We start from the raw sequence: 576,716 nt of genomic DNA, 5'->3' as shown, positions 1-576,716 counted from the left end.
CAAGCATAACTCTGCTCTCTGGAACACATTGTTCAGGAAATGGCTTCGTATGGCTGGAGTTTCCTCAAGAATTTAGTTTGAAGAATCACATTTTAACAAGCTTGCACAGATGGCTAGCACTTTTTTCCAAGTCCGGTGAAAGTTAATGTTGTCATTGATTTTAGTTCGAGGTCCCTTTAGTAACACATGTATTCCTGTTCAAAATATTACTATATGAAGTTTCTTTTTGATAGCAATTCTAACCCAAGAAATAGATCTAAACAGTCAAATGTAGAATCAAGATTATGCCAACCTTATACAAGACTGCGTATATTATTTTACAGAAGCGAGGACATTAACACGGCAGTGCCATGTGTTCGTTAAAAATGGCAAACAAGTTAAATGTACAAACAATTATGGCCAAAGTGTTTACATCTTCTCTGTAATGGGCGTAAGAAGCGCTAATTCTTGGAGCAATCTAGCACGCATGCACTTCCGTTTATTGGAGTAAACTTTATAACAAAAAGGTACCTGTATTGCACTGTTTTAAAAATAACAAAACATTAAATATCTTATCGGGAATTTTAAGATGAATTTGTCCAAAACAGATGTTTTGCAAACCATTGCAAAACAGAAACCCAAGCATTGTTTTGTATTCTAGTACTTCCCTCAATCTTTTTCACAATGTTGTTGTAAGGCTGGTCAGGATCGCTTGACTTGGACAACACTTGTTTCCTTTTAGACGGACATCTCCGATGTCCATACTCCATTATTTACAGACCGCCGCAATATGGCTGGAATATTCCTGAGTGCGGCTTTTAACAACAAACAGCCTTCTCAAAACACTCTTTGCAAATGGGACGAGACAATTACATGTTAATTCGTATTTTTTAAAAGAATATTAACCTGGCAAAAGGGTTATGTGAACACAGACACATTCCACGGTGTCGCCATCTCGTTATTTCGGACAAATTCTCTAACACGTCTTTTTTCGCTGAATTCTGGTTTTGTTTAAATAGAACTGGACACTTGACAACATACGGAGTTGTTACAGATAATAACAGAGAAAATACAATGGCACGAATTTTCTATATAATGACGGAAACAATCAATCAGAAATATTATAATATAAATGCAATAATATAATTCTTCGGAATGATATAATGCCGCTGACATATTTAGAAGGAAAGAAAACAAAACACACGTTTGAATATCCGTCTATTAATTCCACTTTTATATGTTTCACTTTCCGTTTAACCTCGCGGGCGGTTAGGCTCCCTTCTTCTGAGCTCAATTACCATGTATGGAATCCATGTCGGTAGAATACTTAAGGCACATTCTTGTAACACATTTTCCATCACACCCTCATGAATTTGGGTGCCGCGTTTGGGCAATACTAAAAACATAATAATGTGTATAAACCAAATGTTGCCCTTTAACCCTGAAAAGCTGCAGGCCCTAAGGACCCAGAACCATAAAAGTTGTGGGTCCTGATCGAAATGTAAGGCCCTATATTCTAATATGGAAATAATAACCTTTAGTTATTTGGGATGAAAAAGCTGTCGGCCATAAGGACCTGCAGAAAACAAAAGCTATGGGTCGGAGTGGTTTTCAGTCGGCTTCGGGCCTAAGGACCGACGTTAATTTCGAACGTTGGTATAAACACATATACCCAAAACTGAATTGTCACCGACAATTGTAGACAAAATGTGATAAGGATAAATTATAAAAATCCCCATGTGTCATGCACAGAGGTTTATCAGGAGTCTGACAGAGCCTGTGGCATTGACCGTCGGAATGAAATAGTTCAGTCAGTAGGTCCACAAACATGGAGATACTTCCAGTCAGCTCCAAGACTTCATTGTCAAAAAAAATAGCTTTTCTAAGTGAATTAGAAAGAAAATCTGCAGTTCTGACTTTCATATTCACCACTGACTCTCAATATAACTGTATTTCGTTTGTGCAATTTTGTACATTTTAGATCAACAATATCTTGTATAATACCAATTGCTGTTAAGTTATCACCTGGAGTTTGCATAACCAAGTTCTGCGTGTTTGCCGATTCAGATTGAAGATTCTTAAGAAATTTTAAAACAATATGTTTAAACCGTAAGGGATACTTCTTCATATGAATAGCATAAAAGTCCACGAAACTTCCCCTTACGTCGAAGGCGTGTAGCAAAACGAAACTCTGAGTTACCTGTAGATGGACACAACCAGGTCCCATTATCTGATCATGGAAAACTGATCATTGTAACAACCTTAAAGTCTTCACCGATATAGCAACACATGAATTTCCATTCAACGAGGTGCCACTGTCTCTCTCCACAAAAGCTAAACCTAGCAGGTATGTCATTACATACAACGTTGTGATTTACTCTTGTTAGGGAAAAGTCAATTGACTAAAATGGCTATTTCCACCAAGTTTAAACGACAATACCCAACGCGTTACTGTGGATCATGAACGTACCATTGGTCTTGGTTTCCGCCCGAACGGATTACATCACATTTCAAAACTTACACCGGCGTAAAGGTACAGCAGAGATCGATGATCATCTTTGTTAGCCACACTCAACTTCGGCTCTAAAATTGCAAAGTCAATAAAATCGTTTATCCTCCAGCATCAGGGTGGCAAATGTTGTGCAGTTTCATTGGTACTAAGGAGCAGTGATCAACTATGATTTTTAATCTGACCACTGAATAGTAGTGGTAATAATAATAAGGGCATTTGCAATGCGCTGTATTCCGCATCACGGAGGGGCACGCTTAAAGCGCCGCCAACATAAAAGATATGAAGGAGATATATATACAACTGTACGACTGAAAGGGCAAGATTATCAATAGCGAAGAAATAAGGAGATTTTTAAGCATTGGCCTGAAGGCTTCTGCAGGGTAGGGGATAATTTCAGAGTTAAGGGGAAGCGATTTCCACATAGTGGCAGCTGCATAGGAGAAGGTCTGGTGGGTATGAATACAGTCAGTTACTGAAATAAGTATTTCTCTGAAATAATACCTTCATAATATCTAGTTAACTTGACGTAATGCAAACCCCAGCATTTTACAAGTGTATGCGTTTTGAGTAACTTAATCACGTACAGTTTTACATGTTACTTGGGTCGCTACAATCTGTGATCCTGGTAAAGAGTTGTTTCTCTTTGTAAAGTTTGAAGTGTGGTTGTTAGAAGAATACAAACATTTTATAAAATATAAGGACCTCTAGTAATGTGGTCCCTTATATGTCTATCAAAACAAACACAGATGAAACCGTGTTTAGCTGGAAGGTCTTGTCCAAAGTTCACGTGACTTGTTTCTGGTTGAATATATATCATGTGTAAAGTAATCTGCGCCTCAACCAATATGTGGACGTTCCAAGGCACAAGGCTTGAGTGAGTGTGTTGGTTTGTTGTTAATGCCAATATTTCCAGCCATATGCGGCGATAATCGAGTCTGGACCAGATAATCCAGTGATCAAAAAGCATGCGCATCGATCTACGCAATTGGGATGCGATGGCATGTGTCAACAAAGTCAGCAGGCCCTGACCACCTGGATCCCGTTAGTCGCCTCTTTTGACGAAATCGCGGGACAATGAAGATCGGGGTTCTAACCTGGATTTTCTATGGGTCTCCCAAGGCACAAGAAAAATAACAGGTGGAATTTCTTGTGTAGTTACATATGAACTCCCCTACAGGTGCTCATCATACACAAACCCTTGAATCGGCAGCTCCAATTGCTCCTTAATGTTTAAGTTGCATGTAAATTGATTTCCAAGCCTCAATGGAGTTCCCTGTATAGAAGAAGTTATCCACCAACCCATGTAAGAGGTGACTATAGGTGGGCGGGGTGGCAGAATCGGTGTCTTGGTTGGATTTCATGCCATTGAACTAAGATGGCGTTGATCGTTGCTCATCATATCAATCACTGGATTGGAAGCTGATCTCAGATAATTATTTTCAATCCTGACGTCTCACTACGGCTTGAACACTGCAGGCGAATTTTACTTCAAGCGACAAACAAAATGATTATTTGTTTTAATTTATTTTAATAAAATGTAGGGACTTCATTTTTGAATTTTATGTTTTGAATGAATTGGGAGATATATCAGGAGCCAATCAATGCTGATAATATAATAATGGATCGTTTTGAGAGTGCATCACCGCTTTGCACTTCCTTATGACCATAGTTATTTTGTACAGTAATCGCTCTTGAAGGCTGATTGGTGTATGACGCATGAAATTTGTATGTGTATGATTTTCATTTTCAAAGAAGAAAACGGCTAGAATTAAACCGCTGTAGCTGTGTGATTTTTAGGTTCCCATGTCAAACTTAATGATGCAGTGATTTATCCGACCTTCTTGAAAACAAAAGTAGAAATCAAGACACCCCATGCACGTGTATAGGGGCTGCTTCCGTTATTGCACAGCCATCCCATGCGTTGTTGAGGATGGTCATAAAAATGAGTGGTGCGTTCGCAACGTATCTGGCTTTGCACAGTTTCTTCCTCTCTACTTTGTTTGAAGAGTATATATTTGTACAGGACAATCATCCCGGAGTCGCTGTCACAATACACCGATACACAGCAGGTGGATTAGTCAGGATGTACTGTTCATTTACAATGATATCTGTTCAAATGTTCAGAAAGAGTATTGATGCAATTGATGCCCTAACATTTTTACAGAATTTTGTTTACAATTAATCAAAGGAATCATCAGCGAAATTTCGCATCCCGTTTTTTCAAAGTGTGTTGTTTTGAATACCAAGCATAAGTACGGTTGGGTGGATTATTTCTTGTAGATAGCTTTTCAAGAAAACATCTAATTATCATGAGAATAGTGTTGCAGATGCATTTTGATGTTTCGTAACGTGGATAACTTGAGGTTGCAGCTTTAGCACCATTGATCCTTATGTATAGGAATGGACGAGTCTTTCATGTTCGCCATCTGTGACGACCGAACCGCAATGCCTTAATACATCGACGGCAATGCTGGCGGTAAAACTTTGCAGTCCGTCGTTATGAAACGGTGCTTATAAGAAACGATAGTAGGCTGCTGTACAACATTCAGAGTATAAAAAGCCTTTAGCTTAATAATTGCTGCAGGGGTGAAGGGTGGTGTTGCGTGTGTGGTGTTAAAGGTGCTTTAAAGTTACATTTTGTTGGTCTTCTTTATATTTGGTTATTTATATTATTTTATATGTAGGTTTTAGATGTTAACGTTGACATTAATATTTTCAGGTGATCTAAGTTAAACTTAACTATGAACATTAAAATTTAAAGGAACCTTACGCATTTGAAAATAAAAAGCATATTATCATAGAAAGATACCAATCTCTGCCCACAATACAATATCAACATTAAAACTTTCTCAAGTAAAATATATTGGCTAATACGTAGATATATTGCTGGTGTAGTTATCACTGCAATGGAAGCTTTTAGCCGCATTTGAAGCACACTGCGTCTCTCTCTCTCTCTCTCTCTCTCTCTCTCTCTCTCTCTCTCTCTCTCTCTCTCTCTCTCTCTCTCTCTCTCTCTCTCTCTCTCTCACTCTCCTCTCTCTCTCTCTCTCTCTCTCTCTCTCTCTCTCTCTCTCTCTCTCTCTCTCTCTCTCTCATGTATAAATATATGCAATTGTTTCTTTTATCTAAGACAGTTTTCATGACACTGAGCATTGTATGTACATGTATATGTATTCAACAGTTACCTTATGTAAAAGTATGTGCGCTGTCACAAGTAGTCAACTATTAACGCTGTCCTAGCTATATTATCCCTATTGCAATATTTAGTTAATATTTCTCAACCTGGGTGTGAACACAGTGCACCTAATAGCCCTTCTGCTGGAACACATACCGCAATGTTTCCTTAAATCGATCATTCATATGTGAAAGAAGGAAGACAAGGTAAGCAATATTCGTAGCTCAAAGTCGGTAGGTTATAAATTCTTATGTCGTCCATCATAAAACTCTTACAGCGTTATGAGCGTTTGCATGATGGATTTTTCTTCCATCCATACAGGGGCATCTGTTACCTGCGGGAGAAATACCACCAGTAATATAGTTGCTCCAGCATGTCCCTGACTCTCATCAACGATGTTTACCAGCACTACATCGATACCTACACCACCACAGCTGTCGACGTGAACAACGTCCCGCTTCCTGAGTTACCGATTGATTATTTTCAACAAGAAGCAAAGTGTCACCTTCCAGTTCTACAGACATTGTTCTGAATCCACCTGGCGATTTTACCCGATTAACGATTAGTTCTCATGAGGTATTTCATTTTGATTATTTTCATTTGACTTGCACGTCTTGTCTAATTCTTTAAAGTGGTTGGTTTTGACAATAGCTGATGATAATGTGATGTGTACCTTTTAACGTTGTAGATTTTTTAGATCAATGAATATATTTGTATGGTTTGTTGATAATAAAGAGACGACGTTAAAGGAAAATTATTTTCTGATTGTAAATAACTAAAGGGTTTTCACCAACAAATGTTAAACTTTAAGAAAACTATCAACTATCTTCTGATGCTGTTTGTAAGGATGTATGGGGACGATTAGTGATAAGTAGCAACATCAGTAGTAGCAGTAGTAGTAGTAGTATCATCAGTAGTAGTAGTAGTAGTAGTAGTAGTAGTAGTAGCAGTATCATCAGTAGTAGTAGTAGTATCATCAGTAGTAGTAGTAGTAGCAGCAGTAGTAGTAGTAGTAGCATCAGTAGTAGTAGTAGTAGTATCATCAGTAGTAGCATCAGTAGTAGAAGTAGTAGTAGTAGTAGTAGCAGTAGTAGTAGTAGTAGTAGCATCAGTGAGTAGTAGCAGTAGTAGGTAGTGAGTATCATCAGTAGTACTAGTAGCAGTGGTAGTAGTAGTAGTATCATCAGAGCAGTAGTAGTGGTAGCATCGGTAGTGGTAGTAGTAGTGGTAGGTATCATCAGTAGTAGTAGTAAAGTGGTGGTAGTAGTAGTAGTAGTATCATCGGTAGTAGAGTGGTTAGTGAGTAGTAGCAGTAGTAGTAGTGAGTGGTGGCATCGGTAGTAGTGGTAGTAGTGGTGGTGAGTGGCAGTCAGTAGTAGCAGTAGTAGTGGTAGTATCAGTATCATCGGTAGTAGTAGTAGTAGTTAGTATCATCGGTAGTAGTAGGCAGTGTAGTAGTAGTTGTATCATCAGTAGTGGTAGTAGTAGTAGTAGCATCATCAGTAGTAGTAGTAGTAGTAGCATCAGTAGTCATCAGTGGTAGTGGTAGTGGTGAGTGAGTAGTAGCGGTAGTAGTAGTAGTAGTAGTGGCATCAGTAGTAGTAGTAGTGAGTAGTATCATCAGTAGTAGTAGTAGTAGTAAAATCAGTGGCATCAGTGGTAGTAGCATCATCAGTGAAGTAGTGGTAGTGGCATCGGTAGTGAGTAGTAGTGGTAGTAGTGGTGATGGTAGTCATCAGTGAGTAGTCGGTGGTGGTGGTATCAGTGGTGGTAGTGGTAGTGGTAGTGGTATCGTCGGTGGTAGTGGTAGTGGCATCAGTGGTAGTAGTGGTGGTGGCATCAGTGGTAGTGGCAGAGTGGTGGTGGTGGTGGCGTCAGTGGTAGTGGTAGTGGTAGTGGTGGTGGTAAGTATCATCGGTTGTGAAGTGGCGGTAGTGGTGGTAGTAGAAATCGGTGGTGGTGGTGGTATCGTCGTGGTAGCAGGTGGTGGTGAGTAGTGGTAGTGGTAGTGGCATCGGTAGTGAGTCGTAGTGAGTAGTAGTGGTGGCGGCATCAGTGGTAGTAGCAGGTGGTGGTGGTGTAGTGGCGTCGGTGGTGGTGGCGGTGGTGGTGAGTGGTGAGAGGTATCATCCCGGTTGAGTGGTAGTGGTGGTAGTGGTAGTGGTGAGTGGAGTAGTGGTAGTGGTGGTGGTGGCATCAGTGGTAGTGGCGGCGAGTGGTGGTAGTGGTGAGTGGTAGTGGTGGTGTCAGTGGTAGTGGCAAGAAGTAGTGGTGGTAGTGGTGGTGGTGGCGATGGTGGCGGCGGTGGTGAGTGGTGAGTGGTAGTGGTATCAGTGGTGGTGGTGAGTAGTGGCAGTGGTGGTGGCGGTGGTGGTAGTGGTGGTGGCGTCAATTGGTGGTGGTGGCAGTGGTGGTAGTGGGAAGTAGTGGTGGTGGTGGTATCATCGGTTAACGTGGTGGTGGAATAGTGGCAGTGGTAGCGTCAGTGGTAAGTGGTATCAGTGGTAGTGGCAGTGGTGGTAGTAGGTGGTGGTAGTCGGTAGGTGTCAGTGTAGTGGTGGCAGTGGTAGTAGTGAGTGGTGAGTGATTAGCAGTAGTGGTGGTTGGTGGCATCCAGGTGGTGGTGGCAAGTGAGTGAACAGTGAGTAGTGGCAGTGGTAGTGGTATCATCAGTGGTGGCGTCGGGCAGAAGTGGTAGTGGTAGTGGTATCATCCAGTGGTGGTAGCGGTGGTAGAGTATCATCAGTGGTAGTGGCGGTAGTGGTATCATCAGTGGTAGTGGTGGTGGTAGGTATCATCAGCAGTGGTGGCAGAGTGAGTGGTGGTGGTGGTATCGGTGGTGAAGTGGTGGTGGTAGTGGTGGTAGTGGTGGTAGTAGTGGTGGTAGTGGTAGTGGTAGTAGGTGGTGGTAGCAGTGGTGCTGGCAGTGGTGGCATCGGTAGTAGTAGCGGTGGTAAAGCAGTGTGGCAGTAGTAATGTGATCCATGGTAGTGGCAGTGGTAGTGGTGGTAGTGGTGGTAGTGGCAGTGGTAATGGTAGTGGTGAGTCAGTGGCATCAGTAGTGAGTGGTGATGGCGTCAGTGGTGGTGGTGGTGAGTGGTGGTGGTGGCAGTGGTGGTGGTGGTAGTGGTGAGTGGTGGTGGCATCAGTGGTGATGTAGTAATCAGTGGTGGTGGCATCCAGTGGTAGTAATTAGTGGTAGTGAGTAGTGCGTCAAGTGGTGGCAGTGCAGTGGCATCAGTGGTGGTGGTGGCAGTAGTGGCATCAGTGGTAGTGGTGAAGTGGCATCAGTGAGGTAGTAGTGAGTAGTGAAGTAGCATCAGTAGTAGTAGTGAGTGAGTGGTGGTGGCATCAAGTGGTGGTGAGTGAGTGAGTAGCATCAGTGGTGGTATCAGTGGTGGTATCATCAGTGAGTGAGTAGTAGTGTGCAGTAGGTGAGTAGTGAGTAGTGGGAGTGGTGCTTGGCATCAGTGGTGGTGGCAGTGGTGGCATCCGGTGGTGGTGGTGGTGATGGTAACATCTGTGGTAGTGGCAGTTAGTGGCAGTGAGTGGAAGTGGTGAGTGGTAGTGAGCGCATCAGTAGAAGTAGCAGTGGCAGTGAGCAGTGGTGGTAGTGGTTTGTGAGTGGCATCAGTGAGCAGTGGCAGCAGTGGTAGCATCAGTGAGTGGTGTCATCAGTGGTGGTGGTGGTGGCAGTGGTAGTGGTAGTGAAGTGGTAGTGGCATCAGTGGTAGTAGCAGTAGTGGCAGGTTATGTAGTAGCAGCCAGTAGTGGTGAGTAGTAGTAGTAGTAGAGTAGGTAGCATCAGTAGTAGTAGCAGTAGTAGCATCAGTGGTAGTGAGTAGTGGCATCAGTAGTAGTAGCAGTAGTAGCATCAGTAGTAATGGTAGTAGTGGCATCAGTAGTAGTAGTGGCAGTAAGTGGCATCAGTAGTGGTAGTAGTAGTAGTAGTAGCAGGCAGTTGTGTAGTAGCAGTAGTGGCATCAGTAGTAGTGAGTAGTAGTAGCATCAGTAGTAGTAGTAGTAGTAGCATCAGTAGTAGTAGCAGTAGTAGCATCAGTAGTAGTAGTAGTAGTAGTAGTAGTAGCATCAGTAGTAATAGTAGTAGTAGCATCAGTAGTAGTAGCAGTAGTAGCATCAGTAGTAGTAGCAGTAGTAGTAGTAGTAGTTGCATCAGTAGTAGTAGCAGTAGTAGCATCAGTGTAGTAATAGTAGTAGTAGTAGTAGTAGTTGCATCAGTAGTAGTAGCAGTAGTAGTAGTAGGAGTAGTAGCATCAGTAGTAATAGTAGTAGTAGCATCAGTAGTAGTAGGAGTAGTAGCATCAGTAGTAGTAGCAGTAGTAGCATCAGTAGTAATAATAGTAGTGGCATCAGTAGTAGTAGTAGCAGTAGCATCAGTAGTAGTAGCATCAGTAGTAGTAGGAGTAGTAGTAGTAGTAGTAGTAGCATCAGTAATAGTAGCAGAAGTCGTAGTAGGAGTAGTAGTAGCATCAGTAGTAGTAGCAGTACGAGTAGTAGCAGCATCAGTAGTAGTAGTTGTAGTAGTGGTGGTAGTTAAATTTCATTCAGTTTATTTTTTTTATATATCACCTGAAGTACATATTAAATATACTCCCCATCAAAAGTTTAGACTCACCTAAAGCACTCACTATATGTTATGTATATTATATATATGGTTACATGTAAAATGAATTTCTTCTCTAACTTGGGGGAACCAACTGCAAACCTTATGCAGATGAATTGTACGAGGATCATGCATCAAATTGCTTAAAAGCATGTGCAAATATCGTGTCATGTGAACAGCTGCGTTTTGGTGTAAAGTTTTGTTAAGAATTCGCCAATTTTCACTGATTTTCATCATTTACTGAACTCATGACAATAATCTTTTCAACGTTACGAATTTGTTTTTCAATACATTAGTTCATGAGTAAAGAGGACCTTTATACTGAATGGAATATTTGCAAAATCAAGTTTAGAACAGTTGACTAAAGTAAGTGGCGAGATTTACACAAGTGAGTCTAACCTTTTGATGGGTAGTATATAATGTTGGTACATAAGCATTACGTTTAGAACAATGTATTCCGCAAAACAGTGTAAGTCTAGCAAACTGTATGTACATATTGGTATGACATGTATTCTTGGGTCAGAATAATGTTGGCTATATAACCTAACATGTATCTTCGATTCCTGAATATGTGCTCCACACAACTGACATAACCAGTCTTTAACTGAAATATTCACTTTTCTCCTTTCTTAAGGGGCGGAGGGTAGCCTAGTGGCTAAATCTTCACACGGAAAGGCCGGGTTCGATTCCCCCACATGACTACAGTGTGTAAAGCCCATTTCAGGTGTCCCCGTCGTTGATATTGCTGGAATATTGCTAAAAGCTGCGTAAACCCAACTCACTCACTTTAAAATTTACAAAATGATGTTCGGTAAGCAGCAACATGCACAGATGAAAGCTGCTTTTAATATTCCATAATTTAATATCTCTACAAATCTCAACTTAGGGCATTGTCCACATTATCCACCATGACTATTTGTCAACGTCAACACATCTTATTTTATCTTATCTTATTAACTAAAGTGAACGTTTTATACTTCCGAATGCACGTGCTTTTATCGCTAGATACATGTGATATAAACCTATTTCATGAATTTGTGCATGGGTGAGTGAGCGAGTGAGTTTAGGTTTACGCCGCACTCAGCAATATTCCAGCTATGCGTCGGCGGTCTGTAAATAATCGAGTCTGGAACAGACAATCCAGTGATCAACAGAATGAGCATCGATCTGCGTAATTGGGAACCGATGACATGTGTCAACCAAGTCAGCGAGCCTGACCACCCGATCCCGTTAGTCGCCTCTTACGACAAACATGGGTTACTGAAGATCAATATTCTAACCCGGTCCTTCAAGGGTCTGTGCTTGAACCGGTTTGTTCAACAAGCTGTAAATACAGTATATTAAGACTGCTCCGGAAAAAATACAAAAAGTATACGCATTGGAAATGTTTGAGAATATTTGTTGCTTGTCACTATTTTTGTTAAAATTGTTCAGCCAGGATAATGTATAGATGTCGGTAGATGTTGTTCAACATCAAATCGGCCTGAAGTTATAAAAGTATGAACACGCCCATTGATTGTCACTTCTTAAAAATACATCGAATCCCTTCAAGTAAAGGAACGGGTGACAAGAAACTTGGTCAATAAAATGTGAACTTGAGGTACATTATCACTAAACATATTGGTTATAAATTTAACCGTATTTTCTGTTCTGTTTGACACTTTCACATATGCTCACAGTATGATTACTGTGTATTTTCTTGTAAACTACGCCAGACATCAGATGTAAGCACATGTTCTGCCATTTACCTGTGATTCATGTCACAGGGAAGTGAAAACAGAACAGAGGACGGAGTAGGAGTTACATGAGGTCACAGAGAGGTAATGACACGTCACGTTTAGCCAGTCCCTTTATCAGGCGACAGAGCGGAGTTAACTTGAAGTCACACAGACGTGATGACACGTTGGCCTTAGCCTGTCTCTTTATCAAGCAACGGTGTGGGAGCTACATGAGGTCACGGAGAGTTGATGACGTCGGGCTTAGCCTCTTCCTTTATCAGGTGACAGAGCGGAGATCACAGAGAGTTGATGACGTCGGGCTTAGCCTGTCCCTTTATCAGGTGACAGAGCGGAGATCACAGAGAGTTGATGACACGTCGGGCTTAGCCTGTCTCTTTATCAGGTGACAGAGCGGAGATCACAGAGAGTTGATGACACGTCGGGCTTAGCCTGTCTCTTCATCACGTGACAGAGCGGAGATCACAGAGAGTTGATGACACGTCGGGCTTAGCCTGTCTCTTTATCAGGTGACAGAGCGGAGATCACAGAGAGTTGATGACACGTCGGGCTTAGCCTCTCTCTTCATCACGTGACAGAGCGGAGATCACAGAGAGTTGATGACACGTCGGGCTTACCCTGTCCCTTTATCAGGCGACAGAGCGGAGATGACAGAGAGTTGATGACACGTCGGGCTTACCCTGTCCATTTATCAGGCGACAGAGCGGAGATCACAGAGAGCTGATGACATGTCGGGCTTACCCTGTCCATTTATCAGGCGACAGAGCGGAGATCACAGAGAGTTGATGACACGTCGGGCTTACCCTGTCCATTTATCAGGCGACAGAGCGGAGATCACAGAGAGTTGATGACACGTCGGGCTTAGCCTGTCCCTTTACCAGGCGACAGAGCGTAGTTACATGAGGTCACACAGAGGTGACGACACATCGCGTTTAGCCTGTCCCTTTACCAGGCGACAGAGTTGATGACACGTCAGGCTTAGGTTACAGAGTTACATGAGGTCACACAGAGGTGATGACACATCGCGTTTAGCCTGTCCCTTTACCAGGCGACAGAGCGTAGGTTACATGAGGTCACACAGAGGTGATGACACGTCGGGCTTAGCCTGTCCCTTTATCAGGCGACAGAGCGGAGGTTACATGAGGTCACAGAGAGGTGATGACACGTCGGGCTTAGCCTGTCTCTTTATCAAGCAACGGTGTGGGAGCTACATGAGGTCACAGAGAGTTGATGACGTCGGGCTTAGCCTGTCCCTTTATCAGGTGACAGAGCGGAGATCACAGAGAGCTGATGACACGTCGGGCTTAGCCTGTCCATTTATCAGGCGACAGAGTGGAGATCACAGAGAGTTGATGACACGTCGGGCTTAGCCTGTCCCTTTACCAGGCGACAGACCGTAGGTTACATGAGGTCACACAGAGGTGATGACACGTCGCGTTTAGCCTGTCCCTTTATCAGGCGACAGAGCGGAGTTTACATGGGGTCACAGAGAGTTGACAAAGTCATCGGGCTTGACCTGTCCCTATATCTGGCGACAGAGCGGAGGTTTCATAAGGTCACACAGACGTGATGACACGTTGGGCTTAGCCTGTCTCTTTATCAAGAAACGGTGAGGGAGCTACATGAGGTCACAGAGAGTTGATGACACGTCGGGCTTAGCCGGTCCCTTTATCAGGCGACAGAGCGGAGATCACAGAGAGTTGATGACACGTCGGGCTTACCCTGTCCATTTATCAGGTGACAGAGCGGAGATCACAGAGAGTTGATGACACGTCGGGCTTAGCCTGTCCCTTTACCAGGCGACAGAGCGGAGGTTACATGAGGTCACACAGAGGTGATGGCACCTCGCGTTTAGCCTGTCCCTTTATCAGTGGACAGAGCGGAGGTTACATGAGGTCACAGACAGGTGATGACACGTTGGGTTTGCTTGTCCAAATTTCGGTAGATATAGTCGTTCCCAAACTATGAACGTACTTGTAAATAGTGATATGCTTGCATCATTCTCTGAGTAGTGTAGTATTATTAAACAATCTAAAGATATGTTTAAATGTTTCAATGAATAGTATACCATTATTAAACTAACCAAAGATATACTTACATCATTTTATGAGTAGTGTAGTATTATTAAACTAACCAAGATATACTTACATCATTCTATGAGTAGTGTAGTATTATTGAACTAACCAAAGATATACTTACGTCATTCTATTATTCGTGTAGTATCATAAAACTAAGAAAAGATATACTTACATCTTCTAATGGGTAGTGTAGTATTATAAAACTAACCAAAGATATACTTACATCTTTCAATGAGAAGTGTAGTGTTATTCAACTAACCAAGATATACTTACATCTTTCTATGAGTACTGTAGTATTATTAAACTATCCAAAGATATACTTACATCATTTTATGAGTAGTGTAGCATTATTGAACTAACCAAAGATACACTTACATCATTCTATAAGTAGTGTAGCATTATTAAACTAACCAAAGACCCACTTACACCATTCTATGAGTAGTGTAGCATTATTAAACTAATCAATCATTCTATTAGCAGTGTAGCATTACTGAACTAACAAAACAGGAATACTTACATCATTTTATGAGTCGTGTAGAATCAGAAAACTAACCAAAGATATACTTGCATCTTCTAATGGGTAGTGTAGTATTATTAAACTAACCAAAGCTATACTTTCATCTTTCAATGAGAAGTGTAGTTTCATTAAACTAACCAAAGATATACTTACATCATTCTATGAATAGTGTAGTATTATTAAACTAACCAAAGCTATACTTACATTTTCTAATGGGTAGTGTAGTATTATTAAACTAACCAAAGATATACTTACATCTTTCAATGAGAAGTGTTGAATTATTCAACTAACCAAACATATACTTACATTCTTCTATGAGTAGTGTAGTATTATTAAACTAACCAAAGATATATACTGAGTCAAAAAAGAAACTTCACAAAATGTAATTTTTAAAAATAATGAACAATTTTTCTCTGATGATACATCTATGTATCCGAAATGGGATCCCTATCTTTCGACTCTAGAAAAACGTTAGCAAAACCCACTCAAACCCATCCATTCGTCGTGCAAATGACGTTAGTGCCAAATCAGGTTTTGCACGAACAGTCGATCACGTGATCTTCGCCTCGAAGTTTTCTTCATATGCACGTGTTTGCATTGGCCTCAAGAATTGAAAAAACACTTTTAAACCACAGTTCTAACGGTACTTTAAATGCCACGATTCTGAAATGTGCAACGTGAACGTGCCGTTGGCATGTTGCAAGCTGGAAGATCAGTTATTGACGTCGCAAGAGCAATGGGATGCAGCCGTCCTACTGTGTATGACTTGCGAGGTCGTCTACAACAAACTGGCATCACTTCTGATCGCCCAAGGTCGGGTCATCCACGTGTGACGTCACGAGCAGAAGACCGTCAAATCGTCCTACGTCACCTACGTGACAGATTTCTGCCGGCTACACGAACCAGGGCTGAGATGTTTAGAGGTCGACTGTCCTCACAGACCGTTCGAAATCGGTTGCGGGCTGCCAATCTCCATTCTCGACGTCGATATCGTGGGCCAATATTGACGCCGTTTCATCAACGTCAACGTCTGCTGTGGGCCCAACGTCACCTCCGATGGACCCAGAGAGACTGGAATCGAGTCGTCTTTAGCGATGAATCCAGGTTTACCCTCAGATTCGCGGGCGGCAGGCATAGAGTCTGGAGACGACGTCGTGAACGGTATGCCCAATGTTGTGTACAGGAAGTCGACAGATTCGGGGGCGGAAGTTGCATGGTGTGGGGTGCTTTCTGTGGGAACAACCGTTTCCGACTTCTGGTCATCCGTGGAAACCTCACAGCTGCTACTCACCGCGACCAGGTGCTAACCCCTGAACTCGTTCCTTTCATGGCGGCTCATGGCCCAGGTCTACAGTTCCAGCATGATAATGCTCGGCCGCATATCGCGATGTTGTCACGAAATTTCCTTCAAAACGCTGGAATCAACGTCATGGACTGGCCATCGAGGTCCCCTGACCTTAATCCAATAGAGCACGTTTGGGATGCACTTGGGAGAAGGCTTCGTGGCTTCGTGGAACCAACCTCAGAATTTGCAGGAACTTGGCGCTGCCTTGTAAGAGCAATTGCGCAGAATCCCCAACCACGTGTTCACAAGCTTCAGGCAGTCGATGAGGAGACGGTGTTTGGCAGTGGTGAATGCGCGGGGCCGCCATACACAATATTGAACTGAGACATTTCGAATTTTTATTCTTGTGACTTGACATTCTGTATACCCATGTTTTGGAACGGCGGTGTAGCCTAATGGAACTGATTATGGCACTGTCAGTGTATCGAGTACATCACACAGATCTCAGCAATGAAATAATAACAATTTAACCATCTTACCATCTCTTGTTCTTTTATAGCGCCCTGAAGAAAGAATGTGAAGTTTCTTTTTTGACTCAGTATACTTACATCATTCTATGAGAAGTGTAGTATTATTAAACTAATCAAAGATATGCTTACATCTTTCAATGAGAAGTGTTGTATTATTGAACTAACCAAAGATATACTTACATCATTCTATGAATAGTGTAGTATTATTGAACTAACCTAAAGATACACTTACATCATTTTATGCATGAGACGTGTAGTATCATAAAACTAACCAAAGATATACTTACATCTTCTAATGGGTAGTGTAGTATTATTGAACTAACCAAAGCTATAATTACAACTTTCAATAAGAAGTGTAGTTTTATTCAACTAACCAAAGATATACTTACATCATTCTATGAATAGTGTAGTATTATTAACCTAACCAAAGGTATACTTACATCATTCAATGAGAAGTGTAGTATTATCAAACTTACCAAAGATATACTTACATCATTCTATGAGTACTGAAGTATCATAAAACTAACCAAAGATATACTTATATCTTCTAATTGGTATTGTAGTATGATTAAACCAACCAAAGGTATACTTACATCTTTCAATGAGAAGTGTAGTATTATTAAAGTAACCAAAGATATACTTACATCTTCTAATGGGTAGTGTAGTATTATTAGACTAACCAAAGACATACTTACATCTTTCAATGAAAAGTGTAGTATTATTAAAGTAACCAAAGATATACTTACACCTGATAATGGGTAATGTAGCAATATTAAACTAACCAAAGATATACTTACATCATTCCAGGAGAAGTGTTGTATTATTGAACTAACCAAACATATACTTACATCCTTCTATGAGTAGTGTAGTATTATTAAACTAACCAAAGACATACTTACATCATTCCAGGAGAAGTGTAGTATTATTAAACTAACCAAAGATATACTTACATCATTCTATGAGAAGTGTAGTATTATTAAACTAATCAAAGATATGCTTACATCTTTCAATGAGAAGTGTTGTATTATTGAACTAACCAAAGATATACTTACATCATTCTATGAGTAGTGTAGTATTATTGAACTAACCAAAGATACACTTACATCATTTTATGAGACGTGAAGTATCATAAAACTAACCAAAGATATACTTACATCTTCTAATGGGTAGTGAAGTATTACTAAACTAACCAAAGGTATACTTACATCTTTCAATGATAAGTGTAGTATTATCAAACTAACCAAAGATATACTTACATGATTCTATGAGTAGTGAAGTATCATAAAAGTATTATTAAACTAACCAAAGATATACTTACATCATTCTATGAGAAGTGTAGTATTATTAAACTAATCAAAGATATGCTTACATCTTTCAATGAGAAGTGTTGTATTATTGAACTAACCAAAGATATACTTACATCATTCTATGAGTAGTGTAGTATTATTGAACTAACCAAAGATACACTTACATCATTTTACGAGACGTGTAGTATCATAAAACTAACCAAAGATATACTTACATCATTCTATGAATAGTGTAGTATTATTAACCTAACCAAAGATATACTTACATCATTCTATGAGTAGTGTAGTATTATTAAACTAACCAAAGATATACTTACATCGTTCAATGAGTTGTGTAGTATCATAAAACTAACCAAAGATATACTTACATCTTCTAATGGGTAGTGTAGTATTACTAAACTAACCAAAGGTATACTTACATCTTTCAAGGAGAAGTGTAGTATTATCAAAATAACCAAAGATATACTTACATCATTCTATGACTACTGGAGTATCATAAAACTAACCAAAGATATACTTATATCTTCTAATGGGTAGTGTAGTATGATTAAACCAACCAAAGGTATACTTACATCTTTCAATGAGAAGTGTAGTATTATTAAAGTAACCAAAGATATACTTACATCTTCTAATGGGTAGTTTAGTATTATTAGACTAACCAAAGACATACTTACATCTTTCAATGAAAATTGTAGTATTATTAAAGTAACCAAAGATATACTTACACCTGATAATCGGTAATGTAGCAATATTAAACTAACCAAAGATATACTTACATCATTCCAGGAGAAGTGTTGAATTATTGAACTAACCAAACATATACTTACATCCTTCTATGAGTAGTGTAGTGTTATTAAACTAACCAAAGATATACGTACATCATTCCAGGAGAAGTGTAGTATTATTAAACTAACCAAAGATATACTTACATCATTCTATGAGAAGTGTAGTATTATTAAACTAATCAAAGATATGCTTACATCTTTCAATGAGAAGTGTTGTATTATTGAACTAACCAAAGATATACTTACATCATTCTATGAGTAGTGTAGTATTATTGAACTAACCAAAGATACACTTACATCATTTTATGAGACGTGTAGTATCATAAAACTAACCAAAGATATACTTACATCTTCTAATGGGTAGTGAAGTATTACTAAACTAACCAAAGGTATACTTACGTCTTTCAATGATAAGTGTAGTATTATCAAACTAACCAAAGATATACTTACATGATTCTATGAGTAGTGAAGTATCATAAAACTAACCAAAGATATACTTACATCTTCTAATGGGTAGTGTAGTATGATTAAACTAACCAAAGGTATACTTACATCTTTCAATGAGAAGTGTAGTATTATTAAAGTAACCAAAGATATACTTACATCGTCTAATGGGTAGTGTAGTATTATTAGACTAACCAAAGACATACTTACATCTTTCAATGAAAAGTGTAGTATTATTAAAGTAACCAAATTTATACTTACACCTGATAATGGGTAATGTAGCAATATTAAACTAACCAAAGATATACTTACATCTTTCAATGAGAAGTGTAGTATTATTAAAGTAACCAAAGATATACTTACATCGTCTAATGGGTAGTGTAGTATTATTAGACTAACCAAAGACATACTTACATCTTTCAATGAAAAGTGTAGTATTATTAAAGTAACCAAATTTATACTTACACCTGATAATGGGTAATGTAGCAATATTAAACCAACCAAAGATATACTTACATCATTCCAGGAGAAGTGTTGTATTATTGAACTAACCAAACATATACTTACATTCTTCTATGAGTAGTGTAGTATTATTAAACTTACCAAAGATATATACTGAGTCAAAAAAGAAACTTCACAAAATGTAATTTTTAAAAATAATGAAATTTGCTTCTCTGATGATACATCTATGTATCCGAAATGGGATCCCTATCTTTCGACTCTAGAAAAACGTTAGCAAAACCCACTCAAACCCATCCATTCGTCGTGCAAATGACGTTAGTGCCAAATCAGGTTTTGCACGTGCAGTCGATCACGTGATCTTCGCGTCGCAAGAGCAATGGGATGCAGCCGTCCTACTGTGTATGACTTGCGAGGTCGTCTACAACAAACTGGCATCACTTCTGATCGCCCAAGGTCGGGTCATCCACGTGTGACGTCACGAGCAGAAGACCGTCAAATCGTCCTACGTCACCTACGTGACAGATTTCTGCCGGCTACACGAACCAGGGCTGAGATGTTTAGAGGTCGACTGTCCTCACAGACCATTCGAAATCGGTTGCGGGCTGCCAATCTCCATTCTCGACGTCGATATCGTGGGCCAATATTGACGCCGTTTCATCAACGTCAACGTCTGCTGTGGGCCCAACGTCACCTCCGATGGACCCAGAGAGACTGGAATCGAGTCGTCTTTAGCGATGAATCCAGGTTTACCCTCAGATTCGCGGGCGGCAGGCATAGAGTCTGGAGACGACGTCGTGAACGGTATGCCCAATGTTGTGTACAGGAAGTCGACAGATTCGGGGGCGAAAGTTGCATGGTGTGGGGTGCTTTCTGTGGGAACAACCGTTTCCGACTTCTGGTCATCCGTGGAAACCTCACAGCTGCTACTTACCGCGACCAGGTGCTAACCCCTGAACTCGTTCCTTTCATGGCGGCTCATGGCCCAGGTCTACAGTTCCAGCATGATAATGCTCGGCCGCATATCGCGATGTTGTCACGAAATTTCCTTCAAAACGCTGGAATCAACGTCATGGACTGGCCATCGAGGTCCCCTGACCTTAATCCAATAGAGCACGTTTGGGATGCACTTGGGAGAAGGCTTCGTGGCTTCGTGGAACCAGCCTCAGAATTTGCAGGAACTTGGCGCTGCCTTGTAAGAGCAATTGCGCAGAATCCCCAACCAAGTGTTCACAAGCTTCAGGCAGTCGATGAGGAGACGGTGTTTGGCAGTGGTGAATGCGCGGGGCCGCCATACACAATATTGAACTGAGACATTTCGAATTTTTATTCTTGTGACTTGACATTCTGTATACCCATGTTTTGGAACGGCGGTGTAGCCTAATGGAACTGATTATGGCACTGTCAGTGTATCGAGTACATCACACAGATCTCAGCAATGAAATAATAACAATTTAACCATCTTACCATCTCTTGTTCTTTTATAGCGCCCTGAAGAAAGAATGTGAAGTTTCTTTTTTGTCTCAGTATACTTACATCATTCTATGAGAAGTGTAGTATTATTAAACTAATCAAAGATATGCTTACATCTTTCAATGAGAAGTGTTGTATTATTGAACTAACCAAAGATATACTTACATCATTCTATGAATAGTGTAGTATTATTGAACTAACCTAAAGATGCACTTACATCATTTTATGAGACGTGTAGTATCATAAAACTAACCAAAGATATACTTACATCTTCTAAAGGGTAGTGTAGTATTATTGAACTAACCAAAGCTATAATTACAACTTTCAATAAGAAGTGTAGTATTATTAACCTTACCAAAGGTATACTTACATCATTCAATGAGAAGTGTAGTATTATCAAACTTACCAAAGATATACTTACATCATTCTATGAGTACTGAAGTATCATAAAACTAACCAAAGATATACTTATATCTTCTAATTGGTATTGTAGTATGATTAAACCAACCAAAGGTATACTTACATCATTCTATGAGTAGTGTAGTATTATTGAACTAACCAAAGATACACTTACATCATTTTATGAGACGTGTAGTATCATAAAACGAACCAAAGATATACTTACATCTTCTAAAGGGTAGTGTAGTATTATTGAACTAACCAAACCTATAATTACAACTTTCAATAAGAAGTGTAGTTTTATTCAAATAACCAAAGATATACTTACATCATTATATGAATAGTGTAGTATTATTAACCTAACCAAAGATATACTTACATGATTCTATGAGTAGTGAAGTATCATCAAACTAACCAAAGATATACTTACATCTTCTAATGGGTAGTGTAGTATGATTAAACTAACCAAAGGTATACTTACATCTTTCAATGAGAAGTGTAGTATTATTAAAGAAACCAAAGATATACTTACATCTTCTAATGGGTAGTGTAGTATTATTAGACTAACCAAAGACATACCTACATCTTTCAATGAAAAGTGTAGTATTATTAAAGTAACCAAAGATATAGTTACACCTTATAATGGGTATTGTAGCAATATTAAACTAACCAAAGATATACTTACATCATTCTATGAGAAGTGTAGTATTATTGAACTAACCAAAGATACACTTACATCATTTTATGAGATGTGTAGTATCATAAAACTAACCAAAGGTATAATTACACCTTATAATGGGTAATGTAGCAATATTAAACTAACCAAAGATATACTTACATCATTCTATGAGTAGTGTAGAATTATTGAACTAACCAAAGATACACTTACATCATTTTATGAGATGTGTAGTATCATAAAACTAACCAAAGATATACTTACATCTTTTAATGGGTAGTGTTCTATTATTGAAATAACCAAAGCTATAATTACAACTTTCAATAAGAAGTGTAGTATTATCAAAATAACCAAAGATATACTTACATCATTCTATGAGTACTGGAGTATCATAAAACTAACCAAAGGTATACTTACATCTTCTAATGGGTAGTGTAGTATGATTAAACTAACCAAAGACATACTTACATCTTTCAATGAGAAGTGTAGTATTATTAAAGTAACCAAAGATATACTTACATCATTCTATGAGAAGTGTAATATTATTAAACTAATCAAAGATATGCTTACATCTTTCAATGAGAAGTGTTGTATTATTGAACTAACCAAAGATATACTTACATCATTCTATGAGTAGTGTAGAATTATTGAACTAACCAAAGATACACTTACATCATTTTATGAGATGTGTAGTATCATAAAACTAACCAAAGATATACTTACATCTTTTAATGGGTAGTGTACTATTATTGAACTAACCAAAGCTATAATTACAACTTTCAAAAAGAAGTGTAGTTTTATTAATCTAACAAAAGATATACTTACATCTTCTAGTGGTTAGTGTAGTGTTATTAAACTAAACAAAGGTATACTTACATCTTCCAATGAATTGTGTAGTATTATTAAACTAACCAAAGATATACTCACATGATTCTATGAGTAGTGAAGTATCATAAAACTAACCAAAGGTATACTTACATCTTCTAATGGGTAGTGTAGTATGATTAAACTAACCAAAGATATACTTACATCTTTCAATGAGAAGTGTAGTATTATTAAACTAACCAAAGATATACTTACATCATTCTATGAGAAGTGTAGTATTATTAAACTAATCAAAGATATGCTTACATCTTTCAATGAGAAGTGTTGTATTATTGAACTAACCAAAGATATACTTACATCATTCTATGAGTAGTGTAGTATTATTGAACTTACCAAAGATACACTTACATCATTTTATGAGACGTGTAGTATCATAAAACTAACCAAAGATATACTTTCATCTTCTAATGGGTAGTGTAGTATTATTGAACTAACCAAAGCTATAATTACAACTTTCAATAAGAAGTGTAGTTTTATTCAAATAACCAAAGATATACTTACATCATTATATGAATAGTGTAGTATTATTAACCTAACCAAAGATATACTTACATCATTCTATGAGTAGTGTAGTATTATTAAACTAACCAAAGATATACTTACATCATTCAATGAAAAGTGTTGTATCATAAAACTAACCAAAGATATACTTACACCTTCTAATGGGTAGTGTAGTATTACTAAACTAACCAAAGGTATACTTACATCTTTCAATGAGAAGTGTAGTATTATTAAACTAACCAAAGATATACTTACATGATTCTATGAGTAGTGAAGTATCATCAAACTAACCAAAGATATACTTACATCTTCTAATGGGTAGTGTAGTATGATTAAACTAACCAAAGGTATACTTACATCTTTCAATGAGAAGTGTAGTATTATTAAAGTAACCAAAGATATACTTACATCTTCTAATGGGTAGTGTAGTATTATTAGACTAACCAAAGACATACCTACATCTTTCAATGAAAAGTGTAGTATTATTAAAGTAACCAAAGATATACTTACACCTTATAATGGGTATTGTTGCAATATTAATCTAACCAAAGATATACTTACATCATTCTATGAGTAGTGTAGTATTATTGAACTAACCAAAGATACACTTACATCATTTTATGAGATGTGTAGTATCATAAAACTAACCAAAGGTATACTTACACCTTATAATGGGTAATGTAGCAATATTAAACTAACCAAAGATATACTTACATCATTCTATGAGTAGTGTAGTATTATTGAACTAACCAAAGATACACTTACATCATTTTATGAGATGTGTAGTATCATAAAACTAACCAAAGATATACTTACATCTTTTAATGGGTAGTGTACTATTATTCAACTAACCAAAGCTATAATTACAACTTTCAATAAGAAGTGTAGTTTTATTAATCAAACAAAAGATATACTTACATCTTCTAGTGGTTAGTGTAGTGTTATTAAACTAAACAAAGGTATACTTACATCTTCCAATGAATTGTGTAGTAATATTAAACTAACCAAAGATATGCTTAAATCAATCTATGAGTAGTGTAGTATTATGAAACTAACCAAAGATATACTTACATCGTTCAATGAGAAGTGTTGTATCATAAAACTAACCAAAGATATACTTACATCTTCTAATGGGTAGTGTAGTATGATTAGACTTACCAAAGACATACTTACATCTTTCAATGAAAAGTGTAGTATTATTAAAGCAACCAAAGATATACTTACACCTTATAATGGGTAGTGTAGCATTATTAAACTAACCAAAGATATATTTACATTTTTCAATGAGAAGTGTTGTATTATTGAACTAACCAAACATATACTTCAATCCTTCTATGAGTAGAGTAGTATTATTAAAGTGACCCAAGATATACTTACATCATTCCAGGAGAAGTGTAGTATTGTTAAACTAACCAAAGATATACTTACATGATTCTATGAGTAGTGTAGTATTATTGAACTAACCAAAGATACACTTTACATCATTTTATGAGATGTGTAGTATCATAAAACTAACCAAAGGTATACTTACACCTTATAATGGGTAATTTAGCAATATTAAACTAACCAAAGATATATACTTACATCATTCTATGAGTAGTGAAGAATTATTGAACTAACCAAAGAAACACTTACATCATTTTATGAGATGTGTAGTATCATAAAACTAACCAAAGATATACTTACATCTTTTAATGGGTAGTGTAGTATTATTGAACTAACCAAAGCTATAATTACAACTTTCAATAAGAAGTGTAGTTTTATTAATCTAACAAAAGATATACTTACATCTTCTAGTGGTTAGTGTTGTGTTATTCAACTAAACAAAGGTATACTTACATCTTCCAATGAATTGTGTAGTATTATTAAACTAACCAAAGATATACTTAAATCAATCTATGAGTAGTGTAGTATTATGAAACTAACCAAAGATATACTTACATCGTTCAATGAGAAGTGTAGTATCATAAAACTAACCAAAGATATACTTACATCTTCTAATCGGTAGTGTAGTATGATTAGACTTACCAAAGACATACTTACATCTTTCAATGAAAAATGTAGTATTATTAAAGCAACCAAAGATATACTTACACCTTATAATGGGAAGTGTAGCATTATTATACTAACCAAAGATATACTTACATTTTTCAATGAGAAGTTTTGTATTATTGAACTCACCAAACATATACTTACATCCTTCTATGAGTAGTGTAGTATTATTAAAGTGACCAAAGATATACTTACATCATTCCAGGAGAAGTGTAGTATTATTAAACTAACCAAAGATATACTTACATCATTCTATGAGAAGTGTAGTAGTATAACTTGATCAAAGATATACTTACATCATTCAATGAAAAGTGTTGTATTATTAAACTAACCAAAGATATACTTACATCATTCCAGGAGAAGTGTAGTATTATTAAACTAACCGAAGACATACTTACATCTTTCAATGAGAAGTGTAGTATTATTTAACATATCAAAGATATGCTTACATCTTTCAATGAGAAGTGTTGTATTATTCAACTAACCAAACATATACTTATATCATTCCTGGAGAAGTGTAGTATTATTAAACTAACCAAACATATACTTACATCATTATATGAATAGTGTAGTATTATTGAACTAACCAAAGATACACTTACATCATTCTATGAGAAGTGTAGTATTATTAAACTAATCAAAGATATGCTTACATCCTTCAATGAGAAGTGTTGCATTATTGAACTAACCAAACATATACTTACATCATTATATGAATAGTGTAGTATTATTGAACTAATGAAAGAAATACTTACATCTTCTAATGGGTAGTGTAGCATTATTGAACTAACCAAAGCTATACTTACATCTTTCAATAAGAAGTGTAGTTTAATAAAACTAACCAAAGATATGCTTACATCTTTCAATGAGAAGTGTTGTATTATTGAACTAACCAAACATATACTTACATCTTTCTATGAGAAGTGTTGTATTATTGAACTCACCAAACATATACTTACATCCTTTTATGAGTAGTGTAGTATTGTTAAACTAACCAAAGATATACTTACTTCATTTCAGGAGAAGTGTAGTATTAGTAAACTATCCAAAGATATACTTACATCATTCTATGAGAAATGTAGCATTATTAAACTAATCAAAGATATACTTACATCTTTCAATGAAAAGTGTTGTATTATTGAACTCTCCAAAGGTATACTTACATCCTTCTATGATTTGTATAGTATTATTGAACTAACCAAAGATACACTTACATCATTTTATGAGACGTGTAGTATCATAAAACTAACCAAAAAGATATACTTACATCTTTTAATGGGTAGTGTACTATTATTGAACTAACCAAAGCTATAATTACAACTTTCATTAAGAAGTGTAGTATTATTAAACTAACCAAAGATATACTTACATCATTCTATGAATAGTGTAGTATTATTAACCTAACCAAAGATATACTTACATCTTCTAATGGTTAGTGTAGTATTATTCAACTAAAGGAAGGTATACTTTAATCTTCCAATGAATAGTGTAGTATTATTAAATTAACCAAAGATATACTTAAATCATTCTATGAGTAGTGTTGTATTAAGAAACTAACCAAAGGTATACTTACATCGTTCAATGAGTTGTGTAGTATCATAAAACTAACCAAAGATATACTTACATCTTCTAATGGGCAGTGTAGTATTATTAAACTAACCAAAGGTATACTTACATCTTTCAATGAGAAGTGTAGTATTATCAAACTAACCAAAGATATACTCACATGATTCTATGAGTAGTGAAGTATCATAAAACTAACCAAAGGTATACTTACATCTTCTAATGGGTAGTGTAGTATGATTAAACTAACCAAAGACATACTTACATCTTTCAATGAGAAGTGTAGTATTATTAAAGTAACCAAAGATATACTTACATCTTCTAATGGGTAGTGTAGTATTATTAGACTAACCAAAGACATACTTACATCTTTAAATGAAAAGTGTAGTATTATTAAAGTGACCAAAGATATACTTACACCTTATAATGGGTAATGTAGCAATATTAAACTAACCAAAGCTATACTTACATCTTTCAATAAGAAGTGTAGTTTAATTAATCAAACAAAAGATATACTTACATCTTCTAGTGGTTAGTGTAGTGTTATTAAACTAAACAAAGGTATACTTACATCTTCCAATGAATTGTGTAGTATTATTAAACTAACCAAAGATATACTTAAATCAATCTATGAGTAGTGTAGTATTATGAAACTAACCAAAGATATACTTACATCGTTCAATGAGAAGTGTTGTATCATAAAACTAACCAAAGATATACTTACATCTTCTAATGGGTAGTGTAGTATGATTAGACTTACCAAAGACATACTTACATCTTTCAATGAAAAGTGTAGTATTATTAAAGCAACCAAAGATATACTTACACCTTATAATGGGTAGTGTAGCATTATTAAACTAACCAAAGATATATTTACATTTTTCAATGAGAAGTGTTGTATTATTGAACTAACCAAACATATACTTCAACCTTCTATGAGTAGAGTAGTATTATTAAAGTGACCAAAGATATACTTACATCATTCCAGGAGAAGTGTAGTATTGTTAAACTAACCAAAGATATACTTACATGATTCTATGAGTAGTGTAGTATTATTGAACTAACCAAAGATACACTTACATCATTTTATGAGATGTGTAGTATCATAAAACTAACCAAAGGTATACTTACACCTTATAATGGGTAATTTAGCAATATTAAACTAACCAAAGATATACTTACATCATTCTATGAGTAGTGTAGAATTATTGAACTAACCAAAGAAACACTTACATCATTTTATGAGATGTGTAGTATCATAAAACTAACCAAAAGATATACTTACATCTTTTAATGGGTAGTGTGTAGTATTATTGAACTAACCAAAGCTATAATTACAACTTTCAATAAGAAGTGTAGTTTTATTAATCTAACAAAAGATATACTTACATCTTCTAGTGGTTAGTGTTGTGTTATTCAACTAAACAAAGGTATACTTACATCTTCCAATGAATTGTGTAGTATTATTAAACTAACCAAAGATATACTTAAATCAATCTATGAGTAGTGTAGTATTATGAAACTAACCAAAGATATACTTACATCGTTCAATGAGAAGTGTAGTATCATAAAACTAACCAAAGATATACTTACATCTTCTAATCGGTAGTGTAGTATGATTAGACTTACCAAAGACATACTTACATCTTTCAATGAAAAATGTAGTATTATTAAAGCAACCAAAGATATACTTACACCTTATAATGGGAAGTGTAGCATTATTAAACTAACCAAAGATATACTTACATTTTTCAATGAGAAGTGTTGTATTATTGAACTAACCAAACATATACTTACATCCTTCTATGAGTAGTGTAGTATTATTAAAGTGACCAAAGATATACTTACATCATTCCAGGAGAAGTGTAGTATTATTAAACTAACCAAAGATATACTTACATCATTCTATGAGAAGTGTAGTAGTATAACTTGATCAAAGATATACTTACATCATTCAATGAAAAGTGTTGTATTATTAAACTAACCAAAGATATACTTAAATCATTCCAGGAGAAGTGTAGTATTATTAAACTAACCAAAGACATACTTACATCTTTCAATGAGAAGTGTAGTATTATTTAACATATCAAAGATATGCTTACATCTTTCAATGAGAAGTGTTGTATTATTCAACTAACCAAACATATATACTTATATCATTCCTGGAGAAGTGTAGTATTATTAAACTAACCAAACATATACTTACATCATTATATGAATAGTGTAGTATTATTGAACTAACCAAAGATACACTTACATCATTCTATGAGAAGTGTAGTATTATTAAACTAATCAAAGATATGCTTACATCCTTCAATGAGAAGTGTTGCATTATTGAACTAACCAAACATATACTTACATCATTATATGAATAGTGTAGTATTATTGAACTAATGAAAGAAATACTTACATCTTCTAATGGGTAGTGTAGCATTATTGAACTAACCAAAGCTATACTTACATCTTTCAATAAGAAGTGTAGTTTAATAAAACTAACCAAAGATATGCTTACATCTTTCAATGAGAAGTGTTGTATTATTGAACTAACCAAACATATACTTACATCTTTCTATGAGAAGTGTTGTATTATTGAACTCACCAAACATATACTTACATCCTTTTATGAGTAGTGTAGTATTGTTAAACTAACCAAAGATATACTTACTTCATTTCAGGAGAAGTGTAGTATTAGTAAACTATCCAAAGATATACTTACATCATTCTATGAGAAGTGTAGTATTATTAAACTAATCAAAGATATACTTACATCTTTCAATGAAAAGTGTTGTATTATTGAACTCTCCAAAGGTATACTTACATCCTTCTATGATTTGTATAGTATTATTGAACTAACCAAAGATACGCTTACATCATTTTATGAGACGTGTAGTATCATAAAACTAACCAAAGATATACTTACATCTTTTAATGGGTAGTGTACTATTATTGAACTAACCAAAGCTATAATTACAACTTTCATTAAGAAGTGTAGTATTATTAAACTAACCAAAGATATACTTACATCATTCTATGAATAGTGTAGTATTATTAACCTAACCAAAGATATACTTACATCTTCTAATGGTTAGTGTAGTATTATTCAACTAAAGGAAGGTATACTTTAATCTTCCAATGAATAGTGTAGTATTATTAAATTAACCAAAGATATACTTAAATCATTCTATGAGTAGTGTTGTATTAAGAAACTAACCAAAGGTATGCTTACATCGTTCAATGAGTTGTGTAGTATCATAAAACTAACCAAAGATATACTTACATCTTCTAATGGGCAGTGTAGTATTATTAAACTAACCAAAGGTATACTTACATCTTTCAATGAGAAGTGTAGTATTATCAAACTAACCAAAGATATACTCACATGATTCTATGAGTAGTGAAGTATCATAAAACTAACCAAAGGTATACTTACATCTTCTAATGGGTAGTGTAGTATGATTAAACTAACCAAAGACATACTTACATCTTTCAATGAGAAGTGTAGTATTATTAAAGTAACCAAAGATATACTTACATCTTCTAATGGGTAGTGTAGTATTATTAGACTAACCAAAGACATGCTTACATCTTTAAATGAAAAGTGTAGTATTATTAAAGTGACCAAAGATATACTTACACCTTATAATGGGTAATGTAGCAATATTAAACTAACCAAAGCTATACTTACATCTTTCAATAAGAAGTGTAGTTTAATTAATCAAACAAAAGATATACTTACATCTTCTAGTGGTTAGTGTAGTGTTATTAAACTAAACAAAGGTATACTTACATCTTCCAATGAATTGTGTAGTATTATTAAACTAACCAAAGATATACTTAAATCAATCTATGAGTAGTGTGTAGTATTATGAAACTAACCAAAAGATATACTTACATCGTTCAATGAGAAGTGTTGTATCATAAAACTAACCAAAGATATACTTACATCTTCTAATGGGTAGTGTAGTATGATTAGACTTACCAAAGACATACTTACATCTTTCAATGAAAAGTGTAGTATTATTAAAGCAACCAAAGATATACTTACACCTTATAATGGGTAGTGTAGCATTATTAAACTAACCAAAGATATATTTACATTTTTCAATGAGAAGTGTTGTATTATTGAACTAACCAAACATATACTTCAATCCTTCTATGAGTAGAGTAGTATTATTAAAGTGACCCAAGATATACTTACATCATTCCAGGAGAAGTGTAGTATTGTTAAACTAACCAAAGATATACTTACATGATTCTATGAGTAGTGTAGTATTATTGAACTAACCAAAGATACACTTACATCATTTTATGAGATGTGTAGTATCATAAAACTAACCAAAGGTATACTTACACCTTATAATGGGTAATTTAGCAATATTAAACTAACCAAAGATATACTTACATCATTCTATGAGTAGTGTAGAATTATTGAACTAACCAAAGAAACACTTACATCATTTTATGAGATGTGTAGTATCATAAAACTAACCAAAGATATACTTACATCTTTTAATGGGTAGTGTAGTATTATTGAACTAACCAAAGCTATAATTACAACTTTCAATAAGAAGTGTAGTTTTATTAATCTAACAAAAGATATACTTACATCTTCTAGTGGTTAGTGTTGTGTTATTCAACTAAACAAAGGTATACTTACATCTTCCAATGAATTGTGTAGTATTATTAAACTAACCAAAGATATACTTAAATCAATCTATGAGTAGTGTAGTATTATGAAACTAACCAAAGATATACTTACATCGTTCAATGAGAAGTGTAGTATCATAAAACTAACCAAAGATATACTTACATCTTCTAATCGGTAGTGTAGTATGATTAGACTTACCAAAGACATACTTACATCTTTCAATGAAAAATGTAGTATTATTAAAGCAACCAAAGATATACTTACACCTTATAATGGAAGTGTAGCATTATTAAACTAACCAAAGATATACTTACATTTTTTCAATGAGAAGTGTTGTATTATTGAACTAACCAAACATATACTTACATCCTTCTATGAGTAGTGTAGTATTATTAAAGTGACCAAAGATATACTTACATCATTCCAGGAGAAGTGTAGTATTATTAAACTAACCAAAGATACACTTACATCATTCTATGAGAAGTGTAGTAGTATAACTTGATCAAAGATATACTTACATCATTCAATGAAAAGTGTTGTATTATTGAACTAACCAAAGATATTCTTACATCATTCTATGAGTTGTATAGTATTATTAAACTAACCAAAGATATACTTAAATCATTCCAGGAGAAGTGTAGTATTATTAAACTAACCAAAGACATACTTACATCTTTCAATGAGAAGTGTTGTATTATTTAACATATCAAAGATATGCTTACATCTTTCAATGAGAAGTGTTGTATTATTCAACTAACCAAACATATACTTATATCATTCCTGGAGAAGTGTAGTATTATTAAACTAACCAAACATATACTTACATCATTATATGAATAGTGTAGTATTATTGAACTAACCAAAGATACACTTACATCATTCTATGAGAAGTGTAGTATTATTAAACTAATCAAAGATATGCTTACATCCTTCAATGAGAAGTGTTGCATTATTGAACTAACCAAACATATACTTACATCATTATATGAATAGTGTAGTATTATTGAACTAATGAAAGAAATACTTACATCTTCTAATGGGTAGTGTAGCATTATTGAACTAACCAAAGCTATACTTACATCTTTCAATAAGAAGTGTAGTTTAATAAAACTAACCAAAGATATGCTTACATCTTTCAATGAGAAGTGTTGTATTATTGAACTAACCAAACATATACTTACATCCTTTTATGAGTAGTGTAGTATTGTTAAACTAACCAAAGATATACTTACTTCATTTCAGGAGAAGTGTAGTATTAGTAAACTATCCAAAGATATACTTACATCATTCTATGAGAAGTGTAGTATTATTAAACTAATCAAAGATATACTTACATCTTTCAATGAAAAGTGTTGTATTATTGAACTCTCCAAAGGTATACTTACATCCTTCTATGATTTGTATAGTATTATTGAACTAACCAAAGATACACTTACATCATTTTATGAGACGTGTAGTATCATAAAACTAACCAAAGATATACTTACATCTTTTAATGGGTAGTGTACTATTATTGAACTAACCAAAGCTATAATTACAACTTTCATTAAGAAGTGTAGTATTATTAAACTAACCAAAGATATACTTACATCATTCTATGAATAGTGTAGTATTATTAACCTAACCAAAGATATACTTACATCTTCTAATGGTTAGTGTAGTATTATTCAACTAAAGGAAGGTATACTTACATCGTTCAATGAGTTGTGTAGTATCATAAAACTAACCAAAGATATACTTACATCTTCTAATGGGCAGTGTAGTATTATTAAACTAACCAAAGGTATACTTACATCTTTCAAGGAGAAGTGTAGTATTATCAAACTAACCAAAGATATACTCACATGATTCTATGAGTAGTGAAGTATCATAAAACTAACCAAAGGTATACTTACATCTTCTAATGGGTAGTGTAGTATGATTAAACTAACCAAAGACATACTTACATCTTTCAATGAGAAGTGTAGTATTATTAAAGTAACCAAAGATATACTTACATCTTCTAATGGGTAGTGTAGTATTATTAGACTAACCAAAGACATACTTACATCTTTAAATGAAAAGTGTAGTATTATTAAAGTGACCAAAGATATACTTACACCTTATAATGGGTAATGTAGCAATATTAAACTAACCAAAGCTATACTTACATCTTTCAATAAGAAGTGTAGTTTAATTAAACTAACCAAAGATATACTTACATCTTTCAATGAGAAGTGTTGTATTATTGAACTAACCAAACATATACTTACATCCTTCTATGAGAAGTGTTGTATTATTGAACTAACCAAGCATATACTTACATCCTTCTATGAGTAGTGTAGTATTGTTAAACTAACCAAAGTTATACTTACTTCATTTCAGGAGAAGTGTAGTATTATTAAACTAATCAAAGATATACTTACATTTTTCAATGAGAAGTGTTGTATTATTGAACTAACCAAACATATACTTACATCCTTCTATGGTTAGTGTAGTATTATTGAATTATCCAAAGATATACTTACATCATTCTATGAGTAGTGTAGTATTATTGATCCAACCAAAGGTATACTTACATCGTTCAATGTACAGTGTAGTTTCATTTTAGTAACCAAAGATATACTTACTTCATTCTATGAGAATTGTAGTATTATTAAACTAATCAAATAAATACTTAGATTTTTCAATGAGAAGTGTTGTATTATTGAACTAATTAACCAAAGATATATTTACATCATTCTATGAGTAGTGTAGTATTATTAAACTAACCAAAGATATACTTACATCATTCAATGAGTAGTGCAGTATTATAGAACTAACCAAAGATACACTTACATCATTCTATGAGTAGTGTAGTATTATTGAACTAACCAAAGATATGTGTACTTACATCATTCAATGACTAGTGGAGTATTATTGAAATTACCAAAGACATACTTACATCTTTCTTTGAATACTGTAGTATTATTGAACTAACCAAAGATATACTTACATTATTCTATGAGTAGTGTAGCATTCCTAAACTAACAAAACAGGTATATTTACATCTTCTAATTGGTAGTGTAGTATTATTGAATTAAACAAAGATATACTTACATGCTGTAATGGGTAGTGTAGTATTATTGAATTAAACAAAAAAACCGCTTATATCATTCTATGAGTAGCAGTGAATTATTAAGCTTACCAAAGATATACTTACATCATTCTATAAGTAGTGTAGTATTATTGAACTAAACAAAGATATACTTAAGCCATTCTAAGAGTAGTGTAGTATATTGAGCTAACCAAAAATATACTTACATCATTTTATGAGTAATGTTGTATTATTAAACTAACCAAAGATATACTAACATCGTTCTAAGAGTTGTGTAGTATATTATCAAACTAACCAAAGACATACTTATATCATTCTATGAGTAGTGTAGTATTATCAATCTAACCAAAGATATACTTACATCATTCTATGAGTAGTGTAGTATTATCAAAATAACCAAAGATATACTTACATCATTCTATGAGTAGTGTAGTATCATAAAACTTTCCAAAGATATACTTACATCTTCTAATGGGTAGTGTAGTATTATTAAACCAGCCAAAGGTATACTTACATTATTCTATGAGTAGTGTAGCATTATTGAGCTAACCAAAGATGTACTTACATCATTCTATGAGTAGTGCAGCATTATTGAACTAACCATAGATATACTTACATCTTTCAATGAGAAGTGTTGTATTATTGAACTAACCAAACATATACTTACATCCTTCTATGGTTAGTGTAGTATTATTGAACTAAACAAAGATATACTTAAGCCATTCTAAGAGTAGTGTAGTATATTGAGCTAACCAAAAATATACTTACATCATTTTATGAGTAATGTTGTACTATTAAACTAACCAAAGATATACTAACATCGTTCTAAGAGTTGTGTAGTATATTATCAAACTAACCAAAGACATACTTACATCATTCTATGAGTAGTGTAGTATTATCAATCTAACCAAAGATATACTTACATCATTCTATGAGCAGTGTAGTATTATTAAAATAACCAAAGATATACTTACATCATTCTATGAGTAGTGTAGTATCATAAAACTTTCCAAAGATATACTTACATGTATGGGTAGTGTAGTATTATTAAACCAGCCAAAGGTATACTTACATTATTCTATGAGTAGTGTAGCATTATTGAACTAACCAAAGATGTACTTACATCATTCTATGAGTAGTGTAGCATTATTGAACTAGCCATAGATATACTTACATCTTTCAATGAGTAGTGTAGTATTATTCAACTAACCAAAGATATACTTCGATCATTCTATGAGTAGTGTAGTATTTTTAAACTAATCAAAGATATACTTAAATCATTCAATGAGTAGTGTAGTCTTATTAAACTAACCAAAGATATACTTACATCATTCTATGAGTAGTGTAGTATTAATGAACTAACCAAAGATATACTTACATCATTCAATGAGTAGTGTAGTATTATTAAACTAACCAAAGATATACTTACATCATTCTATGAGTAGTGTAGTATTAATGAACTAACCAAAGATATACTTACATCATTGTATGAGTAGTGTAGTTTTATTGAACTAACCAAAGATATTCTTGCTTCATTCAATGAGTAGTGTAGTATTATTGAACTAACCAAAGATATTCTTACATCTTTCTTTGAGTAGTGTAGTATTATTGAACTAACCAAAGATATACTTACATCATTCAATGAGTAATGTAGTATTATTGAACTAACGAAAGACATACTTACATCTTTCTTTGAGTAGTGTAGTATTATTGAACTAACCAAAGATATACTTACATCATTCTGTGAGTAGTGTAGTACTATTGAACTAACCAAAGGTTTACTTGCTTCATTCTATGGTTAGTGTAGTTCTATTGAACTTACCAAAGGTATACTTACATCTTTCGATGAGTTGTGTAGTATTATTGAACTAACTAAGGGTGTACTCACACCTTTGATAGAGTTTTGTTTTCCAATTTTCAGGCCACAGGCCCATTGAATATACATAGTGCAAACATAATACAAATATGCATGTATAGGTAATAACACATGGAAATTACCTCAGTGATTATTGAGTGACTCTCGCAATTTAATAGCGTGGAAGAGATATTTCCAGAGTTGTGTAACAGTGCATTACATTTAGAAGACATAAGATTTTCCACATGAGGGATTAGTGCAGAAATATTTATCGATAGAATTTAGCCGTAATGCTGAATATGAATTACATATAAGTAAGAAATTATGTTCATTTTCGATGAAATCAAAACCTAATCTCTGATATTGTGGGCATAATTTGTTGACTATGGCTGTATTAGTATGACGTCTAGTTTCCATCATAAGTTAGTGGCATCTGCGGAATCTCGTTTACGTTTCTTGATAGATCTTCTTTTAAACTACTTGCTGAAGTTAATTTCTGTATCTTGTACTGATTTGAAAGTTGATTATATATATACTGAGCCACAAAAAGAAACGTCGCTTTTCAAAAATCGTGTATTTATTATGATTGTATCGTTTTGTAAACATGTTTTTCAATCCAAATTGACAATTATTACCAACATCAGTGTGTACTCTGAGGAAAAAGCATATCGACCAAACGCGCCTAAAAAGACAGACGTGGTAAAAGGTTCCGTATGGCATTCGTGAAAATGAAAATGCTCGTGCATATCGTGACAACACTACCAATGAAAGCTAGTCCCAAACTCGCCTGAAATCATTTTTGTTTTGACACAATCGTCATGGTACGAATTACGAGAGATCAGAAGAACCAAGACTTTGGACGATTGCAAGTTGGCCAGACTGCCAATCATTTTAATGTTCATGTTAGGACAATCTACCGACTGCGGGAGTGATATCGGGTCACTAACAGTATCCAAGAAAGTCCACGCAGTTGGCGGCCCTCAGTAACATCACAATGTCAAGACCGACAGATTGTCCGCCACCATCTGCAGGATTGCTTCCCCAGAGCGACAGAAAGAGCCACGCCAGACCATTAGGACTCGCAACAGACCCATCAGTGCCGCCTCGGCGTTTGCGCGAAAGAAACCTCTGTTGTGACAGACCATATCGTAGTCCTGTCCTCACCGCTCACCACCACCCAAACCGACTGCAATGGGCAACTCAGCATCGGAATTGGCGTTATCGACAATGGAGAGCTGTGTTTTTTTCTCATGAAAGCCGATATTGTGTTTCAACAATCGATGGCAGAGTGAGAGTATGGTGAAGGCGTGGGGAACTGTTTTCCAATGAGTGTATTGCTGAAAGAGACTCGTGGGGTGGTCCAAGCATCGTGGTGTGGGGTGCATTCGGTCCGAACCAGATAGCTGGCATCATTGTGTTCCTGAATTTCGGTCCAGGATAAGGAAATGACGTGACAGTTGCTCGCTATATTATTCTAATTCAACTTAGTATGTAACACGAGTTCTGATTGGTCAATGCTATAAATTTCCGACCGTATAATCAGCATATACGGTCGCAATTTGAAAACCGATTCACCGAAACCTTTGAATGTATCCCTACACTATTGGGGTAACGCTGTTTCGCAGGACATTGTCATTTGCAGAAGCCATTGGTCAATTAACTCCCCTATCCAGCTAAAATGGGTGGAATTTGTGTTAAAAAAAGACAAAACAGTATCATAAATTTAATTTTAAGTTCAAACAACTTACTCGCAACGGGCTGTTGACCCAACACTGTTAGATCATGAAACAAGGTTTATGACGTCATTATGGAGCGTGACGTCACCTGCTATGACGTCATTTGACAACAGAACTGATAATGGCCCGTAGTTGAGGAATCAGCGGGCCGCTCATTTCTGTAACTAGAGGGCGGTTTCATCATAATACCGTCCATTTTATCTATAATACTATGATCTATTCATCATTGTCAAATTTAGTCTGTGTGCACATAATAAACGTGTGTAGTTTGAAAAGGGAACTACTTTCTCTGGCGATGGTGTAAGTTGAAGGAGTGATATGATTAACCTTTGACCTAGAGGAACTTTGACCTGGTTTAAATAATGAATTTCTTTCACGAAAAAACAGCGTAAAACGAGTTGATTAGATTAGAATGGGGATAACTGTACTGTGTTTGACGAATTGGGACGTATACCGGTGGTTATATAGCCGCAAATTTAACGTTATATCGGTCATTACTTGTGACCGCTTACGCGTCGCCGATATAACTAAATTTGCGGCTATATAACCACCGGTATACGTCCCCAATTCGTCAAACACAGTACAGTTATCCCTAATGCAACGGAGTAGTTTACTGTAGGAGGCCGTACGAGGCGATGACAACTGACATGCATCGTGACGTCGCTTACATTGTGACGTAATGTAAAATGGTTCGATTACGAGGGGGCACACTAGAATGGCGCAGTGACGGGATAACGTCATTCAATTGTTACGTCATCAAAAAAACTATACCTTTATTGTCTGATAATGTTTTTGTTTTTTGATTGTTCTAACCGTTAGGCATCTTAGAACATTGGTTTGTACTTGTCTATGAAGTAGTCTTCTTTAAAAATTCGTTTTACTTTGTCCGAACTTTGAACTTGATAAAAAGGAAATATTGTAAATTTAACATCGTTTCCTTTCGCACAGACATCTAGATGTTCACTCAGTGGGATACATCGGGTTTCAGGACACTTTATTTGTTGTTTGTGGACACGAACCCGGGCTCTTAAATTTTCTGATTGACCAATATACTGTTCATTACAGCCTGTGCATGTTATGACATATATTATGTTTTTGCAAGAGCAGTCAAAATTCTGTTTTACATAGAATTTTCCGTGTCTCGTGAAAGTTACAGAGTGTCCTTCAACAATATGTCGACACGTTCCAAAGTTACCTCTGTTGCATCTAGACACAGTAGGATTTGATAAATTCTGTTTCTTTAAAATAAATTTGGCTTTTGTTAGTATCTTTTTAAGATTCTGATTTTGTCTTGTGCTATTTATTATTTTTCTAGATTTCAGCATTGATTTCAGTTATTCATCTTGTTCTAAGATGCACATATTTGTTTTTATGTTCTGGAACACATTTGGGTTCAACGGATTATAAGTAGATACAAAAGCAATTACTTTTTCCTCATTGGTTTGTTTCATCGTTCCTGTCAAAGATCTATTAAGCTGTAAAGCTTTATATATTCCGTCTTCAACAAGAGATTTTGGATATTCCCGTAATAGTAAAAACGTCCTAAGTTCATTCAGTCTTTGATTGCGGGTGTCTTGGTTTGAAACTATTGTACATATTCTTCGTGCCAGGTTATATGGAAGACTTCTTTTGGTGTGGCTCGGATGACAAGATTTGAAGTTTAAATATTGTTTCGTATCTGTAGGTTTGTAGAAGATATCTGTGTCCAATTTCCGCCCAGATTTGATGACCATTGTGTCTAAGAAAGCTGTTTTAGTTCCATCTGCCTCCATAGTGAAAACAAGATTTTCGTCTATGCTATTTAATAGTTCGCAAAATGTATTTAGTTTCTCCTCATAAATGGCCAAATTATGAAACAGTCGTCTAGAAATCTTTTCCAATTTTCCATGAAATAACTGGCAACATCCTCTCCACGAATTTGACTGATTTTATGCTTGAACTTTTCCTCCAGATATCCTAAGACAAGCGTCGCATAAGTCGGCGCCATTTTGGTTCCCATGGCTGTTCCTTTAATCTGTTTATAGTATTTATCGTCAAAAAAGAAAATATTGTTTTTAAAGATGAATTCAACGCTTTCCAAGATAAATTATTTTGAAATTCGCTCAGGTATGTGTTCTTCACAACGGTTTAACCAATAATCCAACGCTTTAATTCCTAGGCTATGTGGGATATTTGAATACAAATTTTTTACATCAAAAGTTACAAGTTTGCTTGTTTCATTAACATTTTGTGGTAAAGAGGAAAGGAAATGCATGGTGTCACGAGTAAAACTTTTAACATTTGATGAGATTGGTTTCAATAAAATATCAATGAAATTACTGAGTCTATGTGTAGCACACGCTGGGCCTGCAATTATAGGTCGGGGTTTCAAATCTCCCGGGTGTTCCATCTCAACATAGCTGCTTTTAGGATTTGTACATTGTCTTATGATCTCCTTACTTTTATGAATTTTGGGTAAGCCATAGAAATTGCTCGATTTGCAGTCAAAATGGGTTATATAATTTAATTCCTTTGATGTCAGCTCTTCTGAGTACTGACTGGTTAGGTTCTTTAAGTTCCGAAGTACACTGTCTGACTCTTTTTCACTGCACGGGACATAAGTACCTTTGTCCAGGAGTAAGTCCATTGCCATGTGTGTGTGTGTGTGTGTGTGTGTGTGTGTGTGTGTGTGTGTGTGTGTGTGTGTGTGTGTGTGTGTGTGTGTGTGTGTGTGTGTGTGTGTGTGTGTGTGTGTGTGTGTGTGTGTGTGTGTGTGTGTGTGTGTGTGTGTGTGTGTGTGTGTGTGTGTGTGTGTGTGTGTGTGTGTGTGTGTGTGTGTGTGTGTGTGTGTGACGTACACTGAGAATCTGTCTATATATCACAACATTGATATTCCAACATTGCTGTGAAGTTTATCGGACCAAATGACTGACAACGCGATAAAAGCATTTAGTGTATGGCAAAGCAATCGGGTCTACACCTGATTGTCCTGATTCTCCAAGTCGGGTCTACACCTGATTGTCCTGATTCTCCAAGTCGGGTCTACACCTGATTGTCCTGATTCTCCAAGTCGGGTCTACACCTGATTGTCCTGATTCTCCAAGTCGGGTCTACACCTGATTGTCCTGATTCTCCAAGTCGGGTCTACACCTGATTGTCCTGATTCTCCAAGTCGGGTCTACACCTGATTGTCCTGATTCTCCAAGTCGGAGTCTACAGACACGTCACATTATCTATATGGCGTGTTTGCGACAAACCTGAACCAGATAAAAATTAACCAATCGTTGTGGATAATTTTCGATTTACCGGCCTTCTTCAGAAATAAACCCAAGTTTAAATCTATCCAGGTACAAATGTCCCCCATCCCCACCCACACCCACACCCATACCTCCACCTCAAGCAGTCTATTTGGATAAATACATAAAAGAAAATAAAACTCAAAGTTTGAAAGCACATAAAGCACATACGGCAAGGACGATGGAGGTGAATGAAACAGGGACTATGGAGTTATCGTTTTCTCCTACGCTATCAACATCGTTGCAGGTGCCATGGTGTACTTGCACCGGGTCTGTTAAAATTTGAAGACAAACATGCGTCATTCTGTCGATTGCCCAATACAGACATGTCTGTAGGTAGGTTCTACTAGTCTGTGTGTAAATAAGAATAAAGAGAAATTGATAGGGACATTGAAGTGACCGCCTTTTCAATAATATAACTTGGTGTTCACGAGTTGTTGCTTCTACAGTCCTTCGTGCAACAGCTGTATAAATAGTGCAGCCATGTTGTTATGTAAGGGCACCGCCATACATGGCTTGTGTATTGTTAACGGCTTCACAACAGTGTTCTGTCTGTCGTTTTCGAATGTGGAACGCTTCACAATAATACATTCTTTGTCGAATAAATAAGTTTACAATAAAACAACAGGGCGACGACTTCTAAGAGGAGCTTTATAAACGATCCGCATTGTTGCTATTGGAGTTTAGATATTCCCGAAAAAAGGCAAGATGAAAATACACTCATCATATTTTAACACTTACAAACGAAGTACTGAAATCTAATAGGTCCACAAGTATATAACTATTCTATATTGAAACCACCAAGAAGGTTTAAATCCTCTGAGCCGGTTTTAGTAGGAAGTCTACTATGAGGTTACAACACTGCTTTACTAGTAACAAAGTCGCCCCTGTTATATTAAGTGTATTCTAATTTGGGGACAGTTTATGATGGACGGCTGGCGTTGAACAAGGGTCTTGTGTGTGTCTGTGTGTCTGTGTGTGTGTGTGGGGGGGGGGGGGGAAATTTTGTCATTGTAAGGGAACTGCATTGACGAACAAGGCTTGGGATTATGTATTCGGGCCAGGAACTGCATTGTCTAAATGTGTGTTGCACAAGGTACTTGTTGACACCAGGCTGAGGGAACTGTCCGGTTCTATATTCCTGGATGAAGTGTTGTCAGCACAACACAGAATGGCCATGACACTTAAACGACGTTTCGTATATCAATGATAAACGTACATGTAATATTGATTCGCTGTACTTGAACATAGAAGATAAGGCTGTGTGGTGTTGTTCTAGTCTCATATCAACAACCAATATCATGCAAGCTGTCACAGAAACTTTAGCAGGCATGCAATGGGGAATTAGTTACCTCCCTTCTCAGATACTGACGTACATTACAATTCGGACTGATGAATGTTCTATTCTTCGGGTTTATTTTTTGGATTTCTCAGGGAAATGTTTGCTCTAACAGACATCAAAATCTTATTATGTTGTAGGCACTTGAGGATGTCCAATATAAGGTATCCACATTGCAACTTTAACAATGCATATTGAAGCTACATATCCAACCTTGGAATCTTTCATTGCTATTAATTTAACACCAAAAGACCTTATTGATCTTTCTTATTTAACCATATCTTATTGCGCAGAATGAAATGAATAAGGCACAAATGACCTACTTGTTAGTCTTTCTCCTTAATATACTTCATTAAGTTGTCATGTATGAATGACGATAGATTTTAACAGAACAGAAGGAAGGCAATTCTGAGCAAAATATATTCTTCCAGTCCCTAAAATATGAGTTCTCTTCAATACAGTCGGGCATATTGTTTGTACAGCCGATAAATGTATGACGTGAACTTTAAATCATTGACATACTTCGGATCGATGACTTTCCATCACTTATTCGTTTCGTTAACATGACGCACGTACGCACCTATGCACGCATATTCGCACACAAATAGACTGGCACGTACAAGGCATTATTTTTATTCAAAATCTTAATGACTTAACAACAGTGAACACATTACATACGATCTATTCCGGTCAATGTTAGATCATTCATTGGTAAACTTTCAAAGACGACACACAAAAATAAGAAGAGGTGTGCTACTGAAATTCAGAATTTCCTTAGAGAAGATGTAAGTTTACTTATTCACATATTTATATGAACCCGCATAATTGCTTCTACCTATCGCATGCATTGAAATGTCAAACACATATTCCAATTATCATTTTATGCAATCATATTTTATACACATGTTTTATCAACTCCCAATTTCAACTTATGTTAATGGTTGCTTGAATAGATATTTCCATATATCTTCGTATGTTGATAGTGGAGGCGGTGTAACTCGGTGAGACACAAAAGACCCGCCAATCACAGAGTGAGACGTGTTACCAAAATACCAAGAAAAGAGTGACAGATGCCTAAGCCAATCAAATATTGAATACTTTCATAAGTCCTCACGTGACCATCAACCCCAGCGTTAAAGGAAGGAAAGCACCACCCTGTTTTCGCCTACTAAGTCCGATCACTGCTGTGTCGGAATGTGTATTGACCAGAACGTGACAGATGCTGTTGATTACTTATTTAGTGGTATACTTGAACAAACGATGACGCATTTCTTAGACATTTCTCTATAAGAAGTAATACGGTCGATAAGGTATGTATGAAAGTATTGTCCCCGAGCTGGAGCTCTATCGTCGATACTAATTATATTTCCATGCCTGCCGTTGTTGTATGTGTTGTGGACCTCGCCTAGCAAATCATTTATGTACCAAGGTTTTACAACACGATATAATTTGACATCATCATAAAGTGGGCTGGAACTCGGCACACGTGATATCACAAGATCAGACGTAATGCAAGTACATCAAAAATTTATTAAAAACAAACCGAATATCAATAAAAATAATCAAAGGGAAATATAAACATGAGGGTAGACGAAGGAATAAGTAACTAGAAATTGATATTCAGTTACTTTCAAACCCTTTATGTGCCTTAACCACTTGAATGACTGAAGGGGATTTTTTACGTTGTTATTATTGCTAAAAGCATTCCCACAGTTACATAAAGGTTACTCTTTTCACAAGAGTGAAATCTTTCATCAAATGAAAGTAGAACACTTTGCAAAATGTTAACCACAGATCAAAGATGAAATACTTATGACGCCGCGTAACACTGCCACCATCGTCACACATTGTATGTATGTATGTATGTATGTATGTATGTATGTATGTATGTATGTATGTATGTATGTATGTATGTATGTATGTATGTGTGTGTGTGTGTGTGTGTGTGTGTATGTATGTATGTATGTATGTATGTATGTATATATGTGTGTATGTGTGTGTATGTATGCATGTATGTGTGTGTATGTGTGTGTATGTGTGTATGTATGTATGTATATATGTGTGTATGTGTGTATGTATGCATGTATGTGTGTGTATGTGTGTGTATGTATGTATGTGTGTGTATGTATGTATGTATGCATGCATGTATGTATGTGTGAATGTATCACTGTGTATGTGCGTGCGCGCACACACACACACACACATATATATATATATATACATCCGTGCATGAATGTCGGTTTGGGTGCGTGCGTATGCGTGTGCGTACATATATATATATATATAGATAGATAGATATAGATATAGATATAGATATATATAGATATATATAGATATATATATATATCGGAGGTGTTTTGCAAATGTACCTGAACATTATTAATGACTGATTTGATATTATTGGAAATTAACATTCTTATCATACAGTGAAGTATTATCTATATGAAGCGTTACACATATAACAGGCATGTTAATAACAGTGTTGATTGACCTGTAGTATGATCAAGGCGTCATGTTCTTCAGGGGGAATCCCACAATCACCTGATATATGGCATTATAATCCAGCTTTTCTGACGAACGTTCATTGGAGATGTACGTCAATACAGATAACTGGTGGATCATTCACATTATTCGTTCATTCGTAAATGGAGGCGGTGGGGTAGCCTAATGATTAAAGCGTTCGCCCGTCACGCCGAAGACCCGGGTTCGATTATTCACATGGGTACAACGTGTGAAGCCCATTTCTGGTGTCCCCCGCCGTGATATTGCTGGGACATTGCTAATAGCGGCATAAAACTAAATTCAATCAATCACTCACTTACTCATGTGGAAATGTTATTTGTCTGAAGAAACTGATAACTGATAATAGGTTTATTTATGCAATAGGAAGCCAAGCACATAACACGAGGCCTTCAATAAAACATCGTTCACTTAAAGCGATGTGAAGAATAGCAATGGTACAAGGATAAAAACTAGAGAAAAAGAACTCAATGTATTTAATTAATGTGTCGCACATATTACAATGCCAAGACTTTATGGCCTATGAGACACACATATTAAAATCATGAACTAATGCCTATGTGTTGATGATGGGGCCTGTTGTCTGATGGTCTGTTTTCCACGGTTAGTTTGTCCGCAACACACCAATACCCGGGGGTTTCTACAAATACTAAAACTCTAAGACCTTTTGCCTTTCCTACAGCATGAACCTGACATGAAATAACTGTTCTTCCACGCCCCACCATTACACGACATTATAACAATTCATTTTATAGTCAGATACGCTGTGGGTTACTCGGGCAAAATATATGAACGCAGCGGCCTAAATATGCAATAATTGCATGGTAAAATTATTCATAAACAAACTAAACTGCAGATGCCCAATACTAAAAAAATAGAGACTTATTACATATATGCATGCATATAAATATTTGGGGTTAACGATAACGCCTAAATTGATATGGACTAGAGCCTGTAAAACATTAGCGGAGCAGGCAAGTAAAGCATTATGGCCTATAAAATCTTTGATCAGACGTTTTGAATTTACAGTAAAAGATGCGTTCTTTTTATTTGATAAAAAGATTACTCCAATTCTTACATACGGGGCTGAAATTTGGGGTTGGGAAGAAAGGAGTAATATTGAAATTATTCGTAAGTTTTGTAAATTTGTTCTCCATATTAGTTATAAATCGTCGAATGCTGTATTATACGGGGAGTGTGGTAGATATCCACTTTATGTTTCCTATCATATTAAATGTATTAAGTATTGGCTACGATTGTTAAGAATGCAACGTCAAAGATATGCTTTCCAATGTTATAATATGCTGTTGTCCATTCTCGAGAGAAAAAGGCCGAGTTGGGCCAATCAAGTAAAATATTTACTTTTTCGTTATGGCTATGGTTTTGTTTGGATAAGCCAAGAGGTTGGGGATCCAGATCATTTCATTTATATCTTTAGTCAACGTGTTATAGAATGTGCTTATCAGAACTGGCACTATTCTCTTCAGAGTGATTCTCTCGCATTTTATCATTCTCATAAGTCTTTGCTTAATTGTGAAAGATATTTGTTAAACATTAGTTCCCATGAGCATAGACGTGTATTGACTTTATTTAGAAGTGGATATCTGAGTAAGAAAAATGTCTTTAGTAATAACTCCTACATTTGTAAACACTGTAATGTAATGCTGAATGAAAAACATGTACTGTATGATTGTGTATACTTTGTAACAGAGAGAAAGCGATTCATCCCAAATTGTAGTAGTGGTAACCATAATAATGTTTCAAACCTGTGCCAATCAAATAATAACATCTTTCTGTTAAATCTTGCTAAATTTCTTAAACATGTGTTTGAATCTATAAAACTCAAGAAAGTAACTCTGTAGAATCTTATGTTATATTGTACATTTGTACTTTGGGTCATATGGCCTTTCTACAAATACATATATTATGTTCTAAAGGTCTTTGTATACGTTTCTGGGCATTAATCTTGAAAGAAATGCCGCTGATCTCCATATTGTGGAACCTTTGTTATAAAGTTATAATTCATTGATTTAACTTTATTTATAATCAATTTATATACAGCCGAGTTCCAGCTAGGCTGCTCACGGGCGCTTTGTTTTTCCCTCGATCATTGGATATCAATCTCAACGGTACATTGTATTATCAATCTCAACTCCCCGAGGATCACACAACTAAAGTACTGTCGGAAATAAAAGAAACATGTTTTTTGGCTGTTACTCTGTATCCCTAAAATTTACACAATTGCAAATAGCATATGTCGAAATAACCCACATCGGACCAACTGGGCGTTCAGTGGGATGCGTAATAGGATATCCAGAAAAGCATGTTTACTCATAAAATCGGGCAAAACTTAGAAAAACTACGAATAGCTGCTTAAACAAGACATCAGACTATACAGTCCGTTTGAAACAAAATGATACCGTTGAATTGCAATTCTAGTACAAAAACAAATAGACATAAAAGAATCAAACCAACGCGGAGTGCAATAAAAACAACAGCCCAACTCTAGAAAAACATTGCATAATTGTTGTCACAAAAATAAAAAAGTTGTTTAAGAAATTGTCATAATTTATTTGTGCGTATTCCAAGTTTGTTACAAGGGCGCATTGGCATATAACAGTCTATGTAGAACATTTATATAGAACTTATGTCATATAGTTTCCAAGATTTCACCCGCACATTTGACAGTCATGTTGTTGGAGAATTATATACCGTCACAGTGTCACTGCCGTAACATGCAGTCTTTACCTGTTTTCTATGTATATGACAGGGACATCCATAAGTAAATCTTTTGCCTATTACATATTCTTTGAACATTCTGAAATATCTGACTGACAAATTTCATTAAATTATCTTTTAAAGTAAACATATAAATCCGGCTATTATTAAAAATGTCACCACCGTTATTGTGTCACTACCATAACAATTATTATTTTTTTTTTTTGTCATTTACCTTTTTTAACGTATTTATAGGTACAGTACATGTAGTCAAAATGTGACGTTGGTAGGTACAATGGTACTGATATACAAGGTATACAAAACAATCAATGATACAAATGTATTTCTATAGGAAAATTCTGCGAATGCCTTCAGATGGCACCATAACTTCACTTATTTATAGTTATACCATAACAATTAATGCCAATGTCCATACCATAACATTATCAATTTCCTTATTTAATTAAGATTGATCTATGTGTTTATGCCTGGATTTGGTAGTGCAAGTATGTTTGGTAGAAGAGTTTCAAGTAATCATAATACAGTTCATATTCTCATTTTGATTTTTTCATATTACTTTATATTTGCAAATAATAATAATAATACATTCATTTATAGAGCGCGTAAATTCACAAAATAAATGTGCTCTTTGCGCTCAAATCAGAATTGAACGGAATTGTTTGGCTTGTTGGCCCCTTTGAAGCAATAAATATAAAATTTCAAAACTCATTAGCCATGTTATATTGTAAAACTACATATTTTAATATACATGTACATTAAATGTACGTTTACCTTGCATAATTTATGTTTTGTATATTCAGAATACTATGAACGTAATCAACAACATTTCAAGGTAAAACAAGAAAACATCATTTTTGCCTACATGAAATATGCACGTATTTATATTATATATATTTCACATCTATTAACTAACTGCTATCTTCTCTACTAAAATATCCACTCTGCTAAGTCAGGTGATGTATCATTATCTGTTGTTTCAGTTCAGTGCACTTCCTGGGCCATCCTTTTACCTGAAAAGGTGGTGATGAGGAGTTGTTGTTTTGACAATGTGTGGTATGGTAGTATTGGGATGTGGAAGTTTTGGGACCCAAATATACCATCTGGTCATTTACGAACGGATTCGTGGGTTCTTTTAAGTGCACGGGTTTGTGGACTGTACACTAGGCGTTGTGACAACACTGAAAGAGTCTGCATACAAAGTTGACTCCAAGGTGTTTGTCTGTTTTCCACGATTGGTGTTTACACCCGTCACAGGTGGGCTCGATCCCGGCACCTCAAGCTCGCTGGATCACTAGCCTGGGGCCTTAGACAGCTCGCCATGTCCCTATAAGGCCTTGTGTACATTCTTTCGTCCGGGAGGCGATGTTTCCGAAGTCATGGGATTTCACTAAACTTCTGTCTCAACTTCGTTTCACTTGGGGGGGGGACCGGTGGGATAGCATAGTGATTAAAGCGTTGGCTCGTCACGCCGAAGACCCGGGTTCGATTCCCCACATGGGCACAATGTGTGAAGCCCATTTCTGGTGTCCCCCGCCGTGATATTGCTGGAATATTTCTAAAAGCGGCGTAAAACTAAACTCAGTCAGTCAGTCGTTTCACTTGGTTTCGCCAACTTCATTCTTCATTCACGTTTATATCTACCTTCGTGAAGATTCGGTTTGGAACAGACTAAGAGAAGCCCGTCCTTGTCGCATTATAGACGACTGGAGGGATCAGAGGACTGGCCTCACCGTCCTGTTTTAATGTAAGGCATCGTATCTTAACTGCGCAGATCCATTCTTATGATGCCAATCAGTGGATTATCTCGTCCATGGTCGGTTATTGACCGCCGGCAATAGCTGGAGTGAGTATGGTTTTACGCCGCTTTTAGCAATATCACGGCGGGGGACACTAGAAATGGGCTTTACACATTGCACCTATGTGGAGAATCGAACCCGGGTTTTCGGCGTGACGAGCTGACGCTTGAACAATTAGGCTACCCCACCACCCCGCAATAGCTGGAATATTGCTGAGTACGGCAATATACAACAGACGAGGGGATGGTTCTATTTGCGCTGAGTCAGTTACATGGTGTGTTATAACGAGGCTTACTACAGATATTATATTCATCTGTATATTTATCTCAAACTTGTTCTCCAATACAACTGTACATAAAAGTACGTATTCAAAAACATCCTAAAAATGCAAACAACACAACGTTTCTATGCTGACTGTCTGTGAACTTTATTAAGTGACGTCATTGGAAGGTGCGCGCCATACACCCCGGCGCGATACAGGAAGTATTCCAGGGCCAGGATGACGCTGTCGGAGACGGGGCTGATGGTGATGCTGACGTCGCTTACTGACGAAATTCCCTGAAGAAAAAGAGAACATCACTGTAGGAATGATGATTATACATGTAATAGGTCTAGTACACCAGTGGTTCAAAAATGCTCCGTGATCAAATCTTTGATGATCGCTGACACATAAATGTAACACATATTGTAATCTCTTCTCCTCAAAATAGTTGTTTCTTAGGCATTTGGTATTGAAGACCTACACCAATGGGCGATCTTTTTGTTGCGAGGGGCGATAACTCTCCTTTTGAAATGATATAAGCGACGGTCCAACTGTCCTTGCACCAGCGTTAACGTTACCGTGAAGGTGAAGACTGTACTGGTTAATTGTGTCTAAGTGTACTTGTAACACGTACAGCTCGCATCGCGCATACGACATGCACTGTCAGTTTAAGGGTTTACCGTCACGTTCATCGCACCTAGCGGGTTAGTGAAGAGAAGATTAATTGTAAACGATCGCCTATTCACCACCACGATATCGCAATCGACGCCACAGTAATAGTTAATGCATGTTACATTCTAAATACAACTCCGTGCTAATCCGTTCAACAACCCTTTACCATTACCATTTGCAATGCCAAGGTCAGTATCTGAGCACATCAGTATAGACATAAACATTCACTGACATCTGAAATCTTCTAGTGTGGAGACAGAAACACACATGCTTGTTGACGTTAAATCTACTATTTAGAATGCACACTGATGTGGAAATGGTGTGTATATGTATTGTATGATGTCTCTTTTTAGCAATATTCAGCCTGAAAATAATGGAATATAAACAATCCTGTAAGTGACATATTTAGCCGCGATCCTCTCTGACGATGACCCATTGTCCTCCACGCAACCATGCCTCAACACCGAATCCTACAACTAACGACTGCACCCACTTTGACAGGTGAACGGGTATCGAGCCGACCCTACATTAAGATGGCCATAACTTGCTGTACTGATGTCGTTATTGCCATACAATATAGGCAACATTCAACCAGAACTGTCATGCAGAAATTCTGAAGAAGAAAACAATAAATGGCTCTGGCCTGTCTGCACAACAGACATACCAACACAATTACACAAATAAATAGTGAATAAATATTTTTACGATGCAGTCACAAATATATGCTACTGGAATAAAGTAACTGTGCATTATTTGATGTTATGCCATTTCTTAATGCAAAACGATAATAACATGACTTGCGGTGTTTTCCTTAATCACTGTTTAACTGTTCACAGGATAGTATCGAAATCTGTATGACTTGACTCTAGGCATTGTGACACGCCCTTGAAGATATGTCGTGTCAAAAGTCAGTTCACTTCAGTATCGTGTGTGTCCACCATTGGCGTTGATTCAGGCTTGACAACGACGACGCATAGACGACACTAAGCGATTAAAGAAAGCTTGGGGAATGTTGTTCCATGTCTGAACCAACTCTTGTCCCAATTCAGCTAACGTCAGTGGCTGATTATGGGCTTGACGTAAACGTCACTCCATTTCATCCCAAGTGTGCTCGATGGGGGAATGTTCTGCTGTTTCAGGAAATCTGTCACAACACGAGCGACATGTGGACAGGCATTATCTTGTTGAAACGTGAAGTTACGTGACGGTACCAATTAGAGAATGTATTCTACAACGATATGTCTTTTATTCCCTGGCAAGGGTTCACTTTTATGACATGTAATAAACCCTGCCCAGTCAGTCAGTGAGTCCGGTAAACTTTTATTTAATCCATGATGTAACGTAGGTCTATGTAATTTGTGTTTATTCAAACAGTGACAAGGGAAACATTATTTGCGCTTCTGTGGATAACAGTAAAACATACACTTAAAACAGTATTTTAGAAAATGCTAGCCATACTAGGGGGCAAATATGACAGTGAATATAAATTTTTGACACTAAAAACAAGAAGGATGCAGATGAGTGAAGTTATACTATTATATAGAATTGGTTCCCAGTTGATCGCATAGGACGGCGAATAGAAAACACTTACTTTAAACATGATCCGAAATTTCAAAAATGTATCTCTTCACGCGTCAGATGCAATTACATTAATATAAAGCACAAATGGATAATATGAAAAGTCGGCCTATTCCTGCAGTTCTCATGAATAAATATGTCACATGCAAGATGCATTATGTATATCAACAATAAGAACTCGAACAGAATAAAAGATGCGTGAAATAGTCTATACACTCATGGGGATATCCTTGGGTTGAGGAGAAATTGAAAGAAGTGGTAGTAAAATCCTTCTTTAATTTCCAAAAATTTCCAAGCCTTGGAAATATGATATTTCCAATTTTGGATTTTTTTGGACAGTCATCGCTTTTGGAAGGTGATTGGTGAAATTTGCATGCGTACGATTTTCATTTCAAACAAAACGATTAGAAACAAACAACTGTGTGATGCAAGATGATTGTCAAAATTAATGGTCCACAGTGATTTATCACATGGGGTGTCAAGAATAACGTGTATGGGACTACTGCGTTGTGCGCATGCATCCCATGCGTTGTGTTTAGGGGTGGTGAAAAAGAGTAATGTCGGTGCGTTCATAAAAAAAGTTTGTTAACGCTTTTACTTCCTATCAAAGTTCAGGTTCCCTACTTTTTGAAGAGTATATAACTGAACACGCAACGGCATCACCTGCTTCGTCATGTTGTTGTGCACGTCCAGCTCAGCGAACCATGCAGGGTATTCTTGTACCGACACCGACTCCACGGACACACCGTGGAACCTGCTTCTGTCCAGGGCGTCCCGAGAGTCGCCCAGGATGATGCCGAGATCCCGGAAGCAGTCCGCGACGACAACACATTCGGAGGTAGTGCTTCCTTTACAACTCGCCTTCGACGCACTAGACGCCCCGAATTTGGAAATGGCTTCTCTGCTGATGACATAACCCGCGCTCCCGAGCGGGAAGACTGTGTTTCCTTCTCTCAGAACCTGGCCGAAATAGATAGGTTTGTTGTAATCTTCGTCCTTGAGGAAATAGCGAAGGTTTTCAAGAACGACAAACGTCATGGGATGGACTCGGATAAACCAGTGGGCTCCCCCTAAATGATGTGTGTATATGTACTTTAAAGCCTGAAGAGAGGCGTATGAGTCGTCCTCCACTGGATGTCCAGAAGTAGGGATCTTGAGAACAACTGTGTCGTTATCTGTGGTATTGGTGCTGAAGAGAAGAAGACGGTCACATCTCCGACCCCACGTCTGCTGGTACACTGATCTCTGGGCGGCAACTTTGTCTTCAGTAATGACAACAAAACAGAGAATCTTCACTCGTCGAAGGTCGTCTGCTACATCCGTGTAACCTGAAAATATGGAACGAGAGAGGTTTCAGCATGGTATGGAGACTATGTCACGGTGGGGCACATAGAGGTTATGACGCGTGTGGGTTTGGGGAGGGTAAATATCTTCAGATGATAAATATCCTGGGAAGGTAAACATCCTGGGAGGGTAAATATCCTGGGAGGGTAAATATCCCGGGATGATAAATATCCTGGGAGGGTAAATATCCTGGGAGGGTAAATATCCCGGGATGATAAATATCCTGGGAGGGTAAATATCCCGGGATGATAAATATGCTGGGAGGGTAAATATCCTTGAACGGTAAATATTAGGAATAAACATTGTATTTCCATTGGGGAAAGGGCATCAAGCTGCAGATGTCTACAAGCACGAATATGGATACAGATCTATAGACTTTTGTTCTCACTAAATTGTTTCGTGCTATCACAAGCTTGTGACCAGTTTCAGCTACGTCCCAGATGGACAGCGATGTTCATCATTATCCTGGACTCTTGTTTTGATAATGATAATAATTATGTAATATAGTTTATAACATTCACTTCTTATCCTTGGGGCCTATTCAGACCCAGACGCAGAATCCCAACAAGAAGACAGGCATGGGATTGGGGCCTATTCAGACCCGGAATCCCAACAAGAAGACAGGCATGGGATACTGGGGCCTATTCAGACCCAGGAAATCCCAACAAGAAGACAGACATGGGATACATGGTGATGGGGCCTATTCAGACCCGGAATCCCCAAGAAGACAGGCATGGGATACGGGGGCCTATTCAGACCCGGAATCCCAACAAGAAGACAGGCATACGGGGGATACGGGGGCCTATTCAGACCCGGAATCCCAACAAGAAGACAGGCATGGATACGGGGGGCCTATTCAGACCCGGAATCCCAACAAGAAGACAGGCATGGGATACGGGGGCCTATTCAGACCCGGAATCTCACAAAGGGTACTGGGGCCTATTCAGACCCGGAATCCCAACAAGAAGACAGGCATGGGATACGGGGGCCTATTCAGACCCGGAATCCCAACAAGAAGACAGGCATGGGATACGGGGCCTATTCAGACCCGGAATCCCAACAAGAAGACAGGCATGGGATACGGGGCCTATTCAGACCCGGAATCCCAACAAGAAGACAGGCATGGGATACGGGGGCCTATTCAGACCCGGAATCCCAACAAGAAGACAGGCATGGGATACGGGGGCCTATTCAGACCCGGAATCCCAACAAGAAGACAGGCATGGGATACGGGGCCTATTCAGACCCGGAATCCCAACAAGAAGACAGGCATGGGATACGGGGCCTATTCAGACCCGGAATCCCAACAAGAAGACAGGCATGGGATACGGGGGCCTATTCAGACCCGGAATCCCAACAAGAAGACACATGGGATATGGGATACAGGGGCCTATTCAGACCCGGAATCCCAACAAGAAGACAGGCATGGGATACGGGGGGAAGACAGGCATGGGATACGGGGGCCTATTCAGACCCGGAATCCCAACAAGAAGACAGGCATGGGATACGGGGGCCTATTCAGACCCGGAATCCCAACAAGAAGACAGGCATGGGATACGGGGCCTATTCAGACCCGGAATCCCAACAAGAAGACAGGCATGTGATACGGGGGCCTATTCAGACCCGGAATCCCAACAAGAAGACAGGCATGGGATAGACAAGTGGAGACTTTGGTCGGCCCAGTAGTGACTATATTAACCACACATTGGACCCAAATTGCTGTTTGTTTTCTATATATATTTTTAAAAGAATGTTTAAAAAGCATATGTGATTTGTCTACAAAATAAGTCTTGAATAATAATTATTTCTAGTAATCATACTTTATTTATAGACCTTCAACATAATGTATCGCTTTGACTGTGAAATATGTTTATAATCATTGACGTCAAGGTGTTACTGGGTAATTATATGCACAACCTTGAAAAAATGTGTATGATCATTCGATTAAAATGTGTATAAATATCGCATGTACCATACTGCGTGCAACGTCAGAGGTTTTGAAACCGTGATAAATGAGTGGTGCGTGGTTTATCGGTGCGTAGATATGTGACGGTCATGGTAGGGTGCACTCATAGCACCATAGTTCTGAGCACCATACAGAACCAGTTGGTGTAAAGGTTTACTTGGGTAGCACGTTATGTCACCGAGGCATGTCTACAAACACGTGGGTCATTTGAACACAAAACTGTTTTAGTGTGACTCGTCAGCAAAAAACGCAGGTTTCTGTGGTCTTCGGAAGTGAACAAGTCTGAGTAAGGTACAGTAAACCAGCACAAGGTTTGACACAAGAAGGCCAGTGAAGGAGTGAGTGAGTGAGGTTAGTTTTACGACGCACTCAGCAATATTCCAGCTATATGGCGGCGGTCTGTAAATAATCGAGTCTGGACCAGACATTCCAGTGATCAACTGAATCGATGCATCGATGTACACAATTAGGTTACGATGACATGTGTCAACCAAGTCAGCGAGCCTGGCCACACAATCCCGTTAGTCGCCTCTTCCGACACGCATGGATTGTGCAGACCAATTCTACCACCGATTTTCACGGGTCGCCAACATGTTTGATACAATTACAGGTTGGAATTTAGACTGAGTGACTTGGGGTGTTGAGGACAGGTGTGCTGTTTCTTTAGAACAAAGTAACAGTGAACAAATCATTGCTGTGGTTGCAATCCTCCGAGTGAGAAGGCGAACCCCGTCAGCACCATCGTATTCTTACTGATCTAGCTCTGTCAGTCTTGTACACCCGTACATAATAAATGCTCTCGTCGAAACCAATTTCGACTCGAACGAATAACGTTATTTCAGATGTAGTGAACGTGCCAAAATGATTACCACGAAACTGAAATAATCTGTCTTCTTACTAGCAGAAGCCTGTCAATGGGGAAGCTACACTGAAACATTTATCATAGTAACGTCTTTATGTGAGGTCTTCCTATGCGACACAAAACCACACCTATCCAATATACCAGGGGGCACGTGTTCAGTCGACTAATGCGCAGCAATTAGCTCTGCAAAGAGTCTGTCCACGACGTACAACATTTGATAGCGGCTTTGAATTCCATATTCGCCCTCTTAATGTTACTAGGTTAGTGTGAAATAGGAACTTTAGCAGCGTTCGAAATACCTGCCTGACCGAACGCACGGGACGAGTTATTTTCAACACGGACTGCCAGATTCTCAAATTCACCTGCCCGACGAAATTTAGACATGTATATGAAGTTAGTATTAGTTTTTTTCAATATCGTACAAGTTTTGATTTAATTATACTAAGTAAATTAGTATTTTTAGTGGGCAGGTAAGTTTGATCAGGACTGGCAAGTTTTACGTCTAAGCAGCCCTGTGGTCTGGCTGAAATGTTTGGGGGTTTCATACCCTGACTTTAGGTTATAGCTTGGACTGACTGACAATGTTTACAGGCAGGCTGGCGGATTGCGATCAATATGTTGAAAGTTTAGTTTTATATTTCATTATACTGGTGGGAAACACCCTTTGTATCACCTAACTAATTATCCTGTGTTCTTGAGTTATAGCTAGTGGATAGTCATATTTGAAATATTGGATTTTTCTATAAAAGATTATCAGCTCGTACGTTTGATTTGGGACCCGTGAAGGTCCGGGTTAGAATTGATCTTCAGTAACCCATGCTTGTCGTAAGAGGCGACTAATGGGATCGGGTGGTCAGGCTCGCTGACTTGCTTGACACATGTCATCGCATCCCAGTTACGTAGATCGATGCTCATGCTGCTAATCACTGGATTGTCTGGTTCAGACTCGATTATTTACAGACCCGCCGCCATAAAGCTGGAATATTGCTGAGTGCGGCGTAAAACTAAACTCACTCAGTGACGTTTGTTTTGGTCGCCTTGACCAGTTTCTAACTTGGGAGGCATAGATATAGCTGTGTCCTGGACAGAAAGTAGTATTCTAACTGGCAGTATTCAGTAAACCGCGTTATGAAAATTTATCATCTCGGTTCAGTGGTGAATATATTCATTTCACTCGTAGTTGCTCTGATATAATCGAACAATCCAAATAGTTTAGTTTGTCCTGTTGCAAACCCTTGAAACGAAATACTTTGCCGTTCTAAAGGAGTGGTATGGTATAGAGTGGTATGTATATCAATAATGGTTGACACCATACTTTATCTACTGCCATAACGATAAATACAGGCGGGACATTCATTGGGTGATTCCTGTACGTCAATTCGTCTATTCAAGTGGTAATACACTTTCGACTCCGGTTGCCTCCCGTGTGAACATAAAGGCAAGGATGTGTTGTGCCTGACGTTTTCGGGTTTGTGGCTCCTCCAGCTGTGACACGCCTGTCGATAAAGTCCAATGGCAGCCGCCACTGGTCAATACGTGCGTCCTGTTGTCCATACGGGAGGCGGTATTGTAGAGCTGTGATGTATGGCTAATAGCCTGGCCAGGATTTACTCCCACTGTTAAATTATGGGCAAACCCTTATCCAGCTTGTTTGTCCATATCTTATGTACCTACTTTGACGTAGGTAAGCTATTTCTGTCTCATGGGCATCATACTTCTGTGCAAAACGTTGCATGTTTAATGCGCATTATTATATTCAGCGAAATGTGATTAATTGTTGAAGATTTTACATGTATGGGGGGAAATAACACAATAACGTTACTGTACTATCATCACTGTCATCTATTTAATCACTGTCATCTAATTAATCACTGTCATCTAATTAATCACTGTCATCTATTTAAATATAATCACTGTCATCTATCACTGTCATCTAATTAATCACTGTCATCTAATTAATCACTGTCATCTAATTAATCACTGTCATCTAATTATTCACTGCCATCTATTTAATCACTGCTATCTATTTAATCACTGTCATCTAATTAATCACTGTCATCTATTTAATCACTGTCATCACTGTCATCTATTTAATCACTGTCATCACTGTCATCTGTTTAATCACTGTCATCACTGCCATCTATTTAATCACTGTCATCACTGCCATCTATTTAATCACTGTCATCTATTTTATCACTGTCATCTAATTAATCACTGTCATCTAATTATTCACTGTCATCTGTTTAATCACTGTCATCTATTTTATCACTGTCATCTTATTAATCACTGTCATCTAATTAATCACTGTCATCTAATTATTCACTGTCATCTAATTATTCACTGTCATCTGTTTAATCACTGTCATCTATTTAATCACTGTCATCACTGTAATCTATTTAATCACTGTCATCACTGCCATCTATTTAATCACTGTCATCAATGTCATCTATTTAATCACTGTCATCACTGCCATCTATTTAATCACTGTCATCACTGCCATCTATTTAATCACTGTCATCACTGCCATCTATTTAATCACTGTCATCACTGCCATCTATTTAATCACTGTCATCTTTCACTGTCATCTAATTAATCACTGTCATCTAATTATTCACTGTCATCTATTTAATCACTGTCATCACTGTCATCTATTTAATCACTGTCATCACTGTCATCTGTTTAATCACTGTCATCACTGCCATCTATTTAATCACTGTCATCACTGCCATCTATTTAATCACTGTCATCTATTTTATCACTGTCATCTTATTAATCACTGTCATCTAATTAATCACTGTCATCTAATTATTCACTGTCATCTAATTATTCACTGTCATCTGTTTAATCACTGTCATCTATTTAATCACTGTCATCACTGTAATCTATTTAATCACTGTCATCACTGCCATCTATTTAATCACTGTCATCAATGTCATCTATTTAATCACTGTCATCACTGCCATCTATTTAATCACTGTCATCACTGCCATCTATTTAATCACTGTCATCTTTCACTGTCATCTAATTAATCACTGTCATCTAATTATTCACTGTCATCTGTTCCATCACTGTCATCGCTGTCATCTATTTAATCACTGTCATCAATGTCATCTATTTAATCACTGTCATCAATGTCATCTATTTAATCCCTATCATCACTACTTTCATAACTTTCATCACACGGCATTACACGGAAGTGGTCCATACACATGTTGGGTATTATTATGTCATGGCAAGTGTAAAGCAGTACATGATCATTTGCTTGAATTATTTTTGTTCCTAAAAGGGAGAATGTAAACTTGTGTAGGTGCCATGTGTATATGTTACCCTATTGTACTTTAGTTACATTTGAACATTTTCAGAAAATGAAAACGACGAACATAGTGCTAGCCGTTGAGCAACTACTTTTGTTGAAGACCTGGTGTCATTACTGCTATTAAGTGATTAATTCATTCAGTTCTCACAAGCCTTTAGTCCACTGGAATCTGTTGGGGCGTATACTCGGGTCTGGTTAGTGTGATTTGTATATACAGTTTTTTGTGTTCCTTCACGTTAAGAAAACAGAACGGCTTTGAAGACGTGAATGTCTACAGAGTTCTAACAAAACCTAATTAGCTGTTTAACGGAGTTAATAGTCTGTCATACAGACCCTGAAGCAAACATATCCAAGAAAACCCACGCAAGTCTAGAAAATGTGGCTAGTTTAGTGCAGCTTCAGGAAAATGAAGTCTCTGGGCTCCTTTTCATTAGATTTTACTTATACAGATTTGTCTGTAAAATATGTTCATTTCAGAGACTAGTTGTTAGTCTACGGAGTTAATTGCATGTCATGGATAACCCAGGACAGGGCACGGCTGCTCTGTAGGGTTAACGCTAAGGTTGTGTCAGGTAACCCACATGAATTCAGTCTATATATCTAAACCCGACCTGTATCTTCTAACTGACTCAGAAACAAAACGATTAATGACAAACAGCTTAACACAAAAGTTTGTTCAAAATTATCAGTTCAGCGATGCAAAAATCACACAGCGTATAATGTGTACACAACTCAAGCAAAACAACGTAGTCTAATGCTTAACGTCTAACGTCTGTGTAATAACTGGCAGTACTTTCATGATGGTTAGTGAACAGGTGGAATTGTTCTGACAATTTTATTTGCGTATAGCGAGCAGACACGCATATAATGATCACGGCCTGGTTACAAATGAAAATGAAAAATGCAAATTTTATAACCTTTATCTTCATAACATATATTCATAATTATCAACATCTTGAGTCGGGGCGGTAGGGTAGCCCAGTGGTTAAAGCGTTCGCTCGTTACGCCGAAGACCCGGATTCGATTCCCCACATGGGTACTATGTGTGAAGCCTATTTCTGGCGTTCTCCTTCATGATATTGCTGGAATATTTCTAAAAGCTGTGTAAATCCATACTCACTCATTCATTCCTGAGTCGTATGGGCATATATTCGGTGAGAAGTCTAAATCTGCAAAATGGCCGATAAAATCATGTTTGCAACACTGCAAACCCACACAGTGACTGGTGTCACTGACAATCATTTATCAATGTATGACCCATATGAAATTAAATATTTGTCCAGTTCAAACAACTGTATAAATATGGAGCCCTTTTCAAGTTGCAAATATAAGATTCGGGGATGAATGTGGTGATCTTATGAGTTGTAGTCAAATATTTGGTCTTCTTTCCCACCCCCATCCCCCCAAAAAGGGGGTCAGTTTGGGAAGTTTTAAATTAATGTTGGGCATTTATGTATTTAAAAATTGAGAAACTGTTAGAATTACCTGAGGATTTATGAACTCATAAATGTTAAAGGTTTAATGGAAATCAAGAAAGAAATACCTCACTGTTTTATCTAATAGTTTGTGGCCGTCTTTTAAGTGAGGAACTGCAAAACTGTTTAATCTTTGGCTACGACCAGTAATTTATTCAAATATTGTGTTATGAATAAAAGGCACAGATCCGTCTGTTTTGATAAAAGCATCGTCTTCTTTTCAGTAGCATGCATATAAAAGCACATCAAAGGCGTTGGCTTAGCCTTGTGGTTCAAGTGTTCAGTCGAGGCGTCCAGGGTCTGAGTTCCATTGCCAAGATGACTATAATGCGTGACGCCCATTTTCCCTGTACTGACATTGCACTCGAATACTGATAACAGCGACATAAATCTATATTCACACTTTTCATCTCATTCATAGATATACTCTCCCAAAAAAGAAACGCATCATGAAAATAGCAATTTCATGTAGCGGTGAATTAAAACGTGATTCATTTTACAAAATGTTTTGCTCTGTTTATGAGTCCTATGGTGTTTATGTTTTGAAACATCACAACAAAACGCAACATCCGTAAAATACCCGTATTTAACAGCATGATTTTCAATTTCGGCGTGTAGTGTCACAGAATACACAATTCACATGCAATGCACGTGAAAGTTGGGGATCAAATAGTCTCAATGATGGGTATAAAAAGTTGATCGCTGTCTGTCGATTATTCACTGTATTTGGAATATTGTTGACGAACGCAAAATGCCACGTCATATCGCCATTGGTTTGCTTGAAGCTGACCAGTCTCAACGTGCAGTTGCCCGACGCATGAAAGTTCACCTAAGCACCATTTCACGGCTCTGGGAGAGATATCGCCGGCAGAATGCAGTAGCAGATGCCCCATCGTAGTGGGCGACCACGAGCGACCACTGCGGCGCAGGATCGCTACATCCGGGTACATCACCTGCGTCATCGAACAGCTACGGCGACCTGTACCGCTCGACAAATACCCGGATTGAGGAGGCTTTCTGCACAGACCGTCAGGAACAGGTTGAGAGAGGCTGGTTTACGTGTCAGAAGACCTTATTTTGGCCCTGTGCTTCGACAACAACATCGTCGACATTGAGTTCAATGGTGCATCAACGTTCAGACCTTGAACCTACCGAATTGGCGTAGAATCTGGTTCAGTAATGAATCACGATTTCTATTGGAATGACGCGATGGAAGAATGCGGGTGTACAGACGTCGATGTGAACGTTTCGCCGATGCTTGCGTTCCCCAGGTGGACAGATTCGGCCGGGGAAGTGTTATGATGTGGGGAGCGATCACCTGCCGTAGGAGAAGTGATTTGGTGATGATCCAGGGCAACCTGACTGCTCAACGGTACTGTGACGAAATCCTACGCCCACACCTCCTTCCAATCATTGATCGCCAGAGGGAGTTATTTCAACAGTACAATGCCAGGCCCCACACAGCACGTCACACTAGAGACTTCCTCCAGAACCGCAACATCAATGTGCTCCCCTGGCCCTCAAGATCACCGGACTTAAACCCAATCGAACATCTGTGGGATGCCCTGGACAGACGGGTGCGACGCCGTAACCCTCAGCCCCAGACACTTCAGCAACTCGAACAGGCACTATAGGCAGAGTGGGCTGCGATTGGGCAACACGAGATTCTGAGACTTATTCGATCGATGCCGAGGCGATGCCGTGCAGTTCTGGATGCCCACGGTGGTCACACGAGGTATTGACTTCAACGCCACCACACGTCTCCATGTGAAACTCAAACTGACTTTCCTCGAGTTGGTGCAAAAGACGGATAAGTCTGCATTCCCAGTGTGCAATTTCGAGATGTTTCCAAAGAAACATAAAAATACAGTTGAAATTCCTATATGCGTTTCTTTTTTGGGAGAGTATATTTCCGCACGTCGATATACCACAGCATGGAATAGTCTCTCTCTGACTTTTTTTTTTTTTTATTATTCCGGGAAATTTAAGAACACGAACGCAAAGTCTATATATTAATGACTATTTGGTTTTGACTATGTTTGCCGTGCCATTAGGAGACAAATATACTGTGTTGAAAAATCAGAGGTATATAACGAAATTATAATAGCTCTAAATTACGGTTTCGGTTTTAAATCAAACTTAGAGCTATTATATAATTTCGTTACATACTTCTGATTTTCCAACACAGTATGTTTACCTCTTTTCTACCATATAACCGCGTTATTAAGATTTTTTAAATATTTTTTTTACCCGTGTAACGCGTAGCGACACTCGAATTCGAATTATTCTAATCAAATACTGAAACTGGCTACCCCGGTAAACAAGCAGGCAGACATCTCATGCCTCATTTTAAGGTTTGTTAATGGTTAATATTATATGTCATTGCTTGATGTATAGAGAGAAAAATGGGGGCGGCGGGGGTAGCCTAATGGTTAAAGCGTTGGCTCGTCACGCCGAAGACCCGGGTTCGAATCCCCACATGGGCACAATGTGTTAAGCCGATTTCTGGTGTCCCCCGCCGTGATGTTCCTGACATATTTTTCAAAAAGCGGCGTAAAACCAAAAGTCAGTCAGTCAGAGAAAAATGTCAGAGAATATGTTAATGCTCAGAAAGTCCTAAACGGCACTTATCTCAATGTATTGCTATGTCAGCCGTTATGAAAACACCATAGTGCACACTCAAATGGACGATTTCCTTACTTGACAGAGGAGATAATAGTTAGTATATCTCAATATCACGTGACTTTTGATCAGCAGCAGCCAAACCCAGTTACAATTGACTCCTGGCCAATGTACTATACGTGAACTGATACTGACGTCACGTGCTGGAAAGAAACAATGCTTTTCAATAAATACTTATATCATGGTAGAAAACGGTTTGGGAAAGTATATAATTGATGTTATACCCTTAGATGCATACATGCATGCTGGTATTCGTCTAACTTGCACTCACCTCTGTTGTATCTTTTGTCAGCAATAAATTGCTCTCTCCGCTGCCGCCATCTTGTGTCGATGGTCCGCTGGTCCGACCTCTGGGACGTGGGCCCATGGGGATGGGGGTCTGTGCCAACAGAGATATTTAGGAGGAGTTGACTAACTAGAGCACCTAAAGAGAACCCAACAGCAATATAACCCGCCGTCACAACATGGAGCTGTCGCCATCTTGTCATGGTTACAATGTGGTTATCGGCCCGACATTGCACATGTGCATTAAAGCAAGCAGGCCTGCCACAGATGGTGGTTTTGCTATCGGGGCAGAACATTAGATTGATCATAAATATGCTAAACTCAATGTTTAAAGAGTATTGTTTAGCAAGATTAGTATACATTCAAAACGGCCTCATTGGGTTGCACATGAAAAAAATAATTTTAAAATGTTTGCTTCTAGAATTTCAGCAAGTCCACATTGTGTAATGAAGATATATGATCATCTTATGACTTCCAGGAAACATGAATTTTAAGTGTCCATGATCATATTGATAGTTCTTCTTTTAGAGTGGGAACTTTTACTTTAAGGTTCGCGTTAAAACGGAATTGATAATTTCCTGGAAATATTCAATGGAGGTGACAGCCGTCACGGACGTGACTTGTTGATAAGTATCGCCTCAGCGTTGGCTTGGCTTACATGGCCCATGCCAGTTATATTGGGACACTTGACGTAACCTCCATAGACTTACATATTAATTTAGTGTAGCATAAATAATTTTCATGAATTTAATTTTCGTATGATCCAAGTCAAATTTTGCATATTTGTGAGGAATCATCTTACCTACAATCACATAATTTCTGTTTGTTAATTTTCCGTTGCTTATTGATCGAATGGCAACAATTTAATCAACATATGTACAGTGCCGTGAAGTGCCGTAACATGGCAGTCTATGGGATTGTGCATTGTGGAACTATACGTAAGTTGATAAATGTGATGTCATTAGTTAAATAGTGGTCGGAAAAATGAACTGAAATTGATGATTTCGAATTTGCCTGTCAAATTTTACAAAGATCTATCCTAAACTCACCTCATGAAAATTATTTATGCTACACTGAAATAACATGTAAGTCTATGGAAATGACGTCAAGTGTCCGAATATAACTGGCACGGGTCTGTAGATCCTTCAATAGGTCTGTCTCCATTGCAACTTAAAACGCAGATCGTATTTCTTTATTTGTGTGTTTTTCCTGTCTATGCAACCATTCCAATTTACAATAAAAGATCAAGGTGAGGGTGTGCCGAGTTCAAGGTTGTCAACTTCTTTAATGTTCGCGGGGGAAAACGAATAACTCTTTCGACTCACACACCATGAAATGAGAACTCACTTTCAGGAAAAGTTTATTTATTTCTTAAAACTTACTGAAACTGTCCAATAGTTCAATCCTAGCCCACCTAACGCACCTAACACACACTCACGCACGCACGCACGCACGCACACATACATACATACATACATACATCGTTGTGCCATCCACGTGGTTTCGGTGGTATTGGAAATGCCAATTCAAATATGACGGGACGGAATGCCGCGCACAGCCAGTCAAAGGGAGATAATGCAAAAGGACCACCCTGCTACAAATTAAACCTTCACTGTTTCAGGGTGCCGTGTTGTCAGGAAGGTCATAGTCAGGCGGGTGAGAAAATTTCGAAATAAATATGTATGCTTTGTTCGCTACACGAGGGCACTAGCTACACGACATAATGCAACATTAAGGACGTTGTAGCTGTACAACATTAAGGGCGTTGTAGCTGTACAACATTAAGGACGTTGTAGCTGTACAACATTAAGGACGTTGTAGCTGTACAACATTAAGGACGTTTGTACAATATTAAGGACGTTGTAGGTGTACAACATTAAGGACGTTGTAGCTGTACAACATTAAGGACGTTGTAGCTGTACAACATTAAGGAAGTTGTAGCAGTACAACATTAAGGGAGTTGTAGCTGTACAACATTAAGGACGTTGTAGCTGTGCAACATTATGGACGTTGTAGCAGTACAACATTAAGGGAGTTGTAGCTGTACAACATTAAGGGAGTTGTAGCTGTACAACATTAAGGGAGTTGTAGCTGTACAACATTAAGGACGTTGTAGCTGTACAACATTAAGGACGTTTGTACAACTTTAAGGACGTTGTAGGTGTACAACATTAAGGACGTTTGTAGCTGTAACAAGTTGTACAACATTAAGGACGTTTGTACAACATTAAGGAAGTTGTAGGTGTACAACATTAAGGACGTTGTAGGTGTACAACATTAAGGAAGTTGTAGGTGTACAACATTAAGGACGTTGTAGGTGTACAACATTAAGGACGTTTGTACAACATTAAGGAAGTTGTAGGTGTACAACATTAAGGGAGTTGTAGCTGTACAACATTAAGGACGTTTGTACAACATAAAGGACGTTGTAGGTATACAACATTAAGGACGTTGTAGCTGTACAACATTAAGGACGTTGTAGCTGTACAACATTAAGGACGTTTGTACAACATTAAGGTCGTTTTAGGTGTACAACATTAAGGACGTTGTAGCTGTACAACATTAAGGACGTTTGTACAACAGTAAGGACGTTGTAGGTGTACAACATTAAGGACGTTTGTACAACATTAAGGACGTTGTAGGTGTACAACATTAAGGACGTTGTGGGTGTACAACATTAAGGACGTTGTAGCTGTACAACATTAAGGAAGTTGTAGGTGTACAACATTAAGGGAGTTGTAGGTGTACAACATTAAGGGAGTTGTAGGTGTACAACATTAAGGACGTTGTAGCTGTACAACATTAAGGACGTTTGTACAACATTAAGGAAGTTGTAGGTGTACAACATTAAGGGAGTTGTAGCTGTACAACATTAAGGACGTTGTAGCTGTACAACATTAAGGACGTTGTAGCTGTACAACATTAAGGTCGTTTTAGGTGTACAACATTAAGGACGTTGTAGCTGTACAACATTAAGGACGTTTGTACAATATTAAGGACGTTGTAGGTGTACAACATTAAGGACGTTGTAGGTGTACAACATTCAGGACGTTGTAGGTGTACAACATTAAGGAAGTTGTAGCAGTACAACATTAAACGAGTTGTAGCTGTACAACATTAAGGACGTTGTAGCTGTGCAACATTATGGACGTTGTAGCAGTACAACATTAAGGGAGTTGTAGCTGTACAACATTAAGGGAGTTGTAGCTGTACAACATTAAGGACGTTGTAGCTGTACAACATTAAGGACGTTTGTACAACATTAAGGACGTTGTAGGTGTACAACATTAAGGACGTTTGTACAACATTAAGGAAGTTGTAGGTGTACAACATTAAGGACGTTTGTACAACATTAAGGAAGTTGTAGGTGTACAACATTAAGGACGTTGTAGGTGTACAACATTAAGGAAGTTGTAGCTGTACAACATTAAGGACGTTGTAGCTGTACAACATTAAGGACGTTTGTACAACATTAAGGAAGTTGTAGGTGTACAACATTAAGGGAGTTGTAGGTGTACAACATTAAGGGAGTTGTAGCTGTACAACATTAAGGACGTTGTAGGTGTACAACATTAAGGACGTTGTAGCTGTACAACATTAAGGACGTTGTAGGTGTACAACATTAAGGACGTTTGTACAACATTAAGGTCGTTTTAGGTGTACAACATTAAGGACGTTGTAGCTGTACAACATTAAGGACGTTTGTACAACAGTAAGGACGTTGTAGGTGTACAACATTAAGGACGTTGTAGGTGTACAACATTAAGGACGTTGTAGGTGTACAACATTAAGGACGTTGTAGCTGTACAACATTAAGGAAGTTGTAGGTGTACAACATTAAGGGAGTTGTAGGTGTACAACATTAAGGGAGTTGTAGGTGTACAACATTAAGGACGTTGTAGCTGTACAACATTAAGGACGTTTGTACAACATTAAGGAAGTTGTAGGTGTACAACATTAAGGGAGTTGTAGCTGTACAACATTAAGGACGTTGTAACTGTACAACATTAAGGACGTTTGTACAACATTAAGGACGTTGTAGCTGTACAACATTAAGGAGTTGTAGCTGTACAACATTAAGGACGCTGTACAACATTAAGGAGTTTTACTGTACGTTAAGGACGTTGTAGCTGTACAACATTAAGGACGTTGTAGCTGTACAACATTTAGGACGTTGTAGCTGTACAACATTTAGGATGCTGTAACTACACGACCTCAAGGTGCTGTAACTATTTAACATTAGTGAATTTATTGTAAATAAGCGGTATTACATCCACAAAATGAACAAAATGAGTCTGAACTTGGTGGCTACTAAAAGCATACGTTTGCGTGGTTTTATTCATAAAAATATAAATTAAATTTTTAAATCTTATAAAAAAATCCGAAACATAGACAATCGATAACTGTTAATGGGCACATTAGACACATTTCTTTGAAAATCAATAATTCACCCTTGAAACATGGTGGGGCTCTTGTGGTTTTCATTGAACCAATTTTTTTACACACTTGTTGACATACCGATTGCCGTTTACATGTTATTGTATAAAAAACGATGGATAAATAGACACGATGCAATTTAACAACAGTTATTTCAGTTTTCAATTTCATTAAAAAAAACACAAACTCTCTTCTACCTTTTTTCCCCTCTCAGTTTAGCTTGGAACTAAAAATGCAATAACGATCTTTGTAAGAGTGTATTACTTCTTGAGTGGAAACTTTTACAAATGTTAAATCAAGTATCGTAAACTCATCCGCAACTGGTGTTAACAAACTGTACTCCTTGGGTTGAAATACAGAATTAAAGATCTGTATCGGATACTAATAAAATCAACAATTGGATATCACACCTGATTTTCAGTTGTCACAAACTTATATATGACCTACGAATTTGTGATCAATTATTCATATCTTTGCGAGCACAAATATTGTCACAAGAGACTGTTCAGTCGACTGTGCCATGCTTTCTTAGAGGCTGGTCAATACCGAGGCAATATGTTACCTCCCCTAGCTGCCAGATAGTATTTCATAGCACTAAATGGAAGTTTGATAAGTATATCGATGTAGGTCGATACTATTCTTGTTCAAACCTGGTGAGTTTAATGTTCCGAGCTAGCGGTACACGGACCACGGCTGTATTCCTTACTATCTATTCTACGTATGAATATTTCATTTTTATGAGAAATTGAGTGAGTTATATCTAAAAGCGATTACAGCGATTTCATGAGAAACTAAAATCCGAATCTATAACTATTATTTCTAGGCTAAATATTTTCAAAGACAGCTTCCTCAACGTTTACTGTTCCGTGTCATTTATGTTTCCATGGACAATGTACTACAGCCTGCTGAACGAGCTCAACTCATATTCCAATAACCATAAAACCTTCGTTGTGGCACCTTGCCCTTAACATGCACCTTGGTTTTCAGGCCGTATATATAAATGAGGTAATAGTAAAAATAGTACAAATGTTGAGGAAGAGGTCCAATAATTTTTTTCAAGATTCAAGATATTTGATATTTATTTGAAGAAAGGCCATATGGCCCAAAGTACAAATGATATAGCATAAATTCTACAGAGTTACTTTCTTTTGTGTTACACATTCAAGTACATGTTTAAAGACATTTAGCAAAATTTAACAGAAATATGTTATTATTTGACTGACACAGGTTTGAAACATTATGATGATTACCACTACTTCAATTTGGGATCAAACGCTCTGTCTGTTACAATATATACACAATTATACAACACATGTTGTTCATTCTGTATTTACAGTATTTACAAATGTAGGGATTATTACTAAATTCATTTTTCTTACTCAGATATCCGCACCTAAATAAAGTTAATACACGTCTCTACTCATGGGAACTTATGTTTAACAAATATTTTTCACAGTTAAGTAAAGACTTATAAGAATCATAAAATGTGAGACAATCACTCTGTAGAGAATAATGCCAGTACTGATAAGAACATTCTTTAGCACTTTGAATAAAACATCAACAAAATGATTTGGATCCCCAACCTCTTGGCTTATCCAAACAAAACCCTAGCCATAACGAAAAAGTAAATATTTGACATGATTGGCCCAAATTGGTCCAATATTTTAACAGCATGTCATTGTTATTCTCACTGAAGGTTACAACTTTGACAGAAAACATCCTTTGTAAATTCTCTGTTTCTTACCACGTCGCAAGCTGGAGAAACTAGCTACTAAACGCAGTGTGATGAATTAGTTCAGCCTATAACCCCATTCATCTTCTCCATGTTTCAGTCATTTCGTATCATTTCAACTGACATTTATAAGAAAAGTACGCATGGTCTTGCTATATGTTTAAGGTGTATGGTTGTATGGTACAGCTGTGTTATACGGTAGTTTATCATATACCTATGAATAATACGGACCATTTTGCACATGCAGTACTGACTGTCGGCATGTGTCCATATTGACCACCCAGGCCGAAAATGCATATCAGCCATATCAGCCTTACAGCCGAAAACCCATATCACCCGTATTGCTCGGCTACTAAACTGGTACGGAATGAATACACGCAAACACTCGAAACTTTAATAGACGGAGCCTAGTTTATTTTAGAGTTACGTGATGTGGTATTATGATAAAAAGGTTATGACATGACAGTTTTCCTTTCGCCAGTCTTACAACATAAATTGTATAATTTTGTTATGTGGATGTGATATGTTTCAGGTGAATGTGTGGGGTAGCCTAGTGGTTAAAGCGTTCGCTCATCACGACGAAGACCCGGGTTCGATTCCCCACATGGGTACAATGTGTAAAGCCCATTTCTGGTGTCCCCCGCCGTGATATTGCTGGAATATTGATAAAAGCGGCGTAAAACCATACTCACTCACTCAGTCTAACCACTGCTCGCCTTGATGCTACTGATCATCGTCGGTAGCACTATCTACATGTAAATCACACATTATCACATGCGGAAAGAAGTGACACGAAACTGATATATATGTTACAGGGAATGTGTGAAACCAGGGATTTCACGTAATCCCTGAAAGAGTCAGTAATTTCATGAATTCCCTGTGACACCCAGGGATTTCATGTATTCCCTGTGACCCCAAAGGATTTCATGTATTCCCTAACAATTCCAGGGATTTCATGTATTCCCTAACATTTCCAGGGATTTCATGAAATTACTGAAATATTAGCTCAGTGATTTCATGAAATCCCTGTAAGCCCTTATTGAAATAGAGAACACCAAATTTATAATGCGAGTACAGAGTATATCCTGATAAAATTCATTTGTTGGGACAAGATAGACTGTTATCAAAGAAGCTATAACATGTCAGTAGCACTTTAAAACATTCACAACGTATCGATTTACATTGGTTAGGACCGCAGTTACATTTCTGGAAACCCTGACCACCACAATTCGACTCGAAAATCAAAGCTGTGTGGAGAAACAGTTCTTTGTCCATTGTCGCATCATTCGTAGAGAGAAGACGCTGAGGACAAACATGAAATATGTGCTTTGAAAAATACCTTTTCCTTCCCAAACCCATATCCCAAAGCTCTTCTTCAACAGCGGGATGATGTATATTCCAAGTTATTTCTATGAATGGCCTAGTCTGTTTAAACTTAAACGTTTATTTTCAATAAAGAAAATAAAAAGTTTGAAAAACCTCGCTAAATTTTTAAATGCTATATCACAGTAAAATGTTGAGCCATTCCGTACGGAATTATGAGAGACACTTGTGCAACAATATACAGAGTATAATATACTGTAAGCCATTAAAAACGCAATTGGTATTTGTTGTCCTGAAACTTACAAAAGTTCTATTGAAGATTTTTTCCTGCGATACAGAGGATGTAGGGATAAAAGGCTGTTATTCTGGCCCATTTCGAGTTCGAGTCCCGGAGCATTCCTCTCACATGAACTTTGATACTTAAAACTGAACCTTTGACAATTCTCATTCATTCATGAAACACGTTGTGCACATGCATTACCTGCACCCAGGCCATGTAAAAGCACAAGGAATTGTGGAACTCAATCACTTTGAGAAAATGCCACACTTGACACAAGACGAAAGGAATCGGGTTATCGGTATGGTCAGCCAAGGTGCTTCAGATGTGATGATTGCCAGACACTATCATGTGCATCCATCAACTGTAAGTCGACTCAGACAACGTTTTTGGGCTACCGGAAGTGTTGCTGATCGTCCGCGACCTGGTGCACCACCTGTGATAACAGCTCGACAAAACCGCAATATCCGAGTTTCACACTTGCGAAATCGGTTCCAAACAGCTGATGATTAGGCAAGGAGGACAATTAGGACAAGTCGACGTCATGTCAGCGCCCAAAAGGTGCAAGGACGCCTTGCTGCCTTCAACATCCGGTGTCGTCACCCGTACCGTGGTCCAACCTTATTGCATCGCCACAGACTTGCCAGACAGCGATGGGCAGCAAATGGGGCCAATCTTGGCAACAGGACATGGCCAGATGTCATTTTGTCAGATGAATCCAGGTTTAACTTATCCTTTGCAGATGGACGTCAACAGATTTATCGACGTAAAGGAGAAAGACTTGCGCCAAACTGTGTCCTTGAACATGATCGTTTTGGAGGGGGGGTGGTGTCATGATCAGACCACAGGCCATCAGAGGCTGCAGACCATCCAACAGCTGTTCCTGAGAAATGTGTGTCTTTCAATGCCCCAAAGACTGCGAGAATGTCTTGCAGCGCACGGTGGACACACACGATATTGACTGCAAGTGACCCCTCCTTTGTTTGATGTCGTTGTTGCGTCACTGATGTTGTTGTTGACTGGACATTTTCAGATGAAATTATTCACAGATGTTCACTTAAAACATATCTGCCAGTTAGGTTTATATATGTTGAAATTAGTGTGAGTAAAGAAAGTATGAATGTCAAATTGCGTTTTTAATGGCTCTTACAGTATATATGAATATTAAAAATGCAATAATAAGGTTACAAGTTACATTAAGAAGATATTTACAAATTTGCAGTACGCTTTTTCAGAATATTAAGGCAGGTTCTGGCAGATAAAAACAATACACCTGGACAAGCTAGAAAAAAACTAACTTTTTCAACATACCCAGATTTAAAAAACAAACATCTAAAAGACTTGTACATTTAGATAAAAGTTGCAATCGCTCATTAGCGTGCAAAGGACATTGCAATAAAATTCACTTCAATAAAATCACTACAGTTTCGATCAATCAATCAAATGTTAATTAACGTCTCACCTGTGTACATAAAATCATGCTCATCAAATACCATATAGTACAAAAGTAAAAACAGAGGTACACAGCCAATTGCCCAGCGATTGATGAGAGACGATGAAAGACAAGTATAATGATAAATATAAATAGAACTTAATTGGATCACTTGGATAATATGTGACTGTACTAAGTGTGTTATCCACTCAGTTGTACATATCCTGTAAGTAGACACAATGTAAATATGTATATGCGAAACTATTGATGTCCACAATGATGATTTAATGTCTTATGTTCCTTGTTCTATGTGTCGTTGGCTATTTGATAGTTCTTTGTGTTGTTAGGAATCCCTTGATATTTAGTCTCCTCCTCTCTATCTCTATCATACCGTACACATCTCTTTGAGCTCCATTCTTCAAGTACTATCAACCATCTGTAAAAGTTTACTTATCTGTACTCGTTCTATTTCCCCTATATATGTTGTGATCACACTCAAATTCAACATTTGTTCCCGACAACATGAAATAATAATACAATGTCTGTTTAATCTTATAATGTCATATCTTTATCTAATAATGTCTGAGTATATACTATACTCCCAGTATTTACATGGGTAATGATATAATGCAACACCGTGTGGTGATTGGAGTATTTAATTGTGTAAAATTTAGAATACAGGTTGGATTCAAGAGCGTCACTAATGCGCATTTTTCATGTGGTAATGTAACTCTCTTTGTACGTGAATTGAACTTCATGTTTGAGATTTTCTGTAACGAATGGAAAGCATGCACGGTGTTTCTTAGTGTCTGTTGTCTCCAGTCACAAGCTGGTAATGTTGACGTAATCCTTGTGTTACTATTGTTATTATTGATTGCTGGGGACGTGCAACCCAACCCAGGGCCACTGACCCATGACAACACTGTCTGTGACCATTCATTGTCTATTTTCCATCTAAATACTAGAAGTCTACGTAACAAGCTTTCTTATTTGAGTGAATTTTTATCAGATCACAATGTTGTATGTTTTACGGAAACGCACTTAGACGACAGTATTGAAACTGAAATGCTAATCTGGGAAGACTTTCACGAGCCAGTGCGCAAAGACAGGAATATGTTTGGGGGTGGTTTACTAGTTTATGTTAATAAAAGCCTGACTTTTAAGAGAATTTCAGAACTTGAAAATGTCTACGATGAAACAATTTGGATTCAGATATATTTACCTCAAAATTCGCTGTTATTATGTACTGTATACCGACCAGAGTATAACTCTTTGGACTTTTGGGCTCGCTTAGATAATAGCGTTGAAAGTTGCTCTTGATATGTCGTCTAAGGTTGTTATTGTTGGTGATATAAATGAAAATCTCTTATCCGCTAGAAAACTTAATGTAAATGAACTCTTGGTTATGAAAAATTTAAGAAATGTTATATCTGAACCTACTAGAGTTACCAAAACAACCAGTACTTTGCTTGATCCGGTAATTGTCAGTGAAGACATTGGTGTTGTTGACAGTGGTGTTGTTGAGTTTGATAGCAATATAAGTGATCACAGGGGAACATATGTAAACATAAGTACACAGTTATGTAACAACATATCTTATAAGCGAGAAATCTGGTGTTACAATAAGGGTGATTATGAAATGCTCAATTATCTTATAGAAAATACAGAATGGAAGGATTTATATAATGGATGTTCAAATGTTAATGATGCTTGTTCACTATTTTATACCAAATTTACTCAACATGTGAAATCATGTATTCCTTCAAAATAGTAACTATTCGTCCAAATGACAAACCATGGTATGACTCTAATTTGAGGAGGGAATCCCGTAAAAGAGACCGATTATAGAGAAAGGCCAAGAAAACAAAAAAAGAGAGCGATTTCTCAGCTTATAAACATCAGAGAAATAGAGTAAACAACATGAAATGCTATGCGAAAGAAAACTTTTACTCTAATATTAATGGCCTACTTTTAGAATTATACTCTGAAAATAAATCTTCATATTGGAAATTAATACGTTACATTGTTAAAAACTCGGGCTCTACTTCGCATATTCCTCCTCTCAAGCAGAATGTTGATGATGAATTTCCAACGCTATTTTCTGATTTGGAAAAAGCTGAAAAACTTAATACATATTTCGAATCAATTTCTCGTTTGAATGATAAAGATGTACCATTACCACATTTTCCCTCAAGGACCAATATGCAGTTAGATAAAATAGTAATTTCTGAGAAGGAAGTATCTGATGTTATAAAATGTTTACAACTAAACAAAGCTTCAGGGCCGGATAGAATAAGTCATAAATTATTAAAGAATACCGTTTATTCCATACCCAAGCCCCTGTGTTTATTGTTCAACTTATCATTGCAATATAGTGTGTATCCAAATATGTGGAAAAGTGCATATGTCATGCCACTGTTTAAGAAAGGTGATCACTCTATTGTTTCCAATTATAGACCTATTTCTCTTATAAGTTGCATAGGAAAACTGTTTGAAAGAGTGGTATTCAAACACTTGTATAACTATTTCCTTGTTAACAAACTTTTATATAAGTACCAATCAGGCTTTCAAGCAGGTCATTCAACTGTCCATCAATTAATTGAACTTTACCATCATATTTGTACATCTCTCGACAACGAAGAAAAATATTGTATGATATTTTGCGATGTATCCAAAGCTTTTGATCGTGTGTGGCACAAAGGGCTTGTACGTAAATTAGAGATGTATGGTATTAGAGGCCAGCTTTTGCAATGGATATCGAGTTACATAAGTGATCGCAGTCAACACGTCTTTGTAAACGGAGCTATATCCAAGCCCAGGTACTTAACAGCTGGCGTCCCCCAGGGATCAGTATTGGGACCCTTTTTGTTCGTGGTCTATGTTAACGATATTACTGATAAATTAGATTGTGTAACAAGACTTTTTGCTGATGATACCTCGCTTGGAAAATCATCGAAAAATACTAAAGAAATCGAAACTTCTCTTAATATCAATTTAGGCATATTATATAGCTGGAGCAAAAACTGGCTGGTCTCATATAATCCTGAAAAAAAAGAAGCAGTGTTGTTTTCCATGATTGATGAAACTGAAGAATTGAAATTATTTTTTGACGGAAAGCAAATCAATTTGGTAAACAATCATAAACATCTCGGAATAACATTTGAAGCAAAAGGCAAATGGTCTTGTCATACTAATCAAATTATCAAGTCGTGCTCCAAAATGATATCATCAATGCGGAAATTGAAATACTTACTTAACAGAAATACAATCAATACTATTTATAAGATATTTATCAGACCACACTTTGAATATGCTTGTGAATTATGGGATGGCTGTACTGTACAACAGAAAGAAAACTTAGAGAAACTTCAGTTAGAAGCTGCCAGAATAGTTACGGGTCTACCTGGATATACTTCACGTCAAATTCTATATTATGAGACAGGCTGGGAAAGGCTGGATGAACGAAGAAAAAGAAGAAAACTTTGTCTATTCTACAAAATTCAAAATGATTTAGCCCCTGTATACTTAAAAGATATTACTCCAGATAGTGTTGGATCAAGATCTAATTATAACCTTAGGAATGCTAACAATATTATTCTACCTTCTGCAAGGTTAAGACTTTCATATGATTCCTTTTTTCCATCAACTGTAAGAATGTGGAATAATATTTCTGATACCGAAAGAAATCGACCTTCATTACAAAGTTTCAAGTCGTACTTAAAGTGCGAGCAGCCTGTAGCTCCATCATATTATTCGTTTGGAATTAGAAAATTAAATATTATACACACAAAGTTGAGATATATGACTAGTCAGCTAAATTATGATCTGTATCGTTTCAACATGAAAGATTCTGCTTCTTGTTACTGTGACAATACTTGTGAAAATGTACATCACTTCCTATTAGAATGTAAACTGTACAACATTCAAAGGGAAATATTAATGTTAAATTTAAAAAGTATTGTAAATCGAGACTCTCCAATCACATTGTCATTGATGTTATTTGGAAGTCCTGATATGACCATTCAACAGAATGAATACGTTTTTAAAGGTTTGCAAACTTGTATTCATCAATCAAAACGTTTTGTGTGATCACATGAGTTGTATCCATTCCTCTACTTAACTTTCCTATCTCTTCTCTCTATTCTTTCCTAATATGTATATAATTGAAAATGTATGTATGTAAATATTAGGGAGCGGGTATTTTAAGTTGGATTACTTGTCCCCAATCCCTTTCACATTTGTGAATAAAATATGTTTAAATCAAATCAAGTATAATGATTCATGATATTATATGTACATATATTAAGGTACACGGTATATACAAAAATTAACTACATGTATATAATAGCTCTTTCCGTTTGGCTAAAATAGAGTGACAGGTGCTGTCAGTATAAGAAACAATATCTGGTGTACTTCAAATGCGGATAAAGTTATCACAGTCCGATAAAACACTAAAATCATCCCATAAATCTTGACAAATGTTTAAAAGGCTTTCACGTTCTGCAGCAAAGACGATTCTAAGCGGCGCTACCGCACATCTAAACAAAGCTAGTGCTTTTCTCATAGAGCGAGACATTACAATTAACATAAAAATCACTGTAAAGTCCAACTTTAAAGTACTGTACGTCTATAACGTATTACGATCCCCTACCAGTTAAACTACCAACTTGTAAAAGGTCCTGTTTCCATTTATAAACGAAATCGCTAAAAACAACTTCTTTAACTTTTGAAACTACAAAAGGAATATTGATACACAACGTTGATATCGTTACATCAACACCCAACGACAAATTATTAATCATAACAATAAGATGCACTAATGTGATGCCGCGATAAGACATTGGGTCTCTCGGGTTGTCAGTAATGATCCCCTGCGCCCAGTTGGAGGGTACATGACCAGTCTCATAACAGGCAGAAAACAGTTTATGAAGATAATCTATACAGATGTCATTTGTCAAAACATCAACTGGAATATTATCGAAACCCGGTGATTCCCCTCTCTTAGCTTGACTTAGTGTCATCAGTAAATAGTCAAAGTTTTCAACTCCTAAGACCTAAGGGATGAAATGAGACTAAACAGTAAAGCCGTGAGTAAATTAACATGGTACCCCGATTCAAGGTAGTAATTAGCCAAAAGTGTCCCCGGTAAATTGTCAAAGTTTTCAACTCCTAACAGGGAATGTGTGTAATGGAACACCAATAAAATCAGTAATTTCATGAAATATCTGGAAATTTTAGGGAATACATGAAATCCCTGGGGGTCACAGTGATTTCGCGAAATCACTGAATCTTTCAGGGATTACGTGAAATCCCTGGTTTCACACATTCCCTGTAACATATACTCCCGTGCATTAATTCAGCACCACCCTATTTTGAAAATAAGATGTGATGCTACAGAAAAGTTAGGGTATAGCCATCAATTTAATCAACCTGTAGTTAAAGAAGCTTTATCCACTGACGGTTTTACAAATACTGTCAACGCGTGGTGTCTGCGTCGACTGGGGAATTAGCTCATAATTAAGATGAAGTGTGCGTTGATGAAGACGAAGGCATAGTTGAGTTCAAACGTCTTCAGTACATGACAAACAAATACACAAGACATGAGCGAGGTGAGCGGAGTACCTGCTCAACCACAGGGCGTTTCCTACGAGCGGCATTATCCTGCTCGTGGTCGTCCCAACAGACAGTCGGAATACCGAACTCGTACTCCTTCACTGTCTAGATGTGAGCATACTAAGTATATATACAGTTTTTGACAACAACGGGACAGGCGACGACTCATCAATGGACAGACAGAAAAACAATAGCACTTCCTTGACCAGTTGATGTGATGGCAGACACGGCCAAGGGGGATTATCAATGAAGGTTATAAATGTCTTATACAATAATTAATGGGCTGACAAGTCAATTTACAATGCGGTAGTGATAAGGATGTACAATAGTGATTAAAACTACAGCTTAGCGTGATATATATATTACAATAAAGTCTCACATGTCTTGAGTACATAGTTTTGGACTTTTTAAATATTTGGACGATGGCTGTCCTGAATTAGTCCCTATAACAATACCATAACCTTTTCTATTCTTTATGAAAGAATATGTTGATGAAAATGTGATGGGACTGAATTTTTACCCAAAATAACTATTCCTCTCCTGATTAAACGACACAATTAACATAATTAAAAATAACAATTCTGTAAGATACCAAGATGACATTCACACATCAAGTAAGCTTTAATTATGCATAATCAGGAAGAACCCGAATGTCAAAGATTCAGACCTTTTTCCAACAATTCAGATTGCTAATTGACAAAAACTGAAAAAGGCCACATTAATAAGGTCTTGGAATAATTTTTTTATGATTTTGAGTTTATTGTAATGAATATATAAGTACTTCTCCTTGCCGGATACTGATAATTACAGATTAAATCTGTTTGGTTGGTTTGTAAAGCAACTTTTACTGCATTTTAAAACATTTCTTTTTTTAGTTGGACTCTAACTGTTCCTAAATTTTAGTTTACAAATTTTCATCCATTCACAGTAAATAACGAATTTTTAGGCCACGCAACAATCAATTTTTACTTTCACTTTTCAAAATAAGGTAACTTGTTTTAGGACAGTACACCTGTTTTAAATATAGGCAATTATCCTAATTAAAGTACATGATAATTTCAATGATGTTTTCGTTTTTGAAATGTTAAATGCTTGCTCTATCAAATTATAAAGGTTATTTTTTGGAAAGAGTTTAGAATTTCATTTCAAACAAAATTAATTAAAAATACTTATTTTATGCACAGATGTAATACATGCACATACCCTGTGGGTGACACCGCGGGGTGTCTATAAACGGGAGTTCGGGATTATAGCATTCTTCTAAAATAGTACATACAACGTAACCATCATGCCCAGATATATACATGTACATTCATTTGAGTAATAAGCGACTATTACCTGATCAACTTCCTACACAACCTTACATTCACAACTACCAATCATCTCATGCTCTCACACATACACTCATTTAAGCATGTCATACAGATTAGCTGCCTGATATAAAACAGAAGTATTTATAATACGCTACATTATTTATAGCATATTTAGTAGATAAGTGGGAATTATATTTTGGCAAAGATAATGTAAATAACTAACACACCAAACGTTCGTACAGCTTGTTCAGCTTGACCTGAGCGACTCTACATATGCATGACCCGGGAGGTCAAAAGGCACAAACGGCAAGTCAAGTTAACTTCATTAAAAAGGGGAGCAGAGAAGGTTATTAATGCCTAAAAGCCCGAATCGGAAACATTAAACCATCTCTAGCTTCCTTTTTAAAGAAAGTTAGGACATTGCTGACGATTTCTCGACACTGAGATGTCAAACGGCGACCTTGTCTCGGCTGTTGACAATGAACTGACAAAGGTGCACCCCTTCACAATAATAGACCCAACCAGTTGTGACACGGTAACGCAATGCATTAGTATTCACTTGATCAGGTCAAGCTGAACAAGCAGTAGTGTTACGAGTTCCGTAAGCCTATGATAAACTATAGAGTTGCGACGTGTCGTAACGTGACGAACGCTTTGTGGCTCGTGAGCATGAGCTATATGTCAATGTCTTGTTCCGTGAAGAGTTATAAGTGGTGCGATTCACTGTGTAAATGCTATGGAAGAAAGCTGCAGTTTTATAATGTTAATTAAATAGGAAGCTGAAAATCGTATTGACAAACTGGACAGTCTGGGACCAAAATGGAATAACCTGTTCACCCTTTGATGAAATGGAACAACTTATTGAACTCTTAATCTAAGCACGTGCAACTAATGCAACATAGTCCTTGGCCAAATGCTACGAAAGTTTCCCAATCTTTAAGGATCTCTCAGCAGCAGTGAAAGTGTTACCCAGTAATCAGCTTGACACCTCCCACCCTCCAAAAATTCTTGTTGATATGGAACTAGCCACAGAATGTATCAGGTTACTAAAAACAAACAAGGTTTACCCTGCTGTTGAAACAGTGTCCACATGTTCATAGACCAAATACATTAGTATTAACCACATGGTCTAATGGGCGGTGACAAGCACTGGTGTTCAACATGTTTAAAATATGCAGTAGGGGTACGATTCTTGGAGTTAGTATCCATAAAAAAATACACAAAATAAAATGGGAAATATTGGTTCATATGGTTCCAGTGAAGAAAACAAGGAAGTTCTGAATTATTTGTTGTCAACAAAATGGGTTAAATACAGGTGCTAATTATTTTGAAAGAGACTCGTGAAGATCCAGGTAGAATTGGTCTTCAGCAACCCATACTTGTCGTAAGAGGCGACTTACGGGATCGGCTGGTCAGGCTCGCTGACTTGGTGGACACATGTCATCGGTTCCCAATTGCGTAGATCAATACTCATGACGTTGATCACTGGATTGTCTGGTCCAACCTAGATTATTTACAGACCGTTACCATATAGCAGGGATATTGCTGAGTGTGGCGTAAAACAATACTATTTTGAAAGTATTTGCTACAAACTACTGAATTATATCAAGTCAGCCATTGCCTCTGAACACCAAGCTGGTCAGGAAATAGACAGTACAATATTATTTAGTGTTTGGAATCAATATGTCCAAAATTGTAATCATTTCTTTACAACATTATTGTGCATTGGAAGTCAGGTTGCCACGACAGGCGTGTGTAACCGACAGTTCTACAATCAAACCGGGTGGAACATAATAAGGGTGTATTATGGAGGGACACTCCAGCGGAATGCTTGAGTCCGGGACATCGTGAACCATGTTTACAGGTACATGAGTGGAAAATAATAACATAGAATAGCTTACGATAGAGATCATTATAGTTGATATCGATCTAATATACCTGAAGATTGACTTTCAAACACATGAACATACACATCAAAGGTTTCCTGTACTTCCAATGTTCTGTGAAGGCCCAATAGTGTAAGGGAGATAACCCGTGTGTACTGGTCTATTGATCCGTTACAATTCGAAATATATATACCTATAAAGCACAGTTAGTGTTTCCTGTACTTTCAATGTTCTGTGAAGGCCCAATAGTGTAAGGGAGATAACCCGTGTGTACTGGTCTATTGATCCGTTACAATTCGAAATATATATACCTATAAAGCACAGTTAGTGTTTCCTGTACTTTCAATGTTCTGTGAAGGCCCAATAGTGTAAGGGAGATAACCCGTGTGTACTGGTCTATTGATCCGTTACAATTCGAAATATATATACCTATAAAGCACAGTTAGTGTTTCCTGTACTTTCAATGTTCTGTGAAGGCCCAATAGTGTAAGGGAGATAACCCGTGTGTACTGGTCTATTGATCCGTTACAATTCGAAATATATATACCTATAAAGCACAGTTAGTGTTTCCTGTACTTTCAATGTTCTGTGAAGGCCCAATAGTGTAAGGGAGATAACCCGTGTGTACTGGTCTATTGATCCGTTACAGTTTGTACTATATATACATAAGAAAACACAGCTAGTGTAAGTGAATAGAGGCAAACTATTTCTACTGATGCATATGTTCCAACGATACATAGATATTCTATATTTCCTCCATAAAATGAAGATTACATTTATATGATAAACAACAGTACAGAAAAGGTTCTAACTATTAGTACTTATATTATACAGTAATATTCAGTTGTGACAGAGCTGAAGGTATTTATGAACATTGCCGGAGTATGCTCTTCCAACTGCGAACAGAGAAACTAATCATTACCATCAGTTTTGACCAAACATTATAGTCCAATACATCTTTACAGTGGTCGGGTATACCTCCGAGGAGGAATGACAGGAATACATCATCGTCTTCCATCCACATTTTAACAAAAATGTCTATGTCAAGAATGTCACAGATTCTTTCAGATAGAGAATTTCTTTCTACTAAGTTATACTGGCATGACATAAAAACATGTTTCATAATGTCGTGAGCAACTGTTCCGCATAGACATTCCTTTGATTCTATTGAAGTTGCACCAAGCCTTATAATGCTCGCAATGTCAGTGAAGTTCTGAGGTCGTTCTAAAGCGAGTATCCATAGTCTATGGTCTCGTCCTGATCTTATTGTTAGATATCTGGAGAGACACAACTTTGTCTGCAGTACATTTACCAACTGCATTTGATCATATGTAGTTACCTTATCTTTGACTAGTTGCGACCAAGCATTTTGCTTCATAAACTTAGAATCGCAAATGTAGTTACGGATTTCACTAAGCAGATTGTATTTGGAAACAAGCCGTAACATGTTAAAAACAGGTGATTTCATATCAAACTTATTCTCGTATATCAGTGATTCTTTACAGTAGTATTGGCCAAGGCAGGCTGAAACATTTGTTTAAAGCTGTATCTTGTGTTGGCATTACAGAGTTTACCAAGGAGTAAGAGGCTTTGTTGTTCCATATATCCTTGTAGGGATGTTATCCCGACTGTATCTCTTACAATTCATTTGGCATGTACTTATTAAAGCCTTGGACTTTCTTACAGAAGTAGCGCTGGATGATTTCTAGCATTTCATATTCTTTAAGGGACAATTTGCCCAAAACTGTACATCCATACAAACCACAAGGTAGAATCACTCAATACAAATACGTACAGCCACTAGAGGATTCAAACCGCCAAAGTAGAGGCCAGAGTCAGTTCATATTTATCAATTTTCGAAGCTTTTCACAGACAAGTTTTGTTCTCTCCGTAGAGCACTTAGTAGTGCTGATATGGACTCCATCATAAACTACAGACCATTTAATAGGGAGATTAGTTTCTCCAAGATACAGGTTAGCAGGTAGGGATGCATTGCTACGTCCAAAGGTTACAGCAGTGCTTTTACCAACATTGTATTTTAGCTACCACTTATTTGCATATAGTTCAGTCACCTTCAACAGTCTTTAGAGATCTGTTGGATTATTGGTGAGCAACGTTGTGTCATCGGCTAGCAGTATTCCTTGGCATTTCCCCCAAGGCAGACACAGACCGCAGCCAGTATCATTTAGTTCATGTAGTAGATCATTTATTTAGAGAGAAAATAGCCAGGCAGACAAAACACGACCTTGGCCCACGCCCAAACTATTTCTACTGTCGCATATTCTCCAACATGTTTTATCATATTCCGATATCTGATTACCTGTATTGGAGTATTCCCAACGTATAAGGCGAAAGCATGAATTGAAAGCCTCCGCCTGTACATTTACATATGTATTTATTTCACAGATAAGATGGCTGATGGCGTGAGCAAATATCCTCATTTGTTAATGTACATTGACATAAAAGTACACCATTCTCCAACATTGTAAAAGTAAAGGAAATAATGCGTATGTCTTTATTAAACGAACTTCATTTGTCAACACTCGCCCTTTTCCGTAACCTGCTATATTCGACTGGTCCGGATTAATACGAGTTGGTCACGAATAGCAACTGTATCGCGGACAGTTACGAAACCAGTTTTACTCTGACTGGTTCTTGACTGTATATCCAGCCGATATTGTTTATTACAAGAAAAGAAGGGTTCTAGTCAGTTAATAAATATTTTACACGCCCGTCAGTCCTGTTCGCCGCCTCACATCTTCACACAAACAGATTGAAACACAAGTTCCATATATGGAGCTTTTCCATCGATATTTATCTCAATTGGTATAATGTTTTAAAGATACAATTTTTATAAATTAAGGGTGTACTTTCCAGAACCGTCAAACAAGCATTGCGCATAGCATACGTCAGAGATGACTTTATAACATTTGTAACACTATTGCTTGTGCACACTTATCAGCGATTTGTGTGGACACTTGTCAACGATGTGTCACTCATAGCTAAGACCCGTGAAGATCCGGGGTAGAATAGGTCTTCAGCAACCCATGCTTGTAACAAAAGGCGACTATGCTTGTCGTAAGAGGTGACTAACGGGATCGGGTGGTCAGGCACACTGACTTGGTTGACACATGTCATCGGTTCCCAATTGTGCAGATCGATGCTCATGCTGTTGATCACTGGATTGTCTGGTCCAGACTCGATTATTTACAGACCGCCGCCATATAGCTGGAATATTGCTGAGCGCGGCGTAAAACTAAACACACTCACTCACTCATAGCTAAACAAAATATGGCCACCTAGGCAGATCATGCCAGTGGAACTGCTGACTAGTCAAAATATGTGCACGCTAAGCAAATAGTTTATCATTCATGTGCATATAAAAGCAGGGAGGACAGGCAAGTAAATGAGAGTGGGCAGACAGCGGGAAGGGCGTGGACAGACCAGCGGAAGAGGCAAGCCAGGGACTTGAAGGGACGAACTGACCGGTCAGTCCAGACGTCTACTGCCCAAGTGTCAACCTTACCCCGTCGCCTAGCCCTGGTAGCCTCTACAAGTTGTGTAGTAAGTGTTCGCCGTACCTCACAAGAGTACTCAAGAAATAAAGCTACCATTCTTTGTACGACGCTGTGTCTCGTGTTGTCTCAAGGTGTTACACATTCCCAATCCACCCACAATTTGTTTAGTAGTATTTCGCACAAACACTGAAATATTGTCCGAACAAAGGTACATTTGAACTGTTTCTCTTCGCACTTTAATTATAAAGCTTCTCCGTCGTTTCTCCTATCCATGGTCAGTAGTGTCCGTGTGCAAATGATACGGGGCAGTTGGGTAGAATAATGGTTTATGCGTTCGCTCGTCACGCAATCCGGTCCGATTCCCCATCTTACAATATGTGATTACAATGCCTGGAATATACCTTTACAACATGCTCACTCATTGTACCTAATGCGTAACCTTTAATGTAAATAGAATAGAACATACAGCTGGCGGCTAGTGTCCCCGAAACATCTTGTGGGTTGTCATCTGCCCACATTAAAGATGTAGATGGGTTTGTGTATAGACTCTTTTTTAGCCTACAATACTTATGAGCATATACAACAGTTTATACATGAGAAACGCCTCACGATAGGTGACAACAAAGTTCAGCAGTATACAGGTGAGTTACTGTTACACCTGAAATGTTTCAGCTTTTCGATGTTCAGTTATGCCTGTGACCTTGTTATTCAGATCTTGCCTAGAAAAGGGAACCAGCCATGACATCCGTCGTGCTTGTCATGCTTGTCGTAAGAGGCGACTAACGGATCAGGTCGTCAGGCTCGTCGGCTTGGTTGACATATGTCATCCTATTCCAATTTCACAGACGATGCTCAAGATGTTGATCACTGGTTGTCAGGTAGAGACTTGAATATTTACAGACCGCCGCCATATTGCTGGAATATTGTTGAGTGCGGCGTTACACATCAAACGATGAAATAAACAATGTTATTTCATGACTGTACCATCTCTTCACTGCCGTAATACACAAACCTAAATATTTCCCCAGTGTAGTATTGAGTTTGTTCATCTCCTCTGGGTTTTCAGGCACATGCCCGTGACGATGCCAGACGTGAACCGCGTAGCGAGACTTCCAGTCATAACCGGCTTGTTTGAACAACTTAGCCGACTCGAACCAGTTTGGTCGGTACATCATTGCGGCTATTTCGTTAACTGACCCTTTGTTCTTAAGCCACAGACGTTTGGCGGTCCATAGTGAGTTCTCGAAGATGTGAGATTTATTGTAATGACGATATCCTGAATACCATTCTCGCAGAAATTCTGAATTCCTCTCAGCAACAATGAAAGCGTTGCCCATCCCCGTGCCGTTGTCGATCAGTCCCATGGTGAGGCTGGTGTTCAGGAGAGCGTCTATTGGCCGTAGGATCATCATGTCGGTGTCCAGGTAGATGCCACCGTTCACTGAAAATGTAGACGTTGATTGAATTAAACGGAACTGAAAACAAACCTGACCGAAGGAAATATACGAAGAAGACGAAGTCATCAATATCCCCCCGCAATGGTAAAATATTCTTGATGAATATTTCAACTAGACTTTAGCTTTGACTATGTCAAATGTTACATTGTACTTCACATTGATCTAACGAAAACATACATATGTGAACCATTCATATACTACAGTGCGTGCTTGAGTGCTTCCACGGTTTGATGTACCTCAATAATGTTGATACTGGAGTGGTACTGTTGGTTTATGTCATTAGGTTCTTGAATACCCACAAAGTGGAAAGAGAGTATTGAAAGGTTTTTAAGTTCTGCTCCGGAAAGTAGCTCTACCACCAATTTCAGTCAAAGTCAAATTAGTTGCCATGGAAATACAAAAATTATTTTATTCAGAAATCCAAAACTACCAAAAGGCACCAGTTCACCACCAGACCTATCTCTGTGCCAAATTTGGTGAAGAAATATTGAATGGTTTTTTATGTTCTGCTCCGGATAAGATGAATTTTCATGGGCGGAGTACAAAATAATACCCCCCGCAAAACGCGTTGCCGGTGATAACAATATCATGTCCTTTTGTAAGTGGGGACCCGTGAAGGTCCGGGTTAGAATGAACCTTCAGTAACCCATGCTTGTCGTAAGAGGTGACTTACGGGATCGGGTGGTCAGGCTCGCTTACTTGGTTGACACATGTCATCGGTTCCCAATTGCGCAGATCGATGCTCATGCTGTTGATCACTGGATTGTCTGGTCCAGACTCGATTATTTTCAGACCGCCGCCATATAGCTGGAATATTGCTTAGTGCGGCGTAAAACTTAACTCACTCACTCACTGTAAGTGGGGACGATGGAGTAGCCTTGTGGTTAGAGCGTACGCTCGTCACGCTTCTATTCCCCACTTGATTGTGAAAGGTGGCGTAAAACTAAACTCACCCCCTCATCCTGGGTTCTCAACAACGGGCTTTTTTGAAAGGTTAACAGCTGTTGCAGCCAAGTGGATATTATCAGTGGTGTCTATATTTGCTGTAACCACTGCTAGTATATCCTATTGCCACTGTGTTTGTAATGCCATTAGATTTGTGCTTCCACTCTATTTTGTGCTGACTTCGCAGTAACTCGTATTGATTTGTACACGTTGTTGTTTCATTGTCGTTCCTTGGTTTAACGCTAAAATCATTTTAATCACAAATCACTGGGTTCACTTCTGAGTGAAATAACAGATTGTCTTCCGATATATCTTAACTGAACAAGAAGCGCATCTCTTAGGCAGTAAAATCAAGTATTTTATAGAATATTTCAACACAACCAAAAATATGTTTATACATTTATTTATCATAATGTGGTCATTTCATGTCTTAGAATTATTAGCTGAAATACTGAAACGCATTGTATGGCATGGGCTGACGAGGATACTCGTATACGGTTCGACCAACAGGGTACATGGAAATTTAGTATACAGTTTCATAACTTGTGCCGACAATGCTTCAAAAATGAAACAATTGATTATATTACACAATACGGGAGGTTGACTTCGTAAATCGTCAGTAACTAACATGTAGCTGGCTATCGGTTGCCACAAATGCCCTTTCAGTTAAACCACTAAAAACAACTATTCCTTCTGAAACGTGCACATAGATGTATACATTTAACACAAAATATCATCTGTTTGATTGGCATATTAGATTTTGGTGGATAACAAGAAACATACTTATGACAATTACAACTTCTTTATTATGCTCTGTGTGTCGTTTCTTATGGTTTCTTATACCGTTGTCAAGCAAAAGTCGCATCATAATATGCTGAAGAAGTTGGCATCCATAAAGTATCATACATTTCAAGGCTATATGTCCTTTTCGTAAAACCAGACGCCAGCATTATATAAAAAATGAATATCATGTACTATATATTTGTAATACCTATGATATACTTAGAACGAAATATATAACAAAGTTCACTAAAGAACCACTTACTCATTACTCAGTCGTAAAACTTTTGCAAAGCAAAAATGTTGCTGTTATATACAATGTTGGCCTTTACAGAAATTGATAAACTCCAGGACATAGAGCTGAAAAGGTGTTTTGCGCACCCACTAAACACAATGTCGTCAGTCTGATTGTATTATGGCCGAGGGCCTCTTTACTGAATAAAATTTCCGGCTTAAAAATATTATCAATTTTGTTAAGGAAATTTATTCAGTTTCAGTTATAAAACAAAGCTAAATAGCTATCCATATTGTGTTTATGTGAAAATGCAATGGTGAACATTACAATAAAAGAGAAATACAGTTCTTGTTTAAAATGCTAAGTATTTTGCTTTGTGTACATTTTCAAAAAAGTAGCTTTTCCTAATTAAGTGATCCTTTTCATACCTAATATATTTCGCTCACAGCCATTTGACATTGTGTGAAGAATGTAGGGATGTACGTATCGCATTCAGTTTGAAAAATACGTCATGTTAACAGAGCTACAGATAACGTTTTTGGTCATTGAGTTATGTACTCGCTTCTGTTCATCTCAATTGGGTATTCTAATTTTCCTTTGAGTAACCAAATAAATTGCACTCCCCCTCACCTACGCTCAATTGGGTATTTTACCATTTTCCATTAATTTAAAAAATATAATAAAGTTTAAATGTTAGTGTTTGTTATTTATATTTGATCTGTAAAATGAGAAACGCGAAGAAAGACTGCAAGTTGTCAAGTTCATGTCCTGAAATAGAACCTCTTAATATACCTGTTATTTCATCTATCCACACGTACGCAAGCTAAGATTTGACATTTTTGTGTGTACGCATGTAAGATCGCATTTATTGAGTATTTACAAAGATTCAAGCGTACTTGTACGCAACGGTCTTAATAGGAATTGAGTTTTCACATAAATATTTGCGTAATTTACGCAGATACGCAGCTTATCTGTACCTCAGAATGTTATACATGTCTCCCGACCGACTAACGTGAAACGTGGTTTTGACTCACTACCCAAAATGACTGAAACTTCACTTTGGTGTCCGCGTTTGGTTTCTTTTCAAACACTATAAACGATTCTATGGTTATATGCTAGATGGCTAGGGAAGACAGGGGGGGAGTGAGTGAGTTTAGGTTTACGCCGCACTCAGCAATATTCAAACTATATGGCGGTGGTCTGTAAATAATTGAGTCTGGAACAGACAATCCAGTGATCAACGTCATGACTGACTGACTGACTGAGTTTAGTTTTACGCCGCTTTTAGCAATATTCCAGCAATATCACGGCGGGGGGACACCAGAAATGGGCTTAACACATTGTGCCCATGTGGGGAATCGAACCCGGATCCTCGGCGTGACGAGCCAACGCTTTAACCACTAGGCTACCCCACCGCCCCGATCAACGTCATGAGTATTGATCTACGCAATGGGGATACGATGACATGTGTCAAACAAGTCAGCGAGCCTGACCACCTGATCGCGTTAGTCGCCTTCACGGGTCGAAAACAGAGATTACGGTGTGTGATACAGAGGGTGATGATGCTGACCTATATCAAACTATCCATACTTATACTTACATTAAAATTCCGATGTATGTGGAGAAACTTTAATCTTTTATCGAGGAGTGTAAATATAATTGACATAACGACACGGGAGTGGGCTTTTAATTATCATACAAAATCACTCTGCTAAAAGTTTCAGTATTAAAACAGTAATAAGTAATAAGCATTTTGGGTGTAAAAGGTACACCTAACCAGCTTCTGTCGCAGATTGATTGCTGATGTCACTTGATTGTTACGTCATGATAACGGATGACATCACTATTGTCTAAAACGTGTCGTGCAATGTCATTACAGCAATGTCTCCTTAGAGCTATAGCTTGATATCACCCAAGGATATCTCCTGTATAGTAGAAACAAATTCTGGATGGCAAATGTTGTTACCCGCCGTAGAGAATAAAAAAACAACTAAATGAAAGTTTTCTGTGCTACTGGGCCACGATCAATATCATTTTTATCGAATCTAACGAATGCGTTATCATCAACGCAAAACTGAACTTAACGCGTTTTTTAGCACATTTGAGAACCCTGCTGTGTGTTTAGGTTAAAGATTTAACTAAGCTCCCCTTAATTTTCTGTATACGTCATCTTACACAGAAGGAAAATATACTTACATCTACTAATAAGTCGCAGCATATTTAAACCGGATGTATACAGTCTGCACAGACGAGCAAATGATCTTGACGTTTCATGGTGTTCTTTAATTACTAATTATTTACACTAGGTTTCGTTTGTTTATTTCTTGTTTACTCCCCATTAACAATATGTTGTTTATACATTATCGCGTCTAGACCAGGCAATCCAGTGACTAAATATATAGCGTTAAACAACAAACAAAACAGTGGTGGGGTTGTGGCGTTGGATGTTTATGGCTAGAAATCAACCGACAAGACTACAAAATTAGGAAACTCCTTGAAGCCATAAACATCCAACGCCACAACCCCACCATGAATTGAGATCAAGGTTATTTCATCTCGTCAGCCTATCACCACCTAATCAAACACCACCACCAGTAATCCTTCCCTACCTCCTTTGTCCTTCTGGCTTCCAAGCTCCCTCCTTTGTACTTGTAATCACAACTATTGTACGTCAACTCATCAATTGTATAAACTCAACTCTAATCACAATCAATCACTCTGTACATCAACCTCCTCTGCTGTAATCACTTATCAAATATCCACATGTACATCAACCTTGTTAATTGTATATACTCACTATACAGCTATGTATATAGTCTCCTTGCTTCAGTTGTTGTATCACTTGCTTGATAACGGTGTTAGTACCTACACCGAAACGTCGCACTCATTGCAATAAAGAAGTTGACTATCCATACAAGTAAATAATACTGTAACGAAGAAATTTGTATTGTAAGTGGTTTCTCCAGACTTTGTAATTAGAATGGACTGGCATATATGTGCAGACTTGGTCTCGTCGCTATATGGCTGAAATAATGCCGATGAGAGGAAACTTTTAATTTACACTTGCACCCTAATGGGTTCCATGACATGCATCAACCAAGTCAGCGAGCCTGTTAGTGACCGCATGGGACGTTGAGTTTCACCCATGAACATTTACGATCCCATCCATATTGGTACTACTCACCTATCAGCGCCTGGAGACGGACTATGTCACTTGCATGCTGTATATAGACGAGCTTATCCGACGTGAGGTGTGGGACAGGTCGAAAAACAAATCGCACTCCTCTGACGTCACTCAGCACGCGCGTCCACCAGTAACCATACGGAGGAGCGTCAGATATGACGTATATAGCCCAAGGGGAGATAAATCTCTTGGCGCTCACAACGCTCAGATAGTGCATGAACAGAAAATTTGGCGGCTTCCCCGGTTGAGGAGAGAAGATGACGTAGTACACGATACGTGGGACTAAGTTCCTGTCTGTCGGCATTAAACAGTTATCCTCAATAGTCAGGCCATTTTGGAAGAAAAATTGTTCACACAAAATATCGCTTCTGTTCCACGAGTTTCCACAAAACCGTTCCAAATCTACTGTGGGTTCTACACTTTTGAGAAAGTCGTGAACGCACGGTGAGTTATCCTGTGTGGGATGGGGTGACACGTGGAGTCTGAAGGCTCGAAACAGAACCGTGAGCTCGGAGAGCGGTTTGGTCCGCAACTTTACACACAATATCAACATGGTTGAAAGTATTGCGGAAAGTACCAATGACGACATTAATCGCTTGTGAAATTTCATTGTTCCGTCATCAAACACTAATGACCTGAAACCCACAAAAAGACCCACCAATTGTTGATCTGTCCGTACACACGAGAAACACCTCTAGGTATGATGTTTCAGAGCTCCCCGTCAGTCCACCACGTGTTCATAACGCCGTAACAGTGCGCTGTGTACCCCTTTGAAGACATGGAAAGTGTCATGTACAAACCACATGCCTCCTCGAACACTGAAGCAATCGACCTGCCCACTTCCAAAAACCGTGCCGGACCCCCTCCCGTCCCCAGCCAGCTGTCACAGCACAACCACTGACATTTGGTATCGGTGGGCATTAGTCACGTACAGGTATAATCGGTTGAGATTTCTGTTAGCATGGGATCGAGATCAAATATAGTTCGCATTGAATCCGTTTTCCGTTACAACGGGATTCCGCACATGAATATGATTCAGTGCACTAGATGTTCTAAATTGATGCTGAATAACATAAAACAGCTCTAAAATTCAGACAATGACCTACTTTTCAGCGGATCCGAATTTTCTCGTGTGAAAGTGAAAAGAAACACTACAAACAACCATGGTAACACGATATTCCAGTTTCTTTTTTCATAAGAAAATGGCATTTACAAATGAATTTTGATTTTTAACTTTAAAAAATCGTATTCGTATAGGTTTAGGCAGCATATCGTTAACTAAGAAGTCATAGACTGCCCCTGTTTGAAGAGGTCGTACAATGATTCACAATTCATCTGGCTCACTGGTTACACCTGTCATGTGTTCTTTGGGCTTATTAAGTGTACTTTGGTAACGTACAATATAATATCAAGTCCGTACGAGACCGCCAAACGTTTCTAGCGGCCAAGCCTCGTTTTGAGATCTCCACGATTTCCAGATTTTTACTTGTCAGAGCACACTGTACGACAGGCTGCAGGACGTGTTTGCAAGGATTAGAAGGACTGACTGAGTATGGTTTGACGCCGCTTTTAACATTATTCCAGCAATATCACGGCAGGGGACACCAGAAATGGGCTTCACACATTGCACCCATGTGGGGATTAGAACCCGGGCTTTCGGCGTGACGAGCGAACGCTTTGGCCATTAGGCTACCCCACCGCCCCGGAAGGAGCGGTATATACAAGTGTTGCAATATACAAGTGATAAAATGTATCAAATAATAGTGATTAATATTTATATATCCAGTTGAATCAGTTTGTCTTAAAAATTATGGACTGGCTATTGTACTATAGTTGCACAATTGGACGGAACCCAGTCCGCAGGAAGCGAGACTGTGGTGTAATCAATGTTTTGATTTGTTTGATCTCCTGTTGCAAATCAAAATTGGATTTCGGAATGATGTAAACTATCGTGTTTATTTTCGGAGATTACATACCTAAATGTATTCCCGTACAAACATACGAGCGCATTTCTTGTAGTTTTCATGATAAATATCTTTGGTACCGTGTTTCCAGGATATATGCACTTCATATACTCGAGAGTAAAAATGTATATATAATGTTTGGATTCATGACTTCAATCATTACTTAATATTTCACACATTAGGTTTAAAAAGGCGGGTGCCATTTTTTTAGTCCTTTGTGTCAACTTCAAATTCCGCAACAAGAAAAGAAACAGAGGCTCAATATCTGGCCCCTGTTAGAGGTCCTCCAAATTACCCGCTTGATCGCTCCTATCCGACCCCACGGTCACAATCGACTTCACACGTAAACTGAACGTAGCAGCTTGCTGTACTAAAGGGCCTACTTAATCACAGTTACTTGGCAACTGACACCAGGATTAAAGATACAGAGAGATGCTTACAAGGAACTAAAGATCCTGAACACAATCTTTAAGGGCGTTTCTTGTCCTTTCAGCGTTGACAGCTGTTAATCTTCATCGTGGCACGTGCTAACTGTATATAGTGTGGATAGACCCCCACCCCTTAGGGAGTGAAAGTGATGAATTCCGAGCAGATGAGTGAGTGAGTGAGTTTAGTTTTACGCCGCTTTTAGCAATATTCCAGCAATATCACGGCGGGGGACACCAGAAATAGGCTTCACACATTGTACTCATGTGGGGAATCGAACCCGGGTCTTTGGCGTGACGAGCGAACGCTTTAACCACTGGGCTCCCCCACTGCCCTCCGAGCCGATGTCATGCAGATAGCAACAAGGCATACGTATTTCTTGTGGAACACTGTCAGTTTTTTCATCCATTTGCTTGAAGCATACTTATATAATTTAACTGCTTGAACCCGACACTCAGCACCCCTGTCACGTGACTTCAGTGAGTAGTTACAAGATATTTCCAGTCACAGTCACATATTTCTTCCGTGACACTTACCCAAGTTTGTACGTCAATTCGAATTCCATATATTTAATACCTACAAACAATTATTTAACGTACATGAGAACCCATCCGGTAAATTCAATACTGTAAACAAAGATTGTTTAATATGTAATTGTAAAATTGAAGTGTTCTCATTCTTGTCACAGAAAAGTGACGTATCGGCACGATCGGGCATTGACAAACCGGCGGATGGTATTTTCCGATAACTGCTGGCAGCGGCTGTCTGGGTGCACACGCCAGATGGAGAGGTAACATGCTGGGCCCCGTAATTGAATTACGTAGAGCCCAACTTCAAGTAGGACATGCTTTTGATTTTTTTTATTGCTATTTAACGCCACACTCAGCAATTTTCCAGTTATATGACGGTGGTCTGTAAATAATCGAGTCTGAACCAGACAATCCAGTGATCGAAAGCATGAACATCGATCTACACAATTTGGATACGATGACATGTGTCAACCACATCAGTGAGCCTGACCACCCGATCCCGTTTGTCGCCTCTTACAACATGCAATTCTAACCCGGATCTTCACGGCTTGACATGAAAGGGCTGCCTCCATACGTTATTTTAAAATGAAATCAGTTATTCAGTATCGCATTAACAACATTGGACAAATATGTGATCCTAATAAAAAAAATAATCAGAAATGTCGTTTATTCATGCCTTTCAAACATGCTTCTTGACAGCAAAGGGTTGTAAAAAGAGCATAAAGCAGAGGATATATTCTTAGAACGATCACGGGTCTAGGATATTGCAAATGGAGGTTTCTCATATTCTGAAATAAACTAGGAGGTCACAACAGAAATGTCTTTCAGAGTTTGGCGATATTTAGTATTCAGGCGAAATATACTGGTATGAGTGAGTGAGTGAGCGGTTTTACGCCGCTTTTAGCAATATTTCAGCAATGGTACGGCGGGGGACCCCAGAAATGGGCTTCACACATTGTACCTATGTGGGGAATCGAACCCGGGTCTTTTGCGTGACGACCGAACGCTTTAACCATTACACTACCGCCCCTATACTGGTATGACGATGGTTTCTCCAACACGTCGCGCTGTACATAACCATGCATGTATTCTAGGCGAGCTCGAGGGTGCAGAGTAAGTCATCGTTCTTGTTGGACGTGGTTAGACAGGGTCATGGAGTGGCCAGGGATGGAGCGAATGGTGGTGAGGGTGATTATGCTATTCGCACCACACACACCACCCATATGAGTAATTCAGGAATATGTATCTTGTGCTCGTTAAAGCAACTAAGGCGAAGAGAAACTAACGCAAATATACTGAGGGAAACAAATAAAGGAACATCACTTCATGGCAGTGTTCCTTTATATATTCTCAGATTTCCTCCCACAGCGCTATTCAAAGCTGGTGATGAAAACTGGAAAATATTAAAGGAGCGCATGAATTTTCCTGTGTTCCTTTATTTGTTTCTCTCAGTATATATGCACAACATCTACGCCAGGGACTACCCATTGGCGATTATCCTACAGGTCCGACTGGACGAAGAAGACGTGATGATATACACCGGGCTTTATAGCAAGCCATTGCATAACTAAGATGAAATACATTTAAGAGCATATGATGAAAATAACCACCAGGGGCGATAACTTATCAAATACATGTAAATATGGTCGCGATACAGACGTCTTAACGTTATACGAGGGGCGATCAAAAGGTATGTAGCCTCACCTAGAAAATGATACAAATGCAGCTGTTTTTATGTTCTATTTTTCTACATATTACACATCGTGTACAGTCTGTTCAAATTAACAGGGCACTGTCAGACAGACATGTCCTTGAATGTGGAGTGCCACGTTTTAGGACCAATACTGTACACTATGTACACCAAACCTCTGGGACAACTGATCTCTGATCATTGCATTGGGCGGCACTTTTATGCTGCTGATGACTCCCAATTGGTGGATAGCTTTAAACCAAGTCCAGACAGTCAGCAGAAGGCCAAGGATAACATGGAGTCGTGTCTCAATGATGTCAAGTCATGGATGACAAACAACAAACTGGTCTTAAACGATAGTAAAACAGAAGCCATCATTATTGCCCCACGTCAAAGACAGCAGAAGTGTCAGCTTTCTTCCATTTCCATTGGACAATCCTCAATCCCATTCTCTTCCTCTGTAAGAAATATTGGTGTTTATTTGGACTCAAATTTGTCTATGAAAAGTCATATCAACCACCTATGCAAAATATGTCACTTCCATCTCCGAAATATTGGTTCCGTACGCAGCATCTTAACTATGGAAGCCATGGCCACCCTCGTTCGATCTCTAGTTCTATCACGCTTGGACTACTGTAATAGTTTACTAATTGGTATCTCTGATGAACAATTACAGCGCCTCCAGAAAATACAGAATCAGGCTGCTCGCATCGTCACAAGGACAAAGCTGTGCTCTCATATTACGCCAGCTCTCAATTCTCTTCACTGGCTCCGGATCCGCGAGAGGACTGAATTTAAACTGCTCGCCCTTGTTTATCAGTCTGTTATACTGGGACTCTATAAGACCATTCTTAGCCAATATGCATGACCTCGAGGTCAAATCGAAAGCGAGGCTTAAATAGGTTGACCAAACCTTGAAAATGGCGACCTCGAAAGGGAAAGATTACTGCTGTGTGCCTTTGCGTTGGAGTGATGCCCGTAAGGATTTTACGCTATCTTTTCACCATATTCCCAAGAATAAGATCAGAAGAAGGCAGTGGTTGACGAAAATACGGAGAGATCCTGGAAAATGATTCATAGTAAGTACAAAATAATTACGGCACATGGCATAGTCTAGATCTGCCGTGTAATGTACAAACTGTTCACTATGCAAGGTTTTAATATTAGGGGCACATGTACAATGTGAATGTCACACACACAGAGACACATTCAAACCCCACCCCACACACACATTGTCATGTTCAAAATCTGTGATCACCCCCCTAGTTCATATGTACATAATTGGCCCCTCCCCCTGCCTCCCAAAACAAACTGGGAGACACCCCAATCCCCACAAACACCGCACCTAAAATCATCATCACCTAGTCATAAATTATGAACGGTCCAATATATATTTTTTTTTAAGCATATGGACATGTGCAGACACTCTTGTCATGATGGCAAGGGAATTTTATTTGCAAATATTCTGTATCAGTGAAATTAGATTGGCTGCAAATCAAAGTAACATTTCAAGTACATATATATGCAGGACATACACATGCTGTTAAAAAATCTTAAATATGTATCTACTTTCAAAATTACTCTATACTGACCAGTACTTCAGGGATACAGGACATATTACTGGACAATCTAATTACACCAACTGAAATATACATGTATTTAGTGTTTAAATATCCATTTCAGATGCTGCTAATTAAGAGTCAGAGAGCATGTCACCAGCTCAGGAACCTCCCATAAGGAATCTACCACAGTCACCATCTCAGATACAGTAAGAATGTCAGATCGTATTAAGTTAATTTTGCCAACTGACATGGTTTTAAAGAATTTAATACAACTGAACTTTGACCTATATGCTATGTTATTTACATATAAAAATATTGATTGCCCATGCTGTCTAAAATATGAAATGATGTTAGCAACTATTCCTTGATGTATATTTGTAATTCCAGAGATATATTTATTGTTTGTGTGGTCGAAGAGATAATAGTGATGCTTTACAATGCTTATATTACAGTGAAGCAGAGAGTGATACAGCAGCCACTGACCCCCAGTCCTACATAGAACAACTCCAGCAAAACTTACATGAACAGGGGAGGCAACTCAAGGAAAAGGTTGACAAAATAGAAAAATTGAACAGAAAACTTGAACTTGAAAAGTTTGGAGTTTGTAAATTCATGTATGATGATAAAAATTGATTGAACATTTAACAGTATTCCATCATTTCAAACATTGGCACTGATTAGCTGGAACTTTTTCATTTGTTGAATATCTTCCCAGGTTTTGTGAAGTACCTTGCCCAAACAGCAGAAAAATTGACAGACATGAATGTAAATGAAATTGTTTGGTGCTTTTGTGTTGTGTAAATGATGGATGAAAAAAGAGACAGCTGTAATACATACACATTGATGGATTTAACTGAATAATAGAAAGGTCTTTCATAATGGCATAGTTGTAGATGTAACTCATTTGCTGCTGTTTAATTAATAATTGATGAAAAAGAATGTATTTCATCCTGTTTGAAAAGAGTTAGTTGGGAATCAGAAAAAAACCCATCATTCATAGGTAAGAGATTATGATAATGTGTAAGGGGAGAAAACTATGATAAATTATGCATTGATCCAGCTGTAATTGTTGCCATTCATGTCAGACTAATCTAAAAGGATACTTCTATCAACATAAATATTGCACCCAATATATTTTCAATTTGCATCCTCTGAAAATTTTATTGTTATTCATCAGTATTACAGTTGGAAGCTATTGTGAATGTGTCTATTGTTATTGGACTTTTAAGACACCATTTCAAAATAATTTTTTATTAACTGCACTCCAGGTGTTCGTTATTTATTTGGGCTAATTGTTTGCTGTAGTGTGAATCCTGTTATGTTAATCTGATAATATTTTCTCAACAACACTACTCCCATGTGGAAGTGGATGATTTAAATCCAGGTCAGGAAATACGTCTTTTGCTTTGTTCATATGTTGATAAAGTAAACGTAATTGACTTCCCTTGGTAATATTTCCACTACTGTGACTTTAGAGTAGCTTCCCTTCATAAATGCTGCGTAACATGGTAAACGTAACCTAGATATCTAGGTCATATGACTTATCGTGATGTGTCGTGATGTACAGTAATTATTCACCCTTCAATCCGTGGATATGCTACAGAAACATTTGTGTAGCCCTTTTCTATTTCTCTGCGATTTCCCTGAACTACTGGACAGTTTCGTAATGTACCGTTCAAGGGAAGTTTGAAACCAGGAAGTATACATTGAGTTTTGTCGCCATTAAGCGATTGTGTCATTGCCCCATTTAGCCTCGTTTTGGTACAGATATGAATATTCATGAGGCCTCATTAAGAATGGTCTAATACGCGATAACATCGGGAAAGCAGAAACACCACGCCCCGCATCGGCTGTTTACATATGCAAATTACGGAAAATATATTCATCGCTCTTGAAAAAGTCATTTATTTCATTGGAATGTTATGTGTAATCGGAAAAATATTAAAGCATTAATCTTTTCAGTAAGTTTTAGAACATTTTGAAACTAGTATGACCCCTACTGCCCTTACATCTAGCATGAATCAAATCTTACTTCATCAAGAGCAATCCTGCGACAACTTTAAGGTCATTTGCATATTTTCCGTGCTAAAAATATAACAGGAAGTAACGTATAATGCAACTTCATTCTGCACACGGCAGCGACTTGTATGGTACGTTTTAAGCCGGAAAAACAATATTTTGTAACGTTATTGTTACCTTGTATCCAAATGAATAGAAGTTTCTGATGTTTGGGTTAAAAGTATGATGATATTACTAATGTGAATGAAATTCCTACATATTTTTTAATGATCAAACTATTTAGATTCGTTACTTGTCTTAGTAAACGTTTCACAGTGTCATCTGCTTGTACCGCGTGCCATAGTAAGAAAATCGCAATACCGCGATAATAGAGAGTTGCTTCAGTTACCGGGTCAAACGAGACAATCGGAATTGCCGCAGTGGTATTAAACGAGTTGCGACTATGTGTCACATTATTTGTGACAGAAATGAAGATTGAACATCAGTCAACTGAAAATATATATAAAATGCTAAATGTCAGTAGCCGTTCATAATCCCGATGGCGACAACATTAACTACCGCGATAATAGAGGGTCCCATGCATTGGTCCAGCATACCTCCATGATTTGATAACACTGTACAAACCTGAAAGATCTCTCCGCTCCAGCGATCAACTCTTGCTAGTTGTTCCTGTGTGCAAACTCAAAACCTTTGGTGCAAATTCATTTTCTCATGCTGCTGCCACTCTCTGGAACTCTCTACCATCGGATCTTAAAACCTCTCCATCACTCCCAGTCTTTAAGTCCAAGCTCAAAACTCACCTCTCCAAGAAATATCTATGACGTCAACTTTCCTGTACATATAACCTGTATATATGTTATACGCTTAGAGCATGTCCCTGGGTGATGCATGGATGAGGCGCTATAAAAGTACTCTTATTATTATTATTATTATATTTTCTGTCAGCCTCAAGCAAATTGGTTTTGCTATGTTCCAGCCTCACGATCACCATTTCGTTTCAGGAAACAAAATATGCAAGAAACATTTTGTGTGTTAAAGATAGGCAGAAGTTGACTAGAATCAAACTTTGAAACTAAAGTGCATAAAACAGCAATTTGAAACAATAATCCCTTGCTAAAGTGACTCCCCCATCATGTTTACTGAAAGAGCTTGTTTTGGAGACACCATCCACCCCCTTTCAGATGACGTAATCATAAGGACATTATTATGACTTATTCTAACGTTTTCACTTATTCATGCACGCTGCTAAGTGTTCAAACTAAATCCTGAATGGTCACACAAGTGTCAGCTCTCAATATATTGTAAACAGTGCCAGCTTGAATATCTCCACACACTGTTTTTGAAAGACTGAAATGAGCGTGTCCTTAAAAACCAGCCCCCGTCTAAATCTAAATCAAGCAATCCAAATCTGTGACTGTTGATTATGACGGGAAGTCAGTCAATACAAAACAATAATTTTATAAGATATTATCTGAGGGCATACCATGATCCAAGAGCAATAATTGGAATTTTGGATACGACATTGCTTACGATTCCTTCAAAATAAAATGGAAGCTTTTCAAGCATTGAACATAGAGAATATAGTTAGGCTACCTACTTTTTGATCGCCCCTCATACGCATGTCAAATTCAACATATGAGGCAGACGGCATCACATAAACCATTGTAAGGCATACATCAGTCCTAACCCTGAGCAGATACTGCAGAGCCGCCAAGCCAGATTGCCAAGCGTACCTAAATAGGATACGATGTTAATATTAAAGTTAATACAAATAAATATATCCATCATCATTACAAAAGCATTGAAGAAATGAAATCACCTGAGCTCAATACAATATACATACTTACATTACGTACACACTATGCTTTCATGCTTGTTAACTCTTTCATGCGTGAAATCAGTCAACCAAACGTTCAAACATGCAACAATTCACACATGGGGGACCCGTGAAGGTCCGGGTTAGAATTGATCTTCAGTAACCCATGCTTGTCGTAAGAGGAGACTAACGGGATCGGGTGGTCAAGCTCACTGACTTGGTTGACACATGTCATCGGTTCCCAATTGCGCAGATCGATGCTCATGCTGTAGATCACTGGATTGTATGGTCCAGACCCGATTATTTACACGCCGCCGCCATATAGCTGGAATACTGCTGAGTGCGGCGTAAAACTAAACTCACTCACTCACACACACACACACACATGGGGAAACTAGTGAAGCTATTTGACACTTTCAGTATCATGTTTTATACCCTGAAAGACTCTAAACCCTGATAGAATTTGTATTTACACTTTGGTTATTTATTTATTGCCATTAAAATAGATTTTACTGTTTTATTTATACACAAACATAACATATATGGCATGGGAAGGTATACACGTAAGTAATAATCAGTTGACATTCAGCTTCCAGGTTCCGAGCATTAGTGTAGACATAAACCTTTTGATGGTGATTAAAGTAAATGTGAAGTGCAGATATAAATAAGAAAAAAGACAAGAGTAGAAAAATGCAGGGTCGATCATACCATTCCATGTAGAAATCATTCAGACTCAAGTAGGGACCGAGGTTTTTTGTTAAGACTAACAGCTAGTCTCTGAAATAAACATAATTTACATAAAAAAAGGGTTTAAATTAATATAAAGTACAATAAAATGCAGCCCAGAGACCAGATCCCATTTTCAGCCTGAAACTGTGGTAATCTAGACTTGCCACACATTCTAGACTTGCCACACATTCTAGACTTGCCACACATTCTAGACTTGCATGGGCTACATTGGATACATTGTTTCAGGGTCTGTAGTATTTTGTGTAGAATAACGTTTAGTCGCTGAATATATATAATTTTGATAGTAACAAATAGACCCATTTTATATTGAAAAGGAGCCCCATTGAGTTGGGAGATTCCCGAACCAGGGGAAATCTAGACTTGATTCATTTAGGGCTTTAGCATGGCAGGGAGGGCTAGGCATTAGGGAAAATAATGTGGTTCAAGGGCTATGAGACTATATTTTGTGTGAAGAAACAGGTATTTATGATATTTGCAGCACTGTATTGTCTTAAACTAAATTCAGTAGTTGTATATTATTTTGTTTTGTCTTTGTTTTTGATTGTTCTTATTTGGTTGTTTGTTGCTTTTTGTTTTGTTGTAGTTGTTTTGTTTGTTTTGTTGGGGTTTTTTGTTTGTTTTTTGGGGGGGTTGTTTTTGTTGGGGTTTTTTTGGGGGGGGAGGTGTTACTTTTTTGTTTTCGTCCTTTTTTTAAAGAAAATTGCAAGAATGTGTTTTTGTGGCTTACGTGCTTTTTCAGGTTTCAGTTAGTTTTCAAAATGTTTTAGGGAACATTTTCTTTTTGTTGTTAATAATTATAGTAACATTTGAAATGCATACACCAACCATGTCTTCATTTGTGATGACTTTGAGAGAAGTGATTATTCAATATTAAACAACAGCTTGACTATCCTTCATACCCGAGGTACAGTTCATAATATATATATGGTGTGTGTGTGTGTGTGTGTGTGTGTGTGTGTGTGTGTGTGTGTGTGTGTGTGTGTGTGTGTGTGTGTGTGTGTGTGTGGTGATGATTTTTCATGGGGAAGCATGTACAATGTGAATGACACCTCCTCAACCCCCACCCCAACCCCACCCCCAACCCCTAAAATGTATGTTCAAAGTAAATGACCCAGCCCTGCATGTTATGTACAAAATCAACATGTCTAAAGATATTTTCATTACTAGTATTTGGCAGAGCAGGGTTGCCGTAGAGAATGGTATTAATGTCTAAGTGAACTTATGATAGTTCCAAGTCTTGCTTCAGATCAAAACGGCAGCTGACAAATGTTGGACATTTTAAAAAGAAATGGTTAGCATCTTCCATCGGAAGATTTATACTCTCGGATAAATGAACACGAAACAAATCTGCATGTAATGAACTACACAAATGTCTTAACCTCGTGTCTATCTTTCACCAAATAGAACTTCGTCATTTTTCCAGATAACTTTGATTTACACGATGATAATGAATTTGTACATTTTATACAGGAGAGAACATTCCATAAAGTTGCACAATCATAAATAAATGACTTTTGGAGAATTGAGGTGCGAAATGTAGGAACAGCCAAATCTGATTTGTTACGCAAGTTGTATCCGGAAATGGTTTCAGTAAAAGGTGGAAGTAAATCAATCAGGTAATCAGGAGCTTGCATATAAACAATTTTATAGAATATACAGAGTTTTCTTTGTGTTCGTCTAACTTTCAATGGTAACCAACCAGTTTCACTGCATAAACTATATCTTGAAGCGAATTTAGGCAATCCGGTTACAATTCTTGCTGCTTCAAGTTGTAACATTTCAAGTTTATCACAAATAAAGATAGGGCAATTATTCCAGTCTTCAGATGCATATTCTAAAATAGGTCTAATATACATTTCATACATACCAGAAAAGATATATCTAGGTAATACGTACTTTTGCATCCGTAATGAGAAAACATTTTTTTAGGCCTTTTCTATTACAGCAGATACATGATAAGACCATTTTGTATTATCTGAAAAGATAACACCGAGGTGTTTATGTTGATGTACACGTTCCAAATGTTCATTATTGAAAATCAAGTCAGGAACTTGTGGACAATTTCCATTTTTAAAAAGCATGTCTTATTCGGGTTAAACTTAACTAACCATTTGTCAGCCCATTCATTCACTTTTGCTAAATCATAGTTAAGAGTAGCTTCTATGCTTTTTACATTTTTTCCTGCAACACCAATTTAAGTGTCGTCGGCAAACAGTCTTGTGACATTTGTTAGAGTTTCAAGTAAATCATTGATGTACACAAGGAACAAAAAAGGACCAAGGACAGATCCTTGAGGAACCCCTGCAGTAACATTTAATTCTTTTGATAATGTACCATTGATGGAAACACTTTGTCGTCTATCAGATAAATAGTTTGTTAACCAACTAAGTAAAAGCCCACGAACACCATAATTTTCTTATTTGTGCAATAACCCTTTTTGCCACACCCTGTCAAAGGCCTTTGAAATATCACAAAAAATCATACACTAAAGGTGATGAGTATGATAAATCAATGACAACCTACCCGCCCACACCCACACCCCTTCCATAATGTTTAAGCATAATTATTTTAATATTTCTATGTACAAAATTGCTGACCCCCTAGTACATGTGTACAAAACTGATGACCCCCGCCTCCCCAAAACAAATGGATCCCCCCGCACTTAAAATCATCATCACCCCCACCCCACACCCCTAAACCATAAATTATGAACGGCCCCTAAGCGGTTGATCTTCCTGTATTCTCCAGCGTCGCTCCATTTAATCAGACTCTGTCTACTTCTTCGATATTTAACCGTGCCTTCAGTTTTCAGTCAGAAACACTAAATTTTAAGACGTTTTCAAAGTCTCTCCTTAAAACTCACCTCTGCCGCGCAGCATTCCACTGGACCTTCAGGGTTGTGTGTACATATATATGTGCACGCAGTTATGTTGAACTCTGTGCTAGCGCCAGCGAGCACGACATGGATACTAGGCGCTATATTATATCTCAAGGAGTAGTCTGCATAATATTTAAAGCGACATTTTGGTGATATTTTAACATGCTTCGTGATGGCTTGTGCATTATTTCAAAATCATCATAAATGCGAAAATGTAAGCTTTACACATTTGGTTATGTTTAGAAACGATTTATGTTGTGTTGGCAAATGTATTAAGATGACAAGGAAAGTAACAAGGTCAAATACTTCACAGCGTATGCGTGTGTGTGTGTGTGTGTGTGTGTGTGTGTGTGTGTGTGTGAGAGAGAGAGAGAGAGAGAGAGAGAGAGATGGAGAGAGAGAGAGTATGACAGTGTCTGTCTGGGTTCATGTATGCCAGTCTGTAGTTTACACAATGTACGCGTTATTAATAACACAACACTGCCCCTAAAACTCTCAATTTATTTTCTCTGAATGCATCATCAGAGTCAAATGTTCAGTAAATACATCCACTCACTTGGGTGCTGCTTTTGGGTACAAGATAAGCTCTGGTAAACAGCAGACGATTTTCAGGACAAACAAGTCAAAGTTCTCGGCCACCCTGATCGTCGATAACCGTCGAAAACTCCATTCTGAGGCGGCAATCTGAGAAACTCCGAGTCGGAGACGGTCAAAGGTACGTAACTCTTCCAAACATAAGATCCTACTTATGGTGCGGTAGTGTTCGTGCGATCGAGGGGCAAAGGGAGATAAATCAGTAGTACAGCTCGTGTCTCGACCGCACAAACCAGTTATAGCTGGAATTATCACATGCGCAGTTATCTCGGACTATGCATGCAAGAAGAAAACATACGTGGCTTGACGTGAACATGTTTTGAAAAATAACTATTTTCATATTTTGCAGCGACAGTGACATTTTGACGAGGTGTTTTTTGGTTTAGTTTTGGGGGGTTTGCTTTTGTTGTTTTTTTGGGTGGGGGTGGGTGGGGGTGTTTGCTGTTATTTTTCGAAGAGGCACATGCAACGAAAAAGGAGAATTGGAAATGTGAGATTGTTAAGCCTTTGAAATGTCGATATGAGTTGTATCAGATGTGTTTAAATGTTAGACAACTGGGGTCTTTGTTTCTTACACTCGCATGTTTTGCCCTGGGTCAATTACAGTGATAGTATGGCCAATATGAGTAAAGTAGATGTTGATTTTTGTAAATGAAATATCCCTAGAAAATCAGCTGGGTTCAAAGTCAAGAAACACGCTTTATGGAAACGTCTACTATTATATCCTTACCTATGCATTCTGTCATCTCATATAGCCGAAAACTGCCTAAATATAGTCCCGCTCTCACTGTTATCAACATTACCTGATAACTTTCATAACAATTTCTTTAAAAAATTACACAATTCTTAAATTATACAGATTCGGCAGGCCTCAAAGGCCCCCGCCCAACAATGACATTTGTTTTCGCTACATACGAACTGAATTCATGCACGTTTTCCCCTAGTAATATATATCTGACTATTGCGTCCTCAATATCACAGTTCCAACACAATGTCCCCTACTTGGTGTGTAGAGGCTACCTGTCATACAATGTTGTATCAATGTATGTCATAGTGTACAGTTCATACGCTTACTACTTTATAGGAAGTTATTTTTGACTCAGAAGTGATACATTTCAGATTCTATCCTAACAGAGGAATAAGTGAGTGAATATGGTTTTACGCCGTTTAGCAATAATAGAGGAGTAAGGGACCGTTTATAAATATGGCTAGAGGGGGGTGAAGATGATATTTTATGGAGAAGCATGTACAATGTGAATGACACCCCACCCACCCCTTAAAAGTATGTACAAAGTAAGAGACCCCACACCTCCTGCATACCACGTACTAAATCAATGACAGCTCACAAATCCCCCCCATCCCCTTCCCATAATTTTTAAGCATAATTTTAAAATACTTTTATAATATGTACAAAATTGCTGAACCCCAACCCCCCCAACACACATACACATACACACACACACACACACACACCAGTACATGTGTACACCCTCTAACTCCCCAGAACAAAATGGGTGACACATTCCCCTTAAAATCGTCACCCTAGTCCCCCATCCCTAACCATAAAATATGGTCCCTACACGCAACTAAAGACACTTTCTTGCTACCAAAAGTCGTACTGTACCTTTTATGAACAGGTGAGTTGAGATCAAATCATTACTGTTCATGTTATGACAATGTCTCGTGTCAAAACTATAATATCGTGTTACGACGCGCACCTGTGATGCTGTTCAACGCGACGTCTAGACAAAACCCACGTGCCACGCTCGTGTCGCTTGTCCGTGCTTAACGTGCGCACGTGCCAATGTCACGCCATGTCTTCATCGGGGCGTACTAAAAAAGAGTACTGTCGGAAATGCTAGAAAAATGCTTTTTTAGCCTTAATATCTTTATAAAGGTGATAAATGTACTATGTTGTCAATATATCAACTCGCCTATTGTCTACCTAATTTTTATTTCAATCGATTTAACATTCCCATGCATTTAAAGGGCAGTTTACAGGAGAGAATTTGGTACCAAAACAGCAACTAAATATTTTATCAGAGTTCAACAACAGAAATCTGAAATAGTCTTTACATTTATGCTAATGATACAGGTGGTGTAAAAATATGAATTAACGTTTTTCCTTAACAAAAAAATATTCAATGTTTGTGTTACTTTACTTAATTATCGTTTCTTTATTGAAGAAATATTATTATAAATGTTAAGTCCTGATAAATAAGTTTCCCGTCATGCATGCACATCGTCCACTATGGCCAACGATTTGCAGTCGATTGTTGCAAAGGTTTATAGGTTTGTTCTGCTTAAAAAGACAGAGGTAAACCTTTCATTAGTTTAGAAAGGGTTTATTACAGAACTTGTAGAGCTGTTGGCATGTCTTACCAACAAGTTTACAATATTGTAAACAAATCAGACAAGACAGGGACCGTCTCAAATGCAAAACCGGGACGTAAAACCATCCTTGACAACTTTGACAAGGGAGTGCTTAGACGGGCGGTCTACAAACTTTATGAGAAGAAAAATATACATATTCTAAAGAAGCTACACCAGTGACTTCGTTAAATGTTTGGCCAATTTTCACAACTAGATTAAACTGACAGAATTACATCCATATGTTTTCAATGAAATATACTGTTGACATGCAAAACATTTATTAAAACGTTGCACATTTCTACAATCAATCGATAAGATAACACAAGTGATTGGACTCTTTCCAATGTACAGTAATTCGTATGTATATTTCAAAACAAACACACATACACAAATGATCCCTTACATAACCGATACGTATACTATACGTACACATATTCAACATTTTGCAGAAAACATCTATTGAGATGACCCCTCGCCCGAGCGTGTGCTCAGGTGTCAATTTCACCTGTCGATACCGTGGATGCTGATGACGTAACACAGGCAATTAATGTTTGTATCAAATAACGTCCCACTACCCTTATTTTTCTAAGTTTTTGGTATTTTCATCAATAAAAACACATTTTAGGGCATGTCTCAAAATTTATTCTCTCGGTCTACATTAGGTAGATGTTTCTTGAAGTGATATTTGTTATTTAAGTAACTGTAATACCTCTGAATTTTAAATATAAGTCAAAAAGCATTTTTCTAGAATTTCTGACAGTACTTTAGTATACTTGTATTTCAAACTAAAATGGCTACATGTTGTGTCTGCACTTATCCATTTATAAATGTGTCTTTCTGATCTCTGTATTGTGGTGATTATAGAGGAGACGGTTGGTAAGAAATGCTAATGATTTACCTGGAGTGGTTTCGTGAACCTAATGCAAATGCAGGTTGTGTTTTGGATGTACGTGTATTAAACGGCAGTGTAATGGCAGTATCTATTTTGAATGATGAAAGAAGAAACTAAGGAAATAAAACCAGTGTCCAAATATGTGACATAGCTACACAATTAAATAAAACAACAATTACAGCAATTACGAGAACATCAGTTATGAGAATCATAATGTGTGAAGTCCAGTTCTGGTGTTCCCGGCCGTGAGACTGCTGGAATATTGCTAAAAGCGGCGTAAAACTAACTAACTCACACACTCACTCACTCACTCATGGCTCGGAATTCATCACTTTCAGTCCCTAGGGGGTGGGGTCTATCCACACTATATACAGTTAGCACGTGCCACGATGAAGATTAACAGCTGTCAACGCTGAAAGGACAAGAAACGCGCTTAAAGTTTGTGTTCAGGATCTTTAGTTCCTTGTAAGCATCTCTCTGTATCTTTAATCCTGGTGTCAGTTGCCAAGTAACTGTGATTAAGTAGGCCCTTAGTACAGCAAGCTGCTACGTTCAGTTTACGTGTGAAGTCGACTGTGACCGTGGGGTCGGATAGGAGCGACCAAGCGGGTAATTTGGAGGACCTCTAACAGGGCCCAGATATTGAGCCTCTTTGTATTTTTTGTTTCGGAATTTGAAGTGACAAACAGGACTAAAGTGCCATTTTTTATTTATTTTTTCGGCACCGCCATGTTCGACCACATGTGTGAAATGTGAAGTATTGATTGAGATCAAGCATCCAACCATTATATTAACATTTGTCCTCTTCAGTATAGGAAGCGTATAGATCCTTGAAAGTTTGAAAACACGGTATCAATTACATTTATTATGACCACAACAACAACAACAAATGCGCACGTATTTTTCTACGAAAATACATCTAGGAACAATATATATATGAACACACTGTAGTTTGTCTGCCGAAGAATCTTCGAAAATAAACACGATAGTTTACCTCATTCCGAAATCCAATTTTGATTTTCAACAGGGTAATATCCACGTTATCATGTGACGATAATCAACTGTACTTAATGATGGTACCCTCCCAAGACGCCGTTTGACATGACTCATCAACAAATAGAGAATACTAAACGACAACTCAAAACATTGAATTCACAACAGTCTCGTTTCCTGCTGACCGGGTTCGGACCTATTGCGCAACTTAGTACAATAACCAGTCCAGAATTTTGAGACCAACTCATTGGATATATAAGGGACCGTTAATAATTTATGGGTGGGGTGGGGGTGTGGATGATGTTTTAAGGGAGGGTCACCCCATTTTGTTCTGGGAGCTAGGGGGTCATCAACTTTGTACACACGTACTAAAGGGGCATCAAGTTTGTACATAAAAATGTGTTTAAAATTATGCTTAGAAATAATGGGAAGGGAGGGGGTCATTGAATTTGTACATGACATGCAGGGGGTCACGTATTTTGTACATAAATATTATTAGGGGTCATACACATTGTACATGCTTCACCATAAAAATCATCATCACCCCCGAAGCCATAAATTATGAACGGTCCCTAAATGTTAATCAGTAGTATTTGATACATGTAAGCACCTTGTATATTGCAACCATAGGCGGATCCAGGAATTTTGGACTTTTGTTATTTTTGGAGAGAGAGAGAGAGAGAGAGAGAGAGAGGAAGGGAGTGGGGGGGGGGAAGAATACATTACATTAACTTCTATGTGGTCTTTAGTCATTTTGAAACGGGAAGGGAGGGGGGCAGAACCCCACCCCCAATCCCCTTGGATCCGCCAGTGTCAACACTACGCTCCCTCTAATCCTTGCAAACACGTCGTGCAGCGTGCTGTGTCGTACAGCTCTGACAAATAGTCGGGTAATTATGGCAGGTAGCCTCAAAAAATTATAACAAAAGGTTTCTTGGTGACGTTTTCTCCAACAAGGTATGCTTTATAACAGAGAGAAAGTCTACCAAAATCCCACCGTGCATTATGGGTAAAAGCGGGTATTTCAAAGATGGCCGCCAATCACCAGAATCACTATAACTTTGTCAATAATTGAGTCAAAATCATAGTTTCTGGTTGTTATCTATTGTTTTGAAGAATGACCAAACAACTGGTGACAAACTAATTAGGATTTGACTTGTGGAAATCTAAGAGTCAATATTATCCATAGGAGTAAAATTGAAAATGTTGCCATTGGTATACATTTTAAGAAGAAGAATATCATCTAACAAAACAAACAATTTTAGGATAATGTTCCATAACATGGTTTTTACTTAAGGACACTATTTAGTCCTCATCTCTGTCCTCATCGTTGTCATTATTGTCCTCATCACTATCCTCCGCTTCTTCTTTTGAGGGTTCATTGACTGGATTGTCACAACATGTCACTTGGCACAGTCCACAGGCAGGACTTCGTGCATTGAAGTCCATTCTTCCTGCAGCTGCAGCGTGCGGAACTGCAACTAGTTGTGCAGTTACAATGTATAATCTTGATAAGAATGTCTGGAGCAGCATTTAGTGATGTCATGATGGGAACAAAGTGGTTGTCTTCAAGTTTATAACCCTACTGCAATGGATCGAGGTTAGTTTGCATATCCATCCAAACCATGACCTGATAATAGGCACGCAGACAGTGAAACTTGGTGGCTGATTCCCTTGGGGGAAGGCGTTCAGGTGTAACAAATGATTTAGCAGCTACAACCTTCTTTGCGCATGCACTGTAACGCAATGCAGCCAGGGAACATGTTCTCTCTCCACCAAATAGGATCACCATGGTTTGGCGACCGGTTTCCTCTATCTCTGCTTGTTCGACGTCTTTTGCAGTGAAAGTATATGAACATAGCTGGAGGACTTGATCACCTTTGACAAGTTTCTGGAACACTGATTTTTTTCCCAATACCATAAACCCGAGACGTGGAATCACAGCCTGTAAATGAGTGCAGAAATAACAGTTGGGTGCACAGCTTATTGCCAAGAAGTTGCTTCATCCAGTTGATGTTGTACACTTTCAGACTGACTTTTGAAGAATTGCCTGATCTGAAATAGAGTGATTTCCCACCTGCCATACAGTAATGCAGCAGAAGAATCAATAAATCAGTGTCCTCTCCGATCAATGTGGTGGAATTGGTCTTTGCACTGTCTACTGCAGTCTTTGCGATGTCAACATCTGCATCTCCATGTGCCTGAATCACCTTACATCCAACTTCCTTAAGTTTTCACTTATCAAGTTGATTAGACCGTGTTTGTTGTTTGTCTATGGATAGGAACTCTTCCTTCTTCCCTTCAAATTCAGTTTCATGTGTAAAGTTAACGGTCCGGAAGCTGGTTTTTTTCCCCGCCGCTGGTGTGTGTTATCCTTTATTGATGGGCCAGTCCCATACCCATCAAAAACAACAGTTGCCATCCCATAGTGCCTTGTTGTGAAATCTGCATATCCCTTGGCAATTTTCCCGTAAGTGTCACCGTTGTTCCACTTTACCTTGTGTAGCAAGGATCCTCCATCTAGCACATACTTTTCAGTACTTTCATGGATGATATCTGATGTGTGATCACATCTTACTGTCTTTTTACAGTGATCATTGACATTTTCAGCTAGTTGAGGTTTGTCTGCCTTTCTCATAATCTTATTGTCCTCAAACAGAGATGGTGGGTATGGACTTAACTCATATTTCAGCACTTCTTCAAATGCCAAATCCCCTGTTCTTGACACCACCAGGAATCGTTGAAACAGCAAATTGGGATCCATTGTTCTGTCAGGAGCAACCTGGACAGCAGTAGAATTTCCCAAGGTCTTCACTTTCTCTTTCCTTTTGATGGGGAAAGAATATACGGGCTGTCCAACCATTTTGTCAATAATATTTTCCCCTATTGAGTCATATTCATGAACATTTGTATCCTCGTTTGCAACGATACCATTGATGATATTTCTCAACGCAGGGTCTGAGGTGAAAGGAGAGCAAGAAGAGAGTTTGGAATGTATCTTCAACAGATCAGAAGCGTCTCTCTCAGTCCTGGCTACACTGGCTTCTTTATGTTGCTCACTTGTGGAGTATGTGAGTTCATTGAAGTCTTGCATGGCAATGTTCAACTCAGAGGTAATGGGTGCTGAGATTGTCCATAGTGTTCGCTGTTATTCTGTCATCTTACTGCCATGGGTCAAGCCTCCTGTGTTTTTATTGATCTCATGAGTGTATGTTCGATGACTAGATCACTACTGAGGCCTGCCCAAAACTGGTTTGTTCTTCGGATTACATGGAAACCATCTTGAAACTTCTGGGTTTTTGGTGTCCAGCTCAGCCATATCTTGACTATAGAGGTAAGCCGATTTTAGGTAGTTGTAATGTCCAGCTGCAGCAAATATTGGCAGTGCATAGGCTATAGCACAGAGATGATCATCCCAGGATCCAGTGCGATCAGCTTTGATCAGTTCTCGAGCCGTCGCAAGCATCTTCTGATATCCTATCCACAACTGGCTTGTTTTGGAGTCTGCACTAAGTTTGGACTTCTTTTTGTCGAGTTCATTGATGACTTGAATGAAGGACACTGATTGTGTAAGTTCTTCAATTTGTATGTCACCCTTTAACTCCCTAAAACAAAAATAATGGAAATCTCAAAACGAGCTTGGCGGTCTTGTACGGCCCTGATATTATATCAATCTATATCACATTGTACGTTACAAAAATACATTTAATAAGCGCAAAGAACACATAACAGGTGTAACCAGTGAGCCAGATGAATTGTGAGCCATTTTACAAGCTCATTACATCAAACAGGGGCAGGCTGTGACGTCTTAGTTAACGTCATGCTGACTAAACTTCGCCATAAAATATAGAAATACGATTTTTTAAAGTTTAAAATTAAAATTCATTTGTAAATACCATTTTCTTATGAAACAAGGAATTAGAATTTCGTGTAACCATAGTTATTTGTAGTGTCTCTTTTCACTTTCACACGAGATCGGCTAAAAAATAGGTCACTCTTATTTGGTTCATGAGACTCATGTATCGGTTTGAAAGCAGCTACTGCTATTTAAGATTAGCTACTTTAAACCTGTTGCCTCTTTCGACAAGCATGGGTTGCTGAAGGCCAGTCCTAACCCGGATCGTTACGGGTAGTCAGATTGAGAGCTTGATCTAGGACTAAACATTAATGATCTTCATACTATATACATAATTACATATATTGCTACTGGATCGTTATATCCGCTATATCATGCATTATTATCGATCCCTTACTACTTGCCTGAAATCGATAATTGACACATGGAGGCGAACAGCTTCCAAACAGATAACACTTGCCATAATATAAACGATTGCTCCGAAAACTGTCGCACGTGGTGTTGTCGGTGTTTGCCGAGTGATTGAGTGAGTATGGTTTTAGGCCGCTTTTAGCAATATTCCAGCAACATCACGGCGGGCAAACCGAAACATGAGTCTCATGAACCAATTCAGACAATGACCTACTTTTCAGCCGATCCGAATTTTCTCGTGTGAAAGTGAAAAGAGACACTACAGACAACTATAGCTACACTCAATTCCAATTCCTTGTTTCATAAGAAAATGGTATTTAAAAAATAATTTTAATTTTAAAGTTTAAAAAAATCGTATTTCTATATTTTATGGCGAGGTTTAGCTGGTCAGCATGACGTAAAGTAAGACGCCACAGACTGCCCCTGTTTGAAGAGGTCGTACAATGATTCACAATTCATCTGGCTCACTGGTCATTGGCGGATCCAGAGAGAGAGGGGGGGGTCCAGAGGGTTCGACACACACACACACACCCTTGGAAATGACTTAAGACTACGTTGAAGATTTCTTTTGCGTTGGCGGAGCCAATGGGGGGTTCAGGGGGAACACACACACACACACACACACTTTTCAAAATTCCTGGATCCGCCCATGCTGGTTACACCTATTATGTGTTCTTTGCGCTCATATAGTGCATTTGTGTAACGTACAAGGTGATTGATATAATATCGAGTCCGTACCAGACCGCCAAATTTTTCTAGCGGCCGAGCCTAGTTTTGAGATTTCCCCGATTTCCAGTTTTCCGTTTGTCAAAGGACGCTGTACGACAGAGCACGCTGCACGACGTGTTTTGCAAGGATTAGAAGGAGCGTAGTGTTGCAATATACAAGTGATTAGATGTTTCAAATAATACTGACGAATATTTATATATCCAGTTGAATGAGTCGGTCTCCAAATTCGGGACTGGTTATTGTACCAAGTTGCGCAATAGGACGGAACCCAGTCAGCAGGAAACGAGACTGTTGTGTAATCAATGTTTTGACTTGGACACTAGAAATAGGCTTCACGCCGGTGTTTGCCCAGTCTAAGTAAACTTAGGCTCAGTATTATTCGTTACGTATGTAGCAGGGTAAGGGGTGGTACTTTTCAAATGATGACCAACGCCTGCTGGGGTGTGAGTTGTGACTTGTGCCATTAGTTTATTTCTCAAATACATATTTTGTTTTGTTTGTTTTGTTTTCACCCTGTAACATATTAATAACAATAATCAATAAAAAAGTCATATCACATCTGTACTAATATAGTAGATTACACATAAAAGTTACAATTACTAATAATGGTCATATATACCTATCACAATATATTCATTGTAATACAAATTACTTGAACTGCATCAATTCCAAGAAAGTATAGGTAATACACAAATGCAGTTCACAGAAAAGGATTATATATATAGTACTAAGAAAAATATATGAGCAGCAAAATATGACAATATCAATCATGATAGGGAACATATCTGTGGCAATGATATATACATAAAATATAAACACATTACAAGGATAAAATACCTACCAAATATATGGTACTCGGGTGATATTACATTGTCCACCTTAGTGAAACAGCATGTCCATCTATAAGTGATATAACACACCATTAGGTATATTATGGTAACTTATTCTTATATCATAATGAAACATATATCACTCTATAAAACAAACCTACATGATAAACATATACATATACCTTACAGCACAACATTATGTGTACTGTGATATTCTTATAAATATATACAATGAACAGTTGTTAAAATAATATATCTCAAGTGGCACAAGCATTACATATACCACCAACAAGTGTAAAACATGGCCGACAAAGATGGCCGCTACCTTCTACTAGGTTTTGTTAGACTCAGTGTAGCAGTGTAACGAATAATACTGAGCCTAAGTTTACTTAGACTGGTGTTTCCCGAACTGGTTTCAATCACAAGTTGTGCACAGGATATCCATAAAGAGTTCTTCAAGGGACATAACTCTATGGGTTTCGCTTGAAAAAATGTTCGGGCGGTAGATGGTGCGAGAGTCGATTTAATGCAACGTTGCATTAATTTATTCGAACTTTTTAACTTAATATTGTAATCTAAACACGTATTTTTTATTAAAAATTATATGTTAGCTTCCCTGAGGGCTGATAGGATTTAAAAAATGAGAGAAATGCATTATGTATTTTTAGAGAAATGTGGTGTGACATTGTGTCTTTATCATGAATTCTCAAACAGCCTGACACTGACTCTTTCGGCGTAGTATCGGCCTGGGAAAGCAAAATTTCAATATTCCCTATTCCCGGTGAAGCGAAAACCAAAGTTGTGCTAAAAGTGCCGCGCATGAAAACATCGGATTACCGTATTTCAGATGGTTACGGCCTAATCCGTCGAATTTGGTAACATTTTATATGACGAGTCGGTAGGTTCTAGGTTCGAGTCGGCGGTGTTGAAATAAAAAAAAGTTTGTTTTTTATTTTTGGTCGGCAATATAATTAGGGTCGGTCGAAGAGAAACACAACAATTAAATTCTGCCCATATGAGTAGGCAAAGATAGGTACAAAAGTCATTTCTTTGGTATCATCCAATGTTTTGATAACTAATTAATATCTAAGATCACAGTGCTCATCCGTCGAATGCATTTTACTACTTTGAAATCAGAAATTCGACGGATCGGTACGCGACCTTTCAGGTTAGCGCGCGACCCCAATACTCGAACTGTGATCTTCTTAATAGACTAATGCTTAGTCTCTGAATATATATAATTTTGATAGTATCAAACAAACCCACTGAAATTGAAAAGGAGCCCCAGGGAGACCAGAGGTTCAGAACTTGAGGAAATCTAGACTTGCTTTATAATTATTTAGGGCTTTAGCACACTGCTGAGAGAGCTTGGCAGTGGGGAAAATAATGTGGTCCAGGGACTGTGAGACAGACTAGCCTCTTAACTGAGATGAAATTTCAGTTGTTTCAAGTTTCAGCACTTGATCTATGACAAGTTTAAGTATCGGTGTATCAGAGAAATGAAGTATTGGAGCTGTGTAGTCGTCGGATGCAAACCGTCAGTGATTACCCAGAATGGCATCCTTCAAGCCGTCTTGCAGGTAAGAAAATATTACCATGAATTCTTATAATATTAAATGTATATCCGACTTGAATTAAAATTGTTTGACTTACATTTGTTTGTTGTTTGACTTGTTTGACTATTTTATTTAATTACAGTAGCACCACACCCACCAAGCAGTGCAAAATCTCCTCAGCTGCCCGGTTGTTCGAGCAGATCTACATACTGCAGGCTGAGTATCAAGGCCACATGTTCCAGTTAGTCTACCGTTTGCTGTCCTGGACTATACTGATCACGTCGCTGACCTGATCCACCTCCAGTGATCCACCTCCACATGATCCATCAATGTGACTTATCGATGAACAGTCTGTGGCTCAAACATTTATTGTTATTTATTTATTAAATTTCTACCATGACTACTGTATCAGACGACGACTCACATTTCTTTGTTTTTCTTGTGTATTGAGAGTCCGGGGAACGCTAAGTTCAGTGTTCACTGTAGCTTGACCGTTCCCGCGGAAGCGACACCTAAATTGAGGAGGTTTTGTCCAGATTTCGCTTTCCCGGGCCATAACCTTAATGTGATAACCTAGTATATTCCTTAGCTGCTTCAGTGTTATTATACTTATCTATGTTTAAAAGAAGAAAATTATTATAACATATGATATTACACCATCCATCTTATCTCTAAGTTTTTCTATGTGTGTATAGGGATATATTTTATCTATGCATTGTTTTATGGATTTTATGTGTCTCGTAGGCCTGTAAAGGCCGGGCAGATGTTTCATCTGTGATACAGAAGATTTTATATATTATGTAAACATCTGCGTGACACAATAATAAAATAATTTCTCTCTCTCTCTTTCTCATAACCTTAGGCGTGGGAGTGTGGTGAGTGAGTGAGTTCAAATTTAACATCGTATCGGCAATGTTTCAGCAATATAGCTACCAGACCAAGTTTACACATATACACACTTCTATAATCACACAATGTTACATTCACAAACAACTTTTCATGTACATATTTCAAAATCACGATATTATCTATTTACAATTTAGAACACGGGCTGTAACAATATTTATATTTTTAAAATGGCCTTAAACAATACTATTTACAATCAGTGACGGCAAGTAAACGTATGTGTTTGATACACATGAATATATGGACAACTGCGAGAGCGTGTTCTCCTTAAGAGGGCCCCAGTCTAAAATGGGGAATCCCCACAATGCATGCAAGGCACGCTTCTCCCTGCCCCTCCCTCTCCCCCCAACATTTGGAATCTTTCGTCTGTTGGTAGCCCGATACGTCTGCGCATGCGTTGTCTGAATCTCAGCAACCGTAAAGGACAGACGCGACACAAGAGGTGTAATCGATACATGGATTGAAACTATGTGCAGTCATTTTGTAAATAAATGTACTTTCATTATTTTTATCGTAAGCCAACACGAAATACCACCTTCACAACGACTTAACGAGGAGTTGTACGATACCGTAGTTCTCTAGTGAGAAGTACAGGAGACGATTCGCTATCGGACAGTTTTCCCGCTCTGGGATTCTTTCCTGTTGTTTAGAGGTGGGCTTAGGCAAAGTGAACGTACGTGAGTATCGAACCTGCTGTGTGTCCATCTTTGTCTGAATGAATGTTACGTCGATAGGTAGGAGTCACGGCCCTCGACGGACCAGTCGAGTGTTGAATAATGGCGTAGCCAAATCTTTCAAACTTTCACTCGTCACGCTGAAGACCCAGATTCAATTCCCGACTTGGATACACTGTGTGAACCCCGTTTCTCGTGTCCCCTGCTGTTATATTGCTGGAATATTGCTAAAAGCGGCGTAAAACAAAACTCACTCACGCTCACTGAATGGAGACACATATTTACGGACAGCCACAGTATAGCTGGAATGACCGGAATATGAAATATGGTTCAGCTCACGGCTCCCAGTCTCAATCTTAATCATCGAATGTTGACGAGCTGATCGTGCGATACTGTTTCAGCCACATGTAGCCATGACCCTCTAGTTGTGAGACCCACTGTGAGAAGGTGGCAACTGCATATATAATTGCAACACCAAAGAAGTTCTAAATAAGCCACGTAAAAAGTCGTCACAATATTTTTAACATCAGCAATGAATATGCTACACGCTGTTCCTCCTTCAAACTATACAGGAGCTTCTCTGGTGATACTTTTTAAATGACAAACACGTGTTAAAGTTATTTATGGTTCTGCAATATAACCTAATATTATGTCAGATGTGTTTGTTTTGATATGCTCCCTCGGGACTCCGTACACGAGATGCACTCGCATCCAGATGAGTCGCCACGTGGCGAGGGGTGTTCATTTACAAGATGGGCCTTGCAAGGGATGGAACAATGTCGTTGAGTGAATTCATCTTTTTTCAATTCCACTCCGCTCATTCATGGTGTGTGGTACACGCCGAGAAAGGAAGAAGTCTCACAACCATGCGTGTACTCCCCTGCATGGTTTCACAGTGGCGATGATTATATTCACCTCTCCACACGGGGCGGTGGGGTAGCCTAGTGGTAGAAGCGTTTGCTCGTCACGTCGAAGACCCGGGTTCGATTCCCCATATTCATGGGTAGAGTGTCTGAAGTTTCTGGCGTTCCCCGTCGTGATATTGCTGGAATATTGCTAAAAGCGGTGTAAAACTAAAGTCACTCACTGTAATTGATTGAAGGAGTGAGTATCGTTTTACGCCGCTCTTAGGAATATTCCAGCAATTTATCACAGCGGGGGACACCAGAAACGGGGTTCACACTCTGTTTCCAAGAGGGGAATCGAATTCGGGTCTTCAGCGTGACGAGTGAAAGTTTGAAAGATTTGGCTACGCCATTATTCAACACTCGATTGGTCCGTGTTGCTAAGGAGAAGTGCGGGATCGGACGACCGTGACTCCTGTAACTATCGACGTAACATTCATTCAGACAAAGATGAACACGCAGCAGCTGGAATATTGCTAAAAATGGCGTAAAACCATACTCACTCACCTCTTCACGCAGCAGCCAGAGCTTGTAGAGCTTGTTGAAGACAACTTACCCGCGGAATCACCCAATGATTTGACATCTATCTATACGCTGGATACTAATTGTGCAACGGTTTCATCATCATCATCGTCGTCTTCGTCGTTGTCATCATTATCTGTCATCATGGATAAATTTCAATCGATATTTGTTGGATGATTGTTATATTAAAACTGAATCCCAACTTTGTGTAATATATGTAACGGCAGGTAATGTACCATGTCTTCAACAGAACTACATTTGTTCACAATCCAATCACAAGAACACTAACAGGGGCGTAGCTGCCGTTATAAAAAAAGCCCAGTCTTACACATGATTTTTGCTATAATTTTTTTTAAAATAATTCTAATATCTTGCCCAAAATACCTAATACTATCTAATATAAAGCGTTGCAACCTATCGGGCTTGCACGAAAAAATTGGCTCGCTACGCGCCTGACTGGTTTTGTTACACATTGGCGCTTTGATGACTGATCATTACATCACTTCCATGAACTAATTTGCAAACACAATGAATAAACAAAGGAAGACAAACAGAGGTAATTTTAATTTGTAAGTATACTTTCCAATGTTGAAGACCTCAGCAGAACAACAATATATTATTTTATTTTAAATGCACATTTTTTCTAAATGAACGACTGCAGATTCTCGTGGGTAAAAATGACGGGTTAAGATGTGACTGAAAGGAATATTGTCTCGAATGACATAAATTGCAAAGTTAGAAACAAAACCATTCTAAAGTTAGATCAACGTTTGTCGTTATTGTACATGATCTAGAGAATGTAAGGCCACGCGTCACCTCCGCGGAAAGCGGGGAAATACGATCCTGTCATTCACATACTTGCATGGGAAATGATAACCAAAACAACTTACTGTGTTCATGAAACTGTGATCCATCAACGCAGTCCAAGAACGCTTTTCCAAAAGAACAAACATACTGATGTCCATGAAACTCCAATCCATCATTACTACCCCGGATATGCTGCCTGTGAGGCGCTAAAAGGTTATAGTGACTTATCCCACCGGGTACCCATTTACTGCTGGGTCAACAGACTTGCCACATGTATCAAATGTGCTTCGTTGTGGGGCAGGACTGAAGTTCTAGAAACTCACAGAAGCCACGCTGTCACACATGGTCATCCATTCAAAGACTCTCCGCGCCCAAAGTTGCTTCCCTTCAACTGATTTGTGACCAGAGCTCTATGCACAGGACCATGACCACCACACTGTAGGAGGTACGACAGTCGTAGCGCGTCGATTGTATTGGGTGTAACCATCATTTCCAGTGACTTTAGCTGGACGACCTTGCCTCCTCAGATAGTTGAAGACGGTTTGTGGGACAACATTCCAGATCTGGACGTTGGCCCGTCGCAACTGGATCAACCCCACAGGTTGGTTCAAAAGTGGGCTTAATACATGTTAATCCAATATATGTTCGAAGGGTGGCAGATCTGGCGAAACAGCAGGCTAGTGTCTGTTAGAAACTTGACACTGTCCAACGTTTTGGCTTCCATTAGGCTGCAGTTGCCAAGTGACGATGTACAAGATAACACAATATGTACGTAAACGAATGAGACGTGAAACCAACAAACAGAGAGCAGTTATACACTTCACAACTGTGTTCTTAAACTAACGAAGTTTACAAACAATTCAAGTTACAGCCAAGAAATTACACATCCCGCACAAATACAATGGTAATGTAATATGAGAGTAGTGATCATTGATTGCAATACCGACAGTGATGGTAATATCCACCTGGCACCAACAATGGTCAAGTTTCCAAAATGGGCCAAGGTTGGAAATCCAGCGTGAAGGGGGAGTTTCATGCTGCTGATGTGTTTTGAGATAGGAGAGGCAGGCGGTGGCCCTCACATAGAGCAGACATCTCTGGAACGTTCTGTAACATACAGGGGTGGACTACGTTTGGATATTCCAAATGCTCTAGAAGCTTCCAGAAAAGTCTTGACTGGCTGTCTAAATATAGTAACAAGCACACTACCTCTACTGAATCTCAACGGAAACAATCTAACACAATCACAACGTTGTTTTACAATCAATAACACTGCCCCATAACACTGTCAAATGATACGACGTCTTCTTTGAGTGGCATTTTTTTTAGAAGTTGGAGAGTCAGATAAGGGCGGACTTGAATTTCACTTCAAACAAAAAACACATTAAATGAAACCCCGAGAAACAAGAAGGGTTGGTTTCTACGGTGGTCAAAGTTAACGCTCACCACGTACCACACGTGCATTTATTTCACTGTTCCAACTACTGCGCGTACCCCCTTGTAATACAAACCAATAATAGCGATTTAAAACTATGGTCGTTTGTTAAACAACTTTTATCCTAAGTTGAATAAAATTCTGAGATTTTAATGTTCATTTGGCAAGGTAAAGTTATGAGGATTCGCAATCTTAATTCCACGTTTTTGTTTAAAGTGAAATTCATCGGTACGTGTTCACTGCAGACAGATTATAGACGGATCCAGCAGTGATGCCTTCCCCACACCAGTACCCGCCCACCACCGAATGCACAACGTTGAATTTTAAAAGGTCCTTCCTGTTGTCCACAAACACGCTGGCGGGCATTATTGCCGTCCAGATGGAACCTAGGCTGATTCGTGAAGACTGATAACCTCCATGCAGTCCTGTAATCTGAACCTCAGATGCAGTCTTGACCATGCAGGCTGTGCAGTTTGTAGGTGGGCGTACAACCGGAGGTGGACTAACCCTTAGTCACTGCATACATATAATTTTGATAGAAACAAATAATTCCTTTTATACTGAAAAGGAGCCACAGTGAGAAGGGAAATTCTTGAGCTTGAGCAAATCTAGACTTAGCATTAAGCATTGCAGAAAGGGCACGGCGGAAGAGAAAATATTGCGGTTCATGGACCGTGAGACAGGCTAAGCTGGACGTTATGGCAGGGTATGAAATAAGCCAAAAACCCAGCCAGATATCAGGGCTGGTAACTTCAAAATGTTACCAGCCCAAAATGGATTTAACCAGACAAGACACCAAAATATGGTGAAGATCGGGCTGGCTCGCTGTAAATTTAGACCGTCCGTCAGTTATCTAGCCCGTCTCGGGCGGTCGGACGGGCCTTATGTCATACACTGTTATGGTCAGATATTCACAAAGTCCTTGCATTGAGATGTTTTAATCCGGGTTGCTGTCAACTTTATAAATTGCAGTCTGAAACCGATGCGCGGGTGAACCTGACGGATGTGATTATCTCGCCGTCGTGACGTTATTACAGTGAATGTCCACAACGTTGTTGGTAACCGATGTTCTTCTTTGCACAGAACGACTTTTAAGTTTTGTGCAACTCTGGTTTCAAGTCCCCCACATTTCAGTTCCCCGCAGTCGCTCATTTCAGATAGCCTGGGCTTAACGTTAGCGAGGTTCAGAGCTTCAAACAATGATTAAAGCACTTCAACGATTTACCCTGCGTTTACACTGAATCAGTTCCAAGTGTACTTGTGTGACGAATATCTTATACATCTGATTTTATTCATGCTATGGACCCATTTTCAACTGACAAGATTGGCAGCGCCAGCCAATGCTAGATAAGACACATGCACAAGCCGAAGGTATTGCTTGGAACATCCCATAAACTGTTGATGAAACATTTCCGCTTGAAACCCTTTCACCAGATCTCATTCTGTTGACATTTACATGTGGTGACCACTTAGTGTAAAGGCATAATCCAAACTGGAACTCACAGTTGCGCATGCACAGTTAATGCCGTTTATAGATATGTGTGCAAAGTTAGGTACTAGGGCACGGGGCGAAATAAACGAGAGATTAGCATTTTTGCAGTTATGATGAAAAGTTACTGTTGTTACAACATTAACGGGTCTTCTCAGTTTGACAGCAACAGGCAGTTGTATTCTTTACCTGTTTTAACAGTGCAATGACGTCACTGATTTCGATGCAGATTGGCCATTAAACGCTCAAACTCTGACCACTTTCTCGTTGTTCTATAGACAGGTACTTTATTTCATCGAATAAGGGTCCCAGGTCGAAAACAAAAACATGTAGGGCTTCTGGAAGACACGATGGCGGTACCCTCGACACCACCGTTACACAACCCGTGAAGATCCGGGTTAGAATTGATCTTCAGTAACCCATGCTTGTCGTAAGAGGCGACTAACGGGACCGGGTGGTCAGGCTCGCTGACTTGGTTGACACATGTAATCGTATCCCAATTGCGTAGATCGATGCTCATGCTGTTGATCACTGGATTATCTTGTCCCGACTTGACTATTTAAAGACAGCCGCCAAATAGCTAGAATATTGCTGAGTGTGGCGTAAAACTAAACTCATACACACACAATGTTATATATATTCGTGCCTGAAACCTTCAACGTTCGTTTTCAAAGAAATAACACATATAAAACGTGTTTGTACATGAATGATTAAAGGAGCGCCTGCAAGCGATAATCACGAGAGTGTAAGCATGATAATGCCCCACGCCCCGACTAATGCAAATTCTTCTCTTTAACACAAGTTAAACGCGTCATTTTTCAAAACTATGGAGCAAAACAGTTATACGTATTTCTGTTTGTTTTGGGGATTTGTTTGGGTTTTTTTATTGTAAATTTGAGGTTTGTACTTTTTTCCTGTTCCTTTTTTTAAGGTTTCTTTTGGAGGAGGTGGGTGGGTGAAGCTCTCTCTGGTTTTAATAGGGATGGGGCGTTCTTTGTTTTTCTTTACATATGTGTGTTTGGGACATACTAATGGCGTACTGTCCAGTGGGCTATTGTGGAACATATTTACATGGAGTGGTTTCGGGTGCCCTGTTTAAAGGCATATGATGTTAAGCTCTGATATGTGGAGCGCCATATGTTTGGATGAACATGTCGCGGTATCGCTTTGCATTTGCATTGGACAATAGGAACTGAAACAATGCATTCCCTTTTAGCTATAATGTAAGGACGTATATATATTTTAGAACTGTCTTCCCCTCCCATATGGTAAATAGATTGTCCAAGCACTGTATGTGTAGCGTTAGATGTGGCACCAGTCATAGTAAGTGAGTGAGTTTAGTTTTACGCCGTACTTAACAATATTCCAGCAATATCACGGCGGGGAACACCACAAATGGGCTTCACACATTGTACCCATGTGGGGGAATCGAACCCGGGTCTTTGGTGTGACGTGCGAACGCTTTAGCCACTAGGCTACCCACCGCCCCATTAGTCATACCCGCTATGTTACCGAACTTAATCTGGCTTCAACAATACTGTGCATTCACGATGAACGCTTGAAACAGGTTACCTACAGCTTGCCTTCCTCACTGAAGTGGGCTATTAGTTACCGCCTGGAATGTAGTCGCATCACAAAACATTGTAAGCACGTAGAACCAGCTCCACATTTGTGTGCGAGAAGTCACCGGGTTTCAAAGGAACATATTTCTGTAGTGTTTTTTAACTTGAATGCAGCAGTTTCACCACCTAATTGTATAACATAAAGGTGAGAAGTTGTGGATGTCAACTTTTTGTATTTGAATCATCTGATGAATAGAGTAAGATATAACCGAAACGTCCTGTTCCTCAAATAAAGAGCGTATCACTTCTAGATACCGTTCAGTAGGACTGCACGGTATTACCGGTATACCGATATATATCGCAATACGCCTTCAAACGATACGTACGTATTGCAATGTTTTCTCAGAACTGGCCCCGATTTCTCGAAACAAACTTAAGTCTGAGTTTCGACTTAAGTTGGAGTTTTTACTCAAATTTGAGAAATTGCATTTCCCAGAATGAACTAAAATCGATATTAAACTCAAACATAGCAGACAATTTGAGTTTGGTGGACAGATTACTTAAGTTGTTTTGGGCTTTTTTATTCAAAAAATGCAGTTGAGTTAAAAATTCATCTGTTTCAAATTGTCCAACTCAGTTTGAAATTTGAGTAAAAAACTTAAGTTTGTTTCGAGAAATCGGGGCCTGGTATATTGGGTAATACAGTATATATGAAGTTTGGTGATTATCTCTATGGTTAAAGTTAAAATCCACACAGATCTCGACTTTCATTCACACTGATGCTTTCCATTGTAATTAATAGACATCTTATAACAACATACTTTACATACAATTCTTCTTAAAAATAAGAAAATACAATCCCCAAAAATCAAATCTAAATTCGAAATTTCTTTTGTCGAATCCATTAAGTATATTTTTATGGCTGTAGTGTGTAGAAAATAGGCTCTCCATGTACAATCGATGTCACTCACTGTCAAACGCTTAGGCTTCCAATACAGCACAATACGTATCGGAATACGGGTACCAGAATCGCAATTTATTGCAAAACAATTTATTTGCCAATTCACAGCCCTACCGTATAAACGTATAACCCTGCATAATAACAGGGTGCATGGTCCATTCCAGTAAATGTGGGTTCACCGCCTGACACGTTCACGTGGTTTATGTACAATGTTGCAGAGTCTCATATGGCAACTCCAGGGAGGTCAGTAGTCATTACAGCAGTTATGGTCAACTGATGGACATTAGATAGTATATATGTAACTGTTGGTGTATATTAACTCCTGGGATATAACAGCACGTGTGGTTTGGACGTAATATAACTTAACATATAAACAGATACATGCGGTGTCCATTCATACATCGACATAGCTTCTTGTGCTGGGCGAGGGGGCACCATTTACTGTGGGTTCACCAGATTGCAGGGGATATGCACACATGGAGTAACGTGATTAAAGGTGTTTGATAGACATGATGACCCTGTCGAATGGTGCTGGCGTTGTAAGCGGGTGCTCTTCGTGACATTTCGCAATACGGTGTTAATAAATCGTACAGCCGTTCTGAATGCTAGTTCTATTAAACATATCGGCTGCTTTAACGACCATACACCTATATAGCAATAGTTCAAATATCCATAATCTCAGCCTTATTGAATTCTCACAGCCAGTGATCAATAACTCGAGAATGTATTATAAATCAAAACTCACTTACTCGTGGGAGGGTGTCCCTGTTCCCCAGCAATAGTTTCCACCATGGAACTTTCAACTACAGATATCGCCATAACTGGATGTCTGTCAAATTCCTGTAGTGCCTTACGATTGGGTTGGCTATATCTAAAGACTATGTTTGCACTGTTCAGCGTTTTTTAAAGTGTTTCGTTCGTGAACTCTGCAGTCGAATTCCAGTTATTTCCCCAACAAGTCAATTCCCCACGTACCATTTCCCCACCAGGACAATACCCTATCCAAATATTAACCCACCTTCCTGTTTTGTTTTTTGTTGTTGTTGGTTTTTGTTGGTTTGGGTTTTTTGGGTTGTTTTTCTTGATAATCTCCATCTTTGTGTAATAGCAGGCTTTAACCATCATAGTATAGATAGTACAGTGTTGTGAAAACATGTCATTGATGTAAACGTAGTGTTTCGACACATTATTATTTTATTTTCATATTGTTTACAGTGAGATGTTATAAATGTGTGTTATCTTTAATTTCATATTCTACATCCCTTCACTCCAGTTTCTCAAAGTCTCAGTTAAAAATAGAAGTTCATTCAGATCTAATTTCCCAACCATGCTTGAAAGTGTCGGTTAACATTAGGGCGGTTTGTCAGTGTGTCGCCCAAATCAGTGTCTGCGTCTCACGGAAGTGAGTAAATGAATCTTGTCTTACGCCGCACTCAACATTCTCGCGACATCACGTTGGATCTTGAATAATCGAGTCTGGAGTAGACAGAGGGTAAAACATCAGCCATCGGGGCACGTGATCAACCAGGTCATTGAGCCTGACCACGTACACCTGAGTCGTCTCTTACGAGCATGGGTCTAACGACCGGACGTCTGTTCCCATGTCCATGCCTACTCTTGGGGCTAAATGGAGGATACACACCTGACCATCCGATCCGGTTTAGTCGAAACCGAAAATCTAGATCCAGGGCCTAGATTTTCGAAGCTCTCTTAGCGCTAAGATAGTCGCAAGTTAATGTTAATGTATGGCACTTACGACTATCTTAGCGCTAAGAGAGCTCCGAAAATCTAGATCCTGGTCATGTATTGTACATGCAAGAACGTAAGGTTAGAGTCACCAACCAACGTACAGGGTCGGTCCCGATCAACAATAAGAGGAAAGGGTATAGTGGCTCAGGCTCGGGAAGCCTCTCAACCTCCAACTCTATGAAGGTTTATTTGTTGATTGGTACATTTAAACCGAAATCCACAAAATTTATGTTGCGTCATGTAATAATTAACTATATGTTGTGTCATTTAATAATAAACTATATGCGTTACGTCATTTAATGATAAACTATATGTTGTGTCATTAAATAAATGTGCATCTGTTAATAAATAGTATATAAGTTTTAAATAGGATTTCTCGATTTAAGAATATAACCTATGCAGTTAATCTGTCAGTTGAACAGCCTCCTGGCAAATTGTGTAGCAAAATATTGTGTTTCTATATTAATTAGCTCAGGTACAGTGTCTTTAGTGGAAGGAACATATAGGAACATATAGTCAACTGGTGCACACGTGTGTGTGTGTGTGTGTGTGTGTGTGTGTGTGTGTGTGTGTGTGTGTGTGTGTTGATGGAGAGACTTTCAACCGATATTTAAGTGGAACTGCGTAAATAATGTTAACACACAGCTTCCACACTCTGTGAACATGAATAGCATAATGGAAGTATGTAACCACAAGGTGTATAGATAATATACAGAGAGATGATGCATACACACACACACACAGTGCTTCTATATATAATAGTATTATAAATCTTATGAAGGAAGGACACTGCTAACACCATGCACCTTTATAATCCGTATTCCAACAACGTAATTGAAAACTTAACAGTTTAACATAGTTGTGTCGGGTGTGCCTTTCTGACATTTAGAATATATGGAATATTTTACCATATAAGTACTTGTTTCGGTTGAGAAAAACAAGTTATTTGAAGATGTGTGTATTACAAAGCACTTACTGTATTTCTTAACTCGTTTGTTAGTGCATTGTCTCCGTATGCTTAGTTCATGCGTGAATTATTGTCATTTACTTATATTTACGACACATTGGTGGACTGATACACGATACACGCTCTCCGTTTCAGCTGGCGCGAAATGGTATCCCTAGCAGACGAAGACCTATGTAAAGATTGTTCCATAATAGCAAAGAAGAGGGGGTGGTAGGTTGACTTTATTTACTTTCGTGTAAAGAGTATCTAAATTGTCGTTATAATCTCTTAAATATATAGATAGAAAATATAATTACGCATTTTATATCTATTTCAGAGAAACACCTCTCCTCTTTTAGTGATTTTTGGGCTATTCCGAAAGTACCTGCACCCCCGTCTCCGTAATAGACTATGCCGCCCGGGGTACTAGTGCTGTCTGAAAGTTGTCGGCTGCCACTGTACCTCTTCAGTTGTTGCATTTGTTTTGTTGTTGACTATTGAATTTTTCCCCTGTTGAATCATGGTAAGTAAAGTTTTTTCACTTATATACACTATTGGTGTTTCTACTTATTATGGAGTGTAGTTTTCATTCAGTATCTTTCGTATTTTCTGAAGAATTCGTGAATATGTGTAGGGCCTGTGCATCGTTCGTAAAGCATGCCAGCGTGAAAGTTATCTGTGATCAAATGCGGTAAGCTCTTCACTTGGATCGGTTTTCTCCAAGAACTTGCTATATATAGTGCAGCATGCGTCGAAACGTATCACATTTCTTCTTCCGTAAACCTTGGCAGAAATATCTCCGTGTGCTTTCTGTACTGTGATTTGGACCCAGAAAGTTCGAAGGTTTCTGTGACTAACCGAACTTACAGGTTTGCAAGAATTAGATGTCGGCTACACTAAGTTAAAATCCCTAGCCAAGCAGGAATCAGCCGTGATAAGACAGTGGTGCAGTTCTTATTAATTCCATATTTAATGTACATCGTAATTAAATGACGTATAAACGGGGTACTTTGCTCGCATTGAAATCCGGCGATGTGATCTCATCAGCAACCGAACTATTTAGATTTTTGACGGATCCGTCTCTGGATCACTATTAAATATTCAATTAGGCCAACATGCCCAATTAGCGTAGCACTGACGATTGTGTGTTATGGTGGGTGTAGCCACATCTTCCCTAAAGCATTTTAAGTATGGTTCCCTCTACCAGGCATACCATATCAGGTAGGACAATAAATGTTGGAACTGTTGCAAGAAACAAACACTGGAAAGTCTAGTTTGGTTCACTATTACCAGTGTCAGGTTATTTAAAGGAGGACTCTTATCATAGTCAAATGTGAAGTGTCAGGCAGTTGTAATCAATTTGAATAAACAGGGACAAATATAGTAAGGCCTGTAACCAGATTTCAGGCTGTATCTAGTTTTAATTTGGGACTATGTTAACAAAAGATCAGGCTTGTGCCAAAGCTTTCCAGCTTGTTTGATCAAAAGTCCATGACGTGTCTGCTAATTTGTAGGTAGACCATGGCATGTGAGTGCCTGAAATTATTAAAGAAAGTAGAGAGTAAATGATCATAAACATATCAAATCTACTGTCAAGACTGGGTTTCCAATAGGCCCAGGGTACTAAAAGACATACGTTTTGGTGACCCAAGGACTTTCACTAAATTTTATCACTGTCCATGGATGCAACTTGACATGTAAATATTTACTGACCTAAATAGTAAACTGCAATATTCCCATTGCCATATTCTTCTTAACATACTTATAACTTTTAGCAAGTGTAGGCTAACGTGGGAAGACAACAGTTGGTCATATTCAACTTGTATGTGGCCCTTATTTTGGACTAGAGGGTATGTAAAGTAATTAGATTTTGAATAAAACATCTAGACCATCTGGATTGTTCACAATCCCTTGGAAGTGATATGATGTAAACTAAGGCTGTAATGATTCACTTGCATATTCGGTGAATCGAACCGTAGCCCTTCATGAATTAAATTCGTTAATCGTGGTCACCAGAACCAAATATTTACGATTTATTTAAGGGAGCATGTTTTACTTGAGCAAAGTTGAACCCTTGTGTACTTTTGGAAAGTGAGATATGCAAGGATTGAATATGTACTAGCATTGCAGTAGCGTAAGTCATGTTAGTTTGCCAAGGCCACACATGGTACTGTCGACTATAACTGTTTATGTTTATTTCTTTAAGAGGCCAACGGCCAACATGACAAATACATCATACATATAACTATTACATACCAAATTTGAGTGTCATGAGATCACTGGTTATTGCTGTGACAAATCAAAACTGTCAACATGGGCATTCCAAATTGTACATCAATCACTTAACTACAATATTGTATTCGTGAATAATTATTTATATTCGTTACCCAATATTCATGATACGTATCATATTCGCCACATAGTGTATTCCTTGCAGCCCTATTGTAAACTCAGTGTTAGAAGTTTGAGTGTTCTTGGACCTGTAATCTTTGCTGCTGGAGTATTTGAATCTTGGGACCCCTGTGTCTTATTTTTAACACTGTGGTTACAAAAAAATTATATTTAGTGTTAAATTGACGTGCAGGTCTAAATTGATATGTGAGCTAAAAGGTATGGTAGTGTTTCACTCATATCACTAGCCCCATCCAAATCTAGTAGAATTGATTTTGTTCTTGTTAGGTCAGTTCACATGTTTGGATTAAATGCAACTGAAAAGCCCTGACACACACAGTCAGCAGACAATGAAGTTCTTGGCACAGACTTGCATAACTGCTTCAATTATTGAAACTACACGTAATTCAGTTGCACAATGAACAGTATATTTACTTCCTATAAGTTTGATTGAACTTAAAACACCCAGTTTCTAGTTTATGTCTAAAACAAGGAAATAACCATGACTTAGTTGACTCACAAATTATAAACTTAGCTTCAATTTAATCTTACTGTTATGTTTCATTGCATACCCTTGTACCTTTGTCACTGAAGTGATCAACAACTGGGTAGGACATGGGTTTTTTATATGGCAGGCTATAAAGCTAAATTAAAAGACAGAAATATTGTCGATGAAAAATTTGTCAATGATTATTTCTCTATCCATGTTGTTTGCACCCACAAGTGTACGAGGTAAATAAGGGGTATTGTCTTGTGGTTTATTGATGTTTTCACAAATTATACATTTGTCATGACTAGGGCCCCATACATTCAGGGGTCAGTGGGGTAGCCTTGTGGGTAAAGGCCTGGTTGTTTCATTCCCCACGTAGGTGCAAAGTGTGAAGACAGTTTCTGGTGTCCCTAGAATTGATATTGATGGAATATTGTTAAAAGTGTCTTAAAATATACTCATCCACTTACCATACTTTCAGGATGAGCAGGGGTGGAAATAACTTTAAAATTGCTAGTGTACTCCGGTACAGTGGCACATGTAAAATCACTTGCCCTGATAATCTTTCCACTATACCGGCCGTTTTCTTGTTGACTTTTTAAATAAACAACATAATTAATATTGGACACCGGTACAGTGTGATATACAAACTTGCTTGCCCAACAGAAAAATACACTGGACTCGGGCATCGGGCAATGGGTTATTTCCACCCCTAATGAGTTTTGGACACTGAAAGTATAGTGATAGTTCGCCAAGGCATTTGAGCACATTAGTTACACAGTACACAGTAAAACTCTGAAAATGACACTGAGGAAGCTTAACGTCTACATTTTTTCAACATGTTATTTTATACGGATCATCTAATGATTGATTTATTTATTTTTCACTTGACGGTATGGATCAATTTAGCTTGTGCAATGCCTCAAGTAAATGGAAAAAAATAGTCATACCTTATTATTAAATTTTAGTAGGAAAATGCATTTAACCATTATCAACAATAATTTAATATAAAACAATTATTATAGATCACAACAGACAAGTATTATGACATTGATAAACATTCCAGGTCTAGGAATAAATGTTGTTACTTAACATGAATCTGATTGTTTACTGAATGCACATAACCTGACACACCCACTAAGTAGGTAGCCCATCAATGGAGAAGAACATCAAACAGGGTTCGTAGGACCTGCCAATGAAGACAATCCATGACAAAAACTGCAACTGTTATGAATTGGTAAGGAGAAGGCAGATGTTTCAGATGGCATTTGTTTTCTTAGAAATTGTAGTTGGAAAAATGTAAGTTAGAAATATAACCTGAGGACATGGAATCTGTGTGACTGAGATGTGTGATGTCAGTGTTTGTTGAGTGAGATGGGAATATGTCAGCATTGTTTTTGTGGTTGATATGTTTCAAATCTAACACAATCATGTTACTATTCCTGATAATTTCTTGGTGATACAGGTGTGATGAAAGGGATTTCAATTTTCTCTTGACTGTAATAATTATTGGTATTTTTAGACTTCCTCACAGAGTGATGAAAGAATTCCGCCCCTTTTGGGCAGTTAAATTCCTGTATTCATCAAATAATGAATACAGTAACACTGATCTTGCTGCATTCAGAATGCAAGAATTACAATGAACAAAGTATTCAGTTTGTTAGTTTTAAATCCACAGGTAACTATGTTGGAAATTATTGAATATTAGTGTTCACAGAAACATACTTTTCAAGTTGTCGCTATATATGGCTGAAACAGTGCCAATGCGATGTTACATTTTAACTTGCTTATTTTTAAGTGTCTGCCTTAGTTGACATTTGAAATTGTAGACTACATAGTACATATGTTCAGTTGATCTACAGTGACTGTTACATAATACATTTATTTGATGCTGTAATGGACTAATTGTCGCATACAATCAGGTTTGATGCTTGTGGATCAGTATGTTATCCTTGGATTTTGGAACAAAGTAACATTGAACTGAATATTATTGACCCTCTGAATCACCATATATTGTATTATATGTATAAGGTGGATTATGTGCAAATGTTTTTGGCCGTGGCTACATGTTTCCTAGGCAGTGTTTTTGTTTATGAATGTTTGTCTTTCTTCCAGTCATCTGCTGATGTTTCCCCTTGCACCACCCCCAGTGGCACACCCCTCAGTGGTAACCATGCACCAAAGTTTGGTACAGTCATTCCAAATAGGATATTTGTAGGGGGTATTGCGGCTAACGTAAGTAGTGCTGTAAGTATAACATTTTATGTATTTAGCTTGCTGCCTTGCATGGTAAATTTGTAGCTAGTCCATTTGGCCAAAATTTAAATTTTGGTAAAATTTTCTTGAAGTCAAGTGGAATGAATTCATGTTGGTCTACTCTACAGTTACCGCTGGGACTGTTTTGAATTGATAAGATGCTTGACCCATCATTTCTTCCTGTAGTTGGTATTAACACTCAGAGCTCCAGATAAGATTTAGCTCATGACATGTGGGTACTGTACCCACGGTATTTTTTGGGAGTGGGTATTATGAATGTTGAGTGGGTATTTCATTTTCCGTTACCCACTGCTTTCAAATATGTGCGTATTTCAGTTATTTTACTCACCTAAGTGTTATGTCATTGAGTAAGTTTATTAAGCAGGTATGTCCTGCATTATGTCATACCTAATCAAAACCAACTTAAATATAATGGAAATGCTTTCATAAAAAAATCACTCATCCTTGATTTTTATAAATATATTCCGTACGCATTTGTTTTAAACTTTTTGCGTATGTAACATTTTAAATGCGTAATTGGTACGCAACAATTACTTTTCAATGCGTAATTGGAAATTTTCTGTGCATATTTTACCTGGATATGCAGCTTATCTGGGCCTCTGTAACACCTTTTGGTGGGAACCAATAACGATCGAACAAGATATCTATATTTTTCTGTATTACTGAAATTCTGAAATTTGACATAACTAATTGAAAAATGGTGATCTTTTCTTGCAGACAACAGAGGCAGAGTTGAAGCAGTTTTTCACAGCATATGGAGCTGTCAAGGATACCAAAATAATTGCAGATAGAGCTGGAGTGTCAAAGGGGTGAGTTCTGTATGAATCTGTTAATGAATGATAGCAGTGTTCAAGAAAAGCGTCTGACCCCAGTGTTCTCGAATAGCGTCTGACCCTCTGACAAATCCGGCAGATTCGCCAACGGTCAGACAGAAGTTTACAACCCGCCAGCCCCAGTGTCTGACTGTGTATTTCACAATGACTTTGACTGAAGTTGTTTTATGTGACATGTGACACTTGTTTGCTGTTTATGAACCTTATGTTTGTTAATAATTTCAATGTCAATTATAAGAAATATTAAATCTGAAATGTGTGTTTAATTTTATTCCATGGGTCCTGTGCATTTTCAATGGGTCAGACAGACATCTGATGTCCTGTGACTTTGAAACACCATTTGGAACACTGCAACCCTCTGACAAATCCGGCAGATTTGCCAACGGTCCAATAGAAGTCTACAACCTGTTGGCCCCAGTGTCTGACTGTATATTTCACGATGACTTTGACTGAAGTTGTTATATGTGACATGTGACACTTGTTTGCTGTTATAAATCTCACGTTTGTTAATAATTTCAATACCAATTATAAGAAATGTTGAATCTGAAATGTGTGTTTAATTTTATTCTATGGGTCCTGTGAAGTTTCAATGGGTCAGACCCCACATGGGCACAATGTGTTAAGCCCATTTCTGGTGTCCCCCGCCGTGATATTGCTGGAATATTGCTAAAAGCGGCGTAAAACTAAACTCAGTCAGTCAGTCAATGGGTCAGACAGACATCAGAAACTTATAGGACCCAATGTTACTTGTTAACTTCCTGTTACTTTAAAACACCATTCATGAACACTGTTCGAGGCTTGTTTTGTTTGACATTACAAGTACCTGACCAACAGACCAGTCATGTTGTTAAATGGCCTGAGAATATTTCCATTGATTTTGAACATTTATTAAAAAGCTGCAGAACTTTGAGCTTTCCTCCGCATGACATGTGGTGATATAACTTAAATACTAAATACTAAATACTAAACTCAACTGAGTAAATTCAATCAGCTGAATGAACGAAGAGCAAACTACTTTTCTTTAGACTAAATAGTTAACAAAGTTTTGGGAAAGCCCATCTAAAAAACCTCTCAAAATGCCCACATGCCAATTCTGTATTTCCTGGAAAAGTAAATATTGTAATATGATCTCAAGTCACATTTGTATTTTAGCCCCAAATATTAGACTAATGCTTAGTCACTGAATGTATATAATTTTGATAGAAACAAACAAGCCCATTTAAACTGAAAAGGAGCCCCGGGGAGACCAGAGATTCAGAACCTGAGGAAATCTAGACTTGCTTTATTTAGCCTTTAGCACTGCAGATAGGGTTTGGCAGTAGGGATTATAATGTGGTTCAGGGACTGTGAGACAGACCACCCCAAACGTATCTGTTGAACTGGAAACAGTCTAGTGTTTTATACCTGCATAAACTGCATATTGTTCTTCAGCAAATAAAGTGTCATTGTTGTTTGCCCACAGAGCAATTGGAGTTTCTACCAGTTGAATTGGAAATTGTACTGGTAGTATCTCTGATTGCAATCTCTACTAGTAGGATCAGAGATTCTACCAGTAAGGACTCTGAATGCAATCTCTACCCTGTCATATACATCTAACAGGGATTAAGTAAGACAACATGGGTATGTTATCCATAAGTATCATACCTTTCTTATTATTCATCAACTTCTAAAATGCCAATCAAACAGATCATTTCAACTTTGTACCCAAAGGTCCAGGTTAGAATGTACCTTCAGTAACCCATGCTTGTCGTGGTCAGGCTAGCTGGCTTGGTTGATACATGTGATTGGTTCCCAATTGCGCAGATCAAGTTACGTACAAAGTAAGTACCACCACCACCACCACCCCACCACACCACCCCACCCCCCAAATCATCATCATTCCCCTGAGCCAAAAATTATGAATAGTACCTTAGTGAAGCATTTTGTTTTGTTGGTGCATTTGTTTATAAAACTGTAATTGCGACCACACATACAACTTGTACAATAATTAAACAACAACTGTGACGTTATTAAATTTGGAACACATGCTTGGTAAAGGTACCCTTATTGTTCCTATTTACCTAGCCAGAAATACTGTGAACACTGTTTATATATACACCATAAATTAAGGGAAAATGACTAACTTTGGTAATAAGCACTTGTAAAAGAGCTGAGTAATAATAACACATGTAAACATATCCATAACACAACTTTAGTGTTTGATTCCAAATCCCCCGCATTGCAAATTTGATTGATTGCCAAAGACATTTCAAGAACAGCTGGCCTGTTTACACCATTACCATAGATAAGCCGACCCACAAACTCGACCCTAAGTAGTAAAAAATAACGCACTATTCCTTGACCTGGTGGGTCAGGTTGGCACACCATAAAAGTAAAATGACTCGTAACAATCATAATAAGCCTGCATACCCTGCCAAACTTGCCAGTATTTTCAACATGTTTTCACATTTTCTACCAATCATTGGCATTTGTAATCCTGACAGCACCATGCACGCTTTCCAACATCCAGTGCAGTGCATAAATCAATGCATGGAGCCCCTTAGCAGTCAATTTCTATATCGAAGGGCGGTAACTGAATTTGAAGTAGTTATTTGAATCAAAATGCTGTGGGCAAAATCATCTGCTGCTGTGAAGCGACAGTCACAAATACTTTCATTTTTCCAAACCAAAAGATAAAAAAGTGACAGAAGATTAGGGAACTGTTGTGGGGTCAAATGATGGCAATTGTAATTCAGAAATTGCAACTAAAACATTGAATGTCAATGACACGGTCACCGCAGTAGATGTTGAAACTGACAGCAAGACATCCCAGTCACATTCTGTCCAAACAAAATGGCAAGTTTTATATCCGTGGGTTTTGTTCCATGAAAGTCAAAATAAGTCTACTAATTTAAGTTGAAAACAGACTGTCACTGAGATATAACGTTACAACATAATAACTTTAATGGTCATCTCATTAAAGTAACAGTGTTTGAATTAACAGTTATATAATACAATTGAGCAGCTGTAATTTGAATGATAAACTCATTGAAATTACTGAGTGAATAAACTGTCTCCCTTGTTTTTTCTGATGACCTACCTACAGTGGCAAATGTCCCACTAGTTTCATTACCAATGGGCCCAGGGCCCACTTCATATGAAAAGTAAAATAGACACTGGATGCTAGCAAGATCAATCAAACACTCCACCAGGAGTCTTTCCTGAATTTTCCAGTCGCAGACTAGTGGACTTTTGGTTGTTGTTTTGAATGTTGGTGAAACTTAGGTCTTTTGACATGCTTCTGCCTCATCTGAAAACTTTTGTTTAATTCAGTTATCACTATCAGCATGATCAGTGTTTGAATGTGTAATTCAATGTACCGGTACTTGTTCTGTGGTGTAAAAGGTGTATAATTTGTTACACAGTGCACATGAGCTTTCAGATTTGAAATTTTCTCTCCGATCAAGACTAATATTGAGGTAACTTTGTTACTCAAGTAGTAGACTAAGGCTTAGTCTCTGAATATATATAATTTTGATAGTAACAAACAAGCCCATTTATATTGAAAAGGAGCCCTAGGGAGACCAGAGATTCAGAACCTGAACCTGAGGAAATCTAGACTTGCTTTATTTAGGGCTTTAGCGCTGCAGAGAGGGCTTGGCAGTAGGGAAATTAATGTGGTTCAGGGACTGTGAGACAGATTACTCAAGTAGCTACAAGAACTGTTTTAACATTTTCCTCGATGAGGCATTTGGCTTTGCTAACAGAAATTGATGCCATTAGTCCAGTACTCAGTGCCAGTAGTGGTTAAGACATGTTTCAGTCAGGTAGAGGCATGAGACCAAGTTCTGCTGCACTAGACAAAATTGGTGATCATAGTTGAAATTAGATTGAGGTAAGTTGTCTCTTGATTTGCTAATTATTGGATCATAATACATGTATAGTCATAATGCATGTATAGTGGGCAGTTGGAAAGAGTGAGAATGCTCCACAGAATTCCGCGGATGTGATCGTACTTGGGTCATTCTTGTGAATCGTCTAAATCGGAGGAGAAAGACAAACAGCTCATTTTTTCACTCGTACCAATTTTCATCCCTGGATTTTTAGTCAAATACATATAATGTTGGTAGTTATTTCAGTTTCAATGCAATTTGTTTCAGATATGGATTTGTCACATTTGAAAATCAAGAAGATGCAGAAAGGATTATCAAAAAAGAAGTAAGTGTCCCATTTTCTACTTTAAAAAATGTTTAAGAAATATTGTTGGTAAGTGGTTCTAATTGGTGTGTTCCCCAACAGGTCAGTGATAACTATATTTCATTTATTTTAATTACTGAAATTGTATTGTATGTCAAAGTACTGTACATGCTTTTTCATGATATGAAATTTTCAGAATCTAACACCAGTAAAATGTAACTGGTTGGCAGGTTTGTTTGGCATTTTACAGTTCTCATGATCCCTTGGAGTGATAAGGAAAAATAACATGTTAAACACAGGTCCTTGGTCCTTAAAGATTTGTACTGCACTATTTGAATCCATGTTTTCTTATGAGAGCTTATCTATGGGCGTGTCCCTCATCAGCTTTGACGTCTTCTCTGGGTTCATTATGCACTGGATGTATCACTGGTTGATCGGCGACGTGATAAATGAATTTCTTGAGTGTGTTTAAAACAAATTGTGATGAAATTACATGGATGATAGATCAGGCATAGGTTTATGAAATACATATTTCTAATGATAGTTAATAGTGTTGTTGGTATGAATTTTACAATTCAGCCTCCAATGTTTCTTTCTTTCACTCAGATACTGATTTCACTGATGTTAAAGAGAATATGTTTTGATATTTTCTTAAACTGTACAGATTCATTGATTCAAATGTAATATTTTCTGTGATGTATGGACTGATGCAGGGATCTGCTGTTAGCAGTTTGAAAGATGAGCAATATTGAATTACCATGGGAGTCCTTGGGAATCTGGATTATTGTTTTGGGGGTTCACTTCGCTTGATTTCCAGATTTTTACTGATGTCTCATCTCTGCAAGTGTCCAGATGCCATTAGTCTATTTTTGATGGGGATCAGACCTGCATATAGCAGGGCTTGATTTAAGTAAAAGAAACCAAAATGCTCGCAGTGCAACCGTAGGTAATAACTTTGTTGCACCTGCTGTTCAGTATAAAATTATATGTAACTCTTGAGTTTTGATATTGAATGAGTTAGAACATCATTCTAACAAACTTATTATTGACCTGACAAGATCATTTTATCTTACTTCATAAAATTTCATAAAATGAACTGTAATAGTTGTTCAAGTAGTCATAAAGCCAATAACTCAGATAACATGAGGACCAACCTATGAAGATCGGGGTTAGAACTGGCCTTGAGCAACCTATGCTTGTTGTAAGAGGCGACTAACGGGATCAGGTGGTCAGGCACGCTGACTTGGTCAACAAATGTCATCGTATCTCAACTAAAGTAAATAGATCAATGCCCAAGATGTTGATCAGTGGATTGTCTGGTCTGGTTAAATATTTACAGACTGCCACCATATAGCTGGAATATTGCTGAGAGCGTAGTTAAACAACAAACATAAGGGCCAACTTCTTCTTTATTACCATCTTTCACCTTATTACCTTTTTATAGTAAGTGATAAGTTATTGCATTGTAATCTTACTAATCTAAGTAATCTTACAGTGAATTGTGGGCATTATAGCTCATATGGAACACTAAAAGCTGTAAACTAAGTTTGTGTAATTGAATTACAGGCAGATAATCTGGTTTTCAAAGACAGAAAATTGAACATAGGGCCAGCTATTCGAAAGCAGGTGAGTTCATAATGTTTGGCTAATAGCTCAACTGGTCATAGACCATAAGAGCTTTTGCATTGCAAGTGTCTTTTGCTGTTTTGCATTGTTTACTTCGTTTCCACACAACCACTCAAGTCAAAACTGTAATAATGAGCCATTATATGGGTCAATTGATGCAATTCAATTTTAACTAAGGTTTTCTTGCTGGACCTTTGGCTTCCAGTATAGATAATTTCATATGTAGAAAGTGGAACAGTTGCCATGATTGTTTTTGTTCTGAGAGGTAATTATCTTTTTTAGACAGGCATTGATTTGCACATATTTAGGAAAAAAAGAAATCCTGTTATCAGTGCCAAACATCATGGCCATTCTGTATGGAAGAATGACAATGTTTTAGGCAGACACCATCCCACAGAGCGAACCAGGGAAACAAATTTGAGCACAAACTCCCAAAGGAATTGCTTGGAAGTTGATTGGCTGGTGTAACATGCTGTCAAATGTACAAGGACTGTAATTTCAAGAATATGATTACCATTTCTTGTAGAAATTAGGAAACACATTAAACTATCAGTAACTGGTAACTAAAATGCACTAAATAATTCAGTTGCAACAGAAAAGTTATTTTGCAGCTGTGAACTGCAATATATATTTTTCAGAAAACAGCAAGCATTGGTTCCACCATGTGATGCACAGGGCTTGTAACAAACAAAAAACTCTGGCATCTTATTACCTACAAAATAAGATGAAGATTACATAAATTGAAGCCCTACTATGGGAGCTTGAGTCTTCAGAATCTAAAAAAAAATATCATGATTTTTGTTATTCTTACAAAAATCCCTGTTCACAATTTGTACTGCAAACTTACCAAATTTCATGTTGACACAAATTGTGTCCAAAATCGATGAAAGCACTGATATTAATGCCTTGAATTTTAGTGACCGTGTCTTGCACATGATTGGTCAGACTTGTTTCACACACAGTGGCTTGCTTTTGCCTTGCAAGCCCCTGTGATTGCCCACTTTTCATGAGAATCTTAGGAATATGAAAATTTTAACTTAAAACATTTTGTTCAAACAATAATTTGAAAGGTATTGGTCAGAATGATATAAAATTTGGAAACAAAGAGGTGCACTACAAAGTTTGTTTCCAATTTTCTGATTTTTTAAAGTGTTGCATCAATTTAAATATTTTGATCTTGAAAAACACAAGGCAATTTTTGTTCAACCAATAACTGGGGTGATAGGGTAGCCTAGTGGATAAAGGGTTCGCTCATCACGCTGAAGACTCGGGTTCGAATCCCCAGCTGGGTACAATGTGTGAAGCCCATTTCTGGTGTCCCCCCATCATGATGTTGCTAGAATATTACTACAAGCGGCGTAAAACCAACCTCGCTCACTAACTCAACCTATAACTTAACACATTTAAATAGATTGTTTTTTAATGTGGTGATCACCCTCCTTATCTGTAAGACAGTCGCAGTGTAAAGTTATATTTTGATATTTTGAATTTAATGGAATTATCACAAATTATATCCCTTTAACTCTGGGGGTTGATAGTCCCATATCAAATTTGTTCAACCAATAACTTCACACACATTTAATGGATTGTTTTCAGATTTGGGTAATGGCTCGTTTGTTAATAGGAAAAGTTCTGTGCAATGTTGGATACAGATGTTCAGCTGAAGTTTGGTAATCGCAGTCGGGGGTATTAGTGAACCTTGCTCATGTTTTGTCACATGATGATAATAAATTCATCTGGAGCATCTTTAAATGTTTTGGGTTTTTTTAGTATGTTAAAAAATGTTTCTTTGCTCCAGCAGTTTCATGTCTTTTGATAACTGTTTTTGTCTGATTTTATTGTAGGTTTTACCAAGAACATATGGTGAGTGTTAGCTGAACTGCACATTCATTTATATATTATGCCTCTTTGTGTTCATTGTTTTTCATAAATTGTTATCACTAAAATCTAATAAAGTCTGAACGCATTTACTGTAACATCCTCCATTTATCTGAATAACTATTCATCTTGATATTATGTGTCAAATTATTAAACTGCAGCATTTCGAGTGAAAACATTGTCAGTTGTATAAAAATGATTTTTCAGATTGTTGGGAGAAAGGTTAAGGGAAAGACAATAAAAACCCATATCATTGACATTTTTACAGGTAGATGGATGTTGTTTGAATGGTTTATTTACCTATCTAGAATGAAATTCAAATGCATGCCATTTAGAGCACTTTAAGGATTATTAAACTTTGCCTGCTGTTTGTGATGCAATTAGTTTCATAGGTCAAACATTTTGTGCATTTGAATTTCAGTATCAAAATGTTACTCTTACAGTATGCATGTCTGTCTTCCCTCATCCAAAGGTTAATCTTGGGGGAATTTGTTGATACTCGAGGAAATAGAAATAATTTTGGTAATTTAGTAAATGTTCGGAACATAAAGGTGATTTGTTCGTACAATTAGGAAGGGGATGTAAACATTAATGACATGAGCTTAACAGCTCTCCAGATAAGATAGTACATGGAAAATTTACCTACTTCTTCAAATGTATAAATGAAGTTTTATGTAAACAATAAAATCTTAGACATAGGCATTACAACATATTAAATTTGTAATATTTTGATCTAAGACACGTGAATTTTCTGTTGCTCATTCCAGTTAGTGTTCTATTCATTGCTATTTTGATCAGTAATATTACTGATGGCCAGACTGTGTCATTGATTGTCTGGTGATATACAGCAAGTCTCTTATTTATTTTTGCTTCTTGTTTTTATGTTCAAGCCTGTTAATTTCAAGCACTGTACTTTCCTATATGTGGGATATAACAAAAGGCAACAGGAAGGTATAAAATTCAGTTTATATCTCTGCTAGAAGAGTTCACATCAAACACATCTAAATTTGTAATTTGTGAAGTACTACTTAGCTCTTAGTTTGATTGAAATCAGATCTTAATGGTCGCTACTGCTACAGAGAGATCTTTGGATATCCATTGCAACGGCCTTTCTCACTTTGACCAACCAATGATATTATTAACAAGAATTTAACATTAACCTGTGAGAAAACAGTTTTCTTCAGCTCTATGTGACTAGTTTCAAAGTGGGACAAATATCAATTCAAAATTTGAAAACTGATGAGAAATGTTTTGAATGCCTTTAGATGGTTGAAATTTTTAGATGGTTGAAATTGTATGGGAGTATTTCCCACTGGCTAAGGAAAGTCTGTTCAGTTTCATATGTCTGTTAGTAGTGGCAGATTGATGATTTTGATGTTATCAGTCTTGCAGGGAGTAAAGGTTATTCAGAAAAGCCTGTGTGATTATTTTCGAGGTTGTATGATTATAACACACATTCAAACACTTGTATTAGATTAAAGGCCGTTCCTGCACCATGCACACAAACTCGTAATGGGATGTCTACAGATGTAACACAGTAGCGACAACCAAGATCTGACCTTCAATGACATTGTTAAGTTGTAAACACCTACTTAAACATTGATAAAATAAGTGTTTTATGTAACAAACCGTGACTACTTCCCTTATCATGCCTTGAACTTGTTGAACAGCAGGCAAATTGCTATGGGCGAGTGCTGACCTTTGTCGTGTCCTATCCATAAAATGATGCCCAGTGAAAGCTCATAGATAGGTATCTAGTCAGACATGTGCTTAAAGTCAATCTTGTTAGGTGCAAAATAGGATGTCACTCATGACAAATTAAGTTTATTCTGTATAAGTTTATCTGCTGTTCGAGTCTCACCAAATTCCCCCAGTTGAATGTTTCTGAATGTCCTAAAGTTACTGTAGGTTTGCCCTTGTTGTCCATTTTCAGATCCAAATTTAACGCAGGGAACAGTTATGTTCACTAATGGAGTTCCATACACTTACCAAAATGGAATGGCAGTTTTTCATTCACCTGACGGAGGTTACCAAATACCTCAGGCGCAGGTGAGATAAACAGTCGCAGCATTTCCATCCTTACTGTTCTTTCACATCACTGTCGTTTATACTCATACTTGAAGTACTGGATTCACATCAGTAATGAATTTCAGAAAACTACATATAACTTGAGAAAGCTGTAATCAAGAAAAAGGATTGGTTTAGGAGCTGTACTGTCCAAACATTTGTAATAGGAAAATGGTAATGATCATGATTTCTCCAGGTTCTAACTACACTTTATTTAGTGTGAACGTGATCTCATTCATATCTAAAATTGTACTCAGTCTGGCATTTTGTGTAAGAGAAAATTTGCCTGTGATGTGAAGTATTTTACTTTTGATGAATTACAAAGACTGAATGAATTTACACCAGTGATACTGGTAACATTTGCTGTAACTATGGTTTGAATGTATATTTCCAGCTGTGTTTCCAGATGTGCTTTCAAATGCTAAGCCAGTGACAGTTCAAAACTTACTATTTTGAAAGTACATAAATGATGTGAAACCAGTGCTATTTGTTTCAGACTGAAGTCTAGGATAGTCTTATATTCTCTAGATGCTTCTTGGAAATGTTGAAGTTGAAGTTGTTGGAGTATTTTCAGGCATGATGTTCAACCCTTTTTGCCCTTGTTTTCCAGTCCTCCTCATGAAGGCTTGATTGTATCAGCACCTTTGTTTCAGGGCAGCATCAACACTTTTTAGATAAAATAACACCACTCTCCATATGGTTGAAGGTCAGCTTCACCAGAGCAGCAATTTCAAGATAGTAAATTTGACTAAGATAGTGGTAAAATATGGCTGGATATATGGTCATCATTTCATTGTGTGTACATGGTTATGAATTGTTTCTTGTGTCTTTAGACCAGGGGTTGTTTGTTTTTAAAACAGTACTCATTAAAAAAGAAGACCCCAGTAGCACACCAGAATCAGTTTTGACATTTCAGATTTTGGGTGTCATTAAGTCAGTACAGTTATCTTATCTATGTCTGCATGAAAACAATTATTTCCACTTACCCCAATAGACAAAAACATCGAATTGATTTAAGAACTTTCAAAAAGGTTTGATGACTTGTTGAGAGGTTAGCAAGAACAAGTGTGACTAGACCCTTGGGGTGTTGCTCATTCTGTACTGCTGGATTCATGAATACAATTTCCCTGAGGAAAAGAGAATATGCAGAACAACATGAAAATAAGTACTGAATCACCAATCTAACAACTATGTTATAATACAAAGTAAGGACCAAATTCACTTGCAAAAAATCACTGTACCGTTCACAATTTTGCAAATGTGGCATGACATGCATGAAATGTCTGTCATAAATGTACTCAAAGTATTTAGCAAAGAAGATAGTTTTGGTTGATGACCCCATGAAGTTTACAGATGTAGTGGTGATGTTACAGTTTGTTGATCCCTTGTACACAGATTCATAATAATGGTATTTGATCAGGTTTCCCCACATGTCACACCTTCTGGAACCCAGTACCATAGGTAATGTTAGTACCAGCCACAACCTAGGCACAGGATTTATGTGTGCTTCCAGTGATTGCTGCTGGAGAAATCATTTATGGTTTCTGTAACATGATTAAGGAAAACAAGGGCAAAAGGTTAAGATCTCAAAAGGACATGTAGAAATGTTGTTTCATTTGACAGATAATTGAATTGTGTAACTTCAGAATTATTTGTTTAGTTTGTAATTATGAATATTGCAGTTGTATCTGTTCTGTAGCTTACGTTTACAAATATAGGCCACACCAATTGTATTTGGTTTTCCAAGCAACAGGAGCCAAAGTGAAACTTCCAATTCAAGTGGTAACAAAGTCAAGAGATAGTAATGATCATATGTCTTTAACTTTTTGTGTTAATTCATATTCTGTGTTTGAAATAGGGAAGGCCTCTGTATAAAACATATAACAATTGATGTGGCCATGTGACCATGGGAATATGTCTGTCTCAGAACATGGATACTTCTATTATTCATGCTTAGAACTATCTCGCATCTAATAATCTTTTTAAAGTGAACAACATATGATTAACGTTGCCATTTCATAAGAAAAACTTGAGGAACTTCAGGATGGTTACCAGACAGTTAATGTTTGCATTTTCAAGGATGATTCAAATTATTTTGATGTAAGATAACACTTCACTGGAATAATAACAGTGAAAGTAGTTTCACATAAGTACAACTTCAGATAACTGACTATGGATTTCGGGACCTATTAATACATGTGGTCTCTCCAGGGAGCTTACAGAACTGGTTATCTACCATTCCATGGTTGATTTTACTTTACAATAAATTTTATTGTTAACATTTCGACATTTTACAAAACACTATTCTTTCTTGCACACCAATTCAATTTTGAGAAGAAAAATATACAACATGAAGAGATAAGTTGGCTAAATTTCAAAGTAATTTTCATGCTTTACATTATTTTGTGCGTATTTTGAAAATACATTTATATGAACATGCCTCTGACAGTTTTGGATTTAAGAATGAATGACTGTGGTTAAGAAATTGAGTAACAAACTGCACATTCATTTCCAAATCTGACAACATGACAGTTTTGCCATTAATTTGCACAGGGACTTCAGTGTAGACCCACTCATGTGAATGCTGCTCAAAGAGAACAAGTAAAGGTCAGATATATACCACAGTCACTGCTTTGTTTCTATTCTAGTTGACACATCTAACAACTTATCTTTTCATACAACTGAAACTATAATGTATTTACCCTTGATCATTAATCACCTTAGAACCCTCCTCCCTTCTCACCAACTATGGATAGGATGAATCCAACAGAATCTTGTAGGGTAGCTAAGGGGGCATCAATCTGTATCGCCTGGTGGTAATACAGTGCAAGTCCTGAGTTTGATCCTCCAGATGGTGACAGGTGATTAAGCCAGTTCTTTGTATGCCTGCATGATAGAATTTTAGAATATTGACAAAAGTGGCTTATCCTTCAAAATCACTTAGTTTATTACCAACTTGTCATTCACACAAGCATTACATTTTGGAAACACTACTGAGCTATGACCTATAAATTAGTATTGTTGGCATATTGACGTTGACTGATCTTACAGGTGCAGCTTAAAACTATTTGGGGTAGTAAGACTCAAAATATTTTGACACGGATTGGGATGCTAAAAAATGTTGAAAACCCTATATGTTTTGTCATAAAACAGTTTTCCTAAGCTATGATTTGATTTTTTTTTTGATTTTTTTTAAATCGTACCCTGTATCTTTTTGGTATAGGTATTAGTGTTTCAGTTTACCAGTTCACTGGACTGGCAGCACTTACAAATATTGGTGGATGGTGGAGTAGCCCTGTGGTTAAAGCGTTTGCTCATTAAGCTGAAGACCCGGGTTCGACTACCCACATGGATACAATGTGTGGAGCCCATTTCTGGTGCCTCCACCGTGATATTGCAGGAATATTGCTAAAAGCCGCTTAAAACCAAACTCACTCACTTACTAAGAATATAGGTCCATCCATTATTTTGCCAGGCCTATTAATTAAGCTAGTGAAACCTTGTGACTTGCTTACATGATGCTGGTAGATCTGCATGTTTATACATCCGATGCAGTTTATATATATTATTACCCCAGCTGTCTTCATTCATATTCTCTTACACACACACACACACACACACACACACACACACACACACACACACACACACACACACACACACACACACACACACGTCAGTTATCAGAATTTCTTAACCAATAACTGTGAAACTTTCTCATTCTTGACTTTTGTTTACTTACTGTTTTAAGGTAGATCTCTCCTAATTAGATGTTTGATCATGACTAATTGCGTCTTAGCCACCAACATCTTTTAATCTCATCTTTATTATCTGTCCCCTTTTGGAAAACCTGTAAAAGATTTGTCTGCACTTCCACCATGTGAGCCTCAATAAGGTGCAATGTCACTGTTACATTTTGGCTGTACATGTTATTTATATTCTGTTGTTATTGGATCAATATGGACGAGGAATTCCCCGGCCTCTTGTAAAAAGAAAAAACCAAGACAGTGTTTAGTTATTTATTCATAAATGGACATTAAGATGTGATTAGTTTCAGTTAATGTTGTTTTCTGCCAGTCCAGTGGACCGATAAAAATCAATTTTTCAACTAACACATTGAATTCATACTACTCAATGATAAATTACTGGACAGTGAAATAGTTCAGGTGAATGTTATCAGACCTTGCCAGATCTTTACTGAAGTATCCTAAATAACTTTCATGATAACAGGGCTCTGTTAGAAAAGCAGTCTCTTGTGTGTTTGAAAACCAGTTAAGTTTTTATTTGGATCTTCAAAATCTTAGATAACTCCAGACATCAAAGTATTAGATGAAATATTTAAGAAATTGGTATGTCATTACAGTATGTTTGATTTGGCTCTAACCTTTGAAATATTCATCCAAAGAATAGGTTATATTGAAGTGGTAAGGTGAGAAACATGTATTTTACCGTACTCCAATCCACCATGTTGTGCTGCTTCTACTGATGTATCTGCAGCTTTGTTGTTTAATAGGATAAAGATGGAGCAAAGAAAATAAGCAGAATAAACTTTCAGTTCTATAAAAGCAATTCATAAATATCAGAACATTTAAAAAAATTGCTAAAAAAATGAAAGTCCATAATAGTGTGCAATAACCACATCAGCGACATTCCTACATGGGACCAGTACTAAAACATTTTACACTTGGTTGTATATTCTTACTACAGTGACAAATAAGTGAAATTTCAAAGCTACATTTCTGAAATCTTGCTATCAAAGGCAAATGTTGTCAATTTTATTTGAAACAGTGGGGGTTACTATCTGTAAAGAACTTGATTTTTATATGCTGTTGAATATGGCATCAATGTGTTAGTTATCAACACCACGTCTTAAACCATCTAACTCCAGGTAATATGGTTCCAGTTACTCCACCTAAATCATGGGTGCTGTCCATAATAAATATATTAACCCCAATAACCTCTGCCAAGCAACCCATTTCCACCTTGATAAGAATTATAAATAGGGAACATAATATGTTGTATGTAACCATCCCTGGTTGAAAGTGAAAAGAAAGGAAGCACATTTCACTTTTTAGGCCTTCTGTGAGTGATGCCATAACAAACATCACTGCACTATGAGATGTTTATCTTACCCTTTAAACAACAGCCCCACAGTTTCCTATGCCCTTCTGAAAAGTGACTACTTGGAAATGTAACAATGATCTTTGGAAGCCTGAACTCTCATATTAGACCGGTCAAAGTGTTGTGATCATTTTTTTGCCACTTTGAAAAATATCTGTAATATTTCAGACTTATTAAAATTTATATATACCTGTGACCCTCCTTCTTAACAAGCTGTATAGTCTGATATCGTTTGTGTCCTTCCAGTTTTGTCAGAGTAACATACACTGCTTATGATTTGTGTCCAGATAGTACCACCAGCAGAATTTGAGTAGTATGTATCCTTTTAATACTTTTTAAAATCTTTTTGGAATTTTGGGGGATCATGGCGATTGTATGTGTACCAATGAAGAATCCTTCTTTGAACCACCAATATCTGTACCATTTGTAGTCATTCTGTATTTGATAGGGTCATGTGCATAAACAGTCATCAACAAGTCAGGATTCAATAACCTGGCTGCATTGCCCGTAGTGGTAAAATCTGGAAAGTTATTTTTCGTGTCCTGATTTAATAGGGCTGTGAAATGATTGTACTTTAGTGAAGTGAATGTTTCCACTGACTATTTCAGCAACCTGCCTACACAGCTACAGTGATGGTCCCGCAGACGCCAACTATGTATCACGTGGCTCCACAATATTCTGCCTACCAGCCAGTAAGTGGATACGAAGGGCCTAACAACACAAGGCTATTGGCATCCAAACCAATGCCTCAGATTAAAGAGACATACACACATTTGGTAATTCTTTATACAGAGGTGTGGTTAGATGAGCGCATTGGATGCACCTTTAGCAACACTGAGTAACAACAGCATGATTGTTTCCAGACCCATAGATCTGTACAAACGGCATAGCCAGTACTGTTTAGTTTCAACTAACACTGTTTTGTTGGCACTTTCCCACTTGATTGTCTTGAAAATGAAATCACATGGTCGTGAAAATACACCTGTAACCACCTTAGTTTTGCTTCTTTGACCAAGAAACATTTTACGTATACATTTATCGTCATTTTAGATATAGAAAATGCATGTACCTAATACTGATACACATTTGTCTTTTTACTCTTTACTTTTATTTGTTGTTGAAGGTGTAAATAATCCAAGTAATAGACCATTTAAAGTAAACAATCAACAATCTAACTGACAAACATGTTGGCAATTATTGATTGGTTGATGGATGTTTGGTTAATTTTATCAATACAAATGATTGATCCGTGTTTGAATAGGTAACTGCTGAGATAATAGCTCCACTATGTCTGCTGGAAATTCTGTTGAGATTGGAATAACAATGTGGATCATTACAAGTGGATAAGTTATTTGGGTGGTCAGACTGACTAGGTAGATTACCCATCATGGCAACCTGACTGCATTGCATTGCAGACAATATCAATCACCTAGTTTTCCAGTGGTCCATGCTCCAGTTATTTACAGACTGCCATGCTATATGACTGTAATGTTGCAGAGGGTGGCATGGAACACAAAACAAACCAAACAGCTCTGCTGCTGACAACTGCAACAAAACAAAGGGGAATGTATAAACTGAAATGAATCCACCCAAAGTTGTTGACAAGTTCACTTTACAATAGAAAAATGAAGAACAATACTGTGACGATGTCATGGCATTTAAATTGCAAAGTTTATGTAAATGGTTGAGACAGCCCACAATGATACCTGTATCACAACGATAGATTAAAACGGGCATTAAAACTTGATAGTGACCTGTGTAGATAATGATCATAAGAATTTTCTGCTAGCACCATGGCCAATGTTGCAAGGATAGGTGGCACTAGTGGCTTGATAGCAGTTGATCCCATCCTTATTATCTACATATTGGGCAAAGATGAAAACTGGCTGGGGATTTTTTGTTGTTTTTTATTATTATTATTTTTTTATAATTTTTTTAAAATTTATTTTAATTATTTTTATTATTTTCTATTTTTGGGGATGGTGGGGTTTTTAAAATCTTTTTTATTTATTTTAATTATTTTTTTATTTTGTTTTGTTTGTTGTTTTTTATTTTGTTTAAATATCAATTGAGGTCAAGTGAACTGAACAAAGCACTTTTGCAGATTTTAGTACTTTCAAAAATGCTGAAGTAAGAAATATTTGACTAAAGGCAAATTCGAATCGGCTAACTTTTACCTCAGGTTTTTTAATCTCATTATGCAGCCTACCTGTCTGCTCATCAGTTCTATTGCATTATCCAGAACTTATGCCAAAACTTGGTAACAACATTAAAATGCCTTAAGATGCCTTCATGGCATTTGCTCCTGACAGGCTTTCATTAACTGAAATAAGAAAGAAGGAAAAGCACAGGTGGTGTTGTACCCAAACAGAATGTTAGACATAAAAAGCTAGTTACAGACATTAGTTGTTTAAGTATTCACAGGTTAAGATTAATGCTTGCAATGTTATTTTTGTAGATACATCAGGTGTGCAACTTGATGGCTAACCACAAACAGACCTATCTGTATAGCTGCTAAGATGAACAAAACTGATAATATAGCAGATAAACCTTGCAACCACGGCTACATGTGAAAACATTTGTCATTTACCATCACAGATAGCTTCTAATGTCAATATTCAGTTTTTAGATTTCCTTTTGAGGATTGGTGTGGGGGTGGGACTTTGCATTATGACTAAAATTATTTTTTAAAAACTGTCAAGAAGGAAATACCTTTCTCTGATACTGCCAGTTTATCGCCTATTTCAGAGGTAGTGGTTGTGATTTGAAATCCCCCCCTTGAGCTGCCAGAATCATGTATTTTCAAATTTGTGGTACATATTGGTACCTGAATTAAGTCTATTTATTCATTTTGCTCTTTCTTCTGTTATCCTGATGTATGATTCCTTTCCTTGCAGCAGGCTACCCCACAGTGGACAACTGCAGCTGCTGCTGCAGCCAGCCAGTGGCGTTGGGCTCCACAGGTGTGTTCAGTTCTACTTGTCTTACCTGGGGAACTGATGTTATACTCAAACCTTTTTAGGTCGGGGGTATATAGTTATACCAAGGAATCTGTCCGTCTGAAGACATACTTGTTAACCAGTAACTTCAAAACTATTGGTTGGATTGGTTTCAAATTTGGGGATAATCTAAAGGAGAGATTCAGTGCAAATTTTGAGGCTATTTTAATCTTTGGATTGGAATTTAAAAATTTATATGCATGAGCACATGACTCAGATGACTGATCAGTCTCATTGAACCATAAGTGCTTATACTGTTGTTGAGGTACCGGTACAGTCATCCCTCGCAATACCCCAGATTCGGTTAAACCGCGGGGTGATCTGTGGCTCCCATAAAAAAAAGTTGCCCAGTCATCACACATATTCACGTCATTGAAAGTAGCAACAAATCCGCTGTTGAGCTCTGGTTAATCACATTGTAAACTAGTGAAATTCAGTGCAGATTGCAATTAACAGTGTTTATTGTACATATCCATGTTTTTTCAGATGCTTAAAATATGCAGGGTCTTTTTTGTGAATAATAATACATGTACAGGGAAACATCGTAATAACTTTATCATAAAGACATGCCATCAGCCAAGTACTTACAACGTTTGCTGTGATGCAACACCCCGCGTAATTGCGCGGGTAAACACCGCCATCCGAGAATGTATGATGTCATAAAACACATTTTATTGGATTAAATTCATTCCCATTTTCATTCATTTAAACTGTTTACAGTAACAACGGAGAAACCGTGAGTGAAATGGCATTACCCATTCCATACAACGCCCGCTTACCACATTCGTGAGGGTCAGTTTTTCGCGCCTACCGCGATAGCACCAATTTCACATTTTTCTCAGCAATCACGAACAGATTACAGCCTTGTCATCCATTGACCCCAAGACCCGCGTTATTGACTCGTTGAAGTCATATTTGACAATTAATTGCCAACATTTTGTTTTTACAATCAATGTGGCACGTACCGAGGGAAGTCAGTGGTGACTTGTCAAACTGTCTCCTATGTAAAATGTATCCAGCCAGGTAACCCAAAGTATGTTAAATATGTTCGTAGAAAACATGCATTATACTTAGAGGATAGCAATATATAAGATCTCTGTTAGAATAACTGTTTGACATATAAATTATTCCGATAATGGAATAGAAATTCTTTGATGTTAAATTTTCGGATCGTTTTTAACTGAATCACCGGTACATTGGACCAAAACATCGATCTGTGCCCAGCTGATTGCTATTTCCGGCTTAGTTGAATAACAGGTAGCATGACAGGAACAACAATTGAATTATCATATCTTGTGATGTTTGATTGCAAGTTTCATGTACATACATTTATTTTCATTTACAAAGTTGTTTTTTTCACCTCCAACAATACGATATAGTTTTGACTGGGCACAAAACACGAAACAGCAGTTTTGTTATGTCCATGGAAAATACGAATTTACTTGGTCTTTGTTCCGCGTTACGTAATCGTTACTATAACGCGTGGGGTCATCCATGGACCGCAAGACCCGTGTTATGGCGAGGATATCTGTATGTAGAGGCATAGTGTTTCAGAGTTGCACTGCGCAAGGCATTTATTTTCTCCTGAAATGAAGGTGATGTCATTTACCCAGAAGTGCTTAAAACGTCATTGCTATTAAGGTGGTTGGTGACAGATTTCTCTGTTTCAACTTAGTTCTTGATTGGGCATATGATTGCTTGGGTATTCAGGAAATGGTAGGCTGTGTTTCATGTTGTAACACTGATCTTTTACATATAATTTAAATAACTTAGTTATTAATTTGATGGCAAGTATCAAATATTCCACAATCTCTAAATTTGGGGTTGGCATCTAGATATAAAAGAAGTTCAGAGATTGATCTTTTTTCTCAAGTATAAAGCTTTTAACTTTCTTTCCAGCAGAGTCCTGGCCAACCCACACTGACGGCAAATCCAGCATACGTTTATGCCACAATGCATTCGGCTCCTGAACTCATGTATGCCACACAGCCCCCACCTCAAGCATATGGGACAGAGCTGGCTGATGCAGCCCTCATGGAAGGAGCCCCAGTCGAGGTAATCCCAAGTCACTATGCGTTGTGATGACCACATCGCATTACATAGCCTCAGGCTTGCAGCTTGCGGTAACACATATTGGCCGTGGCGGAAAATGGCACAGAATATGCAAGGATAACTGATGCTACGGAAGGGAAGCACCTAACAACTTTGTTATTTTCTGTCTAGCAGCTTGCCATTCCATGATGTACATGTGTCCACTGGTTGTGTCTTGTTTGTCAACTGATGAGCTATAGGTATTTTGCTAATATACCTCATTTTTCTCAAGTTCCCTACAAGTTGTATGGTATTCAACTACCATTGGTAGAATTTTTATGTATAAGTTGCACTTTCCTATAGTTAAGTTCTTAGTATTTTTCCTCAGATAATGAAATCCTGAACCTGTTTTGAATTAGGATATAAGTAGATAACTCTTTTGTTGTAACGTCTTTTGAGAATTCCACAAAAACTCTTTGCATAACATAAGACTAGAAAGAATATTTGTATAATGTTGTTAGATTCCGATATCAGAATAAGTACATATATTTATATATATGCAAGTAAATGCTTTTACAAATGTGGTAATTCTTATCAGTGTATGTTATTGTTTTTACACAATTTGTTATGGACAGTTGGGTGCTTCCTTTATCCTTACTCCACAAGTCCTTGGATATGAAATATGCAAGTTATTCTCTAGTAAATAAACTTATGATGCTCATGTATGTTTTTAATTATTCATGCGATATATATTTTTTTTCCAAAAGTGAAAATATTGTATACATTATGTGTCATTTTTTATCATGGTAAGTTTTCAACATGACTATAAAGTCAGTTGTCGTATATAGGTATATGTTGCATCATAGACGCCTACCATTCACAATCGATCTCCATAGAAACACTGGGTTTTGAAAGATTGCAGTGTACTAGTAAAAGATGCATATAATCTTGTCTTGTACATCTTTTTCAGCTTCTGTGAAATTTGTCTGTTGTCTTGTGTCCTTTTATGATCTAAACTGTTACTGGCTGATTTATGTTGATGTGTATATATTGCTGACGTAATGTGTCAACAAGTGGTTTAAACAGTGATTAAAGATATGTATCCTGCATATATCAAAAGAATATTACCTGTTCAATATTTTAACATCTAGGGATCTTCAGTTTTAACCTTTTGTCTTTGCTACTAACTTGTACTTAGATTTCTGTTGCCCATACCTTTGAGCAAAGCATTTCTGTGAATTCTTAGGATCAGATTCTAGCTTAAAATTTTTAGTGCCATCATTTATGAAGAAACATCAAGTCGTCTTTTATCAGTTGTTCTGTTCATGGTGTTGATGGCTTATAGAAATTTTAGATTAAAGGTCACAATCACTTCCATTTGTGTTTGTGAAACGTATTTGCTCTTACGTATGGGACTTTGTTGAGGGTTAGACTGATGCACTATTTCATCTATTATTTATCAAAATCACTTGTTGATTCAAAGCACAAATACTGGCAGTATCGTTCTTGTGAAATATAACCACCAACTACATATTTGGGCAAACAACTGAAAAAGAAGAATGCTGTCACACATCAGAAGAAAATGTCTAGGGACCTATATCATAAGTTTGCTTGTCGAGACAGGCATTCAGCCTGAAAAGAAAACCTTAATGTTTGCAGAATACTTTTCCAAAGGGGAATTATTTTAGGACATCATATTTATAAACTAGTTGTCTTTATTTAGAAAAAAGTTAAATTTTATTCCTTGATATATTTACAATGTGAAATTGTCAGTGTGTTAATTAAAATTTATACAAACAGTACCAACACTTTTACGATATTTAAGAACTATTTAGGATTTTATTCTGTGTAAGGTATGCTAATCATTTCATTGTCAATGTCTATCATGTATTTACATGGTCATTTTCCACTGCATTTACCTTGTATGTTACTGAGACAGTGTAAGGTGTTTGTCAGTTATCTTGCCAGTATTGGTGCTCTGACTGTTATCATGTCTTGTTGAGCAGTCCATTTGACTGCATTTATGGAGACAATGCATTAAGACATGTACCTCCTAAAATATGTTTTGGAACAAAGGAAACTTTAAACAGTCCTCCTAAATGCAATAAATAGTCAAACAAGTGATCTCCTAAATTCTGTTAACAAACCTTTGCCCTGTAGCAAATATTTTATCCTGATCTTGTGGCATTTATTGGTGGTATTGGAGAATGCATTGCCTACATAGCATGGTGTAATGACTAGTGTTTAAAGCCATCCCCCCTTTCTCTTCAGGGTACTGGTGTGGTGCCAGTGCAGCCACCGTTGGCCAATCACATGCATGTTACTGACGCTAACAGTCTCGCCTCTTCTGAGCAGACCCCTGTTACAACCGTGCTTCCTATGCATACTCCTGCATCCAATACTGCCACCACTGTCGCTAACTTGAAGAGAAATGTAGCAATTACTAGGCGCTCTTACAGTAGCCCTACAATTCTTGTGAAGCATGGCCACAAGGTACAGCGAGTGATGCTGTCGCCTGGCTCTGTGTACGGCGGGGCCTCCGACACGGGGGAACATTGTCATGAGGGCATCATGAAAGCCCCACATCTTAATCCCAGCTCCAACTGAAATATGTAACGGGAAAAAATCACAGCTCAATTGAAATTATTTGTAAAAGAATCTCATCTTGTTGAATATTCTTACACAAAGGATTTGTGTTCTGTGTTTTCGTGGAAAGTTAAGAATGATGATTACTGTAACGTTTTAACAAGAAGAAAGATTGGTCATTTGTACACATGACCAGCTGGAGGGATTAAGAAATATTTTTGGATCCAACACTTTTAAGAGTGCTAATTTTGATGTCTCAACATGAAGAAATATGCTGACCTTGTACCCAGTTTAAGATAAATCATGAATATGACACTTTTATTTTTGTACATTGAATGTGAATATTTGAGCCAGTGCCTTTTCCAGGCTGGGCAGCCACACTTGTCTATCATAGGTGAAAAGCAACACTGAATACCTCAGTACACCTGCATTGAGATTTGTCGTAACTAGTGTTAAAGGCCAAATCAGGAAGCCATTTGTTTACCCTTCACTTCACCTTGTATCCTTAAAATATTGTCAGACAATAATGATGTATTTCTGAGATCCAGTTTTCTACTCATTGTTGCACCCTCCCTTAACTTTCACATCCAGGTCAAGTACTGATATATACATGAATAATTGTTTTAACAAGTGAAATGGAACTAGGTACTAAACTACACAAATTTGTGTTCATAGAAGGATGCTGTTGGCCTTCTGGAAATGTTACTTTGGCGGAATGGAGCTTGATGAAAAGAATAAAATAGAAATAGCAACCTGTCCTGTGCCTCATGGAAAGTGTGGAATTTCACTCTCAGGAAGTTTTTATTAATTCAAGCAGTCAGAGGCTTATAATCAAGGATATGGTTCAAGTTATTTTTATGTTTGGCAAGTAAGTTTTGATAATTAGAGCATGGTATTAATAAACCTTTCAAATAATGTAGAATCATAGTGATAGTGAATTTAGATAAAGTTCAACTGCTTACACAAATATGCTTCATAGGTTTACAGTTCATTTACGGTTTTGTTACAATTCGTGAAGTGTTGACTGAAATTAGCTCCAAGGAATACCAGCTGGCAATTGTTTTGTGCTGGGCAAGGGTAAACAGATGGTCCAGTTAAGATTTGAGCCTGCGTTGTTACATCATGCAATCATACATTGTGCCATCAGTGTGCTGTAGGGGTGTAACGGAATGATGATAGATTTATCATATGGTGACAGTAGCTGATACAATAGATTTCAACAAGGTTTGCTAAACATACAACTACTCTAAATGTTGTCCATTTTTTTTATTGAAATCATACCACAGCTTTGTTTCATACTGTGAGAAAATCAAATTTTTGGTCAAAGGTATTTGAACTTTTTAATTGTGAGTGTTGTATCACGCTCCCAGTCAACATCGTTACATCCCTCGTGTTCTGCTCCTTCATCCTTCCATCATTTGTTTGTGTTACGTTTTTGTCACTGTTTTGTTTTATGTCCCACATTGTCCTGTGCAGTAGTTCTCGACACACTGTTTTGTAAACTTGCTTTTTATAGCTTTCATATTTGCATGTTGTGCAAATTCATAGCATATGCATTTATTTTGTGTTTGGTGAACATACCACATTTTGACGTTTCAACATCTAACATTTGAGTATTGTGTTTTTACTGGTCGGTTGTGCTTCTTGGAAGTCAAAGTATTTTGGCTATATTTCATGGTTGATAATCAGCTTATATATACACCAGATACAAAACCGTCAGCAAAATTACTTGACAATATCCACAGAAATAGAAGATATATATAATATATTTTGGAAGTTACTTATTATATTGAGGGTTTATCTGTCATTTTCCTCATATATATGTTTATCATGATACCACATCTTGAATACTTGTATTATTTATTTCATTTTGTTATGTTTTCATGCCTGCTTCAACAGGGTTCTGTTGTATGGGATGTTGTATTGAATCCTTTATACAGTGGTGCAGCCAAACTCAGACACCGGAAACCTTCCTAGGATGGAAGGATTTGAAGTTATGATAGGACATTCTGAAAATGAGAATCATTATGGACCCAGTAGAACACTCGAGTCTAAAATGCCAGACACATTGGAACCAAATCCCAATCTAGTCTTTAAACAAAATGCCTGCAATATTATCATACTCTATTTTTTAATGTTTCTGGAAACTATTGTGGGTGAATTATAATTGTCACTTGTCATTTTCTTGACATATTGCTTATGTTATTTATATACAAATTGTATATAATCCTAGTTTATCAAACATCAGTGCTACTAATGTACCACATATTTGGAAAGCATATTTCTCTACATCCCTGCACCTGACCAATTAACAAGAGATAGAGTGTAAGTCACTATTTCCCTGGCTGCACCACAGAAAGGAAATGCATCACTCCTAGTGTCTAGTCTTTCCATGTCAGTTGTTTGTGCTCTGACGGCACCTGGTTGTGATAAGCACAAGGCAAAGAGAGGAAAACTGCATCCTGGGTACCAGGTGTTAAAAACCAAACAATAAACATGCCGACATTTTTAAACTATTAATATTTTCTGTTCACTTGAATTTTATGCTTTCTAGCATAAATAGACAAGTGGCTTTTTGAAATAGTTTTCCTCAACAACAAAAAGATAATGGTTCAGATAATATCAGATATCTCCAACAATGTTTTGGTAATTATTTTCCAGAGAGCCAGTTTCCCTGCCTTTGTGTTAAAAATGTTATGGTCTCATTTATGTGGAATTATGTAAGTTATCTCCTTGCCTTCAGAATCAGTACATTATTTTGGGCTAAGTTCATACTATGCCAGTGTAGTAATGTGCCCAATTAGTACATCTGGAACCCATTTGGTTTTCACCACAATCCAGCCCATAACATCAAATGAAAGTATTTTCCTAGTCCAGAACTAAGAAGTATGAACACTTTATGAACCTAGTAGGTATTGATAATTTGAAAGCAAGGAGTTAACAAGAACAATGTTATCTTTACTTTATATTTTATGTATTCGAATGTGAACTGAAATTAACCATAGTCATTTCAGGATTTGTGTTCATAGCTGTGATTTCAGGAGATACATGATGGTTATTACTGTAGATTATTCAATGCCAAGATATGGCTTTGTTGAATTTGATATGTGACTTTTGTTCATTAATATTTTCATGTATTCAACTGAAGTGGAAGTCTTTAAGTCTGATTGCAGAGCCAGTCCAACGAGGTAAAGTTCAACAAAAGTATTCATGGCACACTTCACAATATGCCTTTCTTTCTTTTCCTTTTTTTTGTCGCACAGTTTCTATTCCAAACGAAATCGCTGACAAACTACATTAGAATCACGACTAGATATGGGCATAATGGTGATTTGAACATTTGGGGAGAATGTGATTTTGTTTGTCAGACACACTTTGGAAACTTGATACAATATGGTTACAAGTTTGTGATTGATGGCATTATTTCAAGGACAGGGATTGGGAAAGGCAGGGACCATGGGCCATTTTGCACATTAGAATACTAAATGGCCCATTAAGTCGACTATTGATACAAGGGCAGTGGCCCATTCTAAATACAGAAAATGGCTAATAATCTTGAAAATGGCCCATTGTCAAAGTTCTCTATCCCAATCCCTGCGAGGATATAAAATGGTGTATTTATACACACAATAACTGTGAAATCTGAATTAACATATTTGCAAAGAGCAAAGTAATTGCCATTTTTCTTGTATACTGTAGACCTTACCAAAGACAAATATTGTACGGATGAAGTGGGCCTTCTCTATTTAGTAAAAAGGGGCAGATCTATGCTTTGTCCAGGAAAATTGCCAAAGCAATAATCTCTGGTGTCGTCAGCAGGGCCGGCTTATGGGGAGAAAAACACCTGGCTCACCATCCGCAACTTGAAATTCGTAACCAATATATGAGGGGCGGTGGGGTAGCCTAATGGTTAAAGCGTCGGCTCGTCACGCCGAAGACCCGGGTTCGAATCCCCACATGGGCACAATGTGTGAAGCCCATTTCCGGTGTCCCCTGCCGTGATGTTGCTGGAATATTGCTAAAAGCGGCGTAAAACCAAACTCAGTCAGTCAGTCATAACCAATATGTACAAGTTAATAGGTTTGTCTCATTTGGAGTTTTGTTGAATGCCAGAAGTGGTTATTAATTATAAGACCTCATGTGACATCATCTTTACATTGATTTTATTTTTAATGCTGTCTCTGCTGGCCCCAAAGTGATAGAACCATGGTTAAGTGAAGTGCGGATATTGACATGATGTCCAAATACAAAGGTTTCACATGCCCATTCATGATTAACTGGTACATTATTTCTGTTCTAACTCAACCCTAGAAACATTCTATGACACTGAAGCAATAATTGCTTGTACATTGTTTGTAGATATAGCCAGCAGAATCTGATTGTGATGTTTAGTCTCGTCTTTGTATGGAAAAAGTTTGTAATGTCCAGACATTTGCCTGTTTGAGGTGGGTTTTCACTAGTTTTGTCTGATTTCTAGTCAGTGGTATTTGATTAGTCAATTGCTCTTTGTGTCTGCAGGGTGAATGTACACTTGTTCTTGAACCAGTGTATTCAATCTATACATCATTATGATATGTTGAAATTTACTTTAATTCAGATGGGTATGCTGTCTATATTTATATCTTTTTTTATAGAGAATTTTATTATCAAAACATATTCTTTTTTTGATGCAGACGTTTTTGTTACCAAATGTGATCTATTTTTTAATTGTCAGTTCTGATAAGTATATTGATGTATGTTTTGATTATGATGTGGATATATATTGATGATGACATAACAGCCTTTGCATTGATTGAAATTTCAGGATCTCTAAGCACTGATTTATATTATGGAGCTACATTGCTTTGTCCTGGGATTAGACAGTGCAGACAATGAGCCTAATATGGCTGATGTGTAATGTTGCAGTCAGAATAACAATAGTTTATGTATTAATTTGGAAATAATGTTATTGGGGTTTTGGAAAAAGACAAACCCAGCTTGCACCATTTCAGATTTAGGATTTTTTATGGCCATAAATTTGAAGATCTTAGTCTCAGCAGCACTTTATATGCATGCATTCATTGATCCTGAAATACTATTTCATTACATGTTTTGAGGAAAATGATGAGAAATTTGAGAAAAAGACCTAACAAGAAATGTATAGTTTGTTATAACCAAAGCTGCATTTTGCAGTTATGCGCTCCTGACAAGGAAAGATATTTTGACGTCCATATTTGTATTGTGACAGATACTCCCTGTGATCATCTAGTCACCACCACTGTGTATGCTAAAAGTGATTGTTGCATCTGTACATCAGAAATTGGTTGTGACTGTAAGAGTGTCTGTAATTTATGTGTACTCATTTGATGAATGTGAAAATCTTCAAAGAATAAATGTGTTCATGGATATATGCGTTCATAAGTTTATTTCATGTACTGGTGGGTGGTCGTTATATTTGTCTTGTAAATCAGGAGCTTTTACAATTTGAACATCATTTGTTATTTAACACCTCACTCAACAATATTCCAGCTATATGGAGGTGGTCTGTAAATATACTAGTGTGGACCAGACAGTCCAGTGATCAACATCATTAGTAAGCATCAATCTATACGCAATTGGAATATGATGAAGTTTTTTATCGTCAGAGTCTGAGCCATCCCCTTTAGTTGCCTCTTACAACAACCATTGGTTTCTGAGGACCAGTTCTAACCCGGATCTTGACAGGTACTTTGTATTGTATCGCAACATCTCATTAAGCTCTCGTAAGGGCCGGCATATGGTCATTGTCCAAGGAAATGATAATGCAATTTGCTTTCTCAAACATGCACTTGTGACAATATTGAAAAGTCCAACATACCATAGAGACTTGTCCCATGTCCTTATGGGTGCAGTGCTCATTGCACACTTCCATTGTCCAGAACAACACTTTGCATATTATGTAATTGTTCATTTAATATTCATATACTGGTATTCACACTGATATACAATGAAGAAACAAATCTGTTTCACAAAAAGAATTAAAAAGACAAGCAGTGCAAGTTTCACATTATCACAGATATGCAATGATACTCAGTATGCACATGACCAACACCATAAGATGTGTTTCTTTTGCAGCAGTAGAAAATATACTGAAATGCCTTAGGTTTACATTTGGACCTGGTTTTGTATTATTGCTATAAAAATGCATGTGATAAGATAATACTTCAAAGTTATATTTTGAAACATGGCTTTTGTACAAGTAAAAATACACTGAACAAAAAAAAAAAGCTCTCAATCATGAATATTTGGGTGGATATCTTTGTTCAGTATATAAAGGCTGCTCATGGTGACAGCAATAAAAGCTGTGTACAAATACTCATATTTGGTGGAATTTTATTGTTTGGCATGTTTTGGACTTCTGTCGGTCTCCATCTTTCTTATAGCTACACATCAGTATACATTCTATATACAATTTCAACAGGGTTTGGACGGATGGAATTACATAATACAAGTTGGTAACATTTTGTTATTTATATATACTGAGGGAACACCACTTCATTGCAGTGTTCATTCATATATTTTCAGATTTTTACCCTCCGTACAAAGCTTGCGAAGAATCCTGGAAAAGAATAAAGGAACACTACTGTTTTCATGTGTTCCCTTATTTGTTTCCCTCAGTATATATATATATAAATATAACGATCTGACAATATATGTCAAATTAATAAAGCACATCACAGTGTTCTGACAATTGTAAAGCAATGTCTGTCGTGGACATATCTTGACAAGAAGTTACGTCTGTATTATGTGTGAGACAGCATGTACACACGTTTCTGAATCCATAATCCTTGTTCTTCAAGTGTTGGTAGGTTGACATGATGCACCACACTGTTGTCACCATGTAGTTCTGGGTTTGAAGACAGGAACAGTGGACATGGAAACATGGTGCTTTTCGAATCTGTTGTTGGGGCACTTGTTTCCACTGGCTTGAACCAAACTGGGGGTAGTTGCTGAGTCTCCTGACCACCTGGTATAGGCTCTGTCAGGGCTGCTCGGGTACTATCCCAGGATGCATTGCACAGCTTGAGGCAGGTGATGAAGACCCCTGCTGATGGAGGTGCAGATGGACACAACCCACTTGGCATTACCTGCAACAAACATTTTAGATAATAATAACAGCTCATTTGTATGTGAATGAATTTCTTTCTCATCTCCCAGTGGTGTGAGGCACTAGGAGGTTAACAGCATCATTGCAATCTCATCCTACTTGGTACCCTTTCACTACTGGGTGAACACTGGCAACATGAACATGGTCATCCAACACAGACTGCAACTAGTGTTGCTTCACTTCACCTGATTTGTTAGCTGTGCCACCATATGATTAATATGTCATGGCTAAAGCTATCTCAACTAATCATGGATTAATATGGTGATAATATACATGGCAATACAGTGAGCAAAAACTGGGAATTTCCACATGGCTTAAATATGCACCATCAAAATATCAGAGAATAAATTAATATTTCCAATATTGCGCTGTTCCTGTTAAAAATGATTGATTTATCATCAGCAATATTCATTCAGTGTGCTTAGTTTGAATCATCTTCAATACTGGAACATCTTGAATCAAGATAAATTTATCACTTCCTTCTGTGTTCGTAAAGAGGGTGATGAAAATTATAAAATGGACCAAGCCCTTCCGGTAGAATATGTGCCACACTAAGAAATTACTTCATTTGCAAACATAATAACACTTCATCTTTGCAAAGCTGTTAAGGATAATTAACTTGATCAATTGCATGTACATAACTCAGCAGCAAGAAAATAGGAATGTAGTTTACTCATTTTCTGCAGGAAGCAAGTATCACCTGCCCAGATTTCACTAACTTTATCATATATACTTCTACCTCTATTCCAGATCAAAGCTAAAACAATTTCACACCTGAGAACATGTGATGGTATTTCCATCAGAGAAGTATGTATGCCACTTTGTATCGCAATGCTGTAGTAATCTTTCTATATCTAGTGTGAACGGGTAATGCACACAAAATATATTCCCTCTAGGTTTGTAAGAAAAACAATTTCACCAAGCAAAATAAGTTCACTTTTTGTATGTTTATACTGAAGTCAACCCAAAGGTAGCGTCACAGCTGTCATGTTGCTATTTGAACATTTCAAACACTATTTGTAAGAAACACTTCAACCAAACCAGTTGTTTTACAGGTCTGCCGTTAATTGTTTTGAAAGTTTAGTGAAAAAATCAATTCCTGAAGAAGATCTTCTCGAGTACCCTTTATTTTCATGTTTACAGTTTTACATTAATATTCACATGTTGACTATGCACAATTGTTTTCTTTTCCAATGGGATCACTTGTAAGTGTCCATAAGCTAAAGTCATCAGACACCATAGCTACCCATAATGAAGTGTTCATCATCATTTTGCCGCTTTCTGTTCATTGCCACAGCTGTGACTATTTAAATGTTTCCATACATTGACTAACATGGAGTTGTATCAGTTCTCACAAAGACTGGTTGCTTGCCTAGTGACGTGACCGACAACAGATTGTTCTCATGAAAAGATGGCCTGAAAGAGCTTCAGTCATACTGTAACATGTTTAAGTATTTTCATCTTAGAAAGCTTTGTTCCCTTTAAAAGACAACTGTCAAAGCCTGAGACTTACAGACCATGGCCAGTTGGGGACCGTTCATAATTTGTGGCAAGGGGGGAGTGATGATGATTTTTCTGAGAAATATGTACAATGTGAATGCCCCCTTCCCCTAAAATTTACGTGCAAAGCAAGTGACACCCCCCACCCCACCCTTGCATATCATGTACAAAATTAATGACCCCATCACCCTTCCCATAATTTTTAAGCTGAACTTTTTAATAATTATGTACAATATTGCTGACCCACCCAGTATATGTGTACAAAATTGCTCCCCCACTTCAGAATTGTGACCAAAAAAAAAAAAAAGCAGAAAAAAAAGCATCATCACCCCCCATAGCCATAAATTATGAACAGTCCCTTATTAACAAATATGTCTACTGCATCTTCTAATGTTTCTAATCCATCAAAGATAAACTGCTCTTGCGGTTAAAAAGGAATCCCAACAACTTCTGTTGTATCTTCTAATAAGGGCTCTTGGTTTCAGTCAACTATATCTACAAACCATAAAACAAAACAAGTGTTGCCATAGTTACAAACAAAAAGTGAGACCCTGTACCAGAAAGTTAGGGAAGGATAGGGCGAACAATAAAGAGAATGTGTGGTTTGTACCATGAAGTTGTTCATCATAGTGATGATCTTGATCTAAGTAAGGTTGGAAATCAACCGCTATACTTTGTTAAAAAAGTTCTTTTTTAAAGAAGAAAAAGAGCCTTTAAACGTCAAAGGTAAGCAAAGGATGTGCAGGCAAGCTTCCCAGTGTTCCCCAACTCTGTCTATGGCTTTACGGTGGTGGCTGTGCGTGATCTTTGTGATTCATCACACAACCTCCACAATTGCTGCCAGCATCATTTCTATCTAAGTCATCCCCTGAGAATGCACAACAAGCCACAAACTTCTTGCTTCACAGACAACTGTAGCTTATTATTTTGAAAAGGAATCTCTTTGTGTTGAATCACACAAATGCATATGGTTCACGTACCCAGATCACAGACAGTGCATTAACGGACATAGTTCTTCATATGGCCAGTGGGTGAGAGTGTAATGTAAGCAGGACTTACAGAATCCTTGTTGGGTGAATACTGTTTTAGTTTATGTTGATTTATGAAAGACACTTTGTGAAAAAGTAAAATCTCTTTAGCATATGGAAATACAATCTTATAACATGGGATCTTCTGTTCATAAACAAAGGGGCAAAAAATGTTATGTTCTAGTAGCTCATTTTCTTTTTAATAAAACAGTGAAAATATCTGCTGAAAAACTATCCAGATTAATTTAACTATCCCGTGGGGATACCTTACTGATCACCTAGGATGACTATCCTCATGAATTTCATACCCTATCAAGCACTTTGGTTATGACTGGGTTATCCTGTCAGTATCAGTCAAATACAAACTTTTACAGTATGGAGACCAGCTTGCTCCAGTTTCAGAAGTTTGCAACATTAATCATCAGGGTTTTATTTGAGGTCCCCCAACAAAAATGACAATGGGTCAAATACCATTTTAGCAAATCATTTCCCAGCACAATATTTTGTGGAATATTTTATCCCTGATTCTGGAGCTACAGACAAAAGCATGAAGACTGGTTTGGTTGGGGAGTCTGTGAGCTATGTGTATGTGATGAGCACAAGAGTTTCAAGATGTTTGTATGTATCCTCCCTCATTCCTGGGGGGCCACCATCACAGGCTCAAGGTAGAGGCTTGGGGGCAATAACACCTAAAACTTATAGAGTAATTTGTATCTAGTTTATGTCTGTTCTTAACTGAAAACTTGATTGCTTAACTTATCAGAAAGAAAGTCTGTCAGTCTGAAGTAAAAATGATTTCAGCTGTAATATGTTTGAAGGTTTGAATACAACAAAATACCATATGTTTAAGTTATTAAAATTCCTATATACAGTACATGTAAATATAAATATGTATTTATGAATATTCTATCGGGAAAAAATGCTATTAAAAAGATTAAAACAGTTATTGTCAAATTTATTCTTATAGTATATATATAAATACAAACATCCTGAATTTGCAACAAATCCTCTCAACATCACAAATACAACTCAGGTAAACTACAGTATTCTAAATAAAACAGTTAGGTTACAATTTTCAGGTGAGGCCTTATTCCAGAAGTGGTTGGCTTGAATTTGTTAAATACACTAGTTTGCAGAAATATTTCAGCAGACTTTGATTCCTCTTGTAAGATTTCTGTCAAATATTCATGCATTATGGCACAAACAGGCAGTAAAAATGGTCCTCCTACATGTGGGACATCCATGTGTTTTGTGTGACAAGTGAACACGTCAAACACTGCACTACCTAACAACCTGGAAGTGTGTAGGGAAAACAGACCACTGCCTTTTGCTTGATGAGGGAATTGGTTTTATTGCCAGAAGGCATCTGTTCAACAGTCACAATAAGTATCAGAGTGATACTGATAGCATCTAAGAGTGGATAAGACCGAATGATTCCATCCACAAAAGCCTTGATACACATCTCACTGGGCTACCAGATTCACTCCCTCCAGTGCTGTACAGTGTTTACACAAGGATACTCAACCAGTGAGAAAATACTGTTTGGTCACATATTCCTTTTCATCACATATTGGCAGTCAGATATTCTATTTTGAGACCTAAAGGCTGTCAGATATTATATTTTGAGACCTAAGGGCAATCAGATATCATATTTTGACACCTAAGGGCTGTCAGATATTATATTTTGACACATAAGAGCTACTAGATATGCTATTTTGATGCATAGGGGCTGTCAGACATTATATTTTGACACATAAGGGCTGTCAGATATTCTATTTTAGCACATAAGGACTGTCGGATATTCTATTTTGACACACAAGGGCTATCAGATATTCTATTTTGGCACATAAAGGATATCAAATATTCTATTTTGACACATAAGGGCTGTCCGACATTCAATTTTGACACATAAGGGTTGTCAGATATTATATTTTGACACATAAGGGCTATCAGATATTCTATTTTGACACATAAGGGCTGTCCGATATTCTATTTAGCACAAATATGCAATATCGAATCTATTTTGACACATATGGGCTTGTGTATTATTTATTTTGATCACCTAGGACACAAACCAACCAGAGAGATGACAGCTGAAACTTGGATTTCTTGGTGGTCACCAATCAATATGCTATCAACAACAGCAACAAACTTTGCAATTGGGTGGACCCAAATACCAGTCTACACTTTATGTTCTGTTAGCACATTCAGTGATATTCTATGGTGGTATACCTACTCCAACCCACTCAGCTCATAAAGGTTTATCAGATTCACAGCAGCCATGATCAAGTCGTATCCATCAGCCAGCCATTTGATACATAGGTAAGCCCACTCCCACCAAGCTCACCATCCATACCAATTCAGCCATTGTGACCAACCAATAACTTTACGTGCCTGTCAATACTAAGAACCAGTCATTCTGCCCCAAAAAGTTGTCTATAATAAGAGAAACCTCCAGATCAGCAGTCCTTTGTCTTTCTTCAAGAATGGCATTAATTTGACACTCCTACTGTGGTAGTTTTTTCCATAACAGTTTTCATAAAGGAACCATAAAATACTTCATGACAACACATTTAACAAAGAGGAACCTACTTGATAAATGTTGTCCAGAAATTATTTGACTGACTACGTAATGCCTCCACCTTTGGCTCACAGCAGGTTATATGAGGCTTGTTAATTTGAGTAATATTCCTCCAGTTTCAGGAGGTGCATGTCTACCTTCCCGAAAACTGCCAGTCAGGTGGAGTGTTTAAAGTTGTCAATAAAACATCTCCCTGACAGCTGGCGATGTTTGAGGTATAAAATATGTCAGATGCTGTTCACATAATCATCCCTCCTTCCCAGTATGGATGGAATGACGAGAGCTGACTGCCCCCTCCTGGCAGTGGCACCAGGTGGAATACAACTTTACCTCTCCCTAGCCACAGTACCGGTGAAATAGAAGTAGCACTGTAAGCTCTACCAAGTACTTGATGTGGATTCTTCATTACAAACTGTCTACAAGGCAATAAACTGAATTGTTAAATTTGTAGTGATTGACTCAATGTTCACTGCCTTTGACTTTGGGTCTTCTCAGTCAAGGGCTTCAAGACTGTCAGCTTTATAGAAAATGGAGAGATTTATTAGTATTCAGGAAGACATATATGAAGTTAATCTCCTATTTCAATCTGATAATGATGATACACTTGCCGGATGTCATGATGCAGATCCTGTTTCATATCTCATGTAGTTGTAGAACCGAACAGGCACACTGACAGCTAAGCAGAGCTCTCTATCCATGAGGGAATCAAAATCAAAATATGCAAAGAAAAAAGTGGTCTTGTAATGCTTCAATGAAAGTTAGCTTTTCAAAGGGAGGTAGCTATGGTCCCTGACTCCCCGGTGCCTATTTTTAGTCTGGGTATAGACGTAATTAGCACCTTGTGTGAAACTGTAATGTAATTAAGGGTAATCATAAACTCTAAGGATGTTATACATGTAAAATTTGGGGAAAGACAAAGTGGTGTTTGAACAGCTGGAATAGGACTTGTTCAGACTTGAGGAATACACTTGAGTTCTCTGACACTCTGCAATGCAATCAGTGTGAGTGAGTGAGTTTAGTTTTACACCGCTTTTAGCAATATTCCAGCAATATCACGACAGGGAACACCAGAAATTGGCTCCACACATTGTACCCATGTGGAGAATCAAACCCGGCATGAGCAAACGCTTTAAACACTAGACTACCCTCATCACCCCACAATGCAATCAGAGGAAGAACGAGAATGGATTTTTTAAGACATAGCTATATCCCTGGCTATATCCCATCAGCTTGTACAGAAACAGGGCCAGGGAAACCAGTGGTCAAGAGAATGACAGCAATCCAACTGGTGTACAGTATCACATGGATCAGACAGGTGACACATTGTAACCACCTCCATCCAGCCATCTGTCACTGGCAGGGGCCTGTAGTGGGCACCTGTTCGAATCACCTGGACAACGTTAACGCAGAAGTAGCAGCTTGTATATATCTTTAATATTGTTCATCACATCATATCGTAGGCACCATGGTATTTATGAAACAGGCATCAAGTTTCCACATCATATCGTAGGCACCATGGTATTTATGAAACAGGCATCAAGTTTCCACATCATATCGTAGGCATCATGGTATTTATGAAACAGGCATCAAGTTTCCACATCATATCGTAGGCATCATGGTATTTATGAAACAGGCATCAAGTTTCCACATCATATCGTAGGCACCATGGTATTTATGAAACAGGCATCAAGTTTCCACATCATATCGTAGGCATCATGGTATTTATGAAACAGGCATCAAGTTTCCACATCATATCGTAGGCACCATGGTATTTATGAAACAGGCATCAAGTTTCCACAGCAAATGGACATAACATGGTATATATTTTATGTATATTAGACAGGCAGGTAGAAATAATGAACTCTTTTGGTTACCTATAATACAGGAAGAAGAACAAAGTGAAAGAAACCTTTTAGTTTTTTGCTCTGCAATTTGTACTTTTTTCGTATTGTTTTTGTAGAGTTGGTGTGGAAGTCACTACAAGCAGTGTAAAGTTTCCTGCTGAGCAACTGGTGTATCCAAACACAAGACATTCCTGCTGCAACAACAACAATCTGGTAGGCATACTGGCACCATCCAAGACTGTTTTACTGTTTCTCTACCTTTGTACACGCAAAACATTCAGTTACCAAATCTCTTAAATATGCTCTTTTCTCCTCTTAAAGTGTTTTCCAGTGTGAAAAAAATTGCTGGTTAACCCTAGCATTGCTGTTCAGCACTCTACATCAAAATACCTGCCATTTGTTACGATATTTATTCCAAGCTCATGTGTTAAATTATTTTCCCCCATCAAAGCTGTGAAAGGAAGAAATACTGTATTTGTTGTTGATTTACCTCCTCTTGAAGATCTAAACTGAGATACCGCACACATAAACACAAATAACACACTTTCTACATCATCTGGTGTTCAAAAGTGAGATGCAGTTTGAGCACAACTTGCATTTAACTCATCCCATAATCTATGACAGGCAAATCCAGGTAGCAACAAAATCATAATTGCTTTATATCATAATGGAAGGACTACAGCAACAACTGTCAAATTTGAAAGTGATTGGATACTTGAAAAATATTACCTAATCAACAAGTAGCATAGAGAATCCATTAGAGAAACTAGTCAACTTGAACCAAACATTTTTTACCCATGTTTTGGTGAAGGTGGTGAAAGTATGACCCCTCAACACGGCACCCATTCTAGCTGAACCTCAAGCCTTCATTAACTTTAATGTCATCACCTAATCTTACCTGTGTTACTCCGAAAGATAAGATCTATTTTTCTATTGTTTAACAAATATTCACTGAAAGACATTTCATAAAAAAGTTGCAGTCAATCACTGGCTTAGATCTGGCTTGCCTACAGTTTGCCATGATCTAGGTGGACTACTGCTGACTGTGGCATAAAACAGCATTCACTCACTCACTCCTGTGGTGATGATAAGATCACCCTGACTGTGGAGCTGACTTGAAGACTGATAGTCAAGGATAGTGTCGGGAAGAATGATGAACATGTTTTATGTGAAAATTGTGTCAACGATCATATCTTATATAAACTATTGATATGAAATAAACTCTTAATTTACAAAACACAGACAAAAGACAGAAGGTAATCTGCCAATTGCGTTTCATAGACTGAATACACTACTCACTTGCAGTCATTCAATAATGCATGCATAAACGTAGCACCACTAACCAGTGTTGTGGAAACCTTTTTTTGCATTTTAGGTCAAAGTAACTTCTCAGACTCTATCGATAATCTTTAGCTTATAATTATCGGTCTCCATGATCTCTATCGAGAGCCAGCCCTGCTGACCAGCTGTGTGACCACAGAGTGTATTGGCTGGAAGGATGAAGATGTTACATATACACAAACACACACACCATGCCTACTCCACGTCCATCTGACGAACACAAAGTGAACAGAAGAAAAAGAAACATAAATGACCTACTGCTATTTTGTGTTCCTTGGAACTGTAAATTTACATAGTTCTCGACTCAGCTGGCAAGCGAACAAGCAGATGCCATGTGACAGTAATGAGGTGTCTACCCCCGCTGCACCGTTGGAGAGACTCCTTTCACCCATACATACATGTCGTTCTCACACACACACACACACACACACACACACACACACAAACTTCAAATACAGCCTCACCTTTACTAGCCCTCACCTTACAGCCCCCCTCCCTACTACATCCCTCACCTTACAGCCCCTGCCCTCACTGCAGCCATATGTTGCTTGTTAACAAAGAACAAAAACAGAAGTATAGTATCACAGTTGAGGTATATAACAAACTAGTCAAATATCAAAACAAATAATTTCTCAGTATATTATTTAGCCAAAATTAAAACTAGTCTATGGACCAGTAGCATTTCCAGGAAGTGGGATCAGGGGCAAGTGGTTCAGCATAAGGAGATAATTGCTCATGTCTTATTGCCAGTTGATTGGCTAAGCCCAGGTACTGAATACTTGCCATATACAATTTACCATAATGATAATCAACTTCACATCTCAATTTTTCAAGTAATATCAAATTTCTTCTAATATTACGACTAAAATGTTTGCTTTAGAAACACTCACATATGATATTCTAATTCATTGCTGACAAGAAAGATAATAAAATCGGTAAATAGTGGTCAATTAAAATTAGACTCATGATCATAACTGTTTTTGCTCCTCCTTTTTCTACAGCTTGATGAAAGGGAATACGAGATTGCTTGTGTGCAAACAGATAATTACAGTCTTAATCCTCCAAGTGGACTGGGTGAAGCTGGGAGTACTTACTGCACAACTAATTACAGTCACATGGCAGAGACAGGCAGGAGGGGGCCAAACATCAACAATACAAAGGAATTGAGGAAAGGGATTCTGGCATCTATCCAGGTCACATCTCCGTAACAGAATCAAGGTAAAGACTTCTTCAACAGCTGGTGCTCAGAGGCCAATGCCAGGTTTTGTCATAAGAATCACCAGCTGAAATGAGCAGGAAAAGACCATGGTATACCATGGTATACCATGGTAGACCATGGTTCACAGACCATGGTTGACCATGGTGTATCATGGCTTACCACATCCGGTAAATGGCACCACAGTTTACCATGGTCAAAAGAGACCATGGTCTACCATGGTGAAAAAAAGACCATGGTGCACCATGGTCAAAAGAGACCATGGTATACCATGGTAAAAAGACCATGGTCTATCATGGTTTTAACCACGTCGCGGTAAATGGCACCACAGTTTACCATGGTAAGATAAGACCATGGTCTACCATGGTAAAAGAGACCATGGTGTACCATGGTCAACCATGGATTACCATGGTAAAAGAGACCATGGTGTACCATGGTGTACTACTGAAAAACTGAGACCATGGTCAGTATACCCTGTTCGGTAGATGGCACATTAGAATACCATTATTTAGACTATGGTAAGAAACTAACCACTACGCCATACCACAATATATACATACATTGTAGTCACATACACCATGGCATAGAGATCAATTAGAATATTGGGTATTGAAGAATTAACATTAAACAAACTCATGCACTGAAAACAAACTGTTCAAATTATAAAGACACATTTTATTGCTGACACTGACAGATTTAAATGAAAGACAACTTGAGGACAGTTGTTGGGAAACTCACAGGGATTGAGGGATATTCTGTGCAACAAGTACAAGTCTAAAGCAAACTAGAATTACATATCCAGTAATGCTGCTAGGGACAAATGGCATGTGGACATGTTCATCATTTTTCAGAGGATATTCTTATCTATTATTTTATTCTAAAAACATCTTTAGGGCAGCTTGATGTCAGTCTATATCCAGGAAAATTAACCAATTCAGAACACCATTTCATGCAGTAATATACAATTTCAGAAAGAGTAATCACTTTTAGTCTATATGGTTTAGAAGTAGACATAATAAATGAGAGTCACAACCAACAGAGAAATTACAACAGGGCCCAAAATCATCTACCTGGAAGTTGTACAAGGGGCATCACAATTTCTCTCAGAAGAAACAGGATATACACAAGTCTGAAGAACCTTCGGAAAGAGCAGTGGTGACATCCCCGAAAATGTCCACATTGGTTCAGGGATATTGAGTGAGTGAGTTTAGTTTTACACCACTTTTAGCAATGTTCCAGCAATATCACACCGAGGGACACCTAAGGGGCTACACACATTGTACCCATGCGAGGAATCGAACCCAAGTCTTCAGTGTGATGAGCAAACGCTCCGGCACAGGAATAAACTCATCTTGTAGAACTTTATCTTCAGTGTTTCAACATTAGGACCATTTCTTCAGAATCGTCCAGTGGAAATCTGAAAACACACCAACATTTAATCACAATCATTCTATTTCAAACAGTCTTAAGCAAATATCAAACAAGCGTTGTTGTTGTTTTTAAATATATATTTACAGTTGCTCAAAATGTTATGTATTTTAACATATTGCAAATATTTTTCACCAGACTCTAATTATATTGTTCAAAATAATTTCTTTACACTGATGGCAGATGACTTTAAAATATTTTTGTAATATGAAGAGTCTATGCCAAGTAACACAACATGTATTAGAAATTAAAACACCAAATTGGCTTCTAAATCACTAGTCTACATTCATGACCAAATATAATATTCTGAAATGTTTACATTCCCCATTATTTATAATAATCAACATATCATAACATAGAAAACGTATCTTACTGTAAATGAATCTATTTCCACGTTAAGTGAATAGCTAAACGTTTTGGCACAGTCATTTTGGTTTACAGTCAGTAGTTATTCCAAAACTGAATACAAATACGATAGAAAAGAAAATGTAATATCCATAAACATGCCTGTAGCAATTATCTCCCTTTTATGACCCTTTGAATTTATTTTACTGTCTGTGTAATCTAAGCAAACAAACTGAATCTTTCAGGCTGACCTCTACAAGCCCCGTGAACTTTGACACCATTCGATCACTGATTACTTAACTAAAAAAGTCATAACGGTTTTGTTTTTAAAAGTACCGTTAGATATTGGTCGTGTGTTAACATAGATATGTAGAACATATTGCACAAAACCCAAATTAACACTGACTTTCCGTTTGAGGGAAGTACATTGTTTATAAAATGAACACTGCTATATCTTATATCGCTCTTTCCGCCATTCTCCTCAAAACTGTTGTTACTTACCACGCCACATACGTTCAGATGTGCGTATTCCCGAACATCAAAACAATTTCAATATATCTGCATTCAAAATAATTTCAATATTGCTGTTATTTACTTACCGCTCATGCTTATGTCCACTGGAATTCAACTTGAGATGTATCCATCGGCACTAAATCTAGTCTATTCCTTTATCATGAGTTCTTGACATATCCATCGCTGGATTATCCTCAAAATCCGCCATTGCTAATATATTAGGGATATTCTTCGCTTGGATCGTTGTAGTCTATTGCCAGTGTTGACAAAGTTGTGTTTCAGCGCGCCTATCACTGGTTTTGCGCGGCTCACAAATGTCTCACGTGACAAGTAGCAGCTATGGCATCCGATCGCGTGCTGGCTGGAAACGGTCGCGTGTCTCCTCAGATCGTACTATCTCCATTCGGGCTTGTCCCGAATGGTGCGAGTTGAAGTTGAAACATATTTTTAGAAAAGAAAAATTAATTAGTTACGACCAGGGATGTATCGTGAACTATGTATGTAAAAGGCTGTATGATTAGTGCTATCCGTTCTTGAAGTCGCAATAAGATTACGTAAGCACGAAGGCGCGTGGCCGTGTTTTGCAATCACGCCGATCGAGGGTACTTCATAACAACACTACGTAGTCAACAGTGGATAATTTCTCATCTTATTAACAAAATAAAGGCAAGAATTACAATATCAAGGCATCAACATCAAAATTAGAATTCATAAACAATAATATTGTCAACGGCGGAATCGCGCAAAAGATATTCAGTGCACCACGTTCCTCCGCCGGTCATAACATTGGAAGAATAGTTTTTTGCACATATCCCCGCAATAATTTAAATTTCATTAATCTACTTTGATGTAATCTCTTCCGGGTCATATTGCACGTGCTGAACAGGAAGTGACAGTGAAATGTGTTCTAAAATCGGGAGCTTCACCATTAACATTGGCGAAAGACGCACTTATAACAAGTTTTAGGCACGTTTGCCGCATCGTGATCACTCACGGGAGAAATTCAATGAAATGAGACGATTTTGACATTGTACTTTCAAATTTTATTTTATGGAGTAAATATGAAAAAGAAAGAGAATTAAAAATCTTCCAGCACTAATTGGTTACGCTGTTATTGACAGCAGGTAAGTTTTACGCAGAACTGTCTATGTTTCTAAAAACGGATCGTGTTTAGGCACAGAATATTGTTTTCGCCTTCTGTCGTGCATTGTTTATGTTGTTGCTGTATTTTTGAAAAATCAAAACTAAACGCTAAACCAGGCACAAAAACTAGTAAGACCACGAGACGCGGGGTTTACAGTTTAATGGACAACTTTAGCAAAAAGGGCAAAATTATTTTATTTTCAAAATGTAATGGAGGGTTAATTTTTTTTGATTTTCAAGTGTATAAGACGTCCTTTGTTCCTTATTTGTGTGTGTGTTTCTGTAGCAACAATGAGAAAGTTAAATTACGTGAACTGTTCCCGTTGATAATTGTTTTTATGACATTGTGTTCTTGTATTTTTCATTAAATTACACTTCATTTTTACTTGTCTCTCACCGAGTGAAGTGTTCAATTTTAGTTGTTTAATGCACACAGACGAAAAAACATCTGAGATGTTTTACACACGCCCTTTGTAATGCTATTAGTATAATGCCTGTGTAACACTTCATTGAATGCTCCCGCTATTTTGTTATTCATAAATGAAACACAATGTCATGAAACAGTCAGGATTTCAATTTTAATTTTTTTATTTATCACAGTTTGAAATGTAAAATTGGTCTGTCATGACCATGGTCTACCATAGATTTGTCTGTGATGACCATGGTCAACCATTACTTTGTATGAGAACAACACCATGGTCTACCATAGTTTTGTTTAAGATGACCATGGTCTACCCTGGTTTCTGGTGACCATGGTCTAGAATGACCATGGTCTGCTGTGGTATACCATGGTATACCATGGGGAGAAATGTTGGTGACCATGGTCTACCATGGTTTCTGGTGACCATGGTCTATAATGACCATGGTCTGCTGTGGTATACCATGGTGACCATGGTCTACCATGGGGAGAAATGTTAGTGACCACGGTTTAGCATGGTAAACCATGGTAATACCATGGTTTATCGTGGTAAGCTACATGGTTGACCATGGTCAACCATGGTGCCTTTTCAGCTGGGTCAACTTTTAAGTATCAGGTGGGGCGTAATTAATATTACCACATACAAATCTCAGTAGTTAAGTTTTTAGGGTGAAATGGGCCTGGCACGAGACTGGAAGCCTCTTGGAGAGTGCACACCCACACACATGATGTGCGTCTGTAATATACCTACATAAAGGTCTGCTTTCTGGATTTTATATGCACTAATTTCAGACCATGTGTTACAGTCATTGATCATTACATAACATAGGCAGGTTTACATAGTGTAAGTACCTGCTGTAAACTGCTCTAAGTAAACAGACCACAGTAAGACCTGCATGGTGTTCTACATGGTGTTCTACATGGTGTTCTAAAGCTGCAGGGGTGCTATTTCATTTTAGTGGCCCAGAATCTTAAAAACCTTTTTTAGGCAGGAGAAATGATATAAAAAGACATTCTCTGTTTGTATTATCTGCATAAAACACTATGTAGTCACTCCTGTTAGTCAGTTTCACTCAGTGCTTGCACATTCATTTTGTCAAACTGAAAACGGTTTGTCAAACTGAAAAAAAAAGAGCTTGAGTGATCTAACCTAATACAAATCAGTTTTTTGCATGACCATTGCTGAAACGGGCAAAACCAAATATGCAATCTCTTAAACATGGAACTGTTTATGACATTCTTGAAATACAGGACATATATTTCCAAAATGATACATACTGTCCTACTAACATGCTAAATATCTGCCTACCAACATGATGTATATTGTCCTACAACATGATGCATACAGTCTGAACAACATGATGCATACTGTCCTACCAACATGATGCATACTGTACTACCAACATGATCCATACAGTTTGACCAACACTATGCATACTTTGCTACCAACATGATGCATACTGTACTACCAACATGATGCATACAATCTTACCAACAGGTTGCATAATTTGCTACCAACATGATACATACTGTCCTACTAACACGATGTATCTCTCACACCCAACATGATGCAGATCGTCCTACCTTGATGCTACCTTGTCAGGCCACACGAGACAATGTGCTACAACATTCAGGAATTCCTAATTAAAGAACCATTTCATAAGAAATTTTACGTTCATGTTGTAGATGCGGTATTATTTCTGTTGTTTGAATTTACTATTTTTAAAACCTCCTCTAGTTTTCTGTTAAATCTAATTTCAGCTAAAACTGGATCCCAAGTAAAGAACAAGTAAGTTAAATGTTCAAACTAATCAATGTTCTGCATGCTAAACCTATCTGTGAATCCATGCACACTTGTGAAGAGGCGGTGAATTCAGACCTTCAAAAGAGGCAACGTTTTTCCAGTGCGTATGGTTTTTGACACTCGAGACAAATTGCTGCAACATGCAACTGGCATAGCATGACAGAGAAGGGTAATATAGCACTCCTATCAGTGATCTCATGATAAGACGGGGAAGACACCTCCTGTTCAGAGGAATATGTGAAGGGAAGAACAGAAAGAACACTCGTGCAGATTTTACTAACTGACTTTTGATGGAGCTGTTTAGGGGTTTTTCACTACCACTTTGCTCTCAATAACTTTTACAAACTTTCAGCAAATTGGTAATTTTAGATTTTTTTCAATAAAAAACCCACGCATACTAGTTCCATACGTATGGTTATACACATATTTAGGGTTGATGTCAAATATAGCAAGGCCCCTAACATGCATTTATATATTCAGAATTCAGACTGACATTTGAAAGTCTCAGGCTGAGGGAAAATATTGCAGTAAAATTACTGGAAAGTGTCCAAGACTTCCTCATAGCACTGTCTACACCTACATACATACACGCTGGGTTCGTCTACCTGTTGTTCTCACCAGGAGGAACTGGGCCATGGGTCTCAAATTACCACAGTAATAAAACTGAGGCGGGCATATGTTCTCATAACTCGCTTAATATGATCAGAACATAATCAGTCTGTCTGACATAAAGCTTCAATGAACCACGTCCCCTGCCACACAGCTCAGTAAAATACACGCTCCATGATGGTGTTTATGTGGTCACGGTATGACGGCTGATCCATCCAGATAGTCCCTGGATCAACACGTTAACGGGCTACTACTGTCTCTCCATGTCAGGATGGAGTGTCACTGACCAATGACGGACATCTCACATCCAGATTGTCCCTGGATCAACATGTTAAAGGGCTACTGCTACTGCTGTCTCTCAATGTCATGATGGAGAGTCACTGACCAATAACGGACATCACGACAACCCATCTAGATAGTCCCTGGATCAACACGATAATGGGCTACTCCATTCTTAAAAGGGAGACTACGCTCAGGCCAGCTGGCAGTCCTAACAGTTCAATTCTGTTAACGTATATCAATCTTCAAGTTACTGTTTACCTTTATTGTCCAGACACAATGTTGTTTTCATTCATGATCAGTTTCGAGAAACAGAACCCCAAACCACAGTAGACTGATCAGGAGCAAAACTGCTGGCATCAAATCAAACACCACAATCATAATCCTGATAGCTTCAATGTATTACATGACTGTGTAACGGCATGGCCCCACAGCAGGGGGAAAACCTCCAGGGACAATTTCACAAAGTACATGTTACAAAATATCCCCTGAAAATAAAAAGAGCTCCCGATATTCTTGTACCAGCAGGTAATGTAAAAACCATCTTCACAAAGAATGTCAAGGTAGACTAGCAAAACAAATCTGCTTAGAAAAGAATGTATGTCGAAAAGGAAGCATGTTTACAATTACCAAAAGAAACAGCAGTCATCAGGTTCCATACGACGATAGTGGAAAGCAAAATGATAGGAGGCTGGTGCTGCTTCTGAGTTAGGTAGTGAGTGAGTGAGTGATTGGGTGGGCAGACAGGTTGGCGGGCGAGTGAGCGAGTGAGTGATCGGATCAGTGATTAATTGAGTGGGTGAGTGAGTGATTAATTGATTGAGTGGGTGAGTGAACAATCAAGTGAATGATCAACTGAAGATGATCCAGTATTTGAAACAAGTGTGTTTGTACACTACACCCAAAACACATAATAAACAGGCATCTCAGGTACCCCCCTCCCTCCACAACCCACACGCTGTATCAACCAGTACCCCCTCCCTCCACAACCTCCTCCCTCCACAACCAACACGCTGTATCAACCAGTACCCTCTCCCTCCCCAACCCACACGCTGTATCAACCAGTACCCCCTCCCTCCACAACCAACACGCTGTATCAACCAGTACCCCCTCCCTCCACAACCTCCTCCCTCCACAACCAACACGCTGTATCAACCAGTACCCTCTCCCTCCCCAACCTCCTCCCTCCACAACCAACACGCTGTATCAACCAGTACCCTCTCCCTCCCCAACCCACACACTGTATCAACCAGTACCCCCTCCCTCTACAACCTCCTCCTTCCAAAACCAACACACTGTATCAACCAGTACCCCCTCCTCCACAACCCCTCCCTCCACAACCCACACACTGTATCAACCAGTACCCTCCCTCCACAACCCCACACTGTATCAACCAGTACCCCCTCCCTCCACAACCCACACACTGTATCATCCAGTACCCCCTCCCTCCACAACCCACACACTGTATCAACCAGTACCCCCTCCCTCCACAACCCACACACTGTATCAACCAGTACCCCCTCCCTCCACAACCCACACACTGTATCAACCAGTACCCCTCCCTCCACAACCCACACAGTGTATCAACCAGTACCCTCTCCCTCCCCAACCCACACACTGTATCAACCAGTACCCCCTCCCTCCCACAACCAACATGCTGTATCAACCAGTACCCTCTCCCTCCCCAACCCACACACTGTATCAGCCAGTACCCCTCCCTCCACAACCCACACGCTGTATCAACCAGTACCCCTCCCTCCACAACCTCCTCCCTCCACAAGCCTCCTCCTTCCACAACCCACACACTGCATCAACCAGTACCCCCTCCCTCCACAACCCACAAGCTGTATCAACCAGTACCCTCTCCTCCCCAACCCCCTCCCTCCACAACCCACAAGCTGTATCAACCAGTACCCTCTCCTCCCCAACCCCCCCTCCTCCACAACCAACACGCTGCATCAACCAGTACCCTCTCCCTCCCCAACCCACACACTGTATCAACCAGTACCCTCTCCCTCCACAACCCACACACTGTATCAACCAGTACCCTCTCCCTCCACAACCCACAAGCTGTATCAACCAGTACCCGCTCCCTCCACAACCTACACACTGTATCAACCAGTACCCTCTCCCTCCACAACCCACAAGCTGTATCAACCAGTACCCGCTCCCTCCACAACTCACACACTGTACCAACCAGTACCCTCTCCCTCCACAACCCACACACTGTATCAACCAGTACCCTCTCCCTCCACAACCTACACACTGTATCAACCAGTACCCGCTCCCTCCACAACCCACAAGCTGTATCAACCAGTACCCTCTCCCTCCACAACTCACACACTGCATCAACCAGTACTCCTTCCCTCCACAACTCACACACCGTATCAACCAGTACTCCTTCCCTCCACAACTCACACACTGTATCAACCAGTACCCTCTCCCTCCACAACCCACACACTGTATCAACCAGTACATTACAGTTTTAACTGATACATTACTGATACCAAGGGGATGAGCTAATAAGGAATACTGTGCTCTAGATAAATCCTGGTCTTTTCACATAGTATTTATTCACGTAACTCTCCTGAGTTTGGATTTGTGATTAACCTCATGGTTTTGTGTGTCTTCTTCACAGGATTTTCACAAACATTTGCAAGTATTTTGTTTATTTACTGACTTTGCAGTGAGGAAGTTATGGTGCCGACAACATCACAGCCCAGCACCAAGCCATGACGGAGACAGGAGAACATCCACACATACATTACCTTGGTGTAAAAACAACCGACTGTGTAATATATAAACAACAACATCATTTTACTGATGAGTACTGTAGGGTCAGCGGGCAATGTGAGATCCAGACAGACAAGCTTCCTGTCACGGGAGACACAAGACACAAATAGTACTTCCCATCTAAATAGGTTTTCTTTTAAAAGGTACATATTTGAGCAGAAACCTGTGGAGGCTTGCATGTCCATGAAGAACACTAACCAGATGGAGTAGCAGCATGTTTATCACAGATCAGTGCTACTGCTGCTGGGTGGGACGGCCTCTGAGCACCTGTCATAAGTCTTCGTAAGTCTTAGAGACTCCACTTGCAAAGGTCTATGTCAAAACCTAGCTCCACAACTAAGAGGGGTGGCTGAAATGTTCTGAGCCGAATTATTAGTGTGTGCACAGTTTGCATTGAATACAAACAATACTTTCCATGCTGCACGTGAACTCAGCAAATAAGTAGCATATTTTCGCATCTAAGGTGGCGAGGACAAAGGACAATATTGGCAGCCAGGTTGCCATAAATCTCCAGCTGAAAAGGCTGAATTCACCTAAAACAGCTGACTCAACCAGGCAAACTGAAAGGACTGACACCAACTGAAAGGGCTGACTCCAACTGAAAGAGCTGACACCAACTGAAAGGGCTGACTCCAACTGAAAGGGCTGACACCAACTGAAAGGATTGACTCCAACTGAAAGGGCTGACACCAACTGAAAGGATTGACTCCACCAGGCAAACTGAAAGGGCTGACACCAAATGAAAGGGCTGACTCCAACTGAAACGGCTGACACCAACTGAAAGGGCTGACACCAACTGAAAGGATTGACTCCAACTGAAAGGGCTGACACCAACTGAAAGGATTGACTCCACCAGGCAAACTAAAAGGGCTGACACCAACTGAAAGGGCTGGCTCCAACTGAAAGGGCTGACACCAACTGAGAGGTTTGACTCCAACTGAAAGGGCTGACTCCAACTGAAAGAGCTGACACCAACTGAAAGGGCTGACTCCAACTGAAAGGGCTGACACCAACTGAAAGGGCTGACACCAACTGAAAGGACTGACTCCAACTTAAAGGGCTGACTCCAGCTGAAAGGGCTGACTCCAACTGAAAGGGCTGACACCAACTGAAAGGACTGACTCCAACTGAAAGGGATGACTCCAGCTGAAAGGTCTGACACCAACTGAAAGGGCTGACACCAACTGAAAGGACTGACTCCAAATGAAAGGGCTGACTCCAGCTGAAAGGGCTGACACCAACTGAAAGGGCTGACACCAACTGAAAGGACTGACTCCAACTGAAAGGGCTGACACCAACTGAAAGGACTGACTCCAACTGAAAGGGCTGACACCAACTGAAAGGACTGACTCCAACTGAAAGGGCTGACACCAACTGAAAGGACTGACTCCAACTGAACGGATGATCTAAGATAAGAAAATGAAGTCCTAAAATAATTAGTGTTATTTTGAACAGACACTACTTTTCTTCAGAAGAAAATGACAAGGTAAAAGTTACACCATGACATCTTCTACATCTATAACCATTGCTGCAGCTGTTTTCATTAAGGCAAATCTCAGTCTCTCTACCAACATCTGCAGATACGTTGGAGGGTTAACTGTGTAAATGTGCTGCAGGAGCATGGTATACAGAGTTATATCCCCTAGCCATAAAAGGATCAGCTGAATTTTGGTTCAAATTTTTTACTCTCCCCGACTTTAACCCTATGTTTGCCCACACCATACTGATGTTTTCAGAAAGTGGTAGGAGTGACTTCATGTATTCCCAACTTGCACAGGACATTTACTGTGTGCTCCTGCCTGATGTCTTCAAAATGTTTGCAAGTAGCATACCTTGATGCAATGTATGAAACTAAGCCTTGCAGTCAGGTATGTTTTGTCTTATTCCATATGTTAAAGACCACAGATAGAGGGGGTACAAATCCTCTAACAATGACATCTTTAAAGTTTACTCTCTTACATTCTGACACTGTGCATGCATTTTTCTCTTTAACTGAGATACACTGCAACCTCTACAACAACTTGTACACAATATGCGTCAGTGTCACTTTACAAGCTGTAGTTTCAACAAAGAGTTGACTCAGAGATTTAAGCTTCTTCCATCTTTCAGTGTGATGATTGCAGTGACTTTATCAACCAAGTGATACTCCTTGAACAGAGAAGAAGAATTCCATAATTCCTTAACTTGCATACTCAGCTTCGTGGCGGTGATGTAGATACATGGAGGAAGCAGAACATGTACCACCTATCAGGAGTGATCACACATGATCTCTGTTGCTGGCTAGGATGGAGGGGGATTTCATGATGATAAATCACAGAGAAGCAGATTGGTGGCACACCAGCAGCGGCCCAGCAGCCTCCTTCGCTGACCTGTGACTTGATGGGAATAGCATACTGGTGTACATTAATGACTGGCATCCATGTTAATATACCCATGTCAGACAAACCCACCTCCACACTAACAAGCCAGGAACACTCCAGTGTTTTAGATATCTAGCGATACCCTTCTTTGAGCAGCATATTAGAAGTTGGGAAGTACAATATTGAACAAACTATTGATAACAGCTTCTTTTATTTTGTGAGTTCGACATTTCGATACAGATTCTGGTACCATTGTCAAGCAGGAATTACAAAGTATGTTCAAGTTAGCGATACCCAACAAAATATCTCTGCTTGCAAATGAATGAAATCTTAGACACTATTTTTCTTCAGAGCTTCTTTTTATGGGAAAATAGACAAACATATAATTAGTAAATTGTAAAAATCATACATTCTTATACATTTTTTCTCATTAACCTGCCTGACCTGACAAAACACAATCTGATATCGACCAATCTGAAATGTTGACCTTCACCTACAAAATGACCTCATTCATTTCTATCTGCATTTTGACCCAGCCTAGCTAATATAAATAGGTAAAGCGTAAAATCAAACATGTGGCGTAAGTAATTATCATATACAGAACTGATTGGCAAAACCTATAGAACCTGCTGTTTGCACCGACTACATCTCCTGTAACCATCGTCACTCAGTGGGAAGGAGTGGGTGGAACAAGGTTCAACTCCATCCTATTCAATCCCTACATATTTGCACTTCCAGAACCAAGGGTTGAATTTGGGTGTCTGGGTTTTCATGAGAGGAAGGCGTAGCAGGTCAGGAAAGAATGAAAGTTCAATAATCAATCTGTTCATGAATGGATCCATACACTTGAACACTGGATCTGATAAGTGTGCCCTGAACATATGAGTGAGTGAGTGAGTTTATTGCCGCTTTTAGCAATATCACAGAGGGGAACACCAGAAATGGGCTTCAGACATTATACTCATGTAGAGAATCGAACCCGAATCTTCAGCCTGACGAGCGAACCCTTTAACCACGAGGCTACCCCGAGACCATATGCCCTACAGGAGAAGGCACTGACTAATGAGTAAGGGTGAGTATGACATTATCTTGACAGGACCACACACTTATAGCCAGCTAACACAGTGGCTTCATATCCCAAAGTTTTCTGTTTTCTCTTGTCTACAGTTATGTCGGCAAGAACAGTCAGCTCAACTCACCATCAGCCATAACAGTTTATCTAAAACTTCAGAGGAAAGCTGTTGCTGTTTTGACAGGCGATGAAGCAATATATTATGTGTTGTTGGCAAGCTACACAATCATCCAAACTGTATCTAGCACCTGCTAACATACACGCATCATCTGCAGATTTCTCATCTTCTATAACATTATGTTGCTGGAGGTGTTTACACTCACTTGGAAAGACAAAGGCATCCCTGCCACAGTCACTTCCCTGAAGCTGAAAGTCTTAACATACCACCATGTTCTACTAATTGAAAGAAATTACTAGCAGACTTTGACCTTAATCAAGATAACTTCTAAAGAACCAACAACTACCAAACATCAGGGATGTACATAGCTGTACCTGGCAATGAATTAAACAACCATGCTTCAGAATAACCTCAATGATAACCTTGACCTTTGTAAGACCTAGCCGATACATCAGATGCGGTAGGATTTGTAAACAAACATGTCGCATGCTTCTAAAGGTAATACCTGACAAAGACAGTGACATAACCATCTGACCATGACCTGACCTTGAATAACCTTTACAAAGAAATTATATATCAAGAGTATTGTTAATAACATTAACATGTTTTGAGAATGTGTTACCACAAACATTTTTTGTGATTACCTCATAACCGTTACATTTGATCAAGACATGTGCCAAAGAATTTCACAGGACCCCTTGGAAGAAGTTTACAGAAGAAGAATCTTTGTCACCTATCTTTTGGTAGTAGTCATGCAAAACATCACCAGTGATGGAGAGGGTAAGCAAATCCCAACAAGAACTTAAAACATTCCTCTGGGCTGCTAAATCACAGTGCTGCTAAAAAACACACAACTGACCTAACAAATTTCTAAATCAATGTAACCAAAGGTACAAATGACGTTTTACACAGAAGTTAAATGTAACCTACTCAGTAATATTCCCAGTTACCACCACAGTGCATGCTAATCATTTGCATCAATCCTGTATTTAACAGTACTGGAGCAATGCAGGTATAAGATAACCAAGTGTTCACTTGCTGAAATCTACATGTTAGGCCCTCCATGAACACAATATTTAAAGTCCATTCTTATTATGCACGTCATGACATGGCATAAACAATATTTCCTGAAAAACACAGAACAGCTAAGCTGCCACTTTCCTGCTCTCATGCACCGATAAAACATAACTTGACCATGTATTCATGCAGCCATGTTGCTGGTGTTGTTCTCTGTGAACTGTTAGACCCATGAAGATCCAGGTTAGAATTTGTCAGCAACCCATGCTTGTCGTAAAAGGTGAGTAATGGGTTCAGGTGGTCAGGCTTGCTGACTTGGTTGACACATGTCATCGTATCCTAATTGTGTAAAGCGATGCTCATGCTTTTGATCACTGGATTGTCTGGTTTAGACTCGATTATGTACAGACCGAAAACCATATAGCTGGAATATTGCTGAGTGCGGCATTAAACCACAAACAAACCAAATAACTTGACGATATATTCAAGCAGCCATGCTGCTGGTGTAGTTTTCTGTGCAATGTTACGCTGCAACTGAAGCAGGTTCCTACCATGTGCATGTTGTGATTGGAGCGTGACATCCACTCATGGCACCCAGTGTCTGACTGATGTAGTAACACACAGTAACAGGCAACTGTACATACTCCAGCTACTAACTGAATTACGTAGTAATGACAATAGATCCATCTCCTACAACTGACACTGACTCGGTGTGACAACAGCTTTGTAAGTATGCTGTTTGCGTAGATACCATTATCTACCTCACCCCAAAATAGTAAACAATGCTTGTTGTCTACGTCAAACTACAATGGCTAGGTAGGGCATGAATGATGTGAAGGAAAACTGATAGATGCTGTTTTAAATGTACCTAGATTGAATCCATGTTGTGTATATAAAGACTATGTTAATATATGTATACTTTTGAACTGAATAAAAATATTTGAAAAAAAAAGATGCTGTTTCTAATTTTCTTCTCTGTCTGTTCTTGGTGCTGTATCTTCCATAATACATGTAATTGGTCTCATAACAGGCAGGAGCAATTTCACAGTCTCTACTTGTAGGATAGTCTGACATTTAGTCTAAGAAATAAAGTTATCTCATTCAAAATGGTATGTCTACAATAAAACAAAACAAATGAATGAATGAATGAATGAATGAATGAATGAATGAATGAATGAATGAATGAATGAATGAATGAATTAATTAATGAATGAATGAATTTATGAATGAATTAATGAGCAAGCAGCCCCCTTAAATTCTTAATTTCAAGAGCTGAGGCAGTTTAGACTTACTCAATCATTCTAACCTTGGGTTGGGCTCCTTTTTATTAGTTCTCTGGGATTTGGGAGACACACAGTCAGCCCAGAAAGACTGCCATGATGACATGAAGAATCGGTCAGTTTACAAGCACAGACCACCAAACATCAGTCAAATCCTAACACTGGTAGTGTGTGGTCACCCAAATGCCATACCAAGCTCTCCTGTACACCTGCACTCATTTCAAAGAGACAGAATTGTATTAAGGAATTGCAGAGCTTGGACAGTTGTGGTCATACTAGCATCAGCGTCTTACAGTCGTGTCAGGACAGCTAGAAACTCACACAATCATTCATTCCATTCTGTCACTTTACGTCACTTCACTCAGCAGTTGAGAAATGCCTGGATCTTTCCTTGTTCTCCAAGCAGAGTGGTTTGGGAGTCCACTGTCTGTGTGTTCTCCAAGCAGTGTGGTGTGGGAGTCCACTGTCTGTGTGTTCTCCAAGCAGTGTGGTGTGGGAGTCCACTGTCTGTGTGTTCTCAAGCGGTGTGGTGTGGGGAGTCCACTGTCTCCGCCAGTGTGTGTTCTCCAAGCAGTGTGGTGTGGGAGTCCACTGTCTGTGTGTTCTCCAAGCAGTGTGGTGTGGGAGTCCACTGTCTATGTGTTCTCCAAGCAGTGTGGTGTGGGAGTCCACTGTCTGTGTGTTCTCCAAGCAGTGTGGTGTGGGAGTCCACTGTCTGTGTGTTCTCCAAGCAGTGTGGTGTGGGAGTCCACTGTCTGTGTGTTCTCCAAGCAGTGTGGTGTGGGAGTCCACTGTCTGTGTGTTCTCCAAGCAGTGTGGTGTGGGAGTCCACTGTCTGTGTGTTCTCCAAGCAGTGTGGTGTGGGAGTCCACTGTCTGTGTGTTCTCCAAGCAGTGTGGTGTGGGAGTCCACTGTCTGTGTGTTCTCCAAGCAGAGTGGTTTTGGGAGTCCACTGTCTGTGCCCACATTGACTCATTATATGTTGGGTGTCATCTAACCCTTCTTAGAGATAACACAGAATCTTCCTCAACCAGTAAGCAAAGCCTTTACTGATGGATACAAATTAGATGTAAAGGTAAACACAAGACACGTCTGGTGTCATGAATGTTATCTAATGCATCGGTTAGCAATATACCAGTTATACCATGACAGCTGGTACATATCTGATTCTGGTCATCATACCAGTGGTTGACAGCAAGAAACAATCAGTGCTGTCAATGTTCACACATTTTAACACCCAATCCTCAGTTTAGGTGTCTGTAAGGTGACATGCGTGGAGCTCTGGGGCCTACATTTAGGTGTCTGTAAGGTGACATGCGGGGAGCTCTGGGGCCTACATTTAGGTGTCTGTAAGGTGACATGAGGGGAGCTCTGGGGCCTACATTTAGGTGTCTGTAAGGTGACATGCGGGGAGCTCTGGGGCCTACATTTAGGTATCTGTAAGGTGACATGCATAGGGGAGATATGGGGCCTACATTTAGGTGTCTGTGGGGACATGCAGGGGAGATATGGGGCCTATATTTAGGTGTCTGTGACATGTGGGAGCTCTGGGGCCTACATTTAGGGGCAGACATGGGAGCTCTGGGGCCTACATTTAGGTGTCTGTAGGTGAGCTCATTTGGGGCCTACATTTGGGGCCTACATTTAGGTGTCTGTAAGGTGACATGAGGGGAGCTCTGGGGCCTACATTTAGGTGTCTGTGGGTGACATTATGGGGAGATATGGGGGCCTACATTTAGGTGTCTGTAAAGGTGACATGAGCTCTGGGGCCTACATTTAGGAGTCTGTAAGGTGGGAGCTCTGGGGCCTACATTTAGGTGTCTGTAGGTGACATGAGCTCTGGGGCCTACATTTAGGTGTGACATGACATGGGGAGCTCTGGGGCCTACATTTAGGTGTCTGTAAGGTGACATGAGGGGAGCTCTGGGGGCCTACATTTAGGTGTCTGTAAGGTGACATGAGGGGGAGCTCTGGGGCCAACATTTAGGTGTCTGTAAGGTGACATGCGGGGAGCTCTGGGGCCTACATTTAGGTGTCTGTAAAGGTGCATACATGTCTGTAAGGTGACATCTTGAGGGAGGGAGCCTGGGGCATGTGGGGGAGCTCTGGGGCCTACATTTAGGTGTCTGTAAGGTGACATGGGAGCTCTGGGGCCTACATTTAGGTGTCTGTAAGGTGACATGGGGAGCTCTGGGGCCTACATTTAGGTGTCTGTAAGGTGAGCTCTGGGGCCTACATTTAGGGTGTCTGTAAATGTGACATGCGGGGAGCTCTGGGGCCTACATTTAGGTGTCTGTAAGGTGACATGCCGGGAGCTCTGGGGCCTACATTTAGGTGTCTGTAAGGTGACATGCGGGGAGCTCTGGGGCCTACATTTAGGTGTCTGTAAGGTGACATGCGGGGAGCTCTGGGGCCTACATTTAGGTGTCTGTAAGGTGACATGCAGGAGCTCTGGGGCCTACATTTAGGTGTCTGTGGGTGACATGCAGGGGGAGCTCTGGGGCCTACATTTAGGGTGTCTGTAAGGTGACATGCAGGGAGCTCTGGGGCCTACATTTAGGTGTCTGTAAGGTGACATGCAGGGAGCTCTGGGGCCTACATTTAGGTGTCTGTAAGGTGACATGCGGGGAGCTCTGGGGCCTACATTTAGGTGTCTGTAAGGTGACATGCGCAGCTCTGGGGCCTACAGCCTACATTTAGGTGTCTACATTTAGGTGTCTGTAAGGTGACATGCGGGGAGCTCTGGGGCCTACATTTAGGTGTCTGTAAGGTGACATGCGGGGAGCTCTGGGGCCTACATTTAGGTGTCTGTAAGGTGACATGCGGGGAGCTCTGGGGCCTACATTTAGGTGTCTGTAAGGTGACATGCACGGGGAGCTCTGGGGCCTACATTTAGGTGTCTGTAAGGTGACATGCGGGGAGCTCTGGGGCCTACATTTAGGTGTCTGTAAGGTGACATGCGGGGAGCTCTGGGGCCTACATTTAGGTGTCTGTAAGGTGACATGCGGGGAGCTCTGGGGCCTACATTTAGGTGTCTGTAAGGTGACATGCGGGGAGCTCTGACATTTAGGTGTCTGTAAGGTGACATTGGGCCGGGAGCTCTGGGGGGCCCTACATTTAGGTGTCTGTAAGGTGACTGGGAGCTCTGGGGCTGGTCTGTAAGCTGACATGGGAGCTCTGGGGCCTACATTTAGGTGTCTGTAAGGTCTCTGGGGCCTACATTTAGGGTAGAGTGTCTGTGGGACATGCATGGGAGCTCTGGGGCCTACATTTAGGTGTCTGTAAGGTGACATCTGGGAGCTTGGGGCCTACATTTAGGTGTCTGTAAGGTGAGGTGACATGCGGGGAGCTCTGGGGCCCATTTAGGTGTCTGTAAGGTGACATGCAGGGGAGCTCTGGGGCCTACATTTAGGTGTCTGTAAGGTGACACATGGGGAGCTATGGGGCCTACATTTAGGTGTCTGTAAGGTGACATCTGGGGAGATATGGGGCCTACATTTAGGTGTCTGTAAGGTGACATACTGGGGAGATCTGGGGCCTACATTTAGGTGTCTGTAAGGTGACATGCGAGGAGCTCTGGGGCCTACATTTAGGTGTCTGTAAGGTGACATGGGAGCTCTGGGGCCTACATTTAGGTGTTTGTAAGGTGACATGCGGGGAGCTCTGGGGCCTACATTTAGGTGTCTGTAAGGTGACATGCGGGGAGATATGGGGCCTACATTTAGGTGTCTGTAAGGTGACATGCGGGGAGCTCTGGGGCCTACATTTAGGTGTCTGTAAGGTGACATGCGGGGAGCTCTGGGGCCTACATTTAGGTGTCTGTAAGGTGACATGTGGGGAGATATGGGGCCTACATTTAGGTGTCTGTAAGGTGACATGCGGGGAGCCCTGGGGCCTACATGATTCCCCCCAAGGCAACTGTATCCAGATATCCCCTGCCTCATTGATGACACCTGGTGAACATAGAACAAGTACACCTGTATAGGATTCTGTCAGTATGGATTACTGGTTCACAATCAACAGTAACAACACAGGTATTCCTCAGTGACCCTGTACATCCCCGAGGAACACTGACAAACACTGCCAGTTACACACCAGTTACATCTCATTACTTTGTCTTCAGTCAGCGACATATGGAAGCAATAAGATGGCAGCTTGATTCAGATTACATGCTAATAAGCATATATCTTGCTCAAAACAGATTTGATTGTATAGTATGACAAGTGAGGATATATACAGCACTGTTCAAAACTAACGAGGAAAGTCAGAAAGTCATATCCTAACCCTAATTTTCAAAGGAAAGGATTTATTGGGTAGCTACAATGAAGCATCAAAGGAGATCTCAAGGCCCCCATGGCACACTTGAGTCCCAACACTGTGTAGGATATATGTATGGCAAACACTGTGTAGGATATATGTATGGCTGGATACCAAACACAGTGTAGGATATATGTATGGCTGGATACCAAACACTGTGTAGGATATATGTATGGCTGAATACCAAACACTGTGTAGGATATATGTATGGCTGGATACCAAACACTGTGTAGGATATATGTATGGCTTGATACCAAACACTGTGTAGGATATATGTGTGGCTGGATACCAAACACTGTGTAGGATATATGTATGGCTGAATACCAAACACTGTGTAGGATATATGTATGGCTGGATACCAAACACTGTGTAGGATATATGTATGGCTTGATACCAAACACTGTGTAGGATATATGTGTGGCTGGATACCAAACACTGTGTAGGATATATGTATGGCTGGATACCAAACACTGTGTAGGATATATGTATGGATGGATACTAAACACTGTGTAGGATATATGTATGGTTGGATACCAAACACTGTGTAGGATATATGTATGGCTTGATACCAAACACTGTGTAGGATATATGTATGGCGGGATACCAAACACTGTGTAGGATATATGTATGGCTGAATACCAAACACTGTGTAGGATATATGTATGGCTTGATACCAAACACTGTGTAGGATATATGTATGGCTGGATACCAAACACTGTGTAGGATATATGTATGGCTGGATACCAAACACTGAGTAGGATATATGTATGGCTGGATACCAAACACTGTGTAGGATATATGTATGGCTTGATACCAAACACTGTGTAGGATATATGTGTGGCTGGATACCAAACACTGTGTAGGATATATGTATGGCTGGATACCAAACACTGTGTAGGATATATGTATGGATGGATACTAAACACTGTGTAGGATATATGTATGGTTGGATACCAAACACTGTGTAGGATATATGTATGGATGGATACTAAACACTGTGTAGGATATATGTATGGCTGGATACCAAACACTGTGTAGGATATATGTATGGCTGGATACCAAACACTGGCTGGATACCAAACACTGTGTAGGATATATGTATGGCTGGATACCAAACACTGTGTAGGATATATGTATGGCTTGATACCAAACACTGTGTAGGATATATGTATGGCTGGATACCAATCTGTTTCCTTGCTGGTTACCGACACTCCAACTAATCTGGGCCAGACAAGCCGTTTGTCTTGTTTATGGATTTCACCACACAAAAAAGGACAAAAGTCATGCTTAACCACAAAGAATTTTGCTTTCTTCTACCAACCCTAAAAGTGAAGAAACTATTTGAAAGACAGGTGAATAAACAGTTCATCTATTTAGTCAAATGCTACATCTTTCCACCTTAGGCCTATTTTTACATGTTTTCTGATTTTCCTGTCTACAGCTGTAGAGTGAGTGAGTATGGTTTTACAAGTGGACACTTTAACCAGAGACCATATAATAGAGGGACGGCCCTCTAGCCAGTGCGCAAAACCATCAGCGCTACGGCTTGTACTGCGCAGCCTATCCGGAAGCTGGCAAAAACGTCTGTTGACTTCAGTCATTGATTTCGCGTATTTTCATTGCAAAGGTAAGATTTGATTTTTTTCATGTATTCTCATGCCTATACTTACATTTGCAACAGTGCATTACAGGTGTATTAGGGGTGCTAAAGCTTATATTTGTCTTTGTATTTGATGAAAACTGTCATGTGTGCTCGTCGTTCTGTGAGAACAATGGCGGAGGTGTAAAATCGGCAAAAGTCCCGATTTTGATTTTCAATAACGGATACTAATTCTCAATGCAAATCCTTAGTTACCGGGTGTAATGAAAGAAAATAAGATAAAGATTTGTATAGGGTCATTTATAAGTCTGTGGCGTTCAAGCGTCATTCCTTATTTTGGCTCGTGCAATGCGATGAAATATGATGTTTTTCGAAATATTTTACTCCACAACACTTGATTTTCGCACGCTTTCACAAGAACAGCTTATTACTAGCATGTTTCAAATAAACATGTGAACATTCACGGCGATTTCCTCTTTTGCGTGGTACACTTTTATATGGCTACGATCGGTATTTTATTTTTATGAGTTTTGGCGTAAACCCATATTTTGCGTCAGATACTGAACATTTCAATTATCATGTAGCAGACGACATAACATTCATTTTGTTCATTAATATAACGTGAATATATATTTAAATCATTCTACAAAAGTCTCATTCACCTAATCGTTTGAAAAAAGTACATATTTCCATTATTGTTCATTTTGATGATTATATTCTTGGAAAAGGTCCTCATTTATCATGTAACAATTCAAATAATTTTCTGTTATCATTATTTTTCCTAATGAAGTTTGATTATGAGTTTACCTGGGCTTACACAGTACCTACAACCTGTCTTATGCAACAACAAAAATGAAAAATGAACTCATTATTCAACATTATATTTATATCATAAAATTATCATTTGTTTTGTAGATGCCCAGGAAAAAGAAAGTTTTCATCGGAAGGGCTACTCAAAGAGCCTACTATTAAGTACAATATTCCCATCTTGATTAAGTAGATATACCTTGTTTGAAAGAGCATTGGCAACCAACTATTGCATAATTTTAATTTCAAATTCAGTTTAGAGTTTATTTGCAACAGTTGAAATTCACATTTACTGTGTTTTTAATGAAAGAATATCTAAATGGTTGAATTTAGTAATACATGATTGTACATATAGATCTATGGTCCTATTCTACAATAAATACATTGTACATATAAGAACGTGTGATGTTGTGTTTTAATGTTATTGGTTGCATTTTCCTGCCAAGTTAAAGTTGACACTTTGTTGAATTTTTTTAATTGATAGGGTAATGTAGTACAGCCCATTTAACACATATATTTCATGGGCTCTGAGGCAAGTGACTTTAGTATTTAGTGGCTTCCCTTTGAAAAAAAACAACAAGTGTCTCCAAAAGGCCCAAAGCATAATCACTGCTAGCCCCAAACTGGCATTATAAAAACATTAACGCTCTTGGAAAATGTGAAATCGTGTTTCGTTGGGACTATAAACTTTATAATAAACACCAGTCAGTCACAGGCCCTCGTGGTCTTCCGAGGATTCATGATTTTAATAATATTGTTTTTGAGATGACACCCGATTTCGAAATGCTTCACAGTACAATACATAATGACAAGGCGGACACTTCTAGGGTGCACCCTACCCGATTCGCGATGCCGATCGCTATGCTACCATCGCATGCAATCGATTAAAACTTTATGTAAACATAATCATGGATGATTGGCCTATCGAGCAACACTCATGACACCTACCAATTCTTTATTGTTATTTCTGCAAGTCGATTGAAAACCAATTTTGACTCTCAACTAAACGATCTTGACACAAATGGATGACGATATGTCCGCACACAAAAGGGGTGTGGTCGGCAAGTCCTCTGATTGGCTAACGCTTGCAAATCTGCACATTCTTTATAAATTCAGGGAATTTTTACTTTCATCGACTGCTTGACCACACCCTCGTTTTGTGCCAACGAATACTTGCAAGTAAATCTTGAGATTAGCCATGTGATGATACGTTCAGCGAGCATCGGGGATATTGGCAACTGTAATGTTAAAACTGCCTTTACCTGACTGGGTTAGTTTGATTTTTGTATTTTGAGTTTATATTCTCTGTCCTGTCGTAGTCTGTGAATTCTCCAAGTAAGTATCGAGGTCCAAGTCGGAATCATCCCAGTGAATGAATTAAGTCGCCCATGGCCATGCCGAATGTTGAAACAAATATTCCAGGCTTATGACGACACGCATTTCGCGAATGATACATGTTCTGCGATGTTGTCAGTTGACATGTGCAAATGAGAGATCAGATAAAAATTAAGATTATTGTAATCAGTTTAATGGAGCTGTCCATGTAATGCTTAACTGCCAAACGCAGCCGGTGAAATCCCGCTAAGGGAATTCACTCTCGGCCCGGATATTACGCAATATTGTTTACGTGGTTACCAGAGTGCTCATTTGCGAATGTCTGCGCATTTGTTGCGCATGTGTACCGGAAGAGGGAAGTTAGCAGCAGGGTGTCGATGTGTATCAGTTAGATGCCAGGCCGTAGAGCTGATGGTTAGTGATAAACTGTTGGGGAGGGCCGTCCCTCTATTATATGGTCTCTGCTTTAACCATTAGGCTACCCCACTGCCCCTACAGCTGTAGAAGCTGAACCAATTCCACACTGATTTACTAGAACTGCTGAACACATAGCTGTGAAAGACTACATAGATGAACAGTCACTTGAAGGTGGTTCTTGAGGAACAGCTGAACCTAAAGTAGTTCCTACCAGGCATTCTTAAGAAAGAAACAGAACTTGCTCATATATCACTCCACCAAAAACACATCATTCTGATTAGCTTTCACTTTTGGAACTTTTGCAGTATTCTGGTATGACTGAAACTCAAAACAAGAAAAGAAATGTGCCACTGATGAAGAACATATAGCCAGACCCTACACTAAACAAGTGAGTGAGTGAGTAAGGTTTTATGCTGCTTTTAGCAATATTCCAGCAATATCACGGCAGGGGGATACCAGAAATGGACTTCAATCATTTTACCCATGTGTGGAATTGAACCCAGGTCTTCTGCGTGAAGAGCCTTTTACCAATAGGCTACCCCACCACCCCTCACCACAACTGAGAGATATGGAGAAAACCGAGGCAGTTCACCTGTAGGGATTACAAAAAACTAAAACAAGATCAAAAACCTCTTAGGTGGTGGGGAATGCTATTTTTATATTCCCATTGCAGTAGGCCAGATTGGGATTGTTGACGGAACTAGAAAGGTGATCTATTCCGACCGTCCGAGTTAGCGTGACATAGCATTTACAAGTTGGCCCATCTAATGTTGGCAAAACATGGAGAAGCTAACCAGGTTTTACTTTCCACCTAGAGTTATTACATCCCTGTGTTGCTGAGAAATGTCACGCAACACAGCAGTTCAGGAGATTCCATACCTTTCTTCCTTCCTGTCGAGTTACAACCGTCGGGGTGAGAGTTCCTGCACGTCTGCAGGTTTTCAGGTGATCATTATTGGAAGCACCACATGTTGAACAGACTATGAGTCAGAGTCCTACCACAATACAAAAATCTCAGCATACAAAAAAAACAAAGTGAAATACTTCCTGACTAAAACACAAGAGGGGAATCTGTGCAGTCACACATACATGCCAACACAATACCATTTAGAAAGGGGTCAAATGTAACATATGTTAGTTTGGGGATTACTCTTTCTTAGTAAATTACAGATTCTAATACTTTTATAGGGTTGAATCCCATCCAGTATTCAAACCCACACTCCCAGGCACCTAATCTCCAGCACACAAAGTCAGCCATCTAACCCACCCACGGCCGAAAGCTATGATTAAAACAATGCCATTTAGAAAGGGGTCATATGTAACATATGTTTTATTTGGAATTACACTTTCTTAGTAAAGTACAGATGCTATTATTGATGTTGGAGTCTGAAGGAGTATGAAGGAGTGGGTTTGAATCCCAGATGGGACTCAACCCAAGAAAAGTACTAGAATCTGTACTTTACTGAGAAAGTGTAATCCCATATATAACATGTGTTACACATACATGTCCATATATTAGACCCTATAACCGATTCATTATGGACCAAAACAGACTGAAGCCAGTGTTGCTGGGGTAAAGTTATGCTGGCAGACAGGAGTGTGGCACCATCACAGTGAAGATAGCAAACATACACAAACATACATCACTAGAACTCCATTCGGAACATTCTCAAATAGTTGCTTGACAGCAACGCTGCAACAGTTAACGCTCAGTGGTGTACTGAGGGAGGTAGTCTGAGGGACATCTCCAGATGGATCATGGTATGTTCATATAATGTTTGGTCTACAACCAGAAAACAATGGTGAACAATGAAGGCACCTTTGACCAACCAGAATTTTCAAATTCCTGAAAACTTTCGAATACTGTATTCATATGTGTATTATGTTGTTTTGTACCTCATTTTGCTATGTTTCAACTGTATTATGGTGGCCTGAAAACAGTCAATTCCTGGACTAGACAAACCCATGGTTAATATTATGATGATCTAACTGGTATTCTGGAACTGATTCCAATTAGTTCCTTTCAAGACAAGCAACTAAGTGGCTGCGACTATATGAATTGTTACAGCTGGATGTAACAAAAAATAAACACACAAGATCTTATCACTTTGTTTGTTGTTTTGTAAGAAAAGGTAAACAATATGCATAAAGATATTGAAACCAAAATATCATTCAATAACCTTCCTTGTCTTGCCATACTAAAACTTGTTCATTTTCATCCATTTCTTTAATGTGTTGATATTTCATTGAAATAATCAGATCTATTTTAGCCCTTTCAATACCCCATATTTTTCCTAGCTCAATGAAATAAATATTACATTACTAGTATATATATTTCAGCTGCAAAACACTGTAAAAAGTGCAAATGATCTTTCATCTCTACTGGTTGTGGGAACAATTGGAAGAAGAGAGAAGTGTGAAGGGCCATGTATGAGAAGGTATTCCAGCAGACTGCTCATCACTTCTCTACACAATGACACGTGGCATTTGCACATCTACACTCTGCTAGCAACACTTGAGACCAAACGCTGCACCGTTAGAAAACATATTTGGATGCAGAAAAATCACAAACTTTAAGCCTCAGGTTTGTTACTCCAACTTCTGACTTGAACCAACCACCATAACACAAGCAAACATGTCCGACATGGAAATACCACATGAGGAGCATTGCTTGAATAAACTCTATAAGGTAGTCCCATGGATCACTGTTTGGAACTAAAATTGAAATGGCTTCTTGGATTAAGTGAATGAGCAGTGTAATTTACAAGTGTTTCAGCCAACATGTTGGGCCAGTGTTGGTTGGCAGACAACTATAGGAAAAGTGTCTGTCTGTCTGTCTGTCTGTATAGGAAAAGTGTACCTATAAAGGCCTTGTAAGAATGGTTTACATGAGGTTGTGTTCGCAGCTTCGTATTCTGGTACAGGGTAGCCCAGTGATTACAGTGTGTGCTGATCATGCTGATGACCCGGGTGCGATTCCCCACATGGGTACAATGTGTGAAGCCCCTCCTGGTGTCCCATACTATGATATTGCTGGAATATTGCTAAAAGTGGCGTAATGCCATAATCACTCACACACTATTAAGGTACTGTGAGGAACAGCTTCAGAATCCCCCTTCTGCCCTGTCTAGGTATCTCATCATGGATTCAAGAAGATTAGCATATTTGCATTGCACTACATGGATACTTTCGATATAATCACAAAACCAATATCCTATGCTGTGAGCCTCTGACATACAAATTACAGCTTTTGGTTGTAATGTGTCAGTAAAACTGGAATCCTTACATAACTAAGGTAAGCAACTCTGCACTAGAGTTTGATTTAGAATAAATGATATACTTATGTGACATTGATGGCATTGAACAATTTGGTAAGAATCAGAAACTCGGGTGTTATGGATTTGAGATTGGATATGCATACTTTTTTCAGAATAATGTCATATTTTATTTCACCATCAGCGTCTTTATATTTAATTTAAAGCTTTCTAGGAGTATCTCTAAAAGACAACATTATAATAACAGTCATCATTGATCGATTTTGATTTTTTTATAACGATAACAAGTATATTTGTAATCAGCTGTTTAAACTGTACATATATTTCCATATCATGCCTACATAAATTCCAAACAAGGGAAGCATATTTGTTGACATTATATCTGAACACGCAGCTTATTTTACATCCAGCACGTAAGAGCCCTTGCCTTAGCTAAAATTTATGTCGTAAGATAAGGTTTCAAAAGGTTTGTCATGGGTCAACAATAGTTATGATGACAGCGGAAACGGTTATCTTAAGTCACTTCATGAACTGTCCACCTATCTGAGAGCAGACAAGCCAGCAACCAATGTACTATCATGATAGAGTGAGTGAGTAAGGTTTTACGCCACTTTTAGCAATATTCCAGCAATATCACGGCATGGTACACCAGAAATGGGCTTCAGACATTGTACCCATATGGGGAATAGAACCCGGGTCTTCATCGTGACGAGCGGATGCTTTAACCACCAGGCTACCCCACCGCCCATCACAGTAGAGCAATGCTGGGATCCATAGAGGTAGACTCCAGATAAATAGATCCCTGCTGACTTGTCTACCATACACAATACATATATCGGCACTTACATACCTACTTCAGTATACAATACACTCCCTGTGTGGTTCCTCTTGCTGTGTTCATCTACTTGGGTCAGACTTCCCCCAGTTTACAGAGAACTACCTCCTGGAATCCCAGGGAGCGCATAAACAAACACAGATATAACCCTCCTTCACTCACTCATTCCCAAAATGCTAAATACACAAGCCAATAAAAATCATCAGAGGACCAAGATCATTTTGGTGAGAACATGACAGGTTAATTACTTCAGGTTCTGTTCCACCTGGTGAAAAGCTATGACATTAAATCTGATTCCTGTTCTTGAAGTTCTTAAAGCATCATGTCTGTTTCCGTCACCCTCACACCAAGCAAGGATACAAGGCCTACTACTGTACACAGGGATGGCAGTTGCAACTGTATTGCGATGTATTGGAATGAACAGTGACTGTAAATTGAGGTATCGGTCAAAATGAACTGGCAGGCAGTTGTAACCTGTATGACCGTACTGACATTTCTGACTTTGTCATGAAAGTGTATCCCGTAGGTAAGGCGAACACCTTTTACAGAAAGCTTTTTTGGTCCTCAAAATTCGGCTTCTCTACCGTAACATATGGTATTATGACTATGAAAGGGGCATGACTCCTTCTCCACACATTCAAGGATATTATTAATGTTTATTTACTTCAGTTATTGAAAAACAGCTTGCTCATTCTGTTACATGGCTACATACATACAGCTGTGTTGTTTGAGGCAACTCAATTCTATGAAGTTTACAAACAGTACAAATCATTCTTACAATGGTAAAAGTGAGTGAGTGAGTAGGGTTTTACGCCACCTTTGCAATATTCCAGCAACATCACAGCGAGGGACACCAGAAATGGGCCTCACACATTGTACCCATGGAGGCAATCAAATCCAGGGCCTTTGACCTGCCGAGCCAATGCTTTGACCACAAGGCTACCCCACCGCCCATCATGGTATTAAGCAAGGTTGTATTGATATGTTTGTATGAGACCAAATGTTTAATGCCACACTCAGCAATAATCCAGTCTTTAAATATTTGAGTGTGGACCAGACAATCCAGTGATCAACATCACAAGCATCGATCTATGCAAAAGGGATACAATGACAAGTCAGCAAGCCTGACCACCCGCCTCTGATGACCCGTATGAGTTGCTGAAGACCAATTCTAACCCAGATCTTGACATGTACAGACAGTTGTGATACTGAGACAATGAGCCTTAGTTGGAACATGGAGAAACAGTCAGCATGCTGGTATCTGTGCTCCAAGTACTCCTTACATCACTGAGCTAACTGGCTATGTAGGTACAATCTGATTACTTTGGTGCCTATTAACAGTCTGATATGCAGGTGCATGGAATACCTGCACTGCCTGGATCAATAAACAGACAGCAGGGGTACTCATAACCAAACAACAAGTACAAGTCTGGGCAATAAAAAACAATATATAAAACTTATTTTCAATAAGGAATTGTTATCAAAACTAATGAAAGTTTTTTTTATATAGAAGTTTGATACTGTTTCTGTAACACTGATATTTTTGAAGAGTGAATGTTATGTCAAACCACAGTGTTAGTATCAACACTTATAGCCTGGTACGTTACACAAGAAGGCACGATCAACATAACATGGCAGGATGAGCTGGGCCATTTGTAACCACCTGTGCCCCATTCCACAAAGCAGTCTTCCACTACCATAAGGTCTATACTTTACTATTGACGTACAACAGTCACACTGCTACGATGACCTGGTTACATGAACTAGGATTCTCAATTTGTGTCCCTCAAGGACAGAACAGTTTCATGTGAGGTAGAACAAGGAGATCATAACCCAGACATATTCCGACCAAGAAACACCCAGATGTTACTGACAATACAAATATCTGTGTGCCATTCTTATGTTCAAAGAGTCCTCATAAAGACCAATCTCAGTGGACAAGTGCTTAAAGAGTCCTCTGACATACCCTTCTCCACAGAGAGGCATTCAAAGTGTCCTCTGATATACCCTTCTCCACAGAGAGACATTCAAAGTGTCCTCTGATATATCCTTCTCCACAGAGAGGCATTCAAAGTGTCCTCTGATATACCCTTCTCCACAGAGAGGCATTCAAAGTGTCCTCTGATAATAATAATAATAAGTCCATTTGTATAGCAGACCCTATATCTCACCCTTCACCACAGAGAGGTTGCTCATGCCTCTGATATACCCTTCTCCACAGAGAGGCATTCAAAGTGTCCTCTGATATACCCTTCTCCACAGAGAGACATTCAAAGTGTCCTCTGATATACCCTTCTCCACAGAGAGGCATTCAAAGTGTCCTCTGACATACCCTTCTCCACAGAGAGGCATTCAAAGTGTCCTCTGATATACCCTTCTCTCCACAGAGAGGCAGTGTCCTCTGATTCAAAGTGTCCTCTGATAGACCCTTCTCCACAGAGAGGCATTCAAAGTGTCCTCTGATATACCCTTCTCCACAGAGAGGCATTCAAAGTGTCCTCTGATATACCCTTTCTCCACAGAGAGGCATCCACAGAGAGAGGCATTCAAAGTGTCATTCCTCTGATATACCCTTCTCCACAGAGGCATTCAAAGTGTTCTCTGATACACCCTTCTCCACAGAGAGGCATTCAAAGTGTCCTCTGATATACCCTTCTCCACAGAGAGGACATTCAAAGTGTCCTCTGACATACCCTTCTCCACAGAGAGACATTCAAAGTGTCCTCTGATATACCCTTCTCCACAGAGAGACATTCAAAGTGTCCTCTGATATACCCTTCTCCACAGAGAGGCATTCAAAGTGTCCTCTGATATACCCTTCTCCACAGAGAGACATTCAAAGTGTCCTCTGATATACCCTTCTCCACAGAGAGACATTCAAAGTGTCCTCTGATATACAAAAATCTCCCTCAAGACTATTTTCCATGGATAGGTGTTATAGTCTTGTTACAAGAGTTACACAATCATGACAAGTTGGGCTTTGTCCCTGATGCAAAACTATTGTCAAACACAGGAGACCCAGGATAAAGATATGACATTCAAAACAGTTAGCAAGATATATATTTGCTTCTGTAGTATCATCAACACAGAGGCCATCTATACACCTAAAGGGTCTTGATTTGTCAGTCACTGCCTCAATGACATAGACATTTAATTAAGTCATCAGCACTAGTAACAAATAGCAAGTGTTTTGCCTGAAAGACACTTTTGAGGCTGTGATCTTTTAACAATCTGACACATTTAAACATTGTTTCTATGTTTTGCAGCTGCAGTGGTACAATGCACCTAACAACATGTAAGATCTTGTTTGAGAGGCTTGCTTGATAACGGTGTTAGAACCTACACCAAATCATTGCTGCCACTATAATAAAGAAGTTGTTCATCCATATACTGTTATCATTCCTTAACATTTCTTTGATTGGCATTCTAGAAGTTGAGGAGATGAAGAATGAGGACAATTTTACACCACTTTCTTGACAATGACATTAGAATATATGTGGAAACGTCACCTGTACAGAATAAAGAAGTTGTATGTCCATAAATGTCCTCATTCTTCTTCCTTAACAATGTGATATTGTGATCACACAAGATTTGGTAGCTGCAGTAATACACTACAGGCACATACCACACTCTACTTCCCTGAAACTTGAGTGTGTAAAACAGTTCCTGAGTACAAAAAATAGAACTACATCAACAAACCATACGAAAAATAATTTATCACCAGTTGAGACATGATGGGCATTTAGATATTTTTCTTCACCAAGAATAATACTCATTCACATAACTTGAAGTATGTTAGCATCAAACCTGGTCAGGGAAGACTCACCATGTGTAGAAAACCCATGGTAAATGTACACAACAAGACGATACCCTATGTTTTAGGAGAGGATTTATTTACAGGACCATACAGCACACAGCTCCAGCAACAACCAGCAGGTCGTTCTGTCTGTTAATAATAAACAAGGGATCCTGGAATCCATATAAAAACTCCACAGTCACGTTAGAATTAACACAGCGAAGAGTGCGACATTGTCTAATTATATATCAGTAAACAAGAAAGGTTGGATTACGGCACTCTGCAGTAAAGAGCTGCACTGACTCTCAAGTCAAGCCACACAAGGAGAACCAGGAGATCTTGGCCTACCGTACATCTGCTGGTGTCTACCAACTCAGGTAGAAACAGGAGATCTTGGCCTACCGGACATCTGCTGGTGTCTACCAACTCAGGTAGAAACAGGAGATCTTAGCCTCCTGGACATCTGCTGGTGTCTACCAACTCAAGTAGAAACAGGAGATCTTGGCCTACCGTACATCTGCTATGCTTGTGTCTACCAACTCAGGTAGAAACAGGAGATCTTGGCCTACCGTACATCTGCTGGTGTCTACCAACTCAGGTAGAAACAGGAAATCTTAGCCTCCTGGACATCTGCTGGTGTCTACCAACTCAGGTAGAAACAGGAGATCTTGGCCTACCGTACATCTGCTGGTGTCTACCAACTCAGGTAGAAACAGGAGATCTTAGCCTCCTGGACATCTGCTGGTGTCTACCAACTCAGGTAGAAACAGGACATCTTGGCCTACCGTACATCTGCTGGTGTCTACCGACTCAAGTAGAAAAACAGATCTTGGCCTACCGTACATCTGCTGGTGTCTACCGACTCAGGTAGAAACAGGAGATCTTGGCCTCCTGGACATCTGCTGGTGTCTACCGACTTAGGTAGAAACAGGAGATCTTGGCTCACCGTACATCTGTTGGTGTCTACCGACTCAGGTAGAAACAGGACATCTTGGCCCACCGTACATCTGTTGGTGTCTAATCACTCTCTCAGGTAGAACAGAAAGATCCCAGTCTACCATATATCTGTGGGTGTCTACTGACTCCGGTAGAAACAGATCTCAGAAGACTGTACATCACTTTCTGTCTCCCCACTTCGGTAAAACACAGAGATAGGTGTTGACTACATCTGCTGCTTTCTGCCAACTCAGGTACGACCCAGAGATCTTGGTCTACCGTACACCAGCTAATGTCTATCCACTCAGGTAGAACATGGAGATCCTGGCCTACAGTGCACATCCTAATGTCTATCCACTCACTACAGTACACATCCTAATGTCTATCCACTCACTACAGTGCACATCCTAATGTCTATCCACTCACTACAGTACATTTGATGCTTTCTACTAATGAAGGTATAACCCAGAGATCTCATCCTACCGTACATTACACCAAGCTGGCATTTAGTCTTCAAAGAGAATTATTAAAGAAAATGTGAGCTGTCTATTATATGATTAAAAAAAAATATATAATAATAACATACACATATTTTTCATCTGACCCTATATAAAACTGAAACAAAGTCAGTTTCTTATTATCTAGGAACGCAGACCAGAAATACATCCCACAAACTCCCTGTTGTGACTTGTGCCTCTTTGTGGTAAATGGACATTCCAGTGTTACTGAGACAAGTGGTGTCTACACACTGATCCACAAAACATGTGTGCCAGCCTCTTGCTGTACATGCACTAATTAGAGGGCGCCCACAGACCACAGATGCACAAGGGATTGATGGTATCTAAGCTTGTTCCAGATTATATCAATTGTGATATTTGATACTAAGAGGCCAGTAGGCGAACATGGGGAGATTAGAGACATCCCCCAAAAGCTATTACCGAGCAAGGAACTAAACAAAGTGGACCTATTAAAAAGTTGCAATAACAAGTTTTCTTGCCATAAAATACCCTTGCATTTGTACTTCAATAAATTGGTTAACGAACACCCATAAACTGTTTCCTCTCATTTCATGAAAACAAATCACATTTGGCTCTGAATCTCCAAGCAGTTAGTCTGTGGGTTTTATGCTCCAGGTAGTAAGGCAGTACAATATCACAGTGCATACATCTGATATACATATAGGCTACATACACTGATACCCCAGATGGGTTTATAAGCCAACAGATGATTGTCCATGGTGCGGGCTATCTCACCTGGCTACACTGATATCCCAGGTGGTTTATAAGCCAACAGATGATTGTCCATGGTGCGGGTTATCTCACCTGGCTACACTGATACCCCAGGCAGTTTATAAGCCAACAGATGATTGTCCATGGTGCGGGCTCTCTCACATGGCTATACTGATACCCCAGGCGGTTTATAAGCCAACAGATGATTGTCCATGGTGTGGGCTATCTCACATGGCTATACTGATACCCCAGGCGGTTTATAAGCCAACAGATGATTGTCCATGGTGCGGGCTATCTTACCTGGCTACACTGATACCCCAGGTGGTTTATAAGCCAACAGATGATTGTCCATGGTGTGGGCTATCTCACCTGGCTACACTGATACCCCAGGCGGTTTATAAGCCAACAGATGATTGTCCATGGTGCGGGCTATCTCACCTGGCTACACTGATACCCCAGGCGGTTTATAAGCCAACAGATGATTGTCCATGGTGTGGGCTATCTCACCTGGCTACACTGATACCCGAGGTGATTTATAAGCCAACAGATGATTGCCCATGGTGCGGGCTCTCTCACCTGGCTACACTGATACCCCAGATGGGTTTATAAGCCAACAGATGATTGTCCATGGTGCGGGCTATCTTACCTGGCTACACTGATACCCCAGGCGGTTTATAAGCCAACAGATGATTGCCCATGGTGTGGGCTATCTTACCTGGCTACACTGATACCCCAGGTGGTTTATAAGCTAACAGATGATTGCCCATGGTGTGGGCTATCTCACCTGGCTACACTGATACCCCAGGCGGTTTATTAGCCAACAGATGATTGTCCATGGTGCGGGCTCTCTGACCTGGCTACACTGATACCCCAGATGGTTTATAAGCCAACAGAGGATTGCCCATGGTGCGGGCTATCTCACCTGGCTACACTGATACCCCAGATGGTTTATAAGCCAACAGATGATTGTCCATGGTGCGGGCTCTCTCACATGGCTACACTGATACCCCAGTTGGTTTATAAGCCAACAGATGATTGTCCATGGTGCGGGCTCTCTCACCTGGCTACACTGATACCCCAGATGGTTTATAAGCCAACAGAGGATTGTCCATGGTGCGGGCTATCTCACCTGGCTACACTGATACCCCAGATGGTTTATAAGCCAACAGATGATTGTCCATGGTGCGGGCTCTCTCACATGGCTACACTGATACCCCAGATGGTTTATAAGCCAACAGATGATTGTCCATGGTGCGGGCTCTCTCACATGGCTACACTGATACCCCAGATGGTTTATAAGCCAACAGATGATTGTCCATGGTGCGGGCTATCTCACATGGCTACACTGATACCCCAGATGGTTTATAAGCCAACAGATGATTGTCCATGGTGTGGGCTATCTCACCTGGCTACACTGATACCCCAGATGGTTTATAAGCCAACAGATGATTGTCCATGGTGCGGGCTCTCTCACATGGCTACACTGATACCCCAGATGGTTTATAAGCCAACAGATGATTGTCCATGGTGCGGGCTCTCTCACATGGCTACACTGATACCCCAGATGGTTTATAAGCCAACAGATGATTGTCCATGGTGCGGGCTCTCTCACATGGCTACACTGATACCCCAGATGGTTTATAAGCCAACAGATGATTGTCCATGGTGCGGGCTCTCTCACATGGCTACACTGGTTGGTCTCTCCAGTGATGTACCAGTCAAGGAGCTATCAAAGAACTACTTAAAGATAGTTTCTTACGTTAGTCGTGTGTTTGACAATTTTGAAGATGTTGTTGTTTTATTGATAAAAACCTCCCAGTTGGGACTTGATCGTGACATGACACTGATGTTTGTGTCCGCTCCCCCAGAGTCTTCCCCAGTGTATAACATGGGTATGGATGGAATCACTCGACTCTCCAGTTACCTGGAGCTTATTGTGCAGACTTATGATAATCACCATGTGGTGTTAGCAGGGGACTTTAGTGCCAGAATGAGGGAGTTTCTGGACTATACACCAAGTGATAATCTGACACATATATTACAAGATTGTGATGACTTCCCATCTGACCATTTTGAGAATCCAAGAAATACCAGAGACAATAAGCACTATAATAACTTTGGTATCAAATTGGTAAATCTGTGTTGTATGTTTGGTGTGCACACCTTAAATGGAAGACTCTTTGGTGACCTTCAAGGTAATATGACATGTGTAACACACAATGGTTCAAGCTTACTAGACTATTTTCTAGCTTCTAGTGACTTATTCCAGGACTTCAGTGATTTTAGAAGTTTAGCACGGGATGATTCCTCACATTTTCCTCTTTCTTGTACCCTGTCATGGGATAATCATGTTGAAAATGATGAAATTGCCAGTATAGACAATGTGGTTGTATATTCAGAAACTTGTAATGTTGAGCCTTGGTTTAAGTATGCATGGAATAAGAAAAAAGTGGTACTCTTTTTGACAACTTTCCAGAAATGTTTTTGACAGTTTATGATTCCCTATACAGATCTGTAACAGATGATGTAGTACAGTGTGTTCTCGAAAGTACCAGACTATATCAATCAACAGCACTATGTGTGAGGACAAGTTATCCTTGCCAACGAAAAGTTATATCTGGAGCGTAACAACCACAATGGTGGGATGAGGAATTGGAATACTACAAGCATCAAAAGTACTTGATACTAAATAGATGCCGGCAGTCCGGTATAGATTTTGACAGATATAGAAGCCTACAGAATAAATTTAAGTCCCTATTCTCAGTGAAAAGAGAGATTTATCACACCCAACAGAGGTTTTACTTATGGAATCTAGAAATGATCCTAAAACATTCTGGAAGATTCTAAAAAGGCATAGAATTGAGAGAGATTTGCCAAAGGAAATCAGTGCTTATCAGTGGTTCAATCATTTTGAGAAATTGTTACATGTATGTTCTGCTGACTATACCGATGATATTATTTCTGTTATAGATGAGACTTCTCATCCTTGTTTTGAACAGATTACCTTATGTTCTGATTTGGGTGTTGATTTGGGTGTTGATGTTGGTGTTGATGTTGTGGAAGAACTAAACATTCCTTTTACTGAGGCTGAAATTGAGTTGAGTCTGTCAAATCTTAAGCAAGGTAAATCGCCGGGGGAGGATGGCATTCCAAGTGAACTTCTGAAAAGCACTAAAGTATATACTGTTCCTTTGTTGACACAAGTCTTTACTACTTTGTTCGATAGTGGTGTATTTCCAGCTCCATGGGGTAAAACCATTACATAAGTCTGGAGATAAAAAGAGTGTTGATAATTATAGAGGGATTTCACTAATAGACACTCTATGTAAAACCCTTGCTGCTGTTTTAGATAAGAGGTTGAGAACTTGGTGTGATAAGAGAAATATTATTTCAGAGTTACAGGCTGGTTTCAGACCAAATTACTCAACTGTTGACCTGATATTTTCCTTGCAAGCAATGATTCAAAAACATCTCTCCAAGAAAAATGGCAGGTTCTATTGTATATTCATTGATTTTAGCAAGGCGTTTGATTGTATAAATCATAGAGTTTTGTTTCAGAGTTTATATGATATCTGTGTTAAAGGTAGATGTCTTAAATTCCTGATTTCCATGTATTCAGCTCTTTCATCCTGTGTCAGAACACCCAGTGGAATAACAGAGTTTTTCAAGTGTAATATCGGAACTTGGCAAGGCTGCATTTTAAGTCCTATAATATTTATCATTTTCATAAATCGGTTATCAGTGATGCTTGAGGAGAAAGGTGGAAATGGTATTTTCATGACTCAAGAGTGTCCAAACGTGGTTGCACTATTTTTTGCGGATGATATTTTTGTGTTAGTGATACTCCAAAGGAAGGTAAATGTCCTGGAAAGGTTTTGTGATGAGACAGGAATGAGGGTAAACATAAGCAAAACTAACATCATGGTGTTTCGTTGAGGTGGTCCTCTCAGATCGTATGAAAAATGGTACTATAAGAGCAAAAGAATAGAGACTGTTAATAATTATAGATATCTTGGTGTTGTGTTTACTCCTACTCTATCATGGACTAGGGCACAGAGTTGTTTAGCATCTCAGGCAAATAAAGCTTTAATGGCATTCTATGGTTACCAATATAAATATGGATTAGTCTCTTGTACTGATGTATTTAAAGTTTTTGACACAATGATTTTACCTATAGTTACTTATGGAGCAGAGGTATGGGGTGTTCATTATTCACAAATTATTGAAAGAGTACAAACACAGTTATGCAAGAGGGTATTGAGGCTGAATAACTATACATGTAATGTTATGGCATTGGGTGAATGTGGCAGAGTTCCCCTTCAGTATAATTACATGTTAAAATCAGTTAAATATTGGTGTAAGTTGATTATGATGGATAGCAATAGAATACCTTATCAAGCTTATTGTATGCTTAAGACACTTGATGATGTAGGGAGAATTACATGGGCATCGCATATCAGAAATATTTTATTTCAATTTGGTTTGGGTATTTTATGGATAAGTCAAGACATAGGAAATGTAAAAATGTTTATCTCACTTTTTAAGCAGAGATTGTCTGATTGTTGGAACCAAGATTGGCATCATACTATTTCACTTTTGAGCAAATGTCAGACATACTGTCAATTTAAGACAATTTTGCAAGTTGAAAGATATCTGTCCTTAGACATTCCATGGTATTACAAACATGTTTTAAGCCAGTTCAGATGTAATAACTTCATACTTGCAATTGAAACAGGGAGGCATAATAATACACTGTACTGTAATAGGATTTGTTTATATTGTCATAGCAAAGGCATGTCATTAGTTGAAGATGAATGCCACCTATTGATGGTTTGTCAACGCTATAAGGATGCAAGAATTGAATGTTTCCACCATACCTATATTAAAAACCCAGGTAGGGAAAGTTTTGCAAGACTTATGTCATGTAAGCATGAAAATGTTTTGATAAGTATTGCTAAGTTTCTCATGAAGGCTCGTAAAATTAGAAATGCATAAATTTCAGTCAATATTCTACACATTAAGATCTATATGTTATTTCTTAGATATATTATGCCTATACACTGTGCAAATATGTCAGACACTTTTACAAAGCAAAATTGTATGATTGTTACAACATACTGTCACTTTATGACACTTGTGCAAATTGAAAGATATTTTTCCTTAGATATATTCTACAGTATTATAAACATGTTTTAAGCTAGTCCAGATATAATAGCTTCCAACCTCCAACTGTAACAGGGAGGCATAATACACTGTATTGTAATAGACTCTGATTATATTGCTATACCAGTAGTTGAAGATGAATACCATTTAACTGTCAATGTTTAAAAGATGCACAAGATTGAATGTGTTCCATCATACCTATATATTGGTAACCTGTGGAAGGATAGTTTTGTTAGACTTGTGTCATCTAAGGATAATGTTTTGATAAGTATTGCTATAGGTTTTCTGATAAAAGTTACGAAAGATGCACGTTTTCTTTAGAAGGGTATATTATGCCTGTACATTGTGCAAAAATGGTTCCATAGCTTTCAAAGGCAATAATGTATGACTGTTACTAGTTTTACCAGCATCAAATAAAATGTAAAATTATTCTGTAATGTGGGCCATGGCCTTATATACTGAAATAAAACTGTCTGTCTAACTGTCTGTCTGTCTAAAGATACTTTCAGTCAAAATGAAATGTAAAGAAAACCTAAAGAAATTAAGCTCTAAATAAAGACCAATCTAAATATCATTTCAATCAAAGAGCTATCTTAGCACAGTTCCAATCAAGAACTATCCACAAATTGTTCAATCTAAGAACTATCCACAGTTTGTTCCTATCAAAAACAATACTCACTATCCATAGATTGTTCCTATCAAAGCACTATCCACAGATTGTTCCTATCAAAGTACTATCCACAGATTGTTCCTATCAAAGCACTATCCACAGAGCCCGGAGAGCGGAAGGTCGCAGGTTTGATCCCCGACTGCGTCAAACCAAAAGATGTTAAAATATGGTACTTGTTGGTCCCTGTCTGGCGCTCGGCATTAATGGGTACAACAAGGACTGGTCGGCTCGGAGTCAGTATAATGTGTCTGAGTGGGGTATTCATGCTTCACTGCGGCATGGTATCTCAGTGGACTAGCACTATAAAACCAGCTTCAGTCTGGGCTAGTACAAGCAGCCGCACATACACATACAAACGCATGCACGCTATCATATGAGCGAAATATTCTCAAGAACGACGTAAAACCAAATTTCACCTCACCTCACTATCCACAGATTGTTCCTATCAAAGTACTATCCACAGATTGTTCCTATCAAAGAACTATCCATAGATTGTTCCAATCAAAGAACTATCCACAGAGCGTGCACAATCAAAGAAATCCTCAGATAGCTCCAATAAAACAACAGTAAACATATAATTTAAATCAAAGAACTATCCACAGAGCGTGCACAATCAAAGAAATCCTCAGATAGCTCCAATAAAACAACAGTAAACATATAATTTAAATCAAAGAACTATCCACAGAGCGTGCACAATCAAAGAAATCCTCAGATAGCTCCAATAAGAAACCAGTAAACATATAGTTTAAATCAAAGAACTATCCACAGAGCGTGCACAATCAAAGAAATCCTCAGATAGCTCCAATAAGAAACCAGTAAACATATAGTTTAAATCAAAGAACTATCCACAGAGCGTGCACAATCAAAGAAATCCTCAGATAGCTCCAATAAGAAACCAGTAAACATATAGTTTAAATCAAAGAACTATCCACAGAGCGTGCACAATCAAAGAAATCCTCAGATAGCTCCAATAAGAAACCAGTAAACATATAGTTTAAATCAAAGAACTATCCACAATCAAAGAAATAGCTCCAATAGATAGCTCCAATAAAACAACAGTAAACATATAATTTAAATCAAAGAACTATCCACAGAGCGTGCACAATCAAAGAAATCCTCAGATAGCTCCAATAAGAAACCAGTAAACATATATAATTTTTAAATCAATCAAAGAACTATCCACAGTAAACATATAGTTTAAATCAAAGAACTATCCACACAATCAAATCAAAAATCCTCAGATAGCTCCAATAAGAAACCAGTAAACATATAGTTTAAATCAAAGAACTATCCACAGAGCGTGCACAATCAAAGAAATCCTCAGATAGCTCCAATAAAACAACAGTAAACATATAATTTAAATCAAAGAACTATCCACAGAGCGTGCACAATCAAAGAAATCCTCAGATAGCTCCAATAAGAAACCAGTAAACATATAGTTTAAATCAAAGAACTATCCACAGAGCGTGCACAATCAAAGAAATCCTCAGATAGCTCCAATAAGAAACCAGTAAACATATAGTTTAAATCAAAGAACTATCCACAGAGCGTGCACAATCAAAGAAATCCTCAGATAGCTCCAATAAGAAACCAGTAAACATATAGTTTAAATCAAAGAACTATCCACAGAGCGTGCACAATCAAAGAAATCCTCAGATAGCTCCAATAAAACAACAGTAAACATATAATTTAAATCAAAGAACTATCCACAGAGCGTGCACAATCAAAGAAATCCTCAGATAGCTCCAATAAGAAACCAGTAAACATATAGTTTAAATCAAAGAACTATCCACAGAGCGTGCACAATCAAAGAAATCCTCAGATAGCTCCAATAAGAAACCAGTAAACATATAGTTTAAATCAAAGAACTATCCACAGAGCGTGCACAATCAAAGAAATCCTCAGATAGCTCTCCAATAAGAAACCAGTAAACATATAGTTTAAATCAAAGAACTATCCACAGAGCGTGCACAATCAAAGAAATCCTCAGATAGCTCCAATAAGAAACCAGTAAACATATAGTTTTAAATCAAAGAACTATCCACAGAGCGTGCACAATCAAAGAAATCCTCAGATAGCTCCAATAAGAAACCAGTAAACATATAGTTTAAATCAAAGAACTATCCACAGAGCGTGCACAATCAAAGAAATCCTCAGATAGCTCCAATAAGAAACCAGTAAACATATAGTTTAAATCAAAGAACTATCCACAGAGCGTGCACAATCAAAGAAATCCTCAGATAGCTCCAATAAGAAACCAGTAAACATATAGTTTAAATCAAAGAACTATCCACAGAGCGTGCACAATCAAAGAAATCCTCAGATAGCTCCAATAAGAAACCAGTAAACATATAGTTTAAATCAAAGAACTATCCACAGAGCGTGCACAATCAAAGAAATCCTCAGATAGCTCCAATAAGAAACCAGTAAACATATAGTTTAAATCAAAGAACTATCCACAGAGCGTGCACAATCAAAGAAATCCTCAGATAGCTCCAATAAGAAACCAGTAAACATATAGTTTAAATCAAAGAACTATCCACAGAGCGTGCACAATCAAAGAAATCCTCAGATAGCTCCAATAAGAAACCAGTAAACATATAGTTTAAATCAAAGAACTATCCACAGAGCGTGCACAATCAAAGAAATCCTCAGATAGCTCCAATAAGAAACCAGTAAACATATAAGTTTAAATCAAAGAACTATCCAATGATCATTCCAATAAAGAGATCACAAAGATGATTCTAATCCAATAGATAGAGCAAGTGGGGAAAAACAAATAAAAATGATCAACTTCAATTAACTAATTAAACATTGCATCAAATAATACCTACCTAAGGTCCATTTCGCTCAAAGAACTATCTGAACAGTTTCAATGAAAGTGCTATCTAAACTTGTTAAAATCAAAGAATTATCCTCAGACAGTTTCAATTCAATAACTACCATCAGACAGTCTTAATCATACAAATTTCAGACAGTTTCAAACAAATAACTATCTTCAGAAAGATTTAATCATAGAACTATCATGAAACAGTTCAAATCAAAGAACTTAATCCACAGATTGCTGCAAATAAACAATAATCAAAAGATTACTGATAGCATCACCTGAATAAAGAAGTTGTTCCTCCATAAAGTTTGTCTGTTTATTACATGGCAGACAAAAGCATTGCAGACTAACAGCTGCCTTTGAACAGCCACTCAGATGAGGTAACAAGTAAAGTGTTCTCAGACACCCTTTCCTTAAACCTGTGCATCTGGCCATTGTATTTATCTGAGGAAATATGTCTCCCTACTGATACATACCGGTACATATCAGTGTTTTGTAGGAGGAAGAATGAACACCTTGCTTGCTGCCTTTTTTCTCAATAAAATAAAATAATAATGCCCTCACAATTTTGAAAAATGTGACACAAATAACTGCTCCATTATTTCAGTAGTTGAAGTTTCCTGTAGCATTGAGGACGTTTATTATAGTGACTACTGTAAAGCTACTGTTCTGTGTTAAACTGACTGAAGTTTCCTGTAGCATTGAGGACGTTTATTGTAGTGACTACTGTACAGCTACTGTTCTGTGTTGAACTGACAGAAGTTTCCTGTAGCATTGAGGACGTTTATTATAGTGACTACTGTACAGCTACTGTTCTGTGTTGAACTGACAGAAGTTTCCTGTAGCATTGAGGACGTTTATTATAGTGACTACTGTACAGCTACTGTTCTGTGTTGAACTGACTGAAGTTTCCTGTAGCATTGAGGACGTTTTATTATAGTGACTACTGTACAGCTACTGTTCTGTGTTGAACTGGCAGAAGTTTCCTGTAGCATTGAGGACGTTTATTATAGTGACTACTGTACAGCTACTGTTCTGTGTTGAACTGACTGAAGTTTCCTGTAGCATTGAGGACGTTTATTATAGTGACTACTGTACAGCTACTGTTCTGTGTTGAACTGACTGAAGTTTCCTGTAGCATTGAGGGACGTTTATTATAGTGACTACTGTACAGCTACTGTTCTGTGTTGAACTGACTGAAGTTTCCTGTAGCATTGAGGACGTTTATTATAGTGACTACTGTACAGCTACTGTTCTGTGTTGAACTGACTGAAGTTTCCTGTAGCATTGAGGACATTTATTATAGTGACTACTGTACAGCTACTGTTCTGTGTTGTTCTGACTGAAGTTTCCTGTAGCATTGAGGACGTTTATTATAGTGACTACTGTACAGCTACTGTTCTGTGTTGAACTGACTGAAGTTTCCTGTAGCATTGAGGACATTTATTATAGTGACTACTGTACAGCTACTGTTCTGTGTTGAAATGACTGAAGTTTCCTGTAGCATTGAGGACGTTTATTATAGTGACTACTGTACAGCTACTGTTCTGTGTTGAACTGACTGAAGTTTCCTGTAGCATTGAGGACGTTTATTATAGTGACTACTGTACAGCTACTGTTCTGTGTTGAACTGACTGAAGTTTCCTGTAGCATTGAGGACGTTTATTATAGTGACTACTGTACAGCTACTGTTCTGGGTTGAAATGACTGAAGTTTTCTGTAGCATTGAGGACGTTTATTATAGTGACTACTGTACAGCTACTGTTCTGTGTTGAACTGACAGAAGTTTCCTGTAGCATTGAGGACGTTTATTATAGTGACTACTGTACAGCTACTGTTCTGTGTTGAACTGACTGAAGTTTCCTGTAGCATTGAGGACATTTATTATAGTGACTACTGTACAGCTACTGTTCTGTGTTGAACTGACTGAAGTTTCCTGTAGCATTGAGGACGTTTATTATAGTGACTACTGTACAGCTACTGTTCTGTGTTGAACTGACTGAAGTTTCCTGTAGCATTGAGGACGTTTATTATAGTGACTACTGTACAGCTACTGTTCAGTGTTGAACTGACTGAAGTTTCCTGTAGCATTGAGGACGTTTATTATAGTGACTACTGTACAGCTACTGTTCTGTGTTGAACTGACTGAAGTTTCCTGTAGTAGCATTGAGGACTACGCTACTGTTATTATAGTGACTACTGTACAGCTATTATGTTCTGTACAGCTACTGTTCTGTGTTGAACTGACTGAAGTTTCCTGTAGCATTGAGGACGTTTATTATAGTGACTACTGTACAGCTACTGTTCTGTGTTGAACTGACTGAAGTTTCCTGTAGCATTGAGGACGTTTATTATAGTGACTACTGTACAGCTACTGTTCTGTGTTGAACTGACTGAAGTTTCCTGTAGCATTGAGGACGTTTATTATAGTGACTACTGTACAGCTACTGTTCTGTGTTGAACTGACTGAAGTTTCCTGTAGCATTGAGGACGTTTCCTGTAGCATTGAGGACGTTTATTATAGTGACTACTGTACAGCTACTGTTCTGTGTTGAACTGACTGAAGTTTCCTGTAGCATTGAGGACGCGTTTATTATAGTGACTACTGTACAGCTACTGTTCTGTGTTGAACTGACTGGAAGTTTCCTGTAGCATTGAGGACGTTTTATTATAGTGACTACTGTACAGCTACTGTTCTGTGTTGAACTGACTGAAGTTTCCTGTAGCATTGAGGACGTTTATTATAGTGACTACTGTACAGCTACTGTTCTGTGTTGAACTGACAGAAGTTTCCTGTAGCATTGAGGACGTTTATTATAGTGACTACTGTACAGCTACTGTTCTGTGTTGAACTGACAGGAAGTTTCCTGTAGCATTGAGGACGTTTATTATAGTGACTACTGTACAGCTACTGTTCTGTGTTGAACTGACTGAAGTTTCCTGTAGCATTGAGGACGTTTATTATAGTGACTACTGTACAGCTACTGTTCTGTGTTGAACTGACTGAAGTTTCCTGTAGCATTGAGGACGTTTATTATAGTGACTACTGTACAGCTACTGTTCTGTGTTGAACTGACTGAAGTTTCCTGTAGCATTGAGGACGTTTATTATAGTGACTACTGTACAGCTACTGTTCTGTGTTGAACTGACTGAAGTTTCCTGTAGCATTGAGGACGTTTATTATAGTGACTACTGTACAGCTACTGTTCTGTGTTGAACTGACTGAAGTTTCCTGTAGCATTGAGGACGTTTATTATAGTGACTACTGTACAGCTACTGTTCTGTGACTGAACTGACATTGAGGATTAGTTTCCTGTAGCATTGAGGACATTTTATTATAGTGACTACTGTACAGCTACTGTTCTGTGTTGAACTGACTGAAGTTTCCTGTAGCATTGAGGACGTTTATTATAGTGACTACTGTACAGCTACTGTTCTGTGTTGAACTGACTGAAGTTTCCTGTAGCATTGAGGACGTTTATTATAGTGACTACTGTACAGCTACTGTTCTGTGTTGAACTGACTGAAGTTTCCTGTAGCATTGAGGACGTTTATTATAGTGACTACTGTACAGCTACTGTTCTGTGTTGAACTGACTGAAGTTTCCTGTAGCATTGAGGACATTTATTATAGTGACTACTGTACAGCTACTGTTCTGTGTTGAACTGACTGAAGTTTCCTGTAGCATTGAGGACGCTTTTATTTTATTATAGTGACTACTGTACAGCTACTGTTCTGTGTTGAACTGACTGAAGCTTTCTGAGCATTGAGGACTGTAGCATTTATTATAGTGACTACTGTACAGCTACTGTTCTGTGTTGAACTGACTGAAGTTTCCTGTAGCATTTTATTATTTATTATAGTGACTACTGTACAGCTACTGTTCTGTGTTGAACTGACTGAAGTTTCCTGTAGCATTGAGGACGTTTATTATAGTGACTACTGTACAGCTACTGTTCTGTGTTGAACTGACTGAAGTTTCCTGTAGCATTGAGGACATTTATTATAGTGACTACTGTACAGCTACTGTTCTGTGTTGAACTGACTGAAGTTTCCTGTAGCATTGAGGACGTTTATTATAGTGACTACTGTACAGCTACTGTTCTGTGTTGAACTGACTGAAGTTTCCTGTAGCATTGAGGACATTTATTATAGTGACTACTGTACAGCTACTGTTCTGTGTTGAACTGACTGAAGTTTCCTGTAGCATTGAGGACGTTTATTATAGTGACTACTGTACAGCTACTGTTCTGTGTTGAACTGACAGAAGTTTCCTGTAGCATTGAGGACATTTATTATAGTGACTACTGTACAGCTACTGTTCTGTGTTGAACTGACTGAAGTTTCCTGTAGCATTGAGGACATTTATTATAGTGACTACTGTACAGCTACTGTTCTGTGTTGAACTGACAGAAGTTTCCTGTAGCATTGAGGACATTTATTATAGTGACTACTGTACAGCTACTGTTCTGTGTTGAACTGACTGAAGTTTCCTGTAGCATTGAGGACGTTTATTATAGTGACTACTGTACAGCTACTGTTCTGTGTTGAACTGACTGAAGTTTCCTGTAGCATTGAGGACGTTATTTATAGTGACTACTGTACAGCTACTGTTCTGTGTTGAACTGACTGAAGTTTCCTGTAGCATTGAGGACATTTATTATAGTGACTACTGTACAGCTACTGTTCTGTGTTGAACTGACTGATGCAAGCAACAGTGCAGAGGAAAAATCCGAAAAAAGTTAATTGCATGCTCTTGTTGTGTTTTGTCTGTAGAAACACAGATGGGAAACAACTCAACTAGTAGATGGCAGCTATGTGTTGATTTAATGAAGTGATTGTAGGAATTTAATTACTGGGTCAAAACATCAATATATGTGCACTTAATGTTACTCGTCTTAAAACATCAGAATTTACACATATTTGTGCAAATAATACAACATCTACAATTTCAGCCAGAAGGAAAAACCAGACGAAGGTTTGAATGTGATAATAGAATGTTGGGAAACATCAGTTAGTCAACTTCCAGGTATATGTGAGGAATGAGTTTGGGATGTACGACTGGTAGGATACACACTGCAACACAGGGCAATTACAGGCACCATGTGGCACCACCAAATATTCTTGGCATAGCACAGGCCATGTTCTTTGTGACGTTTCCTTAGTGCAGGATACATACAGCCTTTAAGACATTTAAGAATCAAAGGGTTCTTGACAAAACCCTTATGTGAATGATTTTTATATTCAATTTCTTTGTTTGTTTGTTGTTTAATGCTGCACTCAGCAATATTCTAGCTATATGACGGCGGTCTGTAAATAATCGAGTCTAGATCAGACAATCCAGTGATCAACATCATGAGCATTGATCTACTTAATTGGGACCTGATGAAATGTCAACCGAGTCAGCGAGCCTGACCACCCGATCCCGTTAGTCTCCCCTAACGACAAGCATGGTTTCCTGAAGACCAATTCTAATGCAGATCTTTGACATATTAAAAAACAGGCAAATACACTGAAGGACCAGAAGCAGGAAAAACCTGTGTTTAGTTTAGTTTACAACAATTTGTGTCACCATCTACAAACAGTGACCACTGTGACAACCTGCTACCCTTCATGGTGGCCACCGGGGACCTTTAGTCACTCAGAGTTTAGCTACAAGTATATTCCAGCAATATCATGGTAGGCGACACCAGAAATGGGCTTCACACACTGTGCCCATGTGGGGAATCAAACCTGGTTCTTCGGCGTGATGAGCGAATGCTTTGACCACTAGGTTATCCCATCACCCCATTGGGCCCTTTGACCGCCTCCGTGGTGTAGTGGTTAGAGCGTCCGCCCGGAGAGCAGAAGGTCGTGGGTTTGATCCCCGACCGCGTCATACCAAAAGATGTTAAAATATGGTACTTGTTGGTCCCTGCCTGGCGCTCAGCATTAATGGGTACAACAAGGACTGGTCAGCTCGGAGTCAGTATAATGTGTCTGAGTGGGGTATTCATGCTTCACTGCGGCATGGTATCTCAGTGGACTAGCACTATAAAACCAGCTTCAGTCTGGGCTAGTACAAGCAGCCGCACGTCGTCATATGAGCGAAATATTCTCAAGCACGACGTTAAACCCAATTTCACCTCACCTCACCTTGGGCCCTTTAACCACATGCATACACAAAGGGGGCACCTTTTGAGGAGTGAGTTCAATGCTGCTTTTAACTGTTTTTTACCCTGTTCTTGCATGAGAGCTGAAAGTGATGGAGGTAAAAGATATTTATTACTTTGAAGAAACCTTATAATGATCAATAAATCACAAGATTTTGCTATGCCCAAGGGAGACAACTCTACACAACAAACTGAACACACTTAAATGCTTGCACCACCTTGCCCCTTCAATAGACTCTGAAGACCAGCACGGACACAGTGGGATGACCCGACAGTGTAGCCAGGTGACAGGGGGATATAGCCAGGTCTTGGAAGAACATTGTGGCATGCCATTCCTGCAAACCTCTTTAACTGCCTTGGGGCCCATATCTTGTCAAACATTCTGACACAACACCCTGCTCAGGAATATCCAAACATGTCCATAGACAAATGATAAACAAGTCTTCAGATCAGACAAATTCTTGGTCTCTACCATTCCGTGACAAATACAATGCTTCAAGAAAAAAATGTGTCTGAGTGTTCACCTGACATTCCTCTCGCCTCCCTGTACCAAACATTCACAGGGATGAAGAACACAGTACAACACTGATATATTTCCTACTCGGCAGAGAAGAATACATTCCTGTTGAAGACGCAAAGGTCGAGCACTTGAAGAGCCTGAGAGAAAAATGTCAATAAATGCTGCTGTCACATTTCAATGTAAGCCGTCTCATCATCCTTACTTTCTCTCAAATACACACATCCTAACTAACAAGAAAAATAAAGAAATGAAGAAATAACCAAGATGATGGTTGTATTACGTTCTTCAGGAAATAATGTAGTGGGTGAAACTGTCTGACAGCTGAATACTGAGTGAAAGGGGGATGATATCAAGGCTGCCTCTGGATGAAGAACAGACACATATGGAGATGGCACCAGGCTCTTCATCAACTGCTCGAGATGGTCGGAAGGATTTCAAGTTGAAAGAGTGCAAGGGATGAAAACTGTAAAACAAAATATCTAGTATATCCTATTTCATGTTTTGGGAGGACTAGTTGAGGCAGAACATGGATGTGGATATGGGTGTTTGTGTGGGCAAATGGTGGGCAAATGGTGGGCGTGGGCGCGTGCGAGGGCGTGGGCGTGGGCGTGTGCGTGGGCGTGGGCATTGCTTAAAAACATTTTAATGGAAAATTGCAATAACTGACTGGATTAAAGATGAAGTTATCAGAAACATGTACCCAAACTTTGAAAGCAAAGGTATTATTATCTGTATCTTAATTGCGAAAACAGTTTCTGCTATCTCAGCTTCAGCCATTATGCATATTCTGCTAGCACGTTTGTGAATCCACATGACCTTTTACTCTATTACAGGACTTAGGTTGGCCATAATGCGTAAGACCAAGCACTACAATAATGTAAACCACATTTTCTGTTGTTTTCATAATTGGTAACATGGAGTATTGTGTTGCCTGGGATAGCACAGTGTCACAGAGCCATGGACCAGATAAATAGTTTTGGTGGCAGTTTTCAATCAATATAACAGTTACCGTAGACTGTTGATTTGGTACAAAAATAAATTCATGTCCATTTCATAAAATTCAATTTATACTACATCATTACATGTTACAACTTACTGTCAGTGATATTTTTAAACATTCATTAAATCAAGTCCGATTGTGATGACATAGATGTTATTAAAATCAGTAAGAAGATTTCCCATGAGCTTGAAAATGTTTCGCCTTAACGTCCATTTGGAGTCAGAGCCCCAAATACTGCAGTCTACCCCAAAAAAACACATTATCTATAAATACAACTTCAAATGTACTTGTTTAATTCATTGTTCTCCATTTAGTCGAATAACACATGTCGGCTCGCTATTTGTCAATATTGTGTGCTGTGAAAGTTGTTCTGTATTCTCATTGGCTGACATGATGTCATTCTAAGATTATGAATAAGCACCATAACTATTTCCATAAGATAAAACTAGTGAAATATACATTGTACTGACTAGTATTTCATAATTCACCAGAATTTGGGAAATAAATTATCTGTCACTTATATTATCTCTGCTCGACCAGGCTGGGATCTTGTGTGGAGACAAGTTAATATATTAATGGGAACTAAGATCCTAATTTTGTTCCAACGAAAGATATTTCCTTCCAACAGTGTAATTTTGTCAGCAGACAATTTCTGTTTTCCCCCCATCTGAAGCATAATTATTTTTTTAAACATTTCTGGGACATTCAGTTTGCTGGTTGTTGTTTTGTTTTAATCCCAGACTCCCTGCCGTCACCAGTTTAACACAAAAGAAAGTGCATTCACATTGTTAAAAAAATCATACTTATGGATTGGTCATTTATTACAGGGGTGGGTGGGCTGGATGGAACTGTATCACATTTTGCTCACAAATAGAATTGCTGACATCTTATATCATTTATTTTGAAACTTATTTTGACATCAAGTGTTGCCTCCATTTTGCTTCATTCTTATTCTTCATCTTCACTGGAAGTTTCTCTTGCAAGTTGTAAGATCAGCTCGTATTGATGCGGTGTAACATCCACGTATAAAATGATATCAGGAACATCTTTTACTGCTTCAGAATCCATGGTCACTGCCAAGATGTCCGGTAAAATCAAAGAGGAAGCCATTGACAATAAGCATATATGACGTCATGTCACGTGATACCCACTTCTGCTCATTAACTGTCAAGTGTTTCCGTAATCGGCAGAAATACAAGTGCGTTTTTTACGTGTTTAATGCAATTTTACAACCTTTTTGTTCAAGTTTAATCATGGAAGGTGACTCTCAGAATGCTTTTGTGTCAGTATTCTCCTTTAACAATACTATCAACAACATATCACAAAGGAACCATGATTTTACACATACTTGATAAACCACAAAAGACCAAGGATTCCTTCAGATGACTGAGACTGTCGGCTCCAATACCATACAGGAATAAATCAGCACATTGTTGTAATCAGTACCACATTATACAGCCTGTTTCATTAACCTGTGATGGGCGTACAACAAACGCAACAACCAGAAATGGCTGTGTTCCCTGTGGGTTGCCATCATCACCTTCCACCATTATCCAGAACGGAAGATTGATTGCTGGTGTTGTGAGACATATGTTGTTACTAGTGTTCTACAACAAACTCTCATCACAGTTACACTTACATTTAAACACATGTTCTTGTCGTGTGTCCGAGATTTACAGTGTGGAGACAGCATTACATCAGAATCATCGGGACATATATAGCTGCTTTTTTCTTTCATAACCGAATTCAGGTGTGTTTTCTAAATAAATACATAAACCCAGCACACATGAGAGATTAAAAGAAAAATGAGGAAATATGGGGATGTTTCTGTTTGTGGAGGGTATGAGCATGCTGTATTTTCTAAGCAAGTAGATACTGTTTGTTTACCTATATCTGTCTGTGTTTCCAGTACGCCAAGCTAACCAACACACCGCTCAAAATACCACGCAGGAATGTGGGACACACTTAATCACAAATGTGAGAAAGTTTATTTATGTAAATACTGATATTGTTGAAAATGCATGCCCTGCAAATTGATTGAATGATTAATGCATCTCCCTTTCATGTGTCTAACAACTGCAGAAATTGTTCACAGTTCTCCAATAAGGAATGCAAGGTGTCTCAAACCTACTTAAAACTTCTCCAAATGCATTTCTATTTTGAGAAGTTGTACTTTGAACTTTCTGTTCAGCAAAATTGTTGTATTAGAACTCTTCAAACAAACTTCTTTGAGTGGCATTTTAGAAGCTGGGAAGTACAAAATTGACAAACTTTATGGATAACAACTTCTATATTACAAGAGTGCGACGTTTCGATACAGGTTCTTGTACCGTTGTCAAGTCTGCGTCGCACTCTTGTAATAAATAAGTTGTTATCCATAAAGTTTGTCAATCTTCAAAGAAAGCCTGACCTGGGCTGCTGTGACTGATGTTTGTCTGGTGTTTGTTGTGGGTTGTCTATGTCACTTGAAGGTCCACTGCTTTAAGAGGCACAGAAGCCTACATGCAGTTTATAAGTTCTACAATTCAGGGCCCACTCCATGATAATCGCCGCAGTCAAAATATTCTGAGTATCATTTGTGTAACAGCAATTTCAAACAACTGTTGAGATGAAACTCAATAATTGTTTTGCCATTTGTGAAGCTTTGTTAATAATCGAGGAGTTCACATACACAGATATTGATACATCCTACACTTTCCTGCCATCATTGATGTTCCCCCATCCTGCCTCCACAGACACTCCACACACCCCGAGGCAGTCAACATTCACAAATATTGATGGATTCACTACAAACAACACAGCAGGGCCTCCCGACATGAGATATACATCTACTGCAGTGTACCCCAGCAGGAGGCCATGCTTGTACACTGGCGGCCGGCCGGTCAGCTGTTGTATACCTCTCTCTCTTATGTATAATTATACACTGTCAAGTGTGAGTGTGGGTGTGGGTCACATTGGGTCACATCTCATAGATTGTTGAGTGAAGACGCTTATAGTGAGTGAGTTGAGTTTTACGCCGCACTGAAGACACATAAACTGTTGCGTGAAGACACTGGTATACACTGTTTAGTGAAGACACTGTTATAAACTGTCGAGTGATGACACTTATAAACTGTCGAGTGAAGACACTGTTATACACTGTCAAGTGAAGAGAGTTATAAACTGTCGAGTGAAGACACTAGCTGTAATACACTGTTGAATGAAGACAGTTATACACTGTCGAGTGAAGACACTGTTATAAACTGTCGAGTGAAGACACTGTAATACACTGTTGATTGAAGACACTGTTATACACTGTTGAGTGAAGACACTGTTATACACTGTCGAGTGAAGACACTTATAAACTGTCGAGTGAAGACACTGTTATACACTGTCAAGTGAAGACACTTATAAACTGTTGAATGAAGACACTTATAAACTGTCGAGTGAAGACACTTTTACACTGTCGAATGAAGACACTTATACACTGTTGATTGAAGACACTGTAATACACTGTTGATTGAAGACACTGTTATACACTGTTGAGTGAAGACACTTATACACTGTCGAGTGAAGACACTTATAAACTGTCGAGTGAAGACACTGTTATACACTGTTCAGTGAAGACACTTATAAACTGTTGAGTGAAGACACTGTTATACACTGTCGAGTGAAGACACTTATAAACTGCCGAGTGAAGACACTGTTATACTGTTCAGTGAAGACACTGTTATACACTGTTGAGTGAAGCCACTGTTATACACTGTCAAGTGAAGCCACTGTTATAAACTGTTATGTGAAAACACTGTTATACACTGTCAAGTGAATACACTGCTATAAATGTCGAGTGAAGACACTGTTATACTGTCGAGTGAAGACACTGTTATACACTGTCGAGTGAAGACACTTATAAACTGTAGAGTGAAGACACTGTTATACACTGTCGAGTGAAGACACTTATAAACTGTTGAGTGAAAACACTGTTATACACTGTCAAGTGAATACACTGCTATAAACTGTCGAGTGAAGACAGTGTTATACTGTCGAGTGAAGACACTGTTATACACTGTTGAGTGAAGACACTTATAAACTGTCGAGTGAAGACATTCGCTTTACATTTGTTGTTTCTTAATATCATTATCAAATTATACAAGAGCACAGGCTATGTGTCAAACAAATTGCTAATTGAAATGAAAGCCAGTCATAAAAGTGTGGTCCTCTCCTCTTTGTCTCCTAAATTTTTGACAGTTACTTGAGAACATGAGTTACAGTCGAGCACCTTTTTCTCATTATTCATGGGACCAAGAAAAAATATCGCGTTATCCGAACTTCGAGACATCCGACCAGGGCATATCATCACATATCACTATGAAAGAAAACAAAACGCTTCTCAGTATGTTTTGATTCAAAACTATAATCCGTTATCAGTAGTGTTTAGTCCTAACAGTGAGTACTTCCTAATTAAATTCTTCTTATTTAATCCTAATCAAATAACAAAGACGTGACACCTTCAACTCAGTTAGCCCTAATTAGTTTACACTACCGTATCCCTTTGATTCATACCGTGTGAATATTGAGTTTCTTTGCAAATATCGGTTAAAAGGGTAATTTTGCTTGTTGGGACCATGAAATTATATCGAGATATCCGAAATATCAAGACATCCGTATCGAGTTAAAAGAGCTTGAATAATGATAAATTATGAAGGATTTTGCCGGGACCGAGATGTTATATCGAGACAACCAAGATATCGAGTTATCAGAGTTCGAAACAACAGTGCTCGACTGTACACATATACATCTAACGTTCCTCCTGGACAGCCCGATCCATCTTACACTGTACGGTCAAACATCTGCCCTTATTTGTGAGGTAACACAGTGTTGAGCATGAATGAAACTAAACCATGTTAACAGACACAGGGAAGATTGAAGAGATCTGTACATCAACATATTGTAAAGGGACACATCCTTAGGATAATTAAACCAGTCTGAGTGAACCTATTTCTCAAAAGACCCCTGAAGATCCGGGTTAGAATATTGGCCTTCAGTAACCCATGCTTGTCGTAAAGCGACTAACGAGACCGGGTGGTCAGGCTCGCTGACTTGGTTGACACATGTCATTGGTTCCCAATTGCGCAGATTGATGCTCATTCTGTTGATCACTGGATTGTCTGGTCCAGACTCGATTATTTAGAGACCGCTGTCATATAGCTGGAACATTGCTGAGTGTGGCGTAAAACTAAACTCACTCACTCACTCACTCACTATTTTTCAAAACATCCTACTTCCTGAAATAATAGCATCCTGGAGCTGTGACAGCTCTAACGGCTGAAGCAGTACATCATGTTATCTTGCTGGTGTCACAGTGGTACAAATAAGACTTGCTACTTAAGTCACAGATCTTGTTGCTACAACAGTTAAAACCATCTGCCCCGTCTAGATCTAGAGTTACCCCGACACAAGGCAGCCTATCGGTTTCATCAGCCTGTGTTTATTCTCCACAAATCAAGTTGAGCTGAGTGTGGAGTAAAGAAAACAATCTGTTGACGGCATCGTTACATGCCAGGTCTGTTACCACATCTACACGTTATAAGACGGCAGATCCTGCCAGCATGTCAAGTACACCTGCACCCCAGCCTACAGGACTGAACTATAACATATGATATATTGGATAAACACTTTCTAACTAAGGTACAGATTCTAGTACTTTTTAGAGTCAAATGTGGGATTTGAACCAACACACTCAGAGTGAGGTAGTTAATCGTCTGCACACAGAGTCAGCAATCTAACCCACTCAACCACCTCAGTTTCTACAAATACTGCATGTCTAACAACTGCTAGATCATGTAATTTGTGTACCTCTCTGACTTCACGATTCTATGTTTTCAATTCCCTTTCAGTACCTAGGAAAGAAGACAATGCCAAAAGGTAGAATACATCTAAAGACATTCTGTGCTGGGACATGGTGATGCCTGCTAGGTAAGTGTATTGCCTGGATGGATGTCAACAGTCTAATGACCCTGAATTTATATGCTAGTACTACAGACTGTAGCTGGTTCACGCCAAAACATTTTAAATGGTAGAGGCATCCCAAACACTACTATGCCTTACTTTTAATACTGTCTCCTAAGCAACTAAGTTGCTATTTTGAAGGATATTTTCTGGATGAAAAAGAGCTGAAACAGTTTGTTTTTATACAAATAATTACACAGTTGAATGACCATCCATATTTTTAATGTCTATTCCCCAAATATGACTTTCCACCCTCCAGTACAAGATTTACATTGTTTCTCTCAGATATGTCTCACTTACACTTAGTGCTATACGACATCCTTACATAGCTGATGCAGGAAACTACATACATAGAAACCTGACTCCATCATGGCCTGGCAACGAGTCATTAATGGCATAACAGTGAGTGAGTATGGCTTTACACCACTTTCAGCAATATTCCAGCAACATCAGTGAGGGCCACCAGAAATGGGCTTCACACACACAGGCCCTCGTGTCTTTGCGAGGATTAAAGATTTTATAAAATATATACAAAATTTGAGATGACCCCCTGTCTCGAAATGCTTCACAGTATAATACATTATGACAAGGACGGACACTTCGGTGCACCCTACCCGACTGCTTTGCCGATCGCTACGCTACCATCGCATACAATCGATTAAAACTTAATGTAAACATAACCATGGATGATTGGCCTATTGAGCACCTCTCATGACACCTACCAATTCTTTATTGTTATTTCTGCAAGTAGATTGAAACCCGATTTTGACTCTCAACTAAACAATCTTGACACAAATGGCTGACGATATATCCGCACAAAATGGGGGTATCATACTGTGAAGCATTTTGAGTCGGGGGTCATCTCAAATTTTTGTATATATTTTATAAAATCTTTAATCCTCGCAAAGACACGAGGGCCTGTGTTCACACACTGTACCCATGTGGGGAATCCAACCCGGGTCTTCGGCATGACGAGGGACCGCTTTAACCACTAGGCTACCCCACCGATCCAATGGCATAACAGACAAGCATCCTCAGACAAAGTGTTTACTCCCTGAAGGACTCCTTAGAATAGGACAATGATATGATAATAACCTTTCCATGGCACTTACATTATTTGGAGATGTGAATCACCTGCTCTTTTTATATGAAAGACTTTCTGTAAGTCGCAGCATTTGTTCATAGGGATTTTACTGACACTTCAAAACATCTCATCCATGTATGGTCAAAGGGAGGTAATGAATCCTGCTTCATTACAACCATGTGACAGCATCTTATAAAGGTCTTGCTTGAATACCTCAACTTATGTCAGATGACAAATTTCTTAAATCCAGCAATGAAAGATATGTAAAGTGAAACATATATGTCACTGTTACTATCAGTTGTATACATAAAATAATGTTGTTCTTTTCTATTCTATGTTTTAAGAATATAATTAATATTTTCCATGTTGCGGCCCAACAGGATTACATTTTATGACCAAAACCCTAATGTTTCAGTTCCTGAGGACTCTCTGCTCAAGCCGGGACCACACACTTTGTGAAACTCCTGCATTTCAAACTTGTGAAACCCACACATGTACACCTTGTGAAACTTACCCACATAAGTACTCCTGGTGAAACACTTGTTTGTCACCCATCTAATAACAAGCCGGGACCAACTCTACCCTGGCTATTTATGGGATATTATGAGAGGGGTACTCATTAAATATGAGTCAAGATGGAATCTCATGTTCGCTGATCCTGGAACAATCCTGATTTCCTATTGTCAACCTCACACTTAGGCTGAAGGGGTCGTTGTCGGGACGGGTACTACAGATATGTACCCCAGGTACGTTTCTGTATACAGAAACGTACCCTGGCCATAATGAGAATACAGAAACATACCCTAGGACGATTCCATTCCTACTGTGTCGTATTCTTGAACGGAACTGTCATGTTGTTGTATTAGATACATTTGATTACTTTATGTAAGTAATGAGAATACACAGTAACGGATATTTCGCGAATACCAATCGTAATCAGTTGAACGGGAACAACTACATGCAGTTTCGGTTTTGGATTGCGGAATATGGACTCATCTGCCTTTTAGGGTACCAGGTACGTTTCTGTATTTTGACTTTGTTTAGGGTACGTATCTGTAGTACCTGTGCCGACATCGACCCTGTCAAGTTCCAGATGGCCAAGTTCTAGGCTCAATCTACAACCAGAACTGTTAAGTTGAAAATAAGAATTTGAAAACAAAGAAAGATTTCTCACAACATATTCTCAATCAGTATAGGAGTCCTACCTGAATCTGAAGGTGAAACTTGTTGATATCTTTGAACTGCTTCCTGGCATAAGTCTGTAGGACCGCATCAAGGAATCGGTCTGGACGCAGGAAGTGAGACAGGTTGTACATTGCAGGAGTCTTCTTCAGATACGACACAACGCCTGTCATCCGCACAGGAAGCTCCTGCAGCCACTGCTTGAGACTGGAGCATGATGGGAAGGTTTCCTTCAGCCAGGCAGAAGGTACACGGTCATTACAGACATCATCGAACAACTGCGTCACCTGCTCTGTCAAGGCCACCTCACCCCGAGCTTTCTTCAGCAAGAGGCTGAGGTCCAACTGGACTTGTGAGACCAAATCCCGGAAGCCTGTAATCTCATAGTGTAGGAACACGTCTATGGGGTAGATCTGCTCCCTGCTGGTCTCGGGGAGAGAGGGGCAGTTCTGGATGAGGGCTAGGAGCTGTGGGATGAGTGGGTCGGTGGACACGGTGGTGGACTTGGGAGGGTGGAGAACCTGAAGGAGGAGCTCTGGAGCCCCAGTAGCCTGAACCATGTCTTTCCCAATGATCCTAGAAAACAACAACAACAGATGGAGTGGCCTAAACAGTGCTACAGTTATTACATGATATGTCAGCTCAGAGCGAGACAATGCTCCTAGTTCTGGTGCCCATTTAGTTTGTCATACAGACCCTGAAACAAACATATCAAGAAAGCCCATGCAGAATATGTGGCTAGTCTAGATTTCCACAGTTTCAGGATGATGAAAGTCTCTGGGCTCATTTTTATTATATTTCATGATTTATAAACAGTTTTTTTCTGTAAAATATGTTCATTTCAGAGACTGGATGCTAGTCTCGTGTCCCCTCTTGATCTCAACTTTGTAAGGTGCACTGTGTAGGAGATACATTTCTGTGTACATAACAGGCTGAATGTGGACCAGATGGGCCAGGTGGGTCAGGTGAACCAACGAACCAATGAATGATTGAATCATTGAATAATGAATGACATGTTGTACAGATGTTTTCACAGATTATCAGTAAGTTCACACATTGTAACCACATTGTAAATCCTTGTTGCAGGCAGAATTTGGGGAAGGTACCTCTCAAATTTGAGAAATGGTCTCACTGATTTCCCATTTGATAAACTTCAAGGATATGGTCTCCTGAACTAGAACTGCTCATAAATGACTTTCTGATCATCATGATGTGCGATGCAACTACGACAAGTCTCCACTAGCAAGACATCCAACAACATATGACAACAATGTATGGCATAACGTTAACTTCTACTACTGTAAAGGACATGCAGTAAAAACATCACCAGTTTGGTAAAACTCTATCTGTTGTGAATATATCCCATCTGTATCGAGTGAAGTGCCTGTGCACATACCTGCTCTTGCCAGCTAGAAGATGCTTCTCTGCTGCGTCACTGAGACAGAATGTCCGGGCAGAGTGGTCCTCGATGGCGTCCAGAGCCTTCTTGAGACTTGGGGGATCGTCTCTACTGGCCAGGAGTTTGTGTAGCAGTGACACAACACCCTTCCCTCTGGCTGTCTGCTTCTCTGCCTGCATACAACATAGACCAAAAGTAATTCTAATGTTCTTATTCATGATACCTTTATCATAAAAACAAGCATTCCTCAAATCTTGTCTTGATTTTAAGATTTTAAGTCCTTGGGCTCTAGATGGACTCGATGGTCTGTCTTTAGATTAGGCATGACAATATCTGAGAACAAACACTATATTTTGTTAGAATATTCATTCTGCACACATACTGTATATAACCAAAACAACAATAATAAGAGGTTATTCCTTTTGCCAGTCATATCAGCCCGAGACGACCATATCGCCCCATGACCGAAGGCCCCTACGGCTGATATGGAAGTCAAGGGCTGATGTGACTGGCGAAAGGAAAAGTGACATATTTTAACCTTTTTATCATATACCACATCAAGGGACCTAACTCTAAAATAAACTAGGCTCCGTCTATTGAAGTTTCAAGCGTTTGCGTGTATTCATTCCGATCTAGTTTAGTAGCCGGGCAATACACTTCTGATATGGATTTTCGGCCCTGGGGCTGATATGGCTGATATGCATTTTCAGCCCGGGTGGTCAATATGGCCGACAGCCAGTGTTGTATGTGCAAATGGCCCATATTATTGACAGGTATATGATAATGTAATTTTTAGAGTAAAATTGATATTTTATACTTATCCTGACTCATGCTCTTTTGCTTGTCTTCTTCCTCTTGCGAACATAGTGGAACACTTGTATCTCCTTAATTGAAGCTCCCTTCAATGTAAAATCACTAATTGGTACTCACCAAGAGTTGCCTCCCTTTGCCCTTTGCGCGGGAACAGGTGTCGCCACCCTCTGGCCTCATGCTTCACTCTCTCCTGATTTTGCGAGCCCAACACTTGAATTTACAGGGAAATCCAAAGTGTTATGTGGGGAGGATGGGAGGGCTTACCTCATGAGTCAGGATAAGTATAAAATATCAATTTTACTCTAAAAATTACATATTTTTCCTTATCCTGACTCATGCTCTTTTGCTTGTAGATTTTGACGGAACCGGAGGTGGGAAACACAGAATACTTTGGATTTATAATTAGTGATTTGAATAGATATAACTGTAATAACCCTTTACGGGAACTTCATGAAGGCATAGACTTAGGATATTTCCTCTATTATAAGCCATAGGTTATATAATGCCATAACTGGGGTATTACATTAATAATATACTGAGATATATACATAGATATAATAAATATAAACGCGACTCTGATAGAGACGCTGTACAACTGAACATAACATCAGTATAAGCTTAAGGCTGAATAACCGAAGCTAAGTATATACATAGCCCTGAAACTCCGTAGAGTTATAAGCTAGATAATGTATGTATACAATACATAATAATCTTGTGAGGGTAAGTATTAACGCCTACGAGGGACTGTCAGCTGCTGAGCGAGGACCAAGGGACCGAAATGGTGAATGCCAGATACGTCCTCGGTGGTGATATCTCTCAGATAGTGATTAGCAAACACCATGTTAGATTTCCAAAAGCATCCTTCCATAATTGTGTTCAATGAGCAGTTACCGTGTAGGGCGAGAGTGGAAGCCAATGCCCTGATCTCATGGGGATTTGATGCTGTTGGAGGGTCCAAGCCTGCTGCCTTGTAGGCATGAAGTATGACAGTCCTTATCCATATAGATATGGTGGTACGAGAGACTTCTGTCTGAGTTGTTGCCGATAAGGGGATGAATAATCGTTTGAGAAATCTTCGCCTTGTCTTGGAACGTCGTAAATAGATTTTGAGAGCTCTGACTGGGCACAGCGATAAGTCTAGTGTATCTTGAGATCCGAGAATCGAGGATAGTGCCGGGACGTGGAATAACCTGTCTGGTTGGCCTGGTAGTTGATTTTTGGCGATGAAATCCCATCTTAATCCCAGGTGCGCTGTGTTTTGATTGTCATCAAACTGTATCCTCTCATAATCTAGAGCGTGAATTTCGGACATTCTGGCTGCCGTGGCTAGAGATAACAGGAAAATTGTTTTCTGTGAGAGAAATTCAAAGGTTGTAACACTACATTGTTGTAACACTACATTCAGATCCCACGCTGGGGCGTGGAACTTCCGCTTTTGGTCCTCCAATCGGAAAGCACGTAGTAAGGCCAGTAACTCTGGAGACTTAGTCAATTTGACACCCGTTCTCATCGTAAGCACAAAACTAAGAGCGGCAAGATATGCTGACAATGTCGAGCCTTTCAAATGTTTGTTTTGGCGAAGGTAACACAAATAGTCTGCCACTTGAGGATGTGTAGCATCTCTCGCTGTAAATCCCTTATTTGCTGCATAATTTTCGAAACTGTGCCACTTGTCGTCGTACAAGTTACGAGTAGAGTATCGTAAGGCAAGCGTGACCGCTTTTGCCGCCCTGGCAGAATATCCTCTCTTGTTTAAACACATTTTAATACAGTCCATACGTGAAGTTGGAATACTTCTGGGCTTCCGTGCACCTGTTTGGTGTGTGGATGTATTAACAGATTTGAGCGCTTGGGTAGCTCTAGTGCCGGTTGACCGATTTCTTGAATTAGAATGGGAAACCACGTTCTGGCCTGCCAGTAGGGCGCGACCAAAGTGAGTTGTAGGCTCTGTGTTTGTCTGATTTTCTGTAACACTTGAGGTATTATTACTGGCGGCGGAAACGCGTACGCATTGAGGCCTTCCCAGGATATGCTTAGAGCGTCCGTTGCCCATGCTTGTGGGTCTGGGACTGGTGACACGAATGTCGGTAGCTGATTGTTGAATCGTGTGGCGAATAGATCTACTAGCGGCGCTCCTATTTGCTTGATTATCTGTGCAAAGATTTCTGTATTGAGCATCCATTCTGTCGGTGACGGTTGATGTGGCCGAGAGAGTGCGTCTGCTCGTACATTTCTGGTTCCGGGAATGTGGCATGCTCTGACATGTAGATTTAGATCGTGGATTAGATCGAACAGTTGAAAGCATAGGTTCAAAAGGTTCGATGATCTCGTTGAGCCTTGTCTGTTCACATAGAACGCCACTGTCGTGTTGTCTGTATGAATCATTAGGTGCGCATTTTGTAGAATGGTGCTCCAATGCAGTATGGCGTTGATTACAGCTTTCATCTCTAACATGTTTATATGGAGCTTGCTTTCTTGCTGATTCCATAACCCTGATGCTGTCCGGTTGGCGAGATGAGCTCCCCAACCCTGGAGCGACGCATCTACATATAGATGGGTTTTGAATTCCTGCTCTGCTAAATAAATCCCTTCGCAGACATTCGATTTCTTTGTCCACCATAGTAGATGAGGTCTGAGATGTTTCGGTAGACTGAATGGTTGTAGGTCGTCGAGATGTGCATTGATGAAGACCTGTAAGGGGCGTAACTGTAACCTGCCTCTGACTGTCATGTCTTGGGCTGATGATAGGAGACCTAGTAGGCTCTGCCACTGTCGAAGTGGTAACGGAGAAAGTAGAGCTGGCGAAATGGTCTGTTGGATCTTGGTCCAACGGTCTTCTGGTACGACGATACGGTTGAGATTCATGATAAATCGAATGCCTAGGAACTGCAGGTCTTGCGATGGTACTAGGTCCGACTTGAGTAAGTTTACTAACCATCCTAGCTGTGTTAGTAGCTTTATGATGTAGTTTAACTGTAGTTTGAGACGCTGTGGATCTTGATCTACTTGTATCCCGTCGTCGAGGTAAAATGCACTGCGTAGCCCTTGACGATGTAAATAGGCGATAATCGGTTTCGTTATCCTCGTGAATAGCCAGGGGGCTGATGATATTCCGAATGGGAGTACTTTCCACTGGTAATGTAGCCCGTCTAGTGTAAACCGTAGGTATTTCCTGGATTCGGGATGTATTGGGATGTGCAGATATGCATCCTGTAGATCTATACTGCCCATGTAGTCCATGGGGCGAATCAACTGCTGTAACTGAGGTAGATGTATCATACGAAACTTTGGTGGTTTGCGTAGATAATTCTTGTTGAAGAAGCTCATGTTGAAAATGAGTCTGTATTTCTCCTTGGAGTTTTTCTTGGGTACTAGGAAAACTGGGAAGTAGAAACCTGGTTCGATGTTTCCTTGATCTATTACTTCTATGGCCTGCTTGGTTAGGAGTGATGTAATAGCCTCTCTTAACTTTGGTAGTTGTTGTGCCTGTAAGTCGAACTTGTGAGGGTTGACTGTCAGCGGAGGCTTGGCCTGTAGTGGGATAAGAAATCCGTGTTGAAGAATGTTGGAGACATAAGGGTCTTGTGACATTCCCCAGTTTTCCCAGTGTAGTTGAAGGCATCCACCCACTTGTGACGGTTGTACTGGAACGGCTGGGGGTGGAAGACTCCAGTCGTTCCGAACCTGTCTTTCAGCGTTTATAGTTGCGGGAACCTCTGGGTGTCCTGCCTCTTCCTGACCCTCCTCTATAGTTGCCATATGGGCGACGAAAAGAATCTTTTCCCCTGGAGCTGGCTATCTTCCTGTCTCGTGCTCTCTGTAGACCCGTGAATTTAGATCTCCCTGAGTATCTTTGTGAAGTCTGTCGGATGACACTGGCTAGTGTGTCCATCGACTTAATCATCAGGACTTCTCTGGAATCCTTAGTGACTTCCTTGGAGACTTTGTCTATTCCTCCATCAAAGATGGATGGGGAAGACCACGGGGCTGTATATAGTGGAGCTGTAAAGTTCTCACCCCAGCTGCAGGAAGCGAGGAGGCCTTTGACGACGAGCTAAGGTCAGTGCTGCTGAGACAGATGTGAGGTGATCCGTTAGGAATTGCTGGTCCTTCTTTTGCATCAGTAGGGCCGAGTAAATCATTCTATCATCTTCAGAGGTCGTGTTACGAAATCTGGTGATAAGTGTCTCATTGATCGTTCTAGATCTATTTAGATCAAAGAACATACGTCTCGTCATGGTTTCTATCTGAACCAATTTGCGATCATCAATCTTGTAGTTCTTATTCTTGACATCGCTGATCAGCTTGTAGTTCTCATCGATGTCTTGAGCCTTGAAGAAGGGGTCCATGTTATGCGTGGAGAACTTCTTGGCGTGAAAGTTTGGCAGATGTGGTGTCTGAACTTTCGTGGCTTTATGGAATGCTGTGTCTAGATTCTGTGGTACCGCCGCAATCGGGTCGATTGGGGGTAGTGTGACAGCATCTGCATCGTCTTCTTTCATCAGGTATGTCTGCGCCGGATTGCCACTCTTGGAAGGTGATGAGAGATCTAGGTTGTTTACCATCCAATATCTTATCTCTGCATCTGAGAAAATAATTCCTCCATCATCTTCTATTCCAGCATCATTGATGAGAGGTTGGTGCTCTTCTGATGTTGGACTGTGTGGTTCTATCTCTATATCGGGTGACGCTTGTGGAGACCTGGTTGTAGGCTTGTGTGCAGACCTGTGTGGTGATCGACGTGGTGATGTACGCGGAGATTGGCGTGGTGAACGGCGAGGAGATCGTCTTGGTGATCTACGTCTATAGGTTGACCTTCTTGGAGACCTGTGAGGGGAACGTTGATAGCTTCGCGAAGCTCTTGTGTAGTCCCTCGATGTCTTTCTAGATGATGACGATCTGGGTTCAGGCGTCCTTCGCGAATGCCTTCGCGAAGCTTCCTCTGCGTCCGGTCCTGGGGAACGGTGAAATGACCTTCGCGAAGGCTTCCGTGAGGTCTGGTGATCTGAGTCCGTATCTGAGGATGACGCCGAAGAAGGTGATGATCTATCCCGCCTTCGCGAAGGCCTTCGCGAAGGCTGTACATCTGGGTCCTTCGTCGAGGTGGTCTGTGACTTCCTTCGCGAAGGTGGCATCGTCGTGGCTGCTACGTTGACGGGGGGTGCCTCTGGGGTGCTGTCTACGTTGGAGCCTTCGCGAAGGCTCGGACCCTGGGTTGGCTGCTTCTCCAGTCTGTAGTGGCCCTCCATCATGGTCATGATTTGCCTCATTAGATCGTCTGGGATGATCTGCGACGAAGTAGACGGTGCCCTCTCTGCGATGTTAGCGGTGGGGCCCTCAGGGATCTCGTCTGACATCAGTGTAGAGGCATCAGGCTGCATGGTGATCTCTGCTGAAGTCACTGTAGCTGTCACCGGTCGCTTCTTGTGGCGTATGTCGGGGATGATGATCGGCTGGTCATCGTAGAGGCCCAATTCTGCGGCTGGAACGATCTCGGCTGAGAAAGTTCTTGACGACTTCGTAGACTTCCCTTTGGAGGATGACGCTGCCCTGGGGGTACGAAGTCTGCGTTGAGAAGACGTCGAGGCCCTCTTGGACTTTATCTGCGATGACGGGATGTCTGGGGAGGCCGGTCGCTTCTTAGAGGTGACGGACTGCATCCCACGTCCCTCTTCCGATGGGGTCTCTAGCAGAACACCAGACGGGAGGGGTCAATCGACAGCAGCTGACTGGATGGGAATTCCGATGTATCGGCCATGTCTAAACCTTGTTTGCGTGACCTATCTGCAGCACGTCTCAAGACGCAAAGATGGTATTTATTAAAAGCAGAATTAGATAAATTAATGCAGTAACTGCAACGTGAATCAAACGCACAAGGCGTAGAACAACTAGGGCATACTACATGCGGATCAGCAGCGGAAAAACGTAATCTACAAAGAGTACAGATTTTCATCAACGTAACTCTAGCTGAACAATCACGAACTCACGTGAATAAACAGTAGAAATACGATTAATTATCAATACAAATTAATGAAGGATACTAGCTATACCTTTATAGTAAACTATAAGAGGTAACTAACTAAGAAAACCAAAGGATATAGTGTGTAAGGAGACACAGGCGCTCTCACATCCTGCTCACTGGGCGAAGAAGGAGAGAGTGAAGCATGAGGCCAGAGGGTGGCGACACCTGTTCCCGCGTAAAGGGCAAAGGGAGGCAACTCTTGGTGAGTACCAATTAGTGATTTTACATTGAAGGGAGCTTCAATTAAGGAGATACAAGTGTTCCACTATGTTCGCAAGAGGAAGAAGACAAGCAAAAGAGCATGAGTCAGGATAAGGAAAAATATAATACTTACAAACAGCATGCTCACAACACATGCAAATATTGACCTCATCACAGAGAAGTATACACTCAAATTACACTGTAAACATCACTGGGGTTATGTGAGATGAGTGTCCTCACAGCCCAAGTGTGGCATCAACACTGCTCACCTCCTTCCCGTCAACAGCATACTTGGCAAGACAGGACACAAGCTCTTGTACAAGTTGGGAATCCTCAGTATCAGTGCAGTGATCAGAATACACATGACCAATCAGATCCTTGGCATGAGCGGAGCTGCTGGTGCGATGAACCAGCCTCTTGAAGATGTCCGCCGCCATGGCCAAGTCCATCAGATTCCAACTGTGGTGGTTGACAAATGCATGGTTGCCATAGTAACTGTGTTGTAACAACAACGAATGCATGAGGGCTAGTGGCATCGTCCGCCCGAATTTCTCTTCAGCCTGAAAACAAAACCAGTGTAACAATACCAGAGTGTGAATGCTGGAGTTAATGACTGCAATCTAACACTTGAAACTATATCTGCTTGGAACATTGTTGGCACGGGCACTACAAGACAGTTCCTCAGGTGGGGAGTACGAACACAGCCCCAGTCTAAACCTTATCCCTTAAACATCCTCAGGTGGGGAGTACGAACACAGCCCCAGTCTAAACCTTATCCCTTAAACATCCTCAGGTGGGGAGTACGAACACAGCCCCAGTCTAAACCTTATCCCTTAAACATCCCAAAGGTGGGGAGTACGAACACAGTCCCAGTCTAAACCTTATCCCTTAAACATCCTCAGGTGGGGAGTACGAACACAGCCCCAGTCTAAACCTTATCCCTTAAACATCCTCAGGTGGGGAGTACGAACACAGCCCCAGTCTAAACCTTATCCCCTAAACATCCTCAGTGTCACAGCTGTTAGTGATCCATGAAGATCGGGTTAGAATTGATCTTCAGTAACCCATGCTTGTCGTAAGAGGTGACTAAGGGGATCAGGTGGTCAGGCTCGCTGACCTGGTTGACACATACCATCGTATCCCAGTTGTGTAGATAGATGCTCATGCTGTTGATCACTGGATTGTCTGGTCCAGACTCGATTATTTACAGACCACCGCTATATAGCTGGAATATTTATGTGTGCGGCGTAAAACTAAACTCACTCACAGGTATCAACTATATGTTAGAGTAAGACAAATTATGCTTATCAGTGACAGTTTCTCAAAGAAAAGTATTCTGAGGTAAATCCATACTTTTCATTCATTTCTCTCCAAGTGGACTGTAACGCTCAATGAAGAAGACTTTCTTGTAGGGGTATGTATTGCAGATATGGAAGTACCTTTCGTAAGTCTCTGTTCATTGTATATCCATGCATATGACCAATTCAGAGTTCTTTCCCAAGCCTTATAGTTGAATGTCAATACGTGACCCTGTGTTACCCTACATGAGTCAGTCTCCACAGTGTGTGGTATACTCACATCATCTTCGGCTCGGTGCCAGTGCTTCAGAAGGAAGGCAACTGATCGGTAGGACTTCTGGAGACAGCTGCGGAAGTTGGCTGTGGACTCACATGTCACCCTCAGCCCATGCTGGATCAGAACCCCTGCAACAAACACAGACTGTCAACACCACTGAATCTGTGGACAGGACCTTTGTTAAAAACAAGAGAGACAGACAGGTGCTCTCACACACACACGCCGACATAAACACATACAGATTGTCAATCAGGGACAAAACCACTGAATTTGTGGACAAACTGCAGGATCCTTGTTAAAAACAAGAGGTACAGACAGTTGCTCTCTTACACACACGCCGACACAAACACATACAGATTGTCAATCAGGGACAAAACCACTGAATTTGTGGACAAACTGCAGGATCCTTGTTAAAAACAAGAGGTACAGACAGTTGCTCTCTCACACACACGACGACACAAACACATACAGATTGTCAATCAGGGACAAAACCACTGTGGACAAATTTGTGAACAAACTCCTTGTTAAAAACACCAGGTAGACAGACACACATGCCGAGATGGAAAGATGGATGGACAGACAGACAGACATGGCCACTCAGACACAGCGTACTGACTCTCCACTGTGCAGTTCATGCGGTTTGAGCATGCCCCTTTGAGGTATGGAGTATTTAAGAAATTCACTTCGCTCTACCACTATGTATAGTGTAATAAAACACACTTTTGCCCTGAACTATTATAGTTAAAGCACGAGGACTCTTGCGTCCGAGTGCTTTAACGTTATAATAGTTCAGGGCGAAAGTGTGTTTTTTATTACACTATACATGGTGGTAGGGCTAAGTGTATTTCTTTCTAAGATGCCAAATTTAATACTTTCTAAAGATAATTACGATTAATTTAAGGCAGAAAACAAACGACGGTGTCGGTGACCTAAATTAAGAATCTTTGCACAGGGCTAACTGGCGCTGCTGTTCTATTGATGTGTCTGCCCCTACGCTAAGATCTAACGCTACTAGAAAAAACAAATGATAACAGTTTGATGACGGTTTACGCTCGATTAAATATATCTTCTGAATTATTTTAATTACATCTGTCATTAACGTAAACCATATGGGGCAATATGAACGCCGCATTTCTACTACCAGCGTAAGTTTAGATCAGTACATCCAGAGGAAGTTGAGTAGTCAGTTTTACATTCCACAATTGCATTGTGGAATGTAAACATTACTTAACGCTACCGTGTCGCTGAAAACTTGTGAGTCGAAATGACACATTTTAACCATCGTGAAAACATAAACGTAATGTTTTCACCAGTGATGTTAGCTGCGTGAAGCAACAGCAAACCAAGAAACTGGATGCAACGGTGTTGTTTACTGTAGGAGGCCGTACAAGGCGATGACAACTGACATGCATCGTGACGTCGCTTACATTGTGACGTAATGTAAAATGGTTCGATTACGAGGGGGCACACTAGAATGGCGCAGTGACGGGATAACGTCATTCAATTGTTACGTCATCAAAAAACTATACCTTTATTGTCTGATAATGTATCTTTTTTTCGATTGTTCTAACCGCTAGACATCTTAGAATGCGCAATATAAGTACCCTTATTATTATTATTATTATTATTATATTGTCTTATGCCAGGTCAACACCAAGTACCATCTGTTGTACTGAAGATGAGAAGAACGCATCATACATCATCATGTACTTATTCCAGCACAGTTGCTCCATTTCATCAGTAGAAGCTACATGTATCCATATGAATAGCTAGACTTTTAGGAAGCCTTCAAACACAGCATTACCTGGTATGACACGAGGGCCATCTGCCAAAGTCGTGATCCACAAGCGGAATTGTGGGTGGATTTTCTGATCATGTATCTGAGTGGATGGCCTTGACCTTGCTATGAGACTGCGACCTTCATCACTGATGTCAGTGTTCTCTCGCTGTCTGTCCTCAGCAATCCACTTGCTGTAGATGATATCCTGTGTGTATACAAATGCATCTTACTCATCCATCTAAACAAGCAATAATAATAACATTGTCTGCTTATATTGTGTTTAAACTCTATGCACTGCATGCTCAAAGCGCAAACAGGTATCAGGGAAAAGGTGGGTTTTGAGTTTGCGTTTGAAATGTCCACATGAAGAAATAGTTCTGAGTTCAGTGGGGAGAGAGTTCCAAAGATGTGCTGCTGCAAAGAGAAATAATCTGTAGCCAAACATTTTCATTTTCTATGAGGGCACTTGAAGTTGAAGCTGGGTGCTGGACCACAACGACCTTGCAGGGGTATACACACAGCCAAGGTCGTGCAGGTACTGTGGAGCTTCACCATACACACACCAGTGGGTCAATACTAGCACGTTAAACTCAATCTGCTGTTTGACAGGTAGCCAGTGGAGCCACTTTTGGGAGACTAGCATGGGATACTAGGGCCCAGGAGTACATTTGGGAACAAGAGTGGTCCTAAGGGCCAAGTAGCCACTATTGGGAGACTAGCATGGGATAGTAGAGGCCAGGAGTACATTTGGGAACAAGCGAGGTCCTAAGGGCCAAGTAGCCACTATTGGGAGACTAGCATGGGATACTAGGGCCCAGGAGTACATTTGGGAACAAGCGAGGTCCTAAGGGCCAAGTAGCCACTATTGGGAGACTAGCATGGGATAGTAGAGGCCAGGAGTACATTTGGGAACAAGAGTGGTCCTAAGGGCCAAGTAGCCACTATTGGGAGACTAGCATGGGATAGTAGAGGCCAGGAGTACATTTGGGAACAAGAGTGGTCCTAAGGGCCAAGTAGCCACTATTGGGAGACTAGCATGGGATTTGGGAACAAGTTTAGGTCCTAGAGGCCAGGAGTACATTTGGGAACAAGAGGTCCTAAGGGCCAAGTAGCCACTATTGGGAGACTAGCATGGGATACTAGAGCCCAGGAGTACATTTGGGAACAAGAGTGGTCCTAAGGGCCAAGTAGCCACTATTGGGAGACTAGCATGGGATACTAGGGCCCAGGAGTACATTTGGGAACAAGAGTGGTACATTTGGGAACAAGAGTGGTCCTAAGGGCCAAGTAGCCACTATTGGGAGACTAGCATGGGATACTAGAGGCCAGGAGTACATTTGGGAACAAGAGTGGTCCTAAGGGCCAAGTAGCCACTATTGGGAGACTAGCATGGGATACTAGGGCCCAGGAGTACATTTGGGAACAAGAGTGGTCCTAAGGGCCAAGTAGCCACTATTGGGAGACTAGCATGGGATAGTAGAGGCCAGGAGCACATTTGGGAACAAGTAGAGAGGTCCTAAGGGCCAAGTAGCCACTATTGGGAGACTAGCATGGGATACTAGGAGCCCAGGAGTACATTTGGGGAAGCAAGAGGCCAGGAGACATTTCCTAAGGGCCAAGTAGCCACTATTGGGAGACTAGCATGGGATAGTAGAGGCCAGGAGTACATTTGGGAACAAGAGTGGTCCTAAGGGCATTGGGGAGACTAGCATGGGATAGTAGAGGCCAGGAGTACATTTGGGAACAAGAGTGGTCCCTAAAGTAGCCACTATTGGGAGGTCCATGGGAAGTAGAGGCCAGGAGTACATTTGGGAACAAGCGAGGGCTAGCAAGTAGCCACTATTGGGAGACCAGCATGGGATAGATAGAGGCCAGGAGTACATTTGGGAACAAGAGTGGTCCTAAGGGCCAAGTAGCCACTATTGGGAGACTAGCATGGGATATTTGGGAACAAGAGGCCAAGGGCCAAGTACATTTGGGAGAACAAGGATAGTAGGTCCCCATTTGGGAACAAGCGAGGTTGGGCCAAGTAGCCACTATTGGGACTAGCATGGGATAGTAGAGGCCAGGAGTACATTTGGGAACAAGAGTGAGTCCTAAGGGCCAAGTAGCCACTATTGGGAGACTAGCATGGGATAGTAGAGGCCAGGAGTACATTTGGGAACAAGCGAGGGTCCTAAGGGCCAAGTAGCCACTATTGGGAGACTAGCATGGGATACTATTTGGTACATTTGGGAACAAGAGTGGGCAAGTAGCCACTATTGGGAGACTAGCATGGGATAGTAGAGCCAGGAGTACATTTGGGAACAAGAGAGGTCCTAAGGGCCAAGTAGCCACTATTGGGAGACTAGCATGGGATACTAGAGGCCAGGAGTACATTTGGGAACAAGAGAGGTCCTAAGGGCCAAGTAGCCACTCATTGGGAGACTAGCATGGGATAGTAGAGGCCAGGAGTACATTTGGGAACAAGAGAGGTCCTAAGGGCCAAGTAGCCACTATTGGGAGACTAGCATGGGATACTAGAGGCCCAGGAGTACATTTGGGAACAAGACAGCATGGGAGGTCCTAAGGGCCAAGTAGCCACTATTGGGAGACTAGCATGGGATAGTAGAGGCCAGGAGTACATTTGGGAACAAGAGTGGTCCTAAGGGCCAAGTAGCCACTATTGGGAGACTAGCATGGGATAGTAGAGGCCAGGAGTACATTTGGGAACAAGAAGGTGGTCCCTTGGGAGTACACTATTGGGAGACTAGCATGGTCCTAAGGGCCAAGTATTTGGGCCAGGTCCTATTGGGCAAGTACTAGCTATTGGGAGATATGTAGAGGCCAGGAGTACATTTGGGAACAAGAGAGGTCCTAAGGGCCAAGTAGCCACTATTGGGAGACTAGCATGGGATAGTAGAGGCCAGGAGTACATTTGGGAACAAGAGAGGTCCTAAGGGCCAAGTAGCCACTATTGGGAGACTAGCATGGGATAGTAGAGGCCAGGAGTACATTTGGGAACAAGAGTGGTCCTAAGGGCCAAGTAGCCACTATTGGGAGACTAGCATGGGATAGTAGAGGCCAGGAGTACATTTGGGAACAAGAGTGGTCCTAAGGGCCAAGTAGCCACTATTGGGAGACTAGCATGGGATAGTAGAGGCCAGGAGTACATTTGGGAACAAGAGTGGTCCTAAGGGCCAAGTAGCCACTATTGGGAGACTAGCATGGGATAGTAGAGGCCAGGAGTACATTTGGGAACAAGCGAGGTCCTAAGGGCCAAGTAGCCACTATTGGGAGACTAGCATGGGATACTAGGGCCCAGGAGTACATTTGGGAACAAGCGAGGTCCTAAGGGCCAAGTAGCCACTATTGGGAGACTAGCATGGGATAGTAGAGGCCAGGAGTACATTTGGGAACAAGAGAGGTCCTAAGGGCCAAGTAGCCACTATTGGGAGACTAGCATGGGATAGTAGAGGCCAGGAGTACATTTGGGAACAAGAGTAGAGGCCAGGGTCCTAAGGGCCAAGTAGCCACTATTGGGAGACTAGCATGGGATACTAGGGCCCAGGAGTACATTTGGGAACAAGAGTGGTCCTAAGGGCCAAGTAGCCACTATTGGGAGACTAGCATGGGATAGTAGAGGCCAGGAGTACATTTGGGAACAAGAGGTCCTAAGGGCCAAGTAGCCACTATTGGGAGACTAGCATGGGATACTAGGGCCCAGGAGTACATTTGGGAACAAGAGAGGTCCTAAGGGCCAAGTAGCCACTATTGGGAGACTAGCATGGGATAGTAGAGGCCAGGAGTACATTTGGGAACAAGAGTGGTCCTAAGGGCCAAGTAGCCACTATTGGGAGACTAGCATGGGATACTAGAGGCCCAGGAGTACATTTGGGAACAAGCGAGGTCCTAAGGGCCAAGTAGCCACTATTGGGAGACTAGCATGGGATAGTAGAGGCCAGGAGTACATTTGGGAACAAGAGTGGTCCTAAGGGCCAAGTAGCCACTATTGGGAGACTAGCATGGGATAGTAGAGGCCAGGAGTACATTTGGGAACAAGAGTGGTCCTAAGGGCCAAGTAGCCACTATTGGGAGACTAGCATGGGATAGTAGAGGCCAGGAGTACATTTGGGAACAAGAGTGGTCCTAAGGGCCAAGTAGCCACTATTGGGAGACTAGACTGCCGGACAACCTTACCTTGAGGAGAGAGAAGAAGTGTGTGTCAGGGTCGCCAGCCAGGTGGTAGTTCTGTAGCAGGAGCCAGTAACCAGATTGTAGACAGTCTTCAATGGCATGCTTCACTTCTGAGATCTGGGACTCTACACCAAAGTTCATGACCCGCACCTTGCCTTCCATCCCAACCTCCCTTGCCAGACGCTTGACTTCATGAGCTGGACTGACGTATGGGTAACCTGTGTACATCATGGAACATCTAGTGGGTCAACATGTGTGATGTCATAATACATGACATACTTCACTATGAATAATCTTTTGTCAGTTCAATTTATCATCTACACAACAGAAGTCCTATTCTGTTGATCAGGACTGTGTGTTAAGACTTCTATAGACATCCATGTATAAGCAGGTGTCAGTTTGTATGTGGACTCCCCATCACTGATGAAGCTTGTACTCACCTCCTGTGCCCTCCCACTCAGGGGATGTGGGTTTTGTGGGGAGGAGGAAGACAGTGGGGGTGAACTGGTTGGTGAGGTTGTACACGTCACGGATGTTGTAGTGGTCAACAGACCCCACCACGCTGCCCAGCTCGTACGTGACGACAGCTCGCGACAACTCTGCCATCTGGGAGAGAACACAGCTTGTGAATCATGCAGAACATACAACCATAACACTGGAATATCACAACAATTGGTCTTCAGCAACCAATGCTTCTCATAAGAATGGGATTGGGTGGTCAGGCTCACTGACTTGGTTGACACATGTCATCCCCATTGCATAGATCGATGCTCATGTTGTCAATCACTGGATTGTCTGGTCCAGAAACACTTATTTACAGACCGCCACCATATAGATGAAATATTGCTGAGTGAGGCATTACACAACAAACAAACAAGTAAGGTACTCTGAATTGTTCTGTCTGCCTACTGTCCAGCATGGATAAAGAAAATATTCAGAAACAAATAAACATTCACCATGTCTGAGAGAGTAAGTTAGAATTGAATGGTTCACAGCCATACAGAAACACCCCATCTTAGTGTTAGTTTTTAGTGAGTGAGTGAGTGAGTGAGTGGGTGGGGGTGAGTGAGTGAGTGAGTGAGAGGAGTGAGTGAGGAGGAGTGAGGAGGAGTGAGTGAGTGAGTGAGTGAGGAGGAGGAGTGAGTGAGTGAGTGAGTGAGTGAGTGAGGTGAGGAGTGAGTGAGTGAGTGAGTGAGTGAGTGAGTGAGTGAGTGAGTGAGTGAGTGAGTGAGTGAGTGAGTGAGTGAGTGAGTGAGTGAGTGAGTGAGTGAGTGAGTGAGTGAGTGAGTGAGTGAGTGAGTGAGTGAGTGAGTGAAGTTTTACTCCGCTTTTAGCAATATTCCCGCAATATCAGGGCGGGGGACACCAGGAATGGGCTTCACACATTGTGCCCATGTGGGCAATCGAACCCGGGTCTTCAGTGTGACGGGCTTAACCACTAGACTACCCCACCGCCCCTGTTAGTTTTTAAGTAGATCATGTCACATTGAAATATTTCATGACAAGTGTGAGTAAGTTTTATGTAATTGTTTGTTCAAGAATGGACCCAGGTGTAGAACTGAACCTGAGTGTTAGATGTGATGAATGAATAATTCAACCCCTTTGCTAAGATACATCTCTGAAATACAAGAGTGCATGAATAATTCAACCCCTTTGCTAAGATACATCTCTGAAATACAAGAGTGCCCTGTGTACAGTCTCACCCTGTGGGGACAACAGAACTTCCACAGCAGACACTTCTGGAAGAGGGAGAGCTCCTGTAGTGTCCGTCCAGGCACGGGGTTCACCAGGGAGATCGGAAGCTGCAAATCACAGAATGTTGGTGTAAGTTTATATTAAGGTTCATCTCACCAACTGCTCTCACCAACTGCTCTCACCAACTGCTCTCACCAACTGCTCTCACCAACAGTGAAAGAAAGAATTTGTTCAATTTCTTCAGTTGAGATCGTCAGTCAATCTACAGGAACGCTTCACATTATAAAACAAATTGTAGAAATTGTGAGGATCGGTGACCTCAGAACGCTTCTTTGGCCGAACAAATAATTGTGCCCAAGAGACTGCTGTTACTTTGGCATTTATAGGCTGCACTTGGTGAACCGATTCGGTGGGGACTAAGAGAATTCTGCAAGGGCACTTCATATAGTCACCTTAATCATCAAAATTCCGTAAATTGAAACAGTAGTCCGCCAGCCATTTGCAAACGCTACACACGATGGAAAGTGACAAAAATAATGGACAACCTGGTCTTTGGTTAACTGGCGAAGCTCCAACTCCATAAATTCCGGCTGAGCTATGCTGGCTATTTGACAAAACAGTGTTGCAATTACGCGCAAGAACTTCATCCATTTGTGATCTGTCCAGAAACTTGCTTAACATGTAAAAACAAAGGGAGCTGAAGATGACGAAGTCAAGTTTGCAACACCACGTGCACTGGCGGGATAATAAACACGTTACTTAGTAGTCTGTAGTAATAAGACCTCATCGAGCTGCCGTCAGATATTCTGGCCCGCAATCGAGCTATGCCATATCGGTGGTTGCAGAACTGATATCTTACATCGGCGGTAGAATCGCTGAACCTAAATCCATCTTCATCAAAAGTGAAGATCGGATGGTAGAGATTAAATTCTGAATGAGATGAGTTCGCCACGGAGGACTCTTTGAGAACTGGGATCGCCAGGCCAGCCAGCCTGCCGAAATGCGGATATCTCTAGATGACTGGCGCTTACTAACAAACACATGTAAATCCAAATCGCATGGTGAAGCACATAGCTACTACCTTCTGTACATTGATCTTGAAACGCCAGGTGAATCTGGTCGACGGACGGAGCTTTCGACCTGGTGAAACCCAGCCGGCTGGTAAAACTCAGTTCAGGGTGGTTGAGCCGAAAGTTGACGCGGATCTGAATCAGTCCGATGTGATCTGAATCGCGGATCGATCTGGATCGGTTCGGTAATCAGTGAGGCGAGGGGAAATGTTCCGGCCGAGGTGAATCAAGCTTCGCTGCTGTGGGAATTGAATCGATGATGCGAAACCGTTTCGCCGCATAAGAAACAGTCTTAATATTATGGCAAACTGAGTCAACGTCGATTCACATACGGGCGCGGGCTTAAACGGGTTCGGTCTGGTGAATCCATTCTAACGATAAACCGATTCGTATTAATCGTCTGGCCCTGCGAATCTATTTGGAAGGCCAACCGGATTCGGGCGTGGTGAACCGGTTTGGCAATTTGATGTACGGGATGGCCCAAAACCATTCGCTGCGCTACCATTCGTAACCGCATAACCATTGGGTGTGGTGAATCCATTCGTATGGCTAAACGGTCGGTTGCGGAATCCATTCGTATATGGCGATTTGACGAAGTAGATCGGATGTGCGAGTCAATCTGGCAACACAGCTGCTTTGATGAGGCGGGTTCCGCCAGAAGACATCTAATGGATGTTTCCATAAAAATCACCGCCTCGATACGAAACCGGGCGGATCTACTTGAAACAGTTAATACCGGTCGCTAAAAACGGGGTTTGTCGGGTGATCAACTGAAGGTGTAACGGTGCTCTGTCTGCCAGCTTCATCGAGCAAGTATGTTCATTATGCTCTAAAACGCCCTTAATATGAGTTACCATCTCCGGCCAACGCTGGCTCCAGGAACATGACGATTGGGGATCCGAGGAAGTAAATATTGTTACAGTGCGCGCAAAATTACGCTTTACCGAGCCTAGACTGACAAGACGGGATATTCTGATCCAGTGAATGAGACCTAATTTGCGAATCACTCTGATCTAAAACACACCTACGCCAGGGTGAACCTTGATCGAATGGCTAACCCACACCGGAATTGCGGGCTTGGTGACTGAATCGATGGAATCAAAAACGCTGATGGTGCGGTCGAACTGAAACCCATATGTTGAGGTGAACTGGGAGTCGAATGTGAACCCTCATCGGGCCTGGTGGAATAACCCCTCTCTATGCATTTGAATCAGTCTCGGTCAGGTGAACCCGCATTTGATTACTTGAATCAGTTCGGTCAGGTGAACCCTATCTTGAGCCGTGGCTCGGCCGCGTGGAGCCGGGTTCGGCTGTGTGAATCAAAACGCTGTGGGGAGTCAACCTGAAACACCTGTTGAGGTGAATCTGGAGTCGGGAACGCAGCTTCGTTCGGCCCTGGTGAACCTATTTGAGCACGCGGAACAGCATGGCAGCCAGAGGGAACCCATTCTAATGACCACGCGGAATCGCCCCACCAACTGAACTCATCTGAGGATGTTCTAGAGTCACTGGCCGTGGTGAGCAGGCTCGGCGATGTGTGAGTCGGTTCGGCAGGGTGAGCCGGTTCGGTGAGGTGATTTGTTCGCTATGTGAGTCGGCTCGGCTGTGTGAGCTCGCCTCCGCTGATGTGAGTCGGTTCGGCAGGTCACGGGTGAGCCGGGCTCGGGAAAGTGCAGGCCATGGAACGGATGATGTAGAGACTCCAGGACATTACAGTCCACCCAGCTCTGAAACAGTCAGTCATAAAGCTGGTATAACACCAGTACTCTAACACCTTGGTTGTCAAAATTTGGCTAATGAATACTTTCTTTTCACATGCTCCAGAACTTGTAGAATATGCACAGTAAAATTAAAAAGAAAACCACACCGTTTATAAATACATAATCTATTTTTTTTTTAAATCCCACATAAGTTTCACATGACTTATATAAAGAGTATGAAATTTTGAAAGTCAGATAAGTCACATGACTTACTTGTTCGAAAGTGTAATAATTTTTTTTATCATCCATGTTATTCATGTACATTTGTGCAGTAAAAGACGGTTCGCTCAATTGTTTAATGACGAGTGTGAAATTTTGAACGAAGTTTCGTATAAGTCATATGACACACTTGTTCGAGTGTAATAATTATTTTTTTTATCATCCATGTTATTCATGTACATTTGTGCAGTAAAAGACGGTTAGCAAGTGTGACGTCCCTCTTCAATGACGTAACGTTCAATTGTTTAATGACGTCACAGACAATGAAATACAGAAACAATGGTTGCTAGGCAAAAGTGATATGTGCAGATGATATGATATATATGACACTGGTTATTCTTCACCATATGGGTAATAAAAAGTAGTTTCTGTATTGCCATTAGTGCCGAACCTTGTCAGCAATCCAAGCTGGCTTCTGAGCAGCCAGACTGCGTTCGTCCAGACCAAACTTCTCAAAGCCGTTGATGAAGAGACTGATCTCCTTGCTGGAGGCTTTCCGTGCCCTCAACATCCTCTCCAGTGACACCAGGAGACATAACAGGTTGTAGTGCTGCTCGAACATCATCATGGACGCGTGGCGGAATATCTCAGACATCGTCGCATTGGATAACTCCTGGGCTCGAACTCGTGGATCACCTGAAACAAGAGGTGATATACTTCTGAAAATATCTCATCACATGTTCACAAGGGCATCTTAGCCCTTTGACTTTGTAACGTCCATATCCTAGCACAGATTTATAGAGTTATTGCACAACGGTAGACTTATGAATCCTGAGTTTTATTTTAATACAGGAACAAATCTGAAATGTGGACTGGACATCTAGAGGGCTTATAGTATATATTTCATTCTGATTTTCCTCTAAAATCAAAAAGTGAAACTAATAGAAGAGTTTGTAGTCTTGTACACTGTTATTATTTTCAAAAAACGCAAGCATCAGCAGACATAACCATGAAATATACTCAGGGAAACAAATAAGGGAACAGCACTTGACCTCAGTGTTCCTCTATTTATTCTCAACAGTGCACCCACAGTGTGATACAAAGCTTGAGAAGAAACTTGGAACAGAATAAAGGAACACTTGTGCTTTCAAGTGTTCACTTATTTGTTTCAGTATATGTCCTTCAGCTTCCTGCACCCCGGTGATGGCAGACAAGGCACATACCATACCGTGACTTCCCTTGCCGCGGTCCCTGCTCCGGACCATGGAGGAGAAGATGTCCACAAACTTGTAGAAGGGGATGTAGTAGCAGGAGTGGAGGACGCTCATCTTCTGCAGGGTGTTGTAGATCATGGCCGACTGACGCATCATAGGGATGTACTCAGCAAACTTGCCCTCCAGGTGGTCCCCCATGTAGCGGGTTTCTTCCAGGATTATCCTGTTCTTCTCCACGTTACTCTGGCAGGCTAGGAGGGAGTCCAGCATTGTCTTGTCTTCCAACAGGGGGCCATCTAGGTTCAATGTCTTCTCTCGAATAGCTTCCTGTCAGGGTGATAGTTGCTTTTGTGAAATGCAGCCTAGTTGGTTGGTTTTCTTGTTGTTTAACACCACACTCAGCAATATTCCAGCTATATGGTGGCAGTCAGTAATTATTCAAATCTGAAGGCCGATCCTGGGTTCAACATCATGAGCATCAATCTACGCAATTGGGATACGATGACATGTGTCAACCAAGTCAATGAGCCTCACCATCCGTGATACCACCAAAATACCTCACCACCAAAATACAGCTTGGTAGAGACAGGAGAAATGACATAAGGCTGTTAACTGATATGTTGTCAGCCATTTTGACACAATTTTAAGGTCAGAGAACATTTACTATTTAAAAAATTGTACCCATGTGAATCAAACAGAGTTTGTGAAGAGTAAATAAACGTAACACAATGCTACCCTGAGTCAGTATTCTGTGTGTTAAAATGTCAAAAACTTGTCAACAAAACATGTATAAATGTAGGTATTTAGGAGATAAACATCATGTGCTGGCGAATTTCCGGGTGTTATTTGAAGCCGGAGGTTTCAAATGAAATATTCCCGTGCTTCAAATACTCAATAACACCCAGAAAGTCGCCAACACATGATGTTTATCGACATTGTAAACACAAAAGTAAACCGAAAGGTCCACACACGTTTTTTGTGTCTGCTCTCATTGACATCGAGTACGGGTACAGCAGTGAAATGTCATCAGCCGGCCGTTTCTGCTGTCTCCCATGGTAGCATCTAGAACTGCTCATTTGTGACGTCATTCGGACTTTACGTCACAATATGATTTTAATGACGTCATCACAGCTGACACGTAACAATACAATGGTGTGAGCGATGTTTGTATGTATTAATACGCAGAAAATTTCCGGGAATCAAATACCATTTGATCACGTTTTTCAACCAATCAGATTAAAGAACACAGTGACTTCTGGTTTACAATTCTCAAGACAATGATCCCCATGAAACTCACATGTTCCTTTGCCAATTGCTGTCTGTGCAGAATGATGTCGTTCTCATTGGAGCGCTTCTGGCCTTCATACTCCTTGCGTTCTATCTTCATGGTCTCGAACAAGAGACGATTAATGATGGCTTCATCACTGACGGCCATGTTGATGCAGCACAGACGATGGACTGGGAAGCTGTGGAGGCCGTCCCCTTCAACACAATGAAATGTTTACAGCATTATTTCAAACCATAAATAGTTGTGTCTTCCCATGCTTTATTTAACAGTAACATATCTGCCATAACATGCATAGAAACATTTGTCACACATTTAAATTTAAGGACAAAATTTGGTATACAAATTTCATTCTTAGAATTAGTATTAAAAGAGTATATGGAATTACAGAATTAAGGAATTATAGTAACATAGAATATCTTTCCAAGTGGATTACTGAAGTAATTTTTTTTATAATTGGTGAGGCATTTTCGACATTCACGTGGGACAGATATTCATAGTTCCATGTTACAAGTGAAACCATTGCCTCATGTTTGAACAAGGTCACAAATTAACGATGCAAAAGGATGACACCATAGTTAATTATGACATGGGCCTCCTCACAAACAATGGAACAATGAACAGTGCAACCAACAGAACAAGTGAGAAAAAGAATTAGTATGATATTGAACTATAAGTGTTCAGTATTACCAAATCGTTCAAACAACAAATAGAAATACAGTCTTGTTATCAGGGCTAATACATCTGAGGTTTCAAACCACAGTACAAGGCTTCTTGGAGGTCTATGAAATGCAACTCATCAAAGCAAATTGCTGCACCTTAGTCAACCAGGACACGATCTGGAATGATCAACATACCTTTCAGGAAGAGAGGAACAGTTGTACTGAGATACAGACAGAAGTCTGGATGGTAGTTGAAGATCATGTCGCCCACCCGGACCACCTTGTTGCCATCCTTGTCCACGTAGAAGTGTTTGAGCAGCAGTCCGCGGAACAGAGGGTCAAGCGGCTTCCTCTCCAGGTGCGTCACTAACACGGTCACACCTGTGGAACATGGGCAGATACGACAGTGTGGTGTAATACTAACTCAATGTACAGTAGTAGGACATTAAACATAGACACCAAGTAAACCTGCTGGGACTGTCAATAGTTCAAGCCTGGTGACGCTTCAAAGCAGTGCAGACACTGATACAGAGATTTTTTGTTTAGCTTGATTACAATGTAGGAGCTACATTGAAATGTCACTCCATGCCACAAACAAGAAGTCATTGTCCCTAAAGTCAAATAATTCATGTCTGAAACAACAACAGAGCCATATCCTGTGGTGGTATTTCCCTGCTGTCTGATACACAAAGCCTCATCAACATCATTCCCATCATAGATGTGAACACAATGGCATTCGCTGTAACACAGAGGTATATTTTGGGGCCATAGCAGATCAATTATTCAAGGTCGATTAAACTTTTTCTTTCCATGCTGACTTTAATTTCAATTAAAGAAATTAATAGTGGATCTTTTTTCCACCTCCTGCCTACTGGCACAGTGAAACAGAAATTCAGTGAAACCATCAAAGATATAGATAATACTACAACAGCCGGTTCAATTAAATTCCGTACTCACCATGAACTATAGCGTTGATGAGTCGACTGTTAAGGTGAGGGTCATCCGCCTCAATGATCCACAGATTGTGTTCAGGATGGTCGATGGAGTTGTCTGCCTGTAGACTGAATGTCTCCCAGCTGTTGGTTACCGAGGTGACTGGGCGGAGTTCCTCGCTGTCCCCCCAGTCCCATGTGACTGCCATCCCGCGCTGCCAACAACATTGGTCAGTCAGTAATTCCAGTTCTACCCTTCGCAGATGGACTGATCCACATACGGCAGTCAAATGTGTATGAGTGATTCAGCCAATCAGAGCAATGTGTTTCACGTACAACCTTCACGAAGGGTGAGGTGAAATTGGGTTTAACGTCGTGCTTGAGAATATTTCACTCATATGACAATGTGCATGCATGTGTATGTGTATGTGTATGTGCGGCTGCTTGTACTAACCCAGACTGAAGCTGGTTTTATAGTGCTAGCCCACAGAGATACCATGCCGCAGTGAAGCATGAATACCCCACTCAGACACATTATACTGACTCCGAGCCGACCAGTCCTTGTTGTACCCATTAATGCCGGGCGCCAGGCAGGGACCAACAAGTACCATATTTTAACTTCTTTTGGTATGACGCGGTCGGGGATCGAACCCGCGACCTTCTGCTCTCCGGGTGGACGCTCTAACCACTACACCACGGAGGCGGTCCCTTCACGAAGGGATGTAGAATATGTATTTGTGTGTGATAACAATGTTGATCCATATCTGACTAAATAACATGAAGTGAGCATACCTGTTCTGAGTTCTGGCTGTGTAAACAGTAGACGAATCAGGAATTGTGAACTCAGTGACATCTGAGAAGGTCAAGGCTGTGCCACGACTTGGTGGTGGCTCCATCTCTCCACTGGATTCTGCGGAAGTGTCAGCAGCCGACTCAAATGCTGCTTCTATCGGCATACCTGTCACAGACAAGTGGGGCAGGGTCAACACAATCAAACTCCCCATGAGGATTACCATTGCACCAATCAGGCATCCTCAATGATGAACAGCATGGCTGACTGAAATTATTCATAGAACCAAACAGACACTGCAGCAAGACTGTTCATAGTGTAACAAAATCACATATGTATCCTAGAAGGAAAAAATAATACATCTGTGATATTGCAATATGCACAACTTCACAAGTGTTAAAAAATCGATGCCATACAATTAAAGAACCCTGGATCCGCCTCTGTATTTGCCTTGAGAAACATCTGTATCATATGTAGTTTTAAATGCAATTGTCATTCAATATTAAAATTCCTAAGTTATTTGACAGGGTGATATGAAAGGCAACTGACCATCCATATAGTTGTCTCCCTCTACGGAGTCCGCCTCCCCGAACAGCATCCTGGTCCTCTGCAGCACCTTGACCCACATCTCGGCCTGGTTGTCCGGATCCACCAGCAGCGGCCAGCAGTGCTTCCGCTTGTAGCAGCTCACCCTCATGAGCAGAGCATTCTGTACGCTGTGCAGGTCTGTCGGCAGGTTTGTCATTCGCCATCCACTCAACTCGTCAAAGTCGCTGAGGATGTCTTGTAGCGTGTAGCTGGACCTGGTCAACAGGGGGCTCTGTTCCTCCTCGTCATCAGAGTCATCAAACTCAATGTTGGGAACCACAGACTCCATTGTGTCCTGTTTCTTGAGTTCTGACTTGTAGTATTTGCTGCTGTCATACACGGCAGGCATATACTTGAATGTCCGCACCTGTGGTGTTGTGGTGAAGGTGGCAGCGATGTCACTGCTGACGCTGTCGGAGTCGGAGAAGTCACTGAGACTGCTGACGTGGCGGATGTTGTGACTTGACTGGAGAAGGAACTCCAAACGTGCTGTGACAGAGTAGGGATCGCGATCGTGGAAGGAGGTGGCGTCAAACGTTCCCTGACGACACCGACTCAGCCAGTCCTCCAACAGTTCAGAGCGGTACTTGTCATCCAGGGGGCCATGGTAGCACACACAGGCGGCAGTAATCAGAGCGTCCCCTGGAGCAGAGCGGACATGTCGCTTTGCCTTCTTCAGCTCAGAACGCCACAGGAAGTGCTGCATAGACATGTTTTCCATCAGGTTGCTGGCCCGAGCTATTTTCTTCTCTATACCCTGGAGAGGAAATAGTCAGCATTGATAAGTGTGTCCTAGGCTGGACGATGGCAAATAATCATGTCAAATACTCAACAGTAAAGTATAGCAATGTACTATGAACATTAAACATTTGTCCTGCCTGTCAACATGAAGATCGGGTTAGAATTGATCTTCAGTAACCCATGCTTGTCATAAGAGGTGACTAATGGGATCGGGTGGTCAGGCTCGCTGACTGGGTTGACACATGTCATTGTATCCCAATTGTGTAGATCAATGTTCATGCCGTTGATCCCTGGATTGTCTGGTCCAGACTCCATTATTTACAGACCGACGCCATATAGCTGGAATATTGCTGAGTGTGGTGTTAAACTAAACTCACTCACTCACTCACTCATGAAAACCTATTTCTACATTGAAAGTCCTCCATGACCAATGTCTAAGTGGAGTTGAAGTTGTTGCCACTGGAGAACCCACCATGATGTGTTTCTCAATGGTCTTGGCCTTCTTGAGGGCAGCTCTGTGGAGTGTGATCTTCCCCTCCAACCCTGACTTGATTCTGTTGGCCTCCACACGCAGATGGCCCAGTCGAGCTTGGGCCTGAAACAGCACATATATGAATTGATCCTCTTATTTCATGGAGTATCTTTTCAAGGACAGAATATGATTCAGCAATATTTAATCCCTCTTTGTTCTATTCAACACTGACTTACTTACTGTTGCATAGGCGGATCCAGAGGGGATCCACCCCCCACCCTTTCTAAAAAATCTGTATCCACCCCTGTGTTGTGTTGTTGTGCTGTCCCGGATGTGTCCCCTCGCTCACGTTCTTGTAACCATTGTGATTATGAAGAATGTGTGACCCAGACAACACTCACTGAGCGACATTCCTGTATCTCATATAAAAACAAACTAAACGGGTGGCAGGAACCACTGTTAATTTTCATGTGGCCATGAAAATATATTTGACTGGTAAGATATTGGATGTTGATAAGAAACCACTGAGTTTAAAAAACTCAAAATCTATATCTGAGGCATATACAAATATGTTTCAAACTTGAACACTCACACATTTGTGAACATTGACACCAGACTAACCTTTGTAAAGCGCTCTTCTGCAACATGGAGGTTGTGGAGATGCGGCTGCATGCTGCGATGGATGGCCGAGTACCGATACACAGCATGCACCCACAAGCAAATGGATTCACCAGCTTTGCTAACTTTGATCACATTCGATGGCACAAACAACGGGTGCTCGATGAAGAAGCGCAGGTCTTTGAAAATGTCATCTGGGACATGGTCCTTGTCATAAAAGATGAGCTCCTGCAGGAAGTTGTCCCGGATCAGCAGCAGCTTGCCCTCCTCCCAGCTGCAACAGGCAGGTCTGTGTATCAAACCCTCACACAGGGAGAAATGTGGCTATACAATGCACATAGCAATAGTTCAGCCATTCTTCGGGTTGAAATAATATCATTATCAAGTATTGGGAAGACAGCCAGTTCTTTGATGAGAACCTTTTAATCTACCTGACTGTCCTAAACATTACTGACTGACTGAGTTTGGTTTTACACCGCTTTTGCAATATTCCAGCAACATCACGGCAGGGTCCTAAACATTAAGACTTGAGGAACCAAATTTCCGTTATTGTCTTACGGGTGTTCCTTGGCAATAGGCAAATTAATATGAAAGTGTCAAGGCTTATTTCCCTGAAAAGAGTTTTCACTAAATTTATAAATTTCTACAAAACTGGTTGGATCCTAAATCAAACAAGACATGAACTGGTCTGAACAGTCTAAAGGTCTGAATGCCATCAGAACAAACTTGTCAGCATGTTTTCCTTTCAGTGATTACCAAATTGCAACTGGAAGGAAAATGAAAACACAGTATGTCTGATATGGCTGTATGAAAACCAGCAGGCAAAGTTACTCACTCTTGTTTTTTCCTGAAGAGCAGGCAGAGGGCATTGATGACAAACTTGATGACTTCAGGTGGTTCCCGATAACTCTTGAGTTCATCAATGTCGTTTTTGCTGAGGGCACACAGGGCTGCTTGGGCTGCCTGGTAACTGGGGTTCACCTACAGCAAACAGATCAGCAGACATCAGTAAATACATCACCACAGAGCAAACCTCGAGTACTTCAACATGTCAGAAGCAAACAAATGTGTAATGCCTCAAAGAAAATTGACTACATTAAAACATGACAGATTATTTTGATACCAGTTAAATAAGTTTTTCTGCAACCTTTTTAAAATTTGACTTTACAAAAGGCATGGAAATGGCCCTCCTTCTCCAAGTTCCTCAGTTGTCCTTCAGAGTGAAATGGAACTGACCTTGTCGAACTCTGTCTGGGCGGATCTCCTCATGGTCTCCAGCGGACCCTGCAGCGACATGATCTCCTCCTCCTGCTCCTTGCACTTGTCCAGGGACTGCAACAATGTCAAGGTCAGAAAGTCAACGAGCGAACACATTGTGTTAGAGATTGTAAAGTTACAACTGACATTGACTCATTGCAGCCATAACATCTCAGATCGCATGTACTGTATATTCGGTAATAGAAGTCATAGAATTTATGAGAATATGTTTGTACTCCCTGTCCAACCAATCTTTATGTACTCTCCACCCACCTGCATGTACCCTCAAACCACCTGCATGTACCGTTCACACACCTGCATGTACTCTCATCCAGTATCAACCCTTCACCACCCTCCACACACCTGTATGTACTCGCCACATGCCTGTATGTACCCCCGCCGCCATATAGCTGGAATATTGTGGAGTGTGGCCTAAAACTAAACTCACTCACTCACTGTATGTACCCTCCACACACCTGTATGTATTCCTCCTTCTGCTGTTCCACCTGCTCCACCAACTGCCGGATGGTCTCCATGGACAACTTGTGTTGTGGTGTGAGGTCTGAGACCTCCCGCTTGTACTCTGCGATGCTGCCGAATGCCTCATCTATCTTCCCCAGAGCCTTCTCATATTTCACAATATTCACCTGAAACACACCACTTGGTTGAGGGCAATATCTCAACATCACATAAATATCTGAATATTCAAACAACAAAAGGCCTGATAGTCATCATCTAAGGACAAATGTCTACTCTTGTTCTCGGTATTCTTATCTCTCTGGGTAGCTTCACTCTGGGTGTTCATTTTGTTTACCAGTTGCTCAAAACAGCATCACAAGGGCGGATTTCTGTAGTGTGTAGAACAGGCAGAATATTGTTTAGATATCGCTTTTCTTTTTGAAGGGGTTAAACAATTTAGGGGGACATCAAGTGAATAATTGATTGTTTGATGTAAAATCCTGAAGCTTAATAACTCATTTAAACTCTAAACCTATCCATACATCCAATATCAAATGGTTGGTGCCTCAGAAAATTTACATCCAGGCAATGAAAAATGAAAATGTACAATCAAAACACGAGTCTAGACAAACATGATGTACAAAAAGGCTTACCCGCTCTCGTTTGACAACATAAGCTGCAACAACCTTGAAGAGATGAACAAACTCCATGAAGGTGAGCGGCGTGTAGAACCTGAGTGGCTCCCTCTGGTGACAGAAGTGTCTTTCCACTGCTGACTTGGCAGAGAGGTGGATGTAGGCCATAGCGTTACTGGCCATTGTAATCTGTTCCTCTCGTCGGGCTGGGTTCCAGGGGATGACGATCTGAAGGGAGATATGTTCTTACACTGCCATTTACTTTATCATAGTGTTTTCTTCTTCAAAAAAGTCATGGCTTATTTGTTTTCATTTGTTCAGTTTCTTCATTCATCATGAGTTCAAAGGATTGAAAATCTTAATAATGGTTATTTGTAACTTCCTACCATCAGGCACAAAGAACAGCAAGAGGGAAGAGTTGGGAAACCACACTGAACAAACTTAACACAGACCTATGACACTCAGTTACATCATTTCTACATAGCTAATCTTTATATTGTAGACTGTCAAGGTCAATGACTATCACAAAGACAAAGACTACAAGATCAATGAGTACTAGAAGGTCAATGAATATCACAGGGTCACTGACTAACACAAAGTCAATGACAGACAAGGTCAATGACTAACACAAGGTCACTGACTATCTCAAGGTCAGTGACTAAGACAAGGTCAGTGAGTATCAGAAGGTCAATGACAGACAAGGTCAAAGAGAGTCAAGGTCAATGACAGACAAGGTCACTGATTAAGACAAGGTCAGTGACTTAGCCAAAGAGTTACCTTTGACTTCTCATCCTCCAGCCAAGAGCGGGCGACGGTGGAGAAGGCTTGGTAGGACCAGGGGAGGAAGAGGTCGATACTGACACAATGCTTCAGGAGCCCTGGGTATGTGTTCACCTTCTCATGTAGGGAGTGGAAGTCAGTGGAGTAGCTGTTCCCTGGAGGAAAGGACGAGATCATATCAAAGCATCATCTTGGATATTAATCCTGTTAAGGACAGTGGATGATTTTAATGGGGGGGTCACCCATTTTGTCCTGGGGAGGTAGAGGGGGTCAGCAATTTTGTACATGAAAAGATTAAATATTTGACTTTGTACATGACATGCAGGGCGGATCACTTACTTTGTACATAAATTTTAGGGGGTTTTCATTCACAATGTACACGCTTCTCCATAAAAATCATCATTACCCTTGTAGTTGAGACAGACAATGATGTGTAGATTTTGTTTGATCCTCTTGATGTAGCGATCAAAAGCCTGCTCAATCTTGTCCACCCTCTTGGTCTGGACACCCCCCTGGCATCATCTGACTGACTATCTTCTGAACCTCAGCTTCTGAGTACAGTCCAGGAGATGTTCCTGGAACACACGCTTCAGTCAGTCAGGCTGGTATAACAGCTATAACATTAGGCAATCAGGCAATCAGGCAATCAGGCAATCAGGCACATTAAAGACTTTGTTGGATATAGAGCAAAAATACCTTGCCATCACAAAGTATTATGAAAAGTACCCAAAGCCCCTTCGCTAACATACCTTCATATAGAAAGTGACATCAGTTTCTTACAAAACAATCAACTACACAGCTATTCTAGGGTTACATGTCGTTTTTATCAGACTCAAAACAGTCTACAGGTAGCAAAAGCACTGTAAGTCCCCATGGTCCCTACTGTGGTGATCTACCTCAGCTGTTGGTGACCCAAGAGCCTGTTTATATATTGCATTGCATTCAATAGTAAAACAGTTTTAGATTTACATGCAAGTTTTAAACACCATCTGTGATACTCTAGTCCTTTGATGACTGATGTTTTAACAACTTGTATTTATTATGTATGCAACAATTTTCTCGTCAATATACGGCTGAAATATTGCCAAGATGACTTTAAATTTCAACTCACACACACTCAAAACAGGCTGAAATTTTGTAAGTGAACGGTGGCACATCATACACAGGAGACAAACACACTCAGGATGAATGACAATGTTTAGAGACAGGAACACCTCCTGACGCAGTCCCCCCCACCTTCTGCCATAAGGGTGCTGATGTCCTGGAGGCAGGATGTGCCCAGGTCCTCGTGGATCAGCAGCACTGCTGGTTTCCCCGTCACCCCGGCAAGCTGGCATGAGCGTTTGATGTGTTCCCTCACGATGGTCAGGTTGTAGCTCCGGTCTGTCTGGGGCTTCGGTTCATAGACCTGAGGGAACACATGATGATGTTCAACACATGTCTGACAGCACTGGCTTTGCCGAACTATCTCCCACTACTGCAGGAACATTTCAAAACCTGAATTGACACTAGCAAACTTTTAGTGCTAAGACAAAATGTATGTTTTCTGGGAGTTACCATCGGTAACCAGGGAAATCAGTTGTCCCAGAAATTGTGGTGGCGAGTGAGAGAACAGTCACAAGGATTCTGACTTGGTCAGAGAACCAAGGGGTTTAAAAAGTTGTCTGGAAGGTCAAACGAATATTCAATTTAGAACAGCCTTGAAAATGTAATTTTTCAAGTAAAATTTATATTTTTATACTTATCCTGAACCAGGATCTTTTGCTTATCTCCCTTTTCTTTTCGAATGGTAGTGGAACAATTTAAATCCCTTGAAGTTCCCGAAGCGGACGTAAAAATACACTCACCTACGAGTTACCTCCCTTTTGCCCTTTCCCGCGCAAACAGTCATGTGACCAGTCTTACTTGTCACTCTCTCCTGATTTTCTGTCCATGCACTTGGATCTGCTGTGAAATCTCAAGTGTTTCCAGAAGGGAGGTTGGGAGGGCTTCTCGTCATGAGTCAGGATAAGTATAAAAATATAAATTTTACTTGAAAAATTACATATTTTTTCTTATCCTGGCTCATGATCTTTTGCTTATAGAATCCGACGGATTGGTGGTGGGTCAAGCCACTTCCTGGATTCATCAGCTGTCCTTAGATACATCCTGTATCCCCCACATGGGAACTGCGAAACGGCATTTCTGTGATCCTATTCTTCCAACTTCCGTTATAACTCGGGGGGACCACTTTCTTGTCTTACTTCAGTCTCAGACAAGTTGAATCATGTTGATTCATGTGGCTACAGATAAACTAGTATCTTCTTATTACTAGATATCTTATAACAACCCATAGATTATGATAAGATCTTTATCATAAATGAGTTGTGACCCCTTCACGTACAGGTAAGATCTTTACCTGTACAGGATCTTTTATCACTCATGCTAGCCTGTCCTAGACTGTGCGCATGCACTTTCAAACTAATACTTTTCTTTAGTAAAAGTTATCAACAAGTCAACGTGATAAAGGGTGAGATTTTCCATCGCAGCGCCTTTGAGGAACCGTTAGTTGCTGTGCTACGAGAGGCCAAAATTGATGAATGCCTGAGAGGTCTTCAGTCTCGGAGGTAGTGGTTGGCAAACACCGTGTCCGACTTCCAAAAGCAGCCCTCCATAATTGCTGATATAGAGCAATTTCCATGCAGAGCTAGTGTTGATGCCAGTGCTCTGACTTCATGTGGGTTGGAAGCTCTAGGAGGTTCTTGTCCTGCTGCTTTATAGGCTCTCAATATGACGGCTCTCATCCAGAATGATATCGTTGTTCTTGAGACTTCTGCTGATGTCTCTGTGGATAATGGGATGAACAGGCGCTTGAATTTTCGTCTCCTTATCTTAGTCTTTTGAAGATATATTTTCAGGGCTCTGACCGGACACAAGGATAAGTCCTCTATATCCTCTGGTCCAAGGATTGTAGATAGAGCTGGTACGTGGAACTGTCTATCTGGCTGACCAGGTAGTTGGTTCTTGGCAATGAAGTCCCATCTAAGTCCTAGATGAACTGCAGCATGTTGCCCCGTGTCGAAATCTGGTTCGACCAAAGTCCAGCGCAAGTATCTCTGATATTCAAGCTGCCATGGCTAGCACAAGCAGGAACAGAGTCTTCTGTGTCAGCAGCTCGAGTGTAGTCTGGTCTAGAGGTTCGTAGGCATCACTCGTAAGATGACGTAGAATTACATTCAGATCCCAGGCCAGAGCTCTGAACTTCTTTTGCTGGTCCTCCAGTTTAAAAGATCTCAGCAGAGCAAGTAATTTTGGTACTTTTGTCAACTTGATGCCTGTTTTCATGGTAATCACTGTACTAATGGCGGCAAGGTATGTAGATAATGTCAAACCTTTCAGATGTCTGGTATGTCTAAGATGACACAGGTATTCCGCCACTTGAGGATGAGTAGCTTTCATCGCAATGAAGCCTTTCCGCATTGCATAAGTCTCAAACTTCAGCCATTTGTCATCATACAGGTTACGAGTAGATCTGCGTAACGCTAGCGTTACTGCCTTGGCTGCCCTGGTGGAGTATCCTCTTTTCTTCAAACATGTTTTGATACGGTCCACACGTGTAGCTGGAACGCTCTCACTTGGTGTGCGGATGTATGAGTAGGTTCGGCCAATCTGGTAACTTGATTGTTGGACTTCCGAGATCTTCTATTAGGTCTAGGAACCATACTGTCGCTGGCCAGTATGGAGCGACCAAGGTCAGATGTAGCGCCTGTGTCTGTTTGATCTTCAACAGTACTTCTGGTAGTAATATCGGGCGTGGAAACGCGTAAGCGTTTAGTCCTTCCCAAGATATGCTCAGTGCATTTGTTGCCCAGGCTTGAGGATCTGGAACTGGTGAGACAAACATCTGTAGTTGTTTGTTGAACCTCGTGGCAAATAGGTCTATGCAAGGGGATCCTATTTCCCTTATGATGAGCCGGAACGCTTCTGGATGGAGCATCCATTCCATAGGTGACGGGTGCAGTGGTTGGGCGAGAGCATCTGCAAGTACATTCTTGGCTCCGGGTATGTGACACGCCTTTATCCAGATGTTTGCTTCCTCCATGATGTCAAACAACTGGAATGTGAGCTGTAGCAGGCTTTGAAACCTTGTGGATCCTTGCCGATTTATGGAGAATGCCACTGTAGAGTTGTCCGTGTGGACCATCAGCATTTTGTTGTTCAGCAAGCTCGACCATAGTTGTAAGGCGTTGATCACAACTTTCTCCAGCAGACTGATGTGAAGATGCTGCTCTATTTTGGACCACCTTCCTGATGCAACTTGATTGTTGAGATGCGCACCCCAGCCTTGTATCAAAGCGTCTGCGTAGAGATGTGTGTCGAAGGCCGGCTCTTGTCAATAAGTCCCTCCGCAAACGTTCGACCTGTGCATGCACCACAGTAGTTACCTCTTGAGGTTGTCTGGTAGCAAGATAGGGTCGACGCTGTCTTGATGTTTTGCCAGGAACCGTTGCAGCGGTCTTAGTTGTAACCCTTCCTGTGTGAGTCAAGTCCTGCGCCGAGGAGAACTTGCCATGATCGTAGTGTTAACGGAGAGATGATTGCTAGTGGAATCATGGCTTGTATCTTGACCCAACAATCTTCTGGGACGACAATACGATTCTGTGTTGTGATGAACCTTATCCCCAGAAACTGCAGATCTTGTTTTGGTTCCAACTCTGACTTCATAAGGTTCACCAGCCATCCTAGTTGAGTGAGCATCTTGATCGTGAAGTTCAGTTGTAGTCTGAGTAGACTGGCATCTTGGTGAACCTGAATTCCGTTGTCCAAGTAGAAGGCATTGCGTAGACCTCGATGATGTAGATATGTGACAATAGGCTTGGTTACACGTGTGAATAGCCATGGAGCCAAAGATATTCCAAACGGCAGGACGTTCCATTGGAAGTGCTGCCCTCTGAATAGAATCATAGATACTTTCTTGATTCCGGATGTATGGGGATGTGTAGGTACGCATCCTGCAGGTCTATGCTGGCCATGTAATCTGCTGGACGGACGAGTAGTCTGAGTTGAGATAGGTGGATCATTCTGAACCTGTCTGGTTTCAGTAGATAGTCTTTGTTGAATTTGCGCATGTTGTCAATCAGTCTGAACTTCTCCTTGGAGTTCTTCTTGGGTACTAGAAAAATTGGGGAGTAGAAGCCTGGAGTGAGATGATGCTGATCTATTATCTCTACTGCCTCCTTCATAAGTAGTGAGTTGATTGCTTCTTGTAGTCTGTCTGTCTGCTCCTCTGCATAGTCGAAGACCATCGGGCTGAGGGTTAGCAGAGATGTGGTCTTGAGTTGTACTCTGTATCCTTCTCGTAGTACTTGGGAGATGTAGTCGTCCTCTAGTATTCCCCAATTTTTCCAGTACCTTTGTAGACGTCCACCCACTGTCGATGGTTTTACAGGAACGGCTGGGGGTGGAAGACTCCTGTCGATCCGAACCCTGATATCAACGTCTAGTTCCTCTGGATCCTCTGGGAATGCGGCCTCTCCCTGAGTTTCCTCTGTAATTTCCGGATGGGCGAAGAAAAGATCCTTTGCCGCCTCTGAAGCTGGGGTACTTCTTCTCCTTTGCCTTCTGTATGCCGGAATATTTGGACTTGCTGTTATACTTTTGTGAAGTATGACGGATGATGTTGGCCAGAGTATCTATGGATTTTATCATCATAACTTCTCTAGAGTTGTGCGTAGCTTCCTTAGCTGCATCCTCTATTTGTCCTCCAAAGATAGTAGGCGCCTCCCATGGAGCTCTCAGTAGCGGTTGGGTGAATCTATCACTCCATGAACATGATGCAAGTAGCCCTTGTCTGTGTAGTAAAGTGAGACCTGCAGATATAGATGCCAGATGGTCCGATAAAAAGTATTGGTCCTTCTTCTGAGTTATGAGCACCGAATATATCATTCTATCCTCTTCCGAACTTGAGTTCTGGAATTTATTGATCAATGCTTCATTGATAGATCTGGATCTGGCCAACCCGAAGAATGATCTCCTTGTAGCAGTATCAAGTTGAGATAACTTTTTATCTCCTACTTTATACATCTTGTTCCGGGAGTCGTTGACTAAATTTATGTTATCATCCCATTCAGGCACCTTTGTAAATGGATCCATATGATGTAAGGGGAATCTCTTCACATTAAATGATGGCAGATGCTGACTCTGGTGCTTGGATGCTTTAGCGAAAGCTGTGCGAAGGTTAGAGGGTACCCTGGATACAGGTTCAATCGGAGGGATAGTGACGGAGTCACAGTCGTCATTACGCATCATATAAGTGTAGACTTCATCTTTATCCTTAGAAGGAGACTCCAAGTTCAACCCATTGGCAATCCAAGCTGTAACCTCTGCGTCTGGGAAGACGAAGTCCGCTTGCTCATCCAGTATCTCCTGATTATTAGAGCTAGACCTCCGCGTATCATCCATCTGCGAACCTGTATCCCTTCTTGCACCTTCATCATCATTCCTCCCCCTACGAACGTCTATCTTGAGAGTCCTCTTCGCGAACCTCTATGTGTAGATTCATCTCTTCGCGAACCTCTGTGATGTGAGCTTTCTCTTCGCGAAAGTCTGTCGCTAGATGTATCCCTTCACGAACTTCTGTGATGTGAGCCTTCTCTTCGCGAACCTCTGTCTCGTGATGAGTGACTTCGCGAACGTCTGTGAGAGATATGAGATCTCGATCCAGAGCGGCTAGGTGTAGGAGATGGATCCTACAATGTTCTCGAACGTTGAGGGTTCGCAGATGTAGAATGATGAGTGGGCATCTCATGTCTTCTATCCTCCTCCAAGATGACAGAGTCGTCCGACTGTGGAGACCTTCGCAAAGGTGTATGTTAGCCAACATAGTCTTGAGACGTAGTTCTCTTAGGAGTAGGTTCGCGCAGGTCGGTAGGTTCGCACAGGTCAGTAGGTTTGCACATGGTGTCGGTAGTTGAGAGGCTTCGCCGAGCCTTCGTTTCTTCCTTGAACCTGCATTCCATCATGGCCATCATCTGGTTGGTGAATTGTGTCATAAATTCACCCAGGTCAAAGTTCTGCGTTGATTGAAGCTGCTGCGGTGTAGAAGAAGCGTTCGCTAACGCTGATGAGTTCTGCGCCTCGACTTCACTGTGTTGAGAAGTTGGTGATAGTTCGTCAAACAGCTGGCCTGCTGTGACATATGCAGGAGACGATCTAGTAGTCGTAGAAGTCGATTGAGTCGCTGATCTCGTAAGCACTTCGGGTAGAAGTAACGGGGGGTCATCAAAAACGTCTACTTCATGTGGAGGTAATATCTCTTCATTGAAGGATTTCTGATGCGTTGACTTACTAGCCCGCATAGATTTACCCTCCGATCTGGTAACAGATGCTTTCTTCTGCGTTGTAGAAGAGGATGACGTCTTTTTCTTAGCTTGAGTCGGAGTCAACAGCATTGTAGCCGATCTCTTCTTAGCCCCCGTACCAGCAGACTGCCCCTGCAACGTACTCAACATAACACCAGTATTATGAATTTCAGCAGTAGCAAGCAACATATGGTTTGCAGGCTGATCTCCTGTTTTATCAGCCGTGACTGGAGATGACTTCCTCACCCGATCCATGGCACGTCTATAGATATAAGACAAATTTTGATTAAATTGTAGATTTGATAAATCAACACAATAAGTACAGAGCAAGCTGGAAGAACATGGTTTTATGCACGAAGGGCATTGGGGGTGAGGATCAGCCACAGATAACCTGTGCAGGCAAACACTGCAAGATTTCATGAAATGTAAACAAAGTTACATGACGATGAAATTATGACACAAATACAAATAATTTTTACATATAATACAAAGTAGTTATTGCCAAATCCATACACAACGTAATTTTGAAGAATAGGACCTAAATAAAAAGGATATAATGCTGTATATGGGACTCCAGTGCTCGCCCAACCATCCACTTGGGCAAAAAGGGAGAGAGTGACAAGTAAGGCTGGTCACATGACTGTTTGCGCAGGAAAGGACAAAAGGGAGGTAACTCGTGGGTGAGTGTATTTTTACGTCCGCTTCGGGAACGTCAAGGAATTCAAGTGTTCCATTCGAAAAGAAAAGGGAGATACTCAAAAGATCATGAGTCACGATAAGAAAAAATGATTGTCTACTAAATCAGACACATACAATGTACAAACAAATATACATGCAATACACCAGTACCAGTTTTATCTATCTGGTCTCTAAAGTGAAATCCTGATGGTAACACTTTCATGTGACATCATTAAGGGTTATATGTTCAGATGAACTAATTTGTATGTGGTGTAGTTAGTGGAAAAATACCTTGCAGTGTGCGATGTAGGCAGCCAGTCTGGCCAGCGTGGCTCTCCCCGTACAGTAACTCATGCCCAACAGCAGACCGTGGCCACCAGGATGGGCCTGAAAGTACATCAGTATGGGATGTATGAAGACACTCGGTTCAGTTTAACTCCGTAATTAGGCCACTGGCCCATGTTACAAGTACAAGAAAATGATGTTGACAATACTTGACCACCAATGGTTTTGTTGGTGCTGTAGCAGAGTTGGAAAAATATGTCCAAGGCAAGACAGTTTAAAACATGCAGATTTTGTGACATGAATAATAATGACATTGTACATGATGAATGATTTTCACAGAAATATTTAGGCAATATTAAACATCTTAAATTCTCTTAAAATGGACATTCAAATGTAAAATATTTCCTGCCTTGGTACAATACATACAGAACACAACCTTTCTAAGACAGGTACGTTCTACTATCTACCTTCTTTAATCATTGATCCATGATGTTTACATCTAAATTTACACAAGCTTTTTTCTACTGAGAGTGAGTGATTATTATTTCAGGCCCCAATCAGCAATATTCCAACAAGTACTATAGATTTATTCTGTTATAATGGAAGGAGACATCCAATAAAGTTGTCACATTCTCTGTATGACATCATCCCATATGAACAATCCCCATCATAGTCGGACAACCACCCATGCCTTGCTGTCAGAGACATCATCCTAATCCAGTGTCATGGATAGATGCTCATGCTATTGATCACTGATTTACCTGCCCTCGACCTGATTATCAAAAGGCCACCATGCAACATTATACTCTCTAGGCTAACACTACGAATGCACTGACCAGTATGCGGCTGAGTCTGGCCGCATGGTTGACGGCCTCTGTGAAGAACACCACTTCTAGTCTCTGCCACGTCCCTGTGTTGTACTCTCCCAGACAGGAGGCCAGTGCTTCTCTCAGACCCTCCTCGGTGCTCTCCATGTACCCTGAACACATACACACCATCTAGTGAGAAACAATTCTTGTGGATAACCTTGACATTGAAAAATTCAAGAAATATCCACACACCATGAGCACCATAGAATCATTGGGCTTCAGAAAATTTCTCTCTTACAAGCAGTTTTATGGGGTCAGTTGAATTACAAAACCTTTTCCACAGTCAGGGGACTGCGGACCTGTACAAGTAAACATCAGACAAATTGTTCCAGACACAGGGGAATGTGGGCTTGAATATGTAAAACTTTCATCATAACACTAACAATATTGGTCTAAGTACTCGTAACTCCCAAATGTTAACAGACTTGTAACAGTAGTAGAGTTAAGGTTGTTTTGTAGAACCACAGCCGAGTTGTGTAACATAAGTGTTCAACAGTGACATACCTGTGACCAGTTAACCTTTTCTGTTTTTCAGTCAGATTCAGGTTAGAATTGATCCCAGACTAATGGGCACAGGTGGTCAAGCTCGCTGCCTTGGTTGACAAATGTCATCATATCCCAATTGCATAGATCGATGCTCATGATATGATAATCATTGGATTGTCTGGTCCAGACTGAATTATTTAAAGACTGCCGCCATAAAGCTGGAATATTTGCTGAGTGCGGTGTAAAACTAAAATCACTCACTCACTGTTCTTTAGGGTTTTTTTGCTTTTAATTTTTACTGAATCAAAACCTAAACTGACAATGTTGTAGGGAATAGTGCTGGAGTGATGTACCTTTCTCTACAGGCTGTCCCTGAGCTTCAGTGTGACACGACATGAAGAACTTGCTGAAGATGAAGTCGGTCACGTTGCTGCAGCCACCCTTTATCTGAAACAAATCACATGACACTACAGGAATGGAATTTCTTCTTACTTGTATTACTCTCAACGGTGCACAAATTAAATAGTGCTAATTTTACTGACCTCTCTCAAATTTCTCAATTCAGTTTTTAACACATGATTATATATGAACCTTGGATACCATGTCAGGAACTGACTGATGTTTTACAGCATTAGACCATCTTCAAACTACCAGACATATTAAATATTTACACAATCTAGTTTAAGTCCCATTACTGCAGTAGAAGAATGAAAACAACCTGCTGTGATAATTACACCCAGGCTTTAAGTTGGCAGGGTCATTAATAGGCATTAATGCTCATTAAACTGTCCACAAAAACTTGTTGTTTAAGTTGTTGTTTATGTAAATATGAATGAATAGTGATAGTTCTTCAATTAAACATCATGTTGGCAATCAAACAACAAAAGGCTTTAAAATGACTTAAAGGAAACTGGCAAGAATTGCCAAATGTCCAGCCCTACAACACTCACCTCATCTAGGGACATGAGAGCACCATAGAACGCTTCATATTCCTTGTCTGCAATGAGCCCTGCTTTAAAGGTGACCCCTCGCTTGGTGGCACCCGTCCGAGAGCCCTGCCTCCTGAGACTGGGGGTGCGAGTTGTGCGGCCACCTGTCACGCTGCCTGCATTGGGTAATGAAGTACTAGGAGATTGTATCTTAGTTCCAAATCACTTAAACATAGGGATGGTTTCAGGCCAAGATTACATTCCATCGTCTAAATCTATCGCTGTCACCCACAAATCAGGAACAGTGTGAATATCTGATGGTACAGGCAACCAGAGAACATGCAATGTGAACAAAATTAGTGGTGAACAACGATTGAGTGTGTGACAGTGCAACCTACCAACACTGGACCTTCCTGAAGTCAGGGGACCCGAGGGATCACTGGTTGCATCCTGCTGGGGTGCAGGGCCATCTGGGTGCTCGTGATCCGGGGTCATCTTACCCAGTTCTGTGACAAACAAGGCGGGTGCAAAACGCAACATTATAGTGAGGCAAACCCACATCACAGGAGGCTGAACCAGACATGCGGGTTGTATTTTTGCAGACAACTGTTTTCATTATGACTAGATGTTTGTCTTTATTACTGACAGACAGCTGTCTTTATTAGACAGTTGTCATTACTATTACCACATGGTTGTGTCGAAATCATTGCTAGATAGTGTTTTTTACTGCTAGATTGTCTTTAGTGGTGCTATACAAATGTCTATGTTATTGCTTGATTGTAGTCTTTGGTATGGTTCACTGTGGTCAATTTTATTGCTAGAAAGTTGTGTCTATTTTATGGCTAGAGAGTTGTGTCCATGTTATTGCTAGACAGTTGTATCTATTTTATTGCTAGGAAGTTGTATCTATTCGATTGCTAGACTGTGGTGTCCATGTTATTGCTAGAAAGTTGTATCTATTCTATTGCTAGACTGCTGTGTCCATTTTATTGCTAGAAACTTGTATCTATTTTATTGCTAGACTGTTGTGTCCATGTTATTGCTAGAAAGTTGTATCTATTTTATTGCTAGACTGTTGTGTCTATTTTATTGCTAGAAAATTGTATCTATTCTATTGCTAGACTGTTGTGTCTATTTTATTGCTAGAAAATTGTATCTATTCCATTGCTAGACTGTTGTGTCCATGTTATTTCTAGAAAGTTGTATCTATTTTATTGCTAGACTGTTGTGTCCATGTTATTGCTAGAAAATTGTATCTATTCTATTGCTAGACTGTTGTGTCCATGTTATTTCTAGAAAATTGTATCTATTCTATTGCTAGACTGTTGTGTCTATTTTATTGCTAGAAACTTGTATCTATTTTATTGCTAGACTGTTGTGTCCATGTTATTTCTAGAAAGTTGTATCTATTTTATTGCTAGACTGTTGTGTCCATGTTATTGTTAGAAAGTTGTATCTAATCTATTGCTAGATTGTTGTGTCTATTTTATTGCTAGAAAATTGTATCTATTCTATTGCTAGACTGCTGTATCTATTTAATTGCTAGAGTGAGGTATCTATTTTATTGCTAGAAAGTTGTGTCCATGTTATTGCTAGAAAGTTTTTCCCATGTTATTGCTAGAACGTTTTGCCCATGTTATTGCTAGAAAGTTTTTCCCATGTTATTGCTAGAACGTTTTGTCCATGTTATTGCTAGAAAGTTTTGTCCATGTTATTGCTAGAATGTTTTGTCCATGTTATTGCTAGAAAGTTTTGTCCATGTTATTGCTAGAAAGTTTTGCCCATGTTATTGCTAGAAAGTTTTGTCCATGTTATTGCTAGAAAGTTTTGCCCATGTTATTGCTAGATTGATGTCTTTACTACTAGATGGACTTAACTGCTGCCAGACAGTGAACTATGTTATTACAAAACAGTTGCCTTTATTGCTTGACTGTCATCTTTACTATTACCTAAATTACCTGATCCTTGTAACATGTTAAACGGATAAACCTATCCACAGCAACTCTCAGTAGTCTGTCTAAATGTGATGTCCAGATGTGAGAAGTCTCCATGTAATGTGAGCTCACAGAGCGAGTGGTTTCAACAAGGTTAGTAGATGCAACACAAGTGTGATATAAATGATGGATGTTGTTCTCCACACAATCTTTCAGCATGTTATAGCCTCATGTCATATTCAACAGTTGACCACAGCAAGCTACAATGCTGCAATGATGGTTAAACTGCGGGACTGTTTGATTAATAAGAAATATCCATAACAACACAAGACGAACCCCAAGACCATGATAAACAACTGATCTATAAGGAAACAGATACATCACCAGAAGAGGAAGCACTCACAAGAGGAAGCAACAGTGACAACTAAACTTCACTTTGTCTAAAAACTAAAAGTCTGCTGTTCAGGATTCTACAGCTCAGGGCTATACCAGAGAAGTAGTGTGTGACACAGTTCACACAGTTTACACAGTAGGTAGGCAGTGAGTGAGTGAGTCTATCCACTACTCACCTCGAGGCTGTTGCTGCTTGTCCCGTGCTGTGGGCAAGTCAGGGGGTTAGATATTGTTGCATGCAGTTAATAATGTCTACAGTGATATATATCAGATCAGTGCTGGGTGTCTCATGCTATGTTGTGGGATCTCTATCATATGTTCTGTTCCTGTTATTCAGGTATTGATCTCGGGATAATGCCATAATCCATCAATATGTATCTAATGAATTATGACATACAAACATAAAGGTGCCTTGAAAATATTTTCAAAACAGCATTTCTATACATCTGTTTTTCACTTCATTCTGGGGTGACTCATTCTCATATGAAACAAATATATCAGCCTGTTTTGGATTTTACACTCTGGTCTTCAGAAATCTACACCTGGAAGTAACTGGTGCGATTTTTACAATGTTGGACATGAATGCACAGTCTCTATGATTCCAAGGGTCAAATGTGTGTTTGAGTTAGTGGTGAGGCTGGATACACAGTGTTAATGGTACATGCTGAGATACATAATGTCACATGTTATTGATCACGTACCTGATGTGAAGGACGACTCTCGGCTGGCCCGTCGCTGGGCTGCTGTCAGTCTCAGCCCTGGAACTTTGCCCTTGGACATGAGTTCCCCAACTTCTGTACGGAACAAACAGTTACAGTTAGGATGGTACAGATGCAGCAGCACTGCTGGAACTCCGGAGGCTGTGTGTCACCAGACTTGTCTACCTGTGAAAGAGGGACTGCTGCCACCCTTCACTAGGTGATCTTATGGCTAACAATACCACATCTCCTGCGACTTAACCAGACACCACATACCATATGCACCAGCCACAAAATGTCCGAGTCTGGTGCTGTGAAACAAAACTGAGATCATCTGATCGGAATGCAGAAGCCTTGTCCACAAAGTGGGTGATTGAGTGAGTATGGTTTTACACCGCTTTTAGCAATATTCCAGCAATTTCACGGCAGGGGACACCAGAAATGGGCTTCACACATTGTACCCATGTGGGGAACTGAACCCGGGTCTTCGGCGTGACAAGTGAATGCTTTAACCACTAGGCTGCCCCACTGCCCCTTATCCACAAAAAAGTTAACTGGCAAGCTAACAAGGTAAATATGTCATCTGTGGGGTGATACCAGACTGTGGTACACATATATATGGTCTCCTCTTTAACATAAACAATTACATCCATAGCATCACTCCAAGCAAAGGGAAACTGGTCTGGAAAGTTTGCTCAAATGTGAAATTGAGACATTGTTTCTGTTTGAAATTAATAACTTGTATATTCACATTACATGGGGTGTCTCATCAGATTTGACATCATCTGACATCAGATTTTGTTCAAAATATATTACTGTTCACCCAGCAGCCAGTGGGTACCAGGACTGTAATACTCCACAAGGAGCTGAAACTGACATTGGAGAGCACAATGGATTCATTGAACAAGGAAATAATGGTGAAGTGCTTTTGAGTAATCACATTGTTGTTGCTGCTGTTGTTGTTGTTGTTAATACTCTAGCAGTCAAAGAGTTGCTTGAAGGACTAGTTAGGAGTGCCAGTTGACCTCGGCCTGGTGCCATCTCATCAACACTCATGTACACTGACCTGATGGAGTGCCATTTGTGCTGGTCTCATCTGACACCTCCGACTCTTCTGTGCTGTCTTCGGTGTTGTCAGAGTCATCTGTCACCTCATCGTGCTCGGCGCTACCATGGTCAACATCACCTGCTGTCTCTGTCTCAGTGGCCTCCCCTACAACAAGGTCGTGGAATCTACCAGTGATATTACTGTGTGTGTATAGACATATCTCAAAAAACAAGCACATGCACTTATCAGTGGCCTCTGAATCTCCGGTGATATTACTGTGTGTGTATATACATGAAAACAAGCACATGCACTTATAGTGGCTCTGTCTCAGTGGCCTCCCCTACAACAAGGTCGTGGAATCTACCAGTGATATTACTGTGTGTGTATATACATGAAAACAAGCACATGCACTTATAGTGGCTCTGTCTCAGTGGCCTCCCCTACAACAAGGTCGTGGAATCTACCAGTGATATTACTGTGTGTGTATATACATGAAAACATGCACATGCACTTATAGTGGCTCTGTCTCAGTGGACTCCCCTACAACACGGTCGTGGAATCTACCAGTGATATTACTGTGTGTGTATAGACATAAAAACAAGCACATGCACTTATAGTGGCACATCTCTGTGAGTAGGATCTCTGAATGTCCCTCTAGAGTTTCACTGTTTGTCCGACTCACTTTGGTCAATCTTGCTCCCTCCTGTGAAGACTTAGTCAACAAAATCATTGAGGATTATTGACTGGACATTGAATATCACAAGGTCATATTTGGTGTGGGGCATTGATCTCTGCAATTGGGATACGATGACATGTGTCAACCAAGTCACCACCGGATCCCGATTATGACAAGCATGGGTTACTGAAGACCAACTCTAACCCAGATCTTCACAGGTAAACACATTTGTTGTTTAACACTGTACAGCTCTATAAGATGTATCTACACATTCATCTTACCCCCATCTGTGTGAGTTTGTGTTGTCTCAAGTTCTGTTGTGACATCCATGGATGTGTCCCGGGCAGAAGAGTTGGTCTGGCTAGTGGAGTCCGTCTGAGGGGAGTCAGACGACTGACCTTGACCTTGGTATCCACGTGAGGGCGACTCTGAGGCTGACTGCTGCTGCACCTGACTACCGAGGCTCATGCTGGTCATTGATATCCCATCATCCCCGGTGTTTTCAACACCCATCACCTTATCCCCAGACTCGTCATCATAGGGGTCAAGGTCATCATCAATGTCGGAAGGAGTACCAGGTGGAGGTGTGCAATGTGGACCTTGTTTTGTGGGAGTAGACCGACCCTGGAGTATTCAATGTTCAAACTATTACAACAATTACTACTACCACCACTACAGAAATGAACATACTTTAGTACTGTCTTCTAGTTTCAAACACCTTCACTTCGATTATGATAGTTTTAAATTAACAAACCTGGAACTAACCAAATTCAACATAACTAAAGATGCTCATTACATTTCTATACAGTTTTAGAGTGTAAGGAATTAAATGCCGTTTTAGGTCACAGTCAGCCATATTCCAGCCATAACACAGCAAACTTTATATAACTAAGTCTGGATGAAACATTTGACAGAATATTGTGAGCATAGATCAGTGCCATTGGGTATCTGACATATAATCATCCCAGTCACAGATCAATAGAGTCCTGGAAGGCTATTCAACAGTCACCAAACTATGGCACTTACAAACTGAGACTGTGTTTCCTCTGTGATGGCAGCCATCTCAGTGGCAGGGTCCTCCCGGGGGCTACAGAAGTGCTTCACCACCACCTCCTCCAGGGTCCTGGAGAACCACAGCTGGTCTGCTCACACACACAACATCACATTACTAGGTTGGGTATTGGTAAGACATGTCTTCATTGTCCATGTTCACTCCTTAGTTTCATGAAGCGATTTTCCTTAAAATAGTGTTTGTCACAAACAGATGTTAGCAACATAACAAAGAATGGGTCAATAAGTGTTCTTTCCTTCAATGGAATCTTGTTTTAAAGCCTGTGTTTGTGACCCAAATAAATAAGTGATACATCTGACTACAACCTACCGTCTGTAGATATAAGTCGGTCAGAGAATGTGCGACAACATTCATGACACCAGAGCTGTGCGATGACCTTCATCATGGGGGCAGCAGGGGGGACAATCTGTTCCCCCCGGCCACTGGCAAGGCTGTTCTGGCTGATCGTGTTGAACTGGGTGGAATCAAGTGATGTCTGCCGACCAGCAGCTGTCTTCAACTCTGAAACCATCACATTATCAAATGTATTTCATTATTTGTGACATTAACTGAGATCTTCTAGAAATGAGCTGTGGATCCGGAGGAAACAGTTACAAGGATGTTGTCTGTGATTCCACTCCCTACTGAGGATGTGACATGCTACACAGATACACTCTATGTTCTCTGGGTCAAGGTCAACATGTTACATTGATACACACTGTGTTCTCTGGGTCAACGTCAACATGTTACATTGATACACACTGTGTTCTCTGGGTCAAGGTCAACATTTTACATTGATACACTCTATGTTCTCTGGGTCAAGGTCAACATGCTACAATGTTACACATTATGTTCTCTGGGTCAAGGTCAACATGTTACAATGTTACACACTATGTTCTCTGGGTCAAGGTCCACATGTTACATTGATACACACTGTGTTCTCTGGGTCATGGTCAACATGTTACAATGTTACTCATTATGTTCTCTGGGTCAAGGTCGATATGTTACATTGATAGACACTACGTTCTCTGGGTCAAGGTCAACATGTTACATTGATACCCTTTATGTTCTCTGGGTCAAGGTCAACATGCTACAATGTTACACATTATGTTCTCTGGGTCAAGGTCCATATGTTACAATGATTGACACTGCGTTCTCTGGGTCAAGGTCAACATGTTACATTGATACCCTTTATGTTCTCTGGGTCAAGGTCAACATGCTACAATGTTACACATTATGTTCTCTGGGTCAAGGTCAACATGTTACAATGTTACACACTATGTTCTCTGGGTCAAGGTCAACATGTTACAATGTTACACACTATGTTCTCTGGGTCAAGGTCCACATGTTACAATGATAGACTTTATTTTCTCTGGGTCAAGGTCAACATGTTACATTGTTACACACTATGTTCTCTGGGTCAAGGTCAACATGTTCCATTGTAAACACTATGTTCTCTGGGTCAAGGTCCACATGTTACATTGTAAACACTATGTTCTCTGGGTCAAGGTCAACATGTTACATTGTTACACTCTATGTTCTCTGGGTCACAGTTAACAAGTTACATTGTTACACACTATGTTTTTTTCGGTAGTGGTTGAGAAGGTACTTTATAAAAACCTACTGCTTTCTTCCTTATCCTTTTTCTTGGTTCGAAGTTTCCTGATCCGTGACCGGGGTGACATAAGCATGATGCCCTGCACGACGCGTGAGATGTCATGAAGAGAGAACACATAGTGGGCATGTGCAGGAGTTGGGCGCAGCTTGTCTCGCACTGACTGGTACAGCTCCAGCAGACCAACGACCATTGCCTGGGGAAGGTCAGATAATCTTATTACATGCACAGTGTCTATTGCAAGCAGTCTTTACAAGAACGCCATCAAACTATAGTCAAGACAAGGGATATATGGACACACTCTTACTGTTGCAGTGGATCAGAAGTGGTATCCAACCTACAATGCTTTTCAGTTTGCTTCATCCTCCTAAAAATGTAAGTTTTCAAGTAAAATTGATATTTTTATACTTATCCTGACTCATGATGTTCGGATTGACGCAGACCTTTCACTGCAGGAGCAAGTCAACAAAATATGCAAATCATGTTATTTTCATCTTAAAGCCATAGGAAACATCAGGAAGTACATCACAGCGGAATGTGCCCACATCCTAGTCAGATGTCTAGTGCTATCCAGACTAGACTACTGCAATGGACTGTTGATCGGCCTCAGCAAACACAATATCTCAAGACTACAGAAAGTACAGAATACAGCTGCAAGAATTATTTCTCTGAAGACTAAATCAGATCACATCTCTCCTGTTCTCAAATCCTTACATTGGTTGCCTATTCAACAGAGAATCAACTTCAAACTTCTCTGCATCACTTTCAGCTGTCTCCACAATCAAGCTCCAGAATATCTCACTGAACTCATCACAGAATACATTCCATCAAGATCACTCCGGTCCCAGAATCAGCACCTACTACAAGTTCCCAAATTCCACCTAGTTTCGTATGGGAAAAGGGCTTTCTCCTATGTTGCACCAACTCTTTGGAACTCTTTACCTTTAGAAATCAAATTATGTGAATCTCTCTCAACCTTCAAGTCAAAAGTTAAAACTCACCTGTTTCAAAGTGTCTATGACTGACTCTTTTACTCAATTCTTTTCGGCGCATTGAGCATTCATAAGTGTGTGGACATTTGCGCTTTATAAGTGACATTATTATTATTATTATTATTATCTTTTGCTTATCTCCCTTTTCTTTTTGAATGGTAGTGGAAACACTTGAATCCCTTGAAGTTCCCGTAGCGGACGTAAAAATACACTCACCCACGAGTTACCTCCCTTTTCCCGCATAAACAGTCATGTGACAAGCCTTACTTGTCACTCTCTCCTGTTTTTGTCTGCCCAAGCACTTGGATCTGCTGTGCAATCCGAAGTGTTTCCAGCGGGGAGGTTGGGAGGGCTTGACCTCATGAGTCATGATAAGTATAAAAATATAAATTTTACTAGAAAAATTACATATTTTTTCTTATCCTGACTCATGATCTTTTGCTTATAGAATCCGACGGATTGGTGGTGGGTTAGGCCACTTCCTGGATTCATCAGCTGTCCTTAGATACGTCCTGTATCCCCCACATGGGAACTGCGTAGCAGCATTTCCGTGATTCTATTCTTCCAACTTCCGTTATAACTCAGGGGGACCACTTTCTTGTCTTACTTCAGTCTCAGACAAGTTGAATCATCTTGATTCATGTGGCTTCAGATAACCTAGTATCTTCTTATTACTAGATATCTTATAAAACCCATAGATTATGATAAAATCTTTATCATAAATGAGTTGCGACCCCTTCACGTACAGGTAAGATCTTTACCTGTACAGGATCTTTAATCACTCATGCTAGCCTGTCCTAGACTGTGCGCATGGACTTTCAAACTAATACTTTTCTTTAGTAAAAGTTATCAACAAGTCAACATGATAAAGGGTGAGATTTTCCATCTCAGCGCCTTTGTTGAGCTGTTAGTAGCTGTGCTACAATGAGAGGCCCAAATTGGTGAATGCCTGAGACGACTTCAGTGGCTATGTCTCGGAGGTAGTGGTTGGCAAACACTGTGTCCAAAACACTGTGTCTTCCAAAAGCAGCCCTCCATAATTGCAGATATAGAGCAATTTCCATGCAGAGCTAATGTTGATGCCAATGCTCTGACTTCGTGTGGGTTGGAAGCTCTTGGAGGTTCTAGTCCTGCTGCTTTATAGGCTCTCAATATGACGGCTCTCATCCAGAACGATATGGTCGTTCTTGAGACTTCTGCTGATGTCTCTGTTGATAATGGGATGAATAGGCACTTGAATTTTCGTCTCCTTGTCTTAGTCTTTGAAGATATATCTTCAGGGCTCTGACCAGACACAAGGATAGGTCCTCTATATCCTCTGGTCCGAGGATTGTAGATAGCGCTGGTACGTGGAACTGTCTATCTGGCTGACGAGGTAGTTGGTTCTTGGCAATGAAGTCCCATCTAAAGTCCTAGATGAACTGCAGCATGTTGCCCTCTGTCGAATCTGGTTCGACCAAAGTCCAGCGCATGTATATCCGATATTCGAGCTGCCGTGGCTAGCACAAGCAGGAACAGAGTCTTCTGTGTCAGCAGCTCGAGGGTAGTCTGGTCTAGAGGTTCGTAGGCATCACTCGTAAGATGACGTAGAATTACATTCAAATCCCAGGCCGGACTCTGAACTTCTTTTGCTGGTCCTCCAGTTTAAAAGATCTCAGCAGAGCAAGTAATTCTGGTACTTTCGTCAACTTGATGCCTGTTTTCATGGTAATCACTGTACTGATGGCAGCGAGGTATGTAGATAATGTCGAACCTTTCAGATGTCTGGTCTGTGACACAGATGACACAGGTATTCCACCATTTGAGGATGAGTAGCTTTCATCGCAATGAAGTCTTTCCGTCTTGCATAAGTCTCAAACTTCAGCCACTTGTCATCATACATGTTATGAGTAGATCTGCATAACGCTAGCGTTACTGCCTTTGCTGCCCTGGTGGAGTATCCTCTTTTCTTCAAACATGTTTTGATATGGTCCACACATGTAGCTGGAACGTTGTCGGGTTCCCGTGGACTTGCTTGGTGTGCGGATGTATGAGTAGGTTTGGCCAATCTGGTAACTTGATTGTTGGACTTCCAAGATCTTCTATTAGGTCTAGGAACCATACTCTCACTGGCCAGTATGGCGCAACCAAGGTCAGTTGTAGCGCCTGTGTCTGTTTGATCTTCAACAGTACTATCAGTGGTGGAAACACATAAGCGTTTAGTCCTTCCCATGATATGTTTAGTGCATCTGTTGCCCAGGCTTGAGGATCTGGAACTGGTGAGACAAATGTCTGTAGCTGTTTGTTGAACCTCGTGGCAAACAGGTCTATGCATGGGGATCCTATTTCCCTTATGATGAGCCGAAATGCTTCTGGATGGAGTATCCATTCTGTAGGTGACGGGTGCAGTGGTTGGGAGAGAGCGTCTGCAAGCACGTTCTGGGCTCCGGGTATGTGACACGCCCTTTATCCAGATGTTTGCCTTCTCCATGATGTCAAACAACTGGAATGTGAGCTGTAGTAGGCTTGGTGATCTTGTAGATCCTTGCCGATTTATGGAGAATGCCACTGTAGAGTTGTCCGTGTGGACCATCAGCATTCTGTTGATCAGCGAGCTCGACCATAGTTGTAAGGCGTTGATCACAGCTTTCATCTCCAGCAGATTGATGTGAAGATGCTGCTCTGTTTGGACCACTTCCTTGATGCAACTTGATTGTTGAGATGTGCACCCCAACCTTGTATCGATGCGTCTACGTAGAGATGTGTGTCGAAGGCTGGCTCTTGTAAATAGGTCCCTCCGCAGACGTTCGACCTGTGGGTCCACCAAAGTAGGTACCTCTTAAGATTGTCTGGCAGCAAGATAGGGTCAGGAACCGTTGCAGCTACCTTAGTTGTAATCTTCCTGTGCGAGTCAAGTCCTGCGCCAAGGTTAGTAGACCGAGTAGACATTGTCATGTTCGTAGTGTTAACGGAGAGATGACTGCTTGTGGAATCATGGCTTGTATCTTGACCCAATGATCTTCTGGGACCACAATTTGATTCTGTGTTGTGATAATTCTTATTCCCACCAATTGAAGATCTTGTTTGATTCTAACTCCAACTTCATCAGGTTCACTAGCCATCCTAGTTGCGTGAGCAACTTAATTGTGAAGTTCAGCTGCTGTCTGAGTTGATTGGCAGTTTGAAGAACCTGTATGCCGTCGTCCAGATAACCGGCACTGCGTAGACCTCGATGCTGCAGATAGGTGCCGATAGGCTTGGTTATTCGTTGAATAATCATAGAGCCGACGATATTCCAAACAGTAGGACGTTCCATTGGAAGTGCTAACCTCTGATTGCAGTGATGATACATCATTCTTCCCCTTATATGCGCAGGCGATCTGTGTTGACATCGAAGCGTTGTCTATTTATAGCAAGCCTGGCTCAAGTGTAGCATCGCAGGGGACAGGTATTCATACCGACTTTTATCAGCGACAACTTCCAAAATAGACATCGTTTATCCTGCTGTCAAGGCTAGACATCTATTAGATTCCCATGGAGCCTGCTCTGTCAGTGGGAGGCGTTGTCTGACGTGGACCAATCAGCTTCCAGCATGACGTCACCGGTGTTGTAGCAAGTTGGCCTCCATAAAATCTAAAGCAATTAGTTGGTTGAGTAAAAGCGCACGTAATTCTACGCCGCTCATATAAACCTCTTGATTAAGGGTTGCTCCAAGTGTAAAATCTTGTTCAGTGATATAAATCACGTATTCCCATTGTGGATAATATAAGCCCACATGACAAAGGAGGCTGTTGAGACGTATGTCTGTATGGATCTTGAAGAAATATCGATGTTGAATCTAGTTGATAGGACATAAAATCCTAATCCCCACGCTGAGTGATGAGTGTTAATAATATCATCTGTACATCTGTTCAAGGATACTTGAAGGCGTTGTTAACCTTAAGCCCTTTACAAAGGTCGCCTTGAGGTGTTCAAGTACTTGAGATATCGGCTTCATAGGTGATATCATCTTGGAGACATCAGCGAATATGCAGTACGTCTCTGTTGGGTTGGAGTGAGTGAGTGAACGACAATATCCGCAGGCCATCTGCTACCCGGTATAAGACCTCAGCATCCGTGTAGATGAAGTGATTCCTTTCATCAAGTAGGTTGTCGTCCGAAACTGAACCTATACAGGTATAAGGTTTGTGCAGGTTGTAGAGTTGTGCAGGCTGTAACTGTAGAGATCGCACATGTAGATCTTTTTGTTAAGTTTTAAACTCTGACAAAACCATCTGTTTTCATCATTGCTTCGCTTTATTCAGCCGTATGGTAATAGAGTCGACGTCAACATTCTGCCTGTTGATGTAAGGGTTTGTTAACCCTAGGGTTCGCGAACCCTGTAGATGTCTGCATTGCTGTTATCTGCCTGTACATCTGAGAGTTCTCGAACCTTGTAGATGTCTGTAGCTTTCTCAAAGCTGTGCGTAGGTTAGAAGGCACCTTGGATATAGGTTCAATCGGAGGAATAGTCACCCAGTCAAAGTCGTCATTACGCATCTTATAAGTGTAGACTTCATCTATATCCTTAGAAGGAGACTCCAAGTTCAAACCATTGGCTATCCAATCTGTAACCTCTGAGTCCGGGAAGACGAAGTCTGGTTATTGATCAGTTATCTCCTGATCGGTAGAGCTATGCCTCCGCGAATCATCTTTCTGTGAACCTGTATCCCTTCTCGAACCTCCATCATAATTTCGCGAACTGAAGATTCCTCCCTTCGCAAACGCCTATCTTGAGAGTCCTCTCTTCGCGAACCTCTATCTGTAGATTCATCTCTTCACGAACCTCTGTGATGTGAGCTTTCCCTTCGCAAACGTCTGTCGCTAGATGTATCCCTTCGCGAACTTCTATGATGTGAGCCTTCTCTTCGCGAACCTCTTAATCGTGATGAGTGACTTCGCAAACCTCTGTGAGGGATATAAGATCTCGATCCAGAGCGGTTAGGTGTAGGAGATGGATCCTTCGATGTTCTCGAACGCTGAGGGTTCGCAGATGTAGAATGATGAGTAGGCATCTCATGTCTTCTATCCTCCTCCAAGATGACAGAGTCGTCCGACTGTGGAGACCTTCGCAAAGGTGTATGTTCGTCAACGTAGTTTTGAGACGTAGTTCTCTGAGGAGTGGGTTTTCGCGCAGGTCAGTAGGTTTGCGCAGGTCTGTAGGTTTGGACACGATGTCAGTAGATGAGTGGCTGCGCCGAGCCTTCGCTTCTTCCTACGTTCCATCATGGCCATCATCTGGTTGGTGAATTGTGTCATAATTTCACCCGGATCAAGTTCTGCGTTGATTGAAGCTGCTGCGGTGTAGAAGAAGCGTTCGCGAACGCTGATGAGTTGTGTGCCTCGACTTTACTCCAGATTGAGTCGCCGATCTCATAGGTACTTCGGGTAGGTACTACGGAGGATACTTCATGCGGAGGTAATAACTCTTCATTGAAGGATTTCGGATGTGTTGACTTACTAGTCTGCGTAGATTTACCCTCCGATCTGGTAACAGATGCTTTCTTCTGTGACGTAGAAGAATACGACGTCTATTTCTTAGCTTGAGTCGGAGACAACGGCATTGTAGCCGATCTCTTCTTGGCCCCCGTACCAGCAGACTGCCCCTGCAACGTTCTCAACATAGCACCAGTATTATGAATTTCAGCAGTAGCAAGCAACATACCGTTTGAGGGCTGATCTCCTGTTTTATCAGCCGTGACTTGAGATAACTTCCTCACCCGATCCATGGCACGTCTATAGATATAAGACAAATATTGATTAAATTGTAGATTTAATAAATCAACACAATAAGTACAGCGCAAGCTGGGAAGAACATGGTTTTATGCACGAAAGGCATTGGGGGTGAGGATCCGCCACGGATAACCTGTGCCTGCAAACACTGCAAGATTTCATGAAATGTAAACAAAGTTACATAACGATGAAATTATGACACAAATACAAATAATTTGTACAATTTTTTTACATATAATACAAAGTAGTTATTGACAAATCCATACACAGCGTAATTTTTAAGAATAGGACCTAAATAAACAGGACATAATGCTGTATATGGGACTCCAGTGCTCGCCCAACCATCCACTTGGGCGAAAATGAAGAGAGTGACAAGTAAGGCTGGTCACATGACTGTTTACGCGGGAAAAGGGAGGTAACTCGTGGGTGAGTGTATTTTTACGTCCGCTTCGGGAACTTCAAGGGGATTCAAGTGTTTCCACTACCATTCGAAAAGAAAAGGGAGATAAGCAAAAGATCATGAGTCTGGATAAGAAAAAATTCACCTTTATATGAGTGAGTGAGTTAAAATCTAAAGTTACATCAGCAGCCATATCGCCCTTTAAACCAAGACTAGAGACCTAGTAACAAATGGCTACAAACAGCAATAACTGTGATATTCATGCACGACTTAACAACACATTTCTTTTTCTTTGTTCAATACAAGAGAAGGCAATATTCAAACTACTCTGTGCCAGACAAACCTGTGGTTGATAGCACGATCAACAACCTACACTGTCAGGGTATGAGTGAGTAAGTGAGTGAGTGCAGTTTTATGTTGCTTTTATCAACATTTCACCAATATCAAGATGAGGGACACCAGACATGTGCTTTACACATTGTACGCATGTGGGTAATCGAACCCGGGTCTTCAGCATGATGAGCAAACACTTTAACCACTATGCTACCCCACTGCCCTATCAGGGTATGATCAACCAAATATCGGCCATCATCAATCCCACTTATTTTTCCACATGACAAACAAGCATGTGGTTCTGAGCACAATTTAGTCCCAGAATTCCCATTTAACTATTAAGTGCTACGTAAGGCCTACCTGTCCAAACTCAAAGTGGTGCTCCACAGTATAGGTGGGAAACTCCTCTAGCCAGGGCTGTAACTGCCGAGAGTAGATCGTAACGAGGTTCTCCATCGATGGACAAAACACACACAGGTTGACGAAGAGTCGCGTCAGTCTCGATGACATCACGTGACATGCATGCCCAAGACCAGTACCTGAGGTTTAACACAGACAATTGGACCAACAATTACGGAAGCTGCAAATATGTCAGATATGGAGAACAGAAATCAAAATTGTATAGTGCTAGCTCATTAAATCACATTTGCAAGGACAATAAAGGACAGTCAACATTGTCTGTGTGGAAGCTGTATGTAGGGTACGCCTTACCAGGGGATGATGGCGTAGTGCAGGCTGCCACGAACGTCGCCTCCTCCATGCCCTGGAAGCGTTGTCTCTGTCGGTCATACACGCCTCCAGTGGTAAGAATCTGTCGTAGCACCTCGAGTGGGGGCTGGTAGGCTGTGCACAACAACAGTCAAACATGGTGTAAACATACAGACATAATGGGAGTATGGTATCATTACAAGCAAACCAGCTGAGTCTTGTGTACTAAACAATGTTACAGTCAACAGGCAGCTTGAGACTAGTATGTATATGAGATGTTGGAAGGAGCACTTCAGTATCTATGGAATATCTATGTAGTTCCACTACACAAGCAGATCTAGAGTTTACAACTGGTTGATCACATCAGTATGAGTCAGTGTTAGTCATGGCATCAGTGAGACTTTTGTCTACAAACATTCCATATTCCATTCCAATAGCCACCACTGACTCCCATACCCGCCATTAACAATGGTGAGACCCTGTCCTTTATAGTAAGAATCATCAATTGGATGTTGCTCTACTTTGATAGAGATGCACATGACATTGTGACTACAGTATGAACGTACATCCTATCCTCTGGGCCATGTTGAGGTCATCCACAAAGAAGAGATGCCTCTGTCTGTCGGTGGCCTGCAGTGATCCGGGCGCCCCCACTACATCCATGGCCTTGTTCTTCAGCTCCACGACGTGGTTCACCATCATGTCCTGGAAGATGGCAGACGTCATCCCACGTGACATCATGGCCGTTGTTGACGTCTGCTTTGGCAGGACCAGGTGCTGCAAGTAAACAAAAATACATGGTTGTTTCCTTATTGTCTGCAAAAAGCTCCATCAAAGCATAAAAAAATCCTCGCAAAGGCCTTGGTACTACTTACTACATCAATGGTGAGTGAGTGGTTTAGGTTTACATTGTTTTTAGCAATATTTCAGCAATATCACAGCAGGGGACACCAGAAATTGGCTTCAACATCAATGATGTCATAAAACTCATCTGCTAGTCATTGTAATTTATCTTTATGCACTCCCAATTATCAGCCTTTGGGGTGACATTGAAAAATAAACCCAACAGGTTTCAAAATCTTCATTGGAAAACTAATCTAAAAGCCAAGTAATCTGCTAAAGAGGTCTTGTTTTGCATGACTCAAAAAAGAGCTGTGGAATTGTCCAGTCACAGGCACTGAGCATGTCTAACACAGGTGACAGGGTCCAGCAGTCTGTGTAACACAGGATCACGGAGCTCCTTACCTTGATGAGTGATGTCTTGCCCACACCAGGAGCCCCTGTCAGCAGGACTGGCAGGTGGGCCGACACAAACAGGTCCAGGAGGTAGCTGTAGCGATCCACCTGCAAAACACAAAGGTTTATGTTACTGACAACTACGTATGGGGCTTTGAATTCCATGGTATGTCATAGAGGGGGTGGGGGAAACTGAATTCCATGGTATGTCATAGAGGGGTGGGGAAACTGAATTCCATGGTATGTCATAGAGGGGTGGGGAAACTGAATTCCATGGTATGTCATAGAGGGGATGGGGAAACTGAATTCCATGGTACGTCATAGAGGGGTGGGGAAACTGAATTCCATGGTATGTCATAGAGGGGTGGGGAAACTAAATTCCATGGTATGTCATAGAGGGGTGGGGAAACTGAATTCCATGGTATGTCATAGAGGGGGTTGGGGAAACTGAATTCCATGGCATGTCATAGAGGGGATGGGGGAAACTGAATTCCATAGTAATGTCAATAACTACTGACATTTTGTAATAAACTCTTTCGGCTATATACCACAGCAGAGGAATTTCATGAATGATTGATATATCTGTAAGTCCTTCCACTAATGTATCAAGAGCAGTTAGAAACATTGTTGAGATATCCTTCTGTGATGCTAACTGGTTGTGCATGAGACAAAAGTGGCCAAAAGAATTTTCTGGACCAGGAAGTTACAATGGCTTCAACAAATAGAGACAACAAAGGTTTCAGGTAATATCCTACCACTGACAGATTCTAGGTGTCCAACTTATAAGGATGTACTACCATCTACTTGATATAAATAAAAACACAGTTACTGGTCCCATTTTTTAAAGTACAAATAGTTCTGTAGAGTTACTGACCTCTGGTGTGAAGACGAACCCTCCCAGACTGCGAACCTTCTCCTGCTGCCGCTGCCCCCAGCGGGTGAAGGTCCCACTCGTCTCATCCAGACAGTAATCAAACACCTGACCCCACACAGGCAATCTGATTGGATGGGATGCTCGGTAAAGCACATCATGAGCAAACTTGCTGAATCGTTCACGGAATCTAAACAGACAACCAGGATGGAAAAAATCTCCTCAAATATTCTCCAAAATGCACCCAACTTCAATCTGCTTCAGACAGAGAGAACTACGAGACCCACCTGTCATTCAGCGCGCCCCCAAAAGACCAGATGTAGGCGAAGGCAAACATGCCCTTGATGATGGTGGTGTAGCCAGGGATGAGGACCTCAATGTGGGAGCTGCTGGTCATCCGACTCGCCATCTGCCGAGATGTAGCGCCGCCTAGTGAGCTCTTGCTGCCACCCTGACGCTCTACAATTAACATGACATTCTACTGGTACAAGATGGAGTCCATGACAGTGTTGCAGTGAGTCAGTCTAAGATATATATTCAATAATTTAAGTCAGTTAGTTGGTACAATAATGACCATATTTGGAAAATGATGTGGATACATCTACATTACAGGAGTTTTAAAAAATGTGTCATAAAAATAATAGGTCAGCTTTTCACAGTACCAAAATGAGATGGTACCTGGCTGTGTTGTAGTACAGAGCTATGACAGGTTATTGGAGTGAGTGAGTGAGTGAGTGAGTGAGTGAGTTTAGTTTTACGCCGCACTCAGCAATATTCCAGCTATAAGGAGGCGGTCTGTAAATAATCGAGTCTGGACCAGACAATCCAGTGATCAACAGCATAAGTATCGATCTGCACAATTGGGAACCGATGACATGTGTCAACCAAGTCAGCGAGCCTGACCACCCGATCCCGTTAGTCACCTCTTACGACAAGCATAGTCGCCTTTTGTGGCAAGCATGGGTTGCTGAAGACCTATTCAACCCAGGATTATTGGAGGTGAGGTGAGGTGAAATGGGGTTTAAAGTCGTACTTGAGAAAATTTCACTCATATGACGAAGTGCATGCGTATGTATGTGTGACAGCTTGTACTAGCCCAGACTTAAGCTGGTTTTATAGTGCTGGCTCACTGAGATACCATGCCGTTATTATCCCACTGAGACACATTATACTGACTCTGAGCCGACCAGTACTTCTTTTACCCATTAAAGCCAAACGCCAGGCCGGAACCAACAAGTACAATATTTTAATGTCTTTTGCTATGACACAGACGGGGATCAAACCCATGACCTTCCTCTCTCTGGGCTGATGCTCTAACCACTACATCACGGAGGCAGTTTGAGATTATTGGAAGTTAATATCTTGGGACTTAGGGCAAGTGTTGAGATCGCTATAACTGTTTCAGAACAAGCAGGACAGTGTCTTGTAGCTACACATACCATCCTCCTCCTTCAGTTCTGCCTGGACACGACGGTCCAGCTCCTCTCGGAGGAACATCTTGTCCAGCAGTGCTTTCAACATGTTCAGGAACATGGTGACCTCCTGGACTCCGGGCACCACCTGATTGGCTCGCACCTTCTCCACTCCGACATCAGTCAACAGCGAGGAGCAGCACTCACTGGTCAGGAACTTTACCGTGGGTGGGAACACATCCTTCACGAGGTCATCAAGGATCTTCATGCTGTGGAGAACAAGTCATCATCTGTGATATGACAGCTGAAAACATTAACAGAGGATGTCTAACAATACTTACAAAATATTGGTATAAATCAAATATATTGTTCACACTGATAAAAACAGAGTCACTTTGTAAGAAACATCTTGAGTATTTTTTTTGTTTATGGGTTCAAGTGACTGGAGCCAAAAGTCACTTTTAGAGGACAAACTACAAATGAATTTGAATTATATTTTTTCTGAACCACCCAATATTCGATGGTATGCATCCAAGGGAAAATATATATTTGTATCTCCACACATCCCACGTAAAATATGTTAACAATAACATATAAAAGTGTGGCCTGAGTAATTTGAGCCATTTTTCAAATGCCACTTTTACACAAGACCTAGAAATTGATTCCAGGTGCAGCTGACCTTCCTCAAACACATGGAACAGAGTGTCGCTGAATACTGGCCACCTAGATGCCGGTCTACAAGACACATAATGCAGATACAATGACCATGACATTCAAACTCACCATGCCGATGTGAGCACCCATTTAGTTTTAGCTGTCTGCTTCCACTGGTGTATGATGCCCTCCCAAGACACAGTGGCTGGGGCACAATGAATCACTGTACACCTGGCGATCGCTCCAGGAGACGCCTCTACCAGGCTGGGGCTCTCAAAGATGAAAGCAGTTGTGTCTGAAGTAGTACAAAGATATTATTTAGTTCGGCAGTAAAGTCAAAGGAATGAAGGAGTGAGTGAGTTTAGTTTTATGTCGCTTTTTGCACAATATTTCAGCAATATCACGGTGGAGAACACCAGAAATGGGCTTCACACATTGTACCCATCTGGGGAATCGAACTCAGGTATTCGGCGTGATGAGCGAAGGCTTTAACCACTATGCTACCCCACCGCCCCTCCAAGTCAAAGGAAAGATAAACACCATCAGCGTACAATCCTCCACATTGTAACTCCACATTCCTCATGAGTCTTGCTGTTACATACATTAAGGACAATCAGTTCTGTCCCAGAATCACCATGGCATTTGACAGCTAACTACCTCTCAACTTGACCTGCTCTCCGTTGGCCACGGACAGTTTGTGTTCCTCGTCCAGCAGAGTCTTCAATCCATCTGCCCATACAGCATCCAGATCCCCATCAATCAGCAGCCAGCGCAGAAGAACAGATGGCAGCTCTGTCTGTTGCCGATTACGCTTCTCCGTCACTTTCTGGGCATCGATGTATGCTCGTACAGCCAGTGACATAGCATAGGAATCACTGGCAATCTTGGCGATGATGCCTCCATGCCACAGACCATCCTCAAAATGGCCAAACATCTGCAAGAGACCAAGCAAGTTGAAACCAGACGGAACCTGACATATCAGATCAAACTGACCTTGTGATACGCCGTTGAATAGCTTTGAGTTGGATACCAGGCACCATAGAAATCCATCATATATACATTATGATATATTAATTGAATCGCTAAATACAAACCATCCTGATGAACAGCACATGAAACATTTAGTTTTTGGAAACTGATGGTTGATGGATAAGGATCATGGAGATATTGTGAAATAAAGAGTTAAAAAACAGATTTAATTGCATGCTTATGAACATCTAGGAATTATCCGTGTAAACATTAGTGGACACATGGCTCATAAAGGGCATGACAACAGAACAGTAAATATCTGGACATCCAGTCACTGTATTTAGCAACTATGCCCCATAACACAACTTGGTGTTTGAGAGGTCAGCCAGAGCGTAGTATCTCATACAACTGACACCAGGTGGTAGCTGAACTACATGGTGACTGTGTCTACAAGCCTAACTCCACATGGCAAGGGAGAACCTGCTGGAACGTTCACCAGTATATAGGTAGACATTAGGATGTAATGGAAAGGTGCTGGTCAGCTCTTTGGCCCTGCATACTGGCTGCAGCTGTTGAATACTCCCACAGGATGGTATAGGACAGGTACAAATGTAGTCCAGCAGGAAGGAGAGAAGCCTGCTCGGGTGGATGCTTCATGGACTCCATCTCACCTCACTGGGAGGCATGACGGTCGGGAGGAGGCGGATGAGATCCACTTTGGGGAACTCAGCACAGTCCATCATTTTCTCCTTCTCCTCTTGGCTGGCTCTCTTTACTTCATCAAAGATGTCTTTGGTGGCCAACAGGTTGATACGCAGCAGGCGCATCTTCTGGGCACCCTTGGACCTCTTCGGCTTGAGATCCTCATCTATGTTCTGTAGAAACTGTAAGATTGATGGTTAAAGGAGATTAAACACCCATTTATGTTCTATAGAAACTGCAAGATTGATGGTAAAGGAGATTAAACACCCATCTATGTTCTGTAGAAACTGTAAGATTGATGGACAAGGAGATTAAACACCCATCTATGTTCTATAGAAACTGTAAGATTGATGGTTAAAGGAGATTAAACACCCATCTATGTTCTAAAGAAACTGTAAGATTGATGGTTAAAGGAGATTAAACACCCATCTATGTTCTATAGAAACTGTAAGATTGATGGTTAAAGGAGATTAAACACCCATCTATGTTCTATAGAAACTGCAAGATTGATGGTAAAGGAGATTAAACACCCATCTATGTTCTATAGAAACTGTAAGATTGATGGTTAAAGGAGATTAAACACCCATCTATGTTCTATAGAAACTGTAAGATTGATGGTAAAGGAGATTAAACACCCATCTATGTTCTAAAGAAACCGAAAGATTGATGGTTAAAGGAGATTAAACACCCATCTATGTTCTATAGAAACTGTAAGATTGATGGTTAAAGGAGATTAAACACCCATCTATGTTCTGTAGAAACAGTAAGATTGATGGTAAAGGAGATTAAACACCCATCTATGTTCTATAGAAACTGTAAGATTGATGGTTAAAGGAGATTAAACACATCCCATGGTTAAAGGAGATTAAACACCCATCTATGTTCTATAGAAACTGTAAGATTGATGGTAAAGGAGATTAAACACCCATCTATGTTCTATAGAAACTGTAAGATTGATGGTTTAAGGAGATTAAACACCCATCTATGTTCTATAGAAACTGTAAGATTGATGGTTAAAGGAGAATAAACACCCATCTATGTTCTAAAGAAACCGAAAGATTGATGGTTAAAGGAGATTAAACACCCATCTATGTTCTATAGAAACTGTAAGATTGATGGTAAAGGAGATTAAACACCCATCTATGTTCTAAAGAAACCGAAAGATTGATGGTTAAAGGAGATTAAACACCCATCTATGTTCTATAGAAACTGTAAGATTGATGGTAAAGGAAATTAAACACCCATCTATGTTCTAAAGAAACCGAAAGATTGATGGTTAAAGGAGATTAAACACCCATCTATGTTCTATAGAAACTGTAAGATTGATGGTTAAAGGAGATTAAACACCCATCTCTGTTCTATAGAAACTGTAAGATTGATGGTTAAAGGAGATTAAACACCCATCTATGTTCTAAAGAAACTGTAAGATTGATGGTTAAAGGAGATTAAACACCCATCTATGTTCTATAGAAACTGTAAGATTGATGGTTAATGGAGAATAAACACCCATCTATGTTCTAAAGAAACTGTAAGATTGATGGTTAAAGGAGATTAAACACCCATCTATGTTCTATAGAAACTGTAAGATTGATGGTTAAAGGAGATTAAACACCCATCTATGTTCTGTAGAAACTGTAAAATTGATGGTTAAAGGAGATTAAACACCCATCTATGTTCTGTACAAACTGTAAGATTGATGGATAAAATAGATTAAACACCAATCTCTGTTCTCTGGTAACTGCAAGATTGATGGTTAAAGGAGATTGAGTGTTTGGTTTGCACACATTTTTATCAATTTAGAAACACTCCTATAACTTCTTTTGAAAGTCTGATAACAGTGTCACCCAGTAACATGTCAGTGTCCAACAGTCACATGTTAACATCCAACTGTCACATGTTAACATCCAACAGTCACATGTCTTACAGTCTCATGTTAACATCCAACAGTCACATGTTAACATTGAACAGTCACATGTCCTACAGTCACATGTTAACATTGAACAGTCACATGTCCTACAGTCACATGTTAACATCCAACAGTCACATGCTAACAGTCGCATGTCTTACAGTAATATACCAGTGACTCAGAAGACAATGGTGTACATCAATTTATTAATTGATAATGATATCCTCACCATACAGATACTTATCATGATCATAGCATGTCATGTCTTACAGTCCCATGTTAACATCCAACAGTCACATGTCTTACAGTCCCATGTTAACATCCAACAGTCACATGTCTTACAGTCACATGTTAACATCCAACAGTCACATGTCCTACAGTCACATGTTAACATTCAACAGTCACATGTCTTACAGTCACATGTTAACATTCAACAGTCACATGTCCTACAGTCACATGTTAACATTCAACAGTCACATGTCTTACAGTCACATGTTAACATTCAACAGTCACATGTCCTACAGTCACATGTTAACATCCAACAGTCACATGTCCTACAGTCACATGTTAACATTCAACAGTCACATGTCTTACAGTCACATGTTAACATTCAACAGTCACATGTCCTACAGTCACATGTTAACATCCAACAGTCGCATGTCCTACAGTCACATGTTAACATTCAACAGTCACATGTCTTACAGTCACATGTTAACATTCAACAGTCACATGTCTTACAGTCACATGTTAACATCCAACAGTCACATGTCCTACAGTCACATGTTAACATTCAACAGTCACATGTCTTACAGTCACATGTTAACATCCAACAGTCACATGTCCTCACAGTCACATCACATGTTAACATTCAACAGTCACATGTCTTACAGTCACATGTTAACATTCAACAGTCACATGTCCTACAGTCACATGTTAACATTCAACAGTCACATGTCTTACAGTCACATGTTAACATCCAACAGTCACATGTCCAACAGTCACATGTTAACATCCAACAGTCACATGTCCTACAGTCCCATGTTAACATTCAACAGTCACATGTCCTACAGTCACATGTTAACATTCAACAGTCACATGTCCAACAGTCACATGTTAACATCCAACAGTCACATGTCCAACAGTCACATGTTAACATCCAACAGTCACATGTCCTACAGTCCCATGTTAACATCCAACAGTCACATGTCTTACAGTCCCATGTTAACATCCAACAGTCACATGTCTTACAGTCACATGTTAACATCCAACAGTCACATGTCCTACAGTCACCTGTTAACATTCAACAGTCACATGTCTTACAGTCACATGTTAACATTCAACAGTCACATGTCCTACAGTCACATGTTAACATCCAACAGTCACATGTGTTACAGTCACATGTTAACATTCAACAGTCACATGTCCTACAGTCACATGTTAACATCCAACAGTCACATGTCTTACAGTCACATGTTAACATCTAACAATCACGTCTTACAGTCACATGTTAACATCCAACAGTCACATGTCCTACAGTCACATGTCTTTCATCCAACAGTCACATGTTAACATTGAACAGTCACATGTCCTACAGTCGCATGTCTTTCATCCTACAGTCACATGTCCTACAGTCACATGTTAACATCCATCAGTCACATGTCCTACAGTCACATGTCTTTCATCCTACAGTCACATGTTAACATTCAACAGTCACATGTCCTTCAGTCACATGTTAACATCCAACAGTCACATGTCCTACAGTCACATGTTAACATCCAACAGTCACATGTTAACATCCAATAGTCGCATGTCTTACAGTCACATGTTAACATCCAACAGTCACATGTCCTACAGTCACATGTTAACATCCAACAGTCACATGTCCTACAGTCACATGTTAACAGTCGCATGTCTTACAGTAATATACCGGTGACTCAGAAGACAATGGTGTACATCAGTTTATTAATTGATAATGATATCCTCACCATACAGATAATTATCATGATCATAGCAATATGCATGTGTTCAGATCAAATTCTCAAAACAGTAGTGGCAAATAACTGAAGCACATTGATACTTGGCCACATGTTCCACATGCCACACATGATTACAGACACACCATTTATATCTTGCATGAACAAAAGCAAAACAACAACACATCTTATAAAACAAACCAAGCAACATGAACTGAAGCAGAACAAAATAAGTCAAAGCTAAAATAGGAAATGTTTACATGTTAGGGAAGCGGTACTTGTTGAATATAATAATGATAATAATACATCATATACAATGATAATAATAGTCTTTTGTGACACACAACAAAAAAATATTGGTCAAATCAAGTCCCTTAAATGATTTTTTTAATGGTCATTTATAAGGGATGGATAGGCAAGGAACTTAGCTGAGGGAAAAATCCAAGGTTCCTCAAATTCTAACCAAAATTCTGATAGGAGAATGCACCAAACTCATGAATAGAAGTTGCTGAAGTCTCTCCTCAAAGGCAATTCAGATGAAGCCTATGATATCATAGCAGTAGACAGGTTTGTGGACCATCTATGTAAAGCTGAGTCTAACACTGGCTGGCTGTATGTGTATATTAATCAACCAGTCCATATACTAGACAGTTAGGACACTAGCTAATACAGAGCTAAGAGCTACATTACAGCCACTATAACACCAGTTCAAACATCATGACAATAATACTTACATCCTCTTCAATTTCATCGACCTCCTCACCATCCTAGATAGAGAGTTAGTTGAAGGTAAATAGCGTCATAATTCAGTTACTAAACACAAACCTTAGCCAAACCTTAAGTTTTCACCCAATCCTTCAGGTTCTTTGCTGAAACAAGTTAACATCACCTAATCGCTGTTTCCGAACATACAAACCCCAAAGAATCCTTCCTACTGGATCATCATCATCTAAATGTATTGTATACCATAAAATCCCTCTGTTCCTATGTTATTTTACTCTGATGGTGTAGACAGTTTCTCATGCTACCATCCACTATGCCAGGCAAAGTGTCATGCTGGAATTTTGCTGACTGTCGCATAAAACACCATTCAGTTTGTCATCAACCTGCTGGTGCTATGACTATACCTGTAGCTTCTGTGTCTTGTACTGGAAGACGAGGTCTCTGTCTGTGGTCAGGTCATCCTTGGAGTGGTCAGGGGCATACAGCTTGTAGTTGAGGAAGTTGATGGCCCGAGCCAGGATGGTGGAGCAGGTGGACTTTCCACTCCCTGCCTGTCCAGTGAGGATGACTGGCTGATTCAGCTCCAGGGCTGTGTGGAGCTGCAGGATCTGGGGAGAAAGATAGATCTCATGAAGAGGGGGATGTATTCAGCTCCAGGACTGTGTGGAGCTGCAGGATCTGGGGAGAAGGATAGATCTCATGAACAGGGGGATGTATTCAGCTCCAGGACTGTATGGAGCTGCAGGATCTAGGGGGTAGTATAAAGCTCTACTCACCTTGGTGATGAGTTCTTCATTCTCCTTCATGTTGTCTTCCTTCAGCTGTTCCTTGATGGCGCTGATCAGCCTGGGGTCATGTGGCATGTATGTACCATCCATCTGGGCACTGGCCGTCATGGGGAACACATCACGCAGGAGGCCATCAAACCGGGCTCGGTCGTCTCCATTCTGTATGCGAGACTCAAGGATCTCTTTCATGGCATACACAATGGAGTGTTCCTCTGCCAGTTTTACATCCTGCTCAGCTGCACTGGGCTTCCAGTCACTCTCTAGAAGGATCAAACATTTCTTCACACAGTATTGAACAAATTTATACCAAACATTTTGCCTTTCTAAACTGTATTACAATCTAGAATAGACAACAGATAATCATCATGAAGCTTGCTCTGATGATCATCCAGAATCAATTAGTTTTTCAAATCAAGACAACACATTGTGTAATTAAGAACCCCCGGTATACCTGACTCTTGTCCGGGTGCTTCATGCAGGAACTTCTGATCCCGTATCCTGGCGACAGCAACCATTAAAATCTTCTTCACCTCCCTCAAACACAGGTTGTACTCCAACTGTCTTGGCAACTACACAGAGAATCATGTTGACAAAAGAATCTCAGCAAGCTATTTATACAGACATACATTTGACTATACTGTTAGTTGTTCCGTTTAATGCAGTAAGTATAATCAGCATGTTTATAAAGCAGATGAAGTAGTGTGCCCCTTAGACATATTGCCCAGTCAATCTTACCTGGATCTTCATAAGCTTCAGGAAGAACATCATCTTCTGAGCACAGTTCTTGTAATCCTCAAAACCATGGCAGCACAGAGTGACCTCTATGATCTGTTGAGTGTCTGGGATGACAAGAGAGCATGGTCGCATCAGTGCCTGGAACAAAATAGAGACGTCATCAGCACCTGTAGCAACATAGAGATAGCATCAGTGCCTGTTACACAATAAACACATCCTGAGAGCCTGAAATAACATCAGCACCTGTAACAACAGAGAGCCATCATCAGTGTCTGTTACATCATAATCATCATCAGTGCCTCTCACAACACAGACACATCATGAAAACTATTGTGGATAGCGAATCCTTCAATCATAAGATGTACAAGTTGGATGGTAGTACCCAAGGTAGGTAGGAGGAGGAGGAGGGTAAAAATTGCTCGTTGATGTGTATGTCCTCTTTTTCCAAAATATCAAAGCATCCAAAGTCTGTAATACCATCTGGCCATGCCGCCTAAACCTGTAAACTGGTCCCAACCAGATAATAGTGCTAGACCGCTCCTTTATATAGACTGCGCAAGAAATATAGCACCAGACATGGTTTAGTCTATAAATTGCTAAAAAAATAAAGCGCTGTTTTGCACATGAAACAGAACGAAAACTATACAACAGGGCCATGCATTTCACCCCATTCCAAGCACCATTTGCAAGGCAGCAAATTGAATATTTATAAACTTAAAAATCTTATAAGTATTTTGGATACAGCACCACACTAACACATTTTGTGTTATCAGCCAACTGAGCCTGTTTATCAAGGTCGAAGAAAATCTTTCATGAAATTCCAACCAAAGAGAGACAAAGGGTGGGCAAGGATTTTCAGCCATTACCTGGAAGTTCTCCGGGATGTCTGCAGTGCCCACAGTTGGTTTGCTCAGTGTCATGAAGCACCCATAGTTGGCGCTGGCTGGAATAAGTTTGCCATTGAACATGACATTACCCACAATCCTGTGCACATAGGTTGGTTCCTGGATGAGCTGCTTGTAGTCTGGAGCAGACTTCTTTTTCTTCTTCACATGCTCTGTATAATAAAGACACCAAACTCAGAACACTAACCATCACTCAATAGACCCTACAACTATCACAGGTAGGAAATACATCACTACAACGAGAAAGTCTTATTCCTGTTAGATATTTTTATTTAATGGTTACATTCATGTTTTGGCTTGCAAATATACAATCAGTGTATCATGTTTGAGGCTGCAAGGAAATATAATTATGAATACTAGCACTGTCCTGGAAGCAAATGTCTACAGGTTTGTACTACTACAAGACAAATCACACGCACGCAAGCACGCAAGCATGCACGCACGCAAGCACGCACGCAAGCGCGCACGCGCACGCGCACGCGACGCACGTACGCACACACTATAACATTTATATAGCGCCGATATCCAGCTCAGCTGCTCAAAGGTGCTATGTTTCTTCCCTCGATCACTGGATGACAATCTCAACGGCACGTCGTATTATCAATCTCAACTCCCAGGATATCTTAGGGATAACAACTTCTTTATGTGTTTCTCATGACGTTTCTGGGCTAGTTCTTGCCCCTTCTTCAGGTGGTGGCTAGTTCTTGCCCCTTCTTCAGGTGGAAATAGATAAAGAAGTTGTTACCCATAAGATTTGTCTTGTATTACTACACCAACTTCTAAATGCCTTTGAAGAGGTTTGTACTAGACTGGTCACGGTAAATTTCAAATAGTTCATGATAATCAACATGCCGACAATAATCTGCATAATGACCTGTATACAGTAAAGCATGGGGTCAAGGACACCTTCCTCAAGCACCTTCAGTGTTCGTTAATTCTGTCATATGCACCATAGAATCTTGAGACAATAAGTGTACAGTTCTGTGGGATTCAGAGGTTGGTCAACATACCATAAAAGAGAGGAGGCGGTTTATTGGACTTATAGAACTGAGATTCCTTGATTTCCACTTCCTTCTCAATGGAGTGGCGCCGTCTCCGTTCTCTCTCAGCAATCCATGTGTCCTCAAAGTATGTGACCAGGCCTTTCTCCTGCAGGAAACAGAGAAACTAGGACTGAGGTGGGAGAACAGAACAAACCAGACTTCAAGTTCTCTTTCAATATCCTTCAGTTTCAGTCAAATAATTAAAACATTTTGTTTTCATTAACAAACTAAAGTATTTTTTTATTGTTCCTAATCCTCAAGTGTTTAAGCATCACATTACATTACATATTTTCGTCTGACATACATAGCTAATGATGTCTCATGCATGGCTTGAAACTGTTCTTTAAAACACTCTTGCCTCTAATGGAGCCCAGTAGGTTGAGTGAGTGAGTGAGTTTGGTCTTACGCCCCTTTTAGCAATATTCCAACAATATCATGGTGGGGACACCAGAAATGGGCTTCACACATTGTACCCATGTGGGGAATCAAACTTGGGTTATGGTGTGAGGAGTGAACGCTTTAACCACTGGGCTACCCCACACCACCATCCAGTAGGAAGTATGAATGATTGTATAAAGTGTTGATATATGAACATCAGCAGCTTCAATGTGTAACCTGGCTGACTGTGTCATCATGCCCTGATGGACTAGAGTGCTGCTCATGATGTCGACCACTGGTCTAACTTACCACACTCAATACTGTACAGGCTGCCATTATGCGTTGGCTGGGGCATGAAAAATTTCTTTATCTTTCAAACTGCACAAACATTTTTACTGCCGGAATGTTCATTGCCAATCCAGCATTCCAACTGATGTGACCATTACTTAATTTGTTCAGTGGATCGACTTCTTAATACTTTTGTTTTCTTTCTTTCAAGTTTATAAAAAAGATGAAGGTCTTCATGCGGAACCTACATTGAAGCCATGTGGCACTGTCTTCTGTCTCTCCAGGGGTGGTGACGTCTCCGCCCTAGGCAGAGGGTGCAGGGTGGTCAAGGAGTTACGGCGAATCACCTTGTCCCCAGCGCCAACTTTCTACAAGCCAAACATGAACATTGCATTAAACATTCTACTTCAGAAATGTTTAAGATATTCATAGTGGATTATCAGAAAGCTCACATACTAGAGCATTGATTAATAACTCTTAAAGAACAGCAGAACAACATACTTAACTTCATGTTAGGTAGGTACTCACTTCAACATGCTCCACTTTACATATTTCAATTTATCAACACTGAAAATTTTACATGAAAAAAGCATTTCATCAGAAACCTTTGTTACATTACACACAATTACAATGGACACTTAAAATTTATAAAAATATTTTAAAGAAACAGGTCTAATATTAATACCACATGCATGCTAATTATCAAACATATTTACAATCAAACAAATATATGTTTCTATGTAGAGAGTGCTACAGCAGCCTCAGACACAAGCATCACAAACAATGATCCTACTACAGACGGAGCATCCATCTTGGATTGTTACACAATGCTTATCTACTGGCTTACACAGATGCTGTCATCAAAAGCACATCAATGTGTTCATGCAAGACATGACTTCTGTCAGACTCATACAACAATTCCTTACACAGACACTTCTGTCAGACTCATAAAATATTTCCTTACACAGACACTGATCTCCGACACACACACAAGGATTCCTCACAGAGACACTTCTGTCCGACACATAAGGATTCTTAACACAGTCACTTCTGTCTGACACACACAAGGATTCCTTAAACAGACACTTCTGTCTGACACACACAAGGATTCCTTAAACAGACACTTCAGTCTGACACAAACAAGGATTCCTTAAACAGACACTTCTGTCTGACACACACAAGGATTCCTTAAACAGACACTTCTGTCTGACACACACAAGGATTCCTTAAACAGACACTTCTGTCTGACACACACAAAGATTCCTTAAACAGACACTTCAGTCTGACACAAACAAAGATTCCTTTAACAGACACTTCAGTCTGACACAAACAAGGATTTCTTTAACAGACACTTTAGTCAGGCACACATGAGAGTTCCTAAATCAGTCCACTTCTGTCTGACACAAACAAGGATTCCTTAAACAGACACTTCTGTCTGAAACACACAAGGATTCCTAACACAGACACTTCTGTCTGACACACACAAGGATTCCTTAAACAGACACTTCTGTCTGAAACACACAAGGATTCCTTAAACAGACACTTCAGAACCATATCCCAGATATATTGTTCAAACAGGCACAATGCACTTTACTATGACACCTGTTATAATATTCAGACATTGAAGATTTTGGAGCATCACAATGCTTGAAAGGGAAAAGGTGTTGAACAGACGTCTCTAGCATTCTATAGTGAAAGCAAGGAAGCAGGGGAACCAGCACAGAAGTCAATATGCAAGATAGACAAACAAAGAATGCTACTAATACTGACTCTTTGATTTGTGGGATATTTGAATTGATCTCCATGAAATCAACAAATGAGTACTTATCACACTGTGATAAAAAACCAAAACAAACAAGGCTGGCAGCATATGAATGAGTATTATGCTACAAAGTCAATTATATAGCACTCTGGTACAGTGCAGTAGTAGTATAGACAATGGAAGTTATGGACCACTACAAAGTCAGTCATACAGTACTCTGGTACAGTAGTAGTATAGACAATGGAGGTTATGGACCACTACAAAGTCAGTCATACAGTACTCTGGTACAGTAGTAGTATAGACAATGGAGGTTATGGACCACTACAAAGTCAGTCATACAGTACTCTGGTTCAGTAGTAGTATAGACAATGGAGGTTATGGACCACTACAAAGTCAGTCATACAGTACTCTGGTACAGTAGTAGTATAGACAATGGAGGTTAAGGACCACTACAAAGTCAGTCATACAGTACTCTGGTACAGTAGTAGTATAGACAATGGAGGTTATGGACCACTACAAAGTCAGTGATACAGTACTCTGGTACAGTAGTAGTATAGACAATGGAGGTTATGGACCACTACAAAGTCAGTCATACAGTACTCTGGTACAGTAGTAGTATAGACAATGGAGGTTATGGACCACTACAAAGTCAGTCATGCAGTACTCTGGTACAGTAGTAGTATAGACAATGGGGGTTCTGGACCACTACCCCATAGTTATTGCCTTTTATCCCAATTTGGCTCCTACAGACCCACCACAACAGGTCAAATTTGGTGGAACATCATTTTGTGCCATCCACATACATTAATACTGAGAGGCCCATCGGGGCGGAAAAATAGTATACTCAATGCCGACCCTTTAAGAAATGAAAGCTTTGGCAAGACAAAATAGCAAACAAATGTCTAATACAAGTTTAACATAACATGTAGATTAATTGTTGGCTTGCTATAAAGATTTATTTTCACGCCATTAAGAGATTTATTTTGTGTGTAGTTCTAAAGAACGGCTACAGTTTGTGAATGTAGGATAGTTATGAATCGATAATTAACATGTAATATATTACAGTTTGTCGACTGACCAGTGTATGAGTAATGAACAATGGCAGCCCTTCTTCTTGGCTTTCTACACCATACAGACAGACTGTGATGATAGACATCCTCAGTCAGGGCAGGTATTGAGGAATGGACAGCACAGACCAGGGTTTGTTTAACCATACCAGGTTCTACCATGAATAGCAAAGGGCTCAAGTTTGAAGCAGAAGAGCAACATTTCTGTTCACAATGGAAACAAGGTTTATTAACAAAAATACTGAGTGCATAAGTATTTGATACTTTAATTCCCCAAACAAAGTACTGTTGCAGGCGGCACAGGCATCACTAAGTCTATCTATGAGAGGGAACACAACCTACCAAACTCAACAGCTGCAAGTCAAACAGAGACAACATAAACATCAAAGAAACATTGCACATTCTAAAAAAAGTGCCACTTCTGTATACATTCCTTCAAATTCTCCTGCAGTAGATTGAGTTGAAACAATTTCAAGTCATCACAGTGTCCCTCATTAATGAATGAATGCCACCAAATAAAGGCATGTGAATTCACAAGATACTGGGGTAGGTTTCATTTCTGCAGTGAATATTTGATGGTTTAACAGATACTGGCACTTGGAAAATAGGAATTATACCACTAAGTCCACTACACTATGCATTCCCTATCTACAACAACAACTAGTCCCTCAGCACTGGCTAGCCAGTCAAATTATTATCAGAAAATTATAAATGGTTCTGTTGTGATTGGCCACACAAATTATCAGAGACCTGTAGAAGTGAATATAAATTCCAGCTTACTATTCAAATAAAGTTTCATGTTTCAGTGTTTCAGTGTTTCCATGCAGTTAATGTTTTAATTGCAAATTGTAAACAGATACTAAAACATTCTGCAAAACTGATTGAGATAATCTGATAATCAATTCATAATTATCATTTACTTAAGCCACAATTTTCATCCAAATTCTACCAAAATGAGTTGTGGGAGACATTTTGTTTTTATATTTCAACAATTTGTGATATCAGGGCGCATTAACTTTTGAGAGATGTTGTTCACATGATGCATTAATTTTAACAAATTAAGAAAGAAGAAAGCATGTTTTGCAAATCAATTTTGGTCTGTAAGTACTTTGGACATATAAATAATGTGTTTTCAGTGAGGTGGGTGTTTAGCAATGAGGCTGGTGTTGGGAGGTTGATGGGATAAAAATATAACATTTAATTTCTTATGACCTTCTGTCCATACTTTTTACTGAACTGGTGGGATAAGCTTCATTTACAATAATGACATCATTTTCTCATTTGGAGATGTTTGAGGCTTGTTTTGCTTGTACAATTCAACATGCATCCTAATGATACAGTGGGACATCATACAGAGGCATGGAACATCCTACAACTAGATTGGTTATATATGCGTGCTAGAGTCTATATACCACAACATTACACAGGTTACCTGGTCATAAAACAACCTAGCTCCATGCTGATGCCAAAAGACCATGATCAGAGTTAGAATGTTTCAAGTCTACAAAGTCTCTTATATAGATCTTAGTGTAGCATCATTATAATGAACAACTCCAAGCCCCGAACACCAATCTGAGTTCTTTGACCTTGAGAGACTTGCCAAGTGTCTTGACCAAACTTTTAATCATCACGTTTCATGATCTTTTACAGACTGGCCAAGTTGGTCAATGAAACTCTGAACTGCCAAGTGTCTTCATCACATATGACCTTGTCAAGCTACTTGACCACACTCAGAATCACCATGTGTCTTGATCATTCAAACACTTGCCAAGTCTCTTGACCTTAATCAGGATCGCCAAATGTCTTGATCACAAAAAGACTTGCCAAAAATATTACACAATAGTATCTATTACCATAAATATAAAATGTAATTAGTAATTGTTATGACTGAAGGTTAAGAGAAATCGGCACACAATACACACCAGGTAAACATGATATAAAAGTGTTAAATGATCTGTAACCATGCAAGGAGAGTCATCAACATAAATACCAACATTTGATTGATTGGTTAATTAGGATACACAATCGGAATACCCCATACAACAATGTTAGTGGTGCACCATAGGAAGACAACGTCATGGAAGGCATAGTGTCAGTGACTGTAATAATCAAACTCAAACTTGGTTTTGTTGGCTGAAATTCTGCATTCATATCCTACTTTTCACTATTATTCAACCAGAGTTCAGCTACATAAAGGTATATTACCACTGAAGTGATTGCAACTCTCGTATCTCAACAGTCAAAGTGCAAAGTGCAAAAAAAGATATATTGCTAGACTCAGGCTTTGACGTTCGAGTTACATATGCAGAATGGCCTTGAAACTGACTGACATATACTGAGGGAAATAAATAAGGGAACACATAAGTACAAGAGTTCCTTTATTCTTTTCCAGGTTTCTCTGCAAGCTTTGTGTTGTAGTGTGAGTAAAAGTCTGGGAATATATACACTGCGGTGAAGTGGTGTTCCCATATTTGTTTCCTTCAGTATATTCATCACTGCAGAAACATTCTCCCGCTCACATTTGAGATCTCCCAAACTCACCCATCCCCAAATCCTTCTCCAACAATCCATCTACCCTTTAATTTCCAGCCTATTAATAATCAACTGGAGAAATAGAACCAGTGCAACTGACAGTTAGCCTTCCCAGAGTACTGGAGGGTCCGGTTACCTACCTTGTCAAAGCGGGGTTGTCCTCGTATCTTGTACTGGTTCTCACTAGAGAGGTCCAGCGTCCTCAATGCTGTGCGAAGGTAGTCAAGCTGCTGGGCTGTCACTGACATCAACCCTGAAACAAACCATAGGTTAGGTATCTGAGGGGAAGGCGGGATGGCTGTCAAAGTCCACTATTACACTTGTATCGAGGAAGCCCTAACCAAGTCTGGAATGGTGGTTGGTTTGTTGTTTAACGCCGCACTCAGCAATATTCCAGCTATATGGCGGCAGACCAGACAATGCAGTCATCAACAGCATGAGCATCGATCTCAGCAATGGGGATACAATGACATGTCAACCAAGTTAGCGAGCCTGACCACCCGATCCCGTTAGTCGCCTCTTATGACAAGCATGGGTTACTGAAGACCAATTCTTACCCAGATCTTCATGTGTTCTGGAAAGGTGGACCCATGACTGGAACCATGAACAATGACTCATAGCATGGGGACATGATGACATGCAAGTGGTCCAGTAAAACTCTGGACACCCGATTCCGTCGTCTCTTTATGATTGCTGGATGAATTCAACCAGCTTTAGGAAAAACCCACAAATACAGTGATCATTCTGATATTGCAATATAAACGGCATTACATATGATTTCTGGGGTAAATGACTCAGCATGGAAGGGCTCTCCTAGGACATTAAGGTATACCTGTGGTGAGCCTGTCAGTGTTGTCAAAGAGAGCCCAACATCCGGACTGGACCATCCCGGTCATGAACTGGAGCATCATGGGTAATGTCAGGTTCTCGTTACAGTTGATCGTGAACATCGTCCTTCCTAGCATCTGGACAAAGAGCAAACAATATCAAGGCAATACTTTCTCTCTCTTAAGAAATTATTTGAAATTTGATGCAAGGTTGTCATACTTTTGCTAGTTGTGAGGCTCGGACAATGACTCATGTCACATTTAATTGCTGGATTAACATACATCCAATACCCAGGATGTAAGCAGACAAAGCAGGGTCCAAGAATCTTGATTCAAAGGATATCCAAAGTTTAGTGTATCATTTTTATTGGTTTTAAAATACATTTTAAAGACTTTTTAAAACATCAAAACATTACATTCGGGTTACTATTGTACAAACCTGATTTACAAATTACATAAACAATCCATGACATGAAGACCAAAACTTATAAAAAGCGCTGATATTGCACTCCATTAGAGAAGAACATTTAGTTATAAAATGGTGGTGTCTGAGTTCATTCTGGAACACATGAAAAGATGGCACTGCTTCCAATACGAGGTTTTTAAAGATGATGATAATACTATTGAGAGGGGTCATTGTCTTTGGATATCCAAAGTTGATTGCATCATCATCTTACCCGAGCTAGCTCCCTGACTGTCTCTGATTTCCCAGTGCCTGCTGGTCCGACCAGTGCACCACAATGAAAGTTCTTGGTTGCCTGTGTGAGTGACAGGAAGGCCCGCTCGGTCAGCGGGGTGAGGACCAGGCTGTGCTGGGGGGCCCAGGTACTCGTAGTCGTAGTAGAAGTTGTTGCCCAGCTGCTGTATGTAGCAGGGGCTGAACTGGTAGTCAGTGGACACTGTGGTGCGTGTGCGCGTCATCTTTGGAGGCTCCTCTGTACACAGTAAGTAGGAAAACACCATTACATAAAAGTGAGTGAATGATGTTTAGTGTCAGAGTTAGTAGTCCAGCTTTAGCACAGCAGCATGTCAACAATCAAGTCAGATCAGACAAACTAGTGACTGAAAGCATGAGCAACAATTCACACATTCGAGTGAGTGAGTTTAGTTTTACGCAACACTCAGCAATATTCCAGCTATATGGTGGCGGTCTATGAATAATCGAATCTGGACCAGAAAATCCAGTGATCAACAGCATGAGCATCGATCTACGCAATTGGGATATGATGTCGTGTAAAAAAAGTCAGCGAGCCTGACCACCCAATCCCCGTTAGTCACCTCTTACGACAAAAATGGGCTACTGTAGATCAATTCTGCCCCAGATCTTCACGCGTCCCACACCTTCAAGGTAAGAAGAATATAGGTTGTGCTTACTCATGATGGGAACTTTCTGTTTTGGATCTGGGATTAAAAGATGAATAACTTCACTGTTATATCTCCAGATATGTATATGGTTGGTTGGTTGGTTGTTTAACACTGCACTCAGCAATATTTCAACTATATGACGGCGGTCTGTAAATAATTGAGTCTGGACCAGACAATCCAGTGATCTACAGCATGACCTTCAATCTACACAACTGGGAAACAATGACATGTGCCAACCAAGTCAGCCACCCGATGTGGTATAGAGTATGTGTCATCTGGCCACAGATATAGGACCTGCCCAAGACCTGAGTCCTGCATGCACTGACCTGCACTGACAGAGACAAGGGGAGCGTCTGTTGACAGGTTTGCTGGTGCGGCCGGACACACTGTTCTGCATCTCCGTCACAACTGTCTTGGCTCGAAGAACGTTTCGGATGTCCATTCGGTAGCGGGAGAGACTTGAGCCAGTCAAAACTGGTCTCTGATGGAATCTCACACTGGAGCAAACCTGTGAGGATGACAACTTCATTACATTGGATGTTTGTGAACAGCATAGATTATACAGCACATAGATGACAAAATCTCCAATAAATAACCTGTTCTTGGCTATTTGTAGTTAATGAATCGTCAGTTGAAATGTTGTCTGAAAACAAACCACTGCTGATATAATGATGACCAGGTCAAATTACTTTCTGATAAATCATGAATGATATTCCAATAGATTGTGACCCTTAAATACATTATTCCACCAAGTTTGTTTCTAGTATTACAAAAATCTCTTTGTTATTCAGTGAAGGGAGGAAAACAACTTTGTATAACATTTCACAGCATTTACTTAGATCAATAATGTATGTGAGTTTGGTTTAATGCCATTTTGAACAGTTTTTCAGCATTACACTCATAATATTGTATAAGCCTACTCTTGGAACAATGGTTGAAGTGAAGCAGATGTTACTTGTTTACCACCAGTCACAGGTCCTGGCAAACCAACTGATCAAATCTCAGATCATAAAATCCTGGCATGCCAAGGGACACAACTCTGCACAGCAAGTCGTGGCCCCCAAGCCTACCTGGCCCCCCTAAAGACAATACCGTCTGGTGATGCTAACACACTGCCTGACTACTGACCGTCCATGATGTCCCTGTGATGCAGCGTCTGCTTGATGAGGCTGGTGAGCAGACACTGCAGCCTCTCTCTCATCTCCAGGCTCAGCCTCTCATTGGTCGAGGTTTCCTTCAGAATGTCAATGTACTGGTCCAGCTTGGCGCACATGTTTGACCTGAAGAGGATGAAGTGGTCTCAGTATTTCATTGATACAAAGATTTGACAGGCGAAGTAAAGCCTCACGGGCACAGATCAGAGTCAGTTATCATTGTGAGACCAACCAGTACAGATAATGGTGTTCATAATTGTGATGAATCTAGGACACAAACAATCTAGCAGATCCTGTCACTGCTCTGAGAGGATAATGAATCCATATGTCACCTGTAGCTCACACCAATTATATTACATGTTATGTAACTATCAGAGTATGAGCCTCTACCACTAACCTACTGTTGGAAATAGAAAAAAAACTGTTTTTAGGCTGTTACTCTGTATCACTCAAATCTACACAATTGCAAATAGCATATGTCGAAATAACCCACATCGGCCTAACTGGGCGTTCAGTGGGATGCGTAACAGGATATCCAGAAAAGCATGTTTACCTGTAAAATCAGGCAAAACTTAAAAAAATATGAATAGCTGCTGAAAACAATAGATCAGACTCTAGATGGCAATTAGGTCACTCAGCCAGGTATGACGACGGACCGTCGACTCACATGGCATAAAATGCACATGCTGCCCACAGGCACAAGGGGTCATCTCAAAGATATTTTATGTTTTTTCATGTGTACTGAATATGTCTCTACTGATTATCTAATATTAGCTAATATCTCAGTTCCCCAGCCCGACCCCAACGACCCTCTGCGACACCCATACTGGTTTTGGTTTTGAGACGACCCCTCCTACCTGTTTCTTTTTATAGTGATAGTGAGACGCCATGGTAGCTACATCCTTAATAGTTTCAGTATTAAAGTTATTATTTTTTACGTCTGCTATTGTTTATAATGAAGCTAAGTCTAATTTCAAAATGATCATTTAAAAAGTGTCCTTTGTAATACAATATCATCGCACACTAATTTGCATAAAGCCATGGTCTGTTCTGAATAAGTCGCATTGGACTTCTCATTTCTGCACTAATCTCTCCTCAGTAAAATCCTTCTTTCACGTTTCCTATCTCCCTCCCACTGCGACTGTAGTTAGGCCGAACTTAGTTTAACAGATATTTAAAATGTAGATATAAATGTGAAAAACTGTTGGTTTTTTTCTATTTCTGACAGAACTTTAGGTGTCCTTCATACTAATCGTTGACTCATAGAAATAATAACAATATAAATGAAATCTCTCCAGTCATACCAGCAACCAGCAAAAGTATCTGGAGGAATGTTTTGTTTCTCCACTTTCCTCATAACAAAATGTCCTTAATAAGCAGTGAGAAACAGAAACACATTTAAACACAGTTTGGGACCATCCCTACCCAACCAATCTTACCACTGCAACTGTGATTAGTATTTGATAAGTATGGGAGCAATATCTCTCAGCACTACAAATGTTATAGGGCTATTTTAAAGTATCGGACCAACAGCCTCTTAGCACAACTGTTATAGGGCTATTTTAAAGTATGGGACTACAGCCTCTTAGCACAACTGTTATAGGGCTATTTTATAGTATTGGACTAACAGCCTCTTAGCACAACTGTTATAGGGCTATTTTAAGGTAAGGGACTAATAGTTAGGCTGCTAAGCTAGACATTTCTTAAGAATTGTGCATTTTGTGATAAAAGCACCAAATTTGGCTAAGATGACCACTAAGGTGTAGGAAGTAGTTTAAGGTAAGGAGGCATTCAATATTTCTTCATTTTTGAGCATGCCCATGAAATGAAAATATCATGTCTAATAGAAATCTTTAAGTGTTCAAAATATCGAAAAATAAATATTTTAATGCTATTAATGTTTATTTTTCTACTTGAAAGCATCAATTGAAAAATATTATCTACTTTTTAAAACAGTATTTATACACACAAAAAACACAATGACTGCTCCCTTCAAAATGGCCACTAGCAGACGATGCAATAGAGAAATGGATGAAAAGTTATGTATCTGTTTAAACATACCATAGAAGTTATGAAAATGATGTTATAATGTTACACATACACACATTAATAAATATCAAAATGGAAATAACCAAATTTGTGGAGATTTGTCCAACTTTGTTCCCTAAGGAATTCAAGGGAGATAATCAAAAGTGGTCTGATCTCAGGGACCAGTAATTATTTCTTTCTAAATTTTTAGATTTATTTCATGGGGCTATTTCTAACTTTCAATTACAATGAAAATGATCTATTTCCACTAAATTAAGCCGATTCTCACGTATCTTGGTCTTATGGTGCCCAGATACGCAAGAGAGAACCTGTTGACAAACTACACGGCCTTGGCCTTTGTATGTCCTTTGATATGGTACTGACAATTAAGCCGATTCTCACGTATCTTGGTCTTATGGTGCCCAGATACGCAAGAGAGAACCTGTTGACAAACTACACGGCCTTGGCCTTTGTATGTCCTTTGATATGGTACTGACAAAAAATTTCAATTCGTGACATTGGGTGTGTCAACTATTGGAAAAGGACAACGTTGTCTGTCCTTTGAACTTGTGCTTCAAACTTTTCACAACATCTGCTGTTAATGACATAGATCACAATCCCAGAGCCACTACAGTAAAAGAGTCTTTTCATGGAACTTGCATATCCCTCTTTCAACACCCTCAGTTTGAATATATAGGAATAGAATGTGATATGGTCACAGTAGACATCACAGATACATCATCAAAAACCTTGAATCATCTACCACAGTGTTATACGGAACTGCCATCTGTAACATCTGACGTAAAAGATGCCACTGTTCCAAAATGAACACTTCACTTCTGAACGAAACTGACTTGGGTGCAAACTTAAAACGAATATATGTGGTTAAAGCACACAAAACTGGTTCTGGAAAACTCCCCTCCAAGTGACACGTTTAACTGGCTGCATATCATGCACAAAACCACAGTTCAAAGGATATCTTCTTGACATCTGCTGCTCTTCCATTATTCCATGAAAGTGATCACTTAGTTGCAATGATCAAGAAGATGTTCATCACTGTGATGAAGGTCAGATACCAATCATTACCTTCGTTCAAGCTTTGTTTGCATTAGCAAAACAGATTCAGTGGAAGTGGCCCACAACGTGTGATGGAGATTACGTGGTTGTGATGTTGGGTGGTCTGCAAATTGAGATGGTAGTATTGAAAACCATTGGAGACTGACTAAATGGCAGTAGTTGGACACAAGCTCTTGCACAGGCAAGGGTTGCTAAGTCTGGAACTAGAGATTCAGTTTTGAAAGCATCCCATGTCACACAGACAAAGAGCTCATGACAATGGTGAAGTTCCTCAGGCATTTGATGCCTGGTGTGCTGCCAACAGAACACTTCATCCAATGTTTTATTACTGGGACACTGTATTGGCATTGGAGCTCTGCATGTTATCCTTCGGGCAGTCTTTGAGGGAAACAAACTTAGATTTGTACATCGAATCTCTGACAAAGCTTGTTCCATGTTTCTTCGGCTTTGGGCCACACAAACTATGCTCCATGGATACCTGTGCATTTGCGAGATGCATGAACTTGGAAGCAAACATCCTGCTGTGGCAGAAGCATTCCGTTCTGGCCACTTTACTTACTGTGCAAAAGACGGTTCTTTTCTGCAATGCCTTTAGATCAAGGTCATGAAGAAAACAACGCTTGCATTAAAGAAGATGGGGGAGCCTTTGGATTACTGACAACCCTGGTCCTGAAGTTGCACGTTTGATTAAGCAATTTGAAGAAGCACAACATGACAAGAAAGACATGAAGATTCAACATCACGAACAAACTGTCAGCACACAACAGTCCTCTGTTAAAGATGTCTCTTAACTCATAACCACAATTAGGGACTTGGTTTGAAGATGTGCTAGTCTAGCCAAGGATTTGCCAGTCTTAGACATACATAAGGTATTCAAATGTTGCGCATGCGCGCAGAAGAATGATTATTTCTAATGCCTCCTTATCTTAAAATGATCACTACATATTAGTGAACATTTGTGCCAAGTTTGGTGCTTTTACCACATTTTGCACAATTATTTTGCTAAGCAGCCTTACTATAAGAGCCTCTTAGCACAAATTCCCTGCCATGATATTGCTGGAATATTGCTAAAAATGGCATAAAACCATACTCACTCACTCTTAACACAACTGTTATAAGGATATGTTAAATTATGGGACTAACAGTTTCTAAACACAAAGATCACTTTGCAGACAAATGGTCAACACTGACTCACCTTGTAAGCTTCAGATCATCAGGGTTGGGCTTCTCAAGGATACGAGCAACACCCCGCTCCCAGATGATAGCCTCTGACACAAGCACACACTGGATGGGAAACTGCAGCAACCAATGACGGAACGTCTGCTTTATTTCTGACTGCAGCGCCTTCTGTGGAGGTGTCGTGTCACTAAGCTGAGCTAACTCCTCTAGGATCTGTATTGGTTGTCGAGATCCTGCAGCAAGCAGATCACATGTTACATATCCACACATACGTGGCACTCTGTTTTGTTCTGTTATATGTATCTATTGACAATCAGACATGGTATTATCATTGAATTGTGCGTCTGGGTGCCGTTGTACAAAGTGACCTTAGCGCTAAGGTGATTGTAACTCCCATACCTAACGTAGACTTATGACTGTTATAAAGCTGAGATTGTTTTGTACAACGGCACCCTGGCAACTAGGAACAATTCAGACTAGTAAAGAGATATATTAAAAATATCAACATATGTGTTTGAAGATGCATCAGTCATATAGAATACAGTAATCAGTCACATGTTTGTATTTCACTATGACTTTATAAATGAGTGAATGTTGTTTTATGCTGTAGTTTGCAGTGCTCAGCCATGAGTTCTGTAAACAATCACAGTGTTTCACTGTACAAGCAACACTGCATGCTGTCATATATGAACTCATTTACTTCAGTTCTTCATCACTCTTGAACAATAACTTGGACCTTGGACCTTAGAATACGCAATATGTATGCAATGCAAAACGTGCTGGCAGTAGTAACTGAATCTTTTTAACTGCAGATAGATATCAACAATAGTTTATACCTGTGAAACACTTTCTAAACATACTGTGGGTAATTAAGCAGGTTTATTAAAACCAGGACAAATTAAATGCAGAATTAAATCACTTAAATTATTTAAATTTGAAAATCAGTAAAAGCTAAAAGGTGCTAAATTTACTGTGTCGTTGGCTGTAAACTCTCACCTTGCATAGTTTAGTTTATAAAGAAAACAACACAGCATTTACATTTATTTCTACAGCAAATGTAATCTTTCTTAACAGATATCTTACCTTGACTTCACATAAAACAAGCCTGATTTGAGCATAGTTTCAACATACAAGAAACAATAATTGGCTCTGATACACAGTCAAGGGTTAGTAACACACTGGTTAACATGTCGTTAAGATATATTGGCAACTGTTACCTCTTGATATTATAAAGAAGTCACAGCTAACCCAACACGGCTTGCACTACATGCATGAGCAAATGAGAGAACTGTCTGAGGGAAAAGTCTCTAACTTTATACATAACTCCCCAACTGGCAACTCTGTGAAAGAAAACTAACCCAAACCACACTGGACCAAAACAATCATGAGAAAAAATACATCCAAATTAACAACTCACATAAAATGGCAATGTCAACCCCAGATTGTATAACACCAATGAATTTTTCTGGCCATCAGTGCAAAATCTCCAAATGCTGTTAGTTGCAAGCCTCTCCATGAAGCCATGTTAATACATCACACCAGGTTACAGCCACGACCAGACACAAGCCTATCCATGAACCCATGTTAATACATCACACCAGGTTACAGCCACGACCAGACACAAGCCTCTCCATGAAGCCATGTTAATACACCACACCAAGTTACAGCCACGACCAGACACAAGCCTCTCCATGAACCCATGTTAATACATCACACCAGGTTACAGCCACGACCAGACACAAGCCTCTCCATGAAGCCATGTTAATACACCACACCAGGTTACAGCCACCACCGGACACAAGCCTCTCCATGAACCCATGTTAATACACCACACCTGGTTACAGCCACCACCAGACACAAGCCTCTCCATGAACCCATGTTAATACACCACACCAGGTTACAGCCACGACCAGACACAAGCCTCTCCATGAACCCATGTTAATACACCACACCAGGTTACAGCCACGACCAGACACAAGCCTCTCCATGAACCCATGTTAATACACCACACCAGGTTACAGCCACGACCAGACACAAGCCTCTCCATGAAGCCATGTTAATACACCACACCAGGTTACAGCCACGACCAGACACAAGCCTCTCCATGAAGCCATGTTAATACACCACACCAGGTTACAGCCACCACCGGACACAAGCCTCTCCATGAAGCCATGTTAATACACCACACCAGGTTACAGCCACGACCAGACACAAGCCTCTCAAGCCTCTCCATGTTAATACACCACACCAGGTTACAGCCACGACCAGACACAAGCCCTCCATGAAGCCATGTTAATACACCACACCAGGTTACACCACGACCAGACACAAGCCTCTCCATGAAGCCATGTTAATACACCACACCTGGTTACAGCCACGCGACCAGACACAAGCCTCTCCATGAACCCATGTTAATACACCACACCAGGTTACAGCCACGACCAGACACAAGCCTCTCCATGAAGCCATGTTAATACACCACACCAGGTTACAGCCACGACCAGACACAAGCCTCTCCACTAAGCCATGTTAATACACCACACCAGGTTACAGCCACGACCAGACACAAAGCCTCTCCATGGAGCCAGCCATGTTAATACACCACACCAGGTTACAGCCACGACCAGACACAAGCCTCTCCATGAAGCCATGTTAATACATCACACCAGGTTACAGCCTCGACCAGACACAAGCCTCTCCATGAAGCCATGTTAATACACCACACCAGGTTACAGCCACGACCAGACACAAGCCTCTCCATGAAGCCATGTTAATACACCACACCAGGTTACAGCCACGACCAGACACAAACAGGGATATGTCATTTCAAAGGGTTAGCTCAAGTCAGTGGGTCGGAACAGTTACATACCATACTTATCAAAACCAAACACTGAAATTAAGGGAAGGCGGATCATCTCAGTAAGAACAAAAGTAGAGGGTAATGTCAAATCAGTATTTAAAGCTGGTGAGATGCTAGACTCGATTTAACGCCAAGTTATACTGTCATTTACTGAAATGTTTATGAATATGACAATACATAACAAATAACAACACCAATCAATCATCATCAATACAATAATTACGATAATCATAATAATGGCCATTATTTCAACTATCTTGAAAGTGTTGATGTCATCAAATCAGACATATTACATGAAAATACAGAAAGGCTTACCTTCCTCCATGCGGGCTTGTACACATGCCTGCAGCATAACAGTCATGGTGTTTTTACTGAGGTTCTCCAGACTACGCAGCCACTTGGTAGCCTGAGGGAAGCTGGCTAGTTTAGCATAGAGTGGTACCTCCTCTCCCAGATTCCCCACCACAGACACCACCTGGAGCTTGTCAGCTGTAACAAACAGAGATTTACCCTGAACCTTGGAAAGTTTTATCCATGTAGGATGAACACTTTCACCCTGTAGGATGAACAGTTTTACCCCATTGGATGAACACTTTTTACCCTGTAGGATGTACAGTTTTACCCTGTAGGATGTCAGTGTTCACGAATAGCGTCGGACCCTCTGACAAATCCGGCAGATTTGCCAACGGTCCGATAGAAGTCTACAACCCGCCGGCCCCAATGTCAGACTGTATATTTCACAATGACTTTGACTGAAGTTGTTATATGTGACATGTGACACTTGACACTTGTTTGCCCTTTATAAATCTTACGTTTGTTCACAATTTCAATGCCAATTATAAGAAATGTTGAATATGAAATGTGAGTTTAATTTCATTCTATGGGTCCTGTGAATTTTGAATGGGTCAGACAGATATCTGAAACTTACAGGACCCAATGTCCTGTTACTTTGAAACAGCATTCGTGAACACTGGGATGTACAGTTTTACCCTGTAGGTTGAACACTTTTACCTTGAAGGATGAACAGTTTTTACCCTGTAGGATGTACTGTTTTAACCCGTAAGATGAACAGTTTTACCCCATTGGATGAACACTTTTTACCCTGTAGGATGAACACTTTTACCCTGTAGGATTAACACTTTTTACCCTGTAGGATGTACTGTTTTACCCTGTAGGATGTACAGTATTACCCTGTAGGATGAACCCTTTTACCCTGTAGGTTGAACACTTTTACCCTGTAGAATTACCACTTTTTACCCTGTAAGATGAACAGTTTTACCCTGTAGGATGAACAGTTTACCCCATTGGATGAACACTTTTTTTACCCTGTAGGATGTAAGTTTTACCCTGTAGAGTGAACAGTTTACCCCATTGGATGAACACTTTTTACCCTGTAGGATGTACAGTTTTACCCTGTAGGATGTACAGTTTTACCCTGTATGATGTACAGTTTTACCCTGTAGGATGAACAGTTTTACCCTGTAGGATGTATAGCTTTACCCTGTAGGATGAACAGTTTTACCCTGTAGTATGAACAGTTTTACCCTGTAACATGAAGTTTTATCCTGTAGCATGAAGTCTTACCCTGTAGGATGGACACTTTTACCCTGTAGGGTGAACACTTTTACCATGTAGGATGAACAGTTTTACCCTGTAGGACGAACACTTTTACCCTGTAGCATGAACAGTTTTACCCTGTAGCATGAACAGTTTTACCTTGTAGCATGAACAGTTTTACCCTGTAAGTTGAACAGTTTTACACTGAAGGATGCATAGTTTTAGCCCGTTGGAATAACACTTTTTACCCTGTAGGATGAACACTTTTACCCTGTTGGATGAACACTTTTACCCTGTTGGATGAACAGTTTTACCCTGTAGGATGAACAGTTTTACTTAGCATGATGAAATCTTTGCCTGTACACTTTTACATTGTTAAATGGACAGTTTTACTCAGTTAACAGTTTTACACTGTAGGATAAACTTCTCTTTATTAAGAAGGACAAGTTTTACATGACTCAAAGCTTTTTGGACAGCTTTACAGTTAAGATGCAAGGTCAACATGAAAGAGAGAAATTACCATTAAGAGCAAAGTCCAAGGTTGAGTTGAGTGATGTGATCTCTGGTGGGAGGGCGAAGACAAGGTTCTGTATCCCAGGGAAGCACCTGCGCACATAGGGGACAAGTGCCTTGGGGTTACGTGAGATGCCGGACATATCCACCATCTCTTGGTCGCTGAGGAAGTACAGACGCGGGAACTGGGAACGGGACTTTTCAATATACACATTGATGTCCTTCAGAATTTCCTCCTGGAAAAAAACATATAATATGATTTAAATCTGAGGACTGACAACAAAACCCTATATAGAATAGAATAATACTTCAACGCCTTTTCAGGAATTTGCGTTACATCAGCAGAGCTACTGACACATTAGAGAGATACCAAACATATTTACATAAATTCTTGATTTAGATATCTTCACATTTGTTTAAGAGAGATATGGTACTTGGAATAAAGGATGTACAGGCTCTCTTAGTTTTCACAATTGGAACTTTGTATCGGCGGCCTGAAGGGAGAAGGTTGTATTCCGAATTAAAGTAGTGAGTACGGTCAGATATGATTTTGACAGCTTGATTCACGATTTGCCGCTCATATATTGATGATAAACATTCAAATCTGACTCCAGCGATTTTACTTGCAGTGTTAACAATTTTGTCTATTTTAGATTTGAGATGAACTGAGAGAGACCCGTACCAACAATGGAAGGAAAATGTTAAAATACTCTGAATAAATGCTACATAAAAAGATGACATCACAGATGGGTTAACATTAAAAGATCTCAATTTACGCATGAGATGAAGACGTTGTTGACACTTTCTGTATAGGGCTTCAGTGTTAGAGTTCCAGTTCAGCTTAGAGTCAATGAAGGTTCCCAGATACTTATACTCTAGGGGGATCTATTATGTCTGCCTGTGTGAGAGAGAGAGAACACCTACCTGTGTGTCTATAACAAAACCCTATATACATATAGAGGGATCTATTATGTCTGCCTGTGTGAGAGAGAGAGAGAGAGAGAACACCTACCTGTGTGTCTATGACAACAAAACCCTATATACATATAGAGGGATCTATTATGTCTGCCTGTATGAGAGAGAGAGAGAGAGAGAGAAAGAGAGAGAGAACACCTACCTGTGTGTCTATGACAAGACCTACTTGTGTGAACGACAGCATGTACCTCTGTGTGAGTGTGTGTGAGTTAGAAACACCTATCTGTGTGTATGACACATACCTGAGTGTGGACGACAACACCTATCTGTGTGTACGATAACACCTACCTGTGTATTTATGAGAGACAGAAGCATGGAGCGGAGGTTGTTCCCCTGCAGGAAGCGGTAGCCCTTCTCTCCCCACTTCCTGCCCACAACAGACATGACACTGGAGTCATTGGACACAACTCTCATCCAGTCCTGGAAAAAGGCAGACAACACTCAGACAACCAGTACACCATTTGTTACTTGCATACTTGGGCAGCAAGTTATCATTCTGTTCACACCTGAGACAATCAACAAGACACCTTTCACAAACACCTAGTATAGACCATACATCACAAAATGAATGACAATAAACAGCATCTGTGTTCCCAATGTTGTCCAGAACATAACTCAGGATTTACATCAGTATATGTGCCTCTCAACACAACAAAGAGAAGACCACAAGTACAAAGTTAAATCACAGATGAGGTTTCCTGTCTACAGCCAAGAGGTAGAAATTGTTGTCAATGATGAGCAATATATAGATACAACTTTTGATGGGTCTTCACTGTCACTCAGGTTTCTCAAGCTTCTTCACAATACCAATGAGTGCAATAGAAACCAGTAACAAAGACAGTAAATATACTGCATGGCAAACATACCTTAAACTGGTTGTGAACATGTTCTTCAAACTTGGTAGCTTGTCCTGAGAATTTCCGGTACAGTTCTGGCTTCTCAAATATCTTCAGCAGATACAACCACTAAAGTAAAGCAGAGAGCATGAATAGTGTTGATAACCAAAGCTGTTTTCTCTCACAGTTGTCCATGTTCAAGTAGTATTAAAGCAAGCAAGCAGCCAAAGGTCAAGTTGGCCAGTGGTCATTGCTATGAGTAATGTCCATCTTTGCTAGGCTATGAAGATATCCAATCTACCAAGTCTACTTTGTTCAATATATCTGAATTTAACATCATTTAAATTCCACAGAAAATCTTTTTTGCTGATCAGGAAACTCAAATTCAAGAAATCTATATTTTCACTAACATGAACACATTAAGTGATCTGCTCACACTGCCTGTACCAATGGCTTCAGTCAGGAACTGCAGACATCAATTATTGATTACAGATATACAACAGCATTTAAGGTTCTAAGAATCATGTTGCACAAATTAGTGTATAACTGTCTCACCTTTCTCTGTGATGTAAGCCAGAGATCTGTGATCTCATCCACCTGTCTCAGGGCCCGACACCAGTGAGTCACAGTCTCCTCCATGTCCCCTAAGTAGGGTGAGCACGCCATTGCATCCAGGCTGATTCGACTGTCCTGAAGTAGCAACACCACAATATAAATCAGTACATCCAGGCTGATACCATTGTCATGAAGTAGCAACATCACAATATAAATCAGTACATCCAGGCTGATACAATTGTCATGAAGTAGCAACATCACAATATAAATCAGTACATCCAGGCTGATACCATTGTCATGAAGTAGCAACACCACAATATAAATCAGTACATCCAGGCTGATACCATTGTCATGAAGTAGCAACATCACAATATAAATCAGTACATCCAGGCTGATACCATTGTCATGAAGTAGCAACATCACAAATATCAAATCCAGTACATCCAGGCTGATACCTGATTGTCATGAAGTAGCAACATCACAATATAAATCAGTACATCCAGGCTGATACCATTGTCATGAAGTAGCAACATCCACATTGTCAGCGAATAAACCATAAAGTACATCCAGGCTGATACCATTGTCATGAAGTAGCAACATCACAATATAAATCAGTACATCCAGGCTGATACCATTGTCATGAAGTAGCAACATCACAATATAAATCAGTACATCCAGGCTGATACCATTGTCATGAAGTAGCAACACCACAATATAAATCAGTACATCCAGGCTGATACCATTGTCATGAAGTAGCAACATCACAATATAAATCAGTACATCCAGGCTGATACCATTGTCATGAAGTAGCAACATCACAATATAAATCAGTACATCCAGGCTGATACCATTGTCATGAAGTAGCAACATCACAATATAAATCAGTACATCCAGGCTGATACCATTGTCATGAAGTAGCAACACCACAATATAAATCAGTACATCCAGGCTGATACCATTGTCATGAAGTAGCAACATCACAATATAAATCAGTACATCCAGGCTGATACCATTGTCATGAAGTAGCAACATCACAATATAAAGCAACACCACAATATAAATCAGTACATCCAGGCTGATACCATTGTCATGAAGTACATCCAGGCTGAACATGAAGTAGCAACATCACAATATAAATCAGTACATCCAGGCTGATACCATTGTCATGAAGTAGCAACATCACAATATAAATCAGTACATCCAGGCTGATACCATTGTCATGAAGTAGCAACACCACAATATAAATCAGTACATCCAGGCTGATACCATTGTCATGAAGTAGCAACACCACAATATAAATCAGTACATCCAGGCTGATACCATTGTCATGAAGTAGCAACACCACAATATAAATCAGTACATCCAGGCTGATACCATTGTCATGAAGTAGCAACATCACAAATATAAATCAGTACATCCAGGCTGATACCATTGTCATGAAGTAGCAACACCACAATATAAATCAGTACATCCAGGCTGATACCATTGTCATGAAGTAGCAACATCACAATATAAATCAGTACATCCAGGCTGATACCATTGTCATGAAGTAGCAACACCACAATATAAATCAGTACATCCAGGCTGATACCATTGTCATGAAGTAGCAACACCACAATATAAATCAGTACATCCAGGCTGATACCATTGTCATGAAGTAGCAAATATCACAATATAAATCAGTACATCCAGGCTGATACCATTGTCATGAAGTAGCAACATCCACAATATAAATCAGTACATCCAGGCTGATACCATTGTCATGAAGTAGCAACATCACAATATAAATCAGTACATCCAGGCTGATACCATTGTCATGAAGTAGCAACGTCACAATATAAATCAGTACATCCAGGCTGATACCATTGTCATGAAGTAGCAACATCACAACATAAATCAGTACATCCAGGCTGATACCATTGTCATGAAGTAGCAACACCACAATATAAATCAGTACATCCAGGCTGATACCATTGTCATGAAGTAGCAACATCACAATATAAATCAGTACATCCAGGCTGATACCATTGTCATGAAGTAACAATCCAGGCTGATACCATTGTCACAATATAAATCAGTACATCCAGGTTGGTACCATTGTCATAAAGTAACAACATCACAACATAAATCAGTACATCCAGGCTGATACCATTGTCATGAAGTAGCAACATCACAATATAAATCAGTACATCCAGGCTGATACCATTGTCATGAAGTAGCAACATCACAATATAAATCAGTACATCCAGGCTGATACCATTGTCATGAAGTAGCAACATCACAATATAAATCAGTACATCCAGGCTGATACCAATTGTCATGAAGTAGCAAACACCACAATATAAATCAGTACATCCAGGCTGATACCATTGTCATGAAGTAGCAACACCACAATATAAATCAGTACATCCAGGCTGATACAATTGTCATGAAGTAGCAACACCACAATATAAATCAGTACATCCAGGCTGATACAATTGTCATGAAGTAACAACATCACAATATAAATCAGTACATCCAGGCTGATACCATTGTCATGAAGTAGCAACACCACAATATAAATCAGTACATCCAGGCTGATACCATTGTCCCGAAGTAGCAACACCACAATATAAATCAGTACTTGGAAATTCTTTACTAAACAAAGCGTAAAAGCCTAACTTACCTCCAGCTGGTATTTGAGCTCCTCTACCTCGATTAGGGTGTAGAAGTCATCAGATGCGACATCCAGACCCCGTAGTGTCCCAGCTGCCAGTGCTGCCCGTTCCTGCCGATACCTTTCCAGCTTAGAGTGACGTCTGCTCGGTGAGGATGTACGTTTTGTTGGCTCTGAAAATGGAGGAGATAAGGTAATTGGTAAGGTATGTTCTGAAAGAAATCTGATCTACAAGCTGGTATAGGTTGAAGCTTAAAAAACAAGATCATTGTACACATCTTGTACATAAACTGAAATTGTTTGCTGATCACTGTATCTCAGTTATATTTGCCAGCTTAGTGTGAGAGGAAAGACCGAACTGACTCAGGACATATACACTTTTACAACGTTTGTATTGTATGGTACCGACAGAGATGAGGAATCTAGGATGAAAAACCAACAACAATCAGATGATGTTCAGACTAGGGAATGAAGTAAATATGAAAAGATTGAGTTATTGGGGACTTATTATGGAAGGACGTGTAATCTCTAGCAGCCTACCTTTCACAAAGAGACTGTCAGGAATGTGCTTAGCAAGCTTGAACTCTCTGGCTTCCCAGAACTTTCGAATCTTTCCAAATTTAAGTTCAAGGTCATACTCATTGACCGCTGACAAATAGACAGACTGGATGAGGTCTGCGTGCTCCACAAGGCTGTATGAGAGAAGGTCGGACACCAGGAACTGCTGGGTAGGGTCATATGGCTCGTTCATACCCAGGAATATTGCCTTCCAGTGACGCTCCTAGAAACAGACCAGTCAAAAAATAACTAAAAAGATAAATTTGGGCATCAAAATTGGTAGATTTCACACCTTAAATACCAGTGTGAATGCATAGAAAACATCTAGGCTGTGCCCTTCCTGGAAGCTGCCCTAAGATTTAATCAAAGCAATCACAGAGGAATAACATTTGATTTTCCAATGCTTTTAGAAATGGCCCAAATATTTCTCATGGTAGAGGAGTGAGTGACTGAGTATGGTTTTACGCCGCTTTTAGAAATATTCCAGCAATATCATGGCGGGGGACACTAGAATTGGGCTTCATACATTGTACCATGTGAGGAATCAAACCTGGGCCTTCGGCGTGATGAACGAATGCTTTAACCACTAGGCTACCCCACCACAACCACTGTGAAATTCTTCAATGCTGGGATGGATCAAATGGTGAAAATAATTTCAATCTTGGCATTAAAAGTCAATGTTCCTAACAAACATGTTGGGTATCATATTGGCAAAAACAGATAAAAGTTTAGATCCCCAGGTGAATAACAGGACACTATTTGGTCAGATGTGTGATAAGACACTGATTGATGGCATATCATGTTCCGGGACACAGTGTGGAGGCAGGTCCTGTGTTTCAGTTGGAGAGTGAGAAAGTATATGTGTACCTTGAGAGCTTCGTTGGAGAGCCTGTGGAGTAGTGGCAGATCCTTCTTGAACTCCTGTAGTGAGGTAAACCAGGTACTCAGCACCCGGTCGGCATAAGGCAGGTGGGGTTTCAGCTGTGCTGCCGCCGACTGCCACTCCATCACCTTCTCCAGAGACTTCTTTATATGCATCTGTTTGGGAGAAAGAGAGTTCGGTTACATGCTGCTTGCCATCTACTTCCTTTCCTTGTTGGTACCAATGACCTTCCTGAACAGCATCTGCTCCCATTCTTTGATGGCGCTGGTGGACATTATAAGTTGTATGCTTCTCCCTCGGGTAATACGGTCAGATGTACGCCTCTTTGTAGCAGTGTCACCAGAGACGGTAGGCAAGGGTTAACACTGCTACAAAGAGGCGTACATCAGACCGTATTACCCGAGGGAGAAGCATACAAAGTATTTATCTTACCGCCATGTTAAATGTACAAACTATCACTTTATTTTACTTTGAAGACCGCTACCCACTATATTACATGTAAACAAAATGGTGTCTGCCTCTCGACAGGATTTTTAAATCAGTGAAACACATTATGTTTAAGTTGAGTGTGCAAACGATTCAATGTATACAATAGTTTAAATAAAGCAGTGAAAGTCAGTAAAATAGATGTGTACATAGTGAACTCAAAAACAGCTAATCGAACGGTTTGTTTTCGAACTCCGGGCACTGCATGCGTCATATTATGACGTCATACCATTGTTAGCAATACAGCTTTTCGGCGGAGAGTTTGGCAGTTACGATGGCAGCAGGTAATATTTTTTCCAGTTGTCACCCTCCTGGAGGGATGACACGGAAACTCGTTAACGCGTCATTGACCAATGAAATTAAAGTATTTCACATGAAGGTAAGATAAGTCCACATATCTCCAAAGTACACACACCAACAAACTTTTACAAACCTGGAGAGGTTATGAATTCTTTGAAGAAAAGTCCTCCTTGGGGTACATATAAGCATTAAAATGTCCATTTTAAAAGCCTACGACAGTTGTAACAATATTTCAATAAAATATTTTACCAAACAAAAAACTCGGTATGTGTGGTGAGACCACCCCTACAGGGCCCCGTAGAGGGCCCCCTACAGCCAAGAGCAGGTAACTCTGGCTGTGTACCTCATACCTCACTTTTCATGCTGAACGTGTCAGACAGAATGAGGGGAGGTGGGCGGCCTTACCCCAAGGAGGACTTTTCTTCAAAGAATTCATAACCTCTCCAGGTTTGTAAAATTCTTTTTCAGAAGAAGTCCTCCTTGGGGTACATATAAGCATAAGACAGACTCCCAACGATGTTGAGTCGGGAGCGGTATTCTGTCTGCCTAACATACCCCCTAGTTCAGTCGAAGGCACAGCCGAAGCCGCGACAGAGAGAGAAAGTACACTCACCTAGTCACCTGACCGCTGATGTCAATCAGGCGGGGCGTGGCAAGGCGGGGGAAAAGGAGCCTAGCCGATAGGCTATTGGTGGAATTTATAAAGGCGGACGCAAGTCCCACCCCCAGACCATCAAAATGGGAGGGAAAGAATGGGCGAGTCCAATATATATCCCTCAGCAACCCAAACCAGCGAAGCGTGGTGCAGGGATGAACACAGTGACTGTAGCGAGTGATAATCGCTACATACGGTAAAAACCACCACCAATGTGATACCACCACCGATAAAAATTGAGGAATTAATTAACACCTACACCATGAGAAAAGCAAACGTGATTTCTAAGGCTCATTCGGCTAGAGAATCACGACACTGCCCACTGGTGAGAACTGTCTGGCCAAACCGAGCACGCCCCGTGAGTGTTTGTCCAGCTGATAGTGGCGGATGAACGCATCGGTCGGCTCCAGATAGCCGCTGAGCAGATCTCCTCAATGGGCAGTGCCTCGGCGTATGCTTTTGATGTCGCCACTGCCCTAATCGAATGAGCCTTTAAACCCTGAGGGATGGTTAATCCTTTGTAAGAGTAACTCGAACAAATGGCAGAGACAAGCCACCTAGATATGGTCTGCTTGTTCGCCGGAAGACCAGCCTTGCCACCGCCATAACAACAGAACAGCTGCTTATCTTTCCTGATAGCAGCCGTTCGTTTGATATAAGCCTTGAGAGTCTTACGGACATCTAAGACGTGAGCGCCAAGAGAGGTACCGGACGATGGAGGCTGAGTGAAAGCTGGCAGTTCGATAGGCCGTTATATGAAAGGCTTCGCTAATCTTAGGACGGTAGGAGTCTGGCAACCGAATACTGACTCTGTCTTTGTGAAAGACAGTCAGAGCAGGATCCGCTGACATCGCATGGATATCACCTACACGCCTGCCAGACGTTACCGCCACAAGAAAGGCAGCCTTCCAACTTAACAGCTGGAGTGAAAGAGACGACAGATCGTGAAAGAGAGGACGGACATCCAATCAAGAACGATTGACAAGTCCCACGGGAACTAATCCCGCCGGACAGTCGGACGGATTCTGTCCACGCCTGCTAAAAAGCTGCCATGACGAGAGGGTGCTGCCCCAAGAGAGCACCGTCGGCAGGGATATGGAAGGCAGAGATTGCCGTGGAGTAGCCCCGGATAGTAGACGCGGCTAAACCGGCTTCTAACCGAGACTGCAAGAACTCCAGTACTTCAATTACAGTTGAAGAAAAGGGATCAAGAATCCCTCTGCCGACACACCAGCGCCAAGCATAACAGGCCCATCTATCCTCATACTGAACGCTTGTCGAATCCCTCCGCTGAAGCCAGAATTGTGTCTGCAACTGGTGCAGGAATTCGCTTCGCGTAGAGGAGGCGATTCCGACAGAGGCCAGGCCACCCACTGAATCCTGGGATTGGGTGCGGCGCCCGCTCTGGGATAGTAAGTCCGGTCGAAAGGGTAATAGTACAGGAGGCTGAGCCAGAAACCTGAGTAGTACCGGAAACCAGCTTTGAGCCGACCAAAGGGGTGCAAGGAGCACAAGAAGTCGAGCTGGTTGGGTGGCAAGCTGCAAGAGGACTTTGGGAATCAGGGTAGTGGCGGAACGCCCACAGAACCCTGTCCGCCCAATCGAGCTGGAAAGCGTCTTGGGCGATGGCTCGGATCCGTATCCGAGAGCAAAACACCGAATCTGGTTCGTCCCCCAGATGCAAACAGATCCACCTGGAACAACCGAACAACTGGGAGATAGCCCCGAATATCCCCGATGGAGCATCCACTGCGTGTGGGGCCAGGATACTGACGAGAGAGTGCATCTGCTCGAACGTTGTCCGCCCCAGGGAGATAAACAGGCATTACCCGTGTATGTCGAACTGGTCGCACCAGAGCAGAAACTGCCATGCCTCCTGCAGAAGAGACGGGAAACCCATGCCGCCCTGCTTCAGGATGTAGGTCATTGCCGCCTGGTTGTCCATCTCGAGACGGACCACACGGCCTTGAACCTGCTCCCGAAGTCGTTTGAACACCAACCTGACTGCTCTCAATTCTAGCACATTGATGTGCAGTTGCGCCTCGCTCTGTGACCACAGGCCTGAGACCGACAGGGCGCCCAGCACGCCCCCCCACCCTGTGAGGGAAGCGTCCGTCTGAATTGAGAGATCTGGCGATGGGATGTCCAAAGGGAGCCCCTTGGATAAATTCCCTGCCAGTGTCCACCACCGTAAATGAGGAATTAGCCACCCTGGAGTGTGGAGAATCAACTCGTAACCCTGGGTGTGGACCCACATTCGAGCTAGAGCCTGCTGAATGGGTCGCATCCTCAACCGCGCTCGCCAAACGATGTCCACCGTTGCCGCCATGTTGCCTAGCAACTGGAGCCAAGTCCGAGCTGAGGCCCTGGGGAACTCGAGAAATTGTAACACAACTCTCTGGACTTTGGTGACGCGGTCCGGAGACAGGGAGACTATCCCTCGCGCTGTCTCGAATCTCGCTCCCAAGAACACCAGATCCTGGGTGGGAACCAGTTCTGATTTCTTGAGGTTGATAATCCAGCCCAACTTGGTGAGAATACTCATCACAGCAAGTGTCGCAACTCGACTCAAGTGAGTGGCAAGCGCACGAAGGAGCCAATCGTCTAGGTACGGGTGACAGCACCTGCCCTGTGACCTGGCTACCTGAGCTGGAATTAGCATGAGTTTGGTGAACACCCTTGGCGCTGTGGAAATGCCGAAGGGGAGTACCCGAAACTGATAGCACCTCCCGTCGAAGGAAAACCTTAGGTATTTCCGGAACTTGGGGTGCATAGGGACATGGAAGTACGCGTCTTTGAGGTCGATTGACGTGAGCCAATCTCCCTTCTCCACAGACGAAATCACCGAACGCAGTGTTTCCATCTTGAAGGACGGTACCTCTATATACCTCGCCACGGAAAGCCACAGGCGACGGAGGCCCATCACCGCCGACATCATTTGGCAAGCCGACGACCTGATAGAATCGCGCGCCAGATGTGACTGTACCTCCGTTAATTGCTTAGCCAAGGTGGAGGGAGACGAATCTTCCTCCACCCCACCCACATCCAGTAGTTGCCTCTGCAACACCGAGATGTAGGCGGAATGGATCGTCACTTTGAGGCATTGAACCGCATTGCGGTATTGCTCTTCAAAGGATCGATAGGCGGATTTAAGAGCTGTAGCGTTAGTCGTGAACGGCGGAAGCCGGCGACCTTGCTTGGCTGAAGCCATAGAATTACTCGACGAACCCCCAAGGGCTTAACGGATGCGTAAAACACAATCGCCAACCACTGGGGGATTGTAAAGGCAAGCCTCCCCCATGAGGTACCGACGGTCAAGTTCTGGCAAATCGAACCTGGACCTGGTACCACAGAGGAGGGGGTTGATTACCTCAGACAAGACTGAGGGTAATATACGCAGCCTTGTGTCCCCCACCTTGGTGGGAGCAAAAGCCTCCCCTGGGAGGCGAAACTCCTGAGGGTCGGGTGCGCCAGTACTGACCACTACCTGGGGCAGGACAGAAGCAATACGCTCCCGTACCTGCCTCAGGGACGCACCGAAGCGAAACCAAAGGCGTACCCAACTCCTCCCGACCCTCATCCTCCTCCATAGCCTCCTCGAATCGATCCTCAATGAGTGAGGTCTCTGTATCCAGAGAGAGCTCTGAGGGATCATCCGAGGGGTCTACAGAGAGGGACAAAGGCTCGAGCAGAGCCGGGTTGCCCGGCACACCTGACCCAAGACTCGATACTGAGTCGCGGTGCCGTGACGAGGAAGAGCCCGTGCTGGGATTCCTCAATGGTAGACAAAATGATCCAGACACCGAATGGCCCGGCCAAGCCGGCGCAAGCGGTGGGACCAATTGGGAAGTAGCGGCAACTACAGGGACTGAGCCTGCCAAACTACTAACTACTGGACCAGACCCCGAGCCAAGGCTCGGGCCGGTAGTAGTTACTACAGCGGAGGGGTGGCCAGCAACCGAGACGAAACTCGGAGCCGACGCAGCCCCGACAGAAACCCCCACACCAGAGCCTAAGCTGAGGTTGGGAGCACTGCCCGCCATAGACCCGGCACACACACCCGTACCTGGCCGGACACCAATCTCCTGACGGAGGCCAGCCATCGCGTCAGCCACGAGAGTGTGGACCGAATCCATCTGCTTCTGCAATATATCAGAAAGTAAATCAATTGTTAGCTGGTTAGAAACAGGGACAGGAGGGGGGGAAGGTGCCTGTGATGTTGAGGGGATGGCAGGTGAAAGAGCCGGAGGCCCCGCACCCTTCGCCCGTTTAGGAGCATCCCCCAAAAGAGAGGAAGCCGAAGCCTTCTTTTTCTTTGCTTTTTTATCTTTGTCTTTAGGCGGCTCCTGACCCCAAATGTCCCCGCCTGAAGTAAGGACGTAGAACATGTAATCAGCACGCCTGGACTTGATGGAAGCGGGGAGAAAGCCTGACACATAGAACAACCTTGTTCGTCATGGGCTTCCTCCGCTAAACAACGTAAGCAAACCAGGTGGCGATCCTGAGGCGACAAACTGCCGCTACAGGTGACACACCCCTTGGGCTGCAAAAAACAGAACCGCGCTATGACAATAGCAAGGACTGTACGATATACATAATATAATATGCACGCAACAAAACAGAACAAAATACAACGCCCGGGCGATATTTTAACTGTTACAGCAAAGCTATTAAATACTAGCGCAAAGCCATAATAGCGATGCGTAATTGCGTACATAGGTGACAAAGAGCAACATGTGTGAGCGACACGTAAACGCGTCACGAAAACACTCAAGCAAAACTTACCTAAAGCCTGGAAAAAGAGGAATTTAGGCAAGTATAATCTACAAAATGAAATATCAGCCCCTTTACGACCCGACTACAAGGCTTTTTCTAAAGCCAGGAGAAGGAAAGCAACGGACCCCCGCGGTCCGCCATCTTGCCTGCCACGTGGCTGGAGACAGCTTAACACGCCCGTAAAGTTACAACAAATCATGAATGAAAAAGTCATACAAAGATTCCAGCTAGCTCGAGGCGAAAAAAGGAACCATACATACAGGATTTGACTCTATCTCACTCATCGCTCTCTTATTCGTAGCTTCTTGGACCATGCAATCGACCTACACGGCCGACGACAGCATGAAAAGTGAGGTACGAGGTACACAGCCAGAGTTACCTGCTCTTGGCTGTAGGGGGCCCTCTACGGGGCCCTGTAGGGGTGGTCTCACCACACATAACGAGTTTTTTGTTTGGTAAAATATTTTATTGAAATATTGTTACAACTGTCGTAGGCTTTTAAAATGGACATTTTAATGCTTATATGTACCCCAAGGAGGACTTCTTCTGAAAAAGAATCACCTTCCTGAACAGCATCTGCTTCCATTCTTTGATGGCGCTGGTGAACATGTCCACATATCTCCAAAGTACACACACCAACAAACTCACCTTCCTGAACAGCATCTGCTTCCATTCTTTGATGGCGCTAGTGGACACTTCCACATATCTCCAAAGCTGCTGCCGAACATCCATCTCCACTGTCATCTTGTTGAGGAACTTGAGGTCATATGGCTCCCCACAGATAGCTTCTCGCCACTTGCTGGCCTCCTTCAGCTGACTCTGGACTGAGAAGAACTCCTCCCTGATCTAGAATAACACTCACAAGTGAGTCCATGTGTCACCTCATGATGATACATGAAGCCTGGGGATCACTTTTCACCCACACAAAAGATATACCGAACAGTACTTGTGAAATTTAGTGCATCGATCTTATAGACATGCAAGGCTGGAATAGTAATGTCTGTTCTGATGTGAAATGTTTTAAAACAAACCAATCAATGTGACCAAGCAAGTCACAATTTTACGATTTACAAACATTTTTTTTAGTCAAATTAGTTAGAATTAATGTATATTTGAATGTAAATATAAATCATTGATCTGGCAAAAGGGAAACTTAAAAGTGTAACCATTTGTAACTCAAAATGTTTTGTAGACTTCTTGTATAATTGTTAACTGATGCCAGAACATCCAATAAACCCACCCCTTTCATGACTCTGAGTATCTTCATTGGGTTGTTGTCTGGGTCCAGGAAGATGCCGCTGGTGGCCTGTTCCGAGAGCTCCTTGGCTGCTTTCTCTAGACGCTGCATGACAAGAACATATGGCTATACCAGGATATGCTCACAGTGAATCCAGGTTACATTCGGAACATTGCAATGTGCTGTGACAGCTCTGCAACACCGAAACTCTCATTCTCCAATATAGACATCTGATAGTCTTAGCACTAAGATCATATAGTAAATCTATAGCACAGAGCTTGGATACTTTCAGAGTCATAGTAACAGCCTTGACTTCAGTTTATTGTGACATATAAAACATTAATGAAGGATAACCTGTAAATTTATAGTCCAGTACCTATAATGGTTGTCCATCAAATATCTACATGGCAGAACTTCTACACGTAGTCAAAACAAGGGATTTTACCTGCTACAGTAAGGGAACAACAGGGTTATCTCATGTAACATCAAACTGTAGTGACACTGCTAAATGTGTCCATATGGAAAAGAACAGCAAGTGAACACATATTAGGGTATGGTATATGTATACGCAAGAAGTAACAGGCAGAGTAAGCATAAGAAGTAACAGGTAGGGTATATGTCACAAGTAACAGGTAGGGTATACGTAACAACAGGTAGGGTATATGTAACAACAGGTAGGGTATACGTAACAACAGATAGGGTATACGTAACAAGTAACAGGTAGGGTATAAGTAACAAGTAACAGGTAGGGTATACCTAACAAGTAACAGGTAGGGTATATGTAACAACAGGTAGGGTATATGTAACAACAGGTAGGGTATACGTAACAACAGGTAGGGTATACGTAACAAGTAACAGGTAGGGTATAACGTAACAAGTAACAGGTAGGGTATACGTAACAAGTAACAGGTAGGGTTTACGTAACAACAGGTAGGGTATATGTAACAACAGGTAGGGTATACGTAACAACAGGTAGGGTATACGTAACAAGTAACAGGTAAGGTATACGTAACAAGTAACAGGTAGGGTATACGTAACAAGTAACAGGTAGGGTATAAGTAACAAGTAACAGGTAGGGTATACGTAACAAGTAACAGGTAGGGTATACGTAACAACAGTTAGGGTATACGTCACAAGTAACAGGTAGGGTATACGTCACAAGTAACAGGTAGGGTATACGTAACAACAGGTAGGGTATACATAAGAAGTAACAGGTAGGGTATACTTAACAAGTAACAGGTAGGGTATACTTAACAAGTAACAGGTAGGGTATACGTAACAACAGGTAGGGTATACTTAAAAAGTAACAGGTAGGGTATACGTAACAACAGGTAGGGTATACGTAACAAGTAACAGAAAGAGTACACATAAGAAGTAACAGGTAGGGTATGCGTCACAAGTAACAGGTAGGGTTTACATCACAAGTAACAGGTAGGGTATATGTAACAAGCAACAGTTAGGGTATCAGCTGCGTAGTGAACCATTTTGCATTTTGTTGCTTTGTTTGTATAAATTTAGGCATGTAGAAGTTTTGGGGGATATGAACACAACATTCTAATTAATCAAGAAATCCACAAACATTACATTAATATCACCCAAATTATATGTTAGTAATCTGCCATATGACTCAAATCACAACAATCATAAATCCATTGGAAAGATGTGACATATACCAACAATTCCATGAATTCAATTGTCTTTGCGTTCCTAATAAGAGAAATGGCATCATCACCGTGTTAACTATCTAAATCAGAACAGCTATTTACACAACAGCACATATGGCTACATGGATATGACTACCAGTATCCTGTCTTCTTTCTGTATTTTCTTTCAATAATGTCTTTCAATGTGCCATCAGTTACTCCTTGCCTCACATCTTTCCATGATGATTATTTGTTTATGTGTAACTATTAGATGCATACCTAAAGCTGAAATAGAATGTTCACATCAAATACGTGACATCTCAAAAGCTGAAGCTGTAAAATATTTTCTAATGGTAAGTGTTGTTGTTTTTCACTAAGAGTTATCTGCCTTTGCGTCATTGTTATGTCAAACGTCACTATATACCATAACCAGGCTGGGGTTCTGCAATGCCTCTTGCTGTTGTTTCTTGGTCTTTGCATGAGCAAGACGCTGTAGCAGGACAAACTCAGATATCAGAGGATAACACCAAACTTGTACAATTAAAACTATGATACCTAGAATATCATATCATGCTGACAATAAGTACATGGTTGTCAGGAGGAAATCTGATGGCAAAAGTAGTGGGAAATTTACATTACACTCCACTAAATGCTAAGGCCATCCTCCAGTTGGAATACTTTCCACAGCACATTTAACATTACACTGCACTAAACTAAATGCTAAGGCCATCCTCCAGTTGGAATACTTTCCACAGCATATTTAACATTACACTGCACTAAATGCTAAGGCCATCCTCCAGTTGGAATACTTTCCACAGCATATTTAACATTACACTGCACTAAATGCTAAGGCCATCCTCCAGTTGGAATACTTTCCACAGCACATTTACTGATGAGACTACCTCTCTCCTTGCAGTAGTCTTACGTATCTTTCTTGAAACAAGCATAGTCTCACTATCCTCCCTGAGAGGCTAACCTGCTCCAGATGTTGTGTCTCCCCTCAGCCTCAAAACCAACCTTCCAGTGGTACATCTCCCTACGACCTACCTGGTATGTGTCCTCTAACTGCTGTGTCATCAGTGGAGTCTGGATGTTGACAAACTCGGACGCCTCCTGCATCTCCATGAGGAACGCCTCCCAAGATGCCCACACCTGTTCCTCCAGCTTCTCCTCCTCTGGGTACAGCTGTCGGTAACTCATCCGGATCACCTAATAGATATAAACAGAACTTTCCTCCAGCTGATCCACAAATATTGTAAACCTCAAACAAAACAAATCGGTTTTGTCTTCTTGTGCTGTTAGGGTACAATGAGAGCTTAGTGCACTGTTCTACAACATATAAGGCCATCCGAGACATTTTACTGGGAACTCATACATTGTTGTCCTAACAAGTCACATTCACATACAGGGTCCCTCAAAATCTAATCTGTGAGTATTTTATGACCTTTGTCCCAATAATGAACTGGTATCTCTCAGGTCCAACCTTACTAAATCACCATTCCCTCAAGAAAGGTCCCCTCACCTCGTAGAGAGACTTGATGTACTCCACCCTCTGTTGGTATGTGATGGTATTCTTCTTGTACTGGGAGAAGTTCTTGGCAAACACAGCAAATGCATCAACTGTCGACCGCTTGTCTTTCATGTTCTGAAAACCATACAAAAGTAATGCTAGACACAGGGTGTTACAATTGGCTCTCCTCATATGGCTTGCTGAGTAAAGTATCGGTGATGTTAGCAGCCTTTGCCCTCCGATCACACAGGTCTGTGAGTGAGAGAGGGAGTGAGTTTAGTTTTATGCTGCACTCAGCAATATTCCAGCTATATGGTAGCGGTCTGTAAATAATCAAGTCTGGACCAGACAATCCAGTGATCAACAGCATAAGCATCAATCTACACAATTGGTATACGATGACATGTTCAAGTCAGTGAACCTGACCACCTGATCCCGTTAGTGGCCTCTTACGACAAGCATGGGTTACTGAAAACCAGTTTTAACCTGGATCTTCACGGGTCACAGGTCTGTGTGTGAGACAGAGTATGAAAGAACACAAACAGCTACTGATCCTACCTGAATGACAGTAACCATCTCCTCACAGAATGACCGGGCCAGATTCTTGGCTTCATCTGACACAAATGTGATGAGTTCCTGGTACACATCGTCAAGTCTGGGTAGAAGTCCTTCATGTATTGCAGAGCAGTCAACATACAGCAGGCCATTCTCTGTGACAAAACTCTTGTCAAAGTTGCGGACCTTTTCAGACCACTGGCGTAGCTCAGTTAGCTTTTGCTGCAAAAACGATTGCCTGTATTTATTAAAGGTGTGGAGAGGTGAAATGGGTCATAAAGTCGGTTTAAGATATGCAGCACTCATACAGCAATACATGTATGTGTGTGGCTGCTTGTACTAGTTCAGTGCCCTGTTTCACAAAGCGATCTCTGTTAGAGTCATCATAACACAACTGTGTATGATAATATAATAAGGGGATGGTGGGCGAGCTGTCTAAGGCATCGCACCTAGTAAGTGAAAGGTGCCTGGATCGATCCCCACTTGTGACCGTGTGTAAAAACCTTGAAGCTAACATTACTTGCAGGCTCTTTCAGTGTTGTCACAACCCCAAGTGTGCACTACACAACCCTGTGCACTTAAAAGAACCCACTCATCCAACGGTCCCAGTTCACCCAACTGCAAATAGGTACCTTTCGAGGATGAGGCTGTTAGGCGCAGCGAGTTGAATACTTCCCAGGGAGTTGAGTTGGTTAAAAGAATGCCAGAAAAAACACATCCATTGATCAAGGGAACACTCAGGTGCCTTGAGCTTGTACTAGTTGCATGGAGATGTGGGCTATAGAAGTATCCTATCATCATGGAGATGTGGGCTATAGAAGTATCCTATCATCATGGAGATGTGGGCTATAGAAGTATCCTATCATCATGGAGATGTGGGCTATAGAAGTATTCTATCATCATGGAGATGTGGGCTATAGAAGTATCCGATCATCATGGAGATGTGGGCTATAGAAGTATCCTATCATCATGGAGATGTGGGCTATAGAAGTATCCTATCATCATGGAGTATAGGAGATATGCTATGATCGCTTTGTGATCGGCCCAGTGCCAACTGATCTACCATGCCTCTTTTTCACATGGTTTGTCTGCTGTTTAACACTGCACTCCACCATATTCCAGCTATATGGCAGTGGTCTGTATATTATCAAGTCTGGACCAGACAATTCAGTGATCAACATCATGAGCATTGATCTACACAGTTGGGTTATGATGACATTCATCAACCAAACAAGCTAGTCTGAACACCTGATCCCATTAGTCGCCTCTTACAACAAGCATGGGTTGCTGAAGACCAATTCTAACCCGGATCTTCATGGGTTTAACTTGGTAGCTTGGGGAGTATTCTGCCCTACTCTCACCTCAATGGCAAATGCTGCTGCTCCCTTGAACTCCTTGACAGACATGTTGTTCCACCTGTGGCAGTACTGGTGGATCTCATTGAGCCACTTATTGAACTCACAGTACTGCTCAACCTCTTCCATAGCCACGGCCATCAACTCAGACTGTGTTTTGAGCACCTCCTGGAACTCCGAGCTGCAACAATTTGGAACCACAAGCTCGGGTCATTAGAGAATCTGTTTACTGGGCACCTCTAACATTTCAAATACACCAGTTATTCATTGGTGATTTATAATGGTTAACTGTCAAAATGATTTTTCCTGTCTTCGGCCTACAGAAAAAGTACTTTCACCAACTGATAAAAGATAATGTACATGATAATGTTTCTGGCTGATTGTTACAACCTATCACAGTGTTTCCTTTGAACACTAAACCATCTCCTCTGTACAGTGCCTGTTTCTTTACACTACATAGTTTCTTTCGCACATTACAATGTTGTCTACTATATTCTACAACAATGAGCCCTCCCTCTTACTCCATGACAAGTTTCTCCTCCAAGCTGGCGCGAGACAGGGGAGAGTACTGCCCCATGAAGCCCTCGCCTTCCACCACCAGCAGCCCTTCATCTGCCTTCATCACTACAAGGTCAGGGGTCGCCACCCCAAGGTCATCCTCCTCCTTTCGTGGACTTGCTGCAATATAATCAGCAGAATGGAAGAACAATTTCAAACAATTAAATGACCAAGTATTTGATCTACATCCATTTTCAATCAGTGTGATCACAAAGGTGTAAGATCCAACTTTGACAGTCGAAACTAGCACACGTTTTCTGCTATGACCTTTCTTTCGGCACTCAGACTTTAACTTGCTTTGTGAGCAAAACTATTGTGACTATTGTCATTTTGTAAACCGACTTACAATGTTTCGGAAGACTGGGCAGTGGCTCAGGGTCTTCCGGTTGGCTAGGGTCAAGGCTGGTTTCCTTCTCTGTGACCTCTATCTCTGACCCTTCACCTTGAGAGTCCTTCTCTGAGACAGTAGCGAGTGTCTGGCTGCGTGTCTCCTGCCGGACGGAGCTGACCTGGGAGGTCCCTGCTACGCTCTTGGCACTGATTTTACTACCATCAGTCAAGGAGCTGGGTCTACAACAAACACACGCAATCAGATACATTCCATTTGGCCTGGGAAGACAAATATACAATCACTATCTTATATTAGTCATAATATACCTCAACTTGTCCCAAAGACATGTGCACATACTAAGGGACACAACAGGTTCATACTGTAAAGGACATCCTCTTGTATTTAGCATATTGTTACTCTCGATTGTGGGAAGTATTCCAAATCCCAGCTTTGTCACTGAAGGAACATTACCAACTCTGAGTAGGGTCACCCAAGAAATCACATATATTGCAAGCAGGTCAACCATCATCATCGACATCATCATTCTCGGCACATCCCTCCTATAACGCACTGTTAACTACAAGCACCAAGAACTGGGTACCAGTGCCATCCTGAACCAATTTGTGCCCCAGCAGATGAAGCTAGACTTGCAGAACAGTAAGATGAAGCTAGACTTGCAGAACTGTAAACTCCTTATCTCAACAGCCTTCAATGGACTTTCCTTCACAAACTATGATACTTCTGGAATCCTTTTCAAAGGGATTGTTACATCAAATATTATTCACTTATGCCAGAAACAATTTGAGATCTGTATTTTTATTCTCAGTCAAAATATTTTAAAAAGTGAAAGTGAAAGAAATCACAGAGAGACTCCAACAGCTTCACAAATAAGAGCCTGGGAATTGGGAATCATGGGCTACTGTAAACCCTTTCAGCATCTGACACTACCAGACTTGCCCCTGTTCAGTATCTTCAAGACAGCTCATGTAAAGTCTAATGTGAGTTGTTGTGGGCTGGCTCTGGCCTGTCCACTGTATTCCCCAGGTGCAGCAAGTGTAAGTGTACGTACTTGGCATCGCTGGGTCTGTGAATGCTGTCGTATGACTTGGCAGCAGGGTCTGTCTCCTCTGTGATGTCATGTTCCGGCACAGACCCATCCATTGGTACAGCCTTGGCACACAGAACACTCGGGATGCCACGCAGGGTGGATGTGAGCACCTTCTGGAAACGCTCCTTAGATGGGGACAAACCTAAGACCTCTGGAACATAAATAGAGGTATATTGAAACAATTGTTGCCATAGTTACCAACGAGTCACCTTAGTGAGTGAGTTTAGTTTTACGCCGCACTCAGCAATATTCCAACTATATGGCAACGATCTGTAAATAATTGAGTCTGGACCAGACAATCCAGTGATCAACAGCATGAGCATCGATCTGCACAATTGGGAACCGATGCCATGTGTCAACCAAGTCAACGAGGCTGACCACCCGATCCCGTTAGTCACCTCTTACGACAAGCATGGGTTACTGAAGGCACATTCTAACCCAGACCTTCACGGGTTACAAGTCACCTTAAGAATGTTTGAAGTGTTATATCTATTTCACTCAATGCAGTACAATATTTGATCATGTATTTATGTTGTATTGTGCATAGTCTCGGTCCAAGTGACCTGTGAAGATCCTAGTTAGAATTGATCTTCAGTAACCCATGCTTGTCATAAGAGGCGACTAACGGGATCAGGTGGTCAGGCTCGCTGACTTAATTGACACATGTCATCGTATCCCAATTGCGTAGAACAGTGCTCATGATGTTGATAACTGGACTGTCTAGTCCAGACTCGATTATTTATAGTCAGCAGTCATATAGCTGGAATATTGCTGAGTGTGACGTTAAACAACAAACCAAACCAACCTCTGTTCAAGTTCTCACCATGTTTTGTGAAGATGAGGTTGGCCTTGAAGAATCCATCCCTTGGTGCATCAGTGATGCAAAGCACCTTCTCCACGAAGCTGATGACCTGTGTTTTGGTCACATGGAACATGTGCTCCACAATCAGCTGGTCCACCAGCTTCACAAAGTTACCCAGGCGTCTGCAACATGTAACATATGTTATATTTTGGGATTACACTTTCTTAGTAAAGTACAGATTCTTGTACTTTTGTGGGGTTGAGTCCCATCCAGGATTCGAACCCACACCCTCAGAGTCTACATGGCATTGTGTAGTCTGCAACATGCATCACAATGAAACAGTTAACAATCAGCCAGGGTACAGCTGACAGTGGTTGACAGTACTAATGGTATAATGTCAACTTCACACTTTGTGTCTACACAATCTTCATCAGTTTGCTGTCACAGCACGGACAACTGGGATGCGGGAACTACACAGCCTACATGACGTGTGAACACCAGGACCCGGGTCAAACAAGAGCATAGTGGCAACATGGAACAAATTCACACATCAGTGGGTGGGGGTGACTGTTGCTTCAAAAAGTGTTGAGTGTGGACCTGAACTGATCAGATAATAAGTGCTGTTTCACATGCATATGAATATTATGAATGATCTTACCTCACACATAAATGACGCTTTCTGATTGGCTGAGCGCTCTTCTATTATTTTCAATGTACCCAGCTTAAAAGCGAGGTACATTTCAATGTACCCCACAGTCAATGGCAACTCATTTGGTACTTTGTATTAGTAATTCTTTATCTCGAATTACATTGAATCACGTATGATGTACGGAAATTACCGATGTTTTGAGAATGCAAATCGATGGAGGGGAGATAACTCTAAATCTGTTTTTCTTGTCGTCTGCAAAATCTAGAGATGGCTACAAAAAGATTTGTACCGGTGCTTAAAACAATTCAAAATTAACATTAAGGTGTTCGGTAAGATAAATACGTTGTTCACTGGTCCCTCGGGGCCCATGGGTTGATGTACCCTCGGGCTCAGGGAACATAAACAAATATCGAGGGTACATCAACCCATGCCCCCCTCGGGACCATTGAACAACTTATAATGTGACTTCGCCTCTGTCACAAGAGTCAACTGGTTGTTTTTGTCTTTCTAGCTTCTTTTTTTCAAAACCAAATAAACTCCCCACTATAGGGAATGATAGCATACCTATCTCTCATGAAATTCATGTGGAAAGTTCCTCGCCTAGGCATGAGGCTTCAGCATTAATTTCCCTCAGGAAAGATAAGGTGGCTGTGTGTTTCTGTAGGTGCATCTATACCTACCCTGTCTCACTCTTGGCGATGCAAAGGTTCTCCTCTCTCTGTTCCTTCTTGGTGCGCTGGAGATGCAGAGAATCCTTGGAGCTGCATCAGGAAGACAGCGTTATTCAGGCATCAACCAATGTTTATAGGAAATAATTCTCACATCATGTGTTTCATAAAGACTACAAATGTATTCAACTGCCCATTTAGACATTTCTTACAGGAATTAGTCAAGCAATATTTCATGACGATATTAACAAGCATCTAAATATGGCTGTTTTTTCCTTGGACCAGAGATCATAAAACAGCAATGTCCTTTTCTCCTCCTTCCCTGTCAGGGGATGCAACTACTCACAAGAATGTCTTCTTCTTGACCTGTTCCTCACAGTAACGCAGCTTCTTGAACGACTCCTCTGCTGTCACCTCCACCACCATCTTGCAGTAGCTGCAACATCCACAACAAACTCAACACGAGGAATATTCTGCTGGCCCAAATTGTCAGAATTGTTGAATTAAACTAACAAACAATATTACAACAGTCTCTTGTTCCATGTCAAGGAACCAAGTTGATAGTAGGTGAAGAGAGGAGTAGTGACAGCCTTTACACTTGTTAATTTCACCCATCCAACAAGGCGTTTTTGAGATCAGTAAACAATCAAAAGGACTCATCTAGGTTCATAAATCTAAAATTTTACACACTTTTATTCCACCAGCTAAATTGATAGTTTCGTTATCCATTATTACTTTGTATCGGGGATATGTCTAGCTGAAAGGTTTCCGTGATACAGAGCAAATGGGGTAAATTAAAATGAAATGCAATTTCTATGCTAAGAAAATATGGTAAATCTAAATGAACATGTCAATAATACAAGTTGTAACTAGTAGTTTTCACCAGCTGACCTGAAGAATCTCTCCAAGAGTTTATCAGCCTGGATATTCTTGTAGTTGATGCTGTTCTCATACTCCCCCAGCTGGTAGGTTTTGCTGAAGCACAGGATGAGATACATGGACTTTTCACTTGATTGGAAGATTGGCAAAGTGATGCTTTTCTTTTAAAAAACAACAGTGAATCTGCATCTATTTTCAAAATTATCAATAACAATTGACCCCGCTTAATGGACATCAACTTCTCTAATAATGTCAGGCACACATTGTTTGTTGTAATGTAGTGACTCTTCATTCACCTGAAACTGATAATTGTGTTTGTACTACTAAATGTAGATGTAACATGTAACTTGGGTGTTTTCATATTCCAATACAAGATAGGCAGGTATAGACTGTAACTCAACATTTAGTTTTACCACTTGGTGATGACATTAAGTTTGATATACCTAATTCCCCAGTCTTGAAATTAAAAGCACTTACTCTGTTTCAAAAGGTAAGAAGTTTATCGTGATCACTTCTTTCAGCAATCTGCAAATAAAAAAGTCGGAGTAGACTTCACAATTGTGTGTGTGTGCCATGTGAGGGTTGAACTTGCTTGACATACCAAATCTCAGCAACACATCACACAGTGAAGACTGTTCATTGCTAAGGAACAGAACATGTGTCTGGAATCCCAGGCTCGTAAATGATTGTGTAATAAAGGTATTCGGACGCCATCATTGTTGTGAAATGTTAGTTGTTAGAGTTAATGAAATGAGTTTTTCAGTTGAGCAAGGTGAAAGATGTGGCCTGGCTGATTGTGTGCTTCATCACGCCTCCATGTCAGCTGGGTCAGTGAATGTTGTTGTAGCCACATTTGTCGGCCATTGACCACATACAACAAGCAGGGTTATACATTGTTCAACCAATAATCATTACAGTAAGCTCTGAGAACAAGCATGGAGTACTGCACACACTCTGACTCAAAGGATCACTACTACCGAGGATCACTAGTACCAAATTTCACAACCACCAAGGATCACTACTACTAACAAGGATCACTACCACCAAGGATAAAAAATACTACCAAGGATCACTACCACTAAGGGTCAGTACTACTACCAAGGGCCAGCACTACCACCAAGGGTCACTATTACCAAGGGTCACTACTACCAAGGTCACTACCACCAAGGGACACTATTACCAAGGATCACTACTACCAAGGGTCACTATTACCATGGATGACTACTACCAAGGGTCACTATTACCAAGGTCACTATTAGCAAGGGTCACTATTACCATGGATCACTACTACCAAGGGTCACTATTACCAAGGATCACTACTACCAAGGGTCACTATTACCAAGGTCACTACCACCAAGGGTCACTATTACCAAGGGTCACTATTACCATGGATCACTACTACCAAGGGTCACTATTACCAAGGATCACTACTACCAAGGGTCACTATTACCAAGGTCACTACCACCAAGGGTCACTTCAGGGTCACTACCACCAAGGGTCACTATTACCAAGGGTCACTATTACCATGGATCACTACTACCAAGGTCACTATTACCAAGGGTCAATATTACCATGGATCACTATTACCAAGGGTCACGACTATCAAGGGTCACTATTACCAAGGATCACTACCACTAAGGGTCAGTACTACTACCAAGGATCACTACCAAGGATCACTACCACCAGGGATCACTATTACCAAGGGTCACACCAAGGACCACTATTACCAAGGATCACTACTACCAAGGGTCACTACTACCAAGGGTCACTACTACCAAGGATCACTATTACCAAGGGTCACCAAGGGTCACTTTTACCAAGGATCACTACCACTAAGGGTCAGTACTACTACCAAGGATCACTACCACTAAGGGCCAGTACTACTACCAAGGACCACTACCACCAAGGATCACTACTACCAAGGACCACTACCACCAAGGGTCACTATTACCAAGGGTCACTACTACCAAGGTCACTACCACCAAGGGTCACTATTACCAAGGATCACTACTACCAAGGGTCACTACTACCAAGGGTCACTACTACCAAGGGTCACTATTACCAAGGGTCACTACTACCAAGGGTCACTACCACCAAGGGTCACTATTACCAAGGATCACTACTACCAAGGGTCACTATTACCAAGGGTCACTACTACCAAGGGTCACTATTACCAAGGGTCACTTTTACCAAGGGTCACTATTACCAAGGGTCACTATTACCAAGGGTCACTATTACCAAGGGTCACTACTACCAAGGGTCACTATTACCAAGGATCACTACTACCAAGGGTCACTATTACCATGGATCACTACTACCAAGGGTCACTATTACCAAGGGTCACTATTACCAAGGGTCACTATTACCAAGGTCACTACCACCAAGGGTCACTATTACCAAGGGTCACTATTACCAAGGGTCACTACCACCAAGGGTCACTATTACCAAGGGTCACTACTACCAAGGTCACTACCACCAAGGTCACTATTACCAAGGGTCACTATTACCAAGGATCACTATTACCAAGGGTCACTATTACCAAGGGTCACTATTACCAAGGGTCACTACTACCAAGGGTCACTATTACCAAGGTCACTACCACCAAGGGTCACTATTACCAAGGGTCACTATTACCAAGGGTCACTATTACCAAGGGTCACTATTACCAAGGGTCACTATTACCAAGGTCACTACCACCAAGGGTCACTATTACCAAGGGTCACTACTACCATGGTCACTACTACCAAGGGTCACTACTACCAAGGATCACTACCACCAAGGATCACTATTACCAAGGATCACTACTACCAAGGTCACTACCACCAAGGATCACTACTACCAAGGATCACTACTACCAAGGGTCACTATTACCAAGGGTCACTACTACCAAGGGTCACACCTCACTATTACCAAGGGTCACTACTACCAAGGGTCACTATTACCAAGGATCACTACCACCAAGGGTCACTACTACCAAGGATCACTACCACCAAGGGTCACTACCACCAAGGGATCACTACTACCAAGGGTCACATGGATCACTACTACCAAAGGATCACTATCACCAAGGGCACTACCACCAAGGCTCACTATTACCAAGGGTCACTATTACCAAGGTCACTACCACCAAGGGTCACTATAACGTGGATCACTACTACCAAGGATCACTATAACATGGATCACTATTACAAAGGGTCACTATAAATGGATGAGTACTACCAAGGATCACTATAACATGGATCACTACTACCAAGGGTCACTACTACCAATGATCACTATAACATGGATCAATATAACATGGTTCACTACTATCAGGGGTCACTATAACATGGATCACTGCTACCAAGGATCACTTCTAGCATGGATCACTTCTGCCAAAGATCATTAATACCCTTTACTGTGTTTTTTTAACATCAACTATGGGTGCATCCGCATAAACTTGTTCTATAAACTTGTTTTGAAGGTGCATGAACCTTAGATGTTGATAGTGCCCTGTTAAATATAGTTGGGGAAATGATTTCTTACACCTCAAGCCATGAATTTAAGATTTACCTTGACACCTGGAGAAGGCCTGCCCCAAATGCTGGAATGTTGTGAAGGAGGCTGTTGGCAACCATCTCCTGTCTCCGCAGGTAGTCAAGGTATAACTTGTTGGCACGCCATCTGAAGTTTACAGAAAGCAGACACAAAATAAAAACATTACTTTCTGGGATACTGATGAACAAAAAACAAGGAAACACAAATAATACAGCTTGTTTTAACTCAATCTTTTCTTCTTTCACATTACTCCTGTTACATTCATGAAACATTTAAAAAAACTGCAGGTTATTGTACAATAAAACATGCTTCCTGCCAACAAAACACACTTTCAATGAACAAAACATGCTTCCTGCCTACAAAACACACTTTCCACCAACCCATGAACAAAACACACTTCCTGCCAACCCACTTGCCAGGCACATTTCTTTCCAACAAAACATGTCATTGGGTCTAATGTTAATATGTATCCAAGGTGTTCTGTTTCATCATTACACTCAAAATGTTATGCTATACACATGCTTCCCTTTTCTTTAATTCTTTCATCAGTATTCATGGTATACTTACTCTGCACAGATGGAGTTAGGGAAGGCATCTGCTTACCTAGCAAACATTTTCTTGATGAGATAGTTCTTGAAGAAAGGTATTGATGATAGGGCCTTCCATAACACAGCCTCTCTCTGCCACTCCCCCAGGGTCAGGCTCTCGTTGGGCTGGTGTTCATACACATGGAGAACGCCAAAGGTGGAGAACACATAGTGTTCACTGTTGGCCTGCAATCACAACACCATCTCTCTTAACTTCTAAGATGCTTCGGTGAAAGATCAAAGGCACCGACAGTACTTTATCAGACGATAATGTGCCATTCTAGTGTGCCCCCTTGTAATCGAACAAATTTGCATTACGTCACAATGTAACCGACATTACGATGCATGTCAGTTGTCATCGCCTCGTACAGCCTCCTACAGTAAACTACTACGTTGCATCCCGTTTCTTGGTTTGCAGTTGCTTCACGCAGTTAACGTCACTGGTGGAAACATTATGTTCATGTTTTCCAACATTTAAAATGTCTCAATTCGACTCACAAGTTTTCAGCGACACGGTAACGTTCGCAATGTTTACATTCCCACAATGCAATCGTGGAACGTCGCTTGACTACTCAGCTTCGTCGGGATGTACTGATCTAAACTTACGTTGGTAGTAGAAATGCGACGTTCATATGGTTTACATTAATCACAGATGTAATTAAAATCATTTAGAGAAGATATTTAATCCGAACGTAAACCGTCATGAAACTGTTCATCATTTGTTTTTCTGGTAACGTTCGTCTTAACGTAGGGGGGAAGACACATCAATAGAACAGCGCGCCAGTTAGCCATGTGCACGGATTCTTAATTTAGGTCACCGACACCGTCGATTGTTTTCTGCCTTAGATTAATCGTAATTATCCTTAGAAAGTTTTAAATTTGGCATCTTAGAAAAGAAATACAGTTCGCTCTACCACCATGTATAGTGTAATAAAGCACACTTTTGCCCTGAACTATTGTAACGTTAAAGCACGAGGACGCTTGCTACCACCATGTATAGTGTAATAAAGCACACTTTCGCCCTGAAATATTATAACGTTAAAGCATGAGGATGCTTGCTACCACCATGTATAGTGTAATAAAGCACACTTTCGCCCTGAAATATTATAACGTTAAAGCATGAGGATGGTGGTAGAGCAAACTGTATTTCTTAAATAGAACCACCTTGTCAACTTCAAGTCCTAGACCATTGGTAGGTTGATGGTGGTTGTATATCATGGTACTGAGTGTGTTGGGACTATAAAGATAGAAGGATATATTCTGATATCCTTATAAAACATTATAGTTCGGCAGCTTGCTGGTATACATGCACAATGTCTTACCGAAGTGCTGCAAGTCTTAAATGATTCACTCAATCCACTTTCGTGGAACCCAAGAGCATAGCTTATAATGAAGCAGATAATCCAACATCAGTAATCAAATCTGGGACTTAAACCAAATATCATAGTCGGCTAGAATGCCTAAGGGAGGCAACTCTGCGAATAGTTTGCAGCAACAACCATTGTAAAACAAGATCATTACTGTCTCTGGTTAAGGATTGAAAATTATCTTATATTATAACTCAACTCATAAACCATAAAGCTAATGAGCACTAGCTTTTTCTTACCTTGTTTTTCTGCACAGAGATAAGATCGTAGGGTCTGTAGTGCCTATTAGGTGCTAAATTTAAGTGGATTGACTTGATTTTGCCAATATGATGACATCTGGCAAAATATTCCACTGCCTCTCGGCCATTCATAGTTGGGATATACTCTTCCTGGAAGAACAATGACAACATGCAGGACTGAACTGAAGACTAATCAAAAACAACAATGATGTTATACAAGTTGAGACCATACCATAACGGTAATATACCAGTCTAGGTATTACCTAACTCATCTCCTCCAAACTGACTGAACCCATGAAGATCCTGGTTAGAATTGGTCTTCAGTAACCCATGTTTGTCGTAAAAGGCGACTAACAAGATCGGGTGGTCAGGCTCGCTGACTTGGTTAACACATGTCATTGTATCCCAATTGTGTAGATTGATAGTCATGCTGTTGATCACTGGATTGTCTGGTCGAGACTCGATTATTTACAGACCACCGCCATACAGCTGGAATATTGCTGAGTGTGGCGTAAAACATCAACAGACAAATAAACAACCTAACTGACTGGAAACATTCATCGAACATGCAACACAGTAGGAAATATGATTTCATGTTTGTTTTGCCTGCTCTTAGATTCACAAGGTGCAGAAGTGTTTCCAGTTCCATCTCAAGGTAAGTATTGTAGCAATAAAAACTTTGCATAAGGTGGAGAAAAGACATCCCCAATCCTGCCATTGCACACTCTACAAGTGAGATTGTTCTGACCTGTATTGACTGTATGACATCTTTACGTCATGGCGTCTTCTTCTCGCTATCCCGCGGCGAGGTCACGCTCTGGGACACTGACCATGACCTGGAGGTACTCGGTGGTGATGGTGATTTGGGCTGGAATATTTGAGGTTTGATGTTGCTTGTCATATAATGCTTCGCTCACAACTGAGCTGACATGTATTTCAGGTCAGATAAGATGTAATAGCTAATTGACAAAAATTGCAAAATATCCTATTTGTCACATCTAACTTTATCAAGCTCTGTCATAAATTAATTATGCCACTGAGTCAGAATGCAAAAAGTTCAAGCATAAACTGATATAAACATAGATCACTAACAACATAATAAAAACATCATATTAACCATAACAGATAAAAAAATAAATTCAAGATTGTTAGCAAAGATATCAACAGTAACTGACTATTATAAGTGTGTCAACATTTGGCACTTACAAAATTTTGAAAAATAACGTGACAATATCAATAACATTAAAAACATGAATTATTGGGAAATTTGATAAATAATTTTAACATATACATTTGAATACACATCTGTACAATTCTTGTTTATATGATTATTTTACTAAATGAACTGTGAGCACTATGGAGGTGGAGACAGTACCTGCTGCGGTATGTGTGTGCTGAGTGCAAGTGCTGTGGTTCCCAGACAGTGGCTCCAGATGGACTCGCCTGCATGTTGTAGCAGAAGGTGATGCAGAGGAACACAACACAATAATTACAGGTAACTCAGACTGAAGGGGTCGCTGTCGGCATGGATATTACAGATTTGTACCCCGGGTACGTTTCTGTATACAGAATTGTACCCTCGTCAAAACCAGAATACAGAAACGTATTCCTATCTGCACTGTGTTGTTTTCATGATCAGAACTGTCATACTGTTGTATGAGATGTACTAGTATTTGATCATGTAATATAAGAAACTGCCATACACAGTAACGAATATTTTGCAATGCAAAATACCCCTCGCCATCAGTTGAACGGGAACAACAACATATGGTTTCCGTTATGGATTGCAGAATATGGACTGGTCCATACCTTTCTGTATTCTGATTTTGACTGAGGTATGATTCTGTACAGAGAAACGTACCTGGGGTACCTATGTGTAGTACCTGTGCCGACAACAACCCCTTCAACGTGACTTAGCAGCGCCAGTACTTGGCCAGACTGAAACCTTGTTAATCTGACCTGTGTCAGTGGCACTGTCCAGATTAGAAATCTCATAACTGCTGGGCCCTGTTTGACAAACTTATCTTAACGCCATGACAAATTAAGCCTGTGTTAAACTATGGGAGTTACGAGCATTACGATAAGATAATTTTGTGAGGCGGCCCTGTCACTGAAGCAGAAGATACATCGTCCCATAGTATACATTGGGAGTCAGGGTTAACGCCATGACAAAATAAGCCTGTGTTAGACTATGGGAGTTACGAGCATTACGATAAGATTATTTTGTGAAACGTCCCTGTCACTGAAGCAGTAGATACATCGTCCCATAGTTATACATTGGGAGTCAGGGTTTCTTGTTTTAACAGGGACAAGATTAACAGGGTTCCACTGTATACAACATTAAACACTATGAAAACAAGGCAACTGCAGACAAATATAATAAACTAAATCAAATCGATTTGCATGAAATATCACAGATCAGGTGTCCTGGAATCTGAGCATTTGCAACCTAAATCACACTGTACAGTGACTGAAACTAAGTGACTTGGTTTAACCAGTGACATGACTAGGTAACCAGTGACATGACTAGGTAACCAGTGACATGACTAGGGTAACCAGTGACATGACTAGGTAACCAAAGACATGACTAGGTAACCAGTGACATGACTAGGTAACCAGTGACATGACTTGGTTTAACCAGTGACATGACTAGGTAACCAGTGACATGACTAGGTAACCAGTGACATGACTAGGTAACCAGTGACGGTGATAAAATTGAAGTTAAAACAAATAAAAATGCATGGATAATAAGATGCAGAAACAAAGTTGCATAAACTGAGTGACATGTCTACAATGTGTTCAGCAATATCCCATGGAAATCAGATTTGGTGATGCAAAGGAAGAACTTGGAACCCATGTACCTGATTTCATCAGGGTCTTCAACCTGAGGGCAATGTTTTATTTCAGAATGAATTAAATTTGATGACATATTCAATCATCATCTCAGTAATAATTCATTATATTGCTGAACAATACAGAGTCGTTCCCCTTGACTTACGTGCTGCCATCTCCAAGGCAACGTCTCCCAGCGAGTGTCCAAGGTCTCCTATGGTCAGCTTCTGTGAGGGCAGCATCTCTTCCTCATTCTGAAGATATTCCACATATAACCTATGATATAACAGTGCAACTACATGAAATCCACATCCTACATGTTATAACACTGCATGTACAATAATTCTCATCGTACATGTTATAACACCACAAGTACATGGAATCACATGCCACATGTTATAACACCACAGGTACATGGAATCCACATGCCACATGTTATAATACTGCAACTACATGGAATCCACATCCTACATGTTATAACACCACAAGTACATGGAATCAACATCCTACATGTTATAACACTGCAAGTACATGGAATCCACATGCCACATGTAAAATAGTGCAACTACATGGAATCCACATGCCACATTATAACACTGCTACTACATGGAATCCACATGCCACATTATAACACTGAAACTACGTGGAATCCACATGCTACATGTAAAATAGTGCATTTACATGGAATCCACATGCCCCATTATAACACTGCTACTTACTACGTGGAATCCACGTGCTACATGTAAAATAGTGCAACGACATGGAATCCACACGCCACACATAAAATAGTGCAACTACATGGAATCCACATGCCACATATAAAATAGTGCAACTACATGGAATCCACATGCCACATTATAACACTGCAACTACGTAGAATCCACATGCTACATGTTATAACACTGCAACTACATGGAATCCACATGCTACATGTTATAACACTGCAACTACATGGAATCCACATGCTACATATAAAATAGTGCAACTACATGGAATCCACATGCTACATGTTATAACACTGCAACTACATGGAATCCACATGCTACATATAAAATAGTGCAACTACATGGAATCCACATGCCACATTATAACACTGCAACTACGTAGAATCCACATGCTACATGTAAAATAGTGCAACTACATGGAATCCACATGTTACATGTTATAACATTGCAACTACGTGGAATCCACATGCCACATATTAAATAGTGCAACTACATGGAATCCACATGCTACATGTTATAACACTGCAACTACATGGAATCCACATGCCACATATAAAATAGTGCAACTAAATGGAATCCACATGCCACATTATAACACTGCAACTACATGGAATCCACATGCTACATTATAACACTGCAACTACATGGAATCCACATGCTACTTGTAAAATAGTTCAACTACATGGAATCCACATGCTACATGTTATAACACTGCAACTACATGGAATCCACATGCCACATATAAAATAGTGCAACTACATGGAATCCACATGCCACATTATAACACTGCAACTACGCAGAATCCACATGCTACATGTAAAATAGTGCAACTACATGGAATCCACATGCCACATTATAAAACTGCAACTACATGGAATCCACATGCTACATGTAAAATAGTGCAACTACATGGAATCCACATGCTACATGTTATAACACTGTAACTACATGGAATCCACATGCCACATATTAAATAGTGCAACTACATGGAATCCACATGCCACATTATAACACTGCAACTACATGGAATCCACATGCCACATATAACACTGCAACTACGTAGAATCCATATGCCACATATTAAATAGTGCAACTACGTGGAATCCACATGCCACATATAACACTGCAACTACGTGGAATCCACATACCACATATAACACTGCAACTACGTGGAATCCACATGCTACATATAAAATAGTGCAACTACGTGGAATCCACATGCCACATATAACACTGCAACTACGTGGAATCCATATGTCACATATTAAATAGTGCAACTACATGGAATCGACATGTTACATGTTATAACACTGCAACTACATGGAATCCACATGCCACATTATAACACTGCAACTACATGGAATCCACATGCGACATGTAAAATAGTGCAACTACATGGAATCCACATGCCACATTATAAAACTGCAACTACATGGAATCCACATGATAATGTTAAAACACTGCAACTACATGGAATCCACATGATAATGTTATAACACTGCAACTACATGGAATTCACACGCTATATACAGTACAGTACACATAATCCACATGCAGCATGTAATGGACCCGATGAGCAATGTGTTATATCAGGGCAACTACAGTACACATAATCCACATGCAGCATGTAATGGACCCGATGAGCAATGTGTTATATCAGGGCAACTACAGTTCACATAATCCACATGCAGCATGTAATGGACCCGATGAGCAATGTGTTATATCAGGGCAACTACAGTTCACATAATCCACATGCAGCATGCTAACAAATGTTATAAAGGAGCAAATACAAGGAATCCGCATACAATGTGTTATAACATTGCAGCTAAAATGAGTAAACATGTTATAACACTGGAGTTACAATGAATCAACATGCAAGTAGTTATAACACTGGAGTTACAATGAATCAACATGCAAGTAGTTATAAAACTGAAGTTACAATGAATCAACATGCAAGTAGTTATAACACTGCAATTACAAGGAATCTGCTTACAACATATGTTATTACATCTCAAATGGAATCAAAGCATTTTCTGAAACTTTTCTTGACACCAATACTATCAGTGACGTCAAACAATAGTCAGCATTCAGTTTGCTAAATAAATATGGGCAACTGAAGATCAGTAGTAACCTTGATTTCCGTAGGCTTCATTTATTAGAATCATAACTGGGAATACAAATTTAAAGCATATGTAGAAGCAATGTTAAGTTGACTGATTGTTTAATATTCCTTTGTACTGGTGACATTCATGTTCCAGACACTGCTGCAGTGACTGCATCCCTACTTTCTGTTACATTCATGAAGGTTTTGTCATATTAGCCTCTCCATCCTTGAAACACACTACTGTTCTACAGAACCAGTGTACCAATACCTTACCCTCACACAATTAACATTGGATATAAAATATTGGAAAAAGTACTGGTATCTTCTTTCACAAGTCTTGGTTTTGGTTCTAGTCACGAATCCGCAAATCACGAAAACAAAAGTTACTGACCACACAAAGAACAGTCTATGAATCACTCACAAGCACACGTGTTGAGTATGGGTTGGTGCCGTCTGGCAGTCTCAGTTTGACAACGCTGCTTGATGACTTCCTGGGTGAGTGAGGGACAGATTTGACACCGGGACTACAATACAACTTGGCAGGGAAGGCACCACGACGACGCAGTAGCTCAATTTCCTGTCATACAACATACAGTGGTTAACAAAGTTGCAATTTTTGCTCCATCCAATGTAATTACTGAAATTAAATAATAAATCCAACACAAAGATTGAATTCAGTTCACCTGCATGATATACCCATTGATCCCAGACACAGGCACACAGTACTTTACTATTCATCTGCATGATATAACCATTGATCCCAGACACAGGCACACAGTACTTTACTATTCATCTGCATGATATAACCATTGATCCCAGACACAGTACTTTACTATTCATCTGCATGATATAACCATTGATCCCAGACATAGGCACACAGTACTTTACTATTCATCTGCATGATATAACCATTGATCCCAGACACAGGCACACAGTACTTTACTATTCATCTGCATGATATAACCATTGATCCCAGACACAGGCACACAGTACTTTACTATTCATCTGCATGATATAACCATTGATCCCAGACACAGTACTTTACTATTCATCTGCATGATATAACCATTGATCCCAGACACAGGCACACAGTACTTTACTATTCATCTGCATGATATAACCATTGATCCCAGACACAGGCACACAGTACTTTATTTTTCATCTGCATGATATAACCATTGATCCCAGACACAGGCACACAGTACTTTACTATTCATCTGCATGATATAACCATTGATCCCAGGCACAGGCACACAGTACTTTACTATTCATCTGCATGATATAACCATTGATCCCAGACACAGGCACGCAGTACTTTACTATTCTGAATGTTATGAGCACTTTCTGCTATTTGTTGTTCTCAAAACATAGTTTTGATACCTTGTATTAATATTCAGAAACAAATAGAATAAGTGACCTGAAAAAATAATAATATTTCAACAAAATTCTGACACACTTTAAATGGGTCTTGTAACAGAGGACCTACCTCATGGCTGACAGATAATGCAACAGAGGACCTACCTCGAGGCTGACAGATAATGCAACACAGGACCTACCTCAAGGCTGACAGATAATGCAACAGAGGACCTACCTCAAGGCTGTCAGATATTGCAACAGAGGACCTACTTCATGGCTGTCAGATAATGTAACAGAGGACCTACCTCAAGGCTGACAGATGCAACAGAGGACCTACCTCATGGCTGACTTTAGACAGATAATGTAACAGAGGACCTACCTCAAGGCTGAAAGATAATGGAACAGAGGACCTACCTCGTGGCTGACTTTAGACAGATAATGCAACAGAGGACCTACCTCAAGGCTGACAGATAATGCAACAGGGGACCTACCTTAGAAACATCCTTTGATAGATCATGCCATAAAAGACCTATCTTATAGGGGAGAGTCAGAGTATGTAGCAGAGCACCTACCTCAGGGAAGACCTTGGACAGAGCATCAACTAACTGAAGATCAAAGAACCTCTCCTTGTGGGACTCAACATGGCTGACGATGCGCTCCAGGTAGTGGTGGAACTGTGTATATAGAAATATTGTTGAAGACAGAACAAGTAAGATGATCAATGTTTAAAGTAAGTCGTAGAAAGAAGTTAGAAGATAGAAGAATTATTTAAAATCGGCTGAAAGAAAAATTGAATGAACAGTTAAATTGCAGAAATGTTCCTGCACTTCCCCAGTGGTGATGATGTTTCTCATATGACAGTCAGTGATTGTTCTATGTGTGTAGGTTATTGACAGTAAAAGCAAGACGTCTGACTGTGTCTCCCAGTAGCGGAGATATGCCCTATACGCCAGTCAGTGATTGTTCTATGTGTGTAGGATAGTGACAGTAAAAGCAAGACCTCTGACTGTGTCTCCCAGTAGCAGAGATGTGCCCTATACGACAGTCAGTGATTGTTCTATGTGTGTAGGATAGTGACAGTAAAAGCAAGACCTCTGACTGTGTCTCCCTGTAGCAGAGATGTGCCCTATACGACAGTCAGTGATTGTTCTATGTGTGTAGGATAGTGACAGTAAATCCAAGACCTCTGACTGTGCCTCCCAGTAGCGGAGATGTTCCCTGTATGACAGTCAGTGATTGTTCTATGTGTGTAGAATAGTGACAGTAAAACCAAGACCTCTGACTGTGCCTCCCAGTAGCGGAGATGTGCCCTATACGACAGTCAGTGATGGTTCTATGTGCGTAGGATACTGACAGTAAAAGCAAGACCTCTGACTGTGTCTCCCAGTAGCGGAGATGTGCCCTATACGACAGTCAGTGATGGTTCTATGTGTGTAGAATAGTGACAGTAAAAGCAAGACCTCTGACTGTGTCTCCCAGTAGCGGAGATGTTCCCTGTATGACGGCAACAGTTCCAGCACCTCCTGCAGGAAGATCCAGGACATCCGACTGAAACAAACAAGGACATTATACATATGTCAAGAAGAAATACCAAGATGTGCTACCAATATACCAAATGTGATACCCCTGGCAAAGTGTGTCATGAATCCCTGATGTGTCAATGTACAATGAATATAAACGTTACAATCCAATAAGTGATACTGACATATCGAGCTCTTAAACTAAATTCACATAATATTTACCGAACTTAGTTATAACCAAACTGGGGTTAACACCATCTTACTCCTCATCACAAAACAAAAAGCTAATCTGACTGCATGATACTATTACAAGCCTAAATTAACCAGTGATGTAAATTGAAACACAAATCAACTGAGAGCAAAGTATGTATAGGTGTGTGTGTATGTGTGTCACTGTTTGTGCATGTGTGCGTGTGTGTAGTTCAAATAAATAGTAAATAGCTGATTTTTTACTCAGTTGTGCAATTAGATTTATATTCAATTTTCTAATACTAAACTATGTCTTATCTGTGTGCCTCAACAAAGAACTGAACAGTCTTTAGTTTACAGTTGGGAGTATTAAGATTTTGTTTATCAAATTTTCTCACAGTAATAATGTTAAAATTTAATTAAACAAAATTGGAAGCATGTGATAAATAGAATATTTCATGTGTCTAGTGAAGTATGTTGCATCACTTATCTCATGATGTAAAGAATGTCAATATTTTCACGTCACTGGATGACATCCTAACTCACTCATGAATGAGTGTGTGTTCAGTTTTACACTGCTTTGAGTAATATTCCAGCAATATCACGGCAGGGAACACCAGAAATGGGCTTCATGCATTGTACCCATGTGGGGAATCGAACCCGGGTCTTCGGTGAGATGAGCGAACGCTTTAACCACTAGGGTACCCCATTGCCCCACAAGACACATGAAATGTCCTCTATAACTATACCTGGACACAATAACAACATCAACACTCAGTTATATCAAGCTACACCTGGTGTCCTATGTCAGCAGTCACCTATCCTGCTGGACACCTTGTGACTATGCCAGGACACCAGTAACTACAGGGATATTCATACAACACCTGGTGTCCTATGACAACATGCTATGAAATATGAAAACGGTCATCTGTGCTGTCCAATACTGTGTGACTATACCAGGACACCAGTAACTAAAGGGACATTCATCTGTCGTTCAACACCGGGTGTCCTATGTCAGGACACCATCAACTAAGGAACACCCACCTGTCCTGCTGGAGGGAGCATATGATGACTTGGATAAGTTCATGTTTTAAACATGCAACATCCTCTTCATCAACATCGTGATCCTCCTCTTTACTGTCATCAATTCTGAAATGGTATGATTAAGTCAGCATGGTAAAAAACAATTTACGATAATCACTTACATACACTTTCGCCATATGCTTGAACATCTTATGCTTGAACATTGATGTGTTGAAATGGAAGTTATTCACAAAGCATCTAACCATGAATTGATTACAAATACTAGGATACAGTAATCAACAAAAACAAATTTCATATTTAAAATCAACAAAACGAAAGAATGACAAAACTTCAAACTTCCACATCATATTTTGTCTGACATACAAGATTCCAGTGAAACACTTTGTGTTACCTTTTCCTGATATCAGCCGCCCATCCTAACGCTCTCTCCCCTGGGAGATGGTGCTTGTCCTGGTTGTACATCTGACACAAGGCTGCTCCGACCCTTGTTCAGTACTGGCAACTTGGCGGTCATGGAGGAGGATAGAGGATCGGCACACAACTCTACTTTTGCCATTTCTATATTGCTACTATTCACAGTTACCTATTGTGCCAACATTGTTCCCTTATTACCTGCAAGAAAATAATATGTTTCAGTGTCAGGTTAGCAACATGTTGTTAGGAAATCATTACTTCTTCTAAGTTATGAGGGTTTAGAAACACACATGCACAAAATATGCTTTAAATGGCATGACTTATTCTAATAGTTTATTTTTTAAGAACAAAAGTTGGGCATCTTTAAAGAATAACATGTCAATGTCATTTTAAACACTTGTTTGGAAAACATTATGGATTCTAAATAAAACGTTTGAAATATTTCTGGAGGCATAAACATGCTATAAATTACATTTCTTATCAAACCTGTTCTTAGCACCACTGACTCTTTCTTTTTTTTTAAAATGTGTCAATTTCAAGTTGGACACTGTTGTTAGGAAAACATTACATATTCTACATATGAACAGTTGAAACAATTCAAGCTGAATAAACATGCCTTAAATCACACAGTTCTGAATTGTGTTCATTAGCACAGTTTGTATCAAGTTTGATGCAGAAAAAAAAATCGATTGAATACACTAAAAAAATATAGGCCAATTCATAAACATGAAAAACATTTCAAATTAATATACTTTTACAAAAATGCACACATAAGATGATTTCCTGTCCTGAGAGGTATATCAACTCGTGAGTTTGTGAGTGAGTATGGTTTTATGCCGCTTTTAGCAATATTTCAGACCATCAGAAATGGGGTTCACACATTGTACTCATGTGGGGAATCAAACCTGGTTCTCCGACGTGACAAGCCAACGCTTTAACCACTAGGCTACCCCAACGCCCCACATCAACTCATGAAAGACAAGTCTACAATATATGTTTTACCATAAACCTCATTATACTGCATGTCTTTTATACATATGTGTTGGTCCTAAAACTGAAGTAATTTTGCATCTTTGTTTATTTTTCACATTCATAAAAATATTGCAAACAACAGAAAACAAACTCGAGTTCTTCTCCCTCGATGTCTATAATTTGGTACATGCCATACATATTTGGACAATGGAGTTATGCATAATAAATTCTTGATACAAAACAGTGGTAGGTTTGTTGCAAATGTAATGCCAACAGTTCAGCAATTCCAGTCAGGAACGTTAGAAATTGTTGTATATGTCAGTGGAGTACACTGATGATAATAGGACTCATCTCAATTATTTTAAATTTGACATTCATGCGTTTGTTCGTGTGTGTGTTTTATAATGAATTGAATCATGCCCCTTGACCAGGGGTCACACTAAAACGGATTGCAGTATGTTTAGATAATAAATGCGTCTACTCTGCCGACAGTGATTGGAAAGTTCGTCATTTGTTGATAAACGGATTGCAGTATGTTTAGATAATAAATGCGTCTACTCTGCCGACAGTGATTGGAAAGTTCGTCATTTGTTGATAAACGGATTGCAGTATGTTAAGATAATAAATGCGTCTACTCTGCCAACAGAGATTGGAAAGCTTGTCATAAGTTGATAAACGGATTGCAGTATGTTTAGATAATAAATGCGTCTACTCTGCCGACAGTGATTGGAAAGTTTGTCATTAGTTGATAAACGGATTGCAGTATGTTTAGATAATAAATGCGTCTACTGGATTGCAGTATGTTTAGATAATAAATGTGTCTACTCTGCCGACAGAGATTGGAAAGCTTGTCATTTGTTGATAAACGGATTGCAGTATGTTTAGATAATAAATGCGTCTACTCTGCCGACAGTGATTGGAAAGCTTGTCATAAGTTGATAAACGGATTGCAGTATGTTTAGATAATAAATGCGTCTACTCTGCCGACAGTGATTGGAAAGTTTGTCATTAGTTGATAAACGGATTGCAGTATGTTTAGATAATAAATGCATCTACTCTACTCTGCTAATCACAGTGATTGGAAAGTTTGTCATTTGTTGATAAACGGATTGCAGTATGTTTAGATAATAAATGCATCTACTCTGCCGACAGTGATTGGAAAGTTTGTCATTTGTTGATAAACGGATTGCAGTATGTTTAGATAATAAATGCATCTACTCTGCCGACAGTGATTGGAAAGTTTGTCATTTGTTGATAAACAGATTGCAGTATGTTTAGATAATAAATGAAAGTTTGTCATTTGTTGATCTACTCTGATAATAAATGCGTCTACAGTGATTGGAAAGTTTGTCATTAGTTGATAAACGGATTGCAGTATGTTTAGATAATAAATGCATCTACTCTGCCGACAGTGATTGGAAAGTTTGTCATTTGTTGATAAACGGATTGCAGTATGTTTAGATTAATAAATGGGTCTACTCTGCCGACAGTGATTGGAAAGTTTGTCATTTGTTGATAAACAGATTGCAGTATGTTTAGATAATAAATGGGTCTACTCTGCCGACAGTGATTGGAAAGTTTGTCATTTGTTGATAAACGGATTGCAGTATGTTTAGATAATAAATGCGTCTACTCTGCCGACAGTGATTGGAAAGTTTGTCATTTGTTGATAAACAGATTGCAGTATGTTTAGATAATAAATGGGTCTACTCTGCCGACAGTGATTGGAAAGTTTGTCATTAGTTGATAAACGGATTGCAGTATGTTTAGATAATAAATGCGTTGCAGCTAATTAGTTGATAAACGGATTGCAGTATGTTTAGATAATAAATGCCTCTACTCTGCCGACAGTGATTGGAAAGTTTGTCATTTGTTGATAAACGGATTGCAGTATGTTTAGATAATAAATGCGTCTACTCTGCCGACAGTGATTGGAAAGTTTGTCATTAGTTGATAAACGGATTGCAGTATGTTTAGATAATAAATGTCTACTCTGCCGACAGTGATTGGAAAGTTTGTCATTTGTTGATAAACGGATTGCAGTATGTTTAGATAATAAATGCATCTACTCTGCCGACAGTGATTCTGCATTAGTTGATAAACGGATTGCAGTATGTTTAGATAATAAATGCATCTAAATGCAGTATGTTTAGATCTTGGAAGTGATTGGAAAGTTTGTCATTTGTTGATAAACGGATTGCAGTATGTTTAGATAATAAATGCGTCTACTCTGCCGACAGTGATTGGAAAGTTTGTCATTAGTTGATAAACGGATTGCAGTATGTTTAGATAATAAATGTTTAGATTAATTTGTCATTAGTTGATAAACGGATTGCAGTATGTTTAGATAATAAATGCGTCTACTCTGCCGACAGTGATTGGAAAGTTTGTCATTTGTTGATAAACGGATTGCAGTATGTTTAGATAATAAATGCGTCTACTCTGCCGACAGTGATTGGAAAGTTTGTCATTTGTTGATAAACGGATTGCAGTATGTTTTAATAAAGATAATGGAAAGTTTGTCATTTGTTGATAAACGGATTGCTACTGGATTGCAGTATGTTTAGATAATAAATCATCTACTCTGCCATTGACAGATTGGAAAGCTTGTCTACTGGATTGCAGTATGTTTAGATAATAAATGCGTCTACTCTGCCGACAGTGATTGGAAAGTTTGTCATTTGTTGATAAACGGATTGCAGTATGTTTAGATAATAAATGCGTCTACTCTGCCAACAGAGATTGGAAAGTTTGTCATTTGTTGATAAACGGATTGCAGTATGTTTAGATAATAAATGCGTCTACTCTGCCGACAGTGATTGGAAAGCTTGTCATTAGTTGATAAACGGATTGCAGTATGTTTAGATAATAAATGCGTCTACTCTGCGGACAGTGATTGGAAAGTTTGTCATTTGTTGATAAACGGATTGCAGTATGTTTAGATAATAAATGCGTCTACTCTGCCGACAGAGATTGGAAAGTTTGTCATTAATCTAGTTTGTCATGTTGATAATCGGATTGCATTATGTTTAGATAATAAATGCATCTACTCTGCCGACAGTGATTGGAAAGTTTGTCATTAGTTGATAATCGGATTGCAGTATGTTTAGATAATAAATGCATCTACTCTGCCGACAGTGATTGGAAAGGCCATGCGGGTAAGTACAGATGACACTTCAGTTAACAGCAATCAGAGTGAGAGTGGAGGTATTCATCATGTTTGTTTAATAATTGGCAGTCACAGTAATTGAGTAGATTGTTAATTGGCCTTTAATTGAGTAGTGTATTAATTGGCCTGTAATTGTGTAATTGTTATATATTCTGCAGGTGTATGAAAATGTGAAATCATGTGTGTTGGTCAACAATGGCTGTAGTCCCTTCTTTGATTGCCTCTTTGGTGTACGACAAGTGATCTATGGTAGCAAATTAGGCATACCTATAAGTGAAAGACTGTCCATTTTGTATCATCCCAATTGTGGAAACAGAATACCATGTCTGTCTAGTGTGTCCATTTTATAATGACCTTAGAAGAAATTTCCTGCCAAGTTATTACTACAAATTTCCTTCAGAGTGTAAATGTAAACTTTTATTTACCACCAAAAATACTTCAATGAGTAGTAGTACAGTGGGGGCTCTGCCGAAGATGGTCTATCGAGAAGCATCCTTTGATGTGCCGCCAGCCTAGGCCCTAGTTGCTAAGCCAAACAAAATGGCAACCGAGCTTAGCAACGGGGTTTGGACTGGGTTTATACCGACCTACCCATTTAAATGTAGTCGTAATATTCAGTGATGGCTTTATGGAGTGGGTCTGCCATGAACTCGTCGAAGTGGATTAAGGAGTACGGGACATCACATTCTTGGGTCTCGAAGCTATAACCGATTAACGTATCCATGAGGCGTTGTAACTATTTGGTGCCCATGAGACCTAAACTATCGTACAGGCTAGTGAATTTCCCACGACTTATGACTCGACTCAGGGCAGCGTAAATATCGAGGCCATGGACGTCCACCCCGTCGCGTCTGAACAACCGTTTCTCGATCAATCTCCACATGCTGATAATGAGAGACATAAGACGAATCTTTAATAAGAAGGGGGGCAATACCATGTCATGAGGGACAATCATCAATTCCTCTCGGAAGAATCCCCTACCCGGTCCATCTTGCAAGTAATACAGATTCGGTTCGTCTTCTTTGATGTCCACTCGGTTGACGCAGTACGTTTTCATGGACCATAAGGGGTCTGTGGCACGCTGTTGTCCCCTCCTTCAAGTTCACCCGGCTGGTACAGATACCTCACGACAGCCCGGTCCGGTAGTTCTTTCTCTTTGCCATGACGCGATGGCGCAGCCGATTCGGTCATCACGGATTTCATTCGAATGGCTTCGACGGGTCTTTTATCGAGGAGTCGAGTGACTTCGTTGTTGATCGCCGACACCACTTGCGGTAAGCGTACGACCCATTCCGTCGATCGTTTTTCTGGGTTGGCCATCTCTTGGGCATACTGATGTACATACTTGGGCATACTGATAGCTTGGCTAAAGTCCTGTTGAATCTCGACGATGGCTTGGCTTCGGTGAGCTCCGACCACGCCTCGTCTCACCTGGACTTTATGCTTTGATAACAGCTGCGACACGGCTCCCATGAACTTGCGTCCAGGATCGACTTGTAATTCGGTCGGCCAGGTCAAGCGACTGCGTTTGTAGATACGTTCTAAGGCCTCAGGGACTTGACTCGAATCTTTGGTCGTTAACGGCTCCGCTTCCTTATAGTGACTGGCAACATCCACAACGGTCAGGTCAGGGCGTACTTGTACGTTTTGTTTCTCACCCTGTCATGCAGGAGAAACAGGAGGTCGGCTTGATGGGTACGATTGGGTATGGAAATGTCAAATTTTCTTCTCGGGATGTATCGGGGAGCTGGCAGGTACACTTGCCAGATGTCTTGTTTTTTAAGCCAAGCTTTGGCGTTAGCCTCAGAGACACGAGCGGCTTTGGCTAGCTTCGGGATGGTGCTCACACCTTTCCAGTAACCCCAAAGGCTATAGTAAACCTTCTCCATGATGTAAACACGCTATCATTCATTCAATTGTCTCGACGCATCGAACGGAGTTTCCTTTATTGGGGGTCTCGGAAACTCCCAATGTGTCGAGGCCTACTGTTGTTACCCATAGCTATAAGTGTGGATGCCATCGTTCGCAATCCATCGTTTGGTATCCAGAGGCGACAGCGAGGTCTTGTTCAGAGTGATGCCGTAGATGTTGTGTTTGTCGCTTCTCAACGCGTTCATGGGGTGTTTGAACGTGCATTTAGCGAAGAGAGCCTGTTTGAAGAGGTTGTGTTTGATGAGTTGTTTCACCACGTATTTCTTGACCCCTTTCGCCCTTCGGATTTCGCCGTGATCGGCTTTTTGAATCGAATACATTTTAGGTCTTAACCTGACATATTCACCCATTCATCCTTCATCTTGCCGAGGACCTTTTTATTGGTCGTGCTGTGTAGGGCGTGGTCTGGGGGGTAATCACTAGTGTCGTACAAATCAATGTGTTTCGCCATGTCTTCGTACACGTCCTTGGTATGAATTTCCATGAGCAGTGAATCCATGTCCGTGTACAGCACTTCACATCGATCACCATACTGTTGTTTGAGCCGGTTGTAATAAAAGTCATACATCAAATGTTTGGAGAGGTCGAGAATGCTCATCCCCACGTAGACGGGTCGGTTGAGCTTGATGTGACTTTTGTTCATGTGTAGCGATGCCAAGTCGTTATCGAATAGCTTGCTTCGATTGAAGGCCGGGCTGGCTATGAGTTTCCTGAGTTTTTCGTCCTTGTGAGATCGCACGAGTTTGACCGTCACCCGTTTTCTCAAGTTTTCCATGGTTTTGCCAAACACCGTATTGTTCATCAGTTTGTAGAGGTTTTTCTCGAAATTGCTGGTAGCCTTTTTTCTCAGCCTCTCGGTGTTCAACCGAATGTAAGATTCCACCCAGTGACTTTGATCGAATTGCAGCACCCGATGTATTTTAGTCAGCTTCATGCCCAGTGACAAGTACAGTTGCAGATTCTGATAGTGCACCACGTACTTGGTCTTGTTCATCAAGTTCGAACGAAGTTTTTCCACGTTGGCCAGCTTATTTTTTCCGAGTAACGCGTGTTGATAGTCCGACATCCAGTCTCGGTTCACTGTCAACCGTTCGGGAGCCAGCGGATAACTGTTGTGAGCAGCGTGCAATGCCGCGGCATACTCCAAATCCACTTCGAGGATGTAGCCTTTGTTTGAATCCAGTGCATTTGATGTTTGCGATTGATGAACGTTAAGATGTTTTGATCTTCTTGAGGCATGTTGATTCAGTGCGCCATCTCTCCCACGCCTCGGCAATCCTCCCGGTGCGCCCAGCAGCTCTTCTCGCGTGAAACCGTGCAGGCAGCATTCCGCAGAAGTGTTTCTTGTGTTGATGGCTAAACGGTTTTGTTTTTCCACCTTCGTCATTTGAGAGATGGATGTGGGTGTGTCTACACTGTCCAAGTTCAGCCCATCGTCTGCGGGATAGCTCGAAGGTCTGTTCGCCACTTTAGAATCGGAGGGGAATAAGGCAGATCTCAGCACCCATCTTAAGCAGTGATCGTCGTTGTTTTTAACGTTCACTATGACTTTTTTATTCTTGTAATATGGAGGCAAGTCTAGGTACGATCCGCCTCTGAACGGTACATAGTTCGCTATATCCAAATAGATGGTGTTGATACTTCCTACCACCCACCCGGAGCCCCTGTGCGTCCATCGTTTCAACGATTCTTGTATTTCTTGTAGCGAGGTATCGCGGGTCGAAGGGATCAAGTCGGATTGAAGAACGACTTCCTGCTTGCCTCTGAAGAAAGGCTCGATGGACTCGGTACTGCCATCCGTCTGCTGTTTTTTGATTGACATGTGGATGGTCAACTGGTATTTGATACTTTTTAAACCATTCAACTCTTCTTCGACTTTGTCGGCGATCAGAGGTTCGACGCTGTTGACGTCGATGTTAGACTGCATGGTCATTTTCCAGCCTCTCAGATACTTACCCACGGCATGGTCCATCAGCACGAATCTCAACTCGACCGGCTTGGTGTCTTCCAACAAGGTGAGCAGTTGGGCTTCCCTCATGCGAGAATAACCCTTCAATCCCCGTTCTTTAGCTCGGAGCTTGAGTTCTCGTGCAGAAGGGGGCTTGACATATTTCATGTCGAGCAAGGTGAGCAGTTGGGGTTTCCTCATGCGAGAATAACCCACCAATCCACAACTTTTAGCGAGAGCTTTGAGTTCGCTGACGGTAGTCATGATTGCTATATCCACATGCAAAGTCAAATGTCTAATTGATTTGATATATCCACATGCAAAGTCAAATGTCTAATTGGTTGTTTTCAAAGGGAGATAACGCCATCAGCCTTCTCTTTTTGAAATGAAGCGCACATATAAATCTTCTTTCTTTTTTTAAATTTTTATTCTGAGGAGTCGGTTACGTTCGTTAAGATAATCTTTTTTCTTCTCAGTAAATCAGTTGGTTTCGGACCACGTCTGCTCCGTGGGCTTTACATAAACCATAATGGCATTTCACTCCAATATCGCACACCGAGCACCATGTGTATGCCGCAGTACTCCTCGGTCCTGCATTTCTTGCCACAAGTCTCAGCTTTTCCCAGAAGCATGTATTGACAATGATACGGAGCGGGTCTCATCTTCGCTATATGCACTTAGATATATTTTAGTCTAATTGCGTGGCGACGAATACGGTCGCGGCTAATCCTAAGGCCACAAAAATCAGCTCCCGGTCTTGCTGTAACGAATCTAAATAGTTTGATCATTAAAAAATATTTAGGAATTTCATTCACATTAGTAATATCATCATGTTTTTAACCAAACATCTGAAACTTCTATTCATTTGGATACAAGGTAACAATAACATTACAAAATGTTGTTTTTCCGCCTTAAAATGTACCATACAAGTTGCTGCCGTGTGTAGAGTGAAGTTGCATAATACGTCACTTCCTGTTATATGACCTTATAGTTGTCGCAGGATTACCCTTGAAGAAATAAGTTTTGATTCATGCTAGATGTAATGGCAGTAGGGGTCATACTAGTTTCAAAATGTTCCAGAACTTACTGAAAAGATGAATGCTTTAATATTTCTACGATTAGACATGACATTCCAATGAAATAAATGACTTTTTCAAGAGCAATGAATATATTTTACTTAATTTGCATATGTAAACAGCCGGTGTTTCAGCTTTCCCGATGTTTTCGAGTCCCAGTACACTCGCGTAACCTTGATTCGTGGATATAAGGGAAGTGCAGTGAAATTCATATTTTAAATGCATCCTTTCATTTTGTATACGCACTGATTATTTTATTCACTGATTCAGCAAAGTGAAAATGCCTAATATTCCACTCGTGAATGAAATGTTTGTTTACGGAAGCCATTTGCAATCATCACCCATTCGTTGCCCACAAAATGTGACGTCGTGGATTACATAGTCGGTTACTTTATACCACTATGTACAACATCCCACTGCAGCAAGTATTGACACCAAGGAAAGCAGACAACGAGAAGTGAGAATGTTGGAGCTAACGGTATCTTTTTTACTTGACATTTTGTAAAAATAAAATTTGGTAATTGTGGTATTAGTGATTTGGGGCTATTTATTTCAATGCTGGACAATGATATTTAGTGTACTTGCGTGTAATGCAGAGATTTGGAACTTTTTTGTTAGCGATGCGTGGCATTGTATGTACATCAAAAGTACCGCTTCGTGACGTCAGTCGAGAGTTCATTTACGAGCTAGCATGATAATTTCCGCAATCCACGAATCAAAGTTATCCACGAATTTAGGTTACGCTTCTGTATAATATGTTCTACTTCAAATACAAGAATATAATATAAACAGAAAGAGGAAGAACCGTTGATTGAAATGGGTTTAAGAATATTAGGTATGGCTGTGGATTGGAAAAGAAAGTGTATAATGGTACATTGCGATACAAGTGTCGATATTCAATTAAGAGTAACAGATGCTTGTGCGCGAAAATTGAGGCATTATCAATATTGAGCTATAAAAAGATATGTCAACACTTAAGAACATGACATCGATTAACTCGTGAACATTACCTACTTAACATTAAAAAAATATGAAGTAGAGTAAATTTTGGCATCGTAACATTCACCTTTCCTTGAATTCGTCGAATTTTAACTCTCCATGATCAGTATCCAAATCTCGGTTGCCAAGTTGCCATCTTGGTCACCCCAAACACTGTAGTCACGCAGTAAATATTGTCGTTATTTCATTTGGTTATATATATATAATCACAATTAGTAATGACTGACTTGACTTGTGATCAGTAAATTTTAGTTGTAATAAATATATAACGTGTACTAATATCAATGTTAGTTTAAAGATTATATATTTGTCCAAACACACTCGTGATACGACTTTTGTGCAGATTAAAGCGCCATATTGGAACTTTGTTTTGACTTGACAATATTTCCTCCTGGGTAAACATTCCTGTGTGGTGATCATACGTTTCCTACTTTTAATTTAAGTAATTCGGGCAGAGAGACTTAAGTACACTTCAGATCAAACGTCACTTGAATATTTCAGCAATTGCATGAAAAAGGTAAGTGTTTTACTTTCTTTTATATGTTAGTTTTATGAGCTTGCGGTTTTCGTGCAGGTGTAACCCATTTTCGATCGCCTTTTTCAAATCAGATTTTGTTCTTTTGTTTTGATGTAGAGAGCGACTGAAATTGTCTTATGTCTAAGGTTTTCAGTAGGCATATTTTACGCTTCAGTTTGAAACGGCGAGTGATGCCATAATTTTAGTGAGCTTAATATACATTTTTTATGTTTATACTGTCATCCATGAAAAGTTTACATTTTTCAGATACCTTTAAACTTTTCGGTTACCCTGTGCTAAACTATGTAAACTGTGTATAACAGCATGTCATATGTTTGTTTGGTAAGTAGGAAGGCTTCTAGACAGTGAAGTCTGTTCATATCCTTGAAGTGATATACAGGCATATTTCAAATTATTTTCAAAGGTTATTTACACATGTTAGATTGATGTTTCAGAAAGTAATTTTGTTACTTTCTCATTCAAATCCTGAAACATATCTTTGCAAATCTTGACACCACTCAGATTATTATATCAGGCCATCATATGTGCATCATATTCAAGACTGATGATGATGCATATAAAACGATGATGACACACTCTAACTTAAGAATTATGTTATTGCTCTGTGAAATGTACATCTGAATAAGGAGACACAAATATTTTAAAATAATAATAACGCTAAAATGTGTATTCTTTTTTAATCAACCGCCTCTGTGGTGTAGTGGTTAGAGCATCCGCCCGGAGAGTGGAAGGTCGCTGGTTCGATCACCGACTGTGTCATACCAAAAGGCGTTAAAATATGGTACATATACTTGTTGGTCCCTGCCTGGCGCTCAGCATTAATGGGTACAACAAGGACTGGTCGGCTCAGAGTCAGTATAATGTGTCTGAGTGGGGTATTCATGCTTCACTGCGGCATGAGATCTCAGTGAGCTAGCACTATAAAACCAGCTTAAGTCTGGGCTAGTACAAGCAGCTGCACATACACACGCATGCACGTCATCATATGAGCAAAATATTCTCAAGCACAACGTAAAACCCAATTTCACCTAACCTTACCTCATTTTGAATCAAAGCTACAGATAACTTTTTGGGTCATTGAGTTATGTGCTCGCTTGTGTTCATCTCAATAGACCGATCCAGTCTGTCAATCAAAACTGGCGCATGTGTCAATTTTGGCCAATCAGCAGGCCAGTTGGGCTGTGTGGATTTGTCAGACTTATTTCCGGGGTCAAACGATGCCTCCGAAGCGATGTGCTTCGAATTATGCCATTTACGCTCGCTATATTTATTACATATTGCTGCGATTTGATGTGTACCTTTTACAAAACCATTACGGCCAAGACAAAAAAAATGAAGGCAGATCAAGAAACGTGATAGGCCTAACGATCAGTTAAATGTCTGCACCATCATTCAGGAAACCTACGTCTGCCTGCTGATGAGAATTTGCAGGAATTTCCACACTTTTGCACATGTGCAAAATCATTACCAATTGATGACAACAAATAGCAGTTTAAGACTTTGCAAGTGTTATAAACACGGACAATTCTTGTAACTACAAAATTGTTTTTGCTTAACGTTTTTAGTCACTACTAGGCATTGAGTTGGTACGCCATAAAGCTCAAATGAGACAGGCGAGAAAGCCGTGACACAATGTAAACAAATCTCCATTTCGGTTAGGGTCAACCGAAATAGCAAAACTTGTTACATGAAAGAACAATGTGGCGGATATTGTCCCCTTCGCTCTTAGATATTCTTCAATTTGTCATACATCTTAGGATGTTTTAAGTTTCATAAGCACAATCTGAAGGCCTTGTTATCACAGTATCTTGTTAACAGAGCAAAATATTCGAGGAGTAATATTTTTTATTCAAACGGAAATATTGTCAGTGTCAGCAGTTGCCTATCATGCAATATCCAAGTATCAAAATTAGTTCATATGAGTGCCTATAAAACCATGCTTTAAATATTTCAGATTTTTTATAAAGAGTTGCATGGGACTTTGAATTGAATTACCTTCCTCCATGTTGATCGAATACGAAAACTATGTGAGAAGAATAGTGACTTTCTGGAGTATTGGACGGAGTGAAATATATAGCGTATATCTTAATTATGAGAACATTTTGTTACCACATAATTTATTCACATATATTGGTACATTTTAGGAGTAATATTACAACTGTAAGTTTGATTAATTCACTGGAAATGATAGCAAGGTATGTTTCAAGAATCTTGCTTTTTTTAGTAAACGTGGAAGGGTAATAAAATTAATAATAATCTAATCATAATAAATAATTATTTAATTGATTGACATATCAGATTCTTATGATTTTAAGGCAGAACTAGGCAAACAAACACCATACATATCATGACAGGACAATCACTTGCTATTAACTTAGTTTCTTGGCTCCTGCTTTTAGATGTTGTTTTAAATACTAAATTTACTAGAAAGATAATTCTGAAAGTGATTGCTAGTATCATAACTCATTAAAGTTATTTCAACATCCAGAGAATTTGAAAAAGGCTACGTTTTGGTCAAACCCTGGTCAGGCATTATCCAGTCCTGGAACAGAATAACTTACAAAAATCTCAGTTGACTTTTCATGTAATGGAATAAATATTGAAACATATATTTAACCCATATTTGATGTAATTCTTCTGATAAATCATCAGTTTTTTAGGAGGTTACTAATATTTGAAGACTGAGCCAAAGCTAGTGTTTATTAAGATGATGGATTTGGACAAATTGTTCAAGGTTTGTTGATGGTTATTTGGAAAATGAGCTTCATATTAAATTGCACACTGGTTTGTAGGAGGTGAACGCTTCAGGACATTTTCATGTCTGTTTTCCTAAACCTTTGTTGACTTTTACCAATTGTGAATCAACTTTACTATAATTTTTATGACACCAGTAAGTATCTCTGAAAAGGAAATAGATCAAAATCAGTGTTATGTCCTCTAGGGATATGGTCTCAGATCTAATAAAACAAAGATTATCATTGTTTAATTAAGAAGCAATAATGTCAATATGTAATTGTATTGACAAAAAGCTTTGAACATAGGATATATTCTTTGCACCTTATTTACACTAGTAGTTAGCAGTTAAACATCTCTGATGAAAAAACAATAGATCTACATTTGTATGTTGTGTAACATTCTATTTCAATGCTGGTTAATTGTTCGGATAACTGTGGATTCTCTGTTCCAAGATTTTGCATCACATGTTTCCTATTTCTGGAAGATGGGTCAGCTAGTGTACAGGTGCAGACTGTATCTTGGATCTTTTTTGTGTTCTGGTGCTGTGACATACCTGTACATAAACGCTGGCAGTTCATTAAGTCCAGTATTGTGGAAGTTTGTATGTAAATTAGGATTCCACAACAAAGTACATATAGAACAATAAAATGGAAATGATGATTAAAAAAATGATTTCCTTACATTCAGTGTCATTTTATCATGGTGTACAGAGTTTGAAGAGGGAAACTTTACTGAGAATTGCTGCAGATCAGCTGTTGAATATTTGCTTCTGGGTATGTCCAGATACGTCCATGGAAACATATTGTTTACAAGCCCAATTACCTTTTCCAGATTTCCAAATAAGATCAAATAGGTTATGCTGTGATTGATTTGTTTCCATTAATTATATACAGACAAATAAGGTGCATGAAGTAGTAGACGGGAAATATTTTCTGCTTTTTATTTACCATTCTATTAATTCATTAAAAGATAGAAACCCATGTTTTCAGATTATTGAACTAAATGTAAACAACGCCAACGGATAAGTAAAGGCGCCACGTGCAGTGTTGATAATCTATTTATAGATACCGAAACGATCTGCAACATGAACATGTGGTTGTGTTCACTAGTTTTATAAAATTATAAAACCAAACAACAAAATTCAGTTACCCTTCCCCTGCTAATATCTGTGACGGAGGTGAATTGCCAGATACATTAATTGATTCGAAAGAAATTACGCTTCCTACAGTCTCAGCAGCTAGTCGAGACGATTTTTCATCGGGCATGTAACTCATTTTCACTCGCCAGTTGCAATCTGCCAGCTAAAATATATTAAAAACCACATACATATAACTTGCCTCTTTAAATAACATTCACAAACGACGGATACCAAAGTATCACAAGCAGAATTCATCAACAACGTTTGCAATCATGTAACGTTTCACCGCCGTCGGTGACGCCATTGTAATTTGTCAGTGGTTGTCCCCCCTAACTTCAAAAACGAAGTGGGCGGGGCTTATCGGCCGGGACTGGGTATCCTATTTTTCCTTTGAGATAACTCTATCACAAATCCACCCATTAAAGGTAGGATTAGAGATGCCATTACTTTTGTTGTTTTAAGATGTCTAACAAGTGACATGTATTTCTAATTAATAGGGGGATATCACACAGACAGGCTAATTGACAGATACAAGGGTAATTAACAGATACAAGGGTAATTGACAGATACAAGGCTAATTGACAGATACTTGGCTAATGAAGTCTTCTTTGAACAACATTGAGAGACACAATACATGCCGCCAGAATTGAACTGGCTAAGACCTCAGACAGGTATATCCTGTAATCAAGGCTTTCATTGGCAATATTTGAGTGTTGAAGGTCTACATGGGCCAGATGAGCATTAACTATTGTGTCAGGTATGTCAAGGTAGAAACTGATGGAGTTAGTGACTTTACCTGCTTGTCTAAAGAAGGAGTGTTTAGAAGACTTATGTTTGGTTACTTCAGCAGATATTCATTGATGTTTTATACATGGTATGTTGAGTGAAACACCAGTATTCTGTATGGCAACATTCCAGCTGCAGCACTTTCCCTGATTGTTGAATCATGGCTCTAGATTCATGAATCACGGCTACAGATAAATGCATCATGGCTACAGATTAATGAGACACTGACACAGCAGTACTAATTGTTGGCTAAATCAGGGTTTTTTAAGTGTCCAGACTGTCAAGGTTTAACTGACTGAATTTGGTTTTACGCCGCTTTTAGCAATATTCCAGCAACATAACGGCGAGGGTCACCTGAAATGGGCTTCACACGTTAAGGTTTAAATGCATTCAGAGTGTGACTGAGATCCGCTGAAAATTGTGCCAAGATAAGGTACATGTATGACATTTTGGCACAGGTAATGTTCATCAAACTTCAAAGACCATTATCCGGTACTCGATTCCCACAAACAGCATTCACACATATAAGTGACATTTCACTTTCAATACAGGCACAGGCATTCAGATGCAGCTCAAAGAGAATAAGAAAGGTATGATTACTATGATACTTTATGGATAACAACTTCTTTATCATATTATGATGCAATGTTTCAGTATAGCTTCTCATACCCTTGTCAAGCAAGAGTCAGTCAAGACAACGGTATAAGAATCTATACTAAGATTGCACGTTATTATATAATAAAGAAGTTGCTATCCTTAAAGTAGTGTGTGGGGTAGCTTAGTGGTTAAAGCGTTCACTCGTCACGCCAAAGACCTGGGTTCGATTACCCACATGGGTACAATGTGTGAAGCCCATTTCTGGTGTCCCCTGCCGTGATATTGCTGGAATATTGCTAAAAGCGGCGTAAAACTAAACTCACTCACTGACTGACTTAATGATCATTTTATGATCATCATCATTGTATATGTAAGAATTATATTTTGTCTGATAATTACTCCAAAGATTATCATGAGGCAATGTCATCCTATCACTATATACACTGCTGGATGTATAGTCCATAATTTCAAAGCAGTGTATAAGCCCTACACTAACATTTGATCCCCGAAATAATGTTATCATTAATATATGTACACACACACACACACACACACACACACACACACACACACACACACACACACACACACACACACACACACACACACACACACACACACACACACACACACACACACAGACCATGATTTTAGACCATGTAGACATAATTTTTTGTTCATTTATTATCCCCCGGCATGTAATGCGGGGGGATATAGTCGACGGCTCGTCCATCTGTCCGTCAGTCCGTAACCATTTTGTTTCCGGAGCATAACTAAAAATATGTTCAGTTTTTTTCAACAAAAATTGGTAGATATATCAAACAGAACCTAAAGTGGGGCCTTTTGCTATTTTCAGATTTGGTTTCCACGGAAACGATTTGAACTTAGTCTCAAAATGAGGGTGACCTTCGTTTCTGGAGCACAAAAACCGTTCAATATGTTTCTTCAAGACTTGGTAGATATATCAAACATAAGCTAAAGTGGTGCCTTTTGCTATTTGCAGTTTTTTGGCATTTTTATTTTTCTTGGTTTCCATGGAAACGATTTGGACTAAGTCTCTAAAAGGAGGGATTGGTTTCATTTCCGGAGTCAGATCTTGAAGTGGTGCCTTTTGCTATTTACACATTTTTGGCATTTATATTTTTCATGATTTCCATGGAAACGATTGGGACTTAGTCTAAAAAGACATCAAGCTCGACTTCTAATGACTCTTGTTCTCTAAGGTCTGAGTGACAGACTTTATAATCCTATCAACTGCTTAAAAGTACTAATTGCTAACCAGATAAATAGGTTCATTTGCAGTCCAATAGTATACAGGGACAATAAGAGACGATAAGCTCATTTGGTTGTCTGTTTTTATTGAAACAATTAATTAACGGTAAATGCCTGTGAATGTTTAAGTGAGAGTGTTATCTGGATTAGACTGAAAGTGTATATAAGGTACAGGTTCATTAACACAGCAAATACCAAGTGGTGAGTTGACACAAAGCTTTGTCCACAAATGTCCTGTTTCTACAATCAAAAAAAACTTGACAACCATCACAATCCACCTGAAGATTGTCCTGTCAGTACCATGAACACACACTACATAATGATGTGACAGTAATTATTACATTATCTGCAACTGTGTTTTCCAGTCAGAAGATGACCACTCGTCCCCGCCCAGTAACTGCAACAGTGACGAAGCCAAGATGGATGGCGATGCCCGATGCAGATGCTATTGCTCGGGCACGGAGACATTCCCTTGGCTCCACCGGCTCCACAGCATCTCTGGTGTCTGTTCTGGACCATGACAGCTATATGAGTGTACCTAGTGACTCTGAGCTGGAGGCACCAAAAGTTCAACTTAGTAAACGTTCACCAAGAAAGACAAAAGGGGCCAATGAGGTTACAGTGAGGTAAGAAAAACCTGTTCTAAAGGTACGATAGTCCCTGGCACCATTGCTTGAGGACTTGATGAATTGGTTGATTGCATGTCAATGATTGTCTGTTGCTCATAATATCGACCGGGCGTGGGGTAGCCTAGTGGTTAAAGCGTTGGCTCGTCACGCCGAAGACCCGGGTTCGAATCCCCACATGGGTACAATGTGTGAAGCCCATTTCTGGTGTCCCCCGCCATGATGTTGCTGGAATATAGCTAAAAAGCGGCTTAAAACCAAACTCAGTCAGTCAGTCAGTCAGTCAGTCATAATATCAACCACAGGTTACTGTCACCTAGATTATGTACAGACCAGTGATATAGCTTACTGATGCTAAAGAACAAACAAAATAAACAACATTTACAATATTTAAGGGGCCTAGGTAAATACTTTCAAGTTATCCAAGGTACTCAACCATATGATGATGTAGGCACCAAGGTCTTACACTGAGACAACTGGAAGTTTGACACAACAGTGTTGGACTGTGTGTGTGGGTATTTCTCTGTCTGCTATACCTCAGCTTCATCGCATGACAGTTTAGAAGTTGGGACTTACAATATTAAACATACTTTATGGATAACAACTTCCATTATTTCTTGAGTGTGATGTTTTGATACAGATTCTTGTACCATTGTCAAGCACCAAAATAAAGAAGTTGTTATCCATAAGTTTGTTCAATATTATACCTCAGCTGTTAGCACCAAACTATGTTAAGGTGATGATCTATGTAGGTGACAATGAAGTGATGTAATCATGAAGTGATGTCAACCATGAAGTGATGTCAACCACAAGTGCCTCTCCCACAGGCTATATAGTAGTGTAAAGCTCATTTCTGGTGTCCCTCACCATGATCTTGCTGTAATATTGCTAAAAGGGCTTAAAACTAAACCCACTCACTCACTGTACAGTAGCTGGAATATTGCTGACTGCAGCACAAATCAACATTCACTCTAGTTTCTGACCAGTGAAGATGCGGGTTAGAATAGGTGTGCAGCAACCCATGCTTGTCATACAAGATTACTAACAGCAGCAGGTTTTTAGGTTTGCTGACTTGGTGAAGGCATATGATCATATCCCGGTAGATTAGTGCTCATTATGTCAATCACTGGATTATCTGGTCTAGCAGGGATTGGGATAGAGAACTTTGACAATGGGCCACTTTCAGGATTATTAGCCATTTTCTGAATTTCGAATGGGCCACTGTCCTTGCATCAATAGTAAACTTCAAAATTTTAAGGGGCCATTTTTTATTCTAATGTGTGAAATGGCCTGTGGCCTCTGCATTTCCCAATCCCTAGTCTAGGTTTGAATATTTACTGACCATCTCCATAAAGCTTGAATTCTGGTGAGTGTGGCATGAAACAACAGACGAACAAACACGCTTGCTTCTATGTGATCAGATGTATCTGATGTGTTTTTGTTGCAAGCTGTAGGACGCCAAGTCATCATGCCATGTCATCATCGGTGTGATAAACCGATGCCAAGTCATCATGCCATGTCATCATCGGTGTGATAAACCGATGCCAAGTCATCATGCCATGTCATCATTGGTGTGATAATCCGATGCCAAGTCATCATGCCATGTCATCATTGGTGTGATAAACCGATGCCATGTCATCATGTCATGTCATCGGTGTGATGTCATCATGTCATCATCATCCGGTGTGATAAACCGATGCCAAGTCATCATGCCATGTCATCATCGGTGTGATAAACCGATGCCAAGTCATCATGCCATGTCATCATCGGTGTGATAAACCGATGCCAAGTCATCATGCCATGTCATCATCGGTGTGTGATAAACCGGATCCATGTCATCATGATACAGATGATGCCAAGTCATCATGCCATGTCATCATCGGTGATAAATGCATGCCATGTCATGTCATCGGTGTGATAAACCGATGCCATGTCATCATGCCATGTCATCATCGGTGTAATAAACCGATGCCAAGTCATCATGCCATGTCATCAACCGATGCATGTCATCATCGGTGTGATAAACCGATGCCATGTCATCATGTCAGTCATCATGATAAATGATGCCAAGTCATCATGCCATGTCATCATCGGTGTGATAAACCGATGCCAAGTGTCATCATCGGTCATGTCATGTCATCATCGGTGTGATAAAAACCGATGCCAAGTCATCATGCCTTGTCATTGGTGTGATAAACCGATGCCATGTCATCATGTCATGTCATCATCGGTGTGATAAACCGATGCCAAGTCATCATGCCATGTCATCATCGGTGTGATAAACCGATGCCATGTCATCATGCCATGTCATCATCGGTGTGATAAACCGATGCCAAGTCATCATGCCATGTCATCATCGGTGTGATAAACCGATGCCAAGTCATCATGTCATGTCATCATCGGTGTGATAAACCGATGCCAAGTCATCATGCCATGTCATCATCGGTGTGATAAACCGATGCCAAGTCATCATGTCATGTCATCATCGGTGTGATAAACCGATGCCAAGTCATCATGCCATGTCATCATCGGTGTGATAATGCCATGTCCATGTCATGTGTCATGATAAACCGATGTCATGTCATCATCATGGTGTGATAAACCGATGCCAAGTCATCATGCCATGTCATCGTCAGTGTGATAAACCAACTGTATTTTTTTCAAATGTTTCTACAGGAAGACAGCTGTGGAAGATGGGAGAAAGAAGTCATCCGATTCCATGGAGAATGGCCTGTCACCATGGGAAGTCTGGCTAATAACCAAGACGCAGGAGGAGAGGAAACTCCGACAACAGGAAATACAAAGAAAAAAAACAAGAAAAATTGAAGAAAACTGAAGAAGCAAAAGAGAAGGAAAAGAAGCAGAACAAAACTGAAGGTGTCTTGAAAGAATGGATTGAAAGAAAGAAGAATGAAGAAATGCTGAGGAGGGGAATGGAAAAGCTGAAAACTCGAAGTGAGAAACAACAGAAAGAAAAAACCCAAATCAATATCCAACAAAAAGCAGCTGAAAACTTTGTGTTGTGGAAAAAGCAAAAGTCTGAAGAAGAACGAGAGAAAAAGAAAAGTGATAAACTGAAAAAACTACAAGAAGAAGAAGAGAAGAGACAGAAGGCTGATAAGGCGGAGAAGCGGTATAAGGAATGGTGCAAGAATGCAGACAGAAGACCCAAGTCTGCACCCAACAGCTTTGGCTACATGGAAGGAAAGCTGAAAGGTAAGGAATCTGGATTGTTGAATGGAGTGTATTGGGGATGTTGATTGATAGAGGTTAGAATTCTTCATGTAATTCAGTGTACCTTAACCCTTTGAAATTTCAGGACGGTAGGGAATTAGAACTTGCTACTCACCATGATCTTGGCTTTACTGGTTATGGCTACTGCCCTGTGATTATACAGTTCACAACTGACTACATGTTGTGTGGCTTCTGATCAGCTATAGCCCAGGTTACATTGGAGGATCATTTTGGTTGTTTTTTGTCCAGCCAAGATCAGTCATGTGGTCATACTTAAGTTCTACAGGATTAAAACATTAGCTTTACAACTTGCAAATCTTGACAATTAGAAGATAAAGCTACTCTGTTTTCAAATTTGCGGTCCTTTATCTTTGATTTACGACTGCTAAATGTAATTTAAAAACCGAATGCGTCAGCGTGAGTTTTTAAATTAAACATTTAGCGGTCTTAAATCAACGATAAAGGACCGCAAAATTGAAAACAGAGTAGTTTTATCTTCATTCTAGCAAGACTGATAAGCGTTTTAAAACCGAACTGTTTGGCGCGCAAGAACACGAGGAGCAAAGGGGCCTTTTCCCTGAAAATCGCTTGGAATCGACCCGTTGAGGGACAGGTTGTGTAATGAACAAAATAAGACATTTTCAACAACATAAATGCTATATTTCAGGAACCAGTATGCTTGTATTTGTAACAAGTAGCATTCATAAATTTAAAAAAATACAGTTTATACTGTGAGCAAGTACAATTATTTGCTTTTTCTCAAGCGAATTATTGATCTCCCCTACTGTATAACAATCGACTCGCCCAAATGCAAGCCGTGAACTCGCTAAGTTTAGTCGCCGCTAACTTTATTCACGGAAATAATTGTTGATAACCACCCTACTATTCTCAATTTGGAAAAGACCTGACATGCTACGTTTTATGTGGGATACATGGACAGTGGAAGTGGAAGGACTGGGCATTACGGCCAGGACGGAAGCGGTCAGGTTAGGACGTGTGGGCCGATGTGTGTTGTCGACATCAACACACATAGATCTGGACCCGCTTTGAATATACTGCCGCTTTTGGCTGCTGACGGATTTTCCAGCTTCGTAGTTTCTCTGGGATTAGGGACAAGAAATTCTTCTTCAAACCATTCGCTTTTTACTTCAAAAACACCAAAGATGCTGCCGAGATAGAAATTGCCAATGTCCGACATGTTTGTTTACAAACAATAGGGTCAACGAGTTCGTTGTATTCATACGCATTGAATCAGTCACTTTAATTAGCGGTCCTTAAACTGTCATTTAAGTACGGTTTTGATGAGCTCTCAGCCAATCAGAATCGAGTATCACACATTGTCATGCTAGAATGCATAATCCATGAATGAGAAACACGATTAACAACTGGCAATAACCATTACACTTGGGGGATTTTATGGGCTGCTTTAATCACTAACCGGGTTTGCACCTGAGTTGTCTTGTCATGGTGATTGAATTAATCAGGTCAAACGCTGCACTCAGAGCACACTGTGTTGTGGATATATTACGTCTTTCGCTGATAAAGGCCAGTCATTCGTCGCGAGGGTCAGGAATTGCCGGATTCTCTGTTTGATGGTGGCCCGGCTGGAGACAGATCCTGATCATGCTGATTGTTCAATGGGGAGAGGAGGTATAGAAGGAATGTTGCACATATTACCTAAGGCACAAAGTGACTCAACTGAGGGTGCAGCCATGTGAGATGTCTAAAAAATGAGTGGTTGATTGGGACTGGGTTGCAGAATCGCCACTCACCATATAATTAATGCACTATAAAGTTTTTCCACTTTTGTGTCATTGTATAATTCGACATGGTGCTTCTTCCTTGAGACAATCTGAGATAATTCATGTTTACTTCTACTGTTGGAGACTTGTCATTTATCACCATATCTGCTCCCTGAGCCATCGTAATCAAGGCAAGGCTCTTTGAAACTTTATTTGCAGATTATGTGTAGTATTAACATAGAATTCTAATACAATGGAAGCTTATATACCAAAATAGTTCTTGGAACAGTTATTTCAAACGAAATGAAAAGTTTAACTGTCAATCAACATTGAATGGTTATTGTATGCAGGTTTAGATCGCCAGTTGACAAAAAATGTCAGATCTTCTACCCTGTGTAAAAGGTGACCCCCAATCAAACTCCACTAACTCTAGGTAAAAACATTTGCTTCACAGCCTTTTTGGTATATATGTGAATGAGTTTTAGGTTTATGTCGCTTTCAGCAATATTACGGCGGGGGACACCAGAAATGGGCTTCACACATTGTACCCATATGGAGACTCGAACCCGGGTCTTCAGCGTGACCAGCGAACGCTTTAACCACTAGCTACCCCACTGCCCTGTACATATATGAGATGTCATCATAACATTTTGACTTTCAAGCACAAGGAGATAAGGTCCATGAGTACAGTTCTTCTTCAGTCTGTAACCATGGTAACATGAATAATAATAACGAGAATATTTATAACGCACATATTATCACATCATACAGTCACCATGCTCACTTTTATGGATCAAAGAAACAACAACTTTTTCTTTTAGTCATTTTATGTATAGGTATGTGAATAGGTAAAAACATTTTGGGTTGCTCTAAACATAACATGAATATACATGGACATGACAAATATCACAGAAGAATGTCCACAGTCGAACCCCATTATCCATGGTAACAGAATGTAACAGAGGATAACAAGTGACTCATATATGACAGATATGGATGAGGAATTATTTGGACAACTTACTAATGTAACCATAGTAACACGAGGTAACATATACATTTAGATGGAGACTGCTATAAAGTAAAGGATGCATAAATTATAACCATTATCACAAAAGGCATGATTGGTTTAGTAAACTTGTCTTAATAATCTATTTTAGTGGTAGAAATAAAGTGTATATAGATATTTTGCAAATTCTAGATATTCCTCCCATGATAATATTGATATTTAAAAACTTTGTCTTTTCTTTCACTCTGTGTAGTACACTTTCATGAAATGTGAACTGTACAAGAATACTTTCAATTTTAATCTACACCTGACACTTGTAAAGAACTACTGAATGTTTTTGTTGTAAAGCTGTCAAATTGAGTTCAAGATGTGTACAGTGCTGCATGTTTATAGCAGTTCCGTCCTTAGAGGCACTAATGACAGGAAGAAGAATAGTTTCACATCTGTTGTCCCAAGTAGTTAGATGTTATAGAATATTAAAGAAATAATGCCAAGTTGCCAAGGAAATACTGTACAGGGCCCTGTTTCACAAAGTTATCGTAGCGCTACATAAGTCTATGTTACAGTATAGGACTTATGACAGTTGCAACGCTACGATAGGTTTGTGAAATGGGGCCCAGGTCTCTGCCTCAGCAGTATGTGACAAATAGCGGCAAACTGATAGTAATTTGTGAATGTTAAACCTCACTAGCCAGCATCTGCCAGTACCCCTGTCCACCCATCCTGACATTAATCTAAAACACAGCATTTACAGATCAGTGAGCTGGAACTAAACAGGTGTACACATGATTGCGTAGATCTGTGGTAAACAACACCTCAATGACTTGTTACCATGGTTACCATGCATACAAAAATCATTAAGTGTTCAAAACTATGATTTGTTAAGTTGGTTGTCTTTATACGATCTTGTTGATACATTGTACTTCAGTCTTTAACCAGGAGGATGTACAGAGACAAGGAATGAATCAATGTGCTTATAGTCCATCTCACCAAGCAGTGAATTGTTTATTCTTGTCTGAATGAATAGTAAACAGATTTGTTGTCTTGAGCACGGAGGATCTAGTATGAAAACAACATCAGTGACAACATGGAGACTTCTTGGCATAGAAAATACATACTGTATATCATACATTAATACTGGTGAAATAAGACAGTCTTTGGTGCCACATTGGACAATGTGTCTATTTGTTGAAAGGGGCTATCACTGTATAAAAATTCAAGTGTGTTCATCCTTCACAAAGAATCCATTGTTCCATTATTTGACCCACTCTCTTGTTGATGTTTTGTCCCTTTCAGTCAGTTGTCTCCCCTTTCTCTGTTTCGTCTGCTTCCTGTGAGCTCTCTCCTGACTCAAGTGTGTCTTTCAAGGCCAATATGTCAGCTTTCTCATCTTTGTAATAAGATGGTGTTCGTTGTTTCTGAAGTTACAAGGGGACATTTGGAGGACATGAAGATAGATATTCAGTTACAATAGAAGCAGTAACCATGGTATCCTTCACCATGATCCCTGTTGTTGTATTTTGCTGATAATATCCAAACCAAGTGATTGAGACTAGTGTATTTTATTCAGGCCATTTCAATCCAGTTCCATGTTTTAAGGGAAAATTCACTTTCATTATTTACTTGAAATTTCGACATCATTATAAAGTAAAGGTGGTATAGTAATAAAATTAAGCTGCCAGATAGATGCAGTTCTTATTTCCTACTTACAACATCTTTGGCTTGTGCGTCTGCTCCACTTTCCTGCAAGAGGGTAGCAACCTCATCTGATATTGCCATGGCGTAGTGTAAGGGTGTTCTGTTCAACTGAAGGAAATAATTGAAAATATCATTAGTTTCATTCAAATGATTATAAACAGAATCAGCTGGAATAATACTGACATGTTTTAGTCTATGCTTTGTTAAAGAAGTGAGTCTGGCTAGACATCATTTGGATATCTGCAGGGCATGTTGTCTCATGTAAAACATACATTACCAACATGCCCCCATATAGAATATAAGGTAGGTAATGATAATGTTGTATGTGTTGTAGAACAAGTAGAACTTACATTGTCTCTGCACCTGACTGAGATGGGGAAGTTGGAGAGGATGTGGTTGATGATGTCCATGTGTTGAGATAATACAGCTATGTGAAGAGGTGACCTTCCGTACTTGTCTTTAGCTATAGCCAACTTCTTCCGCTCCAGAGCCTGAATCACCTCTCGCAGCACACCAGAATGTACTGCTTTGAATACTAGGGAGATTTTTTCCTGAAATATAGATGTTTGCTTGCATATCTGGTATATGTAAAACTTTGTGTTTCCACAAAAAATGTAGAAACTGTACAGTGTCATCCTAAGTATCTGGATATCAGTTTCAAATTGTGTATGTAATTTTCCAGTGGGAAACTCTGGAAAAGATTTAAACTGTAAGTATTTGTACTTCTTTGGGTTGATATGTTGAATATTGTTTGTGTTCTGACTGTTCATGTTTAACATTGCTTTTTGTGTTTGATACTTTTGTTTATTGTTGAGCATTGTTTGAACATTTTGTTTACTCTGTTCTTTGCAAATGCAAGGGCATTGTAGGGTTCAGATATTTTTATAATAAGAAGTCAGAAAAGGCTTCATACATTGGACTAATGTGGGGAATCAAACCCAGGTCTTTGGGGTGATGAGCAAATTTTGATTAGCTTCTTCCCACAAATCAAGTATCATGTTAGAAATGTTATGTACATGGGAATCAAAATAGTGTTGTTTCTTACGTTGAAGTCTGGCATAGCCTTGACAAAGTCGGTGACAACCTCTGGCAGACCCTCTGTGCTGACTCTGTCAATGACGTCGGTGAGTTTGTCGTAGCCATCCAGCAGGAGCTGCTGCAGACTGTCCAGGTTCTCCTGCTCCAGCAGATTGGTCACATACGAGTCTGGAAGCAGATGCAGGACACTGCATGGGTTTTACAGTTCCATTACCTAGTACTCCTTAACAGTAATACTTACAGGCTGGGCAAGTCATGGTCCAGTGATTTGTTCACTCAGTATAAGGATAAAGAGGAAACACATATTGTTGATATGTGTTAAATATGTTTAATATTTAGTATTTACATGTACAAACTTCAAGGGATATTCAAACAGAGTCAAGGCTGTAGAACAATACCTTTTTGAACATCCTATTTTGATACTATCCTATTTGTGTGATTACTTACCTAAAGACTCAACGTTTTCAGTGATGCCATTTTCTTCAGCAACATCTCTGGCAGTGCGGTTGTTGGAATCCCTGTCTGCGAGACTGTAGCCCATATTGAGAAGGGCAATGAGGTCAGCTCCTGGATAACAACAGTGTTACGGTCAAGGTCACATCTAACAATAGGTTCTAATTCATCTTACAAAACCTTGTTATGTGCTTTGCTGTAAAGCAAGTGCTTATTCTTGTACCCACCTTGCTGGGCTGCCAGTTTATGAAGTTCTGTCTGTCCTTCCTCATCTCGGTCCTTGTTCATGGTGTCTTCTTCTCCTTCCTCTGTCACTGTCGGAAGCTGGGGCTTCTGTGACAGGGCTGCTTCCTTTGCCCTGGGAGAATGACATGGTCAGGTGATATTTGTTACCTATTGACCTATTGTCTGGGATTGAATAACATCAATTAATTGCTACAAAATGCTGAATTTTCACAATAAGCTGCATCATCGAAACAGACATTAAACTTATTCCAACCTAATATCCAGCAACTTTATATTAGCTTCTTTAGCCCTATCATTCGTATCATATGCCCAATCATATGTTATCCTCTTCATCAAGCATCTCTCAAGCCTATAGGCAATATGCCAGTCATCCCTTCTCTGTTTTATTTTGTGAACTAGATAAAGTAATGCATTTATAATGCTGTACAAATATGGTTGACTCTTGGGATTGAGCAGCAAGATTCCCACTGTTATGTGGCACCATCGGTCACATGGGTTCCTCTACTCACTTCCTCTGCAGCTCTTCCTGCTCTTTTCTCTTCCTCTCATCTTCTTCCTCCTGTCTACGACGTGCCTCTTCCTCCTCCTGCAGCTGCATCTGCTCCTCCTTCCTCTTGGCCCGCTGCTGCTCCTGAGCCTCCAAGTCTGCCTCCTTCTCCCGGATTTCCTTCATCAGCCTCTCTTGCTGCAACACACAAACACGGATTGAGGCAAGTCTCTTGACCAGTGTACTTATGTTGTAATTGCAAGGTTTGTGAGAATCCACAAACAAGAACTGATAATGTTTTATCCAGAATTTTCCCCAATTATGATCCTGATTATCAGCTCCCATGCTTGTGGATGCTGATGTCAACTGTGTACATCATTGAGGGCTTTCATCCCACAGAAATTTGACAACTCAAATAGTTTAAATACAGTTCGCAGCAGCTCACAAGAAATAGAAAATTACTTCCAGCAGTTATGTGAAATGTCCTTGGCAAAGTCAATGGGGTATGACACATTGTGGTATGGATGGACAGAAAATATTCTGTATGTAGCCTTACTGCAAAGTTTTGTTCACCTTTTTTGTTGAAGTCTATATTCTCCCTGTACTTGTACAGCCACTGTGCTAGGTACTCAATAGGGTCCCAGGGTCGCTTCTCAGCAACCTCGGCCAGTGCCAGTGTAAGAGCTGAGCCGAGGTTGTACGACACATACTTCCCATCTACTGTACTCGGTGCAGGGACATCCTTCTTCTCATATATGTCGGAGGAGATGTACATTCTGATTGGCTCACTCTTCTCTGATTTCAGTGGTGTGGTCACTTTGTCGACTTCTTCAGTTGCAGATTCTTTGAGAGATATGAAATCAAAGAACAGTCAGTTAAAAGTTGGCATTACCTTCATGTAACCATGATAACTATTCAGTGAAACCTTGTCTACTACTCACTTGTACAGAGCATAACAACCATTACAGCTAAGTGTTTGAGTATAGTCATTACAATATTCTCAGCTCTGAGATCTGTGCTGGATAAGAATTCTCTCCTTAGATAATCGAATAACCAGTATTTACTGCACCACCAGCGGTTTCATTTGATAATGAAATACAAACCTGGAGTCTGAGGTACAGCTGAGGTGGACTGGTCAGCTGTTTCAGCAGACTGACCACTATCAGTCTGTGTTGGTGTGCCCACAATCAGAACCAGACGGCTCTTCAACGTCTCTGCTAGCACTTCCTTTGGGTCTGTCAGGTAGTCAGCTGGAGTCTTTCCAGTCTATTGAATGAGAAAGAAATCCAGCACAATGTTCTGCTGAGATTAAAAAAATATGCTTTTAGGTTATTATATTCAAAGCAATAAAAATATATATAAGAACCCATTGGGAACATACTGAACCAAGAATGGTTTGAATCTCAACTCGTGAGCAATGAACTTACAAGATCCTTTAAAGTATCGTCTGCTCCTGCCTCCTTCAGAATCTGATAGAGATTCCCTGAGTCAGAGCCTCCTGCGGCATAATGCAGAGCTGTTCTCCCCATCTGGAGGAAAAACAAGAAAGTATTCATTATATTATGTAAAGATATTGTATCTTGTATGTTCGGGGCAGGTATGTGTCAGTTGTCAATTATTCATGGATTGGATACTTACATTATCGGTAAGGTTTAGTGAGTCCTTAAATTCGGACACAATAAACTTCGCAATTTCATCTTGTTGGAAAACAACAGCTTTCTGTAATGGTGCAAGTCCAGTTTTGTCTGCTGCCTTCACCAAGAACTTCCTGTCAAGCAGATTCTTGACATCACGAGTGCGGCCATCACGTATTGCTTCATGGAGCTTGGTCACCTTGTCCTGTCATAGAGAATCAACCATGTTACATTAAGGGCATCTTGCATCATTTTTAATTTTTTCTGAGAGGAAATCAAGATCCTTTTCAAATCAAACGAAGATGTTTGCTGAAGCAATATGGAGTCCTGTATTTAAGAATTATATATCATTAATGACCCTAAAGAGTTTTTCATCTTTATATTTTAATATATTTTGCTTACTGATACAGAGAAACTTGATCAAGCTCTGTTATGTTGATGTGTCATTCAAGACTATGATGTAATGGAGCATGCCATGTGATCTCAGTAATTACTCATGACTGAAGTATCAATACTTTTTGACTGCCAGAGAAACTTGCAAGGTTTTGCTGTATTTTATAACATACTAATAGTTAATTACTAATGATATTTTCCTAATGTTGTCTTCTTGTCTATGGTATGAATGATGATAGTATAGTCACCTGAACCTCCTCCAGTTTGTCAAAGAGTTCCCCCCATATCTTCGGACTTCTCCCGTGCTTCCTGAGGCGTGACTGTCCAGGTGTCCCAGCCAGACAGTACCAGAGATTGCAGTGCCTCTGTGCTCCCCTCATCCACCATTTTATCCATCCATATTTTCACAATTGAGTCGACATTCTCAGCAGTCTCTTTAGCCTTCAGAATGTCCACAAAACTCTGGCTGTTCACATCCCGGACGCTTGCATCAACTTTTGTGACTAGTGCTTTGAGAATCTCTCTGTTAGCGTTTCCCTCTGCGGCGATGTGGAGAAGGGTTTTGCCATCGTTGGTGCGGATGCTGATGTCTTCATCAGAATTAAGGAGGTTTATGACCTCCTCGGTGTTGTCAGACTGTATGGCCTGGAACAGCTTGCTTTCCTCCATTATGAAATCTGCCCAAACAAAAATAACAAATTAAGACATTTTACCACAGACACTCCAGATATAATCACAATTAATTCTAAATTTTAGATTAGCAATATTACTTATATGTTACAGTCAAAGAGAGTATTACAAAAAACACTAATGTTCATTCAATGATAAAAAAAAGAATCATTTCCCTCTCAGTTATTTCCATAGTACCAAATGGACATTCATTGTTTATGACTTTCTCCTGTTGCCTGCATCGTAACTACTTTTGACAAGAGTGTTTAGGAAATTTCCTTACTTTCAGCCTGTGTCCAAGGACATGAACCAATCTGAAACCCTGGCCTCCTCATGATATGTCCATGTAGCATGATTACTCATTATGTTTTAAATATATAACAGCTTTCTATCATGTATGACAGTTTCAAAATAAGCAATGCACAGAGAATCCAGATTGTTCCTGTTCAAAGATACCTGACTATCAACATTAATACTTTTAAAATTATTTGTTATGGTTATGTTAACTCAATATTAAAGTTTAATTTATCATGTCTTGTCCTATATTATGTTCTTATACATTGGTGCAAGACATGACTGATATTGCTACAGTCATGCTGTTACATGACTATGAATATTTCTAATGGCTAATTTCTAATGAAACATTTTGCAATTTATTAGTATCTTATTTTATTACATGCTCTAATATACATGCAAGAAGTCATGAAATAGAATCCCGGTACTGCATGATGTGATTATACAGATTATACCCTGACAGTGAGAGTGCTGTCTAGTCCTGCCTGCCACCAGCCCGCTTAGTCTTGTAGCAACCACCCAACCATACCTAACTGAAAGTGACACACACCATCCCCCATCTTAATCCTCCCCATGTACCCTCCCAAGTCCAGACACCTAGATGCTTACCTGGCTCACAGTACAGGTGATCCCTACCCTCGTTAACAGAGTTTTGTGTTTACAGATACCTGTAATTACCGATGTTACTCTCCGTAAACCTCCTCGTTAAAGCTGTACAAGCGAGAGGCCATTGAATTTACCGCAGTCGTTGTTACTATGGAGCTGTTTACCGTAGTGACAGGCGAGGCACAACAGGCTATTAATAGCAACTCCATGTGGTGGGCTGGGCCAGGGTAGTGATAGTGAGATACTGTTGTCTGTTGGTATCCTAATTCAGATTGGGTCGGCAATGGCTCCATGCATGATTGATCGTGTGTGAGTGTCAGGGCAAGGAGAGCTGTCCCAGTCAACACGAGTATGATGGGTGCATTTTGTAGTGGTATCACTGATCAACAAGATCCATCAGCGAGATCTATCAGTGATTAATGATACCTGGACAATGAAGATACATTACAGTTCGTCTCAAATATGTAATGATAGGATAAGCATTTCAAGAAACCCGAGAAATAGATTGTAGTCATGATATTGTTATAAATATTAAAACTCACACAATTGTTCATGTTTTATATTGAAGTCTACATACTGATATTAAGCTTTAAATTGGATATTTTAATAATGAATGAATGTTACTGCAGCCAATCTCGTAAACTTACAGTTTGACCAACATATATGTTGTGTTGGTCAAACTATAGGTAGGTAGGTAAGTATTGTTGGTCAAACTGTAAGACCCTACTATAGGAGAAACTACTCCAGGAACCTGTAAATGAACACAAAGACAATTACTTTTAAACATTTAACATTATCCAACATTGTCACTTGGACCAGAACTGTTCTTATGAATGTTGTGTCACTGTTTAACACTTAAAGGACACTGCTGTTTGTGCTCCACCTTCCTCAAGTATGCAGAGAAGGAATGAACGTTTTTTGCTTGTTATCAGTCAAATTGATACAATTCAGACCCTGATTTTTTCCCAACCACCTACAATTACAATCATTTTTTCCTTTAAACTTCTTTAAAGTTCTGTCAAGTTTATTAAATCATTTGAAGCATGTCAAGTCAGCCGTCAGTCTATACGGCCTGTTGTTACACTATCATTGTGTAAAATCTATATTATAAGCCCACCTTTGAAGTTAATTGTTGTAGTATTACACCCATAATCCTGGCATCGCTACAGCAAGCTTCAACAAACCCCAGTCCCAGGGACCCAACTACTTGGTGCTACCTGCTCTACAGATTTACCAGGAATCTCAGATGTCAGGTGATCAGTTGTTGTTGAGACAATCCCGATAATTTTGATAAGTAAACAGTATACAAGGAAGGTCGATTGGCTTGATTGTGGCCCAACAAGCTGGTGGGATATGGGAGGTTTGACAGGTCTATTTGATAACAGTCAGGCACACTGAAGGGACTCGGCCTCAGGCTGGGACTCTCCATTGTTACCCAGGGACTGAGGCAGGTGGGGGTAACGTGTCAACATTACCGCAGTCAGCGACTTATGTCAAGTGTTCAGAAAAATCTCATTACAATAAAGTTACAACCTAGTTACAGTAAAGTTGCAATTTATTCAGTTTAAGTCTAGTTACAGTAAAGTTTCTTAAGTTCAGTAAGGTTTACAATCTATTCACAGTTATATTCTAGTTACAGTGAAGTTACAATCTAGTTACAGTAATATTACAATCTAATTACACTATAGTTACAATCAAGTTACAATAAAATACAATCTAGTTACAGTGAAATTACAATCTAGTGACAGTAAATTACAATCTAGTTAGAGTAAAGTTACAATCTATTCACAGTTAAAGTCTAGTTACAGTGAAGTTTAATTATAGTTACAGTGAAGTTAAATTCTACTTACAGAAAAGTTACAATCTAGTTACAGTAAACTTTCAATCTAGTTGGATCTACGTTACACCTTATTGTGAGAGAATATTTGGGTGCAGTATTGATGGAAAAACATAGTATAAGTACCCAGTATGCATTGACAGTGTGAGTAAAGCACAGAATTTGTTTGGCACAGATCTTCTCTGGTCTATAATAACGATGCTGTGCACTATTACACCTTTATAACATTGTACAAGTAGTTTTCTTCTTTGTCTTTTAATGCCACACTCAGCAATATTCCAGCTATATGTTGGAGTCTGTGTATAATCAAGTCTGAACCGGACAGTCCGGTGATCAACAGCATGAGCATCAATCTACGCAAATTAGGATACAATGACAGCCAAGTCAAACAAGTCAACATAGCAATATTCCAGCAATATCACGGCGGGGGGACACCACAAATGGGCTTCACACATTGTACTCATGTGGTGAATCGAACCCGGGTCTTCGGCGTGACGAGCCAACGCTTTAACCACTAGGCTACCTCACCGCCCCCTGAACTGTGTCAACATCTGTGAGTGTTTCGTTATATGCATGAACGTCAAGGGGGTCTATGTTATAACTCTGATGTTGATTGAAAGAGTCTGAAGGGGCTCACAGATTTGAATATCCTAGAGGAAAGCCTCGAGGACACCATGACACCACAAAATTTTGAACCGTACCCCTGTTATGTAAGATCCATGACAAGGACTACAGTGGTGGTGTTTGAAGGTTTGAGGTATACACCTACCTGTGTGATGGAAGGTCTGTGAGACTGCATCACGAAAGTATAGGGCTGCAGTCTACCTGTGTGATGGAAGGTGATGGTATAGTATAGAGGTTTGGTATACACCTACCTGTGTGATGGAAGGTCTGTGGAGGGACTGCAGTCACGGAGTATAGAGGTTTGGTATACACCTACCTGTGTGATGGAAGGTCTGTGAGGGACTGCAGTCATGAGTATAGAGGTTTGGTATACATGATGTAAGATCCATGACAAGGACTTCAGTGGTGTTGTTTGAAGGTTTGTAATTCGCTTACCTCTGCAATGAAAGGTCCGCGAGGGGCATGCAGTGGCATGTACTAAAATGGATGGTCCATGACAAGGACTGTGATGGTGGAGGTACGGAGACCAGTTTGAGGATGTTTTGGTGGTTGTTCTCTGTGTTGTGTAATTCACCTACCTCTGTGATGGATGGTCCATGACAAGGACTGTGATGGTGGAGGTACGGAGACCAGTTTGAGGATGTTTTGGTGGTTGTTCTCTGTGTTGTGTAATTCACCTACCTCTGTGATGGATGGTCCATGACAAGAACTGTGATGGTGGAGGTACAGAGACCAGTTTCAGGATGTTTTGGTGGTTGTTCTCTGTGTTGTGTAATTCACCTACCTCTGTGATGGATGGTCCATGACAAGGACTGTGATGGTGGAGGTATGGAGACCAGTTTCAGGATGTTTTCGCGGATGTTTTCTATGTTGATGAGGTGGGGCATCTGATGATATTCCATAGCTGTGAAGCCCCACTGAAAAGTACACACTCTCACATGTCTATTGTAGTGGTAACAACACCTTCTACCTTGTTTCCAAAAGTAATACAAATAGCCTAAAAGAGTTGACCAAACCTCTTGGTCTTGGCAGCTATTATCTATGGAAGGATATGATACATGGATGAACAGTTTCTTCATTACAATCAAGTGACGTTTTGGTGTTGGTTATCAAGTTATCAAGCAAGTGTATAGCCTACAATGAAACATCACTCCTTTTGTAATAAAGAGGTTTTACATCCATCTTATCCTGTCTCATTGCTCCAACTTCAAAGCACCTCTCAGAGGCTGGGTATTTAGTATGTTGGATCCTGATCATGGTTAGCGAAGGTCAGCCCTCTTTACAAAATATATGAGAAAGGAAGGCCTGTAGGTTTGTGCTGGGAAGTAATGAAGGAGAATGATGGTCAGGAATTTGTTCAGGGTTTCTTTGTGTGTGACAGACTCACCAGATCAGGGATATCAGCCTCGGCACCAAGGTCTTGTAGTGTGGTGTACATCTGACCATTGTCATCCACACAGGCGGCGTAGTGCAATGCTGTGCGCTGCATCTGGATGGGAACAGAGGATGGGATTGTTTTACTTGATGCATCAACATTTGTGGCGACATGTTTGAACTGGAGATGTGGTGATATGTAAATTGGAATACTATTATCTTGACCTTAACACACATCCTGCCAATCCATAATCATTTCTTATGTATGTTGTGGAAAAAGATTACGAGTACAATTTTCACCATTTTTCAGTCAAACATTTCACCACAGATGACAGTTCTGTGTAAGAATAGTTGCGACTTTCTTTGGTTGTAGTTTTGGTAATAGTAGTAGCATATACTTGAAAGCATGTTGAGGTCTTGTGGTACTATCTTCACAGATCATGCACATCACAAAATGAAGTCACATGATAGCATATATGAGATGAACTTATGTGATCACATATGTGGATGAGATGAAACTTAATGATCAAATATGTGTTTAAGTTGAAATTTCATGATCACATATGTGGATGAGATAAATCTATATGATCACACATGTCCATGAGATGATATCATCACCTGGTGAAGGGCTGAACTTACATGGTCACATATATCTATAGCATGAATGAAGGTGTTGAGGAGGAGAGTGACAGCTCTGCTGCAGCGGAAGATGACAGCTTTGTGCAGCGATGGAAGACCCGTCTGGTCACATGACTCCAGAAGCTGCATGTTCGTTATTTCTGTCTTTTCACTGTTTAAATATTGCTGAATGCGACTGATATCCGATATTATCACATATCTGTGAAATGCAGCAATTGTGTCCTGAAGACAAAAATGTTACCATTACTTCTAGGGAACATTGTGTTTGTTTTCGAGAAATAAGTAATAACATGATCACAGTCTTTAGTAAGCTTATGATGTACTGGTCTGTTGTGAACTTTTTTTTTGTTACCAACTTTGTGTATGCTGCAAAAAGCATTCAAATTTACAGGGTGAGTGAGTTTGGTTGGAAACTGCATTGAACAGTATAACAGTTACATCATGGCTTCTCTGCTTTATGTGTGAGGGAAGTCTGATTTAATACAACTAGACATTACAACTATTGACACACCCTTGAGCATAGGTATGTGAAGCAGCATTTGGATCCTTGATTGTATGTTTCTGGCATGACGAAGAACTACAGCTCAGCACAGTGAATAACATCACCCTAGACGACAAGGCCACCCTTGATCCTTCCAATTGTATTGATAATGCCCTGAAGGTGATCAAATGGGAACAGATCTTACCTGTATATCATTAACAGCATTCAAAAAATCTTTGGATTCCTGTGGCAATTCTGAAATAAATGTTGTATCAAGGATATCATGAGGCCAAGCACACCAGCCATTGACTACTAAAGTTCGCATCAGAGTTATCTCCCCTGAGATGAGTGGCCGGAGGATATATTTTTGTATCTCCCTGATGATGTCATGAGGAGCAGATGAGACAACAGCCAGATCCAGAGCAGTCAGCCCGTCAGCATCACGCACTGTAATGTCAATGTAACCTAGCAACAGCCTAATGATAACACTGTGTGAGCTGTGAGCGACAGCCAGGTGGAGATAACTCCATCCTTCCAGACTTCTCAGCTGCGTGTTGACATTACTCTGAAGTAAATGTGTAACCTCCTTCTGATCACTCATGATGATAGCTTCATACAGACCAGTGTCTTCAAACACATCCTGGCTCTGATGCTTCCGGCTGGACTTGAAGAAGGAGTGGATCGGAATGATGTTGACCAGGGTGCGCCATTTGGCCATGAGATCTCTGCTCCGTGATTGTCTTGTCAAGGATGAAGGTGAGCATGCTGGGCTGCTGTTGCGTCGGACCAGTGGTGACCGTACAATGCGGACAGAGTCGGGCAGGGAGTTGGTGTCCTTGGCAGACATCATTGCTGTTAGACTGAAGCAGTTGTTAATCCGTTGCCGTTTCTGGAGAACTCGCACATGTCTCTGTACATCCTGGATCTTGAGGACATCCATGTTGTCTTTGTAGAACTGAGGGGGACAGGTCATGCTGTAAAGATATGTTTGGAAGCAGTCATGGTAATATTTGCTATTTATGTTTCCATTTTAAGTCTTAAGGCTTGGGCAATCATAAATGCACAGGTGAGTGTAGTTAATTGTGACTTTTATGCTTTTTATTGTGACAATCATTTGTCAGGGTTCAAATGAACTCCATGAAAGGTAGCCAATTGCTGATTTTTGTATTACAGTGCATAATGTCTGATGTTTATCACATGCCTTTTAGATTGAAAGAAATGTTGATGTTTTAATTTAATAAGCTTTTAAGAACAATTATCAAAGTTCCCAAAACATTTTTTTTTTTTTAAACAAAATAAGCATTAGCATTTTCTTTAAATTTATGCTCATGGAAAGTTACATGTCATTGGAACAGACCAAACAATTGATACTGTAGGAGTATAGTGCAAGCTACTTCCCTGTCTATAATAGTTTAACTGTGTTATCAGTTTGTATTTATATACAGGCTGTAAATGTAATGTAAGCATGTTTCCTGTCATTGCACTGGTTATTACTGGGCTTCATTCTGGTATCGTTCTTCATTCATATTAGTCATAAATTAGATACATTGAGATGAATGGCAATGAAAACAAGGGAAACCAAAACACTGACTATGTGTATGTTCTCCATCCACTGTCACCTCTATATTGTATTATATATTATGAATTTGTATAGTGCACTTTCCAGTTTATGACAGTTCAAATGGGCTTAGTCCATGATAATTATTACCCAGTCCCTGGATCAGTGTGCACTTGAATTTCATTCTCAGCTACCTGTCGAGTATACATCCCATTCTAGAAAGTTAACACTAACATTATCCTCTCCTCCTACCGGATGCCCATTTCACTGCAAGGCATATTTTGAACAAAGCCACATGCCTATAGAGACACCATATGTGCTGCATGTGTTTTGGTGATATAATGAAGCCTTAGAAACTCTCCCGAGTCAAACTACTGAATATGGCCACCCGCCAAACAACACGCTGCAACTGACTAGTGACCTGTCCACTACACTAATTACCATGTACCACCACTAGTGACCTGTCCACTACACAAATTACCATGTACCACCACTAGTGACCTGTCCACTACACAGATTACCATGTACCACCACTAGTGACCAGTCCACTACACTAATTACCATGTACCACCACTAGTGACCTGTCCACTACACTAATTACCATGTACCACCACTAGTGACCTGTCCACTACACAAATTACCATGTACCACCACTAGTGACCAGTCCACTACACTAATTACCATGTACCACCACTAGTGACCTGTCCACTACACTAATTACCATGTACCACCACTAGTGACCTGTCCACTATACTAATTACCATGTACCACCACTAGTGACCTGTCCACTACACTAATTACCATGTACCACCACTAATGACTGTGCTGCCATTTTATCTAGACCCCACTGAACATCTGATCCTGTAATTACAGTATAAGCATCTATAAGAGATGACTTGCTGACATCAGACAGACTTGAAGGGCTTTCATGTGTATCTAGAGCACCTGGTCACCATGGCCATGAGATACGGATCAGCTGGGCATGTAATATAACCACTATATCGGTACCTGAAGACGGTAATGGGAAATTTATGTTTGTCACCACTGGCCAAAGAGCTTCTGGAATGAGAAGTTGTGTGTGAGTGTTCAGACACCAGTGTTATCAGCCTTGTCATATTTTGTTGGATTTAGTAGAAACCTTTGCAGTTCTTACAGACCAGAGAAAAAGGCTGAAATGTATTCTTTAAAAATAATGTCAGAAACAAAAAGATCCATTTGGCTGGAAATTAACTGGTGAGATAATTAACATATGTGGACCTGAACTTACAGTAAGATCAGCAGAAAATTTAATGGTGGAACGAGGGTGCTGAATAAACAGATGTATCAGTAAGATCAGTAAAACATCTAGTGGTGGAGCCATACAGCCCGTGTCTGTGTACTCACTAGATGTATCAGTAAGATCAGTAAAACATCTAGTGGTGGAGCCATACAGCCCGTGTCTGTGTACTCACTAGATGTATCAGTAAGATCAGTAAAACATCTAGTGGTGGAGCCATACAGCCCATGTCTGTGTACTCACTAGATGTATCAGTAAGATCAGTAAAACATCTAGTGGTGGAGCCATACAGCCCATGTCTGTGTACTCACTAGATGTATCAGTAAGATCAGTAAAACATCTAGTGGTGGAGCCATACAGCCCGTGTGTCTGTGTACTCACTAGATGTATCAGTAAGATCAGTAAAACATCTAGTGGTGGAGCCATACAGCCCATGTCTGTGTACTCACTAGATGTATCAGTAAGATCAGTAAAACATCTAGTGGTGGAGCCATACAGCCCATGTCTGTGTACTCACTAGATGTATCAGTAAGATCAGTAAAACATCTAGTGGTGGAGCCATACAGCCCATGTGGCTAGCACATGTCTGTGTAATCACTAGATGTATCAGTAAGATCAGTAAAACATCTAGTGGTGGAGCCATACAGCCCATGTGGCTAGCACATGTCTGTGTACTCACTAGATGTATCAGTAAGATCAGTAAAACATCTAGTGGTGGAGCCATATAGCCCATGTGGCTAGGACATTTCTGTGTACTCACTAGATGTATCAGTAAGATCAGTAAAACATCTAGTGGTGGAGCCATACAGCCCATGTGGCTAGCACATTTCTGTGTACTCACTAGATCAGTGACTTGGTCATCAGCCCCAGCCTCCTGGAGCAGGGTGTACAGGTAGCCATCTTGAATACAGGCTGCATAGTGAAGAGCAGTACGTCCTGTCTGGAATACACACAATATATGTACATTATTTCTGTGTTCATAGAGTGTGTTAGGTAGTGTTAGGTAGTGTTAGGTAGAGCTATAATTGTCCAGGGGGTTACCTACATGATCAGTGACAGTAAGTGTTGTGGCGGGTACTCCTTCACAAGGTGTTCCACTATGGCGTTTCTCTGGAAGATGACTGCCTTCTGTAGTGGGGGATGTCCTGTCCTGTCACAGGCTACAGCCAGGTGGTGGTGGGTGAGGAAGTACTGAAGGTCCTTCACACTGTTCCGCTGGATGCTATGGTGAACCTTTTCAACCTTCATCTGGACAGACAGATAAAAGCAGTCTTTAGCACTTGTGGTAAACCATTCAAAGAATAGTATTCCAAAACAGCCTAACTGATAATTGTTTGTCATGAGAATTTATGAACGTTTAGGGTACATGTGTTAGCAAAGAGCACAGGGTCCCATTATTTTACATACACAAGATCAAGATTGTACAAGGGCTGTGGGGTAGCCTAGTGGTTGACCCGAGTTCGATTCCCCACATTATATGGGCTCAATGTGTGAAGCTCATTTCTGGTGTCCCCCAGGCGTGATATTGCTGGAATATTGCTAAAAGTGGCGTAAAACTAAACTAACTAACTCACTCAGTCACTTTGTAAATGCCCAGCCTGTTAAATCACATACATCTAGCTGATGTTATCATTACCAGTTTCGAAAGATATCTTCTTTGTTGAATATACTTGTGGGGAAACTAGATTTGTTTTGTGACCCTCTAATGAACATGCAGGAAATATCTAAGAACAACAGTGACCATTGTATCACATCAGACAATGACTCCAACCTGTTTACAATGGTATCTATAGTCTGTTTGGCTCAAAAACGGACCTATGAATTGCAGCCTAACTCAAAAAATAATAAACATATACTATTCAATGAAACGCTGATCATAATCAAAACATCAGACCAACTCTGTGATTTATTTGCAGAATTTATGTCCTAAAAATAAAAAAGTTGCTTAACAAACTATCATTAAAATTTTGACACAGTTCACTATGTGTTACGAGGGAGGAGTGCAGAGGAAGGGACAGCCAGGTTTTCGAGAAGCACGTGCACAAGTGCTGACAAAGTTATTGATTCATTAATCTGTGCTGTGCTGTGCCGTCCCCATCCTTTCGCGCACACCTGGCTGTCCCTTCCTCTGCACTCCTCCCTCGTAACACATAGTGGACTGTGTCAAATTTTTAATGATAGTTTGTTAAACAACTTTTTTATTTTTAGGACATAAATTCTGCAAATAAGTCACAGAGTTGGTCTGATTGGTCTATATGTTTATTATTTTTCGAGTTAGGTTGCAATTCATCGGTCCGTTTTTGAGCCAAACGGACTATAACCTGTCTGGTCAGGTTATATTCTGTGAGCAAGAACAAAATGTTGTACTCACCATGAAGTCAGGAAGCCTTTTGAAGAACTTGGCTATGCCCAGTTTGACTTCCTGGATGCGGTCCACATCCACTGGCCAGGCATCCCAGCCCTGCAGCATGAGGTGCTCCAGGGGGCGCTCATCCTTACCCAGCACCAGGAAACCAACATGGCGGAGGATCATTTCTTGGATGTGTGTCTTCTCATACAGACATGCCACGTCCAAAGCTGTGTCAGCATTTTCATCCCGGAAGCTGATGTCTATGTGAGCCAGGAGTTGTTTTATCAATTCTGACTGAGCTCCTTGGCTCACAGAAGCATGCAGGTAGGACTGTCCGTCTCGCCCACGGAGATTTGCGTTCTGTTCCCGGAGAAGTTTCTTCAAACCTGGCAGGTCGTTGTCCAGTAGCGCCTGGTATATGTCAGTGTCCTCTATGTCCATGACAGTGGCAGTTTATCTGACACCCATGGGAACAAGATCTGACCGACAATGTGATCCCGGTCTTATCTAACTCCAGCTCTTCTCAGACCTTTGAGCATTTGATGCTTGCTCTTTCCTTCAGAGATTTAGCTTCTTGCCACCCAAGGTTGTGGAGTTGGAAGATACTGGAAAAAAGGACAGGAGAATGGAGAAAACATTTTACATGGATTTTCACAAAGTAGCTATTTTGGGGATAAGTAGATGGTGCACCTAGAACGGTAGACGTGAGTGAACATGGAACCTAGCTGGCATCAGCTGGATCTGTTATCATGGTGTAGTGAGAAGTTGGGAGTCAGTGTTAAACATGAAGCATAGTTAACATAGAACCTAGCTGGCATCAGTTGGATCTGTTATCATGGTGTAGTGAGAAGTTGGGAGTCGGTGTTAAACATGAAGCATAGTTAACATAGAACCTAGCTGGCATCAGTTGGATCTGTTATCATGGTGTAGTGAGAAGTTGGGAGTCAGTATTAAACATGAAGCATAGTTAACATAGAACCTAGCTGGCATCAGTTGGATCTGTTATCATGGTGTAGTGAGAAGTTGGGAGTCAGTGTTAAACATGAAGCATAGTTAACATAGAACCTAGCTGGCATCAGTTGGATCTGTTATCATGGTGTAGTGAGAAGTTGGGAGTCAGTGTTAAACATGAAGCATAGTTAACATAGAACCTAGCTGGCATCAGTTGGATCTGTTATCATGGTGTAGTGAGAAGTTGGGAGTCAGTGTTAAACATGAAGCATAGTTAACATAGAACCTAGCTGGCATCAGTTGGATCTGTTATCATGGTGTAGTGAGAAGTTGGGAGTCAGTGTTAAACATGAAGCATAGTTAACATAGAACCTAGCTGGCATCAGTTGGATCTGTTATCATGGTGTAGTGAGAAGTTGGGAGTCAGTGTTAAACATGAAGCATAGTTAACATAGAACCTAGCTGGCATCAGTTGGATCTGTTATCATGGTGTAGTGAGAAGTTGGGAGTCAGTGTTAAACATGAAGCATAGTTAACATAGAACCTAGCTGGCATCAGTTGGATCTGTTATCATGGTGTAGTGAGAAGTTGGGAGTCAGTATTAAACATGAAGCATAGTTAACATAGAACCTAGCTGGCATCAGTTGGATCTGTTATCATGGTGTAGTGAGAAGTTGGGAGTCAGTGTTAAACATGAAGCATAGTTAACATAGAACCTAGCTGGCATCAGTTGGATCTGTTATCATGGTGTAGTTAGAAGTTGGGAGTCAGTGTTAAACATGAAGCATAGTTAACATAGAACCTAGCTGGCATCAGTTGGATCTGTTATCATGGTGTAGTGAGAAGTTGGGAGTCAGTGTTAAACATGAAGCATAGTTAACATAGAACCTAGCTGGCATCAGTTGGATCTGTTATCATGGTGTAGTTAGAAGTTGGGAGTCAGTGTTAAACATGAAGCATAGTTAACATAGAACCTAGCTGGCATCAGTTGGATCTGTTATCATGGTGTAGTGAGAAGTTGGGAGTCAGTATTAAACATGAAGCATAGTTAACATAGAACCTAGCTGGCATCAGTTGGATCTGTTATCATGGTGTAGTGAGAAGTTGGGAGTCAGTGTTAAACATGAAGCATAGTTAACATAGAACCTAGCTGGCATCAGTTGGATCTGTTATCATGGTGTAGTGAGAAGTTGGGAGTCAGTGTTAAACATGAAGCATAGTTAACATAGAACCTAGCTGGCATCAGTTGGATCTGTTATCATGGTGTAGTGAGAAGTTGGGAGTCAGTGTTAAACATGAAGCATAGTTAACATAGAACCTAGCTGGCATCAGTTGGATCTGTTATCATGGTGTAGTGAGAAGTTGGGAGTCGGTGTTAAACATGAAGCAAACATCCTACTGTGTGACATCCATATAAACTAGTCTCTTAACACAAGCATAAATTTCTGTTGAAAAGTAGATTTTGAATTAAGATGGCTCATATTATGAATGGTAAAATCCTGGGGAAAAAAATACATTGTTATTAGTAATAGATGATGGTGCTTCATGAAAGACAGTTGTCCAGAAAGAACCCTCATTGTTGTAACCACTGTCATCATGAAGACATGTTGATAAAGCCTTACCTGTCACAGTTGGTTGTTGCCATATTGTTCTAACCTTCAAGGTCAATGTACTCATGTCCACTGACAGGTACATAGTCGATACATTGAACCATTAGATAGGATGAATTGTCTGTGAGAATGTAAACTATTAATGGGAGACCACACATGGACCAATCAGCAAGTTGATTCAAACTTTTCATTACCCACTCTGTCTGTAAACACAAAGTTTATGTCCATCAATCTCGTGGTTGATTACCCTAATTACACACAGACAATGTCTCAGTTTGCCATTAATCACCAACAACAACGTTGAGATGGAGCCTGTCTATGGGCACCATATTGTGGAGAATGGTCTCCTTTTAAATGTACATTAGTCATACATCTGGCTGCCATTGTAGAAAACAACCTTAGTACTAAGACTGTCCTAGTCTGTGTTAAGGCATGGGAGTTACAATTACCTTAGCGCTAAGCCTGGGCTGTGAAATCTGCTGTTACCCATCTAACTGCCACCAGCTGTCCAGTAACTTATTGTGAACACAGTGAACACTGACCAGCATGTGAATTCTGCACAACTATCGTAGCTGCCAGGTACCTGTGAAACTGTCGTCCCCGTTGTTGTCCTCGGAGGATGAACCTGACAGCACATTATGAGGAATTTCAACTCACTGACAGCCTTAAACATCTCGTATTGATCTGCTACTAAGTGACGCCCTATCAATCCTGTCATGACAGTGTTAAGCAGATCTGAGTTCAAACAACATGTAATTAATTACCTGATGGCTCTCCTGAATACCATATCCGATTATCAGGATTAATTGATACTGGGGGAGATTGTGATGCAGCTGATTCCAGGCTTATGCAATATGCCGAGTTATTAGCACGTTGGCAGGAGTCGATAAACTTTATCGGTGGCGTAACACCTGAAATTTATTGATGGCATTAAACTGCCATTTCTGCTTCATCAGGTTCATCAGCTTCATCCTCACTCAGCAATCAGACATTCACAGTGTCATTTTTTAATGAAGAGATTTGGCATTACTCAGTTGTATCATGAAACTTAATGAGAATTGATCCATACATGAACAGGGTTTGTATAGGGCCTTCAACTGAGTCTTGAAAACTAGTGAATGTAGATTGAAAACTCTTTGACGTTTCGTAGCCAAACCTTATCTCAGGAAATTTATCTAAAAATGAATACATCTTTTCCTACTGTGCAAAAAGACTGCTGAACAGTTGAAGAATGCCTTGAACTTTATTTTATACAAACTGAACTCCGGCTGAAACTACAGAGATTTTGCACAAATCAAAGTCTTCATAATGATTAGTTGTATTATTTCAACATTACTTCAGCAATGGGAAACATTTATGTCTTCTTATAATTTGCTATCATTTAGTTTTTGACTATGGACGAGGTGATCATTCTAGAAAGGCTCCAGACAAATGTGCAAATGGTAGCTGTCATTCAGTAGTCATCATGATATGGAGGAAGGTGAAATTGAGTTTAATGTCCCCTTCCAGATCGTGTGACTTATTTAATGGTGAGCATGCATGTGTGGTGTACCTGCTGGTACCAGTCCAGACTTAGGCTGGTTTATAGTGCTAGCCCAGTGAGATGCTATGCTGCAGTATAACGTTATCCCCCACTTAGACACATTATAGTATTTGAGCCGATCAGTCCATGTGTTATCCCGGAGTACCAGACAGAGTAACACTAACAATAATCTTGTTCCACTGTTTCTGTGTCATGACCAAAGGATCGGACCTACCATGCTGGATTTTGAGGGGCAGATGCTCTGTCAACTAGATCGGTGAGGATCCATGGCACAGATGCTCTATCGACTAGATCAGTGAGGATCCATGACTCAGATGCTCTATCGACTAGATCAGTGAGGATCCATGACAGATGCTCTATCGACTAGATCAGTGAGGATCCATGACACAGATGCTCTATCGACTAGATCAGTGAGGATCCATGGCACAGATGCTCTATCAACTAGATCAGTGAGGATCCATGACACAGATGCTCTGTCGACTAGATCAGTGAGGTGCCATGACACAGATGCTCTGTCGACTAGATCAGTAAGGATCCATGACACAGATGCTCTATCGACTAGATCAGTGAGGACCCATGACACAGATGCTCTGTCGAGTAGATCAGTGAGGATCCATGACACAGATTCTCTGTCAACTAGATCAGTGAGGATCCATGACACAGATGCTCTGTCAACTAGATCAGTGAGGATCCATGACAGATGCTCTATCGACTAGATCAGTGAGGATCCATGACACAGATGCTCTATCGACTAGATCAGTGAGGATCCATGGCACAGATGCTCTATCAACTAGATCAGTGAGGATCCATGGCACAGATGCTCTGTCGACTAGATCAGTGAGGTGCCATGACACAGATGCTCTGTCGACTAGATCAGTAAGGATCCATGACACAGATGCTCTATCGACTAGATCAGTGAGGACCCATGACACAGATGCTCTGTCGAGTAGATCAGTGAGGATCCATGACACAGATGCTCTGTCAACTAGATCAGTGAGGATCCATGACACAGATGCTCTGTCAACTAGATCAGTGAGGATCCATGACAGATGCTCTGTCAACTAGATCAGTGAGGACCCATGACACAGATGCTCTGTCAACTAGATCAGTGAGGATCCATGGCACAGATGCTCTGTCAACTAGATCAGTGAGGATCCATGACACAGATGCTCTATCGAGTAGATCAGTGAGGACCCATGACACAGATGCTCTGTCAACTAGTTCAGTGAGGATCCATGACACAGATGCTCTGTCGACTAGTTCAGTGAGGATCCATGACACAGATGCTCTGTCGACTAGATCAGTGAGGATCCATGACACAGATGCTGTCAACTAGATCAGTGAGGATCCATGACACAGATGCTCTGTCAACTAGATCAGTGAGGACCCATGACACAGATTCTCTGTCAACTAGTTCAGTGAGGATCCATGACACAGATGCTCTGTCGACTAGTTCAGTGAGGATCCATGACAGATGCTCTATCGACTAGATCAGTGAGGATCCATGACAGAAGGGAGAATAAATGGTGGTTCAATGAATGTTAGACAGACTGGTAACAGTGCAGAACCCTTAGCACAATGTACATTTAAGTTTCACATCACAACAGAATGAATAAAACATCAGGCGTAGGTCATGTCATTATTGCACATGTCATGTCTGTTTGTCAAGAATACTCAAGTTGTTTTGGCATACGTGGAGTCGTAGCTTTTTGGGGGTTGGGGTGAGGATAACTGTGCAGTTAGCACAGATAACCACAATGTTTGTATTTATAAGTGTGTTGTGGTATAACCAGCCCACCGTGATTAGTTACTCAGGCAGTCGTTACTGGTATTTACTCCATAATGCTGTTCTTACGAGTGTTGTCATAGAAACATGACAACAAGCTGATCCTCCCAGCTCACATTATCACTGAACATCACAAGCAGGTTAATTATTGAACATGTCTAAACTTCCCTGTCGACTCGCAGTTCCTCCAGCCTGCATTCACTCCAGCAAACACATCAGTAGTAATTGTCTGCATCAGATTGTTTTAGTGAAGCGTGAGAGATGTTTTTAATACCTGATTAGTCGTCCACATTGCTTTTTCAAATGAATTGTTACATTCAATGATTAAAAAAATCTCACGGAAATATGAATTATTTAGTATGTATTATCTCAGCTTTCGTTCACCTGTACCGATGTTTGTCATGCTGAAGTGCTTTTACTGTCTAATTGCAGTCGTACGATATCTTACAACTGAAACATAAGTGTTGGTTGGTGTATATTAGAGATTGTTCAGTGGCTTGAATGAGACTATTCTGGTGGGTGTCAGATCCATATCTATGTTCATCCCAGTTGAATGAGACTATTCTGGTAGGTGTCAGATCTATATCTATGTTCATCCCAGTTTCTATTTTTTGTGTCAAAAATAATAGCAGTGAATGTGTGGAGTATTTTCTGTGTCGATGAATTGTTGATTTCACCTTGTGAAGTTGAGATGGTATCTGGTGGAGGCTCAGTAGGTTGACCTGACCTACTATTACAGGTATCACATCTGGTCAGTGTTGACAGAGAGTTTGAGGTATCCAGTCTCAGTAGGTTGACCTGACCTACTATTACAGGTATCACATCTGGTCAGTGTTGACAGAGAGTTTGAGGTATCCAGTCTCTGACAGAAACATGATGGAAGTAGGTTCCAAGTATGGAACACAGTAAGTATTCCTATGCATGCAATGAAAGCTGAGTATGTTCAGTTCTTTAATCATCGGGGCGGTGGGGTAGCCTAGTGGTTAAGGCGTTCGCTCGTCACGTCGAAAACCCGGGTTCGATTCCCCACATGGGCACAATGTGTTAAGTCCATTTCTGGTGTCCCCCGCCGTGATATTGCTGGAATATTGCTAAAAGCGGCGTAAAACTAAACTCACTCACTCACTCACTCACTCACTCACTCACTCACTCACTCACTCTTTAGTCATCTGTGTGAGTCATGAACACCTCTAGCCTCATTTGTAGTATAGTTAGTGTTGTGGCCTTTGGCCTGATATTAGCTTAGCTTACAAGGCCAAACAGAAGTTTACTAGACTGTGGCCAAAGTCACATGCTGTTTAGACCCTTGAACATGTTGAAGATCTGGGTTAGAAATGGTCTTCAGTAACCCATGCTTGTCATAAGAGGCCACCTTCGGGATCAGGTGGTCAGGCTCGCTGACTTGGTTGACATGTGTCATCGTATCCCAATTGCTCATGCTGTGGATCACTGGATTGTCTGGTCCAGACTGGATTGTTTACAGACTTCCATCATATAGCTGGAATACTGCTGAGTGTGGCGTTAAACAACAGACTAGAAGACAGGCTGTTTAGATGGGTGGTAGACCTGCTGTAATTGTGACCATTCACTGATGGCATAGTCATGCTGGAGACTGAGGGGAGAGGCACCCAATACCCCATGCTTATAACACATGACTCAGCGAGACAGTGTCATTGGGGGTCCGTCTGTCTATCAGCACAATCTGACAGATTGTTACACTTCTTACAACTTATAAGTGACCCTGACATAAACATTTACACTTCAGTACAATAACATTGTAAACTACAGTGTCAAACAAAGGTCACTGGAATATAACAATTTTGTAACTTACCTACTGATGGTGACAGTTCAGTCACAAGGCATTATGTAGCCCTAAAACATCTGTAAAAACTGAGACCACGTTGGCTGGTAAATGTCCATTCTATTCCAACAATGGTGACACATAATCCACAATTCACCATGTATCTCGAGAACCCCTTCCTGTTAAAACTGTCACCACCTGGGTTGCTAGAAGTCCACTCTTCTCTAATGATGGTGAGAGTTCAGCCACAATTCACCATGTTCTGGAGAACATGTATAAATGTCACAACCTGCGCAGGTAGTTGTCGACTCTCCACTAACGATGACAGTTTACTCACAACTAATTGTGTTTTCGAGAACACCTTCTTGTATAAATGTCACAACCTGTGCAGGTAGTTGTCGACTCTCCACTAACGATGGTGACAGTTTACTCACTAAGCACAGAGTGTCGCTAGAACTCACAGTATAAACTGTCACAACCCAGCCAGATAGGTATCTCCCAACTGATGGTGGATGTCATCTTTGTTGACTGACACCATGGTAACAGTTTATTCTACCCAGATATCCCCAGATCACCATAACAACAGCATCTTGAAGCATCCTCTTGACCGGTGCTTTCAAGACATCACAGTGTGCGTCAATCAATACCCTTCATTAGCCACGGAATCTCCTCAGGTGCAGTTGAATCATTAGTGAAAACTTGATTACAACTTAATGAATTCCGCTGACTAGGTAATGACCACATGGAATATATTTATAATTTGTGAGTTGGAGTGCGTGGTAGTTCAATAGCATTTAGTATTATCTGTGAACTTTTACTAGGAGGAAAATGCTGTTATATTATTGATATTTCTGCCTGTTTTGTGAAAAGCTTTATTTCAGACATTGAATTTGCCCTCAAGCGACAACTCATTTCGCATGTAAGCATACTAAGGAGTTTCTGTTGTATCCTTGTTCCTAGGCAGTGCAGATCGTCTTTCTCGTTTGCTTCCAAAATATTTGCCAGCTTTGAGAGAATAACTGTAACAACTGTCAACATTGTAACTAATGACGACAGGTCAAACTGGCAGCTCAACTCGTACATACATTGGGTAGGTAATGTTATCGGGGGTGATGGAGACATTATGCTGGTATCTGAGGCTGATGTGGCTCATGGTGGGGATGTGATGACATTGGCTGAACACAGAATCTCACCAGCATATCCATGATGCAGAATGTATCTTATTAGAGATATCATGAAATGACCATCTCCCTATACAATACACATCACAATATCTTGTTCCTATTGCGATACATACTTCATTACAATTTTGCATGAATTGTTATATTGTATAGACCATAAACACTATTAAAGAAGCATGCAACTTCCTGAATATATACCCGTGAAGATCCGGGTTGGAATTGATCTTCAGTAACCTATGTCATAAGAGGTGACTAATGGGATCGGGTGGTCAGGCTCTCTGACTTGGTTGACACACGTCATTGTATCCCAATTGCGTAGATCGATGCTCATTCTGTTGATCACTAGATTGTCTGGTCCAGATTTGATTATTTATACACCGCCGCGATATAGCTGGAATATTGCTGAGTGCAGCATAAAACTAAACTCACTCACTCTTGAATATCTTGTATCGTGTTTCAAATACCTGCTGTGATTGTCTCATTTCAATCCTTATTTTATTTCATACTAGAGTATCAACATTAGTATTTTCTGTTATTGAATAAAATGGCAGATTCCCTGCTTGCAAAGCATCCACCATGTGTACCTTAAATACAAACGAATGGGTTCACAGTGAAACGATGTGGAGTAAGAATATGAAACTAAACAAGATTCCACTATAAATCTGAATGGGGTTAAAATATGAATCAATGACAGGTGTGTATTGTGTATTGTATTGTTTGAGAAAATTATAAATTATTGATGTATTGGTTAATAGTGACTTCCTCAACATTTATCTTTATATTGATTTTCTTTGAGTCATTTGCACTGATAATTTATGGAACTTACAGGAAATTGAATTCACAGTATGTGTATTGACAAATTGCTTGAAGTGAATTTTTATATTTTGGTTCAGCAAGAACTGTGTTAGTTTTGGAGTCTTTATGATGAACTGCGTGTTAGTTTTGGAGTCTTTATGATGAACTGTGTGTTAGTTTTGGAGTCTTTATGATGAACTGTGTGTTAGTTTTGGAGTCTTTATGATGAACTGTGTGTTAGTTCTGGAGTATTTATGATGAACTGTGTGTTAGTTCTGCAGTCTTTATGATGAACTGTGTGTTAGTTCTGGAGTATTTATGATGAACTGTGTGTTAGTTTTGGAGTCTTTATGATGAACTGTGTGCTAGCTTTGGAGTCTTTATGATGAACTGTGTTGTTAGTTCTGTGAACTGTGTCTGTATGATGAACTGTGTGCTAGTTTTGCAGTCTTTATGATGAACTGTGTGTTAGTTCTGCAGTCTTTATGATGAACTGTGTGTTAGTTCTGGAGTATTTATGATGAACTGTGTGTTAGTTCTGCAGTCTTTATGATGAACTGTGTGTTAGTTCTGCAGTATTTATGATGAACTGTGTGTTAGTTCTGGAGTATTTATGATGAACTGTGTGTTAGTTTTGGAGTCTTTATGATGAACTGTGTGCTAGCTTTGGAGTCTTTATGATGAACTGTGTGTTAGTTCTGTAGTCTTTATGATGAACTGTGTGCTAGTTTGGAGTCTTTATGATGAACTGTGTGTTAGTTTTGGAGTCTTTATGATGAACTGTGTGTTAGTTTTGGAGTCTTTATGATGAACTGTGTGTTAGTTCTGGAGTCTTTGTGATGAACTGTGTGTTAGTTCTGGAGTATTTATGATGAACTGTGTGTTAGTTCTGCAGTCTTTATGATGAACTGTGAGTTAGTTCTGGAGTCTTTATGATGAACTGTGTGTTAGTTCTGGAGTATTTATGATGAACTGTGTGCTAGCTTTGGAGTCTTTATGATGAACTGTGTGCTAGCTTTGGAGTCTTTATGATGAATGGGCAGAATTTTTATGATGCTTTGAATTATACATCCTTTGACCCAGCTTTGACAAGGCAGGCATTGTTTTGTCGAGCTTTCTTTTCAGCATGGTTTCAATGTCCCTCCTACATGTGTCTTCTTTGTCTCAGTTGGTCATGCAATCAGTAAACAAGAGGACAGGGTTTGTGTGGGGAGTGAACTGGGAAACCAATATCAAGTGCTGAGAATTCTCTTTGCCATTCAGGATTGAAGTTCTCTTTCATTTCATTTCCCAAGTCCAGAATCATGTCAAAATGAGGGTTGAGCTCATCCAGGAGCATATCTCATGTGCTGTTCAGCATTAATTAGGAAACTTTGTATACACACCATACAAGTGCCAAACTGTACATCTGTTTCATTAAACTGAGATCTTTTACCCTGATACAATATCTCCCTGCATGGAGAACTGACAACACCTGCATAGAAGTCTACATCAAGTGAAACCTTTTACACCTTTGCCTTCCTGATATAAATGAAGGATGCATGGTTTTGATGTAACCTGATGTCAGCTTTCTAAAATGATTTGGTTTCACTTTTAACCAACACAAAATTACAGTTATACCCCTGATAGTTCAGCTTGTTTGGTGTAGATGTCATGGTGCTGAGAAATGAGTGTATGAAATATTGACCAGCATGTGACGGCCTGACTGAATACAAACAAATTCATCTGCGGTGATCTTCATGCACAGAAGTATCATACTGGAGTAACATATGTAACTGTAGTTCAGTGGGATTCACAGGAACTTAGTAAAAAAATAGTTTGCTAGCATTTACAAGATAGCATTCCTGATGTAGCATGTTTAGGACAAGACGTGGTATTTTTTTAGCTAATTGATTTGTCCTGTATATAACTCCCATAATTCTTATGAATGTGTCCCTCTAAAACTCGATTGCCTTATTTCCTGAAACGTGTTTCTGATCCACAGGTTTAACTTAAATATAACATTTAAACATCCATTATCTTGTGTTGTCTTACTTCCTAGTGGTCTTCCCAAGCACTGTCCATTGGAGTTATCTTTCCCTGACATGTGCGCAGGAACCTCATAATTTTTCCTAGGGTACTCTGGGATTCCGAGGGAAAGGCCTCAGGTGGTAGTATTCTAAGAATTATTGTCAGTGAATACTTCTGTATCCTGACTCCATTGTTTGTGTATGCTCTGACTGAAGTTGACAATCTGTGTTGCAGGTTACCATGACACAGCAGCGTACCCAACTCCATCCTTCTACAATCCACTACCATGGCAACCCATACACATACCTCGAGTGAAGAATGAAAAGCCAAAGAAGTCAAAGCCAAAGAAATATGTCTGGAATCCAAATAAGTATTACTGAGCAGATATGTGTATATATCTTCTGTTATTTAATTTGATTTGTTTATTTGTTTTGAGACAGGAGGTATCTGTGATATGGCAGTTCACTAAGAAAGATCATACTGAATCTCTTATCACAATGTTGCTAGTTATCACTGTGGATGTGAGGACTCAAGTAGAAATATCTTATCAGACTCAAATACGTCTGTTGTAAATATCATACCTTGAAGCTGCACTATTTGCCATTTGTATTATCAGTTCAGACTAATATATATTTTTGTTTTTATTAATGGTAGTTTTTGTTTTCAGTCTTAGTAATTGCTACAAACAGGAATGTACAAAACTTTCATGGTATGATAAGGTAGTTGTTGTATGGAGGAACTTGTTTCTTGTAGTTTGTAGAAAACAGATGTTCCTGATTTCATTTGTATGAATCTGATTTATTATGCAGACTTGGATTGCATTGTTTTGTGTTGAGACTTGACATATATATGTTTGTATATTCCGTCCATTTCGTTGATTTCTTTCTTTGTATGTTCTGTCTCAGACAGAAATCTCTCTTCCCAGTCATAGATGTCATACCCTTTTGTAACTGCCTGTACTCTTGCATACAAACAGTTGTGTCAGGTTCCTGACCTTGTATTACTGATATCACCGTGTTCACGAATAGTGCCTGACTCTCTGACAAATCCGGCAGATTCGCCAACTGTCCGATAGAACTGTACAACCCGCTGGCCCCAGTGTCTGACTGTATATTTCACAATGACTTTGACTGAAGTTGTTATATGTGACATATCACATTTGTTTGTTGTTCTTAAATCGGATGTTTGTTAATTTCAATGCCAGTTATAAGAAATGTTAAATCTGTAATGTGTATTTAATTTTATTCTATGGGTCCTGTGAATTTTCAATGGGTCAGACAGACATCTGAAACTTACAGGACCCAATGTCCTGTTACTTTGAAACATCATTCGTGAATACTGATATCAACGATATCATGTTGGAGGCGTCATTTACTTCATGGTTTCCATTGACTTGTATACTTAAAGGGAGATAATTCATTTAGTTGAAGCTCTCGTAAAATATTGCTTACACTATCAGATTTTGGATGATGTCATATTTTGTAAAGTTCTTTTATGATGACAGATTAAGATATTGTATATAAATCCAGGCCTTGGTTTAATTAGCTTGAGTCTTTATTCAGCTAAATCAGAATGACCACACTGTGTTTGAGTAGGTAAGGATATGAGGCCACTTTTTCTTGTTTTACAAGAACAATTTATAACCATAAATATTGGTTAAAATACAGATTTAGGCACATGAACTTAATGGACCAGTTTGCAAGAAAACAGACCTTTTGTCCAGCACTTTTTCAACATAAAAAGTATTTATCTAGTAGTTTCATAACCAAAACAGTACAGATATCATAATAACTAATATATTTCTTGCATTTTATCGATTCATATTACAGTATGCACATTTACTGAGAGTTCTAGATCCATAGTAAACACACCATGGCTTCTCAGATCTATTTCACATGGTGTAGCTATAGGAGTGTGGGTCTTGTATCTTGATATGCAGTTTACTGTGTTAACCCTAATGGTGTCGTCAGCTGGCTTTTTGTACCACAATGTGATAACGTCACGATTTACAAAATGAATACATCGTACAAAAAGTGCATATTGTCCTTCCAACAGTAACAATTGAACAAATCCAAAACGAAACTGCACTTGATTTTATTGTTGACATAAGACTAAAAATCATTTTTCATTTTGCACCACATTTGTGTAATTTTGAGAGGTCAGGTATACAAACCAAAGACAAAACATATGTGCTAATAGTAATTCTTTGAAAATGAGGGAATTTGGTGCAAGGGCATTACAGGCAGTAACATGTCAATATCATGTTTCATCTATTATTTTAGCTGAAGATAATTGGTAATCTACAGACAGTAGAAGCTGACACAGATTTCACTGACTCATTCTGAAAAGCAGTTATTTCATTGGTCAGAATGTCTGTCTCTCATTTCATCAGGGGTCATTTGATTGGCTGGTTGGATTATGATTTGGCTTGCATTTACATTGTGAGGTATTTATATAAAGGCAGTGTGTACATTATCCTAAGTTATTTAGATATTACTATCTTTGTTGACTGGAATTGTAAAACTTTTCCAGCATGGAAACAGAACTTGAGTATGTAAATACATAGCCATGTAATTACATCTGACCAATTCTGAAGGTTACATTGTATTTTCTATGGATCTATGTGCATATTTATCCTTATCATATGTGCTATGAGTGTACATGAGTACCTGTTGCTCATCATGTGTGTGTCTAGTTGGCCCTTGTTACAAAGCACTGTCTGTGATATGTGTGAATGTATTTGGACTGAGGCTGAAAAATAAATAGCAAAGTCAAAAATTGTGTTGTTGTGTTGTGTATAAGTAATGATGTTTTAGGGGTTTTCAAGTGACTGCCCCTCTACTAACAAGGCTGGGCTGCTACAATTTACAGTGCAGAGTTACATCCCTTAGTTGTTCCTGGATCTGATGAATTCGAATCCTCTGTTCACCCAGATTAGGATTCTGCTTGTCAGCACTTTGACCCAAGAGTTTCACCAATGTGGCAGACATACAGGGTCTGCTGTACCATGGTTGTACCACACACATGTAACATGCAGGGTCTGCTGTACCATGGTTGTACCACACACATGTAACATACAGGGTCTGCTGTACCATGGTTGTACTACACACATGTAACATGCAGGGCCTGCGGTACCGGGGTCGTACCACACACATGTAATATGGCAAACTGACACACCATGACATAAAAACACAAACTGCTGCAACCTATTGTTTGACAGAATGGAATCTCTTGGGTGAGCCATGGTTGGCTGATATAGAGTCTAACCTGAGATTAGTTTCTTTGTTTGTAAGTCCTAAGCCCTTGTTCTTGCTACAACCTGGGTCTCTTTGGGCTCTCCTTATTCATTTACCTGATTAGCTGTTATATAGTTGAAGTATTCACAACATGAAACATCATTTTCACCATATATCATATATAATCTATCAAAAATATGGAAAGACACTGAACATTCCTACAGAACAGTTGGAAGTCACTCTATAACATGTACCTCACTGCCTCACAGTGGTTGGTTTCAGTGTTACATATTGCACCACATCAATCATTTTACTTTGGTGTTAAATGCTTTTGGCTTGCATATTGTTAATACAATGAAGGTTTTTGGAAGATATATTTTCGAAGGGTCATCCTGTTCTAGTAAATTCTGTGATCATCATCATCATCTTCTTCCTCATCTCTTACCTCCCCTTCCTCCTCCCCTTCCTCTTCTTCCCTTTCTTCCCCCTCCTCCTCGTCATCTTCCCCTTCCTCATCTTCCCCTCTTCGTCATACCCTGAACCTCCTGCACCTTCTACTACCTGCGTGAATGCCACTTTGGGAACCTGGGTACACAGTTTCCGTTTATGAAGGTCAAGGCTGCTCTTCCCTCTGAATTTGCCATGTCCGCACTGATCACAGTGAAACAAGTTGGATCGAGTCAGAACAGGACAAAGATGGCGTTGGTGGATGTGTAGAGAAGCCAGACCTCTAAGGTATCCTCTGTTACAGGCCTGACATCTGTACAGTCCGCCAGCTGTTCCGTTTTGGTTTCCAGCAGGTGCTTGCTTGGACTTTCCCACCTTCTTCGATAGAGATTTCTTATTGCTTGGACCAGATCTACCTCTGGTGGATGACATGGTTGTGTACCTGAAAGTCTTATTGATGATTTCTGAATGTGTTCTTGAAGGTGTCTGAGCAATTTAACATCAGTTGCTAATTGATGACCGACAACAGCACTCACAGACCGTCATGTAGACGATGTTCGATGGACTGACTGTCTGGTGGTACCTCACCACCACAGTATACTCTTCAATACTGCTGGAAATGAAGACGAATAATACACTAAAATATGCTGGACATTATTTCACTGTAAATTTTAGATTTATTTCAAAGTAGTATATTAAGTCATTGCTGTTGATACCCATTAGAACAATTACAGTGTAGATGGGACATTTCAGACATTTCAGCAGATACCAAGGTAGTATACTTCTTGACCAATGGCAGTGGTTTATAACATGGTGTACTTACTAGACACAGTGACATGTCAGCAGTACAGTGGTTTATAACACGGTGTACTTACTAGACACAGTGACATGTCAGCAGTACAGTGGTTTATAACACGGTGTACTTACTAGACACGGTGACATGTCAGCAGTACAGTGGTTTATAACACAGTGTACTTACTAGACACGGTGACATGTCAGCAGTATAGTGGTTTATAACACAGTGTACTTACTAGACACGGTGACATGTCAGCAGTACAGTGGTTTATAACACGGTGTACTTACTAGACACAGTGACATGTCAGCAGTACAGTGGTTTATAACACGGTGTACTTACTAGACACGGTGACATGTCAGCAGTACAGTGGTTTATAACACGGTGTACTTACTAGACACGGTGACATGTCAACAGTACAGTGGTTTATAACACGGTGCACTTACTAGACACGGTGACATGTCAGCAGTACAGTGGTTTATAACACGGTGTACTTACTAGACACGGTGACATGTCAGCAGTACAGTGGTTTATAACACGGTGTAACTTACTAGACACGGTGACATGTCAGCAGTACAGTGGTTTATAACACGTAATTTTTTGACAGACCCGTGACATGTCAGCAGTACAGTGGTTTATAACACGGTGTACTTTACTAGACACGGTGACATGTCAACAGTACAGTGGTTTATAACACGGTGTACTTACTAGACACGGTGACATGTCAGCAGTACAGTGGTTTATAACACGGTAATTTACTTAGACACGGTGACATGTCAGCAGTACAGTGGTTTATAACACGGTACTTACTTACTAGACACGGTGACATGTCAGCAGTACAGTGGTTTATAACACGGTGTACTTACTTAGACACGGTGACATGTCAGCAGTACAGTGGTTTATAACACGGTGTATTTTACTAGACACGGTGACATGTCAGCAGTACAGTGGTTTATAACATCGTGTACTTACTAGACACGGTGACATGTCAGCAGTACAGTGGTTTATAACACGTGAATTTACTTACTGAACACGGTGACATGTCAGCAGTACAGTGGTTTATAACACGGTGTACTTACTAGACACAGTGACATGTCAGCAGTACAGTGGTTTATAACACGGTGTACTTTACTAGACACAGTGACATGTCAGCAGTATAGTGGTTTATAACACGGTGTACTTACTAGACACAGTGACATGTCAAGCAGTATAGTGGTTTATAACACGGTGTACTTTCAGACACAGTGACATGTCAGCAGTACAGTGGTTTATAACACAGTGTACTTTTACTAGACACTGTGACATGTCAGCAGTACAGTGGTTTATAACACGGTGTACTTACTAGACACAGTGACATGTCAGCAGTACAGTGGTTTATAACACGGTGTAATTTACTTCAGGACACAGTGACATGTCAGCAGTACAGTGGTTTATAACACGGTATACTTACTAGACACGGTGACATGTCAGCAGTACAGTGGTTTATACAGTGGTTTATAGTGACATGTCAGCAGTACAGTGGTTTATACGGTGTACTTACTAGACACAGTGACATGTCAGCAGTACAGTGGTTTATAACACGGTGTACTTACTAGACACAGTGATGACATGTCAGCAGTACAGTGGTTTATAACACGGTGTACTTACTAGACACGGTGACATGTCAGCAGTACAGTGGTTTATAACACGGTGTACTTACTAGACACAGTGACATGTCAGCAGTACAGTGGTTTATAACACGGTGTACTTACTAGACACAGTGACATGTCAGCAGTACAGTGGTTTATAACACGTACAGTGGTTACTCGTTCAGACACTCGTGACATGTCAGCAGTACAGTGGTTTATAACACGGTGTAATTTACTCAGACACAGTGACATGTCAGCAGTACAGTGGTTTATAACACGGTAAAATTTACTGTGACATTACAGTACAGTGGTTTATAACTAGACTTACAGACACGGTGACATGTCAGCAGTACAGTGGTTTATGTGTACTTATAGACACACGGTGACATGTCAGCAGTACAGTGGTTTATAACACGGTGTAATTTACTAGACACAGTGACATGTCAGCAGTACAGTGGTTTATAACACGGTGTAATTTACTAGACACAGTGACATGTCAGCAGTACAGTGGTTTATAACACGGTGTACTTACTAGACACAGTGACATGTCAGCAGTACAGTGGTTTATAACACGTGTACTTACTAGACACGGTGACATGTCAGCAGTACAGTGGTTTATAACACGGTGTACTTACTAGACACTGTGACATGTCAGCAGTACAGTGGTTTATAACACGGTGTACTTACTAGACACACAGTGACATGTCAGCAGTACAGTGGTTTATAACACGGTGTACGGTGGTGACATGTCAGCAGTACAGTGGTTTATAACACGGTGTAATTTACTAGACACATGGTGACATGTCAGCAGTACAGTGGTTTATAACACGGTGTACTTACTCAGACACGGTGACATGTCAGCAGTACAGTGGTTTATAACACTGTACTTACTAGACACAGTGACATGTCAGCAGTACAGTGGTTTATAACACGGTGTACTTACTAGACACAGTGACATGTCAGCAGTACAGTGGTTTATAACACGGTGTACTTACTAGACACAGTGACATGTCAGCAGTACAGTGGTTTATAACACGGTGTACTTACTAGACACTGTGACATGTCAGCAGTATAGTGGTTTATAACACAGTGTACTTACTAGACACTGTGACATGTCAGCAGTACAGTGGTTTATAACACGGTGTACTTACTGACATGTGACATGTCAGCAGTACAGTGGTTTATAACACGGTGTACTTACTAGACACAGTGACATGTCAGCAGTACAGTGGTTTATAACACAGTGTACTTACTTTCTAGACACGGTGACATGTCAGCAGTACAGTGGTTTATAACACGGTGTACTTACTGACACTGTGACATGTCAGCAGTACAGTGGTTTATAACACGGTGTACTTACTAGACACAGTGACATGTCAGCAGTACAGTGGTTTATAACACGGTGTACTTACTAGACACTGTGACATGTCAGCAGTACAGTGGTTTATAACACGGTGTAATTTACTAGACACAGTGACATGTCAGCAGTACAGTGGTTTATAACACGGTGTACTTACTAGACACTGTGACATGTCAGCAGTACAGTGGTTTATAACACGGTGTACTTACTAGACACGGTGACATGTCAACAGTACAGTGGTTTATAACACGGTGTACTTACTAGACACTGTGACATGTCAGCAGTACAGTGGTTTATAACACGGTGTACTTACTAGACACTGTGACATGTCAGCAGTACAGTGGTTTATAACACGGTGTACTTACTAGACACAGTGACATGTCAGCAGTACAGTGGTTTATAACACGGTGTACTTACTAGACACAGTGACATGTCAACAGTACAGTGGTTTATAACACGGTGTACTTACTAGACACAGTGACATGTCAGCAGTACAGTGGTTTATAACACGGTGTACTTACTAGACACGGTGACATGTCAGCAGTACAGTGGTTTATAACACGGTGTACTTACTACTAGACACGGTGACATGTCAGCAGTACAGTGGTTTATAACACGTGGGTGTACTTACTAGACACAGTGACATGTCAGCAGTACAGTGGTTTATAACACGGTGCACTTACTAGACACTGTGACATGTCAGCAGTACAGTGGTTTATAACACGGTGTACTTACTAGACACGGTGACATGTCAGCAGTACAGTGGTTTATAACACGGTGCACTTACTAGACACGGTGACATGTCAGCAGTACAGTGGTTTATAACACGGTGTACTTTACTAGACACGGTGACATGTCAGCAGTACAGTGGTTTATAACACGTGTACTTACTAGACACAGTGACATGTCAGCAGTACAGTGGTTTATAACACGGTGCACTTACTGAACACTGTGACATGTCAGCAGTACAGTGGTTTATAACACGGTGCACTTACTGAACACTGTGACATGTCAGCAGTACAGTGGTTTATAACAGCAGTGCACTTACTGAACACGTGTACTAGACACTGTGACATGTCAGCAGTACAGTGGTTTATAACACGGTGTACTTACTAGACACAGTGACATGTCAACAGTACAGTGGTTTATAAACGGTGTACTTACTAGACACGGTGACATGTCAGCAGTACAGTGGTTTATAACACCGTGTACTTACTGAGACACAGTGACATGTCAGCAGTACAGTGGTTTATAACACGGTGTAACTTACTGAGACACGGTGACATGTCAGCAGTACAGTGGTTTATAACCACGGTGTACTTACTAGACACGGTGACATGTCAGCAGTACAGTGGTTTATAACACGGTGTACTTACTAGACACGGTGACATGTCAGCAGTACAGTGGTTTATAACACGGTGTACTTACTAGACACGGTGACATGTCAGCAGTACAGTGGTTTATAACACGGTGTACTTACTAGACACGGTGACATGTCAGCAGTACAGTGGTTTATAACACGGTGTACTTACTAGACACAGTGACATGTCAGCAGTACAGTGGTTTATAACACGGTGTACTTACTAGACACAGTGACATGTCAGCAGTACAGTGGTTTATAACACGGTGTACTTACTAGACACAGTGACATGTCAGCAGTACAGTGGTTTATAACACGGTGTACTTACTAGACACTGTGACATGTCAGCAGTACAGTGGTTTATAACACGGTGTACTTACTAGACACGGTGACATGTCAGCAGTACAGTGGTTTATAACACGGTGTACTTACTAGACACTGTGACATGTCAGCAGTACAGTGGTTTATAACACGGTGCACTTACTAGACACGGTGACATGTCAGCAGTACAGTGGTTTATAACACGGTGTACTTACTAGACACGGTGACATGTCAACAGTACAGTGGTTTATAACACGGTGTACTTACTAGACACAGTGACATGTCAGCAGTACAGTGGTTTATAACACGGTGTACTTACTAGACACTGTGACATGTATACAGTACAGTGGTTTATAACACGGTGTACTTACTGTAGCAAGGAGCGGGAATCGATATTACCATCTCTTCGTTGAGAACTGATTGTGTACAGCCAGGTGTAAGTTTTCCTACTTTCGCTTTCGGTCTTCCTGTTCCGTCGTACAGGCAGGCTGTTTATTTCCTTCCATCTTCCGATGCACTGGTGGCCACTAACTAACATCTTATTCTAGTGGTTACTTTTGCCACGGGAGATGATTTTCACGATACACCATTTGTTTCCCCCATATATACTATAAAACTAACGCTATAAAACATTTACAAATATGCTTCAAAGCCGATTACATTTATGTGTATATTGGCGAATGTTAGTGGGACTGTCATGACATGTAGGAGAAAAACAGTTCTCCCAGAATGCCCAACAAAAAATACAGTTGGACCAGCCGTGCGTCGCACAGCTCTTTTTTTAGTCACCTTTCCTAACACGATACAATACCAAAATCTCTATTAGCGCGAACATTAACAACACACATAGCTAAAAGCCACCGGTTACCATTCAATGTATATACCTTTGTATTTGTGCGTGCGTCCGTGCGTGGTAGATACTGAGAAAGTGTAATCCCAAATATAAAACATATGTTGCATTTGAGAACATTCCAAATGGCATTGTGTATTCGTATCTTTTAACCTGTGAAGGTCCGGGTTAGAAATGATCTTCAGTAACCCATGCTTGTCGTAAGAGGCGACTGACGGGATCGGGTGGTCAGGCTCGCTGACTTGGTTGACACATGTCATCGGTTCCCAATTGCGCAGATCTATGCTCATGCAGTTGATCACTGGATTGTCTAGTCCAGACTCGATTATTTACAGAACGCCGCCATATAGCTGGAATATTGCTGCGTGCGGCGTAAAACTAAACTCACTCACTCGTATCTTTTAAATAACGGTCGATGGCACGAAAAAAAACGTTTGAGAAAAAGGTATGGAAGTGGCTGTGTTCCCTCACTACCTCCTCTACTGGAGGGTTTACAGTAGCCCTCCCCTTAATACACTGTCAGCGATAACAATTAAGCGAACATATATATGCGATATATATAAAATGTTATTTATATTTTTTTGTATTTAATACTTTATTGCTGAATCCCTGTTACAGGCGGGGACAAGGAGCCAGAGAATTCCTTGCCGTCTTGGGGGAAAAAAACGTAATGAAGGATTCAGAGTTTTTGAAAAAGATACAACTGTCACACACACAGGCATACCGAAAGAACACAGTCCTCCTTATCATGGGGCTGTGCCCTGGCTGCGTCCTCTTTTCCAAAGGAGCACCTTGCATCCGTTTGGCGAAATGGTCACGGAGGAGGGAGGGGCACAGCGCTCAAATACAAGACATGATTCCTGTGTGCCTAGGGAGGTCTTCTTGCTATCCCTTGCCTCGGAATTCTTCGGGCAGTCCCTAGCCCTCCTGGTGGGCATCCAGTCCACCGCACCCCAAGGTGACAATGGCGTCCCGGTTAAGTAAAGGTGAAGAATATTTCTCATCATTGACGCTTAATCGCCGAGTATAATTCGGAAACCATATATATGCTAGGCCGTGAATAACAAGTTATTTCAATACTCTACCAACATATGGTCCCAGTCGGCCAGAACACGCCAGAATGTACCAGGGTTTCTGAGTCTGAAAGAAATGAGTCGTGGATAAGCATGATAAAAATACTGCGAGTAGCAATGTGTCAGCAATATCATGGCGTGGAACTAACTTCAGAAAAGGGCGTCACGCATAGTACCCATATCGGGAATCGGACGCGGATCCTAAGCAAGACGGGCCAACACTTAACCACAAGGCTGCACCACTGCCCCGTTTACACGTGGGAAATAGTGCCGTCATATACTGAGAGGCAATATTGCTGAGTGATGCATTAAACAAAAAAAGATCGGCACCTGTGGCTTCTTGTGTCCTGGTATTGATATACTACGCCTTATATTCTATATATACATTCACCTCTATACAGTTGATTGATTGAAACATATTTTATTCAATTAAGAAACGGATTGGGCACAAGTTATTCAACTTAAATAAGCCCTCTCCACATAGTTACAAGTGTATATTACAAAAAAGTTCAACAAGAGGCAGACAAAGGGTATAGATATATGTACAGACAGAGTTATTTAAATCGTTTAGTGTTATGGATGTAGATATGTACACTTTTAAAAACATTCTGCGAGAGACCTGCATTGCCATTTAAGATGAGATTAATATCAACACATGCTCTATTATTCACTGTATTTTCTAAAGAGGTTAACATTTGTTCTCTTTGAATTATATATAATGGACATTCAAGAAAATAATGAAAAGCATTTTCACAATTATGGCCACACTGACAAAGTGCATAATTTCTAACATTAATTCTGAATAAATCATAATTAAGTGTACTTGTCATATATCTTAATCTTGTATGCAAAACATTAGTTTCCTTTTCCAATATGAGAAATATACGGGTGCACATTTTTGTCACACATGAACTGCAGTTTTAAAAGACACAACAGATTTACAGTTTCTGATAGCTAAGGGGATGTTATTCCACAGTTTAATTGTTGATGGAAAAAAGGATAGAGTCGAATATCGTAGTCTTGTACAGGGTTGAGTGTAATTACTGGAGTTTCTTAATTCATAATTTGTTCGACTACCTACTACAGGAGGGAGTAAATCATAAAGAAAACTTGGAGCTAGGCCTGTATGTATCTTATAAAATAACGATAATTTTTTCACCCTTCTTTCTCTCAGATAGTAAATCCCATCCCGTTTCAAAGTATAATGATCTAGAAGAAGCATATCTCTGCAGACCAGTAACTGTACGAGCCGCTTCAAGTTGTAACTTTTCTAATCTATTAGATTCTTCAATAGAACACCCGTCCCATACTTCAGATGCGTACTCGAAATGTGGTCTTATGAATACAGTATATATGTTTGACAATGTTGTTCTATTCAGGAGAAACTTTAACTTTCGAAATGCTCCAGTCATTTAGAAGTCTTTTTAACAATACTTTCAATGTGATGGTGCCAACCCCCATTACATGAAAATGTTAGTCCCAAATGTTTATGAAAGTCAACTGGTTTTACATGACAATTGTCAAATTTCAAATTAATGTCTGTTTGGACATCTTTCGTCGTAAATAGCATAGCTTCCGTTTTGTCCGGATTATAAGAAATTAGCCAGTCTTTTGCCCAATTACATAATATTTCTATACAGTTTTAATGTGAAAACAGATTAGCACAGTACAAAAGTACAGTGCTCACAAACAAGTATTTATACAATGTGCACCCACATGAGCGAACTATTGTTGGGCTTATTGTGCGTATATAGTATGGCATCCAGTGAAGAAGGGACGAGCTTGGTGAAAAAGTACATAATCATTTACAAATTCTGGTGTTTCCCATTTTGTCATTGTTTAAAATGACATTAAAATGGTTTAATGTTTTGCAAAATATGCTGTAACTGTAAATATGCAATATTTCTACACCCATTTTCTTCCAGATCTTCCTCTCATTCAGCAAAAACAAATGTGAAAACTGGGAATTACCGTGGTGTTATTGGCCAAGGAACAATATTACACTTCACGCATGGATCAACAATTATGACTTTGAGTCAAAGTACGCGGTTATGATTGTGTACAACATATGTTCTTTTCAAGTCATGATAGAGGTAATCTGATTGTGGTTGCTGTAAATATAGAACATGCCAATTAATTCACACAAGGGAAAGATTCCGCCCGTAACCCCCGTATTTTTTAAACCATTCTATGCCTAAGAATATTGGCCTATGGTTTTTATAAAAAGCCTAAACCTAAGCCTAACCCTAAACCTAACCCTAACCTTAAATCTTAACCCTAAACCCTCGAAATAATCCAAATAAATAGAAAACATTTCAAGCGGGAGTTACCGGCAAAACTCTTACAGTGAAGACCCTTGTCAGCAGCTAGGGTAATAAAAGAACTAACTTGCGATACACCAATCTCAACATGGCTGTAAACTTTGGTTTAAATATGGTTGCTCCCAAATGTAACAACTGGTTGAGAAGGGAAGATTACGATTCTGACGAGGTTCAACCACACACTTACAACAAAGAGTGCTGCTGGAAAAAACAACTTACCAGACAACTTACACAACATAATCCCAGTCCCTGAAGCCGAAACAAAGGAAGAAAAATAACTGAAAGCACCTCAGTGACAGGCCTTTACACAAAGAATGGTTCGCGATTTATCATAAGCCGAGGAAGATCTGATAGTAATTTCCTTTAGATTAATTACTGGTTTGCTTATGAATGTTGTAAAGGAAATATGTGTGGTTATCTACACGCCTTAGGCAAAACAGATAGAGTTCAGGCGGACCGCTGCCCATCTGTGTGTTTGGAAACGAACATGCCGACCAAAAGCGTAATCTGAAAAAAACAACCAATGACACAAACAAATCAAATCAAACAAATACCAACCAAACCACCCCTTAGTTCAGCTCCCCATACCACTTCTTGCAAATTTCCAAATAATTATGCAACCCTAACACCTCCCTCAGGTAGCCATACTTTTCGGTCAATCACCATCTTTCGATCAAACACTAAATGGCCTGGAAGGCCCCAGTGCGAAACACGCACGTAAAATCTAGAAATCATCATCAAGATCGATTCTGAAGATTATTTACAGCACGTACTTGTAATACATCGCAACTGATGTATGTATGTATGTATGTATGTATGTATGTATGTATGTATGTATGTATGTATGTATGTATGTATGTATGTATGTATGTATGTATGTATGTATGTATGTATCTGCATGGTACTCTCTCTCTCTCTCTCTCTCTGTGTGACAGAACACCATCTACATAACACCATGAGAAATATCTACATAGCACCATGAGCAATATCCGCATAGCACCATGAGAAATATCTACATAGCACCATGAGCAATATCTACATAGCACCATAGCACGATGAGCAATATCCGCATAGCACCATGAGAAAATATAGCACCATGAGAAACATCTACATACATAGCACCATAGCAGTAATCTACATAGCACCCGCATAGCACCATGAGAAATATCTACATAGCACCATGAGCAATATCCGCATAGCACCATGAGCAATATCCGCATAGCACCATGAGTAATATCCGCATTGTGCCATGGGAAATATCTACATAGCACCATGAGCAATATCCGCATAGCACCATGAGTAATATCCGCATTGTGCCATGGGAAATATCTACATAGCACCATGAGCAATATCCGCATAGCACCATGAGCAATATCGCATAGCACCATGGGAAACATCTACATAGCACCATGAGAAATATCTACATAGCACCATGAGAAATATCTACATAGCACCATGAGCAATATCTACATAGCACCATGGGAAACATCTACATAGCACCATGGGAAATATCTACATAGCACCATGAGCAATATCTACATAGCACCATGAGTAATATCCGCATAGCACCATGGGAAATATCTACATAGCACCATGAGAAATATCTACATAGCACCATGAGCAATATCCGCATAGCACCATGAGCAATATCTACATAGCACCATGAGCAATATCCGCATAGCACCATGAGTAATATCCGCATTGTGCCATGGGAAATATCTACATAGCACCATGAGAAATATCCGCATAGCACCATGAGAAATATCCGCATAGCACCATGAGTAATATCCGCATTGTGCCATGGGAAATATCTACATAGCACCATGAGCAATATCCGCATAGCACCATGAGTAATATCCGCATTGTGCCATGGGAAATATCTACATAGCACCATGAGCAATATCCGCATAGCACCATGAGCAATATCTACATAGCACCATGGGAAACATGGGAACATATCTACATAGCACCATGGGAAACATCTACATAGCACCATGGGAAATATCTACATAGCACCATGAGCAATATCTACATAGCACCATGAGCAATATCCGCAAGCATCTACATAGCACCATGGGAAATATCTACATAGCACCATGAGCAATATCCGCACCATAGCATCCATAGCAGAAATATCTACATAGCACCATGAGCAATATCCGCATAGCACCATGAGCAATATCCGCATAGTGCCATGAGAAACATCTACATAGCACCATGAGAAATATCTACATAGCACCATGAAATATCCGCATAGCACCAGAAACATCTACATAACACCATGAGAAATATCTACATAGCACCATAGCACCATGCAATATCTACATAGCACCATGAGAAATATCTACATAGCACCATGAGAAATATCTACATAGCACCATGAGAAATATCTACATAGCACCATGAGAAATATCTACATAGCACCATGAGAAATATCTACATAGCACCATGAGAAACATCTACATAGCACCATGAGAAATATCTACATAGCACCATGAGCAATATCCGCATAGCACCATGAGAAATATCTACATAGCACCATGAGAAATATCTACATAGCACCATGAGCAATATCTACATAGCACCATGAGAAATATCTACATAGCACCATGAGAAACATCTACATAACACCATGAGAAATATCTACATAGCACCATGAGCAATATCCGCATAGCACCATGAGAAATATCTACATAGCACCATGAGCAATATCTACATAGCACGATGAGCAATATCTACATAGCACCATGAGCAATATCTACATAGCACCATGAGTAATATCCGCATAGCACCATGAGAAATATCTACATAGCACCATGAGCAATATCCGCATAGCACCATGAGCAATATCCGCATAGCACCATGAGCAATATCCGCATTGTGCCATGGGAAATATCTACATAGCACCATGAGAAATATCCGCATAGTAAAATGAGAATTATCTACATAGGACCATAAGAAATATCTGCACTCACTCACTCTTAAGACTGCATAAAGTGGACATGATAAGCGCATGGTTGTCTGACATCTTAAACTGAACATTTCATGCTAGGATTTCTTTTACTAGTAACCCTTTCTTCTCAGAAGTGGGGTGGGGGTAAACCCCTCGGAGGACAACAACTAAGGGAGGATACTCAGGCTATGCGTTAAAACGGAAGATATTCTTTCCAGACCTTTGGATCAAGGAATGAAGTTTGTCCTGAAGTTTCGTGGGACGGTGGCGTGCAGTTGAAAATCAAATATTTTTTGGGTCAGTATCAAACTTGGTCCTTTTCTTAACGTGCAAAATACCCTCGGTTGAAGGATATTCTTTGAAGCGAAAATTAGGTGATACATTTGCTGGACTCATTCAATGTCTTTAGAGTCAAGCCTAAAGCTGATACCGTGTGACGGATAAACACCGATCACAGTAGTAAATGAGTTTTTGTAACCTGAACTATAGTTCCGTTCTTTATTGTTGAAACTTCCGCCTACCCTGGAAGTTACTATCCAGCGAGTCAGCGACAGGAACACGAGCACACAACCTACAGTAATTGTGTGATAGAGAGACACATTGACACTTCTCACAGATTGTACATCTCTCATCACCTCCCCCATCTGGATCAAGCAGAGTCTACATCAATGTAGGCCGAAGAAGCAGTTCAAAACCACAAAATTTAATTTCTCAGGTTTTAAACAACCTCCATATACCCTTTCACTTCAGAGAATTGACTGCAGGCTTAGACCGTTCAACTACTCATAATAGCAATATTCAGCCACTACGCGGATATTGGAATCAATTGTTCTTCAGCCACGGACTGTGACTTTCCACATGATGGGCTTCTCAAAATAACACATGTTTAGCGTTTTCTCTTCAGTGTGAACTATCCTTTCAAAATCAAGTCAAGTTCTTTTAACCGGTTGCTACTTGATTATATAATAGATGAATTTAAAGTAAACTCCTTTGACAATAAACGAAATACATACGATGCAAGTTGGCCCTAAAAAGAAATTTACTAATCTATTTCACCGTTTGCCATAGTCTGTCATACAGACCCTGAAACAAATATACCCAATGCAGCCCATGCAAGTCTAGAATTTGTGGCAAGTCTAGATTACTGCATAGAACAAGTATATGAATGACAACTTCTTTTATTCTAGAGCACGATGTTTCGATACATGTTCTTGTATCGTTTTCAAGTCATTCATACTTGAAAACGACACAAGAACCTGTATCGAAACGTCGTGCTCTAGAATAAAAGAAGTTGTCATCCATATATACTTGTTCTATCTGACTTCCAACTTCTAAATATGCCACTCAAAGTAGTAGATTACTGCAGTTTGAACAGTCTCTGGGCTCCTTTTTATTGTATTTATGGTTTTAATTTAAAACCTTTTGATTTTCTGTAAAATATGTTCATTACAGTGACTAGCTGTTAGTCTATGTTTGCCAATGAACATCTCAATAAAACTCAACTTTTGTGGTGCTGAAAACGTATTTCCACATTAAATTTTGTGAAACACTTGCCCTACATTTTATGCAGAAGCTTGTTTATATCACGTGACGCGTAGTTTGATTTCTATTGGTCAGCTCAAACACTGTGGGAAATTCAATGTCGAAGGCCGAAGGTAGGCAATCGGAAATGCCACAACATATGATTAGAACTGGTTTATTGAGACTATTAACCTTGTATTTAGTTAATCAGGACTTCATGGTAAATCTTACAATGATTTTGGTTTGATGCAAATGAACTTCATGTGCAATTATAACATTTGAATCGGCCTCCGAATATTGATATTCATGACGATCGACGGCTATTTCAAGAAGTGTGTTTTAGCGACAGAGTTGAATGAATTTTGGATGTTTTATGAATTATTCTACCGATTAGTTATTATTTGAAAGAGTTTAAAGATGTAACGTTCCACCGATCCCTGAATGCTGTACACATATGGATGCATAACAATTCGTCGTGTCGTTTGGACAGGGTGGCTATTTCAAAGGGAAGTAATCAGCTGGTAAGAAGTATCTGGTAGGTTCTTCAGAAGCCCACAAGAAACGAACCTATGTATAGGCTTCGTCCCAAAATATTGTATTAATCATATGGAAACAACAAATCCTATCTTACCACGATCACAGGAATATAAACGATATATGTTTTGATGTAGATCTCCTGCCATCGGTCAAGTTGCCGAGATACTCAGGAGCTGCTAGTGTCAGAGCTTATAATGCTGATTGATGACATTAGCATAGTGAAGTGTGTTTTGTAATGGATACTAAGTGTAAGGCAATCTTTACCATTCTTTTCAGGTTCAGGTCATAATGTCATCAACAAAAAGTAAAAGTGCTAGAGCAATGAAAACAGCTCAGAAGTCTGACAAGGAAAATTGCCAACCCATCAATGGAAGGAAAAGGTAGTTGTTGTGTTTTTGTACCACAGGCATTTGGCGTTCCTGAAGGTTTTATTACCTCTTCCTAAATTTGTGTTATAGTCTTCATTGTCATTGGTACTGTGTACATGTAGAGATCCACACATGCATTATTGCTAATACTTCATGGTTTGTGTGTGCACTGTGGCTGAAGGGGTCGTTGTTGGTATGGGTACTACAGATATGTACCCTAGTCAAAATCAGAAAACTGAAACATACCCCAGCATGTGATGCATTGGATTGTGTTATAGAATAATGCAAACACAATTTAACAATGCACAGTATCACTCGAGTAATCAGGCGAATGGGAACTATAGCATGCATTAGTTTCAGTTTTGAAATGAGGAATATGTACTCATCTGCAGTTTATGGTACTAGGTACGTTTATGTCTCTTAACTTTGTTTAGGGTACATTTCTGTATACAGAAACAAACTGGGGTACATATCTGTAGTACCCGTGCAGATAATGAGTCAGTCAGCTGCTCTATGATCCTCCATCAAGCATCAGTACTCTTAGTTCCTATGCAGTGTAGAGGTGATGTGTCTTTCCTTAGTTAGCTAATGAAATGATGCCATGTATAAATCACTTATGTCAAATTAGCCCTACTCTGTCATTGTCTGACATGGAAGCAATGAGTTAAGCATTAATACTTGCTGGTTCCACTCTCGTTGGAACCTGACTGACGTATCAGCATGATCAGTCCGATGTTTTCGCAGATAATGTGTACATATACATAATGAAGTATTGGCATGAAACATAAATTATACAAGTTCATGAATTTGTCCTTATTTTCTTCTTGTTTATAGAGAATGTATATCAACTATCATGACTGCCGCAGAACATTTCAACAACTTATTTATACTGAGTCACTAATGATTGTGGACATGTGTATTTAATATCTTTATTTTGAATAATGTTCAACAACACATACTTTCAGCAAACTTCCTGTACCAGCTGAAAATGTTGCTGAGAAGAAGACTAGGACTCGGGCTAAACCAGCTCCAAACTTTAATAAGTTGCATTCCCAGTGGACTAGCAAGCTGCAGATTGGGAAAGCGTGTCGGAAGAAACCATGTACTGTGGTAGGTCTTGACTGTAGTATTATGTTGCGGTTTGGTACATCTCTTTATATAAGATAGAAGATGCAGGATACTATACATTATTAAAATGACACTAGCTATCAAATGAACAGAAACCTACCAAAAACCTGTTTAGTACATTATATGAGTCAACTGAACAACACTTGCTTGGTAACTATATACCATCTGTGCATTCCAAGTTTTAGTTGCATTTACAATTCATTTTCATCTTTGTGTTCATGTCCTTACATGTAGAACCATGTCTTCCCAACCCAATAACCTGTGAAGACCCAGGTTAGAATTGGTTTCAGCAACCCATGCTTGTGGCAAGAGGCAACTAACGGGATCGGGAGGTCAGGCTTACTGACTTGGTTGACACATGTCATCGTATCCCAAATGTGTAGATCAATGCTCGTGCTGTTGATCACTGGATTATCTGGTCGAGACTAGATTATTTACAGACCACCGCCATATAGCTGGAATATTGCTGAGTGTGACGTTAAACAACAACCAAACCTAACCAAACCCTATACTGTTGTGGTATGAAGTTTATATTCACATACCTTTGCTGAAAGTGTATTGTGATGCCCATTATTGATGGCTGATGATCACCACCAATTTATCTCCCCCTACTTCTATTTCCAGTCCACAGCCAATCAGTCATCAGGCCATGTAATGACGTATTGTAAACTTATTTTGCTCACTGTCGTGTGTTGTTTATGCAGTCTCAAGAATTCAACTTGACAAGACCAGGATCAAAGGCCCAGGTTAAAGCTGAGGAGGTGACCCCAGTGAAAGGCCTTGATGTTCAAGCAGGGGGCCGACAGTGTTTCACACCAGATGCCAAGTCAATGAAGGACTTGGAACTAAACAGAGAGCTGTCTCCTTCTCAGCAGTCTGGCCGGGCGACCATTGCTACATCCAGGTATGTACCACAGACATTTTGTTGGGACAGTTTGGTCACCTCATAGTTGCATAGGAGGAGACCCGTGAAGATCTGGGCTGGAATTGGTCTTCAGCAACCCATGCTTGTCGTAAGATGTGACTAATGGGATTGGGTGGTCAGACTCGCCGACTTGATTGACACACATCATCGTATCACAGTTGCTGAATAGATACTCATGACATTGATTACTGGATTGTCTGGTTCAGATTCGGTTATTTTCAGACCGCTGCTATAGAGCTGGAATATTGCTGAGTGCGGCTGGAATATTGCTGAGTGCGGCTTTAAACAACAAACAAAGCATAGGAGGAAAACAACTTTGATATCCCTGGTTCTCTAAAACCCATTAAACCTGACCAACTAACATCTGACTTGAATGACCAACTAAACCTGAAAGATTATCATTTGTTTTAGATGATGAATGTTTGAAGTCCATCATTAGTGTTATTTTAAATTTCATTTCCCACTGAAGACAGTTTATCTGAAATTTCTTGCAGGTTGGCGATTAATTTCTCTGTGATGTGTAGGAACTATTTCTGATATTCAACCAGTTGACAGTTCATTTTGGATTAGTGGTTTATTTAATATGGAGAGAGTGACAAGTCAACTGGATTGCTTACATGGGGCAAGGGTACAGTTAGGTGCGAGTTTTGTCTGTTCTTGGCGACCACAGCACAGGAATTCAACAACATTTCTGGGGACACATTTGTGAAGAAATTAGCAATTGGTATGAGTCAGGATAAGTATAGAAACAAATCATAAGAGCAAACAACCGGTTTCTGTTTATGCACTAGTCCTATGATGTAGTGGCTATCTCAAATGATGTATGGTCACCTCTTCATATCATTATTAGATTGACATCTGATCTGGAGAAAGGAATTCTACAAGAATCACAGAGTGACCACCCCATAGACAGACACCGACCTCCAGCCAAAAGGAGTAAGCCCAATGCCACCATGTCTCTTGCTGACCAACAGAAGCAAGCAGGTGAAACAAATTGTTAATCCCTTCCTTCATTGTTTTGGTCTGGCTGTACAACTTAGTTACACTCATACAAACTGTATCCTTCTGAAATAGGGGATGTCTTGTGACATGGTGAGATGCTTTGTTGGTATGAAGTAATGACATTCAAATATGGTTTACCTATAATAATCTTGAATGGGTTAGAATTGATCTTCAATAACCCATATTTGTCATGAGAGGCGACTAATGGGCTGGGGTGGTGAGGCTCACTGACTTGGTTGACACATGTCATCGTATCCCAATTGCATAGATCAATGCTCATGTTGTTGATTACTGGATTGTCTTGTCTAGACTTGACTATTAAGAGACCGCCACCAGATAGCTGGAATATTGCTGAGTGCAGCATAAAACTAAACTCACTCACTGACTCACTAATCATGCTAATAATCTCGAATGTTGTTGAGAAGTTAATGTCTCAACAGACCTTTGTTGGATCAGCACTGAGTCTTGGCTTGAAGCTACTACTAATTCCTTTAGATCTACATGTAATTACTTTCATATGATATTATATATATCAACGTGCATTACACTGTACAGGGTGTACTACCGTGTAGTATGTTCAGTAGACAGTGGTAAACATGGCAGATAGTACCCAATAAGGGATTTAGGAGAAATATTTCAATTCCGGATAGACAATTTTGTTAATCCACATCAAATTTGACTTTGTGCATAAATCCCTACCAGGTTATGTAGATTTGCTACTTGTAGTTTCTTTATGCCCCATAACTTGATAGTACATACAATAGGTAACTGTTACCACACAATAAAACACTATGGGGAAGAATAAACCACTATGCTGACCCCCTGTGGCTTATTCTCTCTGCAGTGTTTTGTTATTATATATGCAACACATCCTCATCCTATTTTCTTACATATGTGCATGGAGTGAATGGATACAACAATGATCTATGTGTTCTTTCAGATTTGCCATTCAAGACTGACAAGTCAGCGCTCAGTAGCATCTTAACCAATTCTGGAATAGAAAATCGTCCATCTGTGGTCACTCCAAATAAACAGGTATGTAGCTTTCATCCTAAAGGCATATCAGTGATAGGTTAGACTGCCACTCGTCCACCTTGCTATTTGCTTTAAGAACTCCCTGTCATGAATTTTATGGTTGAAAGGCTGATACCGTTAGTGTATTTTAGCTTAAGAAAAATGACAGAATCCAAACTTAAGATACCAGCACTTAGAACTTTGTTTCTAAGCAAGCTTAGGACTTTCTGAATGAACAGTCAACTTGTAGAAAGCACAATGTGTTTTAGACATAGGAAGAACAAGAGACAGACTGATATTCTTGTGGGGGTGCAGGAATTTTAAAGCCATTTATTTTGTTCCAGAAAACAATTGAAATTTTGTGTTTGCTTCTGTTTACAAACAGTTTTAACAATGTTCTCTGGGCATTCTTATTAGGCTCTCAGAAAGAATAATTGTTTGGAAGGAACGACTTAAAAGGCAGCTTGTAGTTGTTTTCATTGTATAACAGACTAGTTTGGACATGGTGCCTTGAATACACTCTGTCTGTTGTACTTCCACCAGCTTGATCCACCTGTATTACTCTTACTGGTAGTCATGTCGTGTTTTTCACTTTCCAGTGTCAGAGAGTATCAATCTACTATCAGGCTCAGAACAGGGTCTCACTGTTTGACAACTGTGTCAAGAAACGTAAGTGAAATACTCTCTTCCCATTAATGTATTTATGATGATCAGCTTGCTCTGTCTCACATTCACTTTGGGGGCGGTTGGGTAGCCAAGTGGTTAAAGGCCCGGGTTCGATTCCCCACATGGGTACAATGTGTGAAGCCTGTTTCTTCTGGTGTCTCAGGACTGCCATGATATTGCTGAACATTGCTCGCTTGCTCCCTCCCTCCTCCCTCCCTCCCTCCCTCACTCCTCACTCCTCACCTCACTCACTCACTCACTCACTCACTCACTCACTCACTCACTCACTCGTGGAAAGCATCTGTTTACAATATCCCTTTGTCGTTATATATAGAAAATAGCATCGCAAAGTTAGCTGAAAAACAGAAAACATCTGTATAAAACTAATCAGTAATTTAGAAACATCGTCAGGTGGTACAGTTTCCATCTGTGACCATGTGTTGGCATCAGTTGTACTACAAGGAAATGGCTTGAATGTTTCAGGACTGATGACTGTTCCTAGTACTGTGGAGAAGGTGACGGAGGCTGACAGAATCTGTATAACGGAATCCCCCTATGTGAAGGGAGCTAGAGTTAAGCCTGTACGAAACTCGGTATATCCTGAGTATGTCCGGAGAACCTTCCTCACTCCCTCCACCCCCAAGGGAGACACTGACGGTCCCATCTCAGCAGTCTCAGCCAGCACGGTCAGTAGACAGGTGCCCCTTGGGAACGTGGGTCACAATATGTCAGAAGTGCTGTTTCGTTTCAGAGGCGTACAAATATACTTTGTTATCAGGAACGGTGAAAGGATGCTGACTACAGTCAAATAACTTCATCCATTCACTAATGATTGTAACAGTTATTGCATTATGATTGTTTCATTTGTAGGGATACCAGGTAGGACTGGGCCAGTTTGTGACATGCTGTGTCATCGAAGCCACTATTTCTATGGTCAATAGTAGTTTATTTTCAGTCAGTTGTATGGTTTGAAAATTACTCACATCAACATTAAACACTATTCACCTTGTGGCATGTTCAAGTGATTTCATCTGGTCAATCTATATACAGGTTGTTTCTGGAGGTGTTGGGGTTGGTTAGTAGTAAAAGCATTGGCTTGTCACACACAAGATCTGGGTTCAGTTTCCAATATAGGTATAATGTACAAACATATTGTCGGTGTTTCTTGTTGTGAAGTGACTGAAATATTACTGGAAGTGTTGTAAGTCGTGCTCATTCACTGCAGTTCATAATTTGAGTTTGAAGCTGTAAGCTTAGAATAGCTGAGTGAATTTTTCCTGGGTGTGATTAACACAATTGAACATCTTCCCATGTAAAGTGAAATTACACATTGAGGACTGCTGTGGAAAGAATCTGTGAGTGAGTGAGTTTAGTTTTTTGCTGCACTCAGCAATATTCCAGCTACTAGTATATGGCAGTGGTCTGTAAATAATCGAGTCTGGGCCAGACAATCCAGTGATCAACAGCATGAGCATCGATCTACACAATTGGGATACGATGACATGTGTCAACCAAGCCAGCGAGTCTGGCCACCCGATCCCGTTAGTCACCTCTCATGACAAGCATGGGTTGGTAAAAACCAATTCTAACCTGGATCTTCACAGGTTGGAAAGATTAACTGCTGTCATGAGTCACATTTCTTTGTTGAGAGTTGTGGAACCTACTGCTTCCACAATTCATAGTGTAACTATATCATCTGAATTCCTGACTCCTTAACTGATGAAAGTCAAAGTAGAAATGCTGAAATACCCAATTTTAAAACTTATCCTATCTCACGACTTGCACCTCTCTCTCTTGCTTCGACTTTTAGTGGAACGACTGTAAACTTTTTTCCATAGGCCTCCTTGTCCATTCGCCCGTGCACTCCATGCTGCTCTCCTTAATTAGCTTCCTAGTTCCTAATAAAGCTTGCAGCATGCTCAACTAATTGCACACGTGACTACCTTGAATGATCATTCTCTTTCTTGTCGCACGTCTGTGTGGACGTGCTGTATATTAGGGACATTATTTCACCCTAACATCATGGGGAAAACAGATAATCAGTCATGGAAAATGAAAGTTTGTGCTCAATGCAAGACGAATTATTCGTCCCTCGACCCTCACTCGTCTTGCAGTGACTGTATTGGGCAAACTGGAACAAACGATGTGGCAAGTGTAATTCACTAAAAGATGAGGATTTTAAGGCCTACCTTCGTGTTTGCTCCCGGAGAATCGCCGATAGGGACAGGGAATCAACAGAATCTGATCCCACTCCCGCCAAGCGTATCAAGTTACAGCGACAGAAAATCGTACCTTCACGCAAGAGAGCGACGTCTGTGGTTCAAGAGGATTTTATTGACGCTTCATCAGATTCTTACTTATCTGAGGACGTTCGGCACCTATTACGTACGCATCAATCACCTCCTTCCATAGTGTCAGATCACTTGCGGGTGGTTGTGATCGATAATTCATCGTTGCCTGTCCCATCTACACTACCAGGGGACCTTAGATCGACACTGTCATCATCCAGATCATCGGTACATATCCCCTCGACTGTCTCAGTTTGTTTGGAGCCTGGCCTACTGCGTTCAACCAGCCAACTGTCCCCCCCACAGTTCATTGAACCGGACGGAGCTGGCTACAACAGCGTCGCCGGGGGACGTTCATCATGAATCAACACTTCAGGTTTTGTCACCTAATCGCCGATCCAGATCACCACATCATTCTAGATCACCACAACGATCTAGATCACCTTCACGATCCAGATCACCATCACAAACCCGATCTAGATCACCGTGCCGATCAAGATCACTGGATCGATCCAGATCACAGTCACGATCCAGAGCACAACTACGATCCACATCACCTGATCAATCCAGATCACCTAACCGATCCAGATCACCAAACGGGTCCAGATCAGAACTTCGAATCAGATCACCGGACCGATCCAGATCACCTAGCTGATCCAGATCACAACTTCGAAGTAGATCATCGGACCGATCCAGATCACCTAATCGATCCATATCACCGAATGGATCCAGATCACAACTTAGAATCAGATCACCAGACCGATCCAGATCACCGAATGGATCCAGCTCACAACCAATCAGATCAGAAGACTGATCTAGGCCAGATCACCGAACCGATCCAGATCACAACATCAAAGTAGATCACCTAACTGATCCAGATCACAAAATCAAGCCAGATCGCAACTTCAAACCAGATCAACTGTTCGATCCAGATCACCTTATAGATCCAGATCACGATCACAATTTCCAGTTAGTGCATCGAATCTTAGTACAGATCGACATATCATGGCCGAGCCTATTCAGATGGTCGAACCTGAGCTCCAATCAGAACCAGATCACCAACTAGAACTACAGCGACCTGGACTAGTTCTTCATATCATACCGGATCACCTAGCCATACTGGGGAATCCAGATCACCGGCTTACCAACCTACTTTGGTACTTACCACGTCGAGATCTCGATGCGGTTCCTCTGACCGACGTTCGGGTGATCATTGCTCTGATACCACTAAGAGGCCTACAGTCTCTTACGATGTTCCGTCTACACGCTCTTAGAATCCTTCGACTTACTCTAGGATCATCGCTGAGTCATGGGAACCTGATAACAATCCCACTCCTACAGCGACTCCGGATCTAAATATGATGATCAGGCCCATAACCTCAGCCTGGAACCAAATACAGCCTTCTACTCCATCACATCCGGCTTCGGTAGTTCCTGGCTCTTCATCTGGTCCACCTCCTGAGATTGATCCAGTCCAAATAGCCATGCCTAAATCTCCCCGCTCACTCTGAGTTATCTACTCCTAGGGGTAGCTTTGCAGCAGTTGAGACACCTCAGGTACTCCTTTGGATTGTTGAGAAGCTCCAACTTCCCTTGAGTACTTCAGCAGATGACCTGGATCACTCTTATACTCTTAGGAACCGGGATTTTGGTCTACCATCACCCTACCACCTCGACCTTGTATTCTGAAATTATCCAGTACACTAAATGATGGTTTCAAGAGCCTGAAACGAATTAAGGACGGATTCTCTGCTCCCAGATATAATCCTTCTACCTCTCATGTCCACGGCCTAACAAAAATCTCTACCGCTCCAACAGTTGATGAGGATATTGGAACCCTGTGTGGCAATTGAGCTGCTTTGCCCTACCTTATTGAGGACCGAGAGTTGGCTCACATGGATTCAGCCGTGAGAAAGACGTCGCCATCTATTAGTTGCGTGATTGCAGCAGTCGACGTTGTTAACACTGCTCTGGAGCATACTTACTCTGATCAAGACGCTTACATCCGAGGATGCATGACTATAGCTCTGGACCAGTTCCAAATTATCCTGGATCAGTTGTCTCATTTTTTGGGCTACACTCTTGCTGTGCCGACGTGGACCCCTTAACATCTCTTCATGGGAGTAGCGATTTAAAACAGAACTGTTTCGCCAGCCTTGGTTTATTGACTCCCTCTTCAATGGTAGCATCCAAGAAGTATCTAATAAAGTTGATAAAGAAACCCACTTTCAAGTCTCGATTGAACTGTTAAAGATACAGAAGTCACAGCTCCAGGACTCATTAAAGCAGCGTCGAACTGCACAGTTCACCCCTACCAATCCGGATTTACGCAATCTTTTTTGTGGCGCATCCACTCAAGGCCGTGGCAGAGGAAACAGATCTGGCCGTGGTGGTTCCTCCCGTCAACCCCCCCAGAACCAACTCTGGCCCAGGGACCAGCGCTGGGAAGCAGTGACGGCTTGAGACAATCGCACAACTGGGACCTTCCGCTCCAGTTGTTCCGATTTACAACACTCTGGTAGGCGGGAGATTACAGATCTTCGCCCCGAATTGGACCATCCTCAGAGATCCGTACGTCACCAACCTGCTACTTCACGGCTATCAACTACCCGTTATTGGCAGTCCACCTCTGATGTCGCATCCGGCTCATCGCTCATATCCTGTGGACCAGTTTCAGACTCTGCAATCCACAATAGGTACACTATTAGACAAACTCGCGATAGAGCTCCTAGGTCCATTGCCCGTCACTCCAGGATTCTACTCCCCCATCTTCTTGGTTCCAAAGAAAAATTCCAACAAACTTCGGCTCATCTTCAATATGAATTTGTTCAATGCCCGATTCCTGCTTCCACCGCCTCACTTCAGGATGGTGTCGATCAACCTTTTACGCACCATCCTGAAGAAGGGAGACTTCCTCATCAGCCTAGATCTTCAGGATGCTTATCTTCATGTTCCGATACATCCAGAACACCGGAAGTACCTTTGCTTCGTGTTCAACGGGAATCACTACCAATGGAAAGTCATACCATTTGGAATTTCCACGGCCCCGTGTCTTTTTACCCGAATTACCAAGCCCATAACGAGCTTCCTCCACTTTCAAGGGATCACCTTCGAAAGCTACATAGACGATTGCATCCAGGCTCAACAGAATCCGATCGTATTGCTTCGCCAGCTACAGTTCACCACCACGCTGCTCAGACAGTTAGGGTGGCTGTTGAACATTGCGAAATTGGAACTAATACCTACTCAGAAACTCCAATTCATCAGAGCACTGTTCAACACTCGTCAGGGGATGATGTTCATCCCTCACGACAGGTGGATAAAGATTCAGCGATACATTCCTCCAGCACTGTCTCAGGCAAGAACCTTAAGACAGTGGCAGGAGCTACTGGGCCTTAATACGTCAGCTCAAACCTTAACGTACAGAGGCCAGCTCCAACATTGGCCGATACAGCGATTTCTACGCCCGTACCTTCAGGCCCAAGGAACTAATTTGCCTTCCAGAACCGCTTCGTCCAATCCTTCAATGGTTGCTCAACGAACGGAATGTTTGCGCCGGAGTCTCTATGATGCCCTTTCCACCGACTCATCACCTGTTCGTCAATGCATCCCTCATGGGTTGGGGAGCTCACTTCCTCGACCACCAAGTGGCCGGGCTGTGGTCATTCGACGAACGGGTACTTCATATAAACGAGCTGGAATTCAAGGTGGTAATTCAAGCCATCTCACATTGGGCAACAGAGCTTCAATCAACCATTCTGTTGATCCAATCAGACAATTCGACAGTGGTTTGGTATATAAATCATCTAGGCTCGACAGGCTTGGCGAATCTGCTACAATGGGCGATCAGGTTCTTCCATCTCATCGACTCACTCAACATCGTAGCCAGAGCCAGACACATTCCCGGGGTAAAAAATGTGATCGCCGATGCCTTGTCCCGATCCAACCGCCCGTCCCGACAGAGTGGAAGTTACTGCCCCAGATCTTTCAGTCGATGATCTACCCGTTATCACGGTCTCAAATAGATCTGTTCGCCAAAGGTTTGTCAACCTAAGAAGCCTGGCAGAGCCAAACCCAGTACCGCTTCCAAACTGGGACGACCTACTTCTTCACCCTCACTCGGAACTGTGCCACTGGTCACCTCAGACCCTCAATCTACATGTTTGGCGCATCTTCAGAGGTCTCTCATAGCTAAGCCACAGCTATCATTTCAGCGCATCGTACTTTTCGACCTGTTCCTTGTACGACAACAAGTGGAAGAAATTTGAAGATTATTGCAAGGTTAGAGGAATTGCGTCTCCCACTTCCACCTCGGCTCAGGTCATTGCTGAGTTTCTCCAGCATCTCCGCACTACTAAGAAAATCCAGGGTACTACGTTAGCTACCTACTTAGCTGCCATCAACTCAGTTTTGGCTACCACCACGGGCAGGAAGATTTCCACTGTTCCCGAGTTGCAGAGTCTACTACGCTCCTATAGACTCTCTGACCAGTCCATCGTCACGATATGGCTGAAATATTGCCGATGTGACGTTAAATATTAACTCACTCACTCACTCTGACCAGTCCAGGAAGTTCAGACCTCCGGCCTGGGATCTGTCCGTCGTCCTTCGTCATATGATTTCTACAGATAATGAACCTTTAGAAGACAAGGACTTCGAACAAGTGACATTCAAGACATTCTTCCCGGTAGCTTTGGCTACGGCTGCTCTTATATCTGAACTGCATGCGTTTGATGTCAATCGGGTGCGGTTCGAGCGGAAGAAGCATGGCAAGGTTTTCCTGGGTCTCCGCTGGGACTTCATTGCGAAAAACCAACTGCCAGGGCAACCGGACCGGATGTTTACCATTCCCCCGTTGTTCACCATTCTTGGGCCTGATGATAATGAAGATTTGACACTCTGCCCTGTTAGGGCTCTACACTTTTACCTTGCTGCCTCCAAGGATCGTCGACGGCTACGGAAGCGCCTCTTCATACCCTTGTCAACCGCTTCAAGAACTGAGGTTTCCCGGACCACATTGGCCTTCTGGATGCGTGCCACGATCCTGCGAGCCTACACCTTTGCAGGGTTGCCTCCTCCAGCCGCTTCCAATCCTCATGAGACTTGTGCACTAGCCTCGACGATGGCCCTCCATAGCAACTGCTCCTTGACCGCTATCATGGAAGGTTGCTTCTGGCGTTCTGATACAGACTTCTCTTCACATTACCTGCGAGACCTGTCTGTCACGGATGTCCAGGGACTACACCAGTTCGGACATCTTGTACTGGCTCAGCAGCTTACATCGGCCCAACAACGCAGATGAGGGACGGTTCCGCATTCGCGTTACTGCTTCCTTGTATATACTGAATAAAAGCTGAACTGGATCTCAACCTTTTGTTCTCATTATATGGGTTTAAGAACTACTTCACTTGGCCTCCATACCAAGGCATCGGAATACGGCCACCTAGTGTGGCCCTACAGACCTGAGGCACAATCAGTATGACGATGCAGAGGTGTTCGACATTCACGCTTACTAACCTCTTCTCCATGGAGCAGTGACGTCAGTGAAGTGTGACACTCCAGAATTCCTGTGGATTTCGTTGCGTTCTGCCTCCAAAGTTGCCGGGCACATCCTTTGACTAAGCTTAGGCATAGGAGTGAGGGTCAATTTGATGCTGCCCGGAACTGAACGTTAAACCTTGGAGATGCCGAGTTGTGTTTCTCTTTCACCCGCCTCGGTCGGTGTCTGGGGGGCCTTCTTGAAGCAGGGGCTGGCCCGATTCTAGTCGCAAGACTTTAATTACGGGGGTACCTTGTAAATCGTGGCGAGGCGAGGCCTGCTTGCCGAGTTGCGTCCCTTGTCTTGTACAAGGTTGCGGCCGAACACCACATCGCTCGGGAGCACCCATCTGGGAGTTGTTGTGCTTAGTAAGCCAAGGGGTTCTGGAGAACCCACTACAAGCATAGGAGTTGCGTTGCGTAACAGGCCTCCCTTGGACATCGCTATCTACGGTTGTCATCAGTCCACACAGCTCCAAGACCAGCTGTTCGCAATGTCCAGACAGAAGGGTAATCTGCGGCCCGATAAGTGCAAGTCGTGAGATGAAGTTTAAAAATTTGGAAATTTTAATATAAATTGTATACTTATATACTTATCCTATGTCATGCAATGGATGCCCGCCCGGCCTCCCCACTACTCCAAGATGAGAATGATCATTCACGGTAGTCACGTGTGCAATTAGTGGAGCATGCTGCAAGCTTTATTAGGAACTAGGAAGCTAATTAAGGAGAGCAGCATGGAGTGCATGGGCGAATGGACAAGGAGGCCTATGGAAAAAAGTCGTTCCACTAAAAGTCGAAGCAAGAGAGAGAGGTGCAAGTCGTGAGATATGATAAGTATATAAATATACAATTTATATTAAAATTTCCAATTCTATTGTCAAGCCAACATAACTAGAATGTCATACTGAAACCCAGTAACATTTTGAATGAAATATGAATTTTGTCAAAATTGTCATAGTATTGGAAACAAAGTCCCTTTGGTCTTCATGCTTATTTGAAATACTGGAAACCTGTTCTGTTGATTGACTGGATTTTCAAACTATAATTTCATATGTGCAGGCTAGACGGGTGCCCAATCCCAATTATAAAGGACTGGGAGGATCTGTTAATGTAAGTATTTTAGACTTTCTGTGATACACTATTCATTTCAAAATCTATTCTCTTGGAATTGTTTTAGAGTTGCTTCTGTTTGGTTTATTTATCATGACAAGGGCAAAATGGTGTCATGAATTCAAAACAGGAAATGTTGATATTCATTATTACCAGTCGTGTATCTATTGTGTTCCAGAAAATTAGAAAAACCCTCAGATGGGGGGACATACTGGCAAGTCCAAACTGCACCCTCAAACCAGATAATCAGAAGGTAGGTACCTTGACCTGAAAGTATGAGTTTATACATGTGTGAGTGGCGTATTGACTTTCATACCAGGAGGTGTACATCAGTGATTTATGCATCCTCTATATCTCCACTGATAGCATTTTGTAAACCTAAACTTACCCCTAGATCCATTCCTGTGTTTCTTGCAATGTCAAATTACCTGCCCTTGATTTCCATTTGCCAATTGATTGGCTATGCTACTAGGTCAGATGTACCAATCAGGGCCCGGTTGTTCAAAACTCGGTTATCTTAAGTGACCGTAAGGAGGGTTATCTTGTTGTTCAAAACTCTGTTAACTTTAAACAGGTTGTTAACGTGACGTAAAGTTAACACACCTAAGGACCGCCACTAACTTTTTAACAGTGTGGTTAACTCGCAAATGGCGTTCATGGCTGACACTGCTTTCATGAGGCCAGTTCAGCAAAGAAAGGACGAAGAGTTACATACGAAACTGTAACTATGCACTTCAACTAAAATACATGTTGTACAAGAACAAGATGCCTACGTTTCATCATTTGTTTCCACCCCCAATATCTTTCGTTTCAGTTTATCTAGACACTTGGTATTGGTGACAAAGACCAGTTGTAATTAGATTCTAAAATGTATGAGGAATTCAGTAGGGCTGGGACGAGTAGGAAAAAAATGGAATCGAGTACCCGCATGTGCTTACCCGAATCGGAATCGAGTACCCGGAAATGTAATAAATACATTCGGGTCAACTTTCTGAATATTCAATCACGATTTAACAGAGACTATTATAGAAAACTTGAAATGTGGTAATAAGACATTAAAACTGACCTCAAGCTACTGTAAATCATGAAATTAATGCGAAAAATGCGTCTGTACACTTCTCGCATTATTATAATGACGCATTTCAGTCTGACCATGTCTACTTTTGAGAACTTAATAAAGGACAGAAAACGTAAATCTGTTGACACTACATATTACACCAATACGGGTCACTTCCTCATTACAGGTATCTCAAACCACATGTAATTATCACTGGTTACAATCACTGGTCATTGTTTAAAGTCACTCAAGCACGTCAGCCAGATTGGACATTCTCCAGCCACTTGTTTGTTGTACCTTGGTAGATGACTTGTGTCTTTGAAGTTGGATTACGTTTATGCATGTTGTCATAAGACAAGTAGTAGCAAGCAATCACGCGATCAAACATGGCAGCGTAATCAAAACATCGTCAGCTCATTTCCATTCATTGCTTAACAAGCTCAATTCAGGTTTTTTGGTAAATAACAAGTGTGAAAAGAAAAAGAACAACACCAAAGATTCAGAGTGTCACATTATATCATTAACACAGATTCTAGGGGCTCGCATTAATTTCGTGACGCATTTTAGACTAGACCCTCGCACTCACATTAAATTTGTGACACATTATTTGAATGATTCACAGTATTTAATTTACGTCTGTTTAACCAATATAGAGAGTAACACCATTACTTACACTCCTCGTTATAAAAACGAACGTTTCGTTCCTGCTGCTACTGTAACTTAACTACGCACTGCACATGCACAGATAAATTACAGTCATAAAAACTATGCTCCATTAATCGGACAATACCAATGATGTAATAACCCGTGAATTTCCGGGTTAGAATATTGATCTTCAGTAACCCATGCTTGTCGTAAGAGGCGACTAACGGGATCGGGTGGTCAGACTCGCTGACTTGGTTGACACGTCATCGTATATCAATTGCACACATTGATGCTCATGTTGTTGATCACTGGATTGTCTGGTCCAGACTCGATTATTTACAGACCGCCGCCATATAGCTGGAATATTGCTGAGTGCGGCGTAAAAGTAAACTCACTCACTCACTCAATGATGTACATGTGTGTTACGTCAAAAACGAAAAAGACAAGCTATTGTCTGCCCTTGTCATTACAGAGCTCTCTCCCTTTCCAGGTACTCGATTCCTAGAAATAGGACTCAATTCCAGCTGTACCCGACCCGGATTCGAGTACCCGAGTACCCGTCCCAGCCTTAGAATTAAGTGATGCATTTGTCGCCGCTGAATATGAAATATAAGTGATGTAATTGGCGTCTCAATACCGGCCTTCGCGAAACATGATTTTGTAAACACTATCCAATAGGAGCAAAGTGCACTTGAAGTTAGTTAGATGTGAGTGTATTTATGAAAACATCTGAACACGATTCCAGGTTTATCGGCAACGTTTCAGAATTAGTAGTGACTTTATGGAAAACTGATATCATTGATAATTAATATGCTATTTTAGAAAGTCAGTACTCCGAGTAATTATCCGATTTTGGTTTGATATGTCCGCCTGGCATCCCTTCCCATAGATGGATTTTAATTATATTTTTACTAATCATTTCAGCAATAGGCTTAATTTCTTTTTCATTCTTGGAATTTTTTAATTGAAGCAAATCATCTTTTTAAAAATGCTATATAAATTGATGATGACTTTATTAGCATAAACATTGCTCTCGCAACTGATGTGTAGAAAAATAAACAAAACATTATTATGTATCTATTTCTGTTGTGAGTGATATGCAGGCCTACTTCGTAGTCACTTTGATTAAATGTTATATTTGAATATCGAAACCTTTTTGTCACAGCGAACACAACACTATCTCTTGTCATTTTACACGATAATGTTTGGAATTTAAACTTATTTTATAACAATATCTGAATGCTAATGTTATACGCTGATGTATTTCATATAAGGAATACAATGGCACAATAGTATTTCTCTGCCGAATCATTGCAGCATTCTATAATACACTTATGAAATATAATACATGTTTTCCGTCTTTGAAGACATTGAAAAGAACTGTCTATGCATTTTCTATAGTCACTTGTGAATTGAACTAAATGGAAGTTCATCTGATCAATGAGTATCGAGGAAATTATGTTCATCTACTACAGCATTCTATAATACACTTATGAAATATGATACACGTTTTCCGACCTTGAAGTCATTAAAAAGAATTATGCATTTTCTGCAGTCACTTGTGAATTGAACTAAATGAAGGTTCATCTGATTAATGAGTATCGAGGAAATTATGTTCATCTATAAATTAGACGCAGCTTTATGTTTTTCAAGACATCTTTCTGGAATATGCGTCTGTGAAGGCGTTCAGATAATGATGATATTGCACAGTTTTATTCATGAGATTCCTGTCAACAGTAAGGTCGAATAATAGTTCGATTTAATTCAGCAGTGTTGGCCCTGAGGCCTATGGTACAATTACAGTTTGATCTACTTGCACGTGGTGCTAGTAACATATTAAGTTTCTATTGGCATTGAATGCATATTTCAGATAAAAGCTAATGGTATTATTGTCACAACATCTATATTGTTTGATGTTAAAAGATTTGGCAATGTGTGTTCATCCATTACAATTTTTGACAGACTTGGCAAATAATTAATAAATGGTATTGATAGCATCTTAATGACTTGGACATACAGTCATGACAATTTAAGGAGTGAAAAGTGAGCGATAGGTCTTGTGGGAATTCATAGATTCATTAAGACTGTAGCCTTCTTAGCGTAACTCATGTGTGTAATATTTGTAAATATTCTATCCACTGAAAACATGCTTCTACTATTAATATTACATGTATTTTCATGGATTCATCATATTTTATCTATAGCTGTGCTACAGTTTCTCATTAAAATGACTTTTCTGTTGTCGGAATTGAAGTAAGTCCCACACAGAGCTGGGATCATATGTCTTTGAAATATATATGCAAACGTCTGGAACCTTATGTTCCAATACAAGCGTTCGTAGCGCTATGACATTCGCATGCCTATGATAAACTATAGAGTTGGTCTCAACCATTGACTGGATTACATTCTCATCGTCAGCAGAGAAATTTCGAATTCTCTTTTCCTTGGGGTGCAGGCGACATTTCGCGATTCCATTTTGGGTAATCCGGAAGTAAACAGAAAACGGAATTATGGGATATATGGAAGCTAACCAGTGATGATAACCACACTGTTAAACGTCATGACTAACCATGTTTTGAACAACGCATATTTAACGTTCAGTTACCTAACGTCCGGTTAAGGATTTAACCGTCCGTTAGGAGTTAACCGGCGGTTAAGATAACCGAGTATTGAACAACTGGGCCCAGAATGTAAGGTACATATCAGCCTCAGTGTTGGGTTGGCAATATCAACACCGAGGCAGCCAGTGGTATTGGTTGTAATCAAGTTTGGGAGAAATTCAATATTGAAAACTGACGTCCCTACAAAGGAACGGTCTAAATATTTTGGGATGGAAAGGATGTCTGCATGTCCATTGGAACTGGCAATGATTTTGGTTTTTCTGTGTTATGCAAATTATCTCCCTTACCATCTTATTCTTCTGTCGATGTTTGATTGGTCTGTAATGTGTTTATGAAGATCAAGGACAGGTAATTTGATAACACAAGAACCACAGGGATGGATGCAATGTAAATGTAGATAGGTTTACCAAAATGCATGTCCTCGAGGTGTGGAGGAAGTGAATCATGACACCCCTACAATACAGGTATTAGTATGTTGCATTATGTCATGAAAGCCTGGAAGGTTAGCTTGGTGGTTGAAGCATTCACTGGTTATGCCAAAGGCCAAAATTTATTCCCCAAATGGGTACAGTGTGTGAGTGTATCTTAGTCTCCAGACTGGAAGTGATGTATCGCCATAGTCCATACTTACATGACATCCATCTGCACATCCACACTCAGTGGAATATTTATCAGTGTTAATTACCTTTGTTGAAGGTGCAGACTCTGTATCTGATAAAGTTCACTTCCCTTGTTGCTCGTTTGTTATTTTATGCTAATCTCAGCAGCGTTGCATGTTTATCATGACAGCCTGACACAAGACTTTGATTACATTATCAACTAAATACACAGTCATGGCACAATGACACTCCATTTTGTGACAAGCATGAGGTACAGGGGATGTACTGTCACCCAGCTATACTGCTGTACATGATATTGCTGTATTAGAGCTCTATATATGTGGAATATGAGTTGAGGTGAGAAACAAACATCAAGTGAAACAACAAGTAGAGTGTTTGGTGGAAGTCAGTGTAAATCTATAATTGACAGATGTCCAATAACAGCTGTCAGTTGCCTGAATGCTGCGATGAAAACCTCCACAACAAGGGAACATAACTCCTCATGACTTAACTGTCTACAGAAGGATTTTATGGTGTGTCTTATCAGTCTTGGGCTCTTGTGCAGAGTGAGTGAGTGAAGGAGTTTAGTTTTAGTTAGGTTTATTGCACAATATTCCAGCTATATGGTGGCAGTCTGTAAATAGTCGTGTCTGGACCAGAGAATCCAGTGATCAACAGCATGAGCATCGATCTGCGCATTGGGGAACCTATGACACGTGTCATCCAAGTCAGCGAGCCGATACCATTAGTCACCTCTTATGACAAGCATTGGTTACTGAAGATCAATATTCTAACTCGGACCTTCATGGGTCCCCTTGTGCCGAGAGCAACCTTAGTTTTAGTCGACTTTACAATCAGCTTAACAATCGCCATATCTATTCCACTTGTATCACCCATTCTTGGTCCAGTTGTAAGACTGCTGGGATGTAAGATCACGATCTTAGTGAAGATAGTTAAAATACTGGGATGTACAAATATTGTCTGACCATGTCCTACCTACAGGTGCCTGCAAGACTACACGGGTTGCCAACAATGGAACTAGTGACAATGTCCCAGATTTACCTCCCTGTTGATGGAATATTGTAAAACAGGCATAAAACCCAACACAATCACTCACTTACATCACAACCTGCAGTTTTAGAACAGATCTCAACTGAAGGAGACAGGATGATATTTATTCCTGCAGTGACATGATGTGGGCACTGGGATTGTGATAATGGAACAGGAGAAAAAAGCCTTCCCATGTTCTTTGAAGATATTGAAGATCCGGGTTAGAATTGATCTTAAGTAACCCATGCTTGTCGTAAGAGGCAGGCTTGCTGACTTGGTTGACACATGTCATCTTATCCCATTTGCCTAGATCGATGCTCATGCTGTTGATTACTGGATTGTCTGGTCGGGACTCGATTATTTACAGACCGCCACCATATAGCTGGAATATTGCTGAGTGCGGCGTAAAAGTAAACTCACTCACTCACTGAAGATATTGAAACTTGAATAAACAGATGCACAAACTTGACTATAGATTGAGTATAGAAATTGACCATAGAAATGTGTGAAGGTTGTCAAAAGGCCATTGCTTAACACACCTTCCTCAAGGGGAATAACTCATAAATTCCTGAGTGTGACCTACCCACCTGTGTAGATCTGCTGTTTGATAAATGATAAGTACCTGTGTTATAATGTGTGGAAGATGAATGTTCAATATCTTGCCTCCATGACTGGTTAATGTGATCTTGAACCTGTCTGGCAAGGAAATATATTTCAGATCAGGAGAATAATTTCCCCCAATCCCACAAACATAAAAGGCTGCACCTGGATTTTTGAGTGGAAGAATAAGCCTCTTGCACCGTGTTACAAGCTGCAAGTCATTAAAAGTAACACGACAGCATGAGTTTACCTCAGCTCAATCCAAAAACATTTTCTATCAGTTTTTAAGTTTATTATGTGCTTTATTGTGATGGCAGATTGAAACAGATCTAGATCATGATATAAGATTAAAATAATTCCATGAAGAGGGTTTTTCAGTCAACAATATGAGATTTAATAATTAAGTTTAAAAACTATGTAAATTACTTTTCTGTTAATTAATAAATTTTACAGACATTTCATGTCTCATCTGTTATTTTCTTGTTAAGAGTACTGGGTATTTATTGTATTTATTTAAAGATCATATAGTAAAATCACTCATCCAATTGATTTTAGATGAACTGATTTATATTTGGTTGTGGATAACGTTCGTGATAGTAGGAGACAAAATCCTTGACACGAATGGGAAGCAAAGTAAAGATAGGTGATGATCATTGCTTTTACATGGCAAATACACTATGCAAGGTACAGTGAGACCTCTCGTACCCGGACCCCAGATATGCGGAAACCTCCTTTTCCAGTCAGTTTTCTTAAAAAGAAATTTTTTTTACATTATAAAAGCGACTGTCTATAACAGATATGCTGTTTCCATTTCTGGACAGTAAATTTTACAAACCAATCGGCTAAATCAACACAAAATTGACTCACTTATACACACGAAGCTTTGATCTTCCGCTGACCGTGTGAGGTGAACCGCGAGTGTCCCACATGTCATGACTCGAGACAAGGTCTGCTAATCCGGATTAATGACTGGTCAGCAGGGTATTGGTGGTGATTAGTAGGCCTTGAGGTGTATGAAATCCGGATATCCAGTTATCTGAGCGATTTACGGAAAAATGAATGTATCCTGGTCTCACTGTACATATGATTACAAAGGGATACTGTATGATATTATCCTACTTCAGTTTATTGAAATGTTGTTTCCCACTTCATATGGAACTTCAACACTATAGTTATCTGGTTCACATTTGTCATCAACTATATACCCGACTTGAAATCTTTCATGGTTGTTTTTGTTGTTGATGTGTTGACTCAAGTCACAGTTTAACAAAATAAAAATAAAATGTTCGAAATTAAAGTTTATTTATCTTGCATGCCAGTTTGTCAAGTTGTTTGAAGCTGAATCTGCAACAATCTTGACACTAAACATGCATACATGATGACTAGAGCTGAAGCCTAAGATCATGATCTTAAAAATATACAATTATTGCTGCACTACAAATATTCAGATGCTATGATGCAATCATATATGGTCAAGGACCCAACAACTACATGGTAAGATGACTATCATGCCAAGATCACATACAATGACTCAAATTATCTCATTATAATCAGCATAGGGATTTTATTATGACAATGTTTTGACCTATTAGGTAAATTTTACCAATAAACATGCCACCATGACTTGCTCGTCAGCTCCAAAGAAAGGTTTATGGCCCAGGTTACCGTCCCGTTTTTAGTCGACTTACATGGTTGTAGCAAAATAGTGTTCAGATCAGCTCCAGCCATTCAAACACTACTTCGTTCAATAAGGAAGATAACAGTAATTGCTACTTTTCATGGGATATGTTATGTTTGTATGTTTTGCCAGTAACATATTCAAGCCCAAATAAAATCTCAGATAACTTTGTATGTCAACATAGTTTGTAACATGTTGAATGAAATAATATAACGTGTGTTTGTGTTGTCTTGCTAAACAACACCCAGCAGGAGGGTGAAATGCTTCTGTGCAAACTCTTTAGAAAGTCTATCTTTAAAAATACCTGGCATAGTTTAGTCTGTGTGTCAACCAGTTTACTTTTTGCCCTCCGTTACTCTAGGAGCTCGGTAAAACCATTTTTGTGTAATCTTCACCCACTTTCTGCATTTTTTCCTCGTTTTTCTTTCCAGAAAGTGATTTTTGCTGTTTACAATAAGAGTTTCTGTGATAATGTGAAACAGATGCCAGTTTATGCTCCTTGTTTTTCTTTAACCATTCTTTTTATAGACCTTTTTTATCACCCTGTATGAGAACTTGCATCTCTGAGGTGAGTCGGGGGACCTACGTATGTGCACCCCATGTGAACTGACGGCTCCGAATGATTTTTCTTAGATTCAGCTGACCTTGCTTAATGACGGAACATAATGTCCTCACTTCTTGTATGTTCAAGTGCTTACACCACATTATATTAATGTTGAAGAGATCAGAAGGCTTTTTGACTTCATGGAGATTTTGAAACCCAACAAGTACTCGGTATTTTCATGCTACACAAATTGCTTGATGTTTATATTTTAAGGCTTGACCCTAGCAACCTGAAATACCATTATTGCCCGTTATAAGATGAATGGTATTTACTGGACATGGACCCACGTGGTGCAAGTTGATAAAGTCTCATATCTTACAGCATTGGGAAGCAAAGTGGATGGGTCCGTGTCATAATCATAATGTTATAAGTTCAAGATTATGGGAGTCTTGAAAATTCAAATAGCATAGCAAATCTCTCGGACCCCAGAATTCCTAATCCATGTCCGAATCTGATCTGTCCAGGAGTGTCCCGACTATGAGCCTTGATCTGTCCAGGAGCGTCCCGACTATGAGCGTTGATATGTCAAGGAGTATCCCAACTATGAGCCTTGATCTGTCCAGGAGCGTCCTGACTATGAGCCTTGATCTGTCCAGGAGTATCCCGACTATGAGCCTTGATCTGTCCAGGAGTATCCCGACTATGAGCCTTGATCTGTCCGGGAGTGTCCTGACTATGAGCCTTGATCTGTCCAGGAGTGTCCTGACTATGAGCCTTGAACAGTCCAGGAGTATCCCGACTATGAGCCTTGATCTGTCCAGGAGTGTCCTGACTATGAGCCTTGCTCTGTCAAAAACATACCTGTGCTTGTGCGTTTCACCAAGCAGGACACTTTACAGCATCTTGTGTCACTCACTCTCACAAACTTGGTTCAGTCATTCACATGCTCCGGTACTGCTCACTCAATTGTAGACCTGTGAAGATGCCAGTTAGAATTGATCTTCAGTAACCCATGCTTGTCGTAAGAGGTGGCTATCGGGATCAGGTGGTCAGGCCTGATGACTTGGTTAACACATGTCATCGTATCCCAATTGCATAGGTCGATGCTAATGCTGTTGATCACTGGATTGTCTGGTCGGGACTCGATTATTTACAGACCGCCACCATATAGCTGGAATATTGCTGAGTGCGGTGTAAAACAAAACTCACTCACTCACTCACTCACTCACTCACTCACTCACTCACTCACTCACTCACTCACTCACTCACTCACTCACTCACTCACTCACTCACTCACTCACTCACTCACTCACTCACTCACTCACTCACTCACTCACTCACTCACTCACTCACTCACTCACTTACCTGCTGTTACCTCACTCCCTGAAGGAAGACTTTGGTTGGGGATGTAAAGGGAGAATGGTTACATGCATAGATGATGATTCATTGAGGAGAGTTCTATCATTTTGTTCAAATGAACTTCGAGGTAAGGATGTGTAGTTTGGTGTTCGGAGCACTGTAGGGTGTTTTTGCCAGGAACATGTGGCTCATTCTTTTACATTGAGATAATAGAGCAAATCCATCTTCTTAGGCATGCCTATTAGTTAGTGTATTGTTAATGTTAGCACTACAGACTTACAAACTGTCTCCACATCTTCAACATGTTAAAAGCTATGCTTCAAAATAAGTACATCTGCAGAGCATGCAAAAACACCTATTCTTTATGAATAGTTATAATGGTTCTGTCTATACTAGCTTTCAAATGTCTTATCAAGCAACCAGCTCTAAATGTGTGCCTTCAAAGTCATTCCCCTTTACTGTCGCATATTTGTTTAGTTTATTTCACATACTTTGTTTAAGTGTCTGTGATGTGCAGCTTAAAAATTAAGGATGAAAGCAAGTTTGTTACTGACATTCTAATGTATAATAGGTCTGCTGTACCAGATCCATTGTCCTTGTGCCTCTGGAGAGATTATGGGGCTGGATGGGTTTGAGTGGCCTGCTTGTGCCCATGTTTAGATTTTGGCGCAGGATAGGTCCAAATTCTCAGCTTGTGTCTCTGTGGAGATTTGGGGCAGTATGGGTCCCCAGTGCCCAGTTTGTCCCCGGCGCAATGCTTGTGCCCCTTTAGAGGTTGTGGTGCATGATGGGTCTCAATTTCCTGCTTGTAGCTCTGTAGTGAGTGGGGCAAGATGGTCCAAGTGATTCGGGTGCGAAATGGGTCCTTGTACCCATGAACAGATTTAATGCCAAGATTGACCCCAGAGCCTTGTTTGTGCCCATGAACAGATTCCATGTCAAGATTGGTCCCACTGCCATGTTTGTGCCCCTATAGAGGTTTTGGGGACAGTATCGGTGCCATTTGTGCCCATGTTGAGGATTTGGTCTAGGTTAGGTCCCTGTGACGTGGTTGTGCCCCTGTATAAATTCCATGGCTGGTTGGATCCAAGTGACCTGATTGTGCCCCTAGCGGAGATTCAGATTTCATGATGGTTCTCAATACTATGCTTTTGATAGTCCCACTGTGGATATTGTAGGGAAGAAAGGGTTCCCAGTTCACCAGAGGCCTGCAGTACCCATTGTTTCCTTGGGGACAATCTTAGTCAGTATTTACACCCAAACATGGATTTATTCCAAGCTGCCTTCAAGGCTGGTTTAAATGTCATGTTAAATATCAGTAAAAGCATGAATATCAAGATGCTTTGCTGTGTGACTGATGGCATGATCACACAAGAAATGAGTTGTTTGCTTCATGTTATTCAGTCTAGTTGAATTCATGGCATTTTAAAAGCAATTCTATGGCCTAAAATTGTTACCTATCTCAAATACTTGTGTGTGATGTTGGCTATTTTTGATATTCATTCTTATGAATTTTTTTATGCTTCTTTTGATTCAGTTTGACACAAAACTGTTTAAGTTGGTTTTATCAAGTCTCCTAGCTTTGGTCATAACATGACCATTCACCTGCATCATAGAAATGGTGCTAGTCAATGTATCTGAGTTCCTTTAAGTTGAGAACACAGTAGTGAATGTTTCCTGGTGCCCCACTGACTGAACAAGCCTGAATCCCCCTTCAGCAGACCTGCACTCTGTGAACCAGGAAGTAGGAAGGAGGTGAGCAAGGGGGATCACATTACACATGAGGGCTTCCACTGATAACATCCACAGTCAGACTCTTCTCCTTCTCCCTCCTCCAAGGCCTACCGCTGCCTCCAGGCTCCAGGCCCCAGGCAATACACTATCATATGTCCATGACTCCATATGTTATCATATGTAAACCATATGGTGACAAATCATCTGCATTCTTTGGTTTCTTTCCACTTTTAAAAGGTGATGTTTATTGTGTTTAGGTTTGAAGTAGATTTTACATGATTTGTTATAGCTCACCTGGTCAAGATGGCCTTTCTAAGTCTTTGTACGTTTCCTTAGTTGGTCATAGTTCTGCTGTTGCATGTATCATCAACAATGATCCACCAAAGTGTAACATCCCAACTGATATTCTTGATATTAACACTAGCAATATGTAAACTATCATTCCTTACATTATTGTGATTGTTCGTTTTGAAAGCATTTAACATATTTTTGCAAGTCCGTCTATTTTGTTTGTGTCTGTCTGCAAAACTGTATGCGGACCTTCTGTCCTGGTACCACACAACGCTTTGTCATGCAGCCACAACACAGTACCATGTTCAACACTGTGTGGTGACTCTGTGCCCTGGTACCATGTTACCACACAACGCTTTGTCATGCAGCCACAACACAGTACCATGTTCAACACTGTGGTGACTCTGTGCCCTACCATGTTACCATGTTCAACACTGTGTGGTGACCATGTGCCCTGGTACCATGTGGTGAACACTGTGTGGTACCATGTTCACCACTGTGTGGTGACCATGTGCCCTGGTACCACCTTAATACAACGCTCTGTCATGCAGCCACAACACAGTACCATGTTCAACACTGTGGTGACCATGTGCCCTGGGACCACACAACGCTCTGTCATGCAGCCACAACACAGTACCATGTTCAACACTGTGGTGACCCTGTGCCCTGGTACCACGTTCAACACTGTGTGGTGACCATGTGCCCTGGTACCACACAATACCCTATCATGCAGCCACAACACAGTACCATATTCAACACTGTGTGGTGACCATGTGCCCTGGTACCACACAACGCTTTGTCATGCAGCCACAACATAGTACCATATTCAACACTGTGTGGTGACTCTGTGCCCTGGTACCACACAATACCCTATCATGCAGCCACAACACAGTACCATATTCAACACTGTGTGGTGACCATGTGCCCTGGTACCACACAACGCTCTGTCATGCAGCCACAACACGGTACCATGTTCAACACTGTATGGTGACCATGTGCCCTGATACCATGCAACAGTCTGTCATGCAGCCACAACACAGTACCATGTTAACACTGTGGTGACCCTGTGCCCTGGTACCATACAACGCTTTGTCATGCAGCCGCAACACAGTACCATGTTCAACACTGTGGTGACCCTGTGCCCTGGTACCATACAACGCTTTGTCATGCAGCCGACACAGTACCATGTTCAACGCTGTGGTGACCATGTGCCCTGGTACCATACAACGCTTTGTCATGCAGCCGCAACACAGTACCATGTTCAACACTGTGGTGACCATGTTCCCTGGTACCATACAACGCTTTGTCATGCAGCCGCAACACAGTACCATGTTCAACGCTGTGGTAACCATGTGCCCTGGTACCACACAATACCCTATCATGCAGCAACAACACAGTACCATGTTCTACACTGTGCTGACCATGGCCTTTCTAAGTCTTTGTACGTTTCCTTAGTTGGTCATAGTTCTGCTGTTGCATGTATCATCAACAATGATCCACCAAAGTGTAACATCCCAACTGATATTCTTGATATTAACACTAGCAATATGTAAACTATCATTCCTTACATTATTGTGATTGTTCGTTTTGAAAGCATTTAACATATTTTTGCAAGTCCGTCTATTTTGTTTGTGTCTGTCTGCAAAACTGTATGCGGACCTTCTGTCCTGGTACCACACAACGCTTTGTCATGCAGCCACAACACAGTACCATGTTCAACACTGTGTGGTGACTCTGTGCCCTGGTACCATGTTCAACACCACACAACGCTTTGTCATGCAGCCACAACACAGTACCATGTTCAACACTGTGGTGACCCTGTGCCCTGGTACCATGTTCAACACTGTGTGGTGACCATGTACCCTGGTACCATGTTCAACACTGTGTGGTGACCATGTGCCCTGGTACCACACAACGCTCTGTCATGCAGCCACAACACAGTACCATGTTCAACACTGTGGTGACCATGTGCCCTGGGACCACACAACGCTCTGTCATGCAGCCACAACACAGTACCATGTTCAACACTGTGGTGACCCTGTGCCCTGGTACCACGTTCAACACTGTGTGGTGACCATGTGCCCTGGTACCACACAATACCCTATCATGCAGCCACAACACAGTACCATATTCAACACTGTGTGGTGACCATGTGCCCTGGTACCACACAACGCTTTGTCATGCAGCCACAACATAGTACCATATTCAACACTGTGTGGTGACTCTGTGCCCTGGTACCACACAATACCCTATCATGCAGCCACAACACAGTACCATATTCAACACTGTGTGGTGACCATGTGCCCTGGTACCACACAACGCTCTGTCATGCAGCCACAACACGGTACCATGTTCAACACTGTATGGTGACCATGTGCCCTGATACCATGCAACAGTCTGTCATGCAGCCACAACACAGTACCATGTTAACACTGTGGTGACCCTGTGCCCTGGTACCATACAACGCTTTGTCATGCAGCCGCAACACAGTACCATGTTCAACACTGTGGTGACCCTGTGCCCTGGTACCATACAACGCTTTGTCATGCAGCCGCAACACAGTACCATGTTCAACGCTGTGGTGACCATGTGCCCTGGTACCATACAACGCTTTGTCATGCAGCCGCAACACAGTACCATGTTCAACACTGTGGTGACCATGTTCCCTGGTACCATACAACGCTTTGTCATGCAGCCGCAACACAGTACCATGTTCAACGCTGTGGTAACCATGTGCCCTGGTACCACACAATACCCTATCATGCAGCAACAACACAGTACCATGTTCTACACTGTGCTGACCATGACCCTGTGCCCTGGCAACACAAAGCACAACACAGTACCATATTCAACACTGTGTGGTGACCATGTGCCCTGGTACCACACAATATTCTGTCATGCAGCCACAACACAGTACCATGTTCAACACTGTGTGGTGACCCTGTGCCCTGGTAACAATTCAACACTCTGTCATGCAACACTGTATTTTGACCCTGTGCCCTGGTAACACAAAGCACAACACAGTACCATGTTCAACACTGTGCTGACCATGACCCTGTGCTCTGGTAACACAAAGCACAACACAGTACCATGTTCAACACTGTGCTGACCATGACCCTGTGCCCTAGTAACACAAAGCACAACACAGTACCATGTTCTACACCGTGTGGTGACCATGTGCCCTGGTACCACACAACGCTTTGTCATGCAGCCACAACACAGTACCATGTTCAACACTGTGGTGACCCTGTGCCCTGGTACCACACAACGCTTTGTCATGCAGCCACAACACAGTACCATGTTCAACACTGTGGTGACCCTGTGCCCTGGTACCATACAACGCTTTGTCATGCAGCCGCAACACATTACCATGTTCAACACTGTGGTGACCATGTGCCCTGGTACCATACAACGCTTTGTCATGCAGCCACAACACAGTACCATGTTCAACACTGTGGTGACCCTGTGCCCTGGTACCATGTTCAACACTGTGTGGTGACCATGTACCCTGGTACCATGTTCAACACATGTGCCCTGGTACCACAAAATACCCTATCATGCAGCCACAACACAGTACCATGTTCAACACTGTGTGGTGACACTGTGCCCTGGTAACAATTCAATGCTCTGTCATGCAATACTGTAGTTTGACCCTGTGCCCTGGTAACACAAAGCACAACACAGTACCATGTTCTACACTGAGCTGACCATGACCCTGTGCCCTGGTAACACAAAGCACAACACAGTACCATGTTCAACATTGTGCTGACCATGACCCTGTGCCCTGGTAACACAAAGCACAACACAGTACCATGTTCTACACTGAGCTGACCATGACCCTATTCCGTGGTAACACAAAGCACAATACAGTACCATGTTCTACACTGAGCTGACCATGACCCTGTGCCCAGGTAACACAAAGCACAACACAGTACAGTACCATGTTCTGCACTGAGCTGACCATGACCCTGTGCCCTGGTAACACAAAGCACAACACAGTACCATGTTCTACACTGAGCTGACCATGACCCTGTGCCCCGGTAACACAAATCACAACACAGTACCATGTTCTACACTGAGCTGACCATGACCCTGTGCCCTGGTAACACAAAGCACAACACAGTACCATGTTCTACACTGTGCTGACCATGACCCTGTGCCCTGGTAACACAAAGCACAACACAATACCATGTTCTACACTGAGCTGACCATGACCCTGTGCCCTGGTAACACAAAGCACAACACAGTACCATGTTCTACACTGAGCTGACCATGACCCTGTGCCCTGGTAACACAAAGCACAACACAGTACCATGTTCTACACTGAGCTGACCATGACCCTGTGCCCTGGTAACACAAAGCACAACACAGTACCATGTTCTACACTGTGCTGGCCATGACCCTGTGCCCTGGTAACACACAAAGCTCCACCTGTGGAGGAGTTCCTTATGGCTGACAGGTCAGGCAGCAGCAAACAGCAAGATCAGATGAAAGTATTTTCTGTTAGTAGTTAGAAATTGGATCCATCCTATGTCAACATATGGCATCATGAGATACAGCTTGTCAAGTCTCAGACTTCCTCAAATATTTTCCTGATTACTTCTTCATAGATTGTTATCAAAAATACATGAACATGATGAAAGGAACTTGTTTGTTCATTTAAAAAAAGTATTAGTTTTCATTTTTGGTAATGTGATATAATAAGTTTAGTACCTTTTTGTCATTATCAGTGTTTTTTCAACAAGTGCTTTCACAAGTAACAACACTCCTTTATTTGCAGACTTAACTTTTTATACACGATATCGTTTATCTAATTTTGATGTTTTTAGATGCTGAAAATAAGAGAAGCAATTTCAGTCAATCAGCCATAGATTTGCTAAAATGTTTACGTCTATTTCAGACAAAGACTATAATTAAGACTTAAAAATAAGTACCTTTTTTAAAATTAAAATGTTTTGTTGTTCTGTTGAAGTTTGAGTGACCAAAATTAGCCACTGTCATTGCTCATCTGTTACTGTGAAACCAGTGTTTGCTCATCCTTTGTAAGAACTTCAATAAAAGGTTAAATGATGCATCTAGACAAGTTGGGTACAACTTATTCCAAACCTAAGCACAAAGTGTATCTTCCAAAATTCTGTTAATAAAACTGACAGTCAAATGAACATAGTTTTAACTTCCAGTTTTATACAGGAGTTATTTTGTACAGCGTATGAGGGTTTGATGTTACAGTGTTTGTACGGTAACTGAGAATTGGCACCTGAAACAAACTGACAGTTATGGTGATATTTTAACCTAATAGCTTTGTTTTTTCAAAATGAACTCTACATGCACCTTCCGATGATTTCAGAAATGGTGTCAGAAATGGTGTCAGAAATGGTGGATATGTCTCTCCCCCATTCGGCTCTGTCAGTGTGCTTATCAGGAGTGCAAGTTGGATATCTGTGTGTTATATCTATGGGAGCTGCTGGGTGCCTCTTTACTTCAGGAACTGCTCTTGCCAAGATGATGAGAGCCAGTAGCTTTCTCACGCCTCTCCTATTACCATGCTGTATGTACATACACCTTGAAGTGGCGGCCACTGACTCACTGCATGCACCTACCTGGAGGCACGTGTACCATCAGTCTCCTTGTCAGATAGCTGAAACACAGGTGCTGGAGGCATTCATCTTCATGTTATAGGACTTTGTGTACTCCTCTGTTAAGGCTCACATATTGTCTGACGAGGAAAGTGTATGTATTGTACCGCTTAAGTCCATGTAATAACTGAAAGGAGAGAGAGAGACCATGTATTGTTTAGATCCTTGTAATAACTGATTAGAGACACCATGTATTTCATGCATTACATGAGAGACGATGTATTGTACCACTTAGGTCTATGTAATAGCTGAAGAGAGAGACCATGTATTGTTCAGCTTGGGTTTATGTAATGTCTGAAGAGAGACCATGTATTGTTCAGCTCAGGTCCATGTTATGTCTGAAGAGAGACCATGTATTGTTCAGCTTGGGTTTATGTAATGTCTGAAGAGAGACCATGTATTAATTATAACGGAAACATTCCCCTTTGGATTATGGTAGCCTTATTCCTGTGGATTCACAGAATACATACAGAAAATCAAAAGAAATTTTAACACTAAGTCATAGCTATTCCTAGTGGTATACCTAATTTACCCCTGAGTTATCTCCCTTGATCCTGACGTCACTGTATTGTTCTCCTAGAACCCTTCATAATTTTTCTGTATGGTCCACACGCATGACGTGCAGAGAATCGAGTGAAATTTCATTTCAAATCAAGACTTCAATTCTTCATATATAGGTCAGTTACAAATCGCATTCCATTTCATATTCAATCGCATTGCTGTTTTGCTTTTATATTAGATATATTTCCAACGTATTTAGGATCTGAAGTTTTCCCGCCCTTTTTGATTGACAAGTTCAAATGTTTGCAATGTCAGAAATTCATGGCGGATGTTAATCCCCACTCTCTGTGTGCTTCCTGTTATGAAGGCTTACCTTGCTCAATCTCGGATCGATGCTTATTGTGTCAAGAAATGTCTGAAGAAGATTGGTTGTTTATGGACAAATCTCGTTCCTTAGTTAGGAAGCGTAAACATTCATCGTCATCAGAATGCTCTAAGTCGAAGAAAGTTCAGGGATCTCCGCCTTTATCTATTAAATCTGAATCGAAGTCTCGTTCTAGATCTAAATCAAAATCCTCTCCCCAGTTGGATATATCTGTGTTCTCAGATCTTTTGGCGGGATTTAAATCTGATATCCAGGCGGCCATGGATAAATCTGTACGGGATATGGGGATGAGGAATGACGAAAAATTTAATCGCCTGTAAATACATTTGAAGGATCCTGTTTTATCCGGCAAGACGGCAGATAGCCTCAGTGGCTTGGTGGTCGATGGCAAGAGCCGGGGGCCAAAGTCACTTCCTACGGAAACCATGACCGGGAAAGCCGGTGTTTCACGCGTCTGACTCGATCCAGACGGCACGTGATTCCCGCCCCGGGTTTAGCCAGGCCTCTGGGTCGGCTACTATGGATAACGGTGTAACAACCCAGCCATCTGATTTACAGGGGCCTAGCGGTTCAGAGGACATGGCTACGGACCCACAAGGTTATTTTGACAGACAATCCGCCCTTAATCCCGTTAGTGTCTGATGTGACGGACCAGGAGGATTGATTGGTTTATCCTTTTTCACAACCAGGGTTTTCCATGAGAGAAGGCTTGTTGACGGTACAACCTATGGACATGTCAGCACAGGATTTTAAGTCGGGCTGGTGATTTAAAGAAGAGCTGGAACTTTTGCACGGCCTTTATCCTAATACTCTACCACCGCCGTCGGACGAGCAGGAGATAGATATTCCCGTGGAACTCGGATTATCAGGTTGCCTTCCCCCGGAACGGATGCCCAGGCTGTCATTACCACATTCATCATCACTTAAGAAAGTGTTGGAGAATTACAATTTAGGCCTCTCCAAGGCTATGAACTTGAGTTCTTTGCCTAGGGTTTCTCATAAACCCATTTATTCCATTCATGATCGTGTTATCCCAGCCAATTAACCAAGTTTAGACAAGGACTTTAAACAGTTACAGGATGCTCGTGACTATGCACCGTTCTGTACTTTCAAGGATTGTAAGAAATTGGATACGGCATCCCGTTCGGCGATTGATATTCTATCTTATTCAAACTGGTTTTCTGCAGTAGTTCGTGCCTTGCCCCAACCAGTGTTTCAAGATTATACGGGAGTTAAGAAGACACTTTGATTTCCATGACTGCTCAAGAGGTGGCGTTAGCGCATTCGTTTCTGGATGTAGTGTATCAGTCCTTAGCCGATGTGATGGCGACTCAAGTGAATATATTGGGCCAACTTACAGCTATGAGTGGATACAGCGGCTAGATTCAGTGAGGAATTTACCGGATGTTTCAAGGGATTTTCTATTGCACCAGCCCTTGAAATCGGATAACACCTTTAATGGACAATGTCAACAGGCTATTGAGGCTAGAGATGCCTTGACGTCGAGGAACTTGAATCAACGTTTGGCGTCGGCTCTTTTATTCCAAAATAGAGGAAGGGCTGACACTAGATCTAGAAGGGGTTCCAGTGTTATGTCTCGTTCTGCTCCATCTTCAACAAGTCGTAGTCAGAATTTTCAGAGATCTGCCTTTGATCATGCTTCGGATTCAAGAGATCGTTCAACAAATGTGGCTTTTACTAGAGGCTCATCCTCATCTAGGGGTAGAGGTAGGGGAGGTAGATCTTTTCGTGGATCAAGATCAACTTCCAAGAAATATTGACTCAAGTCTCACTGCTCAGCGTGCTCTTCCTTACGAATCGGAAACGTTCCTCGAAATGATATTTGATTTGGACTTTGTATGTCCGGTGACACAATCTCCAGTAGGGGGCAGATTGGCCCAATACTTAGACAATTGGAAACTAATAACATCAGACGAGTGGGTCCTGTCTGTCGTGAGCAGGGGGTTTATTCTTCCTTGGCACAAGCAGCCTCCAGTGACTTGTTTTCCAGAGGGTCGTCAGTTTTGTCTTCTAGGCCAGTGTTTAGCGGGAGCAAACTTAGCAATAAATCAGCTACTGGAGAAACGGGCAATCATAGAACTTCCTCCAGGGGATCAGACATGCGGGTTTTATTCACCGGTATTCCTAGTCCCCAAGAAAGATTCGGACGAAATGCGCATGATAATAGACTTGAAAGTGTTCAACAAGCTATTTTTGAGGAAACCGCCAAAGTTCAGGATGGAATCAATTGCAAACCTACGCTCCTTGATTCGTAAGGATTCCAAGTTTATAAGCATAGATCTAAAGGATGCGTATCTTCATATCCCTATTCATCCAAGATCTCGCAAATACCTAAGATTTGCGGTGAACGGCCGCATGTTTTAGTTCAGGGTGCTGCCGTTCGGAATATCTCTAGCACCGTGGTTGTTCACAAAAATAATCTCCCCGATTCTGGCTTTTCTTCATCAACGAAGGATTGCGATACACGGTTATCTGGACGATTTCTTGGCAAGGAATGTGGTCACAGCGGTTCTCATGAAGCAAACCAACTTTATAATCCACGTGTTTACGCATCTGTCAGAACTACCAAGTCAGAACTGGTCCCTTCCATGAGAATCAAGTTTCTGGGAGCAATCTTGGACTCAAAAGCAGGTCGTATTTATACTCCTCAGGATCGTTGGTTGGAAATATCAACCAAGATAACCAACATGTTACAGAGGCCAACTGCATCAGTTTGTTTATGGATGTCCCTTCTAGGATCTCTCACTTCAATCCAGGATTATACTGTAAGAGGAAGACTAAGGTTGAGAATCCCGCAGAGTCCGAAGGGAGATATTATGGTGGACGGTGGACGTGAATGTGTTGCCAGGAGTTTCATTACGTCCTTGTTTACCGGATCTGACGCTTTATGCGGATGCCTCGAACACGGGTTGGGGTGCACACATGGACATCTGGCAAATTCAAGGTGTGTGGAATCTGTCAGAGGTGAATCTGCATATAAACTGACGGGAAATGTTAGCACTGTTAAAAGCGATCCGTTGCTGGGGGAATCACTTTTACGGGAAGAGTCTAATGTTAGTGTCAGACAATTCTACGGTAGTGGCTGACATCAACAAACAGGGAGGTACCAAATCTCAACAGCTCCTCGGGATCACTCAGGATCTGTATCAAGCAGTGGACGCTATAAATTGTTTAATCAGAGCATGCCACATTCCAGGTCGGAAGAATATCTTAGCGGACTCATTATCTCGACAGGACAGAGTGATCTCAACCGAATGGACTCTCAAGGAAGAGGCATTCGATTTGATAGGACAGACGTGGGAAATTCCAAACATAGATCTGTTTGCGACTTCCATGAATTTTCGGAGCTGTTTGTGAGCCCAGTACCGGATCCATTAGCATGGGCAGTCGACGCCCTATCCATATCGTGGATGATAGCCTATGTGTTTCCTCCGTTCAAACTAATCCCAGAGGTTTTTGCATTTGCATTTGCAACAGCTTTCAGAGTTTCGGATTTACATGCTATAGACTTTAAATCCATCACTTTTTCGGAAGGATATAAACAGATAACTTTTAGAACTGTGCCGGAATTAATTGCCAAGAATCAAACTTCCGCTTGTGGTCCGTTGAGACATAGGAAATATCGTATACCTCAGCTTCTTACCTCTACCTCTAGATTGGAAAGGACTAGACTTTTGTGTCCCATACGTGCCTTGCGCTGGTACATTCAGCGTACTTCGACGTTTAGACGTAATTGTCGCAGACTGTTTATTTCATGTAAAACAAATGTAGACTCTGAGAAATCCAAGAATACCATATCTTCATGGCTCAGAAAGACTATATCTTTTGCTTATAGGGATCAGAATCAAGACTTCATTGATCTTAAATTCTCCCCCCCCATGAAATTAGAGCCCCAGCTTCATCCTTAGTGGCTTGGTTGTCAGTTCCGTTAGAACAAGCTGTGTCTAGTTGTCAATGGAAATCTCCTAATACCTTTATCCATTTTTACCTCAGGGATGTTGCTCCCTCTATTGAAGGTTTACATTCGTTAGGACCTTTAGTAGCGGCTCAGCACCTCGCCTCCGCCTGACTGCCCCTTGGGGGGGATGGGGGTGGGGGGTGTGTGTTGACCTGGCATCTACATCTTCAGGAAGGATGACGCAGTGAGAGATGGTGCCTGGGACTGTCTGAGGGACCACTCCGAAGGATGATGGATGGATACTGGTTTCAAGGGACAGCATGTAGCAAGACAAGTTGACATGGTAAGAAAATTTACATTTAGATGTATCACCTAACCGAGCACAATATGGACTGAGCTATGGTTGATGGCTTCACGTTAGAATATGATTTACAAGCTCAAGGTGGTTACCTTAAGGTTTCAGTTGAGCACATTTATAGTCTAATGACATTTAACCGGAAGTGACATCATAGAACCGGAAGCGACATCATATGATCGGAAGTGACGTCATAGGACCGGAAGTGACGTCATCTAGGTTAGTTAGTATTACATCATAGAGATTGTCTCTAGGGTCCGGAAGTGAGGTCATTAGACCAGAAGTGATGTCATTAGACCGGAAGTGATGTCATCAAACAGGAAGTGGCATCATAATTACCGGAAGTGACATCATAAGTTTAAGGAATATTAGGTTTAATGACACAATTCGGGACTTGAATAGAATCATGATATATTCATAGGAATCTAGCGTAATCCGGATTTATGGTGTCAGGAATTATATAATTCCTACTATTACGGATTAGGGGGCGGTGGGGTAGCCTAGTGGTTAAAGCGTTGGCTCATCACGGCGAAGACCCGGGTTCGATTCCCCACATGGGCACAATGTGTGAAACCCATATCTGGTGTCCCCCGCCGTGATATTGCTGGAATATTGCTAAAAGCGGCGTAAAACTAAACTCAGTCAGTCAGTCAGTATTACGGATTAGGATTATCATGATATCTATCATATCAACCATAACTATAGGAAGTTAGAAGACTCACCATCTCTGGGAATGTATTCCCCCACTGCTACTGACCAATCTAGAGATAAATTATTTATCTCTGACTAATTCATAGTTATTCTTAGGAGGTTGAGTAATCAACTCTCAGTTAGTGGTATAGAGGGTAGTATCTTCCAAGGGTAACCCTCCTTCCTTACTTGGGATTCAGGCTACCATAATCCAGAGGGATTGTTTACGTTACAATTAAGAACAATTACATGTTTTGTTAGTAATTGTTAGTAAACTTACCTCTGGAGTATGGGGAGTAGTTCCCACCCTGTGTCCTCCCCACACATTTATCCTTAGAAGATGTCATAGATGTGTTATTTTTAGAAAAATTATGAAGGGTTCTAAGAGAACAATACAGTGACGCAGGATCAAGGGAGATAACTCAGGGGTAGATTAGGTATACCACTAGGAATAGCTATGACTTAGTGTTAAAATTTCTTTTGATTTTCTGTATGTATTCTGTGTATCCACAGGAATAAGGCTACCATAATCCAAAGGTAAGTTTACTAACAATTACTAACAATACATGTAATTGTTCCTGTTCAGCTCAGGTCCATGTAGTGTTTGAAAAGAGACCATTTATTGTTCAATACATGGTCTCTCTTCAGACATTACATGGACCTGAGCTAAACAATACATCGTTTCTGTCTTCAGAAACTACAGATATAACATGGACCTGAGCTGAACAATACATGGTCTCTCTTCAGACATAACATGGACCTGAGCATGCATTGTTCAGCTTGGGCCCATGTAATGTCTGAAGAGAGACCATGTATTGTTCAGGTCAGGTCCATGTAGTGTCTGAAGAGAGACCAATTATTGTTCAGCTCAGGTCCATGTAATGTCTGAAGAGAGACCATGTATTGTTCAGCTCAGGTCCATGTAATGTCTGAAGAGAGACCATGTATTATTCAGCTTGGGCCCATGTTATGTCTGAAGAGAGACCATGTATTGTTCAGCTCAGGTCCATGTAGTGTCTGAAGAGAGACCATGTATTGTTCAGCTTGGGTCCATCTAGTGTCTGAAGAGAGACCATGTATTGTTTAGCTCAGGTCCATGTAGTGTCTGAAGAGGGACATGTATTGTTCAGCTCAGATCCATGTTATGTCTGAAGAGAGACCATGTATTGTTCAGCTCAGGTCCATGATATATCTGTAGTTTCTGAAGACAGAAACGATGTATTGTTTAGCTCAGGTCCATGTAATGTCTGAAGAGAGACCATGTATTGTTCAGCTTGGGTCCATGTAATGTCTGAAGAGAGACCATGTATTGTTCAGCTTGGGTCCATGTAGTGTCTGAAGAGAGACCATGTATTGTTCAGCTTGGGTCCATGTTACATCTGAAGAGAGACCATGTATTGTTCAGCTCAGGTCTATGTTATATCTGTAGTTTCTGAAGACAGAAACGATGTATTGTTCAGCTTGGGTCCATGTAATGTCTGAAGAGAGACCATGTATTGTTCAGCTCAGGTCCATGTTATATCTGTAGTTTCTGAAGAGAGACCATGTATTGTTCAGCTTGGGTCCATGTAATGTCTGAAGAGAGACCATGTATTGTTCAGCTTGGGTCCATGTAGTGTCTGAAGAGAGACCATGTATTGTTCAGCTTGGGTCCATGTAGTGTCTGAAGAGAGACCATGTATTGTTCAGCTTGGGTCCATGTAGTGTCTGAAGAGAGACCATGTATTGTTCTGCTTGGGTCCATGTAATGTCTGAAGAGAGACCATGTATTGTTCAGCTTGGGTCCATGTAGTGTCTGAAGAGAGACCATGTATTGTTCAGCTCAGGTCCATGTTATATCTGTAGTTTCTGAAGACAGAAACGATGTATTGTTTAGCTCAGGTCCCTGTAATGTCTCAAGGGAAAAGATATGATTTGCCTTTATGTTTGCCTTGCTGATGTAATGTAATGTCTGAAGAGAGACCATGTATTGTTCAGCTCAGGTCCATGTTATATCTGTAGTTTCTGAAGAGAGACCATGTATTGTTCAGCTTGGGTCCATGTAATGTCTGAAGAGAGACCATGTATTGTTCAGCTTGGGTCCATGTAGTGTCTGAAGAGAGACCATGTATTGTTCAGCTTGGGTCCATGTAGTGTCTGAAGAGAGACCATGTATTGTTCAGCTTGGGTCCATGTAGTGTCTGAAGAGAGACCATGTATTGTTCTGCTTGGGTCCATGTAATGTCTGAAGAGAGACCATGTATTGTTCAGCTTGGGTCCATGTAGTGTCTGAAGAGAGACCATGTATTGTTCAGCTCAGGTCCATGTTATATCTGTAGTTTCTGAAGACAGAAACGATGTATTGTTTAGCTCAGGTCCCTGTAATGTCTCAAGGGAAAAGATATGATTTGCCTTTATGTTTGCCTTGCTGATACAATTTATTGTGATGACTCAAAACGTTTCCCTTTAAAACAGCCCACCAGAGACAATCGTCCTGATCGTAACACCTAAATAGCAATAATAGCCGTCATTAAGAGGCTAACTGTTTCCCCAAATTTGTTAGCCCTATCTGATGTTCATTAAGCCCATTGTACTTTGTTTTATCTCTTAATCGGAATACTTTTGTTACTGAGTTGAAGCAAGGAAGGTCAAATAATTGGCATATTTCTGATTCGGACTGTGCAGCCAGTGTTCATGTTTTGTAATTGGTTTCCCACAGTTCCAAGTCATTAGAAGTGACCGGAGCAGTTTTCGGTGTGTCTGGACAAGCAAATCATAAACAGTTTACATCGTTAACATTTTCTTCACCACTTTCTCAGGTGTGTTGGAATATTTGAGTTGATAGTCTGCCAACAGCTGTGTGCTTGAGTTGAGTCACAAAGTTTTTAGTGGTGGAATTTTTATGTTGCATCCAACCATGGCTTGCAGCATCACCGTTTTCTTAGCATCATGTGATTGCTGATTCCATCAGATATCTTAAAAGGAGTTTTTTTTAGTGTGTTTGTCTAGTCTAATTTGTTGAGGAATCTCGTAAGGGTGTAGTGTTATCGCTACATGACTTCATTTTCAAATTTTGTTGCCCAAATTAAAGAGTTTACCATAAAATGTGTTGGTATTTAAGAAGAGTATTTATGAGCTGAACTGTATTTCAGTTCTTAAAGTTGTGTTCATTTTACCTCCTGTGCACAGGTAATGGTACAAAAAATGCAAAGGTATCAAATATGAAATGTAAAAGTAAAGAAAAATGACACATTTCATAATGCTCCATAATAAAGTTCAGAACATTTTCAATTATTCATCTGCACCTTTGGTTTTTAAAAGATGCCTTTGATTCTAATGTTCCAGCTTCATGTTACTAGAGACTCATACACATAATTCAAATATCTAACAGTCAATTAAAGATAAGAGTTAGCATCTATTATTTTCCTTGTCTGCACCAGTGAAACATCATTTAATTACAGGTTGATTGAGGTTTCCTTCCCACCTGCTCATGTCTTTTGTCCCTATCCATGTGGCCTTCTATCTCCTAGGGTTCAGCATTAATCTCTTGCCCACACATTTTACCCTGGCTCTTGATGGCTTGATTTACTGTTAAAGTCACTAGATGTGAAGAAGCCATCTGGTGAAGGAAGGAGACACGTTTTGTCCACCCAATAACCCCCTTTCTGTACTCTTTGTAGAAAGGGCCGATGGGGTAGCCTAGTGGTTAAAGTGTTCGCTCGTCCAAGTACAGTTCCCCACATGGGTACAATATATGAAGCTCATTTCTGGTGTCCCTTGCTATGAGATTTTAGGGAACATTGCTAAAATCGGCATAAAACCCAACTCAGAACCGTAGAAAACCATTTCTGGAACCGACCAATTTCCCAGCAGCATATTCTCCTCTCTTGTTCCATTTTCTGCCATCCTGCTTCTCTGCAAATCAAGTTCCATGTTTATTTCCCTCACCTAGAAATAGAATCCTGTTTCCCCTGACACCATAAGGACTCTTGATGAGTCTTATGGCCTCCAGTACCCTGTTCTTGTTTGTTAGAGCCTACTCAAATAGGGATCATGTGATCACTTTGTATGACTTTGTACCACAACCAAGTGGATCATGTGCTCATGCATTCCAGCCCTAACTTGTGTTCTTGAAAGTCAGCTTGATATAACTGGATATATTGATGCATGTGATATGGAAGAACATGCACTCACTCTTTTCTCCAATTTTCATTGGTTTGCTCCTGGATTCCTCTTTCTTCCTACAATAAATACGTTAATCCTTGAGAATTGACAATGGTTTATCCCAAGTAGATGCTCTAGAACTTCAGGACTAGTGTACGATGTTGATATTTGAAACAAGAAAACAGTATAAACCAGGTTTGTTGGTGGATTTTGAGAGAGCGTTTGACAGAACGCAACAAAGTGATGGTTCTTTACCATTTCCTAATATGGGTGTCTATAGATATAGGGATGTCAACTTTATGTGCAATACAATATGGACAATTCACCCTTGTACAAGGACACAGGGGACTGACAAGTGTAGACTTTGTCACTCACGAAGATGAACTTTGATGAGATGGACTCAGTAGCGGACAAAGTTGAAGATGACCTTGATGAATCTGACTATTCTCTGTGGCGAGAATTAGATCCAAAGATTTCTTTCATGGAGCAAACAGAACAGCTATATCACTACATCCACACAAGTCTGCATGTCATCACAAATCCTGTGGATTCAAAAATACATTCAAAAGCAATCTCTGATCACACCAAGTTCATGGTGATGTTTCAAGTCATTACTCAAGATTTTCAATGAGAAGCAGGGCAAAATCATTGTAGAGGTAAGACAGGATAACACTGAAAAAACTCAGGTATCCATGATCAACTTGGCTGTTAATGTCCATAGTTCTTCATTCCCTGCCAAATGCTAGAGAAAATCTTCATGTAACAACTATAATAGAGAACATGCGAGGAAGAAGTATAATCCCTTGTGGTAGGATTCATATCAGATCTTTCAGAGGGACTTGTACTTGACTGACATGATGACTTCTACCTGTGTAGTCGTCGTGTCAGTGCAACTATAAGTATCGTGGACAAGGCGGATGAGATGCCAGACTGGTGGCGGAGCGATCATAGTCTCTGACTCGGCATCCAATCATCCTGTCACATTTCATCCTGTAGACCTGGCCTGTGATTTATGACTGTCAACTTTCAACATAACATGGACATCTTATGACAGACACCCAGAGCTGAAGGCTGAATCTGACTGGTGAATGCATAGATGCAGATCAGTCTTACCCTACTACATCTTGAAGGGTTAGCTATAGGTGATCACTCTACCATCACTAGACCTATGAGGGCTTTTTTTATAGAAGGTGTCAGGGCTCTAAAGTCTTCTCAAATGGAATCTTTCTGTGGTTCTTTCAGCAGTATTTCAGAGCCATTTGAACCCTTCACCAAGCTAGCTTAATCCAAATTACAAGGAAAACAATCTTTTCACTTGGCATGGCCACAGCAGCTTGAGTGTCTAAAATCCATGCCCTAGATTTTTCAACATGCACACATCCTGAAGACTGGAGCACTATTTGTCAGATCTTTGTTGCGAAGAAACTATCCTCATCTCTTGGTCATAGACATAGTATGATTCATGCATTGACACTGTCACTGGACCACTCAGATTGATTACTGTGTCCAATCAGTGCATAAGCTCGAGGACATAGGACTGTTCATTGCATGCAAGACAGTCTGGGACAAAGACATTTCTTAGGCAATAATACTGAACCTGATGAAAAAATCAATGAAAGTTGACTGATGACCCCCATTTGCACAATGTGATCTTAGCCCTTAGGTGATTGTACCTTCCATACCTTAACATAGACTTAAAAGTCTTAGCACTCCGGTAAATGTTTTGTACAATGACACCCAGGTTGCACCACATATATTCACGTTTTGGCCATAGCCATGAGATAGGAGTTTTGGACATTTAGTATCCCATCCTTGTATACAGTTTCTATGGAGCAACTTGTATCCAGTTGTGAATGTATCTTGAACAACACTTTAACGTCACGGTATTTGAGTCCAGAAGTGACATCAGAATCAAGGTAACATCATGGTCAGTAAAGGACTGGAAATGACATCACAATGGAAGTGTCTTCATATCAGAGTCTTTCATCACTTGGGGCACTCTTCCAGTAATTAAGCGAACAAATTCTGGTATAACTGGTAAAATAAACCTAGCTCACTAAGTCACTCCTTGACTGTATTTGTGTTTGAGACACTGAAATCATATACTGTGTACCCTGGTTATAACACTACCATTTGTCCAGGAATATATATATTATTATATCAGGTAATTTATACAGTTAGCAGTGAGTTTCATCCGTTATGTTGTGTTATACCAACCATGTACAAAAACGTGGCATTGATAAGCTTATCCAATGATAAAAAGCCTCACTTTACTATGTACACACACTTATTTTTCAGCTGATCAAATGAGCTGATTTGCCAAGTGGACCTTTGGCAAACAAATTGGCATTATAACCAGGGAATTGGAACATTTATCTGGAAAAGGTTGACTGTGGCTTTATAGCAAATTTGGTGTTATATTCTTGGAATCTCAATGGGTGAAAATCTATTCTGAAACATTACTGCATTATAATCAGGTTGGTGATTTATCCAGGATGCACTGTACACTTGTCTGATGCTTCACTGACTCTTGGAGTGAATTTAGAAACCTTGACACAGATTGGCAGATTAGAAAGTTCACCTGATGTGACCTGTATAGGTGTCTTCAGATCTTCATTCAGATAGGTATCATGTCACAGTGAAAGAGATCTGATTTTAATGAGATGAAATTAATAGACATCAACATCTGCTTGTTCTGAGGAACTGATTACGTGGCAGTTGTATTTGTCAGTTAACATTTACTGGTGTAACCTGGAGCATATCTGTTGTTAACTATAATACAATGTCTGTCAGTTTTCATAACTAATTATTCAGGTCTAATTGGACAGAACTCTTACTTGAAATTATCATACTTTTAAGTAAAGATGTACACATTAAGTTTTGAAGATCATCCATTGTGAGCTTAAAGTGTTAAACCTGATCTTTCTGTTCTTGCAACATCTGACATTAAACTGTCTAACACTGAATTACACACCTTTTAACAGACAACCATTTGGCAATTAAGTTAATTGTCAGTAAATTATAGTTATTTGGAAATAATATAAAACACTCTTGGTTTATCTTTGTCTTCTTAAGTTACCTTTCTCCTTCTCTTTCAACCCTGAAGTGTCGGCAGCACATGGCCTCAATTAGATGGCATCTAATCTAAATAAAACTGCTAGGTGACCTGGAGCTGCAAAAAGCCAAGAGGCGGGCTGATTCAACACCTGTAGTAGATCCTCCTGCCATCTTTTTATGACTGGGACCTGGGCCCGCTGTGGAATGGGAGCCCAGGTCGGTGTTAAGTGATCCGGCTGAAAAGAAATTGAGACAAAAATCAAATTAATTTCTGTTCCTTTCCGTGAGGATATTATTTGTGTTGTATGATGCAGACTTACAGGGATACAGCCTGTTTCTACTTGGGCTATGTCTATAGCCCCTTCACCTGTTGGGGATGGGAGGGAATGGGGCACCAGCACTATTGGTTGTGACTGCAGCCAACTACGGAAGATTGGGTGGTCAGTCGCTGTATTCTGGCAAGTGGGAGTTATCAAAACTCAGTGGGATGGATAGTTACTGACTGTCAACCACTAGGTTTCCTGTCTGATTTAACTGGTTGCTTGAAATATTGCTGACTGGCATAATCTGAATTCCTCAGTTCTTTATAAAAATCCATAAAATGTCGTTTAATTTTGTGTGAACAGACTGTTAGTATCATCAAAATAATTTCATGTCAAGAAGAAGCATCTCATTGAAGGTGGTTATTTTCATCTTGCTCTTCATGCAGTTGATTACTTCATCTTAAAAATAGGCCCACATGTCTGCTTTGAAATAACAGTATGGTGTAAACATTACAAGCAGTTTTATGAAACATCTGCAATATTTTTTACCTTGTTGATAACACAAACAAGTTATCACACATCAACCTGTTCACATGCTGGATTTGGTGTAATGACAATATACAAGCTTTCATCTGTTGTATGGTAGATTATTCAGTTATGTCAATCATGATGTTGATACAAGGCTTCTGATATGATCTTGATAGCATGCTCTGTTGGTTATATTTGCTGTTTATAGTCAGGGACATTGATGGCCGTGGCATTTAGGCACTGCAGATCTTGCAAAGAGTTGTGTCCCTTAAATATTCCAGGATCTGCAGATTGTGGTTTATGATCTTTGTCATCACCGTACCTGTGATGAAGGATTTCATTAGAGCTGCAGCAAGTCAGGCTTTCCTCTTGTGTCAGTTAATCTGGTTTTGCTACTGCAATAGAACTGCAAATGCTTTGTCTATTTCATGCCCTGATTGCACAAATCTTTGTTTACATTAATGTCAATACAGTGCCAACAATCTTATTATACTGACCTGAAAGGTCCAAGCACTTCATGCCTGTTACCAGAAGGTAAATGTGGATGGTCAAAGTGTTTGACCTTGCTGGTTGTATGTCATTGTTCCCATTGTTTTACTCATGATATCGACCACTGGTTTGCGTGACACGGACTCGTTTTTAAGTCTGCCATTAACCTGAAGAATTTCTGACTGCAGTGCTAAAACACTCAATCACTCCCCATCCTGGTACACAACCCCATACACCCCAGTCAGACATATATATGACATCAATACCCTGCTTGGGGATTTTCTTTGTGTCAGACGTGTGTGGTTTTCTTGTAAAGTCTTAGCATGATGCTCAGCTGCACAGCCAAGTATTTCCCCATATTGAACATTAGTGGACTGGTACACAGGCTAGATTCCTTGTGTAGTGTGGTGTAGGGTGAATCATCAAGGACTGTAATGTATTATCACATCACTGACACATCATTGCTAATATATTATCAACAAGAGTATTTCCAGAGAGGTGATGATGTGGGCCAGCCAAGAAACATTTGCAAACAATGTGGATGTTTTCTGTTCTAATACATTGCATGAACACACCTGCTTAATGATAAATAATAGATCTTTACATGAGTGAAACAATGAAAAATATAACTTAGGTGACATTGTGACATTCTTGTTCCCCCAAGTTCTTCTGTTGGTTTACCTACAGGTGTTAAAGTTGTTTGGCATAATTTATTTTTCAGATTGTTCTCAGTTTCTTTTGCTAGTGTGTCATCTCCTAATGATGCAGCTCATTGTCTTGTGCAGAAAGTCACTGGCATTAGTTTAGCTCTGAGCCATTGTTGTAAATCTCTGCCAATGTTGAGGTTTTCTTACTTTTCTGTTACTCTCTGGCATTTTGACTCATTACCATGCCAATGTAGCACTCATGCCATGTTGTATTGTACAATGTTGTAGCCTTCTTGCCGTGTTGTATTGTACAATGTTGTAGCCTTCTTGCCATGTTGTATTGTACAATGTTGTAGCCTTCTTGCCATGTTGTATTGTACAATGTTGTAGCCTTCTTGCCATGTTGTATTGTACAATGTTGTAGCCTTCTTGCCATGTTGCATTGTACAATGTTGTAGCCTTCTTGCAATGTTGTATTGAACAATGTTGCAGCCTTCTTGCAATGTTGTATTGTACAATGTTGTAGCCTTCTTGCAATGTTGCATTGTACAATGTTGTAGCCTTCTTGCAATGTTGTATTGTACAATGTTGTAGCCTTCTTGCCATGTTGCATTGTACAATGTTGTAGCCTTCTTGCAATGTTGTATTGTACAATGTTGTAGCCTTCTTGCCATGTTGCATTGTACAATGTTGTAGCCTTCTTGCAATGTTGTATTGAACAATGTTGCAGCCTTCTTGCCATGTTGTATTGTACAATGTTGTAGCCTTCTTGCCATGTTGCATTGTACAATGTTGTAGCCTTATTGCAATGTTGTATTGTACAATGTTGTAGCCTTCTTGCCATGTTGTATTGTACAATGTTGCAGCCTTCTTGCAATGTTGTATTGTACAATGTTGCAACCTTCTTGCAATGTTGCAGCCTTCTTGCAATGTTGTATTGTACAATGTTGTAGCCTTATTGCTATGTTGTATTGTACAATGTTGTAGCCTTCTTGCCATGTTGTATTCTGCAATGTTGTAGCCTTCTTGCAATGTTGTATTCTGCAATGTTGTTTCTCCTTGCAATATTATGCCCTCCTTGTAATATTGTGGCTTTCTTGCAATTTTGCTGTGTTCTTCCAATGTTATAGCTTTTTTGCAGTGTTGTAGCCATCCTTAAACTCTCTGAAAACTTTGTAGCTATCTAAAATTGTCTCCATGCCAGTGTTGTAAGTTTGAATCTACAAATGTAACTTTCTGGCAGTACTGCTCCCTGCCTTCTTGGATGAATTGCCCATAATCAAAGTGACCTGTAAGTCACAATGTGTGTACAAGCAAATACAACTCCTGTACAGTTTGTTTGCTATTCAATGGTAGAGGTAAACATGTTTGGGTGAACAGCCCTTGTTGTGGAGGTTCAGCAACAGTAGCTACCTCAAAGGCCATTAGCTCAAAATAAATCACAGCAGACATCATCTGTTGAACATTTTTGAGTTCTTGGAGCAAAAACAACCTGTCTGGAGTGAGTTTTTAGGTTGGTCCTTGAGGATGTCTTCCTCCAGTACAGTGAGTCTGATGTGTCTTTATGTAAACAGATTGACGTAAACGTGACACCATTTAACTGATCCAGCTCTTTTATAGGCTGTCTATACAGCTGGCATGTTTATTTTGAATATACACAAGACGTGTGCACGTATCATACCCTGGATCCACCTGAAAGTGTGACGCGTGTCACTATCCTCCCCTAATCTTTCAGTGTTGTTTAAAGGTTACATCTATTGTTGGAACTGGAATTATACCCCGGTTTTCCTACCTGGCCTCGTCAGTTTCTATTTATAGTTTCATGCTGTCTGTTTTGAGTAAAAATAAATGTCAAAAATTGTAAGGTGTGCGTGATTAAGTATGGTTTGTGCACACGCTGATATCTACACTGCAATGGCTTGATAAACAGAATGGTTAACATGTGTCGATGGTGGGAAACGATACCACCTGAGACTAGCTGTAGGGAATGCACTATCTAATGACTTCTACCTGTGATCTGACTTACAACTGTTTAACATTGAAACATGAACTTAGGATACAATTTGGATATTTGTCATATTTTTTCTGTTAAGATGTCCAGCTCCATTGCTAAAATAGAGAAAACATTCCAAGATGATTGTGAATGCCATAAAGTATAATAGTGGAGGGAATCACAAAGCCATGCAGAAACCTCCAGCCTGGCTGACAGGCATGTTCATTTAGTTATAATGATAGTCACTGGTATCAGGTCAGGAAGGCCTTACAACAGGTATGAAGAAGGTTTGATTTCCATCATCAAGATAAACACAGGTTATCATAGGAAGACATACATACTATGTTTACGACACGAGTGCCTAAATAGAGGATATTATATCAGTGCCCATGTCATACTATGTTTACGACACGAGTGCCTAAATGTTGGTATTTCATGAGTGAGAGCGAGGAATATGCTGATATTTAGGCATGAATGTCATAAACATAGTATGATATGGGCATGAATATGATATTCTGTTTATTACCAAAGTTGTCAAATTGAGGAAAATATAACCAAATCTACTTTCAAACATAGGCTGGCTACCCGTCATCGCCTCAGTTTGAACTCAACATCACAGAAGAAACGTGACATCATAGCATTGTTCATGACGTCGCGTCACCATGACAAGGTGATATTTTGCCCTAAGGCATCGTATGAAAAATATGAACCCCGATATTTTTGCCCTCGGAGGTAATAAATGTTGGTATTTCCCAAGCGAGAGCGAAGGCTTTACCGATATTTAGGCACGAGTGTCGTAAACATAATATGATATGGGAAGGAATATAATATTCTGTTTATTACCGAAGTGATAAAATTCAGGAAAATAAACCCAAATCTGCTTTCAAACATATGCTGGTTATCTGCCATCGCCGTATGTAGAACGCAACGTCACTGAAGAAACGTGACGTCATAACATCGTTCATGACGTCAGGTCACCATGACAAAGTGATATTTTGCCCAAGGTCATCATATGAAACCCTGATATTTTGGCCCTGGTGGGTAATGAAGTATAATACTCCTACAATGTATGTTCTTCATCTTCGACATGAAAACACTACCCATGCTGACAGTAGAACTACTGTCTGGTGTATTACAAAACTCTGCTTCTGTCTGATGTAGGTGTATCCAACTTGAAATTGGTGGACAGGGTAGCAATGTAGTATTGGTCCAGTGCTGCCTTCATAGACATGATGGTCCTGGCTTAGTATCTCAGATTCCAATCAAAATTACTGTTGATGACTCAAGTTTCTTATGGAAATCATCAAAGCGAGTAACATCTACAACCTTGGTTATTTTGAACTTTCTGCCTACTTCAAGCTGATGCACCAGTTTCACAGTTTGTGTGTGCACATTTTGTTGTTTCTTTCTGTGTTGGTATCATCTTCTAGGGGCCAGGGAGTAACTGACCCATACCGAACTAGGCTGGAATATCTGAGTTCTATTTTAACTGTACTAATGAGTCTGTACAAAGTCTGATTTGTGTAACGTAACCAACATCTGGTTTGTAAACAACATGGGGGTTGCTGATTTAGGTTCTGTGTAGGGTTTGCAGAGCTTGTGTACCGTCAACAGGGTCACTGCAGATATTTTCAAAATCTACTCAAAATTACAATCAACTTGCTCAAGTGTTTTGATGCACTTTGCTAGGTTAGACCAGTGTTATTACAATATAGATATTATCTATCATATATCATCTTGACTGGGTGCTGCCATTCTGTTTTGAAGCAAATGTTAGTGATATGATAGGTGGAATCTGATTGGTCAGTAGGAGGGTCATAGAAAGGACATAACTACAACAAGCGACTGGAGGTGGATCAGGCAATGGAACTCCAGGGTTCTTCAGGAAGGGTGGAAACTGAACCTTTGTAGTCAGTTAATTCCCTTGCTTCAGGAGGATGAGTTGGTTTATGACACATACCAAGTGAAAGTAAAACTTCTCTCTAGTATAAAAACATTCTGGTTTTTATGATCATGTCACGTCATAAGCAGTTTGTCAAAGCCACACTCTTCAGATGCATATGATATGTTTGAAGGATTTGGTAAAATGTAACTGACAGTCCATCCATTTACAACTTTCGTATCTTTGTGCAAATCCATGTCCGTGGAATGTTCAAAATGCTGAATGATTTCTTAAAAAGCTGGATCCGGTTGTATCAAACTTTAATGAAGCATTAACGTGCCATTAAACGTTCATTAACTAATGTATCATTAAATTCTGTTGTACTAACGTTTTAATGATGCTCTGTTGTCATTAGTGCGTCATTAACTTAATGAAGGTCCTGGGGTATCATTAGAGCATCATTAAACGTCCTGGAAAAGTGAACATTGCGCCAGAATTTTGTTTGCTCCGCACTGGATCTACCTACAGCTATAAAATTACACAGAAATGTAGAGTATTCAATGTACTATCTCATGGTATAAACTCAGTTTGAAAAGTAGACATTGCTAAATGTTACGCCTAATTTTTTTTTTGCGTTAAAAACAGTAAATTTCTCTGCTGTTTATCGTGCACTGATAAAAGTACTGTGCTACTATATTTTCAATTTGGCATCTTTACGGAAAGTGTGGCGAACAAAATTCTACCTGATACCTGAATGACATAGGTATGTATTAAATTAGTTTGTGTGCTTATGTATAGCGTTATCGCTCAATCTTAAAAGTGACTCGCATAATATGTGTTGAAAATGGATTTTCCCCTATGACGTCAAATGGCTACATAAAGGTCCTGCAGCTTATAAAGATAAGGGGGCCTCACTCCGGTATGCTTAATACTAAGTCATTGTAACTCAGATCACTTGGCGAGAATTTGCTGTGAATAAGGACACAATATTTTAAGTGATGTTTTGTTCACAGAATTATCGAAAACAATGATACTCAAAACATTTGTGACAAAGCGTGCACCTGGCCAATGATTATCGCCATTGTTTTGTCTATAACACAACATAAACAAATTCAATGAACAAGACATATCCTTTAAAAGCGTGTGCATATATATTTCATGAAATAAATAAATCATTTTAATTTATTATGTCAGTTTTACTTAGGTTTAAAATACTAAATGTTGATAATGAAATTAGTTTCATGAAACCATATGTGAGCGAGGCATAAAGTATACATTAATAATACAAGTGTCATCCGCATGGGGCAGTGTGATTGTGTTTACTCTTATTCAACCGACCTTCACCTCAAAGAAATTGCCACATCACGTCCAACAATGTTGATGTATGACATCGCTACCGATGACCGATTTCTCATGAAATGGCGACCGTGGATATGGGTGCCCACGATTTTCGCGAGGAACCTTTGTCCATAAATGTATGATGTAAATGTCGGAAACATTCTGACTATCTCCGTATGGTTGTTTGTTTTCATTGTTTTCATTGAAAGCGTCAGAAATGCCGATAATTGCCTATAATCGTTCTCCATGATGTTGCGTCTCGCATGGCGACACGCTGCACAGAACTTTTCGTGTGAATATAGGAAATTTCAGTATTGTATCTGTTTTAAGTTTTCTAGTTCTTGCTACGATACTCTTTCCGTGCGTATTCTAAAAATATTGAGCTCATACATACTACGAATAGACGAACTGATGTCTAAAAAATTGAGAAAATGCTGCACAGTATTTATTTTTGTTTTGTTTATATTTCTAGCAAGCACTGTGTAATGAGCACAACGTCTCGTTTTCACACCCAATATGTTTTTCGTTTTTTCTTAGACACTTTGTTATAGTGACAAAGACCATTTGGAATTTGATTCTAAAATGTATGAGGAATTCAGCGATGCATTTGTCACAACTGAATATGAAATATACATGATGTAATAGGCGTCCTATGACTGGCCTTAGCGAAACTTGATTTTGTAAACACTATCAATATGGCGGAAAGCTCGGCGGTTAGGTGTTCGTGTATATTCCAAAACATCCCAACCGATTCTAGGTTTATCGTGACGTTCAGAATTATTTAGGCGTGTTTCTTCACAGCAGTCGAAATGTTTGTTATTGTTCCGAGGTTTAGCCCCAAAGATGCCATTTTGACAGACGACGGAGAGTAACACTTACATGTTTACAGCGCGGAATTGTGGGAAAATATTAGGGGAATTCCCGGATTTAATGAAAATATTTACATTAGGACGTCATTAGATAATGATACGCTAATAAGTATTTGATACAACCGTTTTTAATGATGCCATTAACTAATGATGCATTAAGGATTTAATGTATCATTAGGGTTTGATGTTGACATTAGTTAATGAAGCAATGATACAACCGGATCCTGGTCATTAATGTCATTAAAACCCCAGGTACAGCTTCACTAAGACCCCAGGTACAGCTTCACTAAGACCCCAGGTACAGCTTCATTAAGACAGAATTTGGGTAGTTAGGGTGTTGTCTTTAAGCACTGGAAGGCTGTAGAGGCTTCAGGTGGACCTCATTGCCTGTCCAAATGTCCTTCAATCATTCACAACATTCCAAGTTTGCTTGAGAATTTTACAATTCTTACCTTCTATATCGCTTGACTGTTATTGATCATTCTAAGTCTTTAAGTGTGAGTTCTTCAGCATGTAATGTTGTTGAAAAGTATGGATACTTGAATTGGTCTCACAGTGTTTTCTTGTTGACTATCAAACAATGGATGTTGTCACAGAAGCAAATGTCATTTGTGTTTGCTGTCGCCCGGGCTTCAGGTGGACCTCATTGTGAGACGGTGGGGTAGCCTTGTGGTTAAAGCGTTGGCTTGTCACGCCGAAGACCCGGGTTCGATTCCCCACATGGGTACAATGTGTAAAGCTCATTTCTGGTGTCCCCTGACGTGATATTGCTGGAATATTGCTAAAAGCGGTGTAAAACCAAACTCTATCACTCACTCACTCATTGTGAGAGCAAATGTCCCTCATTCACATGACTGTGGAGTACCCAAGTAGTTAAAGTGTTTGTTATCATCCCAAAGGTCTAGGTTCTACTCCACACTTGCGTGAGCCCACAATGCATGTTGTAGGTCCTGTCATGTTGTGGAATATTGTTAAAGGCTGTCAAACTCACTCACTCCTAACATCTTCATGATGTACATGCTTTTATTTTATGAGCATCATGTATATTAGATCATTACCCATGTGACAAGCAACATGAGTTCCAACTGCTGCATAAATACATACCCTGTTTTTCTGGGTAAGTGACAGAACATCTGCACTGTTACATTTTGTGATTGTTTGTTTTTCCATCACAGGAAATGGTATGCAATAATCTCAACCACATGCAAAAATTGATAAGCAATAAGTAATAAGTGTTTGTATATTGGCGTTGTATGTATAAAGATAAGTGTTGAAGCAGGAGGCGAGGTTTTCAGTGGTGGTGATGACACCAGATTGGTATGTGGATGTGGCGAGGAAAGTCAATCTGCCAACTCCGGGCTATCTCCGAGGTATGGGAGAAGAGCATCCTGCCTGTTTCCCACGGTGAGGCCGATCAACCGGGTGTGATTCACCCCCACACAATGCTAGCCATGTCCCCCCACACAGAGCACGCACATGCATGTGTTCAAGTGAACGGCTTCCTGTGTTGACTTAGGTAGCCAGTCTGATGATATACATGACAGATAAGCTGGCAGAACTCATCTGCTGCAACACAAGAAATGTCCTGTCACAGATGTGGAGTCAGCACAAAAGGTGCAAAACATATCACCTCACCTCTTCATTTGTCAGGGGGGCAGTGGGGTAGCCTGGAGGTTGAAGTGTTAGCTTGTCACGCCGAAGACCGGGGTTCAATTCCCCACATGGGTACAATGTGTGAAGCTCATTTCTGGTGTCCCCCGTTGTGATATTGCTGGAATATTGCTAAAAGTGTCATAAAACCACACTCACTCACTCACTCACTCACTCACTCATCTGTCAGGTCTCCATCTCAGTTTGTCGCAGGTCTGATTGCTGAGCATTATGTGCATGTTACTGCATGGACCCTTCTATCAATCACACCCGTCAAGATCTGGCTTAGAATTGATCTCCAGTAACCCATGCTTGCTGGCTTGGTTGACACATGTCATTGTATCCCAATTGCGTAAATCAATGCTCATGCTGTTGATCACTGGATTGACTTGTCCAGACTCGATTATTGACAGAGTGCCGCCATATAGCTAGAATACTGCTCAATGTAGTGTAAAACAAGATTCACTCACTCACTCTATCAATCACTGGCTGGTCAGGTGCTGTCTTCCAGAACTCAGCTAACTTGAGTAACTACTCACCCATCTGTCTGGCCTGGTGGTCCTGGTGGACATGTTTGCAGAAACAAAGCCTGGGTTTTATTCTTAATATTTCAGTGTCGCTGCAATATTTTCACTGTCATCCAAACTCATGTGTGCCTGATGACATGCAATAGAATAGTGCGTATGTTTCCAAACTACCAGAACACTGTTAAAGACTAAATGTGTATCCTTCTTCATTGCATACTGTGAAAAGACTTTCTTGAATGAGATTGGACCCTCGACATTGTTTACTGTGTATGAACACTTTTCTCAATAGACATGTTGTCCTTCCTCCATCACAATGTTTAAAATCTGTGCCATGTGCTTGGCAAAACTGATGCATTAATTCAATATTATTTAGATCGGTATTTCTTTGAATAATTTCAGTTTTGTTGCTATTCTACATTATGCTGACCAAGAAGTTTCAGTGAGTGTGGAGATATGACCTCATCTGTCATTTGTGACAAGAACACAAAAATACCATGGAAAATATAATTTATTATTGTAATCTTCAGTGTCCGTCCTTTGGACATCAGTAACCTATGTATGTTGAAAGAGCTCTTCTTCTGTTCACTCTGGTTACTTTTGTCAGAGTATATTTGTTGTACATTGTCATGATTTTAAGGGTGACAGTTGCTTTTCAAAATGCAATCATTAGGGTTCCATTTTGTTGATTTGTAAATTGCTTCAAAAATGCTTATGTGGAAGTAAGTCAGTTAACAGCTTTCCAAAGTCCATGTGTTTCGTTTGCTTCCTGTTTACTATTTATCTCCAGAAATGAAACATCCATGCATGTTTACTGCAGTAGTTGAACATAAGACTTCAAAGTCTGCTTGGTTAGATTTCTGCTGAATTTTGAATTTTGAAAGTCTTGATACATTATTTCATCAAAGATTAATTGCCAAGAAGACAATTTTCACTAACCATAAAAAGCTTTGACAAAAATCATAAAAAGTATGAATATAGTTATTTAATTATTTTCTTAGCATAGAAACACACACAAAATAATGGTGAAATTTTAAAATCCTCTTTAAGTTTGTTGGCACGTTTTTTAACTGAGATAAAAGTGCTACAAGTTCTGGTGCAATTAACTGACTGACTGAGTTTAGTTTTACGCCGCTTTTAGCAATATTCCAGCAATATTCCAGCAATATCACGGCGGGGGACACCAGAAATGGGCTTAACACATTGTGCCCATGTGGGGAATCGAACCCGGGTCTTCGGCGTGACGAGCCAAGCTTTAACCACTAGGCTACCCCACCGCCCTGGTGCAATTAAGTGTGGTCGACCAAATGTAATGATGTATACATGTTAGGTGATACAATTTGATGGCTGTATATGATAAGAAACCTTAACACTCCGTTAACTAAGGACTTTCTTTCATATATAAGGAAATTATGTGTACCAGAAAATGGATAAATTATTAATTTCTCATGATCACAGGCCACAATTTTCTTTTGAAGCAATAGGATATTAGGTCTTTGAATGGCATTTAGAAAACGTTGTGTTCCTCATAATAAAGAATTTGACATGGATCCATAAAGCTCTTCCTCAATAGGATATTGTAAGATGTTTTGGTTTGTTAATTCACAAAACTGGTACTGTTTACACATAGTTACTTATATGTAATGAAAGCTCTGAAACAAATCAAGAAAATTAATAATCTCAAAGTTTTTGGATATGTAATGGCTTGAACTGGGGATTAAATCAATTCACAAAACCCTCACATGTAACTCAACAAATCTGGTAGTCTTTCTTGAAAGTTCCACTTAGTCTTGCGTGACGGTGATCAGTCTCCGACTTGGCCAGAGGCCCGTCCATCGGTATATGGTCTCTGCCAGAAGTGATGTCACGACCTGTGACATTCAACCTGGAAGCCCAGTAAGTTTCCTATAAATGAAAGAAAGTACAATTGACAAAATTGAACAAAAATCAAACAAAAGAGATGGAAATGACATTACAATGAAATGACAAAGATAACAGAAATGACATCATAACCTGGCCCTGATTTCACGAAACAAACTTGAGTTTCAGTTTTGATTTAAGTTAGAGTTTTTACTCAAATTTGAGAAAACACATTTCCCAGAATGAACTGAAATCGATATTAAACTCAAATGTAGTAGACAATTTGAGTTTGGTGAATAGAATACTTAAAGGGCAAGTTTACACGAAAATTAACCTTTTTGTCTTGCACTTTTTCATTTGTCAAGTAGTTTTATAGTCAAACCCGTATGTATAGCAGAAGTAGCTACTTTATTTTTTGCGTTATATCCATTCAAATTTTAAAAACGAGAGTTCTATGTCCATAATAAACACACCATGGCTTATGTCCCTTGGAAATGATGTCATTGGTGCCCGACTGATAAACGAATGATGTTGTTAGAACTTATTAGACCCATTTCACGTGGTGCAGGTATAGGTGTGGTTCTTGTGTCTTGATGTGCAGTTTTAATCCTGCTGTTGCCTGGCCGTCAGCTGGCTATGTGGTCAGTTCTACACTGTGAAGGTGCCAGCAGCAGATGGTGACTCAGGTCTGTTGACTGGAAGCAGTGTGTAAACTTGTTAGCTGAAGGTGCAAGCAGCAGATGGTGACTCAGGTCTGTTGACTGGAAGCAGTGTGTAAACTTGTTAGCTGAAGGTGAAAGCAGCAGATGGTGACTCAGGTCTGTTAACTGGAAGCAGTGTGTAAATTTGTTAGCTGAAGGTGCAAACAGCAGATGGTGACTCAGGTCTGTTGACTGGAAGCAGTGTGTAAACTTGTTAGCTGAAGGTGCAAGCAGCAGATGGTGACTCAGGTCTGTTGACTGGAAGCAGTGTGTAAACTTGTTAGCTGAAGGTGCAAGCAGCAGATGGTGACTCAGGTCTGTTGACTGGAAGCAGTGTGTAAACTTGTTAGCTGAAGGTGAAAGCAGCAGATGGTGACTCAGGTCTGTTGACTGGAAGCAGTGTGTAAACTTGTTAGCTGAAGGTGAAAGCAGCAGATGGTGACTCAGGTCTGTTGACTGGAAGTAGTGTGTAAACCTGTTAGCTGGAGGTGCAGGCAGGTGACTCAGGCTGGTGATCATGTCAGTTCTGCAGAGGTAGATGGCACAAGATGAGGCAAAACCTGGTGATATATTAGACCTGATGAGAGAAACAGATGGCTGAGGGAGATTGACCTGCATGAATGAGGCAGGAAGGACATGAATGGAAATCTGTGTGCAACAGAACTTGATTTGGGGTTTTGTGATCTTAGATGATAATAAGCAAAGGAAGTGTATCTTCACTGTCCAGTAAAACGGTGTAGTTATAGATCAAATTGCACAAACATATATATTTTTTTAGCTATATTTTTGGAGTGTCAATGGTACTGACAGCATTTACTTGTGTTGTGTGCCTGGTTACAAAATGGGGGGTCTCAAGAAACACTTGGGTCCCAGAGAAAAGTAAGAAAATGAATGCACAGAAATTTTTGGTTTTCTTTCCAAATAATATGTTTTAATGATCTGATGACGTTGATGAATTGAGTGATGAAGCCATGAGTGTAAATGTAAACTTCATAAGGTCACTTCATAAGATATTGATGTTATTGGACCAGAGTGAATTTTTTAATTACCCCAGCTATATTTCGTACTTAATGTTATTATATAACTGTCTGTTATTTTTATGATTTATTATTACATTATGAAATTTCCTCATGTTTGTTTACTGAAGTTGCACTTGCAAGATGGTCTTGAATTTGCCCAGTCAAAGAACGTTTGTAGATCTTGTTAGTTGGACTTGCAAGATGGTCTTGAATTTGCCCAGTCAAAGAAGCGTTTGTAGATCTTGTTAGTTGCACTTGCAAGATGGTCTTGAATTTGCCCAGTCAAAGAGCGTTTGTAGATCTTGTTAGTTGGACTTGCAAGATGGTCTTGAATTTGCCCAGTCAAAGAGCGTTTGTAGATCTTGTTAGTTGGACTTGCAAGATGGTCTTGAATTTGCCCAGTCAGAGAAGCGTTTGTAGATCTTGTTAGTTGGACTTGCAAGATGGTCTTGAATTTGCCCAGTCAAGTTGGACTTGTAAGATGGACTTGAGCTTGCCCTGTCAAAGAACTTTAGTTAATCTTGTTGTTTTGCGATGCCTATCAGTGCAGACTTGCCCCTGTTGGTAAAGGTGACAGTACTCAACAAATGACTTAAGATACTTCATGTTCTTTGTGAGGGTAGGGGCGGTGGGGTAGCCTAGTGGTTAAAGCGTTGGCTCGTCATGCCGAGGACCCGGGTTCGAATCCCCACATGGGTACAATGTGTGAAGCCCATTTCTGGTGTCCCCCGCCATGATGTTGCTGGAATATTGCTAAAGGCGGCGTAAAGCCAAACTCAGTCAGTCGGTCTTTGTGGGGGTTGACAGAGTGGTACATATCTGCACCTTTTCTGGCTTTCTTGCCACATTAAGCTAAGACAATGTAATATGACTGAAATGCTGGTTTTCAATCCTGACATATCTCTGGACTGTGGTTAAGTAAGGGGAGCTGATTTGTGCTACCAAACATTTTTGTGGTGTGGTGCCAGGCAATATCAATTTTTGGTCCCTTCTGTACCGCTTCTCCACATGTGCACATTGTGTGAAACCCATTCAGTGGAATAAAAGTCACTCACTCACTCACTGTTACACCTATAAGCTTGCACTACAGTATTTGTTTTTTATCACCTGGTATGATAACTTGGCTGTGCAGATGTTTGTATTGGCGATTTTTGTGCAGCTTTCTTTCTGGAACTTTGAAGTCTGAAATGAGATACTGTGTATATTTTTAGTTTTACAACTGTAGACTTCTTTTCGGAAATAGTGTTGTATTTGCATGTTAATGATCTTTGTAGAATGGTTTACTACTTGCTTACCTAGTTTACAATCTGACAGAGTGTATTATCTTCAACATAATGGATGCAGTCAAAAAAGAGGCATTTATTTTCTGTAGGAGACATGCTTGGCAAGCAATGATTTACTAGCTGCGGAAAATATTCACACAACTTGAGCTGTGAGATATGCGCTTCTTGGCCACACCCACCAGTGAGATGAGACTGGGCATCAGTTTTCATGGTAAATGTCACCCCTGGTGCTATTAATGAGATGGTGTGTTTTGTTGTGTCTGACTCCTCCGCAGACTGTAGAGGGAGCCACTGTCCTGTCTTCCCAGCAGTCGATTATCACCAGTGAGAAATGGGGCATGTTATATGTTGCGTCGACTCCATACTCCCTGTAGTGAGCATCCAGTTCCACGCAGAGCTGCTGCAAAACATGCACACAAATATTCACCTGATTGTTGGACTGTTGTCTTGAAGCAGTAGAAAAAGGTTACACACACCCCTGTGAGAACTGTTGTTTACTGATCAGATGTTGATGTTGGAACATTTCCATTTTTTCCAGCTTGGAGTTTAAAAGATGTACATCAGAAAGTTAACGATCTGTCTTGTGAATTCTGCTGTGGAAATATTTTTGATTCTTTTTCTTTTTGATAACTTTAGCTGTTTTGCAATTGATAGTTGATTGTTTTTATTCTAGAGCGTTTATGTTTGGTAGAGTACATCTCCATGTGAGACCTGGGTACTAGTACCTTTTCTTACCTCTTTTTAGAGTATATTTGTGGAAAATGTGGGAAATATCCAAAGATCAATGTTTACTGAAAAGCAATCATATGTTTGACCTTTCTGTTCTGTGTCAATTGCACCAGTACAATATAGTGAACAGTATCAACAGACATGTTTCTCCACTGTTTCCAGCATACCTCTGTTATGTTTTAGGAACTAACACCCAGGATAGTTTCATTTCTGATCTGAATACAGCTGTATATTGTGATCCTCATTGACTGGTAGTGTGTACTGTACAAAGGACCAAGCAGAAGTGAGAAGCTTGGGGTGGTCCTGTAGGTAGTGTGGGCACATGACACTCACAACAGTCAGCTTCAACATTGGAGATATTCGATTTCTTACAGAGCTCTGTGTAGACTGAATCCTCAGTGGATACCAGGGCAAGCTAGGTCTCCAGTGTTGTACAAGTCGTCTAGTGAAGATTGAGTTGTTTCAGGTTGTGGTTTGTTGTTTAACGCTGCACTCAGCAATATTCCAACAGCATGAGCATCAATCTAAACAATTGGTATACAATGACATGTGTAAACCAAATCAGTGAAACTGACCACCCGATCCCGTTAGTAGCTTCTTATGACATGCATGAATTACTGAAGATCAGTTCTACCCCGGATCTTCTTGGCCTGAATGGTTGTGTCATTGTCATACCTTAATTATGTGGATGGTTGCTTGTGCTATCAACCACTAGTCTGCCCGGTCTAGACATGAGTATTCAAAGCTGCAGGAATGCTGCTGGTAGTCTACTGACAGTACTGTACACCAGAGTTCACTCAGTCGTGAATGGTAATACTTTTGAAGGTTAGGCATGGCCAATGAAATAGTTACAGTAAAACAGTTCCTGGACTCACATTCATTTGTCATATAAAGAATCTGCCACAGAGGGACAGTCACCAAACAATAAAGGCATATGCTAGCTCACTCTATCAACCACTGGTTTGCTGGTCCAAGACCAAAAACTTTGCTAGCTGGCGGTATGGATGACACTGAATGGCATGATACCCGAGTTCATTGTGAACATCTGGGAGCTTAAGTAGGACCTGACTCCATGCACCCAGAAGCATGTTGTGATTTTTCAGATTAGTTATTGTGATCTGACTGGAGCTGGATAAGATTGGAGCTCATGCAGCCTTGGGCAAGTCTCATCCAAGCCTCAGTGTTTGTAGGGTTTGTCTTTGGCCTTGAGAGTGATCTTAGCTAGATGTGTCCAGAATAACTGCCAGGAATAAATTCAAGATCCCAGCAGGGATTGCACGACAGGTGAGATTCTCAGGTGTAGCATGCAGGTAAATTAGATCAGTCAGTCAGGTTCAGTACTGGGTTGACTGGGTGTCTTTGTTCTTCAACTGTATGGAATAATATTTACCACCATTTTGTATGCCCAAGACAACAATCTGTCAAAACCTTTCGAGTCTATGAGAATGAACATGGCCCCCATTTCCATTGTCAATTAAATTTAGTTTAATTTTACGGATTACGATTAAGGCTGTGAGTCAAAACAAAATCTGACTAAACTTTTGCTTCTGACTAGTGGCTAAAGTTGCAGACTATAACTAAACTAGTGTTGATGGATGTTGAGAACAAACAAAACAAGCCTGTCTCCATCATATGCCAATGTCAGTCTTAGGCCTGTGTGAGTCTTTCCATCATTACTGGCACAGGTAAATAGGTAAGTACTATTGAGTCGGTCATGCATGATATACTTGGTCTTGACAGACTTAGATCGTCATTGATGGCATCAGAAATTCTGGCTTGGGGAATATGGTATATACCAAAACATCACTGCTGTCACCACCACATCCTCTACTACTACTACTACTACTACTAGTAGTAGTACTTAATTTCATAGCTGCAGCATCATAGTGAATAAAGCTACTACTACTACCACTACTACTACTACCACTCCAGTGTATATTCAAATGTTGTAGATCTAGTAGTAGTATGAGATGTGTTTACTCTCTTCCCCGAGTGTGTAATTGCCACCTCCAGAGTTGCGTAGGCCTTACGTTGTCGTCAGCAGTGGCAAAGGAGGCAGCGGCCAGCCAGTGCTTGCTGGCCACCTCTATGCTAGGATCTCTCATCACACTGTTTTTTAGGTTAAGTGGCGATCAATAGTTGAATCCCGATCTGAAAATAGCACATTGAGCCTTGCAAGCGTCATTCACATTGACTGCCCTATTACGTCAAGCTTGGAGCTGAGTGGACGTTTACCAGCGGGAAACTTTTTTCCCTCCCTGATTCTAAATCAATATATTGCTACGATTTGTACTATAGTAGTAGGCTGTTTCAGCAAAAGCAAATGACTTGCCTGCGATGTATGGCATGTTTATCACCTTCTTTCCTTCTGCTATGGTGTCGTAATGCTTGTTTTGTTCAGCTTTCTCCCACTGTTCATCTGAGTGTATAGCTGGTAATAGCCTCCCTGATAATACATGTATCACACAGTATACATGGGCTGTAAGCCACAAGAGTGTAGCTGTACTGCTGAGACGAGTTCGTCTTTAGGGATTTGTGTGTTTTCACTTGCAACAATGGGGGACGGATGAATACAGGAGTCTGTTATGTCTGTCTAGTATTTTCTACTTATTACTAGGTCCGTGGATGTTTGTGATCTGCCAACCAGAACCTGTATGCTTAATCCTTTTCTCACAAATATTATTGTTTGTGGTCCACTGTCAACAATAACCCTATGAGCACCTTGACTTATGAACAGTACTTCTTGTGTAAGCTAGAACATTGATGCTAGTCTCTTGACTCACTAATGTTACTACTTGTGGTCTACTGTCAGCTAGAACCTTTGTGCTAGTCTCTTGACTCACTAATGTTACTACTTGTGGTCTACTGTCAGCTAGAACCTCTCTGTTAGCCTCTTGACTCACTAATGTTACTACTTGTGGTCCACTGTCAGCTAGAACCTCTCTGCTAGCCTCTTGACTCACTAATGTTACTACTTGTGGTTCACTGTCAGCTAGAACCTCTCTGTTAGCCTCTTGACTCACGAATGTTACTACTTGTGGTCTACTGTCAGCTAGAACCTCTCTGCTAGCCTCTTGACTCACTAATGTTACTACTTGTGGTCTACTGTCAGCTAGAACCTCTCTGTTAGCCTCTTGACTCACTAATGTTACTACTTGTGGTCCACTGTCAGCTAGAACCTCTCTGCTAGCCTCTTGACTCACTAATGTTACTACTTGTGGTTCACTGTCAGCTAGAACCTCTCTGCTAGCCTCTTGACTTGACTCACTAATGTTGACTCACTAATGTTACTACTTGTGGTCCACTGTCAGCTAGAACCTCTCTGCTAGCCTCTTGACTCACGAATGTTACTACTTGTGGTCCACTGTCAGCTAGAACCTCTCTGCTAGTCTCTTGACTCACTAATGTTACTACTTGTGGTCCACTGTCAGCTAGAACCTCTCTGCTAGCCTCTTGACTCACGAATGTTACTACTTGTGGTCCACTGTCAGCTAGAACCTCTCTGCTAGCCTCTTGACTCACTAATGTTACTACTTGTGGTTCACTGTCAGCTAGAACCTCTCTGCTAGCCTCTTGACTCACGAATGTTACTACTTGTGGTCCACTGTCAGCTAGAACCTCACTAATGTTACTCTGCTAGCCTCTTGACTCACTAATGTTACTACTTGTGGTCCACTGTCAGCTAGAACCTCTCTGCTAGTCTCTTGACTCACTAATGTTACTACTTGTGGTCCACTGTCAGCTAGAACCTCTCTGCTAGCCTCTTGACTCACTAATGTTGACTACTTGTGGTCTACTGTCAGCTAGAACCTCTCTGCTAGCCTCTTGACTCACTAATGTTACTACTTGTGGTCTACTGTCAGCTAGAACCTCTCTGTTAGCCTCTTGACTCACTAATGTTACTACTTGTGGTCCACTGTCAGCTAGAACCTCTCTGCTAGCCTCTTGACTCACTAATGTTACTACTTGTGGTCCACTGTCAGCTAGAACCTCTCTGTTAGCCTCTTGACTCACTAATGTTACTACTTGTGGTCTACTGTCAGCTAGAACCTCTCTGCTAGCCTCTTGACTCACTAATGTTACTACTTGTGGTCCACTGTCAGCTAGAACCTCTCTGCTAGCCTCTTGACTCACATGAATGTTACTACTTGTGGTCCACTGTCAGCTAGAACCTCTCTGCTAGTCTCTTGACTCACTAATGTTACTACTTTGTGGTCCACTGTCAGCTAGAACCTCTCTGCTAGCCTCTTGACCTCTCTGCTAGCCTCTTGACACTAATGTTACTACTTGTGGTCCACTGTCAGCTAGAACCTCTCTGCTAGCCTCTTGACTCACTAATGTTACTACTTGTGGTTCACTGTCAGCTAGAACCTCTCTGTTAGCCTCTTGACTCACGAATGTTACTACTTGTGGTCTACTGTCAGCTAGAACCTCTCTGCTAGCCTCTTGACTCACTAATGTTACTACTTGTGGTCCACTGTCAGCTAGAACCTCTCTGCTAGCCTCTTGACTCACTAATGTTACTACTTGTGGTCCACTGTCAGCTAGAACCTCTCTGCTAGTCTCTTGACTCACTAATGTTACTACTTGTGGTCCACTGTCAGCTAGAACCTCTCTGCTAGTCTCTTGACTCACTAATGTTACTACTTGTGGTCCACTGTCAGCTAGAACCTCTCTGTTAGCCTCTTGACTCACTAATGTTACTACTTGTGGTCCACTGTCAGCTAGAACCTCTCTGTTAGCCTCTTGACTCACTAATGTTACTACTTGTGGTCTACTGTCAGCTAGAACCTCTCTGCTAGCCTCTTGACTCACTAATGTTACTACTTGTGGTCTACTGTCAGCTAGAACCTCTCTGCTAGCCTCTTGACTCACTAATGTTACTACTTGTGGTCTACTGTCAGCTAGAACCTCTCTGTTAGCCTCTTGACTCACTAATGTTACTACTTGTGGTCTACTGTCAGCTAGAACCTCTCTGTTAGCCTCTTGACTCACTAATTTTACTACTTGTGGTCCACTGTCAGCTAGAACCTCTCTGTTAGTCTCTTGACTCACGAATGTTACTACTTGTGGTCTACTGTCAGCTAGAACCTCTCTGCTAGCCTCTTGACTCACGAATGTTACTACTTGTGGTCTACTGTCAGCTAGAACCTCTCTGTTAGCCTCTTGACTCACTAATGTTACTACTTGTGGTCCACTGTCAGCTAGAACCTCTCTGCTAGCCTCTTGACTCACGAATGTTACTACTTGTGGTCTACTGTCAGCTAGAACCTCTCTGTTAGCCTCTTGACTCACTAATGTTACTACTTGTGGTCCACTGTCAGCTAGAACCTCTCTGCTAGCCTCTTGACTCACTAATGTTACTACTTGTGGTCCACTGTCAGCTAGAACCTTTGTGCTAGACTCTTGACTCGTGATACTACTGCTTGTGGCCCACTGTCAGCTGGAACCTCTATGCTAGAATGCTGACTCGTGATAGTACTACTTGTGGCCCACTGACAGCTAGAACCTCTGTGCTAGAATGTTGACTCTTGTCTATTGTTACTTCTTCTACATCCTTTACGTCGGGTCCTTGACTTGCAACTATTGCTACTTGTGGTCCACTGTCAACTTTAAAAATCTGTTCTGAGACAATCTTGCCCTATTCCACAAGAGAAATTTCAGTGCCAGTGACCATACCCTCAGTAGACATATGACCGGACTTCACTAAATTGTAAACAAATGTAATTATTCTGAAATGAGCACCAATGGGACCAATGCAAGCCTTTCGGTGGGTTTTGGGGCTTCACTGTGCAGAGCTTTATTGTTTTGAGAACTGATTCATGCATGAACTGAAGGTATGACATCACTCTCGGAAATTATTTCATGCATGATATAAAACCACCCAGAACCATCAACCTACAGACTGTTTTTTATCTGCTTGGGTCAAGACAACATTTGGATCCACTGTTTTAGTGTCGGTTGACAGATAATAATTGCCTGCTGAATGTAGGAATTTTCAGACAGTCAGTTGTTCAGCAGTTTATCAATATGTGTGTTAATATTGCTTTTAGAAACCAATGTTTTGGGGCACCTGCGGTAGGTGAGGTGAAATTGGGTTTAATGTCGTGCTTGAGAATATTTCGCTCATATGACGATGTGCATGCGTGTGTATGTGTATGTGCGGCTGCTTGTACTAGCCCAGACTTAAGCTGGTTTTATCGTGCTAGCCCACTGAGATACCATGCCGCAGTGAAGCATGAATACCCCACTCAGACACATTATACTGACTCCGAGCCGACCAGTCCTTGTTTTACCCATTAATGCTGAGCGCGCCAGGCAGGGACCAACAAGTACCATATTTTAACGTCTTTTGGTAAGACGCGGTCTGGGATTGAACCTGCGACCTTCGCCTTTCTTGGCAGACGCTCTAACCACTACACTACCGAGGTGGTCTGAAAAGTTAGTGGCAACATCTATTTTGAAGTGAAATTCCTTGCATGGGATAGGATAAGATTAACATGGAATCAGTGAAGCTGGAAGCATGCACCGTGTCGTGACCCTCACCTACATCATCGGGGGAACAAGCAGTTCACATCGCAGTGTGGCAGAAGAATCTCCTAAAACTGGTGACATTAACGAAAGGTATTCTTTAAGGAAGGGCCTCACTTGCATTCATTAATTAAAACATCAATGCTGTGGTGTAGTATTCTGGTTTGTGTTTGACTTTGCAACTGCAGGTTTGTATCAATTGCCTCTTATTGTTCCAACCGATGAAAGATGATGACTGGGAAGCAAGGCAAGAAAGGTGATCTAGTTTACTTAGGTGGTGAGGTAGGCTAGTGGTGATAGTGTTCGCTCGTCACCAGCCGACCAGTCCTTGTTTTACCCATTAATGCTGAGCGCCAGGCAGGGACCAACAAGTACCATATTTTAACGTCTTTTGGTATGACGCGGTCGGGGATTGAACCCGCGACCTTCCGCTCTCTTGGCGGACGCTCTAACCACTACACCACGGAGGCGGTCACCCGCAGTAGGAGTTCTGGTAGGTAAGGATCCTCACTAGCAAGCAGAATTCCAATTTGTACAATCCATGGAGAATATGTCCCCAGTACTTTATGCATGTTGTAAGAGTCAGTAGAAAAAGAGGATTAGGTGGCTTGAGTATTTATCATAGTATTCGCTTGGATGAATGCTGACACTTTGGTGGCTGTTGCACAGCTCAATCTGAACTCTACGACTGTCTGTTGTCAGCCCATGTTAAAGTATGGGAATTACGGTCACCTTAACTATGATAGATTTATGCACGTGGGGTCTGGGTACCAGAGAAAGCAGTCTTAACACTAAGGTGATTGTAACACCCATATCTTAACATAGACTTACCACTGTTGTAGGGCTAAGGTAGCTTTGCATAATGGCAATAAGGTTTCCAGTGAGTGAGTTACAATTTATAGTCATATCAGCAATATTTAAGCCATAATGTGACTAAAACAGGTCATACGTTAATAATAGATAATGTTATAGCATCAAATCTGTCAACAAAGGACAGTAAAACACCTAGAATACCCAGGTTTCCAAGCTGGTTGGTTGTATTGTTGTAATGTTCAGCTCATTGTATACCCACACCATGTAATCAAGAGCGTTGTTGTAGCGTACTGGAAACAAAACATTTGGCAGTAGGACATTACCACATGTACTTCCCCATCTAATTGACACACTACTAAAACCAAACTGTCAGGGAATCAGAAATAAGTGGCATCTCCTTACATGCCATGATTAACTGTAAAGCCCAATGTGTTAAGTCAGTTATACTGGGGGGTGTAATAACATGTATATCAGTGATGACACCAGCATGTGTGAGTCGGTGCAAGCAGGTAATAATGGCAGTTGTACCACCAACAGTAGGGGAGGAATTGATCAGTAAATCACCTCACCTCTCTTGGCCTTAGATCTTATCATGAACCATGTTTCAAATCAGACTTGACTAAAACCCTTTCCACACTTCTTTACATTCTGGCAAGAACCTTGGTGCCTTTTTTTTTCTCATACATGTCAACCATAACTCCAATACAAGTTATTTTCTTGGAGGATGCAGTTTGCTGTACAGAGTTGCACCCCTTGCCATGCCATGATCCGATAGTCATGGGTTTGAATCCCAAATACTGCCTGTTTATGAGCATTTCACTGTCACATCATTCCGATTCTCTTTGGTTTCACTTAGTGATAAATACTGACAATGAAGACTGCGTTATCTTTCCTCATAGTATTATTCTCTGTCAGCAGCCATTTGTATCTTTCATGTTCATGTTAGTGGCTTCTTGTGACTGGCAACAGCATGTGGGATCTTAACTACCCCGCTATCTTTGGGCAGCTTGGGAACCATCAAATCCTGGTTACTGTTGTGTTAAGACAGGTGGTGGAAACTGATGTGATGTTTACTTGTGAGCTCATTTGTATTGGTCAATGGGCCTTGCATGATCATGAGTCTTCTGTTATATTTCCAATCTCATTTTCAGGAGTTTTTGTCTTGTCAAGGTAATCGTTTTCCTCAGAAGTTAGAAGAGATACTTGAAGGCTGGATATGATTTCTTTGTGATGACCTTGTTCATGTGTCTTGTGATTGTAGTATGTCCTATCAATGAATGTTGTTTTTTCTGCCTGCTGTATGACGAGCGAACACTATCACCACTAGCCTACCTCACCACCTAAGTAAACTAGATCACCTTTCTTGCCTTGCTTCCCAGTCATCATCTTTCATCGGTCGGAACAATAAGAGGCAATTGATACAAACCTGCAGTTGCAAAGTCAAACACAAACCAGAATACTACACCACAGCATTGATGTTTTAATTAATGAATGCAAGTGAGGCCCTTCCTTAAAGAATACCTTTCGTTAATGTCACCAGTTTTAGGAGATTCTTCTGCCACACTGCAATGTGAACTGCTTGTTCCCCCGATGATGTAGGTGAGGGTCACGACACGGTGCATGCTTCCAGCTTCACTGATTCCATGTTAATCTTATCTTATCCCATGCAAGGAATTTCACTTCAAAATAGATGTTGCCACTAACTTTTCAGACCACCTCGGTAGTGTAGTGGTTAGAGCGTCTGCCAAGAAAGGCGAAGGTCGCAGGTTCAATCCCCGACCGCGTCGTACCAAAAGACGTTAAAATATGGTACTTGTTGGTCCCTGCCTGGCGCTCAGCATTAATGGGTAAAACAAGGACTGGTCGGCTCGGAGTCAGTATAATGTGTCTGAGTGGGGTATTCATGCTTCACTGCGGCATGGTATCTCAGTGAGCTTAGCACGATAAAACCAACTTTAGTCTGGGCTAGTACAAGCAGCTACACATACACATGCATGCACATCGTCATATGAGCAAAATAATCTTAATTATGAAGTTTCACCTCACATCACTTACTTTGCAAATATTTTCTGTAAAAACATCTTGTGAATGATTTGATTTTGAATCACATCAGCATATGTAATCTGGACCTGTTGTTATATTTGATTTTGAATCACATCAGCATATGTAATCTGGACCTGTTGTTATATTGGAGTTTGAATCACATCAGCATATGTAATCTGGACCTGTTGTTATATTGGAGTTTTATTGCATTCCTACTGTACAGAAACACAGTTTTCTGTGAAAAAGCTCGTATGACATTGCTAAGATTTCAGGTTGTCTGCATCATTACAACTGATGTGAACAATATTGACAAAAATGAAACAACACCCATGTATATATTATATATATTCATGTATATTTATGTATATTTATGTTTACTGACACTCTAAATCTTTTCTTTAAATGTGAGTATTATGACAAAGATGCCTTGACATTTCTGCTTAATATCTATTTTTTTAGAAATGTTAGGATTTTTTAACCTTCATAAGTGTTACTATATTTTTTCAAGTGTTCATATCTGTTATTTGTTTGACATACAAGCAGTAAATGTAATGCATGTGATACCCCTACGGTGAGTGTGATGGCTCCTTATCATTTTGACATGCAGAGATCACCTTGACATGTCATACTCAGGGGCTGCTTTCCATTTCCTTGTTAACCCTTTCAAGTGTTACAACCTGTCAGACCCACATCCACCAACGGTTAGAATTCACTTGCACAGGGTTGTCTGGAAAACCTGGACATTTCACACCCCATCATCCAGTCTTGGAAAAATCATGGAATTTGAAAAAAATGGATGAAATCATGGAATAATCCTGGGTTTTTTATCTAACAAAACTGTGTAAATTAACAGTACTACAAGGGCTATGGCATCCATCTACATGTGTATCCAAAGATAGTTAAAAAGAGTAAAAGGAAAATTGCTACACTTGATGTTTCATTTTTATTTTGGGGTGGTGGGGTAGCCTAGTGTTTAAAGTATCCATCGAAGGCCCGGGTTCGATTCCCCACATGGGTACAATGTGTGAAGCCCGTTTCTGGAGTCCCCTGCGGTGATATTGCTGGAATATTGCTACAAGCAGCGTAAAACCCAACGCATTCACTCATTTTTATTATGTCATCTGATCATAATGAGGTTAGAATGGACAGCTGTAAAGGGAGATGGGAGGCTGTATTTAAGATATTGTTTTATTTCAGACAATAATATATGTTTAAAGGTATCAAAATACCCTAGGACATATATTGTTGTGTCTGAAAAAAGCAATATTTGTCTTGAAAAATCATGGCATTCTTTTTCACAAAAATGTGGACCCCCTGTTGTATCTTAACCAGTCCACTAGATGGTCTACTACAGACCTGCTTAATCCATCAAATAGTGACAATACTAGTCCAGAAGGCCATGTCACCATTTCTTCCAGAACTTAACTGGTTTTGAATTTGTGGAACCTGAATGACTAGCTCATCTATGATGATGATAATGATTTGGAGATTTAACATGGGCTTTCCGACATAATGCATATTTCGCACACAGGCCTGCCTGTCCGCCTTTAGTGTTTGATAAAAAAAATGGGTGTTTGACCGTAAGATAAGGCAACCTGAAGTTAGTCAGAGGTACAAATAAGCTGCGTATCTGGGTAAATTAGGCAACTATTTATGTGAAAACTCAATTCCTATTAAGTATATTGCGAACAACTACGCTTGAATTTTTGTAAATACTCAATAAATGTGTTCTTACATGCATACACGCAAAAATTTCAAGTCTTAACTTGCGTACCGGTGGATAGATAAAATAACTGAGGTATACTGAGAGGTTCTATTTAAGCACATAAACTTGGCAACTTGCGGTCGTTCTTATCGTTTCTCATATTACAGATCAAATATAAATAACAAACACTAATATTTAAACTTTATTATATTTTTACAATTAATGAAAAATGGCAAAATACCCTATTGAGTTTGAGTGAAGTGAGTACTATTTATTTGGTTACTCAAAGGAAAATTAGGATACCCAATTGAGATAAACACAAGCAGGTACATAACTCAATGACCCAAACAATTATCTGTAGCTTTGGTTAGTGTTGTATAATTAAATTTCAATGAAATTTGAATTTGGAAATTTGTTAGAAGTTGTAGTTGGGATGAACCATAGGATGGTTTAGTTGGTTTTGTTTTGTTTTTGTATTATGTTAGCACTGTGATCAAGTTATGTTAGTTAGTTATGTAGGATTATAAGCAACCTAAAAGGCCAGGTTTGATTTTTTTTTTAAATTGATGATGTTAGCTATTGCAATTTAGTTGACCTCTTGGAGTGAGTGTGACAGTTGATCTCTAATGTAGTGAATGTATCATGGAATAATGAATTTTGTATGAATTATTATTCCATGGTAAATGTGACAGTTAAGGTGTACTGAATGTGACACTTGACTTGTAGTGAGTATGACAATTGACCTGTACTGAATGTGACAGTTGACCTACTGTACTCCTGTGGTGGCGTATGGTCCTGTGCATAGAGCTCAGGTCACAAATCAGTTGAAGTTAAGCAACGTTGATTCCTTGGATGGGTGTCCAAGTTTGGCAGCTTGACTCCTGAGAGTTTCTAGGACTTCAGTCCTGCCCCACAACGAAACACATGTGGTCTTACCTTAGGCAAGTGAGTTTGTTCAAAATTGCCTCTGTTCACCCAGTAGAAAATGGGTACCTGGTGAGATAAGTCATATGACTATAACCTTCTAGCGCCTTACAGGCAGCTTGGGTTATCCGGGGTGATGTTGTGCTGTTTGTACAGGCTTTGAGCATGCCCCTTTGTGGTGTGGAGTATTGTGCGGTATAAGTACTCTCATTATTATTATTATTAATGTGACACTTGACCTGTAGTACATGTGACAGTTGACCTCTTGTACTGAATGTGACAGTTGACCTCCTGTACTGAATGTGACAGTTGAAATCCTGTACTGAATGTGACAGTTGAAATCCTGTACTGAATGTGACAGTTGACCTCCTCTACTGAATGTGACAGTTGACCTCTTGTACTGAATGTGACAGTTGACCTCTTGTACTGAATGTGACAGTTGACCTCCTGTACTGAATGTGACAGTTGACCTCCTGTACTGAATGTGACAGTTGACCTCCTGTACTGAATGTGACAGTTGACCTCCTGTACTGAATGTGACAGTTGACCTGTACTGAATGTGACAGTTGACCTGTACTGAATGTGACAGTTGACCTCCTGTACTGAATGTGACAGTTGACCTCCTGTACTGAATGTGACAGTTGACCTCCTGTACTGAATGTGACAGTTGACCTCCTGTACTGAATGTGACAGTTGACCTCCTGTACTGAATGTGACAGTTGACCTCTTGTACTGAATGTGACGGTTGACCTCTTGTATTGAATGTGACGGTTGACCTCTTGTATTGAATGTGACGGTTGACCTCTTGTACTGAATGTGACGGTTGACCTCCTGTACTGAATGTGACAGTTGAAATTCTGTACTGAATGTGACAGTTGACCTCCTGTACTGAATGTGACAGTTGACCTCCTGTACTGAATGTGACAGTTGACCTCCTGTACTGAATGTGACAGTTGATCTCCTGTACTGAATGTGACAGTTGACCTCTTGTACTGAATGTGACAGTTGAGCTGTACTGAATGTGACAGCTGGTCTCCTATCTTAAATGTGACAGTTGACCTCCTGTACTAAATGTGACACTTGACCTCCTGAACTGAATGTAACAGTTGACCTCCTGTTCTGAATGTGACAGTTGACCTCCTGTACTGAATGTGACAGTTGACTTGTAGTAAATGTGACACTTGACCTGTATTACCTGTGACAGTTGACCTCTTGTACTGAATGTGACAGTTGACTTGTTGTACATGTGACAGTTGACCTCTTGTAATGAATGTGACATTTGACTTGTAGTACATGTGACAGTTGACCTCTTGTAATGAATGTGACAGTTGACTTGTAGTACATGTGACAGTTGACCTGCATTACCTGTGACAGTTGACCTATAATCCGCCTGTGAGTACAATGTGACAGTTGACCTGTATTACATGTGACAGTTGACCTCTTGTACTAGATGTTACAGTTGGCTTGTAGTAAATGTGACAGTTGACCTGTATTACATGTGACAGTTGACTTATAATCCGCCCGTGGGTACCTGACATCTGATTGTTTGTTATCAATTACATCAAGCACCTGATTTAGTGATTCCAGGGCAAATATTTTTTACAGTCCCATTTCAATGCATAAACTGTTCATAGTGTATTTCTGTGAATTGAATATGGCTTTAGCCTCCTATCCTCTGCTGGTAAGGGGTTAACAGCTTGGTAGCTATTACACACAATTTGCTTGTTTACAAAAGAAATAATGCCACAAGGGAGATATGCATGCAGTGGAAAATATAGTATCACATTAAGTGTAAGTACTTCATGAATGTGTTTCGTGAGAGAAAATTTATGCTGAGCAAGGTTGTTAAGAAATCTTGAACATTTCACGTGCATGTTTTAGTGTTTTTAAATCTTGCCAGTGTTATATTGTATTAATCTCCAGAGTAGCAACTGCTGTGTGTTATTCAGTATGTACCATTTTGAACTGACATGCCACACATCCCTTGCCCTCCCGCTCACATAATGGCTTATTGCTCTTTCTGATTAGCTGACAAATTATCAATCAGTCATTATAAAGGTGTTGCTGCTTTCAGTGTGAGAACAATGGTATCTTATGATCTTGTCACATATGTGTGTATCTAAACTAAAGCTGTTCCTTGCAGGTTGCAGACATAAGTGTCACGCCCTTGTCTTCCGGTGGGATTGACCAGTGTCCAGCTGTCCTGATGACCAAGCCAGCCCTTGGTGAATATGACAGTGTGTCCAACACTGGGCAGGGTCTCTGTAGCCATCAGTGTGGCAAAGTGTATATGGGTGGGAGTGACCATTGTCCAGATGTGCGACTGTCCAGTTCTGGCCTGGGTAAATGTGACGGTATGTCCAGCACTGAGCAAGGTCCCTGTAGCCCAGAGTGTGGCAATGTGTACATCAGTGGTACTAGAGCTGGGGATGATTCATCGGTGAAGGCAGGAGTGAGTCATCACCCACTAAACAACACCGGCAGCAGCAGCAGCAGCGGCGGCAGTGGCCACTGTGTCAGAGCCGGCACCCTCCTTCCTCCTTCTCTCCCAGCATCCAGTAGTATAGTCGTCTCTCACACCACCCAGCCACACACACCTGGTCATGAGAACAGTTGCCACCAGCACTCCCTGCAGCCGTCACGGTCGTCGGCGCTGGTGCACCCAGGTGCAACTGTTGTGGGTACCGTCGGTGTTGACGCTGCACAGCCCCGGCCGGCAATGATTGACATTGGCACCACATTGGCACCACACCCCGGCGATGTCAGTTGTCAGCGCCCGTTACAGGTAAAAAACATCGTCAATAACTCAACAGTAACCATCATCACAGGTGTTGATTGGTATTGATTGCATGTCATTGAACTGTGATTGTTGACAACCCTGCTGATACCTTGAACAACTGTACTGACACTTGTCTTTTTTGTGCCACTGTTTTCAACCTCCTGCTGACATCCACTTGTTTTGTGTAGATGATTATTGAATGGTTGCTGGGCATTATTGTTGCAGCAGTCCAGCCTTGTGAAGATTGTAATCGTTCTGCAGCCTCTATTTGTTTAGTCAGGCTGAGAGGGGGTAATCACTTCATTTATTGAAATGAAGGATAGATGACGTTTTATCATGAATATAGGATTGCGTCAGGCATTACGCGCGAGAAGGGGGCAGCGTGTTATGTTGATTGTTTTTGGAGTTAAATACAACTACTGAGTAGCCTCTGTAGAGCTTGCGATGCATGAGCAGAGCTGGTTAAACATTTCATTGGGAAGAGATGTCCCTGATGAAAAGTACTGTATATGACTTTAAGTTTAACAGCAGTGAGATGTGTCAATACAATGGGGTTTTTATTTTCTTTCTTCAAAAACATTTAGAAATGGTTAATTTTCATGTTCATTAATAAAAACAAAATAAAACATTTGCAGAAGCACTTAAATCATTCATTTGATGTATGCTTTTTTTCTAAATGGATAATGAATGGATTTTGATGGCAGTAGGGTTAAATAAGCCTATTGTTTTTTGTGTCAGCTCAACTTTTATCTCGCAGAACACTGAATACTACATTTTGACAGCAACAAAACTTTCTGAAAGAACATTGCAGGGAGAGATCTGACAACAATTTGCACAAATAGTTAACACAAGTATGTTGTAATCATTGACAACATGCTCTGCACAAGGAGTCAGGATTTCCTGCCCTGTGGACGATCTACTTGCTCAGTATGACATGTAAACAATTATCAAGTTAGCTTATTAAACTGAAATAATTTTCAGTTGAAATTGTAACTGAAATTGAAATTGAAAATTGCATTTCCATGCACAAAGGCACTGTGTTGGTTCTGGATTTATGTAGTTATAGTTTACATTGACGGGCTACTGAGGGTAGGGAATGGGAAGTTTTCCATACATGCTCGCGTTAGTGTCGTGGATGCTGGTGAAAGAATTCATTCATGTTTACTATTTTCTCAAATGTGCTGAAACTGTAAGTGTTGATCATAACCATGAAGCAAGCAAATAGATTTGACTTTGTTTAAGGTGTCGTGTCTGACGATCAATTACTAGCAGAAACTTTGGTGAAATGGTTAACACATATTGTCCTTTTATTATCATTGTTGGTGGGCAGGTAGAATGCAGAGAACTTTTAATATGCATGCGTCACATTGGATCAGATATATAGAGGGAAAAATATAAGGGATCTCATGAAAGCAGAAGTGTTCCTTTATTTTGTTCCAGGTTTCTTCACAAGCTGTGCGATACAAATCTTATGAAGAAATCTGGAATAAAATAAAGGAGCACTTGTGCTTTCATGTGATCCCCTATTTTTCCCCGTCAGTATATGATTGATAATTATGATGTAAATTTATATCAAATTGATGAGGCCACATACACTGTTTAAGTCTAAATGGTGTTTTTCATGTAAATGTCAATAGATATGGATCTAAATTTCATAAAGTGTCACCATATCACTCCATGATTTCTGTGTCAGCTGATTATTAATTAATACAAATGAGGTAAACTGACACCTGGACTTAACTGAGCCTTTAGATTGTCTCAAAGTTCATATTTGCTTACATTTCAATTTGAATATTTATAGTTAACAAAGCCTGTTCCATCTGATCAGCAGAATTCCAATAGCTGGAATTCTCATTACAATATAACTGATTCATATTTTTGCATGTCTTATTATGATTTAAAATGTTATGATCTGAATGTTCTGGAAAGGAAACTAAGATTAGAAATTCTTAACATTTCAGCTGAATATTTGACATTGTATTTCAGTATCGATCGGTTAAAATGAATTTTACACATAAGTATGGCATTAAATCTTTAGTATCGATACATGTAATTCTGATGATGATGATGATGATGATGATGATGAGATTAACTGCAATTTAACTTGTCTCTAAAAGTCAAAGATTTTTTGCGAGTTGGTAAAACTTCAGTGTGAGATATTTTTTGCCTTTACTTTTCCAAGTAAGAAACTGTTCTGATACTGGCTGCTTCCCTGTTTGTTAAATATCCTATATCAGACAATAAAATAACTTGTATTGGCAAGCACTCTTGTTTTAGAGACATTTATTGAGAACAAGAACATTTTTAATATGAAAACAATGTTATGATATAGCTTAATAATACTTAAAACACAAACTAGTCTAACCTTATGTAAAAGTTAGCCAAGTTTGTAATGTTAAACCATGCCAGTGTTCTCGGTGACATTTTATTGATGTTGATTTGTTTTCAATCTTGACCATTATCCGAACATGGGCATGATATTGTCATTACCCTTGAACACTTACAATGAAGACAAACATTAGTAGCAACAACTGCTATTGTAACTTACTAAATCATCCAGATGATGGCTGGAGAACTAGAACTAATGGAAGCAGATTCACACTGGAAATTGTAAATACAATCAATTATAATTGTTTTAGTGCTGATTAGCGTAAAATAAAAACAATTTAAGATTAGGGCTTAAAGGCTTAATGGGACCTAATCTTCATTCATAGCCATATTTGATAATTACAGGTATGGAAGTCTCACTGATCAAAATAATATGATACTGTTAACTGCATTCTACATATGTGACATTGTTTTAAGTATACTGGCATTGTTTTTATCAGGTTTTAGATATACTGAAAGCTTGTGAACTAAGAAGTAGTGGAATTACATCAAATTTGCCATGAAACAAGTGGAATCCCTCATAACAGCTTTTGATATACTTCACTGAATATTTATTTAATCAGTAAGGTACAAAAACTGTAGACAGTGGTATTGAAATCACAGACATCATTCAGCGCTGTAATGAAAACACACAACCAGTGCACTCTGTTATCAGCCAGTCAGGAAACAATACTCCGCTGTGGGCATGGTGTAATGTTTTTAGTTTGTGGAAGCAGAAATGTAAAAGTTATTGCCATCAAATGACATGGAATTACTTGCAATTTGTTATTATTACTTTCCAGTCCAGAACAGGTTGAGATGAACATTTAAAGGTCAGATTTTTTCAGGTCTTTTCCTTTATATATCTAAAGAAAAGTTAAGAAAGCGAAAACTGACAGAATTTTAGCTAAATAATGGCGGGCCGGCCATACAGTTGATGGGGTCATGACAGGGTTATTAATATTACATTGTTTTAAAAAGGAACGCTAGGTTTGAGACAAATAGCAGTCGAAGCATAATTCAAGTCCTCTAAATTCCACTTTTTAGTCGTTAAATCAAATTCATTATGTATATCAATCTAGAAATGAGTAAATATTTGAGTCCTTACATTGGAAAGATCACAATAAGGCAAAAACTCGCCATGATTTGACCTGTGAGTGAGTGAGTGAGTTTAGTTTTATGCTACACTCAGCAATATTCCAGTTATATGGCGGCGGTCTGTAAATAATCAAGTCTGGACCAGACAATCCAATAATCAACAGCATGACCATCGATCTACGCAATTGGGATACGATGACAGCCATGTCAACCAAGTCAGCGAGCCTGACCACCCGATCCTGTTAGTTGCCTCTTACGACAAGCATGGGTTACTGAACACCAATTCTAAACAGGATCTTCATGGGTAGATTTGACCTGTGGGGCTTGACAATGGGTCAACATGTTTACAGTTGATAGTTCAGCTTTGATGATAGATCACCAATTAATTCTCTGAAAGTCTAATATTAGCAACCAAACTTTATGGCCATATGAGTGTGTCACGATTATCATGTTTACCGGACTAGGGGTTCCAGTCCAAACCATATATCACATGAGAGAGCTGTAAGATAACAGGAATTCAAGTGAGATCGCTGTCTAGTGTGGGGGCACAGCAGCTCCTCATGGAAAAGAGGCTGTTTTGTTCTATGTCTTGTGTTAACTCTCGTGGGTGTCTAGGCTTGGTTCAACTATTTCAGATTAGATCAGTCAAATACACTAGAATAGTTCAAAAGAAGCATGTATTTGTAACGGTATGAAATTAAACGGACATATTCTTGCTATTTTGAGCGTTTGAACAGATAAGCTGTAAGTAACAAGCATCTTAGATTTCCATGACATTTGTAGCAATCAGTGACTTGCCTATATTCTTGGTCCAAACAGGAACATTTTCTCATTGTTATGTATTTTTAACATGCTGGAATTTGCACTTTTTGTCTTGTTTTCAAGCAAAACACTGTTTCATTCAGGTCCTCAACTGCCTACTTAATCTTTTATCTCTACATTTTGCAAGACAGCTTGAAACAAACATTTAAAAATATTTTTAGATTACTTTATTCAGAATTGAAGGCCATGTGGCCAAGAATACAACAGGTAAAAATATCTAAAATATCTAGAGATGTATCTGTAATCTTGTGAATGATTGTGATAATCACAGCTATCAGGTAATTAGCATCTGCTAAAAGAATAGAAAACAGGAGTGTCAAAAGTCTACCTGTAATGACTGACATGGAACTACCTTTCTGTGAAAATTAGCCTTGTCTGTGATCAGCTGTTTCAATCTGAGGTGTTTATTGGGATATGACTGAATTGTGTGTATCAACCTTTTTCCAGGGTAGAATGTGCAATATTCAATAACCCACTAGAAAAGTATATTGTGGTTCCAAACTGAAATATTACTCTACTCTACAGTTAGACTATATCACATTTCAAAACACAGCAGGTTTATCTCCTTAATGTACCATAAAACTGTATGTCAAATTTGAAATCTTAGTTGACTGTCATTTACAAGATATGAAGCTGTGAAACTGTGCCAAGTGATATCTTATTTTTTAATGCTCTTAGCACAAACAATTTGTTCAGGTCTGAGAGTGATCTCCAACTCTTGAAGAATGCTCTTGCATGATTTGATTAGACATTTGATCACTTCAAAGAATATACGAGTATTTCCTGACAATATTGTGTTGTACATCAACATCACATACATCTGGCTTTGTGTCCCCTTGGTTGCAGAACAACAGATATTTTAGCTTGCTAGTCTGTACTATCTTGTTGGCAGAAGGGGACAATATGTGTTTTTGCAGTACAGTTTTATGTATGTGAGTCACCCTTCATATAGGAAAAGCCCCATATTTGATGCTCCTCAAACACTGTTAGACAAATGCTTAGTTTCTGAAAGTATATATTTTTGATAGAACCAAATATCTATCTAAATGGAAATGAGCTCCATTGAGCTCAACCTGAGAAAAATCTAGACTTGCTTTGTTAAGAGTTTTTGCATTACACAAAGGCCTGAAAGGAAAGCAAAGTTTTGGGGTTGAGGGACTGTGAGAGTGACTTACACACTGTCTGTCTCGGCCAGAGAGGGCAGGAATACTTTAGGCCACTGTTAGCTTTATTCCAGCACTGTCATAAAGGGGGAAATAGGTTGGAATCAACCCTTACAAGATACTTGTTTATTGTGCATGTTTTGTTTTCATCTCCTACTACAAAAATTAAAAAGCCACAAAAAATGGTGTTGTGACCTAATAAGAAATGAACTAAAGTTGTCTGTTCTATATGAAAAGCATTAAATACACCATGACACTTGCAAATCAGAAAACCATTCTGTTTAGTTTTAAGATACTCATGTTCACAAAATGTGTTATTGAAAGTATTTCAGCATCATTGATGCAGTTTTAACATTTTTTTGAGCAACAGAAATCTGTAGCTGTTGTATATTGTGTATTTTGTGTTAAGATAATGTTGAATATTTAAAAAATCTGAAAAATGCATGAAAAGAACCAAAAAAATTTAAACTTTGTTTTGATAACATCAGAAATATCTTAATACACCAACATAAGAAAAATCCAGAATAATGCCTAATTCTTGATTAAATGAAGTAGCAATAGCAGTATAGCAACTTACTTTTCACAACACTTACCCAATGTAAAGTTATATGAAGGTGACAATACAGAATAATATTTCCCCTCCTCTCCAAATGGATTTCTTTATAGCAGGTAAACCATCTGGATAGTGGGAGAAAGGTTAACACCAGCACTGTCTAGCCTGCTCTCTGTTCTGGAGTCATACACCGTTCATACACTCCTCATGGGTATATGAAGCCATGCATGTAGGCCTCGTTCCACAGCGTGATCATACCTCTATGACTGTACTGAATCCCATGATAACATAGACTTAAGATAGTATTAGCTCTGACATTGTTAGTCCCCGAGCATCACCTCTGTCTTTCTCCTTACCACTTGAATTGGCTTTCACTGTTTGTGAACTAGTTACAGTCGTCTTGGCTATGTTCAGTGATGTAAGATTTCCAGTTGAAATTAACAAGCCTTCATGATGACTGGCTTCTATTCAGGTGGATTATGCTGAGCCTGGTTGCAGCCTGGATATATTGAACATTTCTGTAATTATATAATCTCAAATTGTGTGGAACTGACTTCTAGTACTCATAACATGTAGAAGTATTTCATGTGTGACCATGGCTGTAATATACATACATATTACATAAATATGTAATACATATTACATGAATAGGTCTGTTTGTCATGTAATACCAGTGTTTTCCACATACTTAGACATGTTTTCGGTGATTTTGACATTTTTCCAGTTATGAATGATATGAAATAGTTCATTCACAAACAGCTGTGGTTGGAGATAGTTTCAAACAATGATGCTTAATGGACCATTTGATCCAAATTTCCTGAAGTACATTTGAGAGAGGGATGTTCCGTCTATTGAGTGTAGCTGAGGGCTGAGAATGTATGTTGTTTGTGGTGTGATGACCACTCTTTGCTGTGCACAGTATGTAGTGGGCGGGTGGGAGGGAGGGAGGTGCTATTTTAGTCAGTAAAACTTGAGCTAAAGTGCTGCGGTTGCAATAATATGGATTTCAAACTTAGACGTTGTGAAAAATGCTTAAAAATACGATCAGAAAAATATGTCTTTCATGAAAGCTAGGTTGAGAGAGATGAGTCATTTGAGATATTATCACGACACGGACCTCAATAATAAGGTAATTTTTTCTCACAAATGTGTCATGTTAATATTTTCTTGATATGCTCATTTAGCTAGAATGCACATGTCATGTTGACTTGCGATGGCCCCGGTGTCCTGGCACACTTGTGTATTTGTATCCTGAGATTGTCCTAACATTCATGATTAACAATGGTGTTTCAGAAGCAGCTTGGAAAAATATATTTTGTTGGCCTTTTTAGGATATGAACATTTTGTAATTCAATATTATCTTCCTCGTTTAAGTTGTTAGTAGGTATTCGGTCCTTAGGCCCGAAGCCGACCGAAACTACTAGGACCCACAGCTTTTGTTTTCTGCAGATACTTATGGCCGACAGCTTCTTCATCCCCAATAACTAACAGTATTATTTTTTAGAAAATATCATTCAGTAATTTCTAGTTTTATCTCAATCAGCAGCTGTTGTCTGTAAGTGAATCAAATATCATTTTCGAGGTAGCAATTTAGATTACTGAGATATGATCTTTTAACCTCGAACAAGTGCTGGAAATACCTATATTGTAGCTAAAATATAGGGCCTACAGATTCTGATAGTGACCCACAAGTTTTTATGGCCTGGCCCTTAGGGCCTAAAGCTTTTCAGGGTTAAGGGCAAGCACTGTTCGTGTTATGTCAAGCACGATGAGCAATGATTCCCCAATAATGCCAAAATCATTATGTGGTCATTAAAATTTAATTCAAGTTATACCATCAAAGGTACCCCAAACCCGAACTTCAACCATTTTTAATAACTTTTAAAACTTCCAATATTTCCAGTGTCAGAGGTCTGTGTAAGCAGTTACATAAGGTAAATATGATTTGTACTGTGTTCTACAAGTGATATCCTTGTGAAACCTGTGGAAATGTCAAGGAAGATGTGGTTATCAATAGCTGCAAGACGCATGTGATCCCAGGATGAGGGTCGCAGTGACATGCAGCCTGGGATGGGAGGGGTGCAGGTATTACTGACCTCTTGGCATCTGGCTGACATCACCGGATCCGCTGAAAACATGCAGGACATGCACACATACCGTATTAGATATAGTAAGTACTCTGGTCGCTTAGAAATTGTCCAAAGTGGTCTTATTAAAACATTAATACACCATGAGCTCAATTTCCAGAGATCAAGCAGTAGTGGACTTAGTTTTAACATCATGAATCTAAAATATATTTGATACTGGGCAATAATAATTATTAATATGTCCCTTCTGCAATCATCTTGTCAGCAAAATATTCCGTAATATACACATGAAAGTATGGATGATCATAGTTTTTCATCTTAGCTGGGGGTATTTGTGAAGATTGCTTGAAGGTTGGTATAGTGGGTGCTTAAAGGTCACATGCAACATAAAACACAACTTTGCAGATTCTGATACCTTTCGGTATGGACTTACCGAAACAAATCATCAAAAATGCAAATTCAACTTATAAAGTTGAAAAATAACGTGATGAATAAACCATGCGAAATCAGAGTTCAAACGATTCACTAATTTTCCCCCAGTACTTTGGGGAAAAGTGGTTTCAACAGCGGGGCTGTGCTGTGCTGGGCTGCGCTCATAGCACATGCGCAGTGAAATTGGTTCGCACAGCTTGGAAGCGGGTTGTCCGGTGAATACTCGGTGAAGGCTTTGGTGTGAGCTATTTTTCTAATGTTTTGTTGATATTTCACAGGCGCGAGCTTTTTATATGTTATGACTGTAGATTACCGATTTAACTGTTTATATAATTTCATTTGTCTATTTCACCACACGTTCTTCTTACCGAGTTACTTCCTCAGTTCGATACTTAAAAGCAATGGCATTATTTAGTGTTGACAGAATTTCTAACTGTGATTTAGATATGTTGTTGTCACAGACAAACCTCTCAGTCTGTTTTATTGACACCTATGTGTCTGCCTGCCTGTCTGCTAATGACAATATTCAATACACAACTTCGATCACTGACCACATGCAATTTGAACCTAAACACCTATCAGGCTATACACCCTAAACAAAACGCATTAATTTATGGCCCGAGTTCGGTCTCTGTCACATTATGTAATTACACAGACAGGTAGGTGTGATACTTATGACATGTTATGATGTCTGTTGATTGCAAAATGTTATACACAAAAAATGAACATGTATTTACAAAACCCAACATCTCTATATATACACACACAATGAGCCGTGAGGGCATCTGCAAATGGGGTCTCGGACAAATGCCACCCGGACAAAAGCCACCTAGGACAAATGCCACCCAGACAAATGCCACCTAGGACAAATGCCATCCAAATAAAAAACACCTTCACAATATCATGTTTCCCAGATGTATTTGCATGATAATTCATTTTCATTTACACACTTTCATTATTGCTTTTATTCTCATCTTTTTTCATTTTTCATTCACACTTTCATTAATATTGCTTTCATGCTCCTTTCTGCGGTGAAACATATTCTTGGTTGTCCATATTGGAAGTGAAACGGACAGTTAGTTAGTTATTTGCTTTATTTAACGTTGTACGCACAGCCGTTACACTTGAGTGCACACCCACCCGCTCTGACTAGGTTCGGTATCCCGGCTGCTTCGTTTCTAGGGAAGTAAACCCAAGTACAAAATATTGCACTTTTGATTTGCGATTGTACGCTTATAATTTTGTTTATATGTTTTTTCATAATCAGCAATGTATATAATGTGTCATGAATAAGTGATAATTGTGTTTTAATTATGTTTGATTTTTTGGTTTCATGTGACCTTTAATATGATGAATATGGTAAGGTTATACCTGTAAGGGCTGAACTGAAATAGATCAAGTCATTACTGGGACAGTGGTACTCATATTTAACTTTACTCTCTGAGAATTTCTCAGATTTCCTGGAATATGTCATGGTAAAGCTGATCACTTAAGCAGTATGGTATGAAGTTTAAGAGATCGATTCTGTCAGCTATTTACTGTAATTATTTTCTCAACCACAGGTCACTTCAAACAAGATGATTGATATTAAAAAAACTGACACTGTAAGTCAGTATAATGTTTAATGAAAAGTATTTTTAGTTTTCTTTAGTGTAGTGTGGTATTTGTGTCAACATATGACTGATATCGATTGACTCAACAAAATCTTTGAGGGGATCATGAAGAACTTAGGGGGATATTGTTTTAAGTCTGCATAGTGCTCTGTCCTCAGTACAAAAAAATATCCCTAAGCAGGTGAATGATCCCTAACTTTGTTTTTTTTCAGTATATTTGAATGTGTTATTCATGTATTGTCATCTGATGAATTGATAACAATTGTGATGCATCAATATTTCAGCCTACCGATACTCTCAGTTGCTGTGGGCACTATATTTCCTCTCCACATTATGAAAGATTAAAAAATCAAAGAATTCTGTCATGGTCCAAATGTAACAACATCAATAAGAAAGTCCTAAATATGAAAAAGAAAACTCTTGTTCCAGTTTAATTTGTAGGGTGTCAGTGAAGTAAGATAATGTTCCTGTGATTGGTGTCAGGATGATCCTCATAAGCATACCATTTTCCTTGATTAAGTAAAATAATATTCCTGTGATTGGTAAGAATGAACTTAACAGACATACCTTTTGCCATGATAAAGTAAGATAATATTCCTGTGATTGGTAAGGATGAACTTAACAGACATACCTTTTGCCATGATTAAGTAAGATAATATTCCTGTGATTGGTAAGGATGAACTTAACAGACATACCTTTTGCCATGATTAAATAAGATAATATTCCTGTGATTGGTAAGGATGAACTTAACAGACGTACCATTTGCCATGATTAAGTAAGATAATATTCCTGTGATTGGTAATGATGAACTTAACAGACATACCTTTTGCCATGATTAAGTAATATAATAATCCTGTGATTGGTAAGAATGAACTTAACATACATACCTTTTGCCATGATTAAGTAAGATAATATTCCTGTGATTGGTAAGGATGAACTTAACAGACATACCTTTTGCCATGATTAAGTAAGATAATATTCCTGTGATTGGTAAGGATGAACTTAACAGACATACCATTTGCCATGATTAAGTAAGATAATATTCCTGTGATTGGTAAGGATGAACTTAACAGATACCTTTTGCCATGATTAAGTAAGATAATATTCCTGTGATTGGTAATGATGAACTTACCAGACATATCTTTTGCCATGATTAAGTAAGACAATATTCCTGTGATTGGTAAGAATGAACTTAACAGACATACCTTTTGCCATGATTAAGTAAGATAATATTCCTGTGATTGGTAAGGATGAACTTAACATACATATCTTTTGCCATGATTAAGTAAGACAATATTCCTGTGATTGGAAAGGATGAACTTAACAGACATACCTTTTGCCATGATTAAGTAAGATAATATTCCTGTGATTGGTAATGATGAACTTACCAGACATATCTTTTGCCATGATTAAGTAAGACAATATTCCTGTGATTGGTAAGGATGAACTTAACAGATATGTCTTTTGCCATGATTAAGTAAGATAATATTCCTGTGATTGGTGTCAGGATGATCCTCATAAGCATACCATTTGCCATGATTAAGTAAGATAATATTCCTGTGATTGGTGTCAGGATGATCCTCATAAGCATACCATTTGCCATGATTAAGTAAGATAATATTCCTGTGATTGGTGTCAGGATGATCCTCATAAGCATACCATTTGCCATGATTAAGTAAGATAATATTCCTGTGATTGGTGTCAGGATGATCCTCATAAGCATATCTTTTGCCATGATTAAGTAAGATAATATTCCTGTGATTGGTAATGATGAACTTAACCGACATATCTTTTGCCATGATTAAATAAGATAATATTCCTGTGATTGGTAAGAATGAACTTAACAGACATATCTTTTGCCATGATTAAGTAAGACAATATTCCTGTGATTGGAAAGGATGAACTTAACAGAGATACCTTTTGCCATGATTAAATAAGATAATATTCCTGTGATTGGTAATGATGAACTTAACAGACATACCTTTTGCCATGATTAAGTAAGATAATATTCCTGTGATTGGTAAGAATGAACTTTAGAGACATACCTTTTGCCATGATTAAGTAAGATAATATTCCTGTGATTGGTAATGATGAACTTAACAGACATACCTTTTGCCATGATTAAGTAAGATAATATTTCTGTGATTGGTAAGGATGAACTTAACAGACGTACCATTTGCCATGATTAAGTAAGATAATATTCCTGTGATTGGTAATGATGAACTTAACAGACATACCTTTTGCCATGATTAAGTAAGATAATATTCCTGTGATTTGTAAGAATGAACTTAACAGACATACCTTTTGCCATGATTAAGTAAGATAATATTCCTGTGATTGGTAAGGATGAACTTAACAGACATACCTTTTGCCATGATTAAGTAAGATAATATTCCTGTGATTGGTAATGATGAACTTACCAGACATATCTTTTGCCATGATTAAGTAAGACAATATTCCTGTGATTGGTAATGATGAACTTAACAGATATGTCTTTTGCCATGATTAAGTAAGATAATATTCCTGTGATTGGTAAGGATGAACTTAACAGACATACCTTTTGCCATGATTAAATAAGATAATATTCCTGTGATTGGTAAGAATGAACTTAACAGACATACCTTTTGCCATGATTAAGTAAGATAATATTCCTGTGATTGGTAAGGATGAACTTAACAGACATACCTTTTGCCATGATTAAGTAAGATAATATTCCTGTGATTGGTAATGATGAACTTAACAGACATACCTTTTGCCATGATTAAGTAAGATAATATTCCTGTGATTGGTAAGAATGAACTTAAGAGACATACCTTTTGCCATGATTAAGTAAGATAATATTCCTGTGATTGGTAATGATGAACTTAACAGACATACCTTTTGCCATGATTAAGTAAGATAATATTTCTGTGATTGGTAAGGATGAACTTAACAGACGTACCATTTGCCATGATTAAGTAAGATAATATTCCTGTGATTGGTAATGATGAACTTAACAGACATACCTTTGCCATGATGAGATAATATTCCTGTGATTTGTAAGAATGAACTTAACAGACAACCTTCCATGATTAAGTAAGATAATATTCCTTGAACAAGGATGAACTTAACAGACATACCTTTTGCCATGATTAAGTAAGATAATATTCCTGTGATTGGTAAGGATGAACTTAACAGACATACCTTTGCCATGATTAAGTAAGATAATATTCCTGTGATTGGTAATGATGAACTTAACAGACATACCTTTTTGCCATGATTAAGTAAGACAATATTCGGTGATTGGAAAGGATGCCACAGATTAGGTAAGATAATATTCCTGTGATTGGTAAGAATGAACTTAACAGACATACCTTTGCCATGATTAAGTAAGATAATATTCCTGTGATTGGTAAGGATGAACTTAACAGACATACCTTTTGCCATGATTAAGTAAGATAATATTCCTGTGATTGGTAAGAATGAACTTAACAGACATACCTTTGCCATGATTAAGTAAGATAATATTCCTGTGATTGGTAAGGAGTAAGAACTTAACAGACATACATGATTTGCCATGATTAAGTAAGATAATATTCTTGTGATTGGTAATGATGAACTTAACAGACATACCTTTTGCCATGATTAAGTAAGATAATATTCCTGTGATTGGTAAGAATGAACTTAAGAGACATACCTTTTGCCATGATTAAGTAAGATAATATTCCTGTGATTGGTAAGGATGAACTTAACAGACATACCTTTTGCCATGATTAAGTAAGATAATATTCCTGTGATTGGTAAGAATGAACTTAACAGACATACCTTTTGCCATGATTAAGTAAGATAATATTCCTGTGATTGGTAAGGATGAACTTAACAGACATACCTTTTGCCATGATTAAGTAAGATAATATTCCTGCGATTGGTAAGGATGAACTTAACAGACATACCATTTGCCATGATTAAGTAAGGCAATATTCCTGTGATTGGTAAGGATGAACTTAACAGATATGTCTTTTGCCATGATTAAGTAAGATAATATTCCTGTGATTGGTGTCAGGATGATCCTCATAAGCATACCATTTGCCATGATTAAGTAAGATAATATTCCTGTGATTGGTGTCAGGATGATCCTCATAAGCATACCATTTGCCATGATTAAGTAAGATAATATTCCTGTGATTGGTGTCAGGATGATCCTCATAAGCATACCATTTGCCATGATTAAGTAAGATAATATTCCTGTGATTAGTGTCAGGATGATCCTCATAAGCATATCTTTTGCCATGATTAAGTAAGATAATATTCCTGTGATTGGTGTCAGGATGATCCTCATAAGCATGTCTTTTACCATGATTAAGTAAGATAATATTCCTGTGATTGGTAATGATGAACTTAACCGACATATCTTTTGTCATGATTAAGTAAGATAATATTCCTGTGATTGGTAAGAATGAACTTAACAGACATATCTTTTGCCATGATTAAGTAAGACAATATTCCTGTGATTGGAAAGGATGAACTTAACAGAGATATCTTTTGCCATGATTAAGTAAGATAATATACCTGTGATTGGTAATGATGAACTTACCAGACATATCTTTTGCCATGATTAAGTAAGACAATATTCCTGTGATTGGTAAGGATGAACTTAACAGATATGTCTTTTGCCATGATTAAGTAAGATAATATTCCTGTGATTGGTAAGAATGAACTTAACAGACATACCTTTTGCCATGATTAAGTAAGATAATATTCCTGTGATTGGTAAGGATGAACTTAACAGACATACCTTTTGCCATGATTAAGTAAGATAATATTCCTGTGATTGGTAAGAATGAACTTAACAGACATACCTTTTGCCATGATTAAGTAAGATAATATTCCTGTGATTGGTAAGGATGAACTTAACAGACATACCTTTTGCCATGATTAAATAAGATAATATTCCTGTGATTGGTAAGGATGAACTTAACAGACGTACCATTTGCCATGATTAAGTAAGATAATATTCCTGTGATTGGTAAGGATGAACTTAACAGACATACCTTTTGCCATGATTAAGTAAGATAATATTCCTGTGATTGGTAAGGATGAACTTAACAGACATACCTTTTGCCATGATTAAGTAAGATAATATTCCTGTGATTGGTAAGGATGAACTTAACAGACATACCTTTTGCCATGATTAAGTAAGATAATATTCCTGTGATTGGTAAGGATGAACTTAACAGACATACCATTTGCCATGATTAAGTAAGATAATATTCCTGTGATTGGTAAGGATGAACTTAACAGAGATACCTTTTGCCATGATTAAGTAAGATAATATTCCTGTGATTGGTAAGGATGAACTTACCAGACATATCTTTTGCCATGATTAAGTAAGACAATATTCCTGTGATTGGTAAGAATGAACTTAACAGACATACCTTTTGCCATGATTAAGTAAGATAATATTCCTGTGATTGGTAATGATGAACTTAACAGACATACCTTTTGCCATGATTAAGTAAGATAATCTTCCTGCGATTGGTAAGGATGATCCTCACAGACATATCTTTTGCCATGATTAAGTAAGATAATATTCCTGTGATTGGTAAGGATGATCCTCACAGATATACCTATTGCCATGATTAAGTAAGATAATATTCCTGTGATTGGTAATGATGAACTTAACAGACATACCTTTTGCCATGATTAAGTAAGATAATATTCCTGTGATTGGTAAGGATGAACTTAACGGACATATCTTTTGCCATGATTAAGTAAGATAATATTCCTGTGATTGGTAAGGATGAACTTAACAGACATACCTTTTGCCATGATTAAGTAAGATAATATTCCTGTGATTGGTAAGGATGATCCTCATAGACATATCTTTTGCCATGATTAAGTAAGATAATATTCCTGTGATTGGTAAGGATGATCCTCACAGACATACCTATTGCCATGATTAAGTAAGATAATATTCCTGTGATTGGTAAGGATGAACTTAACAGACATACCTTTTGCCATGATTAAGTAAGATAATATTCCTGTGATTGGTAAGGATGAACTTAACGGACATATCTTTTGCCATGATTAAGTAAGATAATATTCCTGTGATTGCCATCATTGGTAAGGATCATCAGATCCTCACAGACATACCTTTTGCCAGTATTACAGAATGTGGCCAATGCAATCCTTTTCTGAAGAAGACAAAATCTGTTCAGAAACAAATGTGCATCTCTTACTGTAAAGTTAAAAATAAATACTTAACTTTCTGCACTGCTAGACAACGTCTTGCCCAACAATTTAATAAGGATATTGAGATTCACATGCAAAGATAATTCTATTATGTCAGCTCATGCTTTTTGGTTAGCAACAGTCTATTACCATGAATATAATGTGTACTTTTAAGTAGGGCGATTGTTAGCAACTGTGGTCCTGAATGATTCTTTGTTCCGATATAGATTCTCACATGTTCCGATATAGATTCTCACATGTTCAGAGTTCAATGTTTATGGGTTTGAATCTTATGATTTGCCTTCCTATGATTTTTGCTTTGTCTGCATCTGAAGCATTTCTCCTGGTTTATGCTGAATCAGTAACTCTCGAGGGTCTGTATTATTTGTTTCCACATGAGATTCTGTGATGCACCATGTTTGTAGTATTTAGACATATACTCCAATATGTCGCCTTACCTACCTGCAATACTTACCAATATGCAAGAAATCTTTAGATTGGTTTACGTTGCTTTTAGCTATATTCTAGCAATATCACAGCAAAGGACACCAGAAATGAAAAATGGGCTTCACACCACCCATGTGGAAAATCTAACCTGGTCTTTGGCGTGACAAGCGAACGCTTTAACCACTAGGCTGCCTCACTGCCCCAAATCTGTATAAGCAACCAGTAGTAAGTCCAACATTTACATGACATTCCATACTTTCTTTTGTTATAACGCTTAATATTAGTTTCTGAATATATATAATTTTGATTGTAACAATTAGCCCATTTAATTGAAAAGGAGCCCCAGTGAGACAGAGATCCTGAACCTGGGGAAATCTATACTTGCTTCATTTAGGGCTTTAGCATTGCAGGGAGGGCTAGGCTGTAGGGAAAATGATGTGGTTCAGGGACTGTGAGACAGACTATATAAATGTGTGTAGGACGTGTAGTGAAATATATGTGTGGAAAACAGGCTGAATGGTGCCTAGCTGTAACTTTCTTTTCACGGCAAAAACATTACAATAGACAAATAATTGCAGTGTGTCTATGCAATTAGTATTTATTTGTATTATTCAACATTTAGTTCAGTGTAGTGAATATCATTTGGGGTGAAATTGTTTGTGGTCCGATCTGCAGGTCACACCAACTCACCATTATTTACAGCAACACAGACCAGACTGACATTACTTGAGAGAATGAAAACCTTGCTTTCTTTGTTTGCTAAAAATTGAGTCATTGCTGTGGTTATTTCACCATTCAGTGATTTGAAATTGTGACCTGTCAAACTGTTACATTCATGAAAAACATTACTAGATACATGTAGTAAAAAACCCTCAAGAATAATCAGATTTGTTATAATACTTGGTAGAATAATTGTTTCAGAAGCCAGGAGTTGATAACGTGGGGCAGTGTTCACTGAACTAGCTGATCACAAGAGCAAAGTTAAAACATTTGTTTGTGTGAAGTTATTTTAAAAAACAATCACCCACAACAATATGGGTTACAGTGTTTAAAACATGTTCTTGGTAATGGGAAACTTCTAAAATTATCAAACACACCTTGTCCAGTAACTATTACTACAAAAGTGAAAGTTTCTTTGTTCTTGATTTCTAAGATCACTGTATATGGTTTCAATAAGTGCCCTGTCAGCCCTTATTCTGAAACACACAGGTCACTTATTACAGAAGATACAGTATCTGAACAGCTGTTCAAAGAGACATTAAACCCGGCATGTCTACTCATGCTCATAGATCCAGAATTCTCTTATTCAACAGACAAATGTTCTGTGTGTTGTTATAGAATATAGCCTGCTTGGTCATGGCATCGGTGAAGTTATTTTTAGTCATTCACACTAAGCATTATGTTGCCTGTTTTATGTTCATTGGCTGCTTCTCATCAATTGTTCCATTGTTTTTGTTATTTGCAGTGGGGGGAAAACTAAGGTCTTATAAACACCTATGATGTTGCAAAATTGAAGATGTGACATCATTCCCCAATCTAGATTAACAGAGCTCAGGTTTCACTTGTGATTTGGGGGCGGTGAGGTAGCCTAGTGGTTAAAGTGTTTGCTTGTCATGCCAAATACCCAGGTTCGATTCCCAAAATGGGTACAATGTGTGACGCCAATTTCTGGTGTCCCCTGCCATGATATTGCTGGAATATTGCTAATAGGAGCATAAAACCATACTCACTCACTCACTCACTCACTCACTTGTGATGGGAAAGGATTTTTAAAAAAAAAAATTCTAAGAAAGGAATAAGAATGTATGTTTTGTTTTTGTGGAAAGTATGCAAAAGTTAGTGTGCAATTCTAAGAGATTGCGTTGAGATATGTGTGTGTGAGTTGAGTTAGTCCATCATGACTATTGAGAATATGTTATAGTTATTTGAGAATTGTGCCATTTGAAGGAGAAACTGAGCTGAGTGATTTGTTTGTATAGTAGGCAGTTAGCCAGCATCTCTGTGATTTAGGCATTTGATAATCAGGCTGAGGAGTTAACTGCAGAGAATAATTGGACGCTATAAACGTCAGTGGTGTACATTTCTGGTTAAGTTGGCAGATTGCAGTGAAAACGACTGATATGTGCGGAAATATTCACATATTACCCGCTGGTAAAGACGGTATCTTTGAAAATCCAAACAAGATTATTCTGTTTAATGTGAACTTGTTATTTAGGTATTTACTTTGATGAGAAACAGTTGTTTTTGCCAACAGACTTGTGTTTCCCATCAGAGATCTGAAGAGTCTGTGACTCCTGTGATAAGGATTAGCTGTACAGTTTGTCTTCACATGGCACCATCACAAGCTTCCAGCTGCTGGATTCAGCACTAAAGTGACAACAGAATTAGTAGCCTGGTGTGCTTATCTGTGGATGTGTGAGTTACTCTGTGACTGAATGTCATGGCTCTTGTTTCTGGAGTACCTGGCACTTTAGAGGGTACAGATAGTGGCTTTATCAGGGATCAGGTGGTCATTGTTACTGGAGAGTACCTGAGTAGAGGCACTTTAGAGGGTACAGATAGTGGCTTTATCAGGGATCAGGTGGTCATTATTGCTGGAGAGTACCTGAGTAGAGGCACTTTAGAGGGTACAGATAGTGACTTTATCAGGGATCAGGTGGTCATTATTACTGGAGAGTACCTGAGTAGAGGCACTTTAGAGGGTACAGATAGTGACTTTATCAGGGATCAGGTGGTCATTATTGCTGGAGAGTACCTGAGTAGAGGCACTTTAGAGGGTACAGATAGTGACTTTATCAGGGATCAGGTGGTCATTATTACTGGAGAGTACCTGAGTAGAGGCACTCTTTTAGAGGGTACAGATAGTGACTTTATCAGGGATCAGGTGGTCATTATTGCTGGAGAGTACCTGAGTGGAGGCACTTTAGAGGGTACAGATAGTGACTTTATCAGGGATCAGGTGGTCATTATTGCTGGAGAGTACCTGAGTGGAGGCACTTTAGAGGGTACAGATAGTGGCTTTATCAGGGATCAGGTGGTCATTATTACTGGAGAGTACCTGAGTGGAGGCACTTTAGAAGGTACAGATAGTGGCTTTATCAGGGATCAGGTGGTCATTATTGCTGGAGAGTACCTGAGTAGAGGCACTTTAGAGGGTACAGATAGTGGCTTTATCAGGGATCAGGTGGTCATTATTACTGGAGAGTACCTGAGTAGAGGCACTTTAGAGGGTACAGATAGTGACTTTATCAGGGATCAGGTGGTCATTATTACTGAGAGTACCTGAGTAGAGGCACTTTAGAGGGTACAGATAGTGGCTTTATCAGGGATCAGGTGGTCATTATTACTGAGAGTACCTGAGTGAAGGCACTTTAGAGGGTACAGAGAGTGGCTTTATCAGGGAATCAGGTGGTCATTATTGCTGGAGAGTACCTGAGTAGAGGCACTTTAGAGGGTACAGATAGTGACTTTATCAGGTATCAGGTGTTCATTATTGCTGCTGGAGAGTACCTGAGTGGAGTCACTTTAGAGGGTACAGATAGTGGCTTTATCAGGGATCAGGTGGTCGTTATTACTGGAGAGTGTGGAGAGTACCTGAGTAGAGGCACTTTAGAGGGTACAGATAGTGGCTTTATCAGGAATCAGGTGGTCATTATTACTGGAGAGTGTGGAGAGTGCCTGAGTGGAGTCACTTTAGAGGGTACAGATAGTGACTTTATCAGGGATCAGGTGGTCATTATTACTGGAGAGTACCTGAGTAGAGGCACTTTAGAGGGTACAGATAGTGCCTTTATCAGGAATCAGGTGGTCATTATTACTGGAGAGGACCTGAGTAGAGGCACTTTAGAGGGTACAGATAGTGACTTTATCAGGGATCAGGTGGTCATTATTACTGGAGAGTACCTGAGTGAAGGCACTTTAGAGGGTACAGAGAGTGCCTTTATCAGGAATCAGGTGGTCATTATTGCTAGAGGGTACCTGAGTAGAGGCACTTTAGAGGGTACAGATAGTGACTTTATCAGGTATCAGGTGTTCATTATTGCTGGAGAGCGTGGAGAGTACCTGAGTGGAGTCACTTTAGAGGGTACAGATAGTGGCTTTATCAGGGATCAGGTGGTCGTTATTACTGGAGAGTGTGGAGAGTACCTGAGTAGAGGCACTTTAGAGGGTACAGATAGTGGCTTTATCAGGAATCAGGTGGTCATTATTACTGGAGAGTGTGGAGAGTGCCTGAGTGGAGTCACTTTAGAGGGTACAGATAGTGACTTTATCAGGGATCAGGTGGTCGTTATTACTGGAGAGTGTGGAGAGTACCTGAGTAGAGGCACTTTAGAGGGTACAGATAGTGGCTTTATCAGGAATCAGGTGGTCGTTATTACTGGAGAGTACCTGAGTAGAGGCACTTTAGAGGGTACAGATAGTGACTTTATCAGGGATCAGGTGGTCGTTATTACTGGAGAGTACCTGAGTGAAGGCACTTTAGAGGGTACAGAAAGTGGCTTTATCAGGGATCAGGTGTTCATTATTGCTGGAGAGCGTGGAGAGTACCTGAGTAGAGGCACTTTAGAGGGTACAGATAGTGGCTTTATCAGGGATCAGGTGGTCGTTATTACTGGAGAGTACCTGAGTAGAGGCACTTTAGAGGGTACAGATAGTGACTTTATCAGGGATCAGGTGGTCGTTATTACTGGAGAGTACCTGAGTGAAGGCACTTTAGAGGGTACAGAAAGTGGCTTTATCAGGGATCAGGTGGTCATTATTGCTGGAGAGCGTGGAGAGTACCTGAGTGGAGCCACTTTAGAGGGTACAGAGAGTGGCTTTATCAGGAATCAGGTGGTCATTATTGCTGGAGAGTGTGGAGAGTGCCTGAGTAGAGGCACTTTAGAGGGTACAGATAGTGACTTTATCAGGAATCAGGTGGTCATTATTGCTGGAGGTACCTGAGTAGAGGCACTTTAGAGGGTACAGATAGTGGCTTTATCAGGGATCAGGTGGTCATTATTACTGGAGAGTGTGGAGAGTACCTGAGTGGAGTCACTTTAGAGGGTACAGAAAGTGGCTTTATCAGGAATCAGGTGGTCATTATTGCTGGAGAGTGGGGAGAGTGCCTGAGTAGAGGCACTTTAGAGGGTACAGATAGTGACTTTATCAGGAATCAGGTGGTCATTATTGCTGGAGAGTGTGGAGAGTGCCTGAGTAGAGTCACTTTAGAGAGTACAGATAGTGGCTTTATCAGGAATCAGGTGGTCATTATTGCTGGAGAGTGTGGAGAGTACCTGAGTTGGAGGCACTTTAGAGGGTACGGATAGTGGCTTTATCAGGGATCAGGTGGTCATTGTTACTGGAGAGTGTGGAGAGAACCTGAGTGGAGGCACTTTAGAGGGTACAGATAGTGGCTTTATCAGGAATCAGGTGGTCATTATTACTGGAGAGCGTGGAGAGTACCTGAGTAGAGGCACTTTGGAGGGTACAGATAGTGGCTTTATCAGGAATCAGGTGGTCATTATTACTGGAGAGTACCTGAGTGGAGGCACTTTAGAGGGTACAGATAGCTTTATCAGGGATCAGGTGGTCATTGTTACTGGAGAGTGTGGAGAGTACCTGAGTGGAGGCACTTTAGAGGGTACAGATAGTGACTTTATCAGGAATCAGGTGATCATTATTACTGGAGAGTGTGGAGAGTACCTAAGTGGAGCCACTTTAGAGGGTACAGATAGTAACTTTATCAGGAATCAGGTGATCATTATTACTGGAGAGTACCTGAGTGGAGACAATTTAGAGGGTACAGATAGTGGCTTTATCAGGAATCAGGTGGTCATTATTGCTGGAGAGTGTGGAGAGTACCTGAGTGGAGTCACTTTGGAGGGTACAGATAGTGACTTTATCAGGAATCAGGTGGTCATTATTACTGGAGAGTACCTGAGTGAAGGCAATTTAGAGGGTACAGATAGTGACTTTATCAGGGATCAGGTGGTCATTATTGCTGGCTTTATCAGGAATCAGGTGAGAGTACCTGAGTAGGGAGGCACTTTAGAGGGTACAGATAGTGGCTTTATCAGGAATCAGGTGGTCATTATTACTGGAGAGTGTGGAGAGTACCTGAGTGGAGGCACTTTAGAGGGTACAGATAGTGGCTTTATCAGGAATCAGGTGGTCATTATTACTGGAGAGTGTGGAGAGTACCTGAGTGGAGGCACTTTAGAGGGTACAGATAGTGGCTTTATCAGAATCAGGTGGCTTTATACTGGAGAGTGTGGAATCAGGTGGTCATTATTACTGGAGAGTGTGGATAGTGGCCAGGAATCAGAGTGGTCATTATCACTGGAGAGGTACAGATAGTGGCTTTATCAGGAATCAGGTGGTCATTATTACTGGAGAGTGTACCTGAGTGGAGGCACTTTAGAGGGTACAGATAGTGGCTTTATCAGGAATCAGGTGGTCATTATTACTGGAGAGTGTGAAGTACCTGAGTACCTGAGTGAGTGGCAGGTGGTCTTTAGAGGGTACAGATAGATAGTGCCTTTATCAGGAATCAGGTGGTCATTATTACTGGAGAGTGTGGAGTAGTAGAGGCCTGAGGTACAGATAGGCACTTTAGAGGCCTGGTACACAGACAGTGACTTTATCAGGGATCAGGTGGTCATTATTACTGGAGAGTGTGGAGAGTACCTGAGTAGAGGCACTTTAGAGGGTACAGATAGTGACTTTATCAGGGATCAGGTGGTCATTATTACTGGAGAGTACCTGAGTAGAGGCACTTTAGAGGGTACAGATAGTGGCTTTATCAGGAATCAGGTGTTCATTATTGCTGGAGAGTGTGGAGAGTACCTGAGAGGAGGCACTTTAGAGGGTACAGATAGTGCCTTTATCAGGAATCAGGTGGTCATTATTACTTGAGAGTACCTGAGTCGGAGGCAATTTAGAGGGTACAAAAAGTGGCTTTATCAGGGATCAGGTGGTCATTATTTCTGGAGAGTGTGAAGGGTACCTGAGTAGAGGCACTTTAGAGGGTAGAGATAGCTTTATCAGGGATCAGGTGGTCATTATTGCTGGAGAGTGTGGAGAGTTCTTGAGAGGGAAGCATGCATGTTTAAAAGATTCATCTTTAGTCTCTCATTCAGTGTTTTTGTGTCCCACTTTCAGCCTTCACATACAGTAAAACATCACAGCTTATCTCACTTACTCGCTAGTAACAATAAGTTATGACCCTGCTATATACAGTATATATTCAGTAAATAAGGAAGTGTTTAGTGTGTCCTCACAGGCTTTCCATGTGCATCCACAGATTGATATTGCTGAAGAAGCAGATTCTGTTCTTGAACATGTCAGCAACTACCTCCAGCAGAATGTAGAGTGGAATTACAACATATCTATCTACATCATTGGATTCAGAGATGTAACAAAGTTACATGTGCACACTTGTAGCTATGTCTGAAAATATTTGAGGACACTCAACATTTCTATAGCATATGTCACACACATGTGTAAATAGGAATATTCTTATTGTATATAGCTGACAGCAGGGAGTTAGTTATGTAGCACTGAAGAATCTGAAACACTTTCAAAAAGAATGTCCAGAAATATATATCCAGTGTAATGAATCATCTATGATATGATTTTGGTGGTAACAAAATGTGAGAAGCACTTCTTGTGACATGAAGTAGCAGCGCTGAGAGTAGCGGAACGGATACTAGGTGTCAAGGCTACATTGTAGGAGGAGCATGGTATAGTCATGTGGTTTGGTACTTTGATTGGGGATGACTCACCCTCACCGTCAGACCATCACCACAGACCAGCTTGCGTCATAGCCAGCGCACAAGGAATTGCTAGCTAGCACTTCCCATTATTGATGGCAGTGCACAATTGTAAAGTGTAAGTGAAGCCATGCTCGTGTCCCTTCTCATGGCCTGTTGTGCATTGATGCTTTCACAAACCTTTCATTATCAGTTTTGGATATATGCTTATATAAACCTTTCATTATCAGTTTTCGATACATGCTTATATAAACCTTTCATTATCATTTTTGGATATATGCTTACATAAACCTTTCATGATCATTTTTGGATGTTTGCTTATATAAACCTTTCATGATCATTTTTGGATGTTTGCTTATATAAACCTATCATGATCATTTTTGGATGTTTGCTTATATAAACCTTTCATTATCATTTTTGGATGTATGCTTATATAAACCTTTCATTATCATTTTTGGATGTATGCTTATATAAACCTTTCATTATCATTTTTGGATGTATGCTTATATAAACCTTTCATTATGTTTATATGCTTATATAAACCTTTCATTATCAGTTTTGAATATAAGCTTTATGTAAGCCTTTCATGGGCTGTTGTGCATCAATGCCTATATAAACCTTCTGTGGGATGTTGTGTTTTGATGCTTATATATACCTTTCATGAACTGTTATGCATATATGCTTGTATGAAAGTGTCATGGTCTCTTCTGATATATATGCTTGTATGAAAGTGTCATGGTCTGTTGTGCATATATATGCTTGTATGAAAGTGTCATGGTCTGTTGTGCATATATATGCTTGTATGAAAGTGTCATGGTCTGTTGTGCATATATATGCTTGTATGAAAGTGTCATGGTCTGTTGTGCATATATATGCTTGTATGAAAGTGTCATGGTCTGTTGTGCATGTATATGCTTGTATGAAAGTGTCATGGTCTGTTGTGCATATATATGCTTGTATGAAAGTGTCATGGCCTGTTGTGCATGTATATGCCTGTATGAAAGTGTCATGGTCTCTTCTGATATATATGCTTGTATGAAAGTGTCATGGTCTGTTGTGCATATATATGCTTGTATGAAAGTGTCATGGTCTGTTGTGCATATATATGCTTGTATGAAAGTGTCATGGTCTGTTGTGCATATATATGCTTGTATGAAAGTGTCATGGTCTCTTCTGATATATATGCTTGTATGAAAGTGTCATGGTCTGTTGTGCATATATATGCTTGTATGAAAGTGTCATGGTCTGTTGTGAATATATATGCTTGTATGAAAGTGTCATGGTCTGTTGTGCATGTATATGCTTGTATGAAAGTGTCATGGTCTGTTGTGCATATATATGCTTGTATGAAAGTGTCATGGTCTGTTGTGCATGTATATGCTTGTATGAAAGTGTCATGGTCTGTTGTGCATATATATGCTTGTATGAAAGTGCCATGGCCTGTTGTGCATGTATATGCTTGTATGAAAGTGTCATGGTCTGTTGTGCATATATATGCTTGTATGAAAGTGTCATGGTCTGTTGTGCATGCTTGTATGAAAGTGTCATGGTCTGTTGTGCATATATATGCTTGTATGAAAGTGTCATGATCTGTTGTGCATATATGGCCATATTGTGCATTGATGCTTTATAGACCTTTCATGAACTGTTGTGCTTATGTGCTTATTTAAACCTGTCATGGGCTGTAGTGCTTTGATGCTTATATATTAAACCTTTCATGAACTGTTTCCAGTCACATCCATATCTCAAAGTTTACAGTTTCATTGACATTTTATCTGTCCTAGTCCTCACTGATCTCTTTAGCATAAGCCCTATATTTTCAGTTTTGACCTATGGTCTAAGACATTTTCATCGATGATGACATATGGCCTAGTGATGTGGCCTGTGTCATATGTTCCTGTATTGTAGCTCGCTGACTTGGTTGACACATGTCATTGTATCCCAATTGTGTAGATCAATGTTCGTGTTGTTGATCACTGGATTGTCTGGTCCAGACTCGATTATTTACAGACTGCCACCATATAGCTGGAATATTGCTGAGTGCGGCATAAAACTTAACTCACTCACTCCTATATTGTATCATATATCTTATTATGAAGATATATATTTCCAACATTGTTACCAGCCATGGCACCCAAATTTGGATGAAACTGTATTGTTCCAAATTGGCAGCTTATATTTTCTGATTTTGAGAGTTATTTTAACTTTGCAGTCAATGCAGAAATGTCAAATTATATAGAATACAGAATGTTTGTCAATATTTATATTCATGGATCGAGGGGCTGAAGATAGTTTTGAGGGTAACCTATCCTAACCCTAACACAGCCAACTCTTAGGATCAAAGAGGCATGTGTGATTTATGAAGATATATCTAGTGTTCTGACACTATTGGCATGCTTGGGTGGCAGACAGATCTTATATCCACTCCTGACTGCATTTACAAGAAATAGGAACTCTTCAGTTCCAATCTGGATTTTTAATTTAAAATAGCTGTTGAATATTGTCTTCTGCACAGGTTTTGATAAATCCCTGCAAGCCTTTACAAGTATCTTTTTCTTTGGTCATTCCCTGACAGATAATGGGTCCTTGATATACTGTGTACCATACTGCTATGTTTCTACTGAAATACACAAAGAAAGTAGCTGTCTGTCTGCATCTATGAAAACTGACTATATATGTTTTAATCTTACTACCTGTGTTGTGTCTTGGCAGAGTTTGGAGGAGAAGGAGCGACAGCTTCTGCACGAGTTGCAGCAGCTAAACATGGCCATGAGTGACGAGCATAAACAGGACGACAATGACAACAATCATCCTCATCAACATGATCTCACCCATCACCAGCAACAACAAGAACAACAGCTGCTCACACAGCAACATCAACAATCTAGTCGTCGTCATCCAGACACCTCAGGTGTGTCTGTCATCCACCATCTTCTTACACCATCATCCCGGCAACCTCAGATTCCTTACCAGCGTCAGCTTCCCGGTGTGACTATATCTAACATTAGTACCACACTAACACACAGCTCAGTGACTCAGGGATTACAACTGGGTGTTCCAAGTGACATCAACTCCAATGTGACACGAGTGGCTCCAGGTCCTTGTCCACCTGCACCAGCAGAGAGTCAGTTGGGTGGCATCCAGGTGACTCAGTCACAGATCCAGCAGCAACTCCTGGCTGTCCAACAGAGCCAGCTGGAGCTACTGAGAGTGCAACAGCAATTGGAACAGAGGCTGAGGCAGAGTCAGATGTCTTGTGGAGCCCAACCTGACCAGTCTGAGCACAACAACAACACAGATCTCAAGTGCAATACACAGAGCATTCCTCCATGTGCCCCGAACAGGGTCCATCACAGCCAGCCTGCAGGCAGGAGCAGACTCAGATGAAATCTGGGGACATTAATGACAATTACCAGCAATCCTCATCAGCAGGAGCTGCACCTCATCTTGTGACTGACTCATGTGACTCAGATGAAGAAGTCAAGTCTATGACAACCTCCTCGAGTGCCGTCCACGCAGGTCGTGGGCTGCAGTCTACACAATCTGACTTTTCCTTGTCTTCCAGTAGTAAGCGTGAGTGTATATCTAACATTGAACAAAGTGTCCAATCCAAGTCTCATGAATCCGGTGATGTGTCTAGTGAGGGGCGACACGTGTCCTCAACTTCTGAACAATTTTCACAGGGAAGCAGTGAAAATGTGCAAGAATCTGTGACCCATGATTCCAGTGCTCCTCTCAGCCCGAGGGCACCCTGCAAGCTACCTCTGTTGAGAGAAGAGCTGGAACTGACACCAGATGTTGTCAGTGGCACCAGAAAGACCCACTCTCCTGTCCCTGTCACATCCATAGCCCTGGGTTTGTCCATGCCACAACCCAACCGACCATCTCAGGCAACCTTCGAGGAGCACTCTCCTCCCACAATCACGCCTCCAATATGGACACCTCTAGCTCTCAAAGTGGCAGCTAGTCGATCATCCCCAAAGGGAGACGACTCTAATGTTCCATCACTCAAACTGGATGAGGAATCTGTGTGTTCTGATGAGAGGGAAATTCCAGATTCTTCAAGTGAACCTTCTGAAACCTGTAAGCGTCAGTGTGTTGAAGTCTCAGAAGAGTCAAGGTTCAGGAGTATCCTGCAGGAAACAAAATCGTCTGCCTTTGATCAGGTCGTCCCTGCATCGGTGACCCTTGTGACTTCCAGTTTGACCTCTGTGACCCTAAGTGCAACCTCTCCCCTGCCAGCCAAGCAGGCGCGACATGTACCGAGTGACTCAGACATTTACCTTGATGCACTCTTGGATGATGAGTGTGCTTTGTTCACTTGTCGATTACAAACGTTCTTCAGGGATGTATCAGAACCAGAGCGTGGTGTGCAGGATCCTGTAGCTCGGACACTGATGGAGGGAGATGATATGGTAAGTTACACATGTCAGAGACTGACTGTCTGACTGATTGTCTTCGTTTGAGGTCAACGAACAATTGTGATTTTAGAATTGTATAGTTCTGAGGTTAAAAATTATTAGTCAGTCTTTCATTTCAGTTTAAATATTTAACATTATATTTAGAGACAGTAGATTCTACGACTCAGTCTAAGAGGAAGGAAATTCGCTTGAACCATTTCAAATTTCTTCTTTCCAGCATTTTGTGCCGATCCATGATGACCTAGTGACAACTACTACACTTGAGGGTTCAGCTTTCTCAGCCTACTCCCCGGTTTGACTTGTGACATCAGTTGTCCTCAAATGATCTTGACTACAATGATCTTGACATTCTCCCGTTCTCAATGATCTCATGTTGGCCCTCGCCACCAGCCATTGTTTTGTCAGCGTCTCAGGCGCTATATAGATTTGGTTGATATATTGTTTATTATGTAATTTTGATATGGCATTTTGAATAATTGTGAAGTGTTTTTATTGTCCTGATTATGTTCTGCCATGATTATGAAGCCACATTTTCCACTCTGACTTGAGCTGGTGTGTAAGGGTTGAAAGTGTTCCTCAGAACTGATGTCATCAAGCAGTCGACTTTGCCTAAAGATGTGTGATAATGTTTGAAAAATAATCAAAACAGGATGGGGAAAACCCCAACCACATGTCTCTTACATATCTACTGAAAGAAAGCTGGTCAGTTTATCAGCAATACAGGTGCCACAGCCTGCTGTATGGCACGACTCCACTACATCACCTCCACCTTCTGAACCCATTCTGTCATGACACACCATCATTTATAGTATCACAAATGGGGCATTGAAATAGTTTGGGTTATTTGAATTTAATTCAAAACTGTTTCCTTGTTCCATTACTTACTGCCAGTTTCTTAACTTTTCTATAATTTTAGAGTTTAGAATTTCTTGTGGTAATTTTGTAAACTTTAACAAAGCATGCACTCAGATACCATTTTACACAATTTGGGCATGGGGAAATTTTTATTATCAATATGTATTACTATCTCGTTAAAACTGGATATGACACTGAAACCTTGCAGGGACTGTCCTGTCATATGTGATTGGTACAACACAGAAAGGTATTGACCCGTCCTTTATTCTTTATTCCGGTACATCGGTGTGGGCCATCGCCCTATGTACAACATGATCCATATACAGTATTACATAATTTTACAAAACTACTTATGCAAGTGCTTTAAGGCGGAGATTTGAGGCATGGAAGATATAACAGGCTAGGTTTTTAGTGACAGGTTCTTGTTGAGAAGACAAAGTATATTAAACTTAGCCAGTGAGAACTTCAACTTAACCCATTCATACCTACGTAGATATTACTGCCACCAGTGTATAACCACCACCCCAGCACTAGTAGCAGTAGAATACCCCTGTTATACCACAAGGAACATCACTGGACGCTGCAACATAGTCGTACATACTGTAACTGTATCATCATTGTGTCCATGTGGATGCTACATCCACCAGATGAGACAGATAGAGTTGATCGCCTTCTAAGTAGCGACAGAGTGTTGACTATGCAGGTGTTTTACCCAGCAGGTTAGTACAGGTGTGTTTAATAACCTGCATGTACACACTATGTCAAATACAGACAGGCAGATGATTACCTCAACATATCTGCTCCACTGAGATTTGTTACTGTGTATTTACGATCCCTGCCTATCTGAAGCTACAAGCAGGCCATAACGTTTTGAAGGTGGCGTAATTTGATTCAGTTTCCCACTTCCCCTGCTGGTGCTGCCAGGGCATACACCTCACTGGCAGAACACACAAACATGGCAGTGCTCACGCGAATATTATTGCCTTACCCTTGGTGATACCAAGGACGTGTTTACCTGTAACATTTGTGAAAAATAAACCACTACTTCTTCAGGAAATCTGATTGTGACATAATATAATAAGTCTGACATTTGTGAATAGGTTGCCTCCCTTTCACTGGTATTTGGAAGGGTGGGATGGAGGGAGACTGAGTGAAAGGGACCACCATTCAGTGTGTACTGAATAGTGTAAACACCTGCACACTTGTGTATATTGCCTCATTCTCAGCTAGTCAGGTGGGAAATGTGGCTTTGGAGGAAAATAGGAATTACTGTCCTTGAAATATACCCCACTTCAGTCACCAGTCAATTACATCAGACACTGAGATAACAGATGTTTCAGGCAGTGTTATAACAGATGTTTCAGGCAGTGTTATAACAGATGTTTCATTGTTATAGCAGATGTTTCAGACAGCTTTATAACAGATGTTTCAGACAGTGTTGTAACATGTTTCAGACAGTTTTATAACAGATGTTTCAGTGTTATGTCAGATGTATGAGATACTTAAATAACAGTTATATCTGACAGACAGTAGCACTCTCATGAGATACAACATGGTCTAATACATAGGTTATTCCTCAGCAGTTCTTAAAGCAAGCAGTTCAGTTGTTTCTGTATGAGCTAAGCAGTCATGATTATAAACTCTCAGCAGCACCAACATGCTGCTTCATTATAAGAAAACAAAGGAAAAATCTGACAAGGCACACAAACCATGCTTGTTCTGATTCCCATGAGTTAAACACCATACCTTGAAAAATTGTAAGCATCTTTGGCCACTCTTACACCAAGGACTCGTTGATTGTTGCTGGACGATTCGTCACGGGATGATCCTCACTACACACATTGCAGTCCATGTTCACAACCGTGGAGTATTGTGGGCTGCACCACTGCTAGAATACTTTATTGATCTGTGATCACATCCCGCTGTTCATCCCCTTGTCCAGCCTCGGTGTTTCCAAACAGAGCAATTAGCAGAATTATTGTTTGCTTTCTGAAACTGTGGGAGTAGACTTATTGTTACATGGAGCTGGAGTAACTGCAGTGGGGTATGTTGAGAGGATTCATAGACCATGTTCCCTTCAAACATCAATACAGCGTGACAAAGTGGAAAACTTGGGACGTTTCGCTATGTTCTCGATGCTTGTTTTGTATAACCATACAGGGCTGGACACAGCAACTAGTCTGTAGTGAAAGTCTGGATCAACTTGTATATTTCCATAGCTACTTAATCTACAGAAACAAGTCCAGAATGAGCTGTGGACTGGTTGGCTCAGTGACGGTGTCCACCCTGCTGTGTATGTAACGAGTGACATGAAGAAACATCTCCAACTGGTTGTCACACTGTATACATGTACTGGATGTGGAAGCTCCTTGTGTGGCACCATGTACCTAACACCACGGCCCCATTCCACAAAACGATCATCGCGCTAAGATGATCGTAACTCCCGTACTTTAACATAGACTTACGACTGTCATAGCACTACGATTCGCTTTGAGGAACGGGGCCTGATCAGCAGCACTGACAAATGTGGGTGGTTGTTTCATGGGTTTCACAGTCATCATCCTTAGTCTGTATTCAACAGCCATCTGTAACATTGTTCATGAAATAGCAGATGGGTAAAGTACTCCCTGACTGATCTCATGCATGTTTTCTGGGATATCTTTTTGAAGCATTTTGCATAAATGTCACCTGGCAACTGCATGATGACAATCTCTCGTTACTTGTTATGTTCTTAATGCTCAGTGTACGCCATCTTGATCACAATTTTAATTTGAACAAGTACTTACTGTCGAAAGCCAAAACAAGGACGCTCTTGAACAGTATTTTCTGAACATGGGTAAAGTTATCGCTAATGGTAGTCTCATACATTGTTACATTCTGTGTGCTTTGTTTTGTTTTTTTTAAATAAGTACAAATATGACCTACCTACTCAGGTTTGAATAGTATTTTAGATCCCAAGATAATCCATGATTATCTTAATAAGAATGTTATAAGATTTATTGTATATGGAGTCCTAAGTGGATATTTGTCAGTATTTATCTTGAACTATTAGCCATGAAACAACCACCCAGTAATGATCTATTACTTGCTAGATGTTCATCTCATAATACAGATTTTTCATATTGTTTGACTTTTTCATGTATTTAGATACATTTAGGACATATGTGTCCTATGTGACAATGTGTTCCTTTTATGAAAATCTTCTGAGGTGAGATGTAGCAGTTATTTCATTATTCAGTAGACATTTTGTGAATGCATCTTATTTTTGTGAACGAAACACTAATTTGGTGAACATTTTTATCTCCACGTTTTCATGGCCAGGAGTTTTTTTAATCAGGGTTTGCACTAATGTGTGATTGGTTTGTTTCTATTTCTGTTGATATATGATGGTGCTGATTTTGTTTTCATGAATTACTATGTATGTGAAATTTGATTTGACCAACTATTGAGTGATGTTGGTGGCCCGCCATGTGGCTGACTGTGCCACATTGGATGTCATCACAATACCAGGGAGTACTACTACAACAGCAGCAGCAGCAACATCCTGCACGGTCATGTCACAAGCAGTTAGCGTTGATGTTGTACTGATAACTGACATATGACATTATCTATGAATACTGATGTTACACAAAGTGTGATGGTGCTGAATTTAGAGGTCTGTGAAGCTGGTACAATGCATCATACAACTTGCACATACATGTACCTGGAAAGTAATGAATCACATCTTCCTGGTATATGTTTCTATATGAACTGACTATATCTTGCCATCATGTCTTGTGTTTATTGGTTTACAGAACGCACAGGTTTGGTTTAACATGACGTGCTTGCATTGAAATACAGACACTGAAAGTGAAGACAGCGAATTATTTATTTTCGAACAGAATGTCTGGTAAAAAGTATTTGACTACTCTTTCAGTTACCTCCCAGGGGCGGTAGGATAGCCTAGTGGTTAAAAGCATTTGCTTGTCACCCTGAAGACATAGGTTCGATTTCCCACATGGGTACAGTGCGTGAAGCCCGTTTCTGGTGTCCTCCCGCCGTGATATTGCTGGAATATTGCTAACAGCGGCATAAAACTAAAAAGTCACTTCACTCCCCTGCTTCTTTGTATGTTTTGGCCAAGCCATTTGTACCACCTGGAAATACAGTGATCTTGTTGCCATTCAGCATGTTTTGGTGATATTTTAACATTAATCAAACTGTTATCAATGTCTGTGTTGACATTCCAAAAGATACAAGGAACTTTAAGATTTTTGAAAACAAAACAATGGGTAATGCTTAACGTTTTTGCGGATATACACTCTTTGTTACTTATAATTTGAAATACTTTGCAATTTTGAAGCAAATACTGGCTTGTGTTTGAGGACAACAGATGAACTAGAATTTGTCAGAAGTTTACCAGGTAAGCCATGCATCTAAGCTGATGGATTTCTTAAATCAAGAGGGGATTTTTCAGAGGTATTTTCATGTTAAGGAGTCACTTACATGCATGATTTCTTTAAGAACTTTATTAGCTTAACGGCCTGGCAGCAATACAGCCAATCATCTTGAAGCCAAAAGCAAAAGGTTTAAACATGGAAGAGTTGTTTTGAGTATTTTTCAGTCAGTTTCGTTAGGGCCAGATGGCAATTGAGGGTGAGTGGGCCATAATTTCTTGTAATTCCAAGTCAAGTCAGATCATGTAACTTGTAGAACTTACTATTTCAAAGAAAATGCTTAAATTCCAATATGAAGAGTTAAACAATGAGGCTTCTTGATATTTAGCTGTGTAAGTTCTCCAAACAGCTGCTTAGACAAACATTGCTGCTTTGTTGTCGAGGTTTCCAGCTTCTGTCTTGAGCATGCAGCTGGGGAAACTTCATTGATTTTTCTGTGGGGGCTTCAGCCTTGTGAGTGTAGAGCTTTATTCTTGTACATTCTATGAGAGCTTCATCTAAGTTCAGCACCATTCATCACCGAGTGTTGTATATAGTGTAAACCATTGTGAAATTCTGTGATGTGTTCTATAATATAGCAAGCTGCAGTGCAGCCACACTGTTGGGACTTCTGGACATGCGAAGGGCAACTGGTACCAACAATATTGGGAATTCTAAACAGTGATCCTATCAAATCTTCTGGGATACAAGTGTTTATATTTTTAAAAACATAGTATTTGGTATCAGATGCCTTGATTAAACATGGATATTTCCCCTCGGTTACAGGCAGTTTGGTTGTCCAACTGTATGCTGCTATTCATTAGATATGCAAGCTCAGATATATACTTGTCAATCATCCAACATACACCATATAGGGAGTACAGTCACTTGTGATGTTATTATTATGATTATAAGTATTCATTGTTGAATTTGATCTAGACCATGTGTATATCATACCCACAAATTATTTTTATATGCAACTGCAGTTACCATGGATATGAGTGATGCATTCATTGCTCATTGTTAAGGAATGTTTACAGTAACTGACGATGCAAGCGACACGATTTATTCACTCTCCACACATCACCCCCATCTTTCTCTGTTTCCATACATCTTCCCCATCTTTCTCTGTCTCCACTATTTCCATACGCCGTCCCCCATCTTTCTCTTTCTCCATACATCTTCCCCCATATTTCTCTGTCTCCATACATCTTCCCCATATTTCTCTGTCTCCATACATCTTCCCCATATTTCTGTCTCCATACATCGTCCTCCATCTTTCTGTCTCCATACATATTTCCCATCTTTCTCTGTCTCCATACATCTTCCCCATCTTTCTCTGTCTCCATTATTTCCATACATCTTCCTCTGTCTCCATACAACCTCTCCATCTTTCTCTGTCTCCATACATCTTCCCCATATTTCTCTGTCTCCATACATCTTCCCCATCTTTCTCTGTCTCCATACATCTTCCCCATCTTTCTCTGTCTCCATACATCTTCCCCATCTTTCTCTGTCTCCATACATCTTCCCCATCTTTCTGTCCCTCTCCATCTTTATTTACATCTGCTCTGTTTGTTGTGTTGATTCCTTAATGTGTCTGATACGTCAAACATTACCTTCCCCTATTGCAAGTTAGGTCCCCTCCAGCCACTACTGTGTAAGAAGTCATACAATATTGTAGTCTTTGCTTCTGTTCAAATGTTTGGTTTGCAGATTTCACTGACTGGAGTGAAAATAATATTAACATTTTCTAGAAACTGATTAACTTCTTAACTTATGCAGGATTTGGAAAAGGAGAAGACACTTGAACTTCAGAAAACAGTTATTGCTGTAACTATGACACTCCTAAAGATATTCTCAGCAGTAAATATATATATATATACTATTTACTGTAATGCTAAACACCCTGCTAAAATGATACCACTAAATTTTCCACTAAATCGACCTACCAAACACAGTTTTATGCCAAATGACATACAAATATATTAGTTCCACAAATTTATTTATATTTGGATTGAGCTGTTTGGTAAGGAAAAAATCCTTAAACTGTAAGCTTAAAAGTGTGACAGGTTAAAACATTGATCCAGGGAAGACCAAGTTCCTGCTTTGACCTGACTGATTTTCTACTTTGGCTGCTTTAAGCCACAATCAGGTATGAATATAACAGATTGCATTGCTTGGATTAGAGCAGACCAAATAGCTAAAAACTTTTTCATGTACTCACACATATCAACCTATCCAAACATCTATAGTCACTATAGTATGACCAGAAATTATTCAGAATTTTAGGAATATGTTTAATTGGATTTCTAGTATAAACAACCTTGACCAGCTATCAAGTGCTTGGTTTCATTCAAGAGAGACAACTCCGTTAATCCTTTTTCATTAGTTTGTGAAGAGTTATCCCCCTTTGTTTACTTGCTAGCAGACGACATTTTCAGTGATCCTCAGGATGGATGATTTAGAGAAGATGAAGTTGATTTTAGATCATTATAACAAGGACATCAGATCAGCTAAAGTGATTTCAAGTAGAACAGGTATCCCTTTGTCCACTGTTTATCGTGTTTTGAAAAATATTGCAAATGGATATGGCATTGAGCACCAGGGAGGCGCAGGTAGGCCCAGAAAATTGACTGTCGGTGACAGGAGGTGGCTTGGTATTCTTGTTTCTAAAAACTAACGAAGGAGTTTAGAAAACTTAAGGCTGGATATGATTGATAGAGGAACTGTGGCTGTCTGTAAGGAGACAATTAGAACTGAGCTGCATGCAATGGTTTGGCAGAAAAGTCGAGGAATTCCATCACCGATCATGAAACCTGAACAAAAGGAGCGAAGGTTGAAATGGTGCTTACAGCATAGAAATTTTAACTGGGACAATGCGATTTTCTCAGATGAAAGTTCTGTGTGGCTGTTTCCTAATACACTGAAATTTTGGACCAAACAAACTGAAAAACCTTTGTATCAGCGCCCAAAGTACAGTCCGAAATTTAACGTTTGGGGTGGCATATCTGTGTTAGGGGCAACACCCCTCTGTGTATTTGAAGGGAATATGAACAGTGAACGATAAACAGATATTCCTGAGGGACATTTACTTCCATCTGCTCACGTGTTCTATGGAAATTTTTGGATTTTCCAGCAGGACAACGACCCAAAACATCGTTCAAAGCATTCACAGGCCTGGTTTTGGACTCAAAATAGGACATTTATAGATTGGTCAAGCTATAGCCCTGACCTAAATCCAATAGAAAATGTTTGGGGACTTATGAAGGAAAGTGTCAATAAGAAAAATCTGACAAATATTGCTGAAATGAAAGAAGAGGTGGTCCGATATTGGGACAGCATGGACCACGACTTTCTAACTTCTTTGATCAGTAGTATGCCCCGCCGCATTGAAGCCAGCATTGCTGCCAGCATTGCTGCCCATGGTGACTTGACAAAATACTAACTGTTCACCTGTCTTTGAATCTGGAGTTATGTTCTGCTAATATTCACATTTAATACGTGAGTAATGAGTGAAAAAAATAAAAATCTTTACAATCTTAAATTCTCAATAATTTCTGGTTGTACTGTACATATGTATCCATGAACCACCTTGTTAGCTTGAGAACCCCCTGTAAGTCCATTCCTAATATGTGCTGTATCATAGCAAGTGTTACACGTTGCCTTAGCTTGTTGGCACATTATCAGCCTAGCATTATCATCAGCGGGAAAATCTGGAGGTAAATTCTGGTATCTGGTAAATTCAAAAGGTGATGAAACCCACAAGCTCACTGTAGTGTTATGATTCTGATTCCAAGTACATGATGACCTTAGTTAATCACGTGAACTCAAATGTTACATGCATCTCACAGATGAAACATCCCTTTCCATGAAAAGGTCACTATGAATAGCAGCACAGTGCAGACAGTATATAAAGGAGCCAATTTTACACTCACTTATCTCAGACCTTCTCCCATGTGCACAAAGCAGTCATAACACTCTTGTAAGTCTGAGGTCAAGATTCAGTGGGGTATGATGGATTCACTGCCCAGAAAAATGGTTTATTAAGTGTGCAAGATCACGTTGTGTCAACACTCTATGTTGAATGTGCTGTTTAGCATATTGCAGTTTGATTTCATTAAGACTTCAAAGTATGTTTAATCCTCAGTGATAAACAGAAACATGGTCTACATGTATACCGATAAGAGATGACATTTGCCTACTTTTTAACCTACACAGCATGTATTAGTTAAATACAATATAATCAAGTGGGATAAAATTAGAAACACACCATGCAATCTTGCACCTTGACTTTGTAATATACAGATCAAGTTTCAGATAGGTAAATGTCATTTTATAAGAATTCCACCTGTAATTTTATCTCATTTTATTAAGAAAATGTTTAATTGTTGAAATTGTACATATATATTATTAACCAGTCTGTTTCTGGGTTACTTATCGTTTAAGTGCTGAAGATCACTGCTGATACTTGGAAGCTAGCCACAGATAGTATCATTCTTGGAGGATTACTTCCTACACAAGTGCTGAATCAACAAATCAAACATATACATAAGCGTTGAATAAAATAGAACCATGCATATTCCATCAATGAATTTACAAGCCTGTAAACCTGTGAGCCTTCAAGACGTTATCTTCAATGAATGTTGCTGCCATTACTTAGCCCTTGGGACCCAAAAATGCTATCACCCCAAATTTGGTTGTTGAAAAAGAGAAACCCCCAATATGTACATGTATGTGTAGGGTTAGGTGAAGCACATTCCATGCAGCTGGGCTGGAAATGATACAAGTATGCAGGTAGCTTCATCCACGTTTCAATAAGAATGTCATCTATTGTGTTTGTTACTTTTTGGTGTTACTGTAAAATGGTTCAAACAATTATACTAATTGGATGTTTTCAATGAAAATGAAACTAATACATATTAATGAAACTTTTTCAAGTCCTAATGAATGGTTGTGAATTATTTTGTCACATTTCATAAAGCCTACCAAACATTTAACATAGATTACCCAACCCTGGCTAGTTAACCAGAACAAGTTACATTAATGGTCCAACATTAAACAAAGCTTACCAACCCAAGCAGTTAACCAGAACAAGTTATATTGATGGTCAAACATTAAACAAAGCTTACCAACCCAAGCAGTTAACTAGAACAAGTTATATTGATGGTCAAACATTAAACAAAGCTTACCAACCCAAGCAGTTAACTAGAACAAGTTATATTGATGGTCAAACATTAAACAAAGCTTACCAACCCAAGCAGTTAACTAGAACAAGTTACATTAATGGTCCAACATTAAACAAAGCTTACCAACCCAAGCAGTTAACTAGAACAAGTTATATTGATGGTCCAACATTAAACAAAGCTTACCAACCCAAGCAGTTAACCAGAACAAGTTATATTGATGGTCAAACATTAAACAAAGCTTACCAACCCAAGCAGTTAACTAGAACAAGTTATATTGATGGTCCAACATTAAACAAAGCTTACCAACCCAAGCAGTTAACTAGAACAAGTTATATTGCATTAAAGTTAACAAGCAGAACTAGAACAAGTTATATTGATGGTCAAACATTAAACAAAGCTTACCAACCCAAGCAGTTAACTAGAACAAGTTATATTAATGGTCCAACATTAAACAAAGCTTACCAACCCAAGCAGTTAACTAGAACAAGTTATATTGATGGTCCAACATTAAACAAAGCTTACCAACCCAAGCAGTTAACTAGAACAAGTTATATTGATGGTCAAACATTAAACAAAGCTTACCAACCCAAGCAGTTAACTAGAACAAGTTATATTAATGGTCCAACATTAAACAAAGCTTACCAACCCAAGCAGTTAACCAGAACAAGTTACATTAATGGTCCAACATTAAACAAAGCTTACCAACCCAAGCAGTTAACTAGAACAAGTTATATTGATGGTCCAAACATTAAACAAAGCTACCAACCAAGCAAGCAGTTAACTAGAACAAGTTATATTAATGGTCCAACATTAAACAAAGCTTACCAACCCAAGCAGTTAACTAGAACAAGTTATATTAATGGTCCAACATTAAACAAAGCTTACCAACCCAAGCAGTTAACTAGAACAAGTTATATTGATGGTCCAACATTAAACAAAGCTTACCAACCCAAGCAGTTAACCAGAACAAGTTATATTAATGGTCCAACATTAAACAAAGCTTACCAACCCAAGCAGTTAACTAGAACAAGTTATATTGATGGTCCAACATTAAACAAAGCTTACCAACCCAAGCAGTTAACTAGAACAAGTTATATTGATGGTCCAACATTAAACAAAGCTTACCAACCCAAGCAGTTAACTAGAACAAGTTACATTAATGGTCCAACATTAAACAAAGCTTACCAACAAGCAGTTAACTAGAACAAGTTATATTAATGGTCCAACATTAAACAAAGCTTACCAACCCAAGCAGTTAACTAGAACAAGTTACATTAATGGTCCAACATTAAACAAAGCTTACCAACCCAAGCAGTTAACTAGAACAAGTTATATTGATGGTCAAACATTAAACAAAGCTTACCAACCCAAGCAGTTAACTAGAACAAGTTATATTATTAATGGTCCAACATTAAACAAAGCTTACCAACCCAAGCAGTTTAATATTAATGGAACAAGTTTACAATTAATGGTCAAACATTAAACAAAGCTTACCAACCCAAGCAGTTAACTAGAACAAGTTATATTGATGGTCAAACATTAAACAAAGCTTACCAACCCAAGCAGTTAACTAGAACAAGTTATATTGATGGTCCAACATTAAACAAAGCTTACCAACCCAAGCAGTTAACTAGAACAAGTTATATTGATGGTCCAACATTAAACAAAGCTTACCAACCCAAGCAGTTAACTAGAACAAGTTATATTGATGGTCCAACATTAAACAAAGCTTACCAACCCAAGCAGTTAACTAGAACAAGTTATATTAATGGTCCAACATTAAACAAAGCTTACCAACCCAAGCAGTTAACTAGAACAAGTTATATTAATGGTCCAACATTAAACAAAGCTTACCAACCCAAGCCAAGCATGGTTAAAACAAAGCAGAACAAGTTAACCAGAACAAGTTATATTAATGGTCAAACATTAAACAAAGCTTACCAACCCAAGCAGTTAACTAGAACAAGTTATATTGATGGTCAAACATTAAACAAAGCTTACCAACCCAAGCAGTTAACTAGAACAAGTTATATTGATGGTCAAACATTTACCTAGCTTACCCAACCCTGGCTAGTTAAGTGGAACAGGTTTGTTTGTGTTTGCCTATTCCAGAGGTTGTAATAGCTCCGGTACCTGCCTGCCCTGTGTCTGCACTGATTACTTAATGCTGTAGATGTTGTGTATGGATGTATCTGTCACCCAGGGAGTCCCTTGTCTGTGATCCAGTGTGTACTATGTGATCTGTATACAACAGACCGGGAGTATCTATAGAATATATATGTACATGCCTGTCTCTAGGTATTATCACCTTTACTGTGCCGTGGTTGCCCATTTTACAACTCTATGTTAGATCTATGCACTGATCACACCAGGATTCCAGTCGGGCTTTCTGTCCAGAGTTTACTTGCATTATCTATGATTTGGAGAGACCTATTTATATTTTCTCTTTCCACTCTTAAATTAAGTGCAAATTTATGGACCTACTTTTTATGCATTTATTTAGTTGTGATGAGTTTCCGTACTGAAGTCTTGATTAAACCTCAGTAGAAGAATGATGTGGGGATTACAGTAGCAGCTTACTATTACAAGAGGGGGAACTTGCCCCAGTAGTCTTTTTACACAGCTGACAATGTATGTCAGTGGACTGAACACACCATACTCGTAAGAACTAAGCATCAGGTTGTTACACCTGACTGTGTGTCATTGTACATCGATGGTTATTACTGTCTTACTGCCACGATGTACGAGGCTCGTAGCTGTAATATTGCTGACTGCAACAAAAAGCATCCCCCATGTGTAAAAGAAACAAACTATTTTGTCTACTCATGACCAGCTTAGATCAACATCAAAACACATCTGACCAAAAACATCTGTAGGTGTAAGACGTAATCCAAGGGTGGAGAAAGCTATATATATTTTGTACCAATGTCCTCAGAGTGCTTGTTCTAGAACAGTATTATCTATTGCTCAATTAATAATGAAGAAAACATTTTCAAATTTGTTTCATGGACGGGAAAAAATTACACAGCTGTGATGAGAGCTTATGAATCAGAAGTCGGTAGTTTTGTTTTTTTTTGTAGACCAGGTTTACAGACAGTGAGGCTTGTGTCTTCCGATCACTGTGGTCAGTCCCTGGGTTGTTACCAAAGGTTGTGTGGAGACTGTTGGTTGAGCATTACTCTGTTGATAGTCCTAGCACAATGTTGATTCCCGACACACAGTAGTATCTAGTATATATCATGTTGATTATTGAAGTTTTATCATGTATGTTTTACCCTTCATGTATTCTACCATTATACAGCATTTTCTCAGTGTTAGATACTTGATGGTCGATCAAATAGATCTAGAGTGTATATAACCTAGCTATTTATAACCATAGGTGGCTGGCTCAGAAATATGAATGCTGAATAGTATAGAAGCAAAAGTTGTTAAAGGTTATATCAATAATAAATCCTAATAATTTGCCCCAATGTCAGTAGTTCTGTAATCAGAAAGGTAATGAGCAGCTGGATCGGTCATGGAGTGCCACTTACTGGTATTTTCTGAGCCACCACCGATGTACCTGCCTTGGTGTCTATAACCCTCACCAGAATCCTGACTGAAAATGGCCCCCTTCTGGTGCTTCTCCTTCAACTGTGACAATGGCACATGTCTATCATCCAGTATATCCAGTCAGTAGATCAAGAGGAAGAGGATCCGACCCATTCAGTCAGGACACAGGAGGAGTTGGATTTGTTTAACAGTCATTGAGCAATTAGACAAATCACAATGTCCTGGCTGCAATATTTCAAAATGGACAAATTCAATTGATTCTCATTTAACAGTTTTTTCTCATGAGCTTGCTTTATGGTCCAGTAAATTCCTACTCCTCCAGCTTGTGTGGGTGTGGTCGGAAGGTGACAGCCAATGTTCACATGTTTAGGGACTGACTGGAAGCATGTTCAGACAACATCGTGAATAAATTGCAGAATGAAGTAAACAAGGGTTTGTTATAAATTATTTATTATGTACACTGACATTGTAACAAATACAAGGATTCTTTCCGTTTTAACAAATAGTTTCAAACTTAAACCAGTTGGGTTTTTTCATAATTGATAAGCAGATTTTCACACTTAACAAAGATAAATTTATATGGTGAAACAAATATATCCTCAGTTTTCATATTGTAAGGGTATCATTTTCCAGAAGACACTACAGCATTCCTACAGCTATTATTCACATATATTTACAAAGCTGCTGACAAAACTGTCATGTATCACAGATACTTCACCTCCTCTTCTTTACTTTTCACACAGTTTCTTTTGATCTGTAATAAAAAAATTAGAAACTATTTTATACATTTATGAGTTTGCCAAATGTCAATAACCCTAATAGCAGAAATATAAAAACTTTTTGATCTCGTTGAGAATTTTTCTGGACAACATTACCTGCAGTGAAATCATATAGTGAGATGCTTCTGTATGAGGATCTTGTTGGGAAGGTTGTTGGGGTCATATGCTGTCAGAGAGGCCTGGGCCAGATTGACCGGGGTGCTCTCCACTACGATGTGCCGCCCACTGAATGTCTGGTAACAAAACATAATGGTGAACAATTGTGATAGCATGCAAACATAAAAGGTGCCAATATATTGTTCTCAAAACAAATGAAAAAATGCAGTTCTATGTGTGCTGACACGTGACTGATACAGAAGTAACTAAAGGCTTCAATTTTGCATTGCTTCCAAGCACTGGTCAAAGGGAGACAACTGTGTACTCACTGTAGTTTGAAGATTTTGCAGGTCTGTATTGTGGAATGTTTCCCTGGAAAAAAGTAAAATAAAAAATTATAACACCAATATCAGGGATGGCAATTTTCCACTGATCCGCGGATTTCCGTGGATTTTATTTCAAATTGTTCAATTGTGAATCATCTAAATCCATTGAGAAACCCTCAACTCGATGACACAATCTTAAGTTTTCCGCTGAAAATAGATTTTCCTGTTGCCATCCCTTATATCACCAACGGTCCTGCTATAATGCTGAAATAGTTTAATCTCCTGACACGTAACAGAACAGCTTATGCCAAATGGCATGATCCAATAAGTTATTTTCTATACTTACGCATTCTTGTAGCCACCCTGTACCCTTGAAGCATCAATGGAGATCTCTTGCCTCTCCTTGGCTGCCTGGAAACATACACACAATATAAACAGGAATGACTAATCCAAAAAAGATTCCTTCAAAATGCAAACTATGGCACTGAAGTGAGGTGGTGAGGTGAAATTGGGTTTAACGTCGTGCTTGAGAATATTTCGCTCATATGACGATGTGGCACTGAAGTGAACTGAATTGTAAACTATGATGCCATTTTGATCCTTTGTGAAATAAGCTGATAGATCTGCTTACCTTCAGGAGGCTGTAATTGGATGTGCGGGCCACATAGTCCGAGAAGTCACTCAAAGCCTTCTCCTTTTGGCGGTGATTCTCTCGAATCTAAACATATGACAGTCATCATTGAACTATGGTTATCTAATCAGAATTATTCTGGAGAGGAAGGCGCATTAGTACATAATAGACTAATAGTTTGTCTTCATATGGGCTTTATGATATTGCAAGTATTCCTTCACCTCTCCAACAACATCTGCTATTATCCCCTCAAATTTCCAACAACATCTGCTCCCATTACCCCACCTCTCAAAAAGATATCTAATATTCCCCACCTCTCAAAAATATCTGATATTCCCTCACCTCTCAAAAAATATCTGATATTCCCTCACCTCTCAAAAAATATCTGATATTCCCTCACCTCTGCATAAAACTCCTGCTCATCCAGCATATCCTGGTTTTTCTGGGCCTCAAGCAGCTCAACCTGGGTGCTGGCCACAATTGCAGCTCGCTCTTCCACAGCTCGAGATATAGCCTCAATGGCCTCCATGTCAGGAGTAACAGGACGCATCCTCTCTGTTTCAAGCTCTGTGATGATCTCAGTCCATACTTCACCCTGCTTGAAGTCGAGGTATTTCTCAATGATGGTGAGAGTCACATGGTCCTCTACACAGAGTCCAGGCAGGTCTGTGAAGCCAATCTTACAGAACACAGAGTAGATTTTGGCTCGCATGTTCTCGTACACGTCAACGATTGACTGACTGGGACATCTGGCTGGTAGGGGAATAACACCAAGCTCTGCTTGCATTTGTCCCATTAGAGGACGCTTGATATCTGCAGACATGCCAAAATGTAGTATTATAGTGTAATTGACAAACATAAAACCATGGCAATGCACTGAACTATAGAAAATTTAGGAGAGCTGAATGCAATTAATGTGAAAATGTTGAACACGGGTATGGAACAAAATACAGCAGATTACATGATGTTTTCACACATGCCTCACTTGTCCTGGGGCCCGTTCGTAGCGCTGTTGAAAGTCTATGTTAAAGTAAGGGAGTTACGATCTACTTAGCATTATGATCGCTTTGTGAAACGGGCCCTTGGCACTCAAAGGAATACATTCAGTTAGTGGAAAGTTATGAACCTACAAAGAATGCTCATTCAGACCTCAAAGCCTAATGACCAGGCTACAAAATGTATAGAGCACCTGTGATAGCCCCATGGGTATCCCTGCGTGCCCCGATCTCCATTTCCTCTGCCCTCCATATTTCACACAGGAGGTGAGCTGCTGTGGAATTGTTCTTGCCCCGCCAGGTGAGCACATGGTTCACTGTCTTCGGGTTCTCACATAGATCCAGCAGGCAGCCCAGGATGAGGTTGTGCATGTTCTTTGGGCAGACCTCAAGAAGGTCCACCAGAAGGAACACACCCTCTCTCTCCAGAAAGTAGTCTTCTGTGGAGTAGCAGCCCACTACAGCACACCTGCAACAGAGACATACCTTGACTCTAAGTACTCTCTTGTTTGGTCTTTCCATTGATGAAATAATCCAGTTTGCTGACTGATTAATCACAAAAGGAGTAACATACTTAAGTTTTGTTGTCTTTTAATCAAGATTATACAATTTGAAAATTTACATTTGTTTACATTGTAAAATAAACATATTCATCATAGATATACAAAAGGGAACACAAACTCTGTGAATGTCTAATAATGTATTGTTTATGGTTTAAGAGATCAAGATCTAATCAGGTTTATGAAGGTGATTAACTACACATTGTTATAGACCTGTGGTCAATGTCTATGAGTGGCGGCTGCCATGTTGCAGGTGACTCACCAGGCACAGTCTACAGCTGCCAGGAGAAGTCTGTGATGTCCCAGTCCACTGTTGAGCAGCTTGGTGTTGGTCTTGAGGTACTCCACAACAATATCCACACCTTGGTTGCCAAACAACTCCTGCACACAAACCAATCATAACAAAATAAAGTACAAAGGAAATACAGATAAGGAACATGCCTTCTCCCAGTTATATGGTTATCTACAGAAGTACACACACACACAACTATATCACACTACATTCAGTATTTAAAGTATTAAAGCTTCTGATTTCTGGAGTCAATTGATGCAGTTAATAAAGTATTTTGTTCCAACATTTGTTCAGGTGAGTACTTACCTTTCTGTGCATGTCCCCATCACACAATGTAGACAGAATGAACAAGATGTCCGACTGCATCTCAATACCAATCACATCATCTTGACCCTTTCCCGGGCCAAATGCAGCATTGAGTATACCTGAAGCAATCGTACACATAATCTATATTAATGTTAATTTGGAGCACTCTTACACAAATCATGCAGGTGAGTTCTAGGACCATTAAAATCGACACAATATGAATCACATTGTATCCTAACAAACACGATGTTTATGTAACTGACAAACGAAAACAAATTCTCATTTCTTGGTAAAACGTTCACAACCAATATATATGGTAAGACTGAATAATCATTCTCTTGAACCATGATCCATCAACTGTGGTGGCTTGATCATTTACAGTTATCTCCCTTGGTGGCAATCTAGTTGTTTTCACCGTGATAATCTATTTGTGAAAGTGTTGCAAGTTCCTGACCAGCAAGCTGGCAGCTCTGAATGGTTTCACCCTATACGCTGTTTTAGCACCAGCCAGTTTGCTGATAGCTGTGAGCAGATGTGTATGGATATTTCTGCACAACTACATATAATACCCAGAGTATCTCTGGTTTACCTATGAGCTGGTTTACTGCCCCCTGGTCAGCCATGTCCTGCAGAACCATCTCATTCTCTGTGGACACTACACTTCTCATCAGACGCAGACATTGTCGCAGCTGGGCCCTCTTGTTGCCACGGCCACCACTACCATGGAAACTGTTACCATGACCGGAAAAGTCCTCTGGAAGATATCAAAGAGTAAAATCTGTGAAATACTTTTTCAATATTAAAAAAATTTCTCAGCAGACACTGTATTTTTATGACAGCAATATGTGTGTGAATAAAAGTTTTTCTTACCCTAAGAATAGATGATTTGGATGTCTCATAATGAAGCTTACTATCAATATTCTTTAAATGTAGTACTGTTGCCTATGTCCTCATCTTAAGTGATTTTGGATGATCAAGAACATCTGTTGTTTTCTCGATTATCTCATGAACAATTGTGAAACATGTCACTAGCTTATTATAGACAACTTTATTTTAAACACAAATCCAAGTATTTACATTGTCTGTGAGGTGCAACCTACCTCATTGTAACAAGAGTAAACACTACATTCTGAAAACGTATGAAGTCAGAAGACATACACAGTTTGACAATACATGATTAAACATGTTTCAATGTCTGCACTGTAGACAACTCATACCACATGAGGATGAATCATTAATTCATTGTGTTCTTATAGAATTGTAGAATAATGCTGAGGAGGACATATTTATTTGTTCTGTTATAAGGAAGGTAACACTGGTGTATTTTACCTGGCCCGACACACCACTCCAGCAGCAGGAGAAGTCTGGTGCTGCCTTGACAGGTCATGTAGTCTTCCAGCATCAGCGGACACAGCGTACACAGACACCCCATCGCCAGCAGCTGCAGCTCCTCAAACTGAGCTGGGGTCCACTCCCGTGGGCCGCTCACCTTGTCATTGGCTCGCACGTAGGAGAACAATGCCAGTAGAAGATGGCCCTCCGATAACATCTGTCAAATAAGATGCAAATCATTTATCAAACATTTTACAACTCAACCCAAAGATAGATGATGAATGAAATAAAATATAGATATTTTCCTGCACTATTTCCTTCCTGCGCATATTGCTTACGACTCAAAACATGGCTGCCAGATGATGTTGAAATGTAGAAAACAAGGTCATCAGGTACATTAAAGGTAGGCAGCATATGATATCAGTCTGGCCTTACCCTCAGCAGTAGATATGGCACATAAACACAGAGACAATGATGCTTTAGGATGAGTTTTGATATTAAGCATTGGTGTTCTCTCAGTGAACTTGCTAGATGAATATACCGAAGAAGAATATCTAAAGGACATTCCTACATTTCTCACAAACTAAAGAGTTCGGACCCTCATCCAAGACACATTTGTTGGTAAGACTTTTGTTACTCACACAAATTCTGCATCAATGACAGTGTGGGCCTAGTGGTGTACTTACAGGAATGACTGCTCCATCACGGCTCAGCATCACAAGAACATTAAACAAGGCTTTCTTCATTTCAAAATCTTCATGGTTCGTGGAGAACTTGAGGTGCTTCACCAGTGCATTGTGAGACTTGACTGTAAAGAAAAGGAGTGATTGAAGATGCAATATCACAACCAGTGCTAGAAAAATGTAAAACCATTGCAGTGATTTATCTAGACTTGCTCAGTGGCATATATCTGGCTCAAAATCTACAGCAAAAGACAAATTCCAAAAGTGAATTTGATGTTTCCTTATTCTTCAGAATTGAGTGATTTTAAGATGGGTGGGGTGGGGGTGGGGGTGGGGGTAGTGTGTGGAGAGATGGTTCTGGGAAGGTAGGGGTACATCAATTTTGTACATGATATGCAGGGGGAAGGGGGTCACTTAATTTGTACACAAACTGGGGTGTGTGTGTGTGTGTGTTTTCGACATTGTTCCTGCTTCTCCATAAAAATCATCATCACCCCCCTAGCCATACATTGTGTACAGTCATTAAGAGCATTAAAATAATTCAATTTTTGAACAATATCACATTTTTCTTCCAAATTTGCCAGAAAAAGGCACTTGGTATGTAATACTAGATGAAGCTCTGCCTTGACTATAGGAAATAGAAAAGTATCTGATACACAATGATTTATGATGTTTCATCCCATTATCGGTGCTACTACAGCAGCAGCTGGCCTTTCCAGCACACATTCATGTGAAGGTAACTCTCCCCAGTCAACCAGAATAAGCCTTCTGTCCCTTGTTTGTGTTTCAGTGTGTGTGTTTCAGTGTGCTTGTGTTTCAGTGTGCTTGTGTTTCAGTGTGCTTGTGTTTCAGTGTGCTTGTGTTTCAGTGTGCTTGTGTTTCAGTGTGTGTGTTTCAGTGTGTGTGTTTCAGTGTGTGTTTCAGTGTGTGTGTTTCAGTGTGCTTGTGTTTCAGTGTGTGTGTGTTTCAGTGTGTGTGTTTCAGTGTGCTTGTGTTTCAGTGTGCTTGTGTTTCAGTGTGCTTGTGTTTCAGTGTGCTTGTGTTTCAGTTTCAGTGTGTGTTTCAGTGTGTGTGTTTCAGTGTGCTTGTGTTTGTTTCAGTGTGTGTGTTTCAGTGTGCTTGTGTTTCAGTGTGTGTGTTTCAGTGTGTGCTTGTGTTTGTTTGTGTGTGTTTCAGTGTGTGTGTTTTCAGTGTGTGTGTTTCAGTGTGTTTCAGTGTGCTTGTGTTTCAGTGTGCTTGTGTTTCAGTGTGTGTGTTTCAGTGTGTGTGTTTCAGTGTGTGTGTGTGTGTGTTTCAGTGTGTGTGTTTCAGTGTGTGTGTTTCAGTGTGTGTGTTTCAGTGTGCAGTGTGTGTTTCAGTGTGCTTGTGTTTCAGTGTGTGTTTCAGTGTGTGTGTTTCAGTGTGTGTGTTTGTGTGTTTCAGTGTGTGTGTTTGTGTTTGTGTTTCAGTGTGCTTGTGTTACAGTGTGCTTGTGTTTCAGTGTGTGTGTTTCAGTGTGTGTGTTTCAGTGTGCTTGTGTTTCAGTGTGCTTGTGTTTCAGTGTGTGTGTTTCAGTGTGCTTGTGTTTCAGTGTGCTTGTGTTTCAGTGTGCTTGTGTTTCAGTGTGTTTGTGTTTCAGTGTGTGTGTTTCAGTGTGTGTGTTTCAGTGTGTGTGTTTCAGTGTGCTTGTGTTTCAGTGTGTGTGTTTCAGTGTGTGTGTTTCAGTGTGTGTGTGTTTCAGTGTGTGTGTTTCAGTGTGTGTGTTTCAGTGTGCTTGTGTTTCAGTGTGTGTGTGTTTCAGTGTGTGTCAGTGTGTGTGTTTCAGTGTGTGTGTTTCAGTGTGTGTGTTTCAGTGTGCTTGTGTTTCAGTGTGTGTGTTTCAGTGTGTGTGTGTTTCAGTGTGCGTGTTTCAGTGTGCTTGTGTTTCAGTGTGTGTGTGTTTCAGTGTGTGTTTGTGTGTGTGTTTCAGTGTGCTTGTGTTTCAGTGTGTGTGTTTCAGTGTGTGTGTTTCAGTGTGTGTGTCAGTGTGTGTGTCAGTGTGTGTGTTTCAGTGTGTGTGTTTCAGTGTGTGTGTTCTTGTAGTAGTCACATTACATAAATCATGGATGAATCATAAAAGAAAATTATTTTCCACTAGCTGTGTACTTTAGTCCAACAGAAAATTCAAAGCATGTCTCTTGACTACTGCCAAAATAAATCTACCTTATCTCAAACTCACAAACTATCTAACATAATTCAGGTATAGTCTCTTCATTAAACTATACTTCATGTACTACCTCCTGTTGATCAACAAATCTGAAAAACTCATTTGTAGATGAATCTAAAAATAGTGTGTAGATATTGTGTCAGAAGTTACATCCATGCTCTTCTGGTTTAAATTATTACCTAATTATCAAAACTCTTTACAAATCACAACACTGATTCAGAACCTATTGTTTCATGTCCAAGATATTTTTATGGATTAAACTTCTTTTTTTTTGGTCCCGAAACGTCGTGAGGGGAATAAAAAAGAAGTTTAATCCATAAAAATATCTTGGACATCTATGCACAACTTCTAAATGCCACTGAAAGACATCTATTGTTTCATGCTGTGGTTTGTGGTATATCACCGTGGGATATCACACTATGAATGTTGGTTGGTACCAGACCTACCTTCCTGGAAGGTGGCAAACAAAGTGAGCTGTTTGCTGAAGCCTGTCTCTACAAATGGAGCCTCAGGACAATGTGAGGCAACCAAAGTTGCGATGATGAGGAGATCGTTGCGGAGCTGGCGGTCGTAGTGACTGTACCCCTGGGTCAGCTCAAAGATGAAGGCATCCTGCAGCTGGCTGTACAAAGGATGGTCAGAGATGATAGAGAGAATGAAGCATCACAATAAGACAGAGGACTGAGTCATGGTTTACTGTTGCTGTGTTACCACATTGCGACAGATCGTTGGCATCAGTAAGGTGGCCCGCATCTAACATGTTTACCAGGACATTGGTGTGCAGATGACAAAACATAAAAAGTTACTGCTGATCTCCATTTTCAATATATTATCTTGTTTTGTTTTTTGTTTTATGCCATGGTCTGCAATATTCCAGCAATATTCCAGCAATATCACGCGTAGTTTTAATCTTGTTTTCAATGACAGGCTGCACGGATCAATCTTGTAAAACTTTCCTAGTATTAATTTTACAGGCCGTCACACGAGATATACTGTATAACATGTCTATACATGGATTTGCCCCTAAAAACAAGTTTTGAGTTCTGTCTGTTTTGTATGTGGTTCACTCAATGCCCCATTCATCAGTTTTCCAGCAACATGAAGGAAGGCTATAACTAATCCAAAATGGACCAGAGTGAGTGAGTTGAGTTTTAGTAATATTAAGGCCGGGGACACCAGAATTGGGCTTCACACATTGTACCCATGTGGGCAATCGAACCTGGGCCTTTGGCGTGATGAGCGAAAGCTTTAACCACTGGGCTACCCCATCGCCCAAAACGGACCAGAAAAAGACATGATATTAGTCTAGTTTCCTGTCACCTAAACCATGCAATATCTGTTATTTGATACGACTTTATTCCCACCTGATACAGGCCAGGTTGTTGAGCTGTTCAGCTATCATGGCATTGTCTCCATGCTCCAGCAAATTCCACAAAATGTCTACAGATCGGAACAGAGTCTGTCCGGACGGATCTGCATCCATGAGTCGAGAACACACCCGCCGGGCGCCATCTGCTCTCAACATCTGGTCGCAGTTCTTGGCTGTAACAAGATCACTCATACTCATCAGGGATAGAAATGCATATTTTTTTTCGATGAGCGCCATTAGGCACCAGACAGATAATTTACCTGTGCCTTTGTGAAACTAAGTGTGTCCATACCAGTTACCTGGTAAATGTAAAACATCACAACAATTATTTTTATCTTACCTCACACATAAATGTTGTTGTCTGATTGGCTGAGCGCTCTTCTATTACTTTCAATTTACCCCGCTTACAAGCGAGTAACATTTTCTAAGTACCCCGCCGGAAATGCCGAACTCATTTGGTACTTCGTGGTAGTAATTCTTTATCTCGAATAACATTAAATAACGTATGATGTACAGAAATTACCAATGTTTTGCAAATGCAAATCGATGGAGGGGAGATAACTCTAAATCGTTTTTTTTTTGTCGTCTGCAAAATCTAGTGATGGCTACAAAAAGTTTTGTACCCGTGCTTCAAACAATTCAAAATTAACATTAAGGTGTTCGGTAAGATAAATATGTTGTTCACTGGTCCCTCGGGGCCCATGGGTTGATGTACCCTTGATGTACCCTTGAAACATTGAGGGTACATCAACCCTTGTTCCCCTCGTGACCAGTGAATAACTTATAATGTCCTTTCAGTTTATTGTTTAATGTAGGACTAAACATCATGTGTACCTGTAAACTGGAGATCTGGATTTCTGGAACTTATCATGACTGTAAGAATTGTTCAGCTTCTTTTGCCCTGGACCCAGAAACTAACCCAGAAACTATATCCAAAACGGAATGTTCTGTTCTGGGTGGAAGGTAAATATGTGGTTGTGAAAGGGACTAGTGGTGTTGATGTGGAAGTTGATGACTGCAACTGACCTGAGTTTTTGGAGAAGCGCTGCAGGACTTCCAGCACCTCATGTCTGACAGCCAGGTCAGTCTCCAGGAGCGCCAGAGACTACACAATAGATCAAATAAAGAATTACACCAATGGCAGATACTTATACACATTCTTGGTAGACCTTGCAGAATTATTTTAGACTTTTTACAGATTGCATACACTTTCCCTACCTCTTGACAAAATATTTTGCAATAAATAGTGGTTGAAACCCAAGTATTTCTAACATTACTTTAGCTTTAAGTTCCACAAGAGTTATTAGTTGAGAGAAAATAATGATATCCAACACATTGAACAAATTTTAATTCTCAGGTTGATTTTATCATCATAAGAAGCACACAACAGAAAGTGCTGAGTTGATGATGAGAGTGACAGGCTCCTTCCTCACCTTGATGAGGGTCTCGGAGATGTCACTGTTCTCCACCATGCGCTGGTTATAGTCCACTGTTGAGGCCTTGTGCTCTGAAATACACAGATTCATCAACATCTACTGCTCTCCTTTTCATATCTTGAGAAAAGATGCATCAAATTCTTGATGCATATGCTTGTCCATAAATCTACAAATGTCACAAAGAAAGTGCATTAATTATTGAATATATCCCTATATTTCATAAACTTTATTGCATCAGAAGCTTGAGTGAGATAAACCACCTTCTGATTCCAACTCCTGAAGTAGATGTAAAATAGTAACTGTAAGTGAGCAAGAGAGTGCTGTCTGTCTATCAATGCAACCTGTCAAGTCGAAGAAGATCTGTTCTGTCCTACTGATCAACATTAGATGGCTCCTAGTCTTACAACAAGCATGGATGATTGGGATATATCTGTCCTGGTAATCCCAAAATGTCTGAATAATGACAGTCATCAACAAGATAAGAGTATGAGTACACAATGCCATTTGTGCTGGTGATTAGGTACCTGACTCTGAGGGTGTGGGTTCCAATCCCAGAATTCAACCCAATAAATAAGTACTAGAATCTGTACTTTACTGAGAAAGTGTAATCCCAAATTTATCACGTTTTCAATATCCTTGCAAATTAGTGACAAAAAAGTCATCATAAGAATGCCTTTGAAAGTTGAACAAATAACTGTCAGATTTACTCAGCAAGCACAGCTTAATTCTATATTCCTCAGAGCACACTGAGTGCCTCTCCCGAACACTTACTCTGTACTTCCTGGTGTTTGGAGGACTTGGAGTAGAAGCTGGCCAGTGTGACACAAATCTGCTGCCTCACCTCCGTGCTTGGCACTCTCATCAAGTAACCTGTACAATAGGAATAGACTTACTCCAAATAGGAATAGACTTACTCCAAATAGGAATAGACTTACTCCAAATAGGTATAGACTTACTCCAAATAGGTACACAACATTCAGTCCTCTGGGATTGATGGTATAATTGTTAACACCATCCTGGTAGACAGCATGGAAGAACTGTTATTGATGTTGTTATAATTTCATATTCCATATGACAGAAACACTATCATCTACATTAATCCATGTTCTGGGGAATATGAACAGTCAAGTCCGATATGCTGACCTGTCTAGCTGTAATATTTTTCAACTATTTACAAATTGTTATTTCACAAGAATAGAAGAAATTTCTCACCAAGTTGAGAGACAGATTCAACCACAATCTGTTCATAGACCAGTTCATCAGATGACTTTTCCTTCAGGTATGGAAGGGAACAGATCTTGAGGATGTCAATAATTGGCTGTTCATATAGAGGCTGCTTGTCAACACGATCGGCACACACATTGAGAATCTTGAAAACCTGAACTAGCTCCTTCATTAACTGAACGTCATTAAGGATTATAACCGTTTCTATTTTCAGCTCACAGAACATTTCTTTAATTTGTTGAGGATGGGACATTAAGTCCTTATAAAATATGGATGATAACAGTGAGATACATTGTACTCATCATGATAAATTGCAACTTTGGTGAAAATACTGATGTAAGGATTAAATGCATTGGACTAATTTACAGCACAAATCATGGGTAATATGTTAAAATATCACTTCAAATTGATGCAGGATGATGGTAGCATAGCAACCTGATCTATCACAATGCATTGTGGTATAGGTAAATCATCCTATCTCTAATAGAAATATCATCCAACAAACTTTGTGACAGTAATCCCACATGGAAACGACCTCTATCTTTAGTATGGATCACAATGTACAATGTTATTAGGAAAGTATGCCTGAAAACCTGTCAACATATCACAAGCAGCAGTAAAACACAACTCAAATAGTTAACCTGGCTCTTTAAAAGTGTTACAGTACACCAAATCCTGACTGAGGCCTACAATGGAGGGTGCTCAAAATGAAGTGCAAGCAGGACCTGTACAAAGGATACAAAACCTTTCTGGTAGTGACGAATCATCTTCTGTAGGGCATGGACATGTCGATCATAAAGCATAACCTGAAACAGTAACAGCATGGGCAGTACAGAAAAAAATGAAAACACTTATCTTTCCATAATACAAATTTGAACAGCCAGCAACTTGAACAGCCAGCAACTTAAGCGAAATGTCCAGGGCCTACTTTCACAAAGCACTAAGGTGATCGTAAGTCACTAAGGTAACCTTAGTGCAATGTTAAAGAATGGGAGTTAAGGTTAACTTTTAATAAAGGTTGTCCCAGGGCCTAGATTTTCGAACCTCTCTTATGCTAAGATAGGCGTGAGTTAATGTATGGCACTTACGATTATCTTAGCACTAAGAGAGCTTCAAAAAATCTAGGCCCAGAACAAATTGAGTCTAGTAAACATTGTTTTGATGTACTTGGCTCAACTCATACTTACCATTATGTGAGCAGCAAAATGAACTGATAAGAATTCAGAATGAAAAGTTCATGCTAGCAAACTGAAACTTTGAAAGGTTAGGTGAGTGCAGATTGCTAGAACATTGCTACTAGTAACACTTAAACTTCTTATACAGCATAAGCAAGTTACAGTTTTACTCCAACTTGAACTGTTTCAGGCATAGAGCCATTATATGCAGAAGAAAAGACTAAGGACTCAATTGTTATAGAAAAATCTGATATATTAGGGACCATTCATAATTTATGGCATGTGTGTGTGTGTGTGTGTGTGTGTGTGTGAGAGAGAGAGATGATTTTAAAGGGGGGGGGGTGTTCACCCATTTTGTTCTGGGAGGATAGGGGGTCATCAATTTTGTACACACATCTTCTAGGGGGGGTCAGCTATTTTGTACATGCAAATATTAAAACATTATGCTTAAAAATTATGGGAAGTGGGGGGGTCATTGATTTTGTACATGACACGCCAGGGGATGGGGGTGGGGCACTTACTTTGTACATAAATCTTAGGGGGGTTCATTCACATTGTACATGAATCCCCATAAAAATCATCATCACCCCCCCTAGCCATAAATTATGAACGGTCCCTTACAGCTCATGCTTGGTGTATTGGCCGACAGCTACTGCTGACACTCAGACGTCAGTAATACTACCTGTCATCCCAATAATGATCTTCAAGGAATATAAAGATGTGCTTACCGAGTGAGGATCTGTTAGCAGCTTAATGACTCTGTTAAGGTTGACAGGCTGAAGCTTGGAACCCTGGAATTATGCATGCATATTACTTAAAACATGAAAAAGACCAACTTGAATTCTAATGCAATTATAAGCTTGTTTAACTTCCTACTTCCTTTAAGCTCATATTCTTGTACATTTTACAATAAACTTTTTCATAAACCACCTGGTTCTATATTATACTTGACAAAATGAATCCTTGACAATACAAGTGTCGAAATATGTCCTTCTGTGGACTGATAATTTAGAAGGGCAATGATCCTTCATCATCCTTGACTTGCCTAGCTCTGTATATACTGACTGTATATATGATACTTACAATTATTACAAACAAGTTTCTGTGCTAGGATTCCATACATTGGGTGTCAGCAGTATTAATACACAGAAACTGAACATCTTGCACCCACAGACATCTGTACTCAAACTGCTTTGACGGACTCGTACCCAAATGTTTAACAACCCATAACCACTTGTATCTAATCAACTGGATGACTCATACCCATAAAAGCAAATCCAAACACAAGGAAAACATGGAAATGTGATTTGAAATTTTAACCATTTTTATTTTTAACTACAGAAATGACCAGATGAAAATATTATATTATTTGAAAAATCAGTTAACTTTATTAAAGTTGTGATTCATATAACAACATACGAGTAGTTAAATTACTGAATATGAAAACTTCCTCTTGCATCAACCGGCTTCTAAGAACTTAATTACTAGTTTGAATATATGCAACCACAGCCAACCGAGTTTACTTTTTTACCTAATATTGTTACTGGTACATTGTTTGATTCCTTTGATTGATCATTCACCCACTATAATATTTAACTAATGAATGAAAGCTGGAAATGTAACATGAATATTTGAAATGTAAACTGAACGAAGGTCATAAATGATGAATGTTGCTCATTTAAAATAAATGAATGTTTGAAATGTAAAGTGAATGAAAACTGAATATATTGCTTTTTGTGCAGGTCAGAAATGTATACATGGTGTAAGTAGTGCTGAATACATTATTAGAACTATGTTTTTTATCCCGTTTAATGATCTATAAAGGTAAAACTAAAAGCAATTAGGCTACGGGTCACACACATTTGGGTCTGGGTCAGCAAAATAAAGTACAAATGCTCTAAAACAGGCATGGATCTGACAACAATTTCTAAGTATGTAATGCAAGCCATTTTGGCTGGGTATGCATCTGTGAGGGTACAGATTGTCTAGTATCCAAAACCTGGTGACTTCTTATGTAGGCACTAGGGGTATAAATATGAGTCAAAATGGTAATTTTCTGTAAATTATTATAAATTAAAATGGAGGATAGATTTACTTTTACAGTTACCACTAAACGTATTTTCTGTGCATGATCGGAGGGAAGCTTAAGGTTAGGGTTACGGTTACTGGCTAGAGAACAGTTATCGCCAATACATCAGTATCACATGAGTGCAGTTCTGGTCAATTACAATTCCGGTACTTTTTCCCATGGTATTGACAACAATAAATGACAGCAAAAGAAAATTCTTCACGGTAAGTAACACAAGAGAAAAATTAAAGATAAAGTTATGAACCATAAAAAATTTGATTAACTTAGTTGGGGGATATCCCTTGACCTATAAATAGCAAGTTCAAGTTCACAAGTCATTAATTGTTTCATTCCCTATCAATCTACTGTAAAAGAAACACTCAAATAGTCCATATTTCAGTGGGTTGTGATACATAGAGAATGCTACACAAGGTCTCATTACATACGAATTATACTAAACGAGTGTCCTTCGCTTTTGCTCGGTCAGATATATCATAGGAAGGTCACAAGTTTCGTATAATTCGTATGTAATGAGACCGAGTGTGGCATTTTATTTATTACCCACGTCTTACATGCATTAAATTGACAAAATAGCGTATTTTTGTTATTTTTTTTGTTTCAAACCAAAACCAGTTTCATAAAGAGGTTGCGGAAGAGTTTTGTACTGTAGTACAATATTTGCATGACGTCACACTGTAATGACGTCACTGCCTTGGTAACCGACGTCACAATGCATGTCAGTTGTCATTGCCTCGTACAGCCTCCTACAGTAAACTTCTCCGTAGCACCTCGTTTCTTGGTTTCCAGTTGCTTCATTCGACTAACATCACTGGTGGAAACATTGCGTTTATGTTTTTCGACGGATATAATGTCTAAGTTCGACTCACAATTAAACAGCGACACAGCAACGTTCACAATGTTTATATTTCCACAATGCATTTAAGTTGTAGAATGAATGAATTCACATGTTTGTTATGAATGAAAAAATAGTTACGTCAGAATGTGACCTAATTGCGATACGACACTCGTTGACTTACAAGATTAGTACGCAACTACCCATACATTGACCATGTGGGTAATAAATACAGACCCCTGCCAGTTATACTGAGACTCTCTATTATTGCGGCACACGAAAACATCAGGAAAGCAGAAACAACACGCCCTGCATCGGCTGTTTACATATGCAAATTACGTAAAATATATTCGTCGCTCTTGAAAAAAGTCATTTATTTCATTGGAATGTCATGTCTAATCGTAGAAATAGTAAAGCATTCATCTTTTCAGTAAGTCATGAACATTTTGAAACTAGCATGACCCCTACTGCCATAACACATCTAGCACGAATCAAAACTTACTTGGTCAGTAATCTTGCGTCAACTATAAGGTCATTTGCATATTTTCTGCGCTAAAAATATAACAGGAAGTGACCTATTATGCAACTTCAGCCTACACACGGCAGCAACTTGTATGGTACGTTTTAAGGCGGAAAAACAATATTTTGTAACATTATTTTTACCTTGTATCCACATGAATAGAAGTTTCAGATGTTTGGGTTAAAAACATCATATTACTAATGTGAATGGAATTCCTAAATTTGTTTTAATGATCAAACTACTTAGATTCGTTACTTGTCTTAGTTTCACAGTGTCATCTGCTTGTACCGCGTGCCATAGTAAGAAAATAGCAAGACCGCGATAATAGAGAGTTGCTTCAATTTCCGGGTCAAACGAGACAATTGGAATTGCCGCAATGGTATTAAACGAGTTGCGACTATGTGTCACATTATTTGTGACAGAAATGACGATTAAACATCCGTCAACTGAAAATGTATATAAAATGCTAAATGTCAGTTGCCGTTCATAATCCCGATGGCGACAACATTAACTACCGCGATAATAGAGGGTCCCATGATATATTCGGACAGTTGATTTAATTTTTCCATAGACGTACACATTTGTCTGTCAAATTTTACAAAGATCCATTCTGAACTCACTTCATGAAAATTATTTATGCTACACTGAAATAACATGTAAGTATGGAAATTACGTCGTCAAGTGTCCGAATATAACCAGTGTTCACGAATAGTGTCTGACACTCTGACAAATCCGGCAGATTCGCCAACGGTCTGACAGAAGTCTACATCCCGCCGGCCCCAGTGTCTGGCTGTATATTTCACAACTACTTTGACTGAAGTTGTTATATGTGACATGTGACACTTGTTTGCTGTTTATAAATCTTATGTTTGTTAATAATTTCAATGCCAATTATGAGAAATGTTAAATTTGAAATGTGTATTTAATTTTATTCTATGGGTCCTGTGAATTTTCAATGGGTCAGACAGACATCTGAAACTTCCAGGACCCAATGTCTTGTTACTTTGAAACACCATTCGTGAACACTGTATAACTGGCACGAGTCTGTATGTTCACAAGCTGTTGTCGACTACACGGATAATATTAAACACATAGAGTTGGATTCGCAAGACGCAGTCACGAAAAAAACATTAAAGAGTAAACAAATGTCATTTGCTGAAAAACCTCACCTGAAGCATGCCGATGTCATCGTCTGGGATTCGCAAGACGCAGTCACGAAAAAACCATTAAAGAGTAAACAAATGTCATTTGCTGAAAAACCTCACCTGAAGCATGCCGATGTCATCGTCTGTGATGATATGTGCAACAACAGGTATCCTTGTCTTTTCTGGAGAAATCCCCGTCAACCCGGTGGCGATGGGCTGCGTTTGTGTCTGCATTGCGGCCATTATTCCGCGTCAGACTTGACGTCCGACAGTATCGCGTCCTACTGTGTGAATATTATTATTTGACAGTATATGCTGACAAGACTGGAAATGAGCCACATTCGCTTGATATCCGAACAGTGTCAGCGTAAACAACACGCACTGCCGTACGACTCCATATTGCATACACCGTCGTCAAGGAACAGACAGGTATTGTGGGAAAACTACATTCGGCTCATTCCGGAGAGTTACGGTAATGTTCGTCACTGATAGACTGGTTCGCGTTTGTTATTGCGGAGGACTGGGAATCCGGTTGCAATGTTAGCATTTCACAGAATGTCTCAAGAAATAAAGTTAATTAAACAAACGAACCAAAGTGTAGTTAGTATTGTTAAAAAATAAACATGTGAAACCGGAGTGATCTTTTATATACCACAAAGGCAAATATATTGTTTAGATGGCATTAAATGACAATGGGGTAATATAGAAGAAGACCCTGTTGAATAAAAACATTACTACATAGGCCATATACAAATGGGGGTTAGCAAGAATTATAACAATCATATGTTACGAATACAATCACTATTAACTAACCAGGAAATTAACATATATCAGTAAATGTACCTCTTGACATGATCTATTGTATGTCATTAAGTAGACATGAATGACACGAGAGAGAGACACACAGACAGACATAAAACAAAAATGTTATTTATTACTCTACGAAAGGAAACCTCAGCATGGCTGCAGTGTAAAAATAGATTCAGTAGAAGACGTTAACCCCACATAGTTGCACAAACTGGAACTGTCACTGAATGAGAATATTGGTTTTCATGCCATTTGGAGCAGTATTGCAGTATTTTAGACGCTGCATTAGAAGTGAGTGAGTTTGGTTTTATCCCGCTTTTAGCAATATTCCAGCAATATCATGGTGGGTGACACCAGAAATGGGCTTCACACATGATACCCATGTGGGGAATCAAAACCATTTCTGGTGTCCCCGGCCGTGATATTGCTGGAGTATTGCTAAAAGCGGCGTAAAACTAAACTCACTATTTGTATCCCTTGTCATAACTATAGAAAACTAACTGGTTTCAGAGTTTTACATCCAAAGGTTAAAGTGTGTAACAGCAAACTCACTCACATCTACAGGCCCACAACATCCACCCACTTCTCCATCACATAGTCGGCGAAGTTGCAAACCTAGCATCGTCCAGATTTGCCTCGCCCAAGGCACGGAACCATTTGTAGGTAAATGAATGTTACATTTCAAATTTCCTACTTACTTCCAACATCTTCTCTGTAAATCTGTGTGACAGGTATGGCGTTTTGTCTTCGTGATATTAGAAAGAAAACTGTCTACGGCGATGTTGGTACCATCTGCGGGATGGTTGTGACACTGACCTAGCTTAGTCACAAGATCATATTTCGTGTTGACAGTTGCGGTGCAGTCTGGTGTTGAACATGTCCAATAGATGCTATTTTGTCTACTTTTGATGCGGAATTTGTAGCCACCCTTGACTAAACGTCGACCACCTCTTCTGTTAGCAATAAACCGTACATTAACTTAAACATTAGCCATTGTGATATGATAGAGTAAGAGTATGATGACCTTATATATAAGCCAAGTTGTGTTAACTCATCTATTCCAATACACCATCATGAAAAATTGAACTTCGCTCACTCAAGACTAAGAATACACTTTGAGATCTCGCTCACTTTCTGAATTTCGCTCACGTAGGGTTAGGAGATGACCCCTTAATCCCCCATTGTCTTCCATTAGCATGCTTCACTGCTTTACCTACCTAAAACAAAAGGTGTCGGCATTCCGGGAAGACGCCGACAGATGCATATCATCGTATACCAACACTCTGTGAATCGGTGCTCATGCTGTCAGTCACTGAATTGTCTGGTCCAGATTCCAGCATTTACAAACGGCCGGCGTTAAACGACAAATAAACAAAGCATAATGACACATGTCCATACAGAAATGTCATTCGACTTGCCAGATTCTGTGACGTGGCAAACCGTTTTTTTAACGATCTGTTTGATTGGCAGTTTAGAAGTTGATGAATGATACGAAAGGTATGATACTGTAAGGATGACCGGTGACCTTCATGCATAATAAAGATCTTTGACTTTGATACTGTATGGATGACCGGTGACCTTCACGCATAATAAAGATCTTTGACTTTGATACTGTATGGATGACCGGTGACCTTCACGCATAATATAGATCTTTGACTTTGATACTGTATGGATGACCGGTGACCTTCACGCATAATAAAGATCTTTGACTTTGATACTGTATGGATGACCGGTGACCTTCATGCATAATAAAGATCTTTGACTTTGATACTGTATGGATGACCGGTGACCTTCACGCATAATAAAGATCTTTGACTTTGATACTGTATGGATGACCGGTGACCTTCATGCATAATAAAGATCTTTGACTTTGATACTGTATGGATGACCGGTGACCTTCATGCATAATAAAGATCTTTGACTTTGATACTGTATGGATGACCGGCGACCTTCACGCATAATAAAGATCTTTGACTTTGATACTGTATGGATGACCGGCGACCTTCACGCATAATAAAGATCTTTGACTTTGATACTGTATGGATGACCGGCGACCTTCATGCATAATAAAGATCTTTGACTTTGATACTGTATGGATGACCGGTGACCTTCATGCATAATAAAGATCTTTGACTTTGATACTGTATGGATGACCGGTGACCTTCATGCATAATAAAGATCTTTGACTTTGATACTGTATGGATGACCGGTGACTTTCATGCATAATAAAGATCTTTGACTTTGATACTGTAAGGATGACCGGTGACCTTCATGCATAATAAAGATCTTTGACTTTGATACTGTATGGATGACCGGTGACCTTCATGCATAATAAAGATCTTTGACTTTGATACTGTATGGATGACCGGTGACCTTCATGCATAATAAAGATCTTTGACTTTGATACTGTATGGATGACCGGTGACCTTCATGCATAATAAAGATCTTTGACTTTGATACTGTATGGATGACCGGTGACCTTCATGCATAATAAAGATCTTTGACTTTGATACTGTATGGATGACCGGTGACCTTCACGCATAATAAAGATCTTTGACTTTGATACTGTATGGATGACCGGTGACCTTCATGCATAATAAAAGATCTTTGACTTTGATACTGTATGGATGACCGGTGACCTTCATGCATAATAAAGATCTTTGACTTTGATACTGTATGGATGACCGGTGACCTTCATGCATAATAAAGATCTTTGACTTTGATACTGTATGGATGACCGGTGACCTTCATGCATAATAAAGATCTTTGACTTTGATACTGTATGGATGACCGGTGACCTTCATGCATAATAAAGATCTTTGACTTTGATACTGTATGGATGACCGGTGACCTTCATGCATAATAAAGATCTTTGACTTTGATACTGTATGGATGACCGGTGACCTTCATGCATAATAAAGATCTTTGACTTTGATACTGTATGGATGACCGGTGACCTTCATGCATAATAAAGATCTTTGACTTTGATACTGTATGGATGACCGGTGACCTTCATGCATAATAAAGATCTTTGACTTTGATACTGTATGGATGACCGGTGACCTTCATGCATAATAAAGATCTTTGACTTTGATACTGTATGGATGACCGGTGACCTTCATGCATAATAAAGATCTTTGACTTTGATACTGTATGGATGACCGGTGACCTTCATGCATAATAAAGATCTTTGACTTTTTGATACTGTATGGATGACCGGTGACCTTCACGCATAATAAAGATCTTTGACTTTGATACTGTATGGATGACCGGTGACCTTCATGCATAATAAAGATCTTTGACTTTGATACTGTATGGATGACCGGTGACCTTCATGCATAATAAAGATCTTTGACTTTGATACTGTATGGATGACCGGTGACCTTCATGCATAATAAAGATCTTTGACTTTGATACTGTATGGATGACCGGTGACCTTCATGCATAATAAAGATCTTTGACTTTGATACTGTATGGATGACCGATGACATTCATGCATAATAAAGATCTTTGACTTTGATACTGTATGGATGACCGGTGACCTTCATGCATAATAAAGATTTTTGACTTTGATACTTTATGGATGACAACTTCTTTATTTTATATTCTTATAATTTTATTACAGTAGAGGGCGGTGGGGTAGCCTGGTGGTTAAGTGTTCGCTCGCCGGGTACGATGTGTGAAACACATTTCTGGTGTCACCCGCCGTGATATTGCTGAAATATTGCTAAAAGCGGCGTAAAACTAAATTCTCTCACTCTTTATTACAGTAGAAGAATCTATACCGAAAGGTCGCAACATAATAAAGAACAATATCCCTGTGCACTCCCGATACCCACTGCTGCCTGCTCACATCGTAGCTCATAGATCGTAGATTTCAAGAGGTTGTCCAAATTATTTCCGTGGACATTATTCCCCTTCGAGTGAGTGAGTGAATTTATTTCTTCCCCGCACTTAGCAATATTCCAGAAAAATCATTGTATCCATGTGGGGAATCGAACCCGGGTCTTCGGCGTAACGAGCGAACGCTTTACCACGCACGCACACACACACATACACCATGCGTGGAGCTGGAGATGAACTCGCAGGGAATGGAAGTAGCAGGCTCTTGATGTTGGTGACATACGTTCAGCAGGAATGTTCGAATGTTCAGGTACCCTGTCATCCAATGACACATCATCCTCACCAAAGGCTTTTACTCCTGTTCAGGTAATGGGATATAATGATACTTCATATGCCTGACTTTACCAAAGTCAATACCGGAGATGTATAGTCACATCCAGAAACAGCATGCAAAAAGGCCAACGATTGACACTGATGATAACCAACGCTGTGCTTCTCGTATTGGTGTTGTATGAGGTTTTGTCTTCATGTATGCATGGCATTGGGGACTGACCTGGCGCATCAGCGAAACAGAACATCTGTATGATCTGAAACAATATGGACTGTGTTGTTTGTATCAGATAACTTGACTGCCTCTCAAACAATTACAAGAGCTGTATACCCTTTACTTCCTGTATGTTGTAC

The 576,716-nt window shown here is 40.0% G+C and overlaps 8 protein-coding genes and 3 long non-coding RNA genes across 16 annotated transcripts; 3 read left to right on the top strand and 8 right to left on the bottom strand.

The window, feature by feature from the left end:
- Positions 1–50,267: 50,267 nt before the first annotated feature.
- LOC124277610 (glycoprotein-N-acetylgalactosamine 3-beta-galactosyltransferase 1-like) lies at positions 50,268–64,679 on the bottom strand. Its single transcript, XM_046713333.1, has 3 exons — positions 64,393–64,679; positions 53,140–53,804; positions 50,268–50,522 (listed from the first exon to the last, which is right to left on the bottom strand). The coding sequence occupies exons 1-3, from the start codon at positions 64,607–64,609 to the stop codon at positions 50,370–50,372; spliced, it is 1,035 nt and encodes a 344-aa protein (XP_046569289.1). The 5' UTR covers positions 64,610–64,679; the 3' UTR covers positions 50,268–50,369.
- A 20,981-nt stretch (positions 64,680–85,660) lies between these two features.
- On the bottom strand, positions 85,661–108,445 carry LOC124277594. Its single transcript, XM_046713311.1, has 2 exons — positions 108,392–108,445; positions 85,661–87,378 (listed from the first exon to the last, which is right to left on the bottom strand). Exons 1-2 carry the CDS (start codon positions 108,432–108,434, stop codon positions 86,876–86,878), a joined length of 546 nt encoding a protein of 181 aa, XP_046569267.1. The 5' UTR covers positions 108,435–108,445; the 3' UTR covers positions 85,661–86,875.
- A 22,337-nt stretch (positions 108,446–130,782) lies between these two features.
- LOC124277608 (protein boule-like) lies at positions 130,783–164,223 on the top strand. Of its 4 annotated transcripts, none has more exons than XM_046713329.1 (12): positions 130,783–130,886; positions 135,360–135,479; positions 136,239–136,330; positions 140,494–140,551; positions 142,097–142,156; positions 144,001–144,019; positions 145,968–146,083; positions 148,655–148,708; positions 151,831–151,998; positions 154,120–154,185; positions 156,121–156,276; positions 158,524–164,223. In XM_046713329.1, exons 1-12 carry the CDS (start codon positions 130,884–130,886, stop codon positions 158,857–158,859), a joined length of 1,248 nt encoding a protein of 415 aa, XP_046569285.1. In that variant the 5' UTR covers positions 130,783–130,883; the 3' UTR covers positions 158,860–164,223. The 4 variants fall into 4 exon arrangements, with proteins under 4 accessions (XP_046569285.1, XP_046569287.1, XP_046569286.1 ...); XM_046713331.1 differs by having other exon boundaries at positions 135,360–135,491; positions 151,831–151,914; positions 156,124–156,276; XM_046713330.1 differs by having other exon boundaries at positions 135,360–135,491; positions 151,831–151,914.
- Positions 164,224–165,036: 813 nt separating this feature from the next.
- Positions 165,037–373,692, bottom strand: LOC124277587 (dynein heavy chain domain-containing protein 1-like). The gene is given in 102 exon segments (XM_046713305.1): positions 165,037–165,944; positions 233,810–234,362; positions 235,183–235,358; positions 242,491–242,781; positions 243,800–243,924; positions 245,601–245,781; positions 249,756–249,970; positions 250,193–250,358; positions 251,456–251,554; positions 252,307–252,439; positions 254,027–254,244; positions 254,888–255,132; positions 255,665–255,977; positions 256,948–257,132; positions 257,793–257,978; positions 258,555–258,784; positions 259,322–259,487; positions 259,869–260,664; positions 261,121–261,243; positions 261,742–262,012; positions 262,574–262,719; positions 262,975–263,070; positions 263,472–263,642; positions 264,108–264,317; positions 264,867–265,024; positions 265,276–265,381; positions 265,383–265,444; positions 266,106–266,277; positions 273,179–273,274; positions 274,009–274,151; positions 274,881–274,974; positions 275,478–275,632; positions 275,855–275,962; positions 277,960–277,986; positions 278,485–278,577; positions 279,548–279,694; positions 280,487–280,829; positions 281,232–281,347; positions 281,587–281,778; positions 282,881–283,067; positions 290,708–290,886; positions 291,059–291,190; positions 291,622–291,832; positions 292,301–292,399; positions 293,166–293,352; positions 293,450–293,621; positions 294,602–294,843; positions 295,358–295,523; positions 295,886–296,162; positions 296,869–297,081; positions 301,513–301,545; positions 301,906–302,109; positions 302,278–302,549; positions 302,741–302,858; positions 303,025–303,162; positions 303,891–304,081; positions 304,940–305,078; positions 305,887–306,006; positions 308,810–308,821; positions 311,140–311,252; positions 311,832–311,964; positions 312,504–312,632; positions 312,634–312,759; positions 313,518–313,699; positions 314,320–314,471; positions 318,646–318,862; positions 321,805–321,978; positions 323,567–323,795; positions 324,823–324,954; positions 325,401–325,499; positions 325,926–326,060; positions 328,591–328,754; positions 329,122–329,362; positions 330,007–330,177; positions 336,888–337,085; positions 337,480–337,581; positions 340,167–340,328; positions 340,642–340,764; positions 341,188–341,406; positions 342,546–342,720; positions 343,061–343,217; positions 343,444–343,667; positions 344,498–344,687; positions 345,360–345,520; positions 346,668–346,748; positions 347,002–347,091; positions 347,547–347,630; positions 348,012–348,059; positions 351,087–351,197; positions 351,675–351,844; positions 353,265–353,414; positions 353,552–353,567; positions 354,047–354,132; positions 354,640–354,707; positions 356,263–356,350; positions 359,347–359,502; positions 360,854–360,955; positions 361,742–361,829; positions 363,035–363,139; positions 363,426–363,463; positions 363,465–363,646; positions 373,612–373,692. Coding segments are annotated over 101 exon segments (16,659 nt in total). The 5' UTR covers positions 363,591–363,646; positions 373,612–373,692; the 3' UTR covers positions 165,037–165,599.
- On the bottom strand, positions 176,135–177,992 carry LOC124277607. Its single transcript, XR_006898871.1, has 2 exons — positions 177,847–177,992; positions 176,135–176,891 (listed from the first exon to the last, which is right to left on the bottom strand). It is a non-coding gene; the product is annotated as an uncharacterized LOC124277607 (long non-coding RNA).
- Positions 373,693–373,899: 207 nt separating the features above from the next.
- Positions 373,900–417,860, top strand: LOC124277586 (coiled-coil domain-containing protein 34-like). Its single transcript, XM_046713304.1, is given in 5 exon segments — positions 373,900–374,061; positions 380,977–381,237; positions 383,914–384,043; positions 384,045–384,453; positions 416,788–417,860. Coding segments are annotated over 4 exon segments (939 nt in total). The 5' UTR covers positions 373,900–374,061; positions 380,977–380,983; the 3' UTR covers positions 416,934–417,860.
- Positions 387,023–393,681, bottom strand: LOC124277605 (serine/threonine-protein phosphatase 6 regulatory ankyrin repeat subunit B-like). Its single transcript, XM_046713328.1, has 12 exons — positions 393,417–393,681; positions 392,780–392,980; positions 392,569–392,670; positions 392,245–392,407; positions 391,718–391,984; positions 391,164–391,341; positions 390,636–390,766; positions 390,403–390,522; positions 389,963–390,123; positions 389,268–389,468; positions 388,930–389,025; positions 387,023–388,637 (listed from the first exon to the last, which is right to left on the bottom strand). Exons 1-12 carry the CDS (start codon positions 393,546–393,548, stop codon positions 388,512–388,514), a joined length of 1,878 nt encoding a protein of 625 aa, XP_046569284.1. The 5' UTR covers positions 393,549–393,681; the 3' UTR covers positions 387,023–388,511.
- Positions 417,861–419,951: 2,091 nt separating the features above from the next.
- Positions 419,952–426,581, bottom strand: LOC124277606. The gene is made up of 2 exons (XR_006898870.1): positions 426,070–426,581; positions 419,952–420,849 (listed from the first exon to the last, which is right to left on the bottom strand). It is a non-coding gene; the product is annotated as an uncharacterized LOC124277606 (long non-coding RNA).
- Positions 426,582–434,481: 7,900 nt separating this feature from the next.
- Positions 434,482–540,393, top strand: LOC124277603. Its single transcript, XM_046713327.1, has 13 exons — positions 434,482–434,550; positions 435,230–435,333; positions 436,287–436,431; positions 437,154–437,353; positions 438,225–438,358; positions 439,317–439,411; positions 439,990–440,059; positions 440,540–440,742; positions 448,945–448,995; positions 449,174–449,248; positions 509,794–510,435; positions 537,688–539,390; positions 539,614–540,393. The coding sequence occupies exons 2-12, from the start codon at positions 435,242–435,244 to the stop codon at positions 538,360–538,362; spliced, it is 2,382 nt and encodes a 793-aa protein (XP_046569283.1). The 5' UTR covers positions 434,482–434,550; positions 435,230–435,241; the 3' UTR covers positions 538,363–539,390; positions 539,614–540,393.
- On the bottom strand, positions 491,726–542,103 carry LOC124277604. Of its 2 annotated transcripts, XR_006898868.1 has the most exons (3): positions 497,992–498,290; positions 497,615–497,785; positions 491,726–491,947 (listed from the first exon to the last, which is right to left on the bottom strand). It is a non-coding gene; the product is annotated as an uncharacterized LOC124277604 (long non-coding RNA). The 2 variants fall into 2 exon arrangements; XR_006898869.1 differs by lacking the exons at positions 497,615–497,785; positions 497,992–498,290 and adding an exon at positions 541,998–542,103.
- Positions 542,104–553,839: 11,736 nt separating this feature from the next.
- On the bottom strand, positions 553,840–571,799 carry LOC124277602 (cilia- and flagella-associated protein 69-like). 2 transcript variants are annotated; one of them, XM_046713325.1, is made up of 21 exons: positions 571,503–571,799; positions 567,525–567,587; positions 566,362–566,427; positions 565,610–565,796; positions 565,169–565,267; positions 564,395–564,468; positions 563,988–564,066; positions 562,957–563,134; positions 562,039–562,214; positions 559,411–559,532; positions 558,722–558,941; positions 557,982–558,146; positions 557,393–557,511; positions 557,057–557,175; positions 556,429–556,703; positions 555,640–556,052; positions 555,240–555,326; positions 554,955–555,019; positions 554,612–554,654; positions 554,283–554,419; positions 553,840–554,161 (listed from the first exon to the last, which is right to left on the bottom strand). In XM_046713325.1, exons 1-20 carry the CDS (start codon positions 571,623–571,625, stop codon positions 554,294–554,296), a joined length of 2,799 nt encoding a protein of 932 aa, XP_046569281.1. In that variant the 5' UTR covers positions 571,626–571,799; the 3' UTR covers positions 553,840–554,161; positions 554,283–554,293. The 2 variants fall into 2 exon arrangements, with proteins under 2 accessions (XP_046569281.1, XP_046569282.1); XM_046713326.1 differs by lacking the exon at positions 571,503–571,799 and adding an exon at positions 571,407–571,426.
- Positions 571,800–576,716: the final 4,917 nt, after the last annotated feature.

Source organism: Haliotis rubra, unplaced genomic scaffold, assembly GCF_003918875.1.
Source record: "Haliotis rubra isolate DU_JTF1 unplaced genomic scaffold, ASM391887v1 Scf224, whole genome shotgun sequence".
Lineage (NCBI taxonomy): Eukaryota > Metazoa > Mollusca > Gastropoda > Lepetellida > Haliotidae > Haliotis > Haliotis rubra.
This window is presented reverse-complemented; position numbering and strand designations above follow the sequence as displayed.

What these genes read in the sequence shown, in the direction of transcription:
- LOC124277610 (XM_046713333.1), bottom strand. Translation starts at nt 64,609, where the DNA reads ATGACAAGATGGCGACAGCTCCATGTTGTGACGGCGGGTTATATTGCT. An exon ending in TGACAAAAGATACAACAGAG is followed by an intron (nt 53,805 to 64,392) that starts GTGAGTGCAAGT and finishes CCATATTTTCAG; the next exon opens with GTTACACGGATGTAGCAGAC. An exon ending in ACAACAACATGACGAAGCAG is followed by an intron (nt 50,523 to 53,139) that starts GTGATGCCGTTG and finishes CTTTTTCTTCAG; the next exon opens with GGAATTTCGTCAGTAAGCGA.
- LOC124277594 (XM_046713311.1), bottom strand. Translation starts at nt 108,434, where the DNA reads ATGAACAGTAATGATTTGATCTCAACTCACCTGTTCATAAAAG. An exon ending in AACTCACCTGTTCATAAAAG is followed by an intron (nt 87,379 to 108,391) that starts GTACAGTACGAC and finishes CTACATTTTCAG; the next exon opens with TGAACGGTGGCATCTACCTG.
- LOC124277608 (XM_046713329.1), top strand. An exon ending in ACCAAATACCTCAGGCGCAG is followed by an intron (nt 146,084 to 148,654) that starts GTGAGATAAACA and finishes TAATTTGCACAG; the next exon opens with GGACTTCAGTGTAGACCCAC. An exon ending in CTCAAAGAGAACAAGTAAAG is followed by an intron (nt 148,709 to 151,830) that starts GTCAGATATATA and finishes TGACTATTTCAG; the next exon opens with CAACCTGCCTACACAGCTAC.
- LOC124277605 (XM_046713328.1), bottom strand. Translation starts at nt 393,548, where the DNA reads ATGAGGGGAGCACAGAGGCACTGCAATCTCTGGTACTGTCTGGCTGGG. An exon ending in TAAACTGGCAGCCCAGCAAG is followed by an intron (nt 390,523 to 390,635) that starts GTGGGTACAAGA and finishes GTTGTTATCCAG; the next exon opens with GAGCTGACCTCATTGCCCTT. An exon ending in ACGCACAAGCCAAAGATGTT is followed by an intron (nt 388,638 to 388,929) that starts GTAAGTAGGAAA and finishes TTGTAACTTCAG; the next exon opens with AAACAACGAACACCATCTTA.
- LOC124277603 (XM_046713327.1), top strand. Translation starts at nt 435,242, where the DNA reads ATGTCATCAACAAAAAGTAAAAGTGCTAGAGCAATGAAAACAGCTCAG. An exon ending in GGAAGAAACCATGTACTGTG is followed by an intron (nt 436,432 to 437,153) that starts GTAGGTCTTGAC and finishes TTGTTTATGCAG; the next exon opens with TCTCAAGAATTCAACTTGAC. An exon ending in TGACCAACAGAAGCAAGCAG is followed by an intron (nt 438,359 to 439,316) that starts GTGAAACAAATT and finishes GTGTTCTTTCAG; the next exon opens with ATTTGCCATTCAAGACTGAC.
- LOC124277602 (XM_046713325.1), bottom strand. Translation starts at nt 571,625, where the DNA reads ATGGCCGCAATGCAGACACAAACGCAGCCCATCGCCACCGGGTTGACG. An exon ending in GTCACTACCAGAAAGGTTTT is followed by an intron (nt 565,797 to 566,361) that starts GTATCCTTTGTA and finishes AATGACGTTCAG; the next exon opens with TTAATGAAGGAGCTAGTTCA. An exon ending in AGCAGGAGTTTTATGCAGAG is followed by an intron (nt 555,327 to 555,639) that starts GTGAGGGAATAT and finishes TCATATGTTTAG; the next exon opens with ATTCGAGAGAATCACCGCCA.